This window comes from Homo sapiens, chromosome 3, assembly GCF_000001405.40.
Source record: "Homo sapiens chromosome 3, GRCh38.p14 Primary Assembly".
NCBI lineage: Eukaryota > Metazoa > Chordata > Mammalia > Primates > Hominidae > Homo > Homo sapiens.
The window spans coordinates 100,608,891-101,185,606 of NC_000003.12; the positions used below are offsets into that span (position 1 = coordinate 100,608,891).

The 576,716-nt window shown below is 37.5% G+C and overlaps 3 protein-coding genes, 1 long non-coding RNA gene and 4 pseudogenes across 73 annotated transcripts, besides 13 other annotated features; 5 read left to right on the plus strand and 3 right to left on the minus strand.

The window, feature by feature from the left end:
* Positions 1 to 710: 710 nt before the first annotated feature.
* ADGRG7 (adhesion G protein-coupled receptor G7) lies at positions 711 to 86,589 on the plus strand. Of its 3 annotated transcripts, NM_032787.3 has the most exons (16): positions 711 to 1,081; positions 20,708 to 20,821; positions 21,815 to 21,919; positions 24,375 to 24,487; positions 26,787 to 26,936; positions 28,412 to 28,512; positions 34,376 to 34,515; positions 34,636 to 34,743; positions 37,055 to 37,218; positions 37,679 to 37,834; positions 40,805 to 40,917; positions 45,945 to 46,291; positions 47,009 to 47,105; positions 50,798 to 50,953; positions 60,059 to 60,215; positions 85,854 to 86,589. In NM_032787.3, exons 1-16 carry the CDS (start codon positions 967 to 969, stop codon positions 86,109 to 86,111), a joined length of 2,394 nt encoding a protein of 797 aa, NP_116176.2. In that variant the 5' UTR covers positions 711 to 966; the 3' UTR covers positions 86,112 to 86,589. The 3 variants fall into 3 exon arrangements, with proteins under 3 accessions (NP_116176.2, XP_047305044.1, NP_001295291.1); XM_047449088.1 differs by lacking the exons at positions 711 to 1,081; positions 24,375 to 24,487 and having other exon boundaries at positions 20,736 to 20,821; NM_001308362.1 differs by lacking the exons at positions 711 to 1,081; positions 20,708 to 20,821; positions 21,815 to 21,919; ... (1 more) ...; positions 34,376 to 34,515; positions 34,636 to 34,743 and having other exon boundaries at positions 26,648 to 26,936.
* Positions 42,096 to 42,145: an enhancer, noted in NCBI's record as "active region_20162". NCBI's record gives its function as "activates an Ori minimal core promoter by ATAC-STARR-seq in GM12878 lymphoblastoid cells {active_cell/tissue: GM12878}" and the evidence as "EXISTENCE:reporter gene assay evidence [ECO:0000049][PMID:35858748]".
* GMFBP1 (glia maturation factor beta pseudogene 1) lies at positions 55,960 to 56,632 on the minus strand (annotated as a pseudogene).
* Positions 73,548 to 73,807: an enhancer, noted in NCBI's record as "active region_20163". NCBI's record gives its function as "activates an Ori minimal core promoter by ATAC-STARR-seq in GM12878 lymphoblastoid cells {active_cell/tissue: GM12878}" and the evidence as "EXISTENCE:reporter gene assay evidence [ECO:0000049][PMID:35858748]".
* Positions 100,172 to 101,063: an enhancer, noted in NCBI's record as "NANOG-H3K27ac-H3K4me1 hESC enhancer chr3:100427906-100428797 (GRCh37/hg19 assembly coordinates)". NCBI's record gives its function as "activates a minimal SCP1, AML or CMV promoter by ChIP-STARR-seq in naive and primed H9 embryonic stem cells {active_cell/tissue: H9 hESC(naive and primed)}" and the evidence as "EXISTENCE:reporter gene assay evidence [ECO:0000049][PMID:30033119]".
* TFG (trafficking from ER to golgi regulator) lies at positions 100,400 to 140,077 on the plus strand. Of its 12 annotated transcripts, none has more exons than NM_001007565.2 (8): positions 100,400 to 100,541; positions 104,753 to 104,979; positions 111,085 to 111,168; positions 119,822 to 119,968; positions 123,618 to 123,782; positions 127,686 to 127,826; positions 135,943 to 136,041; positions 139,259 to 140,077. In NM_001007565.2, the coding sequence occupies exons 2-8, from the start codon at positions 104,796 to 104,798 to the stop codon at positions 139,639 to 139,641; spliced, it is 1,203 nt and encodes a 400-aa protein (NP_001007566.1). In that variant the 5' UTR covers positions 100,400 to 100,541; positions 104,753 to 104,795; the 3' UTR covers positions 139,642 to 140,077. The 12 variants fall into 12 exon arrangements, with proteins under 12 accessions (NP_001007566.1, XP_005247123.1, XP_006713535.1 ...); XM_005247066.3 differs by having other exon boundaries at positions 127,686 to 127,814; XM_006713472.2 differs by lacking the exon at positions 100,400 to 100,541 and adding an exon at positions 100,604 to 100,931.
* Positions 100,701 to 100,930: a silencer, noted in NCBI's record as "silent region_14575". NCBI's record gives its function as "represses an Ori minimal core promoter by ATAC-STARR-seq in GM12878 lymphoblastoid cells {active_cell/tissue: GM12878}" and the evidence as "EXISTENCE:reporter gene assay evidence [ECO:0000049][PMID:35858748]".
* Positions 101,064 to 101,954: an enhancer, noted in NCBI's record as "NANOG-H3K27ac-H3K4me1 hESC enhancer chr3:100428798-100429688 (GRCh37/hg19 assembly coordinates)". NCBI's record gives its function as "activates a minimal SCP1, AML or CMV promoter by ChIP-STARR-seq in naive H9 embryonic stem cells {active_cell/tissue: H9 hESC(naive)}" and the evidence as "EXISTENCE:reporter gene assay evidence [ECO:0000049][PMID:30033119]".
* Positions 128,317 to 129,194: an enhancer, noted in NCBI's record as "OCT4-NANOG hESC enhancer chr3:100456051-100456928 (GRCh37/hg19 assembly coordinates)". NCBI's record gives its function as "activates a minimal SCP1, AML or CMV promoter by ChIP-STARR-seq in naive H9 embryonic stem cells {active_cell/tissue: H9 hESC(naive)}" and the evidence as "EXISTENCE:reporter gene assay evidence [ECO:0000049][PMID:30033119]".
* On the minus strand, positions 140,266 to 384,531 carry ABI3BP (ABI family member 3 binding protein). 57 transcript variants are annotated; one of them, NM_001375547.2, is made up of 68 exons: positions 384,416 to 384,531; positions 317,412 to 317,591; positions 293,728 to 293,796; positions 289,872 to 290,004; positions 277,252 to 277,433; positions 276,646 to 276,698; positions 267,622 to 267,670; positions 266,618 to 266,689; positions 265,951 to 266,043; positions 257,989 to 258,066; positions 255,943 to 256,017; positions 255,112 to 255,186; positions 253,948 to 254,019; positions 253,421 to 253,495; positions 242,985 to 243,050; positions 241,770 to 241,844; positions 241,155 to 241,229; positions 239,911 to 239,985; positions 238,712 to 238,783; positions 237,482 to 237,556; positions 233,108 to 233,149; positions 231,930 to 231,968; positions 231,182 to 231,274; positions 230,679 to 230,726; positions 229,512 to 229,574; positions 229,320 to 229,394; positions 228,234 to 228,281; positions 226,711 to 226,770; positions 225,794 to 225,883; positions 224,235 to 224,267; positions 223,374 to 223,460; positions 221,688 to 221,744; positions 220,691 to 220,774; positions 219,503 to 219,562; positions 216,895 to 216,954; positions 215,968 to 216,051; positions 214,568 to 214,624; positions 213,699 to 213,782; positions 212,164 to 212,223; positions 211,330 to 211,413; positions 209,635 to 209,691; positions 208,546 to 208,605; positions 207,798 to 207,878; positions 207,022 to 207,081; positions 204,771 to 204,845; positions 203,577 to 203,633; positions 202,838 to 202,909; positions 202,340 to 202,387; positions 201,522 to 201,587; positions 199,271 to 199,345; positions 195,902 to 195,976; positions 187,519 to 187,578; positions 186,914 to 186,961; positions 186,033 to 186,113; positions 183,801 to 183,878; positions 180,564 to 180,626; positions 178,838 to 178,912; positions 171,242 to 171,319; positions 169,394 to 169,486; positions 166,317 to 166,445; positions 165,715 to 165,783; positions 161,853 to 162,062; positions 156,951 to 157,059; positions 145,722 to 145,801; positions 144,929 to 144,958; positions 143,897 to 144,058; positions 142,662 to 142,784; positions 140,266 to 141,720 (listed from the first exon to the last, which is right to left on the minus strand). In NM_001375547.2, exons 1-68 carry the CDS (start codon positions 384,492 to 384,494, stop codon positions 141,605 to 141,607), a joined length of 5,361 nt encoding a protein of 1,786 aa, NP_001362476.1. In that variant the 5' UTR covers positions 384,495 to 384,531; the 3' UTR covers positions 140,266 to 141,604. The 57 variants fall into 57 exon arrangements, with proteins under 57 accessions (NP_001362476.1, XP_011510943.1, XP_005247345.1 ...); XM_011512641.3 differs by lacking the exon at positions 255,112 to 255,186; XM_005247288.4 differs by lacking the exon at positions 253,948 to 254,019.
* LOC124906260 (uncharacterized) lies at positions 177,596 to 191,623 on the plus strand. The gene is made up of 2 exons (XR_007095986.1): positions 177,596 to 180,242; positions 181,179 to 191,623. It is a non-coding gene; the product is annotated as an uncharacterized LOC124906260 (long non-coding RNA).
* Positions 187,237 to 187,406: an enhancer, noted in NCBI's record as "experimental_63759 CRE fragment used in MPRA reporter constructs". NCBI's record gives its function as "activates a minimal promoter by MPRAs in K562 erythroleukemia cells, with activity observed for both the introgressed and non-introgressed 3:100515056 variant alleles {active_cell/tissue: K562}" and the evidence as "EXISTENCE:reporter gene assay evidence [ECO:0000049][PMID:34662402]".
* Positions 189,215 to 189,509: a silencer, noted in NCBI's record as "tiled region #7106; HepG2 Repressive non-DNase unmatched - State 24:Quies". NCBI's record gives its function as "represses a minimal TATA promoter and a strong SV40 promoter by Sharpr-MPRA in HepG2 cells {active_cell/tissue: HepG2}" and the evidence as "EXISTENCE:reporter gene assay evidence [ECO:0000049][PMID:27701403]".
* Positions 204,691 to 204,860: an enhancer, noted in NCBI's record as "experimental_63902 CRE fragment used in MPRA reporter constructs". NCBI's record gives its function as "activates a minimal promoter by MPRAs in K562 erythroleukemia cells, with activity observed for both the introgressed and non-introgressed 3:100532510 or rs73135513 variant alleles {active_cell/tissue: K562}" and the evidence as "EXISTENCE:reporter gene assay evidence [ECO:0000049][PMID:34662402]".
* Position 204,776: a transcriptional cis regulatory region, noted in NCBI's record as "Neanderthal adaptively introgressed variant 3:100532510 (GRCh37/hg19 assembly coordinates) or rs73135513 in the experimental_63902 CRE". NCBI's record gives its function as "modulates activity of the experimental_63902 enhancer by MPRAs in K562 erythroleukemia cells {active_cell/tissue: K562}" and the evidence as "EXISTENCE:reporter gene assay evidence [ECO:0000049][PMID:34662402]".
* On the minus strand, positions 301,891 to 303,314 carry ABRAXAS1P1 (ABRAXAS1 pseudogene 1; annotated as a pseudogene).
* Positions 305,435 to 305,729: a silencer, noted in NCBI's record as "tiled region #14979; K562 Repressive non-DNase unmatched - State 24:Quies". NCBI's record gives its function as "represses a minimal TATA promoter and a strong SV40 promoter by Sharpr-MPRA in K562 cells {active_cell/tissue: K562}" and the evidence as "EXISTENCE:reporter gene assay evidence [ECO:0000049][PMID:27701403]".
* Positions 343,737 to 343,843, plus strand: RNU6-865P (RNA, U6 small nuclear 865, pseudogene; annotated as a pseudogene).
* Positions 373,755 to 374,049: a silencer, noted in NCBI's record as "tiled region #13899; K562 Repressive non-DNase unmatched - State 24:Quies". NCBI's record gives its function as "represses a minimal TATA promoter and a strong SV40 promoter by Sharpr-MPRA in K562 cells {active_cell/tissue: K562}" and the evidence as "EXISTENCE:reporter gene assay evidence [ECO:0000049][PMID:27701403]".
* Positions 519,975 to 520,189: a silencer, noted in NCBI's record as "fragment chr3:100847709-100847923 (GRCh37/hg19 assembly coordinates)". NCBI's record gives its function as "represses an EF-1alpha promoter that drives an FKBP-Casp9 reporter gene in an ReSE screen in HepG2 liver carcinoma cells {active_cell/tissue: HepG2}" and the evidence as "EXISTENCE:reporter gene assay evidence [ECO:0000049][PMID:32094911]".
* Positions 554,767 to 555,153, plus strand: ACTR3P3 (ACTR3 pseudogene 3; annotated as a pseudogene).

The following is a 576,716-nucleotide window of genomic DNA, read 5'->3' on the forward strand; positions in this document are numbered from 1 at the left end:
AAGGTGTCAGCAGAGCCAGTTCCTTCTGAGGACTCTCTCTTGTAGATGGCCGTCTTCTCTCTCTGTCTCTTCAGATCATCTTTCTGTATTCATGTCTGTGTTCAGATTTCTTCTTCTTATGAGGACACCAGCCATATTGATTAGTGACCACCCTAACAAACTCGTTTTAACTCGATCACCTCTGCAGTAACCACATCTCCATGTGAGGCCTCATTCTGAGGTACCGAAGGTTAGGACTCCAACATATGAATGTTGGAGGGGACACAATTCAGCCCATAGCAGGTGGGTTATCATGCTGGGCTTTAGTGCTTGTCAAGACCCAGCCTGTGCCAGTATGCACACTCACCAACTGCATCTGTCAAAATGTAGGCTCCTTAAAGAAATGCAAGCGCTAAAAACCATGTGTGGTGATTGCCATTTATCCTCTTATTGACAACCTAGTTCATTTCCCCGAGAGAGTGTTTTGTGTGGTCTGAAGCACCTGCCAGTCTATCTCTGCTGTACCCTCCCAAGACAAAAATACAGGAAGCCGAGCCATAGGTGACTACTGGCAACCACTGCCTTTGTGATTTCCTCTTTGGTTTCTTCTATTTTGTTCCCTTCCTTCACTCTGTGGCTTGTCTGGGCATTCACTCTTTGACCCTTGTGGCTAGTCCCTCCCCTTCTTCTTTATTGCCCTGAGTTATCTCCCTATTCCCATAACTCTAATCACTTTTTTCATGTTCTCCTTGAGTGAAGGATGAGGAAATTGAAAGCAGAGTATGCACCTTTTATTAGGAGATTCAAACTGCATCCTACTGGATTAGCCTCAAAAGTCCTAAAATACAAAGACATCCATCTGACAGATCACTGAGGGGAGGACTTGTTTTTCTGTTTTAGAATAGTTTCCGATTAAACTTTTTAGCTCAAGAAGAAAAGAAGCTAGTTATTTCTCACCCAGGAGTGGATTTGTGGTTTGGCTTCACCATGGCTTCCTGCCGTGCCTGGAACCTTAGGGTGCTGGTGGCTGTCGTGTGTGGACTACTGACTGGCATCATTTTGGGACTGGGCATCTGGAGGATTGTGATCAGGATCCAAAGAGGTAATGTTGTCCTGCTATGTTTAACTCAGAGTAAGAGAAGGTATGGGACCTCTGTCCCTGCCACCTGGTGCACAAGTACTGGGAGGTACCTTGTCCAGTCTGAGGCATTCCACCAAGGTGCCATTTATGGGATATAAAAGACCAAGTCAGTTAAGCCTAGCAGATGGTTGAATAGAAATGAATAGGTGTGGGTGTGAGTGGGCAGGGGGAAGAGTGACATAATTGAATTGGCCTCTTTATGCTCTTTTAACTCCAGACTGAATTGGTAGAAGAGTAATAATTAAAACGATTAGTAACACACATTTAGGTCTGTTTGGCTAAATTCAGGAAAGGGTAAATCGTTATGAACAAGGACACACACATGCATCAAACACATACACACACATGCATAACACACATACAATCAAACATACACAGAATGGAATTTCATTTTAAGAGAGAAGTTAAAGAAACTCATCACTAAGGTTTAAGTGAAATGATCTCATGGTTTGCATACAAATTTCCCACTTTCCAGATGTAGGAAACTAATCAAAAATTTAAAAACCATTTTTAAATGACTTTCCTGATTATTCAACGAACATTTGTTAGTCCCCCGCTGTGTGCCAGAGCTGGCCTGGAAAAGGAGGACGTGGGAGGGGAAGTAGTGAGTAAAACAATGATGTTAAAGAAAAGCCCGCTGGAACTCAGAACGCGAAATTTCAATGATCCTAATGCTGGATCCCTTGGGCTGTAGAGCTTCTCCGTAAAGGAATTCAATGTTGGATGGGCTACATACTCCCTTTCGTGAAAATCAGAGAAAGCTTCTAATGAAACAATAAATAAGGGTAAATAATGCCGATCGGGAAAGGCAGCAGGAGAGGCAGTATGCCCTCTGAGCAGGTAACTGGGGAGGACAGAAGGTTGGGGAGCTAGCAGGAGCATGGAGCATGGCTGCAAAGATCCAGTGTTGAAGACCAACAGAGGGATCTGACATACTGGCTGCTGATGGAGTGGTAGCTGGGGATGGATTTGTCCTCCCCCTACCCCACCGCCCTAACCAGTATTTAGAGAATACTGTATCGATAGTATTTAGAGAACTAGAATGAGAAAATTTACCAGAACAAAAATAGTAAAATTTAAACTTGGAGCAAATGTGTTTTTGTTTGTTTAAGGTTGTAAAATAGTTTCATTCAGGTTAAAAAATTATGAACTATGGATTTTACCCCATTAAGGCTGCCAAATTTATAAGACCTCATTTAAAGGACATACTTCACAAAGTTTTGTTTGTTTGTTTTTCCTTCCTTCCTTCCTTCCTTCCTTCCTTCCTTCCTTCCTTCCTTCCTTCCTTCCTTTCTTCTTTCCTTCCTTCCTTCCTTCCTCCCTTCCTTCCCCCCGTTCCTTTTTTCCTTTATGTAAGCGACATCTATTTTTAAAGGGAAATTTATGATGACTTATAAAGGACACAGTTATAGCAAAACCATTAAAAACAAGGACCAAAGTACAAAAACAACATGAGAAAGAGTGCAGGATGGGGGACAGAAAACCTGAAAGTTCAAGGCTTGGGGGGAGTTGCTGAAAATAAATACAAAATATATTCCCGAACTTTCTGAGTACTAAGATCCAAAAGGAGGCATAATAAGTAATAAAGATCCCATGTCTAACAATAGAGGCATACCAGCTCCTCAAAAAGAAAAACTTTTCTCTTGTTCTGAGAAGCATATTTCAATTGGCTGTTTATATAAGGGTCATCTCTTAGCTTTGGGGTAAACCCGATGGAAAAGGAGAGGGTTCTCACTGTCATTTAAAGAAAAAGAGTGAAAGACTGGCACCATTTGCTGTTACTATTTTGCCTTGTACATTTTATTGAGAGTGCATTTGAGTTGGTAAATTCTGTTTCTTTTCACTTCACTCCACTCCACTCTACTCCACTTCTTTTTATCCTATCCCATCCCATCCTATGTAATTGTTGAATATTCTTGCTTGGGTTCCTTTATTCAGGTATAGACATAAATTGTTTTTACATTTTTTTAAGGGGGAGAGAGGTCACACATATCTCTGAGAAACTGATGAAAGCTATAAATGTCTTAGTAGGGAAAATATATATAAACACACAAAATTTTGCATAAATTAATTTTATTGCATTCAAAATTTATTTTGAAGAATCACTCCAGGCTGGAGTAACATATATATAAATTAAAAGAACATATAAATTAAGTCTCTTTCACTTTTATTTTTCTTGGAAAAGTAATGGCCTCATTGTGAAAAATAAAAAAAAATTTCAAATTCTGCTCTGAGTAAATTTCAGTAAGAAGTTACTCTGATTTGGCAGTAAACACTGATGTACAACAATATTTATGCTATTTATGTATTTAATTATTATAATACCTATAGTTTTAAAAATTCTTACTATGTTCTAGGTACTATGCTAAAAACTTAGAGAAAATCTCAGTTTTGCCAGAACTCCAGCCTTTTCACATTGGGCATTCTTCATAGAAAAACACAAGAAGCAGTATAGCTTTTGGGCCCCTTCACTCTTGATGATGAAAGTAAAATGAAAACATAATTAAGCTTTATTATATTTCTTCCCATTGGCATTTTCCAACTTGTGCTAAGCCTGATATAATCATAGACAGATGTCCACAATCATAATGGTAGAAAATGTTTTCTTTAACTCCTCCCAAAGGGAGAGTATCTGAACCTCAAAACACATGAGTAGTGCCTTACTTGACCATATTCTACACCTCTTCTGGTTCGTAGAATTTCCTGCTCTTTGCCACCAGGACTGTTTTTTTCTTTATCCCCGCTTATCTCCAGATATTCTAACCTTCATTCTCTATCACAGGATACACCTGTTCTTCAGTCCTGCAAGAGATTTCAGGACGTTGAAATATTCCCAAACCCCAAGGTCTGACTTCATAGCATTGATAATTTTTGTTGATGTTGTTTTATTTTTGTTTTGAGAAGGAGTCTCATTCTGTCTCCAGGCTGGACTGTGGTGGCATGATCTCGGCTCACTGCAACCTCTGCCTCCTGAGTTCAAGCGATTCTCCTGCCTCAGCCTCCCGAGTAGCTGGGACTACAGGCACTCACCACCACGCCTGGCTATTTTGTGTATTTTTAGTAGAGATGTGGTTTCACCATGCTGACCAAGCTGGTCTTGAACTCCTGACCTTAAGTGATCTGCCCGCCTCGGCCTCCCAAAGTGCTGGGATTACAGGCGTGAGCCACCGCACCTGGCCTGATAATTCTTACACTGTGGAAAATACAGGTTGTTATGAAAGGTCAATGAGAGTTTATTGTTTGTCAAAAAATAATCTGACCATAGATACTTGGCTTTAATTTCACTCATTTACAGTACTTCTTTCAGAGGCAAACTCAATAAATCTAACTCATGTGACTGTTCCTGGAGTATATTTGCATTTGGGGGTTTAAAAAATAAAAAAAGTCCAGAGTAGAGTTTTCTGGAGAGAGAAAGTTGGTTTTAGGCAGCTATAGTGTTCTTTTGTCTTAATCCTGGTGTTGTAAATCTTTCTTCTGCTCCTTAACCAGTCTTCCTTCTTGCTTCCTCACATAACCACCCCCTAAATTAAAAAAAAAAAAAGTCTATTAAAGGGAAGGGATTTTTAAAATAAATTTATTCCAGTTTGGCTATGTAATTGGCTGAGGGGCATGGATTATTTTAATATCAGAATCAGTGATGTTTAAAGTGTTGATTCCATTTTAAAAGTTACTTTCTTGAACTAAGGGGCTAGAATCTTGGCTTAGTGGATTATTCCTGGATTTCAAGGTATTAGATATTTTTACTCGAAATTCTGGATACTTGCTGTTCTTTGATGACACAAACGTTGACGATCTAACATGGAATATAGTGGTTAAAATGGACACTTGAGAGTATAGGGGAAAAATGTACAAGAGTAGGGGAAAGAAAACTCTGGGGCCAAACTACCTGAGTTTAGATCCCAATAATGCCCCTCACTAGCTTTGAGCAAATTATTAACTTTGAGCAAATTATTCAACATTTTTGAGTCTCAGTTTTCCTGCTTATTATGTGCATAGTAGTAAACCCATGAGGCTTAAATGAGTCAATATATTAAAAATTTAAGATGATGTCTAGGACGTTGTAAGTACTTAATAATTGTTGGCTGCTATCCTCTAGGTATTTTTAGATAATTCAGTGCAGAGCATAGTTTTCTCCACTCCCTGGTTTATACCTTGAATAGATACCATTGACCTAGATTGGACCTTTGGATTGAGACTCAAATTACCAATCCAAAAGTTTACAATAGGTTTAATCATTAAGTTCAATTGACTAGCTCAAAACTGAAACAGAAACAGTTCTAAGAACTGGCACATCTTCCTGTATTTGCCTTTCAATACTTATGCTACACTGTACCATCAAGAAAAATGTTTATTAAAATATTTAGTCATGCATACCAAAGTATAATAAGAATTAAAAAAGGAAAAATTATTTAACCAGTTTATTGAAATATTTAACCAGGTAGTTAATACCGGACAAAGTTTACCTTAAATAAAGACTATGTGTATTTTATTTGTATAAATCTTTCAGGGTTTTTCTCTTTACAACCAGAATAAACTTTCCCAAGCATTGTCCTCTCATTTAAGAGTTAACTTTATTGTCACCAAACTATTTCAAATTAGGACAAATGAGAGATGCCTGGATTTTAAACCCCAAAAGACTAAGCTAGGCACTAGAAAGGATCTGCAGATGAAATTTCTTAGACTAAGGAAATATGTTTTTATTTCCCTACTTATTAAAATCAAACTTTTCAAAGCAGACTCTAATTTTGTCTAGGAGAAGAAATTAATATTTTTTATTTGGAATCTTTAATATTATTTTATGCTACTTTCTCAAGCAGCATGTATGTGTTGTATATGTTCTGTATTTAAACTTCCAAGATGTGTATTAAAAGCATTGAAAATGTGTAGTAAAAACATTGAAAATAGGGCTAATAATTCTAGAAATACTACTTTGTACAATTTAAAAGAATATAGGAAAATTATTATTATCATACTGATGTTATAAAAGAAAAATATTGCTACTAAATGTATTCCAAAATATGGAGCCTCAAATAAAAGGAAGCTGATGCTGCCTGTTGCAATCAATGGTAAAGGCAGGCACTGTGAGGAAGGAGCAGAAGCACTTGATCAGTTACAAGGAGGTCTGAGTCTAGCACCTGCTCTGCTACCAATTAATTACTGATCTGGAACTAATCACTCAGCCTTTATGTAGAATGAGGGGGTTGGGTTGATGAATAACTAATGTCACTTTTTTTCAAGATCATAATTCTAAAACTGGTTATATGATATGAACAAGCCACTTAATCTTTCTGAGTGTGACTTTCTTTAGGTAAAAATACAGTCTTAAAGATACCAGTACTATTTTTGCTGTATTTTGTGGGTAATTTAGGTATTTCAGAGGCTAGAGTCTTGAAGTGTGTAGTACAAGGTGTTAAACAGGTGATTGTGACAGAGGAATTGTTAGTTCAACTTGGACTAGATATCCTCAACCAAGATGCAAATGGCAAAGAAGCCAGTCAGCAAATGTGTGTTGGGTACCTTCTATTCAATGGCATTGTGCTAGGATTTGAAGATATGGACCAAGACCCTTGTTCTAAAAATTGGCAAATTACTCCTTAACTTTAAGAAATGACTCTTGACTTACAGCAAAAAGACAGAAGGAGTAGACATGGATGGACCTCCTTCTTGTTTACAAACATAGAAGTTACAAATAAAATATGAGAATAATTCAAATATGCAAGCAGGCTTTCTTTCTTGAGGAAAAATCACAAGTGGCAGAAATAAAGAGTAAAGTCAACCATATGAGGGGCAGCAAGCACTGGTGCAATTTCAATGCATTCAGGGGGACAGGAGGCATGATTTCTATGCTGTATGAAGCAAGGGAGCTGGACCTGAGCCACCAGCAAAATACCTAAGCCTTGAGTAGGATCAACCAAGAAAAGAAGATTAGAAAAATTTTACTTACTAGCCCAAAGAAGCATTAAATAACACTATCATCTGTTCAGAGCCATAAGTAAGGAAAAAAAAGTCACTACCAGTAATTGAAACCCCAGGCTTTACAATCTAAATCTGTCCTACCTATACAGTATTGAAATCTCCAAAAATAATCCTAATACTAGTTCAAGACTACTACTGATGGTGCCCCAGGATCGTAAAAGAAGTAATCATGAAATTTTCCTGTGGAAATATTTCCACAAACAAAACCCATAAAAGTCTCATGGAAGAATAATAAATAAGACAAAGATGAGTTTACAATACAAAATTACATGCGAACCATGATGCTGGAGAGACATCAGATGTCATCAAAAGGATTAACCCTCCCAGAATTGGATATAACAAAACCATCTGAAAGAGAATATAAAATATGTTTAACAAGATTAAGCCTTTAAAATACAGGAGAAAAATAAAAAAAGAAAAATACAGTATTTTAAAAAGAATAGGAGAATTTGAAAAAGAACCAAATAATACTTTTAAAATAGAAAATATAGTAATGATAAAAAAATTAATGAGTGATTTAAAAGGAGGTTAGAAATCATTAAGGTGCTGAGCATGGTGATTCATGCCTGTATTCCCAGCATTTGGGAGCTCAGGCTGGAGTGTCACTTGAAGCCAAGAGTTTGAGAGCAGCCTTGGCAACGTAGCAAGACCTCATCTCTGCAAAACACAAAATATTATTTCAAAAATAACCAGGCGTAGTGGCGCCTGCCTGTAGTCTCAGCTACTGGGGAGACTGTGGCAGAAGGATCCCTTGAGCCCAGGAGATGGAGGCTACAGTGAGCTATGATTACACCTCTGCACTCCAACCTGGGTGACAGAGGGAGATCCTGTCTCTACAAAACAAACAAATAAAGTCCCCCCTCCACACCCTAATAATTACAGAGAAAACTAGGGAATGGAAAAGAAAGCTAGGAAACTGTAATTCAACACAGTAATATAAAGAGATGTTAACAATAATGAGATTAAAAAATTTGATGTATAGAAGGCTAAAGTCCAACAGGGTCTATGAGACATTTCAGAAGAGAATAGAAAATATGGGAGAAGCAACTCTTAAAGAAGTAATAACTAAAAAGTTTTCTTGATTGAAGGATGACTTTTCAAGTAGGCAAAGCAAAAACAAACCACATCATGGTAAAATTGCAGAACATCAGATAAAGAAAATTTAAAAGATGTTTATAGAAAAAAGAGTCCCCCAAAATAAATAAAAATTGGAAAATAATATTTTCTTTTTTTCTTTTTCTTTTTTATTGTACTTTAAGTTTTAGGGTACATGTGCACAACATGCAGATTAGTTACATATGCATACATGTGCCATGTTGGTGTGCTGCACCCATTAACTCGTCACTTAACATTAGGTATATCTCCTAATGCTATCCCTTCCCCTCCCCCCACCCCACAACAGGCCCTGGTGTGTGATGTTCCCCTTCCTGTGTCCATGGGTTCTCATTGTTCAATTCCCACCTATGAGTGAGAACATGCGGTGCTTGGTTTTTTGTCCTTGCGATAGTTTGCTGAGTATGATGGTTTCCAGCTTCATCCATGTCCCTACAAAGGACATGAACTCATCATTTTTTATGGCTGCATAGTATTCCATGGTGTATATGTGCCACATACACAATGTCTATCATTGTTGGACATTTGGGTTGGTTCCAAGTCTTTGCTATTGTGAATAGTGCCGCAATAAACATATGTGTGCATGTGTCTTTATAGCAGTATGATTTATAATCCTTTGGGTATATACCCAGTAATGGGATGGCTGGGTCAAATGGTATTTCTAGTTCTAGATCCCTGAGGAATCGCCACACTGACTTCCACAATGGTTGAACTAGTTTACAGTTCCACCAACAGTGTAAAAGTGTTCCTATTTCTCCACATCCTCTCCAGCACCTGTTGTTTCCTGACTTTTTCATGATCGCCATTGTAACTGGTGTGAGAATGGTATCTCATTGTGGTTTTGATTTGCATTTCTCTGATGACCAGTGATGATGAGCATTTTTTCATGTGTCTATTGGCTGCATAAATGTCTTCTGTCGAGAAGTGTCTGTTCATATCCTTCGCTCGCTTTTTGATGGGGTTGTTTGTTTTTTTCTTGTAAATTTGTTTGAGTTCATTGTAGATTCTGGATTTTAGCCCTTTGTCAGATGAGTAGATTGCAAAAATTTTCTCCCATTCTGTAGGTTGCCTGTTCACTCTGATGGTAGTTTCTTTTGCTGTGCAGAAGCTCTTTAGTTTAATTAGATCCCATTTGTCAATTTTGGCTTTTGCTGCCATTGCTTTTGGTGTTTTCGACATGAAGTCCTTGCCCATGCCTATGTCCTGAATGGTATTGCCTAGGTTTTCTTCTAGGGTTTTTATGGTTTTAGGTCTAACATTTAAGTATTTAATCCATCTTGAATTAATTTTTGTATAAGGTATAAGCAAGGGATCTAGTTTCAGCTTTCTACATTCGGCTAGCCAGTTTTCCCAGCACCATTTATTAAATAGGGAATCATTTTCCCATTTCTTGTTTTTGTCAGATTTGTCAAAGATCAGATGGTTGTAGATATGAGGCATCATTTCTGAGGGCTCTTTTCTGTTCCATTGTTCTATATCTCTGTTTTGGTACCAGTACCATGCTGTTTTGGTTACTGTAGCCTTGTAGTATAGTTTGAAGTCAGGTAGCGTGATGCCTCCAGCTTTGTTCTTTTGGCTTAGGATTGACTTGGCGATGCGGGCTCTTTTTTTGGTTCCGTATGAACTTTAAAGTAGTTTTTTCCAATTCTATGAAGAAAGTCATTGGTAGCTTGATGGTGATGGCATTGATCTATAAATTACCTTGGGCAGTATGGCCATTTTCACAATATTGATTCTTCCTACCCATGAGCATGGAATGTTCTTCCATTTGTTTGTATCCTCTTTTATTTCACTGAGTAGTGGTTTGTAGTTCTCCTTGAAGAGGTCCTTCACGTCCTTTGTAAGTTGGATTCCTAGGTATTTTATTCTTTTTAAAGCAATTGTGAATGGGAGTTCACTCATGATTTGGCTCTCTGTTTGTCTACTATTGGTGTATAAGAATGCTTGTGATTTTTGCACATTGATTTTGTATCATGAGACTTTGGTGAAGTTGCCTGTCAGCTAAGGAGATTTTGGGCCGAGACTATGGGGTTTTCTAGATATACAATCATGTCATAGTAAAGCACTCCTCAGCAAATGTAAAAGAACAGAAATCATAACAAACTGTGTCTCAGACCACAGTGCAATCAAGCTAGAACTCAGGATTAAGAAACTCACTCAAAACCGCTCAACTACATGGAAACTGAACAACCTGCTCCTGAATGAATACTGGGTAAATAATGAAATGAAGGCAGAAATAAAGATGTTCTTTGAAACCAACAAGAACAAAGACACAACACACCAGAATCTCTGGGACACATTCAAAGCAGTGTGTAGAGGGAAATTTATAGCACTAAATGCCCACAAGAGAAAGCAGGAAAGATCTAAAATTGACACCCTAACATCACAATTAAAAGAACTAGAGAAGCAAGAGCAAACACATTCAAAAGCTAGCAGAAGGCGAGAAATAACTAAGATCAGAGCAGAACTGAAGGAAATAAAGACACAAAAAACCCTTCAAAAAATCAATGAATCCAGGAGCTGGTTTTTTGAAAAGATCAACAAAATTGAAAGACAGCTAGCAAGACTAATAAAGAAGAAAAGAGAGAAGAATCAAATAGATGCAATAAAAAATGATAAAGGGGATATCACCACCGATCCCACAGAAATACAAACTACCATCAGAGAATACTATAAACACCTCTACGCAAATAAACTAGAAAATCTAGAAGAAATGGATAAATTCCTCGACACGTACACTCTCCCAAGACTAAACCAGGAAGAAGTTGAATCTCTGAATAGACCAATAACAGGCTCTGAAATTGAGGCAATAATCAATAGCTTACCAACCAAAAAAAGTCCAGGACCAGATGGATTCACAGCCAAATTCTACCAGAGGTATAAGGAGGAGCTGGTACCATTCCTTCTGAAACTATTCCAATCAATAGAAAAAGAGGGAATCCTCCCTAGCTCATTTTATGAGGCCAGCCTCATCCTGTTACCAAAGCCTGGCAGAGACACAACAAAAAAAGAGAATTTTAGACCAATATCCCTGATGAACATCGATGCAAAAATCCTCAGTAGAATACTGGCAAACCGAATCCAGCAGCACATCAAAAAGCTTATCCACCATGATCAAGTGGGCTTCATCCCTGGGATGCAAGGCTGGTTCAACATACGCAAATCAATAAATGTAATCCAGGATATAAACAGAACCAATGACAAAAACTATATGATTATCTCAATAGATGCAGAAAAGGCCTTTGACAAAATTCAACAGCCCTTCATGCTAAAAACTCTCAATAAATTAGGTATCGATGGGACGTATCTCAAAATAATAAGAGTTATCTATGACAAACCCACAGCTAACATCATACTGAATGGGCAAAAACTGGAAGCATTCCCTTTGAAAACTGGCACAAGACAGGGATGCCCTGTGTCACCACTCCTATTCAACATAGTGTTGGAAGTTCTGGCCAGGGCAATCAGGCAGGAGAAGGAAATAAAGGGTATTCAATTAGAAAAATAATATTTTCAAGGTGTTGTCAACCCAGAATTCCTACCTTATCAAACTGACAATCACAGTGAGAGAAAAATAAAAGCATTTTCAGCTAAACACTGGAGAATCTGTCCCTCACAGACCCTGGCTGAAAGAATTATTAAATCGTATACATCAAAAAGCAAGAAATTGAATCCAGAAGAAAGTAAATGCAATACAGACACACCTTGTTTTATTGCACATCATAGGTATTATGTTTTTTTTTTTTACAACTGGAAGTTTTGTGGCAACTCTGTGTCAAGCAGGTCTGTTGGTCCCATTTTTCCAATAACATGTGCTCGCTTCATGTCTCTGTGTCAGTCACATTTTGGTAATTCTCACAATATGTCAAACTTTTTCATTATTATTATTTCTGTTATGGTGGTCTGTGATCATGATCTTTGATGTTACTATTGCAATTGTTTTTGGGTGCCGTGAACCACGTCCATGTAAAGATGGCAAACATAATCAATAAATGTTGTATGTGTTCTGACTGCTCTACAGACTGGCAAATCCCTCAACTCTCATACTCTTCTCAGGCCTCTCTATTCCCCGAGACACAACATCGTTGAAATTAGGCCAATTAATAATCCTACAATGGCCTCTAACTATTTGAGCGAAAGGAAGAGTTGCATGTCTCTCACTTGGAATCAAAAGCTAGAAATGATTAAGTTTAGTGAGAAAAGCATGTGAAAGCTGAGAAAGCAGAAAGCTAGTATGTTGTGCCAAACAGTTAGCCAAATTGTGATTGCAAAGGAAAAGTTATTCAAGGAAATTAAAAATGCTACTCCAGTGAACACACAAATGGTAAGAAAATAAAAGAGTCTTTTTGCTGATATGGAGAAAATTTGAGTGGTCTGGATGGAAGATCAAACCAGTTGTAACATTCCCTTAAGCTAAAGCCTAATCCAGAACAAGGCTCTAACTTGTTTCAATTCTATGGAGGCTGAGAGAGTTGAGAAAACTACAAAGGAAAAGTTGGAATCTAGCAGAGATTGGTTTATGAAGTTTAATGAAAGAAGCCATCTCCATAACATAAAAGTGCAAAGGAAAGCAGCAAGTGCTGATGTAGAAGCTGCCGCAAGTTTTTCAGAATATATAAATAAGATAATTGATGAAGATGACTACACTAAACAACAGATTTTCAGTGTATAAAACAGGCTTCTATTGAAAGAAGATGCCATCTAGGACTTTCACAGCTAGAGAGGAGAAGTCAACAAACATCTGGCTCCAAACTTCAAAGGACAGGTTCTCTTGTTAGTAGCTAATACGGCTGGTGACCTAAAGTTGAAGCCAATGTTCATTCACCAGTGGTTTCGAGATGAAACTATTCCACTTCAGATCATTGGGTATTAGACTCTCATAACGAGCGTGCAACCTACATCTCTTGCATGCATAGTTCATGTTACGGTTTGTGCTCTTATGATAATCTAATGCTGCTGATCTGACAGGAGGCTAAGCTCAGGAGATAACACTCACTCGCCCATGGCTCACCTCCTGCTGTGTGGCCTGGTTCCTAATAGGCCATGGATTGGTACCCGGGGCTGGGGACCCCTGTACTAGAGTTTTATAGTTTTGCATTTTACGTTAGATCTATGATTCATTTGAGATAGTTTTTGTGAAAGATGTAAGTCTCTCTCTATATTCATTTTTTTTTTTTTTTTTTTTTGCTTATGGTTGTCCAGTTGTTTCCGCAATATTTGTTGAAAAGACTATCCTCTCTCCATTGAATTTCCCTTGCTTCTTTGTTGAGGAGCAGTTGACTATATTTGCATGGGTCTATTTATGGAGTCTCTATTCTATTCTATTAATCTATTTGTCTATTCTAGTGGGATGTGAAATGATATTTAACTGTGGCTTTAATTTGTATTTCTCTGATGACTAAGATGCTGAGTCTTTTCACTTGTTTATTGCCCATCCATATATCTTCTTTTATTAAGTGTCTGTTCCAGTCTTTTGCCCACTTAAAAAAAGCGGGCTGCTTGGGTTCTTATTATTAATGTGTATTCTTCACAATTTACAAATTGCAATTCTAATCTACAATTAGATTTACAACTCTAATTTACACTTTTGGATACAATTCCTTTGTCAGATATATGTACCGCAAATATTTTCTCCCAGTTTGTGGCTTCCATTTTTATCTTCTTTTTTTTCCTTTTTTTTGAGATGGAGTCTCACTCTGTTGCCCAGGCTGGAGTGCAGTGGCATGATCTTGGCTCACTGCAACTTCTGCCTCCCAGGTTCAAGCCATCCTCCTGCCTCAGCTGGGACTACAGGCATGCGTCACCATGCCCGGAAAATTTTTGTTTTTGTTTTTTTTTTTTGGTAGAGACAGGGTTTTGAGACCAGGTTGGCCAGGCTGGTCTCAAACTCCTGACGTCAGATAATCCATCATCTCGGTCTCCCAAAATGCTGGGATTACAGGCAGGAGCCACTGTGTCTGGCCTATTTTTATCTTAACAGTGCCTTTGATGACAGGAGTTTTTAATTTGACTAAAGCTAATTATCAATTTTTTTCTATTATTCTTAGTGCTTTTGTGTCCTTTAAAAAACAATCTTTAGCCCAAAGTTGCAAATGTATTCTCCTATGTTTTCTTTGAGAAGCATTTTAGTTTTAGCTTTCTGATTTGAGGACTACAGTCCACCTCAGACTGAGTTTTGAGGGTGATTTTTTTATTCAGTTAGTCTAGCACCATTTGTTGAAAAAACTTTCCCTTCTCAATTAAATTGCCTTGGTACGTCTTTAAAATGATAATGGGCCATATATGTTTTATCTATTTCTAACCTTTTGTTCTACTTCATTGATGTATTTGTCTACCTTTATGCTGATTCCATCCTGTCTTGATTGCTATGGCTTTATTGTAAGTCATACCCTCAGTAATGTGAGCCTTCTAAATCTGTTCTTTTTTCCAATTTTTAAAAAAAATTTTATTTTACTTTAAGTTGCAGGATACAAGTGCAGACCTTGTAGGTTTGTTACATAGGTATACGTGTGCGCTGGTGGTTTGCTGCACCTATCAACTTATCATGTACGTTTTAAGCCCCACATGCATTAGCTATTTGTCTTAATGCTCTCCCTCCCCTTGCCCCTACTCCCCAACAGGCCCCGGTGTGTGTTGTTCCCCTTCCTGTGTTCATGTGTTCTCATTGTTCAACTTCCACATATAAGTGAGAACATGCGGTGTTTGGTTTTCTGTTCCTGTGTTAGTTTGCTGAGAATGATGGCTTCCAGCTTCATCCATGTCCCTGCAATGGACAGTATCTCATTCCTTTTTATGGCTGCATAGTATTTCATGGTGTATATGTACCAAATTTTCTTTATCCAGTCTATCATTGATGGACATTTGGGTTGGTTCCATGTCTTTGCTATTGTAAATAGTGCTGCAATAAACATATGGGTTCATGTGTCTTTATAGTGGAATGATGAGTATATACCCACTAACTGGATTAGTGGGTCAAACGGTATTTCTGGTACTAGATCCTTGAGGAATTGCCACACTTTCTTCCAGAATGGTTGAACTAATTTACACTCCCACCAACAGTGTAAAAGCATTCCTATTTCTCCACAGCCTTGCCAGCATATATTGTTTCTTAACTCTTTAATAATCACCATTCTGACTGGTGTGAAATGATATCTCTTTGCGGTTTTGATTTGCATTTCTGTAATGATCAGTGTGAAGTTGAGCTTGTTTTCATATGTTTGTTGGCTGCATAAATGTCTTCTTTTGAGAAGTGTCTGTTCATATCCTCTGCCCACTTTTTGATAGGATTGTTTGTTTTTTTCTTGTAAATTTAAGTTCCTTGTAGATTCTGTATATTAGACCTTTGCAATGAAGAGATTGCAAAAAATTTCTCCCATTCTGTAGGTTGCCTGTTCATTCTGATAACAGTTTATTTTGCTGTGCAGAAGCTCTTTAGTTTAATTAGATCCCATTTGTCAATTTTGGCTTTTGTTGCAATTGCTTTTGGTGTTTTCATCATGAAGTCTTTGCACATGCCTATGTCCTGAATGGTATTGCCTAGGTTTTCTTCTAGGGTTTTTATGGTTTTGAGTTTTACATTAAAGTCTTTAATCCATCTTGAGTTAATTTTTGTATAAGGAGTCAGGAAGGGGTCCAGTTTCAGTTTTCTGCATGTGGCTAGCCAGCTTTCCCAGCACTATTTATTAAATAGGGAATCCTTTCCCTATTGCTTGTTTTTGTCCAGGTTGTTGAAGATCAGATGTTTGTAGATGTGTGGTGTTATTTCTGAGGTCTCTGTTCTGTTCCATTGGTTTATATATCTGTTTTGGCACCAGTACCATGCTGTTTTGGTTATTGTAGCCTTGTAGTATAGTTTGAAGTCAGGTAGCATGATGCCTCCAGCTTTGTTCTTTTTGCTTAGGATTGTCTTGGCTATACAGACTCTTTTTTGGTTCCATATAAAATTTAAAGTAGTTTTTTCTAATTCTGTGAAGAATGTCAATGGTAGTTTGATGCGAATAGAATTGAATCTATGAATTGCTCTTGGCAGTATGGCCATTTTCATGATATTGATTCTTCCTATCCGTGAAGATGGAATGTTTATCCATTTGTTTGTGTCCTCTCTTATTTCCTTGAGCAGTGGTTTGTAGTTCTCCTGGAAGAGGTTCTTCACATCTCTTGTTAGCTGTATTCCTAGGTATTTTATTCTCTTTGTAGAAATTGTGATGGGAGTTCACTCATAATTTGGCTCCCTGCTTGTCTATTGTTGGTGTATAGTTGTGCTTGTGATTTTTGCACACTGATTTTGTATCCTGAGACTTAGCTGAAATTGCTTATCAGTTTAAGGAGTTTTGGGGCTGAGACGATGGGGTTTTCTAAATATAGAATCATGTTGTTTGCAAACAGAGACAATTTGATTTCCTATTTGAATATCCTTTATTTCTTTCTCTTGCCTGATTGCCCTGGCCAGAACTTCCAATACTATGTTGAATAGGGTTGGTGAGAGGGGGCATCCTTGCCTTGTGCCAGTTTTCAAAGGAAATGCTGCCCATTTTTGCCCATTCAGTACGATATTGGCTGTGGTTTTATCATAAACAGCTCTTATTATTTTGAGATATGTTCCATCAATACCTAGTTTATTGACAATTTTTAACATGAAGGGATGTTGAATTTTTATTGAAGTCCTTTTCTGCATCTATTGAGGTGATCATGTGGTTTTTGTCATTGGTTCTGTTTATGTGATGGATTACATTTATTGATTTGCATATGTTGAACCAGCATTGCATCCTAGGGATGAAGCCAACTTGATCGTGGTGGATAAGCTTTTTGATGTGCTGCTGGATTCGGTTTTTGCATCGATGTGCATCAGGGATATCAGCCTGAAGTTTTCTTTTGTGTGTTTGTGTCTCTGCCAGGTTTTGTTATCAGGATGATGCTGGCTTCATAAAATGAGCTAGGGAGGAGTCCCTCTTTTTCAATTGTTTGGAATAGTTTCACAAGGAAAGGTACCAGCTCCTCTTGGTATCTCTGGTAGAATGCAGCTCTGTGAATCCGTGTGGTCCTGGGCTTTTTTTGGTTGGTAGGCTAGTAATTACTGCCTCAATTTCAGAGCTCGTTATTGACCTATTCAGGGATTTGGCTTCTTGTTTTAGTCTTGTGAGGGTGTATGTGTCCAGGAATTTATCCATTTCTTCTAGATTTTCTAGTTTATTTGCATAGAGTTGTTCTTCTTTTTGGCCTTTCTAAGTGTTTTGCATTTCCATAAATATTTTAAATCCGCTTGTTAATTTCTATAAAAAAACTTTCATTTATGGATTTTGACTGTATCAATTTGGGGAGAATAGACACCTTAGCAACTTTGAATCTTCCATCCATACAAGGTATATATCTCCATTTATTTAGATCTTTTAAAATTTATTTGAACGGGGTCAGGCATGGTGGCTCATGCCTGTAATCCCAGCACTTTGGGAGGCCAAGGTGGGCGGATCGTGAGGTCAGGAGTTCGAGACCAGCCTAGCTAATATGGTGAAACCCCATCTCTACTACAAATACAAAAATTAGCTGGGCATGGTGGCATGTGCCCGTAGTCCCAGCTACTCGGGAGGCTGAGGTAGAAGAATCGCTTGAACCCAGGAGTCAGAGGTTGCAGTGAGCCGAGATTGTGCCACTGCACTCCAGCCTAGGCAACAGAGCAAGACTCCGTCAAAAGAAAAAAAAATTATCTGAACAATGAGATCTTGTTAAGTAAATTTTGTTAGATTTATTTCCAAGAATTTTATAATTTTTGATGCTATTTTAAATGAAAATGATTTATGCTTTTATATTTCAATTGTTTGTTGCTAATATGTGAAAATGTCTTTATTTTATGTCATGCAGTCTTGCTAAATTCACTTATTAATTATAGTAACTTTTTGGAGATATCTTAGCATTTCATATATTTGATGATATCATCTGCAATTCCTTCTTAATTTTACACTTTTGTTTCTTTTTCCTGCGTATTGCACTGCTAGCATCTTCAGCACCATGTTGAATCGAAGTGGTTATAGCAATTATATTGAACTGTGTTTTTGTCAGTCTTAGGAGAGACAGTATTCAATATTACACTGTTAAGTATGATATTTGTAGTAGGTTCTTCACAGGTGATTTTATCAGTTTGAAGATGTTCTGTTTTATTTCTCGTTTGCTGAGAGTTTAAAAAAAGTGAGATGCTTTTTGTCTCCTGCATTTATTGAGATGATCGTGAAGTTTATCTCCTTTATTCTATCATATGATTAATTAAATTAATTGATTTTCTATTGATTGCCAACCTAACCTTGCATCCCTGGGATAAATCTCACTTGGTCATGATGTATTATTAGTTTTATATGTTGAGAGATTTGACTTCCTGCTATTTTTAAAGGATTTTTTTGGCATCTGTGTAAACGTGATTTATTGGCCTGTAACTTTATTTTCTTGTAATGTCTTTGTCAGATTTTGGTATAAGGGTTATGCTGGCATTATGAAATGATTTGGGAAGTTTCTTCATTTCTTTATTTTCTAAAAGAGTTTGTATGAGATTGGTGTTATTTCTTTTCTAATTTACGAGTAAAACTATCTGGGCTGGCAGTTGGATACTTTCAGGATTTTCTCCTTATCTTTGAGTTTCAGCAGTTTGACTGACTGTGAAGTGTCTATGCATGGTTTTTCTTGCATTTGTTTTTCTTGTGATTCTTCTGAGCCTCTTGGATCTATAAGCTGAAGTTCTTAACAAAATTTGGGAAATTTTGACATGATTTCTTCTGATATTTTATCTTCCCTATTCCTTCTCTTTTCCCCTTCTAGGACTCCAATTGCTTATATGTTAGACAATATGTTGATATTGTCCCACAGATTCTTGAAGCTCTGTTTATTTTTTTAAATCTTTTTTCTCCCTGGATTTGAGAGTAATTTCTACACAAACTTTGAGTTTCTTTTCTATATGGCTCCTTTTATTCTGGGATATCTACCTTCAATTTCCAGTTGTTCTTGCAACCCCAAAGAGTTTCCTGTCATACCTTAACCCATTAAGACTGGCTTTCTGATCAAGTTTCAGCCACTTCTGCCATAGAGACTGGGTAGTGCCCTTAGTGGAAATACTATAGAGACTTCGAATACCTTTCAGTTTCTGCCTGTTTTTCATTGCTGTCCAATGCCTTCAAGTAGTTTTTTTTTTAAAAACGTTTGTGCAATTATTACCATTGTTATCTATGAGAGGGTTAATATGGTACAATCTATTCCATCATTATTGAAACTAGAACTCTGCCACTTGTTTTTTTTGTTTTTTTTTTGAGATTACTGTGTCACCCAGGCTGGATGCAGTGGTGTGATCTCAACTCACTGCAACCTCCGCCTCCCAGGTTCAAGTGATTCTCGTGCCTCAGCCTCCCAAGTAACTGGGACTACAGGCAGGCACCACCACACCAGGTTAATTGTATTTTTAGTAGAGATGCGGTTTCACCATATTGCTCAGGCTGGTCTCGAACTCCTGACCTCAAGTGATCCGCCCACCTCAGCCTCCCAAAGTGTTGGGATTAGAGGTGTGAGCCACTGCACACAACCCTGTATTCTTCCACTTAGTTAATTTGTTCACCTTTCACTCTGTTTTACAATTTAGAAACTCTGCTATCCCCAACTCAAAATAACTAGTCATTAGATCCTAACAATTCTTTCTCAGGTATGCTTCCTGAACCTAGTGACACCTAACTTTCTTAGAGTCACTGCTTGAGTTCTAGTTCTCATTTAACTGGTTTTCCTTCCCCCTTAGCCTCAGTCATTTCCCATACTCCTTCACTTATCCTCCTAAAAATAATTCCTTATGTTACTCCTTTGTTTTATGACCCCTCTAAGGTTCCTTCAAGATTAAATCTTCTTGGTTTGGTTTATAAAGTCCCTTCCAATTGAATCTATGTCCTGATGTTGTTCCACATAGAACCAATGCTGATGTTAAATTCTTCTCTGTTCCTTAGACACATCAGAACTTTCCATGTTTTTGTGATTTTTGCAGTTCGTATCCTGCCTACTCGGGTCACCCATTTTCATCTGGTTTTTCAAGATGTAATTTTAAAATCCAGTCCACATACTATCTCTTACCGGGTCTTCTTGGCTAGGTTACCTCTGTCATCAACCTCTCTCCTATGTGTTTTTACTGTACTTATAAGCCTCCATGTTGACTCTATCTATCTATCTATCTATCTATCTATCTATCTATCTATCTACTTACCATCTATATAATTTCTGATTTCTCAGGGGATTCTAATCTCCTTGGTCAAAGTATTATGTCTTTCAACTACATCTTTCTGGTATCCATAGCATCTAGTAAGCATTGTACATCTAGTGTAGATTCTCAGTGTATATTTTATTAATGATGATATTACAAAGAATATTTCTCAGCAATGATACTCAAAGCAGTGGTTTTACGTGTAGAAATTAAGTGGCCACAGGCATGAAAGGAGAAATGAATCAGCCAGTTCATGACTATTCTGTTATTTATTGTTTCTTTAGGAAAATCTACTTCCTCATCAAGCACCCCTACAGAGTTCTGCAGGAATGGTGGAACCTGGGAAAATGGCAGATGTATTTGTACAGAAGAGTGGAAAGGACTGAGATGTACAATTGGTAAATTACTTGGGATAATGCTAAAGTGTAAGGTTTACGTCACTCTTGTGTTAATAAGAATAGCAATAAAGCTTCTAGAAGCTTCAGTTAATGGTTACAGAAACAATGGACATAATGATGATGGCTTTAGGATGTGTTTATCAGCTCAATAGTAAAAGCTGAGTTTTCTTCTTGGCCAATTTATCAGTATATTCAATGCACCTTATCTGTTTCCTGACTACTAAGTTTTTTTGCAAACTCACAGTCGTGTTTCCTGGCTGCAATGACTAATCCAGGGCAATGAATGACATGATTCTCTCAGGTCCTTTCAATTGGTAATATGCCATAATATACCATTTCAAATATCACTACTCTAATATATTTAACTTTTCTGAAATCAATATGCATCTTCCTGAGTATATACTTATATTAAATTTTTATCTTTTCTTCCTCTACCTTGAAGAGTTGTTATTAAGTTAGTGGTTTGATTTCAATCAATTGTGTCTCAGAATCAAAGTTCAAGGCCATTTTTAAATTTGAGGTGTGCTTCCCAACACCGTACACTTCATGCTGTCTGCTTAGGGTTCAGAGCCCTAGATATCCACTGCTATCATTTCCTATACTCCTACCAGTCAATATATCCCACAGATCCCATGAATTTGCCTTTTTGCTTTGCCCACATCCTCATGGTACCGTTGACCACTATAGGCTCTATATTTTTAGTTCTGAAGATTCCAACTAATCTGTTACAGTATCCTAGCTCACATTCCCTCTCTACCCAGGTTTATATTGTGCACATTTTAACTGGAACCTGTTGTCTAACATACTAGTTATTCTAACGGCAATGACTTAACCAGATAGCAAAGTATAGAAGTTCCTCACAGGCCAGTGGGTTCTATAAGCCTTCTATTGCCTTTCAAATTTCACTGCATAGGTTCTGACCTTTGACTTTTATCTGGTTTCAATTTTTTTAAAATACAATTTATAATAAAGAACTTTTTCTCTTTATTACAGCTAATTTTTGTGAAAATAGTACCTATATGGGTTTTACTTTTGCCAGAATCCCAGTGGGCAGATATGGACCATCCTTGCAAACATGTGGCAAGGATACTCCAAATGGTATGTGTTTTCCCAAACATTTACTCTATGCATAAGAATTACTATGCTGAGTCATACCTCTCATACCTCCTACTAGTGTTAGGTCCCTGAAGGGCATCAGGAAAGGTTTTGTGGAAGGACTTAACTCCCTTTCGTGATGCTAATGTTCAAAACTTAAGGTAGTATCTCACAAAATCTTAAATTTCCCAACAGTTTCATATGAATCAGTTGTTTGTGAATTTCTCTGAATCTTTCCTTAATTGGTTTATTTTTCCAGCTTTTGCTTTCTCCTGGAGTTCAATTAAATTGACATTTGCTCCTTTAGTTATATAATTAAAAAAAAAGTTCTAATCAGCCAAAATTATGGACTTGTATCATATCTATTTTCAGATTTCATCTTTCCAGGTAGAGATGCATGGTTAAGTCTGTTCATAGTTGGTAGTCCTTCACCTTTTTGGTCATTTTAGTTATCCATCTTGGAACATTCTCTAGCTTCATTCTACTTTTCTTAACATGACTACCTTACTTGTATAGAGGCATTCAGAGAGTGAAAGAGTAAATAGTATTTTCTATTTCTAATATGGTCCCTGATAATATCCAAGATTTTGGTGATTCATTTCAGTGCCACATTGGGTAATGTCTTCTGAGTGTAGGCTTTAGGAATTCCTAGATTCTATCCTGATAACCAGAGCCTATTATGCCATTTAATTTCCACTAATGTTTTACCTGTCCCTTGTTTGCCTTGACTTGCATTTGAGCAGTCCTACTTCTCACATCTTCCTGCAGGTAATTCGCTACTTCCTATGGAACTAGATATCTCAAGAATACAGCCAATTCTAGATCATTGACAAAGATGTTTGATAAAACTACTGCCGGCAATGGCCCTGAAGAGAATGTGACATTTTATTTAGATATTTATTTTTGTATGTGTCAAGGGAACTCTGAAGCACTAAATAAATTAAATGAATTGCTCTTTTTAAATTACTTTTTATCTTATTATTATGAGAAATTATGCATATCCGTATTTGATTTGTGGAATTCAAATTGCTTCCACCCATATATATCATTGTGTTAGTCCATTCTTGCATTGCTATAAAGAAATATCTGAAATGCCATATCAGTCATGCTTACTCAAGTATTCATGATGCTACTCTATCTATAAGTCCTCCTGAATTTTTTACTCACAGCGTAAAAGGGGCTTCTACCATGTTGACACTATATATACTATATATACCATACTATACTATATGGTATGCTATTGGTAACTATTGTCTTGATTTTACATGTTTTGTGTGTCCTAAATATTTCATAATGGTTTATAAAACAGATACAACTTACAAAACATAACTGTGCTACTGAATTAGGAAGAGTAAAAGTGTCAGTAACATACCCATGAAGAGTCATCACACTTGTTTAATATATATTAATTCTTTGGGACAAGAGACTCAACATTTTTTATTTGGTTATTAATTTTTCTTTTCTGAACACCTATTATAAAATCATGTTTATAATATTTATCCTCAAATTTCAGATTGAGCCTATAATTTTACAGATTTGGATTCTAACTGTTGGCAATTTTCCTTTTAGTCTTATATTAATAATTGCTTCTAATTACTCAATATTATATACCAAATGATCAAAATACTTTTCAATGATTTTTGAGTGGGGATATTTGCACTTTTAGGTAACATTGAGGAAAAGATGCATCTGACATGTGTCCACTTAAAAGTTATTTATAGCCCATAAATATGTTAGAAATTTTCATTATGTCATGGTGTAGAGGTGAAGCCATCATATAAATTAAGAGTGACTCCAACTTTGTGCTTTACATATTATTGAAGCAATCTCTAATTTCAGTGTTTCTAGTTGTTGTCCCAAGAAGGAGCTGCCCAAAGCTGGTCCTGAGGAAAAATCTACCTTTTGGTCAGCTGTCCCTCTAATTATGATTTTTTTCTATAGCAACTACTTAAGTATTAACTACAGGAAGGCAGTGAGGTAGGGAGGCTTAAGTGATAATCCTAGGAAATAAACCAAATGACCCAGCAAACATTTATTGAGGCAACTAAACATCTAATAAATATAATAGAATATAACAGAACTCTTTGCCTTTCAGCTGTTATCCAGATTTCATAAAGCAGTCAAGATCAACATATAATTCAGTATCTATTAGGAATTTTTCATATTGTTTCTAGTCTCTCAGCCTAGCATTCTCTCATCATATCCACTTCAAAGCCATTATGTACCTTATTGTTGAAAGGTAAATCTTACTTGAAGACATCAAAGGAAGGAAATAGTCAACTGGTCTTTTGAAGTCCAGATTCAAAAATCAAGATAATAAGTGGTATCTGCCTAAAAATAATAGGCAATAATTTTTAATAAATTATAACTTTTAATAAAAATTAGTTATTGCCTAAAAATAATAGGCAATAATTTTAATAAATACTTATTTTTAATAAAAAATTTCTTTGTATTAAAGCGGGCAATCCAATGGCAGTCCGGTTGTGCAGTCTCTCTCTATATGGAGAGATAGAATTACAAAAAGTGACAATAGGAAATTGCAATGAAAATCTGGAAACCCTGGAAAAGCAGGTATGCCATATGACTCACTGATGGGCAACTGGAAGAAGTTCTGATTCCGTGCAGTTTCTGTTCTTCAGATACCTGATGGTCAAATCAATTCTTTTAAAACTCTCAAATTAGTAATAACAAAAACTAGTGACTAAAGCCACTCTTATTATTTATTTATTTATTTTGAGACCTAGTTTTGCTCATGTCACCCAGGCTGCAGTGCAATGGCACCGTCTCGGCTCACTGTAACCTCTGCCTCCCAGGTTGAAGCAATCCTCCTGCATCAGCCTCCTGAGTAAGCTGGGATTACTCATACCACCGTGCCCGACTAATTTTTGTATTTTTAATAGAGATGGGGTTTCACCATGTTGGCTAGGCTGGTCTCGAACTCCTGACCACAGGTGATCCGCCTGCCTCAGCCTCCCGAAGTGCAGGGATTACAGGCGTAGTAAGTAAGCCACCACACCTGGCCGCCACTCTTATTTTTAAAAGTTGACATCAGTTTGTGAAAAAGGACTGTTGTTTCATCAAATTTCAGCAAATGATGATCAATAGCACATTAAAAATGGCTTCATCTTTGTGGAAGTTTTGACTGGATATAGATCCCTGACATTTGAGACCAAAGGAAAGCCTCTTGATGGTGTAACTGGACCAGAATGAAGAGAAAGAAACTATTATCAAAGACCCTTGGAAACAGGAAACTCCAAACCTGATGCGGGTCTCAGGGCAGTATCTATGAGCAGGTGAAATAGAAAGTACATCTAACTAGATGTTTTTTCATGCAGATTAAATTATTTTGACCAAAGTTGTACCCAAATGCACATGCATGGAAGAGCTAACACTAGGGGACAAGCAAGGGGGAGGAAGAGGAAACCAACCTTTATGTACAGCCTTTCATGTGCCTGGCATGTTGCATATGTTATCACATTTAATCCTTATAAAACTTCTGTGAGTTGAATGTTATTCCCATATTATAAATAATTATAGCCAATAACACTTACTAATTGTTGAGCACCTACTGCATGCCAAATATTGTGCCAAATATTAATGTATTTATTAGTTTATCATATTTAATTTTTATAACACCATAAATAGGTATTAATGTACACATTTTATAGATGAGGAAAATGTGGTTCTGAGAGGTGAAGCATTTTGCCTAGTGATCACAGCTAAAAAGTGATAGAGCTGTTCTTTATTTTAAAGTTCACATTGTACTACCCTGGCTCCCTAATCACAGATGGGCAGGGTAGGGGTTGGGTGGGAACAGAAGTTGGAGAGTGGATGTGGCTGCCAACCACACAAGTTGTGCCAACCCACAGATTGAGGAAAGATGCTAAATTTGGAATCTGGCAAACCAGTGTTTGGTTCTTAGCTCTGCCACTTCTAAGCTGTGTGAAACTTGGTTGAGGTCCCTAACTTCTCCTGAGGGTGAACAACTCACAAAGTTGTTTTGCTTATTAAATGTGATAACACCTGTAAACATCTAACAGAGTGCCTAGCACATAGCAGGGATCTAGCAATTGAATTAGGGTTATTTGTTTCTGTCTACTGATTGGGTATTGTTTCTGACACTTACCCAAGTGTGAATAGCCTATAACACTGGTATAATTTGTGAAATGATGCTGCCATCTAGTGAAAACCAAGACACACACACACACACACACACACACACATACACACACACGTGCGCGCGCATGGACACCCAGCTTCACCAATGACAATATGGATTGGCATGTTTTAGCCTCACAACACAGAGCCCTGGGGCTAACTGGCACCTAGAGAGGTCATCTCGGCCAGTGCCTTCCAAACTACCAGTGCTGAAAAGCCAGTTCAAAAAATTTTGAACCCATTGCACACCAATATTTTTGTGAAATAATAAAAATAAATTACTGGAAAAATGAAATAAAAAATATGTATAAAATACAAACCAAAATTTTAGAACTGTTAGATTCAACAGCAAAAAATTGCTATATACATCTCTGACCAATTGCTTTCAGTTTCTGTGCTTATCTCTCTACGACCTTTGTAACACACAGTGAACCAGCGCTGGCCCATGGATACACTCTAGTAGCCCCAATCTAGCTAAGGCAGCCCCTTATAGTTAATCAATCCTGTCAAACAGGAAAGGCTGGCAAAACCACTGGTCTGCATGTACTTTGTCCTTTACACAAGGAAGGATGCAAACGTGGAAAACTGAGTGGACATGGTGTTCAGGAGATTGAGGCTCAGCTAAATTCCAGCTTATTTACCTGCAGTTGCTTACAAAGTGTTTGGACATAATTGTGTAAAGCTAGGGTTTTTTTTCTGGTTTTTAAAACAGGTAAAGGATGTCACAGCACCACTTAATAACATTTCTTCTGAAGTCCAGATTTTAACATCTGATGCCAATAAATTAACTGCTGAGAACATCACTAGTGCTACGCGAGTGGTTGGACAGATATTCAACACTTCCAGAAATGCTTCACCTGAGGTAAAACTCACAGAGCTTTAAAAAAAATTTTTTTTTTATTTTTAGAGGGGGTGTTGGGAAAGAAAGAGAGATGTCCTGAATACCACTCCTTATTCCACAATATGGTTTGAGCATGGTTTAAGTTGCTTAAAGGCATTTTGCATAGCACTCCTGAGAGACGCTCAAAGATTAAAAAAAGGGCCTCTTGTCCAAATATTTTATTTTAGGATATTCCTAATGATCATTATTGTGTTGTCTTTTTCTTTTGAGACAGAGTCTCATTGTGTCACCCAGGCTGGAGTGCAGTGGCACGATCTTAAGTCACTACAACCTCTGCTTTCTGGATTCAGGGGTTCAAGTGATTCTCAGGTCTCAGCCTCCCAAGCAGCTGGGACTACAGGCACACACCACCACACCTGGCTATCACATTAAGTCTTTTAGGAAGTCCTGGAATGCATAAGTCTACTTCACCTTATGAATATGTTTACCAACTACATTTGACCTTACCATCCCTAGTGCATTCCAAGTAAATAGTGTTTCAAGAATTTAATTTGGAACATGTGATTTTAAACTGCAATGCATTTCTATTAAGAATATTTACATTTTAGTCTTGGCTTTCTGAAAACTTTAAGCCTAGTTTACATTCCTGATATTTTAATTTGCTAAACCCTGGTACTTGAAAACAAGTATATTCAACATTTACTAATTGGTATAGCTGGATAGTGATCAAACAGGGCTACAAACCACCAATATGGACTCACCTTGTGTATAGGTTGAATATCAGCATGCCCTGAAAATAGCTACTCCTTTCTTCCATTCCCTTTAAATGTTTTGTTTCAGAAAAAAAAAATTGAAATATTTTTCCTGCTAAAAAGTAAGTGGGATTCAAGTTAATAAAAATGGAATTGAAAGAGAAAATATTGACCTCCAAATGTAGAATTAATGGAAGGATTAACAAGTAGGCAGAAGGGCTTCAACACTCCCAAAGAGGGAAGATAAATAGTAATCAAATGCCAAAAGATCATCTCTCTGACACACTCCTGAGTTATTGATTGAAAGAAAACTACAAATAATTTTACTAAGTCTAACAGGTATACTAAGTATAACTTAGTTATGCTAAGTATTATGAGCTGTAATTTTTAACAACCAGAGTATTGCACTCTTCTTATTTTGTTTCTGCTTTTGAATCCAAGCATTTGATTTTGTGTCCTTGGAGTTTGGTGGGGAGTCTGTGAAAGATCTTGCTATGAGGTCGAATTCAGGGACTTAAACCTCCTAATTCACTACCTTAATTTATATTTTCACTTTGCCTTATCTTGATTCTCTCTGTCATCTTATGTGGATCAAAGAATAAACCTTTAATTTTGTAAAATGCTTCCCTCTACATTATCATATCAGTGATGCCACTTGCTACTACAATGATTCATGATGATAATGATGGTGATGATAATGTATGATATATGCTTCTCTGATGATCAGTATCTTCTCTTTGGCAGGCAAAGAAAGTTGCCATAGTAACAGTGAGTCAACTCCTAGATGCCAGTGAAGATGCTTTTCAAAGAGTTGCTGCTACTGCTAATGATGATGCCCTTACAACGTAAGCACAAATTCAATTTGGAAAGAAAACTTGACTAAGGGCTGTTTACTTTCCTAGGCTAAAGTATTAACAGAGATATCTTTATTTCTCTCATGGATGCAGTAACTGACTGATTCCTCTGGAATGTAGATAAGAGCTGTGACTTTCCACTTGACCTTTAGTTACTAGATGGAGTGGTATATGTTACCTCCTGCATCCAGGGGTGCTGGCCATGGCCTGGGAGATAGGGAGTAACTGGGCTGATTTAGATTAGAACTTGTTTTCCTCACCTTAGTTTGGCATGACCAAGGGACAACTTCCATGCACAGCAAGACCTCTTCCAAATTCTTTTGCAAAACATAGAGCTACAGAGAACAGCTCACTTTGCAGGACATACTGCCATCCCCCAAGCTGCACCTCACTTCTCTCTTTCCAAGGCCCTGGTATATTTTGATTATTTTCCTTAGCTTTACTCTTGATCCCTTCGTGGGACTTGTGATAGGGGTGCCCCGTTTACTCAGCCCACCCCACTCAACCCCTTGCGGGAGGGAATGTGTAGATGAGCAAGTGTGGGAATCAGCCAGTCACTTCTCCACTGTCAGGAGCGAACTCTGTGCAGGCCCCACAGCAGCATCCAGAGGGGTGCCTGCAACCCCAAGGCCCCAGAGGGCATGTTACAATGCTCTCTTAGCTCCACCATCCATGGACAACATTGCATTATCAGCCCAGTGGGCCCTTTGCCTTGTCACATGGGGTGGCTGCCCTCCACCAGTGAAGGCAAAGGGCCAGCATAACAGCCTTTTTGGGTACCTGCACTTGGTGGGTCCCAAATTCTTGTCCAGTGCCCAAGAAGAATTAGGTCACCTGGACAAATTGAAGGATGGCAAATGCAGAGAATTTTATTAAGTGATGAGGGAAGCTCTCAGTGGAGAGGGGAGCTGGAAAGTGGGTGGGAAGGGCAGGTTGCTCTCCCCTGAAGTCAAGTCACCTCTCAGCCTCTCTCCTTCAAAGTCAGGTTGCCTCTCACTGTCTCTGAAGTCAAGACACCTCTTCCTGACATCCAGCCACTTCTCTTCCCTACCAGCTGAGTCTGGGGTCTTTTTAGGCACAGGATGGGGGAGTAGGGCAGGCTGTAGTTTTGGAAAAGGCAACATTTGATTCGTAAAAAGACATTATTCAGAAAGAACCAACCAATGGGAGAGAGTGGGTAAACAGGGATTGAAGTTCTCACTTTGGGTTTCAGACTACTTTTGGCCTGAAGGTTTCCCCCTGGGATCCACCCTTGTCTGCTTAGAGTTTCTCTGCCTCCTCCCTTTCTGACCAACACTACATTGAAAAAAAAGAAAAAGAGAACTCTACCTGCTTTCTCTCTTTTTTCCTCCTCTGTTCTGGATTACTGTTGGTTGAATATTTGTATTAAAACTCATGTACTTTATTCATAGAGGCCCCTTGTTGGTATTCACTGTATTTTTACCTTATGCACACTTGTCAAAACCCTTTTAAAACTTACATCAGCATGCATGCTTATTGTAGAAAAATAAGAAAATATGTAGTTTAGCAAAATTTAAAAAATTATCTTACCTTTATTAACCTGTTGGTATATATTCCAGGTTTTTTTCCCTCTGTTTCTGTGTGTGTGTGTGTGTGTGTGTGTGTGTGTGTGTGTGTGTGTGTGTATGTATATGTATATTACATACTATATTGATTCATAACTTGCTTTTGTCACTTAATACCTTACAAACTTTTTTCTGTAAACATCTTTTATATAAATATATACACATCTACATCATAATTTTAGTTTACTGCATTATATGTGTAAACTTTTATTGAACCAGTTCTCTGCTCAGCAACTGGACATTTACATTGCTGGAAGTCTTTTAATGTTCTAAGTAATTAGCATTCTGGTACATAATCTTTATTTACACGACCCATTATTTCCTCAGGAGAAATTCCTAGAAGTAGTTCTTAGTTTTCTAATGATTATGACAAGTACCTACTTAGCGTTGAATTTTCAAAGTAGAAAAAGCACAAAGGCACAAAATAGAGCATTCAAAGATTACAATTCTGAGAGGTGGTTGTAGAGGTTGAGTGAACAGTTTTACTGGCATACTTTGTGACTTCAGATTTCAATAGGAGTCTGGGCCCTTCTCATGGAGAATGTGGATGTCTCTCATTTTTCTTGACATATGAGAAGGAAGTGGCCATGGGGTCCAGAGTCTATGTTCAGTGAACAGAGAGGCCAAGAGCCAGAGTGGGCTCCCTTCAGAGATGAAAGCTTTGTGTTTGCAGATTCTTGCTAGACGGGAGGAATGAACGTTTTTGGTGAGAAAGCTGGGAAAAGAGAAGTTGTGGGATTTGAACATCACAGTTCACAAAAAAGATAGGAACATTTTCCTAAAAATAAATAATTATGAATTTTGCTGACTTAATATATAAAGGAAAATACAATTTTGTGTGATTTTTACACAATATCCAAATAGTTTTAAAGGAGGTGGTTAAAGGATAAATAAAAATTTAAGGTATAAGATACAGTGAACCTTAAAATGGTGTAAGCATGCTCAATTTCTCCTTTTATCACTCTGAATTTCTAGTCCAATTATTTTCTAATAATGTTCCATCAGTTTATCTTCTACCAACGTGATCTTTTGCATAAGCTCTTGTGGACTCAGATCCTTCCTTCATTCACTTAGATAAAGCTTCCTCCTCTGCTTCTAGCCCCAAGGTCAGGTCAACAACCCTTTAGCTCTCTTTAGGAGAATACTCTTGATGAGCTTCCAACAGAGGTCATCTCTCCACGAGAAGGAAATTAATTGTTGTTTAGGACAACATTTGCTTTCCAAACTCTATCTTCTGAACCTAGGCCAGATGCTGGGTTCCCTGACAGACATCAGGCCTTAGTCACCCATTTCACTTTGACTTCTTCCTTCTTTCATTCCAGTTTTCTCTTGGTATCTCTCAGCTACTGAATTGCCTTTCTATAGTATAGGGAGAAGAGGAGAGGGTGAGAATAAAAGGGAGGAGAGTGACAGAGAAGAAAGACTCTTTGACTCTGTCAAAGTGGGCAGAGCTCTGGAGGTGTAGGGTTTCTGCTGGTGAGGGCATCATAGTACAATCAATGAGTTTAGGACTTCACCTCACCATTTTTTTTTCCTTTTTTTGAGACGGAGTCTTGCTCTGTCACCCAGGCTGGAGTACAGTGGCAAGATCTCAGCTCACCACAACCTCTGCCTCCCAAGTTCAAGCAATTCTCCTGTCTCAGCCTCCCTAGTAGTTGGGATTACAGGCATGCACAACCCTGCCCAGCTAATTTTTGTATTTTTGGTAGAGACAGGGTTTCACCATGTTGATCAGGCTAATCTTGAACTCCTGACCTCAGGTGATCCACCTGCTTTGGCCTCCTAGACTGTTGGGGTTATAGGCGTGAGCCACCGCGACGGGCTGACCTCACCATTGTAGACATTGCTTGCATAGTCTGATCTGTAACCTTAGACCTTTGATCTCATATTGAAGGTCATAATTACCCTGGTTTATCTGACTTTGGGAATGCAAAATGCCTCCCTAGCACTGACCACCTGTACATTTACATTTCGCTTTTCTTTTTTTATTTCTGTTCCAGCTAGCCTGGCACCCACTCAAATATCTTGAACAAATAGAGATTTATCGTAAATAGGCATATGGGGTCTCATGGAGGCCCAAGAACTAGATCATAATATAGTGGGCCTTGTCAACCCAAAATAATCAAAAAGGTCAGAATCTAGTTTAAAGAGAGTTCGTTCAAGTGCAAAGTTTAAGGACAGCTGCCTGGGAAGCACAAATTCCAAAAAATGGAAGTCAATGTTTTGAAGTATATAAGTTTGGGATCATTTATATAAACAAAGTTTAGGGAAGCTTAAGAGAGTTTTAACGTCTTTCTATATAAGGCTTTCTATATAAGGCTTATAGTAATGCATGGTTATAGTAATCTGATTAGCTGAGGTGGTCTTTTTCTTTTGGGAAATGTGTATTTAACATTCCACACTGAAGGTGTAACAATTACACTGAAGACGTAACAATCATGAGCTAAATGGTCTGAGTTAGGTACAGGACAAAAAAGGAGGCAATTAATCTGTAACATAGATCAGTCATTAGAAAGGGGAAAGGTCTGGCCTCTCCTAGTCATTTACAGAACAAGAACAATGAGGAAGAGAGTTAATCTATAATCTAATAAGCAGAAGTTGCAAACACGCTACACGTGATTCAGTCTCCAGGGCTTAACTTCCTTTTGACATAATAAATTTAGAGGGTCTTGAAATTTTATTTTCTTTTATTGCCATATGGACCCTGGAGCAGGAAGATGACTGAGGATCCAAGGCAGCTTTGGAAGCCTTAGTAGAGGAGTTTACAGGTCTTTTCTTATTTTCAACAGGAAGAATTAGCCTCTTATTTTTAATTTGTGGTTTTTCTCACAATGATGTAATGACCTCTCTGGCTTCCTCTAAATTATGACTTTCCTGATATAACTACAGCACTAATCAAAAAAAACCCCGTTTCCAAGAATCTGATGACTTATTTTAGTCAATTGTGCCAGGTGGATGACCACTTTCTGGATTGGCTTCTCTGGGGCAGGTGCCCATCTGTAATCTTATCAGTTATGACAAGAGGAGGAAAGAAGTACAAGAAAGAAAAAATGACCTTAGAAGTAGCTATGGTTAGAGCAACCCTGTAAAAGTGGGAACATGAAAAACACCTCCTGTATATCTACCACATCTTTCCTTTTAGCCTGCAAATGCCTGAGGGAGCAGCTCCTGGAACTCCCACTGTTTCACAGAGTGCTGACCTCTACATAGATACTCAACAGATACTGTTTGGTAGAATGATATTCTTAGCAGGTGGGAGTTTTGTTAGGTATTCCTCCCATTGAAAGCAGCTCTGGGGTATGTGTGAATTGCTGAAAATGGTTTTATAAAAGGAAAACATTTCAATCAGAGGATCTAACCTGAATGTTTCCATACGAATGATGATTATGTTCTCTTTATAAAGCAATCCTCAATTATTGTAAACTTTCTTTTTATCTCATTTGGAGGTAGAGAAAAGATATTTTAGTGTCAGAAATAAAGATTTGACATATAGAACAACTACATTTTGATGAAATCCTTTCATTTCTGGAAGAACTAGACTGATTATTTTACATACAGAGGTTTTGTTTGGTCAAGTACAGAAATAGTTCAAATATTTCTATGGGAAACAAGAAAAAGAAAAGGTCTTATGACTTTTCTTTGGAGAATGCCAAATTGACAGGTTGCCCCCACTCCCTCCCACCTTCCATCTAATCTATCTTTGAACTTAGCCAAAGTAGAAAAGAACATTGTAAAAACCTTCAGGGTTTAGTTCATAGCTGAGGCAATGAGCTCAGAGCTCTGCTCTTTGGTGGTTCCATCTGAACTGTCACCTCAGGAACGAACAACTTACAAAACATGCTTTGGATCCTAAGGGGTTTGGGTGAGAGGAAGAAGATGAATAAATGGAAATGGATTCTCACCACTGGAGAAAAAATTAGAAGTGCATGCCTTGCCAATGGTGGGTGGCAACACCATCCTTCTATGTGAAGAGCATCATAATAAAGACTATTTCTTTTGGGAATTCTATAATTCTTGAGTTCTACCTTTTTGCCATCTATGTTCAAGGTAGCCTTCAGTGAGGACTGTCCACCAGAACTGTTTTATTTAAGTACATATAACACAACAAAACTCTAGAAAAGAAAACCAATTATTCTTAGGCAATTGTCAATGTTGTCATGACCACACAATTCTATGCTCATGTCTTTCTGCTGTAGTGTAAGACAGAACACATACCTTTCATTTTATGACAAAATCTTGAGTATTAAATTGTGTTTTATTATATGCAGGCTTATTGAGCAAATGGAGACTTATTCCTTGTCTTTGGGTAATCAATCAGTGGTGGAACCTAACATAGCAATACAGTCAGCAAATTTCTCTTCAGAAAATGCGGTGGGGCCTTCAAATGTTCGCTTCTCTGTGCAGAAAGGTGAGCTGTTAATCTTATGTGCTTGTAACAGCAAAGAGCATTCTGCTACTGATGATGAATAATAATGCTCTACTCATGATAATGTAGACTTTTACAATTCTACTCTTTCCCTTCTCATAGGAGCTAGCAGTTCTCTAGTTTCTAGTTCAACATTTATACATACAAATGTGGATGGCCTTAACCCAGATGCACAGACTGAGCTTCAGGTCTTGCTTAATATGACGAAAAGTAAGTCTCAAACTTTGTGACATTTAAAAAAATGGACTCGAATTCATGGAACTAATAACTTCTAATTTACTCTAGGAGAAATAATGTCTACTTAGTTTCATACTGAGTAATTTGCATTTGAGTAAGTTTGAGCTCTGACATATTATGGTAATCTCAACTCTACTATTCTAAGTCAAAAAGATAATTTCTTTGTTTTTTCTTTTTTCAAAAGCCTTTTGGAAGGTAGCAGAATTGAAATGTTCAGGCCATGTACACAAATATGTTTTCCTACAAAAATCTTGCTAAGGTGGTTCTGTTTTACACTTACAAATTTAAGACATATTCAATCACAAGCTCTGACCATGTTTACTAGTGGCATGACACTCTCAGGCTCAGATGCATCCTGCAGACCTAACCCTGGAGAAGTCTATGTAATTGGCACAGACATCATTTAGTAGTATCAATTTTAGGTTATCTCCTCTCTGTGGTGCCCACCATGTGCTCACTATTGTCCTACATATAACCTTTCAGAAATTCTTACACGTAACTTGAAGTGGTTGTATTTTTCAAAATCTAAAAAAAAAATAAGTAAATCAAACAGACACACTTACTTTTCATTTCTCCCCAAGCAAAAAAACCCGATGTCAGAAAGTATATGTGTTAGATAGAATATATTTATAATAGCACTAAAAAAGAAGAGAGTATTATTCGTGAATCTGGCACTCTGGAATTTTGCTCTCATTTGCTTTGGCCACATGCTTTGTGATGGTAGAGACTAGATCTAAGTCTTCTATCTTCTTGTGCATTTTTTCTTTTAATTTAAAAATACTTCATGCATACAGAAAAGTACAGAAAGTAATGTGAACAGTACCTATGTAACTATCAGCCAGGTAAACAAATATCAATTTTTCCTATATTTGCTTCAGATCTCTTTAAAAAAGAGAGAGACAATATTACAGTTGCACCTGAAGCCCTCTACCTCACGAATCACTGCAGCCTCAACCTCCCAGGAGGAAGCAATCCTCCAGCCTCAGCCTCCCAAGTAGGTGGGACTATAGGAGCCCTGCTAATTAAAAAAAAAAAAAATTAAATTTTTTTTGTAGAGACAGAATCTCGCTATATTGCTCAGCCTGGTCTCAAACTCCTGGGCTCAAGTGATCCTCCTGCCTCAACCTCTTAAAGTGTTGGGATTATAGCCATAAGCCACTCTGCCTAGTCTCATTCTTTTATTTTTAAAGAAAGAATAAAAAGAAACCTTGCTCCATTATTAGGGTTAACTTTTCATTTAGGGTCCAGGAGAAACAATTTGGTGATGTCAATGTACTGTGAACAAAAGACAGCAACCCATCCCTTTCTCTCCAGGTAGAGGCTCCAACAATGGCCACAGAGGAGGACAATTTGGGGGCTGTCGGGGCCTTGCCTGTCTCCCTCTCAAATCAGATGACTGAATACTCTGGTCTCACACCACAATGTTTTCCTTTTATCACTTGTGAAAGACAACAGAGTTTAGGAAATTAATTCAGTTAAAATGTATACTGTTGACGCTTCTGCTGTTTTAAATATGCCAACAGTTGTATAAGGTGTTAGGAGGCAGTCCTGGTTCTCTTTGACTGCTGCCACCAACGGGCTGGGTGCCAAACCCTCCACAGCAGCGATGGTCTTTCAGGATCTTTGATGAACAGCTGATTCCTTTTTCCAATGTCCAGAAGATGTTTCACAGTAGACTGCTAGCCTTGGGAGAAGCCCATGATTGTCATGACACAGAGCAGGGGACAATAGTTGAAGAGATGGTGAAGAGTGCCTGCCTCAAAAACTCCACAGAAGTGACTTGAGCTCCTTGCTCTGTGACTTAACACCACTTGTCCCCTTTGAACAGGAGACCGACCTCATCTGGGCTTAGCCATCCTGGTGTCCCAAGCTTTGCTATTTCCTGTCTCATATTTTATCATTGCAGGAGGTAACATGGGCTGGAGCTACCCACATGTTGTGTTCACTCTCTCCATCTCTCATGTATAAAGCAAGACGTTTACTTTATATATGAGATCTTTGCAATACCTTTTTGAGGTGGACTAGGCAGAAATTCTCGTTCCTGTGTAGAAGGTAAGGAAACTGAAGCTCAGAAAAAAAAAAATTAATGTGGGTGGAATGGCCCGCCATAGGTTATATGTGTTACTTACATATTGCAATTAAGTAAAGGTTCAACCAGTAAACCATTTTTACTGTACTTTACTCAAATATTAAGCAGCCATGCACTTCTACAATAACGTGACATATTGTTTTTTGTTTACCTTACAGTGCACTTATTGATTTTAATGTCTTTTTCTCCCTATAGATTACACCAAGACATGCGGCTTTGTAGTTTATCAAAATGACAAGCTTTTCCAATCAAAAACTTTTACAGCTAAATCGGATTTTAGTCAAAAAATTATCTCAAGCAAAACTGATGAAAATGAGCAAGATCAGAGTGCTTCTGTTGACATGGTCTTTAGTCCAAAGGTGAGTTTTTCATTGCAGATGCAAGAAAAAAGTGTCCTCATGCTTTCTTTCTGATGGTGGCAGCTGAGACTGAGTAGAGTAATACAGGGGAAGAAGAGAATAGGAGGGCGGGGGGGAGGGTTTTCCATGAACAGAAATAATAAAAATTCAGACCACTCTTGAATAGCAAAAGCAGGGATATGTTGAATAAAAGAAATCTATAGCAAAACTCTTCAAAAGGTTCTTTGATGTATCCATTTGAATATCCCTCCCAACCATATCTGTTGTCAAACTAACTAAATGCAAAGTTAACTAATTTAAATTTTATCTCCTTTTTTCCCTCTCCTTAATCATAATGAATATGCTGATGCTTAGTATATATTTAATTCATTTCTCAGATGACTGTCTTATACTACTTGATTTTTTTTAACCCAATTAAGTATTTAGAAACAGTAATTGTAATTGTCTTATCAATTCATAGTACAACCAAAAAGAATTTCAACTCTATTCCTATGCCTGTGTCTATTGGAATTTGTCAGCGAAGGACTGGGACACATATGGCTGTCAAAAAGACAAGGGCACTGATGGATTCCTGCGCTGCCGCTGCAACCATACTACTAATTTTGCTGTATTAATGGTAAGGATATACATAGCAATCTCTTTCCAGATGAGAATTTTCCTTATACACAATTCTAGTAGGTGCTCCTTGGAGATAACTTTGGGATTTAATTTACATAGATTCTCAACTCAGATTAAATAGAAAAACAAGAAATAAAATAATGGGACTTAAGGCCGGGCGCGGTGGCTCACGCCTGTAACCCCAGAACTTTGGAAGGCCGAGGCGGGCAGATCACGAGGTCAGGAGTTCGAGACCAGCCTGACCAACATGGTGAAACCCCGTCTCTACTAAAAATACAGAAATTACCAGGTGTAGTGGTGCACGCCTGTAATCCCAGCTACTCAGGAGGCTGAGGCAGGAGAATCGCTTGAACCTGGGAGACAGAGGTTGCAGAGAGCCGAGATCACACCACTGCACTCCAACCTGGGTGACAGAGTGAGACTCTGTCTCGAAAACAAAAACAAAACAAACAAAAAAAATAGGACTAAGGTAAAGGCAAGTAGAATAGAACTTTTTGCTATGTGGTCTTAGGATAGAGAGGTCAGAACTATGTATTTGATCATGGGAAGGGAGTCCATGTGCGAAAGAAAAGCTGGTGGGCTCCATTCAACTAACTCACACGTTCTGAAGCATAAAGTTGTTATAGCCAGAGGTAAAGCTGTATAGCTGTGTGCCAGAGACAGGTTCAATATTTACTTAGCTGTATGTGGACAGTTTAAATCAGTTACCCAAAGCTTTTCCCAATGAAATTGCTCAGGTTACTAAGTTTTTGCTAGAAGATATAAAAGAAAAACTCTGTAATCCCTTCAATTTGTCCCCTAGTTTCTCCGTGTATTCCTTAATTCTTTTACCTCTAAAGCTATACTGTGCAAGTAACTGATAATACTTAGCTCTGGCGTGCAGCTGTGCATGCGTCTCTCAAGGTTCTTGTGCTGACCTTTGTAAGAAGAGGGGCTTCTTCTGTATGTTCTATTTCCAGAAATCTATTATTCCGGTGAAACAAAAAAAAGTTAGTTTATATACTTGATGGAATGTTTTTTATACACAATGGAATGGGGAATTATGAAGAGTGTTCTTCTCCTTAGTAAGGGACTATTAATGCTATGAATCTCCCAAGGAGAAGCAGATGTTTTCATTCCCCAGTAGCTATAATATAGCCATATTTGGGAAGCCAGTGGAGACTGGTAGAACATACTGGTATAGCTTGCATTATCAAAGCACAGAACCTTGCTTTTTAAAACTTTTTGAGATAACTGTAGTTTTCTCATTTTAATTATAAAAGCTCTCTTATTCAAATTCATTTGGATTATTTCTTTTCTAATTTGTATTACAGAGAGATCTGCCTTCTCAATCAGGAGATACAGGAGAAAAATTTAACTTTTTGATATCTTAAAGTCATAGGATCATTGATGAGCTATGTAAAGCTCAGGTTGCTATACATGTTAAATGATATAGTTTACTTTATTATAGTTATCTTTTCCCTTTCTTGAGGTTAGGCTTTCAGCTATTTTTTCTCATTAGTATCTGACTGTCTCAATGTCTACGTACCTACATTTGTAATTAGTTTTGGTTTGCATTATTTTTTTAAATGGCTGATTAAAATTGCATGATTAAGAGCAAATCGGCTCTGAGTGAAAAATATTATTTTTAAAATCTGAAGACCTATGAATCTTACGATCCTTTTTGCATCTACTTAGTACACTACGTATAAGAAATAACATAAAATTTTTGTTTTATTTTTAAATGTGTATTTTGTTTTTATTTTATTTCTATAAAAGCAATACACAGGCATTGCATAAAGCATGAAAGTATGCACCAAACAAAAATATACTGATATGGAAAAATGTTTATGAAAAAGTAAAATGGCAATTCAAGCATAATGCTATTATGTTAGCAAACCCCTGTATGTTTGTGTAAGAGACATAGATAGTATTTTTAAGCATGTAAGAAAAAAAGACAGGCTCTCAAGAGGTAGGTATGGTGTGGGGTAGCAGGCAGTATAAAGGAACATATGCTTCTTTATTATGCCTCTATATTCCTTTCATATTTTACAAATAAGAATACATTGCTTTTCTAATTTTAACAACTTAAAAAAATCAGAAAGTACAGATAAGCAAAATGAACTATACATATCCAACCCACCCTGTGACCACCACCACTACCTCACCAGATTTCTAAGATTACATACTCATATGGTACATATTTTCATATATATATACACACGCAAACATGTTGAGAGATATATAGCTATATTACATAAAAATAAGGCTTCCTTTAAAAAATTAACAGGGTATGAGCATCTTTCCATATTTATGAAAATATTTCTGCAACTTTATTTTTAGTGCATCAATTTAGATATACTTAGAGTCCAGTTACACATAAAAATAATGTCATGAATAAGTGAGGCAACTTTTGACAATTTAGATCTAATTCAAACAATTTTGATTTTAGACATCAAGGAAAAGTATAAATAGTTGACTTGTGAACCACATGGGACAGTATGGGTCCACTTAATATGTGGATTGTTTTCAATAAAAAAGTCTGCCCTCCACATTGGCAGGTTCTGCATCCATGAGGAAACGTAGATGGAAAATAACAGTATTTTCAGAGTGCAAAACTGGTATATGCAGGTCAGCTTTCCACATCAGCAGGTTGCACAGGACCAACTGCAGGACTTGAGTATCCATGGCTTTTGGCATCTGCAAGTTGTTCTGAAACCAGTCCCCCTGCAAATACCAAGACATGACTGTATATTTTTCCTTAACTGAATTAGTTAGATAATTATTCTCAAGCCTGTATACTTCAGGTAAACTGCTCAGCAATAAGGGGTTAATGTATTTCGCTTTTAAATATATCATGAGCTTTACAAAAGGAAGATATATCTGGCAACTGTCTGGTTATTTTGACCCATGTAACTCTGTGATGTTGACTTTCATTAACACTTCAGGGATGACTAATTAAAAATATGAGTCTTACCTTGTTTTTCAGACTTTCAAAAAGGATTATCAATATCCCAAATCACTTGACATATTATCCAACGTTGGATGTGCACTGTCTGTTACTGGTCTGGCTCTCACAGTTATATTTCAGATTGTCACCAGGTAAGAGCAGAAGCAGGCTCTTTTCAGAAGAGAAATTGCTATCTTGATATAATTTACTCTGAGAATTCTCATGAGTAGTGTCTTTGAACTAGGCAAGAACTCAGAGAGGTACTTATTTTACAGAGGAGGACATTTAGGCCTGGAAAGGCTAAGAAATACACACAAATAAATACGTAATTACAAATTGTGGCAAGTGCCTTGAAAGAAAATTATATGCCACTTATTTACAAGTTTGTCATGTAAAATTTATGTGGTCCTGCAGCTCATTAATGCTATAATTCCTCAGTGTTGAATAGAACCATGCCTAGCAATTTGTATTTGTTAAGGAAAGAGACATTGCAAACAGCAATTTTTTAAAAAAGTAATTTAAAAAATATATCAAGCTTTCAAATGGTGAAACGTTTTTCAAAAATATAGTTTTCAAATGGTGAAAGTTTTTGAATCCCATACATTAAATTCTAATTTTAAATAATGACCTATAAACAAATACTTCTCTCCACCTTGACCCCTTCATTTGAGGTCCAATTTTGTATCCCATTCATTATTTTTTGTCACATGCTACATTTTTTTAACTGCCTGCGGTCTTTTAGAAGCTTGTTCATTTATTAATTTACTCCGTTTACTGTGTGTTTCCTCTGTCAACTTCACATTTCATGTTTGTTTGGTCTTTCATGACATTGAAATTTTTCAAGCATCCAGGCCAGTTACTTTGAAAAATGTTCCACAATGAAGATTTGTCTGAAATTTTCCTCATGAAGAGATGCAGGTTAATTATTTTTGGTGGGAATACTGCAATCATGGAATTTTTTTTAGTGTGACACAACAAGAAGTGCGTATCAGTATGTCCCATTATTGTTGGCTGTAAGTTTGATTCCTCGTTTAAAGTGATGTCTGCCAGATTTCCACATTTTTTCCCTGTGTAAATAATAGATGACTCGTGGGGTGCCACTTTGAGGCTGCATGATATCCTGTTTCCCAAAAATCTTTTACTTAATGATCTTGTTACTCATCCTTACTGGAACAAATTATTACATTAAGTGGTTGAAAAATGGTGATTTTTCTAGGCTATCACTCTTTCTATATTTGTTTGCTATACTCTTTTGTAAAAAGCATACTTCCCAGTGTAGCCAGAGGGAGCCCCTTCATGTTGTTTTGCCACGTCTCAGTCTTTAGTCACTTCCTTATTTCAATCAAAAGCAAAATGATCATCTTTCACTTTCTCTGCCTCATACCTGAACCAGCCATTTCTCCAAAGAGCCAGAATTGTTTTCGATTCCTTTTCTTCCCCTTTTCACATTAAATGAGTCTCTTGCCATTCATTTAAAAGTTTTATAGTGAGTGCTTATGTTGTAAGGAGCTGAATACAAAACTATGAACAGACAGATAATCTCCCATCTCTCATGAAATATACACTGTTGGGGGGAAAAGGCAGACATTATAAAAATATCTACACAACTGAATATTACAAATTGTGGTAAGTGCCTTGAAGGAAAATTACATGTTTGTCATGTAAAATTAAATGCCTCTTAAATTTGTCTCATTATTTGTATTTCTACCATCACCACAGTTGTACTGACAATTATTTGGTCCCATAGGGATGAGTCATAGTTGCTGCATAACTAGTTTCTTTGCCAAAACCTCACTCTTTTCATTTGTCATCAGATTTTTTTCCTCTTTCATCAATATGTTTTCTAGCACAATTATGCAACCAAAGATACCACTAAAATTCATCAGGAAACAAAAATAAAAATAAACACCAGGCATGGAGGCTCACACCTATAATTCCAGCACTTTGGGAGGCCAAGGCAGGAGGATTGCTTGAGCCCAGGAGTTTGAGACAAGCCTGGGCAATACAGCAAGATCACATCTCAAACAAATTTTTTTTTTTAAAGAGAGAAAAAACAAAACAAAAATAAAGACAAAATTTTATTGATTTTAAAATCCTGAATTATAAAATTTTCTTTGTTCTTGGACAGGTTCCCATATAATAATAATGCACAGAATACAAACAGTCCCCTACTGACCATGGTTCAACTTACGATTTTTCAGCTTTAAGATGTTGCAAAAGTGATAGCATTCAGGATGTTTCTTGATTTATGATAGGGTTATGTCCCAATAAACCCATTGTAAATTGAAAATATGGTAAGGTGAAATGATATTTTTAGTTTTCGATGGGTTTGTTGTGATGCAATCTCATTGTAAGTTGAGGAGCATCTATATAGTAATAATCTATAAGAAGGGCCAGGCTATTTGAAAATCACCTCTTCTTCCTGTGGATTATAATTGATAAAATTAGATAAAAACTAGACTCTAATCTTACTTTTATATAAAAAGATTCTTCTGAGTACTTTTTGCAGTTCTGGTCATTAAACCTCTCAATAGATTTAATGAAATTTTGAATTGTCCAGAAATCTCAACTAAAATGTCAAGCAGATGGACTGAGTTCTGTTTGAATGAAAGCTTTTTTGTTCAGTGTGGGAATCCAAAGATCAAGCGAGGTCATGATGAAACATCGTAAAAACATAAAGAATACATAATGGGCAAATAGACTTCATCAAATTATGAGTTATTAAGAATAGAGAGGCATTTGAAGGTTAGAACTTTAGGCATAGTAATAAACCTGGGAAATGGTATTCCAAGAGGTCTTGCAGTCTGAAAAATCCAGAAGGCTTTAGATGGTAGTGAGTAGAGATTTTATAACTTTTATTGGCGAGGAACTGTCTGCCATAGTGTACATGAAAGTGTAACATGCCTTTAAGGGGATATAAGGATATATCTGCCTTTAAGCAATAAGGAAAATAATACATGTACAAAAAAGAATATCACATTTTACTTCTGAAATCAACTTTATTAAGAGAAATCTTGCATTCTCTGCCAATCTGAAGATATACATGTGGGCTAGCACAGAATATATACATGAACTACACACACCACACCATACATACACACACACCACACCATATACACACATACACACACACACACTCATACACATTCACTCATACTGCCTTCTGAAAATTGCTGGTAAACAAGGCCGGCCTGCAGACAAAATAAGAGAAACAGCTGCTCTTTTAGAGCAAAGACATTAGGTAAGCATGAGAAGGGAAAAAAAGGCAATTTTAAAGAGCACTTGGTTGTACACCCAGAAATTATATCTTCCAATAAAGGGATAGTCCTTCGGAATGATTTACATTCAAAATGTGGTTCAGGACATCTTGACCATCTGACAATCAGCAAGCATTTCCCAAAATGTGGTCCTTGAAACATTAGTCCAAGGGAGATTCTTGATGAAAATAAGGTTCTGAAAAGTCTTGCAGAAAAGATATGTGAAATATTGTTATGTATAAACCATTTAAAAAAGCAGTAATCATTAGTCTACTTAAATTATAAAGAATAGCATCAGTAACAATAGGCCATGAAACAAATTAAAAATATTTTTACCTAATTTAAATCTTCATGTAAGCTTCATTCTTTAAACGTAAAGTAAGCTGAATATTACCTAATTTTGTTTTAAAGCTGTTACACTGTTATGGGAAATTATTAAAAAATTGTATTTGGCCTTATTTTAAAATGTATAAGTGACTTTTAAATATAAATTACATTTTAAAACTCAAGAGACTTTTTCTCTACATTTAAACATGAGTTCATCTACTAATGTGCAGAGTTTTCTATTATAAAAATTTTAAAACTCCATATAGGGCCTCTTCTACAGATGGCCTTCACATAAGCTTGCAAATCTACAGTAGAACTTATTACCTCATGTTATATTAAAAAAACTGCCCCAAAACTCAGTGGATAGAAACACATATTATTTCTAATGATTTTGTGGCTTGTCTGGGTTCAGCTGGGTAATTTTTCTACTGGTCTTGCTGGAGTCTTGCAGTCAGATGGCGGCTGGGCCAGAGTCATCTGGAGGTTCACCTAGGATGCTGGGGCAGCTGCATCTTTCTCCCTCTCCATACAGTCTCAGAGGACTTTCATGCAATTTTTTTTTTTTTCAGCGAGGTGGCTGGGCTTTTTACACAGTGGCTCAGAACTCCAGGAGCACAAAAGGAAAAGCTGTCAGTGTTATAGGATTTTCTCCTTTGTTCAGCTAAAAGCTGGGTTCTTGTCACGCGACTATGAAAGGTTAGGCTCGCAGACACTTTGAAGGGTGAAAAGGACAGGGTTAATTGGGTGTAAAGGAAAAAAAAGGGAAACAGGGACTATCAGCAAAGTGAGAGTCCTGCTACTAGGCTTCCCTCCGTGCAGATTGAATCCACGGATACCTCCTCGGAAGAGGAGAGGCCAGGCTCCTCCCCTCTGCAAAGGGCAGGAACTTCCCACAGCTCCACCCCGTTCTCCCAGTGCGCGGGTCAGTTGGAGGTTCTCCCGGTACACCTTTATACTAGGTTGTCTCACGTGGAGGGCCATGTTATGACTTTTATGTTCCCCAGGCACTTGTGCCTTTGTGGAACCTTTCATTCATTAATGAAAGATTAAAAATTTTATTTTATGATTGCATAGGTACAAAGATGAATATATTAATATCCTTTGAGCTAAGAGTTCTCTTTTTTCTTCTGAGTCTAAAAGAAGTTAAAACATTACTATGGGATATGAACACTAAGCACTATTGTGTCTAATGCATAAGTCGGCCTTGGCTGCCAGGCCTTCTGTTGCATCCCATCAGTTAAATCAAGGTACAGGCCAGGTTACTGTGAAGGGACTACGCAGGGCTACCTACCAGGAAGTAGGGTTCACTGGGGGCCATTTTTGGAGATTAGCTATCACTTTTGATCAGAACACAGTTTCAAGAAAAGATATGTCAACCTGTATCCTTTAACTCATGACTTTGTGGAAATGATAAGAGGAAAGTATAGTTTTCTGATGTAATCGAGAAGGTAGATTTACCAGCTGTCACAACTGGGCTATGAACTGAACTTACATTGGGCAATAATATTCTTTGTTCCCAGAAATTTCACTGCAGTTTGTTTTGTGCAGTTGTTGTGTTTCATTTAATTTTTTTATATTAATTTACTTATTTTCAGGAAAGTCAGAAAAACCTCAGTAACCTGGGTTTTGGTCAATCTGTGCATATCAATGTTGATTTTCAACCTCCTCTTTGTGTTTGGAATTGAAAACTCCAATAAGAACTTGCAGACAAGTGATGGTGACATCAATAATATTGACTTTGACAATAATGACATACCCAGGACAGACACCATTAACATCCCGAATCCCATGTGCACTGCGATTGCCGCCTTACTGCACTATTTTCTGTTAGTGACATTTACCTGGAACGCACTCAGCGCTGCACAGCTCTATTACCTTCTAATAAGGACCATGAAGCCTCTTCCTCGGCATTTCATTCTTTTCATCTCATTAATTGGATGGGGTAAGTGTTTGCATCTCCCCTTTCTCAGGAATTTAATTTTGTGGAAATCATTTAATTTAAACACTTATTGAAGGCCTAATAGTCCAAGGCCTTGACGTAATTAAGAGGAGATAGAAAATATAGTGATTGCTAAGAATACGTTCCGTCTAGTAGCTTATATTCCAGTGAAGGAGGCAGATGCGATCAAGGCAAGAATACGAGATACATCGTAAACTAACTTAACTAACTTAAAAATGTTAATTTCCTTTAACATCTCTTTTTATTAATTTGATTTGAGATTTAGCCACAAATAATTAACTTCCAGCTAGTTTAAAAGAAATGTTTCAAGAAAGACAATCAGAGTGACTCTTTAAGCAAAAATATTTGAAAAATTTATTGGGTTCCAGCAAAGGAAGACTTGTTTCAGGGATATCTAAATTTAAATGTATTCAAGTGACTGAGGAACTATGCCACTGAAACATGACAATTCTGGTAAGAGTTACAAAGAAACTGGAAATAGGATTGATATGTAGAGCCATCAGTGAAAGGGAAGGGAAAACACTTGGAGAAAAATTATGTCCACTGTCGACCCACATCTGTAGGATCACTTTGTATATTGTCCATAGTGAAAACAACATACATCCTGAAGAGGGTCAGATGTATAATTCATGTATGATCTTTTATAATTAATCCAAGTCTGGATAAATCATTAATTATGTGCCTCTCTTTATCACATAGGAGTCCCAGCTATAGTAGTGGCTATAACAGTGGGAGTTATTTATTCTCAGAATGGAAATAATCCACAGTGGGAATTAGACTACCGGCAAGAGAAAATGTGAGTTTATATTTTTTTAAATGTCCAATTGTTTGACCTAAAAGTGTAACTGTTCAGTGATATTGACTCCGAGTGTCACTGTAATTTGCATTTCACTTTATAATTGTCATGTTTAGTGGTAGACATTTGAAATTCTCAAAGAACACGTTATATTTTAAATGTGATGACATGGAAATTTCCCATAAGTCCTTTTGTAAAGCAAGTAATCACCTTCGAAATTTATAAATGTGAACTTTCTTATGTTAAATTTGTCTTCTTTCATTAAATCTGAAAATCATGATACAATAGGTATTATCCTTAGTAATCCTATATCTTAGTTTTCTCATCCAGAAAATGGGAATAACAATAATAGTAATTCCTGTTCTGGGGTTACTTCAAGGGATCAATCAAGTGTGAAAACATTTAATAACTCGAACACTATATGTCTCACTCATATAAACCAATTCTATGTTGATATGATTTTAATGAATATTTCATGATGATTTATCATACATAACAAATTCTTCCTGTGATTCCAGTGTGAATAATTAACTGTTGTAACAGAAGCATCTGACTGTATGACATTTGCTTTTTTTGTGTGGGGGAGAAAAGAAAGTGGAGCTGAACTGAGACTCAACTCTTTATATGCATTTCTGCTACCAAATGGCAACTACTCTTCAATTTATCCTCTCTTCTCATTTTATAAATCTAACTATTCATATCTCCAAATTCCACCGGAAGTCCCAAACCAACGCAAATGAAAGCAAAACTTTTGGAAATGGGCAAGTACACCAAAGGAAGGCTGTGGTGTCTGGGAACTCCTCTTTCCCAGGGCTGATCATGCCCAACTGTAGGCTGGGGAGCTGACTGCCTGGCCTGATTTCATGCTCCCAGATACTACGTTTGATTATGGTTAAATATAGTTTTAGGTTTTAAAATTTTAATGCCACCAGTAGAAATATCTAATTAGAGATACCCAAGATGCAAATATCTCATAGGGGAGGTAATTCACTTCAAATTGCATTATTAATTGGTGTTAACCCAGGCACAGGGCTAGACTCACTCCTTTAAAAGTCTTCAGAAGAAAGAAGCCAACTGACTTCAGTTTATTCACACTGAGCTGTAAATAATTAAGGGCAGCTCCTTTCCTGATTACGGTGTTAGTTGTTGGGGAAGATACGAGGCAACTGATAATAAGAGAAGCTGGGGAGAGAGGAAAGGATGTGTGACATAAGCATCTGCCTCCTCCTGAACTTTCTCCCCCACCTTCCACCCTACACACATGCCATCAAGGGCCACATTTCTTCAGGATATATTGAAACTCAGGAGGGATTATTTTTGGTTTTCCTGAGTTATTCTCCTAGCAGTTGCTCCTCAAGAGCCTGTGCACTCCCCTGTTGCTCCCAGTTCTGCCAATCATCCTGAAATCCCTGACCCAGTTACCTGAAGTACTGCTGTGTCTGCATAGACCCAGTTACAGGGTGAATGTAGGGCAGGCCACATTCCTCTTTAATGCTCTACCCCCAGTTCTCTGTACCACTGCTATGTAGGCCATTTCAGACATTCCCAAAGGGTTGAGGTTAACATGGGGAATTATAATTGGGGGGAAATTTTTCAAGTATTGTTTTTACACTGAAGCTTTCTTTCCCTATGTTCCATGGCAAACCAAGGAGTTAAACACTTCATCTGCATCCAGTTATAATGCTCTGCAGACCTCAAGTCCATAGCTATTTGTCAGATCAACCTCCACCATCCTGAAGATAAACTTGGCACTATTTTATTTATGGATGGACTTATTATTGTATCTGTTAGAGGCAAGCATGCCTTTGCATTTTTAAATTCATTATAGAGAATGGAACATCATCTCAGTTTCCTCCTAGGTCATTCAGATTAGAAATATGATTTCCAATAATTTAAATTAAAACTATTCCAATGCAAAAAAAATTTAGAAATCCTTTCACGTGTATAATAATGGTGTTTTACAAAACTCCAGGGGAAAGAAAATAAAATTAATTGAATGCCAAATATGTGCCATAGCTTCTCACATCATTGTAATACCTAATGGCCTACCTGACACCTCCACTTGACTGTTTAATAGACATCTCCTCATCTTCCCTCCCAAACCTGCTCATCTCATCGTCTTCCCCAGTTAATAGTAATTCTATCCTTCTAGGTGCTCAGATTTTGGAGTCATTCTTAATCCCCTACATACCACATCCAACCCATCAATAAATTATTTTGCTTTACTTTTAAATATATCAGGAATCAGACTATTTCTTAACATCTCCTCTCCTGGTCCAAACTATCCATATTATTGCAATAGACTCCTAGGTATTAGGTTGGTGCAAAAGTAATTGCAGTTTTTGCCATTACTTTTGTACCAACCTTATATTTCCTACTTTTGCTCATGCTGTTCTCTCATCACTGCACCTGGATTAATGTTTTTAAAACTCAAGACAGATCACGTCATGTCTCTCCATCTTGTCTAGGGTACAAGCAATCACCCACAAAGCTCCTACATAATTTGTATCTTTCCACTAACGTTATCCACTTACTGTGGTTCAGCCACACTAGCCTTTTTTTCTTTCTTAAGCTGTCACCTCAGGGCCTTTGCACTTGATGTGATTTCTGCCTGGAACACCCTTCCCCATCATCTACTTCAGGTCTTTGCTCAAATACAGCTTTTTTCCATGAGGTTTTCCCTGACCACTCTATTTAAAATAAAACACCCCTCCCCTCCACACACATATACACGGTAATTTCTACTCTCATTACCTGATTTACTTTTTCTCCATGGCATTCGTCACCATCTGACATATTGTGTATTTTATTTACTTTGTTTTATCTATTTCTCTGCACTAGAATGTAACCTCACTAAAGAAGGGATTTTTGTTTTGTCCGCTGCTGATACCTTGGTGTCTAAAACAGTGTCTAGCACATAATATGTACTCTCTAAATATTTATTAAATGAATTAATTAATTCTTTCAACAATGCCTGTAGGTGGTTACTATTATTCTCACCTCAGATGAGAAAAAAACGCCACTACAACCACCACCACCAAAAAACAAAACAAAACAAAATAAACCCCACAAAACAAACACAAAACAGGTACAATGAGGTTAAATAACTTTTTCAAACTCTTTTTAAACATTAATATTTAAAAAATGCCCATCAAGGCTGGGTGCAGTGGCTCATGCCTGTAATCCCAGCACTTTGGGAGGCCGAGGTGGGTGGATCACGAGGTCAGGAGATCGAGACCATCCTGGCTAACACGGTGAAACTCCGTCTCTACTAAAAAAAAAAAATACAAAAAAATCAGCTGGGCGTGGTGGCGGGTGCCTGTAGTCCCAGCTACTCGGGAGGCTGAGGCAGGAGAATGGTGTGAACCCAGGAGGCGGAGCTTGCAGTGAGCCGAGGTTGCACCACTGCAGTCCAGCCTGGGCGACAGAGCAAGACTCAGTCTCAAAAAAAAAAAAAAAAAAAAAAAAAGGCCCATCAATAGGAGACAGTTTAAAGTTATAGTATATTATTTCACTTTTCTAGTGGGTAGAATTCTTGAAAGTCATAAGTCATCTCAAATGTGTAAAATGCAGAGGGATGTTAACTTTTAGCAGATCTTTCAGTTGAGTGAATGTCAATAGTGTTAATAGCACAAAGACCAGTATGTATACCTTTCTTAGTCTGCTGAAGCAATTTTTTTTTTCCTCCACAGCTGCTGGCTGGCAATTCCAGAACCCAATGGTGTTATAAAAAGTCCGCTGTTGTGGTCATTCATCGTACCTGTAACCATTATCCTCATCAGCAATGTTGTTATGTTTATTACAATCTCGATCAAAGTGCTGTGGAAGAATAACCAGAACCTGACAAGGTAAGATTCCCAATGAATGGGAAGCTGCCAGGCAAGGCTCATCCAGCACTTAACGCAGCACCATAACACATCCACAGTTTCAGAAGCTTTCAAACTGAGACAATGGCAGGGCTACGTGGTTTACAGGAGAGATTTTTCTCTTACACTTTGACTCAGAAGGTGGATCTTCTCGTCTTCTCACATCCGTACAGTCTGCTCTCAATATCCTGGGTTTCCACATCTGTGGATTCAACAAAGTGAGGATCAACTAAAAACTAAACCTAGACTTCAAGAAAAAAAATTTTCGTCCCTTATCCTAAATATTCAAGAAATCATATTTGGATAATTAAAGAAATGAGAAGGTTGTGGGAAAATGCTGATACCTGGATTTTCATTTTATTAATACAGTCCAGTACCTGTTGGCTATATTTTACATGTGTTGCTTGAATTACACAATAGCACTAAAATTTCTTATTTATTTTATTTTATTATTATTTTTTGAGACAGGGTCTTGCTCTGCCATCCAGGCTGGAGTGCAGTGGCACGATCACAGCTCAATGCAGCCTCGACTTCCTGGACTCAAGTTATCCTCTCCCCTCAGCCTCCAGAGTAGCTAGGACTACAGGCACACAATACCATGCCCAGCTAATCTTTTTCTGTTTTTTATAGCGATATAGTCTCTGTAAAAAAGAGGCTGGTCTTGACCTCCTGGGCTCAAGTGATCCTCCCCAGTTGGCCTCCCAAAGTGCTGAGATTACAGGCATGAGCCACTGTGCCCAGCCTTAAATTTTTTAAATTAGTGGCAAACATACAAAAATTTGGAGAGCTCACTTAAAAATTAAATTTTCGGCAGGGCGCAGTGGCTCATGCCTGTAATCCCAGAACTTTGGGAGGCGGGGGTGGGTGGATCACCTGAGCTTGGTAGTTTGAGACCAGCCTGACCAACATGGAGAAACCCCATCTTTACTAAAAATACAAAATTAGCCGGGTGTGGTGGCACATGCCTGTAATCCCAACTACTTGGGAGGCTGAGGCAGGAGAATCGCTTGAACCCAGGAGGTGGAGGTTGTGGTGAGCTGAGATTGCACCATTGCACTCCAGCCTGGGCAACAAGAGCGAAACTCCATCTCAAAAAAAAAAAAAAAGAATTGAATTTTCTCTTGAAAAAATTGGAATATCTGGCCACTCTAAGCTGACATTCCCTGCGGGGGTCATGTGCTTTCTGATTTACCAGTTCCCATCCGTACTGCTTCTCTCCTTTCTATAACCTTTCTGGCTCCAAAAAGCATTTTCATTGTCATCCCTGATATACAACAAGAGCATTCAGTTGGAGAGACAAAAAGCAGAAACTATTAAACACATATACTCTACCCTCCCTGACCCCATCTCCATAGCATAAATTGATTGGAATACAGTGCTAATGAGACTATGAGTTCAGATTTAATTCTATAAGATTTTGCTCATATAGTAAGTAGACTTAATAAAAGCAAGCATGTCTGTGAGCTTATAGCAAGCTTACAAATAGGTCCACTTAGTAATACCAGATGAGTAAAAGCCACCATCTTTAGTGGGACTATATCTTTTTTTCTTTTAATGTTAACATTTTATTTAAACCAGTACAAGCACCATGCTTAACAAAAGACTGTCCCAAATAAACATGCAATATGAACTAGCAGAGACTGAAACCACAGCTTAAGAAATTGTGCCAGTTGTTGGTTTTTTTAAATGATGACAGAGAACTGTTAAAATTCACAAGACTAAACCATTAATGTTTCAAGCCTCCTGAATGAGATTATATTGGACCATGGAAATCAGTGGGAACTGCCCTGGCATGTTAATGATCTCAAACAATATTCAAGTAATTATATTTACATGAATTATACTCCAAAAAGCAAGAAAATACAATTTCTATCACAAGATTACTGTATATGAGCACTGATTTGAAATGTCAAATGGCATAATAAAAACAAATTTCTCAAGAATATTCAGCTTGGGACCATTGGTTTTAAGTGGCTAGAAGATTATTACATTCTTTCAGAAATACAAAATAAGATTTGTCCAGAAATGTTTGAAATACATCCTCACAGAAGTTGTAATGGCTCAAACTCTATAGATTCCAGTATTATCAGTTTATTGAACAAATAAGGAAAGCAACCACAGTAAGAATACTTGAATTTATAGAATGCAAGTTACCCTCTACTTCCACCAAATATCAGCATTTAAACTTTTATGAAAATATCTATTCATCACTAGTCCACATATGGATTAATGACATTGCTCAGGTTTTAAAAGTAGTTCAAACATTTTTTTAAGTATACCTTCCTTAGTATCTATATGGGTTGGGGGGAAACAGCCAAATTTAATTTGGCAATAAACTCCCCTAACTGGAAATTTTTAGCTAAAGTGTCAGACGAGGATACAGTTTATGGCTACATTTGACTCCTGAAAATGGGAGATAAAAGGGGAGGGAAAAGTGCTGACACACATTTTGCCACACAGATTATTTAGTAATGACAGTAAAAAAATTTAGCAACACGCTCTTAACAGTATGTTTAACTGCATTAGGCATTTAGTAAACTTTTAGAACTAGACAATTTGAACATTTATTTTAGAAGTCAATTAAACAAAAGCAGTCAACCAACTTTTTTGCTAATATAATAGCATCAACACCAGAACAAAGTGATCACTATTAAAAACTCAGCCATTTTGGAATTTCAGCATAGTAACCTGAGAAGTTTTCTTCATATGTGTTTTTGTTGTCATGGAAACCACACTAAATAATACTGTGATTACCAGTTGATTTTATCTTGACATTAGATGCTATGCAGAACTTATGCAAGGCCAACAATTTCAAAACTAGTGCTGACTTAGAAGACCATGAAGGAGGGTCCCAGGAAAAAAGTTGCTGCCAAAAAGGAAAGAATGATTAAGGTTGAATGGGAATGGTTGTACCAGAAAGATACAGAATGTAAAAACTGGAATTATGAAAAAAACAAAAAACAAAAAACTGGAATTATGAAACCTGGAGTTATTATCGGGGGATGGCAGAAAAAAGACACTAAATAGGAAATATACTTGAAAAGAACAATGCAAAATTTAGTAAGATGAAAGGGAAATCTATACAAATGTTTGAGAACATTTTAGAGCATGGGATTTGTAAATCTCCCCATAGAACAGATAAAATAAAAATGTCCTACTGATCCTCTAGCCTCAATCTGTTGTGTTGCAAAAAACATGTTATTGACTAGGAGTCAGGCAAGCTCAAAAAAGCATGGTTTATCACAGCTCTTAGCTCCTGTTAAAGAGAGTAGGGGAACTAAGGGTTCTAATGTACGGCAGGTCAATATTATCTGACATTATGGAGGACCTCCAAATTTAAAAATAAAACTAAAACATGCAAGAAAAAATAAGGAACTTCATTTAAAAATACATTATTGCAGCACTAGTTTCTCTTATTGCTGCAAACCAGGTGAATCAAAACCTAAACCTCATTTCCTTCATTCAAAAACATTAAAAACACTCTCCACTCACTTGGATTACATTTGCATTTCTACAGAATTATATGCATGTTATTATCCAATATCAAAATACCTGTTTAAAGAATTCTTAAACTTCCTGGGTGGGTTTTCTCTCTCTCTGGAAATTGGAATAAAGATTCTTTTGCCTCCAAGAACCAAAACAAACACCTACTCTAGAACTTTCTCATCTCCAACTAACTTTCTACTGCTTGCTGACTTCTAAATTAGTGAAGCCAAGGTTGAGAACAGAAGATGTTCTATTCAATATCATGAAAATTCCATCTTTACTTCTCACAGAAACCTCAAAAATAAAATACAAAGAACATACGAATGGAAAACATGCCAAAATTTAAATTTTGCTAGTTTTGAGATGACTAAGATGTTCTTAATATAAGAATTCACTCACCAAATTTGGTTAGTCTTCAGAGTCTCTAGACCTATTATCAAATTAATGTTCAATGGTTACTTATATATTTGTTTTTATAAGTATGCCAAATAACAGAATCCTTGCTTTATGCCAAGAATACCATCATCTAACAAGACTGGTTTAGTTAACTATTCAAGCATCCAGTTCAGAATATCTTCTGACCATTAGGATATAAGACGTGATATTGATGTTTTAACGTTATTATCTATGGCCAAAGTTTTAAGTTAATTTTTTCCTATGGCACAAAACTAATCACAAGTATACCCAAAATTATAACTCTCGACTGCCATGTATTCACCAATTCAAGCAGATAGTCGGAATTTTTAAAATATGAAGTTGATTTTATTATAAATTTCAGATATACGCATTAGAAAATTATTTTATTTGGACTCTTTAAAAAAGTATTAATTTCACCAAATCTGGAATACTGAAGTGTAAAAGTCTTAGACTAACTTTAAAGCTAACAAATCAAAGGCACAGTATTAACACATTTAAAATAACTAGTGTTCACAGGACATTAAGCGGTGCTTTATAAATGAAGTGTTATTAACCTAGACGCAAAACTGTTTAGAAATGACGTAAAAGGAATGAAGCCCTTGATTATTACAACCCACCAATTTCTAAGACTAAGATGCTATTTTCCATAAGGAGAAAAGCTAACGGTCATAATTCTATCATAAAATCTAACTCCCCAACCTTAAAAATTAGTGATTGATGAACATAGTTTCTAGACTTGATTAAAAAGATACAGAAAACCAAACAAGATGCAGAACTGATCAATGTACTTGTAATGCAGGTTACACTACAGTAAATTATTCATGGCTCAATACTGGGTCACTCAAGTCTTTGACCCCACATCAATTTCAATGATTTGACAAGTGATAATAAGCTATTTTCATAAATAAACTGCTAATATCCAGTATTTGTCAAAAGGAGGCAACTGTTGTCTCTCACAATCTAATATATCCACATTCCAGTGGTGTCTGTAAATAGTAACAAATTCTGAACCATAAGTTATAGAAGTTAGTCACAAGAGTGCAAAAAGTCCATGGAGAAAAGTAATCCACCGAATAATTACCAATATAAGGAAACACTGTACAAAGTTTCATTACTATAAAGATGATTTCATCTTTGATCAAACTTTGCACAAATGAAGAATTTTTCTTTACTGCAGAAAACAAACTGTAAGTAACAATGCATTTTTAGACACAAATAAGTATTTATGTCTGGTTCCAGTATGGTAGGGCAATACATAAATACTTTAGAAACACAGAAGTTCACATTAGTGGAAAAATCCAAGTTTCTCACATAACCATTCTTCAGTCAGTTCTTCCGTATTTCTTATTTCAAATATCTTGGTTAGTTCAGCTGTCTGGACTAGCTTATTCTTACTGCCAGCATATATCATTTGTTGTTCAGGCTTACATCCAACAGGACTGGAGAAAATAAAGCACGGAGGATATGGAACTCTCCCATCCATTATGTTGATATTTATAACTATACACAATGAAACGAGGTTGTCGTTCAGGTAGTTCATCTTTAAGTTCATCTGGTGAAATACCCTCAAGCTCCTCATCCAGTACCACCAGGCGTTTATCCTTCAATCTTCATTACAATAGAAGCATTGTTTGTTTCTTTGTGAAAACGAAACTTTCTCAGCTTTTCCACTAAATCTTCAGCAACATCAAAACCACCAAAGACTCACTCATTTCCTTTCCGCCGTCAGTGGCCTGTTGCCTTCACTTGGGCACCTTTTTCTAGTGGGACTATATCTTACATATGTACTTTACAGATCAAGGTTAAGTATCATTCTTCCTATATGAACGGTAGTTCATATTAAGAAGAAATATGGTTAAAATATTATCACTGATAAACATTAAAAGTATGTTTACTGAACATAAGTGGTGAGAGTGGAAGGAAAAAATAGTATGTTTAATAGCAATGCAGAAAAACCTTGGTAAAGGCTTCTTTGCCTAATTGCAAATTAGGATATATTTCCTTCATACAAAAATTATCATGTTTGGCCACAGATACCAATCAAATTTGTATTGCTAAATGTTGATTGATAGACTATGGTTCATAAATTAGCCTAGTTATAATGACAAGCAGACTGTGATTTAATTGTTTAATAAGTAACTTTCATGTGTTCAGTAGCTACATAACAAATTGCCCCAAAACTTAATGGTGAAAAATGACAAATGTTTATTATTTGCCATGAGTTGAGTGTTGGCTGGGTAGTTCTGTCTTGACGGGCTTGGATGCTTATTAATGATCAAGGATGACTCACTTTTTTTTTTTTTTTGAGATGGAGTCTTGCTCTGTCACCCAGGCTGGAGTGCAGTGGCGTGATCTCGGCCACTGCAACCTCCGCCTTGAAGGGGTGGGTTGCCCCTCCACACCTGTGGGTGTTTCTCGTAAGGTGGAATGAGAGACTTGGAGAAGAACAAGACACAGAGACAAAGTATAGAGAAAGAAATAGGGGGACCCGGGGAACCAGCGTTCAGCATATGGAGGATCCCGCCAGCCTCTGAGTTCCCTTAGTATTTATTGATCATTCGTGGGTGTTTCTCCGAGAGAGGGATGTGTTAGGGTCACAAGATAATAGTGGGGAGAGGGTCAGCAGACAAACATGTGAACAAAGGTCTTTGCATCATAGACAAGGTAAAGGATTAAGTGCTGTGCTTTTAGATATGCATACACATAAACATCTCAATGCTTTACGAAGCAGTATTGCTGCTCGCATGTCCCACCTCAGCCCTAAGGCGGTTTTTCCCTATCTCAGTAGATGGACCGTACAATCGGGTTTTATACGGAGACATTCCATTGCCCAGGGACGGGCAGGAGACAGATGCCTTCCTCTTGTCTCAACTGCAAGAGGCATGCCTTCCTCTTATACTAATCCTCCTCAGCACAGACCCTTTACGGGTGTCAGGCTGGGGGACGGTCAGGTCTTTCCCTTCCCACGAGGCCATATTTCAGACTATCACATGGGGAGAAACCTTGGACAATACCTGGCTTTCCTAGGCAGAGGTCCCTGAGTGTTTGTGTCCCTGGGTACTTGAGATTAGGGAGTGGTGATGACTCTTAAGGAGCACGCTGCCTTCAAGCATCTGTTTAACAAAGCACATCTTGCGCAACCCTTAATCCATTTAACCCTGAGTTTGACGCAGCACATGTTTCAGAGAGCACGGGGTTGGGGGTAAGGTCATAGATTAACAGAATCTCAAGGCAGAGGAATTTTTCTTAGTACAGAGCAAAATGGAGTCTCCTATGTCTACTTCTTTCTATACAGACACAGTAACAATCTGATCTCTCTTGCTTTTCCCCACACCGCCTCCTGGGTTCAAGCAATTCTCTGCCACAGCCTCCCGAGTAGCTAGGATTACAGGCGTCCACCACCACACCTGGTTAATTTTTTTTTTTATTATTATACTTTAAGTTCTGGGTTACATGTGCAGAATGGGAGGTTTGTTACATAGGTATACATGTGCCATGGTGGTTTGCTGCACCCATTAATCCGTCACCTACATTAGGTATTTCTCCTAATGTTATCCCTCCCCTAGCCCCCACCACTGACAGGCCCCAGTGTGTGATGTTCCCTCCCTGTGTCCATGTGCTCTCATCATTCAACTCCCACCTGTGAGTGAGAACATGCAGTATTTGTTTTTGTGATCTTGTAATAGCTTGCTCAGAATGATGGTTTCCAGCTTCATCCATGTCCATGCAAAGGACATGAACTTATCCTTTTTTATGGCTGCATAGTATTCCATGGTGTATATGTGCTGCATATTCTTAATCCAGTTTATCATTGATGGACATTTGGGTTGGTTCCAAGTGTTTGCTATTGTGAATAGTGCTGCAATAAACATACGTGTGCATATGTCTTTATCATAGAATGATTTATAATCCTTTGGGCATATGCCCAGTAATGGGATTGCTGGGTCAAATTGTATTTCTAGTTCTAGATCCTTGAGGAATCACCACACTATCTTTCACAATGGTTGAACTAATTTACACTCCCACCAACAGTGTAAAAGTGTTTCAGGTGCTACCAGGGTATGAAAAGAAAAAAAAAAAAGAGCTCCTGCAGCTAGTTCGGTGTCTGCCCAATTGGCCGCCCAGTTTTGTGCTTGAAACCCAGGGCGCTGGTGAGGCAGGCACCATAGGGAATCTCCTGGTTTGTGGGTTTCAAAGACCGTGGGACAAGCGCAGTATCTGTGTGGGAGTTTCTCAGGCTGGGACCCTCACAGCTTTCCTTGGGTAGGGGAGAAAATTCCCCAACCCCTTGTGCTTCCCAGGTGAGGTGACACCCCACCCTGCTTCAGCTCTCCCTCCATGGGCTGCACCCACTGTCCAATCAGTCCCAGTGAGATGAACCTGGTACCTACGTTGAAAATGCAGAAATCATCTGCCTTCTGCGTCAATCTTGCTGGGAGCTGCAGACCTGTGCTGTTCCTATTTGGCCATCTTGAATCCTTCATGACTCACTTTCATGTCTGGTGGTTGGTGTTTGGTTGGTTTTAGTAGCAACTGTTCAGTTGGGAAAGCTCATCTCTGCTCCACATAGTCTCTCATCTGCCATTAAACCAGCCCAGGCTTCTTAACATAGTGGTCTCAGGGTTCTAAAGAGGAGTGAGGGAAGGCAAATTAATAAACAGATGCTTTCAAGTCTCTGCTTGATAAATTTGCTAATGTCCCACTGGCCAAAGTAAGTCACATGGCCAAGCCCAGGATCCAGGGGCATAGACTTTCCACAAGAGGAAGAAGATCACTCTGCATCTAACTAACCTTTCTCTCCCTCATCAACTTAAGGCTCAGGAAGCTCCCAGGTGCCAAAAAAGGGGATTCCTCCATTGGCTGATCTGTAGTAATATTCACAAAATGAAAATTCCATTTCAATGAAGAAGTTGGTTCTTAAAATTTGCCTGCTGTAGTATTAAGGAGCTGTGTTTGCCTGAAGTTTTAAACAAGTATCAATGTATTCAAAATAAAGCTTGCTAAATCAGATTTTCTCCAGAGTGATGTAAGACTTAGCATCATTTTTCCACCTGGGGCATAATATTGTTAAGTGAACAATGTATATGGGCAGCTGAATATACATTCTAAATAGGAGAGTAATAATGACGTTGATAAGTAAAACCCTAATGAACCACATTATTTTTCTTGTTTTCTTTCACCTAGCACAAAAAAAGTTTCATCCATGAAGAAGATTGTTAGCACATTATCTGTTGCAGTTGTTTTTGGAATTACCTGGATTCTAGCATACCTGATGCTAGTTAATGATGATAGCATCAGGATCGTCTTCAGCTACATATTCTGCCTTTTCAACACTACACAGGTATGGTGCGGATTAGTCTGAAAGTAGCAGAACACGCAGTGGTGGAGATATCATCTTGATATCTTAGTTACCTTTAAGAGACTATTTTAAAAAAATCTAGGCCAGGCGCGGTGGCTCACGCCTGTAATGCCAGCACTTTGGGAGGCTGAGGTGGGCGGATCACGAGGTCAGGAGATTGAGACCATCCTGGATAACATGGGGAAACCCCATCTCTACTAAAAAAAATACAAAAAATTAGCCGGGTGTGGTGGCGGGCGCCTGTAGTCCCAGCTAGGGAGTAGTCTCCTGTAGTCTCCTCCTACTGTAATCTCCTCCTGTAGTCTCCTGCTGAGGCACGAGAATGGCTTGAACCCGGGAGGCGGAGCTTGCAGTGAGCTGAGATCGCGCCACCGCACTCCAGCCTGGGCGACAGAGTGAGACTCCATCTCAAAAAAAAAAAAAAAAAAAAAAAAAAAAATCTAGTGGGTACATAGTAGGTGTATATATTTATGGAGTACAAGAGATATTTTGATACTGGCATAAAATGTATAACAATCACTTCAGGGTAAATGGGGTACCCATATCCTCAAGCATTTACCCTTTCTGTTACAAACAATCAAATTATACTCTCAGTTATTTAAAAATATACAATTAAATTATTATTGACTGGCCGGGCGTGGTGGCTCACGGCCTGTAATTCCAGCACTTTGGGAGGCTGAGACAGGTGGATTGCCTGAGGTCAGGAGTTCAAGACCAGTCTAGCCAACATGGTGAAACCCCATCTCTACTAAAAATACAAAAAAATTAGCTGGGCATGGTGGCATGCACCTGTAATTGCAGCTACTTGGGAGGCTGAGGCAGGGGAATTGCTTGAACCAGGGAGGTGGAGGTTGCAGTGAGCTGAGATCACACCACTGCACTTCAGCCTGGGCGACAGAGGGAGACTCCATCTCAAAAAAACAAAAATTATTATTAACTATAATCACCCTGTTGTGCTGTCAAATACTAGATCTTATTCATTCTAACTATATTTTTGTACCAATACCCATTAACCATTCCCGCTTTCCCCTCCCGTCACTACCATTCCCAGCCTCTGGTAACAATCATTCTACTCTCTATCTCCAGGATTTCAATTTTTTAAACTCTTTAGGTCCCAAATAATTGAGAACATGCAAAGTTTGACTTTCTGTGCCTGGTTTATTTCACTTAACATAATGACCTCCAGTTCCATCCATGTTGTTACAAATGACAGGATCTCATTCTTTTTAATGGCTGAATAGTACTCCATTGTGTATATGTACTGCATTATCTTTATCCATTCGTCTGTTGATGGATACTTACTTTGCTTCTAAGTCTTGGCTATTATGAATAGTGCTGTGAAAAACACGGGAGTGCAGATATTTCTTTGATATACTGATTTCTTTTGGATATATATCTAGCAGTAGGATTGCTGGATCATATGGTAGTTCTATTTTTAGCTTTTTTTTATTATTAAACTTTAAGTTCTGGGGTACATGTGCAGAACATGCCAGTTTGTTACATAGCTATACACGTGCCATGGTGGTTTGCTGCACCCATGAACCCATCATCTACATTAGATATTTCTCCTAATGCTATCCCTTCCCTAGCCCCCCAGCCCCCGACAGGCCCCAGTGTGTGATGTTCCCCTCCCTGTGTCCACGTGTTCTCATTGTTCAACTGCCACTTACGAGTGAGAACATGTGGTGTTTGGTTTTCTGTCCTTGTGTTAGTTTGCTGAGAATGATGGTTTCCAGTTTCATCCATGTCCATGCAAAGGACATGAACTCATCCTTTTTATGGCTGCATAATATTACATGGTGTATATGTGCCTTATCCAGTCTATCATTGATGGGCATTTGGGTTGGTTCCAAGTCTTTGCTATTGTGAATAGTGCTGCAATAAACATACATGTGCATGTGTCTTTATAGCAGCATGATTTATAATCCTTTGGGTATATACCAAGTAATGGGATGTCTGCATCAAATGGTATTACTGGTTCTAGATCCTGAGGAATCGCCACACTGTCTTCCACAATGGTTGAACTAACTTACACTCCCACCAACAGTGTAAAAGTGTTCCTGTTTCTCCACATCCTCTCCAGCATCTGTTGTTACCTGACTTTCTAATGATCGCCATTCTAATTGGTGTGAGATGGTATCTCATTGTGGTTTTGATTTGCATTTCTCTAATGACCAGTGATGATGAGCTTTTTTTAAATATGTTTGTTGGGTTCATAAATGTCTTCCTTTGAGAAGTGTCTGTTCATATCCTTTGCCCACTTTTTGATAGCGCTGTTTGTTTTATTCTTGTAAATTTGTTTAAGTTCTTTGTAGATTCTGGATATTAGCCCTTTGTCAGATGGATAGATTACAAAAATTTTCTCCCATTCTGTAGGTTGCTGCCTGTTCACTCTGATGATAGTTTCTTTTGCTGCACAGAAGCTCTTTAGTTTAATTAGATCCCATTTGTCAATTTTGGCTTTTGTTGCCATTGCTTTTGGTGTTTTAGTCATGAAGTCTTTGCACATGCCTTTGTCCTGAATGGTATTGCCTAGGTTTTCTTCTAGGATTTTTATGGTTTTAGGTCTTACATTTAAGTCTTTAATCATCTTGAGTTAATTTTTTGTATAAGGTGTAAAGAAGGGGTCCAGTTTCAGTTTTCTGCATATGGCTAGCCAGTTTTCCCAGCACCATTTATTAAATAGGGAATCCTTTCTCCATTGCTTGTGTGTGTCAGATTTGTCAAAGGTCAGATGGTTGTAGATGTGTGGTGTTATTTCTGAGGCCTCTATTCTGTTCCATTGGTCTATATATCTGTTTTGGTACCAGTACCATGCTGTTTTGGTTACTGTAGCCTTGTAGCATAGTTTGAAGTCAGGTAGCGTGATGCCTCCAGCTTTGTTCTTTTTGCTTAGGATTGTCTTGGCTATGTGGGCTCTTTTTTGGTTCCATATAAAATTTAAAGTAGTTTTTTCTAATTCTGTGAAGAATGTCAATGGTAGTTTGGTGGGAATAGTATTGAATCTATAAATTACTTTGGGCAGTATGGCCATTTTCATGATATTAATTATTCCTATCCATGAGCATGGAATGTTTTTCCATTTATTTGTGTCCTCTCTTATTTCCTTGAGCAGTAGCTTGCAGTTCTCCTTGAAGAGGTCCTTCACATACCTTGTAAGTTGTATTTCTAGATATTTTATTCTCTTTGTACCAATTGTGAATGGGAGTTCACTCATGATTTGGCTCTCTGTTTGTCTGTTATTGGTGGATAGGAATGCTTGTTATTTTTACACAGTAATTTTGTATCCTGAGACATTACTGAAGTTGCTTATCAGCTTAAGGAGATTTTGGGCTGAGACGATGGGGTTTTCTAAACATACAATCATGTCGTCTGCAAACAGAGACAATTTGACTTCCTCTTTTCCTATTGGATACCCTTTATTTCTTTCTCTTGCCTGATTGCCCTGGTCAGAACTTTCAATATTATGTTGAATAGGAGTGGTGAGAGAGGGGCATCCTTGTCTTGTGCCAGTTTTCAAAGGGAATGCTTCCAGTTTTTGCCCATTCAGTATGATATTGGCTGTGGGTTTGTCATAAATAGCTCTTATTATTTTGAGATGTGTTTCATCAATACCTAGTTTATTGAGAAGTTTTAGCATGATGGGGTGTTGAATTTTGTCGAAGGCCTTTTCTATGTCTATTGAGATAATCATGTGGTTTTTGTCACTGGTTCTGTTTATGTGATGGATTACATTTGTTGATTTGTGTATGTTGAGCCAGCCTTGCATCCCAGGGATGAAGCCAAGTTGATCATGATGGATAAGCTTTTTGATGTGCTGCTGGATTCAGTTTGCCAGTATTTTATTGAGGATTTTCACATCGATGTTCATCAGGGATACTGGCCTGAAATTTTTTTTGTGTGTGTGTGTGTCTCTGCTAGGTTTTGGAATCAGGATGATGTTGGCCTCCTAAAATGAGTTACGGAGAATTCTCTCTCTTTCAATTGTTTGGAATAGTTTTAGAAGGAATGGTACCAGCTCCTCTTTTTACCTCTGGTAGAATTTGGCTGTGAATCCCTCTGGTCCTGGACTTTTACTTTTTTTGATTGGTAGGCTATTAATTACTGCCTCAATTTCAGAACTTGTTATTGGTCTATTCAGGGATTCGACTTCCTCCTGGTTTAGACTTGGGAGGGTGTATGTGTCCAGGAATTTATCCATTTCTTCTCAATTTTCTAGTTTATTTGCATAGAGGTTTTTATAGTACTCTCTGATGGTAGTTTGTATGTTTGTGGGATCAGTGGTGATATCCCCTTTATCATTTTTTTACCATGTCTGTTTGATTCTTCTCTCTTTTCTTCTTCTTTTTTTTTTTTTTGACAGAGTCTCGGTCTGTCATGCAGGCTGGAGTACAATGGTGTGATCTCAGCTCACTGCAACCTCTGCCTCCTGGGTTCAGGAGATTCTCCTGCCTCAGCCTCCCAAATAGCTGGGATTACAGGCGTGAACCACCATGCCTGGCTAATTTTTGTATTTTTAGTAGAGATGGGGTTTCACCATGTTCAGGCTGGTCCCAAACTCCTGACCTCATGGTCCACCCGCCTTGGCCTCCCAAAGTGTTGGGATTACAGGCGTGAGCCACCGTGCCTGGCCTCTTTTCTTCTTTATTATTCTGAGTAGTGGTCTATTTTGTTGATCTTTTCAAAAAACCAGCTCCTGGATTCATTGATTTTTAAAAGGGTTTTTCGTGTCTCTATCTCCTTCAGTTCTGGTCTGATCTTAGTTATTTCTTGTCTTCTGCTAGCTTTTGAATTTGTTTGCTCTTGCTTCTCTTAATTTTAATTTATAGTTTTTGTTCTTTTAATTTTGATGTTACAGTGTCAATCTTAGATCTTTCCTGCTTTCTCTTGTGGGCATTTAGTGCTATAAATTTCCCCTAAACACTGCTTTAAATGTGTCCCAAAGATTTGGGTACATTGTGTCTTTGTTCTCATTGGTTTCAAAGGACATCTTTATTTCTGCCTGTTTTTATGTCTGCCTGTTTTGTTTCTGTTTTTATGCCAGTACTATGCTGTTTTCATTACTATAGCTCTGTAGTGTAATTTGAAGTCAAGTAATGTGATTCCTCCAGTTTTGTTCTTTTTGCTAATGATAGCTTTGGCTATTCTAGGTCTTTTGTGGTTCCATATAAATTTTAGGAACATTTTTTTCTTTTTCTGTGAAGAATGCCATTGGTGTTTTGATAGAGATTGCATAGAATCTGTAGATTGCTTTGAGTAGTGTGGACAGTTTTAAAATATTGATTTTCCAATCCATGAACATGGAATCTCTTTCCATTTTTTGTGTCCTCTTCAATTGGTTGCATGCAGGTTTTATAGTTTTCGTTGTAGAGATCTTTCACTTTTTTGGTTAAGCTAATTCTAAGGTATTGCATTTTATTTGTAGCTTTTGTAAATAGGATTGCTTTCTTAATTCCTTTTTTTTTTTTTTTTGAGACAGAGTCTCGCTCTGTCACCCAGGCTGGAGTGCAGTGGTGTAACATCTGCTCACTGCAACCTCCACCTCCCAGGTTCAAGCAATTCTCCTGCCTCAGCCTCCTGAGTAGCTGGGACTACAGGCATGTGCCACCACCCCTAGCTAATTTTTTGTATTTTTAGTAGAGACGGGGTTTCACCATGTTAACCAGGATGGTATCGATCTCCTGACCTCGTGATCCACCCACCTTGGCCTCCCAAAGTGCTGGGATTATAGGCGTGAGCCACTGTGCCCAGCCCTTAATTTCTTTTTCAGGTTGTTTGATGTTGGCATATAGAAATGCTACTAACTTATGTATGTTAATTTTGTATCCTGCAACTTTACTGAATTTATCCATTCTAATCTTTTTTTTTTCTTGTGGAGTCTAGTTTTCTCCAAATGTAAGATCATATCATCTGCAAACGAGGATAATTTGATTTCTTCCTTTCCAATTTAGATTTTTTAAATTGCTTTCTCTTATCTAATTGCTCTGGCTAGGACTTCCAGTGCTATGTTGAATAACAGTGGTGAAAGTGGGCATCCTTTTTGTGTTCCAGATCTTAGAGGAAAGGCTTTCAGTTTTTTTCCCATTCAGCATGATACTAGCTGTGAGTCCGTCATATACAGCTTTTATTGTGTTGAAGTATGTTCCTTCTATCCCCAGTTTTTAAGAGTTTTTACCACGAAGTGATGTTGAATTTTATAAAATTTTTTTTAGCATCAATTGAAACAATCATGTGGGTTTTGTCCTTCATTGTGTTGATATGGTGTATCACATTGATTGATTTGCATATGTAGGACCATCCTTGCATTTCTGGGATAAATTCTACTTTGTCATGATGAATGACCTTTTTAGTGTGTTGCTGAATTTGGTTTTTTAGAATTTTGTTGAGGATTTTTGCATCAACGTTCATCAGATGCATTGGCCTGTAGTTTCTTTCTTTCTTTCTTTCTTTTTGATGTGCCTTTTTCTGGTTTTGGCACCAGGGTAATACTGGCCTCATGGAGTGAGTTTAGAAGTATTCCCTTTGCCTCTATTTTTTGGAGTAGTTTGAGTAGGATTGGTGTTAGTTCTTCTTTAAATGTTTGGTAAAATTCAGCAGTGAAACCACAGTTCCTGGGCTTTTCTTTGCTAGGAAACTTTTTATTACAGCTTCTGTCTCATTACTTGTTACTGGTCTGTTCAGGTTTTGTATTTCTTCATGATTCAATCTTGGTAGGTTGTTTGTGTGTAGAAATTTGTCCATTTCTTTTAGGTTTTCTAATTTATTGGCATATAGTTGCTCATAGTAGCCACTAATGATCCTTTGAATTTCTGTGGTATCAGTTGTTATGTCTCCTTTTTCATCTCTGATCTTATTTATTTGGGTCTTCTCTCTTTTTTTCTTAGTTAATCTGACTAAATGTTTGTCAATTTTTTTGATCTTTAAAAATAACCTTTTGTTTCATTGATCTTTTGTTTTCTTCATTTCAATTTCACTTATTTCTGCTCTGATCTTTACTATTTATTTTCTTTACTAATTTTGGTTTTGATTTGCTCTTGCTTTTCCAGTTCCTTAAGATGCATCATTAGGTTGTTTATTTGAAGCTTTTCTATTTTTTTTGATGTGGGCACTTATTGCTATAAACTTTCCTCTTAGTACTACTTTCACTGTATCCCATAAGTTTTGGTATGTTGTGTTTCCATTTTTACTTGTTTCAAGACATTTTTCAACTTCCCTTTTAATTTCTTTCTTGACTCACCGGTAATTGAGGAGCATATTGTTTAATTTCTATGTGTTTGTATAGTTTCCAAAATACCTCTTGTTATTGATTTCTAGTTTTATTGCGTTGTGGTCAGAGAAGATACTTGATATAATTTCATTTTTTTGGATTTTTAAAGATTTGTTTTATGTTTTAACATATGGTCTATATTTGAGAATGATCCACATGCTGAGGAGAAGAATGTGTATTCTGCAGCCATTGGATGAAATGTTCTATAATTATCTATTAGGCCCATTTAGTATATAGTGCAGAGTAATTCTGATATTTCTTTGTTGATTTTCTGTCTGGAAGATCTATCCAATGCTGAAAATAGGGTGTTGAAATCTCTAGCTATTGTCGTATTAGGGTATATATCTCTCATTAGCTCTAATAATATTTTATTTATATATGTGGGTGCTCCAGTATTGGGCATATATATATATTTACAATTGTTATATCCTCTTGCTGAATTGACCTTTTTATCATTGTATAGTGACCTTTTTCCTTTCTTTTTATAGTTTTTGTCTTGAAATCTATTTTTTCTAAGTAGAGCTACTTCTGCTCTTTTTCGGTTTCTGTGGAGTATCTTTCTCCATCCATTTATTTTCAGTCTGTGTGTCTTTATAGGTGGTTTGCTTCTTGTAGGCAACATATCATTGGGTCTTGTTTTTTCCTTCATTCAGCCACTCTATGTCTTTTGATTGCAGAGTTTAGTTCATTTGTGTTATTATTGTGTTATTATTGATACGTAATGACTTACTTCTGCCATTTTGTTACTTGTTTTCTGGTCTCCTCTTCTTTTCTGTCTTCCTTTTAGTGAAGATGATTTTCTCTGGTGACATGTTTTAACTCTTTGCTTTTTATTTTTTGTGTATCTATTGTATGTTTTTTGATTTGAGGTTACCACAAGGCTTGCAAATAATATTTTATAAACCATTATTTTAAGCTGATGACAACACTGATTGCATAAACTAACAAACAAAGAGAAAACTAATAAAAACTCTATAACTTTTTGTTTTTTCTATTTATATCTTATTATACTGTCTTGAAAAGTTGTTATAGTTATTTTGATAGGTTCATCTTTTCATCTTTCTGCTCAAGATGTAAGTAGTTTATACACCAGTATAATGTTAGAGTATTCTATTTTACTTACTAATACCAGTGAGTTTCGTACTTTAACATAATTTCTTATTGCTTATTTTCTTTCAGATCGAAGAACTCCTTTTAGCATTTCTTGTAGGTCAGGGCTGGTGTTGATGAAATCCCTCAGTTTTTGTTTGTCTGGGAAAATCTCTATTTCTCCTTCATGTTTGAAGGATATTTTCACCAGATATGCTATTTTAGGCTAGAAGTTTTTCCCTTCATCACTTTAAATATGTCATGTCACTCTTTTTTGGGCTATAAGGTTTCTACTGAGAAAGCTGCTGCCAGACAAATTGAAGCTCTGTTGTATATTATTTGTTTATTTTCTCTTGCTGCTTTTAGGATCCTTTCTTTATCCTTGACCTTTGGGAATTTTATTATTATATCTTGAAGTTGTATTATTGGGGTCTAATCTGCTTGGTGTTCTATAATCTTCTTGTACTTGAGCATTGATATCTTTCTCTAGGTTTGGGAAGTTCTCTGTTATTATTTCTTTGAATAAACTTTCTACACTGACCTCTCTCTACCTCATCTTTCAGGCTAATAGCTCTTAGATTTTTCCCTTAGGGGCTATTTTCTAGATCTTGTGGGCATGCATCATTAATTTTTATTCTTTTTTCTTCTGTCTCCTCTGACTGTGTATTTTCAAATAGCCTGTCTTCAAGCTCACTCATTCTTTCTTCTGCTTGATTAATTCTGTTAAGAGACTCTGATTCATTCTTAAGTATATGTCAGTTGCATTTTTCAGCTCCAGAATTTCTGCTTAATTCTTTTTAATTATTTCAATCTGTTTGTTAAATTTATTTGATAGGATTCTGAATTTTATCTCTGTGTTATCTTGAATTTTTGTTGTGCTTCCTCAAAATAGCTATTTTGAATTCTCTGTCTGAAAGGTGACATATCTCTGTCTCTCTGGGATTGGTCACTGGTGCCTTATTTATTTATTTATTTATTTTGGCGAGGCCATATTTTTCTGGATGTTCTTGATGCTTGGGTATGTTCATTAGTGTCTGGGCATTGAAGAGTTGGGTATTTACTGTAATCTTTACTGTCTAGGCTTGTTTGTACCTGTTCTTCAGAAGGCTTTCTAGATATCTGAAGGGACTTGAGTGTTATAATCTAAGTCTTTGGTCACTGCAGCCATATCTGCTTTAGGGGGCACCCCAAGTCCAGTAACCTTGTGGCTCTTTTAGACATACAGAGGAACTGTCTTGGCATCTTAGGTAAGATCTGGGAGAATTGCATGGATTATGAGGCAGAGACTGTTCTCTTCCATTATTTTCCTGCAAGCAAACAGAGTGCCTCTCTCTCTCTGTCTCTCTCTCTGTGCTGAGCTAGCCGAGGGAGGGGGTGACACAAGTACCCTTGTGGCCACCACCACTGGGACTGCGCTGGGTCAGAACTACAGCCAGAACAGCACTGGTTCTCTCCCAAGGCCTGTGGTGACCACTGTGTGGCTACCACCTATGCTACTCAAGGCTCAACAGCTCTACAATTAGCAGGTGGCAAATCTAGCCAGGCTTGTTTCCTTCCTTTCAGGGCAATGAGATCCCCCTGTCCCCAGGTCGGTCCAGAGGTGCCATCTGGGACCCAGGGCCTGTAGTTAGGAGCCTCAGGAAACTACTTGGTGCTCTATTCTACTGTGGCTGAGCTGGCACTCAAACCACAAGACAAAGTCCTTCCCACTCTCCCCATCCCCCAACCTTTCCTCAAGCACAGGAGTCTCTTTCCATGGCTACCACCACTTCAGGCCTGTGACAAACATTGCCTGGCTACCACTGATGTTCACTCAAAGCCCAAAGGCTCTTCAGTCAGTCTGTGGTTAATGCTGCCAGTCAAGGCAGTGTACTCTCCTCAGGCCCAAGGCAGGTCCAGTAATCCTGTCCAGGAGCCGAGGCCTGGAATCAGAGACCCCAAGAGCCTGCTTGGTGTTCTACCCCATTGAGGCCAAGCTAGTACCCAAGCTGATTTTGGTTCTTATCTTGTGTGAGTAGCTGTTAAATTTGTGTTCCCATGGGGGAATGATTGCTGGAGGGTTCTATTTGGTCATCTTGCTCCACCTCTCTCCTCCTTACAGACTATTTTTAATACCATTTCTGGGAAGTGAAAGAAAAGCTCTTTATGACTTACCTACTATGTACTTTCCTGAGCTGGATATCATAGAATATAGTAGCAATAGAGTTGGACCACTTTAGTCCCTCTTCTTTGAGTAGGAGAGATTTTTGTCAAGTAGCTGGATTGGGACACATCTTCTTTCCTTTTCTCCTATGTAAGGGGTTCATGGCAACTCCTCACCATGATTGATACAGACAGTGTTATAGTTATTGCTGAAGCTTAGACTTCTGTGGGATTGGCTGAAGGTTTTCTTTCAATTCTTTTAAATTTATTGAGTCTGGTTTTATGGCCCAACATTTGGTCTATTTTGGTGAATAAAACATTTACTCTGGAAGAAAATGTGTATTCTGTAGTTGTTAAAGTATTCTAAAAAAGGTTGTGTCAAAGTGATTGTTAAAGGTACACCTATCCTTACCAATATTTTTGCCTGATTCTCTCAATTGTCAAAAAAGGGGTATTAAATTCTCCACCTATGATTGAAAATTTGTATATTTCCTTAATTCTGTCAACTTTTGCATCACATATTTTGGGGTTCTACTATTAGATGCATATACATTTATTATTGTTATATCTTCTGGATGAACTGATTTTATCATTTAGATAAAAAGGTTTCTTTACCTCCAATAATACTTTTTGTCATAAAGTCTACTTTATCTGATATCCAGCTTTATGCACATTGATTGCATGATATATATGTTTTCATCCATTTGATCTCAATCTATTTGTGCCTTTATATTTTAAGTGTGTATCATGTAGACAGCAAATACAAGTCTTACGTTTTTATCCATTCTGGCAATCTCTTTTAATTGAGTGTTTAGTCCATTTAGATCTAATGTATTTTTTTATATGGGTTAATTTGTGTCTACCATTTTCCTATTTGTTTTCTGTGGCCATTCTATTTTTTATTCCTGTTTCTCCTTTTTTGCCTACTTTTGGATACATTTAATGTTATTAGGGTTCTAATTTTAATTTATACTTCAATTATTAAGCAATACTTCTTTGCGTTTTGGGGGTCAATTTAGGGATACATTAAATTTCATTAACTTTTCGTTGTCAACTTGGAGCTAATATTTTACTACTTTCCAGTAAAATCTTAGAATCTTATAACAATATAAGTCCTCTTGCCATCCTCCGTTCTCTCATAGTATACGTTTATGTATTACATCTGCATACATTACAAAACCTGCTATGCAATGTTCTTATTTTTGCTTTAGATATGTATTTTAAGGAAATTAAGAGAGAAGAATTTTTATATTCAGTCATATATCTATGATTTCTAGTATTCTTCATCCCTTTCTGAAAATCTGAACTTCATGAAGTGTTTTGTGGCACAATTTTACATTGGACTGAAGATGCTTTTATTCCTTGAGTCTTATCTCAAGGACATACTTAACCATAAACCTTTAAAAAATTAAATTCACACTTTGTTTTCAAAATCTGAAAAGAAGTTATATATTTTTCCTTTGGAAATAATTCTACAAAGGTAAAAATTTGGATTCTGGTCACCTCCTGATTTTATCATTATAAAAGTACTAATGAAGATAAACCAAAATGGTGGATAAAAATAAATTTGTTTGACTTTGGAGAGGTTTTTTTTTTAACCTTTTTAGTTATTTATTATGTGTGAGGAATATCAAGACTTTTAAATAAAACAAAGATGTGTTATTGAAAGACATCTTTTCTTTTCTTTTTTTTTTTTTTCTTTTTTTTGAGACAGGGTCTCACTCTGTCACCCAGGCTGGAGTGAAGTGGCATGATCTCAGCTCACTGCAACCTCCGCTTCCCGGGTTCAAGCAATTCTCCTGCTTCAGTGTCCTGAGTACCTGGGATTACAGGCATGTGCCACCATGTCAGGCTAATTTTTGTATTTTCAGTAGAGACAGGGTTTCACCATGTTGGCCAGGCTGGTCTTGAACTCCTGACCTCAAGTGATCCACCCATCTCAGACTCCCAAAGTGCTGGGATTACAGTTGTGAGCCACCACACCAGACATTGAAAGACATCTTGAAACCAGAATTTCTCTTTACACTCCTCACTCTATGCCTCCTCCCATAGTGAACATTGCTCTTTACTCTGATGAAAGAGCAATGAAATTACTAAATGGACTTTACTCTCTGTAGTATGGAAACATGTCTTCTCTAAGCTGGCAGAATTCATTAAACTTCAGTAGAATGAAAATACTTCTCCCTTAAAGCACTCGCACCCTACCAGGATCACCTGTATGAACAAACATCACCACTGAACTACCTGCACAGGGCAAGGAAAGGAGCCCCTTTTTGAAAGCTCACTCCTGAAACTCCAGACCATGAACCCTAAAAGCAAGGGAATAATTCAAGGAATCCACATGATTGTTAGAACTTTTTGAGAATTTTCAGTTTTGGTATTTATTGAGATTACTTCCTAATGATGCCAGCGGCAGCCCATCTGAAGTGGCCGCTGCCATGGCTCCGGCTGCAGTGGGGTACAGGCGCAGGCTGTGGGTCCTCAGATGCAGATGCTGAGGCAGGCAGTCCCCAGAGCCTGCCCCAGGGAGCGCCCCCGGAGTCCACCGCCCTGGGAACCCACCCCCGGGAGCTGCCCTGATGGGGCCGGACCCAGCCGCTCACCGGAGGGAGAGCAGTGCAGTCGGGCAAGGAAGAGCAAGCAGAGAGGGTCCCCAGGAGGAACTGGGTCTGGGGCGGTGCCACACTTGCACATGGAACGTGGGAGCCAGGCCCGAGATGTAGAGCTGGGGTCACGCTTCAGGGGACCGGGGTGGGAAGTGGGAGCAGTGCCCGCTTCGAGGACCCAGCCAGCAACGTGGCCACCGCGCCCAACCCGCCGACGGCGCCAAGTTCCTGCGCCTGGGGAACAGTCTCTGCTCCGAGTCACCTGAGGCTGCGTCCTCAGGATCTGCTCCACATCAAGGTGACCGCCGAGCCTGACGTTTCCAATGGCCAGGCCCAGGGCCCACGATCTGCTCCCGGAAGTGACCTCCAGTCAGGGCCATGAGCCAGGCAAGGGGGAGCCCCAGGCTGCCCCTGAGTGCTGGGGCCACAAGAAGAACTTGCAGTGACGTCACCCCTGCTCCGGAGGCTGGCCCGGGCCCAGCGAGGACCTGAAGCTCCCACTCCAGGCTGTGAGGAGGCACGGCCAGGGCTACACACTCCACTGAGCCAGCGGGAACCGGGGGCAAGCGGGAGCCCCACCTCTTCTCAGTTGGCCGGGTGGGAGCTCCCTGGGTGCAGTTGCAGTTGCCTTGTCGCAGCTGCTGACCGAGGCATCTTTGCACTCTCAGGGGTCCAGGAAGACCCCCCTGCCTGGGTGCCATGAATAGAGGCAGGAGGCAGACAGGCTTTTGGGTGGAAGGGGGAGGGTCCGTGGTGAAGCCCCACCTTAAAGCCAGGGAGGGCCTGATGAGCAGCTCTAGTGAAGAGCTACTGTCTCTCCTGAGAGCTGAGTGCTCATCGGAACACCCTGGCTAAGGAGAGGAGCTACCCACTGCGGCTGCAGGTGTCCTCTGAGCTGTTCTATCACTCAGTAAAGCTCCTTTTCGTCCTGCTCACCCTCCACTTGTCTGCATACCTCATTCTGGATGCAGGACAAGAACTAGGGACCCACCAGAACGGCGGGGCTAAAAGAGCTGTAACGCAAACAGGGCAGGGCTGAAACATGCCCTTTGTTCTCCACATTGTGGGCAACAAGGAGAGGAGAGAGTAGAGAAGAGCTGTGGCTCTTCGGGGAGCCCAGACCTAGGAACTCCCTGAGCCAGGGTTGTGACACTCTCTTTAGGGGTCTGAGGTTCCTGGTGTCACCAAGCTTCTGGGTGTCACCCGGTTCCCTGGTGTTAGCCATGGAAGCTGCTTATGGTAGGCCTGGTCCATCTGCAGCCTCTCAGGGAGCTGGCGCTTGTGCCAGTGCCTGGAGCTGCCTGCCCCACCGCAGCTGGCATGCCTGGCTGTGCCCTGTGGCCGGACCCCATGCTTGCTTACACACCCCTCACCGCTCCACACCTGGCTCGTCCTTGGCAGGTGTGGGATCCAGGTCGGTAGCTAAGCCAAGCACAGCCTGCCAGACCGAGTAGGAGGAATGAGCCCAGTGGGCTAGAGCTAAATGTTGGCAAAGGTGCCACTGGCCACATAGATTTCTGTCTGATGAAACAACACCCCAAGGATCCCATAACACTAACAATACTTTTTGAAGGTGCTTGTTATCTTTAGTTCTCAAATTATTTTTTTATAAAACCTCATTCACCTTTAACTTGTTCATCAAAGACTGAAAGAGGTGTGTAAAACTTCCTTTTATTCTATTTTTCTATTAATTTTTCTTCTGACTGTTATAGCAATTTGTCTTTATACAATTCAATGCTGCATTATCATGTTCCTGGAAATTTATGGATATGGTATTTAATATATCTGTGGAGCATTATACCTCTCAGCAATATAACAAGTCTCTCAGTCCCACTTCATCTTGAAATCTGATTTTCTGTCTAGCAGTGTACCAACTTCTAGTTTGTTTTTATTTGATTTTATCTAATTTATTTATGCTAATTCTTTTATTTTTAAGTTTTCTCATCACTTTGGTTTTAACTTATCTCTTTTTAGACCCTGCATATTTAGATTTGTTTTTGATAATTTTCTCATAGTTTTTCCATTTTATCTATTTATTTATTTATTTATTTATTGAGACAGGGTCTTTCTCTGTCACCCAGGCTGGAATGCAGTGACACAATCACAGCTCACTGCAGCCTCAATCTCCTGGACTCAATTGATCCCCCCACCTCAACCTCCCAAGTAACTGGGACTACAGGCACGTGGCACCATGCCTGACTAATTTTTTTCCAATTATTTTATACAGATAGGGTCACACTATGTTGTCCAGGCTGTTCTTGAACTCCTGGGCTCAAGTGGTCATCCTGCGTCAGCTTCCCAAAGTGTTGGGATTATAGGCCTGAGCCACTGTGCCTGGCCAGTTTTGCCATTTTATTAAAAATGTTAAACTTTTGGCTATTTAGTTAAATAGTAGCTATTAAAACTAATGTTTGTTTTATTGTGTTATCTTAGTTTTTTTTCCCTATACGTCTATCACTGCCTCCTTAATTTTATATATTGTGTTATATAAATTATGTTTTTTAGTATAACTTCCTCTATTTGGAATATTTTCATTCTATTTTAAATTCTACTAATTATAATCTTTATTAAATATTACTACAACTTATAAGATACAAATTTCAATTTCCAGAGTAAAACAATAGATATTGATTCCTCTCTTTTTAAGGTAATAATATTAACACAGTTTAACTGCTTCTTGCAGTTTTGTTGGTACAATTTAAAATTTATCATGTTGTGGTTAAGTTATACTGTCTACATTATTTTCTTTTAAGAAATATTTATAATACTAGATTATGTTTGATAATTATATTAACTGTATTTTCTTATGCTTAACTCTATATTTAAATGTTTTTAATGTTTTGCCAGTCGTTTTATATTGGAATGTCCTGTTATTTTGACTTCCTTACTTTAAGGAAACTCTCATCAATGGTAGTAATTTTTGAGTAAATATTTAGTGGATAGTTGGTAAACATTAATGAGGACTTTTCTAGCTGACAATTTTTCTTTAGATACTATGACACATAAACTACAAATTAGTTTGGCATTTAATTCTTGGCAATGACCTTTATTCATTGACATTCTATAGACGAACGGAAATTTTATGTTGTGAAAATAAAGCCTGAGAAGGAACTAAAATTCTTGTATTTTTCCCCATTCTTTTTTTTTAAATTTTATTATTATTATACTTTAAGTTTTAGGGTACATGTGCACAACGTGCAGGTTTGTTACATATGTATACATGTGCCATGTTGGTGTGCTGCACCCATTAAGTCGTCATTTAGCATTAGGTATATCTCCTAATGCTATCCCTTCCCCTCCCCGCACCCCACAACAGTCCCTGGTGTGTGATGTTCCCCTTTCTGTGTCCATGTGTTCTCATTGTTCAATTCCCACCTATGAGTGAGAACATGCAGTGTTTGGTTTTTTGTCCTTGCGATAGTTTGCTGAGAATGATGGTTTCCAGCTTCATCCATGTCCCTACAAAGGACATGAACTCATCATTTTTTACGGCTGCATAGTATTCCATGGTGTATATGTGCCACATTTTCTTCATCCAGTCTATCATTGTTGGACATTTGGGTTGGTTCCAAGTCTTTGCTATTGTGAATAGTGCCACAATAAACATACGTGTGCATGTGTTCTTATAGCAGCATGATTTATAATCCTTTGGGTATACACCCAGTAATGGGATGGCTGGGTCAAATGGTATTTCTAGTTCTAGATCCCTGAGGAATCGCCACACTGACTTCCACAATGGTTGAACTAGTTTACAGTCCCACCAACAGTGTAAAAGTGTTCCTATTTCTCCACATCCTCTCCAGCACCTGTTGTTTCCTGACTTTTTAATGATCGCCATTGTAACTGGTGTGAGATGGTATCTCATTGTGGTTTTGATTTGCATTTCTCTGATGGCCAGTGATGATGAGCATTTTTTCATGTGTTTTTTGGCTGCATAAATGTCTTCTTTTGAGAAGTGTCTGTTCATATCCTTTGCCCACTTTTTGATGGGGTTGTTTGTTTTTTTCTTGTAAATTTGTTTGAGTTCATTATAGATTCTGGATATTAGCCCTTTGTCAGATGAGTAGGTTCCAAAAATTTTCTCCCATTCTGTAGGTTGCCTGTTCACTCTGATGGTAGTTTCTTTTGCTGTGCAGAAGCTCTTTAGTTTAATTAAATCCCATTTGTCAATTTTGGCCTTTGTTGCCATTGCTTTTGGTGTTTTAGACATGAAGTCCTTGCCCATGCCTATGTCCTGAACGATATTGCCTAGGTTTTCTTCTACGGTTTTTATGGTTTTAGGTCTAACATTTAAGTATTTAATCCATCTTGAATTAATTTTTGTATAAGGTATAAGGAAGGGATCCAGTTTCAGCTTTCTACATATGGCTAGCCAGTTTTCCCAGCACTATTTATTAAATAGGGAATCCTTTCCCCATTACTTGTTTTTCTTAGGTTTGTCAAAGATCAGATAGTTGTAGATATGTGGCATTATTTCTGAAGGCTCTGTTCTGTTCCAATGGTCTATATCTCTGTTTTGGTACCAGTACCATGCTGTTTTGATTACTGTAGCCTTGTAGTATAGTTTGAAGTCAGGTAGCATGATGCCTCCAGCTTTGTTCTTTTGGCTTAGGATTGACTTGGCGATGCGGGCTCTTTTTTGGTTCCATATGAACGAACTTTAAAGTAGTTTTTTCCAATTCTGTGAAGAAAGTCATTGGTAGCTTGATGGGGTTGGCATTGAATCTATAAATTACCTTGGGCAGTATGGCCATTTTCATGATATTGATTCTTCCTACCCATGAGCATGGAATGTTCTTCCATTTGTTTGTATCCTCTTTTATTTCATTGAGCAGTGGTTTGTAGTTCTTCTTGAAGAGGTCCTTCACATCCCTTGTACATTAGATTCCTAGGTATTTTATTCTCTTAGAAGCAATTGTGAATGGGAGTTCACTCATGATTTGACTCTCTGTCTGTTAATGGTGTATAAGAATGCTTGTGATTTTTGCACATTGATTTTGTATCCTGAGACTTTGTTGAAGTTGCTTACCAGCTTAAGGAGATTTTGGGCTGAGATGATGGGGTTTTCTAGATATACAATCATGTCATCTGCAAACAGGGACAATTTGACTTCCTCTTTTCCTAATTGAATACCCTTTATTTCCTTCTCCTGCCTGATTGCCCTGGCCAGAACTTCCAACACTATGTTGAATAGGAGTGGTGACAGAGGGCATCCCTGTCTTGTGCCAGTTTTCAAAGGGAATGCTTCCAGTTTTTGCCCATTCAGTATGATATTGGCTGTGCGTTTGTCATAGATAGCTCTTATTATTTTGAGATACATCCCATCAATACCTAATTTATTGAGAGTTTTTAGCACGAAGGGTTGTTGAATTTTGTCAAAGGCCTTTTCTGCATCTATTGAGATAATCATGTGGTTTTTGTCTCTGGTTCTGTTTATATGCTGGATTATGTTTATTGATTTTCGTATGTTGAACCAGCTTTGCATCCAACGGATGAAGCCCACTTGATCATGGTGGATAAGCTTTCTGATGTGCTGCTGGATTCGGTTTGCCAGTATTTTATTGAGGATTTTTGCATCGATGTTCATCAGGGATATTGGTCTAAAATTCTCTTTTTTTGTTGTGTCTCTGCCAGGCTTTGGTATCAGGATGATGCTGGTCTCATAAAATGAGTTAGGGAGGATTCCCTCTTTTTCTATTGATTGGAATAGTTTCAGAAGGAATGGTACCAGCTCCTCCTTGTACCTCTGGTAGAATTCGGCTGTGAATCCATCTGGTACTGGACTTTTTTTGGTTGGTAAGCTATTAATTATTGCCTCTATTTCAGAGCCTGTTATTGGTCTATTCAGGGATTCAACTTCTTCCTGGTTTAGTCTTGGGAGAGTGTATGTGTCGAGGAATTTATCCATTTCTTCTAGATTTTCTAGTTTATTTGCATAGAGGTGTTTATAGTATTCTCTGATGCTAGTTTGTATTTCTGTGGGATCAGTGGTGATGTCCCCTTTTCATTTTTTATTGTGTCTATTTGATTCTTCTCTCTTTTCTTCTTTATTAGTCTTGCTAGTGGTCTATCAATTTTGTTGATCTTTTCAAAAAACCAGCTCCTGGATTCATTGATTTTTTGAAGGGTTTTTTGTGTCTCTGTTTCCTTCAGTTCTGCTCTGATCTTAGTTATTTCTTGCCTTCTGCTGGCTTTTGAATGTGTTTGCTCTTGCTTCTCTAGTTCTTTTAGTTGTGATGTTAGGGTGTCCATTTTAGATCTTTCCTGCTTTCTCTTGTGGGCATTTAGTGCTCTAAATTTCCCTCTACACACTGCTTTGAATGTGTCCCAGAGATTCTGGTGTGTTGTGTCTTTGTTCTTATTGGCTTCAAAGAACATCTTTATTTCTGCCTTCATTTCATTATGTACCCAGTATTCATTCAGGAACGGGTTGTTCAGTTTCCATGTAGTTGAGCGGTTTTGAGTGAGTTTCTTAATCCTGAGTTCTAGTTTGATTGCACTGTGGTCTGACAGACAGTTTGTTATAATTTCTGTTCTTTTACATTTGCTGAGGAGAGCTTTACTTCCAACTATGTGGTCAATTTTGGAATAGGTGTGGTGTGGTGCTGAAAAGAATGTATATTCTGTTGATTTGGGGTGGAGAGTTCTGTAGATGTCTATTAGGTCCACTTGGTGCAGAGCCGCGTTCAATTCCTGGATAGCCTTGTTAACTTTCTGTCTTGTTGATCCATCTAATGTTGACAGTGGGGTGTTAAAATCTCCCGTTATTATTGTGTGGGAGTCTAAGTCTCTTTGTAGGTCTCTAAGAACTTGCTTTGTGAATCTGGGTGCTCCTGTATTGGGTGCATATATATTTAGTATAGTTAGCTCTTCTTGTTGAATTGATCCCTTTACCATTATGTAATGGCCTTCTTTGTCTGTTTTGATCTTTGTTGGTTTAAAGTCTGTTTTATCAGAGACTAGGATTGCAACCCCTGCCTTTTTTTGTTTTCCATTTGCTTGGTAGATCTTCCTCCATCCCTTTATTTTGAGCCTATGTGTGTCTCTGCACGTGAGATGTGTTTCCTGAATACAGCACACTGATGGGTCTTGACTCTTTATCCAATTTGCCAGTCTGTGTCTTTTAATTGGAGCATTTAGCCCATTTACATTTAAGGTTAATATTGTTACGTGTGAATTTGATCCTGTCATTATGTTAGCCAGTTATTTTGCTCGTTAGTTGATGCAGTTTCTTCCTAGCCTCGATGGTCTTTACAATTTGGCATGTTTTTGCAGTGGCTGGTACCGGTTATTCCTTTCCATATTTAGTGCTTCCTTCAGGAGCTCTTTTAGGACAGGCCTGGTAGTGACAAAATCTCTCAGCATTTGCTTGTCTGTAAAGGATTTTATTTCTTCTTCATTTATGAAGCTTAGTTTGGCTGGATATGAAATTCTGGGTTGAAAATTCTTTTCTTTAAGAATGTTGAATATTGGCCCCCACTCTCTTCTGGCTTGCAGAGTTTCTGCCGAGAGATGTGCTGTTAGTCTGATGGGCTTCCCTTTATGGGTAACCCAACCTTTGTCTCTGGCTGCCCTTAACATTTTTTCCTTCATTTCGACTTTGGTGAATTTGACCATTATGTGTCTTGGAGTTGCTCTTCTCGAGGAGTATCTTTGTGGCGTTCTCTGTATTTCCTGAATCTGAATGTTGGCCTGCCTTGCTAGATTGGGGAAGTTCTCCTGGATAATATACTGCAGAGTGTTTTCCAACTTGGTTCCTTTCTCCCCGTCACTTTCAGGTACACCAATCAGACATAGATTTGGTGTTTTCTATAGTCCCATATTTCTTGGAGGCTTTGTTCGTTTCTTTTTATTCTTTTTTCTCTAAACTTCCCGTCTCGCTTCATTTCATTCATTTCATCTTCCATCGCTGATACCCTTTCTTCCAGTTGATCGCATCAGCTACTGAGGCTTGTGCATTCATCACGTAGTTCTCGTGCCGTGGTTTTCAGCTCCATCACGTCCTTTAAGGACTTCTCTGTATTGGTTATTCTAGTTAGCCATTTGTCTAATTTTTTTTCAAGGTTTTTAACTTCTTTGCCATGGGTTCGAACTTCCTCCTTTAGCTTGGAGTAGTTTGATCTTCTGAAGCCTTCTTCTCTCAACTCGTCAAAGTCATTCTCCATCCAGCTTTGTTCCATTGAGGAGCTGCATTCCTTTGGAGGAGGAGAGGCGCTCTGATCTTTAGAGTTTCAGGTTTTTCTGCTCGGTTTTTTCCCCATCTTTGTGGTTTTATCTACCTTTGGTCTTTGGTGATGGTGACATACAGGTGGGTTTTTGGTGTGGATGTCCTTTCTGTTTGATAGTTTTCCTTCTAACAGTCAGGACCCTCAGCTGCAGGTCTGTTGGAGTTTGCTGGAGGTCCACTCCAGACCCTGTTTGCCTGGGTATCAGCAGTGGTGGCTGCAGAACAGTGGATATTGGTGAACCGCAAATGCTGCTGCCTGATCGTTCCTCTGGAAGTTTTGTCTCAGAGGAGTACCCGGCCATGTGAGGTGTCAGTCCGCCCCTACTTGGGGGTGCCTCCCAGTTAGGCTACTCGGGGGTCAGGGACCCACTTGAGGAGGCAGTCTGCCCGTTCTCAGATCTCAAGCTGTGTGCTGGGAGAACCACTACTCTCTTCAAAGCTGTCAGACAGGGACATTTAAGTCTGCAGAGGTTACTGCTGCCTTTTGTTTGTGCCCTGTCCCCAGAGGTGGAGCCTACAGAGGCAGGCAGGCCTCCTTGAGCTGTGGTGGGCTCCACCTAGTTCGAGCTTCCCGGTGCCTTTGTTTACCTACTCAAGCCTCAGCAATGGCGGGCGCCCCTCCCTCAGCCTTGCTGCCGCCTTGCAGTTTGATCTCAGACTGCTGTGCTAGCAATGAGCAAGCCTCCATGGGCGTAGGACCCTCCGACCCAGGTGCGAGATATAATCTCCTGGTGTGCCGTTTGTTAAGCCCATTGGAAAAGTGCGGTATTAGGGTGGGAGTGACCCGATTTTCCAGGTGCCGTCTGTCACCCCTTTCTTTGACTAGGAAAGGGAATTCCCTGACCCCTTGTGCTTCCCGGGTGAGGCAATGCCTCGCCCTGCTTCAGCTCACACATGGTGCTCTGTACCCACTGTCTTGCACCCACTGTCTGGCACTCCCCAGTGAGATGAACCCGGTACCTCAGTTGGAAATGCAGAAATCACCCATCTTCTGCATCACTCAGGCTGGGAGCTGTAGACTGGAGCTGTTCCTATTCGGCCATCTTGGCTCCACCCTTCCCCATTCTTATGTCATCCCTTTTTAAACATAAATTATTTTGAAACAATTTTAGATCCATAAGATGTTGCAAATAGTATGGAGAATTCCCATGTACACTTTACTCAACTGTTCCCATGATCATATCTTATGTTACTTTAATACATTATCAAAATGACATTGATACAATCTACATAGTTTATTTATTGATGGGCTTTATTCTTTTGTGGTGATGACTTTCATTCTAGCCTTATTAACTATCAACTAAGTGAATAAATATGACTCATTATCAAATAAAAATATTGTTTTGTAAATGTTTTTGTCCTCTCTTCTTTTTACCCTATAAAATTAACTTTTTATGCATACTCTTCTCATCTCCTCAACTAGAACATCAGTACTCTGAGTGCAAGGAACTTGCTTGTGCATATCTTTCACAGTAGATAACATCTTTGTTCAATATCAGGATGAGCTATTCTGTATTTCATGAAGAAACTGCAATTTTGATGACTATCCCATTAAGTTGCTAAGAACGGTAACTACAGTGTGAAGCTGGTGTCATGTTGGCTGTTTCTGGCTATGGTAAAATGTCATTGAGGAGGAAAGTCTTTGATACAAAATGGAAATTGTTAGGAAGGGCATTTGATCAGACTATATAATGCAGTGTGGGGAGCTGCTTGGCTTTTTGAATTGCTACCACCATATTTAATGCTTCTAAGAACCTCATCCTTTATCCCAGGTAGCCCTCTCCAGTGCCTTTTAGGATTAATTCCCTTAGATAATGGATGGGTGCCTGCCACTAAATTTACAGGGATATAACTCAGTTCTTTATGATTGTCAGTATCAAATGGAAACTCCTAGAAGATCAATAAGTAGGGTAAGCCTCATCTGACATTGCCAATTGATCCATGGGCTTGTTGCCCAGAGTGAGCAGGAATTTAGGGAGGAATCTGAATGAAGGCACAGTCAAGGATTTTCTCTTCTCCATGCATAGGAGGGGGAAATTATAAAAGAGAGGTTCGTAACAAAGTGTTAATGGTAAAATGGTAAAAACTGTTAATGGTAAAATGATAAAAATTACAACATGGTAAAATTGAGTATCGCAATGTGGCAAGGACATGGAGCTAAAAGTCAGGAAACTTAGGCTGTTATTCAGCTTTACCATTGATTCCTATGATTATAGGAAAATCACATAACCTCTGTGGGTGAGGTATGCAAAATATAAAATGGAGTAGTGGGGCAATATGTGTGTTAAAATCAACACAGTGTTTTGTAAAATGGATCTGAATATTGCTTACATCAGAACTTACATAGTATGTTAAAATGCTGATTCCTGGGCCTCACCCCTTACCTACTCAACCAGAATCTACAGGCATAGGAGCTGAGACTCTTCATTTTAAACAAGGACCTCAGGTGATTTCTATGTACACTAAAGTGTAGGAATATCTAGATTTGTTTACACGTGAAACTTCTAGATTTAGAATACTATAATTCTAATAAACATTTACTAAATGCTACAGATATTACTTAGAAGGCACAATTTGAACTTTGTGTTACTGGTAGTCAGTCTGACCCACACATTTTTTCTTTTCAAATAACATTTTTGGGCTTTTAGGAAGCACAGAAATATTGGGAGTCCACCCAAACAGGTCCAACAGGATGGTGTTTTTATGAATTATCCATGGTCTAGGGTCTTTTCCTAATTATTGTACCAACAGAAATTTGATCAAATCTTAGTTTACTTTAGAATTTAAATTCTGGAAAAATCAGATGAAATAGTGTATGCCACAAAAAAGATGGTTTTCTAGAGACTGGATTTCTCATGTGCCCCAAATAAATTTCTCTCCCTTGAACAATCAGGATGGCCAATGACCACTCCTGTCCTTCTGAAACCTGTGTCTCCAAGCACACACTGTCATAGGGCCTTTCTTCTGATGTGTTAGATACCACCTGTTGAGTAATAATCAAGCTACTTTTTCTACTTTTGGCCAGAGAACAAGTCTGTCTCTTGCCAACACTTATTGATTTTTTAGTCAAACTATAAGGGTCTTTCCAGAGTACCAGAAGTCTCCAATAACAGTACTCACAGGATATGATTCCAAAAATAAACTCTTAAAAAGGTTGGGGCCCTATAGATGCTAATGTGGGAGACATCCAAGGATATTTATTTTTAAAAATACCTTTTCATTTTGAAATGATTTAATAAAAAATTTTGGAAAAATAGTATAGCTCCCACATATTCTTTGTCCAGCTTTCCCAAATGATAATATCTTATACAGCCATAGTATACTGTCAAAATCAAGAAACTGACATTGGCACAATATTATCAACTTAACTACAGATGCTATTTCATCTGTCATTTCCACAAAGGATATTAATAAAGAATTAACAGCAGCATCTTAAAAGCTATGATACACTTTGCAGTCACTTTCTGTTACAGTTACAGGCAACAGTATAGGCAGCACCGTATATTGGATAGAGGAGGGGTTTTGGAGCTAAAGATGTAAGAATTCAATTCCAGACTCCACTGAGTACTGGTTGGGTGATCGTGGACAAACTACTTAGTTTATCTGAACTTTAGTTTCCTTATCTGAAACATGCGGATGATAAAGCTTGTTGTATTGGGTTGATGTGAGGATTACATGAGAATGATCAAATGATGAGGATTAAGTGAAAAGCAAGGGTCTGATACTGATATGACTTCTATAAATGGCAGTTTTTACTGGAAACATATAGAAAATATTATTCAGTGTTTTGTGGCTCAATTTCTCATGTACATCTGGTCTTCATCTGTGAAGTACAGAAAAGCAGTGACTAGAAGGGCTTTACATTTTTTTGTCCTTAAGTGCACAAATTTCTAGCTATGTTACTATAACTCCAAGAAATATGGAAGCACAGAATGTTAGAACTGGGAGAAGAATTAGGTATTTCATAGTTAATCTTCTTCCTTCAGGAAGTTGAAGATTATCAAGATTATGAAATAAGCAAATTTACACAGCCAGCTAGTGGCAACCCAGGACCTGAACTCGGGTCTTCTATATCTGCTATTGTACTGTTACATGTAGGTCTTTGTATATGGGAAAACTTTGCCTCAACCCTCTTAGATTAAAAAGTGCATGGCAGCTGCACACTGGCAAATTCAAGTTGGGGAAGTGCCGTGCAGATGAGAAGGTTGGGTGGCAGAGTGAAATAAAATGTCTTCCTTGATACTGTATCTCAGCACTTACCCAACATTAAACTTTTGTTCTATCTGCAGGGATTGCAAATTTTTATCCTGTACACTGTTAGAACAAAAGTCTTCCAGAGTGAAGCTTCCAAAGTGTTGATGTTGCTATCGTCTATTGGGAGAAGGAAGTCATTGCCTTCAGTGACGCGGCCGAGGCTGCGTGTAAAGATGTATAATTTCCTCAGGTCATTGCCAACCTTACATGAACGCTTTAGGCTACTGGAAACCTCTCCGAGTACTGAGGAAATCACACTCTCTGAAAGTGACAATGCAAAGGAAAGCATCTAGACAGTAAAACTTACCTGTTGTGGTCTTTTTAATCACCTCGTTTGAGTTTTATCTGTTTCTCTCCTTTATTTCCCAGTCCTCTCAGAAAGTCTTCCTCAATGTATTTTGCTCAGGATTAAGAATTAGATAAAACCTGTTGTTTATTATTATTCGGCATAATGGACTTGGTAGTTTTTCTATTTTTCAATAGATTTGTACTTGAATAAGGTGAAGAATTTCACACAACATACAAGAGTACCATTGTTCCTTATATCGTTAAATCTTTGTGACACACTTTGACAAAAATGTAGAACCTATAACAAATTCTTTTACAAGTTACTATAAAGGACACAAAGAGAAAACTTTACCTTCCAGAACAAAATGACTCCTGATGAACAGTGTGTGGGGATTTGCTTGTATGTATTAAACTTTTGACCTCTGAATATTTTACAGTCGTATGTGCTTGTACTTTTATTTCCAATGAAGAATTTGGCACCAATTCAAACTTTGAAAAGCGATATTTTTTTCTGTTTAAAAAAAAGTGTGTTTTGTGACCAGGAGAATTGGCTCTGTAAGAAATGGGCAGCGAGACAGGTTAGTTTGTTACTAAATGGATATTTCCTTCCAGTTCTTAATATATTTGCTCTTTCACTGAAGTGGCACTGAGACCCCCAAAATGAGAAGTTAGTCATAATCATCATTTATGGCTTTTAAAAGATTTAACTGCTCATGGAAAGTCAAACACTTGAATTATGAATGGCTTCCTCATTAAAAAAAATGGCCTCTATTTGGGTGGTGAGCATTCCCACTGGACTTAGGATATATAGTCTTTAAATTGCTGTTTTCTGTTTTGCCATAAACAAGACAGCTGCTGTCAGTGCACGGAATTCCGAGATTAACAAATGTCATGTGGGCTTGGCACTCCCTAAAGAATGTGTGTTTTCTAGAGAAATAGTTGCAGAAGACTTTTGGGTTCCTGGGCAAGCCAACAAGAGCCTATATTTATAGGAGAACAGAAAAAAGTAAAGGGAAGAGAATAAAGAATAAAAGCAGACCTCAAAAGCCAGTGTTCTTGGTGGCATCATAGGGCTGCACCTAAATAGTAGCTGGGCACAGGGAAAATGATAAGATGTGGTTGACTCAAAATTTGTATTCAGATGAAAATTAAGCTTAAGTTAGGGCCACTTTAAATGTTAAAAAAAAAAAATCACCAAAGAGCCATATTTAGCCTGAGGGTAAGTGTATGTGTTTCCCTTTGTAATTACAGTTGTTTTCTTTGCACGTTTTTCAGCACTTTTGGGGCATAGTAACTAAAATTCCATAAAATGTTGCTGAAATATCTGTACTATAAATGTGCAAGCTCCACATGCAATTGTGGTGACTAATTCAGGTGAACATGGATATTCTTCTGTCTACCCTGAAATGAATCCTACCACTAGGAAATAATTCCTTTGATTTAAATCATTGTCTCATGCACCGGTCAGCAATTTTCAGTTTAATGATAGAAACCCAACTCAAATTAGGTTAAAGGTGAAGGTAATTTAATGGATCAGTTAATGTAAAGTCCAAGGACCGAGTTGGTAGGATTACTATGTGTTTTAGTTTGCCTGGGCAAGTCCCAATTTGTGCCTGTTTTTCTGAGTTAAGCATTACTAGCAGCCCCTTTTACCTTCAAGTGTCATGGTTTGAGTTATGAAATATATGATAATGCTAACTTTAGGTCTATTTAGAACAAGTGATATGGGTGGGGGCAGGGAAGTGCTGAGTAGAGAAGGGCAGGGTCCCTGGTGAGGGCTCCACCCTGGGGTCTGCTCCCATGGACCTAAGTGAGAACAGGCACTCCTGTTTTCATGCCCAAATGTTGCATTTTCCAAGGCCACTCTGGCCCACCACGACCCCCATCCTGTGTCCGTATAAACCCGAGACCTTAGCGACACACACATAAGGGGCTGAACATCGAGAAGAGCAGGGGAAAAGAGCGGTGGAGAATGGTGGGGTGGTGTGGCAGAGAAGGAGGGAAGAGGCTTCTGAATGTTGGCCAAGGACAGCCAGACTCCAGGGGAAGATCACCTTCCCACTCCATTCCCCTTTTCCAGCTCCCCATCCACCTCACCGAGAGCCACCTCCACCACTCAGTAAAACCTTGCACTCATCCTTCAAGCCCACGTGTGATTTGATTTTGCCGGTACACTGGGTAAGAACTCAGGATACAGAAAGCTATCACACTGGCCCTCTGCCCTGGCGATAAGGCAGAGGGCTTATTGAACTGATTAACACAAGCTGTCTGCAGATGGCAAAGCTGAAAGCGCACACTGTAACACACAACCACCTGGGCTCTGGGAGTGGCAGACACCCACCCATAGACGGTGCTGTGGGGTTGGGGCCCAAAGGCTTTCCCCACGACCTCTTCACCTGCCTGTCTGCATGTTCCGCCTAGGAGGCAGGGAGCCCAGCGAGCCACACCCCTGTCACATGCCCTGTGACGGGGATCAGGGAACTCTATCCTTTCACAGGGAGTGCTAAGAATGTGTCAGATATTCTTTTTCTCTCTGTTTCCTGGGTCTGTGTGCTTCTGTGTTTGATGTCATTCTAAAATTGGGTTTAGGTGGCTGGAAATTGGCTATTGGCATCCCTAATCTTATAGCCTAATGATCTAACAGGAAGAGACCTTTTTTCTCTTAGTATCCACAGTAAAATCTCATGGAATGACTCTAATTCTAGTTATCATTCCAGCAGGAAAACAGAAAGCACATTAAGTATTTAAAATAAAATTTTAAAGCAGACAGTTGGTTTTGTGGTGTTTAACAAGCTCAGAGACAAATTGGAGAATGAGGCAGGAAATGTAGAGATTAGCAAAATAAGAAAGCAGAAACCTCTTTTAAGCCAGAGAGATAAAGTAAGAAGAATTTCCATAGCCAGGCCTGCGGCTGAAACCAGGGCGGGCCAATGGTGGGAGCTGCAGCCAAAAAGAGGCAGCCTGCTCTACCCAGAAAGAAGAACCGAAGAAGAATCCTGGCTTTCCCTTTCCTCCTGTCCTGCAGCCTCCCATCAACATCTTCCATTGGCTGTAGCCTGCTGAGCCCGGGCCAAGTCCCCCTGTATTACACAATACAACAGGTGCAAGGAGAGGAGAGAACTGAAGGCAAACAGGCCCAGGACTGGCATATCTTGCTTGGGTAGTGTACCCACAGGCATTGTGTTCCGGGAATATTGCTCCAGCTTGGGTCACATACCCACTATGAAGTGGACAGATGGAAGATGACTTGGTTGATAGGATAGCATGGACTGGAGAAAGGACAATTATATCAGGGAAGGGATGTTGGCATCAAAACATTAAAGAACTTCTACTACACTCCCTGACAAAGTACAAGTACTCCCTGGGAAAGAACTACTTTAAAACTCGTCAGTCATCTCCCTTGTCTGAGCAGGGTTTGAATAGGGTCGGTAGGGAGATCAAGAAATTAGGGAGACCAAGAAATTATTTGGTGCCTTGGAAGTTGAGGAGCAAAAAGAGAAATTAGAAGAGCAGAAGGGTGACTTACTTTAAAAACAAGAGATTGCAGGAAAGGGAGACTCAAGGCACTGCAGAACTCATTTTTGTGATATTGTATATGGGCAGCTGTGCCTTTCTGTGTTTTCTGGTTTATTTTGTGTGATAACAGTGCCCAATAGCCTTTATTTTTTATTGTGGTGGCATGTGCAGTTTCTTTGGGGAGCAAACCGTCCTGACCTTTGGATTTCCTTTTCTGAGTCTTAATTGACAATTCAGAGTTCACTGTTAAATTGTCAGAGTTTGGATTGCTTTTTCTCTTATCTTTCCTATTTTAAAGTTTATCTTGCCTCTCTTTTTTTTTTCTTCCTGTCACCAACAAAGGGAGATCGTTCTCAAGCTCATTGCTATCAGCTTATCATTGCCTCATTCAGAAGAGCTTGGCATTTTTTGTAAGTGTTTGGGAAATCTGAGACAGAAGTGTCAACTGGATTTTACCAGTCTGTCAAACACCGGAGCTCTCTGGCTCTGTGGAAACCCCTTAATGTAACCTTTTAGTTCCTATGGCTCCTCAGATGAGGTCCAAGACTGTTCCACACTGGGGGTTGCGGGGAGGGGGGTTACTGAAAGAGGAAACTGCTGTAACAATTTCAGCTTTAAAAAATATTCACATACAACTCAATAGCAAAAAAAACCCAAAATCAAAACCATACAAAACAAAAAACCTGATTAAAAAATGAGCAAAGGACCTGAGTAGACATTTTCCCAAAAAACACATGCAAGTTGCCAACAGTTATATGAAATGATGTTCAACATCACTAACCATCAGGGAAATGCAAATGAAAGCCACAATGAGATATCACTTCATACTTGTTAGAATGGCTATGATCAATAATGTTAAAAGATAACAAGCGTTAGCTAGGATGTGGAGAAAAGGGAATCCTTTTACATTGTTGGTGGGAATTGAAATTGGTATACCCACTATAGAAAACAGTATGAATGCTCCTCAAAAAATTACAAAGAGAACAACCATATGACCCACAATCCCTTTGATGGGTATATATCCAAAGGAAATGAAGTCAGTACTTCAGGGAGATATTTCTGCTCCCACGTTTATTGTGGCATTATTCATGATAGCTAAGATATACAAACAACATAAGTGTCCATTGAAGGATGAATGGATAAAAAAATTATGATACAGGCACACACACACACACACACACACACACACACACACACACACACCATGGAGTACTATTCAGCCTTAAAAAAGGAGGTAATGCTATTTGTAATAACATGATTAACCTGAAGGATATTATGGTAAGTGAAATAACCCAGACACAGAAAGAAACGTACTGCATGATCTTACTTATATGTAGAATCTAAAAAGAAGTCAAGCTCACAGTAACAGAGAGTAGAATGGACTGGGACTGGGAAGTTGGGGGAAAGGGGAGATGTTGGTCAAATGGTACAACATTCAGTTATAGGATAAATAAGTTCTGGAGATATAATGTACAGCATGGTGACTATAGTTGATAACGGTGTATTACACATTTGAAATTTGCTGGGAGCAGAAAAAGCAATATTCACAAAGCGTATCTTTTACAAAAGCAAAATCCATAATTCCCTAACTTTCACTATTGTCTGTTTTTCCATAATCTCTATGCTGTTTGTCTGAAAACATAAGAATTTTACATAACTAATGACAATACATGATTTGATTTTCACTTATTACCTAGTTATGCAGTCTTCTTAATGATTACATAATATGATATAATTTACTAAGTTGTTTCCCTAGTATTGTCTATTTAGATCATTTTAATATTTAACATGTAGTGACACTGTGATGAATAAACTAGTACATGTATTTTTTCCTTTCTTTTTCATTATTTCCTTAAAATAAATTCTCTTGACTCAGATAAATGTGCCAAATTCTCTTGACCAGATAAATGTAAGACCCTAGTGTATATTGGTATATTGTTTAGAAAACATTGCAAGAATGTATAATGTCATCAACATTTGGAGGACCATAAACTTTTTTTAATACAGTTGTTTGTTGCAGTATTTTCTTATTTATAATTTTGGCCCATTTTCAATTGAGGTATTGTAATTTTTTCTCAGAAATTTGTGTTTCTTATCTATTATAGATCATAGCCTTTTAACTATTACACTTGGTGAAAATATTTCTTCCAGTTTATTGTTTTCTTCTCTTTTTAGAATAATGAAATGATTACTCTGGATTTGATTGGAAATGTCCAAAAGATTAATAGAGCGTTTAGGATTTTCTGAGTTTATATGCCCTTACCCAGGCAGAATAATTTTTCATGTTAGATTAAGAAATATGTTAAGAACTATGCAGAAACTTCTAAAATGTAGAACAGTGGCATAAATATGCTACGTGAGATCAAATGACTTATGTATGACACGTGACATCTCTAACCCTTCTTTACATCAGATAGCAGTTGAGTAGGGTTCCATGACAAAGTTATTTTTTCCTTTCAAATGTTTTCTGTCTCTCTGTGTCCACCCGCCTTTTCTTAAAAAGAAAACACTAAATCTTGGAGAAGTTTTATTAGCAATTATTAATTAGAAAAAATTTTAAAAACCACAAGGAGGTTCAAAGTAACGTTACATGTGTGTCATCTACATTACTTCATTTACTTATGTACCTGTTATAATGCGTACTTGAAAAAAAGATATAAAAGCTGCTGAAAAACTGATTAAGAAGTCAGGAGTAAGGGAAAATAAGAATAGAAACAAAAAGTATGAAGCCAGGGATGAGAGTGAGACCCAAGAATCATAATCTTGTAATTTTGCTAGGAATCAGCCACAAATTAGACTGTAAGCTTTTTAACACTCAACGTAAATATAGAAATATTACACAAATCCATCTCTTAACAATTAAACCAGAATTTCTTGGCGAAAATACAATTATTTTGACTGTACATGAAATTGGCATTAAGTTTCTTTGAAAATGTCCATTTGAATATATTACCAAATCAGAGGGCAAACTATGTTGAACGGAGACCAAGATGAGATTGTTATATCTCATTTGTAAATTCAGTATATTTGCATACATGCCTGCAAGTCTGCTAAGTGCATACACTGAAAAGTTATGTATAATCAGTGTTACTCTGAAGTTACACAATACTATGTACACATAAAGACACACTTAATGCACCACAGGAAACTTTAGTATCAAAAGTGGATCAGTGAGGAGTTTTTTGTTGTTGTTGTTTGTTTGTTTGTTTGAGATGGAGTCTCGCTCTGTCGCCCAGGCTGGAGGGCAGTGGCACCATCTTGGCTCACTGCAACCTCCGCCTCCTGGGTTCAAGCGATTCTTCTGGCTCAGCCTCTCCAGAAGTTGGGAGTACAGGCACGCGCCACCATGCCTGGATAATTTTTGTATTTTTAGTAGAGACGGGGTTTCACCATATTGTCCAGAATGGTTTCGAACTCCTGACCTCGTGATCCGCCCACCTTGGCCTCCCAAAGTGCTGGGATTACAGGCTTGAGCCACTGGGCTGGGCCTTTTTTTTTTTTTTTTTTTGTCTTTTGTCTTATATTTGTGTTCCTTAATTTTGACTGGTGAAATTAGTTTTCCTTTTGCTTGCTTGCTTTGGTAGAGGGTTTGCTTTTTTTCATTTTTAAATTAATTTTATTGATGTATGATTTATATACAATAAAATACACTCATTTTAAGTGCACAATTAGATGAGTTTTAACAAATTCATACACCTGTAAAACTACTGTGCCAGACAAGATTAAACATGTTTCCATGACTGCATAACATTCCTTCATGCTTCTTCCCCTATTCTAATCCCCAGGCAACCACTGATCTGCTTTCTATCATCAGATCCATCAGATACACACCATTCTGTCTCTTCCAGAATATCACACGAATCATACAGTATGTTCTCTTCTGAGTCTAGGTTCTCTCACTCAGGATGTTTTTGAGATTCATCTATATTGTTGTGTGTATCAGTGGTTAGTTTCTTTTTATTGCTAAGTAGTATTTAATTGTTTGGATATACCACAATTTGTTTATGCATTCACCAGTTCATGGGCATTTTGTTGTTTCCAAGTTTTGACTATTGTGAAATTAAAGCGCTATTAACATTGTTATACAAGTCTTTGTGTGGGTATGTTTATTCTCTCTCTCTGTTGAAATACCTGGCCATGTGCAGTGGTTCACGCCTGTAATTCCAGCAATTTAGGAGGGCAGGATTGCTTGAGCTCAGGAGTTTGAGACTAGCCTGGACAACATGGTGAAACCCCGTCTCTGAATCTAAAAAAAAAATTAAATAAGAAATATGTAGTGAAATTGCTGAGTCATAGAGTAAGTGTGTATTTACCTTTAAAAGAAACCACCAGTTTTCTAAAATGTTTGTACCATTTTATGCTCCCAACAGCAATATATGAAAGTTTTGAAGTCCAATTTGTGAAGTATTTCAGAAACTGAAAATAGGTTATTTATATTTTTTGTAGGCCACTGATCATGTTTCTAAAAAAATTCCATATATGTTAACCCTTTAACAAACAGAAGAAAAAGGAACGCAGAGTGGTATGCCTTAACGCTGCTATCTTTTACAAAGTATTTCTCATAGAACTATAGTTCAATTCTTATCTGTATTTTTCTTGCAACCTTGCAAGTTGGTGCTTTTGTACACGTGGAAGTGTGACCTTTATAATTTGCTGAACTTTAATATAAGCTGCTATGAAGCCACGATATAACAACTGAGACTTTATGGACCTTTGTGATAAAAAAAAGAAAATGGTATTTCTAGCCCTGTACTCAGTAGGCAACAGCAGGGTAAAGAAGAATTCCGGACTGGGAGTTGTCATCTCAGCTATAAGTTATGTGACTTGTGGCAAGACATTTACCCCATTTACCCAGGCATCAGAACCTGAGGCTCTGTCTCTATAAAGGAACTGGCAAGACTAGGTGAACTCTAAATTTCCTACTATCTCTAAAATTTTGTGAATCTAACTGCAGGCTGAAATTGTTCTTAAATTAACTTAAAATATTTTCTCATCTAAGAAACACATGAATATGTTTTCCTTAAAAGAAAAACAAAAAACCCAACAACAAAGAACAAATTAGAGTGTTCCAGATAGAGCTAAAGTCCCCTTTGACCATTACCACCAAATCCAAGCCCCTCTTGTCTTTTTCCTCTTCTCCCCAGAATTAACCACTGTAATGAGCTTTGTGTGTAAACTTTCAGATTTTAAAGAAATATGTGCATACATTATACACTCATAGCAACTCATAGTCTTGTGTACTTTCTTTTACATAAATGGTATAAGGAACTGTGTCAGTGGTCCCTAAGACCACTCCCACGTTTGATGAATCACTAGAAGCACTCATTAGATTCGGCAAAGACTCACATTCATAGCTATTATTTATTACGAAGGGATATAAAGCAAAACCAGCAAAGGAAAACGTTGCATGGGGAGAAGTGCAGAGGAAACCAGAGCAAACTTCCAGGAGTTCTCTTCCAGTGGAGTCACACGTGATGCACTTAATTTCTCCAGCAACAAACTGTGACAACATGTGAAATATTGTCTACCAGGAAATCTCATGAAAGATTCATTAATCAGGGTTTTTATTGGGGCCTGGTCACATAGGCACCCACTGCCTGGCATGTACCAAAATTCTAGACTTCAAGAAAGCAGGTATTCTGCATAAATCACATTGTACAAACAGTTTAGACACAGTTCACCATTCTTATCAAATATGGGATGAGAACACTCCTAAAATCCAATTTCTCAGACACCAGCCAACGGCCAATCTTGCAAGTGGGCCTTTCTGAGGACAGCAGATTCAGGCTGCTATGTTAACTATTTTCTTCACACTAACGTAACTTCCTAAAACTTGCTTTTTGCACTCATCAAAATGTTTTTGATATCTAACTGTATGCATGTGTACATTTCTTTTAATTGCTCTATAGTCTTTCATTTGAAAACAAAACAATGGGTGTGCTCTTATGTGCAAGCGTTTCTCTGGTACACTGTAAATGAAATTGTTGTGTCATAAGGCATTTTAGATGTTGATACAAACTAATGTCCCCACAACAAAGCATGAATGCCTATTTTGCCACATACTTTTTTTTTTTACAAAGTGTTATGTAACTATTTTATTTTTCTCAGATGAATATATGAAAAATGGTATCTCATTGTGGTTTTACTTTGCATCTTTTATTATAAGTCTCTCTTTATTGAAATGGCTTTTTGAGAATGCTGTTTAATTATGCATTTATATGGAGGGACTAAAAGCAGGATCCTTGGCATAAATGTTAGATTAGAGACATGAGTGTCTCCAAGTACCCAGAGTTTGATTTTGTCTCTGATATGCATGATTCCTAGACTCTGGCAACTAGGTTTCTTTTACTTTTCTTTTTCTTCTTTTTTTTTTTTTTTTTTTTTTTTGAGAGAGTCTCACTCTGTCACCCAGGCTGGAGTGCAATGGCGTGAGATCATGGCTCACTGAAGCCTTGACCTTCTTGGGCTCAAGGGATCCTCCTGCCTCAGCCTCCCAAGTAGCTGAGACTACACGTACATGCCACTATGCCTGGCTAATTTTTTTGATTTTTATTTTTAGTAGAGACAGGGTCTCACTATATTGCCCAGGCTGGTTTTAAACTCTGGGGTCAAGTGATCATCCTGCCTTGGGCTCCCAAAGTGCTGGGATTATAGGCATGAGGAGCCACCACACTGGGCTTCGGTTTCTTTCTTTCTTTTGGAGCTGGAGTCTCGCTCTGTCACCCAGGCTGGAGTGCAGTGGCACGAACTTGGCTCACTGCAACCTCCACCTCCCAGGTTCAAGCAATTCTCCTGTCTCAGTCTCCCCAGTATCTGGAATTACAGGCGAATGTCACCATGCCCGGCTAATTGGGCCTAGGTTTCTTAAATGAGCCTAACAAAGCTACTCTTGATCAAATGAAAAGTTATATCTTCTTGCACATCTTGTGGCATTTGTATGAGTCTACTAGGGCTACCATAACAAAACACCACAGACTGGGTGGCTTAAACATCAGAAATTTATTTTCTCATAGTTCTGGAGGCTGGAAATAAAAATTTGGTAAGTTTGGTTTCTTCTGAGGGCTCTCTCCTTGGCTTGCAGAAGGCTGCCTTCTTAATGTATCTTCACATGGCCTTGCCTCTGTGTGCACCCATCTCTGGTTTCTCTCTGTGTGTCCTAATCTCCTCTTCTTATAAGGACATCAGTCATACTGAATTAGGGGCTCACCCCAATGACCTCGTTTTAACTTAATCACCTCTTTAAAGAATCCATCTCCAAATACAGTCACCTTTTGAGGTGGTTCAATATATGAATTCTGGGGGAAGGATGCAATTCAGCTCACAATTGCATTTCTCTTTCAACTTGAAATCTGACAGGTAATTTAGCAGAGAGGTAACTTAGCACTGTCTCCAGGGGATGTAAATGAAGAAAAGTGAATGATTTCAAATTACTAAGAGACAAATCCTACATGGCTAGGGAGTTAGGAACTTACCCGTTGACAGCTGATCCTTTTGTTTTTTCTGGGAGCTTGCCCTGTAAAGTGGTGGGGAACTTAGTTTTCATTATTTTATTCAATAACTATGTATTGAATGTCTAGATCAGCCTCTAGTGATACAAAATCTAGGAAGAACTGCCTTTGAGAGTAGTTTCTCTAAAGAGAGATTGGACATAGAGCATCATGGTAAGGCAAAAGCATTTTAGGGATTTCACGGATGTGAAGCTGGTAGGACAGGTTGAAGTATTTTGCTTAGCTAGTGCTAAGAATCACTCACTCAAAGGTACAAAGTAAGAAATCGTTCCTTTCTCCTTCATTATCTCTGCATAGGGTGGCAGCTTCCTATGTTCACACAAGCAAATCTTTACATTTAGCCAGTGAAGGTGAGGCTGAGCTGACTAGCTGGCTCCTGTTTGGTCCTCATGATTCCCCTTCTGTTTGGAGTTCTCTTTTTTTAGCTAGCTGCTGCCACAACAGAGCTGATTCTTGGCAAGGGACATAACTTCTCGTTGGAAATTCTCATCCAAGGAGGAATGTACACGCTTTCCTTTGTTCTTCTGAGGACATATAAGATGACTCAAATTTTCAAAATGATTTATACTAAGTACTAAAGAAGAACATGATGAAACATAGATTTTATCTAACTTGCTAACAGGGCTCATAGTCTTTGTCTCATTTCTTGTCCAGTCTGAGAATCCCGTTTTCATTCTTAGGATTTTTTCCCCCCATTCCATGTGAGGAGTTTTAGCTACACAGACTTTCAGGGAGAAAGAGCAGGTGGTAGCTAAGTTGGTTGGTTGACTCCTTCTCTTAAAATCACAGTGTAAGTCTTAACCCTTCTTCAGATGAAACATGGAAAATAACCTGTGTAGTGCAGAATCTCATATCTTTCCTTGCTACAGTCTGGGTCAAAGATATTTCCTTGCACTCCTTCTCCTTCCTTCACATATCCTCAACTTTAATATACTACCATTAAGCAGTATTTTCTTTTCTTTTTTTTCTTAGCAGTTCCTTGGAAGAAATGAGTAGTATTTTCTAGTTCAAGACTATGCTCAGTGTTCATTTAAAACCAAATTCATCTAGATGCAGAAAAGAAGGCCAGTATGTATCTACAGACATAGTAGAAGAGACCCATCTTCTTGTAAGTGAGGTAACTGGTTCAATTCAGGTTATGGCTCTGTCACTAGATATCACCTGTATTTATTGGGAGCTTAAGTACATAGATGTGCATCAGCTTCGACTTGAGAAATCACCAGAACCCCACCTCTCAAGTTCCACAGAAGTAGCTGGGAATAGGCTTTACCATAAAGAAGACTTTACTGATGGCTTCGGGATGAAGCATGAGGGAAATTACAACATAAAGAGCCTCAAGTTGCTTTCGGAGTCCATGAGCTCCATGAGCTCCAGCTTTTCCACAAGGCCAGCTTATGGGTGCCTCTCTTCCTAGCGTACAGATGACCACAGTGTAACAGGGACCAGCTTATTTCTCCTCAGTAGCAGGACTCTTGAGTGCCCCCTCACTGGGGATCCTCAGCAGATACTCTTTTCACCTTATAATAGGCCAAGGTTCACCTCCTTATCTCCTGCCTCAGGATCTGACCTCTTTTTAGTTTAAATATACTACTATAACAGTAGTATAATTCACTTCCTTCAGGGAATATTTTACCTTTGCCATATGGTTGTGGTTTTACCCCATCCCAAACCATCTTAATGACATCATAATACTATTATCTGACAGCAGTGCATCTCCCCAAATCTGTATTATTCAGTTTTAAAAAATAAGCAATGAATAACATTCTTTGGAGAGCAATTAGGAACTGTTTTTCATTTCTTCTGCAGTACTCCACTCCCTTATCCCTGCAAACAATTGCTCAAAGGTCAATACAACTGTTGGAAAATACAAATCAGAAGTGAACAGTGTAAACTTACATTATTTCACTCTCAAACAGAAGTTTCAGAGACTTATAACTGAAAAAGATCACACTACTTATGGTTGTAAAAGAACGTAGCTTCTCACCCTGAAACACCAGAATTTACTCCAGGTCCTTTAGGAGTATCTGGTGTTAAAGCAAACTAAATATGGCCTGAGAAGGACTCCATACATCTATACTTGAATCCTTGTGGATGAACTGTAACCTAGCTTAACAGACAAGATTGAAAACCTAACTTAGAAGTATGCGTCTCTTACAATAAGCGAGTCTTGGCCAATTCCAGCCGCCACACTTCAATCACTCATAGACTGCTAAGTGTTCAAATAAGGCCAACGCCAACCTGTAACCAATCCAGCTGTTTCTGTACTTCACTGCCAATTTCTGTACCTCATTTCCCTTTTTTTGTCTATAAATCTTCCACCACGTGGCTCTGCTGGAGTCTCTTAATCTGCTGTGATTCTGGGGGCTGCCCAATTCGTGAAATCGTTCACTGCTCAATTAAACTCCTTTAAATTTAATTCAGCTTAAGTTTTTCTTTTATAACTGGTAAACAACTGGAGACCAGGTAGGGTCTAAATGCTTTATTTATCAGCTTAGTCTCCACCTTAGAAGTGACAAACATTCTCCGTTTGGCCAAACTTCGGGCTCCTGGGCCTTCTCCTAGGACCATCTGTGCATCTTCTTGTAAAACTCAGTTTCAGCAAAGAACCTTGTTAAGGCAGTGTAGTGAGAATCCCTCACCCTTGATGGGGTTCCTCATCCTCCACCACCCCCAGGTGATGTCTGCTATCCTGGCCTATCTTCGTCTAGAATCCTGTTGTGTTGGTTTAGCCAGAATCTCCCTTGCCCCTGATATTTCCTCTTAGTAATTTTCCATCCACTGACCGACTTCCACCCCTTGGCTATAAATTCCTACTTACTCATACTGTATTTCTATTTGAACAGGTAAGGGAGAAGGGAAGAGTACGTAGGACACACTCAAATGCCTTATCCTCTAAAAATCACTCAGGAATCTTTAGCCTTAATTTCCCAGCTTTTGTCCTTTACACAGTTACAGATTTTCCTTGCTCATAAACGCTGTAGGTCTTCCCTGCTTAATTGGAAACTCCTTGCTCACAAAATGATTCACCCCCATTCCTAGAACCGGGCTTGGCAAAGCATAGGCTCCCAATAATGAATGAATGGATTTATAGAAGAAAAGGTTTTTTCTTTTTCAGCTGTTACTACAATGGTCAACAATAACGACAAAAACCACTTAAAGTTGGACAGACGTCTACTGCAACCAACTCTCAAAAAGTTTAGAACAGCGCACTACGCCCCGCCCATTGGCGAGAAACGGAAATACCCGCTTTCGAGAAAACCGGAAGTGCGTGGTCACGCCCCGCGCATGCGTGCATCGGGGCAGCTCACGCTTCCTAAATCCCGTCATCCAGTGAGAAAGCAGGGACTCTTCGGCCTAGGCAGCCGGGACCCAGCCAGCCCTGCGCCTCGCGCCGTCGCGCATGCGTCCTGGGTATGTCCACGCGCAATAAGGAGGGGCGAAAGGACATTTTTTTTTTTCTTGCTCCCGCCTCTGTTCTTCCCCCACCTGCCACGTACAGAGCCCAAGTTCTCGCTAGGCTTGTTGGGTCAGCGCGATTGGCCGGGGCCCGCGCGAGCCTGCGAGCGAGGTGCGGCGGTCGCGAAGGGCAACCGAGGGGGCCGTGACCACCGCCTCCCCGCGACGCCCCAGTCCAGTGGCCTCGCGTCCGCCCATTCAGCGGAGACCTGCGGAGAGGCGGCGGCCGCGGCCTCCGCAAGCCGGTATGGCCACTGGAGACGGGGGTTGCGGGCGCTCTGTCCGAGGAGGCCGGGAGACTAGGAGGCGCTGGGAGGGCCTCGTTCGAACCGCGCGGCAGCTGGGGTCGGAGGCACTGTGGGAAGGGGCTGGAGGGAGGAGGGGGTGGGAGGGAGGAGGGGGTGGGAGGGAGGACGAGGCCGGGGGGGAGGGCGGGCGGGGCCTTGCATGGGGGGAGGGGAAGGGAGGTCGCGGAGGGGGAGGGGAGAGAGGCAACCCCTGGCTGCGGTGGCCAGGAGGCGCGCCTGGGGGGCTCCGGGAGGGGAGTGCGCCAGCTAATGCCTTGGTGCAGCCTGCCTCCAAGCGTTTGGATTGAGAGGAGAGGGGCTTTGGGAGGTTTGGGGCGGCCGGCGCCCAATACCCGAAGGAGCTCGGAAGGGTGTGGAGTGGCGCCTACGGGAATAAGTTGATTGGGGTCATAGAATCGGAGCCTAGTTCCTTGGCTAAGTCAGCGCTTAATCAAGCGCCGGCTGGAGGCCCAGCCTGGTTTATAGTGATGATTCTAGCTAACTTTAAGAGTTTGCTTTGCTGGACACTACAGTAAGTATTTTGGATGCACTGTCTCATTTAATCATCACAAGGATTCCTCCAAATTCAGATATGGTTGTTTTCATTTCGAATGTGATGAAAGTGAGCCTTGGAGGACTTAAGATCACATAGCTAGTAGTGAGAATCTTTACCGTCTTGCTGCACTGCCTTTGAGGCAGGGTTTGAGGCCTCTTGGCATTCTTTAGAATAATTACAGGTTGACTTGGCTTAGTATTTCTTGAAGGAAACTGCTCCCCTCAGGAGGTGCTTAAGCCACAGCCTCTGAAATTGAGCAGGGTCTTACCCTTAGAGGTAGTAGAACCAGAAGTTTGTCCGCCGAACCTAGAACCTGGTTCAGGAGGCAGGCTTTTTATATGACCTTGGGCGTGTCAGATTATTCCCAGTGCTGAGAAAAGTGTACCTGGTAGAGGGTTATATTATACAAGTTAGAAGCCGAGTCATTTCTGGACTTCAGAGGGGGCGGGGCAAGGACAAGATGGGAGAAGAGCTTGTCGTAGGGCTCCTACTGGCAGTTCTAGGAACTAGTTAATACCAGTCTCTACTTTGGAAGAGAAAATGAGTACCAGAATTCTGTATGTGAAGTAATGTTGGGTTGGGATTTCCCCTTGAAGGGAAAGTTTTGTTGCACACTTACTTTTGAGATACTTTTGTGTTTACTCTGGGGAGATGACTGCAAGAGCAAACGACAGCTTTAGGAAAGAAGCACTGGTTCCTGGCCACAAGATGTTTACAGTCAATAGGAAACACAAAAAGTGAATTTGCAGGTAAACACGGCAGATAGAAAGTATACGTGACTCAATTTTTTTTTTTTTTTGAGACGGAGTCTGGCTCTGTCGCCCAGGCTGTAGTGCAGTGGCGTGATCCCCCAGCTCACTGCAACCTCCGCCTCCCGGGTTCAAGCGATTCTCCTGCCTCAGTCTCCTGAGTATCTGGGATTACAGGCGTGCGCCACGACAACTGGCTCATTTTTGTATTTTTAGTAGAGACAGGGTTTCACCCTGTTGATCGGTCTGGTCTTGGACTCCTGACCTCGTGATCTGCCCGCCTCGGCCTCCCAAAGTGCTGGGATTACAGGTGTGAGCCACCGTGCCCGGCCCTCAAATTTTAAATCCATTGAAATTGGGCAACAAACCCGTACCCCAGTCAGAAGGACATACCATCAATTATCTTCAAAGCTGGAATTTTTTTCTTAATTAGGAGTGTGTCTGATGGAAGTCACTTCTAGCTACATAAAGAAGGTACAGTGTGAGGGGTCGGATGTAAAAACTGATCTATATTACAGCTTTCTTCTCCCATAATTAAAAAATTTAAACAAAGTCTTTAAATTCTATATGTCAGGCACTTTTCTAGGTGCTGCTGGGAATAGATAGTACCAGCTCACTGAAGCTAAGCACTGGTTCCTTTTACATTATTGCTGGTTTACACTTCTTGTAGGAAGGAGAAGGTAACAAATACATTGATTTATTGAAAGGTCTTTATTACTCTTAGGCTGCCAGAGCAAGCAAGATGGAATATTTACCATCTTGGTGAAGTAATTATACTTTAGAGTTGGCACATAGTAGGTATTTAATAAGTAGTTCCTGAATACCGAAAGCATTGCAGAAGGCATTGCAGAAGGCGAAGAGTTGGTTGTGTGGAGATTTCTGTTAATCACTGTCTTCACGAGAAGTCCATTGTGAGAACTGGCAGATAAAAAGCTAACTGTATTCTTATTTTGCATTAAGATAAGCATGGCATCCCTAGAGTGGAATGCAGTTCACTCTGTTCTGCATTGACCTTAGAGTGTTATATTTAGTTTTAATGACCCATTTCATTGAAGATTTATTAATAAAATATCTGTTGAGAGCATGGTGAGGGGTCTAGAGATATTAATTTAAGGACTAGTTAGATGGAAGGACCTAGCGTATTTATATGAAGAATAGTAGGGCATTAATATATAATATTCATATAATAGGATTCATGAAAACTTTTTTGAAGTACTTGAAGGGTTGATATGTTGGGGGAGTAGGTGAGTGCTTTCACATACCCCGAAAGAATAAAGAATAATTGCAGAGAAGTGTGGTGTTAATGAAATAACAGATTTAAGAGGAGGAAGCAGAAAGCTGCTAGTAGTAAGGCGGGAAGTTGAAACTAGAATGTGGCCAGTAGTAGTTTGTAGGATACCTTGAAAAGTCTCAAGAGATCATTTTCTTGGGGCAGGAGGAGGAAGGAGTTATGCTTGGAAAATGTTCAGCGATTATAGATAACATTCAGGAACATCTTGGCCTTGAGAAGAAGAGATATTAATCCATTATTTTTCCCTTTATTTAATAGCTGTTGAATGACTGTTGTCTGCTAGGCACTGTTGTAGACTCTGGGAATATGGAAAACATAATCGTTTACTTCCTACCATCAAGTGGAAAAGACAATAAAATGTTATAAATTTTTAATGTCTGGTAGTGTTAAGTGCTTTGAAGAAAAATAAAGCAGGATAAGAAGATAATGCCAGGGGAGCCATTTTAAATTAGATGGTTAGGAAAGATCTCTCTCAGTTAACACTTGATAAGGAATCTGAATCATATGAGGGGTATCAGAAAGGGTCAAGACAAAGGGAAAACTTGAAGTATGGGAATAGCAGGGGTGAGTGAAGAAGAGAGGTAGGAAATGAAGTTAAATACTTGGCCAGGGACTGGAGGCCAGATGATTTTATAGGTCTTGCTTTTTGGGATGAGAATGCATTGGAAGGTTTTGAACAGAATGATACTAGGTTTTACTTAACAGTGTTAACTCTGGTGTTCTGAGACTAGATTAAAAGTGGGCAAAGGTAAAAAGCAGGCAGACTGGTTAGGAGTCTTTTCCAGTCATTTAGGCAAGTGATGATGGTGGCTTGAATCAAGTTGATAGCAGTGAAGGTGCTGAAGTGGTTGGACCCCAGAGTTATTTTAAAGGCAGTGGCAACCATATTTTCTTGGCAGTTTGGATGTAAGGTTTGAGAGAGAGAGATCAACCAAGATTTTTTTGTCTTATACAACTCGAAGGAAGATAAAGAAGCCTCTAGGAGAGGCAGGTTTTAGGTGGAAGATCAGGAATTTATTTTTAGATATATTAAGAAAAATCTAAATGGTCATGTCAGATGAACAGTTAAATATGAGAAAAAATAATAGTAGACGTAAAATAAAAGCTTATTTTATTATCCCTACAGTAAAATAATGTTGCCTCCAGACCATTTTAACATAAATATGGTAACATGGGGATAATGAATCTTTTGGAGGCTAGAGTTTCTTAGCATCTAATAGTAGCTTTGCTCTCAACTTTTACGGTATGTTTTGTTGTTTAATTATCAAAACCACTTTTATCAGTCTTTCTCTAGAGTTGTATATATAGAACATCCTGGAGTCCACCATGAACGGACAGTTGGATCTAAGTGGGAAGCTAATCATCAAAGCTCAACTTGGGGAGGATATTCGGCGAATTCCTATTCATAATGAAGATATTACTTATGATGAATTAGTGCTAATGATGCAACGAGTTTTCAGAGGAAAACTTCTGAGTAATGATGAAGTAACAATAAAGTATAAAGATGAAGGTAAGAGTGTTTTTAAAGCTATTTTTTAAAGTCTTTTTAAAAAAAAAAAAAAAAAGACAGAGCCTCTGTTGCCCAGGCTGGAGTACAGTGGTGTGATCATAGCTCAGTGTCACCTCAAACTCCTGGGCTCAAGCAATCCTGCCTCGGCCTCCCAAAGTGCTGGGATTACAGGCATGAACTGCCATGCCTGACCTTAAAGTCTTAAGTATTGTATGTGTTATTTTGCCCATTTTTATTGGACTCTTTCCCATCCTCTCTTCACGGTAGTTGAGACCTCACTTTCTTGTATTGAATGTGATGTTCCTATAGTTACTATAATTCTCTCATCAGTTAAAATTAGCTAAGTGGGGCCGGGCGCAGCAGCTCATGCCTGTAATCCCAGCACTTTGGGAGACCGAGGTAGGCGGATCATTTGAGGTCAGGAGTTCAAGATCAGCCTGGCCAACATGGCGAAACCCTGTCTCTACTAAAAATACCAAAAATTAGCTGGGCGTGGTGGTGTGCGCCTGTAATCCCAACTACTCGGGAGGATGAGGCAGAGAATTACTTGAACCCGGGAGGTGGAGCTTACATTGAGCCAAGATCGTGCCACTGCACTCCAGCCTGGGTGACACAGCAAGACTCCGTCTCAAAAAAAAAAAAATAGCTAATTGGTTTATTAGAAGGGAATTTTAAGTGTTAGAACATTTTCACATACATTTTTTTTACAAGCATTATTTTCTCCTTTTGTCCATATAATTCTGGTTTCTTTTAGCTTAAAAAAATTTTTTTTCTATTCTTATTTCCCGAAATGAAAGGTTTTAGTATGTATTGAATGAAAAAGGATTTTATGGTCAACTAAGTAAGGGAAAGCTGGTTTAAACAAAGACAAAAGTGTTTCTTTATTGTAGGAGTTTTCAGATTATGTAATATGCTTATATACATTTTCAGAAGTTAGTAGTATGCAGTGTTCCCAGACTCATTTGTTGACAAAATTATCTTTATGGAAATAGGTTTTGAATGAAAAATGTTTCGGCAAACACACTGAGTAGAATTATAGTAGTAGACTGTATTTCCTATTCTTCAACCTGCCTTCTTTGTTAATATCTCTGCTGAAATTTTCTCTTTAGGTGGTTACCAGTGTTTTTTACTGTGGAACTTACTTGCAGTGTATTTAATCTTGACCTCACTGTTTAGCACTGCTACCCACACCATCCTTGTTTTTAAATACTTTTACCTCTTAACATCTCTGACACTGCTTAACCTAGTTTTCTTATCACTAACAGTTTTTTCTCTGTCTGTGTTAGGGTTGGGCTTAAAGTAATGCCAGCAGATATAATAGAAATCTTAAAATCTGAGTGGTTTAATAGTTGAGAAATCTTTCAGGGATCCAGGTTGAAAGAAGCTGTTACCTTCAACACATGGCTTATAAGCTCACCATAGGCATTGACATTGGCAAGCAGATGAGTGAAGACAGAGTATGAAGAATCATATGGGAGATTTTACTCACTAGGCCTGATGGTGTTGTATGTCATTTCTGCCCTTATGACATTGGTCAGTACCCAGTTACATGGCTTTGCTAAGATGCAAATGGGTTGGGAAGTATAGTCCCTGGCTGAGCAGCCACTTAGCACAACTTATACTGTGGAGGAGAAGTGTAAATCACTGGTGATCAGTTAAATTGACCATCTAGCTAAAGGTATAATTCTCCTTTGTTTTTGTGATGTGTAGTCTAAGAATACCCAAAACAAATTTTTGAGAGTTGCCCATGTTAAGAAACAATAAAGGATAGTACTTTTTTCCTGTTTTCTTATGCTTATCATACATTGATTTGCACCTCTGTGACTTTGAAATGTGTGTCTTAATTTGATCAGTGAATTTTTTTTTTTTTTGAGACAGGGTCTCACTCTCATCCAGGCTACAGTGCAGTGGCATGATTATAGCTCATCATAACCTTTAACTCCTGTCCCCAGGCAATACTGCCAACCCGGCCTCCCAAAGGCATAAGCCACCATGCCCAGCCTACAATTCAGATTTTTAACTTTTTTTTTTTTTTAGCAAAGTCCCAAGAGTACTTTTTTTTTTAAATTTTGTTTTAATTGACAAATAATAATTGTACATATTTATGGGGTACATAGTAATGTTTCATTACATATAATGGGATTAGATCAGGGTAATTCGCATATCCATCACCTCAAATATTTATTTCTTTGGGTTAGAAACATTCAATATTCTCCTTCTAGCTATTTGAAATTATATAATATGTTATTGTTAACTGTAGTCATCCTATAGTGCTATAGAACACTGGAACTACTTCTATCTAGTTGTACTTTTGTGTCTTTTAATAAATCTCTCCCTATCCCTCTTTTCCCCTACCCTTTGCAGCCTCTACTGTCATCTGTTCTGCTTTTTACTTGTATAAGATCAACTTTTTTTAGCTTCCACATATGAGAGAGAGCATGTGGTATCTTTTTAACTTAATGTCTTCCAGTTCCATCCATGTTGCTGTGAATGACAGGACTTCATTCTTTTTTATGGCTGAATTGTATTCCATTGTGTATATATACCATATTTTCTTTATCAGTTAATCTGTTGTTAGACACTTAGGTTGATTCCATATCTTGACTATTGTGAATAGTGCTGCAGTAAAATGTGAGTGCAGATTTCTCTTCAATATACTGGTTTCCTTTCCTTTAGTTAAATATTCAGTAGTGGCATCGCTGAATTGTGTGTTAGTTCGATTTATAGTTTTTTGAGGAACCTTCATACTGTTCTCCCTAGTGGCTGTACTGTTGACATTCCTACCAATAATGTGTAAGAGTTCCCTTTTCTCTTCATTCTTGCCAGCATTTGTTATTTATCTTTTTGATAATAACCATCCTAACTGGGGTGAACCTTGTTGTGGTCTTCATTTTCCTGATATGTGTGCATTTCCCTGATGATTTGTGATTTTGAGCATTTTTTCATATATTTATTGACCATTTCTATGTCTTTTTTTGAGAAATGTCTGTTCAGATCATTTGCCGATTTTAAAATCGGATTGATTGTTTTTTAGCTGTTGAGATGTTTGAGTTCCTTCTATATTCTGAATATTCATCCTCTGCCAGATGAGTAGTTGTATTTCCTCCCATTCTGTAAGTTCTCTTTTCACTCTTGATTGTTTCCTTTGCTGTGCAGAAAAGTTTTCCAGTTTGAGATAATCATATTTATTTTTGCTTTTATTGACTGCACTTTTGAGGTCTTATTCATGAAATCTTTTCCCGACCTATTAAAGAGGTTATCCTTTTCCTAATGAGTGGTCTTGTCAAAAGTCAGTTGGCTATAGATAACATGGATTATGTTCTTTTGTTCTATGTGTTCTATTGATCTATGTGTTTGTTCTCTTGGTCAATGGGTCTGTTTTTATGTCAGTTCTGTTGGTCTGTGGGTCCGTTTTTGTGCCAGTCCATGCTTATTACAGCTTTGTAGTATATTTTGAGGTCAGTAAGTGTGACACCTTCAGCTTTGTTCTTTGCTCAGTATTGCTTTGACTGTCTGGGGTTGTATGTAGTTCTGTACAAATTTTATGGTTTGTTTTTAAATTTTTATGAATAATTTTATTGGTAGTTTGATAGGGATTGAATTGAATCTGTAAATTGCTTTGAGTAATTTTGTCATTTTAACAATATTTGTTCTTATATAAGCATGGGATGTCATTACATATGTATGCTCTTTGGTTTCTTTCATCAGTGTTTTTTTTTTTTTTTGTAGAGGTTTTTCATCTTCTTGGTTAAACTGCTTCCTAGATATTTAAAAAAATTTTTGTAGCTGTGGTTAATGGGATTGCATTTTTTATTTTTTATTGTATGTGTATAGAAACACTACTTATTTTTGTGTACTTATTTTGTTTCTGGCAGCTTTATTGAATTCATTTATTGGTTCTAAGGGTTTTGGTAGAGTTTTTAGGTTTTTGTTTATATAAGATTATGTCATCTGCAAACAGGGACAGTTTGCTTCCTTCCCAATTTGGATACCTTTTATTTTTTTCTCTTGCATAATTGCTCTGGCTAGTACTTGCTTAACTGTCTTTTTTTTATTTTTTATTTTTTTGTCTTGAGACAGGGTCTTGCTCTGTCTCCCAAGCTGGAGCGCAGTGGTGTGATCATGGCTCATTGAAGCCTTGAACTCCTGGGCTCAAGCAGTCCTTGCAACTCAGCCTCCCGTGTAGCTGGGACTGCAGGCATGTGCCACTGCACTCAGCTTCTTATTCTTAATGTTTATCAAAATGGGGGTCTCACTGTGTTGCCCAGGCTGGTCCTGAACTCCTGGGCTCAAGCGATCCTCCTGCCTTGGCCTGCCAAAGTACTGAGATTACAGGCATGAGCCAGTGTGCCTGGCCTTTAACTGCCTTTTTTCCCACTTGAAGATGCTTTGCCTTTATCTCAAACTGACCTCATTGACTGGCTTTCTCTTAACTACTGTTTAGGGCAAAGGTCAGCAAACATTTTCTTTAATAGATCAGAGAGAATAAATATTGTAGCTTTGTGGGTCACATAAGGCCTCTGTCTCATCTTTTTTTTACAATGTAAAAACCATTTTTCATTCACAGACCTATAACAACACAGGGATTTTGTCCGTTGGTCACAGTTCATGGACCCTTAGCTTGAGGTGTCCTCGTTGTAGTTTGTCTTCCACATTTAGTTACAACTTTGTATTTCATGGTTTTTTTTTTTTTTTTTTTTTTTTTTGAGACAAAGTCTTGCTTTGTCGTTTAGGCTGGAGTACAGTGGGGTGATCTTGGCTCACTGCAGCCTCCACATCCCAGGTTCAAGTGATTCTCCTGCCTCGGCCTCCCAAGTAGCTGGAATTATAGGCACACACCACCACACTCGGCTGATTTTTGTATTTTTAGTAGAGACGGAGTTTCTCCATGTTGGCCAGGCTGGTCTCGAACTCCTGACCTCAGGTGATCCGCCCACCTCAGCCTCCCAAACTGCTGGGATTACAGGTGTGAGCCACCGCACTTGGCCAAAAAGTTTTTGATTGTTTTGATTTGTGTCCGTTAGATTCTGTTAGTAGAGTGGAGGGATGGCTTAGGTAAAGTTCCTGCCATCAGAGATACTCTGTTTCTGTTGTAGGATTCAGAAAAGAAAAAAAGAACAGGAAGTTTTCTTCTTTTACATACATACTTTATTTTCTTTAAAAAATGTGTTTATGAAAATTGAACATTAAACAAGTATGTTATGGGAAGTGGGTCTGGCTATAAGGAGCTAAAAACAGTTATAAAATTCTCAGTTTTGTCATCTTTGCCCAAAATAAATCCAACTAATTAGTGTTAAAGTAGGTGCAGCAGAGCATCCCAGAAGTAGTCTTGTGGCCTCCCCAGGACAGAACTCCTCCCCACCCAACTGTTTGTGAAGACACCCTGCAGAGGTCCCTGATGAACTCCTTGTCTCTGGCTGCTTTTCTGTTCTTGCTTTCTTTAGAGAATGTATTTTTCCCTTAGCCCTTTGAAAGCTTTTGAGACACACAGTTGGTATGCCAATTATAGCATTCTTTATCCCTGAGATCTGGGGGATTTCACGGTCATAAATACACACTGTTTTGAATATATAAATATTTTTCTGGGGAGAGTTGATTGTTTTCATCTTAATATCAAAATGGTCAGTGACCTGAAAGAATTTACTGTCTATCCATTCATTAAAGCAGTTTTGCAACAGTAGTGTTTTACTCTACCTATGATTAAGATTTGAACTTTGGGAAACTTTTTTATTTCTTGGTAAAAGATGTAAATTTTTTGGAATGAAAAGATTTCAGTCTAAACCAACAATTTATGATATTGCTCTCTATGAATCTCTTACTAGTGACTAATAAATATTAAGGCACTTAATGGATTCACTTTAGCTGTATTTTTTCATGTGGATATGTGTAAATACCTTGCCATAAGAGTAATAAGCAAAATTGATTTAGTATATTTTTGAACAAATGCATTTTTGCTAGACCTTTAAAGTTTAAGGTTTCTATGGGAGAGTCCAACTATGTTCTACAATCTACATTTTGGATTTTTAATTTTTACTAGTTTACTGCTTATACAAATCTGAAAATTTAAAAAATTAAAAAACAACCTTTTTTTTTTTTAAATTCCAGATGGAGATCTTATAACAATTTTTGATAGTTCTGACCTTTCCTTTGCAATTCAGTGCAGTAGGATACTGAAACTGACATTATTTGGTGAGTAGTAAACTTTCTAATGAATTTACTATTTTATTCATTGTATTTTAAAGATGTTTGGCTTTTTTCCTTTTAAAGACTCAGGTAAGCAATAACTTATTCAAATATTATTACATTTATTTGTGTTCAGGTAGTTGTTTTAGATTACTTGAAGCTTATGGCTGTGTATGTTTTTAAGAAAATGATAGAAGTTTAATTCAGTAAGAACAGAGTGTTAAGTATGTTTTTTTTGAAATCAGGTATAACTTAGGTATCCCTGGTGCAGTATTATAGTTTTAATTTAGCTGTATTAGAATTTTTAAATTGTAATTATCTTCCTTCACATTACAGTATGTTGTTACTTATTATCAGGGCTTAACATGTAAGTCTGATACTTGAAACCAGTAGTCGCCAACCTTTTTGCACTGGAAACTGGTTTCGTGTAAGACAGTTCTTCTATGGAAGGGGGCAGGAGAAGGTTTGGGGATGAAACTCTTCCACTTTGCATGTGCAATTCACAATAGGGTTCACACTCCTATGTGAATCTAATGCCACTGCTGAACTGACAGGAGGCGGAGCCCACCACTTAACCTCCTGCTGTGCTGCCCAGCCCGGTTTGGTTCCTAACAGGCCACAGAGTAGCACTGGGTTGGGGACCCTTGCTTTAGACAGTATTTCCCGAGGGGTACTTAAAGATTAAAAATAGTTCTGATAAAAACCAATAGAAGACTAATTTTAATCTTTTAGATTTTTTCTTTTAGATCTTAATAGATATGCAAGGCAGAACTCTTAAGGGACAAGATAGAAAAGATTACAGAGTTAAATGGTAGTGTGATTATGTGAAAAATAAAATGTGTACACTTTTTCCGGCTGTTTTGTTGTTTTGTTTAGCATTAATTTTATTTTTTTTTAATTTTGTTGCATGAAACTTAGAGTTCAGTGTGAAATATGATCATGGTCTATTGATTTAATTTGTATCTATTTCATCTCCATCTAGGAAGGATGAATATGAATAATCAGAATTTAAATGTTAATAACAAAAACTGTTTAAAATTATTTAAAATAAAGGTATCTTTTTACAGTATTGAATGTAAAATACTTAACTATTGACTAGGCATAAAGCAGATTAGATAATCTGAAGACCCTTACTTTAAACAGGATCTGCTAGATAAACTTACAAATGTGTTTTCTGAATTCTGTAACTCAGCTTGCACAGGAAAGTAAGGGAAATATCCAGGGAACAAAAAAGTAGAGGGAACTAAAGGCCTGATGTACCAAAAGCTGAAACTTGGGGTGTTCTTGGTGGTGATAGTAGAGATTTTAGCCTGCATAATTTAAGGAATTGCCATCTGGTGTCTACATGGTGTAGGCCCTTGGTCCTAGTCCCTCAGTAGGCCATGCTTTCAAAAAGAATATTTTAGAAAAGTCTACCTTGATACAGGGAAAGTCAAGGAAGCTTAACTCTTATACCTTGGGCCGTCAGGGGCTTGGGAAGTCTCCCTTCAGGATTCATAATTGTGGTCCTTAGGTGAGTTGGGTTTAAATTTAAACTATCCATGTAGTTTGGTAACTCCCAAGCCCAGATGTTACCATTTTAGAAAAATCTCAGAAGAAAGGCCAAAATCTCTCTTGAGGGGTATATTCTCAATCCAGGTCACATAGGTTTCTCACAGACAAAACCGTAAGACACATGAAGCTGTCAGGTAAGCAAGAACCACTGGACACAACTAATAGCAGGATTAGATTTTCAACAACTTCAGTTAAGATATGTGATAGTCTACAAAATTAAAAGTTATTTAAGACATAGAAGAAGGAATAAGAATATAAAAGCAGCCGGCCGTGGTGGCTCACGCCTGTAATTCCAGCACTTTGGGAGGCCAAGGCGGGCGGATTGCCTGAGTGCAGGAGTTCGCGACCAGCCTGAGCAACACGGTAAAACCCTATCTCTACTGAAATGCAAAAAATTAGCCAGCTGTAGTGGTGTGTGCCTGTAGTCCCAGCTACTTGAGAGGCTGAGGCAGGAGAATTGCTTGAACCTGGGAGGTGGAGGTTGCAGTGAGTCGAGATCGCGCCACTGCACTCCAGCCTGGGTGACAGAGTGAGACTCCATCTCAGAAAAAACAAAACAAAACGAGAACATAAGAGCAAGATGCTATTGTATTATGGAAAAACAATAAACAGATTTTATAAAGAACTTAAAGTAACTTGGAAATGAGAAATATAATCATTGAAATTAAATACTAAGTGGATAGGTTAAACACATTAGTCATAGCTAAAAAGAGAATTAGTGAACTGAAAAGGAAATCCAAAGAAATTACAGAGTAAAGCACAAAAACACAGGCAAAAGAGAAGTTGAAAATGAGAACATCCAGAATATTTCTATTCAGAGTTTCAAGAAGGAGAGAATGGGAGAGTGGAAATACATTGAGGTAATGACTAAAGAAATTTTCAGAGTTATATAAAAGCTATAGACCCTCAGATTCAGAAGGCACGGGGAGCCTTGAGCAGGGATAAGTAAAAGTAAATCCCCACTGGACATATTGTCATGAAACTGGAAAATGTCTTAAGACAGAGAGATTACCTTAAAAGTAGCCAGAGAGAATAAGACTGATCACATATGAAACAATTAGACTGTTAGTAGACTTCTTCATAGTAATAATAGAGGCTAAAAGACAGTATTATCACAGTTGCAAACAGTAAAGAAAAATAACTAGAAAAGTAGCATCCTATACTCCACTAAATTTCACGAATGAGGAGAAGTAAAAATACTTTGAAAGACTGAGAATTTACCACTCATGGACCCTTGTTAAAATAATTTTTAACAGTGGTCTTCATCAAGAAGGAAATTTAGTCCAGAAGGTGGTGAAAGATGCAAGAAGCAATGTGAGCAGATAAACTGTTGCTTGGTCAGTAGGCTATGCTTTCAAAAACTATTTTAGAAAAGCTTTTCCATTGATACAGAAAAAGTCAAGGAAGCTTAACTCTTAAACCTTGGGCTGTCAGGGGATTGGGAAGCACCAATGAAATTTATGTGTACGTTTTAATGAGCATTGATTGTTACAAAATTAATAGTCTTAGGGAATAAAAACAATTTGGGACAAAAATACTGGGCAATAATATGTAAGAAAGGAAGGGATGATAGGAATAAAAATATTTTAAGGACTTATTTGGGAGGAACATTGTAATTACCTTTAGATTTTTTTAATTGCATACTACATATGCAGAAGTATGCATGGTGTACATGTAAGAGTTATAATTGAAAAATTAGACATTGTCAGGAAAGGAGAAAAAAAGAAAACAAGGGTACCTGTTCAGTTCAGTAGAAAGTGGTGGCGGAATAAAAGAGGTAGAAAGCTCAATAGATAGAACAGAATACTAATCACAGTACACAGAAATTGACTACATATATCGGTTAAAATAATCTCTTAATGGAATTTTAAAAAAAATCCAGTTCCATGCTACTTCCAAGAGACATAAAAGATTATTATGCAAAGCTTGAAAGTAAAGGGCTAGGAAAAGAGACTAGACAAATGCAAAGAAAGCTGGTTATTAACAGAATAGACTTATATAAAAACTTGAGTAGTAATAGTCACTTTATGATGATAAAAAGAATAATTCACTAGGACTATATAGCAATCTGAACACTTATGCATGTTAGCTTTAGATGTTTTCCCCTAAGAAAAATTGACAGAACAAAGAGAAATCAATAAATTTACAATTATGGGAGAGCCGATAAATCAAGCAGGCTCAAACAGCGTTGGTCTTGTACATCTAGCAGTTAGGGAGAAATACAGTTTTTTTTTTTTTCGAGTACTCATAGTGCATTATAGAAGTTGACTGTAAGTCAAGTCTTCCAGAAAATCCCAAAATGTAACAGATAATTAGATATCTTAAAGGTCATATTCTCTGGCTTCTTTAGAGACTATTGGACAGAATATGTAACCCAAATTTCCCTACTTTTGGAGACAAAATATGGTTTTAAATAAGTCAAAGAAGAAATAATAATGGGAATTATAAATAAGTAGATAATGACTTCTATGTAACCAAGTTTTTAGAGAATGCTAAAGCTGTACTTAGAGTAGTACTTACAGCCTTAAATACTTTATATTAGTAAACTGGATTGGAAATTTTTGAGCAAGGTATTCAAACAGTTACAAAAGGACAAACCTCAAATAACTTGGAAGGAAATAATAAGAGCAGACGTGAACTAGAAATTGGAATTGTTAGGATCAACAATTTTGAAAAGATGCAGTTGGCAAATCTTTATGAGGATTAGTTAAGGAGAAACAAGGCACAAATAAGCAATGTTAGAAATGAAGTTTATAGTAGAAACTTTAAAAATTTATATATACCATGAATTCCTTTATTTAAATTTGAAAACTCAGGTGACATGGACAGTATCCTAGGTAAATTTAATGTACTGTTTCAAGAAGTAGAAAAATTGGTTGCCCCAATTAACATTAAAGAAATTGGGCCAACTATTTTACCAAATATCTAAGGAACAGATGATTCTAAATTATACAAACTATTCAAGAGCATAGGCAAAGAGGGAATATACACTAATTCATTTTGTGGGGTTAATATAACATTAACATGAAAACCAGCCAAGGAAAATGCAAACCAGTGTCACGTATGAACATAGATAGAAAATATTAAGTAATATTTACAAATCAAACTCATCAGTGAATATTTAAACACACCAGTGTCAAAATTGCTCACCCAAGGAGTCTAAGATTGCTTTAAATTAGAAAATCACATACTATTTTCCATAAAACAGATTAAAGGAGAAAAACTAGATCATCTCTAGATAAAGAAAAGCCATTCATATCTCAATCATGTTGAAAAGTCGTAGCAAACTATGAATAAAAGGGAATTCTTTTTTGTGAGGCAGAGTCTCTCACTGTTGCCCAGGCTGGAGGGCAGTGGTGCGATCTCAGCTCACTGCAAGCTCCGCCTCCGGGGCTCACCCCATTCTCCCATCTCAGCTTCCCGAGTAGCTGGGACTACAGGCACCTGCCACCACGCCCGGCTAATTTGTTTTTGTATTTTTAGTAGAGACGGGGTTTCACCGTGTTAGCCAGGATGGTCTCGATCTCCTGACCTTGTGATCTGCCTGCCTCGGCCTCCCAAAGTGCAGGGATTACAGATATGAGCCACCACGCCTGGCCAAAAGGGAATTCTTTTACCTCATATGGGGGCATTTATTACGTAGAACAACTGCTGTATGCCTAATATAAAAGGATTATAAATGTAACTAAAATACCTATTATAATTATATACAACAAAAGATACTTGGGATAAATCTAACATGGCAAGATTGTTTTGGATGAAACATAAAATTTTTTAAAATCAAGTAGGGGAATGGGTTTTGAGGAAAGGTACTCTGGGAGATTTAATTATGTCTATGCTGTTTCATTTCTTAGTGGTTAGGAGCAAAGATGAAAAAAATACTAAGATTTGGCCAGGTGCGGTGGCTCACACCTGTAATCCCAGCACTTTGGGAGGCCGAAGTGGGCAGATCACGAGGTCAGGAGTTCGAGACCAGCCTGGCCAACATGGCGAAACTCCGTCTCTACCAAAAATACAAAAAAAAAAAAAAAAAAAAAAATTAGCTGGGTGTAGTGGTGCGTGCCTGTAATCCAGCCACTTGGGAGGCTGAGACATGAGAATTGCTGAACCTGGGAGGCAGAGGTTGCAGTGAGCCAAGATCAGGCCACTGCATTACAGTCTGGGTGACAGAGCAAGACTCTGTCTCAAAAAAAATATAAATACATATTAAGCTTTAACAAAGATGGGTGTTTAGTAAGTTTATCTTGTTGTGTGCTTGAAATGGTTCATTAAAGTCTTATGATTATATTCACACTAATGAAGATACATTATTATGTGTGCTAGGGTTCTCCAGAGGGATGGAACCAATAAGATACATGGGAGTTTTTTAGGGAGAATTGCAAGGTGATTACAAGGCGAAGTCCGGTGATAGGCCATCTGCAAGCTGGGGAAAGAGAGAAGCTGATGCTGATAGTGGCTCAGTGGCTCAGTCCAAGTCCAAAAGCCTGAAAACCAGGGAAGCTGATAGTGCAGCCTTTGTCTGTTGCCAAAGGCCTGAGAGTCCCCTGGGAAGCTGCTGGTACAAGCCCTGGAGTCCAAAGGCCAAAAAACCTGGAGTCTGATGTCCAAGGGCAGGAGGAGTGGAAGCAAGCATCTGGCATAGGAGGGAGAGCGAGCTAAAGACCCAGCAAGCAAACTTATCCTACCTTCTTCTGCCTGTTTTGTGATAGCTGCACTGGCAGCTGATTGGGTGGTGCCCACCAACACTGAAGATGGGTCTTCCTCTTCTGGTTCACTGACTCAAATGTCAGTGTCCTCTGGCAACACCCTCACAGACACACCCAGAAACAGTACTTTACCAGCCATCTAGGCATTCCTCACTCTAATCAAGCTGACACCTAATATTAACTTAATTAATTTAAACTTAGCTAATTTAAACTTTTAATTGAGTATAATTTGGAGCTTAGTGCTCTTAAACCCACTGAGTAGATAATAACAGATTATAGGCCATACTAGGAATGTAAATGCAAGGTTCTTAAAAGTTCTGGTAAGATGTATCAGTGTGCTCCAAAGACCACCAGGAACACACCTGTAGTTGAATGAAGTTGGGTTTACTGACTTACTGCAGCAAGGGAGAATGAATACCACGGAGAACAATAGGATGTCTTACAAGTATGTTAGAAAAGTATTTTTTTTTGGGCTTGGGTTTGTGTTACCTGATTTTGGATAAGGTTCAAGGAAGTAGAGCTTTGCTCTGCATTGGATGCTCTCAGGAAGTAGAGATGATTCTATGTTTGGGTATCTTATCAAATCTTATCTAGAAGGTGAGAGGAATGAATCTTACTAAATCTTATCTGGAAGGTGAGAGGAATGAATTGAGGCTAAAGCTGCAGTTGGTAAAGTAGTAGCAGTTACTCATATTAGCCAGGATAAAAGGTTGTTTGGTCATTTTTCTGGTGTGGTCAGTGTTCTTGTTTTTGTCTGGAGTTTTGACATGGTTATGGACTGTTGATCTATCACAGATTATAGTCTTGTGTGATGTTGGTGTTCTTTGAAATATTTATATTCAACGGGAGAACACCACAGCCTACCTGTGAGTGCCAGGCCAGCTTCCAGCAACACTAAGGCCTGTCTTACTGTACCAGACCAGTTTCTGGCTGCTAGGAGCTGTTTTTCTCATCAAATATTGGAGAAAAAACAGTAATACCAAGTGAAAACCAATAATTGATGTAGGTAGGAGATTGTATTGAACTTCATAGCTATGCAGGGAGTATGTGAATTACTGTGAGTTTTCTTCTAAAAGCTTATAATTGGTGGTTTGATTTTGAAACATGTTTAACAAAGAATCGCCCTGAACTTTTATTTTCACGTAGATGTCCTTTTCTAATTAGGTGCTTCAGGAGTTTGTATGTATGTATACTGGCAATGTGCAAAGCATTTTAGTTTAATTTTTGAACGCCTGTCTTGGGGTTTGCAATCAGAGCCTTGTGTCACTTTCTTTTTAAAAATAACCTGAGTGGTGACAGTGTTTGTTGCTGAATGAAGGATTTCATTTTTTTCAGTCAACTGAAAATCATTTGGACAAAATGAATAATAAGTGAAGTAATGTTGCTTTCATTAAAAAATCACAACTAGAGATTACCGAGTAATCTCTGGCATTTTGTGGCTTATATACTGTTTCTGGAAGTAACTGCTTTGAAGGACAGTCATGATGTAGATAAGTTCTGCATATATTTTTAAATTTATATTTATTTTTTAAAATTTTTTGAGACAAGGTCTCCCTCTGTCATCCAGGCTGGAGTGCAGTGGAGTGATCTCAGCCAACTGGACTTCCCCTCCCGGGATCAAGCAATCCTCCCACCCCAGCCTCCTGAGTAGCTGGGACTGCAGGCATGTGCTGCCACACTTGGCTAATTTTTTAAGGTTTTTGTAGAGATGAAGTCTCACTGTATTGCTCAGGTTTTTCTTGAACTCCTGGGCTCAAGCAGTTCTCCCTCCTTGGCTTCCCAAAGTGGTGGGATTACAGGTGTGAGCCACCATGCCTGGCCCTGCATATATTTTTTTAACGATTTCTTTTAAGATCAGCTATTTTAGTTAGCTGTTTTTTTTCAAGACAAAGTTATGCAAGAGGGATAACAGACCTATCAGTCATGTTATATCTTTAAACATGTATAGAGTAAGGTATTTTTGTATTATTTTAAGAATAGCGTGAAATAAAATGAGCTTTTTAAGTTATATAATTTTTATTAAATTTAATAATTTCTATTAAATTTAATAAATATTTAAGAACAGCATGAAATAAAGTGAGCTTTTGAAGTTATGATTTTTATTAAATTTAATCATTTCTATTAAAAAGTAGAGCTCGGATTTTCCTACCAAACCTTTTTACCAGTAAGGTCATAGGCTATAGGTATGGCATCAAGAAAGACTGATAATTCTGCTTTTTTTCCAAAATAAGTTATTAGCCATAGAGAATTCTTTTTTTTTAAAAAAAAAGTTACTCCATTACATTGATATCTTGTTTTTGTTTTTTTAAAGGAATTGTATTTATTTTTCCTTGTTGCATATTATTAGTATACTTATTCATGAACTTCTAATTTTAAGCAAATAAATGTTTTTATTTCAGTTAATGGCCAGCCAAGACCCCTTGAATCAAGTCAGGTGAAATATCTCCGTCGAGAACTGATAGAACTTCGAAATAAAGTGAATCGTTTATTGGATAGCTTGGAACCACCTGGAGAACCAGGACCTTCCACCAATATTCCTGAAAATGGTAAACCCTGAATCCATTGTATTCTGACTTATTGTTCTTACGTCTTTTTGGAGGTTTTAAAAAACTCTTTTTAAGTAGGAGAAGGATGGCATCCCCAATGTCACTCTTGTTTCTTCCTCTGCCTCTCTACTAGTATTTATGTCTGTGTTCCTAAACTTTGCTGTTCATCAGAATTACTAGGAGGTTTCATTATACCAATTTCTGGATCTCATCATAGACCTACTGGAGCGTAGCACCTGGAAATCCCATTTTTAAAGTGTTTTTTGGGTGATTCTTTCGCAACTAGTCTTAGACTTTTGGATTTGTTACACAGGTCAGTTTTCAAATCCTTTTGACACATGAACCCTTTTTAGTATAATAGATAAGTAATGAACCTTGGGAATTGAAAATCATTTCATGAATAATTACATAGTGTTGGAAGTATTTTCAACTAAAAATCACTTAGATTAGTAATGTTCATTAAAAATGGTATGTTGTAAATTTGAAACACAGTTTTTAATAATAATTAAAGAAAAACTAATTTTTTCCCCATTGTATAATGACATGTACTGTTTGTGTTAAGATAAAGCAAAATGTGTCAACATTTGGAACTGACATAATTTTGGGACCGAATGTATTTTAAAATGTGGACTGAACTTTAAGTATGTGTTAATGACTTGAAAGTACAGTTAAAAAACTGCTTTCTTCTTTTAAGATTCTTAGATGTTGCATTTAAAGAAAACTCTTATTATTATTTTTTTCTTTTTACAAATTCTTTGTTTGCTTATAATTTTCATAGTTTAAAACTGTCCATATTGTGAAATAGTAATTTAAAAAAAGTCTAGACTGGATGACTGCATATAAAGGGCTTAACATGAGATAATTTTTGTGGATAAATGGTATGTATTCTATTTTTGGCCACTAAATATTTTGGAAGTTTTTGTTTTCTATTTTTATTTTAGTTACAGTTTAAATAAAGATGTATTTTCCATCATTTCTCTCTTCCTGTCTTCTAATAGTCATATGGAATTATGTTAATGATAGATGTTTAATAAATATTTGGTGATTGATTATTCCTAGTTGCACTTCTATTTCAGAACATAATGGAGATTTGCTGAATACTATAATGAGATCCTCTTGGTCACTTTATGATGAAACCTTTTATATTTCAGGTCAAAGAAGGTTGCCTATTCTGAGCCCTACCTCTCCAAACAAAAATTTCCAATTTTAGATCAAGAATCAATGAAAAAGTTAGACAATTTTTCCAGAAGAATTCATAGATGCTGACACAACATTTGCATATAATTTCAGGGGATTTAACCATCTGCAGAATATTAAGAAGTGTAGATGAGAATTTAACCAGTATAGCCAATACTGTTCAGAAATTAGCTACAGTGGCCCACATTCTACTCTAAGGAATGGATTTATGAGTTTTTTGCTTTAGGTGAAACTTTTTCCTCACCTCTTTCTTGCTACTGTTTATACTTTATTCTTTGTGTCTATATTTTTTATACATACTGTTAGCTTTTTACCTATGTTAATGTAAAAGGTGTTAAAATTGGTTTCTTCTCTGCATTTTGGAAATCATGCCATATGTTGTTTTCTTGTATGGCCATTTTCTAGTTATTGTGTCCTGTCTGACATATCTGATGATAAGATGATATAAGAATAATACAATCTGCATTATATTTTTAGAGATAGTTCTTATTTTTTTAGAAAACAAAAACAACAAGAAAACCATACATCAGAAACTGAAATCTAGTCCACAAAATGAAATTGCCAATCAGCTATCAGTGCTATTTAGAACCTGTGGCTTACCCTCACCAAGAAATGTGGCCACCTGTGGTCTTCAGCTCTCTATTACAGCGGTTCTTGGATGCTTGTTTTCCTTTAAGAGGCAAATGATGTGTAAACTACCTTAGATAGAAGATTGACCTGTTGCAGTATCTCCAGCAGCTAATGGAGCAAGTAGTAGGACGTATAGTATGTTTCCTGATGGTTTTAGTTTGTGATAAGTGAAAAGAGGCATAGGTAGTGAGATGTGAGGGGAAACAACTTGTAAGACTGACGTGGTATGCTCTTGGGATTAGAGGAAGGAAGTTGGTAGGGAAGATAGATAACTGGTAGACATGTTTTAAAGGAATACTTCTAGTAGTAGTTTTCTTTTTCCAAACATTTAGAAAATATTAGGGTAGCCTGGAATGGTATGTTAGGAATGAATGAGCTGCCAGCCAGTGTGTGCTGTGGGTACTTATATTCGGTTTAGCACTTAACATTTTTTTCAGAAGATACATTTTGTATTGATTACAGGGGTGATCTAAGAACTGATGTTCATTTACTTGCTTGGTAACAAAAGTGATAATCATTGTCCCTTAATTGAGTAAATGGTTAGCAACAGTCTTTTTGTTTACTTGTTCGTGTTTTTTGTTTGTTTCTTTTGATGTCTTTTGTATCTTGGACTTGGATTCCTATTTGTAAAATGTATGTTAAAATTCTTGAACTCTTTTTCTTTCACAAGACAGTAGTATAAATGCCTGTGGAATATCTTAGTATCCTGAGAAGAAAAGCATGATTTTAAATTTAACCTGCTCATAATATTTGACATTTTGTTTTTCTGTTGTTGTTTTAAACATTTTATTATAGAAAAGTTTAAGTATATAAGAAAGTAGACATTATAATGAATCCCAGAAACCCACATCCAGTTTCAACAGTTACCAACTTATAGTATCATATAATTACACTATACACATTTCCGCCCCTCCTGTTACCCAGAGTGGAGTACAATCTCAGCTCACTACAAACTTTGCCTCCTGGGTTCAAGTGATTCTCGTGACTCAGCCTCCTGAGTAGCTGGGATTACAGGCATGCATCACTGTGCCTAGCTAATTTTTGTATTTTTGGTAGAGATTGGGTTTTGCCAGGCTGGTCTCGAGCTCCTGACCTCAAGTGATCTACCCACCTCGGCCTCTCAAAGTGCTGGAATTACAGGCATGAGCTGTTGCACCCGGCTCCCCTCCTGTATTATTTTGATGCAGATCCCATATACATCATTTCATCTGTAAGCATTTTAATAAGTATTTTAATAAGTAATACATATTAAAATAGAAGGTAGCAAATTCAAAAATGTTTTTAATGTGCTATTTATGGAAGATTATGAATTAATTATGGTTGGCTTGATTTCCATGTAATTTAATAGTGGACCAGTAGACAGTAGAAATAAAATGTAAAATTTGAGATTATAACCTTAGTTCAGTTTCTTTTTATAAAATAAAGCCTTAGTTCCTATAATTATTATTTCCAGAGTGCCCAGTGGGTATCTGATACTAGGATATAGGTTATTGGGCTCCAAAAAAACCAAAAAAAGTAAAATGTTTCTCTTTATCAAGGAGCTTGTATTTTTTTCATCTAATGTTTCTTACAAAAGGAGGTAAATAATTTTTTTGGAAAGCTTTTGTTCATCTTCTGTTTCTTTTTGCCCTCTTCTCCCTGTTACTAGAAGGAAAAATATAAAAAAAATAAAGGAATTAAAATGATCTGTAATCCTATATTCCGACATGCTTAACATTCCAGACTATCATTATACACCTGCATTATTTCCCTTGTACTTTTAGGCCTTACTGAATATAGATAAAAAGGAAACAAGTTTTTGTTTATTCCTCTATTTTTACAGATACTGTGGATGGTAGGGAAGAAAAGTCTGCTTCTGATTCTTCTGGAAAACAGTCTACTCAGGTTATGGCAGCAAGTATGTCTGCTTTTGATCCTTTAAAAAACCAAGATGAAATCAATAAAAATGTTATGTCAGCGTTTGGCTTAACAGATGATCAGGTTTCAGGTAAGTTGGTTTCCAACTCCTTTACACCCTTCGTTTCCTTCATCTTTCCGTTCTTCCCTTTCCTTCTTTCTTTAATTGAAGAATAACTTGGATATGGTGAAGTGCACAAATCTTAAGGGTTCTGCTTAACAAATTTTTACATATGTGTACACTTATGTAAAAGACTAACTAGATTAAGATGTAGATGATTTCCAGCACTTCAGAAAGCTTTCTTATGTCCTCTCCCCAAGAGTAGCACCCTCCCCCTTAAAGAATAAGCACTGTTGGGTTCAAGTAAATTTTTGAAAGTAAAATTTAGAAAGTTTTTAAAAATCTGAACTATTTTATAATTTGATTAGTTGCAGTATTCGAATTATATTTGATTTGTCTTATCTCCTCATCTTAGAGAAATTGAAAATTAAATGTAGATTTTCTTGTTAAATTGCTTGAGTATACAGTGGGTTTTTATATAAATAAGTTTTTAACCTTAAAGCAGTACCTATATTGTTTTATTCTGTTTAACTTTTGGTTATAATTTCTTCATTATTTTTTCCTGCTTTTTCTCTTTTCGGATTCTAATAACACATACATTGGAGAGCTTGATACTGTCTCATGGGTCATTAAGGTTCATTTTTCTTCAGTCTTCTCTCTGTTCTTCAGGTTGGGTGATTTCTGTTGAACTCTTCAAGGTCGCTGTGATTTCTAATATGCTGTGGAACCTTTCTAGTGAATTGTTTAATTGTGCTTTCAGCTCTAGAATTTCCATTGGGTTTTTATAGTTTCTGTTTTTCTGTTGAGATTCTTTATTTTACATTCATTAAGTCTATATTTTCCTTTAATTGTTTGAATGTATTTATGTTTGATTCTTTAAAAATATTTAGCTGCTTTAAAATGTTTATCTGCAATATGTAACACTTGGACCCATTTGGAGTCAGTTTCTATTGACTGGGTTCCTCTCCCCCACACACACTCCCCCCAACTCCAGTAGGGTCACATTTTTCTGTTTCTTTGCCTGTCTGATAGTGTTTGGTTGAAAACTAGACATTCTGGTTAATATGTTGTAGTGACTTGGACTTATATTCTTTTGAGGATTTTCTGTTATTGTTGATCTAGCAGGGAGTTGATTTGTATGGACTTAACATAAATAACAAACAGAAAAGCGCTCTCTAAAAGAAAAAGGTATTTGGGAATAGAGCATTGCATTGAAAATATGCATGCCATAGTAAACTATGTGCATATTCAGTGAGGTAAAGGCAGACAAAGGTTTTTAAAGGAAAAAATGAGGAGAATATATAATTGTTTTGAAATAATTATTGTTGGCTACAAAGATCATTAGCAAGAGTGATGCCAGTCTGAGGTTGGACAGGCAGTTTCTGGGCAGATGTCCTCACAGTCACAGAAGTTTTTTTTTTTGCTTTTTTTTTTGCAAAGTTGTGATGGCCTTTGTGTAGGCTTGTGGTTTTTGAACTCTTTTGTGATAGTTTTTGCAAGAATCCTCTCTTCATGGCCTTATCAGAGTTTTTAATTTTTTTTTAACATTAATGACTTCATTTTGGTTTTGATAACTTTCACATACTCAAAACTGCTCCTTCTTTCTCCCTATGGTGTATAGCAGCTGATATGTATGCTCAGTCCTTTCAGCTTGCTCTAGGTGCTGCATTTTTCTCTGAGCCTTCTTGAGATATCCTCGTCTGCTCTCCCAGCCCTATAGTCAGCTGGGGATTTGGACAGAGTGTATATACCTAGATCGTGGGTCTTACCCTTTCAGTAGCACCTTCACTTCCGGGATTTTCCTCCTAAATCTTCAGCTGCTTGTCTAGCCATAAGGTTGTTAACACTGTGGTTTTCTGCCATTGGAGCTGCAGAGGTCAGCGCTTTTAATTCTTATCCATTCTAATTTTATTGGGGTAAACTCCTCTGGTTTCTGATTGACTTTCAGTTATTTCAAATAGTTTCTTTTGTTTTGTTCATGTTTTTAGTTGTTACCTGGGAGAGAGTTTATCTGATGGATTTACTTTGCCTTTATCAGTAGTTGGAAATGTGTACAGTCCATTTTGTATTTCTTAGAGACTTTCATGGAATTACTCACAAAAGAGAATTGTGTGAAAATTTGATGAGGTCAGACTTTTAAATTTTGATTTAAATGTAGTATATTCCAGACTAGAATAATATTAATATGATTCACATTATTTGAAGACCATTTTTCTCACAGCTTTGTATGTTGAATTATAGTAGGAAAAACTGTATGCATAGCTAGGATACTTTTGTAGTTCTTCAGGTGTGATGTGGTAAAAATGTGGCTTATTAGAATAATGAATGTGGCAGTGGGAAGGAGGGATAAAATATTACAAACATGGAATGAATATTAACTGTAATAAATTACATATAAGGGAGGAAAGAGGAGCCAAAGTAATAAATATATATATTTAGGCTAATAACAGTGTCTTTTGTGGGAAGAATGTGTGTATTTATCTACATAGATATAAATTTAAGTAAAATGGTGGTAGATAGAAACCATCATCCATTTTATTTTGGCAATCATCAGTCTCTCTTGCATTACCACTATTATATCCTAGTTTAGGTTCTTATTAATACTTGGACTGTCAGCTGTCAACTGTGCCTAATACTGTGGTAAGTTCTGGGGATACATCAGAGCAGAAGATAGAGGTTTGCCCTTAGAGAAATTAGTCTGCTGATAATAGCAAGTACTTATATGGAACTTTCTGAGTAGTAGTCACTTTTATAAGCTTTTGCTGTATAATTCCTTTTATAAGCCCATGCTATAAGCTCTTGTAAACTCATAATCCTCACAATAACCTTATCAAGTAGGAATTAGTATATCCTTTGTACAGATGAGGAAACTGAGGCACAGAAAGAGATTATGTAACATGTCCAGAGTTACACAGCTAGTGAGTGACAGCACTAGGATTTGAACCTGGGTAGTCTAGCTCCAAAACCTATGCTTTTAACCACTCTTCTGCATTGCCAAAGCAGAAAGAATTTAAAGGAATAAGACATATTTACATTGTCCTCAGAATATCTTTTTTGACTGTCACAGCATTGGAACTGTAATATATTCTCTCCATTCATTTCTGTGTTCATTATTTTGTAAGAATTATAGTGGCTCCATATGTAAGTTAGAGTGCTAGGCCTTGTTCGGCAGACAAAAAGAATCAACAGTCAGGAGCCCGGCCAAAAGAGTGCAGAGTCTTTAAGAGGGAAAGTGAGAGCTATTCAGAAATGCAAAGTAGAAGTCAGTATGAGTTAACAAAAGTAAACTAGATAGAAGTTCACTAGTAGAAAAAGTATTCATGAGTCAAGAAGGCTTACTAGAAGTGTGGAATTATAATTGGATTTTAAATAATGTTATATTTAAATATGTGAATGTTATATTTAAATATATGGGATCTAGTGGGAGAGAAATAGAGGTCAAAAAAATATTAGCTATGTTATGGGAGTAGGGAGAAGGTTAGTTTAGCTGAAAGGGAGGCATGTGAGAAGAGAAATTGTGAGAAATAATGTTTGGACCCTTAATGCCAAACTAGGAGGTTGAACTTAATTTATGGTCAGTGAAGACCCCTTGAAGAATGAAGTGACAATTTTGGTTCCTGTGCAGAATACATTGCTTGGAGTAGGGGGATATTGGCATTGCAGACATGAGTTTTGATTTTTGCAGGGAGAGGTTAAGACTCAGGAATATAGTACTCTACACTTTATAAGGAAGGAGTTCCAGTTGTAGCTTTGGATTAAGAGATTGGAGCAAAGGAAAAAATAAAGTACATACATTTAATGTAAAAAGGCGTATTTGTGGTTATATACTTATTCTATAGTACTTTTAGTATCTTTTAACCAAACTTATTCCTTGAGCTTGCTGGGGGAAGGCCTTGTGTTGGATACTAAACTGACTTTTTTTTGACTATCCAGGGCCACCCAGTGCTCCTGCAGAAGATCGTTCAGGAACACCCGACAGCATTGCTTCCTCCTCCTCAGCAGCTCACCCACCAGGCGTTCAGCCACAGCAGCCACCATATACAGGAGCTCAGACTCAAGCAGGTCAGATTGAAGGTAAAATAGAGTTTAGAACACATGTTTGGGAAAGTACATGTGTAGAAGTGTTTATTACAGCATTGTTGTAAACACTTCATGTATTTAGTCATGCCTTAAACACAGGAAAAATTTTGATTTACTGACATGATTTGATGTTAAAAAACCAAATAGAACAATATGTCAGGTATGTTTCCAATTATTGGAATGAAAAAAATACCTCAAAAAAGTGTTTCTATGAATATAGATACAGAGTGAAAGACCAGTCATTAGTCAGTGGTGACCCTTGGAGGGGAGGATAGTGAAGTTCAGACTGGTGATTTCACACTTTATTTTGTGTTATAGATGCTATTTTATCTCCCTCCTTTCTTCAACATCTGTGCATGATTTTTCTAATTTAAAAAAGATTTCTGAATAGAGGTAAAGGATAACTTTAGTTGTAGTGGGTTTTTTTTGTTAAGATTAGTAGCCTTTTATAATTTTGTAAATTTAGCAATATGTCTTTAATGGAAAAAAAGCAGTGTATTTTAAGTCAGACTTTTTCTTCTGAAATAATCTGTCCTTGGATATGCAGTTTAGTCTCTCTGGGTTTTGATATTCTTTCACTGTAAAATGTGAAAACTGGACTGAACCCAGTGGTTTCAAAAGAATGTCTTTAGTTCTGAATGAAATATAACCTGAAAGCTCCATATTTAAAATAGGGGATTGAAGGGCAACAGACTTCACACAGCAGGCACTAAGGTGCCTCATTGAAAACCTTGGAGTTCTGCAGAATGTGACTAAGTACTTAACTAATCTCTAGGGTGCCTTCCAGATAATGAAGTGTGATTTTTGTATTGTCTATGTGTGTTGGGACCTTTAAAGCCGCATTCCACTTCAAAACAAACACCAGGTGGTGCTCTAACTATTTGTTTAACGGGTCAGATAGTGGTATAATGTATTTCCAGCCCCAGAAGCAAGTGATTAAGGTTATCAATTACATTAAAACAAAAACAAAACATAGGCTAAAATGAACTGACCACTTTTGGAATAGAATCCTATCATCCTGTGGTGATACTTTCAGAGTTACCTGGCTAGGTGTGGTGCCTCACGCCTATAATCCCAGCACTTTGGGAGGCCGAGCCAGGAGGATCACTTGAGCCCAGGAGTTTGAGACTAGGCTGGGTGACATAGTGAGACCCTGTCCCTACAAAATAAAAAAAGATTTAAAAAAATTAGCCAGGTGCTATGGCATGTGCCTATAGTTCCAGCTACTTGGGAAGCTGAAGTGGGAGGATTGTTTGCATTGTTGAATTGAAGTGGGTGGTCTAGGCTGCAGTGAGCTGTATCACTCCACTGCACTCCAGCCTGGGCAACAGAACGAGACCCTGTCTCAAAAACAAACAAAGCCAAAAAAAAAAAAATCCACAGAGTTGTCTGTTGGATGAACACCAGTCATTATGGACTAGCAGGTGACATTTTGCTGATGAATCAGTGGTTTGCGAAGAATTTCTTATTGCTTAAGCCTTTTCTCAACCAACTTTAATTAACTCCTCCTCTGCACCAAAATGCTACTGCCAAAACTAGAACAAACTAGAACTAAAGCAGATGTCAGCTGAAATGGACAAAAGCAGAGTATAGGTATGATGAGAGTTTAATGCCTACATCAAGCGAACTAAAGATTTGTTTTTAAATAAATCCCATTTTAAGCAGTGTATACTGTGATACAATGACAGTTGGAAGGATCATTGTACCAAATAATGTTTGCTGTTTATGTATAAATAAATGGGAATTAAGGCGCTACTAGCAATATCTAAACATTCTATGAAGTGTTTAATTGAGCATTTTCAAATAAGTAAAATTTTAAAAATGCGAAAGGACATACAGTGAAAATTCTCTCTCCCACCTCTGTCCACAGCAACCAAATTCCTTTTTTCAGAGGTAGCAGATTAACACTGTTTATATGCATTTAATTTTTAGAGTAGTATTGTATGCCTTGCTGCAATTAACTGTTAGCTTACATTAAAACATACAGTATGAAAATTGTACAATTAATATGTGACATCATTTAAACTATTAATAACTGATCTAATTCTAGATCAGTGCTGTCCAAAAGAATTACGATAGAAGCCACATGTAGTTTTTCTATTTAGCAGCATTAGAAAAATGTTTAAGAAAAGGTAAAATTAATTTTATTTAGCCTAATGTATCCAACGTGTACTCACTATTAAAAAGTTAATTTTTTTGGTACTGTGTATTGGAAGTCTGGGATTTGACACTGATTTGGAACACTTCAAACAACAAACAACATATCACATTTCAAACAAGCCACATTTCAGGTGCTCAATAGCCACATGTAGCTAGTGATTATTTTAAGAGCACAGCTTTAGATAAATATAGTCGTTATTTATAGATTCCCAGCATGAATTATAGGCTACTTTTACTTTTTGTTGTATAATGAGTCTTTGACATTGTCAGTTATTTAGATCAACTACTGGTTATAATTTGAGCAGAATTACCAACATAAAATGTATTACTTATAATTTGTTAACATAGCAATCTCTTACAATGTGTTAATAGTCCATACTAAAATTAAGAATTCTGAGTTGTTACTTAACTCCCATAAAAGGGACTTTGGAACTGTGAATTTTATTCCAAATAAATGTAGTCTTAATATGTTTTTCAGTTAAAAGGATCAACAAGATATTGAGCATCATTAAAAAAAAACCAAAAGGGATAATGTTACTCTTTTTCATATAAAGCCAGTGCCTGTTACAGGAAGACTATGTGATGTTGCCAGAAATGTAACTGGTAAGGAGAAGAACGCTAAAAATCATCAGAGATCGGGAGATATTGCTGTTTGACAGCCTAAAAAAATGAAAAAGCATATAATTAAAATCTTTAAAATCATATGCCAATATAATGAAAAGCTGAGTAGCCTTTATTATGTAAATATTGAAACATACATAGAATAATCAACTCTTCATGTAGTCATGTGGCTTCAACACTTACCAATATTTTGGCATTCTTTTTTCATCATTTTTTCCCCACTGCACCCCTTTTAATTTGCTGGAGTAGTTTAAATCAAATTATGAACAGCTTATTATACTCAGGTATTTCAGTATATATGTCCAACTGATAATCTTCTTTTTAATATAACCACCATGCTGTTACTTAACAGTGATTCTTTTTATTTTTAATTGTGACAGGGTGTCACTCTGTTGCCCAGGTTGGAGTGTACTGGCTTGATTACAGCTCACCTGCAACCTCAACAGTGATTCTTAATGTCAACGTGTGCTAGTCTGTGTTTGAATTTCCCTAATTGTTTCAAGATTCGTTTGTTAAATTGACTTGTTCAAATGAGGGGCCTAACAAGGTTCACACTTTGCATTGTTAATGTGTCTTGAGTCGTTTTTTCTAATAGCCATTAGAAAAAACTTACATGTTTCTAAAATCCCTTACATGTTTCTAAAATCAAAACTATGTGTATTATTTATTACTGTGTAACTATTATCCCAAAACATAGATACTTAGACAACAAAAGTTAATTATCTCATACAGTTTTAGACAGATATCCCGGAATGGTTTAGCTGGGTGATTTTGGCTCAGCATCTCTCATGAGGTTGCAGTTAAAAATGGCTGCTGGGGTTATAGTCATCTGAAGCTTAACCAGAGCTGGAGGATTCAGTTCTTTACCATTTGGACTTCTCCATGGGGCTGCTTGGGTGACCTCATGACATGACAGCTTCACCAGAATGAGTAATCAGAAGAGAGTGAGGTAGAAGATAACCTTTTATAGCCTGTCCTCAGAAATGTCACTGTCATTTCTGCAATATTTTCTTGGTATACAGGTCAGCCCTATTCAGTATGTGAGGGACTAACAGGGAGCAGATACTCATGTGCTTGTTGCTTATTTGGTCATTTTTGTATTGTGGAGTTAAATCTTTCTAATTTCTAAGAATATAAACGATACCAACCCATTGTCATAAATGCTATACATGTGCAGAAGCCGTTGAGGGTCATGATAGAGGTTGGCTACTCTGTGTAATAAATAATTCCCAGAAGTCTTACCATTACTCTTTGCTTCATCCTGTTCTCTTTTCCCCTTAATTTTTTTTATTACTTTTTACTTTATTCTGTCATTGATTCTTTTTGAAAATATACATAAAACATAGCTTATATATAGTCATGCACTGTATAACATTTCAGTCAACAGTGGACTGCATATATGATGGTGGTCTCATAAGATTATAATGGAGGTGAAAAATTTCTATTGCCTAGTGATGTGTAGCCATCATAATGTAGCACAAGGCATTACTTACGTGTTTGTGGTGATTCTGGTGTAAACAGACTTACTGCCAGTCATATAAAAGTGTAGCTCACATAATTATGGGTAGTACCTAATACTTGATAATGATGATAGGTGACTCTCTTACTCATTTGTGAATTTACTATACTATATTTTTAAATCATTAGAGTGTACTCCTACTTATTTAAAAAAAAACAAAGCTGTAGAACCAGGCTCAGATAGGTCCTTCAGAAGGTATTCCGGAAGAAGGCATTGTTATCATAGGAGATGAGAGCTCCATGGATGTTCTTGACCCTGAAGACCTTCCAGTGGGACAGGATATGGAGGTGGAAAATAGTGATATCAATGATCCTGATGCTGTATAGGCCTAGGCTAATGTGTATGTTTGTGTCATAATTTTTTTCTAAATGTTTAAAAAAGTAAAAATTTAAAATTAAAAGAATAGAAAAATGCTTATAGAATAAGGATATAAAGAATAAATATTTTTGTATAGTAGCACAATGTACTTTAAGCTAAAGTATTAAAAAAGTTAAAAAATCAAGTTTATAAAGTAAAAACATTACAGTAAGCTAAGGTTAATTTATTGAAGAAATGGAATTTTAAAAAATAAATGTAGTATAGCCTAAGTGTATAGCGTTTGTAAACCTTTAGTAGTGCACAGTAATGTCCTTGGCCTTCACATTCACTCAACACAAGTACCTCACTTGGAGCAGCTTTTAATCCTACAAGCTCCAGTCATGGTAAGTGCCCTAGGCAGGCATACCATTTTTTATCTTTTTTGCCATATTTTCACTGTACCTTTTTTATGTTTTGATATGTTTAGATACACAAATAATTACCATGTGTTAGAATTGCCTAAGTATTCAGTACAGGAACATGCTCTACAGGTTTGTAGACTGCTATGTACCATATAGCCTAGCTATGTAGTAGGCTATATACATCTAGGTTTGTGTAAGTATACTATATGATTATACAGTGACACAATTTTCAGAACCTACTCTTGTCATTAAGCAATGCATGACCATATTTTTTATTACTCAAAACATTGCTTACTATAAACAATGTCTGCATTTTGCTCTCTTCATATATCCTATAGATCTCTCAAGTATGTGAAGAAGTTCATCCTTTTTCTTTTTTTAAACAATTAAACAGACTTCTTAATTAATTTTCAGAATACTGTGACAGTCCCATTTGGACTTGAATGAGGTGGGTTTAAAGTAAGTACCGTAAATCCTCACTTAACATTGTTGATAGGTTCTTGGAAATTGTAACTTTAAGTGAGATGACGTATGAGGAAATCAGTTCTACCATAGGCTAATTGATATGAGTAAGTTGAGTTCCTACAGCATATCTCTGATCACAAAAATACCCCCAGACTTCTAGATAAAGACTAAAAACAAATGTGAGTTATAGATACATTTAAGAAAGATTAATAAAAACAAATAAGATAATGATTTATGCAGTTATTCCAATTCAGGGTTGTGGGTGGCTGAAATCTATCCCATCAGCTCAGTAGCAAAGTGGGGACCAACCCTGACAGGTTGCTATTCCATTGCAGGGTGCATTGCAACCACACACACACCCATAGTCGTTCAGACTGAGATCATTTAGACATGCTAAGTAACCTAACATACACATCTTTGGGATGTGGGAGGAAATTGAAGTGCCCAGAGAAAACCCACACAGACTTGGGGAGAATGTGCAGACTCTACACAGAACAGTAACCCCAACTGGGAATAATTTTTTTTTCCTTCTCAGTGTTTTAACGAAACAATGTCGAACAAAAGATGTTATTTGAGGATCTGCTGTGTAAAAGGAATCTTGTGTAGAGATATAATAAACCTCTGAAATTTTTAACTCTAGGGATGTTTTTCAAAATCAATTTATAGCAGTTTATGAAAACATGCAAAAAAAAAAAGCTTTATGAAGAGTTGTACCCTATAAATTTTTATTGAGGGGAATAACTGTGGTTTTGACCAGGAGTTCCTTACTCATTGATGACCACAGTCTACTACTACGTGGAACCTTAATCTCAGCCTTTTTTGATGATGCCCAAGTTAATATTTATATTGTTTTGTTCATGGGATAATATATGCAAAATGACTTTATAAACTAAAGCTTTGGAGTTATGCCTGAGTTCCAGTGATGGTTCTTAGCTCTTCATGGTTCTGTTCTTAGCTATTGACTGCAGGTAAGTTGCTTAATTTTTCTGTATCTGAGATAAGGAATACTAATATGGTTGAATTTTTTTAAATGTGTTTATTGCCTGTTTGCTTATTTTTTTATTGTGGAGTTAAGCCTTCTAATTTTCAAGAATTAAGAGTTCATTGTTATGTGCTATACGTATTTATTCCCCTTGATTATATTTCTGTACCTACTTACCTTTTTATTTTAGATTCTGGTCACTTCTATTCCGAAAGTTAGTTATGAAGTACAATCCAGGATTAAGGTGGCATCTAAATTTGGTTAATTTCTGTGCTACCTTTTATGCTATTAGTCTAAATCATTAAGAAAGCATTTAAGAAACTTTTGTAAGCGTTTCTTTTTTTTTCTTGTCATATTTGGGAATAGGATAAATAGCTTAAAATAGTTGAGCTGATTTTTATTTGTATTCTTTTTTTATTATAAAGAAACATTTGCTAGGAAATAAGCTGGATATAAACATAGTTGTATCTCCTTTAGTGCTACCCAGCACTAAAAACTTAGACACGTATAGGGCTGAGCAGCTGGTATAATAGAGTGGGCTCCGTCTCATTTTCTAAGCCTGTGAGTCCTAGCTGCCTACTGCAGCTCGATTTGAGTGGGAGTTGATATAATGTCTTTTTTTTTTTCTCACTTCAGCAGTAAGTATCTGGTTTGCTCATAGTCTTTTGATTAATAGGTAGTTTGAATATTTTTCAAAGAATCAGCCAACATGTGATTATTTTAAAGATTTAAATACCAGATAGATATTAAAATGCAAGGTTATTGCTACTAGATATTACATCTAGCTAAATCAACCATTGTGAAATAATTGAGAAGTAGAGATAATAAAGACATAAACCAATAAATCTTTGCTTGAAAATCACAGGTATGGGAACAGATTGTGAGGACAGAAAAATAAAAAGTAAAAAGAAAAATCATAGGTAATAAGTGTCTAAAGGGTTTCTTCATAGGAACAGTGGTTGTTGACCCCAAATAGGACAAATAGGACTCCCATGTTCAAGAACACATCACCGTTGTTAAAAAGGTCTGCCATTATTAAATAGTGCAATGAAGAACCATTTAGACTTTATTAGAGTCCACGTTATTGGCAAAAGATGTTGGATATTCATAGAAAATCAAACTTGACAAATTCCAAAAGTGTCTTTCAGCTCTGGAACAAAAGATGTCATATAGTTCCTTGCTACCAAAGAGTTTGTTCATATGGTAATAGAGGCCCATACCTTTAGAGGGCAAATACAGTGCTTTAGGAAGGACTTAGATGATATAAATGGTATTTGTCCCTTTTCTCATTTTTATTTACTGATTTTCAACTCACTTGGCTTTTAATGAACATTAGCGTTACTTATCTGTTGGCAGCTGGGTTGGAAAACATTTGTTTTTCTAGACTTTATGAAATGGTAGCCACTGGTGTTGCACTTAATGTTTATTGCCAGTTAGTTCTCTGCAGTTAATCCACAGCAGAGGAATCACACTTCTAAAATGGTTCATTCTCTTCTTCATAGACATTTAAAGTTGAACAAATACTTTCTTGTATATTGTTACTCTGTTTGGATGGAGAGGGAATGTATATGTATCTTAAAAATATTTCTCTTTGCCACATTAAACATGCCTTTTTTCCTTGTGTGTGTGTGTGTGTGTTTTCAGGTCAGATGTACCAACAGTACCAGCAACAGGCCGGCTATGGTGCACAGCAGCCGCAGGCTCCACCTCAGCAGCCTCAACAGTATGGTATTCAGTATTCAGGTGAGCAGGTGTTGAAAGGGAGTTGGCTCATGGTTTTTTGTTTCTATACTCATTAAACTTTAAGTTCTTAATTCCTTGATTTGTAGTACATTGATATAATAGGTATTAAGTTTTTATTAGGGGAAACAACATTTGTTTTATTTATTTTTAAATATTTTACATTAATATTGTAAATCAACATTTCAGTTTTCTGGTGGGGAGATAAAACTTACAGTAGATGATTCTGCAGTAACTTGTAGTATAAAAAGTTTTTAATACAAAGCTGTCTTACTAACATTATCAGTTTATCTCTTAGGCGACTTAGTGCAAGTTTTCCCCCTTCCCTCCACCTCTCCATTTATATGTAACACGTAATTCCAGTGTACTCTTAGTACCTGTAGAAATATGAACAGTTTACTATACATGGAAAGGTGATGTTATTTAAATAAGAGCTCAATTAAGCTACTTAGATTTTAAAATCTCTTGCAAGTATGTAGGAATACCAGAAATAGGCCATAAAAATAAAATCGTATAAAATGTAATTCAGGCAACTAAGAACATTGTTTAGTTGTTTTAAATAAGCATCCTGAGTATTTTGTTTCTATTTTACCATCTGTCCACTGAAGATTATATGTATTTAAGTATGATAAATATTATTAATGTAACTTTGGCTATAATTCCAGTATTTTTTACAGTTATGTCAGAGAGTTTGTGTCCAACTCTTGTTTTACAGCCAAAGATTGAAGTATCAGAATTTCAACTGTAATTAGAAATAATTTATGCAGGTTGAATCTAGTCTAAATTCTATTTTATAGAGTTTTGTGGTATCAGCTAGAGCAGGAGTCAGTAAAGTATAGCCCACAGGCCAAATCTGGACTATTGCCTGTTTTTTTGAATAAAGTTTTATTGGAACACACTTCTACTTTTATATTCTCTACTGCTACTTGGGCACTAGAATGGCAGAGTTGAGTAGTTGCAACAGAAGACCATGTGGCCCACAAAGCCTAAACTATTTACTATCTGGCTCTTTACAGAAAAGTTTGCTGACTCCTGACCTAGACCATAACATTCTGTCATTAATTAAAATTTGAAATATTTTGACACAATTTTATTTAGATTGTATTTGCTGTAGAGTGACTTAACTTGTAGCTACTTGTTTTTAATTGTATAAAATACATAGAACTTAAGTTTGGATTATATCAGGAGGAAGGTTATTTTTAGGATGCAGTTCTTTTAAAAAAATCAGTGTTACAAACTATGTTATTTATAGAAAGAATAGCAGAGCTGAAGAGATTTAGTCATCATTTAATCTCGGGATTTCGGTCCTCACTATGCTTTAGAATCACCTGGGGGAGGCTATGTGTGGGGCCCCATTCCCAGAGATTTTGAATTTCATTTGATTGGGTGTGGGACTCAGGCGTTTGCATTTTATAAATGAGGCAACTAGTTTTGAAAGAGATTGTGACTTGTCAAAGCACATACAGCCATTCAGTGGAGGGAGCTGGATCAGTTCAGTATTTCCCTGTATCATTCTGCATTCTACAACCTAGACTGGAGTTGGCAGACTTACTCCATAAAAGGCTAGATGTCCTATGTATTAAAAAAAAAACTCACATAATTTCCATATTTCCATTTTTTTGCTATTTCTGATGTCCTTCACCTAAAGTTATTTATTATTTTGGAGGGACGGAAGGGAGACTATATATATACACACACACACATGATAGAAGCATTGCCACATTATGTTCAAGAGACTGGTGGGCTGCTAATGAAATCTTCAGCCTGTAGGGTTATTCCCTCCCCTAAGCAATAATTAAGGATCAGATTACTTCCAGGCCCAGTTAAAAAAAAACAATTCAGATTTCAGGTGCCAGGATGAAAAGGCACTTTTCTTTTTTCTCGCAGTGTTAAAATGAATAGGCATTTTCAGTATAAAGCTGAATCCATCTATTTCTTCAAAACCTTATAGTGAAAATTTAAGTTTTATGTAGAGGATAGGAGAACTTGTATGACATTCAGAATTTTTTATGAGTTGGTTTCAGGTCAGTATTTAGATGCTACCATGAGTTAATGCGTTAAAGATACTTGATTTACTTATTAAGAACTAAGCTTGCTCTTAATAAATTTAGTCAGGGTCTTCACTCTGAGTAAAATTTAGTCTTTTCAAATTATTATCTTTGTATTTCTGATCCTACTAGTCTATTAACTTGAATTTGATTGAGAGATATGGAAATAGTCAACTAAATACTCTGCTTGGAGACTAAGAGGTGGTGGTGGTAACATTGGACCATCTTTGACACTGTTGGTTTGCCAGTTTCCCTCTGACCTTTTCCAGTTTTGTTCATGGACTATGTCATAAAGGTTTCTTTCATGAGTAAATTTTGAACCCAGGTTCAAGGTGAGTTCAGAATATACTCAAATTCATTCAATCCTTTTTTTTTTTAATGCAGGGTTGTACATATTTTAATAATTTTCTTATGTATCTGGTATTTAATGCTGACAGGATTCCAGTCAATGGAGAGGTTTCATTGCAAGTAGCTGCAGGTGTGTTTCATGGTAGAGATAAAAGTTTTCAGTGAAGCAGACTTTCGTTGTAAAAAAAATTACATCCTAGTAAATAATGAATATAGATGTTGCTTTTTATGGGGCAATATGGTATGCTTTTTATGTGTTATGCTGTACTGCTAAGTAAAAATTTTGAGTTGTAAAGGCAAAAAACATCAGATACCAAATCTAAAAGGAATGATTTTAAAGATTGTGAAAATGGTACTTTTTATTTATTTGCAAAATTTAAAGCACCTGATTAGTACAATAAGATGTATTTATAGTATTATTTCATATAAAAATGTTCATTCTCCGCAATGTGTTTTTATTTGATACTGTTAAGTAGGTCTCCCCTGAAAACCTGGTTAATGACTATTTAGCTTTCCCATTTTTGGTCTTCCTAGAAAGTATAATTCTTTCATTTATCATTTGAGCATCTGTTCTAGGAATTATGCTATGTCAGGAATTTGCTCTCAGGGATTATGTCTTAGAGAGTTTAAAAAATTGTAGAGAATGCCTCTTTGATAACTACTTGGTCTTGAAATATTATGTGATGGAATCTACCACTCTGCTTGTTACATACATATTTATTAAATTTCTCACCATTTTTGGTCCACCTAACAGTAAGACTAATTCTTTGGAAAAGTAGTTTTACTAAAAGATAAGATACATGTTATTTATTTTGCCTTTTCAGCAAGCTATAGTCAGCAGACTGGACCTCAACAACCTCAGCAGTTCCAGGGATATGGCCAGCAACCAACTTCCCAGGCACCAGCTCCTGCCTTTTCTGGTCAGCCTCAACAACTGCCTGCTCAGCCGCCACAGCAGTACCAGGCGAGCAATTATCCTGCACAAACTTACACTGCCCAAACTTCTCAGCCTACTAATTATACTGTGGCTCCTGCCTCTCAACCTGGAATGGCTCCAAGCCAACCTGGGGCCTATCAACCAAGACCAGGTTTTACTTCACTTCCTGGAAGTACCATGACCCCTCCTCCAAGTGGGCCTAATCCTTATGCGCGTAACCGTCCTCCCTTTGGTCAGGGCTATACCCAACCTGGACCTGGTTATCGATAAGGAGGCTCCTCTACACCAATTAATGTAGCTGCTAGCTATTGGCCTCCCAAAAGACTCCAGTACTATTTTAATTTGTATTGAAGAAGTTCAGAAATTTAAAAGCAGAGCATTTTTTATGATATCATTGTTGGTGTTAATTGAAAGTATAATTTGCTGGAACACAAAGACCAAAATGAAAGTTTTTTCCTCCCTGCTTAAAAATGTAGCAGCTTCTTAGTTACTTTGGAACACTACTCTTACATGTATAAAGTGATTGACTTGACTTTCTAGCTTCCCTTGTCCGGAGGATATTAAAATGCTAGGGTGAGGTTTAGCCATCTTACTTGGCTTTTTACTATTAACATGATGTACTAAAGTAGAGCCCTTTGAGAATACAAGATATTATGTATAAAATGTAACACTGATGATAGGTTAATAAAGATGATTGAATCCATTAGTGGTCTTGAAATTTTAATTTAGTCACTAACATTATGTGAAAAAAGGAACAATTTTTCAGAAGTCCTTATTGGTGTTTGGTCTTAAAATGAAGTATAAACATTTTAACTAACTTACAGATTTCCATTCAGAGAAAACAGTGCCATTTGGTTTTTGCCCTTCCTTTGAAAAAAATGCATTTGGTAATCGTTGGTTTAAAATGAACTTTATTACTTCATAGGATGAAAGGTTAATTTAGGACATAAACAAACAGTAGATATAATGGGGGTTGGTAGAGCCTGAATAAAACTTAGTGATTTTCCTTCTCGATAAAAGGTATAGTTAACATACTGATGAACCATTCAGAAATAACAAACAAAAACTCAATCTTAAAAAAAAACTACATCTCTTTATTGCAGAATTTATACTTGTTTGAAAAATACAAAATGTAGCGTTGATAAGATTGAAGCATGTTGAAAGGTAAGTACAGGGAAAGGTCCTTTCAGAATGACTGCAACAGTGCAGCAAGGATTCCCATTCCCCGCCTAAAGGACAATACCTTTTTAATAGAAATAAATGAGTTAGTTAGTTAGATTTTTATTACAGATTGAATTAAACAGTTACAAAGACATTCTCTGATACATTCATTCATAGAGGTCTTAACGTATAAATACATAGTAAATATCCTATAAAATGGTAGGCAATCTCATCGTGCATTATCTTTTTGTGCTCAGACTTGACTTCACATTCAGTCTCTACATACAGCTTGATTAGAATCATAAAAACAATATGAAGACGATTGCATAAAGGGATAGTTTGACAAAGCATATTCAGATATTGTAACATTTATGGTGGGTAAAAATGTATCTTTTGAAACAATATATTAGACTCCATTTTTAGCTGAAATGAAATTTACTGATTCAATCTTTTTAAGAATTTGTGGATGTTTAAAGGAAATGTATATTAGCATGAATGTGTAACTATTAAACTCCTCCGCAAAGCTATTCAGCTGTTGCTAAAAAATTGAAGTTTAAATATAAAAAATTGAAGTTTAAATATAAATGTGAAAATTCGGACCTTTTTTCCCCAGATATACATGCTGAAGATAATTTGATCCAATAAGTTAAACTAAGTAGAGATTTATGGAATTAACTCATCAATAGGAAGAGTACACATCAATAAAAGTAAATTTTTTTTAAAAAGTATATACCTTTTTGATGTTAATTTTGTTATAAAAGTATCTCAAAACATCATTACAACAGTGTGATAAATAATATACAAATGATCTCTTAAAATACCATGAATAGGGAGCCAGCTTCCCCAAAAATGTTATTCTGTTAACATCAGTATCTTGCTTTCTTAAAATGACTTTGTAAAACCTGATAAATACTCTCAGCAATCTTTTCTAATAATAAACATCTAGTATTGCTATTAATTAGATTGTAGACTTTTATACATAGTAAACAAAATAGCTTTAAATGAATGCGGCATAGTATTTTCAATGATTTTTGTTTGCAATGATGAAACAGAAGGTAACTTTGTGCAGCATCTACCATTTTCCAGGAATTGTAGTCCCACATTCATACCACTGAACATAATTGATTTGGGTGTGACCACCTATTTCTCCAAATTGGACAGGTTCCTGGCGAACTGCTCTGAAATAACCTGAGAGAGAAAATAGTTTCATTTTAATAGCTGCTGTATTATATTTTTGCCCTCACAGCTCATAGATTGAAGGATGTCGTTGACTAGCTGAAGGCTAATCTTAGTGAAGCGAGGTAATTTAGAAAACTGAGAGCAAGAAGTTCTGGTGTTTTTTCCTGAGGTGTAGTCATGGTTGGCTAAAATGGGCACCTGAAAAATTGTTGACATTTGCCGTGTCAAGTTAGGAGGGGATGGTTGGTAGTGAGTTTCACTGCCCATTATGTGTTCAAAGAACTTAGTAGGTCATCTTTCAGTATTGTTGGTATTTTTAAGTGCCCGTGAACAAAATGTGTTACTGAAAAATCGAATCAAATAGTTTATTTAGAGAACCTCCAGGTGATTCTGGACTAATAGGAACAATTAATTTACCCCCTTCTGCACTGCTTAGACAAGGATTAATTTTCAGTCTTATTCAGTCCTCATTACACAGCTTGGTGCCAATGGGTCTTTAGCAATTTACAGAGGTTATTCATTTCCCACAGAATTATTCTAATTATATTTATACAGTTACTTGCAAGGTAAGTACTATTTTTTCCATTTATGATAGCAGTAGTTAAAAAATTTTTTTTCTTAAGGAAATAAAAATAACGCAAGTACACTCAGTATGACAAAACCCATAACATTAATAAATGAGTGATTTAAGTTTGGGAAACTGCTTTTTTATAGCTGTTTTTGCAAGTTTAGAGTTTCTTGAAGTAGAATGCATTTATATTATGTCTGTAATTTCCCTTGGCTCCAGGTTTCTAAGCTGAGAAACTTACATTGAAGTCTTCATTTTTTCCTAGATATGTGGAGCAGTAGTACTATAGAATTCTTTTTAAATTGCTTGCTTTCCTCAGCTTGATTTCTTTCTGAGTTAATCTGTAAAACTCTGTTCTTATGAGGAGGATCAGAAAACATACCTTCTTTGATTGGTAACTGGTCAGAAGTGAGTTGCTGCCCAGTGCGTCCATCTAAAAATGAATCCACAAACTGGCAGTGATCTTCTCCATGGCCCCTCTGATCACCTATGTTATAAAATTTTCCTGAAGAACCAGAAATTAAAAGGATAAAGTTTACTTTCTTACTTTGAAATGTGACAATTTTGAAATCATCATTACTGTTTTTGTACTTTCTCCCCTCATTCTCTATTACCCTAGTTCAAACCAACAATGTTTCTTGCCTACCTGTATTCTTCCTCCCCTCCCTTTCAGGGATTAGTGATCTTTTAAAAATGCATGTCAGTTAATGTTCGTTCTCTCCATAAATTTCCCCAGCAGTCTCCCATTATACTCAGAATAAAATCCAAAGTTCTTACCTGATTTCAAACTCCACATGATTTCACACCTGCCTGCCCCTCCACTTACTAAGTCTGGGCCATACTGGTGGAACTGGCCAGGTGTATTCTACCTTAGGCCTTTGACCTTCTCTTTCCTCTAGACCTTTGTGTGGTTAGTTCCTTCTCAATTTTCTCCTTAGCTAGTGCTAACTAACTTTTTAGAGAGGCCTTCACCTTTTTGAAAATGTTCTTTAAAGTACCTCTATGAAATGTTTACTTATTTATGTATTGTCTATCTCTTCTTACTAAGGAAGGGAAGGAGAGGTAAGCTTTAGGAAAATAGGAAATATCTTTTATGCTGCTTTGTGTTCAGCACTTAGAAGAGTTGAATGACTGAAAAAAATCTACTTTTTAATGTTAGGGCCAGGCCTATTCATTAAAAATTTTTACTCTGTAAATATAGAAAATTATAACCTATTGGGCACGGAGCAGGGGGTTGTAGCTCTTCTAGCATCTTGAAGATGTTATATTCATTCCATGGTTATTGTTAGATTTAGTCACTTTATTGTCAGTCGGTTTTTTTATCCCTGGATGGTTGTAACAAAATGGAGTTTGACCATGGTTAGTGAATGTACATTCCAGTTTGTCATGATGGCACTGTTTTATAATTGCATTTTTATTATTTACCTTCTAATAGCATGTCTTAAATCCTTGCTTTCTAGGAATGATAACTGTTTCCGTAACATTTTGCTCAGAGGAAAACTTGTGTTTACAGCACCCATTCGTGCCTGAAACTCTTAAGAAAAGGCCAAGTTGTACAATGCTGCAAAACATTCCCATAAGTTAAGGGCTGAAAACAGAGCTGGTAGCTCTGCTTACCTGTGAGGGAGTCGCTCAAGTAAATCTTGTATCTGAGAGAGTTGCACAGCTGCACTCCTACAAATTTTTTATACCATGTCCTTTTGACATATTGTTTGCCCTTACACTCTGAGTAAGAGTCTGAATTAAAGGGTCTTTCAGTCCAGATGGCATCTCTTCCTGCTACAAAAGGAAAATAGTTTGAGTTTAGTATCTGACTCTTGGGTCAGATACTTCAAGAAATCAGTTTACAAAATTTGTCAACTTGCTGATACCTTTTTTTCCCCCCATGCTAAATACTGGAGCCAAAAATATTAGAGGGATTTAAACAAGTAAACCCCAGAGTAAGTTTCTGTCAATAGATAAATCTGAGAGCAGCATGTTAAGGTGTTTAGGTGTTGAATAGCCTCTGCAGAGCTGGATGTAGACAGTGTCATTTAGGAGCAAATTTAGGTTTCTTTTTTGTAGCATGTTATAAAGTTTAGACAACTGCTTTAATATGACTTGTTATTAAAAGTGGAAATGAGGGTGTTAATATCTTTTTTTTTTTTTGAGACAGGATCTCACTCTGTTGCCCAAGCTGGATAATGGCTCACTGTAGCATTAACCTCCTGGGCTCAAGTGAACATCCCACCTCAGCCTCCCAAGTAGCTAGGACCACAGGTGTGCATCATCATGCCTAGCTAATTTTTTATTTTTAAATTTTTTGTAGAGAGGGAGTCTCATTACGTTGCCAGGCTGGTCTCCAGCTCCTGGGCTCAAGCAATCCTCCCACCTCAGCCTCTCAGAGTGCTGGGATTACACTGGCTGTTTTATTAAACAGTAATAAGCCTGGTGCATGAGTGAAAGCAAATTTCAAAATGTCCAACTTGTTCCCAGAACATCATGGGTCCTCAGTGTTGTACAATGTGTAGGTAAACATTCACAACTGTTTGGTGTTATAAGAAGACTAAGTGGAAAAACGCGAAATCATGATTCAGATTCTGCCATGCCTGTTCAGTTGAATAAATTTAGAAAAGCATGTAGTTGTGCCTCATTGAGACAGGTACTTACCAGAAACTGGCTCACTCACTCTTGGGTCCGCTGAGGAGAAATAAATAGAAAAGTCAGACCTTACTAGGTAAAACCCCAACATTCCAGTGGCATGGTGAAGATGATGGGGGCTTACACTTGTTAAGAAGTCTTATTTGCAAAATGGTACTCTTTTGCTAAGGATTGAATTTGAAAGTTTGCTTTGTTTTGGAAATTGTTCTTGATTGAATAATCTCCTGCCTGGTAGGTATTCAGCTGTATCTGTTACATGTAATTTGAGTACTTAGGAACATTTGTCGCTGTTCCAGCTTTCACTTGAATTTCAAAAGCTGCTGCTTTTAGTTTGATAGAAAAACTTCATGGTAAAAATCACCAAGATGCCATGAACTACAGTTGGTATAAAAATTATGCAAATATTAATGCTGTATGTGCAGATGTATCTCATTAAGGAATTGGAGATTGTAAGGTCTAATTGGGAAGTTTGACAGCTGTTATTAAACTATCATGGGTTCCCTTTGTGGATGTACTCACTGGTATTTTCATTCTAGACATGCAGGAGAGGATTCATTGACTAGCTTTTTGGAAGAGTATAGATTCATTATGCTTTTTAAATTAAACTGATGTGTCTTTAAGTGAGGAAAAATATGCATGGTGTTTCTCTAAACCTTCATCAGTTTGCTTTTTCCCACAAATGGGTTTTTAGAAATTCAAGAAACAGTACATGTAGTGGGTTTCAAACAAACTTCCTACGCAAAACATTGCTCCACTGTGGCCCTTTTACATCCTTTTTGGGAATTACTGTTGATGTAATTACCTGATTCAGTACTGAATGCCACTGTGTTGCTGACCGGGCCTTCACCAAGCGGGTTTTTGGGTTTCACCTGGAATTCATAACTGTTTAGGGGAAAATAAAAAAATACTTGTAATACATTCTTGAGGGCTAGGAGGCAACATTGCCCTATTATACGGACATCCACTATACTGACATCCCTTTGAAATTATGACAGTGAATGGTAACATATGTTCCAGAAGCAGGTTGAGGAAAGAAAAATGATTTCTTAGTTTTACTATCTGAACAGCTTGTCTAATGTTTGAGTAAGCATTAAGTTAATAAAAAAGATGGTTGTCTTTAAAAATCTCCCAATTAGTACAAATGACTTGGCAGGTTAATAAACATATAAGAAAGTGGTATATGGTAGACAAAGGCTAATTCCAGTAACAAGGAGCCTGTTTCTTTAAGATGTCTCAGCTACTTCCTGGGGCCAAGAAGTGGCAAGATTCCATTTTATTTTCTGTTATCCCAACCCTGAGTATAACCCTGGACTTAGGCCATCTTTCTCACTGTGGAGTTTGAACTACTTATGTCAGAATCACATCATAGGGTGGCAGTGGTGAAAGTGTCTTGTCCTACTCTAGGTATTGAAGCAATTTTTGAGGAGATTCAGGTAAGAATTTATAACTTCCCTAGGTGAGTCATGTGCCCACTGAAGTTTGAGAACTACTAGACTAAGCTATAGTTAGTCTGTTTAACTGTAGACTAAGCTATGGGAATAGATACACATAAATGTTTCTTTGCAAGGACTTCCTAGTTGTATCGCCTGGAACTTGGGTCTTCTGTGGATCACAGGATTCTATGATGTCTCCAGAAAAGAGGCATGGTAATGTTGCCTTACAAAGAGCAGGAACACAAACACAGGCATTTCTCTCCCTCCATACCCCAAATTCATATCGGCCAGTCCCTTAACCTTTTGTTAAACAAAACCCCCAAACAACCCTAGGTCCCTTGGAATTATAAGTTCCGTTGATTGTATCCTTAAGAATTATTCTTCAAATTATTGTGCAGTATTAGCAATTTTTATTCATAAAATATGTAAGCAAAGCAAATCTTTTAAAGAAATGTAAACAGTAAAGCAATTTGCCATTTGCCTGAAATTAAGATTTCCCTTCAGCAGCAAGTGGACTTGGCAGTGAAAGAACATTGAATTCAAAAGTCAACCTGAGTCAGCTAATAATATTTTGAGAGTTTCAGATTTGCTCAAGGCTTTTGGGAGATAAATTTCGTCTTTGAGAAGTTTATAATTAAATAAGAATGCAGAATGCACAAAAGATAGATATTTTATAAACAAGTGAAAAATGGATGACAGCTGTCAGTTTGGTACGGATGGTACTAAATGAGCAGGAAAAAAAATTTGAGTCAGTTTCTTGATCACTGAGGTATTGTGTTAACATTGCTAGTATCTAAGAACAGATTCTAGTGCTACAACAATGGCAACCATTTTCTGAATGCTTACTATGTATCAGATGCATTAGACATTCTACATATATAAAGCAATACAACACATGTAAACCCTGATGAGATAAATCTTATCCTAATTTTCAGCTGAGAGCAATGAGGCTCAAAACACTTGTACTGTTACTATTTTTGCTTTTCAAAACTTTAAAACTGGCCAGGTGCGGTGGCTCGTGCCTGTAATCCCAGCACTTCGGGAGGCCGAGGCAGGCAGATCACATGAGGTCCTGAGTTTGAGACCAGCCTGACCAACATGGAGAAACCCTGTCTCTACTAAAAATACAAAAATTAGCTGGGCATGGTGGCACATGCCTTTGTCATTGTCATTTGCAATGAGAGATTGTTGATACAAAAACACCTTTGTCACCTACAGAAATCACACACACATGGGGTATTTTCACATGAAATATTTTCCAGAGATTAAATTTTTGCTAAGAGGCCTGAAAACAAAACAAAACAAAAAAGCCCATAGAACTACAGTGAACTGAAAATGGAAAAAAAGAAATCATAGCCATCTGGACTTTGATTCAAATGGGCAGTGCATTCCACATTCGTTCCAGGCCATTGCCAAAAGCCCTGTGCTTTGGCCAAGTCTGATTGCTGGAATTGTCTCCATGTCTTTTTATTTCACAGTTACGTACACTTAAGCTCCATTTTCAGCATGCCACATATACAAGCTACTTTTTGGGTTTTTTTTTTTTTTTTTGGCCAATATTTTGTGATATTTGACAAGTTTCAAAGAAATTATTTTGCACTAAATTTAATTAACATGGGAACTGAAAGGCACATTTTTGTTTTGGCCTGATTAAACCCTATATAACAAAAATTATTTGTGTTGGTAAAATTTTTTCTGAAGAAGCACATTTTGTCACAGATGAATGACATCATAGGTCTAAGAGAAATGTCTCAATATTGATTGTACATAGAAAATAAAATTTAAAGTTTCAGGAAACAGTTATTTGAAGTAAGAAACTTCAAATAGAAGTTTTGGAAGATAAAGTTGAGGACATTTCACAAATACTAGAACAAAAAGTCAAAGAGATGAAAAAATGAGAGAAAAGAAAGTTGGAGAATTATTCCAGAGAATATGGTACCCAACTAGTAGGAATTGTAGAAGAAAGAAAGGAAAGGAGATAGAAAATTATCCTAGAAACTTTGTAATAAATTTCCCAGTACTGAAAGACAAGAGTTTCCAGATTGAAAAGACCTACTCTGCCCAGCAAAATGAATAAAAGAAAAAGGACTAAAACATGAGTTACAAAATTTCAGAGTACTGGGGTGATAAAGACAAGTCCTCAAAACTGAGAAGAAAATAGGTCCCGTTCAAGGGATCCAGAATCAGGATGACATTTGACTTTTTAACAGTAACACTGGAAGTTAGAAAATAGAACAATTCCTTCAAAAGTCTTCATTATATCCTAATATGTCCAGCTAAAGAATAGTATCAAAGTAAAACAACTTTTAAAACATGTGAGGACTCAAAAATATTGCCTTTTATAACTTTTCCTCAAGATTTATTTCTTTAGTGCTACAAAGTAATGGAGTAAACAAGGAAGAAGTCTTGTGATGCAGGAATTGGGATTCAAAACAGAGGCAAAGGATGTATAGGAATTCCAAAAGAGATGTTGCCATTAAAAACATACAACAAATAGAACAAAGAAATGACTGGAGTATTTGAGCATCTTGTGAAAAGGTCAGTCTAGACATAGGGATTTAATTGACAGAAGTAATGGACAAAATGGTAAAAAAAAAATTTGCATCTGGGGAACCAAATTTAGCAACAGGGAGGAGATGCTTTTGTGATAATTTAATTTTAAAACTGTACATATATTTCTGATGAAAATTAAAGAACTATAAGACCTACCACATCAAAATGAATATCTAAATGGAATGCAGTCCAGATGACAAATGCTGTCAAGCCTTTTGGCCCCATCTAGGACAAGCCAGGTAAATAAAGCCTCACAGAATGCCATGCCTGATTCTACCTGGGTAGGTGTAAATCCCCTCCAAAAACAAACAAACAAAAAAAAAACAATCTTCCCCGCGCATCCCCATCAGGAGGCAGCATGATCCAGGGGGCGTTAAAAACATGGGTTCTAGAACCAGAAAGATTCACAGCTCACTAATGTGTGACTTTAAGGTAACTTAACCTCTCTGAGCTTCAGTTTACTCTTACATAAAAATGAGGATAATGCTATTTGTGAGGATACTATTCGTTATAGTAATTATAACTTCACGGGGGCTATAAAAGCATCTGTGAGGATTAAATGAGAATGCATGTAAAAGCAAGGTGCTTGACACATAGTAATAAGTATTCACTAGTATCATATTTGTATCTCTAGATAATTTTTTTTAAAGAGTTTCTGTTATTGGGGAATTTGACAAACACTGCCATAGAACTCTCAAGGCAGAACTCTTCTATGGCCACACACTTGCTTTTTGCTTGTGAAGTTTATAAGAAGGGTATAGCCCACGGGTTATTGGAAAGATCGAAAATTTAACAGGTAAACCTTTCTGCCTGCCATCAACATAGATCCACAGGCTAAGAAAAAAATGTTATATTAATATTTCATTGAGTCTAGAAAGCACTAAAAAGCATTATCTCAGAAGAGTGGCATAATAGAGGGTATTGTTTGACACCAACAGTTTGAGAGCAGCTGTAAAAATCAGCATGAGAACAAAAAAACATAGATCAGTTCATTGAAAAGTGAAAAACTAGGATTTCAAAAAGTGTGACCTGTGGCTCATGAGCAAAACTGTTAAGAGACAAGAACCTCCAACCTGTAGGCTTCTAGCCTGAGACTGATTTCTTCTTTAGTGGAAGAGGTAATATCCTCAAGCATAACCTTCAGATCTGGATGGAGCAGATGCTTGCCATTCCCTACCCCGTTTTGATCCTTTCTATAATCTTTTCCTTCTATTTTTTGCCTACAATTTAGAACTGAAGTAAAGTTTTCATTATTTAATAAACTTTTTAGTTACATACTCCTTACTGATTTAAAAAGTTGGTTTTCATTCTAACAAAAGTCTTACAAATCTCAAGCAAACTGTTTTTTATATAGAAAGTCTACCCTATAGCTGTTGGTTTGAGTTGTTCAGCCGAGTTTTACCCCTAGTGTAGTCGTGAAATATTTGATCCCCATTCAGGTGAAGGTTCAGAGGGAGATAAATGGACAAGTAGAATAAGAAAAAAAGAGGAAGGACTGCTCAACATGGGAAAGGAGAATCTAATCAGTTTGGGTAAGCTTGACTGCAAGGACACTGAAGGATTATGGTAAGCATTTCTGGATACCTGCCACATGTAAAGTTATTATGCTGATCTGGGAACACAGATAAGGAGCAAGAGGGGAGAGCCAAGGGGGCACTCAGAAGACAAAATAAGGCTAAATCAGGGTATCAGTAGTCGTGGGGTCATAAACTAGCTGGCTCTTATGCCATAAGGGGCATTTTTTTGTGTTCCCCCACTTCTGTGGGGACACAAATTCCAGAGTTGGGCTGTACTCTAATTCTGTGGTACTGTTATCACTTTCTTCCACTCCCTTCCTAAATGCCAAGCAATAGCAAAGAAAAATAAAACTATGTGGTTATGTGAGAGGGAATAGTTGTTCTCTTTATAGACTAGTGGAGTTATGTACTTTTAGGTAGCTGTCCTTCTGCCCCATGAAAAGTTGTCAAACTGAGCAATCAAGTCAATTTCTTCTTCAACAAGGAAGGAATTGGTCTGCTGCTGCCCACACCTACCACAAACTAAATAAAATGCCTGACGCTTTGGTAGCTTATTTTACTCCTTTCTACAAAGCCCATAAGAAGAGATGTTGAGAAGTTAATACAGAATATGCAGAGACTAGAATTTCGCAGAAACACTATGAAAAGGGTATAATGGCTATTCCACATGCCTGCATCATTCAGCCAGATTGACAGTGTATAAGAAATTGCTGTGTCTATTCCAGCTAACCAGTGCCAACATTTTATTAAATCAACAAAACAACAGTCCCAAACCATCATTGCTGCCAGCTATAGGATACTTTGGTAAGTTTCAGTCTTAGAGGAAGATTTGTTCTTCAAAATCCTCCCAAGCCAGAGAGGTCAGTAAAAGTACTTGAGCAGATTAAGTGAATTTGATTTATCTCAATTACTAGACAGTACATTTTCCATAGGAAATTATTAGACCACATGTAAGTCTGGCACACACAATGAATTCTTTAATTTTTCAGTAAAGTAAGGAGAGAGGTGAGTTCATTGGAAGAGAAGAGTAGGATTAAAGGGCTTTTTCAGTGTGCAGTGATTGTGTGTGTTCATCCATTTGCCCAGCCAGTTCATTAGGAAGAACTCCGTCCATCAGTGGATTATCAAAATGTGTGCTAGAAACAATTCATCTGAAAACAAATTGCAGACTGCAGACAGAGATTTAAAGACAAAAAAAAATGTTTACTGGGACAATTCTGCTTGTTATGGGATTGAGCTAGGTTTTAGTTTTCAGTTTCAGTTCTCTGGCCGACTCCATGCATGGCTTTGAATATCACAGAATTATATCATTTTAGAGCTGGAGGAGACTTAAGAGAACGATAATCCACACTCACTGTCCCAATAAGCAGTGGTGTAAGACTTATTAAGGCATACTTTATCAGCTGCTCTATTCGCAGAACTAAAGCTAATCATAGTGGTCTTTGCAAAGTGGTTTGCTCTAGATAGGAGAGGCTCTTAATATTTTTCTTTTAGTTTAACAAGAGGCATACATTGCCTAAGGAGACACACAGAGGATTGGTGTTCTTGGGTAATTGTATGGCAGAGAGGGTTTTTTTTTTAAATTTTCATTTTAGGGGTACATGTGCAGGTTTGTTATGTAGGTAAACTCATGTCACAGGAGTTCGTTGTACAGATTATTTTGTCACTCAGATACAAAGCCTAGCACTCAATAGTTGATTTTTCTGCTCCTCTCCCTTCTCCCACCCTTCAGTGGACCCCAGTGTCTGCTGTTCCCCTCTTTATGTCCATGTGTTCTCCTCATTTGGCTCCCACTTATAAGAGAACATACAGTACTTGGTTTTCTGTTAGAAGAGGACCTCTAGGTTAGAAATAAATGGAAAGTAAATACTGGGGAGGGTAGATGAGTACTGATTGAGCTGGATACCAATATCTACAATTTCTTTTTATTTTAGGAGTAAGGGGTGAGAGAGGGATCCCCTAAAGAGATGAAATTTGCCTGTGTTAACATCTCTTTTGCATCATTTGACTAAAACAATCACATCTCCCCACAAATGACACCCCCTTCCCTGTGCACATATGTAACCACAGTGCACTGCAGCTGGTAGCCAGGCTGGGGAGGCCCCTTAAGGCCACCTTTGGAGCTGCACCCAGCTGCACCTTTGGAGCTGCACCCATGTGGCTCTCTATTGACAAGAATGTCTAATGCCAGGTGTGGAGCTAAACTCTACCATTAGCAAAACAGCTGCTGGATGGTCCTTTGGACAATTTTTTGAGCTTCTGGCAGGCTAGATAAAAACCTGCTTATGTCATGAAAACAAGCAGGAGAAGGTTGGTATACACTGTGAAAGGAAAGGTAGGGGAATACTCCACTGTCACTCTGTTTCAGGATTAGGGTGTGAGCATTCAGAATTTCTAACAAAAGCACTCTATAGATCTCTAATCCCTGCCTTGTTTCTCCTGGGTTAAGTGTTGTAACGTGAAGCTCTACTCCACCCATGTCTGTGGGTAAAGTTTAGCCAGTAATTATCATCTGAATTCAGATCTCATGTTTTTTAGTCAGGACAAGTGATGGAAAATGCTACTAAAATAAATGATTTACATATATCTCCTAGTGTTGGAACACTGCTGTAATAATTCTTTCAGAAGCTTTGATCCATCTTCCAGTTATTCAAACAGGGAATTCCAGAACCTCATGAGGGAATTTTAACAGCTATAATTCAAAGTTTATCTATTTCAAAAATTCAACTTTGCCATACACTTTGATTCCAAATTTCCTCCAAGCATTGAAATATGACTAGAGTTATTATTATTATTTTTTTACAGCTAACAAGAGCCATGTGGTGGCTGCATCCTGTACATACTTCCTCTTTATTTTATGGTGTCTTTTATTAGTGTTAATCTTGGATCATGGTTGGGTAGAAGAAACACAATGGAAAGAAACCTTGCCTTAACAACTTAAGGTAGTATGAAAAAAGCTTTTCATACTATTTGGACACTAGTGATTTTATTATTCTGGCTGTAGCCTTGCTATCAGTAGTAAGTTTGAGAACTACTTGTGTGTCACCTAAATCATGTATATGGATTTGATGAGAAAGAAAAATAGTGTTATTGTTTTTCCTTTCCTTGTTGGCTTACCCCTTCCATCCTATTCTTTATCAAATTCTAGTCTCAAGTATTCTATGAAGCGTTCTCTCCTAAATCACAGAACCTTGGTATCAATCCTACACTTACTTGGTATGCTTTTTTTATGATCTCCAATTATTTAACAGGTGTTACTTTTGTTTCCCCAGATACTTTTAGGCTTCAGAAATCTCTAATTGAAATAATTTACCTCATTTTACTTTTCCATAATTCATTATTTTTTCTAATGGAGATTTCAATATATTTTAATATTTCAGCCCAAACATTTTTGCTCATTGAATCTCTGACATACCTGGTAAAAGAGATGTGAAATTCATTCAGAGGCTCATCGGAGGCTAGGATCTATTGAACTCCTTGACCACCATAAAGTTTCACATACTGAGGACTAAACAGTGTTCATGAAAGCACCTTTACATCCATATGTATTATATTTTTCCCCAAATGCAAAAATGTTCTTTACTTCAGACTACTGATTTACAACTCCTAAGTCATGATCCATTAGTTAGGGACTACCAATATAATCCTGGCCAAATCATTTATATGAAAATTAATGATTTTGATATCCTGATGGATTTCACTGAACCATACCAAATTCTTAAAATAATGTTAAGTAAGCCACATATAATAGACACACTGAATGACCTCAAATTAGTGCCAGTGGTAAAATTCGGCATGGGATCCTGATTTAGAAGGCCCTAAACTTGATTTAACATTGCTTTTTCCCAAAGCTAAATCTAGACGGGGGCTGGGCGTGGTGGCTCACACCTGTAATCCCAGCACTTTGGGAAGCTGAGGCAGGTTAGTCACCTGAGGTCAGGAGTTCAAGACCAGCCTAGCCAACGTGGAGAAACCCCATCTCTACTAAAAATACAAAAAAAGTAGCCGGGTGTGGTGGTAGGTGCCCGTAATCCCAGCTACTTTGGAGGCTCAGGCAGGAGAATCGCTTGAACCCTGGAGGCAGAGGTTGCAGTGAGCCGAGATCACACCATTGTGCTCCAGCCTGGGTGACAAGAGCAAGACTCTGTCTCAAAAAAAAAAAAAAGAAAAAAGAAAAAATCTAGACAGGCACTCCTCTGGGCTTTGCTAGTCTTGAGGTAAGGATAGGTTTTAGGGGTCCTCCTCAGAAGGCCCACTGACAAAAGACAGGAGCAATAAACAGGACATATAATGAGGGTGGGATAAAGAGGGCCATACTGTCTTTCAGTGTGAAGCAATTTCTAGAAACAGCTAGAATAAGTCCTAAAACAATTACAACCAGAAGCTACATGTGAGCCCCATGACCTGTGATTACAGAATAAAATGCATCTTAGCCCTGGGGCACTTTTCTCTACCTACTTCACCAGGCAGGTCAGATACCCAAATGGCACTCTTGCCAAGACATGAACAAAAAGTTATTTTTTATTAGATTTATTCCAGCAACTGTTGCTCAATATAAACAGGCTCAAATACTAAAAGTGATTATTCCGACTAAAAGCCAGAATGAAAACACAAATGAAAAGTGGGAGCAAGTCATCCTCCCAATTACCACCCTTCAGAGTCTCCCCATCTCCTGATCTGGCTTATAAGACCCTCTCCACCCTGGCTTCCCACTGTTTCCTTTGCCTCCCATCCACTTACCGTTACTCATGCTGAGGTAAAAATAGCCTATTTTTCACTGCACACAACCATGCCATTTTGGCCCTCCGTGTACTGACATACACTATTCTAACACTCTCTTTGCCTATAATCACCTGACTAGCTCCTTCCCACTCATACTTCAAGCCTCAGACCAGGTGTCACCTTCTTCAGGAAGATTTTCCTAATTTCTGATGACGTTGCGTAGTGCCTCCCACCCTGGGATCCCATAGCACCTTGGGCATGCTTCATTCAGAGTTCTCACTACTTTGTGTAGAATCCTTGGTCATTAACTGCCTCTCCTCTAGCCTTGAGTTCAAGGGCAGCCACCATGTTTATTCGTGTGTGTAGCCATACTTAATAAATGTTTGCTGAATGGAAATGCAAATGCAAACCTTTTACAAACAAATTGGGTTTAAAATGATACTGAAATAACTGTATTCAACATTCAGATCATGAGCTAATAAGTGCACTGTGAGAAGATCTGAGGACAGTCCAATTCAGAAAAAAACCACAGTGAACATTTAGAAACTGGATGCCTTTCAATGACTGTCTTGTACTTTACAAGTCACTTTTTATAAAGTGGAATAAAAAGCAGAAAACGGAAAAGCCAACTTTCATAAGCACAAATTCACCTATTAAAAAGTCCAAATTAAGTGACCTTTTCTTTCACTCATTCCTTCAAATATATTATGGCAAAACAGACTTTCTCCCCCTCTCGATCTAAGGAAATGCTAAGGAAACAGAACAAAGAGCAAATGGGCTTTTACTGACATATGCTTATTTTGGCTAAAAGTCTTTTAAGAAAATTAGCAGTTGTAAAATATATCTTAGAGAACTTTAAAGAAAAACCCCATGCTTGTGAAAGAAGTATTGTTTTTGCAGTATCGGACTAGTTTATACACAGTGAACTGCCTGTAGTGAATTAGATGGTCCTCCCTTTTCTACAAAAAGATCAGAAGAGTCTCCCTACTGTCAGAGCCAAAATAGGCTCTTTTGAGCGTCACTATCAATAACTAATTCAATTCAATCAATTGATGACAATGTGAACATTATGAAAAAAAAAAAAAACTTGGAACTTCCTTACTACATTTCTAGAAATGTCTAAGACACTTATTTTTCTTTCAGTAATAAAATGAACTAATAAAATGTTGGATATTTTAGATTGAAAAAAGAATCACAAAACTGTACAGCAATATGAACAACCTGGTATCAATGTGTAATAAACAGGGATACTTAGAAAAGTTATCAAACAACGTTAAAGATATGTAACTCTTGTCAAAACCCTATTTCATTTTATCCATGATAAAAGGTCCCAAAGCAAAGAATTGCTGTGCCTGAGACTAGTCTGTAGTTATTTTAAGTATTAACGCTTAAAAACTTTCACCTACATTTTGTCACAAGACTTTCCTTTTCTTGCCCTCTCCTTTCCAGCGTTTTAATTTTTTGGTGCTTCCCATGTAGTTTACATTATGCACAGTCCAGTTGTCACTGGTCCACAGACTTTTATTTTTGTATTTAATATCAACATTTGGTATCAGATGTTTTTTTAAAGATGTAATACTGTTAATTAACAAGACCACCTTGTCAGCAATTTTAAACCCACCAGTAATTCAAGTATTTGCAAAACATGACTCCAGAGGTATCTAGTGCTATATATAGAAAACCCAAGAGTGAAATGGAAGCTAGAGCCACCCTCAAGACAGAGAAGATGATTATCATTTCTTTCCCTTGTTGTGGTTATAACTTTTGCACTCTCAGAATTTACCTGGAATAGCACTGGTGGCTTACCTCGTGTTTGGTTTCAGATTTTCTACTGTGGAAAATGTCTGATTTGTCATTTGAATGGACTTGTTCTTCCCACTGAATGACCCATTTTCTCTGGATATAACTTCATATTCTGTAAAGCGAAAGAAGCCAACAGATACTTGTTTTTATTTCTTGGCTGACTTAATTGCTCCTGAAGCTAATAGCATAAAAAAGCCACTTACATAAAGTAAGCAATTGAGATGGAAGTTCTAGAGACATATTGATCTTACACATTGGCAATTTCCATATGGGGATGGTCAGCAGATGAAGGCTCCAGAAGCATTTTGGGATTTGTTCATTGACTATTTCTGCATTTCCTTTACCAGAGGCAAAGGAAGACCTGGTAACTGGTGAAGACCCATGCCACGCCTGTGGTTGCTTTGGATACATAGCCTTTGATTTTGTTAGGTGAGTCAGATAGTCTGCCGCTGCTGCAAAGCCCCATTTGGGGAAAGCACTGTAGGAGGAGTGGTGCCTGAGTAGACATGTTCTCTGCTCTATGGGCTTTAGAATATAGTTGGGGAAAAGGCTACTGGATACCTGGTATTGCTGCAGAAAACTTCTTTCAGTTGAGCATCACAGCACCAAATAGCAGCTAATCAAATAATAAACTCTACTTTTCTATAGTTCATTATTTTGAACTATAGGAGTAGTTGGTTTTTGTACTCGCTGCCTACATAAGTTATGCTCCCATGATTATTTTCCTTGTATTGAAAAACAAATTAATGTCCTTAAAGTCTGCATAGAGATCTGCCTAAATTTCACTTAAGGGCACATTTCTATGAACTTGCAGGGCTCATCAAAAGGGAAAGAAATTTAGAATAAGGGAATGCCATTTACACATTTGTTCATTGGATTTCTCTGCTCTCATTTGGGACTTAGCTTAATGCATGTGATGAGATGATACAGAGGACTAAAAAAGAACCAAAAACCCAAACAATAAACCCCACTCAAAATCAGCTCCATTAATATGAAGAAATATGCAAGTACTGGACATCAGACAAGGTGAAAAGGCTGCCAAAGATCTGGCAAGTTATATTAGGGATTTCTGCTGTTAGCACTGAGCCCAGTGGTATGAGATGGACATTGGAAATAAAATAAAAAACTAGAATAACCCAGATAGACCCCAATTCACCAATTCATATTTGGGGGAGGATTTTTTTTTGTTGGGGAGGCTCACTGCAACCTCCGCCTCCCGGGGTCATGCTATCCTCCCACCTCAGCCTCCCGAGTAGCGCACCACCACACCCAGCTAATTTTTTGTAGAGACAGGGTTTTGCCATGTTGCCCAGGCTGGTATTGAACTTCTGAGCTCAAGCGATCCACCCACCTCAGCTTCTCAAAAGTGTTGGGATTACAGGCGTGAGCCACTGCGCCCAGCCTTAGGAAGATTTTTCATTGCATATTTAAAATACCCCAAGAGGAGGATGATTTTTTCTGAACAATTTTGTATGACCATTCTTCCAAAAATTAAAAATTAAACTGGAAGACAGTGGCCATGGTTTCTGGATACTATTGGTGCAGCTATTAAAGTACTGATGACTGTTATCTAGTGCTGTCACTGAGACTTCTTTTTGATCCAAAACTATCTCTCAGCTGGCTCTCCGAACGGACTGGAAAGGGAGAGGAAGGGAGAGAATTCTGAATTAAAATCTGTCCATTTTATATTTTTTCCTCAGCTGTGAAGGGATATTTGTTAGAAAAAGATGGAAGGACTTAAAATGCAAGTAAAATTGATTAAAAAAAAAAAAAAAGGAAACCAAACAGCTTAATGGAAAGAAACAAATTAAGCCACCTGCCTTGAACTTGGTCTCAGTCCTCCCATCCGTGGAAGGTTAATAATATCTCTTCATACTACTGCTTATGGGGATTAAATTGGGTACAGGTGGAAAGTGCCTTGATAGTATTTTTCATAGATTTTGTTCAACAGGTGGTACCTATTATTATGCTGCTTTTATTATTATTTATCATCCTTGAGTTGTGGTTTGAAAATATGACTAGAAAAATTTTAAGATTCCAATAGGAAAGGTTCACGTGCTGCTAAATCACCAAAAGAACAATTTATATGACACTCCAGTTGGTTATGCACCAAAGCAACCACCTTCAGAAAGCATCTTTGGCTTGGGACATTCCTCAACTGTATGACATTCTTCTTAATATTAAACCTGCCTTTTAGTAGTTGAAACTTCTATTGCATGTCTTCTCTGATTTCCATTTGGCTCAAGTTTTTTTTTTTTTTTTTTTTTGAGACGGAGTCTCACACTCTGTCGCCTAGGCTGGAGTGCAGTGACGCCATCTCGGCTCACTGCAAGCTCCGCCTCCTGGGTTCACTCCATTCTCCTGCCTCAGCCTCCGGAGTAGCTGGGGCTACAGGCGCCCGCCACCACACCCGGCTAATTTTTTGTATTTTTAGTAGAGACGGGGTTTCACCGTGTTAGCCAGGATGATCTTGATCTCCTGACCTCGTAATCCGCCCACCTCAGCCTCCCAGAGTGCTGGGATTACAGGCGTGAGCCACTGAGCCCGGCCTGGCTCAAGTTTTAAAAGCTGATTTAATAATTTTTTTTATGGAAGATCAGAATTCTCAAAATGGATCTAGAAGCTTTCTTCCTAATTAAAAAGACATTTAGAATTTCAGAATTGTAGCTTTTGAATATACATTTGTCTTGTGCTTTGTAAATATATATTTCCCATTTTTTAATCCTTTCAAGTGCTAATACCTTTTCGTAAATCCACCATTACAAAAATTGCTCCTACCGATAAACATTAACAATTTCTAGTTTATGCGGCATATTCAAATATCTTATTTTTCTCCTCAGGATAAATTGATAACAATGAGGATTATTATTATTATTACACCTAAGGAAACTAAGGCTCAAACAGTCTAATTTTATACACAAGTTGAGTATCTAAAATAAAGCTGGTCTGGGATTTAAATCTGTGTCAGCATGCTCTTGGACTATCAGATTATGATGCTGATAACTAACAACTTGAAGTTGCCCAAGGATCCAGGCTATGGCCAATTTTTTGGTGTACCTTTTTCTACTTCAGTATAGAAAGGACATGTAGAAGCAGCTGAAGCTGGATGTCTTCACTGGAGGTGAATATGTGTCCCCATCAACTCAAAGAAAGAAGCCAACTCAGGGGGAAGAATAGATATAACTCTATTATATCTCAGTTCCTTTTTGTAAAGTCAGTTCAAGAGATATAAGAATTAATCTCTATATTATCTGAGCTGCTGGTTTGTAAACAATCGCTTTTGAAATCAAGTGGTATTTAAGGGAACACTAAAACAAAATGGAATGAAAAACCAACAGGATTTTAGGGCAAATGGTCTAATGTTTAAATACGGACTAGGTGAACTATGGTTAAATACGAACTTAATTCTATTTAGGAAATTCTGCAGCTAAAGAGATGTGATCCTTGTCCACAAAAATTGTTATAAGTCCTCTGTATCATGTGACAGATCTCAAGCACCTCATTAACATTTAGTAACAGCATTACAAAAGCAGTTTGGTTAGATGGATAAAGTATACTCTATCCATGATTTTTTGAGATTAAACATATATACAATCAGAAAGGCCAATTCTTCAGCTTAATAAAGTTACATCGGATATTATGAATATATCCAAGTTGATGTGTATTCGATAATTAAATGTATTAGATTAACCAGTTCCAACTCAATGTTCCGTATCTTTAAGGCAAATGAAATTTTATAGATCATTTAGTTTCATGAGAACTAAGCCTCAGATGATCACAGGAACTCCTTACTAGCACAGTATATGAAGAGTTTTAGACATTTTAATGGATGTAGATAATCAGTACTGAGAGATTAATTGATTTTTAGATATTTGTAGTACCTATTAGCACAGTCCCAAGGAAAGAAGCAGGACTAGGAAAATCTCCAGGAACCATGGGTAGCAGTGGGTTCTTTCTCAAAACAAAGGCTAGCTTTGCATGAGAAAGGGAAACTCACAAAACGTGGTAAAGAAAGCTAGTTAAGATAAGCCGCTTACACTGGAAGTTGCCCAGATCCAATGGTTCTGTCTGAGGAGACATAGCTGCTGTTTTCCATGTGCAGTAGGAAATGTTTTTGGCAGATCCTGAGTCCCTGCATGCGCTACCTGGTCCTGTGCACTGCTCCTCTCCCTTCCTGATGGCCTCTTAGTTGACCCCTCTATTCCCTGCCTGCCTGCACCAGGTACATGGCAGGAACTTGGGTGGCAGGAATTCACTTACCATGCTATTTGCTATATCCTCTAGCTGATTTAGCTTGCTAGTCTTTTTTCATCCTCCTCTCGTTTGACTATCCTCTTCGTTATGGAGAATCAGACTGTTGTATAACAAATTCAGAGTGTCTTGGGGTTTCTTAGTTTTTACAATCATTTTTAGAGGAATTGGTGGGTGGTAACAGAATAAAAATTTCTTAAGATGAGAAGAAAATTGATCAGGAATAGAATTTTTGTTTTTATTTATCCTAAGACAGTTGAAGTAACCTTTAGTCTGCTAGAAAGTTCTAGGTCAATAAGAAATGGGGTTGGTGAAAGGAAAATTAGTTTTAAATTAATCAGCAATGTAATTTTCTGGATAATGAAAGACTAGCTTCTTCTTCATTGTGTGAAAAAGAGTTCTGAGAGGAGATGGAAAGAATGCAGCTTGAGGAGATTTACTAAATTAACAGGGAGACCATAACAAGGACAAAGATGATCTTTTCTCATCCTATGACATTGTTGACAATAATGTGCCTTAAAGGCAGCAAAACTGCTAGTTTTGTCTCCTCCCCAGGTATGCTTCACATGTCAACGTTGACCCAGGGTACCCCACTCCCAGGGTATCTTGTTATCAAAGCTTCCCACCATAACAGTCCTCATGCCATGATCTTACCAGTGACAGTGTCATTTAGTGGCTTTTCCCAGTCCAAGATGACAAATGAGGGGCACCCTTCCACGGTGACCACAGTGAGGTTGGTGGGTGGGTTCTGTGGTGGGCTGGTGGCATTCCCCTCTGTGGCCTCCTCTTTGGGGAACCGTTTGACAGAGTCAGTAATGGAGCAGGGACTGTTGTCAGGCTTTTGGATGTATCGCACATGAGGTCCTACGAGAGAGAGGACCCTTGACATTTAACATTTTTGAAACTCATGAAGAAGATAGAAGTGAGCTCATAAATATAATTTGAGGACATTTGGTCTCATATTATAAGCGGATGGTTGAAAGCCATGATGTGGATGGTTCAAACTAGGAAAATTCAAAATCTTGCCTCTGAGATACGTGATATAGGGTGGTGTTGATTTACTTACTGAATAAGTTTAGCTTATGCTAATATCCGAAAGTAATTTGATCCCCCTAAGCATAGTTTAAACTTCATACTTTATGGGGCACTGGGTCTTACCCTCAGTGGTAGGGAATAATTAGCTCTATACTAAACACAGTTCTGGTCCCACTCAATAAATTTTAAAAACTAGACTCAAAAGAATCAAGTAGCTTCAAGTATTTTACTGTATCCCAGAACAAAACTCAAGAATAATCTAGGAATAATTAAAAAAAAAATCCAGCACCTAAAAGGTAAAATTCATAGGAAAATATTACCTATAATAAGGAGAAAAAAATCAATCATTTGAAACCAATGTAGATCTCACATAGATGTTAGAATAATCAGATAAGAATTATACTTATTACTATAATCCACATATTCAAAAAGTTAGTAAAGACATGTATGATATTAAAAAAGACCCAAATCAAATTTCTAGAGATGAAAGCTATAAGACAGAAGATGCACTGGTTAGAATTAATACCTATAAGATAATACAGAATAAATGATTAGTGAACTCAAAGACATAGCAATAAAAACATCCAAAAAGAGGGAGAGAAGATAAACATTAAAAATAATGAACATCACTGAGCTGTGTGGACCATTTCTGGTGGTCTCATATACATGTAATTGGAGTACCTGAGGTAAAGAAGCGGGTGAGCAGAAAAAAATATTTTAAGAAATAATGGTCCCAAATCTTCCAAATATGATAAAACTTCTAAACCCATAGATCCAAAAAGCTCAAAGATACCTAGAAACAACAAAAATGTAGAAAACTATATGCCAGTCATAATCAAGTTTCTCAAAACAAGTGATAAAGAGAAAATCCTTAAAGGAGGCAGACCAAAAAAAGACATGTTGTATACAGAACAACAAAGATAAGGATTGTGGCAGATTTCTTACTAGAAAGAATGCAAGTGAGAGGCATTGAAACAGCATCTTCAATTATTGAAATAAAAGACATCATTTAGAATTTAATAAGTAGTGAAAATACCTTAAAAGCAAAACACTTTTTCTAGACATACAAAATCTGTAAGAATTTATTTGCCAGAAGGCCCACACTAAAAGAAATATTAAAGGAAGTCTTTCAGGTAGGAAGGAAACAATGCCGACAGAAATATGGAGCCACACAAAGTGATGAAAAGCGCAGTGACAGTAAACACATAGGTAACATACACAATGTTTTTCTTATTATTTATCTCTAAAAAATAGTTTACTGTTTAAACATAAATAAAAACACCTTACGGTAATGTATATAACATGTAAAAGTAAAATGTATGACAATAATAGTCCAAAGGCCAAGAGGGGAGTAAAGCTATGCTAGTGTGAGGTTCTTATATGTGAAGTTGTAGATTATCACTAGACGGCAGATTGTGATAAATTAAAGATACATACTATAAACCCCAAAGCAACCATGAAAATAATAAAACAAAATTACAGTTAATAAGACAACAAAAAAGATTAAATGAAATCGTAACATACTCAACCTAAAAGAAGATTGACAAAGAGGAAAAAAGGGAACAAAGAATAGATGGGAAAAATAGAAAGCAAATAGCAAGATGAAGATTTAAATGTACCAATATCAATAGCCATATTAAATGTAAGGTTCTACACACCCAAAATAAAATGCAGGCTGGGCGTGGTGGCTCATGCCTATAATCCCAGCACTTTGGGAGGCCGAGATGGGTGGATCACTGGCAGTCGGGAGTTTGAGATCAGCCTGGCCAACATGGTGAAACCACATCTCTACTAAAAATACAAAAACTATGGGGATGGTGACGGGCACCTGTAATCTCAGCTGCTTGGGGAGGCTGAGGCAGGAAAATCACTTGAACCCAGGAAGCGGAGGTTGCAGTGAGATGAGATCACACCACTGCACTTCAGCCTGGGCAACAGAGCGAGAGTCCATCTCAAAAAAAAAAAAAAAAAGAAAAGAAAAAGAAAAACTATTCTGAATAGCTCCATACCTATTAAAGAAAGTGAATTCTACTAAAAATTGATACACCGAGCTTCATTAAAATTAGAAGACACACACTGGGAAAAAATATTTTCAAAGTATGTATCTAAAAATGGTCTTGTATCCAGAAAATATAGATTCTCAAAATTCAACATTAAACAAGCAACTCCATTTTTTAAAATGGGCAAAAATATTGGAAATAGCAAAAAAGATATATAGATGGCAAATAAGCACATAAGATGTTCAATGTTATTAAGTGGTTGCAAATTAAAACCATAATCAGATACCATTACACACCTATTAAAATGGCTAAAATAAAAAAGACTGACCATAACAAATGTTGGTGAGGATTTGGAGGAACTAGAACTCTCATCTCTGCTGATAGAAAGGTAAAACAGTACAACTACTTTGGAAAACAGTCTTTTAAAATGTTATATAAACACTTATATGTCATGTAGCCACCCCTTCCTAGGTATTTGTCCAAAGGAATGAAAGCATATGGCTATACAAAGACATGTACATGAATGGTCATAATAGCTTTATCAGTAATGTAAAAGAAATACCAATGCCACGAATGCATTTACTAAAGAAACAAATTATTGAATATCCAAATAATAGCATGCTAGTCAGCAATAAAAAGGAATGGACTACTGATATACATGCAGCAACATAGAGAAATCTCCAAATATTTATGCTGATAAAAGAAGCCTGACAACAAAAAGAGTTCATACTGTATGTTTTCATTTATATAAAATTTCATAAAGTACATACTATAGTATGGCAGGCCTGTTGCCACGTAGGCACTGGGGGGTTGAGTGGGAGGAATAAGAGAAAGGGATTGCAAAGACACATGATGAAACTTTTGGAAGTTATATATGGGTTATTATCTTGATTGTGATGATGGTCTCATGGGTGTATACATATATTAAAATTCATCAAATGTTACATTTCAGAAAAAAAAGGGCTCTATGTCATATTGTATCTCTCCTACTGTGGTAGATTGTTGTTCAAAACTATTCTTTATGTCCACAGGAGAAGTATTCTTCCCCAATCCTTGATTTGATCTTGGCTGTGTGACATTTTTTGGCCAATGGACATTGGTAGATATGACACAAAAAGGAGCTTTAAATGTGGTTTTGCATTTGGACACCCCCTTTCTTGATTTTGCATTATTACGAAAATGGCTTCCCCTGGGTCACTGTTGGTTGTTCATCCTGGGAATCAGAGTAAACACATGTGGGGTGGACCTGAGTCCAACCCACAAGAGGCCTAGCTGTACCTGCTGCTAGAAGCAGAACCACTAAGCTAAACATATCCTAGATCAGCTGACACCCAGTTGACTTGCAGACACCCATGAAAAATAAAACCTTATTATTATAATAGGCTACTAAGATTTGTGGTTTTTTACACAGCAATAACTGGCTGATACACCTACCAAAAATGGCCTTTTCAAATGTGAGATTCACAGCCAGTCATACATACCTTTGAATCTTGGCTTCCCAAGAGGATCAGTTTCTCTTGTTGGGCTTGAGCTAAAGTCAGTTATATTTTCTGAGAATGGAAAATAATGAACAGTTTTGGCAAAAGATAAAAAAGCTTCACAATACAATGAAAAAGTTGTAGACTAAAGATATTCAATATTTCTTCTTGTAAACTGCTTGCAGTTTTGATTTTTTAAAATTATACATATTCATCCACAATATAAGGCCATTAGTTGTGTCCTGCTGCAAGGTGTTCTATAGTGTGAGTAATGAATTACAAATTATAACCAAGTGGTTAATATGCACTAATAACTTAAGATATGTGTAGTTGGTAATAATGTGATTTAGTAGTAGCATTAGGTAGTCTAGATCTTTTTATGAACCAAAGTTACGCAGTTTCTTCTATGTCTGCTAAGGGAAGGATAATACTCTATAAGGGAGTGTTGAAAATAAGTATTATTTTAAAATTAAAAACAACCATATTAATCATAAAATGGAGTAAAATAGAAGACCTCAAACTGAGACTCACCCATCCCCACCAACATTTAAAATCTTTTGCACCTCACAGCTAAGTATCCAGTGAGAACTGATGGCCATACGAACCCAGTTCTTCTCCAGAGGCAGGAACTGTTGGTTGCTTTATATCTGTCTCTATTCTCTCCAAGGGAGTTCCAGTAGGCCTGGGTGTTGACCTCAGGGGTGGTGTAGTTATTGGGCCTGATGAAATGATTCCTGTAAAGTAGAGCCAAAGTAGTCAGGCTTTATAGGAACACTGCCAAGTTTCCTATAAACATTTATTTATTCCATAAATGTTTTTAAGCACTGACCATGTGGCTTGGCACTATAGACCAGGCTTGGAGAGAAAACAAGACCTGATTCTTGGTGGAGATAGATGTATGAGCCAAGTATATCAGAGCATTATTATAGACATTGTGAAAAAGTACTAGATAACATCACAGAGGGGGCGCGTAAGAAGAGGGAGTGGTTATGTCTGTGAGGAAAGATGGAGGGTTGTCGGTTTGGAGTGGGCAGAGAAATGCCTTCACAGAGGATGTGCCAATAGAGGAGAAGTTATTGGTAGGTAGAGACAAGAGCAGTATTATAGACAGAGGTTATAACAAGAAACATGTCAGGGAAGCATGCAACAGCCTGGTGTGTTTAACTTGAAGGGGTACAATAAGAGCTGAGAGTGGAAGGGCAAGGAAGGGCAGATCATGAAAGAAGTTGAATACCATGGATTTGGATGTTATTTTTAGGGACTGAGTCACTTGTGTAGGCAAGAGAAAGGAAGGTGTACTACAGCAAAGGCAGTGGGACAGGATGTAAGGGGTGGACATGAGAGCTGTCAGGAGACTCAGTGGCAGGCATGGAAGATGGCTACAGAAGAAGGAAAAAGATTCCTAGGGTTAATGTCCATGATTCTGGCCTGGTGGCCAGTATAGTGCTACCCTGATTGCTATATTCAACAGTGACTCCTCCACTCTTAAAACACTTATAAGTCCCTAAAACTGGATCCATCCCAAGGTCCAGGCAAGTCTGGGTGTTTGGAGTCGAAAGGAGACTAGATTGAATTTTATGTTCCACCGGGGAGAAGGAGTCACTTTTGGGCAATAGAGAGTCAAGGGATACAAGCCTGACCCAAGGACTATGACCCAGCATGGAATCAGGGCTGAGTAGTCAGAAGGGCCTCTGACCTGGCCTCCAGGGATGCATGTTCCTGACCCTAGTGAGTATGAGCCACAATAAGAGGTCAAGCAAAACCCAAGAGAAGTTGCACTGCAGTCCACAAGGGCTTTCCAGAGTTGACAGAGACAACAGGAAATGCTGGCATAGCATAGCATTTTCATTCTGGTGAGGAGAGTGGGACTCAGAAGCCTGGGTGGATCTGGAGATTGAGGGCAAGTGGCACATGTCACATGGTGGCAGCCCCAGACTGTGTTCACAGACACATGTGAGAGAGCCTCAGAGGACTCCAGGACATTGGACTGGAATTCAAGATACACTTTCTGTGATGCTAATCAGGCCAAATCTGTACCAGTGCCCTCAATTATGGTTTGGCTCCTCAGTGCAGCCATTTCCCTTGAGTTAGAGGTGAATGGTGGAGGGTGAGGGTGGAGAGCAGGGACTAGGGTTCATCTCAGAAGTGGAATGTATTTACAGTTCTTCTTCAGGCTGGGTGGGCTGTACCAAAGCTATGTTTACTGACAGGAGAGAACAAGGGTTTATATGGCAGGCAAGAAGGCCATCAAACAGCTCCTTAAGGCACACAGCCTCACAGCATTGCTCTGGAGGGGGCCCCCAAGTGGCACACTCAGGCATCACCCTGTGGCTCATCCAGTCTGATCTGCAAGCTGCTGGAGCTCAAGTCACAGCTGCCCCAGGTTACAGTAAATGGGGAAACCCGGTCTCCTAGCAAGGCCATGTCACTGGGCCTTGACTCAGAAAGGCACCAGAGGTATGGATGGGAGGCTGCTTCCTCCTTCAGCCCATGGGAAAATGACCTAGAGTTCACTGTGCACATGGGACGTCCTACAAGCTCCATCACAACAGCCTCCTTTCATCCTGTGAGAACAGTGACATCCACTCCCTTTCATGGCGATCCTCATCAGTTTCATCTTTCACAGCTGTTTTAACACTCTTATCCCGATTCCACCTACAAAATATTTCGGAAGTAGTGTTCTGGAGAGAGGGAGGAAAGATGGGGAACATGCTGAAATTTGCTGGCATGTCCTGGGTGAAGAACCCTCAGTATGAGGTAAAGCTTCTGTCTGAACTAGGTCAATTTTACTGACTCAATTTCATTCCTTTATTCACTTTGTTATTACTCATCAAATATCCTCTAAGTGCTAAGCACTGGATTTGGTTCTGGGAATTCAGAGAAAAAAAACCAAGGACTTTGTCATCACAGAGCTCACAGTCTATTGGGGAAGAAAAGTATGCAAACAAACAGGTCTGACACAATTTTCTCTTTGCTCTAACAGAGGGGTATGTCAAGGACAAGAACAGAGAAGCAGTGCCAAGACTACCTTGAGGAGTCAGGGGAGGTTTTTAAAGAAAAGGATGAAGTCTGAGTATCCCAAGCCAAGCCTGGAAAGGGTCATTCTATAGGGAGGAGGAATGTGTGTGCCCAGGCATGGAGGTAAGAGGCAGCTTGCCTCCAAAACATACTCCTGTACTGTTGCACAGGCTAGGCCTTTCCGTCACCCTGAATATTTTAGTCCCAGATCTTCCCCTGAGCACCATAATACCAGGCCTGGCATGAAGGCTGTTGGATAGGAGAGCTTTCAGTGGGACATATAGAATTTTATTTCAGGAGACAGAATGATAAGTCAATGACAAGTCATCACATCTATTATTCCTGGGGCCTTGGCAATGTACAGCATCTTGTCCAAAATAATCCATTTGTTGAAGGGTCTGAGTCAGCTTCAATCTAGGCTCCAAGCACTCAGACATCTAAGAAGCAAACTTGCCTAGATGCAGAGGCATGGTTTCCTTCTTTCAGTCCAAGAATCAGGTTGTAAGTCCTGAAAGCCATCATTTACAGTGTCTAGTCTTCAGGGCCAACACAAACGTGTCACACACATCAATAGTGTGCCTGTTGCTAGCACGCCAAGAAGAGCTTATGTTGGCTAGTAAAACCGAAATCATGGCGGGAAAAGGAAGGTACATGACTAACGTACCTGCACTTCCTGGCTTTCCAGTGACATTATTTGGTGGTAAAGGTTTTCTTCGTGGGTGTGTAGGTCTGGGTGGCAAGGGTGGGCGGCGAGTCCCTGGGATTGTGGATAAGAGATTGTATTTTAGATAAAGCCATCATAAAGATTCATTATCGAAAAAAACAGGGTTTTTAAAAATAAAAAATAATGTTTGATAATTAGCAGTTGGATGACAGAGAATAGATTCTACAGAAAAGTGCACACAAATATATTCAGATATTCCTATAAATAAATGTTGGTAATGTCCCCAGGGACAACAACGCACTGTAGTATATAGAAAACATGTCCTCATTATAGATGAATATACAGTCGGGCCCTTCATATCTGTGGGTTCCCCATCAGTTAATTCAAACAACTGTGGATGGAAAATTTTTTTAAAAACCACAATAAAAATAACAATACAACAACAGCAAAACACAAAATGTAACAATTATTTATATTGCATTAGGTATTATAATGGAAGATTTAAGTATATGGGAAGATGTGCATGGGTTATATGCAAACACTATATGATTTTATATAAGGGATTTGAGCATCCTCAGATTTTAGTATCTGAGGAAAATCCTGGGACCAATCCCCCATAGATACCAAGAGATGACTGTACACAGGTATATCTACTTTTTGAAAGGCTATAAACACGCATAGAATTTAACATCTTTCATTTTCCATGTAGACTTAACAGAAGCACTTCTGAACTTCATTATCCCCAGCTGCCTTTTATTTTGAGCCTACAATTTCTTATACCATTTTAGTTTTAAATTGTTAAAGCATAAAATTTCTCCTTTTGTGGGTGTTTTGATCCATTCTCAGCTCTATTATGTAATTATAATTAAAACCCTTTAGAACTTCTCAAAGACTACATCGAGGTAACCCTGATAGCTGAAACAAGTCTGTATCTGTAGGGAGCAGGCTCACTGTGAACAGTTGTGGTAGTTGTGTACCACACAAAGACACTTGGCCCAGGAGGTGTAAGTGGGGGACAAAGCTTAGCACCTGCTCTGCTCATCCACTTATGAGCTCTCATGCAAGGCACCAGACAAGAGGAAGGGCTTTGTTTTTCTCATTGTCTGCCTAAAGGGTGGGGTAAACAGGCACCTTTTTATAATTTGCAGAAAGGTTGGTGAGGTCAAAGGTGCTTGGAGAAGTCTGCTTTAACCCACATTTTAAGTCTTGTGCTATAGTTAAACAATTTATATCTTTTTTTGGCATAACATATGTTGGTTTTAAAATCTTCAAGAAAAATTGTTAATCCAGGAAAATGCCTGGTATACTAGTAAGAGAAAGACTCTCTCTCTCTCTCTCTCTCTCTCTCTATGTGTTCAGGAGTGTACTGGTAGTTGACATTAATAAAAGTCTTTATTCAATCCAAAGGTATTCTGAGTCACCAGATTCATACTTTTGGCCTATTACATAGATCATACTCTTAAATCAGGAACATAAGTAATATCAGGCAAAAAAAAATTGTAATAAATTACACAAGAGCAGAACTTAAAACATGATAAAAACTAGAAACCACAGTGATTCTGCAGCATTTGTCCATTATGGTCCCTCAGAACATTATAGCAAGTAATGATTAAGTTAGTATCACATCAGAAGTTCCTATTAATACTTAATTTGTGCACAGAGCACTTTTAATTCCTCCAAAGATAATATTCCAAATGTTTTCCTAGCAATACCCATGCACTGTGTGTGTGGTTCTGATACTTCGGGGGCTGTGTGGATGTTGCTGTTTTTGCCACCAGGAATGATACTGCAGTTACCATCCAAGTTTCAGAGCTGAGCTGTCATAAAAGTCAGCATGTTATTACTTACCTGGCTTTTTAGTGGGGTGGGTAGAGTCCACTGATACATTTCTATCAGCACCTGATGGCCTGGGTGCTTGCTTGACCCCTATGAGCAGAGATAATGAAAGGGAATAAACATATAGCAAAAATGTTCCATGGAAACTTGGTAGAGTTGCCAGTAATAACGTACATTCTTTGCAGAGCAGGAGCATTGGTGTTTTTATGCCAAGACATTTTACGGGCTTCTACTATCTGGCTATAGAAAAAAATAAAAACCCTACATTCACTAGTTGTGATGTTTTCTCTGTAGAATTAGCATTTCATGGTAAATTGTGGTTTTGTCCAAATCTTTCATGAAACTCATCCTGCACTGCCTTACTGGGTGGTATTGCCTCACCAGGTGGGATTTCATTTATGGTAACTGGCCACCTTTTGCCAATATTCATCAGTACATTTTGTAATTCAAAAAAAATTTTTTTCTTCCAATCCCTCTATGCCCATTAAAAAAAACCCACACACATACACCTTAGAATTCCAATGTGTTTGGGTTTATACTTAATGAATTGACTTTAAAATTATTCCTGGAGTGGCATTGGCTATGAGGCTATTGAGACCACAAATGATCTTTTGGGATTTGTAAATTAGCCCTGGGCAGGCCTCTAACTCAAAATTACTGTTTGAAAGAAACTGATTTGAAAATTACTTTGTGTGATATTTTGTCTCCTAAGCCCCTCAATAATCTTGTGGTTATTACTAGCCATTTGCCTAAATACTCAGGCTTGGACTTTGGGTAGCAATCCCAAAGGGAACTAATTAGGTTTTTGTCGTATTTTAAAAATTATTCTTTGATATTATAAAATAATCTTCCTTGGTTTGGGTGACAGTCTTCATTATAAAAGAATAGAAACAGACATTTTTAGAATTTAAACAATAAAAATCACTTCAGAAATAATGACCTGTCCTAAAAAAGAATTCATACTACTTTGAGGACCTGACTGTAATTTACATATTAAGAATAGGAATGAAATATTTACATTAATATACTAGTTAGTACATTAACAATGACAACAACCCTGTTTTGAGGACTCACTGTGTTCCAGAAACTGTTTGGGGACATTATATACTTGATCTCATTTAATGTGTGGGCAGATATATTAAATATACAACAGAAGCTTTGCCTCCCAAAAATATGATGACATTTTCACATTAATTTATGACATTCAGGGGATGAACCTAATATTGCAATCCCACATCCTCTGCTGCTTGAGTAAGAGATAAAATACATAAAATCATGGAGAAAATTACATATGGAATCATGAATTAAACTTATTTGTGATAGGAAAAAAATGTTTCTGGGGGCAATGACTTTTGTGACTAATCTCATAGGCAGGCCACAGGCAAATGGTTCATTAGTCTTCCTCCTGTGTCTCACTGTCAGGGGTAGTGGGGAAGGGAAATGGCTCATTTGAGTGGTTACTCTGTGAACAGCATAGGGAATTGAAGAATACCTGCATGGGGGTCACTGGGGTAACTTGGCTTGCCGAGGTTTGGTTTACCACGATTTCTCCAGGGTAACACAAAGTTTTATATACCCTAGAAGGCTAGTAGGCTGTCTTGAGTAGACCCTTCTTTACAGCCCTTTTCCAAATCTTCCTGCCCTTGAAAAACAAAGTATCTTGATCCAATACTGTGCAAGTGCCTTACATATTCATGACTTGACTTAATCCTTACAACCGTCTGTGTGTGGAATATAATCCACATCCCACAGATGAGAAAATCCAAGGCAAGGGGAGATTAAGCAATTTGCCCAAGGTCTCACAGCTAGGAAGCAGTGGGATTCAGGCCTACATATGCCAGGATCCAAAGCCTATCTCTTCAGCACTAAGATGCAAAGAACAGAGTACTTACTGTCATCTGATCATTTTCTTCCTGCTATTCCTCATAGTAACTCTGAGTGAATACATTCCCAGAGCCCTCTACTCTGTCTCTTGGGTGGCTTGAGCTGCCACCACTGTGTGAGGGCTAAATGGCCATAGCTGGCAAGCATGTGTTATCCAGCCATGCCACGGGTGTGTGGGACTCAGAAGGTAGTCCAAGGCTGCCAGCAGTCACTGACCAGGCATATGCAAGTCCACCAAGTCACAGGGGCTGGTAGGTTAGAAATCTAGGAGCTCTGAAGAGAATCCAAATTTTGCAGAGTTACATTATACGTAAGACCAAAGATACAAATTCCCTTGCCCTCTTTTTTTTTTATCCAGGGAGAAACTGGAAGAAATGAGCCATTTTCTATGTAGGTGGAGACAGAGGCATCATATTCTTATGATCCTTAGACATAAGTTCCCAAATCAAATAGAGAAGCAGCTGCAAAACTGGACTTTCTCCAGCCTTTAGAAATGGATAGAAGCCAGTGGTGCCTGAAAGCATTGGGAAGGGCCATGCAAAAGGCAGCTGTGTGGCTCGGTGGAAAGATCTGGGGGCAGGAGACTGAGCTCTTATTCTGGACTTGCTCTCCTGCACCTAGCTGCTGTTGAGGCATTTCACCCGGGCCAGAACTGGAGAGACTAGTGAACATCTCTTGCCTTGAGTCAGAGGAGAGCAAATGAAGGTCAAAGGTAGCAGAGAGGGAATGGGAAGAGAAAGGAGAAAATCAGTAAGAGAAAGGAGAAAATCAGTAAGAGAAAGGAGAAAATCAGTAAGAGATACTGTAAAGAACAAATTCTCAGGAATTGGCACCCAATTAGACAGTCTGGCCCAAGCTGTGACCTGACTTCTTTTTCCCTCAGGCAGGATTAACCAACACATCTTCTAAAGGGCAGAGTCAGCTCTGTAAGCATCAAGACTTGAGCCTCAGAATGAGCCCCCAACTGCCATAAAAGAGTCCTACAAAAATCTCTGGATTTACATAGTTCACCCCTCAGCAATTTATCATCCAAAATGAAGTAACAATTTGGGTATTTTTAACCATGGTAACAAAAACTTTGCAAACAAACAGTAAACTGGAAATCGGTTCTTAAATGTACCAGTGACTTCATTCCCTGTGATCAAAAAGGGGTGATATTTATGGATGATTGGTTTCTGCACTCTTGTCCCAAATCTCAGCACCTGGTTAAAAAGCCACGGGCAGGGAGCCAGCAGGCTGGAAGATTTAGTTACAGCCCAGAAAAACACATTCCTCAGCCTGAGGGGACTGGATTATCGTGCAGCACACTCATGTGGGGGCAGTAAATTGTGGTTCCCTCATTAGGGTGTAGAGAAAGGAGTCTAGGGTTCAGGTATTTAACAATATCTGCCAAATCATATGTGCCAAGGTGGTTTCAGAATTACACTTTGCCTAGTACATAATGGGCTTTCAATAAATGTTGGTTGAATGAAAAAAATAGCTGCACAACTTCCCTCAGGGAGAAAGTCAGAGAGATTGTCTAGCACTGGGATTGGCAAACTTTTTCTATACTTGCTTTCACAGCACAATGGCAGAATTAAATATCTGTGAAAGAGACTGTTTTGCCCACAGAGTTGAAAACATTTATCCTTTACAGAAACAGTCTGCCAACCCCATGCTAGACAATAAATATTTTCACCTTTGTGGGCCATACTGTCTCTGCCACAACGATTCAACTCTGCCATAGTACTGTATAAGTACCTTTGTACACAGTACACATTGTACATAGCACAATGTGAAACGTAGATGTGTTTCCAATAAAACTTTATTTACAGAAACAGGCAGTGAGCCAGATTTGGCCTGTGGGGCTGTAGTTTGCACAATCCCTTGGCCTGGTGTGTGCATGGCTTGTAGCATCTCTGTAGGCAGGTCTCAAGGAGATTTTAATAGGTAGGACACATCAGCTAAGCTGGGACACGTCTCTGGAAACCATGGAAAAGCAGAATGCTAGAAAAATGACCCACTTTAGACCTCAACCTCTGCAGGCTACTTTCTAACCTTGGGGTACAGCAATGTCTATCTACACATACATGCATAAAATACACATACATCAGGGAAAATATCTAAAATGAGTGAAATAACATATAAAATACTGAGCTCAAGATATTCCTGGGGCTTACGGAATCACAAGATTTTTATAGAGACCTCAACAGTCAAAGGTCTGTAGTCCTTAGGCCTCAGAATCTGTTTTTCCTTTTTTAAGTCTTCCAAGGGCACAACCTTAGGTGGTCTAAGACTGTAAAGAACATGTCCTATAGGAACTACAAATTAAAACCACAATGAGATACCACCTTTCTCCTGCAAGAATGGCCATTATCAAAAGTCAAAAAACAATAGATGAGATGGCGTGGATGTAGGGAAAAGGGGCCACTTATACATCGCTGGTGGGAATGTAAATTAGTACAACCTCTACAGAAAAGAGTTTGGAGATTCCTTAAAGAACTAATAGTAGAACTACCATTCAACCCAGCAATACTACTACTGGGTATCTACTTAGAGGAAAATAAGTCATTATATGAAAAATATACATGCACATGTATGTTTATTGCAGCACAATTCACAATTGCAAAGATATGGAACCAACTTAAGTGACCATTGACTAATAAGTAGATAAAGAAAATGTCTGGTATATATACACCATGGAATACTACTCAGTGATAAAAAAGGAACATGATAACGTCTTTTGCAGCAATTTGGATGGATCTAGAGACCATTATTCTAAGTGAAGTAACTCAGGAGTGGAAAACCAAAAACTATATGTTCTTACTTAAAAGTGGGAGGTAAGCTGTAAGTACACAAAGGCATACAGAGTGATATACCGAACTTTAGAGACCCAGAAGGGGGAGGGTGAGAGGAAGCTAGGGATAAAAAACTACAACTTATTAGGTACAGTGTACACTACTCAGGTAATGAGTGCACTAAAATCTCAAATTCAACACTATATAATTCATCCATGTAACAAAAAACCATTCATGTTTATCCATGTAACAACAAAACCCAAAAACCATTGAAATAAAAATTTTAAAAAATAAAATTAAAAAGAATATGTCCTATAGATCACAAACACTTCCTTTATTAACTAATTTTTTAAAATGTGAAATATCTGAGTTGAAAACTTCAGCAAGAAAAACTATAGGAAAATGTGAGATGGATAATAAAGATAAATATTCTGAGTAAGATGTCAAAGCTGAACATGAAACCATTTAACACAAAAATGATGCATTAGAAGAGTCAACAGAGGCTGAAAGTGTGGATGAGACAGTAGAATTGTGTCAGAGAAGAAAAGAAACTTTTGTGAACAGCTGCATTTCTATAAAGAAGTCTGATCAAAACTATGCAGAATCAAAGGAAGGTGGACTAAGGTAAGTCTACAACCGGGAGAGGAGAGATTTTTAAACATTTTTTCCTCACCAATTTTTGAAAATAGTATTCTCTAGGCAAATATCTGAGAGCTGTTGTTTTCCATAATAATATGCTACATAGATGATCATGTTATCTATAATTTCTGAATTTTATGCCATTTACTTCTTTTCTTGCCTACTGCATTGGCTAAACATTCACTACTATATTCAATAGAAGTGGTGAAAATAGAAATCCCTGCTGTACTCTCCATCTTAGGAGAAAAGTGTTTAGTCTTTCACCATTAAGTACAGTGTTAGTTGCAGCTTTTTCTAGTCTATTGCCTTAACCACTCGGCCACAACTACTGCTGGTGTGAATTTTGGCAGTCGTAGCTTTTTCACAGATGCCCTTTATCAGATTGAGGAAAATTCCTTTTATTCTTAATTTCCTGAGAGCTTTCATTGGGGATGAATTTAAAATTTTGTCTAGGTTGTTTTGTGCATATAATTGGATAATCATATGATTTTTCTTCTTTATTCTGTTACATGGTGAATTACACTAATTTGTTTGAGTGTTGAGCCAACCTTGCATTCCTAGGATGAATTCCATTTGGTTGCTATAAATTACTGTGGCTGACATGGAGATGTACTGCCCAGATCTCCATTCAGTGCTCTCTGGTTGAAGCTTACTCTGAGGGAGATGATAGCTGGGTGCCGTCTGCTGACCTCACTCCCTGCAGGCAGGCAGCAAGTCCTTCCTTGACAGGGGATCCCAATCAACAAATAAAAGAATATAGACCAGGCACAAAAAATTTTGTTTGGGGATGGAGGTGGAGTAAAGAAAGAGGAAACAGTGAGCTCAGCTTTGTCTACCTGTGCCCACCAGCCCAATTTCTCCCAACAATTGACAAATTAAATTGAAAAGCCCTGCTATATTATTCTTCCAAAGCTAAGTTGGATACATTATTATAAAGTTGACTTTATGTATATAAGAAGGTAATAGATATCCATTTGTAATACAAGTGGGCTTTGGAAGAATATTTATATTGTTGATAAGCTAAAATATAATAATGGTTTGTTTCCCTGAGAGATAATTGCATGCTCCTAATAAGAATCAGTATTATAGTGAAGGTTAGTAGCTTTCAAGTGTGATCACAGCTACTTTACTTGTTCTTTCATTTGCTTGGTTGACATCTAAGTGCTTTTATTTTTACTTATGCAACTTCCAAGGAATTATTTGAATATTAAACAATTTGTACCTGCCTTCCTCCCAAAAGGATCTGAGAGAAGGTGGCTCCGTTTACAGCCAGATTGCTTATGTCAATCTGAAAAATTGTGCACCATCTAATCCCACAGTTGGGCAGAATAAAAAGAGTAGCTGAGCACAAATAGATATTGAGATGCTTTCTTGCTTTTCATAAGTCATGAATTTATAGTATTGGCCTCATTATTTGGTTTGAAGATAAGTGAATTCCTAGAAATTCAGAGACTGTAATAATCAAGTACAAAAAGCACATTCTTAAAGCTAAATAATTTGTAGACTAAATATCTCTAGGTATTATTCACATCTCTTTTTCATTAGAGAACCGTCATGGGTTCATCAGATATATATACATTAAATAAATTTTAATTTTTTTACCTAAGCAAACACAAGAGTTATACTACTAAAAATATTTAAAGGGAATGATACAATTCTATGTTAAGGCATCTAAATAACTACCATTTATCCATGAAGTTGGGTGTTTGAATATTTATTAGATCAGTGTCCTAGTTTTTCTAGCATAATACTTACTCCCAGAGATCTGATTAGATTAGAGCTATGTTATTTAAGATGAATGATTTGAAAACATTAGTGACTGTTACCAGGGTAACCAGATGCGAATTGCTCTGATTAAATATTTGTTGTTTAAATTTCATATTCCAGATTGCTAACAGATGCAGTTATTCAAAAAAAATTTTAATGGTACTTGGTAAATTATAAACTTAAAAACCAACTAATTACAGTTCAAAGACTAGTCTGTGTAGAAAAAGCATTTTGAAATTAGGGGAAATAGCTATTTTTAGTGTTTTCACTCAATTTATTCTTAATCAGGATCGTTTTCAGAAGCAAGATTATATATAGTAACTAGTAGACTAGGTTTAGAAAAGTGAAAAAGTCTTCACTATTTTTAGAGACATTTGAAGTTTTGATTTTGGAATGAGTTATAATTTTCAGTTACAGAGTTACTAAGAACTTTAAAAACTGGTAAAAAGGAAATTAAAATGTGAATTCAGCAATATCATGAAAATTAAATAACACTTATAGTTTTGACAGGATAAAAAGGAAATACATTTGTGATTATTACCTGTTCCCACTCCATTCCCACTGGGCATCCCACTGGGTTTGGGCCTAGTAGGTCTTGTAGTTGTCCTATTCAGAACTAAAATAAAGTGGGATATAAATAGTTCATTTTCTTATTGAAAGTTTGCAGCCGAGAAAAACAAAATTTCTCAGAGAATTGAAAGTCATTTAGGCAATAAAAAAGATGACTTACCAAAAATATTATTCAGAATATAGAAACCACAGTCTCGTATAAAAATAATAGACTTGAATTTGAAAATAGAGACCTGAATTTGTATTCTGAGGTGATCACTGGGCTTCAATACTTGACTTGAAAAAGTAACTGGCAAGGGAATTTATAATCCGAAGTGGGAAAGATCTTGTTTCATTTATAGGCATTAGATACATTCCAAAATGGAACTGAAGAAAGATCAGGACTACATATGTCTAATGAAAAACCAAAATCTGAAATGTATTTGTCAAGGCCTCCATTCATAAGTTGGAGTCTTTCCACATCCTTTTGTGGGAATCCCTAGGTACAGAGGTTTCATTATACTAGTCCTTTCACAAAGTCCATTGCCAAGCACAGAACTTGATGAAACCATTTTACTTTCTTTCCTGCTTGGGAGAAAGTCATAGCCTTACCAAAGCCTTGAGAGGTGATCTATTTTATAACCCATTTAGAAGATTCTTTAAGGAGGAGCACTAAGTGTACTGTGCTTATGTGAGAAGCTCTGGAGCCATACTGCTCATCTTTTGATCCACTTTCTAGTTCCTCTGTGTGCCTCAGCTTCCTCAACTGTACCTCACAGGGCACATGGCCAGTGCTCGGTCATTATTAGCCATGATTGTTACTACTTAGTTTTTAGAAATGTTTAATATAACCAGTCTCACATTAAGCTCTCAACACCTATCATGACACACAAAGTCAGAGAGAAATACACATGGTTATAGAAGATTTCTGTGCCCAATTATCTTTAGAAGTTGGAAAATTATAACAAAATATATGGACTCTACATAAACCAAATAATATAAAATTATTGTTATAAAGATGCATTCCCCGAGAACATTCATTCGTAGCAGGTTTCATCATTTGGAACTTTAAGAGTCCTTAGAATCACAAAGAAAAAGAAAATGAAACACCAGTGTGTGGTCCAACTTGTGCCTCAGCATAAGAGTGATTTACATGAACTAGATCAACCCCTGCAAGTTAACTTTTTTTCTGAACAAGCTCCAATGAGGGTAATCCTAGGACCTTTGGAGAATTTAGTAAATTTAACGTATTTCCCAATATATAACTATTTTTGCTGTTTATAACTTGTGATATTTTTATTCTCTGAAGGAATCAAGTAAAAATGTTCTCCCAGAACAAGAGCTTTCCTGTGCTGAAAAGAGACCCTCTTTTCTTCAGAGAGAAAGAATATCTGAAAGTAAGTATTAAATAATAACATGTCATAGCTAACTCTATGCAACCTCTTTGTCAGGAAAATTGTCCAACACTATTTTTAAATACTTTTAAATCAATAAAATTTCATAGTGATCTCTGCATCTGATTATCCTCAAAATCCTTAGTCAAGTCTTGTCACATTTATGGATTCATCAATACCTTTCCACTTATCCACACAGATCAGAGTCTCTGTACATCTCTTATTGCAATGTAAGGGTTCCCCTTTGGTGTATTTGGCTATTTCAGTCCATTTCATATCTTCCCCTGCCTGCTGATTATTTAAGTCATCAGAGAAACAACTTACCAGGTCTGATGTGTGGCTTGTCAGATGTTCTGGGCCTCACAGTAGTATAAAATCTGTGTGGCGCTGAAACAGAGGAACACTTTATATTTAATAACCAACAGACCAAAGCCTCCTGAATGGAGATTTAGCATCCTAGGGACCAACAACTCATACACTTTGCATGGACGTATAAAGAAGGTTCAGAAAATTCCCATTATGCATTATAGACTTCACGCTAAAGGAAAATAAAACAAAGAAAATATACATGACTGAAAATTAAAGATGCACATAGAATGAGGTAGTTCATTTGTAAGATGTGTTAAGGATTAGTCATCATTTTGTCCCTATTTTTCAAGAGCATTCATTTTACCAGATGTTTGCTTAGCATGATAAACCCATAAGCCATCCATCTGTCTGTTCATCTGTCCATCCATCCATCCATCTAATCTCTCAGTGAAGAGTCATTGTGAAATATTATTTTGCTAAAGAAGTCAAGCAATCTTAAAGGTAAAAAGAGATTGAATGTTTAGGTAGGTAAAGAAGAAAGAGTAGGAGTATATGGTCTCTATCAAATGGTCTTTGCTCATGAACCTGAAACAAGTAAGTATTCACTCAGTGTCATCCATAATGCTGTAGAAATGACAGAAAATGACATCTGGTGCCCTGCCTATCAAAAGAGGACAAGCAAGGAGCAAGAACTCAGATAATCCCTGGGCCAATTATCCAGGACCTGCACAGAAAGGCATCCTAATGAAGACTTGCTGAAGGAATGAATAAGTGGGTGACCATTGTATGCAGGCAAACTTGTGAGAACCTGCTGAGATATTAATGCATCCTAAGGTTTTAAGGTAAGCATTCATCCTGGAATTCATCTATTCCATGCTGCTTCTCCTGTCCCCACTTCCCTATCACATACTGCCTCCTGCCACCAGCTTTCTTGGTAATGTTTTTGGAAAAATTTTTTCTTGCAAACTTTGTAAGTAGATTACATCATTTTAATGATTTTATTCACATATTGAGTGGATATTTATATAGCCATAAATCAGCAATGCCTTGCCTACTAAGTTAAAAAAGTATGCCTGTGAAATTGGTTATAATGTAGCTCATTTATAAACTTCCAATGTAAAGACTGTGATGAGCAGAATTTTGCCATACTTCAAACCAACAACAGCGGACACACACTGAAATTCTCTATAGGTTTATTTTGGGCCTTCCCAAGTATAATAACCATAAAAATTAATTCTCACAGACCCTAAAGTGCCTGATGATTATTTGCAATTTTTTTCTTCCAAGTTTGAGATGGTGGGATTCCCTGTTAATTTAGCCTATTTCTTCTTTCCACATAAATCCCTTTGAATGTTAGGTTGCTTCTGCTTAAAAAAGATAAGAATCATAGTTCTTGTCTCATTCTAGAATATGTATAAATTTTAAGACTTTGGACAGGAAAGAGATTGAGAGTAGACCACAGAAATAATCAGCACTACATGATTTCAAAGCCATGGCATCTGAATTTTTGTTTTAGTTTTCTCCATAGTCTTCATTTAAGTCTAGAAAGAATTTTTTTATAAAAGAGCTTAAATATAATTTAAGTTTAGGTTGTAACTTACTCATATAGCTCATCACCAAACAATATATGGCCTTGAGGGTTTCAATTTTAAACATAGTACAAGAGCTAAGGATATAAGAAAAAAGTCAGCATGTACAAATATGTTAAGACAATTTATATAATGATATGAGATCATGGATATACTCCCAATAACAGGTGAAATTTATATTTAATACAATATTTTGAAGGAATTTGATTAAAATTCCATATATACTAGTAATGGTGACACAATATTCTCTTTAAAGTAGGAAAAGGCAAAACGAGGAAAGAACAGGCCTGTGATCTTTTATCCTCATTCTGAAATCCTTAAATCTCTAAAAAGCTGAAATCTTTCTCATTTGGCAACACAACCTGTGTGGAATGAAAGTCTTTATTTATCCTGCTTGTTGTAAATATTTATGTATTTTGTGGTAAAAACAGATTGATTATGAGAATCCAGCTATCTTCTCTTAAGCCAGAAATTAAAGAGATTTGCAAAAACATGAAATAATAAACATACAGAAATCAGGGTGGAATAGGGATGTATCACAACGGAACATCTGTTCATTGCTGAGGCTGGTAATAGAGATGTGAGAGGGCTGTCAATATGTTATACTTCAGACTTCTGTGTGTAATTATAAATTAACAGCAAATAAAAATTAAATGAAGTAATTGAATAAAAGTTTAAAACGTAACAAAAAGTTAAACCAAACAAACAATAAAAAAGATTTAGAAAATTTAGAGGAACTGCCCTTTACTATAGTCTTTCTTAGTCACGTTTACTTGTAATAAATATTGCCCCAGTGACACATGTACTTTAAAATGAGATTTCTTTCATTATCATTTCCTCTTATTATCAAACTTCTCCCACCAACTTTCCCCCTCAAATTAGAACTCATAATGGGCAACATACATTTATTTGTGTTCTAACTCCCTAAATGTTTGCTGGTTTTGGTCTTATTTTTGGCTTTCTACCATCTGATAGAGGCAGAGATGGGCAAAAGGGGTATTAGCAGTCCACAAGTGTTATAACCTAAGTAGGATAGTAGGATAGAAAAGTGTAAAGAGGAAAAGACTTCTGAGTGCATGAAGATGAGATAGAGCTTTGTGTAGGCGAGTTCACTTCCCCAAAAGCAGAAAATCACAGAGAAGAAATAAAAAGTAGGAAATCACTTCTCTGGATGTTTAAATATTGTCATAATTTTGAAAAATGATTTTTCTTTTTAATAGCTTTTTTCTTATTAATGTATTTCATCAAATGGGGGAAGATTGGAGAAAGTGAGAAAAGGAGAGAAGAGAAGGAGGAGGACCAGGAGGAAGTTAGAGAGGGAGCAGGAAGAGGAAGACAACAGTTATTATTTATCAGATATGGAAAACGAGGCAAATGAAGGTCAAATGTGTGGAAAAAATGGGATCTTCCACTCTTAGTTATAAGCATCAAGTAGTCAACAATACATTAAAAAAAGTAAGTGCCAGTGAAAGAACTGGTCTTGCCTACATTCAATTGATATTCATATGAGTATTCAGATTTGGCTGATTTCTTTCACCTATAAAATGACAAAAAAAGTCAAGTAATCCACTGTGTTGAGAAATGACATTCTGAAAGAAAATTTCTTTCCTGATTAAAAGCAAATAAGGAAAAGTTATTCTCCAGAGGTAGGGGAGAGGATTACCCTGAGTTGTCTTTGCTAGTTCAGTTGTTCGTGGAATCTTAGTTGTGAAAGGTTCTTGGGTGGATTGGTCTGTTTCTTCTAGAGAAAACACAGTAAGATTGCTTGTTTTAAATAATTAACATTATGAATATGACCAAAAAAACCCATACTCTTTTCTGTCCCATGCAATAATAAAAGGATAAGTTGCATTTAGAAATACACTCAGTAATCACAATAATTCAAAGTTAGTGGTACATTTTAATAACTCTCATTTATGATATCTGCTGTTTTACACTATTATTTTAATGATTGTTATAAGGATTTCCAAAAGCTTTTAGCTCAGGATCATTGTATCATTAATCTAGTTGTGGCTATTCTTGGATATGGCTCATGTATGAAAGTCTCCTAGTTGCCTCGATGTATTTATCTCCTTCATGTTTCTTTCCTGCCCATAAATCTCACATGTTATTTTGATGAGCTGGAAAGGAAGTATATCATATGAAAAGATGTATATTTACATCACATAAAACAAATATTCTATTTTTCTCATGTGAAAATCAGAGCGTATGTTTGACATACAAACACAATCCTCTTGACAAAATAAAAAAAATACATACAGCAATACTCCCATTCCCATGTTACCTTGAAATCATATATTATATAGACACAGCAAATTACACTGTTCACTTTGCCCATATTGGATCCAAGGAAATACTTGGTATAAATGATACACTGCTATCTTTTTGTTTTCTGTCCTGCTTTTGTATTCTCTTGATTCTGCTCAAGAAATACACTTGTGATAATTGACAGGCAATGGTTCTGATGTGAATAAACCAAGACACATTAGAAAAATAGGGAGTAGAAGTTAAATAATTAGCATATTCAGTAGTGGTTTTTGAAAAGTACTTTTAACTTTGCCATCATGGGCACTATTGATTTTGCAGAAATAAGCTAGATTAGATGAATATTTGATTAGAATATATTTGCTCAATTTTAATTTTTCTTCCAAAAGGATTTTATTTTAAAATGTGATCAGTAACTTTATTTCAGTAGATACCCACAAAGGATGGATTATTAGAAAAGGAATGAAGGGAGACAAATAGGGCCACTGACTTAAACAAAGCCATATGGGATGCAATGTAGACAGGAGAGAGGAGCCAACAAACACAAGCCAGAACTTTAGCTTTTTGGTTCATTTTCAACCAAGAGGCAGGCAAACTGGAGTTTCCCACACAGCACATTTGTGTTGAACTCCTTGAAAGCATGTTCAGCTCATCCCAGTGGACCTTTCCAACTTACCCATCCTTGTTTCTCCAGGCAACTACCTGCTTATCAGTTTAGTCTAACTGTCATTCCTTGCCCTGTGCCTCTTTCCCATCTGTCCGTAACTTCAAAGAACCATTTGCATCTTTGACTGGTCAACTTTCATTCCAACTTGAAGACCCAGTGTAAATGACCCTAATCTGAGAGGCCTTTCCTTATTTCTCCAGGTAGTTTGTTTGTTCAACATGTTGCTCTTTTCTCTATCACACTCATTGTAATTAGTATAACATTGATGTTAATCCTAGGCACCCTGTCGGCTGAGTGTGTAGATTCTAATCCTGGCTCTGACACCAGCTGTTTCACCTTGGCCAAACTTTTAAACCCTCTACGCCTCAATTTTCTAATCTGTAAAATGGAACAAGTAATAGAACTTACTTCACAGAGTTACATGGTTTACATTTTAAAAAGGCATGTAGTGTATTGGGTGGCACAGAGGCTGCAGTATTATAACCAAGTCCTGTCTTCATATTAGAGGGTGAGCCCTCTAGTGTAAGGACTCCTCTTTAAAAGTTTCTTGTTAGAACTGCATCACCTAACAGTGCACCCAGTAAAGGCTTAATAAATACTAGATAAGTAATTTTTCTTCCCAAATGCAGTTTAAAATACAGAAAAAGCAACAAAAAAGAACAGCATTGATTTAGGAACATTTTTCTTTTTAGAATACTTAAAATTCTTAAGTATTCTAAATCACACTTAATCACCAGAGCCAATTTAACACATCTTAGATGTGTTAAAACATTCTCATTTTATATTGAAAATCAGCATAAATATTAGGACAAATACACAGTTAATGTAAAAGTATTGAGTGAAATGGATTTTTAAATAACCTATTATTTAGAAAAAATCTGTGAACATAATGTATTATGGTTACTTTAAGGGAAATTCCTAAAAGGCAAGCTCTCTTTGAACAAATATTAAAACGAAATTTACCCAGAGTGGTCTGTAGTTCCTCTTGACTAGGACTTGGGGAAATCATGGGTATAAAAGGGATGCCTCGTGTCTCTAGAGGAGCTGCAAAAAGAAAAGGACCAAGGTTGTAAATTTTTAGATTCAAAGCCAGCACCAGACCAGATTGGTATTACATGAAATTCCTTCATTTGAAGTAGAAAAAGGAAAGAAGAAAGTTAAGTGTGCACACGACTTTCAGAAAAATGACTGCGGAATATTAGAAAAATGGTTCTCAACTGTTTTTCCACCAGGACACATACTACATGACATTCTGTTCTTGAACCAATCCATCAGAATGGCTGGTTGAGATGGGGTGTGGGTTAGACACAGTCCTGGACTATTGGCTGTAGCTCTGTCCCTCTCTCCCCCGTTCAAGAGAGCATGCATGATTACCAAATGAGTGAGAATATCATCATTGTTGGTATCATCTCCTTGAGTCTGCTTGAGTAGACTCAAGTAACAAATCACTGGGAATTTTCAGTATTTTGACCAATATTGATAATTACTTGCAGTATCTTTCAAACTTACCACATACTAGTATGTTACATTACAGCTGAGAACCACTAAACCAATGGAAATTGTTAAATGGGCACCATTAGTAAACATACTGGACTCATTTTGAAACATGGAGATAGATGAAGTAAATGAAGATGTATTCAGTAATGTCTTAAGGTGGTCTTCAAAGCAAACCCATTACAACACTGAAATAATTGCTTTTCTGTTTTGGAAAGAGTAATAATAATGAGAATGAAATGATGAATGGATTGAGAAGAAATGATGTTTCAACAGGATCATTTGAGAAAGGCCTGCAATCTTGATGGTAGCAAAGAAAACAGAGTTGGTCAATATGGGAAAACCATTACCTATTGTTGTCTTTGGTGGCTCAAATCTAAAGGTAACAGGCTGCAGAACTATGCCAAAAGCAAGCCAAAGGAACATATTTATGAGAATTACTACCTGGCAAAGTCAAAATAGTTTCCTTATTTTTTAGATGCATTGATTTAATAATTTAAATGTTCTCTAAGAATTGTAATAAATAAGAGAAAATTCTTCACATTAGATGCCAATCAGAGAACTTAGTTTAACTAAAACTTTGAAGTTCTCATTCACTGTCACTTTGGGGAAAATTTCGAGTAGGCACCCACTTTTTTTTACTTAAAAGTACATCCATAGTTGTAATGTAGCTACATTTACATTTTGAAAGGATATAAGCGTTGGCTTAGTTAACAATGATATTTATAATTTTAGCGTGATCTACTCAATGAACCTATATACTATTCCCTCACTTCACCAAGGAAAAATATTTCAACCAGATGATTCAATTTACCCACAAGAAATATGCATTTTATACCCATATTTTTTCTCTAAATTTCTTCCATATCACAACCATTAAAAATATATTTACTTCAAGAATTTTTTTTTTTGAAAAATATACTTCTTAGCCAGAAGGATGAAATAATTAATTTACCAGGTTCGCTCTGAGAGACCTCAGGGTATGGTTTATGAGGAAGGAGCACATCTTTTGGAGCTGAAAGAAAAAGATTATAAAACACTGCATACTCTAAATAACCCAACTGGAGTGAGCTTAACCCACAGATATAAAAATCCCAGAAAGCATGAATGAAGCAAAAGTATTTTTACAATGGTTAATGACCAAAGTTGAGAAGATGCCTGTTTTCTTCAAAATGGAAAAATGTTACCGTGCAGGGAAGGTTCTGGTGGCAGTGAAACAGAAACGAAGTCAGTCACAGTTCATTTTGAAGTCTTCCTTGAGGAAGAGGAGGAGATAGCTAACATAATTAAACAATGAGGTAGAGCTCCCTCAAGTGGCTTTCAAAATAGAAAGTCAGTTTTTGCACAAAGTGGTTAGCTGCTGTTTGATATTCATGCTTAAAGTCCACTAACAGCAACAAAAAATATGTATCTTAGATAAAGTACAAAAGTGGCTACAAATTGGGGGAAACAATAAGAAATGGAAAAATCTTGAATATGTAAGAAGATAACACAGTCTTATTCTAAATGGCACTTACCGTTGCTGGGGGGAGAAAATGAAGCAAAAGGAATCAGCTAGTCATTAGAAGATACCACATGTAAAGTTAATGATAGTGCTTGTTACTTAGTAAATGATAGCTGTTGCCATTTTTGTCTTCTTTAGTGATGTGGCTTCCAGTATATTAGGTGTCAAGCATGCTTGACATAAGCATATGAAAACAAGACAAAAATGTCAGCTGAACAATAGGCCTACTCGTATATGCAGTGCCTGAAATCCAGTATATTTTTTAATGTTTGTGTTCTATTTTAGCAAAATTAAACAGTAGATTGGAAACTTGGTACCGTATTTCTCAGTGGGGAAAATATTAGGGTGATTTGTCTATTTGTTAGTACCAGATTTCTGCAACAAAATCTCATTCCACAAATAGTGTAAAGTACTTCAACTCAGTTTCCCCACAAACCTACCCAGGCCTACTCTCTCAATGAAAGGTTTTCCTACCACACTAAACCTTTCATACACACCAGTGTCTTTTTGTCAGGCAATGTAATTTCCTTGCATCTTATATAATGCTGGAAAAAAAATTATGATTCAGGCTAGAACTCTGCCTCAGAAGAAAGATGAAGAAACTGTTTTTTTTTTTTTTTTTTATTATGAGGTGGCCAAGCACCACTTTACCATTAGTGGAGAAATAGGTTATATAAAATGAACAATCTCTTTTTATTGTTTTTGGGAATCATGTTTAACTTGCATGCCACATCTGTTCTTAGACTAGGCTGCTAAGTATTAGTGAAATTACAATTGTGAAAACTGGTACACTGAACAGAAACTTGACTCAGAACTTTTATGAGCTAAAAGGTAACATCCAAGGGAATTTGAAAATATGGATTGTTTTCTTAAAGAAAAAAGGAAACTTTAAAAAGATTAGTGGTTGATAAGGTAGAGAAAGCCCACCACAATAGTGAACATTTTGCTTTTGCATGTGGTTTTTTTTGGGATTCAAATAGTAACATATGAGAAATTTCCAGCTGTAAATGAAACAAAATGTTTATCTTGAGGCTGAAGAAGGCACTTTGATTTAGCTCTGTGAAGGCCATGAACATTCAAAGCAGCCTTTAGTTTATAAATACTCTAATTAGTTACAGTACTACACCAAACAAAAAGGAGCTGGGATTAAGGAAAGGAGAAGCTGAGAAGAGATGTGGTACTAATAAATCCACCATACTGTAAATACATTATTCACTGCTGCTCTAGTTTACTGAGGAATTTAGGCTGGGGTAATGTGGATTCCAGCTGCTAAAATTGGCACTTTTCTTTTTAACCGTGAAGTGATGATTTAATAAACTGTCATAGCAGACTTCCTAAGCAGGTGAAATCAGTGGAAAGGAAAGAAATAGAAATATTTACAGGAAAGTAATATGAATCATTCTCCTACTTGGTCAACTACAGCTCCAAGAAATTCAAGTTGTTTTTTCTTTTTTTCCTATGTGGCATTCCTCTGTATGTTAAATTGAACAAGAGCACGGTCCCTAAAACGTACATCTTTCATGCTGGGAGAAACTCATCAATGAAAATAATGATGACAATTTTCTGAGAAAGCAGTTTTGATTTCTTTATAATAATATTTACTATTATTATAATTTTAGATTTAATTATATTAACCAACTTATACCATTTATACTAACCAATCTGTCTTTTTGAATAAAGTGTGCCACTCCAAAGAAAAGCCAACACAAGTAGGAATGCACAATGTCTGTCATAGATAAACGTAAATGAATGTGCATGAATGTTTTGATAGAGTTAGAAAATAATTAATGTGTTTGCTTTTGATAAAATTAGAATATGAAGTCTGCAATAAGGTTTACCCTGGCAATAGGCTACAAAGAGACTGATTCTCTTAAAAAAGTAAGACATATAGACTACATACCATATTCTATTCCTTTAATCTATACTCTCTATTCCTTTATTCTAACCTTGTACCATTAGGTCCAGTCTGAGTCTGAGAGGAAGCCCCGTTGGAGGCTACCTGCTGGCTTTCCCTGTGCTCTTGGGCCACCCTCCCTTCTATCTCATTTGAGGCCTTTTACTTTCCATTATTTCTGTTATATTTTTCTCTATTTGTCCATGTTTTCATTTCTCCATGTTACTTCCCCTCTACCTACAAAACAGCTCGAATGCTCTAATATCTTTAAAAAAAATCATTTCCTTGACATGGCTTCTCCTTCAAACAATCCCTCTCTCTTGCTCTCATTCCTTTAATAAAAAAACTATATATCTGCCTTGGCTTCCTCACCTTTTAGATGTATTTTCTTCATCCACTGTGGTCCAGCCTCCACTCATTTCCTGCAACAGTGCCTTCATCATATTCTTAGGTCCAGAAACTCTGAAAGCTGAGTTTTCTCTTAATCTATTCAATAGCAAAACATAACTTGTACTGATCTAAGGGCTGTTTATAGGTTTTAGTTATTCTGCTTGGGAAGACTATTCATACTGCTCACTGAATACATATTAATGTTTCTAATCAATGGTATATGTACTCACGTAAGTTTCTAAAATCTGGAAACTGCTAATTCTGAAGCATGCAGCCCAAAGGTTTCAGAGAGTGGGATTCTGGGCATGCACAGTCAAGCTGGCAGCCTCTTCTGACCCCTCTCCATCTCATTGCCACTGCAATGCCATTGCCAACCTTCTCTTCTTAGGCCTTTTCCTGCCTCATCTCCCAACTCCTTTCCTGATTCTCTCTTATCTTTTTTGACAACATCTGGAAGCTCTTTTTCCTGTGCCTACTCCTTGAATATAACTATGCTGCCTAAATATTGGATTTCCGGTTTCTTATTTTCTCCATCTATATTTTCTCCTCTATGATATTATCCAACATTTAAGAACTATCTAGATGTAAACAAACAGCTCCTAAATCTCTGCCCCAAATCCTGACTTCTGTTTAGAAGTCCAGAAAACATCTTCAACCATCAGTTAGGGTCTTCCCACTCAAAGTCCTACTGGTCCTGCAAGGCTAGCATGTACACACCCATCTTTATTCCTCTCTCTATTCCCTGTTTCAGTTAACGGCATCATTATCTACTAGTTGGCCAGTCTAGCAATAGCATTGTCACCCTTCTCTCCATAACAGCATTCAGTCATTCTCTAGGTCTTTGTAGTTCCATATCCAAAAGCATTTTCAGCATTATTCCCTTAGTTTCCTTTCTACCACAATTAGTTCAATTTCTCAGACTTATCTTTCTAGATTGTTGCAAACCTACTAAGTGATTCCTGGCTATTAATCTTTTTTTTTTTTTGCCTGTTAATATTCCATTTAAAAAAATCACAGCCATCTTTCTAAAATACAGATGTAATTATATCACTCCCATGATTACAAAAAGAAACACACACAATTTTAATGTCTCCTAATTGTCTAAAGAAAAAAAATTTGAAGTGCTTAGCATAACCTAAAAGCCTTCAAACATATGAATCCAATTTACATTAAGTCTTCATCTCTCAATAATCTCATCATATGGCCAGGAATGTAGTCATTCTGAGTCATGCTGTTTCTCAGCTATATGGAGCACGGAGTCTCACTCTGTCACCCAGGCTGGAGTGCAGTGGTGTGATCTCGGCTCACTGCAAGCTCCGCCTCCCTGGTTCATGCCATTCTCCTGCCTCAGCCTCCCTACGTAGCTGGGACTACTACAGGTGTGTGCCACCATGCCCGGCTAATTTTTTGTATGTTTTAAGTAGAGACGGGGTTTCACCATGTTAGCCAGAATGGTCTTGTTCTCCTGACCTCGTGATCCTCCCGCCTCAGCCTCCCAAAGTATTGGGATTACAGGCGTGAGCCACCACGCCCAGCCTGGAGCACTTTTTATACCTCTGAATCTTTGCTTCCTTAAAAATCATCAATAGCTACTTGCCTATTAAAATCTATCTTAAAGCTCATTTTCTTGATAATACCTTCTCTAATTCATACATTTAGAATGTATTACTTTTCTGTTATTTCATTTTTTGTTTATATCACTAACCCATTAATTACTGAGATTTGCCTTGTTTTATAGTTATTGATATTATTCCTGTTTTCTCCACTGCACTGTGTTGGGTGGTAGAGATTATATCTAATTCTTTTAATCCTGATTTTATCCCTAAGCATGGAACCAGGCAGATAAGTGGCAATCAATATTTGCTGAATTGAACATGCATTAGTGCATTTTTTTTTTTAGAGCAAATCTGGAAAAGATGGGCAATTCCCATGAACCAGCATTGTACTTTGCTAAGAAACATTTTAAAGACTCAAATTGACCTCTCCCAAAAGTCTCTAATTCTTTTCCAGGGAAATGTAAAACATTATTTAAAAATCTAGGCCAGGCATGGTGGCTTACACCTGTAGTCCCAGCTACTTGGGAGGCTGAGGCAGGAGGATCACTTCAGCCCAGGGGATCGAGGCTGCAGTGAGCTATGATTGCATCATTACACTCCAGCCTGGGCAACAGAGTGATATCCTGTCAAAAAAAAAAAAAAAGAAAAGAAAAGAAAAGAAAAAAAGATCTAAAGAATTAATTTATTAATCACATCAATGGCATATATAAGCTTAAAGAGATTTTGAGGCAAAGAGGAAGGCACTGAGTCACTAAAACTTGAGGGAAAAGCATACTGATATTTAATATATCATCAGGCAAATAAGCAAATTGCTGAAAACTCCTGATTTGAATTCTCATATTTGAGAAGACATCCATCTTGCCTCTAGGAAAATTGTTTGAAAAAAAGAAACTATTTTAACAAAGAATAAAATTACATAGTACATCCTTAAGGGGAAAAATAAGAAGCTTTAGGAAAAAATGGCAAAATGTGGAGAAGATGATAATGAAACATTGTAGAATTGTAATGATAACAGTATGATCTTAAGGAGGCAGTTCTCTACCCTGCTCATCCCAACTCCTATTTTGACAAAAAGTATAAATGGAAATAATTGTTAACTATTGTTATCTTGGCTTGCTCAATTCTAAACGTATTGTCTTCTAAGACTATATCAGAAAAAATACATTTATTAGGTGAATGTCCAATCAGGTTTCTCCCTAATAAAAATCTGGCAATATTTTAAAGTATGTAATCCAAGCAAATGATTGCTTTATGAACTGTATCATTTTAAACAATAAGGCTCAATTTTTAAGAAATATTTAGAATTAAACACTTATTTTTAATTAGTTCACAAAAAACTCCCCTTAAAACCAGTTTAACTGAAAACATAAAACTAACTACAGAAATCCTGAAGAGTGTGACTACACATAAGAATTTTCCAAAGGGAAGAGACACGTAGAACATTCATGAGGATTTGGATAGCTTGCTGAAATCTAGATTTACTTCCTGGTTTGCTCCTGATGACTGAAACCTATCCCAATGCCTGGGGGTCAGAAGGTTGACCACAAAGCCAAGACAGCTCTTGGTGTAGAAAGGAACTCATAAGGAAGACAGAACTCTGTTAAGCCAGGAACCTCCTGTTTAGACTCCAAGTTAAATATTATCTGAATTCTAAATCATTCTTCCAAGGTAGATGTGGAGAAAAGCCACTTTCATTTTGGTGTGGACATGGAGTGTGGGCCCGATTTGTCAAGATTCCTCATTAAATGTAATAGATAATTCAACTGAGTGGCTGGAAGGTTTTTTCTAAAGGCCTCACCGGATGAAGCTGGTGTTATGCCTAGGAATCTATAGAATGGAAGTGCTGTACAATGAATCTGAGACTGACTTCCTCTTTGATACAGGTCAAGAAATTGAAGTTTGTTACTTCTGATCTCTCTCAGAATACATTTTGAGATAAATGTCACAATAAAACATAACTCTGTCCTGACCTCAGCACTACCTTTTACATTTTTAGACTTTTACAGAAGAGTTTATTTCTCCAGGATACTAATATACATTAAACTACACATGTCATTTACCCTCTGTTTTTTGAAGTATAACCCACAGGACCTGGTAAACAAAGTATTGGGTTCATTAGGGTGTGAATTTGAGCCTACATAAAATCTAGAACTGTTTGAACACATCAGAATCCAATGTGTTTGAACACTTCTGAGAAAACTGAAATGTGGTAAGAGTTGCCTTATGATTATTCCTGGGGGTGCCACACCCCTGGGGCAAGGGAGAACCCTGATCATATGGCAGGGCCAACACCAGATTTAGGGACAGAAACTTAACTCTGAACATGTGGAGCTGGAGAGGTGACAGAAGACCACTAAGAGAGACCCTAGTTCTCCAGGAGGCAGTTCTCTTACTCTGCTCGTTCAAACTCTGGATAAAAAGAATAAATAGGGATAGTTGTTAACTATTTGTGTTGTTACAGGGATCAAGATCACGGGTTAGAGTTTGTATGAAAAGCAAGGTGTTGGTAGAATTAAGGCAAGTTTTTTTTTTTTTTTTCTGCCAAAAGTGGTCCGCTCTTTATAACTTAGCTGTGGGAGAACTTTTGAAGAATGTGGTTCAAGAGAAGGACTAGCTAACAGAGAAGATTTTAAAATATATACCTTAAAAATAATTTTATGATAGTAAATTCCAAAGGTATATGAAAATAGAAAAATAGTAGAATGAATTCTTAGGTACTCACCACCTGGCTTCAATAATGGCCAACTCATGCCCAGTAGGGCAAATATTAAATATTAAAAGAGGAAAAAACTTAACTATTCAATATATTGATGTAATGAGATTATACTAATATTATTTTTTATACTGAAGAGGAAAAGTAAATAAAGTCACTCAAATCTACTGTTATCTATAACAAATTAATTTCCACAATTGAAAATAAGCTGATCTTTTGCAAGTGAGATGAGGTTTTTTTCTTACTTCCTGTTTATAATATTGGCTATTGTGTTTGGTGGTACAAATTTACATTCTAGACTTCAGGGCAAAGGAGATTCTCTCTAGCCTGCTACCACCACCACCAAAGTGACTATACCACAGCAGCAATAATAGCCTTTGCTTATACAATCTGGAAAACATTATAGGAAGTGAATTCAGGCTTGCTTCCAAAATGCTATCATTTTAAACTATAGCTTAGAAATTCTTTGGCTCTGGAAATGTTCTATATGATTTTAGGAGCAGTTAGGAATTTATAATAATTGTACCTTTAAAAGGAAAGAGAAAAAACTCACAGTATTTCCCAGATTCTCTAGTTAAAAATGAGCTTGGCTTTTTAGAGAAAGTTGTTCAGTTACCAGCGGCTTCCTAAGGCCACTTGAAGACTTCATGTAAATAGTGGTGGTAATACCCATGAAGATACTCCACAAACATGAGATTACCTTCCCCATATGTGAACAAAAGGCCTTCTCAGATGATTGGCAAAAAACAGATTTGTAGCTAAAGAAACCATTGTGTGTGTGTGAAAGAAATTTCTTAACCCAAGATATGTCTCCATCAATTTGTAAAATAGAATAGTGACAGGGAAAAAACTCAATGTGGACATAGTACAATTTATGTATCCAAGTAAATGGCTAAACATCATTGCCTCCATTTGTAAAAACACTAATTTATCATTTGTGGGGGAGAACAAAAGTCTTTATCTTTGTGTTTAGTGAAATATTTGAGCATAGCGTAGAATTGGCAGCATTTTTTGTAAGTCAGGGAATAAGAGAACTTTAGTTCTAGGAAAGACATTCTACCCTTGGCATAATTCTCTGCCTTTTGACTGTGATCACAGCTTTACTAGATGAACCAGTGGGCACTCTTATGAAACTTCTGAAATTATCATACCACATATGATACAACATGGGATTTAAACATAAGTGAAATATTGACCTCACTTCCACCAAGTCTCATGTTTCACTGAAGCAGAGTGGGACAGTAGAATGCATTTGGCTTAAACATGAAATAAAGCATTTACCAGGTGTGGTGTATGACACTTCTGGACTTGGTGACGTTTTTGGTTTTGCAGTAACACGCTGGGGCACCTTAGGAACTGAAAGAGAGAACTCATATTGTAAGTCATTTGGTTTCAGCATCTTCCAGTCATGCTTAAAACATAAGACATGTCAAGGTGTAGCCTGAACACTGATAAAACAAAGCATTAGAGAGAAGACAGAAGAAGGAGTTAGAAAGAAGACCTAACCTTAAGCTCTAGAAATAGGTTAGTTAGAATTCCAGATAATTATATAATAGTGAAATCCGAGAAACTGCAAAATTTCAAATTACAAAGCGTCAGAGTAAGATGACAACTTTTTAGAAATCTTTATTTCAGAGGAGATGACAATGGAATGAATGTAAGAGAGCTTTTCTTTACTGGATATGTTTGCTTGACTTCTCCTTAAACCCATTTTTATGTCTTTCCTTAAAGACAAAGTAGGTAAAGACGGTGAGGTCAGGGTGGAATCCTATGGAACATGGATATGCTTGAAGTCCTCTTGGGCAACAGCAGAGTGGTAAGTGGACAATGCAATGGAATGTGTTGGTTCACATCTTACCCGCCCTGCATTTCTCTGGCTCCAGAGAAACCTTCAAATGAATTTGCTGACAACTAAAATTAGATTTCCACAACTGTTCCTTGGGAATAATAAGGTACTAATATAATAGACACCAGGAAAATAAGTCTAACAATTATAGTGTATTCTATGATTTCAAAAATGCCTTTATAAAGTTTACACCCTTTGAGTCTCACCATAATGTTGGGAGGAAGGAATTACTAGCTCCTCTTTAAAGCTGAGGAAACAGAGATTCGGGTGTGTGACATAATCTGCTTGAGGTTATGGTTATTAAGTACCAGAGTCAGGACTTGAACCAAATGCTGAGGATCAAACATTATCAACAGGTCTAAACACTTGGGATCTCTATATCCCAGTTCTGCAGGTCAGATTTTAAGTTGCTTCTCATTTTTTAAGGTGAAACAATAAACCTGCCCTAACTCAAGATATGGTTATAAGAATCCAATGTGAAATGTCAAAATGATGTGAAAATTATACTATTATAAATTTTTTTTCCACTTCTCAAGGAGCTTCACAAATTTGGTTTTGAAGAATCTGAGTATATTCTGATTTTCACATTGTTTGCCCATGTGAAATCTAGGAGCACCCATAATTTTGAGTTATAAAAAATTCTAGGTATACAATTAATAATATTGCTATTACCTATACACACTGGGATCTAAGAAGTCAAACTTTATTGACTTATAAAATATTCCTTATGCTTTCTTTCAGATTTTAGATCCCATTTTGCCTTTGAATGCCAAACATAGATTTAAGCGTTGCCAATTTATAAACACACTTTCAGTAAAACTAACAATAAAAGTTACATGCCAAATTACAGAATCTTATTCTGTGAAAGGTGGTGGATGAACAAAATTTGTTGCGCTTTAAGTTGTAAATACTATTGTTAGATGATATTACAGCCCAACAACAATAGTTTGTATTGGTATCATGCATATAAACAGGACACTCTCCTGTCCAAATGACTTTTTGAAATTTGCAGGAACTAGTTAAGGATAAGGGAAGAAGTATTAGGATTCAACTATTTGTCTTTAAAATATTTTGTGATATATATGTGTACATATACACACCTCCTTGAAAGACTATAAAAATCCAGGATATTGCTGGAAACTATTACGTAAGAATCATATTCTTGTGGGATGAGGAGGTCCCAATTCTACCCACTTTTAAAAAGAATAAGTAGAATGCATTTTGTTTTTCATGACCAGTTTTCAAATTGTTCCCTTACATTAAGTAGCACTGACAAAGCCAGAAGTATCTGGTTTGCAGCTACTTTCCGCAAGAGATGCTGATGGACTGGAAGTTGCTTCAATCGGGACATCAGAAGGCTCTCTCATTACAGTCTGGCAGCCACTCCATGGTTTCAGAGTTAGAGAGTGGAACTCACTGAGGATGTGAATCTATCTATTCTGAAGAGCCTGTCTTGTCAAGAAAGGTTGGCTAAAAGTCTAAGTCAAAATGAAATAAATTTGAAACTTATAGTATAACAATGGAAAATTAGAGCAAGCTCCTGATTTACTATACCGCATTTTAGTAAGTACAAAGTACAGCTCAAAAAGATAAAACTGCAAATAAATTTTTCCTATTACTTCATATCTCCTTTACCTTAAACATTTTTTACTGACCATGATTCATGCCCAAGTCTCTTAATTTTTAGTATTTTTCATCTTTTATAGTTCAACATTCAAGTTTTCATGGTTTCTTCTCCCCATTTGTTTTCTACTTTTGTTCTATGCTTTATACTCAAATCCAAAGCTGAGAGCTTCTTCTCATATAATTTTGTCTGCTATTTTTAACGTTAGATTTTAGTTTCCTATTATAATAACAAATTTAATATACTTGGTTTATTTAATAACTTGGTATATTCTTAAAACTTTGATGTTTTTATTCCTATTCATTATTATTCACTAATCATTATTTTCTCAGACTTTTAGTATGTTAATGTTTCAAATGTATTATTATTATTTAAAATTTCATATTATTTGGGGGAATATTGCCTTGGTACCTTCATATATTTATTATCAGAATAAATTATTTTCATAGCTAAGTTTTAGTAATTAGAACATATTTAAAATTATGCTAAATAAGGCAGATTTAAAATCATAGAAAAAATTTAATGATAGGTAAAATTTCCCTCAATTGATATTAGAGACCACACCTAAAACTACAGGGGTTTTCTTTTCCCCTGTAGCAAAACAAGAATGACAGTACCTAATGACAGAGATTCTGAGGTATGAGTGAAATATTTGTGGTGGGAATCCAGAATCACTACCTGGATCAAACATAATGTGATGGTGCTAAACATTTTCCTTTCCCCAGACTAGATTAGTGGTCGCGAAGCTTCCTTTGCCGGTATCCTGGGTGGGTGAACCTCAGACATTTGTTGTAGTCAGGCCATGTATTGAGAAAAATTTCAAATTAGATGATTGGCAGAAGGAAGCACATTCAGGAATAGTGGAAGGGATAGGAGTGTAGTCTCAGGCCGGGGAAGGAAAACGAAGTAGGCAGGCTATTCTTTTTAAGCAATGCCATTCATGTCCATCTCATCTTCAATAACACAACATTAAGGGAAGCTTTGTGGAATAAGCTCTTCCAATGATGTACTTTTTTAGTAAGTCCAAAAAGAAATTTAAATATTTATTAGGTTACAGAGGAAGACTTGTTTTACAAGTGTTAAAGACTCAATCTGCTATCATAACTATTAATGAACAATTTGCTAGAATAACCCCACTAACCTCAAACTTTTCAAGCTAAAATGTAAAATATATATTTACCTGGTTGTGTTTGTGGGATTCTTGGGCGTGGTGATGTTTTTGGCTTAGGAGGAGCACGTGGTGTCTGCTTGGGAGCTAAAAGAAAGGATATAGGTTCGGAAATCTTGAGCCCTTCAAGAATGACAGTACCTAAGCCTCTAGAAGCTCAGGGATGTTTACTGAGTGATTGAAGACCTAAATACTCAACAATGAAGGCTTCTAAAGATCTGCAAAGTATAGGAAGGTAACTTTTTTATATAACAGAAAACAAAACAAAAAGTCACATTAAATGATATCTAAGATGTTCAGCTGGCAAAATGAAACTTGGGATTGCAGAAATATTGACATCAAATACCTTCTAAATAGTTTGAAAATAAATTCATAATTACAAGAATTCATCCTTATTATAAGTTCATATAATTTTATCAGAATATTTAGTTGTACTATTTTAAATGCAGACACATATGTTTTCTAAATAAAAAACAAAGTTAACATGTTATAGCCCAAATATATAATGTATTTTAATAGCAAGTGCTAATGGAAAAATTAATCTTACTAAACAAAACACAATTTTATTGGTTATATAGGGGAAGAGAGGGAAGAGAAATTGAACACCAAGGATATTTTCTATGGAGAGTTATTCCTTTGCTGAGCAAATCCGAAAGAAATTCTAGGACAATCAGTGTAAAAACCAATTTTTTCTTCACCAAAAAAAATTGAAAAATCTATCCTGCTGAAGGAAAGGAATTATCAGATGCAAGGTTGCAGCTTATGGAAACACCTCATTTGGTTGAACTAAAACGTGTTTGGGATAAAGAAAGGTAAGAAGAAACATGGTCAACGTCATGTAGTTTCAGACACCTTAAGAAAAACTTGCTGAAAATAAGAGTTATTTGACACCAGAAGTTTCTGAAGGAGTCTGCAGAATCTTCTTCCTGATACTAAATGAAAAAATACAAGGTATACAATGGTTTCAGTGGAATCTTCTTGCCTGTAGAGAGATGAATACTGATATATGTTGGAGATGACCTGGTTTAGAAGCCTGGAACCTGGGGATTTAGAGCTCCCTTTGCTAATCACTGGGTCTAAGGTCTCAGTTTCTTCATCAGAAGTTACACAATTTTAAAGAACCCTTCCAATCTTAAAATTCTGTCATTCCAGCATTTCTCACAGTTCGTGATTTTCTGATTCTCAACTACCCTACTTACTAAGGTTCTAACTGATATGCCACTTACTTTGCCAGAGGATAAGAAAGACCACCTGAAGGTTAGGCATGTCATAAAGCAATTCCATGAAAAATGATACACAATGAGATAAGAATCACTAATAGCAGTATTTGCAATGAGACATTCCAATGATATTAATTATTATAGTTATTAAGAACAAAATTTGGAAAAGTTAGGTATAACTGACTGATTTCATTATTTTAGTCAATGTGGATTTCTTTTAGTTAAAAAACTGTAGGGTTTATAGGCAACATCTAGTAGGATATTCAGCAGACAATGAGTAAACTTAAAATCCATATCTCCCTTGGAAACAGAGTCATATAAAAATAGTTTAATGCCAATCAAAACAGAAGTTTGGGCTTATTTATAACCTTCTATTACATTGAAACCTACAGCTATTAAGAGGACTTTTTAAAACAAGAAGCATATTTAGTTATTCATGTTGATTATTTTTCAATCATTTCAAACTCCACTACTATGTAAAGCTTTGTGATAAGCCAAAATAATTGTTTTGATTTTTTTTATTTGTATGCAGTGAAATGGCCAAAGCACTGCAGAAAGGAGTGGAAAGAAGAAAGATATCTGAATAACTACAAGGTGACTGGCCAGTACACCCCCTTTCATGTGGATTGCACAGTCAAACCTGTTTCTGGAGGTTTCTTTTAATGTCAAAAGCAAATCAGAAAGCTTAATATACTTTTTACATGATCATAGAACTTGTAAAACTAGTTGAGATGAATTAGAATTAAAATCAGAATATATATATTTTAAAATAGAACAGAATATAAATGTTCTTCCCAGAAGCATTCCTATTCCCTGAATTAAACACTTGCAGAGTAGCTGAGAGGTATTTTTCAACCATATCCTAAAGAACAACACTGCCATTTGAGTAATTACCAATGATAGCAGGACATCAGACAGGTAGGATTACCCATCAAAGTCTGTGGGCAGAATGATGAAGTCAGGGCCTCTGATATCTTGAGGTGACCATACTGACATTCTGCAAACACTCACCTCATATATGACATACAAAATAATGTATTTACCAGGTTCAGTCTGAGGCTCATCTGGGCTGGGTAGGGTTATAGATTGAGAAGGCAGAGGCGACGTTTCTATGGTAATTGAAGGAAAGTACGCGGGTTACTATAGCACTTGACAGACCTTGAGTACAGATAACAGACAGGATGGTAACAAATAGATTTTTTTAAAATAAAGAAAATTGCAAGTCTGCAGCAAAACAGCATTCCTACTCCTTCATAATGCATTTGGTTAAAAAAAAATGGTTGCAGATGCAGCTTACAAAGTACTTCTAAAGTTCTCATTTCACATTAGAACTCTACCTCCTCAACAATGCTACAAAGATATATTCAATAGGAATCATGAAGGGAAAAAGGAATTTTAAAAATATTATAGTATGAGTCATTTAAGCAGCACTGAATTTCACTTAAAGAATGGAGAAGAAAACCACAAATATAAATAACTGTGATGGGATAAGTGTTAATGGAAAGTATGTTGCTAGGTCAGAAAGTATAAATGGATCATCGCACCAAAAAAGCATTATCTGAAACATTCAACACAATGCCAAGCTGGCAGGATGTACAGTGTTAGGAAGAAAATATTTTAGATTCAACAGTTCTGCTGACTTATGAAGAGAAAAAAAGCAAAGTCTTGTTACACAACTGAATGGGAGGAAGGACATTTTTGGACAATGGTTATGGATAGGAGCACCTTGAAAGAAAAGTAACTGCCATGGCGAAGAGTGACGGTGTAACATGAATTCACAATGAGAGAGACCCAGAGGTTCTCAGGCGATGGTGGCAATGAAGACAGAGAGCACCCAGGGTTGGGCTACCGAGGTTATTACCTAGTGTGGTCTCAGGTGGTTCAGATACATATGTAATAGATTCCACAACTGTACCAAAACAAAGGAGAAAAATTTTAGAAACTGTAAGATATTAAGCTATAGCATTTTTTTGAATATCAAATTTTATTAATAATTTGCATCATAATTTTACAGACAGGACAATGGATTTAGACAGGAAAAAAGAATTGGGAGAAAAATCCTATTCTATAATACTAATCCTCCAATTAATATTTATGTTTTAATTGTCATTAACTGGGTTTCAAATGTTATTACGCCTCAACCTTTAGACTTCAGCAGAGAAAGACAAATTTATTTCTGTATTCAGAGAGAGTCAATTATCACTTTAAGAATTCAAGAATGTTGGAAGCTGTAGCTCCTTCAAATCTGTTTAATTGTGAATCAAGTACCACAGCTTGAACTTTCATATTCCGTGGATGTAACTGATGTTAATTTAAAATGTGTGGAATAAATGAATCAAAGCATTAAAACCTTTGCTACCTTCAGTCTTTGGCTCCTCTGGCCAGAGTGGTGCTTTGGCAGTGGGATATACATAGTCTGTTTTGGCTGGTGCTAGGGAAGAAACGGGAATGGCTGGTTAGTGGTGGCCAACCCAAAGCACACTGTAATAGAACCCTGCATTTAATTTAAAAATAGAATTGAGCTATCTTAAGCAGATATATTCTTGAGAATAATTAACATTTAGGTAGATTATGAAGATGACCACAATTTAGGAGGGCAGAAATGAAAGCAGGAAATGAAGGCAGTGTGCTATGTGGGAAACATGCACACCCCATACATAATGTGTGGCAGAGTCAACAGCACTTCTACCTGGAACAAAGCAGATAATTCCATTTTCATTTTTTTTTTCGTATAAGAATTCCAGTTAGAAACACACATAGAATGAGTACTTGGAGAGCAAAAGCACGGGATGAATCCTAAAAGTGATATGAAAATGAAAAGTAGGTTGTACATATTCATATTGAAAGAGCAATCAGAAAAGGTTAAAATTTTCGTTTCGAGTGAGAATAAGGAAATTATGAAACTTGCATAGCAATACAGCAGATGTGAACACAATGTGCTGTATACAATGACATTCAAGACCCACTGGATGAGCACAGACAAGCTGTGAGGAGCAAGTGGCTATGAAATGTCACAAAGCATGAGGACATCCAGAGATGACTTTGCAATGAGATGGAAAAGCACATATGCTTGACTTCCCATTGGGGAACATTTTTACCTATGGTCTCCTTTGGTGACTCAGTACTAAGTGTAACCGATTCCAGAACATCAGAAACTAGTAAAAAACAGAAAATGGTACAATTGATAAAGGATAGGTTGTAAGTATTTATAAAAGTGCTTTGCATCCAGTAAGTGTTCAATGTTAACTGTTATAGGGTAACAACATTATTAACACTAAGGGAAGCTCTCATAACTGAACTGAATTCACAACATGATAACTACTGTACGTTACCATTAACAACCTACTTTGTACATTCAACATGAGTACCAAAATGTCATTTATCTAATTAAAAGATACTCATAAGAGATGGAAAGAAATTACAGTCCTACGGAAGAAAAATATAGGATCCAGTGTTTTAAAATAAATGTCAGGAAGTAGCAACAACATTACTAATACTGACTTTTAAAATTTGCATCCATTTTTTTTTCCCCAGACAGGGTCTGGCTTTGTCAACCAGATGGAGTAGGGTGGCATGAACATGGCTCACTGCAGTCTTGACCTCCTGGGCTCAAGCGATCCTCCTACCTGAGCCTCCTAAGTAACTGGGACTACAGGCATGCACCACTATGCCCAGCTAATTTTTGTATCTTTTGTAGAGTTGGGGTTTTGCCATGTTGCCAAGGCTGGTCATAAAATTCTGAGCTCAAGCAACCCATCAGCCTTGGCCTACCAAAGTGTTGGGATTACAGGTGTGAGCCACTATGCCTGGCCTATTTACAAGCTTGAAGGGCAGTATGTTTTAAAGGGTTCACATTATTTTTGTGGAAATTTTATTATTTTTACTGAAGTGAGAAATTTCTCCTTCCTTGATGGTCACAATTGAACTAGTGTTCTTTTAGCACAAATTTAATTTACTATTAAAGAGAGCCACAAACTTGTAACTGTTGAAAAAATAAGGATAAATAATAAAATCAGTTCTTCTAAGTGGTTTGTCAACCACTTAATCAGATATGTGGTTATTTTCTAGAATGATACAAATGCATTGAAAAGTATTTTTATACATTCAAATAGTAATATTAATGTATTACTAATTTAACAATATGGAATCACAAAAAAGAGCATTGTGCAATATTTACAGTTATTAATGTATATTCCTTTTTCATTTTTTATCTTTGGAAATATAACTTAGAGAATTACAGTATGCCTCTTAAAGCACACAGTATACCCAGACAGATAAAACAATCTATTTACCAGGTTGACTTTCTGTCATTTCTAGGCTTGGTGATGTCACTGGTTTCAAAATAAGAGTTTGCAGTTCAGTCAGAGCTGAAAGAAGAGGGTCTCAATTGTAAGAGTAATTTTCAGTTATTTATTTCATAGGTTTTAGACAGAGGTAGCAGTGAAATAAAATACACAGACCCTGAAAATCATGAGGTTATGGAGAGCCATACAGAATGTGCCCTATTTAAAGCAGAGGTCAGCAAACTATAGCCCTTCCAAGTCTAGCCAGTGGGCCAATAATGATTCTCACATTTTTTTTAAGCGATGGGAAAAAATGAAAAGTGGTATTTCATGACACGTGAAAATGGCATGAAATTCAAATAAAGTTTTATTGGAACATAGCCATAGAATGAACTAAAATTGTTCAGGGCATATTCATGAATCAGCTTTGGTTGCCTTCAAGCTAAAACAGCAGAATTGAGTAGCTATAACAGAAACTGAACAGCCCACAAATTCTAAAATAGTTATTGCTTAACTTTTCACAGAAAAAAAAAAATTGCTGACTCCTGATTCAAAATGTCCTTCTGAAAAAGCAGGAGCCTATTTGGAAAATTAAGTTCTCATGGACTATTGTATCTGAATCTCAGTTCCTACAAGAGCTAAGAGCTGCCTATAGCTGATTTCATGACAGTAATATTAACAAAATGTTGAATATCATCTAGGAGTGTTTTGTTCTATATTTTAGTTTCACCATCCCCTTAGCCACCATTGACAAGTATTGATACTTGTTTTATTTGTGCTGTTCCCACCCTTCCACCCTCTAATCCAAATCCTATAATTATTTCAAAGTCCAACTACTCTCTGTCATCAGCCCACATCGTTCCTTGACTCCTGTAAATATTTTGTTTTTACTACTCAATTAAACAAGAACTCTCATAGGAGGAAATTGCTCTATATCTAGAAAACTGTATCTAAGAAAACCTTAGGGTTTCTTCATGATTACTTTGTACTTTAAGAGGTAAAATGTGTCCTTTCTTTTGGTTTCTACCTCTGTTCCTTATTCCACCCCACTCAACTGTTAATATGGTGTTGGGTACACAAAGAATGAGGAAATGATTGTCTTCTTAAGCAAAAGTAGCAGCACCATTGAGAAAGAGATGAATGAAATGGAATAAGAACTGTATAAGATCGATCCTTTGTTAGATACAGTCCTTATGTAGGGCACACGATGAATTTAGCCACTGGATAGATCTCCCTCAGCTATGAATCTAATAATGAGCCCTGTAATTGTCAAGCTGTTGACCACTGTAAGTGCCTTTTCTCTCAGAAGGCACAGAAATGATATTCAAGCTTATTGTCATACCTGTGATTCAAGTGCAATGGGCTAAGACTCCTTAAACCTTCTAAAACCTAAGCCATAGATTTTCGTTATTTCAACTGAGAGGGTTTAGGGAGTTTAAGGTCTGAGGGATGGAATAACCCCTATTCATCCTCCTTTATGTCTTTGAAACTAAAAGATGATGATCTTAGGTTGCTATAGTGTTTGTAGGTCTAGAAATCATTGAAAGCATTGTATGTAGACTTATGTTTTCTAAAACATGTTAGATTTTCTTGAGTTTATTTCCTAAATTAAAAAAAATTACTTTGTTTCTGATCATCACTAAGGGTTCCTTTAGAGACCAAAATCACATATGAAGTGATTAAAGGAATAAATATTGAACATGCATAGATATTCAGAGGGATTCCTACTTAGCGAAGATTAAGAGCCATTACTAAACAGTAGTGAAGAACAGTGGTCAAGCTTATCAATGATTGAGGAGCCTGGAACTTTCAGGGAAATCTATTTTAATGTAATAGGGACACCTTATTCCTTAAAATAGGAAGAAAATAATGAGACTAAGACACAGGTTTTATAGAAACTAAGTTACTCAAAGGGAGTTCATGGTACTTAATTGTTGCTTTATAGATCTAAATACCAAATGGAAGGGTATTTAGATCTATAAATACTAAATACCAATTTGGACCTCAGATTTAACACTGAATCATATGGTGCAAATTTAAAGAGAGTTTCATGCTGGACAGCTGTCCTTCACTGGGTCCAGGGACATCTGCGAAAAACAACAGGTAACACTTGAATTAAAACTGCTGACTATTTTAAAATGAAGTGTAGAATGGAATAACAGCGTCTTAGGAAGCAGAAGCAACTCTGGTCATGACAGTGCTCAAGTGCGTTTTTAAATGGCAATAAAAAGCATTTAATGCAAGTCACAAAAATCATTACCAAATGTTGTTCCTGGAGCATCAGTACTATGAACAACAGGTTCAAAGCCTGTAACAGAAACTAACCAAAAGCAACAACATGAATACAAGAAAGCTTAAAGACTTTTTAAAAAAAATCCTCAATTTTTATTTTAAAACATGAGTTTCAAATGATACACAATTTTTTAAAACTTTTGAATTGATAGGCAGCATATAGTTGCTTTTGGAAGATTTGGCCACACTAGCTAGAACAATTCATCAAAGAAGGTAGTTACAACCTTTGAACTCTGTTACATATCTTGATATTATCCACATGAGGTTTTCCTAGGTATTTGGTTTTCTAACTAGTATGGATATTTGGCTTTGGAAATTTGTTTAGGCAACAGATACGAAAATACAGAGAGAAATATATATGAAAGTAACTTGTTGCTTTTCTTGGAAGTTGAAAATAAATGCCTGTTTATGTAATCATAACAAATGGATCACATGTTTCAATGCAGATATAGCAATAAATACCCATGAGTATGCTAATCTCGCTGTAAACACATCTTTAAAGAGGGACCAAGAACGTCATCCAAACCAAGTCATTTAGGAGATCAGGCACACAAGTGGCTCCAAGCCATGTTCTCCTGGATAGCTCTGTACGAGAAGCAGTTGCTACCCATGTTAAATAATTTGATTCTTAGAAAACATGATGACTGTTACTTCCCGTCATAGGCATTTCTTTAGGACTTTATTGGGACAGCCTGCCAGGGTTCAGGTTCCTTGGCTACTTAAGCCAAGGATTCATACATTTACCCGATTTGTTCTGAGGTACTTCAGGACTTGATGTAGTTTTGGGTCTGGGACGGGGACGACGTGTCCGTTGTGTTTTAGGAGCTGAAGGAAGAAACTTTGGATTACTCTAGTGCAGGTGGCTTTGGAGACAAAACTTTAGGTTTTTAAAGGTATGTCATATTTCCTTGAGATTTAAGTCATATGTCTTTTAAGATTAAAATATTTTCTATTTTGTTAATTTTCTTAATCACTGAAGATTCTTGAGAGAGAAAACTTACATATAAAATCAAGTTGAAAAGTGAAGAGACTCATACATCTTTAACTTCAGAAACACTAGAGCCAAACTCTGGATGATAGAGTCTCAGGCTCACACTAAATCTTTTGAGTATGCCAAAGAATCCATGATACCATAAGAACTGTTAGAGTTTAGTCAGTTTAGATATGATATAGCCACCAGCAACTGTGTTTGAAATTTAGCTTCAGACATGAGTGACATGAATGCTGTTTAGACAAAAGTACATGACACAAATTCAAATAAGATTACATGGTAGACTCTGAACTAGGTCCATGCATAGCTTTTGAAAATAATAGGTAACTTCTAAGGATCACTAATACTCAAATATAAAGTTGAAGGACAATATAAAGTTGAAGGATAGCAGAAGATGACAAGATAGTCCTACAAAGCTGATGACAATGTGATTATGATAATGATGGAATGGATTTGAAAATAAGGAGGAAAAAGTTATTCAGGAACACAGAATATCATTACCTAACGTTGTTTCTGGAAACTTGGTTCTAAAAGTGTCAGGTTCAAGGACTGTAGTAACAACTAGACAAAAATAATAAAATAAAGCAAAAAGATTTAACTTGAATATTAATTTCACAGTTCAATTTTTAAGCTTCAGAACTTAAAAGTAAGGCTTGTTTTTTGCAGATTTGGCCAAACCATGGTCAGGTACCCATTAGTCTCATAAGACAGATTTGCAAGACAGCATTGCACTCAGCTTAATATCACTATGTGGTCAACAAAACATTCTCCTAGATGTTTGATTATCTGATTCTTGCTACACATTAGTGGAAGATTGTTGGACAAGCTTTTTACACATTTGCATAATATATGCTTTTCTAACTGTATTGAAAAAGGCGTTTATCAGTCTACTTGCACTTCTATAGAAGTTGGGATAAATATCTTGTTAACTACTGTCTAAGTAACTATGGATACAATAAAGAGTTCATATGTATGAAAGCATAAAGAACACCATGTAATTAATAAACTGTGCTTATCAAAATCTCAAAGTATTCCTTGATTCAGTAAAAGTTAAGAAACTGTTAAATCTTAATAGAGATGAATAAAGAGTCAGTCTATCCTATTATGGAAGCCTCTCATTAAAACTTTCAAGACTTACGTACATTTTACAATTTGACAATTTACTAAAAACATCATTCCTTGAAACAAAAAAATCAATGTTACACAGATCCTAATAAAATGAAAAATAATATGAGCAAAGAAACACTGTGCTTCCCTACAATTGATGAGGAATAAGCAGCATAAATAAGGGATAGAGATTCGTGCTTGAAATGCAGCTTAAAATGGTCAATGCTCTTTAAACGAATGCACATGATCGCATGACACATTGAACGGTTAAAAGCAGTTTGATGTCCTGATATTAGTTCATGCACAGTTCTCTCAAATTCAGCTGATAATGTGACACAGAGCCTAGCATAATTTCAAGATAAAGACTATAATGGAATGATGACAAAGAATGACAGGATGGTCTTATGATGAAGAAGAAACTGACTACAGTGGTATGACAATAAGCAGGAAAAGCACTATTTGAAGGACACACATTCTCATTACCCATGGTTTTTGGAGCTTCAGTTCTGAGAGTACCAGGTTCAAGATCTGTAGAAGGAACTAATTAAAAGCAATGAAATAAACTTGTGAAAAGCCAGTAAATTATATCTTTCCATTATAATACTGCTTCAATCAGTATATAGCAATTTTAAGAAATTTTCTGAAACTTGATACTTGTTATTTGAAGACTTGGCCATCTTATAGCCAGATAAACAATTTTTTTAAAAGGCACTTAGTCACAGCCTACACAATTTGGCACACATCTCAATAAAGCCCATGTAATATTCTCCTAGGTGTCTGAGTACTTAGTTCCAACTATTGTAGAAGACTGCCCTAGAAGCTTATTCAGACATTTTGCCAAATATATACTTATTTAACTGTCCTAGTAACTGTTGGCATGTTTGTGGAAGCTTTAACAGTGTGTCTAAATGAGCACGAATACAGTCAACAGCCTGTTTGAGAGAAGACATAGCAAAGAATAAAGCAAAGTGAATCATAGGCTGAGATTTCATTTGCAGTAAAGGCACTCAGCAAATCAGGATAAGGGACAAACATGCAGAGTAGCTCTCTACTCTCTAATCATAAAAGTGCAGGACCCTAGATGGGTGATGCTTCTTGGGTCAGATGCAAACTTCCGAGTCATATCTTCAAGGACTTTCTTCAACTGCTCTTATAAACCCTTCCAAATTCAGCTGTCATCACTACTTAGAAGCCGAATCCTGTGTGTTTCAGGAAGCATGTGCCCTCTGACTTGCCTCTACTCTTCCTGTCTGACTCTCTTCATCTTTAAGATTTTAAGACCCAACTTCTTTCCAATTATTTATTCTTATTCTTCATAACATTTTCTTTTTCTAAGCTTTTAGATGTGTATAGCACCCCTCAAAACAAGTTCAATTTACCCAGATACACTCCCTTGCTTCAATCTTTGAATGTTTCATACTGGGACAGGTTTTGATCTTGACTATACTACAGAGTAAGATGTGAAAAACAAGCTTCCTCCTCCTGTGATAGCCTCACAGTTGTTGATGTGGCTGTGGGAAGATAGAAGGCACTTAATTTTTTTTCTAGAAATAAAAATGCCTGGTTCTATTTAATGCATTTTTGTATTTATGAGGACAATTGAATGAAATAAAAAGTAGTAAATAAGAGGCCGGGCGTGGTGGCTTACACCTGTAATCCCAGCACTTTGGGAGGCTGAGGCAAGCAGATAACAAGGTCAGGAGTTTGAGACCAGTCTGACTAACATGGTGAAACCCGTCTCTACTGAAAATACAAAAATTAGCTGGGTGTGGTGGCACGCGCCTGCAATCCCAGCTACTCAGGAGGCTGAGGCAGGAGAATTGCTTGAACCGGGAGGTGGAGGTTGCAGTGAGCTGAGATCGTGCCACTGCACTCCAGCCGGGGCAACAGAGTAAGACTCCGTCTCAAAAAAAAAAAAAAAAAAAAAAGAAAGAATTAGTAAATAAGATACACAGTAAGAGACAGACCTATATGCAGAAAATGCAAGGAATTCACCTGCCACAAAGATCTATCCCAACTGTGTTCTCCTTTGCTAACTCAACAGGGGGAGCAGTAGCACATCTTTTGTGCCTTCATCCACATGGTACTCACACAGGCCATCACTCCCATCATTGGCATCAGTTATAAATTCCTGAGAGCAGCTAGGATGAGCTACTTTAACCAGAAACCCAAATTTACCCAGTTTGGTTTGAGGAACCTCAGGACTTGGTGTGGTTTTAGTTTTGGGACGTGGACGACGAGTTCGTTGTGATGTTTTAGGAGCTGAAGAAAGAAAACCTTTAGTTACTACAGAGTCCGTAGCTCCGAAGCTATGAGTAGCATGACATACGGTTTGAGATCTCTTAAAACTTACTAGATTTTCTCATATTTCAGGAAATTTGTCTTTTTAACTTTTTAATTAGAAACATTCACTATTACAATTGAAGAAAGTTGATTGGGAGGAAGTGTCACATTCTAAAATGAAATTGCTAAATTAAGAAGTGAAGAATAGTCAATAGGACTCACCAAATAAAAAGGTCAAGAGTCACTGCTAAAATATAGTGGTGGTGGTCAGTTATAAGTTCTTTGACAATTAGTAAAATAAGACCACATAATTAATGAAAATGTCAATCAGAGAATATCACATAGATAGCAAAAATAAATGAGTAAATAGAACTTTAGATTCATAAAGAAACTCTCTGGTATCACAATCATGTTAGAATCAAGAAAACTGCATTTTAAAGTCACCTTTAACAAAAAAATTGGTTAAAAAACACACTGGATGACAAAATAATTTCAGATGGTTACATAGCCAAAACATAGACTGAGTTAGGTTCATGCATGGCTCTTTTAAAAACAAAGGGTGATTTAAGAGTCAGAATTTTCAATACTTTTAGGATGAAGAATATGATGGAATGAAACAGAGAATGATGATGTAGTCTTGAAAAGCATAAGAATCTGCGGCTATGATGATGGAATGGGTTTGACGATGAGAAGGAAGAACACTTAATGAGGATTGCAACGTGCTATTACCTTGTGTTGTCACCCAAGTCTCAGTTCTGAGTGTAACAGGTTTGAGCTCCGCAGTAGGAACTGATCAAAAGCATTAAAATTAACCAAATGATTATTTTAAATGAATGTAAACTCAAAACTTTTCTTCAAAAATGAGTCTTACTAGTATAATACAGCTTATAGAATTATATAGCAACCTTTAAAAACTGTTAAAACTAAAAAAGTAGACAGTTGATTTCCTAAAATTTGACTATACCTAACTCAGGTACCTATTTCCTTATTCCTCATTCTCTGGTTATCTAATTAATAATACAAAATGGACTATGTAGGTATTGCTAAGAACTCATCTTTGGAAAGAGACGGAGGCCTTAGCATGATGAATTGAGTAGGATATTCCTCCATTCTGAGCAAAGAAAGAACATGCCTTCATGTGGAAAGAACAGCTTGCTGATGTCTACCAGATCAAATCTCAACTGCTCCATCAAGGACCTAGGCATCTCCGCCATGGGTATCCATGGTCCTAGTGAGATTCAGAAGGGATTTGCCTGTCATCTTGAAGTAAGACTTTTTTTTTTTTTTTTTTTTTTTGAGATGGAGTCTTGCTCTGTCACCAAGGCTGGAGTGCAGTGGCGCGATCTCGGCTCACTGCAACCTCCACCTCCTGGGGTTCAAGCAATTCTCTGCCCCAGCCTCCTGAGTAGCTGGGATTACAGGCACCCACCACCATGCCCAGCTAATTTTTGTATTTTTAGTAGAGACAGGGTTTCACCATCTTGGCCAGGCTGGTCTTGAACTCCTGACCTCATGATCCACCCGCCTCTGCCTCCCAAAGTGCTAGGATTACAGGTGTGAGCCACTGCGCCCAGCAAAGTAAGACATCTTTATATCAGTTGTCCAGTTAGACTGTCTCCTCTGGTTGGTCTCTACTTGTGTCTTTTCCTTTTGATTTTATTCTTCCCACCCTTCTACTCATCCCTGTGCCTTGGTGATTTCAAGGCTCTATTTCTCCTTAATCTATATTTCCCTGATCCAAATATTTACACACCAAGCACATCTTGTTGATAGCACTCCAAAACCAGTCTTGTATTTGCACAGATACTGCCCCATACCATCTTTTACTTTATTTACAAAGGAAAGGCTTCTGTTCTCAACTGTCTTACAGGTTTGAGGATCAAAATGCATCTCTGACATCTGATGTATACCCCAAATGTGCTAATATGATTGGGAGGATATCTAAGGCACTTAATGTTTGTTGACTTGAGCTGAATATGTCTAATTTTTCTAAAGAAGTTTTATTTTTAAGAGATAAATGGAAGTTAATAAAATGCACAGTGCCAGAAAAGACTGCACAAAGGAAGCATGAGGCATTCACAGTTGCTCCACAGATCTCCTAACAGTGTTTCTCTTACATCTTCACAGTGGGATCTGCTGCTAACCATGAGTTGTAGCTTCCCTCTCACAGGGGCCTATTGGTTACTCCCAACCACTGGGATTACTCTTGAGACCCTACTGGCTTAGGCTGCAGGGACTCTTTAAACCAGGAACACATAGTTTACCTGGTTTGGATTCAGGTGCTTCAGGACGTGGTGTGGTTTTTGTTCTGAGACGTGGACGACGTGTCCGTTGTGATGTTTTGGAAGCTGAAGGAAGAAGTTCTTGGGTTACAACATAACTGCATTATCTATGATTCTGGAAGCTGTGTGAGGTAAAAAAACATGACTCTACTGCTTGATAGATATTTGCCTTTTAGTTCGAGATTTTTGTCACATGCATTCCTCCTTATAGATCTTTTATCATAGAAAGCTCCTTAAGACAAAAATCACTTTTTAATTTGAGAAATAAAGATTAGAAATTTTAATGAAAATCTCATAGGGTAGCTTTACTGGGTACCAAAAAGGTTAAGTACTATTGCCAAATTTTAATGGATAATGAAGGACAGTTCCACTAAATCTGAGATTTACAACTTACTCTTTCAATTTTTGGCACATATTCTATAGAGCTCTTAAAATCTGAACATATTATGACCTTATTAGAGACAAAACAATAAATATCTATGCAAATAGAAAAAAGGGTAAAAATTCAGATGTACAATGGGTTCTCTGGCTTTATGAGAGTTAATAGCCTTATCTGTCCAGGAAGGAGTTAGAAACCCACTAATATGTTTGAAACATAGCTTTATCACAAACACTGTTTAAACAAAACACAGAATAACATGACAATTTCAAGCAGATTATATGGCATATAAACGTCCTCAAGTAGATTCATGCATGACTGCTTCTCTTAAAAACAACAGTTAAGAGTCTTATAATTTCAAGAAGAGTTGAATGGCCATCAAGAATGACACTGTTGTCTCAAGAAACAAATTGAAACTCTAGGTTTGACAATAAGCAAAAGAAGCTTGTCGAAAACACTGTATCAACGTTACCTAATGTTGTTGAGGCCTCAGGTCTAAGAGTGACAGGTTCTAGGACTGTAGCAGGAACTGACCAAAACAACATGTAAATCAAAGAGATTTTTAAACATATGAGAAGTTAGAACACTCACATGCAAACAAATTTTACTGGTATGTCAATTCTTCCAGAGAAACAAAAAAAAAATTAACTTCTTAACTGAAGGAAAGAATGTGTGTTTGTTCATTGATGATTTGGCCAAACTATAGGCATGGTGAGTCTCAGGCTTAGCTGTTGAACTATCTTGAGTATGTTAAAGAAGTCAACATGAAATTCTATTATGTTTTTAACTAATGAATTCTGATATGGAAAACTGCACTGGAAAACATTTTAATGCATTTATCTCACATATACTTAGAAATTGTCTTAAAAGATACAATTACTCTGTACTTCTGAATATTAGCGCTTATTACATATAAGTAAACATGGATACAAGAGACAGTTCATATGTTTGATACCGACATAAAAAAGTAATCATTGAAGTGGACTATGTTCATCTTGCCAAGAACTCATCTATACACAGAGTTTGAGACCTCTGTCCAAACCATGACACCTAAGAGAACAGGGTGGTCACTCAGCCTGTAATAATCGGTAGAGCATCTGTCTGCCCTCAGCCCAGAATAAGTGGAAATCAAAGACTTTTGATGTCTCTGTATCAAATCTAAGCTTCTGAATCAGGTCCTCAAAATCCTTCTTCATCTGGCTTGATGTACCCTTCCAAATGCACCATCATCAACAGTCGTATATGACCATCTAGAAGGAGTCCATCTAGACTGGACTGCCTTTCTAGCTGACCCAACACATGTGGTCCTTCTGCCCTAGTTCATTCTTCCCTCCATTCATCCAAATCCTCAGTGGGCCCAAGGTCCAAGTCCAGCCCACCTCGATCTTATCTTTTGAGATAAAACACAAAGATCATTGCTTTATATTTGTGTCAGGCAAACATATCTTCAACTCCACGCTTTCTGCAGTAAAATAACTCTCCTAAAGCTGACATATCACCCATGGTTGCCAGCATGGGAACGGGAATATGCAAGGCACTTACGATTATGTTTTCTTGAACTGAATATGTTGGCTCTGCTAAAGAAGTTCTACCTTTAAGATGTGAATGGAATTTGACAGTAAGAAATATACTAACTATGTGGTTTCAAAGAAAAGTCTCACATAGAAATAATAAGATATGCTGGCATCAGTTGGGTCTCACCCACACATTATTCTCCTTGAAAGCTGAGCAGAGGAGATGGTACTGATGATGCCTTATGCCCTCGTGCTTAGGGAGAATAAGACCTGTTGCTGCTCAGCATTGACACTGCTTCAGTCCCCACTGCGACAGGCTGCCAGGGATCACCCTTAAACCAAGGAATCACAGATTTACCAGGTTTGGTCTCAGGTGCCTGAGGGCTCGGTGTAGTTTTAGGTCTGGGACGTGGAGGGCGGGTTCTTTTTGATGTTTTGGTAGCTGAAGGAAGAAAAAGCCTTGTGTTACTCTAGGTCTTATGATTCTGGATACTGAGGAAAGGTTTTTCCAAAGCTTGTCAGATCTCCTATAGTTCCAGAAACTTTAGTTGTTTTTAGTTTTACTTTTTCATTCCTTTTATAACGATGCGTCATTTTATCATTGATGGTACTTTTCAGGCAAATTCATGTATACAGTCGAGTTGCTCACTCAAGGAGTGAAGATTAGCACTTGTATTGAGAAACTTATAGAACTTCCTTGCTGGGGGAAAAAAATGATTGGGGCAGAGTACTCAATGAGAAGGGATAGGAAGTTAGAGTCACATTAAGGAAGAGGCTTATAACTTAAGATTTCAGACTTCAGTAATTCCCTAGTTGTCAAACTAGTAATAAGACAACATTACTTAAAGCACTAATAAAGAAAGAAACATACTGGGCATTTTTTTTTTTTTAAATCTAGAAACTCAGATGTGCAAAGGAAAGTAAGAATAGCCGTTATTGCCAATCAGCTTAGATAAGAAATAGATCCCAATTTGTTTTAAACTCAATGTTAATATAGAACTCGGCAAATGAAGCACAGGATGACATGATAATTTCAAATGTGCCACATGGCAGGTAAATATTTTGAGTTAAGCTCATGCCTGGCTCTCATAAAAACAGCAGGAAACTTGTTTTTAGGAGGCTTCAGTATTCTTCAGATGATAGAAATAGTTGAATGGTCACAGGCAGTGATGTTTGCTATTTTGTAGAGGAAGACATGCCATGTTATAGGGATGAAGACTGAATGGACTGTACAACAAGCAGCAAAAGCACTTGGCAAACAGCCAGGTAATTGTAGGGTCGTTACCTAAGGTTGTTGCAGGGATCTCAGTTCTAAAAGTAACAGGCTCGAGGTCTGTAACAGGAACTGAAGTAATAAGATAAACAAAAGAGATGGTAAAAAATGTGTGGGAGCTATAGTATTCACATCAAAACGTATCTTGCTTGTGTAACACTGCCTCTAGGATAATTAAACATTTCTGGGAAGGGCATTAGGACTGAATTATATTTCCACCCCTCACCCCCAACATATCAAATTCATATGTCAAAGCCCTAATCCTCATAGTGAGACCTTTAAAGAGATAATTAAGGTTAAATGAGGTCATAAAGGTAGAACTCTACTTCAACAGGACTGATGGACTCATATGAAAGAGAGACATGAGCTGCACACACAGAGGAAAGGCCATGTGAGGATACAGTGAGAAGGTGGCCATCTGCAAGACAAGGAGAGAGGCCTCAAGAGAAACCACACTTGCAGACACATTGATCTTGGACTTCCAGCCTCCAGAGTTGTGAGAAATAGACTTCTGTTATTTAAGCCACCTAATTTATACTGCTTTGTAATGGCAGCTCTTTTTCAAATGGAAATTAATTTTTTTTGTCTAGACTTGGCTGAACTATATCAAGTACACCATCTCATGAGATGGTCATCATCTTTGGTCTCTGTTTAGCACTACATGAGGCAAACAATTCCTGTAGTTATGGTGTTTATCTGAATATAATATGGAAGACTTTAGGATGTTTTAAGGCATTTACTTAAATATGTTTCTAATAATTCTCAAGAAGCACGTGAAAAACTAATTTGCACTTTAGTGATGCTGAATAAAGAAAACATGTACTATATGTTTATCAAATTATGGTTGCAGAAAAAGTGATGAAATATCCAAATGGTCATCACACAAATAACTAAAAATGACTGATGATCTTGCTGGGAACTCCACTTTGGAAAGAACTTTTCACTTCTGTCCAAACAAAAGCACTCAAGAGGCTGGGTAAGGGGTGGCCACTCAGTCTGTGGCATCCAGTAAATTATTGTCTACACTTAGCAGAGGGAAAACATGATCTAGTGTGGAAGAAAGACTTTTGATGCTCATGAGAACAATGTCAGACTCAATGAATGAGACATTCAAGCCCTCCGTCCACTTTCCACGGTGTCATCCAAATGCAGAATTATCAACAAAAATGTTTTGGCTGACCCTAGAAGCAGGATCTCTGCCCTTTCTGGTCGCCTCTATTTATATCCAATTTTTTTATCTTTGTTCATTCTTACCTTCCTATTTGTGCAAATTGTGATGTGACTTCAAGACCCAAATTCTTTCCTGGCTCTGTTGAAACCCAAATTCATTTTTTACTTTAAGACCCTACAATAAGTCTAACACTTAACATTTATATTCCCAAGAAAAATCTTTAATTTGCAAAAACACCCTGGCTTATTCTCATTCTCTAGGCTTTTCGCGTGGGAAGTTTTTGTGTTCAACTAGCCTGCACACTGCGAAGTAAAACATGTCTTCTACTACAAAAAGGGAAGATCCTGCAGGTCTCTTCTAAACTGACTCCTTGTCAACCATGAGGGGGTAACAACCCTCTGGACGCCCTCACTAAGGGGTATGTGAGTCTATTATTTCTATCAGTGACAGGCTCCTAAGCTCCATAAACCAAAGACCCTACACTTATCTGGTATAGTCTCAAGAGTAGCCAGACAAGGAGTGGTATTAAGTTTGTGCTGTGCATGATATGTTCAATGGAAGGTTTTTGGAGGTAGAAAAAGATAACCTTTAGTTATTTTAAATCTTATGCTTCTGCACATCATAGACTTAAAAAAAATCTTTAGCTTTTCCAAAGCTTGGTAGATTTTCCTGAACTTCAGAAAATATATCTTTCTAATGCAAAAATTTTGCTCCTACTATACTTTATCTTCTTCTGTTATTTAAGATACTTCAATAACAAATTTGCAAAGATGCAAATTTGACAGATTAAATAAATTTATTAATTCAGATACTTAGGATTAATATGTTTATCACATTCTGTAGAGTGCCCCGCCTGGATTAAAAAGGTTATAAATCATCCAGATTATGATGGAGACTAGGGGGAATGCAATTTATACTAAGGATACAGTTTATTATTTAAATCTACTAGCCTTGATCACATTATCTGTTGATTAATTCACTAAAAATATTACTCATACATTAACAAAATAACAAAAATAACAGGCAGATTAAAAAGGTAGATGTTTGGGAATGGCTGCAAGTGGGATAAAAAAACAAACAAAAATATAAACCCCCAAAAAAGGAAAAAAATAAAAAGGGAGGTGTATAAGGGATATATTAAGAAACTTCTGTGTTACAGCCTGGTTAGCGTAGATCAGGTCAGAACCTCGCGAGAATATGTCAAATCTCCCTTAATAGAGAACTCTGGTTAAGCCAAAAACAAAATGATATGATAAACATTTTAAGTTACAGACCAGGAAAGATCCCAAACTAGATTCAGATGTAGCTCTCTTATGAGCAAGAGGCAACTTGTTTTATGCATGTTCAACCGTTACAAAACCAAAAATGTAATTGAATGGCAATATACAGTGGAATAAGCTTGACAGTGAGCAGAAAAAGCACTTGCTGAAGATCAAAAAGTGGCATTACCGAATGTTGTCCCTGGAGCCTCTTTTATAGGAGAAACTGGTTCAAAGATTGTAGCAGGAACTGGCCAAAAATAATAAAAATAAAACACCAACAAAACATTAAAAATTTATAAAAACTCAGAACATTCAAAAAGAATTTTACGAGGTCATGACATATCTGTCCAGAGCACGAAGCAAACACAATTAGCCTCCTGAGCTGGGAGAAAATGACACCTCTGTCCTTGGGTACCAATTCATCTCTTAGGAAGAATGGCCATTTACTTTGTAGTCAGATAATTCAGATAACGGTCCATGTGAAGTGTCCCAGGAGTTTTTCTCATTCTTTGGTGATCTGAACCTAACTAATAGAGCATAGTAGATGATACACATTTTGCTGAAAACTCATCTTTGGAACAAGACCATGAGCTTTGTCCAACGTGAGTACCAAAGAGGACAAGAAGAGGGCCAGCCCCTCAGTCTGTGGTATACAGCTGGGCAACACCCAGAGAAAGCCTGACTGCACAGGGATGCAGATGATTCCTACCTAAAATCCAAACTCCTCAGGCCAGCATTCAAGACCCCTTCTCACTTAGCTGCAGACACCTCAACGAAATGTTCTGATCAACACCTAGAAGCCTGACAGCCTCCAGTGGTCAGAGAAACTGCCTCCTCAGGCTGGTTTCCATACATTCCCTGCCTTTCTGAATTTCTCTATTACTCTTCCCCTGATTTTCCCCTGAGAATGATTTTTCTGTTTTTAAGTGGTTGTTAAAAAAAAAAAAAGAAGAAGAAGAAGAAGAAAATACTACAGGGACTATATGGCCCAGAAAACCTAGAAAATTTACTATCTGGCTCTGTCTAGAAAATGTTTGCCAACTCCTGCCTTAGATCCTTATTTGTGACTTACGTGACTCCTATAGTTAACAAGAAATAATCTCCCACTTGCATGAACATATGTTCCTTCTCTGGCTGTTTCACTTTATCATATATTCAACATTGAAAGGATGAAGAGAATTGAATGAGAAGTAAATTAAATAGATGCTGAGAGAGAAGCATAAGGAATTTGGCTACCACGTCATCTCCCCAGCCCTGTTCCTCATTGCCTAGTCTGATGTGGAATCAGCTGCTGACCATGCCCAGCTACTTCATTCTCTTTGGGTCCCACTGGGGTGGGCTGTTAGGATTCCTCAAGCATGACCTACAAATTTACCCAGTTCAGTCTGAAGCTCTTCGGGACTCAGTGTGGTTTTAGGTTTGGGATGTGGACGATGAGTTCGTTGAGGCACTTTGGGAGCTAAAGGAAGAAAACTTCAGGTTAATACAGCGTGTTTGGTTCCGGAAGCTGTGGATAAGATTATACTTGTTATAATTTCTTGACTTCCAAGAAATGTTTCTTTTGGGTTTGAAATATTTGCCCCTATTTCAATACAGTGTCTCTTTTTATCATGTAGCTTTTTCTGAAGAATAAAAATCACATAGAAATATGAGTTTATTGATGATATTTCAAGGAGCTTCTCACAGGGATTCCTGAATGAAGAACAAGTTCTAAAATCTTGCTGAGTTATGGCGGTGATGGGGGTAAGTATAGGGTGATTTTATATTTGTGATGGTACTTACAATTTAAATTTACCAACCTTGGGCATATTTTACTCTTTACTTGGGAAAATTTTACTCTTTACTGAAACAAGAACACACCCTTACCCCAAATGGCTATATACATATACATACATACATACATACATATATATATATATATATATATATATATATATATATATATATATATATATATATAAAATGCAGATAGTAAAAATGTAGAAATTAAGATCTGCAAGAGAACTATGTCACACCGTAATAGCTGTGCCGATTTACTCAGTCTAGATCAGGGACAAACACCTTCACCTCCACCCTCCAGTGATTATATTTGAAACTTAGTAACAAAGAATGTGGTTAAAATGTTATGTGGGGGCAAGATGTGGGTAATTCAAAGTCATTACATTGCAATATATAAACCGACCCTAAGTTCACGCTTGGCTCTTTTACCAACAAGAAATTGTTTTAATACTCTTATACATATTAAGAAGTAATGAATAATAGAGGATAACACAGAAGCCTTGTGAAGCGGGAGAAGCTGTGGTTATGATGGTGATGAATGGGTTTGAAATGAGCAGGAGAGGCAGATGTTGATGGACATAATGTGCCATTACCTGCTGTTGTCCCTGAAGCCTCAGTTCTAAGAACTGGTTCGAGGATTGTGGCAGGAACTGATCAAAAGTAATAAAAGAAACCAAAGAGATTTTGTGAATGCATGAAATGTTGGAACATTCATCTTACCACCAAAAATCGGATTTCTAAGGCTGCAAAATTAATTCTTAATATCATAACTCAAAAGAAAGTGGCTGTATTTTTTTCCTTTGAATATTTCTCCAAACTTTAATCAGGTACTCGTTTGACTCAGAAGACAGTCAGCAATAGCCTTTGGACTTCGCTGAGCATCTCACTGAGGTCAATAGTAAGATCTTCTTGTTGGTTAACCATGATTCGAATGAACACTAGAAAATCTGGCTAGTCATTTTCTTAGAAAAAGATATGGTAAAGACTAGAACTTCTGTGGAAGCCAAAAAACCAAAGAGCACTCATTATAAGCAGTAATCAATAATGATAGATAGAATAAACATTTACATTTGAAAGCAAACACAGTGTAGCAGAGAGCCCCTATGGTGATCCCCAGTGGTTTCTGCCTCTGGTGTTAACACCTTTGAGTCATCTCTTCCCCTTGAGTGTGTGCTGGATCTCTGACATCTTTTTAACCAATAAAATGAGGCAAAGGTGATGGGTGTCACTCTGTTGAATAGGTGCATGTGCTGGGGGTGTGTCTGCCATGCTAGCACAAGGGAGAGAGAGACAGGGAGGGAAAGAGAGAGGATGAGGAGGAGAGGATGGATTATATAAAGGTGTTAACTCCAGGAGCAGGGAATCACTGGGAGGTTGCCCTAGAGTTTGTGCACCACACATATTAACAGCCAAAAGGAAGCTGAGACTACACTCATTAAGAGACTAAGTCTTTAGTAAATACAGCTTTACTTAACATAAGTAGCTGAAGAACCAACTCTCAGTTTTTGGTATCATTGGGCTGGGTATCTTCAGTTCTAAGAACAGAAAAAGCATGATCCTGTGCAGAAGTAGGGATCATTGAAGCCCCCTAGATCAAATTTAAGCTCTTGAGTAGACATCCCAGCCCCCTTTAATTCATCACTGAACAGGAGGGTATCAACGAGTTATCCTCTGTCTGGTGAGCCAACTTCAACACATTCCCTGCTTATCAGCCTCTGTTCCCTCATCCCTCTACTCATCCAGTTTCTATGCTGGTTTCTAATTATCCTGGACATTTTCCTCCTCTAAATATTTGCCATGCTTCTAGGAGGTGGCATTTATGCAATGCAATAAATTATATTTGCATAAACATGCTGCCTCATATTCGTTTCTAACTGGTTATGCAGGAACAGCTTTTGTTTACAACTACAGTGTAAACTGATTGGGAAAGAAAACATTCTTCCCACTTCTGATGTATGGACTAATATGGCTTTGGGGAATTAGAAGGGACTTAATAAAAGTAGTTGATTTAAATGATTGTGCTGGCTCAATACTGAGCAGCTTTGTCTTTAAGACAGGAATGAAATAAAAGAGCAAGAAGAGTAAATAATCATCAGCAGAGAAGATCCCTATAAAGGAAGCAAGAGATGCTAAGCTATTCATGTTCTCCTCACTAACCAGTAGCTTTTACTCTTAAGAGATATATAGGGCACAACACAATAGATTATATGTACATAGAACTTACAGTCCCAACCGTGGTAGACTGCTTGGATTCTACAAAACAGAAACTACATATTTACCCAGTTTAGTTTGAGGTACTTCTGGATGGGGCGTGGTTTTAGGTTTGGGATGTGGACGACGGGTTCTTTTTGTTGTTGTTGTTGGAGCTGAAGGAAGAAAATTTAGGATTAATATGGTGCTGATGGCTCCATTCACTGTGAATAGGATGACATAGCTCTAAGTTTTAAAATACTTGTTAGAGTTTGAGTTGACAGAACTTTGTCATTTTCGTTTGAAATTTTCTCCTTCAGTATCTTAATAGGTTTTCTTTGATAACTGAAAGTTCTCCAGAGACAAATATTGTACATACAATTACATTTAAGAAACAAACATTAGAAACTATCATTATTTTCTTGAAAGTGTCCCTAACCCAAATCACTGCTTAACTCTGATGGTGTGAGAGAGGTTCTAACCAACCCTACACTATTCACTTATAATTTAAGATAACTAGGCTTGGGCAAATTTTCCACTTGGTAACTTACTAGACTAAGTATATAAAATTCACAGAAACATCAATAAAGCAAAAAAAATTACATACAATTTGAAAAACAGAAAGGTGCATAAAGAAACTTCATGATATCATTTGATACTACGTTGGTGCTCTAAATAAGGAATATATGGGGAATTGTAGTTGGATCTTGGCTCTAAGAGTATTGTTCAGAGACTCAGACATGACACAGTTTCAAGCTGGGCTATGGAGCAGATAGCTGTCTTGAATTAAGTCATTGCATATTTCTTTAAAAAGCAAGCTTTCCATATTTTGAGATGAATACTGTAATGAGATGACAACAAAAGATGGTACAATAGCCTATATAGCACCATAGCAAAATCTGACAATGAGTAAGAAAAAGGACTTGCTGAAGGACATAGAGAGTCATTACCTGAAGATGTCCCAGGAGTAATAGGTCCAAAGTCTGTAGCAAGAAATGATCAAAAGCAATTTTAAAAAGAAATAAATGTTAAACACACGAGAAAAGCCATCATTCTCTTGAAAAGTGAACTTTACCATTATAGCGTTGGTTCTATAGCCACAAAGCAAACATTTTGAAGTTCTCAAGTGAGGGTACATATTTATTTGCTTTTATGAAACAGATATAACCTTAGCATCTGTAACATGGTTAACTACCAGTTTTTCTTATTTTTATATTATCTGATGATATAGTAGAAAACACTGCTTAGAAAAATCTTAGGACATCTAATAATGTTATGTTTAAAAATTAGGAAAAACTAATGTGAAAGTGTAGTTACACTATAAACTGGAAAACAAAGCCCTAGTTCATGATAGATGCAATTACTGATATGTTTAAGCAGATACACTGATGAATGACTAAAACAGATAATGCTGTTCTTTGTTGAGAGTGCACTTTGGAAAAAGACCAAGACCTCTGTTCAAATAAAGGCATACAAAGAACCAGATATAGAGGGTCATTCAATCCATCAAACTTGTTAGTGCATCTCTTTGTTATCAGGAGAGAAAAGGCCTGACCTCTAGGTTAGGAGAGCGTGCTGGAGCCAATTGGCTCAAATCCAATCATCGAAGTCAGGCATTCGAAGTGCTCTTTGTAGACCCATCAAAAGCAGCATTACTGTCCAACTAAAAGAACTTTGCCTTTCTTACAATCAGGTTGCACTTGCAATTCCTATCCTTCCAATGTCACCCTCACACGACACCTTCCTGCCTCTGTTTATATGATTCCTACCCATCCACCAATAAATCTACAGGCTCTACAAATTTCAAGGTCCACAAGATGAGCTCTTGCTCCGTTGCCTGGGCTACAGTGCAAGGGTGCAATTGTAGCTCACTGCAGTCTCGACTTCCTGGGCTCAAGCGATCCTCCCACCTCATTCACCCAAGTAGTTAGGACTACAGGTGCACATCACCATATCTGGCTAGTTTTTCTTAAATTTTTTGTAGAAATGGAGTTCTCCCTAAAGGTTCACATTACACTTATCAGCCCACAGATGTTTTGCTTCTCTAAGAATTAACGATGTGCCTAACAGTTGGTAAAATTTAATAAATATTTGCTTTTCCTCACATTCCTGTATATCTATTATGAAGAGTCTCACACAGGTAAGTCATTTGTTTTTTTCTAAAATATTCCTCACAGATACAAACGTTCAAAATGTGTGACAGGTTGAACTAAATATGCTAACTAGACACCTAATCAGGTCAGTTTTTGCTGAGCTGAGGAATCAAAGAGAAAAATGTAATTGAATGTCAGAGAAGCAAGTAAAATTCCCAGGCACCAAGGAGGTCCTCACGCAATCAGAATGAGGAAGTCACAGGTATCGCCAGAGCACTGTGTTGGTAGCAGCTGCTTTCCATGACTTGGGCCTTCACCCCAAGGGTCAAGTGGGTTATAAAGTGGCATGTTAAACTGCCACCCCCATGCCACATCCAATGGGATGCCACAGGGACAAGGAACCACATATTATTTACCTAGTTTGGTCTGCAGTGTCTCTGGGCGTGGCGTGGTTTTATGTTTGGGACGTGGACGACGTGTTCTTGTTCGTTGCGATGTTTTTGGAGCTAAAGAAAGGAAACTGGTTATTGTAGTCATATGACTCCAGAAACCAAAGAAAGGATTACACATGGTTCTAGGTTTTCTAAAGTTTTCCTAAGTCTTGAGAAATTTGTCTCTTTGGTTTAGAATTTTCTTCTGATCATCTATATGCAAAAATATGTATTTTTGGTCTACTGACAGGTCTTTTGAGACAGATGGAATATATGTAATTTAAAAAAATAAACTGCAACTTTATTATTAGTTGCTGGTATAGGATTTTCAAAGAGGGCCCAGACCCAAGGGAAGTCAGACATAGGCACGTAGACATCACATCAGAGAGGGACCCAGGCCTGCCTGCTTTTGGGAGAGCGTACTAAGAAATTACTTGGCTCAGACACACATTCCATTACAAGTTATTAGTATAAACACATTTTGTTTTCTAAAATAGTTGGTAGACAATAAAAATTCTCTGTATATCTTAAAACAACAGAAAGTAAGATGCCCACAGAATTATAATTGATATTTATCAGGCAGACATTCCTAATTGTATTTGAAATTCAGTTTTAACATAGAACACTACTGGAGCAGAATCACAGGCTCTGTCAAGCATTAATAAAGCTGGATAATATGGGAAAAATGGGACACAGATGCTGTTCACTAGTGGCGTATGGGCTTATAACCAAGTAACTTGTTTTAAGCACTTTCAATACATTCAAAATGAAGAATATAGTTCAATGACAAGAGGATGATGAGAAAATCTTATGAAAGAAAAAACCCTTAGCCCAAATAGTGATGGAATAGACTAGACAATGAGCAGAAAAAACTCATACTTAAAGACATAAGAGGTCATTACCTAATGTTGTCACTGTAGCCTCAGTTCTCACAGTTACAGGCTCAATGTCTGTGGTGGGAACTAACCAAAAGCAATACAATAAACAATGGAGATTAAGAAATACAGAAAAACAAAGTTATTTTGAAAATGAATCTTCTTAACCCTTTAATGTTTTAAATACATTTCTGAACTCTGGGAAAATAGTATTTGTTTTCCCCTAAGTAGCCAAACTATCATATCCATTTATTTCACAAAATACCCATACCCTTTGCATCCCTATAAGGGCAATGAAAAATATTTTTCTGTATTTCATTATCTGATTCCAACAACATAAAAAACCTGGATCCAAGAAAATCTTAGTTGTCCAATATATAATTTTAAAGTACTCTAAAAATTTGTTATAAAAGCTTCTGTTGGTATTTAAAAAGTTTTCACCACCATTATTAATTTGTTTTGAGAGTGGTAGTTGTGAGGAGAATTAGAAAGATGTTTTCAGTCTATTTACTGGAGATTTGTGAGAGTTGTGCAAAAGTCTTGTACGTTTTATTTGTAATAAATGTGATATTGCTTCTTACTCTGCCTCCTTATTCATTTATTTCAAATTGCTAATTAGGAGATAATTATTCAAGTAGAAAACAGAGATAATTAAGAAGAAGGTCTAAAAGGTAATAATACAACTTTTTGTCTAGATATAAAGGATTTCTATAACATTCTGAAATTGATTATACATAGATATAAAATTAATCAAGAATTGTAACTCTCTGGTATTAGCATCTCCATTTATCTTTCACTAAACCCAGAAGGCTAAATGTAACATTCAAACATCTCATCCTCAAAAACTCTTTAGGCATTTATAGAGAGGCTGACTTTCTCTTATTGCTCAAGACATCATAGCACAAAGTTGGTTTAAGCCACCACTGAGAGCATCTTCAGAACTAAAGGCATATATAATAGAAGAGATGGAGGAAGTCAGGACAACAGGATGACAACAATATTTATAATTAATTGCCTTCAAACAAAACAGAGAATCCTTATTTTGTTGGGAATTTTGCATCGCAAGATGAATTTAGCAACAGAAAGATCAATTTGCATATGAATAATGTGGAACAGGAAGAAAGGACTTTTGTGAGAAAGAAACAGTTATGTACCATCATGAGCTCCTTATAAACACATTGAGGACAAACTCCAACCAGCTTTTTCATTGCTCCCCTCCCACATCCATAAATTGTACCCACAAAGAAGCAGAGGTTTCAAAAAATTTTCTGGTTTGAAAGATGGATATAGACAGAGTGACTGTGACTCAAGCAATCTGAATGTCTCTGAATGTGATCGAAGAAAGAATAACAATTATGTGTTACAAGCTGAGCAGCAGATGTAAGGATGCCTAATGATGTTAAAAAGGCCCCTGTTGAAAATAGTGAAAATTTTTAAAAATGAAAACAAAAATGGTGAATGACAATTGTGCATATTATAGCTAATGAAAAAAGAGATGAGAGGCGCAAGCTCAGAGAAACATTGGCCAAGAAGGAAGAAAGCATCATTACCTATGGTCATTGAGGGAGCTTCAGTTTCAAATGGAACAGGCTCAGAGACTGCATCATAAAAAATAAACAGATATAAGTAATAAAAGCAAGGAAGTCTAAACTTTTGGGTGCTCATTGGTGTTTAATTCAGAGGACACAGAGTCTAGTTTATTCTAAATTAATATAAATTGCCTTCTTGATAGGCTTATTTATTATGTGAGATGCTTCTTAGCAAATTAAAATTTTATACTAATTGGAATCTTGGGAGAAAATTTCAACTGCAAAACAGTTGGATTCTGAGAACTGTTATATAAATATCTTCTTATGTGGTAGAAAATTACTCAGTTAACAGTTACTGTTTAAAATGTTGGCCGGGCACGTTGGCTCATGCCTATAATCCCAGCACTTTGGGAGGCCAAGGCAGGTGGATCACCTGAGGTCAGGAGTTCAAAAGACCAGCCTGGCCAACATGGTGAAACCCCCGTCTCTACTAAAAATACAAAAATTAGCCTGGTGTGGTGGTGGGTGCCTGTAGTCCCAGCTACTAAGGAGGCGTAGGCAGGAGAATCACTTGAACCTGGGAGGCAGAAGTTTCAGTGAGCCGGTTGCACCACTGTACTCCAACCTGCGTGACAGAGCAAGACTCCATCTCTAAATAAATAAATAAATAGAATAAAATAAAATGTCAATAGAGTATTTTAGAGGAAGCTAATCCCTGACTAGCAAGTCTTCTTTTCAGTTGTGCCTATAAATGAAGAACAGTGTCAGCCTTCTGTGTGTACTAACAGTGGTTACTAAAATGACTTTCAAAAATGTTTCAGATACAGAAAACTCAGGCTTCTGTTCATTACAAATTCAGAAAATAGGCCTAAAAAAGCTTTAAGAAAATGAAATGCCAGTCAATCAGGTATAAAATTTACTAATTTCCTACATATTGACTTTTTCATTTAGCACTTAAAACATCAGTGTGGCTACTTGGAGAAGATAATGAACAAAATTATGGTATTTGGATTTCTATGATTTATATGATATGACAGATTGGAAACATTTTCAGCAATGTTTCCAAAGAAAATCCTGTTAAGCTAAAGCACTGGAAATTATGTTTACCGGATTTAGTTGGTGGCATGTCTGGTTCTGCTGTGGTTTGGGGTTTAGGAAGTAATTGTTTTGGTGGTTTTGAACCTGAAGAAAATTAGAGTGCCATAATTAGTGTTACGGCTGAGCTGTGAATGTGGAGATTAATGTTACTTACACATTGTTTTCCTATTTATAGATCAAGGCATTGAAAGTAATGATTACCAGGCTGAATTTGAGGTGCATCTGGTCTGTGTGTGGTTTTAGGTCTCTCAGATGGTTTTGAGGCTAAAGAAAAAGGTATTAAAATTACCACAATGGGTCATGGCTGTGACTGTCAAAATTAAGGACAATTATGCAGAACAAAGACACTATATAAATTCAACGAATCTATAAACATTTCTGGGGTGTGGGAAGGGTGAAAAGAGTGTCTATTTTAACTACACACTAGCATAATTAGTTTTTCCAGAAAGGAAAATTAATTACTAAATGCTCAAAATGTGTTTTTGAGCAAAAGTAATGAGGACAGTCATAAGACATTTTTCCTATATAAATAATTTCAAAATAGACAAAGTATATTAGTTCTATGTCTTTGATCAAAAGGTTTTCTTCAGTATACAAACAGTAAGGTAGAAATCTGATTGCTTAGGAGGCGATCTGGAAGTAATCCATAAACATTTGAAATTACACATGAGAAATAATGTTACATGGCTGCCGATGTCTGGGATTTCCCAAAGTAAAGCCATGATAGATTTTGAGCGCTAAGAAACTATAATGAAATGATTATAATCAAACAGTATTAGTACTAAAAACAATAAAACCAGTTTGGGACTTTTAATGCTGTCAAGTTCCAAAGACCATCACTAGTTTTACATTGGATTCTAGATCAAGAACGATCTTGGTTCCTCTCGCTATCCATACCTATTCAAAAACATTTTTCAAAGAAACAGAAGAGCCGAAGAAGCCATTATTTCATGCAACTTTTTAAAAAGAAGAAAGTCCTAGAAGTTGAATCAGTAAAGCAATGAAATGCTAACCATGGCACTGGAGTAAAATTTTGCCATTTGTTCAGTTCAGGATGAGCACAGAGGTCCCTGTCTGAGAAGGAGTTGATGGCTTTCTCAACCCCACGACACATATAGGGCAGACAGAAGGTCAGCAGAGAACCAGGAAGTTGTGTCCAAGACCACAGACCTTCCCTAAATGAGCACACTGGATTGTTTTAGAACTCTCCTATCTTTAGGATCTTCAGACCCAGACAGGAAAGGTGAGGAAAAGCGTGGGATGAAACTGTGATGAGGTGGTGGAACTGCAGTCATGCCTGTAATGGAGAGTGGGGAAAGCAAAAGCTACAACCCGTGAAAGCAGCCGTGGTGGAGGGAGTAGAATTACCAGTTGTGGGCACCAAGGGCTCCGGTTGTATCGTGGCAGGTTCCAGAGCTACAGAAGCAAATACCAAAAACATGAAATATTTCAAGAAGTGGCATCGTGAGGAGGGAGACATTATGCCTCAAGCTGGGACACTACCTAAATGATGCATTTTTTCTGAATGTGATTTTCCCTTTTACAGTTCCCATTTTCCTTTCTCCTTGTTGCTTTCCCACACCTCATCTGCCATGAATGTACATCATAAGATTTCAAGGTGCTTTACTTTAATAATTCACTTAATGGGCCAGCTTTCTGCTGTGTGTACCTAATAACTATGACTGAGAGTATAAACATATTATATAAAATATTACATATATAAAATGAATATAGAAACTGAGTACAGATGCTCAGTTATAAAAGTCAATTCCACTGGTTCCTAAAGCCCAGTTGCTCAAGTAGCTGATATCAAACCAGAAGCTGCCATATTCCACTTTCTATGTTAATTGGAACCTGAATATCACATTTACCGGGTTTGGACTTGGGCACTTCTGGACTAGGTGTGGTTTTAGGGCGGGGACGGGGGCGGGGGCGACGACCTGGTCTTTTGGTCTTTCGTGGTGCTGAAGAAAGAAAATTAGCAAGTTAATACAAGAAGGGTGGATTTACAAACTGATGATAAATATTACATCCATCTTAGAAGGACATTTAAACCCTTTGATTTACTGTGGACATGTTTCCATCTGTTTTGCAAACTTCTATCATTATTTATGTAGTTAAATGAGGTCTTGAATAATTTTTTTGTCACAGATTAATAAACTGTCCAAGAGATCTGTCTGTTCTTCCATTTTGAGATGGAAAATCTCAAAACTTTGTACAGCTTAGAGAAGATAGTCACTCAAAAATATTGAAGGCATATGTTCAACAGGAACATGAGAAAGGTTGCTTTTATAAAGCCATTTGGGATAAAAATTAAAATTTGGCCTAAGATTTAAACAGATAAATTTTTCACTTAGCATTTAAAATATCCACAAATCAACAATATATGCAGAAGGCTTTAAATTCACTAATTATGTCAGGACAGGCAACTTTTAAAAAATGAGATACAGTTTATAAACTATACCTATAGGAATTAACTTTTTTTTCTGAAGAACAGAGCACTCACACACACACACAAAGGGACATTAATGTATTAATTCATTAATGTGAGTCTGTCAACACAGATACCAGCAGACAGGAAAAGAAGAAACAAAGGTCACCCACTCAATACTCTATTACCTAATGTTGTTGAAGGTTTGGTTCCTGGTGTTTCAGGTCCTAAGACAATGTGAAAAAATCACCAAGAAAGAATCAAGATCAAAGGAAAAATGACATGTATTTAAAACATGGAATATGCTTAATTTTTAATTACTAGATTGAGCAAATATAAATGGTGAAGCTTTTATCCACATGCAAAGTTTCTTTTCTACTTCAATAGATTCCTGTGTTTTCGACAAAGCGAACAAAAAAATGTAGCCAGTCAGTTAAGTTTGGAAAGAGAAATGGAACAAAAAGGCATGATTCTCACTTGGAACATGTGACTGTAATAAAGTAACCAGCAGTTCATGTTATGAAGGAAAATATGGGTAATTGGCTAAGATGGCATTAGAACACTTTTTTTTTTTTTTTTTTTTTTTTTTTTTTTTTGCTCTTTTGAAGAAAAAGAAGCTATAAAGATTGGGGTTGGTTTTTCTATTTCTCTCTTTGAGTGGATTTCCTAGTCCGTGGCACTTTTCAAGAAAATCTGCAAAAGTTAGAGTTTTGAAAGTAAGAAAAACACCTCCAAAAGAGAAAACATAAATATATCCTATGAAAGTCAGGGTCCTCCCTGGCAATAAACAGGTTAGAACAAGCTCAGGGCATATTCCTCAAATGTAATTGAAGGAGAATAAAGAATCTATCAAATTAAAATTAGTATTGCTTTCATGGGTGTCTCAGAACCACTGCTAAGTCAAGCACAGGCTGAGAGTATATCTTCGGGCAAAAATGGCTGGAAAAAGATCTGAAGGAAAATTAAGAAATATTAGGCTGGGCACAGTGGTTCACACCTGTAATCCCAGCACTTTGAGAGGCCGAGGTGGGTGGATCACCTGAGATCAGGAGTTTGAGACCAGCCTGGCCAGCGTGGTGAAACCCTGTCTCTACTAAAAATATAAAATATTAGCCAGGGATGGTGGCTCAGGCCTGTAATCCCAGCCACTTGGGAGGCTGAGGCAGGAGAATTGCTTGAACCTGGGAGGCAGAAGTTGCAGTGAGCTGAGATCACGCCACTGCACTCCAGCCTGGGCAAAAAAACGAGAGTGAAACTTCATCTGGAGAAGAAAAAAAAAAAAAAACAAAACCCAAAGCTGAACAAAGTTGAACATGGAGAGTGTTAAAGATACTTTGTTTTCACTCATTAAAAAAAGCTTTATTACCTATTGTTGACTGTGATGGCAGTAGAGTCTGAGGTTCTGGGGCTGTAATAAAAGCAAGTAATATCAAAAGCAATGCTGAAGAGCACCATCTGAGATAGAAGTGACATGTTCTTGACTATAAACGGAGTTCTCTCCTGGGTGAATGATTAGGTTCTACTGGCTTCTGCCAGTGAAGTTCAACCTTCCACATCCTCTCTACAAACCACAAGAATTGAGAATTCTCATTTTTGTTGTTGATCTTTAGCTGTTACCGTCACTTCCCAATATTCTGGTTTGCCTCTGGTGCTGAGGAAATACTAACTTAGAGGGAGTTCTGGGTAGCCTCTCTGAGGTTGTTCAGAGTGTCCTGTCACCTGATATTTGTTTCTTGCAGGACAGCCAGGTTCATCCAAGGAAATGGAACAGGCAACAGACTCACCACCTGGTACTGTGTCTGTGCTGTTAGTTTGCAATCTCCAGCTTGGCTGGACCTGACGTTCTCTCACAAAAAAGATAAGAATTAAACTTATTGTTCAAAAGCGACCACAACTGTTCATATGATGCCTCCTGTATTCACTAGTATCTATCGCTGGTAAACAAATTGGTTCACATATGAAACTTAACCCATTTGGACTGGTAAACCAATGAGTCCAAAAGCAGTCTCAGATTTCATAAGATGCTAAATTAAATAACAGTATCTAAATATTCTGATAAACTTTCCAATGTTTATTCAAACTAGCAATAAGTAAATTAAACTTCATGTTGAATTTAGCTTGGTTACAATATTTGGGCTTAAAAAAAGATTACCCAATAGGTTTCTCATTATTCTATCAACAAAAAGTATTGTTTAAGGAGAAAATTAAAAAGGAATTGTTTATTTTTGAAATGGAAAGAAAAAGTTAAGATTCTTTGACTTTTCTTAAAGAAAGAAACTAATCAATGTGGCTTTCATAGACCATCTTAATAGAACTGAAGTCATTCTTCTACTTATACATTTCTAATATTAGACTTATCAGGAATGATCTCTGATATTACTTGACAAGGGAGTGTGGCAGGTTTTGAGAATACGTAGCGACTAAAAAAGAACTATAACAAGTTTCTATGTAGCAACTAACAACAACTACTTCAATGGAAAAATATAATAACGCAGGTACAGAATTTTTATTTCTTCTAAAAGCAATGCATAACAGCATAAGGTGCTATTTAAAGGCATTATCATCCATTAACATATCTGTGATCAAAAAATTTTTGTGTTGAGGCTAAAGAGTACAAATTAGGTGCAAAAGAAGCAGGTTAAAGTTGTTTTTAAAAGCCCCGAATTCTGATTTCTCAAGAACTTGTGCAGAAATAGATTGTAACAGATGAACGGCAAAAGCAGTAGTGATGTGTCAGACTGAAGTTCATATAACAAAGTAAAAATTCTGAGTGTGTGTGTGTGTGTGTGTGAGTGAGTCTGTATGACAGAAGAGAGAAGGGAGGAGGGAGAGTGTGTGTATGTGTGAGAGAAAGGAAGGGAGGGAAAGAAAGAGAGGGAGGGAGAGGATGTGTGTGTGTGTGTGTGTGTGTGAGAGAGAGAGAGAGAGAGAGAGAGGGAAGGGGAGAAGAAAGAGTGTCTGGGAGATGGAGAGAGAGAGGAGAGTATGCATGTGAGAGAGAGTGTGTGAGAAAGAGAAAGGGAATTGTATGTGTAAGGGAGTGCATGTATAGGTCTAAGTACCTCAGATGCTATAGGACAAGAAGAAAATAAACATCAATACATGAAATACAATAAATATCAAATAAGCATTCATACCTGAAGATAGCAAACAAAAAATTATTTTGAAACTTCAAGATTGTAATTCATGTTTTTGATTCTACAAAGTTGCCTTCCACAAGTGAAAAATAAAATTTGCTACTCATTGCATCTTTTAGACTTCACAAAAATTAAAGAACGTTGTTTTTGAAATTATAAGGAAAAATCTGCATTTTTGAGTTCCTGGCTGAGTTTGAGACCAAATAGGGATAGAACTCCATCAATTAAGCTTCAAAGTCAATTGCACATAAAAACAGTAAGGTCTATGTTTAGTAAAAATAAATATATCTTCTGACACGCCTTCTATTTGACAATCATAAGGTATTATAGGTAAAGGTATAAAATGTTCCATAACAAAGCTGAGTGGTCTGTAAATGACTAAGCCACTCATCTCAGCACAAAACAAAGACAAATTTGACTCACATGTGTGTAGGAATGAGAACAATTTACAATTCTATCCACGTTGGAAGACGGTCAAGTGAAACAAACACCTGTAATTGGGGGCACCCCCTTATTTTCAGTCCATTAGAAGCTTAAAGATTAAACCATGAAGGAAACAATTCCCACTGGACGAGGTAGACAAGTTAAGACATGGTAGGTGGCTGTGGTTTTTGAGAAATGCGCTGAATTGTACTTATAAAACAAGCCCAAATCAATGTGGATTTTTACTCGTTGACTTAACCACCAAGCAAAGCCAAAGGAAAAGGAGCCTGTAAAGGAAAGTGAAACAGAAAAATAGAAGAGTGTGCGGAGAGGGCTGGGAAAGGCCTCAAAAAGCTTTGGGTGGTGTATTTGCTCTTCCAAACCTTGGCTAGAAAGAGACATCTTTAGGAGAGCTATAAAGGTGGTCTGCCCTAAATAAAAATAAATAAAATTTAAGAAGCTAAAATCAAAGCAATGGTTTGCGGAGATCCAGTCATCATCCTGTGTTGCTATGGACCATTCAAGGTCCATTTGAGGGCACAGGCCTAGGTGTGGATTCTGAAGTCATTACATTGCTGTTAGAGGAAAAGGGGTGGATTTTCTTTGATGATTAGAAGGTTTAGAAATCAAAGGAATGTAAACACATTAGCCTCCAAGTAATTCTTCCCATGTTAAAAGGAAATGTCAAATTAAGAAGTCTTTTTGCTCAAACACCTTACAATGATAAAAATATAACCTTCCTCCCTCATTTGTATTAAAGAATTTCCTCTCAGAAATCTTGTCTTAGAAACCACTGAAATGAATAACGCAACCTATCATATATAAACTATAACCAATGTTTGGAGAAATTTGACTATTTCCAATTTTATGTTGTAATAACAGAAATAATTCATTTGAGAGAAACCTTATTTAAATTTGGTGACTCAAGCTTGGTAATAGTCCTCTGTTCAAAATACAGCATAGTTACTACTCTATCCCAAAGCTCTCTAAGCATGATTTTTAAATAAGTGTGTATTAAACCCTTCTCTCATACAGCTGTCAGAGTTATTTGATTTAAACCACTATTAAGGCTTTTGAGTTTTATTAGCTACGCTTCTTCCCCTGAAAACCCTGAGTGAGAGTTTTTCATTCCATTTCTCTGACTTGGAGACCTCATCCATGGTCACAGTGTCAACTATACTCCCTTTGCCTAATCCCTAATTTCCTTCCGTCTGCACCTACACCTGGAAATCTCACTGCTTCTTTACAGGGAGTAATGAGAATTTTTTCTTTAAGCAGTTACATTTTTCTTCCTTAGCCATTTCATTGCAAAAATAAATCATACCCACTTTAGCAGAAAATCTCTTGCTTTAATAATCCTACTGTGTAAACATGCCATTAATGGAAATGCAAGTTCAAAATCCATTAAACATTATTGTGAGAAATAATTTCTTCCCAGAGCTAAGGGTTTAAAATTTAGATAATGATGACACTGAGTGGTGACAAGGTTCCCTGTAGTCAATCTTATAAGTCAACATTTAAAACTGCCACATGGATTACAGATAGATAAAAAAAACTCCAAGATGTGGTCATTCAATATGTTACACAATCTTTATGTCTTTTTATGTCTTAAATTATTATATATATAGAATGATCCCTTCCTGCAAAAGCAGCCTTTTTTTTTTTTTTTAAAGGAAAACACCACTAAAAATTCCTAAGAGGTAAACAGAGGTCAGTGTTCAGAAATCAGCCCCAATTTAGAAGTCTTGGAGCATTGGGAAAATACAGGTCTTTCTGGTCTTCTAGCCTGAGAACTGAGAAACTCTAAAATAATGCAGAGTTCTTAGAAGATAGAAACACTTCTCCCCTTTCCAGCTGAAAGGCTATTGTTCATGAGATTAGAATTCCAGTCAACACTGGTATTGGAAACTATTTTGCAGTAGTAGACAAGGGAGTTCGCAATCATTCATATCATTACATTTCTGTGTTTTCTCTGTGATGATCATGAACATTGCTGAGAGCAATGCTGTGATATCACAGTGGCTATTTATGATTAGATCATTTCATTGCATGCTTACACTTTTCATGGAAAAATGTAACAAATGTCAAAATATAAATCAGAAATTCTTGCTCCAAATAATTGCAAAGAACTTGTTTTCAACCCCACTTTTGGAATATTCAAAAAAGTTTAGGGTAATTACCAGGTTTGGTGTGTGTCACTTCTGGGCTGAGAGGGATTTTAGGTTTCAGAGAAATAAATTGTGTTTTACCGGGAGCTGGAAAAATAAAGAAACAAAATAATAAACAAATCAATATTTAGGCATTTCAGTGTCTAAAAACACAGAAGGAAAACCTAGAAATAAACTATACATTAAATGGAATGAACTCATCGTCTTGGAAGATTTTGGAAATATTCCATTAAGAGAATATTTCATGATCCATTCACAGAGAAGTAGTTAATTTTATCTTGTTTAGAAAAAACATTTCAAGAGTATATTTAATCAACAAATATAGCATTACTACTAAATAGTCACAGTAACTACTCAAAGTAAAGATAGTTCTTATAATCTATGATTTTTAAAAATCAGTCTAATTATTTTGCACCCTTACTTCATATTTCTCAATCTCATCTAAGTCTGAGCACTAGGGGGAAAAAACACCATGTTTTACAATTAATATTCACTGACGTATGTGCAGGATGTACAGGTTTGTTATATAGGTAAACTTGTGCCATGGTGGTTTGCTGCACCTATCAACCCCTCACCTAGGTATTAAGACCAGCTATATTTTTATCAGCTTTATAAACTAAAAAGGAAAAATCTAAAATCATTCAACCAGTAGCTGATGTGCATATCTTTTGCAGATGCAACAATAAATTTAAACTTCCTGCATACAATTTTAGGGTGGCATTTTTCTTTTTCTCCTAATATTTCCAGAATCTGTCACTTTGGGCCTGTCTACCTAAACACATTTTAATAAGAAAAAAACTACTCTCAAAAAAATTCACCAATAGGTATAATGCTATGATCTGAAGCATAAAGTAATTCTACTAACATTAAAATTAAAAGTTGTTTTTCCAAATGAAGTTGGAAGTTGAACTTGAGAGTCTTACTAAAAAATAAAAAAAAGAGAACTATATACAAGATTCAACTTCAAATACAATGACTGGATAGATGACAAGGAAGCAGCAATGGTTCAAAAGCTGACACAGAATGACATCTGAAGGCTGAGTTCAGATCTACTAACTGTTGGGCCAGCTAGCCACAACCACAATAGCCATGGAGCTGGTGCACTCTCTGAGATGGGCCATGCTGTTCAAATGAACCGTTTTGAGTATCTTAACAGGTAACAGACATTACATAAAAGCTGGGGTACTGGATTTTCCATGGTGAAATGAAGCAACACATCTACTAAGGACATATCATTATTACCCGGTGTTGTCCATGTAGGTTCAGGGCTTTTAGAAATTTTAGGTGTAATTGTTCCGGCACTTGTGGTTCTTTCTGGTGATGGAAAGGAAAAAAATATTGAAATATCCTAGAGACAATAAAAAGACACCCTCTAAAGAGGAACTAAATGATCCATTTAAAATCCTGCCATATTTAGTAGTCAAAGTATACAATGAGTAAAAGTTTTGAGGAAGAATTGTTAAACTGTCATAACAGTATACATCATACAAAATTACATTTATCTTATAATGGAATAAGCAAAACCCAGTTGGTCAAGCATGATTCTGAGTATATTGTTTGACAATGAAGAATTGACCTCCAGGTTAATAAGCATCTGTACCACCCAAACTCTGTGCTATAATATATATGTTATTCCCTTCTCCTTTTCTTCCAAATCCTACATGTATTTTGGGGTCTGTATCTTCAACTCTTTCTTGGAGCATTTACAAAAATATTACAGTCTTGGAAATAAGTTATGTAAATGTACGTTGTGCTGTCATTTTTATGTTTTATCTTCTCAAGGTTATAATCTATTTGAAAACCAGAGTCATGTCCTCTCTAACTCAGCCATTGCCCTGGTGAAAAACTGAAAACAGAGTAGGTACCAAAAAAAATAGAAACATCACTCGAATGAACATTATAATAAACATGCACACCAAAAAACGAATTACATGTATCACTCTGTATTGCTATGAGTGGGACTTGTTTCTAGGTTTTTACCAAAATTCACATGCAAAAATATAATTTTCAGTAAACCCCTTTTGGACACTTGAGTTTTGTTATTCTGCATTATTAATTATTCATCTTTAGTTAATCTCAAATTTTGTAAAGAAACTAATCTATAAAACATATCCTTTTTTTTTTTTCCCTGAGATAGAGTCTTGCTCTGTTGCCCAGGCTTGAGTGCAGTGTGCTATTATAGCCCACTGCAGCCTCAAACTTCTGGGCTCAAGAAGCACACCATGCCTGGCTAATTTTTTAAACTTTTGCAGAGACGGGGTCTCACTAGCTTGCTCAGGCTGGTCTCAAATTCCTAGCCTCAAGTGATCCTCCTGCCTTGGCCTCCCAAAGTGCTGGAGTTGCAGGTGTGAGCCACTGCACCTGGCTATCCTTCTTACTATAAGAAAATGGACATTGTCTATCTGGAATTACATATCATGTAAATATAAAGAGACATTTACCAGGTTTGGTTCTTGGCGGTTTGGGCCGGGGGCGTCGTTTAGGTGTAGAAGGGATAGATGTAGTTTGCTGGGGAGCTGAAAGAAGATTTAATATAGCTTTGATAAATGATATTTTTCAGGGGTCAATCAGGTTGTGCCTGTAAATTTGCAAACTCCAAGTACAAGAACTGCTTTATATTTCCTTGTATCCTTAGAATGTCCAGTATACCTTGTTTTATACACAGGAGGTGCTCAATAAACAAGGGGTGACTGGGACAAAAGGTATAAAATTTCTACATGAGAATTGAAGATATACATTGTTCAATTAAATGTATCAGAAGTGAGCACCCTTGAGGCATTTCAGAACACAAGGTACAATTAAGAACTCAAAAGGATGACATTGAATAGCAGGAGAGAAGCACAAATAATGGAAATTTGGAACTACTTTTTTTTTTTTTTTTTTTGGAGACAGAGTCTCACTCTGTCACCCAGGCTGGAGTGCGTGGCGCAACCTTGGCTCACTGTAACCTTGGTTTCCCGAGTTCAAGCAATTCTTGCCTCAGCGTCCTGAGTAGCTGGGACTACAGGCATGTACCATGACGTCCGGCTAATTTTTGTATTTTGACTAGAGATGGGATTTCACCATTTTGGCCATGCTGGTCTTGAACTCCTGGCCTCATGTGATCTGCCTGCCTTGGCCTCCCAAAGTGCCGGGATTACAGGCGTGAGGCACCACACCCGGCCCAGAACTTTAATTCTGTAGCTCTTTATTATCCCCACCAAGAGTCAATGAACTTCGCTATTTCAATAATTTTCTGTTATAAAATGTAGGTTGTGTTACCTCTCTTTAACCATCTTTCTTCATCATGTCCAGGACTGCAAAGCCTACTTGGTGCTCTCTATACTTAGACTACTTTGGGTAAAATACTTTGATCAAATGGTACCTAACTGTGTTAAGTAGAAGGGAACATATTTTGAAATAATTATCTATAATTCTGCTGCTAGTTTCCAGCTGGCAAAGTTGAAAGAAGAGTTGGAAGGAAACAATTCCTCAAAATATATAGTCATCAGGATTGTGAAAATTCTTTAAGGATAATCATAAGGCTAAGTAGTCAGATTCTTGGAAGAATTTCATGGTAGAGACTGAAGGGAAATATTTAGCAAAAACAAACAAAAGAAAAACAAAATTCTGAAATGGCCAACATGACTTCTCACATTACCTGTTTCGTCAATGCATACATAACTACATAAATGTCATTAGTTACCAGGTGTCGTAGGCTGCATTTCTGGACTGGTAAAGATTTCCAGTTTTTGAGGAACAAATGGTGTTTCACTTGGAGCTGAAAGCACAAACACCCCAACCCATCAAATAATCCCAGTTAAAATGAGGTATTTGAAGAATTTTAACATGCTTTTAGATGGTATAAAGCACATGCCACGAGTACATGATTAAAGATGAAAAATGCATGTAGTCTTGAAAGCTAGTGAATAAAATTCTGATTTAAAGTAGGGAAAAGGCTAGAATGATGATTGTTCAGTAGATGACTTCAGGCAGACTTGATGCATGGAAGTAAAGTGACACAGGCCACAAACATGTGAAGTGAGATGGTGCAGGTGATGACGTCCATGCAGTTTTCAAAGCTTTCACAACTAAAAGGATAGGGAAAATATTATCTATTACAGCTCAAAAAAATAAAATAGAGCCCTAAATGGAACGTAAAAGATGACTGCATTTAAAATATATAGATGTATATATTGAGAAATAGGATAGATAAATGATTAGATGTGATGGAATGAAATGGTCATTTGGAAGAAAGGCATTCACATGATTTTTTTTTTTGATGGAAAATAAAGTATGATTTTTCTGTTAAAAACATTACCCAGTGTTGCCCTTGGCTGTTCAAGAGTTCTAGAAGTTTTAGGTGGGATAGAATCCAGAATACGATCACTTGTTGCTGTTGGAATAAATGTCAACATTTGTAAAAGCAGTAGAAGGCCCCAGGAATAAAATACAAATTCATGAGTAATAAATTATGCCTCATATGAGGAAAAATATCAAGAATACTTGAGGGCTTGCTGGCCCACATTTTAAAACTAGTGATACATCAGGAGTTGAAGATGAGCTCACTTTAAAAAACATACATACTTTAAATATTAGAAACCATGATTAAACAGTGTTTTATACATTCAACTGGTTTTCAACACGTTTTTCTGGTTTCCTCCATTTTGTTTCATAATTGCTAACTGAACTCACCACTGACATTCTATTTCATTGTTTTATTTTCTGCTCTTTAAAATTATTCATCTTTATTTACCATGACACAAATAATATTATACATACAAAAAATATCAGACATATATCTATACCTGGCAGAAACCAGTCTTACTCCCTTTGAATCTCCTACAGTACCCAGTTTAGTAGGTGTTTGATAAACATTTGCTGAAAGGAGCTGTCGGACTGAGGTAACTCACTATAGATGGGTCAGTAATTGAATGCCAAAGATTAGACCCAATTGAACTGCTACAGCCGAATGAATTATGTGACTGTTCTACATCAAGGTTTCTCACGTTAGCACTATTGACAATTAGGGTCAAATAATCTGTGCTGTGGGAGGCTGCCTGTGTACTGCAGGGGTTTGGCAGCACCCCTCATCTCTACCCACTAGATGCTAGGAGTGCTTCCCCAAGTTGTGACAACCAAAACTGTCTCCACATTAGCAAATATCCTGGGGAAGGTATGGGAGTTGAAAATTACCCCCCATTTGAGAACTACTGCTCCAGACAAAACCCTCTAGAAACTCGAAGACCTTTTTATGATTCTGAACAATTCATTAAGCTATTACATTACTTTTCCTCAGTGGCAACCAAATCTATCTGCATCTCCCTTATGTGACAGAGCTTATTTACTGAGAGATGTAAAGAACTAATCACTCTATGGGAGGAGTGGGTAAAACACAACTCCCTGACACAGGTAGAAATTTCTCCCATGCAGAGCTCCAGAGGATACAATTTTCCACTCTGCAAAAACTAAAGGAAGAACCACCAAGTGTTGGAACACCTGGGATCCAAAGACAGAATTGAGAGGCCAGATATACCTGTGTAGGAATCTGATATCTCAGGCTCATCTGATGTTGTAGGGCTTGAGAAAACATCATAAGTTGCTTAAAAAAAAAAAAAAGGCAAAACAAGAGAGATGTTAATTTTGGTTAAATTTGATTAATTTAGAAAGATTACATGACATGTTGTAATGCTGGTTGAAGGACAGTTTTATGTAGGTACTGGTACATTTTGGCTCCAGGCTGCCAGCCTTGTCACTAACATCTAAGCACCGAAACTCGCCTTTGGTCCTTTTTTGCTCTGAACCGCAGGATTTTATATAGTGAGCCCTGATGCTGGCCTCCAGGGTGATGAGAACATAGTGCTATATATTTATAATCATGCAGTGCCAGCTGTAAATCAAAGAGCTGCAAAGAGTATAAACATAAATAAAGTCAGATGGCAGTTTGGGGAGAGATTTTCAAAGAAGGAAAACAGCAGTCCCATTGAGGCAATTTGCCCAAAGTCTATTGCTCAGTCTTTCTGCTTAGTAAAAGTTACTGTTACAATATCTTATGTATGGACAGCACTTCACAGTTTGCAGAGACTTACTCATACATCAACTTATTGAACCCTTTTAACATCCCTGAGAAATAGGTGAGGTAGGCAGTAGCCCCACTTTGTAGACAATAGGAGGTTATCTCCATTTTTTAGATAACCAAGTTGTGGTTTATAGCATGAACACATCTGCCAGTGGTCACACACTGAAATTGTCCCATCCAGTGTATTTTCCTTTCCTTCAGCAGGACCAGAAACAGCAGGGCTAAAACCAGGATTCTCTTTTGGCACCTTCCCCTCCTGACATGTTACCTAGAGGCAGCTTTCTGTGCTTCTCCATACAGCCATGAGCCTTTCTCGAGTTTGGGCAGGTTTAAAGATAAATTTTCTATTCTGTACAAAGGAAAGTAGTATGAGCTTAAATATAAAGATTGACTTATTTTAATATGGGGATAATTTTCATGTTCACATAAGAGTTGAACCTGCAAGCAAAAACAGCATCACAAAGTGTTCTCTTTCCTGTACAAACAGCTGTCACTGTGGTCACGAGGGATATAGAGAACACATGAATTATTACGAGGTAGATGTTGCTTTTCTTGTCCATTCAAAATGGCAGCACAGAAATCAAGAAGAAAGGAGCTCACAGGAAGACGTAGTCATTGGGGTTACTTGTAATTCAATGACAGTTTAATGCTTTTGAGCCAGTGCTGGTTGAAGCTGTAAGAAAGATAGTATCAGACCATGTGACATCCTCTGAAAGTAGACAGCATTTTATATTGTACTACATACTAAAGAGGCAGGAAATACATTGCAATGTGTGAAGGTGAATCTACTATTTCACAAAATCCTCAAAAATAGCAAGAATATTGTGAGTTAAAGATATGCACACATTCTGAGAATGCATCTATTATATTGTAATGTCAAGTTTCCTTTAGCCTTGCTGTCATTTTAAAAGGTCAGATAAGAATGACTAATTTTTTAAAAGATTAATCAAAAGTGCCCGCAATTTCTGATCTTAAGCTTATTTTCAGCCAATTTCAAGTCATGGATCTGGCATGGTCAGCTCTATCTCCTACAAAATAAGAAAAACTTTGCCAACTTGTATTTAATCCTCTCACACTAGGTAAGAAACTATGAGTTAATGGCTTTTTATTTCTATTGTTGCTTTTGAAAAATGTCATGACTGTCTTTGTTATCCTAACTCCTAAAGCTCCCTTCCATTTAGTGACATTGGACCAATTTTCCTATAGTCTGTATTTAGTTCCAAAAGATGATATTTATTCACTCTTTTTACCTATTTTTCATATTTACAATTTCTTTTCAATCAGGAGGCTCCAAGCCAGGCATCCATCTCCCCTCGTTATTCCCATAAGGCATTCGCTGGGGAAAGAAGCCTTTCTTCCATCATCCTTTGGCAACTGTGGCTCAAATCTGGAAGTTCCCAATTTTCAGGGATCCCTTAACTTCCAAACATTTTATCAAATATACTTAAGACAAAAATAAGACATTTGCCAGCATACTTTGTTTTTAATATTTCTATTTCTGTAGTTTCCATGAGTTGGAAATAAAAAGAGTGCTAAAAAGCCACATATGCCACTAAAAGTTTTATGTTGTTTGGTCAGCTTTAAGCAGCACACCACACCTCATTTCATTTATGAGTTAAACAAGATCTTTTGATTCAGAAGTAAAGAGATTGCCTGGGCGTGGTGGCTCATGTCTGTAATCCAAACACTTTGGGAGGCCGAGGCGGGTAAATCCCTTGAGGTTAGGAGTTCGAGACCAGCCTGGCCAGGAGAGTGAAGCCCTGTCTCTACTAAAAAAAAAAAAAAAAATACAAAAATTATCCAGGCCTGGGATGGCGGGCACCTGTGGTCCCAGCTACTCGGGAGGCACGAGAATCTCTTGAAACTGGGAGGCAGAGCCTGCAGTGAGCCGAGATCTCGCCACTGCACTCTAGCCTGCACGACAGCAACTCCATAACAACAACAACAACAACAAAAAGAGATGTCGGGGGAGAGGACAGTGTTGAAATAGAGTTCTTTGAAAAGCTCCCTAACAATCAACAGCTCTTGATTTCTTTATAAAACCCTTCTATATACATGCCTATACCTGAGAAAAATTCATGAAATTGTTAGGCCTGGTTTCTAAAAGCTACACTAGCTATAAAATTGATAAGTAGCCAAGAGTTAAGGGTGAACCCTTCTGTATGGTAGCCTGTAAATTATCATATATTATTACTTAGAGGCAAACTTCTATCACTATGCTTATTGTAGTGGGTGAAATGCTACAGCTATAAGACATTAAGCAGTATTACTGATTTTGCATTCACAGAACATACATGGGACCAAAAGTTGTAGGTTAAATCGAATGCAACAAATAAAATAGATAATTCAATTTACAGGTTATAAAAGTCAACATTAGATTATTTCAAAAAATAGTAATGACTTACAGTCATAACTAAGTTTTACTTTCAGATTTTCCAGAGGAAAAAATAATATGAAATAACTTGCATTACCATTTGCTCTACACCTTCTTAAAACTACTTTGTTAAATCATGTTTTTTTTTTTCTCCAGATGGAATCTTGCTCTGTCGCCCAGACTGGAGTGAAATGGCACGATCTCAGCTCACTGCAACCTCCGCCTCCCAGGTTCAAGTGATTCTCCTGCCTCAGCCTCCTGAGTAGCTGGGATTACAGACATGTGCCACCACACCTGGCTAATTTTTTGTATTTTTAGTAGAGACAGGGTTTCATCATGTTGGCCAGGCTGGCTTCAAACTCCTGACCTTGTGATCCGCCCACCTCGGCCTCCCAAAGTGCTGGGATTACAGGCACAAGCCACTGTGTCCAGCCCTAAATTATGTTTTGTTGATAGTACATTTTAGTTTTACTTTGAAAAACTGACTAGATGCAAAGCCCCCAATAAAAATGCCCTGATACTGCTGTGGAAACATGTGATGGCATACAGGCAAACCATTGCATATGATCAAGACTTTATCTTATTCAAATCCTTTGAATATTAGTAACTATGTGAAAACTTCCTTTTTAACATTAACTCTTAGACAAAAGACCTCATTAATGGAGAAATTGTGTCTATCATGCTCATTATGCTTATCACGACTTACTTAATCCAGAAACTGGTACATGGTGGATACTCAGCAGAATTAATCTGCAAGATGTCCATTACAATAAACAGTAACAGTGAGTTTGATGGTTGGGTAGCTTAAGCTCTTAGTAAGGATAACTTTCTGGCTTAGTTTGGAGAATAAATGAAAACATGTCTTTTAATTATGTTATGATGTGCACGTGTGTACACACAAATCTCTTCCTCTACTACACAAATACCTGGCATACACTTGTGTAGACATACCCTGTCATGGAAATGGAATTCTAAAAAAAATATATGAAGGAGCAATGAGAAAAATACAGCAAGTAGCTAGAGGAGAAAAACAATACCACACACAGAGTTCACAGTACCACTTAAATACATTGATAATGCTTTCTTCAGTGAGTGGAAAAACAAAATACCTTTCTAGTTGGCCTGGAAATTTGTGAAAATATTGCCTGCAAGAAAATATTCATTAAAATGTTCATGAAATAAAATTAAAGGCTGAAGATATAAATCTCTTCAAAGCCACAGTGAATCTACAAAACATCTGCTATACCTGAAATCTGTTTTCCTACTCTCAAAGCATCAACACCACAACCTACTCCTTCGTTTTCTCCTCTTTTGAACTCAATCCAGTTGGGTGGGCCAGATCTGTGCTAATCAACACCTTACAGGGCAGACAGATAATAAATGAGCATGTCCTTATATGTTTACTTCTTTTCAACCACTCTTAGCAAACCACCTGCTGCCAAAACTTTCTAACCAATCTACTACTCCTTGGGCATACTGATGACTGCAGCTTTCAAGCCTTGAAATGATATATAGGACTCAATACAGATGCAATTTACTCTACTTCTACAAAGTACTGTAAGAATTTAACACTGAAAATAATTAGTGATGACCTCCTAAAGGAAGCTCCCAAAGAAAAATCTAATGGAAAAACTGAAGCTGACCATGCTTGGTTCTCTCTGTCAAGGGAAGTCTCTACAAGATAACTGTATATGATTCAAGAGGAAATTATACCAGAATAAGTAGCAGCTTAGTAACAAGTAACAGTAAAGTTGGAGCAACATTTGGTTTTTCTGGACACTTGGGAGAAGAACAGGCAGGAGGATTTCCTAAGGATGAAAACAAACACTTCAAATTAATGGGTTTGCAAGCATTGTCTTTATTTGCTTTTGAAACTCTCCTGGTACTCAATGATGGTCTTTTAAGGTTACAATTAAGTAAATTAAGGAGGCTTAACACTTATGGCATTATCAAACTAGAAACAAAAAGCTCATTTCCACATAACCTCCCAACCCATATTAAGTCTTTAGAAGTCGTGCACACACCCATCTGTGGGATGATAAATACATGGCATTTATGCTGCTTCTCCTTCCCTGGTGCCCACAGAAAACACAGCAAGTTGATAGTGGCATTATTTTACTCATTGATCCAAGAAGGACCTCAGAGCCCAGTTTATAGAGTGATTCTTGCTGCCACCGTAACTGAAGAGAGAGACTATGTGATATGATTTACCATCCTTGCTGTAGGGGTAATAGGACATTAGGCTATTCCCAGGGGGCAGCACAACCTCTGAGTAATACTGCATGTCTTTTCCATTCTCAAACTTTTTTTTACAAGTGAAATGAAGACCCATAGATCATTTGGTATGATTGTATACATATAAAATGAGCTTAGAGTTTTTTCTTCTCTCCTCCTCATGTTTTATTAAGTAATTTAAAAGCATAATTGCTATTATTGATTATATGTAGCAATTCAGGAAGTTGGGATAAACAGTATGATGTGAAGGGGTGGCAGCCAATGCAAGATTTCATTGTATTAAGGAAATGAAAACAAGGCACCCCTTTATATATTGTGCATTATATTAAGTAATTTATACATTATTTCTAAGACGTAACCACCTGGTGAAAAATTTATACCTTATTTCCATTTTATAGATGGAACAAGTTATTTAACTGGTAGTTGAGCTGGCTATTAACCTAGCTCTATCCCACCTTAGATCTCACAGATTTGTGATCACATTCACAACGAGAATAAGCTTCAGGGACTGGCTGGCCTCTCACAGATCATGTGATGTTTCTTATACACCATATCTGGAAGGCACATGGCCCCAGTAATAACATTTAATTTCCTCAGTTGTAAAGGCTGTTCTCAAATTTTCAGAGCAAGCTATATGTCATTGCTTTACTTTTAACTTGGAGTGGTTTATTGAATAATATATTAGGAAAGAAATGAATGAGCCTAATTTTTCCCCCCTCTAACCCATTTGGAGTTAAGTTCCTCTTGTATCACTTTAAGATAAAAGACAATAATTCTGCCAGTTTCTAGGGACTTTGGAAGTCTCAATATGATGGTATATAATAGCCCCTTGAATCTCCTAGAAGAAAATTGCTATGCAAACACAAATTATTGTATTCCAGTAGAGAAATGATCCAACAAGCAGGTGCACATACGTGCACATGCACAATTCATCTGAATGGAAGACACTGAGAACTTTTCTAGCGCTTGCTCCTTAACAACACTGAGATTATAGTTAACTAGCTACTTTACAATAAAACATGAACCAATTTTATTGCATCATCAGAAAGACTGACTTTTTGTGAAATATTGTCACAAGCAGTTAAGTTCTAAAGTGTGGTCAACTTCCTCTAGATACAAAATTTATAGGTAATTTTATATTCTGATACATAATTATAGAGAAGGTTTTCATGATTACCTTTATATATTTTAAGGAAAGTTAGATTTGCCAAGGGAATCAAAATCAATCAATTTCATTTCAACATACTTTATAGAAGGTTTAATGCAAAATGCAATTCCAAATAATGAAATCACAAAATGCAGCACTAATGACAGATCAGGACAAATAGGCTGAATGCAGGAAGAATATATTTGATGACTACACATCTCAGATTTCCTGGGATATTCCAAATTTCAAATATTCTGTCCCCTGGTTGCCAAAAACTGTTGAAATGACCCAGGAATTTCAATATTCAGTGTGCAAGTTAGAATTTTCATAGAGTCTTTTATATCCAAGAATGGTACAGAAATCTTTTTGAGTACACATATTCTGATTTGCTGATACAGAATATGTTGAAAACAGATCCAGAAAATAGTAAAGCAAAATAAACTTTACAAAAAGTACGATAAATCTCATTTAATGGCTGATAAAGAGAAAAGCAGCCCCAGGCATCCAGGAGCTGGTCTAGTACCCACAGGTAGGCTGTGGTGTTTGTTCTCCTGTTGAACATCAACAATTCCAAAGGATGCCAATATCAGACAAGACCACTCTCTGATCATGATGGATCAAGACAAAAACAAGACCAGTCTCTAATTATGTGGCACACAGACAAAAACATGAACATCACCCAGAGCACAAACATTACCCTCCCCACCTTCTGGCTGATACGAGTAGATGTGGCTTCTCAACCAGTCACAGCTTTAGCTTCCCTCTGCTGGTCTTGCCTTCTAATTAATTATGAAGACATTCAATCACAGAATTACTCCCAATTTCTGACTGCATCCAATTCAGAGCAAAGTTTTACTGCCTTGGACCCTTCCCTCAATCATTTAACACAAGACAAACTCTTACAATAAGTCTTTTCTATCATCTTCTAAGAGATCCCCCAGTTTATCATGGTCTGTGTTCTCCATCATTGTAATAAGTAAATGAATGTAAATTTGTTCAACTACAAGTGTGTTCTGCTGGTCGTTGGCTGAAAGGAATTGATATAGTAAATATAGATGCATCATACCCCAACAGAGAAAACAGAATGTGCTCATTTGGCTGTAATAATGTCATTAATACCAGTTAAAAATATTAGGTTGGTGCAAATGTAATTGTGGCTTTTGCCATTAAAAGTAATGGCAAAAACTGCAATTACGTTTGCACCAACCTATATTATGTTTCTTTAAAAGATACTGCAACTAAAAATGGGATTCATGGTTTTGTGGACCACCATTTAAACACTATCTCTACCTGTCTCTTTTGTCAGTTCTCAAAATAGTTGCTTTAGGAAGCTGTGTGAGTAATTGGAAAATAAAATACCTATTATGTATGTTGAAACTAAATGGGAAATAGAACATTAGTACACATGTAAATTTGCACAAAATCAAAACAAAGGCTGAAATAAAAGGGCTACATAAATATACCACTCTTTAAATCACAGATACTACATTTGTTATTAAATTTTAATTTGAAATGTAACGTAAGTTAGGAAGATGCCACAGAGCACTTACACTAGAAATGGAAGCGTTGCACACTAGCAGAAACAAGAGATACTTAACTACCCACTTTGAAAAATCAAGCTTGTATTGATTTGAGGCCTATGGTGCTATAACCAACTACACCCGATGATTCTTACTGGTACCATGTAAAAACACTATAAACTACATCGATAAGGTAGCGCTTCTCAAACTTTAATGTTCAATACAAAAATTAGCCAGGCATGGTGGCAGGTGCCTGTAGTCTCAGCTACTCAGGAGGCTGAGGCAGGAGAATCGCTTGAACCCAGGAGGCAAAGGTTGCAGTGAGCCGAGATCGCACCCATCGCACTCCAGCCTGGGAGACAAGAGCAAACTCCATCTCAAAAAACAAAAACAAAAACAAAAACTTTAATGTTCATATCGCCTGGGCATCTTGTTGGAAAGCAGATCTTGTTTCAATAGATCTAGAGTGGAGCCCAAGTTCTGCCTTTTCAACAAGTTCCCGGGTGATGCCAAATGCTATTGGACTGAGGATCATGCTAAGTAGCAAAGACATAAAAATTAACTGTTATAAGGCAGGATGGGAAGCTTCTATGGCTAATGTTAATATGTGCAATCACATACTGTACTGTTATTACAGTTTTTGACAAGTCTCAATTCTTTGTCTAGAGAGGGTGGGGAGTTCTCAGTTGGAAGTTCTCTGGCGACCTAAGGTTGCCCTGGCAGTAGTGTAGCAGCTGAATAAAGAGTCAGTTTCCTTCTGCATTAGCCGCTGCTCATACTCCTTCAGGGCAAAACCAGAATATTCCTTTTTTGAATTAAAGGCAAAAGAAACCTTTCCTTTATTGGCATTTCCGATATCATCTATTTTCGTCTCATTGTAACTCTGTAACCTTTACATCCCAACATATTCTCCCCACTCCCCAATGCTTGGTTCAACTCGAGCCTTCATATATAATTCATATGCCAGGTATTAAAGTCTCGAAAATGGTTTCCTTGATGTTTTGGTTAGTTTGCTCTTGAATATTCATAGAAACCAAACACTGGATATTGCTTAAAGAAAACCCAAAAGAACCCCATGTTCCCCATGTTATAACCGAAAAGCTAAAAGATGAAAGGGATCTAAAAGTTTATCTAGTCCCTAAATCCCCAAAGGCACTTGGCTCAGGTGCTCCTGAGGGATGTGGGAGTCACAGCCAGGGCTGTCACGGTGCAGCAGATAAACCATCACATATGCCCCTAGACTAGTTGTTGCATCATAATTACAATGCAGCTGCACCTGGGTGATGGCTACTGAACCCAGAGGCTCACTCAGTATGAAATTCAACTCAGAACCCAGATTTTAGACCCAGGCGACTTGGATTGCTAAAGGGGTTTTTGCACCCACTTTAGTTAATTGCACTAGAATTTTAGAGTCAGTGACTAGGGAAACCAAGACTTAGATACAGTTTGAGGCTTCTCTGGATAAGCGAACAAGCATGGCCAACTTTCAAGTGTGTTCCCACTTAAGGAAACTAGGGGTGACTATAATAGACATATTCCCTTAATTTGATGTCATCTTCTATCTTTTGCAGATATCTGAGCCCATTACATATACTAGAGAAAGGATAATTTCACCAAGATCTGTGGGGGCTCATGCTCATCCTTTCTCAAACCCAGTCCTCTGCTGGACTCTGGAGAACACCACAAAATGCTGCTGCATTTAAGTTCATTACATGAAACATCCAACTTCATTATACACTATATGATATGTACCCCAAATAAAGTCAAAACAACTAGAAGATTTACAAAAATTAAAATACAAATAAGCAAAACACAAAAATCATGGAAGTAATCATAAAGGATGGTTTCTGAGGTCTTCTTATAATTCTCATATGCTGAATACGCACTTTAGTTGACTGCTAGGCAATCAAAAGATGTACAGAATTTAATTGAGAAAAATATTTTTTGTAAAAGAAACATATCTCAATCAATTTTAATGATGGAACACAAGAATTCTCCACAGGAAAAAAAAAAAAGCCAATTGCTACAGTTTGCAAAAGAGGAAACCAATACCTTCCAAAAGTAGAGGAAAGTAGCCATCACATGGTTACTAGGAGAGCGAGGCCTGGAACCAAGGTCTATTATCAACCGCAAGGACCTGTGGTCTCTCCTACATATCATGCTACACTTACAAATTTTAGAACTTACTATACTATCTTCACATAGTAAGCTCTTAAATGTTTATTTAATTATTTTGCCAAAAAGAAGCAAATATTCCCTGCAAGAGACTGTGAAACTCATACTGTTAAATCAGACCCATGCTGATGCTTCTTATTTTGGTACTGTTTTCCTGTCACTAAAGAGATCTCTATCAATGAGCCAATTCATAGTTCATGTTCTGGCCACATTTCTAAGATGTTATAGTATCCAGAAATTAGAACAGGTGTCTTTAAAACATTCAAAACCATTTTGCTTTTGTAATGGGGAAAATGAGGTTCATCTCAGTATCAACAAATGTATGATAGATTTTCCATTTATTACAAAGCATAATGATAATCAATTAAGGAACCTATAAAAACAATAAGTTACTCAATATTCCTTGTTATAATCGATTTTTTTAAGAAAAGGATTTAATTACCAGTTTGAGGCTGCAGAACTTTGGAATCTTCAGATATTTTAGCTGTAGGCACAATCCATGGCTTTTCACTTGAAGCTATATTGAAAAGAAATGGAATTTGCTGAAGATTTTTTTTTTTTTTAACAGGAGAACGAGACAGAAATAGGTTGCTGGTATGGTTAAGTGGCTACCAGAAGCCTGCAGTATACCAATACAATAAAAAGTCATTATATATCAGTAAGAAATCAGTATGTATCCATCCAGAGAACATTTGATTAGTGGTCAGAGAGAGACCAGAGTTTGGTGTCAGACTGTCAGCATTTTTAAGGACAAAAAGCTAAGTGGATTATGTGGAATTAAGACTGATGGGTTTTACCGAATTTGCAGAAAATCCAAATAGATTTATTAAAAAAAAATCAAATCAACCATTTGTTTGCCTAACTATCAGTTCATGAGGTTTCCAGAAATAAGATGCAGTAAATGTGTCCTGCAGAATTAAGCAATCACCACCCACAGCCTTAATATTAAATTTAAGGTACTCTTATTACCCAATGTGCCCCTAGGTTTCTCAAAAGGGAAGGGTGTTTTTGCCTCAGGAAATTCTGGAAGGCTTTTTGGAGCTGTAATGAAACACATAAAGAAAGTTACGACCTGAGGTGAAAGTAACAGGAAAGATTTTTAAAATTTTAAGCTTGCAAAAACAAAAGCAAACACAAAAAGGCAAATCATGTTAAGAGACCATTAGTAGTATTTCTTACATCTATGTTTCAATGTTGAATATAAGAAAGTTTCTTTTTCAGTTTTTTATAGTTAAGTGACTAAATTTAAGCTACTGTATTTGGACTCTTCTTTCCACCCTTATTAAACCAGTTTGCTGATTTCTTCAGCTATGTTTATGTGTGTTCTTAAATATATTTCATTTAAATTTAAACCAAGCAAACACATCTGAACTAGAAAATGTCCATCTGAAAGCTTTTAAAAATAGAGTTTTGGTAACTACGTGGCTTTATATGTAAGCTCCTCCCCCAACCTCTTTTTTTTTTTTGAGATGGAGTCTCGCTCTGTCACCCAGGTTGCAGTGCGTGGCACGATCTTGGCTCACTGCAACCTCCACCTCCTGGGTTCAAGCGATTCTCCTGTCTCAGCCTCCTGGGTAGCTGGGATTACAGGCGCATGCCACCATGCCAGTCTAATTTTTGTATTTTTAATAGAGACGGGGTTTCACCAGGTTGGCCAGGGTGGTCTTGAACTACTGACCTCAGGCAATCCACCTGCCTCAGCCTCCCAAAGTGTTGGGCTTACAGGCATGAGCCGCTGCACCCTGCCCTCATTTTTCTCATACTTCACTCAGAAGAATTCTAAGAATTATAAGAAGCAGTCTGCAGAAATATCATAAATATATCTTCTCTGTTAAGAGAGACAATAGAGTAAACACATTTACAAAAAATACAGAAATGATCAATTTGTTCAGTGACATATTGATTCTGAATTAAAAGAATCAAACATAATATTAAAATATGACCACTTAAAAGAAAAACAACCCAACCAAACAATTTGTCATAGGGAGAGCCTCTTTGGGATCCTAAACTTGAAGACTGTGTCACCTTTAAGGGATTGGGTATAAATTAGCGTAATTAATTCAAAAGACTTCTTTGAAGCATGCATACAATATCCAAGGTAATAATAAAGCTGCAGTATTTATTATTTTTTACCTAGAGTGCTCAGTGGCAATTCAAACTGAGGTATTAGAATAGTTTGCAATGTTTCCGGGGTCCTTTTGCTGAGAACTACAATAAAAAAGAGTGCAGTTAGCAACTCCTGGACTTGGGTTTTGATGTTGTGGCTTAACCATGATCATGCACAGCAAGCTTTGTAACAGACTCTTGCACACAGAGCAGCCAATACCTTTAATGGAAATAACCTTCCCTGGAAAAGTTACATAGCTGTTAAAATATGAAGGTGTACATTCAAAGGGCAGTGGTGTGGCTGAGAAGATCAACATCAAATTACAGAACAAAACACATGCTGCTCCTTTTCTTCAGGGGAAAGAGAACAACAAAGCAAGTTAGATTCTCTTGGGCTAAGAAACAACAAACATGGGTGCCATGAAATTCTTGTTTAAAAGCATGACACTTTTGGGGATTCTTCCCAAATTTAGTATGCACAAGACTTCCCAAAGCCACTCTAAGCAGAAAGCACAGAGTCAAGACTTCCAGGTTTCCTTCATTCTCCCCCAAGATTTGGGAGTTAAAAGGCTGGTATTCTGTCTGTATAACCCAGAGACTGGTTAAAAAGGGCATTTAGTTAGCAATTAGCATCCAGATTTGCCCAGAAGTTCAGTCACCAGGATCAGCCATGTGGTTAACTCTTCAGTGGAATCTGTCCAAGAAAGAGGAAGGTTAACCACTGCCAGGAAGGAAGGAAAAGGAGAAAGTGGGGAGGGAGAGAGAAGTTAAGGCACCAGGTTTCTTTTCTGTGAGTCCTGGGAGTTATTTCGTTGTTACTTTTGTTTTTTTAGAAAAAAAAAAAGTTCTTAGAATTACCCAGTGTTGTTTCTGAAACATCTAATGCACTAGACGTAGTGGGTTTAGTGCTTCTTGGAACTGTTTCAGGAGTCACTGAAAGGTAAAAAGCACAACTTTACAAATTAAGATAAAGTGAAGCAACCAAAGACCAGGAGACACATCCTGTTGCCTTTTAGAATTAGTGGCTGATATTTGTATAGCCCATTTCTTTTTGTGTTACTATGTAAAGAGCTCCTTGGCTTGTCTCAAGTGCCTGAGCTGACACTCCTCTCCAACTGGTCCTTTCTGGGTTTGCTTTCTATCCAAAAGAGCACTCTGACCTGACTTTCATTGAAACACTTATAAGCTTAATAATAATTTTAAATCTGCCTTTTTCTTTATCACCAGGGCTTAGCACAATACCTGGGATAGAGTAAACAAGCACATGATTATAGTTTATTACTTTTTAAATCATTTATTGAAGAATCTGAAGGATAATCAAGATAATAGTTTATTAAACGAATAAATGGGCAAATGAAAGGATGACTCTGGGCTAAAAGTCTTACTTAGAGCTACCACATTATAAGACTTCTCTCTTACACTGCAATGAATATGCAAAGCTTGAAAATGAATTGAAATTATGATCAGAATTTAAATGCTCAGCCACAGATTTGTCCCAAATGCTAGATTAAAGGTAATAAAAAGCTCAATTAAAAAGCTCACACTCCTTCCCCACCAGCCAGTCAACAGTTTTGGAGAAATAAGAACTAAGATCACTGGGATCTGAAATGAATTGAGAGCCAGAAAGCCCCGGAATGTTGCAGGGCAAGAACACAAAATAAACACAATAACCCTGAGTAATAAGTTGTGGTGTTTTCCTAAGTGTTTCTGAAGTGGAAAACTCTGAGGAGGGTTTGGCAGAGGACTAAAAACATGTAGACTCTCCCATCAGAAATGCTGCCAAGAGAAAAAAGTATAATTGGGGAAAGTGGGTAGAATCTTTGAGGGAGAAAGGGATTTGGAGTCCCTATAGAGCCATGCCTATGCTTTTCTGGATATTGATCACGTATACGGAAGTCAAAAACCATCTAGGAATTTCATCCAAATGGGTCACTCCAGTAGCTATACCTCTGCTCCAACTCCCATGAAGGTGGGGATGAAAGGTTCATCTCTTTTCTTTGGAAAAGGACCATATTCACCTTGCTCTCTCAGACATATTCCTACTTGAATGGATTTCTTGAAGTTATTTTACTGCCACAACAACTTTTATCTTCTCTGGACCAGTTACGAGTCCAGAAGTTTAGTAAAAGGTACATCATCAATATTTCAAGTTATAGGATTTTGTGGACTAAAAAATTCACTACAGATTGGAGTGACTCTGCTAAATATAGATTGTGGGAAATTCTTGCCAGATGTCTGTTTCATCAGGTCCTGGATAAGGTGGTACTACTCTGGCAAAAACTCTAGCTCAAAGATTAATGCCTCCCCCCTGGACTGGACTTGAGTAGTTCATTAATAGAAGAGATGCTGAATGTTTGTTAGTAATGGTGACAAACTATGGAGAAAATGCTTACTGCATTAATTCTTTGAAGGATTGTTACTGAACTATTCTATATTCTCTACACTAGGATTGCTAAAGTTCCAGAGACATTTGTTTCTAAATGATTCCAGGGTATTTTCATAGATATTAAGCTATGGATTTGTGAAGAATATATGGCATTTTGCTACACTGACCACTTGTAAAAGTGTAGAAATGAAAAATGGTCTAATGTCATCATATGAAAGAACAGCACCAAACTTGTGGTATGATGTTTTTAATATAAAAATATTTCAGTGTTGAACTAATAATTTTCATTTAGAGTAAAAAATACAGCTTCTGTATTACATATCAGTTATGTGATTCAATACTCCATTTTGCAGCTATTGTTTTCCCAAACGTTAGAGACCTAGAATCTCCTACTGTTTTGCATTTATGATCAAAATGTATTTCCTACTGGCTCTTTACTGAAAAAAAGACTGCAGATTAGTATTTGAAAAAAAGCATTTTTTCTTTTCTCAAGGTCAACAACATAGCGATCTCATTACCTGTTGTGGGTCGTGCTGAGATTTTTTCAACCTCTGGTGTTTTAGATTCGGCAGGTAATGCCAAGGTTTCATTCTTAGCTAAAAAGTCAGAGAACAAACAATTTATCTCACTTGCAGTGTCCAAAAATACCTCCCTCAATGCATAATCAAGTAGCAGACTAAAAATCTAATCTCACACTCCTTCCCCACCAGCCAGTCAACAACTTTATTGTGTATCTCTAGCAGGAACTAATATAAGTCTTCAAAATTCTTTCTTATTAACCCTACATAATTCTTTCTTATTAACCCTAGGTAATTCTTTAAGATCTAAATTGGCATTGAAATGAAGAAAAAAAATCACAACCCAATACTTGGATACATCTCAAAGTCATCTGATTGATAAATAGAATTTCTGGAAGGCATAGGTTGTATTGCAAATGCTTCCTGGAATTTTATATTCAAGTACTGCCAATTTTAAAAAATCAACCTATAGAAAATTTCCGGCCGGGCGTGGTGGCTCATGCTTGTAATCCCAGCACTTTGGGAGGCAGAGGCGGGTGGATCACGAGGTCAGGAGATTGAGACCATCCTGACTAACACGGTGAAACCCTGTCTCTACTAAATATACAAAAAATTAGCCGGGTGTGGTGGCGGGCCCCTGTAGTCCCAGCTACTCTGGAGGCTGAGGCAGGAGAATGGCGTGAACCCGGGAGGTGGAGCTTGCAGTGAGCCGAGATCACGCCATTGCACTCCAGCCTGGGTGACAGAGCGAGACCCCGTCTCAAAAAAAAAAAAAAAAAAAAAGAAAATTTCCGTTATTCTACATGGTAAAAAATGTAATAAGTTATGACATTGAGATTTTAGAAAACCACAAACACCACACATAGGAAACTAAGCTATTTGAAAATATTTGTGGCAAAAAATTTAACAGTAAATTTTATTTGAGCCTCATATTAATGTAGATCTTCTCTTTTAATCTCTGTGGGAATTCAGTACAAAGAATAATTTTTTCCATTTTTCCTCTTTATGCAACTATTTGAGAAACTTCATTTTAAAATGTAGATGTTCTTTTTCAAAGAAAGTAACATTTCTAAGCCAGTGTTCCCCAGCGATTATGGTATTCCCCATTTGAAAGGGTATAATTAGGATTAATTCTATTCAGTTATTTTCTGTGTTGAATCATAATATTACCTGCTCATAATATTTTGAAACAGTCTAGTGGCATGAAAGAATTCATGCCCCTTTGGGATACCCTGATCATGCCACCTTGAGCTGATCACATAATCGGACAGGATTTTTCAGAGTCCTAAGGCTATACAGAACTTAGATTTCCCAACTTTGGCACTATTGATATTTGAGGCTAGATTATTTTTTTGTATGGGTGGCTGGCCTGTATACTGTAGGATGTTGAAGAGTATTCTTGGCTTCTACCCATTGGATTCCAATAGTGCTCTCACACACTTTTGGAATATTTTGTGCTCCACAGATACTTTTCTAACAACCAAAATATCTCCAGGCAATTCTAGATATTCCCTAAGGGACAAAATTGCTCCCTGTTGAAAACTTTAATTTTCACACTCAAAATTCTTTGAACATGTATTTTATAATCTGTAGTTCACTTTATTTTTGTAAAGACCATCTTCTTTTCTGTTAATGTGGGTTCAAAAATATTTACTTAATTCTGATGAGCTTGAAGACAATTAGAAAGTCATCTTTCACGACGTTTATAGCAGCAAATCAGTTTTCAATCCCTACTTGATAAAGGCATACAACAGATTTCTAGATAGCTAATTTTCAGGAATTATTTAAAATGCCACCACTAAGTGTCATAAATGATAATTTGCAACAAATTGTGTGTTTCTGAAGTTGCAAAGCATGTTCACACAACAAAATATTTAATAGCATTGTTCAAATTAATTTAGCAGGGCATAAAAAGGAACTTTTTAAAAATCTAGCATAATTTTATGAAATTCTATTTTTAAAACGTCTAAATTTTATCAGTTTTTTTTCTGACATCTTTTGTGTGAACCATTCTGATTGTCAACACAGAAAAAAATTCAGATCATGAATTTTTCAAGCACTCTGTTCCTATTATTTTCAACATGCCCCACAGGAAGTTTTTTTAAATGTAAAATTATAAGGTTTCCTTTCACGATCTCTTCTCTTTCAGTGTTCTCTTCTCCTTCCAGGGCTCCTTCCTGATTAAGAATATCCCATGTTCTCAGTGAGTCCCTGGCTGACCTAGGACCTCTTATTATTTATTTGTTTAATCGTCCAGATCCTAGACTTTCACAGGCGATGCTCTCAATTTCTTTATTCAAAACATGTTCTTAGCTGGCAATCACATTAGCCTAAAATCAGGCTGTTAATGAAGAAAGGCAAACTACCCCTTCCTAAGAGACAGAGACATTTATATTCTTTCTATATTACTAACTCATTTTACAGGCATATTGTTTTTTCTTCTTCTTTTTGGTTTTTTTTTTTTTTTTTTTTTTTTTTGAGTCAGGGTCTCACTCTGTTGCCCAGGCTGGATACAGTGACATGATAATAGTTCACTGCAGCCTCAAACTTCAAACTCCTGGGCTCAAGTGAAACAATTCTCCTGCTTCTGCCTCCCTAGTAGTAGCTGGGACTATAAGCACGTGCCACAGCACCTAGCTTATTACTAATATTATTTTGCAAAAACGGGATCTCACTATGTTGCCAGGCTGGTCTTGAACTCCTAAGCTCAAGTGATCCTCCTGCCTCAGCCTCCCAAAGTACTTGGATTACAAGTGGGAGCCACTGCACCAGGCCATACTGTATATCTATAAATGATATTTCAGACATCAGAGAACTTAGTAGTTGGGGAGGGTATTTGAATGGGGAACTCTTGATATATCAACCCCTGAGCATTCACCCACACTATCTATGCACAACTGCAATCTTGGCAATAGGAAAGTAAAATGCAATCAGAACACAGCCTAAAACCCAGGAAATTCCTTTTCCTCTATTTCTTCTGTACATTTTTCCATCACAGTTGTTTCCTTTAATTTTTGGCAGGCCAAGTCTTGACTTTGGCAAACCCTTTGTATGTCCCTTGGGGATGTGTGTGTAATCCTAACTTTTTTGTTTATATCTCTCATTATTCACACCATGTGTTCTTAGAACAAGCTATTATACTTCTTGATGCCCCGTTATGAGCTCTGCTGGAATGAGGATGTTGTTTTTAGGATTTACTACCTCAAAAAATGTAGCTTTTTTGAGTTGCAGTGATAATTAACTTCAGCGCAGTTTATTTCTCCCTTCATGGCATAAAGGACTGTTTATGCCCACACTTTGCAAAAAACAGTGCTTCTGTGCAGCAAAGGAAGCAATAAACAAAATGAAAAGGCAGCCTATGCATTGAGAGAAAATATTTGCAAACCACATGTATCTGATAAAGGGTTAAGATCCAAAGTATATAAGGAACTTACACAAAATAGCGAAACAAAATAACACAACCACCCTCAACCCCAAATAACCTAATTAAAACATGGGCAAAGGACCTGAATAGACATTTCTCCAAAGAAGACATAAAAATGGCTAACAGGTATAAAAAAAAAAGTGCTCAACGTCACTGATCATCAGGGAAATGCAAAATTAAGACCACACTGAGATATCACCTCACTTCTGTTAGGATGGATATTAAGCAAAACGATAAAAAATAGGTGTTGGCAAGGGTGTGGAGAAAAGGAAATTCTTGTTTATTGTTGAGGTGGAAATGTAAATTGGTGCAGCTATTATAGAAAATGGTATGGAGTTTCCTCAAAAAATTAAAAATAGAACTACCTTATGACCCAGCAATCCCTCTTCTGGACATACGTCCAAAGGAAATGAAATCAGCACCTCATAGAGATACATACAGTCCCACATTCACTCCAGCATTGTTCACAACAACCAAGATATGGAAACGACTTAAATGTTCATTGATGAATGTATAAAGAAATTATGGTACACACACACTGGAGTATTATTCAGCCTTAAAAAAGGAGGTCCTGCCATTTGCAATAACATGGATAAATCTGGAGGATATTATGCTAAATGATATAAGCCAAGCACAGAAAGAAAAACACTGCATGATTTCACTCATATGTGGAATCTAAAAAAAGTCACATATATAGAGAATAAAACTTTATGAGGGATGGGATGGAGAGGGGGAAACAGGGAAATGTAGAACAGAGGGTAAAAAGTTGCAGATGCATAGGATGAATAAGACTAGAAATCTAAAGTAGAAAACAAGAACTATAATTATAATATTGTATATTGGAAAAGTGTTAAGATTTTTGGTACTCTTACCACATGCACACACAAAGGGTAACTATGCAAGAGAATGGATGTTAATTTGCTTGAATATAGTTAACTATTTCACTAGGTACACATATAAAAAAAACTTCATCTTGGATGCTTGAAGCATATACAATAAAAAATTTTAAAAAATTGTATATGTAGTTTTTAAAGAAACATGGTCTACTAAGTTGGTACATTTGTTGGGTAGGATTTTCCTTTGATTTATCAGACATTTTCAAACATACTGGCTATCAGTCTCTTCAGTGTGTGATATGGTTTGGCTGTGTCCCCACAAATCTCATCTTGAATTCCCACATGTTGCGGGAGGGGCCTGGTGGGAGGTGATTGAATCATCAGGGCAGGTCTTTCCCATGCTATTCTCGTGATAGTGAATAAGACTCATAAGATCTGATGGCTTTAAAAATGGGACTTTGCCTGCACAAGAGCTCTCTTTTTGCCTGCTGCCATCCATGTAAGATATGACTTGCTCCTCCTTGCCTTCCATCACGAATGTGAGGCTTCCCCAGCCATGTGGAACTATAAGTCCAATTAAACCTCTTTCTTTGTAAATTGTCCAGTCTCGGGTATATCTTTACCAGCAGTGTGAAAATGGACTAATACAGTGTGTAAGAAATTCTCCATGTGTTAAATTTTCTATGTGTTCTTTTATTATTAGCATCATACTTTAAGAGACCAGGTCTTGCTCTGTTGCCCAGGCTGTAGTACAGTGGTGCAGTCAGAGCTCACTGAAACCTCAAACTCATGGGTTTCAGTGAACCTCCTGCCTCAGCCTTCTGAGTAGTTAGGACTACAGGCATGTACCATCATGCCTGGCTATTTTTTTATTTTAATATTTTTTGTAAAGATGGGGTCTTGCTATATTGCCTACGCTAGTCTTGCATTGCTAGTCTCAAACGATTCCCTGGCTTCAGCCTCCCAAAGTGCTGGGGTTACAGGCATGAACCACCCCATCTTGCCCATGTATTCAATTTAAGATAGGCACTTCCCTCAAAAGCCAAGTTTAAAAACATACTTACTATTTTCATAGTTTTAATTATTTGCATTTTACTATTTGCATTTATTTTTTCTTTATTAAAATAACACTTAATTCTGGACTTTTAGTGAATCATATCAGAAGAACAAAAGTAAAAACGAATCACAAGACAAAAATCCACTTTAATTCCTTAAAGAAAGCAAAAATGCTAAATTGGTATTATGGTAGCATGTAGAATTTTTAAATTTTTTTTTAAAGATTAGGAAATATCACTCAAGACTAAGCACTGAGGACCAGACCATGACATCTTCCAGTTTAAAACTGACAGCCGTGGTCTGAGAAACAACTCTGCTCATTTTCAGTCCCCTTCACAAACACTGCTTTCTGCAGTTTTGATGGTAACATTAGGGACCAAATCAATGAGATTGGCCAGCTCCTTTTTTTCCTCCTTCCAAACAAGTTCTAGGCATGGGGCAAAGTATACAGTCTCTGGGCAGAGAACAGGTTAATGTAAGAGTCCAGAGCTTTAACTCTTCCAAACACAGATCCACTGAGGGATCTTAATTTGGGAGCATCCTGGCAGCATCACATTTACATGATGTAGGGTTGGATAACAGGGTTTTATAGTTAAAGGGAGGTGACCAAGTCTGATGCACAAATTAAGAAAATGAAGTCCAGAGTCACTTGACTATTTTCTGGGAAGTAACTAACTCTAGGACTACTAGATATGACTATTTTAAAGTAAAAATATAAGGATTGCACAAAACCACAAAGATATATTGGCAAATATTTTCACACCTTACTAAGATGTTGAACCATACGTTTTGGAAAATTTTCAAAAATTGTAAGTCTAATAGTCCCCAGTTAAGTGCTTTTCTACCAACTTAAGGCCTTCCTCTTCCTTCTTCCAGGAGTTTCTCAAAATCAGCACCTAACGAGAACTTAAGAGCTTGCCTTTTAAAATTCTTATAACTGGATTGCCCCAGATCAGTCAAGCAAAAAATGAAAAAAGTTAACTTAAACTTTCAGGTAACACTATTTATGCAAAGTTAAGTGTCTGGATATTTGAAAAACACATGAAGAGATAGCAATTTCTTTTCAGGTTTTTTTAAAAAATTAAGTAGCTTGACATTATGTGGACAAAACTTCTAAACATCTCTACATGGCCCTATTCCCTAAAGAAGAAAATTGGAAACAAGAAAAAGACATCAACATTTGGTACCTCATTAGATTTGATGTCTTTTTTCCCCCAGTAAGTCTCCAGGGCAGGGAGGGAAAGGGGGAAAAAGGAAAAGAGTTATTGGCTTGTGGGATCCGCACTGTACCAGCAGCTACTTGTCAGGAACATCAAGGGTTTGTTCCCAGTGGATGCATGCTCTTGATAACAGAGAGATCACAGCAAGCCCTGACCTGACCAGAGGGTCTGCCCACCTAGGACCCCAGCCTATTGTTATGTTTCACGGTGTTTTCTTGAAATAAAAAATATTTGGGTTATATCTTATTTATCATTTCTTCTGCCTCTCTCTCAGCCAAAAAAGAGGAAATATCAACTGAAGCAGACAGATAAGGCCCCCAGTAGGGGAGGAGAAAGTAAGGGCCTTGTCTGAGGTCCCAGAATGAGCAGGTGCCATGCCTGGGTAACTCACCATCATAGCCCCCAGCAACTTGCGGTTTTGACATAGGGTAATGCATAGTATTTGTTGAATGACTGTGGCCAAACAGGGGCTTGGGCCTCCGTTTCTTTATCCATACAATGTGCTGATTCAATCATATATTAAACATTAAAGTTCACAGCCAGTGCCTAGCTCAGGGAATACATTCTGTATTCTTAAGGTTTGTTCAATTTCTACAGCACCATTTCTTCCAAATTTATTAACAGCCCAAGGTATTCTCTAGAGACATTGGAGGGGTAGTTCTCAAAGTGTGGTTCCTAGACCAGCAGTGTCACTATCACCTGGAAACTTGTCAGAAATGCAAATTCTCAGGCCCCATACCGGACCTACTGAATCAGTAATTCGGGAGGTGGGTTGGTGGTGGGGGGTGGTGGGCAGCAGTCTTTGTGTTAAGCCCTCCAGGTGCTCCTGATGTTTGATCAAGCTTGAGATTCTCTGCTAAGATACAATTTGGAGCCTAATTTGATACTTAAATGCAGCAACCAACTCAGCCCAGTGACCTCCACATTTATTCCCTGGCCCTTTTTTAAGTGGATTTTCCGTTTTTTTCTTTTACTCTTATGTTTTATGTTTTTTAAACACTGAACACATAACCAGTTCTAGAAATAGGAAGCAATATCAATCTCAAGTAAATAATAATTCTAATGAACCTGACCTTCACATCAATTCTCATTGCAAATACCTAGTCGCCCCATAATAGTATAGTAAGTATAATTTAGAATTACTTTATTAGAAAGTTATACATATGTATTTTGAAGATTTTCATAAACATTCACTCTCATTTCATACATATAAATATACCTTATATAAATATGTACATATAAAATAACCATTTTCTTATAGAATGTTATTTATAATGAATACCTCCAACACTCCAACCTCTTTGCCTCTACTTTTTTACTTTGAGATCCTCAAACAGCTCATTAGCAAGATTCTTTGGATTTCCTAAGAATATCAGTGCTAGTACTCAGTTACTGCAAAGTTCAAATACAAAACTTTTCTGCTTACCTAATTGTGTCTTGAGTGCATCTGAAATCTCAAACATTAGGGATGCAGGAAGTTTTACAGTAGTTTCATTAAGACCTGGAATAATAAGGTGGACTGCAAGGAAATAGATGTAAATAAGATAAGGGGAAGAAAGTGCATCATGACATAAAATGAAGCTCAGCACATCAGATATTACAAACTATGAAGCATAGCACTTATTTTGCTTAGTAAATTTTAACCCAAACTTTAAAACATTGGAAAAAATATAACCATACATTCTAAATAGAATATTTTTCATATTTAACCAAACTTCTAAAATCCTCTGGCTTTTAATCCACAGACTCAAAAATTGTATAATGGCTGCTTAAGATGTGTGGTGAACAAAGATTATTATCAATAACAATGATTTTTAAAAAAGCAGTTCAGTCAACTCTGTGGGGCAGGTAGGACAGGTGCCATCATTCCCACTGCACATGTGCTAGAGCTATTTCTTTAACACACCATGATAAAGATAGCGTGGCTTGGCTCCTAGCCTGGAATGGACACGAGCCAGGATGCTAAACAGTGAAAGGAAGTGAACCACATCAATTAAACAGAACTACTCACACTGCAAAACTCCAGAAAAGCCCTATCCTCAAAAGATAGCCCGATTTGCTTAATCTCGGCATAGATTTCGAGATCCACTCACCTAGTATCACTCCTCCCAGTGGAGCTTTTTCTGGGGATTTAGCTGAATCCTTGTGAGTAACATTCTGAATCACTGTTGAAATACAAAAAGACAGTGTGAGGGGGTGGGAAATAGGAGGCAGTAAGAAGCTAATAATGTGAAGCCATCTGCACTGGAAAAGCCTTGATCTAACTTTATTAATTAATACAAAGCAACTCAGTGGCCTGGCTATATAGCCAACAGAAGGATTGGAAGGCATACCTTACCTTAACACCTATGCCCTTAACTAATGAAAGGCTATTATTCTATCATAAGGTGTTCCATTCTAATTACTGGAAAATTTTCTTCCTAACTCTATTCCCTGAAGCTTTCCTTTTCCCCAAATCAATCAGTACTAGCACAAAATGAGGTGATGACCCAGCAATAAAAATTTAGAAAATTTATTTTCTCAAAGAGCCTTTGAGTAATATCAACACTAACTGATTCTGTTTTGAGAATACACTTGGGATGTTGTGTTTTCTGAAAATGAAGAACTATTTTTTTAAGGGCCCTGTCTCTTCTACCAAGAAACTTTCTGGAAATAATAGATTTTAATAATTTGAAAAACCAGAAGCCAAAACAAAAACAGTCAGATACTGACGTGAAGTGACATTATAATTCTGGAAACCTGGATATCTTTACTTTCCTTAAAGTGACCACTAAATCAGTGGGTTTCTTCGGGTATGACAACTTAATCTTGGGCAAAGCTCCACATATTTAACTTGTTTTAAAAAATTTAATACTTGTGATGGTTGCTTTGTCCTTAGTTGTCTGACCAGTGTGACCAGCCCAAAGCTTGGTGTATTGGTAAAAGAGCCAAAATTATCCATTAACTTCCAGTTTACTAGACCATTATATTTTCTTTGAACTTTTTCTCAAAAAAAAAATCAATTAAAAAATCGAGAAAATATGTGCCGTGTTTGATTACCTTAGCTAAAAGTATGTTAAAGATTGCTCTAAACACATTTCCAGAGCAGACAAATTACCTTGCTTGATGATTGTTATTGGGATTAGTTTCCTTGGGACATATGCTGGCTGCAAAGAGAAGAAGAAAGTCAACTTTTGAGTCATTGTGAATAACTTTCTGTTCTTTAAAACGTTCGGAGAACTGGAAGTAGCCCTTTCTTGTCTTCAATGAAGTCTCCTGTGACACTGGTTTAATAGTTGCTGGTGGCGGGGCGTGGTGGCTCACACCTGTAATCCCAGCACTTTGGGAGGCTGAGGCGGGTGGATCACCTGAGGTCAGGAGTTCGAGACCAGCCTGGCCAACATGGTAAAACCCCATCTCTACTAAAAATACAAAAAAAAAAAAATTAGTTGGGCATGGTGGTGGGCGCCTGTAATCTCAGCTACTTGGGAGGCTAAGGAAGGAGAATTGCTGGAACCTGGGAGGCGGAGGTTGCAGTAAGCCGAGATCATGCCATTGCACTCCAGCATGGGTGACAACAGCGAGACTCCATCTCAAAAAAAGTTGCTGGTTAGATTGTTAGTACATCCATCTGCCTCTACTTTATTGGATTCACTTGGTTTCCCTCATAAATATCCCAAGGTTTGACAGAAGCAATTTCTTCAGAACTCCCATTAGTTCACTTTACTTAGAAACTGCAATGGAAAGAAACCAAATCTTCTGTACTGAATATTAGTTTATTTTCATTACATTTGAGATATGACACCGCCAAATTGTTTTTACAGTCCCTCTCAAAAAGATGCTAAGCTACCTATTATCTTTGAAAACCAATCAAGATCAATTGTTTGAGTGTATCCAATTGCTGCTGCTGCTGCTGTTACTACAGATACCACAACTACCATGAGCTCCCAACGCCAAGCACTTATTGCTCAAGAAAGCACAGCAAGGACTCTGATCCAGATATTTCTTATTCCACAGCCTGTACTTTCAACCATTCTGCACATGTTTATACACAAAGGACCTCAGAATCAGAAGGACATATCCCAGAGGACTCTGCTTCCTCTCCTCACCCAAATTACCTCAGAAGTCCCACAGGAGGTTCTGACGTCATAAAGTAGCCTGACCTAGGGATGGGTGCAGACTTTAAAGCAGAGTCATTGCCAGACATAATCATGAGGCCAAGGATAAGACAGACTTAGAGGGACACAGGGTAGGTGAGGAGAAGGGCAGAAAATTATACACAGGAGAATTAGAGTTGAGTTGAAAGGGCAAGACTGATGTCCACTTTCTGATACTTGGTTTAGCCTGTATACATGATACAGATATGGCATATACTAGACCTGTTGATCATCAAGGATGTGCTGAATATGAGCTGCTTACCAGATAGGTGTTTACATGATTACCAAATCCCTTACAAGGGCAAACACCTGGTAGTGAGCAAAACATACTTTGTGACATACTACCATTTTAATAAGTGATATCCCTCTGATAAAGAAGGGACAATATACCAGGCTTACTGTTAGCTATTTTCCTTATCATATTAAGGTTCTTATGTTTTAAAAAAATCACAACGAATAAAAGTTTACTATTATCAGATTATTTTTTTAAAGGGGTGCCTGCATGCGTTGACTCAATGATTTCCTCCTTAGCAATCCGGCCTAAGGAATTAATCAAAGACAGTGTTTATTATCATAACTTAAAATAAATTTATTATCCAAAAATAGAGGTTTTATTAAATGATAGTTCAAAAATTTGACTTGTATTTAATAAAATGGAAAAATGCAGAATATAAATAAGTACCAAGGATACAAATTTGCATCCACAGTATAACACAATTTTATAAATACATGTATAGAAAAGAGGCCAGAGGGAAATAAATCACTGTTTCCTTAAAACAGTATTTATTTCTTGTAAGCCAACATTCATTTTATTTTGTGCACCTTTCTATATTTGCCAAATTTCTGGTAAGGGCAAATTACATTTATAAGCAGAAAAAGTTATTTTAATCAACAATCTGTTTAGCTACCACACATGCTTCTGTATTGCAACTTAGCTCATACACTATTGATAACTAGAGGAATGACGCAGATATAATTTAGACATGCTCTTTCTTGGCAACAGGAGGAAAATAGTAGGAAGATAAGTATAACTTTCAGTGGGGGATAAAAAATACCAAACTCTCAGCTTTGCAGTTATATGGGCAGGAGGATCCCTTTTGGCTTTATTATAAAACTATTACATGTGAGCACTTGCACAGAGATCCTTCCCCAGGGGAGAAAAGTTAGGCCCACCCTTGGCACTCTGCACTCACTCACGAGCCCACCTTAAGAGAAGCCCCACCAGCTTCTCCACCTGTGCCTGCTCCAGCAAAAGCGTTGCTGGCATATAGCCTCTAACTCCTCTGAGAATTTTTATTTGTTCATGTTAAAACAACTTTTATTTTTTGCTATTTTTAAAATCATTTCTTTCTTCATAATTGTATCTATTTCTGGGGTACGATGTGATGTTTTCATCTAAGTGCACAATGCGGGATGATTAAACCAAGCTAATTACCATATCCACCTCCTCACTTACCTGTCATTTTTTTGTGGCAAGGCATTTGAAATTTATCTTCAGCAATTTTGAACTATACATTAATAGTAACTACGGTCACACTGCTGTGCGATAGCACTCTAAAGCTTACTCCTCCTGCCTAACTGAAACTTCCTACCCGTTGTCAATATCTCCTCACTGCCCCCTTGCCCCTCACCCCCTGGTAACCACCATTCTACTCTCTGCTTCTATGTGTTTGACACTTCTGAGACTTTTAAGTGCTTGGCATGGCAACCTTCAACTACATGGGAGCTGCCAGGCAAGAGAGCCACATTATTTTTCTAGGTACCAATAATCATTTTTGTTCAGGCTGTGGCTGCAGCTGCAGAGGCTTTTGAATGGCCTGTCCTCTATTTGCCCTACATCTCCTGTCACTTAGTGCACATTTTGTACTTAGCGCACGTTTTGTTGAATGCGAAGTCTTTCCAAGATACTTAACACATTAGAGCAGAAAAGCCTACATGTTGCTATGCTGCTGAATTGCATTATACCAGTTTAATTTTCCTTGTTGTAATGATTTGTTTCAAACAAACCATTTTTTGACAAGGACAAATGGAAAATATTCTGCTCTTCACATGAATGGAACAACGTTTCTGTTCTGAGTTCTGACTCCAGTACAGACCAGTGTCCAGTTACAGACCAGTGTCCAGTTAAAGTGACAAGAACATATGTACAATATGTGCTGCCAAAAATTAAAAAATCATTTAGCTGAAGAATGCAATTTTTTTTCTAGGCCTAGAAATGCTCTCCTGCTTAATCCACAATCCAAAGATGCATAAGGACTCTACTAATGAGCAAATAGCTGCGTCTCTACAGGTAGGTTTTTAAAGGGCATCAGGAAAGTCCTGTGGCTCAATATGTCTCTGCCAACACCTCTACAATTTCCATTCAGAAATTCACAATGTGAATCCTCTCCTATGTCTTATCAAATAAAAGGGCAGGGAAAAGTTTGTTAACCAGACTCACTGCAAAATGAAGTACTGTGATAATTTCCAAGATACAGTGTTTAACCAATTACAATCCAATCTTAATAGAACTGTTTTACGTACAATGTTTTAAAAAAACATTTCCTTGCTGACCTTTCCTTACTTTTTCTAGGCTTGTTATTACGAACAGCTATTAATGTACATCAGAGTCACAGATGTAGACAGTGTGGGGCCTGGAAATGGGAAGGAGGCAGTGACAGCCCCGCAGGCTCCCACACTGTTTTGGCTGGTGTGGCCTCAGCACGATACTGCTGTCCTCAGACACCACTCTGGCAGCGATTTTCCTTCTTAGTCATTCCCTTGCTGGCTCTCTTTTCCCTACAGCTTGCCGATTCCCCCATTCTTGCTGCAAACCTCTACCGCTTCTTCCTTCCGTAGTTCTTGTCTTTCAATGTTTACTAAATGGCAGGAAGTAAGCATATTTCTTTCTTGTCCTATAATAGATTTTTTTCTTCTTCATTTCCAGATATCCTGTCCATTACAAACCCAGGTTGGGCTATGCCTTGAGCAGAAGTCTGGTTAAGATCGTTTATTTTTACTGATTTTCTGGGACACTGTGGCGAAGCATGCAGTTGGTGACACTCAATAAGGAGAGACTACTAGAGTCTAAAGGGTGATGCCCCGGAGACAAATGCAGCATGCTTTCTTGCCATGGCTAGGAAAGCATATGCTTCTTTAGAAATACCCACAGTAGCAGCAGCAGACGCTGCTACCACCACACATGACAAGGAACTTGCGTCTCACCCTGCATTACACTAACTTCCTCCTGATAATATATTGAAAATTAGCTGTAATAAAGTTAGTGATAACTAAGGATGTTATTTTTTGTAGGTTTGTCCATTTGACATTTTTGTGGCATCAGAATATTAGTATTGTAGGTTTAACATTATTTTCAGGCCCCGAGATAAAGAGGAGCTGTCCATTTGGGTAGTGGTTAAAACAGTGGCTCAAAGTCAAATTTCAATGACTCAAGAGTCAAACCACATGAGAACTTGGGCATATTAGATTCTGGTTTTAATTCACTTCTAGGATGTTCTAATGAAAGTTACAAAACATACTGACTCAATCTAACATCTGGCTAAAAGTCAATCTAATGTCCTACTTTCAAAAGGCTTCAAATTTCTGGTCAACTTAACCTTTGATGATGTATTAATAGTTTGCCTACACAGAAATTTTTCAAGTGTCTGCTTGAGACAAGGATTGCTAAGAATGGAAGGATGCCTGATACATTCACTGTACACAGTCATAAAGTGTGGGTGGGGACCATAAAGGTAATCTCTCTTCACATCAATCATTTGATAATTGTTACATTTTAACAAGTGGTACCACTTCTCTTTTTGATGATAGTAACTGTGGATTTCTTAAAATATGGGTGGATCTCTGATGGAAAATAAAAAAGATAAAAATAGATGTCATATTTTTGGAGAACACTGATTCTAGGAAGATTTAGATTAAATAATTAAATTTGCTTTCAAAAATCTGTTAATAAGTGCTACATACTTCAAATATTGATTTTGTTTAGCTAGTTAAGTAATACATTTTTTCAAAATATAGAAAATGTATGAAAATATTAGCCATCATTCTTTATTTTTTAAAATAATAAAACCTAATAGTAAACATTAGGTTTTACCTTCAAAAAAAAGAGTGTCCTAGATTCTCTAAATGGAAAAAAAAAGCACAAGCATCATGATAAATGTATCTTTTTCTTCCTCAATCATATGGATCTCAAGTGATTTATTTTATATAGAAAGAATCACAGTTTTGTTTCTGCATATGCCCTTTCTCTGATTTTTCTAGAGGTATAGGTAGGAGCAATATTGAAAACATTTAACAATTGGTAGAACAAAGGTACTAGCCAACCAGAAGAGATTCCCTGCTATATGTTCTGGGCACAATTGCACTGGGGCTTGCCTGTCAGCAGAACACATATCTAGATATATGAATTACAATATATAGTGTAACCAGAAGGGTAGGATGGGCTGTATTTTGTATTCAAATTTTTGACCTAAAATTTATTTATCTGTAAAATGGACAGCCTACAGTTCAAGTTGTTTTTTTCCATTCCGAATACCTCTTATTGGAAGGTGTTCAAGAGTTTTTGCTGCTTCTAAGGTTTCAGGTGTAAGCATGTTCATATGAATAAAAAAAGTTTTCAATGTGTCTTTTTGCTTGAAATCCAAAAAGCAAAACATGTGAAATTAATTTCATATCTCTTGAAGTATTGCCTTCTAAGATAGGTCTCAGAGAAGAGATGGGTGAATAATTGGGTATACACTTCTTTGGACTAAAATATACCTCCAAAGTATCAAACCACTTCTCAGAATCAATTGTATGTGGTCACATAACATGGTCAAAGTTATCCCATGCAGTTCTGTTACTACTTCCCCATGTTCCACAGCTACCTGAGAGCAGAGATGTAAGTTCATATATATATAATATATATATATATATTTTTTTTGCTGTCCAGAAGGAAACAATAAACCTTCTCAAAGAAGGCTTAAAATATCTTTTTAATGAATTTGGTTTTTCCTTTGGAAATAACAAAGAGTTTTAAACTCATCAGAGCTGGCTGGAGTCAGGATACTCCACCTCACAGCTTGAAGTGATAAAATGCCTGGCTCTGTGTCATGCATGCAGGAAGTTGCTTCCTAGCCCTTCCTATCATGGCTGCTTATATTGAGGGGGAAAAAAATTAAATTCCCTGAGAGTAAAACGTCAATCATCTTTCCCAATCTTGCTGAGTAACTCATCCTAAATGAAATATCCTGCCAAGACAAATACAAATTACTGGGATATGATAGCTGAAAAGAGGGAATGAAAGAAATGATATCATGGAGTCACATGAAAGGTTAAGCATGACAGCCAAGAGGGTAGGAGACAATGTATGCTTCCTAGGCAACCATTCACAACAAAGAATGAGGATTTTTCTAGAAGAGGATGAAAGAGCAATTCTATCCCACTGTTTTGCCTGTGAGGTACAGCAGATCTACGTTTCCTATACAATGTTGACTGGATTTAAGAGACAAAGATGAAGGGAACTTAGGGAGAGGCACAATTCAATACATAAATACACAGTACTAAGCCAATTGGTTATTTGGGGGAAAAATACATAGCCTAATCAATATAGAACCTTACTATATACCATAGTTAAATAAAATTCACAGAATTATTATAAAATCAAACCACTTATAAAACTAAAAGAAAGGAAAGAAATATTTATCTGCTCTCTGGAGAGGGAGGGCCTTTCTAAAATATAATGCAATTGAGATATCACAATGGAAAAATCTAATAATTTGGTTAAGGAAATTTCATGAGTTGTCTATTTCAAAAATGTCTATGAGCAAACTTAAGCTATAACAAATGTGAGAAAAATATTTCTAGATAGTATCATCAACAGGTCAATGTTTCTTTAGTGTATACAGTCTTAGACTATATAGTTCTAAAAAGAACCCATGAAACGCCCAACAAACAAAGAACTGCAAGAGAATGTCATTAAATGGAAAATACAACTGGCTAATAAGTGAAGAAACTACTGCTTTATCAGCAATCAGAGAAATAAAAATTAAGATAACAATTATAAGCTATTACATTAGCCAACAATTTAGCGATGAAAATATATAAAGTTGACAATCAGGGTACTATAGCAACATAAACTGATACATTGCTGGCGAGTTTATAAATTAGTACCACTTTTCGGGAAAGAAATCTGACCATAGTATTAGGAAGGCTTAAAAATGTTAAAACTCTAAACTGTTAATTCCTCTTCTAAGTATCTATTTTAAGGAAATGATTAGCATTGTGAACAAAGCTTTATCACAAGTGTTCATAAACCTATCATAAGTGTTCACTATAACATCACCCACAATTTAAAAACAATTAGAAGTAACTTAAATGCCTACAAATTGGAAACTTATAATCATGCACTTAGATCATACAGTACACAGCAATTAAAATTATGTTTATGAAGAGCATTTGATGATAAGAAATATGTTCATAACATTTTGACCAAGTGAAAACAGCAAGATAGAAAATTGCAAATATAGTATGATTTTAATTTGTAATGAAAACATGTTTAGAAAACAAAAGATGTTCTAAAGTTTTACCAGACTATTAATGGTTTTATACTACCCTTATAAGTAGTTTTGTTATAGGTAACCTTGTTAATGCTTCTTTTCCCACTTAACATTCTAAATATTTAAGTATTAGACAATTAGAAAAGCAGCAAAACCTAAAAACAAAAAACCAACCAAACAGACAAGTTAAAAAAAAGAGAGCGAGAAAAAAAAACAGGCCTAGGAATTTACCTGCAATCTCTTTTTTGTATTTATATCTGAAATACATTGAAATATTTTCCTAGAAATTGTAACAACCTCATAATTACTATTTGATAATAATTTCACAATGAACACACTTTTCTGCCATTTCAAACCACATGAACAACATTTGCCTTAGGCAGATTAATTTTTAGTCAGTTCTACTTTATCTAAGACTATTTTCTGTTACCAAAACCAATCTTCCTTTTTTTGTTTTTAATCCCAGTGAAGTATATACTACTATTTTTTTTCCAGACTGGGCCACATGATCCATGGGGCTATTCTGTGGACTCCTTAATTAGACATAAAAAGATGTTCAGCCACACACCTCAAGCACACATCTCAGAGAGCAAAATTCCACCCACAATAGTCTTTGCACGTTCATTTGACTGTAGGATACTTCCAATATCTAGGGACCAAATTCCCTTCTTCTCACCGAACTGCCTCCTCTGTCTGCCCAGTAATATAATGTCCTTTGTTACTCTTAATGGCAAAAGCTGCAATTATTTTGGCACCAAACTAAATACTGGGTATGAGATTTGAAATGCGAACATGTCTGTGGTGGCTCTAACAGTGACTTACAGTCATCCCAGGTGGGGTGGTATATACTAGACATGATGCTTCCTGAGAATAGATTTTGAAAAGTGGAAGGAAAGAGAGCATGAGAAACCGAGTGGCTGAAGTGACAGAGAAAAGGATGTTTTTAGATTCATGGGGAAATGCCTGGTTCATAAAACGCAAACATTGTCTGAACTGAACAGAGACTGGGCATTTTACAAAATCAAACTGGTTGCTCCATTGTTGTGAAAAAGACTGGCTCTTTTAAGTAGGGTATGATAGAAAATAGAAAGGAAAGGTTTGAGCTGTAGCAATGTACATAAATCATGTATCAATTTGCTCTTGAAACATTATATTAAAAAGCAATAGACAGAAGATAATATGTATAACCTTGAAATACCCAGAATACTAAAATATTAGAATAAGCTACATTGAATCTTAGAATTTTAGAACTTCAAACAAATCAGAGATGATTTGAAATCATGCTTTTACTTAGTATTAAGAAAAAGAAACTAATTCCTAAAACTAAGTACTTTCTCCACTGTTTCATAGCTAGTCAGTTAATCTAATTTCAGTATCTTATAATAAGACTATTTCCTTAACAATGCAGATACAATTTTTTAAAAACATTCTTGAAAATAAACTGTTACATACCACTGTGTGGTCTTGGTCATAGGTACTTTGGATTTTCCCATTTACTTTTTTACCTGATGAAACAAGGGAAAAATAACATTATTTTTATTCTCCTTGCTCCTAAATCAACTCTAGCTAATCATTATGAAGACAACTACAACTCATCCTCTAACTTGGATGTATAATTTTAATCACTATCATTTTAAACACTGATGCCAATGAAGTTTTAATGACGGGATGACTGGAAGAAAGCTCAAGGTTCCCGAAAGTCTTTTTATGGGCATCTCTACTGGTCTAGCTTTCCATTCTGAACATTGGTACATGTTATTGTTTTTCTGGTTCTGTTGGTGTTCGCAGGTAGGGATTGATTTTAAACTGCTGTAATACAATAGACAACGACATCAATGGAGGCATCAAATATTTATTACTTATTTTAAAAATCACTTATAACTAAAGATTCTGAAATATCAATGCTCAATATATCTTCTTTGCTTCTATATTTTCATAAATACTAGACCTTAGGAATTAGCTTATTTCATATTATACAATGAATAACATAATTAAAAATTAGGTAACTAAGAAAAAAATTATAAAAGCTTACTGAAACAAACATTTCTAGGTACTTACTTCCAACAACAGTCTTGTGATTGAAAATCTTACTCCAAATTCCACCTTCCACATTGTCTTTCACTCCAAATTCATAAACTGTGTTGGGCTTTAGGTTTTCCACAATTGTTTCAGTGGCTGGACAGATTTGAAAAATCCACTTCTTTTCTTTATCCTTTTCTCGATAGCGAATTGTATAAAATCTGTTGAATAACCAGAATATAATGCTTTAAAATCACAGAGGGATTCAGAATGTTATTTCAAATTTCTTACTTCATCACAGATTTCAACCAACTTGGGATACTATTTAATATTGGCTTCTCTTCCGATTTTTAAAAAATTTGCAGAGAACATGAAAAAAATAAGCTCAACGTGTGCTTAGGTTTTTAATTTCTCATTGCAAGTTGGAGTCTTTGCAGCAGCACAGTTTTGGCCCAATGGAATTCCAGAATTCTCGTTCTATTATTTGCTGCTTTGCAAGATGAAAGTTGGAAAACACTAGAAAAAACGTAGATATTACACTATGTATAATATTCTATTATACATAGAGTAGAACATAGGTGCCATTTTATAATTATTATGGTAGTTTCATAGTTGTATGAGTTTAAGCTTTTTCATCCATGAAGGATATGTTAGAGGTAATATCATTCAATTTTGTAAAAAAAAGAACCTAAGACTAAGATGTATTCAGTACTGCATTTTAAGGTTGAGCTGTTTTTATTATTAAAAAGAAGACCAATAGCCAAGTTAAGAGTCAAATAAAAAAAGTTAATGCCAATTCAATATCACTGTTATGTATTTACTTAGGCCTTCATAATATTCATATATACATAAATATACACATATATATGTGTAAAATAATCCTTATCACTATTTTTTGAACCTAGGTTTTACATATATTACCTGGTTTAATTGTCATGAAAACATCTTAGCTGGTAGAAATTATTAATCTCATTTTACAAATGTGAAAATGGAGTTTCAGAACATTCACTTAACTTGCCCAATATCACCCAGCTACTGACTTTTACCAGTGGCGGTGGCAGAATCGAAATACAAAGACAGACTCCTCTGGCTCTACTTTAAACAGCCGCTGTAAGTGGGGCAGCAGATCAAGTACAGTATACTACTATATACAGTAATGAGAGTGAATGGGAGAACTACATGTATCAATGTGGATAGATTTTAGAAACAAAATATCAAATAAAAACAAATTACAGATTGGTGCATATAGTTTCCTATCATTTACATAAATATTCAGACGTATGAAATATGTTACCAAATATTATTCCTGGCACTGTAAAGGGATAACAAATACTGAAAGGATACAACATTTCTGATAGTGCTTTAACTCCCAGTGAGCAGGTGATGAGAAAAATAGGATTTGAGATGGGGTCAATAGGTAAACTTCATCTGCTTTTTATTTTTAATTAAACACTGAATTAATAGAATGAAATAGTAGCTGCCATGTTATGATGATGGAAACATACGCATTGGGTAAACTATTTTTGGGTCTTTTTTATATCTTAACATTTTCCTCAAAAGGTTAGTACCTTTCCTCCACTCCTTACATCAGCAAAATTAAATGGAGTAAGATTAAGGTTACTTGCTTTTATTTAAAGCTTTAAAAAATCAGGAATTTTGCTCATTCTGAAAACATTTATTGAGCATTCTCTAAGTGTCAAGCCTAAGCTCTTGGTGATGCAAAACAATCCCAGTATCTAGAGATGAGTATCAAAACTGGCTACGTAATTTGTGGGGCTCAATAAGAAATGAACACGTAGACTCTGTTCAAAAGTTATTAGGAATCTTAAGACAGTGACAGCAGAGCATTAAACCAAATTTGGGCTCTTCTAAGTTGGGGGTCTGGTGCACAGGTAGTATGCCCATGAAGTCAGCAGGGGGTTTGTAGTTTAATAAATAGAGAGAGAGATGAGATGCATTTGTATATTCAGCCTACTTTCTTACTAGGCACAAACCACTGAAAGGCTTGCCATCATTGATTAGCTTGCTCCTTTCTAGTGAAAGCTGTGCTCAGGGCTCCATTCCCCCATTCCAAAGTAGCAGAAAACAGAATGAGTGAAGGAGGCTGTTCCAGCCTAAACACTAACTGCTACTGGAAACAAATGTTATATTATTGAATTGTAATAGAATGTAATAGAAGTCCTTTGTGTCCTGTGAGTCAAAATATCAGTGATTTATGAAATGCATTTCTTGACAAATACGCTGCATGAAATTTTTATTGTTATTTTTTCCCCGTCCTGGCTCTTAGAGAAATGTTAAGAAGCTAAAATCAGACCAGATGGGCCAACAAAATTATGCATCTCTAGTAGATACATTTCTGAGGACTTAACTGCTTTCATGATGCAGGAGTCCTGTTGCTAACAGAACTACTGAAGGTCAGATTCAAGGCTTTGCAGTCAACTTGATCTCACATAACCTGCTTATAAATAAATGAGACAGAAATGTTTTGTTCTTTAAAAAGAACCCTAAACTTCACCATGGTTTAAAAATCCAGAGTGTAAATCTTTTCCATTTTGATCACAAAGCATTTGAAATACCCTCTTATCCCAAGTTTTTCAGGAAAATAAAGGCTTAGGCATTTTGCCCTTCTTCTCCTAGTTAGGTTTGTCCTTTTCAACACTGTCTCCGTTGATACTTGTATATTATAGGCAAATTCCAATTTTGTTTTATAGCACTATCATTTTTTTTCAAGCAGAGAGATTAGGCCACTTAACTATACTTAAAGTGGTGAAGTAAATTTTCATTGATTTTAAAACAAAATATAGGTCTTATGATAATAAACAGTTCTTTATAACCCAGTACACAGTAGGTGCTCCATAAATATTTGTGGAATGAATATGTGGTGCTCTAAGGGTCATTTAAAAATTAGACTATAATATCTCTAAGTAACCAATTATTCAATTCCAAAGACATATTGATTTAAGCCATTAGGTCTACAATTATATTTTGCAACACATCATTGCATAACGCACCACTCCTACAGAACCAAAGCAAACTGAAGCCAAACACAATAAATTTCTGCATTATACATTTGCACAGGGCTTATGATTTTTATTTACCTATTCCATTTAATCCATACAATAAACTCTGAGCAGAGAAAGAATTATCATACAAGGAAAAGAGAGCCCAAGAAGTGTCTAAGCCCTGATAATCAGTGACAGACCCAGGCAAATGCCAATTTCTGACTCCTAATCTAATGCCTTTTGTACTGCACTGGACTCTTTCAACTGTGGTGCTAGGCAAAAGACATGGAAAAAGATGGAAAAATGAACCAGAATGGAAGAAAAACAAAAGTAATCAGCATTTCACATTATTGAAGGCTTTTTAGTTTTTGTTTTAATGTGTATTTACCATAACATATAGTCACAGTCTTGTCAAACGTTAGTTGACCCTTTTTCTGTGAATGATTAAAATTGAGCACAAGTGCACACAGAGGCAACAAGTCTATTAAAAATACAGGTAGTAGTCTATGAATGTCATCAGACTAGACTTCTAGAAAGCCTGCCTTCAGCAATTTCAATTTTAAGAACAAGAGCATCTCATATCCTAATTAAGAGGTAAGAAACTGTTGAAGGTAGCATTTGGTTCAACTGGCATTATTCTGTGCTTGGGCCACCTGAATAGTCTCAATACTGCCAATAATTGTTGTTATAGCATTGAAAAATCCACAGCTCCTCAAAATGTAGCAGAAAGGCAGGTAGTAGCTTGACTCGGATTTTAGTCAGCTGCAAACTAGTAGCATGACCTTGGGAGGGGGGCATCTCTCCACCCTCTTAAGCATCAATTTCTCAGAGAGGGACTGGACTCCACTATCTTTTAGATCCTTTGTTTCTAAAAATTTATTCCAGCAACATATTGGATATTCTATTCTAACAAAATACCTGAGACAGAAGTAGAAACTCCATAAACTGAATTTATGATGTAACTGGTAGTGAATTACACTAAGTGAAGAAATTGAACACCAAACTAAGCTTAGTCCTTCTACGAACTACCCCAGCTTAATGTACATGGTTGACTGTCTTTTGGGTTTTCCATACTTCCTTCAGGAATGCTTTTATTTCTATGTGATTAACTACTTTTACATTTCCTAAAACATCTATTTCCCACATTTTTGACTCTTCATGTCAAAGAACACATCCTGACACTGTCTTTGTCAGTGTTGCTTCTTGCTTTACTGAGACTGTAACTACTGAGAAAAATTCTGCCCTCATTCCCTTCCTCTAAAGGGTCTCTCTTCCCCTTCATTCTCTCTTTGTCCCACTCTGATTTCAAGGGAAAAAGCATTCTCATCTTCTCAAAGATAAGCTTCTCAATAATTGTATTCCACTTCCTTATTCCACCAGATCTCCAACCTTTCCCTTGATTCCTTACGGACCTTCCCGAGTCTAAAAGTTGTTTAGATATCTTTCATTCTACCCCAACAAAATTAAAACTAGTACTTTTCTCTTAAACCTGCCACTATATTTTAACATGAAATTTCTTAATAATCTGTCTTCTCCCACTTTCTTACCACTCAAAATGTCTCTATTTCTTTGCAATCTGTTGGCTGACCTCTTTATTATAGTAAAACCTTATGACCAAATTACTTAATCCTCTGTGAATTTCATAACTAACTTAAAATCTACTCTTCATTTTCTTTTCCAAATCTGTTTCTCTTGTGATCCCCATTTCTGATGACTTCAGAGTCCTTTCTCCCCTCATGTCCAATCAGTTGTCAAATCCAAGTATATTTTCTTACATGAATTCTCTTCCACTTGCCTCTCCACTATTCCAAGGTAGCATGTGAGCCCCAGTTTAGGTCATTAATATCTTTGGACTCGTGATAATTTTCAAACTGGTCAACTTTTTTTTTTTTTTTGTAGACCACAAAATCCACTTTTATTTGGTAGTTTTACATCTATAGCCAAATAGAAAGCAATGGGTTGACACAGTAATCTAGAGATTACCTCTGGAAAAAAGTAACGTGAGTCTGTCTAACCACATTTTCCTAACTCAACAGTAGGATCATGATAAGGCAAATGCAAGTTATTTTTACCATGATTCTCAAATGTGAATTGAATTCTGACTCATCACAAACTGGTCAACTATTTCTAAGATCTCCTTTCTTCGTATAGTATCACCCACTGGTGGCTGGTTTAAGTACAACAAAAGAAATGTTTCTACTGATATTAGTGCTATCTGAAATGGAATGGCTTGCCTGAAGTTGGCAATTATAACATAAAGTAAATAATATCAAAGCAATGAGAAGGCTAGCAGGAGACAGTATAATTTTGAGTATTCACTGCATGCTAGACACTGCATTAACCATTTTACATGTGTCATCTTACTAAATTTTGACAACCCTATGATATTACTTACCCCCTTTTGCAGATAAGAAAACCAAGACTAAAAGCATTTAAGCAACCCATGCAAAGCAACTAAGATGATAATAGAGCAGAGTTTTGAACTCGGGTAAGTCAGTGTGACCAGAATTTGTATCTTCAACATCCATGCTATGATGCCATCCCTGGAGATGCTCACTGTGGACTCTGGATGGGAGATGTTGCAAAGAAGCTTCAAGAGCTGAATAGACTGGCTAGATGATTTTTAAATCCTCTTCTTGACATCCCACTTGCATATTCACTTATATGTTGAGAACTACTATTGTAAAATACAATGCTGGGTTCTGTGTGAGATGGAAGCAAGTGGTATTCTGCAGTTTCAAAAGTGAGCTTGCACTCTAATGAAGGAGGTAGACATGCATATGTGTATGACTGAAGAAGGCAGAATGGAAAGCACACAGCATAGAGCTGGGGCTGGGTGTGGCACTATCCAGCCTGAAGCTGAGAAATGGACACGCTGCATTTTAAATCCCATTCCATTGACGTCGTTTACTTCAGGACATACTACCCAGGCCCCTGGAAAGCAGCGTGGATTGGATTTACACCTCATTTCATGAGCATGACTCAGATATGCATTGAGGTATATTTCTTGAGAGATTCTATGACTTATTTTCCTAGACAGTGGGGAGCTGGTGGCAATTCCTCAGTAGGTAAATAAAGTTGAGTAGTAATGAAGGAAGCTAGAATTACCAGCGTGGAAGAATAAGTCACAGAGAAACTGGAGGGAGGCATCTCAAGGTATACTCCAGATGTGAGATAACAAGGAAAGGAATCACACACACACATAAAAACCAGAACAGATTAAAGTTACAGTTCTAAGAAAGAATTGATGAAACCAGACTCCTTATAGGATATGGGTACCAAAGAAAGCGAAAAAAGTTAAAACTGATTTTTCAAAAGTGAGAATAAAGTGATGGGAAAAGTATTCTTTTAATAGTATAGAAAGTATGAATTTAGTCTGAGTGTGAGGTGCCAATCACAGTTACCTGGTTATTGTGATGAAAATATTCCATGGACAACTGAAAACATATTCTTAGTAATTTGTAAATGGGCCCAGGTCAGAGATTCAACCCTGGAAGTCATTTACATACTTGCCACTTCTGTTCTCTGTAGAACAGCAACAAAAGCAATTTCTGAGAGCTTTTAAAAATGCAGATTCTCAGGCTCCTTCTCAGGCCTACTGAATCAGAATCTGCATTTTAGTAAGGTTCCCTACATGACTTGCATGCACAAAGTTTGAGAAGCACTGTTGTGCATAGAGGGGATTGTTAAAGACTAGACATAGATAAGAAGGGTACTGCAGGTAAGATAGAACATGATTCCACATTTAGGAGATATAATAAGGAGTGAGCAAAGGAGAAAAGGAAAGGTGTGATGGTTAATAGTGAGTGTCAACTTGATTGGATTGAAGGAAGCCAAGTATTGATCCTAGGTATGTCTGTGAGGGTGTTGCCAAAAGAGATGAACATTTGAGTCAGTGGACTTGGAAAGGCAGACCCACCCTCCATTTGGGTGGACACCATCTAATCAGCTGACAGCATAGCTAGGATAAAGCAGGCAAAAGAAGTTGGAAGGACTAGACTGTCTGAGTCTTCTAGCTTCCATCTTTCCCCTGTGCTGGATGCTTCCTCCCCTCAAACATCAGACTTCAAGTTTTCAGCTTTTGGATTCTTGGACTTAATGACAGTGGTTTGCCAGGGGCTCTTGGGTCTTCAGCCACAGACTGAAAGCTGCATTGTCAGCTTCCCTACTTTTGAGGTTTTGGGACGCGGACTGGCTTCCTTGTTCCTCAGCTTGCAGACGGCCTGTTATGAAACCTCAACTTGTGATTCTGTGAGTCAATACTCCTTAACAAACTCCCCTTCATGTATATACATCTCTCCTATTAATCCTGTCCCTCTAGGAAACCCTAATACAAATGGTTAAAGGGGCAAGAGGAAAATCTAAATAAAAATGTCAAAGAAAGAAAGAGTTTAAGAATAGGTTAAGAAGGATAAGGACTGAGAAAACTCTACTGGGTTTAGTAACTAATTGGTCATTAGTGACCACCAAGAGACATTTCAGTGGAACAGTGGAAAAGGGATGGCAACTAGTGAGAAGGGATGAGGACTGTGCAGATGGTGCAGAATTCAGAATGTGGGAGCCATAACTCTGAAAAGTTTGGAAATTAAAAGAGACTGAAAAGTAGCTTAGAATACATAACAGGATCAACAGAAGGCTTTGTTTTCAGGGAGAGAAACTTTGAGCATGCTTGCCAGCAGGAGGCAGGGCACCACTGCCTGTGAAAGGGCAAATGGAAGAGAGAGGGGATCACTGGAGAAGCAAAGGCTTAGACGACATGGGAAAGATGGGATCATGAGCACTGTCTGAAGTCAGAATTGTGTTTCTTGGAAAGAAGAGAAGAGAGGTAAAGATAAATTCAGGATGAGGAAAGAGTGAGTTGATAAAGGATAGTCTAGATTTCCTCAGTACTGTGGAAGGTAGAATAGATTGGGGGAAGAAAATAGCAGGGAATGTAGCCAGGATGCTGTTGCCAGAATCCAGGGTAAGGTGAGGCATGCTTGGATTGGGAACATTAGTGTGAAATGGACAAGGAGAAGACACAGATGCAGATATGGGTACATCTCAAAAGAAAAACGAATGTATCTTCGGGCCTTCATAAACGATAGTAGGTGAAAAATAGAAAATAAATGAAGTTTTAAATTAGAGCCAATGGGACAATGATACTACTTTAGAAAGCAATACAGAGACAAGTGAGGTGATATTTCAAGAGAAAAAGTCTGAGTTTAATCTTGTCATGTTGAGTTTGAGGTAATGGTAACACATAAAAGTGAGAATGTTGATATCTCACTGGTTATTTCATTCAGCATGTATTTACTTGGGGCCTCCTATGTTCCTGATGCTCTTCGGGGGACCAGGAAGTAACGGTGGGCAAGATACTCCCTGTCTTCACCGAGCTTAAAACTTACACGGCAAGACAGACAGGTAACAAGGCACTGGGGTCAATCAGGTGAGAATTCAGACACTGAAGATACTCGCTTCTTACAAACTTGGGGGCGGAAAAAAGGCAAGAGAGTCTGCTCTGGACTGGCCAAAAAGGAGAGCCCTCATTCTACGTTAAGAGTAAGTAAACACGGCCGGGCGCGGTGGCTCACGCCTGTAATCCCAGCACTTTGGGAGGCCAAGGAGGGCAGATCACGAGGTCAGGAGATCAAGAACATCCTGGCTAACACGGTGAAACCCCACCTGTACTAAAAATACAAAAAATTAGCTAGGCATGGTGGCCGGTGCCTGTAGTCCCAGCTACTCGGGAGGCTGAGGCAGGAGAATGGCGTGAACCCGGCAGGCGGAGCTTACAGTGAGCCGAGATCGCGCCTCTGCACTCCAGCCTGGGCGACAGAGCGGGATTCCGCTTCAAAAAAAAAAAAAAAAAAAAAAAAAAAAACAGAAAAAAAAAACACAAGATGAGAATGTTAGAAAATGCGAAAGTGATTTCTAAACTATTCATAAAGCTTTAATACGCTGGCAAAAGAGTGAGAACTAAAGCAATCTTGAAATCTTTAACAAGTTGGAAACATGAGAAAGAAAAAATAAGCTATTAATGGTGAAATAAATTTGGGTTAAAAACAGTTGACTCTTCATCAGGGCCAATTTGAAAGCTTTCTTTCAAATTGAGGCTCTATTGAAGACAAATGGGTACACTCTTCCATTCAAAGCCCATTAAGAATAAAAACTGTAAATGAAGCACATCTGCTCTCCGATGTGAACTTAGAAAGGAATCTTAAAGCATGGGAGACCCATAAAGACCCTATGCAAATAGGTACAGAAACATGCGCCACAAAGGATAAAGTGATATTTCATTGATACTTCCAAGCTAAAAACAAAACAAAAACAATGAGGGTTTTCTAACTGGAAACTTACTACCTAAGAGCTTTGATATACAAAGTCCATAGTCAAAATATAAAAACAAATTTCACTGTTATTTGCACAGGATAAATGAGGCTACACAAACCAATGTAAATCATTTTTTTAAAAAATCAGAGACTGTACAGAGGGAACCAAATATCAATGAATTAAAATGATACCAATTGGTGTTCCTGTAGCAAGCCAAGTGCATTCAGATTGCAATGGTTTTGTAAAAAGATACTCCTGAAGTAAAACTTTAGCTGTATTAATCTTCCAATTTTCAGAATATAACCATCATTTTTAGCTATTATTGCTTATGCTAACCTACTGGATTAGTCTAAATTATAAAAAAATTATGCATGAACATATGAGGGTAGATTTCTCCAAGTCTAGTCTGCTTCTAATTACACTAATTTGTAGTTCTGGCAGATTTATTTGGATGCTTCTAATATGTACAGTATTTCCAGGCTTTTAAATCGGGGCTATTATTTTTTTCCTCAAACATCACAAAGACTTTAAATGTCGGTTTATTAACTATGCTAATTAGGGAGAAAGGAAGCATGGGGAAATGAAATTTACTAGTACTCCAAATACTCCTTTTTAGTCATTACTGTTTAATTCTTCCCTTCAACTCATGTCCTAATGGTTCCCTACTTTGGTCAAGAATATCTTGCTTGTCATTATTGTATCTTTCAAAAGACTTTATTCAAAATGAAATTATCGATTTTGAATATTGTGATGTGATGTGCCTAATTCCATCTATTTGATAAGAGTAGAGCCAGGGTGCGTGTGCAAGGGGGTGAGGGTGAGGGTGAGATCCATGCATGGTCTGAATAGCTTGGGCCTTAGAGTCAACAGCCTGGGTTAGAATCCTAGCTCCATTAGGTCATCTGTCCTAACTTTCTCTATATTCATTATCTCCGGGTGCTGTCAAACCATGGCAACATCTATCAATTAGAATCGGTCATCAGATAGATTCTTTTACAGAAGTGTCAGTAGGACAAAGTGAAATTGGAGGAGAGGCTTGAGAGCGGGAGGAAGAAATTACTCCAAATTATGCTACACAAGTTTGCCAGGTTACTAAACCTATTGAAACAAGTAGTCCTACAGATTCATCAAGCAAGTTGAGTAACCCTTAAAATTGGGTTGCATTTTGCTGTAAGACTACAAAATTTCCTTTCTTCCTTCCTCTCTTCTCCCTTTCTCTCTCCATAACTTTATCAAGATAATTTTTAAAAAGAAAAAGAGCAATCCATAAGTGTTTATTTTCTCAGCATTAGTACCCCAGACCAATCCATTAGGAACCGGAATTATCACAAGGAGGCATGTTCTTTTGAGTCCATTTTCCAAACAAAATAAGTCATGGGATTAGTGGTGGGTGAAATAAAAAGTATTTCAGATTCTTTGAAGCATTTCAAAATTATTTTTCAAAAAATTGGGTTTTGGAAATATCTTCTACATGTTTTTCCAAGTATTCATCCCTTGAGAACCATGGGCATATGAAGGGAAATTTGATTTTTTTCTTGAGTCTAGATTTCCCAACGTCAGATGAAAGGTGATTTTGAGAACTTATAAACACTTTAAAAATTCCTTCATTTTAGTTTGATTTGGACAAATAAAAATAAATAAAACACTACAAAAAACATAAACATGGCCAAAAAGCACATTAAGAAGTATGCAATAGCCTTAGTGTAAGGGAAATACATATCAAAACTGTAATGAAAAACTACTACACTAGAATGGCTAAAATGAAAGATGCTGACAACACAAAATGCTGCTTTAGAATGTGGAGCAATCAGAGCTCTCCTACATTGCTTGTGGGAATGTAGATGGAAAAATTAGGCAAAAAATAATCAAATATACGTAATATACATCTTCCTATAACTCAGAAATTCCACTTATGTTTAAGAGAAATTAAAATGTCCACCAAAATTTTATGCGAAAATGTTTATACAGTCTGTATTCATATACATAAAAAAAAACAACATAATTCAGGTGCTCATTAGCAAGAGAATAAACTTTTGAATATTCACATAATAGACTATCACTCAGGAGTACAAAAAAGAATGAATTATTGATATCCGCAATGTCATGAATGAATCTCAATGCTCAGCGAAAGAAGACAGTCAGAAAACCCATACTATATGACTCCATTTATATGGAATTCTAGAGTAGGCAAAACTAATCTATGGTGATAGAAATCAAATCAATGGTTGTTTCTGGAGGAAAGTACTTTCTAGAGTGATAAAATTTTTCTGTTTCCTGATGGGTATTGGATACATGGTTATAGGCATTTGTCATAACTCAAACTGTACACTAATATTTATGCATTTTACTGTGTTTAAATTATACCTCAATAAATGTTTTTTATTCAAAAAGGAATAAGAAAACTTCTGAAATGTAAAAATCACTTTGAATGTATTTAAAATAGAAAACTTTAAAAATAAAATGCCTTGATTGAAGCTTGAAAATTTTGAATGCTTTTCTAGATGCAAGTTTCTGAGTTTTGAAGCTAATATAGTAAATATTTATAAGCAAACATCATTTTATAACCAACCTAGAAGTATGGTTCAGCATGTAGCACAGGGCCTAGTACATATCCATCCAATGCATCTAAATACATGCATCAAATGGTTGGATGGATAAATAGCAGTAGTTTAAAAATATACTTAGATTTTTCCCATTTGTTCTTCCAAAGAAAATGGTAGCTTCATTTCCAACTTGCTTTTCCTCTGCTTATATCTCTGCCTGTGTGTCTCTCCTCAGTTTTCTAAGCCAGTGATTCTCAAACTTCAGTGGGCATCAAAACCACCTGGAAGGCTTGTGAAAACACAAATGGCTGGGCCCCACCTTGAGAGTTTCTAACTCAGTGAGTCTGAGGGGGACCTGAGAATTTACCTTTTGACAAGTTCAAGACATGCTGATACTGCTTGCTTTGGGAACCACACTTTGAGAAGTATGATTTAAGAGCTTCAATTGTGAGATCAAAGATCCATCCTTTTCCAATCAACTTTCCAACTTTTAATTGTCTTTCCTAACTGCCTTTGGCCCCGCCTTCTGAGTTTCTAATTGCACTTATTACTGATACCACCCATTTGCTATTTGACTCATACTTCCTTGTATAATAGTTCATGATTTTTGAAAAAAATTACATGTATGTGTTTTCTATTCAGGTAGATAACCTTCTCAAGGGCAGGGCCCCTGACTTTGTTCCCCTCACACCTAGAACAGGCTGTACAGCTAAGAGGTGTTAAGTCAATGCTAACAGTCCTGATACTTACATATTCTTCTAAAGCATGTACAGATGCTATTAAAAGCAAATGCTAATATTACCTGTCATTGGGACAGTGACTTGGCAATGTCCAGTCATGGTGTGGGTTGATGAGGAAACCCCAGGACAGGAAGACCGAGCTCGGTGTCAGAGTGCCAACCACCAGCTGCAGAGGTTTGCGAGAACGAGTTTTACCTGTGGAGGTGGCATAGAGGTTAATAATTCAGGAGACATTTAGTAAGTTGCCATGATTCGGGTAAAATGCATTAAAGATGACTTGGCAAGATGATGCAAAATGTGAAAACATCAAGTTCCTTTCCTTTTCTATAGTCCACATTATTACTAATTTTTGCCCAGGAATTTAAATGTGAATCAAATACCTTTTTCAGATTTGTGTCTATGCATGTGTGCATATGCATATATGCATACACATGTATATGTATATTGTACATGTACACATATTAACAATATCCAGCTATACCTAGTTTTATTTTCTTGTGGGTCAGGGAAGGATATGGAGGTCTTAGCTGTGATGAGTGAAATAAACAAACACACATACACACACTTAATTTCTTTTACAGATAAAATGAAAGTATGTTTATTTTTTTCCCGGGACTGTGAATGAGTGTGAAATAACATCTAAGACAAGAAAATAAACCTTATTATCTAGATTGTAGGTTATAATCTTTTTTAACCTATTTAGAAGTGTAAAATCTCTTCATGTTATTGTAGTAAGTATATATTTTACAATGAGTATCTAAATGGAAAAGGCAAACACATTTTTTAACAATGATGGAAGAGTAGGGGTAACACAGGAAGCACAGTTGTTCTGATGGTGCCAACTGGATCTAAATAATGCCAAGAGTTATGCTAATAAATCACTGGAGATTGTGTTCAAGTACACAGAAGCAGGCACTTGCACTTTCAAAATTATCTGAAACTGCAGAAGTAGGGCAGCGAAAAACAGGAAGAACCTCAACCATGAAAACCAATGCTGACTCATTGAAAATAATTAGAGTAAATAAGATAAAAATCCGATAGAAAGCCTAATAAAACTACACAGAATATAAAACATACATACTCTGTATTGCTGTTGAATTCCCTCTTTTATTTCTTGAGACTATGAATGTTGTATTTGCTCTAGAAAGAACTTGTGCTGTCTAATGAAGTGGGAGCCAAATGGCAGAATGGCCTGCCACCTCTATTAAGGTAGGTAGGAGAGTGCCCCTTGCATGAGCCTATTGGTGGTCATCTGAATCAAATGCTCTTGAAAATTGTGTCAAGCTTGTTCCTTTTGTTAAATTTAAGTTCTGTAAGTTGTTATTCAAGCAAGAACCCTTCTTAGCACAGAATACACCTAACCTAGTGGTGGCAAATTGCCTCATTATAGGATAGTTGACTTTTAAAGATGTTTGAAATAAGTTTCAAAGATAGTTATCATTTACATGGTTGGAAACACGGGTTTATTCTTCTCTAACTTCTGCAGACCCAGCTGTAATTGTGCCTTATATGATGGTGATTTAAATTGTCATGTATGAGCTCCAATGAGGGCAGATTAGAATCTGCAGTGAAGGCAGGGAACACTTATAGTTTGAACAAGCCCTGGGATGATTGTGATCTTCCCTTTTCAATTCCTGAGTTGATTTTCACTAACGTGATGCAACGATCTCATTCACTTTGCAGATGAAAAATAAGGCACAGAGAAGTTTCAAGATTGTCCAAAGTCACATTAAGAGCAAAGTCAAAACTCAAGTCCTGGGTCTCCTCAATCACAATCTAGTTTTATTTTTATGATATCACTGTCTTGGCTCTCTATGTATAAAAATAATGCCATTTAGAGATGAAAGACATATTTTTCATGTAAGGAACCTAAGGCTTGTATGACCAAGGGAAACTAATGGTCTCCCAATTATTTGTATGACCAAATAACTATTTCACTAAGGTTGAATCTTAATATAAAAATAATTAAATAATTAAAATTTATGTGGCAGATACAAATATAGAATGAATGGAAGCTAATCCCTTAGTCATTACATTATTCCTAAATGCAGATAACAAAAACAAAATTATATCCGCTATCCAAAAAGAAAGGTGGGATGTTATATCCTGAGCAAGATGAAGCAATTTCCTGAGCTGGTCATAAAGTAAACAATAATTTCTAAGGCTAGTGTCATAGAATCCTCAAAATAAAATGAAGTTATAAAGTGCTAAGGCATGATCATTCTCTTGACATTCCTTACATAATTTTGTATATTTGTACTATGATCATATTTCTATCAAGAAACAGTTCAATGAGTATTCATCTGAAAACAGATTCCATGGAATCACACTGATGTTTCTTGAGTTTGTGGCTCAATATTTTTGAAGTACAGTCTTGAAATATTGAGAGTACATCTATTTTCAAGTGTGTGGAAAACTGTCTGGACAACTCTCACTAACAAGTTGTAAGGAGCGATTGGAATTTCCCTTTTGCTTTGGGATGATCTATGAGGCCAGGAAAAAGAATTAGTATTTTTCAAAATGCTTAACCATTCAATGCTGCTCTTAAAAGAAGTGGAAATCAGCAGAAAGAGGGGAGGGAATTGTGGCAACTAATTTCTGATTTAAGCTATTTAGTATAACTGAATAGCTGACTGTTCTTTCTCCCATTTTATTCCTCCAGAAAAATATAGCAAACAAACAAAAAGATCCTTTTATCGTGTGGTATCCAGTGTACCATAAAAGATGAACATGCTTTGGCAATAATTACTTGGAGATCATTCACATTAGAAAAATAAAAGCAGGCTGGGTGCAGTGGCTCACACCTGTAATCCCAGCACTTTGGGAGAGCGAGGTGGGGGTGGATCATGAGGTCAGGAGGTCGAGACTGTCCTGGCTAACACGGTGAAACCCCGTCTCTACTAAAAAATACAAAAAATTAGCCGGGCCTGGTGGTGGGCGCCTGTAGTCCCAGCTACTCGAGAGGCTGAGGCAGGAGAATGGCGTGAACCTGGGAGGCGGAGCTTGCAGTGAGCTGAGATTGCACCACTGCGCTCCAGTCTGGGCCACAGAGCAAGACTCCGTCTCAAAGAAAAAAAAAAAAAAGAAAAGCAAAATTTTGTGATCAACTCTATATAGAGTTAGGAAGATGCAACATCAGATAGAAAAAGCATATTCACAGCTTCTTCCTTATAGCAATGGTCAGCTATATTATTTGATCTGAGAAGAAGTTTTGGTAGTGAAATTAGACGACATAGAATTTTAATCTTTAGTTATGTAGAAAGTTTCTACTTACTTATTTATATATCCACTTTCCTGTTGCAAGTCTTCCTAGACCTGGAAACATGAGTGTTGCTATTATTTTTATTTTATGGAAGAAATCCTTCCTTTATTGAATTGAAGAGGTTAGAAGGGAGAGATAAGGAGTAAATAAAACCTACATGCTGATCTATTTAACACACATACATGAATTATCCTTTTAAAATGTAAACAGTCTCCTTAAGAAAAGGTGAGACATAAAATTTTGCCCTTAACATCTGAAAGGCACAATAGTGAGCATGAGTTCACACACTGTAAAATAGAAACAGGCTAATAGGAGCTAACCCCAAATGAGCACTGACTACAGGCCAGGCACTGTCCTTAACTCATTTAATCCTCAAGGACAACCCTATTATGCAGCAGAATCCAGGAGTAGAGAGGTTCAATAACTTATGTAATTCCCTGCAGTTTGCAAGTGGTGGCACCAGGAGAAAATCCCAAGCAGTCTCTACCACCAGGCTGTGTTACTTCTCCAAAAGGGTAAACTGTGGACCCAGGGCTGACACCTCCTCTACATTCTTAAAGCTTCTCAAGGCATTTGGTCTCCAGGGGTCCAAAAGAGATGAAAAGTCATGGTTCAAAGTTCATAAAAGAAAAAGAATTCAATGCAAAGGACTATACCTGAACATGACTTCTTTTGACTTGGAGGTGGAGCAGGTCGCACAACTATCAGATATTTCGGCTCTGCATCTGGAAGCAATAACATTATTTATCAGAAAAACCCTTTGAGAACCAGCATTGGAGGCAGCACACCCCTACCCTGATTCAGCATTCCCTGAGTCATCCTCCATAACCGCAGCTCCAGGGAGTGAGAGGACCCAATAATCCGAAAAGTTGACACTTCCTGAGAAGTTTATTAAGTCATTAAAATGAAAATTAAATCCAGATTTTCCAAACCAAATGGGCAAGGGTGAGGGAGAAGTCTTAAAATAATCATACTATACACAGATTTTAAACGCTGTCTTCATCAGTTCTTTTCTCTGCAAATATATATTTTAAAAAATCAGAGTATGTCCATTCTGTTACCCCATGCCTCAAGGAGAGCCAATCCCGATGCTCCAGGGAAGGAAAAATTCTACTTGCACAAGACACCGTGGGCCTCACCTGTATGAGCTAAAATCACTCCCTTTCATGGGAACAGGAATATTTATAACGCCCTTCCTAATTTGTATCCTGTTTATGTAATTTCTCAGCCTGTTTTCATAGCTAGTCATTTTTAATGAACAATTTCTAAACAGTCACAATTTATAAGTTGGTATAATTTTCATTTTAAATATATTTCAATGAAATGTACATAGGGAATCTCAGGATATTTAAGTTTTAAATAAAATTATATTAAATCAATCAGCATATGCTAACTCAATAAGGAGCTAATAATTTATCAAATAATTTTTTAAATATTGATGTCTGCAAGATGAATGGCTGGTTACACATATGTAAATAAACCAAATATATTTTGGGCATATGAAATAGCATTTTATAAGCAACTCTACTGGATTAATGGATTGATGAGTATTCTTTACAATGTTCCTCCAGAACTTTAAACTCTGAAACTCGTTCTATAAGAAATATCATTTGGATGCTGTAGTCAGCCAGAATTCACAGCTACTTACTCAGGCAGACTTCATATCTTTGTTTTGTTTTCATTCTGGGTTCAAATGTCTCCCCTCCATGAGTCTGGAGCAGAGGCCTTCTTGCCCAAGGCTTTGCAGAGCTGACCTCTTTTCAGATGGGGACAACCTGGCAACTCAACTTCTCTTAGTAACTTGTGCCTTTGTCTTTTTCTGGACATCTTACACAGCACTATTGGCTATAACCTGCTGCAGTAATTACCGCCGAATAAAGTAACTTAGGCAGCCTGATGAACTCACCTCAGAGCTTTGCCTCATCATTGTACAGTTGCCTCCTGCCCACCACACAGATAAAGGAGCATTCATTCTGTTCCAGTCTCGTGTGTTTGAAAGCACATCTTGCTTAGTGAGGCTCGTACAAGGAATGCTGGACCCAAATCAAATCAACAAGTTTCCTAGTAGGAATACAATAACCATTTCCTGATTTTCTTTGAGATATAGAGCAATAAACTACCATGTACTGAACGCTTTCTATGTGCTGGATACTATATTGAGAACCTTATATTCATAACTTCATTACTCCCTCATGGCAATCCTACCTGGCACTACTATTATCACCTCAATTTGTAGATGAGATAACTGGGGCAGGGTTGACTTCATGGGCATGTGGCATATACAGTCACATGGGGCCCCATGCTTAGAAAAGCCCTATGCTTGGTTTAAGGTCCTGCTGTCACCATCTTGAAATTCTTAACACTTTTATCTTTGAACTTGTGTTTTGCAAGGGAAGTCTGATGGGACAATAGAGCATGCATGTGAGTGGGGGAAACAGAAGCAATAAGCATGTCAGCATGTTCTTGCCTCCCCCACTCATTTATGGCATTGGAGGAATGCATTATCATATAATTCCAAAGGAACCATGATGTGTGGGAGTTCAGCAAGACTCAAAGGTAGAACAAGGTAAGTATGTCACATTTACCATTCAATAAAAGGGTAAGGAGGGGGACACACAGAGCTGTGAGAGACCGTACTTTCCATGTGAACCAGAACTTGCTTTAGATGCAGAAAAAAGGCAATGGCACTTTAAGAAATATGAATATCATCGCTGGCCATCAGAGAAATGCAAATCAAAACCACAATGAGATACCATCTCACACCAGTTACAATGGCAATCATTAAAAAGTCAGGAAACAACAGGTGCTGGAGAGGATGTGGAGAAATAGGAACACTTTTACACTGTTGGTGGGACTGTAAACTAGTTCAACCATTATGGAAGTCAGTCTGGTGATTCCTCAGGGATCTAGAACTAGAAATACCATTTGATCCAGCCATCCCATTACTGGGTATATACCCAAAGGATTATAAATCATGCTGCTATAAAGACACATGCACATGTATGTTTATTGCGGCACTATTCACAATAGCAAAGACTTGGCACCAACCCAAATGTCCAACAATGATAGACTGGATTAAGAAAATGTAGCACATATACACCATGGAATACTATGCAGCCATAAAAAATGATGAGTTCATGTCCTTTGTAGGGACATGGATGAAGCTGGAAACCATCATTCTCAGCAAACTATCGCAAGGACAAAAAACCAAACACCGCATGTTCTCACTCATAGGTGGGAATTGAACAATGAGAACACATGCACACAGGAAGGGGAACATCACACACCGGGGCCTGTTGTTGGGGTGGGGTATGGGGGAAGGATAGCATTCGGAGATATACCTAATGCTAAATGACGAGTTACTGGGTGCAGCACACCAACATTGCACATGTATACATATGTAACTAACCTGCATGTTGTGCACAGGTACCCTAAAACTTAAAGTATAATAATAAAAAAAAGAAATACGAATGACCAAGAAACCCTATCATATCCTTTCTTACTCATGTATTAGCCAACCACTTATGCTGAAAATGATAAAGGAAAAAAGGGAAAGATAAGGGCACTCTTAGTTCTTTTTTTTTTTCCAACTCTTCCTCATTCAGAAATGAGTTGAAAGAAGAGTGTTGGTAGAATGTGCACATATTAAGAAGTGAAATAAACAGCTGAATTAGTTTTGTGCAGCATTTCCACTATTCTGGTAGGAACAAAATGCATATGCATATATGTATAAACTGTAAAATACAAATTGTGCAATTTCAGTAATTTCACTTAGGAATTAAAGGCCCTTACGTTTGCATTTAAACCTGGGATTGAACAATATAAAGATATAAAGTAAACTTCATGCTAATAATTTTAAATTTTTTCTTTACTAAGACATCAAATAGTAAATAAAATAAATAAATAAAATCATGACAAAAGGAGAAACCACAAAAAGGAAAAAGCTTTATATTTTAGTATCTTCAACAACATTTTTTTTCCATGTTTTTGAACCAGGGGACCTGCATTTTCATTTTGTTCTTGGCCCTGCAAGTTATGTAACTATCTTAATCAAGTCTACAAAATACTCTTTTAATAAATCTCAGGAATTCACTTTTAGAAAACAAAACCCCTAGTTTTCCTAAATTGTTCTCACTCTAGCAGAGTCTCTTAGAGTTAACCTTTTAGATTCTTCCTTCATATGGATTAATTATGCCTAATGCCTAGAGGTTTTTAAAGAAAGACCCGAAACACTAGAAAAATAACATATACAGAAGCCAAAGATAGTACCATGATCCAAGACATATGGTTATATGAGCAATTTAAAAATACCTTTTGTTATGATCACAGTTATTTTGCATAAAGCATAGGCTGTTACAGCCAATTACAAATTGGAACAAATGTCATTACCTGGGTGCATGTGTTGGCTCTTACTGCTCATTAAATATTTCCAACATACACATATTTTGGGAGTATTTGTGCTCTATTGGGGACACAGGTGTGGAAAAATAAGACTCAAGAGTAGGATTTCTATTTCTGTTCTGTACAATAAATTCTTTGTGGATTTATAGTAGCCTGGAAATATATACATTGTAGACTGAAATTCTGCCAATATATGTTACTTCATTTAGAAAGATATATACCTAAAATGTCAATTTAGGAAAAGTTGCATAGAATGCAGTTACCTTAACAAAGTTTCCATTCCTAATAGTTAATTCTATACAATGTTGCAGACTAATTAAATCTAATTTGCTTAATATTTTGAATGCCCTATTGTGGAGGACAGGGACAGTTTACTGCTTAAGGAAATCTACTGTTGAAATATTTTGTTAATTACTGGATTTTTCAGTAATACTCTTATAATTGCAGTTTGATAAATCCCAATTTTCACATTTTGGGTCTGCTCCCATTAGAGGACGCCTGCATTGCAAGCCTCACTGCTTCAGAATATTGTCACAGGGAAGCTTAGTTCTGCATGCAAAGTTTCTGCTATTAAAGTGTCCACAAAAGAAGCATGAAATAAACCAAGATAATCCTAAAAGAAATTAGGTAAGGGGGCCTGAAAAAGGCCCTTGCTATGTTTAACAATTTTTTTGTTAAACTAATTTTCTGGACATAAGAGCACAGACTCTGGAAACAGATTAAATCCTATGCAACTACATGCTAGTACAAGTCAAAGTACTTAACCTCTGTGTACCTCAGTTTCCTGCAAAGTAGGAAAAATCATACCTAGTCTCAAAAGGTTCTTAAAGGTAATTAAAGTTGTAACAAAGGCCAGGCATGGTGGCTCAGCCTGTAATCCCAGCACTTTGGGAGGCCAAGGTAGGGAGATCACTTGAGCTCAGGAGTTTGAGACTAGCCTGGGCAACACAGTGAAACCCCATCTCTACAAAAAAGACAAAAATTATCCATGCATTGTGATGGGCACCTGTAGTCCCAGCTACTCAGGAGGCTGAGGTGGGAAGATTGCTTGAGCCCATGAGGCACAGGTTGCAGTGAGCTGAGATTGCACCACTGTACTTCAGCCTGGGTGACAGTGAGACCTTGTTTTGGGGGGGGAATAAAAGCTGTAACAATGTCAACACAAGAAGTATGAATTAAGTATTAGTAACAATGGTGATTTCTAGAAAGCAGAGTTTGTGTTCTACAAAGTCTAAGGACATATTACAAGAGAGGAAAATGTTCAAAAAATCTTTACAGCAAGCATCACAAGTTCCAAAATGCAAGCATTTCACAATAAACATTACAAACCAAACTCATTCATAAATATCGATGCAAAAAAACCCTAAAAATATACTGACAGGCAGAATCTGGATCTGACAGCACATAATACAATAATAAATTATTACCACATACAGTTTATCCCAGGAATGTAACATAAAGGGAAAGAAAAGGCCGGGAGTGGTAGCTCACGCCTGTAATCCCAGCACTTTGGGAGGCCTAGGCGGGCAGATCATGAGGTCAGGAGATCGAGACCATCCTGGCTAACACAGTGAAACCCCATCTCTACTAAAAAATACAAAAAATTAGCCGGGCGTGGTGGTGGGTGCCTGTTGTCCCAACTACTCGGGAGGCTGAGGCAGGAGAATGGTGTGAACCTGGGAGGCAGAAGTTGCAGTGAGCCGAGATCGTGCCACTGCACTGCAGCCTGGGTGACAGAGCAAAGACTCTGTCTAAAAAAAAAAAAAAGAAAAAAGAAAAAAAAGTAAGCCTATTTCCACAGGTGCTGAAAAGTCATTTGAAAGAAATGCTAACTCTGAATAAATAAGAATTCAGTGGAATACTTTCTTATAAAATATATCTTAAAACATCTAAATCAAATGTATGATCCTCCTTTACTAAACATGCCAGACCCTTGCTGGCACCAACAATGATACTGGGTAAAAAAACAACGGGACTGTTGATAACTGAGTTGAATTTCCCATTATTCCTATACACCAATAACAGACAAACAGCAAGCCAAATAATGAGTGAACTCCCATTCACAACTGCTACAAAGAGAATAAAATACCTAGGAATCCAACTTACAAGGGATGTGAAGGGCTTCTTCAAGAAGAACTACAAACCCCATAATCTCAGCCCAAAATCTCCTTAAGCTGATAAGCAACTTCAGCAAAGTCTCAGGATACAAAATCAATGTGCAAAAATCACAAGCGTTCTTATACACCAATAACAGACAAACAGAGAGCCAAATCATGAGTGAACTCCCATTCACAATTGCTACAAAGAGAATAAAATACCTAGGAATCAAACTTACAAGGGATGTGAAGGACCTCTTCAAGGAGAACTACAAACCACTGCTCAAGGAAATAGGAGAGGACACAAACAAATGGAAAAACATTCCATGCTCATGGATAGGAAGAATCAATATTGTGAAAATGGCCATACTGCTCAAAGTAATTTATAGGTTCAATGCCATCCTGATCAAACTACCATTGACTTTCTTCACGGAATTGGAAAAAACTACTTTCAATTTCATATGGAATCAAAAAAGAGCCTGCATAGCCAAGACAATCCTAAGCAAAAATAACAAAACTGGAGGCATCACACTACCTGACTTCAAACTATACCACAAGGCTACATTAACCAAAACAGCATGGTACTGGTACCAAAACAGATACATAGACCAATGAAACAGAACAGAGGCCTCAGAAATAACAGCACGCATCTACAACCATCTGATGTTTGACAAACCTGACAAAAACAAGCAAATGGAGAAAGGATTCACTACTTAACAAATGGTGTTGGGAAAACTGGCTAGCCATATGCAGAAAGCTGAAACTGCATCCCTTCCTTACACCTTATACAAAAATTAACTCAAGATGGATTAAAGACTGAAACGTAAGACCCAAAACCATAAAAACCCTAGAAGAAAACCGAGGCAATACCATTCAGGACATAGGCATGGGCAAAGACTTCATGACTAAAACACCAAAAGCAATGGCAAAAAAAAAAAGCCAAAATAGTCAAATGGGATCTGATTAAACTAAAGAGCTTCTTCTGCACAGCAAAAGAAACTACCATCAGAGTGAACAGGCACCTACAGAATGGGAGAAAGTTTTTGTGATCTATCCATCTGACAAAGGGTTAATATCCAGAATCTACAAAGAACTTAAACAAATTTACAAGAAAAAAAAAACAAACATCCCCATCAAAAAGTGGGCGAAGGACATGAACAGACACTTCTCAAAAGAAGACATTTATGCAGCCAACAAACATATGAAAAAATGCTTATCATCACTGGTCATTAGAGAAATGCAAATCAAAACCACAATCAGATACCATCTCATTCCAGGTAGAACGCCAATCATTAAAAAGTCAGGAAACAACAGATGCTGAGAGGATGTGGAGAAATAGGAACACTTTTACACTGTTGGTGGGAGTGTAAATTAGTTCAACCACTGTGGAAGACAGTGTGGCAATTCCTCAAGGATCTAGAACTAGAAATACCATTTGACCCAGCAATCCCTTTACTGGGTATATGCCCAAAAGAATTATAAATCATTCTACTATAAAGACACATGCACATGTATGTTTATTGCAGCACTGTTCACAATAGCAAAGACTTGGAAGCAACCCAAATGCCCATCAATGATAGAGTGGATAAAGAAAATGTGGCACATATACACTATGCAGCCATAAAAAAGGATGAGTTCATGTCCTTTGCGGGGACATGGATGAAGCTGGAAACCATCATTCTCAACAAACTAACACAGGAACAGAAAACCAAACGCCACATGTTCTCACTCATTAGTGGGAGGTGAACAATGAGAACACATGGACACAGGGAGGGGAACATCACACACTGAGGCCTGTTGGGAAGTCGGGGGCAGGAGGAGGGATGACATTAGGAAAAATACCTAATGTAGATGATGGGTTGATGAATGCAGCAAACCACCATGGCACTTGTATACCTATGTAACAAACCTGCATATTCTGCACATGTACCCCAGAACTGAAAGTATAATTTAAAAAAGGTAAAAAAAAAATTATCAGTTTAGGAGAATTTTAATGACTTCGATAAAAAGTAAATTTTCATACAAATTTCTTTCTACATTGTGAAAATAAATTCTATTTCTTTCCTATTCTTGCTTTTCCTTTTTTTTTAAAAAAAAAATAGAGATGGGTCTCACTATGCTGCCCAGGTTGGTCTCTAACTCCTGGCCTCAATAAATTCTCCTGCCTTGTCCTCCCTAAGTGCTGGAATTACAGGTGTGAGCCACTGTGCCCGGCCTCACTTTTCCAGTTATAAAGAATGTGTCAGTGTAAGGCTTTCCCTCAACAACTTAGTGAAATGTGAAAAAAGATTTTGAAATAAAAGCATCTGATGTTTGAAAACATACTTTACAAATTAAACATGCTAAGACTTATCTGTGGATTACTGCAAACAGGGGAATATAGTAAAAACAAATGAATTTATCTGTATTAGTGCAAGTAGCTCAACATAGTAAAAACAATAGAATAGAAATGTTTGGGCTTTACCCATCCGCCAAATGAAAAAAAAATCTCCTTTTAGGTTAAAAGGATCAAGATGTAGGAGACTGGATATTCACTAGATCCCTTCATTTTCTCAAACTCTTCATCTATTTCTGGGCTGCTCATTGTAGATGCTTTTTCTTGGTTACTACTATCAGTATCTGTTTTACATGGTTTGTCTTATGTCTCTAACTGCTGTGATTTCTTGAATTGTCATCTGTCATCTAAGTCTAAGGCTTTATGCTTAATCATTTGTGGTCTACTAGCTGGACTAGCTTCAGGAATGTCAGTGTGTTCTACCATTAAGGTCAGTTTGGCTACTACATCGAGGTGGAGGTTGTTGTTACAGCTTTTAGAAACATGTCTGTTTTTTAAAGACACAACACACGAATGAAGAAATTCAGAATCTGGATAAAAGGTCCATAATGCTTGACCAGGAAAAATGTTCCCCTGAGGGTCTTTTTAGATATTCTTCTCTCAGGCTGCCTGAATCTATGCTCATCTCCTTTTTTCCAATTTCTTGTTTTAATCTGTTTATATCCTTTACTAGTTTATTTATTGCTTGTTCATTGTTTTTCACTTTTTTTTGCATATACTCCTTAATTCCTCTTGTAATGAAGCATTACATATTTTATCTTATGTACCTCCTTTACTGATCCATCTTCTTCAAAAAATTTAGAGCTGTGTGTTTTTACTGCTTGGCTAAAACCAGTGGATGTAGAGGAACCTGATACAGTTTTATAACCTAGTTGTTCAGAAATATCCAGATTGGCAACCACTAAAGGTACCCTGTGAAAAAGTCCTCTTTGAGGTTTCAAGGCATGTTTCAGTCGATGAGTAGCGTAGCTTTCTGTTATTATACTTGGTGTTAATAGCAGAAAAATAAGTTCTTGGTTTGAAAAATGCTCCTGCAAGTTTTTGTGAAGCAGCCTCTCTCTAAACGTCATGATCTGATCTGAATGACGACAGAATTTGTACCAACCTATCACATTCTTTTTGACATTGGAGAATATTTTCTTCAGTGCTTGCTCATTTACTTCACTTGAGGAATTATAAAAGCTAAAAAAAGCATGGAATATATTTCTGAATGTCAATTGTATAAACAACTTCAACATCATCCATTTGGGAATCAGTAATGCTATTCTTGCCTTCATCTTTTACTTCCTTAAGAAGAACACCTTCCGTGTCCCAGACAGTGCTGGGGTTGTGTAAGGCAAGCTGGTCAACACAAAGCCCAAGAACACCTGCTCTTACCCTTCGTGCTGCCGTCGGCTCAGGCTTCAGGAGACCTAACTTCACAACTTCATTAATCTAAAACGCGTCTAAAACAGTTTATAGAAAAGGAAATCCTCTCTTTTGTAAAAAAAAAAAAAAAAAAAAAAAAAAAACAGACAACATAAAATGTATGCATCAATGAGTCAAAGGAAGCTCTTTCCATAAGTATAAAACAAAAACCTCAAGGGATACAAGAGCAGTACCATTAATTAGCAACTTGTTTCTTAGTTTTATATAAAATAGACTGATTTGCAGTAGAAAATGCTTTAGAATTTGATGAAATAAGGTAATTATTTTTATTAGAAGCCAGTGTGGCACATCATGAGACCCTAACAAGAATAAAATCACCCACAGAATTAAAAAAAAACTATATTCATGGAAATCTCCATAACAGAAATATTGTCGATTCTGATTTGCATCTGTAAGTGCTCACAAGCCACATTTAGCTATATTCAGACCTGAGCGGGTATAATCTAAATTTAAGCATCCTCTAGCTCTTGACATTTGGCCACAGCTCCTGTACCGCATTTCATCAACACTAAGCCTGAGTAACGTATACCTGAAAAACACCCTTGAGAAATATTGCTGTCTTTAAGCTCCAGCAGGGAGTTCCACTCACCCACTAGTTGGTTCTCAAAAAACGGACCTCCTAAGTGTGGCCATGGAACAGGTATATAAACAGCTCACCAGCGCCCTGGGCTCTGTGACTCTGTAGCTATCAGCTGCCTTTGCCTCTGCTGTAGATGGGTCCCCTGTGGCCTATTGGTAGATGAAGGGGAGAAGGGAGAGGGGAACCCCACTGAAGAAGTCAGTCTAGGCAGAGGCGGGCAGGCCTGTGGGGAGCTGGAATGTAAAAAGAGTAGAATGCTGTTGTCTCCTCACTTATTGAAAGGCTACTTACCAGTAGTTCTAAGTTTCAACAGGGGGACCAACTTTGCACTCCACCCACCCCACCCATTGTCCTATTCCGGTGACAAAGAACTGACTAATAAAACCAAATTTACACCACAACAGCAAACTGGTTTCAGCAATGGGGTATAAAATGATTCATAACTCAACTGTAGTCCACATCCACCCTGAAGACCATTGCTGAAAAAAGACAGGCTCCAATATTGTTGATGCCATCACTCCACAGGACAGAATCAATAACGACTACAGAAAACCTGCCCATCCATGATAATTAAGTGACCCTGAAGTAATTACATATGAAAAGGCCAGAACAGCAGCAACTGAAAGTCTGGACCAACTCAAGAACATCACTAACATTCTTTCAGGAAGGATGGCGTCACTTCTGGAAAAACACTGATGGTTATTTTTCTAGAAAATTGGGGAAATCCTGCTGTCTGCTTGGGCATGTGCTAAGTTGTAGCTTTGCAAAATTTCATGGTAGCTTGAAGCTCAAGTAGAATAGAGTAGCATAAGAATAGAGTAGCATAAGTAGCATAAGTAATGTCAACTTTACTATGTTAATACATACAATATAATTGACTAATATACAATGCTAATTTTTAATACATCACTCAGTAGATTACTAGCACATTGCCCTTAAACATAAAAAAGAATGTCTATAGAATTATGGAGCATCACAAAGTAATATAAGTCCTCCACCTTTTAGAGTATTCCTAAGCCCCTGAAGAAAGCTATAAGAGGCTGAGGATTACTCTGGACATGGGCCAGGCTTTCAGTTCATGCTGTTTATTCATGTACCTCTAAACATGGAAACATAGTAATTGCTCAATAAACATGTTCTGAAAGAATTAATGAATCTGCTCTTCTACCCCTTTAATGCCTGGGGCTAGAAGAAAGATGAATGAAGCCCGAGGCTTTGCAGGCAGAAAGGAAAAAAAATAATTAGAGGGTTGGGAAATAGCACAATCAGCACAAACAAGTATTTTTTGAAAAGTAATCAAACAATTAGTCTTTAATAAGTCCTATTTGTAGGACTGTTGTTTTTTTCCTCAGAAAAAGTATGTTTTCATGTGGAAAAAAAAAACTTTTCCTTCTTTGCCTGAAAAATAACTGGAGAGCAAATTTTAAAGCAAATCCTACACTATTCAGTAATTATTTCCTTTAAACATTACAAGATCTGTTGAATAATGAACCCACACCCAGTTTGACAGAACACTCTGTTATGCCCCATGGCTTGGAGAATTCTGGCTTATCTCAGTCTTTAAGATGCAGTCTGCGGAACAGGCCCCTGGCAGGCTGAGCTCATACTAAAGGTTAAACTACTCACAAAAGTGCAGCCAGCCGTACCACAGAACAACAATGCAAAAATGACTAGGAACAGCAGCCACTGCTGGGATTCCAGAATGTTCACAGGCCTGTTCTGAAGGGAGCTCACAGCTCATGTTGGTGCGGATGTCACAAGAGAAGTTGCTCAGAATTGTTTGGAATTGAATAACAGCAGTGAGAAGCAGCCCCTCATTGGCCCGCTATAGAGAGTGAGTGGAGCCTCTACATATGAAATGGGAGTGCAGCATTGATTGGAAGAGAGGATGTGGGGAAAGGGGTATGGGAGGAAGACAACGTTAAAGGGGGGAAAGAGGGCATCTCCTTCCAGTAATGTGTACTCCCAATGGCTCTGCCATAATTGATCACCATTTACAGGTTTCTAAGGTTGTCTGGAAGAAAAGACACACTTTTTCTAAACAGAGGGTCATTTTAAAGACAGTCCTTTGAGGAAGACATTATTGGAGTTTTTCTCAGTTTTACTCTCATTCTGTGAGAGTTGGGGAGGCAATGCTATTAAAAGCATGCATTTCACCCACGGCTGACTACATAATTTGCAGGGTCGGATGCAAAATCAAAAGGTAGGACCCTAAAAAGAGTGCCATTGAAGGCACAAAATTCAACTTTTACTTTCTTCCACCATCTCTGTCTTGACCCATCATAATGTTTATTTGCTATTTAATATTGCACTGTACAGGTGGGTGCAGACCCTCAGCCCACTCTCTTCCCCCTCCACTTACTATCTCCCTCCAGCAGCAGTTCCAGGATCAAGATCAAAGTGCTTTACTCTTATCCCCCAACCCACCCCCCAGGGTAGAAAAGTCAATCTCCCTTCCCTGCAGGTCTGCCATCCCAATTCATAGACCTCCAAGGGATTGCCATTTCTGCACTGGGACATACTGTGTACCTGATGCAGGTGAGAGGGAGACTTGCCCCAACCAAATGCCCTACTTAATGCACAGTGGCTCTGCCAGACACTGCGAGGACTGCTGCCGCCATGCCCGGCCAGATGTCATTATGGAGGTGTGCACACCCAAGTCCCTGCTGGAGGTGGAGGGCAGCTGAAGTCGCTGAATAGGGATGGGAAGTAGAAGGCAGCCAAGCAGCAGGGACACCAGGGCAGGAGGACATGACAGTTGAGAATCAAACTAGGGGAGGGGCTGGGAGGCCAAGCATAAGAACCCAGGCTCCAAGACTCTGCGCCTGCTCTGTTGTCTGATAGGACCTCACTTACAAAATAAAACGGAAAGATAAGTTAAGAATTCATGACACTGACAGCAGGGCATTAAACCCAGAATGCAAGGTCCTTTAAGTGCACTGGTCATCCGATCTTGAAGCCAGCCCTGACCCTTCCACTTCCAGTGCCTGCACACTGACCACAACGCTGGGGTTCCAGGTCATTTCATTTCCTGTGCTCCTGGCATAGAGTTGGGAGCATCTCCTTCAGCTACTGTCCCAAACTAACCCTGCTTCACTCGAATGCTCTGGCAGATTCTCTCCCTGATACCACAAATGTTTAAAAACTATTTATCTTACCCACTTGCCACATCCTTTCCTAGTTTAGCAGACCTGTTAGGCATTAAAATTGTTGGCTTTATTGCATGTAGTTTTTTCCTTGCCCGTGTTTTATATGTGCACCCCACAGAGAAGTTCAGAGTGTTGTCTGTTAACTGGTTTAAGCCTTGGCAAGGGCTTGATTTTGAAGCAGAGACTGTACACTCGCACACACACATTTTTCCAGTGAATTCACCACTTTGTTCATGTTATCGCTACAGGAAGTGTGTCTGGATATTTTTATTTATCAGGACTTTGTTCGGATATTTGTCTTTCAAATTATAAAGCCAGGTCACATTAGCTCTCAGATAGTATCCAAAGTCAAAGCCGTCAAATCAGCAAAGGTTTTTCTTCCTTTTCAAATGTTCTTGTCAGCTTTTCCATGTAGGAGTGGGGAGTCAGGAATAATTTACACAAGATGAGTTTTTAACATTGAGTTCAAAAGTACTGGAACACTTATAGGCCACGGAGAAAAGCACGTTGGCATGGTGTTCAGCTATACAGGCTGAGGAGTCAGCCTGCTACTTGTAGATTTCTTAACCTCTTGGGGACTCACTGTCTTCAGTGGGGCAAAGAGAATGCTAATAGTACCTGCTTCATGGGGTTGCTCTAAGGATTTAATAACCCATTTCCATAAAGCCCTTAGCCCAGCACATTGTAAGTGCTCAAAAATATTAAATCATCAGCTAACTGGTTGATAAGAAGTGCCACTCCAGCATTTGACCATCTATGTGCCCAGCCTGGAGAATGGAACACAGCAGTGGCAAACCTGTGGCAAACCCTCCAACCCTTGATTTTGTCTCCCTTTTCTTGATGCAAAGCATCTCCAGTGGCAGAGAAAAGGCTGGGCTATTACCTTGGGATCAGATTGTGAAACATCTGGGGACCATGCTAAGAATTCTAGGCTTTCTCCTGTATGTAGATTGCATATAGATTTTTCAACTAAACTAGGGTACTGTTGAAAGGGAGCACAATTAATTATATCAGAACAGCAGGTGTCAACCATGACTCTATGCCAGATAAAACAGGGTATATAGTTACTTTACTAATAGGGTAGAGTCAACCCTTTACCCCAGTTGAATAATTTTTTCTCCTGGATATTTTTACTATAGGCAACTAGGCAGGGAGCCTTCCCTAGCAAACTCTGGGTAGTCAGCTATTACAGCTGTGAATATATTGACCCTGATTGTGGAGCCCATCAGGGAAGGTGAGACTCAGCTCTGGTCCTCAGGAGCTTACTATTTTGCTGGTGAGACATGACACAGAAGAAACACACACACGACAAAAACAATTGGGGAACAATACAGAAGAGTATAACCTAATGCTGGCTTTCATGGCATAGCACTTGGTATGACCCACATGTGTCAGAGAGCACTGAATTTCCATGGAATGTAAAATATTTAAAGGAAAATAATATATGGATAATCAGGAAAGTTGATGTGACCATGTTCCTTGGTTTTGAAATGTAAAAAAAAAAAATTCTAAAGTTTAAATGCTATCTTATATATCTATTCCAGATAACCCTTTAATATCCTTTTACTGGCAGCTGTCTTTCCACTTAAGACCCCTTCTCCATAGCAAGACTTTTGCAATGAACCTGGGACCATATATCTTTTTGGCCCATGACAAAAAGGGCCATTAGCCATTCGGGGACACTCTTTTGGATATTATCGAGAATGACTTTTTAAAAGTTAGATTTTGATCTCAGTGCATTGTGGGTTACATTTGAAAAAACTGTGCTTTATAGTAAAATATTGTGAATTTTTGTATTGTACTTCCAAGAAAAGATAGACTTGGTGACAGTTTATCATTTGAAGTCAAGCAGACCATGAAAACATTGTAGTTGAATCCAGTAGAAAAAAACAGGACTTTGAAGGGATGTTTTCTTTACCAAAACATGATGAAATGGTCATCTCTTATCATACAATGGCTTTCTGGTATAAACTTATGGTGAATTGTTTAAGAGATGGTGTACATTTATTAAGAAATTGATACCTATTAGGCGAATTTCTTTAAAAATCCCCTTTGAAGCTGAAGTTCTGGTAAATTTTGCGCCTTGGAGGAAAAAAAAATCAAATGATTCTGGGATTCCTGTTTTTTTAAAATGATAACTTTGGACTCATCTTGAAGATTTAAAGCCAAATACTTCCCAAGTGGTAAATCTATTTCCAAAGAAATAACTAAGAATTAGATGACATTTTGAAAATAATTTTAAAAGAGAAAAATCTATCTTAAATCGTACCCACAGCTGTTTCAGACTTTTTGGGCCTTTCCTTTTCCTCTTTCCCACCTATTCATCCACCCGTCCACCCATCCACCCATCCACCCATCCACCCGTCCACCTGTCCACCCGTCCACCCATCCACCCGTCCACTCATCTATTCCTTTATTGTGTTTCTGAAATCAATGAAAACATTGAGGGTAAAAAGAAATCTAAGGTTCCTGGGGTCCTTAGCTGCTGGGAGTTTTCTCCTTGGGTGAAGTGTAGAGGCAGACAAGACACACAAAAATAAAAACAAATAGCAATTGATTAACCTTAAGAATGATAAAGCAAATGGTAAGCCTCCAGGATATTCATGGAGAGGGACTGAAATGTCTATCCTGGCCAGAAATGGCCTTGTGTACAGTAGATAAAGTAGGACTTGATGGATGGGCAGCACATAACAAGCAGAGATGGTGGTGGTGGAGGAAGGGGAGAACAAGTTTTGAGGATGAAATGAGTGCCTTACATACTTAAACCTTAATGAGGAGATAGCCATAATACATCTCCCCACCCACTTTTTAACCATTTTTTACAGGACATTATAGAAGCAACACCTTTGTCCTGTAGAACAGATAAAGTTCCCTAAGTTCTGAGAGGCAGTAGAACACAGTGGTTCAGAGCTCAGACTTCCTAGCTTCAAATCCTTTACCTGCCATACAGTAGGTGAGCAGTGTTAGGAAGTTTAAAACTCTTGGAGCTTCAACCTCCTTCTGGGTAAAAGAGAACTAACAGTACTACCTATCCCTGCATAACTGCCATCTTGCATCCGTATCGAGTCTGATATTCACCCCTGGCAGCTGTCTTGCTCCCTGCCTTTGAAGCCTCTTGCCGTCTCTCTAAGGACTCTGCCAGGAAGAGAGGGCTCAGCTGGCTTCAATGGCTGGTACTACATCATTTCCTTCTATTGGTTTATCCTGTTTCTTTTTTTCATAAGTTATTTTTTTCATCTTCTTTATATTCCCTATATAGTTCCTTCAGTTATTTTCAACCCCTATTTCTGTTTTTCTTCAATGAATGCATAATCACTTATGATAGTTATATTTCAGTGTAATAAACAGTATCAATCTCTATTATTTTATATTTCATCCCACTTTCATAAAAATAGAGCATTATTAAACACTTTTATGATAGAGAAGAAGAGAACAACTGAAATTCTAAGGGTTGCCATGGTAAAATAGGAAAAATTGTGCATTTCCTCTTGCCGTCTATACCAATATAAAGATTAAGGGTAAACCTTGTAAATGGTACTAATAATCTGTAGAAATATAAATTGCATTAAAATTTATAAGCATACAATTTATACTGACTCATATCTGATCAATCGTAAATCAACTTTGCTTTTAAATTTTTGAAAATGTTTCACTGTGAAATAAAGTGAGAAACTTCAAAGTAAGAAACTGATGGTTGAATTTTAGCCCAAATGCGCTGAGATAGAATTGCCATCATTTAAGTAAATTAAAGCGTCATGCACTTATTTTTATCTGTTTAGTAGGACAGGTCAAAATTCTCGCTATCTTCTTGCTAAAAATTGCTTTATTTGAATAAGCGATTGAAAAAGTGAGATCTAGAGATGACAGACTTTTCCAGGTATATATTTTTGAGGGAGTCACCATATTTTTCTTTGGAGGCCACAGCTAAGGAATTCTAAGAGGCACCTGATGACTCTCTTCACCAAAGGCACGAAACAGTCAGCTTTGACACAGGATACCCTTGATAATTAAGAGATAATAATGACTTTGGGAGAGAGCTGTGTGTATGCATCAGCTACTGTGCCATCATCTTAGATTTTGCTTATTTTGTTTTTTAATGTTGTTTTGAGAGTTGACCCTGACGAGAAACATACTTGGGTATGATAGATGGGCATGGCTGCCTTTCAGTGACTAACAGCTCTGCTAAAACAATCTATCCTCTACAATTTTACCAACACTATCTCCGCACCCACAAATATAAAACAAAAACCACAAAACTGCCACTTAGACCAGGCTTTTTCAACCTAGGCACTAACCTCTTAGAGCTGGCCAGAACTTTAGTGGAAAGTTAACCCAATAGTTATTAGCAATTGAGACAAAGCTCAGAAGTGTTAGGTAAATTTTCCAAGGCCACTCTGCTTGTTATAACAGCAACTGACAAAATTTATAAAACATGCCTACTCTGTGCTAGAGTCTATATTAGCTTCTTTTTTTTAAATTTTTTATTTTTTTAAGATGGAGTCTTGCTCTGACGCCCAGGCTGGAGTGCATTGGCGTGATCTTGGCTCACTGCAACCTCCCCCTCCCAGGTTCAAGCAATTCTCTGCCTCAGCTTCCTGAGTAGCTGGGATTACAGGCACCCGCCCCCATGCCCGGCTAATTTTTGCATTTTTAGTAATGACAGGGTTTTACTATCTTGGACAGGCTGGTCTTGAACTCCTGACCTCGTGATCCACCTGCCTCGGCATCTCAAAGTGCTGGGATTACAGGCATGAGCCACCACACCCAGCCTATATTAGCTTCTTTATATGATTCAGCCATAGTCTTTACAATGCTTCTGAAAGATTATTCTCTATTTTATAAATGAGAAAAATATAATTCAGATAATTTAAACTACTTACCCACAACTATTCCACAATAAGTCGTGTTGAATTTGAACCCAGGTCTGTCTGACTCAAAAGTAAACAGGTATTCTTTCCTCACATCATGCTGCCTCTCAAGTGAAGACTGATCTTTCCTAGAACACAGATTTTAGCATCCTTGTCCAGGACTTTTTTCAGCTTAGAGCATTTCCAGTGCATTGGCACTGCATCCTTTTCCTCACTAGAGCTGGCATCACTTGAAGGAGTTATAGGCAAGATAGTGACTGAGAGGCCTGTGCTGAGTGTGAGAAATGCACTCCCTTAGAGAAATGAGTGTGAGGGTTAGCAGCTGTGAGAACACGAGAATTAAAACATTTGCACCCCATTGGAGTCCTAACACCTGGTTGGAAGACAAACTCTTCAATCAGAATTTGTCATAGTGAACACATATTTTTAAACTTAAGCCTTTTCTGCAGTAAGGATACTAAAGCAATTCTTCAACGTGCACCACATAACTGTGGCTGTAGGTCTTCCTCTGCAGGTGACACTGATTAAAGTGTTTTCGGATGTCAACAGAACATCATTAAGTATGAGTCTTTAAAGGTCAACGCTGAGAAAGTTCTCAGCTAATGAGACATTAGCAAAATTACTAGCAGCTGACCATAAAAGAAAGAAGCAGAAACTTAAAATGTTAACCAGGAGTGAGAACATTCATGATGTGAGTAAAAAAAAAAAAGACATAGGAACTTAGAGGATCTATGAAATGTGAATCATGTTTTATCACGTCATCGCAGGGCTCTGGAGGCAATTAATATTTATTAATAGCCACTGGGGAAAATACTGTTTTTCCTACTGCCCCTCTAGTACAATCTTAAATTTTTACAGAAATTTCATATGAATATTAATTTCCAAAATGGCAAAAGGAAGGTTTTATTTACTTTTGCATGGAAAAGCAGTAAGTGACTTGAAAACATCTCTGTCAATACTTAATAAATAGAAAGATAATAGATAGGTATTAAATGTAAAAATGGTTATAAATGATTATTTAGTGGAAGTCCTGGTCCACAGGTCACTAAAGGTTAGCTTGAATATTTCTGAATAATCAACAGCTTCTCAATTCAATGGTAAAATGAAAAATGATGGTAAACATATCATTAAACAAATGACATGTGTCAGACAAGGCTGTACTTAATATTTGCTTCGCAACTGAGGGTAATTCACTGTGTTTGGGTATAGTTCCATGCAACTGAAAAACATACCACTACCTTATTACAAAAGAAAGTAAGAGCAGGAGCTGTAAGTGATGCTTTTTTTCCATGAAGAAATAAAAATTCTTTGCTCTTGTATAGCACTTTGTACTCAAGGGACTTTAATTCATCACTTTATAGTTACAAATACACTAAACCACCACAGCATATCTGTGAAAAATACATCCAGTAAACTGATATCAGAAAGGGGATTGAATAGAGATGCAAATTTTAAACATACAGCTTGTGGCAGAGAGGATAATGCCCCCAACAAAGCTTGCTTACATCCTAATCCCCAGAACCTGTGAAGATGTGAGGTTGCGTGACAAAGGAGAATTGAGGTTGAAGGTGGAATTACAATTGCTAATCAGCTGATTTTAAAATAGGGAAAGTATCCTGGATTATCCAGATGAGCTTACTACAATCACAAGGGCCCTTAAAAGTAGAAGAGGAAAGCAAGAAAGGGGGCCAGGGTGATGTGATGCGATGGTGATGGTGATGGTGATGGTGATGGTGATGGCGATGGCGATGGCGATGGTGATGGTGATGGTGATGTGACGTGACGTGATGTGATAAGGGCTTGACCCACTGTTGTTGACCTTGAGTGGAAGAGAAATGCAGTAGCCTCTAAAAGCTGGAAAAGACATAAAACCAGATTCTCCCCTCAGAGCCTCCAGAAAGGAATGCAGCCCTGCCCACACCTTGATTTTAGCTCAGTGAGACCCATGTTGGATTTCTGACCTACAACTGCAAGATAATAAATCTGTAATGTTTGAAGCCACCAAATTTGTAGTAATTTGTTTTAGCAGCTGCAGGAAATTAATGTATGGCTGCTTAATCAATTAGGAGCAATTAATGCAAATAAGTCACGGAAGACTATAAATAACCAATTTAAACAACCAAAAAATAACATTTAACTTGGAACAAAAGTTCATTTTTGAAGTAATAAAAGCAGAAGCACACAAATCTCTTGGCTTAAAGAAATACGGAAAAGGAAATATGTACGAGGAATGTTTTTTCATTTCCACTAGAATACTAGAAGAGAAAAGGAATTAATAAAAAGAACATATTGATCTACAATATGAGGTAAGAGTTTTAAAAATAATTGGAATAGCCTTCTTGGAGTTGTGGAATCTTTATCCCTAGGTTCTTTGAGATGCACAGTGACCTATTTTATCTGCCCTAAATGACTTCAATAGCTACTTTCCTGATGACAGGACTTAGATTAAACAATCTCTCACATCCTCTTCCAGCCTAAATATTCTACACAGAGTGAAGTCTATTCAATTCTGTGGCACAAATATTTAGTGCCTATCTACCTAATGTAAATTATTTTGATATGAATAACCAAAGAATAAGGCATAGCTTGACTTTAAGAAGTTTTCAGTATTATAGTTAACCAAAGTAAATAATCGAGCATATTTAAGCTAGACTGAAAGAATCATAAGGCATACATAAGTGATATATTGATAAAAACCCATTAAATATATAAAAATCAATGCATTCTTATTGGCCCTAAAACCCAACCAACAAACACTGTCACTAGTCATCTTTGGAAATAATCAGAGCATCAACTCATAACAATGAAAATTTACCCTGCCTTTCTTATTGAAAGTAACGGCAAAAACTGCAATAACTTTTGTACCAACCTAATAAAACCAATATATATGGAAAATTAAAAAGCAGATGAGAGAAATTTATTCTTTATCATTGGCTAAAATAGGGAGAAAGAATAATAGAATGAGAAAATTGCTGTTTATAACTCCTGAATAAAATAATAGATCTGGGCAATTATTATCAAAAGATGCTAAAACCATTAGGTGAAAATTTGATGGAGAATTTTATTGTGAGAGACCAGGCTGAGACCACCTAAACACATCAGTCTTAGGATCACTAAATGGGACAGGCAGCCATTATGCACCTCTTTTTGTGAGTCATTAGGAAATACATAGTACCACCTGTAAAGTACTACATTCCCCCTTCCCGCAAATTCAAATCTAATACAGCCTCTAGATCTAATTACATCTTCGTAGGAAATACAGGGGATAGGAGGAGCCAGCTCAGAAAATACAGAATGGAAGCAACCAGTTCCATATTCTATAATATAGAATACGGACATTCTCTGTGATAAATGACCCAATTTCTCTAGAAATCAATGACATTTAAAAAGAGAAGGTAGAGAGGATTGTTACAGAATAAAAGATACTTAAGAGGCATAATCCAATATATCATATAGACCTGTTTGGATCCTGATTCACACAAACCAACCCTGAAAAGACATTTTTAAGATCACTAGAGAAATTTAAATATGTTCTAGGTATAAAATGGTATTATAGAATTATTGTTATGTGATAAAAGCACAGTGTTATTAAAAATATTTTTTATCTGTTAGAGATGCATACTGAAACATTTTTAGATAAAGAAATGTGATACCTGGTTATGCTTTAAATACCCAGCAATGAATACAGTATGTATGAAAGAATACACAAAACAAGATTAGCAAAACAGTGATATATATTCAAGCTGCATGCTGAGATATGAAGGTTCATTTTAATACTCTTTCCTTGGTTGTCTGAAATTTCCTGTAATAAAAAACTTTAAAGAATGAACATAATATAAATAAATAAAAGTGTCCCTAGTCCATTTAATCAATTTTCATCATTGAAACAGTGAAAGGTTAAAATATTTGTGCAACAAATTCTCTTCAGTTTTCTGAACATATTTTTTATCAGTAATAATTTGACTTCTATTACTTTAAGATTGAACACTTTTCACCTTATATGGAAAAAGAGCTTACAATTGACCCAAATTTCAATTTATATAACAAAAAAACTATCATAATAAAATATTACTCCTAATGCTCAATGAAAAAAGGGGTAATATGTCATCTGTTTCTATTTGTGTGGGGGCAAACACACGGCTTCCGGTCACTTTTTATACTAAAAATTGAATAGAGTGGAGACTTCTTTATGGTTTTTGTGGTCAAGGTTAGTGTTATTACATTTGTCAGAAATGCTTACCTCTCAGTTTTTTGGTAACAAACTAGTAGGTTTGCTTTAAAGTGTTTGTCTTATGTAAAATCTAGTTTAGATGCTTAATTAACAATATTACTCTGTTGCCAGATTTTGAAGTCCAACAGAGACGTCTGTATGAGAAACAAGAGGCTACAGGACAAAATAGATTCATCTTCAACATTCCCTGCATATTATCAGAGCTGATATAAAGTAATTGAATTCATAGGATAACACCTCTGAAACTTATAGGAAAGCTCCTAAGCAATAATCCTAGCAGTGGAACAAAATATAAACCTCTTATTAGACTATCCAGAAAGCCTTTAAAAGTATTCACAACAATAGAGGATCCTTTAAATATTTATATATTTATTTATTTATTTGACAGAGTCTCACTCTGTTGTGCAGGCTGGAGTGCAGTGATGTTATCACGGCTCACTGCAGCCTCAGCCTCCCCATGCTCAAGAGATCCTCCCACTTTAGCCTCACAAGTAGCTGGGACTACAAGGCGTGAGCTACCGTGCCTGGTAAATTTTTGTATTTTTTGTAGAGAGGGGATTTCGTCATGTTGCCCAGGCTGTCTAGAACTCCTTGGCTCGAGTGATCTGCCCACCTCAGCCTCCCAAAGTGCTGTGATTACAGATGTGAGACACTGTGCCAGGCTTAAAAAAAAAATTATTCTTAAATGGTTTTATTTGCAAATAATTTTTCTGGAGAAGGCTCAAAAGTGACCCACATCCTCAATTTACATTTTAACATAATTTAAAACATTTTTAAAGCAATATAAAATTTTATAATACATAGAAAAACTTTAATCTTTTTTCTCTGAAATACTCTAAATTTTTAAAAATATAATACTTTTTTTTAAAATGTAGCTTTTCATGAAAATACACTCAAAATGCTGTAGTTGTACTATCAAAAGATAGTAAGGTACAGCACTAAGGAAAACTAGTCCACATAAAATATGTTACAGAGACTTAATCCCAGACATTTCAGCTGTTTTTGTCCTTATGAATTCTTGAGTTATATAGCCAGGGAGAATGAAGATAACTATTTCTGCATGTAATAATTTTTTTAATGTAAAGAATTATGCTATGAGTTACAACAATTATGAAGATGTCTTGTAATTCTACCATTTGATTAAGCTAAGGATGTAGAAAAAATAGTTCTTGACATCAAGATTTGTAGGTCATGTTACACCCCCCCACCTCTTACCTCCTTTCCTTCCCAGCCCGATACCCAAACACCTTACCAACTATAGCTTCTGTGAATTTCCCTTCAGCGGGAAGAGGGAAGTACTGGTTTGGTGATACATTGCTGCCATATCCCAGGAGAAGACCTTCAAGCTTTACATTTGGACTTGGACGCAAGAACTTCAAGAGGATGGAGTCACTTGTGGTATTGATGTGGACTTTGAGGTTTGGCCTTTTACCTAACAATGGGAATGAAAACATCGATGGCTGTTACTTCCCCTTTTTAGCATCCTACCCAACTTCCCAGCAAGTGTTGGTGGCTAGAGGCATTGTTCTTGAAAAACATGTTGTCTACTTTGCTACTCAGTATTACAGCACACACCCAAACGCCCAAAATGAAGCTAAATAACATAGAGCAGCCTAGAATAAAAAGTATATCTTACTGTTCAATACTTAGTAGTTTATTATTGGGCAGGTAGATGCAATTTGGTTTATTTTGGCTCTTCAAAGTTGGCCAGAACCTTTGCTTTATACACACTGTCTGGGTATGGTGAAAGGACCTGAATTTTTTTATTGGTAAAATTGAATTACTACAGCTCAAAAACGCCCAGCCTCCTTTATGAGGCTTTCCAGTGCCACATCCACAGGTCTTAGTCATTGACAGAGTTGGAAACAGAGGGAAGAAAAAAGATTTTTGTCTTAGGGATAACTGACATGGTAGAATAGGGAATGCTGGAAGGCAGAGAACGGTTGAGGAGGAAAATGATTAGTTCCATTGGGAGTACATCTGGGAGTACATCTGGAAATACATGGAGATGCCCAGTAGTGAGTGGGATTTCTAAGTGTGATACTCAGGATGGGGGTCGAGACCCATCTGGGTGTCATTAGCTTATAAGTGATAATTGGATGAACTTTCCCAGAGAGATGCCAAGAATGAGAAGAGAGACCTTAATCAAATTCTCAAGACATTTATTTTTAAACTACTAAGGCAACAGAGGCAAATAATCACACTAACTAAAGGTCTTGACCAAATGGTGAGGAAACACATTGTCTTTTGCCTTTGGAGCCAGAAGGAACCAGGTTCAAACCCCACTTCTGTGACTCTGGCATCCCACTGAAGATACTCGAGCCTTATCTTCCTGGTTTCTAAGTGATATATAACATTTACCTTCTTGCTGAGTTATTTACAAAGGTTAGTGTATTAGTCTGTTGTGGCACTGCTATAAAGAGATATCTGAAACTGCGTAATTTATAAAGAAAAGAGGTTTAATTGGCTCATGGTTCCTAAGGCTGTACAGGAAGCATGGCTGGGGAAATGCAGGGAACTTTCATGGCAGAAGGTGAAAGCAAAGCAGGCAAGTCTTACATGGCCAGAGTAGGAGGAAGAGAAAGAGGAAGGTGCCACATACCTTTAAACAACCAGATCTTGTGCAAACTCTATCACTAGGGGGAGGTTGCTAAACCATTAGAAACCACCCTTGTGATCCAATCACCTCCCACCAGGCCTTACCTCTAACATTGGGGATTACAATTCAACATGAGATTTGAATGGGGACATAGAGCCAAATCATATCAATCAGTTAATGTAAATGGCACAACCTTAAACCTGGCCCATAGTAATTGCTCAACAAGTGCTTACTAATACAGGTCCACAGTTCTTTAGCCATGATTCAGAAATCAAAAAACTTTGTAGTTTTTTTGTGTCTTTTTTTTTTTTTTTGTAAGTTTATCTCAGACTCATCTGGCAACACATCCCAGTCAGAACCATCCTGAGGCCATTCAATCTTTCTTTAATCCACTAGGGTGACTATTCATGTGTTTCATTGAAGAAATGTGTTCAGTTAGATGGTGTTGATCAAGACCCCATTGAGGAAGTTATGTAATATATAATCTTGGCATCCTAGTTCTTTTCTAACCCTCCTCTCCAAATTTCTGAATTCCAAAACATGTCTGGCCCCAGGGGTTTTAGATAAAGGATTCTGAACCTGGATTATGTTTTTTCTTTATTCCCCAGAGATTTAATATTTAAAAAATATTTTGACTATTGAAAAGACTGCATTTACTGACTTAATAATTCACATTCTATTTCTCATTAATCAAAGACTTAGATTGTACAAATACCAATCACCACTTTTGTGCAGCATGTGCTCCCCAACATCATCACAATGAATTTATTCTACGCCACCCAAAATCAGCCTGCACAGCCTCAATAGAACCACAGAAAATGTTCAATTAGGCCTTTGGAAAAAGAAAAATAACCCTTTCTTGGATACCAAGTTGTGGGGATTATTCATACCTCAGCAGCTAAGGCTATAGTTTCCATGTATGTGCATAGTAGTTTTTACTTTCCAAGAACTTGATGACATTTTTATAAACTTCTTGAATCTCAGACTGCTATTGTTATACTGTGGCAAAATAAAAAGCCAGGGATATGAGTGGCTTATCCAAAATCTGAAAAGGGACCTTACAAATCAGCTAGTATAATTCCTCCAAATGAGGAAATTGAGGCGCCCAGCACGTTAAAAGTGGGTCAAAACTAGATCTTGGGCTCTCTCTAGGCTGGACTGCACTGCTCTCTTTTCACTGAGAACTTTGTAACTATCCAAAAGAGTAAGGAGTGGCCACACCACAGATCATAATGCTCAAGTTGGGGTGCCAACTGCTAGTGTTTTGTGTGAACTTTGCCAGGTTTTGATAAGATGATTTATACTTCAGATAAAACACAGATTTTGTCAATTTTTTCCCTTTTTAATAATGTGCCTAGATTAACTCTAGTTACTTCACCCTGCTCAATAGAATGGAACCAATGTAAAATCGAACACATATTCTGCTACCTTAGAAGGCTATCAAGTCTCACAACGAATCTAAACTCAACCAGCTTATTTCCAACACTTAGTTGGGAGGGAGCATTTAACAAATCTTAGTACACGTAGGCTGCATTCATATTTGACAAAGAGCCAACAGTCACAGCATCATCATCACGTTAGACTTTTGCTCATGGACTCTGGCCTGATGAATCACATTATTTCTCCCATGGGAAAGTGGAAAAGATGGCTACATCAGATGAGAACAAGGAAGGCTGTTCCATTTTTCCAAACAAAGTGGAAGTAATCCACCTCCTGTGCACAGGACTTTTCATGACTCCAGTCTCTCTCCCTTTTGCTAACAATGTATATCCACAAATACATCAACATCATATAACTATTCAAATGAATTGGCATTTAGCTGTTCTACTTTTTCTAAAATTCCAGTTCATACTACTCTCTCGAGCTAAATTTAAAATGTTCTGAAAGAGAAAAATACATACAGACAAATCTCATCTCAACACAGCATCACAAACTTAATTTTAAGACCATTACCTGAGTTCTTTTTTTAGAGCCAGTAACTCAAATGTCTTCATTATCTTACCACACATTACTTCTTCTCTTATTACTTTTCAACATTTCTCATTTGTTTTTGACCCTTACAATCCTCTCACATTCTGCAATGCATATGAGGCTTTGGCCCTACACCTTTGCTCAGGTTGTCCACCCAGTATGGATTCCCTCTATCTTTGGTTTGCCTTCCCTACATGCCTTGACTTACTCAGTTATTACCAAATTGACTCTTTCAGTGTCAGCAAAAAGGTTAAGCAAGTTTTTTTTTCCTTCAATATAAATAAGTTCAAGTGTTCCTTTGAACGAATGTTTAGATGTGTATTAAATGACATTTTACACTCTTGGACAATTTCTCCAATAATTTGAGGTATGCCTATGTACATTCTACACTAATGTTTAATCTTTGATAATACATTTATTTTCAGTGTAATTCTGGTTTAGTAGTTTGGAATACTAGTCATAAAATGGCATCTTTCAACAGTTAGTATAAAGACCTCTGGTGAGTGCCTTAAGGTAGGGATCATAGAAAATAATACCACATGATACAAGCTTAACTAGTACAACATCTATAAGTAAAAATGGTATATATGTCACCAGAAGAGCCCAGGAATTCAGAAAAATAAGACTACTGGAAGAACGTTTTATTGCACCGTATATGAGGAACAAAGCATATGTCAACAGGAGTGAGAAAAAATAAAAACAGAAGGTAAACATTTTGGGAAAGTAACACTAGTAGGCCTTAGACAAAAAATTGCATATTTGCAAAGTAGAATCTTGGATCTACGATGGTGGTTTCTAATCCTTTGTTTGCAACACCTTAGTGCATCTGTTAATATTTCAAAGAGTGTTAAGAAATTCTTTTAAAAAAAGTCTTTCTCAGAAATGACAAAGGTGACACTACCACTGATCCCACAGAAATCCAAAAAACCCTCAGAGACTATTACAAATACCTCTATGCACACAAACTAGAAAACCTAGAAGAAATGGATAAATTACTGGAACCATACAACCTCCCAAGATTGAACCAGGAAGAAACTGAAATCCTGAATAGATTAATGAGTTATAAAATTGAATCAGTAACAAAAAGCCTACCAACCTGAAAAGGCCCTGAGCCAGAGAGATTCACAGCCAAATTCCACCTATAAAGATGAACTGGTACCAATCCTACTGAAATTATTCCCCAAAAAATTGAGGAGGAGGGACTCCTCCATAACTCATTCTATGAGGCCAGTATCATTCTAATACCAAAACCTGGCAGAAACACAATGAAAAAAGAAAACTTCAGGCCAATATCCCTGATGAACATAGATGCAGAAATCCTCAACAAAATACTAGCAAATCAATCCAGTTGCACATGAAAAAGCTAATTTGCCATGATCAAGTAGGCTTTATTTCTGAGTTGTAAGGTTGGCTTAACATATGCAAATTAATAAATGTGATTCATCACATAAACAGAACTAAAAACAAAAACTGCACGATCATCTCAATAAATGCACAAAAGACTTTTGATAAAATTCAACATCCTTCCATGTTAAAAATCCTCAACAAACTAGGCATCGAAGGACCATAGCTCAAAATAATAAGAGCCATCTATGACAAACCCACAGCCAGCCAACATCATGCTGAACATTCAAAAGCTGGAAGCATTTTCTCTGAGAACTGGCACAAGACAGGGATGCCCACTCTCACCATTCCTATTCAACATAGTACTGGAAGTCTTAGCTAGAGCAATCAGGAAAGAGAAAGCAAGAGAAAGAAATAAAAGACATACAAATAGGAAGAGAGGAAGTCAAACTGTTTCTCTGCAGATAATATAATTCTGTACCTAGAAAATCCTGTAGTCTCTGCCAAAAGGCTACTAGAAATGATAAACAACTTCAGCAAGTTTCAGGATACAAAATCAATGGACAAAAATTAGTAGCATTTCTATACATCAATAATGTCCAAACGAAGGGCCAAATCAAGAATACAATACCATTCACAATAGCCACACACACAAAAAAAAACTACTTAGGAATACAGCTAACCATGGAGGTAAAAGATCTCTACAACAAGAATTACGAAACACTGCTGAAAGAAATCAAAGATGATACAAAAAATGGAAAACATCTCATGCTCATGAATAGGAAGAATCAATATTGGTAAAATGGCCATACTGCCCACAGCAATGTACAGATTCAATGTTCTTTCTATCAACTACGAATGACATTTTTTTCACAGAACTAGAAAAAACTATTCTAAAATTCATATGGAACCACAAAACAGCCCAAGTAGCCAAAGCAATTCTAAACAAAAAGAACAAAGCTAGAGGCATCAAACTACCTGCCTTCAAACTATACTACAGGACCACAGTAACCAAAACGGCATGGTACTAGTACAAAAACAGACACATAGGCCAATGTAACAGGTTAGAAAGCCCAGAAATAAGGACACACACCTACAACAATCTGATTTTCAACAAAGCCGAAAAAAAACAAGCAATAGGGAAAGGACTCCCTATTCAGTAAATGGAGTGGGATAATGGTTAGCCATATGCAGAAGATTGAAGCTGGATCCCTTCCTTTCACCATATATAAAAATCAACTCAACATGGATTAAAGACAAATGTAAAACCTAAAACTATAAAAACCTCAGAGGAAAATCTAGGGCGTATCATTCTGGACATAGGCCTTCGCAAAGATTTCATGACAAAGTCTCCCAAACAAAAACAAAAATGGAGAAGTGGGACTTAATTAAACTAAGGAGCTTCTGCACAGCAAACAAAACTATCAACAGAGCAAACAGACAGCCTATAGAAAGGGAGAAAATATTTGCAAACTACTCATCTGACAAAGGTCTAATATCCAGAATCTATAAGAAACTTGAACAAATCAACAAGCAGAAAAACCAAATAACCCCATTTTAAAAAATAGGCAAATCATAGGAACAGACACTTCTCAAAAGAAGACATACGTGTGGCCAACAAGCACATGAAAAAGTTCCCAACATCACTAATCGTTACAGAAATGCACATCAAAACCACAACGAGACATCATCTCACACCATCAGAATGGCTATTATTAAAAAGTCAGAAGATAACAGATGCTGGCGAGGTTGTGGAGAAAAGGGAATGTTTACACACTGCTAGTGGGAATGTAAATTAGTTCAGCCATTGTGGAAGGCAGTTTGGAGATTTTTCAAAGAACTTAAAACAGAACTGTCATTCAACCCAGCAATCCCATTACTGGGTATATACCCAAAGGAATAAAAATCATTTTACCAAAAAGACACATAACCCTAACACATGGTACTCAGTGAGACAAGCTAAACTATCATGGACATCCAGTCACTTATGGGAGAGAAAGGAATCATCATTATAATCCATTTAGTAGGAGGAATTCTTTCATATCTAATCTTTCATAAGGTTATCTTACATTCTCCAGAATATTTCAGAATGTGGTTTAAATTGTTGATCTCAAGTTGGTCAACATAATAAAATTACTTCAAGAGAAAAGCTGCAAAATATTAAAGCACTCTTCTAAAAGTAGATAATACTTATTAGTGTAGCAACAATTATTATTTTATGTTTTCAATGTGGCAGACACTAACAAAGAAATTAAGATTATTCTAAATAGCACATATAGACTTAAAACAGATCAGGTACCGTATTAATTGCCATAAGATACTAAGTAAAAGAATAGCTATAATACTGATGTCAATAAAATAATAACATCATTTCAGGATTAAACACATAACCCTATTCTTATCCATAGTGTGTTCTTCTTTTATTGCACAATTTTCACTTACAGTGCCAACCTCTATACCTACTCAGCTACTTATTTCATTATACAAAATCAAATTTTCTAAGATATCAAAATAATAAAGTCAATTCCTGTCAGTTGAGATATGGCATATGAAGCACAGATTTTAAAAACTGATAAATTGGACTAGGTCAAATTTTTAAAGTTTTGAATTTTAAAAGAACTAACAAGAAAAAAAAAAGGCAAGCTACCCATTGGGAGACAATATTTGCAATATATATATATATCTATTGAAGGACTTGTATTTATGTAAAGAAAATAATTCTTTCTATTCAATAAAAAGAAAGAAAAAACATGAAAAAAATAACAAAAATTTAAATAGATTCCTCATTAAAGGAGACATAGGATAGCCAAGAAGCACATGAAAAAATGCCCAACATCTGGGTTTGGGAGATATTGTCTGTAACGGGTCAGATAGTAAATATTTTAGGTTTGTCAGGACAGATGTTCTGTACCACAACCATTCAACTCTGCCATCATAGCACATAAGCAGCTATAGACATCATATAAACAAATGGACATGGCTAAGTTCCAATAGAGTGATTTTCTTTGTTTTAATCCAATAATAATTTTTTAATTATACTCTAAGTTCTGGGGTACATGTGCAGAACGTGCATGTTTGTTACATAAGTATACACGTGCCATGGTGGTTTGCTGCACCTATCAAGCCATCATCTACATTAGGTATTTCTCCTAATGCTACCCCTCCCCTAACCCCCCACCCCCAAAAAGGCCCTGGTGTGTGATGTTCCCCTCCTTGTGTGCTTGTGTTCTCATTGTCCAACTCCCACTTATGATTGAGAAAATGCAGTGTCTGGTTTTCTGTTCTTGCATTAGTTCGTTGAGAATGATGGTTTCCAGCATCATCCATGTCCCTACAAAGGACATGAACTCATCCTTTTTTATGGCTGCATAGTATTCCATGGTATATATGTGCCACATTTTCCTTATCCAGTCTATCACTGATGGGCATTTGGGTTGGTTCCAAGTCTTTGCTATTGTGAACAGTGCCACAATAAACATATGTGTGTATGTGTCTTTATAGTAGAATGATTTATAATCCTTTGGGTATATACCCAGTAATGGGATTGCTGGGTCAAATGGTATTTCTAGTTCTAGATCCTTGAGGAATCACCACACTGTCTTCCACAATGGTTGGACTGATTTACACTCCCACCAACAGTGTAAAAGTGTTCCTATTTCTCCACATCCTCTCCAGCATCTGTTGTTTCCTGACTTTTTAATGATCACCATTCTAACTGGCATGAGATGGTATCTCATTGTGGTTTTGATTTGCATTTCTCTAATAACCAGTGATGATGAGCTTTTTTTTCATATGTTTGTTGGCTGCATAAATGTCTTCTTTTGAGAAGTGTCTGTTCATATCCTTCACCCACTTTTTGATGGGGTTGTTTTCTTGTAAATTTGTTTAAGTTCTTTGTAGATTCTGGATATTAACCCTTTGTCAGATGGGTAGATTGCAAAAATTTTCTCCCATTCTGTAGGTTGCCTGTTCACTCTGATGATAGTTTCTTTTGCTGTGCAGAAGCTCTTTAGTTTAATCAGATCCGATTTCTCTATTCTGGCTTTTGTTGCCATTGCTTTTGGTGTTTTAGTCATGAAGTCTTTGGCCATGCCAATTTCCTGAATCGTATTGCCTAGGTTTTCTTCTAGGGTTTTTATGATTTTAGATCTTATGTTTAAGTCTTTAATCCATCTTGAGTTAATTTTTGTATAAGGTGTAAGGAACGGATCCAGTTTCTGCTTTTGGCATATGGCTAGCCAGTTTTCCCAATACCATTTATTAAATTGGGAATCCTTTCCCTATTTCTTGTTTTTGTCAGGTTTGTCAAAGATCAGATGGTTGTAGATATGTGGTGTTATTTCTGAGGCCTCTGTTCTGTTCCACTGGTCTATATATCTGTTTTGGTACAAGTACCATGATGTTTTTGTTACTGTAGCATTTTAGTATAGTTTGAAGTCAGGTAGTGTGATGCCTCCAGCTTTGTTCTTTCTGCTTAAGATTGTCTTGGCTATGCAGGCTCTTTTTTTATTCCATATGAAATTGAAAGTAGTTTTTTCCAATTCTGTGAAGAAAGTCAATGGTAATTTGATCAGGATAGGATTAAATCTATAAATTACTTTGGGCAGTATGGCCATTTTCACGATATTGATTCTTCCTATCCATGAGCACGGAATGTTTTTCCATTTGTTTGTGTCCTCTCTTACTTCCTTGAGCAGTGGTTTGTAGTTCTCCTTCAAGAGGCCCTTTGCATCCCTTGTAAGTTGGATTCCTAGGTATTTTATTCTCTTTGTAGCAATTGTGAATGGGAGTTCACTCATGATTTGGCTCTCTGTTTGTCTGTTTTTTGTGTATAGGAAGGTTGTGATTTTTGCACATTGATTTTGTATCCTGAGACTTTGCTGAAGTTGCTTATCAGCTTAAGGAGATTTTGGGCTGAGATGATGGGGTTTTCTAAATATACAATCATGTCATCTGCAAACAGAGACAATTTGACTTCCACTTTTCGTACTTGAGTACCCTTTATTTCTTTCTCTTGCCTGATTGCCCTGGCCAGAACTTCCAACACTATGTTGAATAGGAGTGGGAGAGAGGGCATCCTTGTCTTGTGCCAGTTTTCAAAGGGAATGCTTCCAGTTTTTGCCCATTCAGTATGATATTGGCTGTGGGTTTGTCATAAATAGTTCTTATTATTTTGAGATATGTTCCATCAATGCCTAGTTTATTGAGAGTTTTTAGCATGAAGGGCTTTGAATTTTGTTGAAGGCCTTTTCTGCATCTGTTGAGATAATCATGTGGTTTTTGTCATTGGTTCTGTTTATTTGATGGATTACATTTATTAATTTGCGTATGTTGAACCAGCCTTGCATCCCAGGGATGAAGCCGACTTGATCGTGGTGGATAAGCTTTTTGATGTGCTGCTGGATTTGGTTTGCCAGTATTTTATTGAGGATTTTTGCATCAATGTTCATCAAGGATATTGGCCTGAAATTTTCTTTTTTTGTTGTGTCTCTGCCAGGTTTTGGTATCAGGATGATGCTGGCCTCATAAAATGAGTTAGGGAGAAATCCCTCTTTTTTTATTGTTTTGAAGAGTTTCAGAAGTAATGGTACCAGCTCCTCTTTGTACCTCTGGTAGAATTCGGCTGTGAATCTGTCTGGTCCTGGACTTTTTTTTTGGTTGTTAGGCTATTAATTGCTGCCTCAATTTCCGAACTTGTTATTGGTCTATTCAGGGATTCAGCTTCTTCCTGGTTTAGTCTTGGGAGGGTTATGTGTCCAGAAATTTACCCATTTCTTCTAGATTTACTAGTTTATTTGCATAGAGGTGTTTATAGTATTCTCTGATGGTAGTTTTTATTTCTGTGGGATTGGTGGTAATATCCCCTTTACCATTTTTTATTGCATCTATTTGATTCTTCTCTCTTTTCATCTTTATTAGTCTGGCTAGTGGTCTATCTATTTTGTTGATCTTTTCAAAGAACCAGCTCCTGGATTCACTGAGATTTTGAAGGGTTTTTCATGTCTCTGTCTCCTTCGTTTCTGCTCTGATTTTACTATTCCTTGTCTTCTGCTATCTTTTGAAATTGTTTGCCAATAGAGCAATATTTATAAAAATAGGCAGTGGGCTGGATTTGGCCTGCAGGTCATAGTTTGCCAACTTTTGGTTAATATCATGAGTCATTAGGGAAATGCAAATTAAAACCACAGTGAAATATTACACATAAGAATGGCTGAAATTAAAGACTGCTAATCCCAAGTGTTAGGAAAAATGTAGTACATCTGGAACCTTCATACATTTTGAGTGTAAATTTTAAATGGTCTAACCACTTGGGAAAATGCTTGCCAGTTAGCTAATAACCTATTAATTTCATTCCTAGGTATTTACTCAGGAGAAATGAAGACACAAGTCTGTGCAAAAACTTGTGTGCAAATATTTAAAGCAGTGCCAAACTAGAAACAAACCCAAATGTCCATCAACAGTTGAACAGATAAACATTTATAGCTCATCCCTATAATGAGATATAGCTCAGCAATAAAACAGAACAAATTACCTACATACACAACATAGTTGAATCTTTTGTCTGGCATGCCGTTACGCTACTGTAGAACGGGCTATGACTTTCCTCATCTCCATAACCACCCTATACAGACTCTCCGGATGGAAGGTCATTCAAGCATCTTACAGCACCTGCAGAATTAGTTTTAATAGGGTCTAATATTATTATTCACCACTCAACAAACATAAAGTTAGCAAGTCCTTTTCAGGAATTATTATGCTCTAAGAACGGACAATGCTAAGTTTCCAACGTAGTCTATGCTCTGCTTTGACAGCAGGTTACAAGTAGAAAACGTTCCAATGCCTTTATGGTCACATCAGTTTATGAAGGAGCTGTCAAGATGTCACGTCTCAAGTTTATGTATTAAGCAGGGCAGTCACTGTCAGAAGCTTCCAAAAATCATAGTATATGACATAGATTGTATTAAATTAAACTTTAACACTAAGATATACAAACTATAATCTTAAAAAAGAACAAGAGTAAGTCCTTTGTGGGAACATAGATGGAGCTGGAGGCCATTATCCTTGGTAAACGAACACAAGAACAGAAAACCAAATACTGCATGTTCTCACTTATAAGTGGGGGCTAAACGATGAGAACATATGGACACAAAGAGGGGAACAACACACACTGATGCCTACTTGAAGAAGGAGGATGGGAGGAGGGAGAGGATCAGAAAAAATAACCATTGGGTACTAGGCTTAGTAGCTGGGTGACAAATTAATCTGTACAACAAACTCCTGTGACATGAGTTTCCCTATATAACAAACCTGCACATGTACCCCTGAACCTAAAAGTTAAAAAAAAAAAAACAAGCAAACATAGGGATTGGCAATAATTTAACATTTTCTTTAATTCTTAGGGAGTCGAAAAGGGATCACATAGCATGGGCTTTCTGTTCAAATGACTCTCCCTGTCCTGCCACCAGGAATCCAAGGAAAGGTATTAAAAGGAAAAAACCATGGAGTTTCAGTAATTTCCCTGTGACAATGAAGAATCACTGTGAAGACAGTGGCCAGAGACAATTATACAAGTATCTTCAGTTGTTCCTGATCCTTATATAGAAATGTGTAGTCTTGTGTGTTAGTCCGTAAAATGACTTTTTTCTTATCAAAGACAAGCTGAAAGTCAGTGATGCTAGTGGAAATTTTCATAACAAAAAACCATGGCAGCTTCAGCTAAATACTTTAAGGAGAATGAAAATTAAATGATGTTATCAATTAAGTAATATTAGACAGTATTAAAAGTGTTTTCACCAGTGCTGAAACAGCAAGACGCTTACATGACCTTCCATCAGAAGGAGAGTCTGTGTAAGGTGGTTGTAGAGATGAACAAAGTCATGGCCCCTCCTGCAGTGGTATGATGGCATGAAAGAACAAAGTAGGTAAAAGGAATTAAATTGCTTTGGTGGTGGTGGACGTTGTTGGGGGGGCATGTGTGTGTGCATGCACATGTGCCTGTGCATGCATGTGTGTGTGCCAAATTGTAATTGGAATCACAGAATAATTGTTAGGCAAATCCTTTCTAAATTTAAAGTTCTTATATTCCAACTACCAATTCCATATATCTCATTTTATCCTGGCTCTCTGGACCTCCAGGCTGGAATCTTTTCTCAAAATCCCAGATTCTCCATCACTGTCTTCCCAACTCTTTGGGAATGGAGTTTTACTAGGTCCCAGTAGGGAATTTCTGAGTGCTTACAGAGAATTAGTGGGCAGTGAACATGTAGCTGCTCTAAAACATGTCTTCCAGAAAGAGGGATGTCGCTGACAGTTGTTCAGGTTATGCAGTGAAAAACTCATTCAAACATCTTTTTATCATCTTTATCTATTTTATCTTTATTTATCTTTATCTATTTTATCATTTATCGAGGAACCTGCCCCAATAGTCATGTAGGTTCTTTCCTATTTTCCTTAAGCGTCAGCCAGCTTGAAAAATAAAGGGAGAGAGTACAAAAGAGAGAAATTTTAAAGCTGGGCATCCGGGGAAGACATCACGTGTCGGTAGGTTCTGTGATGCCCCCACAAGCCACAAAGACCAGCAAGTTTTTATTAGGGATTTTCAAAAGGGGAGGGAGTGTGCGAATAGGTGTGGGTCACAGACATCAAGTACTTTACAAGGTAATAGAATATCACAAGGCAAATGGAGGCAGGGCAAGATCACAGAACCACAGGACCGGGGAGAAATTAAAATTGCTAATGAAGTTTTGGGCACCACTGTCATTGATAACATCTTATCAGGAGACAGGGTTTTGAGAGCAACCGGTCTGACCAAAATTTATTAGGTGCGAATTTCCTCTTCCTAATAAGCCTGGGAGCACTGTGGGAGACTGGGGTCTATTTCACCCCTAGAGTCTATAGACCATAGGAGATGACCACACCCAGGGGGGCCGTCTATAGGCCTATACCCCCAGGCGCATATTCTCTTTCCCAGGGATGTTCCTTGCTGAGAAAAAGAATTCAGCAATATTTCTCCCATTTGCTTTTGAAAGAAGAGAAATAGGGCTCTGTTCCGCCCGGCTCACCGGTGGTCAGAGTTTAAGGTTATCTCTCTTATTCCCTGAACAATTGCTGTTATCCTGTTCTTTTTTCAAGGTGCCCAGATTTCATATTTGTTCAAACACACATGCTCTACAATTTGTACAGTTAATGCAATTATCACATGGTCCTGAGGCGACATACATCTTCCTCAGCTGACAGGATTATGAGATAAAAATAAAGACAGGCATAGGAAATCACAAGGGTACTGATTGGGGAAGTGATAAGTGTCCACGAAATCTTCACAATTTATGTTTAGAGATTGCAGTAAAGACAGGCATAAGAAATTATAAAAGTATTAATTTGGGGAACAAATAAATGTCCATGAAATCTTCACAATCCACGTTCTTCTGCCATGACTTCAGCCGGTCCCTCCGTTTGGGATCCCTGACTTCCCGCAACAGTCATCTTTATTATGGCACCATTCAAACCATCTTTTATTTGTGACTATATACATTAGCCACATTCACAAAGGCCATGCAAAAATAGTTGCTACTTACACAAATGAAAGATTTGATAACGGTAACCAACCTACCATTCCGACCTTTCCTCATAGGCCTCAAGCCACCCCACCCATCCTGCCCTTTTCACTGCATGCCTTTCATTTTTATCTTCCCTGCCTCTTAATTCTGCTATTACTGGTAACTAGGGATACTAGCAGTAGGATGCCTGGTGCAGGCTAGATAGGAACTCAGCTACAAACACTTTGGACATGGTAATCCCTCATTTACAAAGGAAATTACTTCACTATATATATATATATATATATATATATATATATATATATATATATGATATGATGAGTCAGGAATTTAAATAAGAATATAGAGGAAAAGCAATTCTGGACTTTTGTAAATTAATAGCACACAGATTTAGAGGTGGACAGATGGCATCCCTATTTGTGTTCTATAAACACAAATCAGAAAATACAAGAAAAAATTCTGATTAAAATTATTAAATAAAGCAAGATTTGTATAAATCTAAAGAATAATTACATTTAAAATAATGTGCAGAATAAAAGCTATGGTAAAAGTCCCATAAGCCACATAGATAGCTGCCTCAGTGCCAAGGAATGGGGGCTTTTTAAAAAAATCAAAACTTTACTTATACATGAACATATGTTAGCAAGAAGCTCAAATGACAGCATTTCATGATCTCTGCTCCAGGGCAAGCAGAACAGCACGTTCCCTCTCCAAGATGCCTTGTTGTAAGTCTGCCAGCTGGAAGACATGCTCCCACACGCAACATGTGTTCTCAGAGTTCAGGAAATTAAAAGTCTCAGTTCACCTGGAGCACTCCCTTCATAAAGCCACACCCAAGCAATACCCATAGATCCATAATTCCTAGGAGTCAATTAGTGAGCTTTTTATTAGGACATTTTCATCACCAAATACCCAGAAGACGGTTACTTTCGAATTTAGAAAGAAATGTCACTTTACAAAAAGTCCAAGGGGGAAAATCTTCACTTCCTAATGGGGCACTTTATATCTGTTTGCCCAGCTGTTTGCACAAATGAGTTCCAATTCAGCTAAAACCACCAGTTTCCACCTTGGTCAGAATTCCCAGTGCTCTGATTCCTCAGGCCAATACTTCACCGTCTGGTGAATTTGGATGACTGAATGAGACAGACTGAACTGCCAATGTGGACATTTCAGCACCAATTGGCAAGGCTAATAGTTTTACCAAAGGAGCAGTAACTACATTACTGACTTTGTAACCCAACCAACAGCCAAGTAGGAAAACTGCTTTTCAAAGACTACTTTCTAAATCAACAGTCTCTCATTTTCAAGAAGACACCTCATTCTGAGACATACACAGGTGTCAATTGCACACATTCCCTCAATCTGATTATGCTAAAATTACTCTTTAAAGTTTGAAGTGCGCTGGGGTTTTTTTGGAAGGGGAAGGTGGGAGAGGCAACCTCACACAATCAATGATCATATATAGGTATTTGCTGTAAAGGAAGTGGGACAGTGACATGGTTAACTTCAACTGACCAAAAAAACTAAATAAAATTTATATTTACCTTGGGACAAATATATTTTTACTTATCTGCTTTTTATTTTATTCCTTTCATTAACTACTGGGTAGTAGGCATTAGTGACACAAATTTGAATATGATATGTCTGATGGCAAAGACTGGACATTCTAGTACATTGGGTAGATGAATAAGTCAGTTGTTTCAGTGCAGCATGATTAGCAGAATTAGTAAAATAACGCTACAATTGAGGGATTCTGAACCTGATATAAAAGGGGTGGAAGAAAGAATATATATAGAAAACGTCCCTTTAGTTTTGTTTAATTAGTCACAAAAGTAGTTTTTATCCCATGAGGATAGATATACCAAAAGCAGGTAGGGAAGAAAGGAGAAAAATACAAGGTGTCAAAATTTATTTTGTAATACTTTTTCTGTACCACTTTGGAAAAATGGTAGATTCTTAGTCATTATTGTTTTTTAATACATAGAAAAGTAACCCGATAGGCTAAGGAATTTAACAAGACTCATTTCCCTTCTTTTTGTTCTTTGCTTATTTTCATGAAAATTCATGGAGATGATTTGCTTACATTCTGTTGCCCTTTAAAGTAAGAAGTGGTAGTATTAAGTGCTCTTGATGGAAGATGGGCTAGGCTCAATTCCAGGGCTCTGAAAGTATGGTCTCCAGATTAGACAATCAACATCATCTGGGAACTTGTGAGACCCCATCCCAGACCTATTGAATTAGAAACTCTGGGGGCAGCAATCTGTATTTCGACAAGCTGTATGGATATTCTGGTGAATACTCAAGTTTGAGAGCCATTACTCTTTTAAAATTCAGTGCATCGACAATAAAATTAATGGGCCCAATGTCATTTGAAAGACATTTACAGATATTCAACACAGTATGGAGAAAAGAAACTTCACTGTTAAATTTCCTATCATGAGACTTTTACACATATTTTGGTCTGTGAACAAATTCTGTTAATTAGGGTTTCTGAGAACTATTTCTGGAGACACATAAGGTAAAATGTTATGTTTGGAATACTACTAACTTCTGAATGTCAGTTATGTGTCTTTAAATCTAACCAATATATTTAGAGATTTAAAATCAAAGATGAGTTATTTTCCAAATTTTATTATAAAAAATTTTAAACATACAAAAACTTGAATTGTGTAGAGCATATCCATAAGGCAGCAACCAAAAGTCAATGATTCCTGTCTTACTCATTTATCATGTACATTTCCGTCTCTCCATCCCTCTGTCCATCATTCATTCCATCTTAATTTTTAATTAATTTCCATGTCAACTGAATTTCAGTACTCTTCACCCCCAAACACTTCAGTATGCATGCCATTAACTAAAGTTTAATATTTATTTATATTTTTCTTTTGAGATAAAATTTAGGTACAATGAAATACATAAATCTTAACTATACATTACTGTTTTCCCCAAATGCCATACATCTGTGTAACCCAAACCTTTATCAAGATTTATAATATCATCATCAACCCAGAAAATTTCCTCATGCCCCTTCCCAGTTCATTCCCACCACATCCTCCCAGGGACTATTGTTCTTAATTTTACTATCATAGATTAGTTTGCCTGTTCTAGACTCTTCGATTAAATAAAATCACACAGTATGTAGTCTTTCATGTAAGGTCTCTTGCACTTAAAATGTCTTGATGATATATCAGTTTTGTTGCATGCATCAGTAGCTTTTTGTTGTTATTGTCACAGTAGTATTCAGATAGTTATTAAAGCCAACATTTTTACATCTTCCAGTTGTCTTCATAATCAGCCTCTTTTGATTGTACTATTTTTAAAATGTTTGATTATATGATGATAAAATTTTTTCCAAGAAAAAGTGAAATTATATATGTATATTTCTAATTTTCCAGATTATTTACTTATAATGCTATTTACCAGGGAAACAAAACTATCAACTCTTCTATTTATAATAGACAATTACTACACTTAACTAACTTCTTAGTAGTAAGCGCAGATAAAACCATATAATGACTTCATCTTCACTGAAAAGCTAAATACTGGACACTGATACTCAAGGTCTCTGACACCTTTCCCTCTCACTCCCAGCTGAGAGAATGCCAGGCATGAGCCTCTTTTGACAATTAAGTGTAATATTGACTTTCTTATGTCAAAGAATGATTTTCATGAAGATGAAAGTAGATAAGTTTAACTGTTTTTAATTTTTAAAAATCCTGTCCTTACAATTCTCAGAGTGATCAGGTATCAAAAAATAGAAAATATATCATTTAAATTAATATTACTCTGAGTAATTTTCCAAAAGGACTCATACTTCTTTTTCTTTTCTTCTCTTGATAACTCCAGTTTGGGCACTCATTAAATTCCATTGGCCAAATAGAGGTTAAGTTTAATCAGAGTGATTATTTACAGGACAAAGCAGAAAATGTTACTTCTACCAATATTAAAACATCCTGCATGTACAAGATTACATATTTCTATTGCAAAACACTGTTCCAGGGAGCAAATTGAAAATACTCTTGATAAAAAATGAAAATCTTGCCATCTTGCAAAAACATTGTCAAAAAATCACACAGCTTTCTTAAATAAATCTGATTTTTTAAAGTTTTGCAAATAAAAAACATGAGATGAAACTGGAACCAATGGTTTTATCTGCCATCTTTGCTTAGACATTTGGCATCTTCATGAATTGTTTGTAATTTATTTAGTTCATAAATACCCAGTACTGATGGTATATACTTGTTCATTTGGAGATTTCACAGCATCAAAAGTCTTCTAAAGACTGCAGGGAAATGGCTAAACTTATCCTGAGAATATGGCCAAGTGGCCTCATATACTAAGGCTGAGTGGCCATGAGATGTCAGGAGGCTCTAAGAAAGGCCATTTGCTCTCAACTCCACTGTGGGCATCTCATATTATTAATAACATGTTGTGGAAGAAGCAGGAGGGGTTCTGAGATCAACTTGGCTTTTAATTGTGTTTGACTTTAGGTCGGCTGTCTTCTCTAAGCCTCATTTTTCTCCTCTGTAAAATATTTTGAGGAATCTCAAATTCATTCTCAATCTAATACTCAAAAGTGTCTCTAACATCTCATCCAGAAAAAATACTATCTTCCTACTAAAGTGCAAGAAAATCCAAATAAATCAGAAAATAATTTTTTAAGGAAACACTAATAATTTCCAGATAATTTTTTCACAGGTCTCCCCAATTGTACTTCAAATATATAAAAAAAGGAACAAATATTTTCACGAGCATATGGAAGAAATATATGTGACTGTCACATATAATTTTTAACAGCTCTAGTGAGATATAATTCATATATCATAAAATTCTCCCATTTTAAGTATACAGCTCAATGATTTTATAGCTCAAACTCACAGAAGTTGCTAAATTTATGTAATTTACTAAATCTATCATAATCTATATTCAGAACATTTCCATTACTCTAAAACATTCCATTTTACCCATTAATAGTAAATCTCTCTGTTCCCACCCTTAGCTCTAGGCAACCACTGGTCTACTTTCTGCTTTTCTGGTAATTAAATATAAATGGACTTACATGACATGTTCTCTTCACACCTGGCTTCTTTCATTCAGCATCATTTTTATGAGACTCATCCATCCATGCTGTATCACTAGTTCAGTCCTTTTATTTGCTAAATAGAATTTTATGAATATATTACATTTTATTTATTCAATCCAAATATTCATCAAATATTTGGATTGTTTCCAGTTTTAGCTATGAATAGTGCTGCTATAAAATTTCATGTACAAGTCTTTGTGTGAACATATATTTTTAGTTTTGGGAGGTAAATATGTAGGTGTAAAATTGTTCAGTCATACGGTAAGTTAATGCATAATTTATTAAGAAACTCCCAAACTTTTCCAGTTTTATATGAATTGCTAAGATTGTGAATATTTCTCTTGCTTGAGGACCACTCCAAATTGTGATCATCCAGAAAATGAGCTGTCTTGTTTTATCAATGTCACTAAATATACGTTAGATAATAAAATTAATTATTTTAAGCCCTGGGATTTCTATCTTTAGTCATTAAGGAAGATGAGATTGGCCGAACATGGTGGCTCATGCCTGCAATCCCAGCACTTTGGGAGGACAAGGTGGGCAGATCACCTGAGGTCAGGCATTCGAGACCAGCCTGGGCAACATGGTGAAACCCTGTCTCTACTAAAAATGCAAAAATTAGTCAAGCATAGTGACATGCGCCTGTAATCACAGCTACTCAGGAAGCTGAGGCAGGAGAATTGCTTGAACCTGGGAGGCAGAGGCTGAGGTGAGCCAAATCATGCCACACATTCCAGCTTGGGTGACAGAGCAAGACTCTATCTCAAAAAAAAAAAAAAAAAAGATGAGATCACTTATTTTGTTATAATAATTATTGTGATTCCAAATTTATCCAGAAAACAAGAAATACACTTTTTGCAAAACAATACAATGACCATTGACATTGTTAGAAATGAGTTTGAAGGCTGGGTGTGGTGGCTCACACCTGTAATTCCAGCACTTTGGGAGGCCGAGGTGGGCAGATCACCAGAGATCGGGAGTTTGAGACCAGCCTGACCAACATGGAGAAACCCTATCTCTACTAAAAATACCAAATTAACTGGGCGTGGTGGTGCATGCCTGTAATCTCAGCTACTTGGGAGGCTAAGGCAGGAGAATCACTTGAACCCAGGAGGCAGAGGTTGCGGTGAGCCCAGATCGTGCCATTGCACTCCAGCCTGGGCAACAAGAGTGAAACTCCGTTTCAAAAAAAAAAAAAAAGAAAAGAAATGAGTTTGAATTTGAAGCAGAATAAATTACTGAGTTGTCTTTCAATCTCCAGTCATTCCAGTTTTAAGAATAGTTTAGGCTATACTAATTATGTGAATATTTGTTCACCATGAAATTAATCAGTTCTGAAGACATTAACTTTATTTGTACTTAAAATTAAAATGAAATTACGTGTACATTTTGCTTTGTAACCAAATGCTTCAGTTGGGTTTTTCTATGAAAATAAATAGCTATCTTTCCTGACTAGGGAATTATTACTATTTTGACAATATTTGTCATTTTTATGGTAATAATTAAAACATTTTGAGTCTAAAATGTTTTTCAATATTAATAAAATATTGAAATTTTGAACTATGCACATACCTGATATATCTCATTAATAACATCTCTGATGGTTTGCTATTAATGTCGTATTTGAGCTTTACTAGGTGAGAAAAAGAAAGTCAAAGTGGCTTGGCATCATTGCCTACTAGGCTGACATTATTAAAATTTCCTCATCTAGTGGGTGTGGCCCAAGCTTAAGACTAGGTGCTTAAAATAGAATTTTATAACATTTAGCCAATGTTCGCAAAATCTAACTGAATGAATCCGTTTGAAAAAAAATCTTCCTGACTTTAAATTGCAGAAATAAGAAGGAAGGCTGTCTCACAACTTTTTATCAGGCAAATTTTTTTTTCTTGTATTTTAAACCTAGGAGCTACAATGAATTTCCTCACTTCACTCAAAACTCTGAACTTGGAAGTGAAGAGATGTGATTGTCCTTTGAGTAGTCCAAATACTGCCTATGGGGAATTGTTCCTTAGACACTGCAAATATGAATATAGTAATTCCCACTGGTTATACTATTCCCCAGTGTGAAATAAATTAATTTAAATGGTAAGAAAGAGAGGCCAGGAGACAGAATAAGGGAATGGAGTAAGTTGAAGTTGAGATAGTAAACTGTTAGGTAGCAAAAACTATGAAGCTGAGAAAAAAAAAGATAAAGAGTGGCGGATAAGGCACTTTATTGGTAGCAGGAAATAGACCCAAGGGAACACTAGAGGGAAAATCAAAGATTGCGGGACTGAGGTGCCCAAACCTTCAATAGCTCCATAACTGCTGTGATCTGAAGAGGTAACACATTTAATGAATGGGTAGCAATGAGTCAGCCAACGTTTAAGTGTGCATATTGGGTGAAGAGGGAGGGCAGGAACAGCATTCTCAGACATAAGGAATAGCATGAGCAAAGGTGCTGAGGGAGGAAGTAGATGATGGATTTAAAGATCCTAAACAAAGACAGTCTGGTGGGATATAATGGGTTAAGGAGTATGCAGGGAAGCTATAGAGGACAGAGGGCCCTGGTAGAATACATTAAAATATGTGTTAGAAGCAAAGCTAAATTGTTTTTCCCTATGAAGCTACACACAAGCCAAACTTCTGAGAAATGAATAATACAAAATTCAAATCTTAGATGATTAAAAATAAGTCCACATGATAGAAAAGTTGCCTCACAAGTTCTTAGCAACAAGCAGCTCAAATGCTCAGAACAAGATTTGATTTCAGTAGAAAAAAATGCTATTTTAAAAATGAAAAGTGCCAAACATATTTTACAACTAGATTATAGTTTAAATGGAATTCGATCCATACAAGTCCTTACTGCAAACAGAATGTGTTACTAAAATCAGTTGTTATTAATTCTGTTTTTAGCCAAAAGCTTGATGAAAACAAAGCAATTGCAGTTTAATTGCCGCAATTGGCAGAGACAGCCTGAGAATTAAACTGCTTACAACTTACTATATGAATACTTCTGTCTTTCCCAAATCACTCATTTCACTTCCCTCCCAGGCTGGTGGCACATTTTCATCTCCCTTTCCTCTACCCCAATAATAGTCCCTGCATTCACTTTTTAACTTAAAAAATTATACAAATAATACTGGTTGAGTATCCTTTATCCTAAATGTTTGGGACCAGACATTTTTCAAATTTCAGAATTTTTTAGGATTTTGGAATATTTGCATTATACTGGTTGAGCATCACAAATCCAAACATTCAAAATCCAAAATGCTCTAATGAGCATTTCCTTTGAGCATTTGGGATACTCAACTTGTACACATTCATTTTAATAAGAAATTTAAGAGAGTTGGAAAAGAGAATATTTTTAAAAAATTATTCATTTAATATGCAGATAAATCTTCTGTAAACATTTTTATATGTTCTTCCAGATAGTTTTTCCTGGGAATAATATATTACAGTCTACAAAAATAAGGTTATACTCCAAGTGCTGTTCCATAACCTGCATTTTCTTCAATATAAATATAGCTTTATATCTTTATTTTTAATGACACTACTGTCTTTCAATTAATTCATTGGGAATTTTCTTTGATAGTAGGTAAACTGACCCTATATCATCTCAGTGAGTTGGCACAGTTTAACGATCATCTCAATAAATTCACAATTGAAGTTTTTATTTATTTATTTATTGTTGAGACAGACTCTCGCTCTGTCACAGGCTGGAGTGCAGTGGTGCGATCTTGGCTCACTGCAGCTTCTGCCTTACAGGCTCAAGCAATTCTCGTGCCTCAGTCTCCCAAGTAGCTAGGACTACAGGTGTACAACACCATGCATGGCTCTTTGTTGTTGTCGTTGTTATTTTTAGTAGAAATGGAGTTTCGCCACGTTGATCAGGCTGGTCTCGAACACTTGGCATCAAGGGATCTGCCCACCTTGGCCTCAAAAGTTGCTGGGATTACAGGCATGAGCCACCTTGCCTGGCCAACAATTGAATTTATTTTGGTGAAATTTGGTATTCGTTTTTGGGATAAGGTATTGATCTTATAAAGTTCGAGCTCAGTTTTTTAAAATCACATTTGAGATCTGTTACATTGAATCCATATGACAATTAGATAAGCTCATTGTATTGTTTGTGAGATCATTGCTAAAATTTGTGGCTATGGAAGCACTGATATTTCCATGATCTTGAGATTCCTCATCTGATCCTGTAAGGAGTGGCGTTTTGAAGAAGGAGGACTGTATAGTGGAACATAATGGGCCACACACAGGGTTTGGAGTTGGAAAACCTGTGTTCAAGTCCCAAATTAAACCCACAATTGCCCTTTTGTTCAACTGTTATATGGATAATTTATTTACTATCCAAATGTCACCTTTTCTCCTGTAAAGTAGTATTAATCATAGAACTCTCTCAGAATTGATGGGAAGATTAAGTAAAACAGATTGTGAAAAGCAGTTCCTGAACTGTGCAGCTCAGTAAGGGTTGTTTTTGATCTGACTTTATCCTTGGGTTCTTTTTCATTTCAGTGTACTTTGAATTTTTAACATTCCTTGTCTTCCAACCAAAAATTCATTCTATATAGATGCTGTTTATATCCAGACTATAAGCTATATAAGGATACTGTCCCTAGCACGGTGCCTGGCAGAGAAAGGATATTCAATTAATATGTTTTGAATGAATGAACAAACACATACAATAGTTTTTTAAAATGGAAAATATTATGCTTGATAGGAATTAATACTATAATAAACAAATGAGTCTCTTCAAAAAAACTGTACTGTACTGGAGGATGTAGACTTGTAAGTTATTACTCAATGCACTCAACAAATTCTACATAGAGGAGGGACCCGCATGCAGAGGTAATTCAGAGGAGCACTGACTAGTTAGAAGTGGGTGAGTCAGGAATGGTATCACAGAAGAAGTGGCATCTGATCTGGGTCTTGAATGTCAAGAAGGACTTGTCCAGAGAACAGGAAGAAGGAAATTTCAGACTGAGGAAAAGTAAAGATGAAGGTCGAGGTGTTAATATCTGTGATAATTCATTCTACATGATATTATATAAGGTGTAGACTATCAACATCTCTTGCTGGTCAAACACTCTTTTCATCTACTCTCTTTTAAAAATTAATATAAGATTACAAATATCTAATGGCATTTCATATCTTTTCCACAAGGAAATCTTTCTTCTGAGTGGAGAGTTATTTCTAAGGGCTCTAATCATCATATGCATGTACTTGATCTCTGTGGTGTCCATCCTCGTCCAGGCATCTCATACTAGTCATTCACAGTAATGGGACAACCTGTTTTATGGGGCTGAGGCCACGTGCCCAGGGAACATTACATTAATCCCAGCACACTAAAGTCAACTGAGGATAGGATGCGCCCAAAACCTCTCAAAAGAACAATGTGGACTAATTCTTAACATTTATCTGCCACACTAACTGCTCACCGGAGAGTAACAAAATATCTATTATTTCCCACACCAGCATTAGAATAATTTCGATGATTTTAATGATTCTAAAAATGTCTGAGACAAGTCTAGTGCAGACTGGAGAATCCCATGTTTCAGACATTTGTCTGAAGTTCTCATTTCCCATAACTCCTCTCTAGCATTGCAGACCTCTGACCACCCTAATGCATCTGCCCTCACATGTGTATGCACGTGTGTGAGCACCCTTTGCCCCACCTCCCCCTACATCTTGATTTTACTCTGTGACACAGTGGTATCCTAATTCTCATTTTCCATGAAATTTCCATCTCTCTCCCTTACTTCTATTCCTCCTCTGGCCCTCATAACATGGCAATTCACAAAGTTTCTGTCTTTTGCTCCTTTAGAGAACTGCTTTACAATTAAGGCTACAATCATAACTTAGCTGCTAACTAGTAAGTAGCTTAGCTGATTCTGATATCTTAACCTCTATTTCTGGATACTTATTTGGTTCCAGTCCTACAAGCTTTGTGAACCACTGACACTTTTGTTGATGCGGTCAGGCTCCAACCATCATTATCTTTCTCAAAACCAGTTTACTTCTCTACCATCTATGATGTGTCACAGTCCTAGGCACCCAAGTCACACTTGAGGAGTCAGGTTTTATATACACCTTGCTCAAAACCCGCATAAAACATGGAGAAGTCCAAATGCAAGGATGCCTATGACTTTGCTTCATTACCATCCTGAGAACTTGGAGCAGTGGTTCTCTTCTGAAAGGCTAAACTTCTAATTAAAGAGTGAGTTTTCTTCTTTTCCTTCTCCTTGACCACTTTGGTGCAGGTCATCTTGAGCCCAAAATTTTATTATAATAGAAGACATTCTTAAGGACAAACCATATGTAGGTTATGGTTTCATTTAAATTACTTGCAATGAGTTGTAAATAAGTCAATGTTTTCCAGCAATTCCTATCTCACCTTCTTTCTTAGCCCCACCCAACAAGATCACTGTTTATTAACTCTAGTTCACCCCATTTGTACACAGTTGAATAAAATCCCAGCTCCTCCTGCTAATATTCTGATCTCTAAGGGGAAAAGGCATTTTTATCTCTTGTCTACAAATAATTCCTTAAATTTTGGCCAAAACTATCTCCCTTCCAGATCAACTCATCTCAAGAAACATTTTAAGTTCACAATACATACTGTACAACATAGTGACTATAGTTAATAACAATATAGTTAATAACAATTCAAGTATACTTGAAAATTGCTAAAAGTAGATTTTAAGATACAAAAAATGTCATGTGAAGCAATTAGCTTAGTGAATTAGCTTGATTTAGCCATTCTACAATGTATACATATTTCAAAACTTCATGTTGTATGCCATAAACATATATGATTTTTGTTAATTAAAAATAAATAATAAGAAAATGATGTTTGCCTTTCATATGTACTATATACTGCATCTTTTGTACTAGAGAAAAATTAAACACTCTAATTGTAATTTGGTATAAAAACACCATGGAATATGCTATTTGATCTATTAATATGTACACAAAACATTTAGATTTCATTTAAATTAAAAGAAGCAAATAGGTATTTTATAATTTAAGAAAATTGTGCAGGCTTCGGCAGCACATATACTAAAGTTGGATGTATACAGAGATGGTTAGCATGGCTCTTGCACAAGAATGACACACAAATTCGTGAAGTGTTCCATATTTTCATAAACAAAAAAATAGAATTGTAAATAAGACACATTAAAAAAAGAAAAGTATTTTTAGGAAGAAGCCCATCAGCAAAGCACTAAGACACTGAGGACATAAATGCAAAACCATCTCAACTTGGAATTGTTTGTTTCTCTTTTATGTATTCTAGATGAAGTTTCTATACCATCTTTCCTTTTATTTCTATAAAATTCCACCTAGCTCCCCTGAGCTGTTTACTTGCTCTATTTTATCCACTCTTTGACTCTCTCTTTGCATTTCTAGCTTCTAAAACTTCATCCTGCATCCTCTTGATGTCATCTTTGATTCTTTTCACTTTTCAAATATACTTCTTTCAAACCCATGTAGGATGGGCTCATTCATTTTTGGGTAAATGCATTTCTGGGCTTCAAACACTAGGCAATTTTGTCTCCTGTGCCTACATAATATCCAAAGGCTTGGCCTGAAAAGACCAGCCAGTCTTCCATTTTTATAATTACCAACCTCATTACCTTTCCAATCCACCCTTCCCACTATTTCCGGGTTAATCACTGTACAATACTACTTTGTTACATTATCTCTTTCGTCTGCCCCTGCTGGACAAAAACAGCACGTGACTCCTTAATGCTCACAGAATCAAGGTCAGAATAAGGCTATACTCATAAATGAAGAAAAAATAGACTATCACAAAATAATGTCATAGGCACAGGCTAAATAGCGTGTATGCAAAAATGAGTAAGATACTACATCACCCATCAGTAGTGAGGGATACTGATCTCCAGGAGTTAACTCTGACACACGATAAGAGCTATATGCAAAAAATTACATTTGCAAAAGAAAATAAGGATTTTTCTGAGGCATGTAAGAAGATACTGTTAGAAACACTTCTCGGAGAAAGAAATACTATTTTTTTTGACCTCAAAGAGATTACCAGACAGAGAGACGATTGTCATACAAAGCAATGCTTTACATTTCTTGAATTTTGAGGGAGTGGATATTATTCTCTAGGCAAAGGTTTATGGAGAAGGTGAGACTTCAGCTTAGCTTTGAAAATAAGAGTCAAATAAAAGGCAGGACTTGAAAGAATGTTCCAGGTAAAAAATAGTAGTAGCAAGAAGCTCATGTTGAACTGCAAACCCTGAACAAAATTAAAAAAAGCAAATAGACCAGTTTGATTAAAAAGAAAGGATCATGCTCATAGATACTTGGAAACTCGGAGTTGGGAGAAACTTAAAATTAATTGTAACTATTCTCCCTCCCTCTTGGGGCCAGACTGTAGATTAGCTCTTAGGATGAACTGTCTTTCTCACTCCCAAACACTAGTACGTGTAACAAAGGTCCAGATACAGTGACCTCTAGGCATTATATTTCTGGTGCGCATCAGAACATCTCCTCTCAAACACAGCATTTAGAAATATACATGAGATATTTACCTTTTAATTATTATTAATTTCTTTTAATTATTTAGAAATAATTCAATGGTCATATGAAAGACTTATTGCTATTTTCTAATGTGGCATAATAACCCAAAACTTGGAATCAGCAATACAAACAGGAAGCATTAACTTCAGACCAAAAAGATAACAACTCCAATTTTTTCTTTTGGTAAAATTATAAACAAGGACAAAGAAGGCTGGGAATCATGAAATCTTGGAATTACCCTTTGGATAGAATTTCACTGGCTCACTATCAGTCACGAAATCCCTTCTAATCAATTTAAGGCTTATTTTCACGTACATGCCCTTCCTTCAGTACATTTATTTTTAAAATAGCCGTTCTCTGGCAGCCTTTCCTCATTCCTTATCCATTTCCTCTATCCTTTGCTGTTATAATTTATTTAAATAAATAAAGTAGCAATAAACTGACTATGTTAAGAATGACAGGTACTTTACAATATAAGTCTCAGCCATGCCCTTCAAAAACAGGTGGAATGAGACCAACCTAGATCCAAATAGTTCCACAGACCTTTACATCACACATGGATGATCTTGGTAGATAATCTTAGTGTGAAAATCTTGTTTGAGTGCCAATGGATTAGTCCATCTGCATTATTACTAATGGGGTGGTGAACCCTTTTCCTCTACAATTCTGGGCCCCAACTAAGGCACCAGATAAACTGTCACATAAATCCACAAGACATAAAAGCATACATGGAAAATGCCTATTAGCAGCTCTCATAATTATCAAGAAATAGCATGTCACCACCAAGCCCAGGGCAAAAGTAAACGTGTTTATCATCCCTTTAATGTTTTAAATTTTGTCTTTTTTTTTTTTTTTTTTTTTTTTTACGAATCATAAAGCTCAACTGGCAAGAGATTGGGCAGGGAAAGTAAGACATGTCTCTTCTCATAAAGTCAGCAAAGGCATTCCATAACCACACGGAGCAGTCAGCACATGTGTCATCAGACAGAAGTGGAAGTTTTGATGTTGAGAATCCCAGCTGCATATTTCTAGCATGAAGGGCTTGCTGTCTGCTCAGTAAAAGAACAGACTGGATCCAAGAAAAGAACACGGTCCTGTCCCTGACAGAGATCCAAGTACAATACTCCATGCATGTCAGACGGGTGTCTCAATAGCATCATCAGAGCAGGGCAAGGCACAGGGCTGGGTGGACTTTTTAACAAGTGAAGATGAATACTTTCACAAATGACTGCTGATTCAGTTTCCCTTTACAACATGTTCATTGGGACTATTTTTTTGCCCTGTAAATGATATTGGATGATTTCCATGCATTTAGCAACTATTAAATATAGTGGCAGCCGTATTAGATGTTTGACTTATTTGTTTCTTTTCTTCATAAGATTTTAAATTAGACTATTCTCTGCCTGTATCCTCCATTGTTTGGATAATATTTTTATATCTCCCATTTCACAGATGTCTTCTAATTAGAATTCTACCATACAACAAGAAGTAATAGTATTAACAATACTTTACACGTGGAATCTTTTGCATCTATCTACAAATCTGCAAGGAAGGTTGGTATTTATTTCTCTTAAAATCATTATAAAAATCCAGTCACTCATTTATTTAACAAATATTTATTGAGCACCTAGAATATGCAAAGCTCTCTGCCATAAGCTGGAACAAAACAAACAGTGAATAAAACAAACAAAAAGCCATACTTTCATTGAGTTTACATTCTAGTGAGAAGAGATAAATAAATAAATAATAAGTAAAACATGTGGTATGTGAGGCCAGGCATGGGGGCTCACACTTGTAATCCCAGCATTTTGGGAGGCCAAGATGAGCAGATCACCTGAGGTCAGGAGTTCGAGACCAGCCTGCCCAACATAGTGAAACCCTGTCTCTACTAAAAATACAAAAATTAGCCTGGCACGGTGGCATGTACCTGTAATCCCAGCTACTTGGGAGGCTGAGGCAGGGAGAATTGCTTGAACCCGGGAAGTGGAGGTTGCAGTAAGCTGAGATCACACCACTGCACTCTAGCCTGGGCGACAGAGCAAGACTCAGACTCTGTCTCAAAAAAAAAAAAGAAAAACAACACACACACACACACACACACACACACACACACACACACACACACATATGGCATGTCAAATGATGGGGTAGATACCACTGCTGTTTCTTGATATCTGATTCCCCTATTATTCTGAGCACATGAAAATTATATGTCCCCATCTCTTGAAATTAGTCACAATCATGTAACTAATTCTCACCAGTAGGTTGTGCACAAAAGGGACATAAGCCACTTCCAGGTCAATTCGTTAAATTGTTGGTGCCAGACCCTCCAACTCTGTTCTTCCTGTCCTGCAAGGAAGCAATTGACCAGATGGAGCCTGGGTCTTGAGTGACTACAAAGAACAGAGGCCCTGGTAAACAAGTGATTGAGCAAAAAGTATATGTTTGTATGTTTTTAAGCCTTTGAGATTTGGGGGTTTGTTGTTGAGACACAATCAAGCCTAACCTAACGAGTACAGCTGGTGATAAATACTGAGGAGGAAAGTAAAGCAAGGAAACAGGAAGAGTCAAGGTGGGAAGGGGCACAATCTTTGATAGATAGAGGAGGAGGCTTCACTTTAGAATAAAGCCCTGAAGGAAGGGAAACAGATCATGATAATAATGGACCATTCAGATATTTGGAGGAAGAACATTCTAGGCTGAAGGAATACCCAGTGCAAAGACTCAGAGAAAGGAACATGCCTGGTTACTGTGGCTATAGGAAGATAAGCGAGGAGAAAACAGGAAGAGGTGAAGCTAGAGGTAACTGGGCTGGATGGATAGGGTCTTAGAGGACACTGACGGAGTTTGGCTTTTATTCTGTGATGGTAAGTTATTAGAGGTTTTTGAGCAGAGAAATGATTAAAATCTGATTTATATTTTTACAGAATTACTTTGGGTGCTATCTTGAGACTATTCTAAGAGCCAAAAACAGGGAAACTATTTAGGAAACTATAGCAATAATCCAAGTAAGAGATGGTGGTAGTTTCAATCAAGGTGGGAGATAATTTGAGTAAGAAAAATAGAGAAAGCATTTCTTGATAAAAGTTGAAAGCAGAGCTAAAAAATTTGTAGATGAATCAAAAGAGAAATTTATGAGGAGCTACGGATGTCTCCAGTTTTATTGACTCAAGTAATGGAAAGATAGAGTTGTCTTTAGTTGAGTTGGGAAAGACTACAGGACAGGAAAATATGGGGTAGAGGAATTTAGAAGCTAGATTTTGAACATGCTAAACCTGCATGTCTATTAGAAAGCCAAATAGAGATATTAAGTAGGGAGTTGGATAAATGGATCTGAAGTTGAAGGGAGTGGTCAGGGCTAGAGATATAAATTTGGAACTTGTTGGTATTTAGACGGTATTTAAAGTCATAAGACTAGATGAGATCACCAAGGGAGGGAGAGCAGATAGAAGAGATCCAGGAACTCAGTCCTGGGACACTCCAATTTAAGAGACTGGTAAAATGAGAATGAATCAGCAAAGGAGACTTAATAGCAGCCAGTGAGAAAGGAGGAAAACCAGGCAAATGAGGAAACTTGAGCCCAGAGATGTTAAGCTACTTGCTAAGGGAGAATCAAACCTTAAATTTGACCCTGGTTCCGCCTGCTCACAGCTCAGCTCCTGATGCAGGGAAATTGTGAGGTACTTAGTGTAACTGCTTATTATTATCTGTGGACTCTGTCATTAAAATAGTCCAAGTCAGTTGATTCACAGATTGATATGTGGTAAAGATAAAGCATCTGGTTTTAATCCTTGGAGATTCTTGATATTTAGAGCTGGAGGAAAATGGCAAAACAAGTGACACTGAGAAGAAGTAGCTCATGAGGTAAGAGAAAAGACAATGGAGTTTTGGAATCCATAAGGAAAAACATGTGTATCTTATTAAATAGAAAGTGGACACTATCAAATTCTGTTGACAGATTAACTAAAACAAGTGCAGAGTTGGAACTCATCCCTAATAGACTATATTCTGAATATAAGACAATGAGTTTCATTGTAAGTCTCACCTGCTGATGAAGATAAGAAATAAATTTATTATTTACAAAATTGTCCAAGTTGAGAAATATGTGGCTGGTGCTAAAAACAGTAAGTTGACTAAGAAATGAGAAGGAGAACAAAGAAGAGATAAAGTGAGTGTGGAGAGACAAAGCAACAGTTTGAACAAGTATTTCCTTTGCTGCCTTGCTTCATTAGAGCGAGTGTACTTTGAGGATATACTTAACCAGACGGATAAGCAACAGTATTTTATCCAGGACAATTTTACCATATGATAAATATCCTGTAATGTATACATTGGGAAAACTAATAAAAGGAATAAGGCATACCTGCAGTTTTAAAACAGGAGTATATTATGAAAGTGTCCTAAAACTTTTGTAAAACATTGAACTTCTGGTTTCCACTTAGGATGTAAACATTACTCCCACCTTTGCGACAAGCAAGAAAGAAAACAAACAACCACCAAATAATCTTCAAATTTGTAATGTTTCTAAAATTCATCAAAGAGCTAAAGTTGCAGGGAAACCTGAAATCAAAGATAAGCATATCCAAAAAGAGATGCCACTGGATGCTATAGAAGCTAGTAAGATAAATTTGGTTAAAATTTTTAATGAATTCCTAAAAGCCTGGAAATGTAGACTATCATTCGAATACAGAATCCCTGAGAACCAAGGACACAAAGGGAGTTTTTATCTACTTGTGGGCTCTTCACGAACCTCATGGTTACTTACAGAAAAGATCGGAAGCAGCAAGAGAGTTCTGAGAATGCCTCCCATGGACATTCTCAAAACCACCCAGATCCTTTTATCTTTCCTATGGAGCATAAACCTAACCCCACGGGGGAAGAACAACCATCTTGTTGCTCCAGGGCATAGGTGAAGATCCGCTGCAGCCAGAATAAGGGAACAGGAAAACATGCTCTATTCCTACAGGAGGGATGGGAATACCTTCTAGGCCAGACCATTAGAGACCTTCCACAGAGAGTGAGAAACCCCACTCGTAAGACCCAGAACATTGAGCCTCCTAAAGAATAAGGCTGGGCCGGGCGCGGTGGCTCACGCCTGTAATCCCAGCACTTTGGGAGGCCGAGGCGGGCGGATCACGAGGTCAGGAGATCGAGACCATCCTGGCTAACACGGTGAAACCCCGTCTCTACTAAAAATACAAAAAATTAGCCGGGCGTGGTAGCGGGCGCCTGTAGTCCCAGCTACTCGGGAGGCTGAGGCAGGAGAATGGCGTGAACCCGGGAGGCGGAGCTTGCAGTGAGCCGAGATCGCGCCACTGCACTCCAGCCTGGGCGACAGAGCGAGACTCCGTCTCAAAAAAAAAAAAAAAAAAAAAAAAAGAATAAGGCTGAATCAGAACAACAAAAAGATTCCTCAATGTCCCCTATCAATTGGCTAATAATCATTGAATAACAAGTAACAGTAGTCTACTGCCCAGGGGAGCATTTAAAGGTTGGAGAAAAACCTTCTTTTGGTTGTAGGCTCAAAGGGAAGATCCAAAGCTGAGGGTAGGATAGAACAGACATTAAAAAAAATACTCTCTGGTAAATCAGTCTTGACTTTATAAGATAATGCTAGAGAAATTTGAGGCCTGTGGTGCACTGGGGTAGCCATGGCAATAACATAATGCAAACTCAGCTCAACTAATGACCCAGTTGTCTCAAACTACCACACTAAAGGCCTAACAAAAGAAAATGCATGCAAATGTTCAGGCATAAAAACTACTTCCCTCAGTGTCTACTGTCCTACATAATGTCTACATATGACTACACAAAGTCAGTTTTTTTAAAAAAAATTTGCAAAGAACCAAAAGAAAAAAATTATAACACACTGTCAAGAGACAAATCAATCAACATAACCAGACTTTGATATGACACAGATGTTGGAACTATTACATGGGGAATTTAAAATAACTATGATAAACATGCTTAAGGCTCTCATGGAAAAGGTAGACAGTATGTATAATCAGACAATAATTTCAGAAGAGATAAAAAAGGATAAGAATCAAAGTGAAATATCAGAAATGAAAAAATAATAGAGAAGTAAAGAACAAAGAATGAAGACTTTTTTAAAGTAGGGCATTCAAGAGGGGTAGTATGAACCAGTGCAACATGCATGTAATTGGAAACTCGGAAGACAAAGAGAATTGAACAGAAGAAATGTTTGAAGAGAGAAATACTCAAATAATTTCTTAAAATAAATGAACACCAAATCACATATCCAAAAGACTCACAGAACATCAAACAAAATAAATACAAACAACAATAACAACAACAGCTAGACACATCATCTTTAAACTGCTGGAAAGACAAAAACTGGAAGATGACCGTGGCAAAAAGACATATTACATACAGAAGAATAAAGTATGTTAAACAGGAAGATTCTTATAGATTATCTGCGTAGGCTCAATCTAATCATGTCTCCTTAAAAGCAGAGAACTTTCTCTGGCTGCAAGCAGGAGATATGAAGCAGAAAGGACGTCAGAGAGATTCAAAGCGTGCAAAAGATTCAACCCATAAGTGCGGACTTTGAAGATGAAGGAAGGGAACCACATGACAAGAAATGTTGGTGGACTCTAGAAGCTGAAAATGACTTCCAGCCAATAGTCAGCAAGGAAAGAGGGTCCTCATTTAATGACCAGGTGAAACTTACTTCTGCAAAGAACCTGAATGAGCCTGGAAGTGGATTCTCACCCTCTGGCCCTCACAACACCCCACCCTCCAGATAAGAGCCCATGCCAGCTGACACTTTCATTTCAGTCTTGTAAGACTTGGAGCAGAGAAACTAGCAAAGCCCACCCAGACTTCTGACCTACAGAGCTGTAAGATAATAAATTTGTGTTGTTTTAAACTGCTAGGTTGGTGGTAATTTGTCATGGCTGCAATAGAAAACTAATAAAGTGTCTTTACATCAGACAACTCAAAGGCAGACTTTATAAATAGTAAGGCACAACAAAGGCAGCCCTAGTACCAACTAGGCTAAAGAAAGAAGTTGCTGGGGCCTGATTTCAGGCACTGAAATACTATCCCCAAATATACCTCACCCCAGCTGCTCACTATCACGCTTGAATTTCCAATTTTAAATCACAGTGTCAATTTTAGAGACACAAGCTACCTGTGTTAATAACAAACAGAAAATTAGCAAGAAATGCTCTCTCCCAGGGCTCAGGTAGAAATCACACACTTAGGAAGTGAAGGCTCACTGCAGAGTGGAGTGAGGTTGACCGCAATAAACCCTATTCAAAAGATTGAGAAATGAAATGATCCCCCATTTAGAAAGAAATGACAGCATGAGAGGGATGGTCAGACACAACAGTTGATGGGATACCAGTGAGAACATAATATGGGCAAAGGAGAAGAAAACTTATCCTAATTCATAATTAGAGCTACATCAAGTTATGAACCCAGATCCAGATATTATTACTGCTACTATGATGCAAAAAGTCACACTCTTGTTGGGCAAGATTCCATGTGTTATAAAAATTGAACTTTCTATTAAGACATTCCTATGTAAGTCGGCCATAAAATTACCTTCAATAAATCTGTTCCACTTCCAAAGGATCCCACTCTTTAACCACAGCCTCTTCTTGCTTGTTAAACTACTTTCACCACACTCTTAGACATCATTGAAAAATAGCCTTCATGGATGTTTTTTACTTCCTCCCAAACTAGCAGCCTCTTCCATGGTACATAATTAGATTCCATGGCCCATCACTGCAATAATATTCTTGCCAAACCTCCAAACGCTTAGCTTACTTTTTTCCTGTTACATCCTTCTGGAGATATCTCAACTGTGGATGAGCCCAACAATCTCCTTTCATGGCACCTGGCTCCAAGTGGCAAAATCTACTAGAGAACATCAAATAGTAGGGTAGATGGTATAAGTATAAATTCATGGTCACTAATCTCAAGTGGGTCCTCATTCCTCTTGCCAAATCATTCTCATCTTCTCCCATAACTTGTCAAGTTTTAGCCCTTTCTTCTGACTTCTGTCTCCTCACTTGGCAGACTCTCTCTTCAACAGAAAATTGAAGTCACTGGACAGAAACTCCCTCAAATCCCCACTTTTGAACCTATAAACCTGTCTACGTCAGCACCCATCCCTCTCCTTTCTTGTTCTGCATAACAGGAATTGTCTGTCCCTTTATCTAATTACTCTGTCTATACTCTACATCTTATTCATTCTCCTTTTTTCCTTAGGAAAATTGCACTATTCCATGAATTTCTTTCAACTTGGTCCTCATCTTTGACAATTTAAACACTCAAATCTCGCTTATCTTAAAAAACAACAGTAACAAAACATTGTCCTCATCTGACCTTACATTCTCTTTCAGCTCTTGCTCCCTCTTCTCTCCTTCTACTTCCTTCTCTCTTCAGTCCACTATGAAATAGCTTCTGTGTCAATTACACAAACAAAACACTCTCTGTAAGGTCAGCAGTGACTTCACTAGATTCACTAGATACTGTTCATTTTACTTAAAGATTAGCATTTGACACTTTTGATCACACCCTCCTTCTTCAAATATTCTCCCACTTCTCTGACTGGTCCTTTCTGTCTCTCCATAAGCTCAAACTCATCTACCTGGTCATTATATACTGGAGGACCTTGGGGCTCATTCTGAAACATTTTTTGGTGATTGCATTGATTTTCGTGACTTGAACTATCACTTACACACTGACAGCTCCTGAATTTGTAGCCCTAGTGCAGACCTCATCCCTGAGTTCTAGACTCTTATAGGAAACAGCCTACTCAGCACCGTTCACTAAGAAGTCTCAAAGGCACCTCAGACTCACTAAGTCTAACACTGAAGCCATAATTTTTGGCCCTACATCTGACTCTTTTCTAGTACAGGAAATAACCATCACTCATGTAGTGATGCTGAAAACTAACCAGTGGTAATACTTATTCTGGGTCAAGTACTGTACATATATGTTAACCCATTTAATCTTCATTATAGCTATGATGTGGCTACTAGTATCATCTCCACCTCCATTTCCAAGATGAGAAATGGAGGCATACAGTGGTTAAGCAATCGGCCCAAGATCACACCATTACTAAGTGGCAGGGTTGAGATTTGAACAAAGGCAAAGTTATGATTCACATTCTCAATGACTACATTTTTTCAATGCTCACTGTATGTGTAGGCTAGAAACCCAGGAGTCATTTTTGATGCTTTCTTCTTTCCTCCTCAAATATCTGATTGTCAAATCTGTATATTTTCACTTTCTTAATATCTTACAAATTTATTCCTTTTTTACTTATCACCACTAAATTACCACTAATAAGCATTAGTAGTCCAAGCCACCACCATCTCTTACTTCAGCTACTACGATAGACTCTACACTGGTAACCAGAGATGTCTTTTTATAATATAATTCAGAACATATAGCTCACGCTTAGGACATTTCAACAGTTTCCATTGTTCCCAGATGGCGACTAATAATTTCGATGTAGTTGACCCTCCAATGTATGTTAGCCCCTGTTTCTCTTTCTCTCCAGGTTCATCTCTAAGCCCTCTCTGCCTAGTTGCTGTGCTCCAGTCGCACTGGCCAGCTGTTATTTCCATCCACTTACCTGCTCCATCCACAGTAGGGTGTCTGCTCAGAGCTGGTCTCTCTCCTAGGGAGGCTCTGATTTCACTCCCATGAAGCCATTCACTAACCAGCCCTGAAAGTCCTCAGTTAGTTAACACTCACTCATCCTTCAGACTTGACTCAAGAGTTCCTTTCTTATAAAAGCCTCCTCTGACATCCCAGGCTAGAGATGGTTTCTCTGTTTTTAGCCCTCCTTTACAAAGAACATTCATCTTAGTTTACATTATTCATTTAGTATACTATTAATACAGGAGTTAAGAAGAAATCACTTAGGCAGATAGTAAGGGTATGGGAGTCCTCGGTAAGACTTTTCTTTTTGATGAGAAGCAGCCCCAAGTCGTTTTGTAGCAAAAAGGAGCCTGCAAGGTGGGATCTTGCAAGGGTGAATGCTAGCAGGAACTAGGGTCTAGACATGTTCAAGATGGCGGCTCCATCTTCCCTTTCTTTGTCAGCCACTTGTATGGTAAAGAGCAGACAAGATGGCACCAATCAACTGGAAAGTCCATTTGCATAATAAGATTAGGGGTTGGGGGACCAGCCTTCTTTGGGCACTATGTAAATGTCATACCTGATCAAACTAATATGTGAGCCCTCCATAAATCAGACACCACTTCCTCAAATTGGACTATAAATTCCGGGGCATCCGCCGCCAGCCGGTCCTTTCTGCTCAGAGACCTCTCTCTCTATGGAGAGCGCTGTTGTTCTTTTTCTTCTCTTCTGCCTATTAAACCTCTGCTCCTAAACTTGTGTGTGTCCCATGTCCTAAATTTTCCTGGCATGCAACAACGAACTCCAGGGTATAGACACCAGACAACGTAGCCACTTCACTATTATGTGTTTAACATCTTTTTGCCTCGCTAGAATGTAAGCTACCTGAAGGCACAATTGTCCATTTTTCTTCACTTCAGTATTTCTAATGCATGGGTCCTGGCCCACAAGAGGCACCCAACAGCCCAGAAATCTCAATTAACCAAATAGCATCCTAGCAAACTTCCACAAGTTGGTCCTAGGGGGTAAAATTCTATAGACAAAAATTTTGGCATCCTCCTATTTCTAATTTCTGCATATTTTCCCCAAATTCTGGCTTCTGCCCTCACTGGTTGTACCAGCCTCTCTTCTTTAAAGCTTTGATTGGTTAGCCATCACACTGGAAAATATCTGAAGAGCTAGTTCCTATTAAAGTGTAAAGACTCATAAAGAATGAAGAAGTTTCTTATGTCATGATAAATTTTTGTATTAATAAGGAAACCCAAACTGCATTATTTAAGTTCTAATAGTATAAGTGCAGTGATCAGAGATAACTTTGGAGTGGAGCCTTCTTATTGGTCGTTTGCTGCTCCCTTTCCATACCCAACTCTCCTTCCACACATAAGCCAACTCTTTTCAGTAAGAGTTCAAACCTTGGACATCTGATCTAGCAGAATCATGAATCTAAGGTAAATCCACATGAGGGGCCATGACCCTAACTCATCTCAAATGCCATCTTTTTCAAGTCCCATTTGCCTCAAGGACTAAGAAAATTTAGAAACCTTATGGATATAGTGACAAAATTCTGGGCCATTCAAACCATTAAACATTCCAGTTTATTTAAATATCAGGGTTCATAAAAGAAAATCAACTCTATAGTTTTAACAGATGCCCTCCAGAATGGCCAATTATTGCTAAACCAAAGTACATCCTATTAAATTTGTTACAGCAATGATGTGAAAACATGGAAAGCCTTTATTCTGAATAAAACAAAAAAAAAAAAACAGAGGAAGTATTCAATTAACCATCAGAAGGGGTTTTAGTAAGGAAAGGACTGAGTTTATACATCATTAATTTAAAATAAATTTATTGAGAAACTTCCGTGTACCAGGCATTAATCTGGGTGCTCTGAAGAATGGAATCATGGTGTGTTAATGGTGGCCTTGGGGATTGTAACAGATGTGTGTGTGTGTTAGTGTGTTAGTGTGTGGTGGTGTGTTGGTGGTGGCCTTGGGGATCGTAACAGATGAGGTCAGCAGAAGCCAGATTGTGACGTGATTTGCCAAAATGCCACAGCTGGGGATAAAACAAAATCCTTGTCCTCAGCCTGCTCAATTCATGTTTTAGATGATTTTTACAAAGGATAAAATGTCCATTATTTGGACATTTGATCCAATAATGATCTTTCCATTATTGTAGAAAGATGTGAAAAGCATGAATGCTTTAAGGGAGGACTTCAACCAAGGGCAAAGATGGGCCCCAAACAGTCCATGAATCAGGCCCAGTTCTGTGACTAGCTTAGGTTTCCTCCTACTTTGATCCTAGGAGACCTACATGAAAGCACGATCGACTTCATAAGCCTGAGAATGTCTCTGTTCTCTAACCTGAAGTGGTCACATTGGATTCATAACACTAATTGTTTCCATAGTGCACAGCTGTTATGTTGAAAATAGAAAACCATGACTTCATGTGTGGACTATGAATACAGGCAAGAGCTCTGTTATCAATAAACCCAGTTTCTCTAATTTGATCATCTAGCTAACAGGGTAAGACCTTCATCCATCACCTTAGCTTTTGCCAACTTTTCTCTGGTGAAGTGAAGGAAGTGAGGCAATGCTATCTCTGAATTTCATGACCCAAAAGGCAAACTATGGCCCATGGGCCAAATCCAGTCCACCACCTGTTTTTGTAAAAACAGCAGAGTTGAGTATGACACGTACCATATGGCCCACAAAGCCTAATGTATTTACTATCCAGTCTTTTACAGAAAAATTTTGCTGACCCCTGCTTGAAAGTAAAATAGTGAAACAGCAACAAAATGTAAGCAGATTCTCCATCGGCACAAGGGTGTATTGCAAATGAGAAGTTAAGGTGGTTTGTAAAATATAGTTTCTTACTTCATTAAATATATGAATTACAGCAAAGATTAAATTATAGGAATTTAAAACATGTAAAGATTCAAAATACCTCCCCTGATCCATCACACATGAAACAGATTAATGTGAGAATGTCCTTCTTCTTCTTCTAGACATAAAGTATTATTTGAGATGTCAGGATTGATGGCTGTGAATTCATGATTATGTCCCTAGGAGACTACATGCTACATCTCTGTACCACACCCCCATGATGAGCATAGAGTCCTACACCAAAGAACTTCACCACGTTATGTGTGCAATAAATTTTAAAGCGCTAGAATTTGTAAGGCTTTTTTTTTTTTCAAACTAAAGATGACTCAGATATGGGAGACTTATTGGCAGACCCAGGTCTGTTTTTGATTAGCAGTGTAATCATGGTTAATTGACTTAATGTTCCTAAATCTCAATTTTCTCATCTGTGAAGGGAAAGGCTTGAACTGTATACCCTCTGGGGTTTTGGTCTCTGAATTCTGACTAATAAAGGTAAATCTTGTTGGATTCCTATCAATTCCAAGTGACAGCTCAAGTTTTGCTACCTTAAAATTTTGTTAAATCAAATATTATTTGAGGGCTAGGTGCGGTGGCTCACACCTGTAATCGTAATAGTTTGGGAGGCTGAGGCGGGTGGATCACTTGAGTTCAGCAGTTCAAGACCAGCCAGGCCAACATGGTGAAATATTGTCTCTGTCAAAAATACAAAAATTAGCCAGGCTTGGGATGGTGGGCCCCTGTTATCCCAGCTACTCGGGAGGCTGAGGCAGAAGAATCACTTGAACCTGGAAGGAGGAGGTTGCAGTGAGCTGAGGTAGCGCCGCTGCACTCTAGCCTGGGTGACAGAGTGAGACTCCATCTCAAAAAAAAAAAAAAAAAGAAATATTATTAGAGATTGATGATGCTTCAGACATGTCGGGCCTCTCAACCTTTTGGAGCACCAATATTACAAAGAACAATTTAACTTGTGAATATGCAATAAAAATTATTCCAATTTTATGGTGATTTGCTCATGCCTCTTTGTAATATTCTGATTTCAATCAATTCAAAAACAATTCAATAAGGTAGAATAATTACAACTAACTTGACCTTTAAGTTTTACTATATTAGTCTAGGAATAGAAATGCCCCAATGAACATTTTATAAAAGGTACAATTTTAATCTGCAAATAGACAATAGTTTTCAGATCAGCCTCATCTTCATAAAAATATACATTCATTCCTGCTCACAAGGGGCACAGAAAAAGAAAAAAAATGAAAAAACAATGCATGCCTATGTGAAACAACTGTAGTTACTTAGGTCAGTAGCCACACTGCCTTTTTAAATTCACTGAAATGACTGAGATTAGGAGGGGGCCAACCATCAGATGGTTGAAACTGACATCAAAATGGGGCTATGTGATATTAGAGGACACAGGCAAGACTGCCATGGACGAGCCTGGGGAGTTCTAATAGAACAATCTGGCCATACCTGCCCCATATTCTGTATATGATTGAAGTTACTTTCAGCCTTTTATTCTATTACTATAATATACAGCTTTGAATCCCAAAATCCTGTTAAGAAAAACAAATCCTGAATGATCCATTTCAGAAATTTCAAATATGTATATATATTTTTCCTAAGGGGAATAAAATGCCAAGGAAGGAATTTCATGGATTAAAAATCTCTTTTAAAGCACTTGGAAAGAGAACAGGGATAATCCAATTTGTACACTTTTTTCACTTTATTATTCTCTTGCATAATAAGAAATGTATACAGCTATACAAGAAATACATAGTATTTTGCCACCTATGTTACCTAGTTTTATTTTAATTGTGATTTTGGTGTAATCAAATAGGAAAGTGAAAACTCAGATCTTAAAAACCATCTCACAAAATTAAAGGTAATCATTTAATCCATAGTGTGTGGTCAAGTTGAAATCTTGGTCTGTATCTTGGTCTGTATCTTTTAAACTGAAAAGTAACTTGAAGATTATTTGGGGCTCTCTTAAGTGACAGCTATTTACAACAAAATTTTATGTTGTTGATTTTTTAGTGTACTTTTTTTCATTTCTTTTTATTTATTGTACTTTAAGTTCTGGGATATGTGCGCAGAACGTGCGGGTTTGTTACATAGGTATACACGTGCTATGGTGGTTTGCTGCACCCATCAACCCGTCATCTGCATTAAGTATTTCTCCTAATGCTATCCCTCCCCTAGCCCCCCACCCACTGACAGGCCTCAGTGTGTGATGTTCCCCTTCCTGTGTCCATATGTTCTCATTGTTCAACTCATAATTTGCTGTCTTAAAAAAAAGTACAGATTATTCTTTGAATGGCAGTTTCTCCTGCAGGCCTGGGCCCTTTGGGATTTGCTGAGCTTTTTCAAACCTGTAGAAGGAGTAATCTGTTCACCAATAAGGTCAGTATTGCCTCATCTTACGCAGATCCAGTGTTTGATACAAAGGGCGGGGAAGCATAGACATGGTCTAAGTGATGCAAACCATGAAGCAAGAAAGTCACAGACTTGAATCAGAGCCAGGACTTCCACACATACAGCCTGCAGTAAGCCACAAGGCAATTCCCAAAGTGATCTTACATATGGAGTACAGCATCCCAAATTTTAGAGATAGAGGAGAGTTTAGAGATTATAGACCAAGCTCTTCATTTTAAAGCTGAGGCCAAGTGTGGTTAGATGACATATGTAGGGCTCTAGAGCTAGCCAGTGGCATTGCCAGAATTAGAACCCTGGACTCCTGCCTACCAATCCGGCCCCACATCAGGCATCCCCTGCTGCCTCATGCAAAAAAAGCAAGAGCCAAGTACTAAAGGGATGGGCTCGCCCAATAAATGTGGCCAGCAGCAGATCCTTGACTCTGGATTTTATTATAAACTTGAAAAAAATTCTCCATCAATCACAAATAATAAATGCTATATACAGAACAGCATCTTGTTCCAAAAGTGTGCATTTGAAAAGAAAGGAGAAAAAAACCCTACACTATCTTTAAATCTCGAGGCATAGCTCTAAACAGATGGAAAAGCCAATCTACGTCATCAAGAAAAAAAATCATGTTTTTTTGAAAAGGAAGAATGACTTTTGCTGGAATAGAGTCAGGGTGGAGTAGGAAGAGTCCACATCTAAGAGTGTTAACTCATTTTTTTGTAGACCATTTGCCAAGAGCCAGAGGAAATCCCCAATAATCTTAGCAGAGTAAAGCTTTTTTTTTTAAGGTTAGAGGAAAATGCATTATATACTTTTTTCCTGCTCATGTAAAGTTAGTCTTAATCAACAAGCTACACATATTCTACAAAGGAAATCATTATTAAATGGCCTTCATTTACAAATTTCATGTTACATAGGAGTTACAGCATTTCTTTCAATAGAATATTCCCATGGGGCTACTCTCATAGGTACAGGTCTAGCCTAACCTTGGTCATTCCTCTAACTTCTTGCTGCAGCCTAAAATCTACTATAGTCACAGGCCTAGATGGCCTGTTTGGGTCTCTGTTATATTGTTAAAAAAGAAAGGGCACTCTTATCCATACGCATTCTCCTAAAGATCTTGAACTATAATGAGCAATTAATAAGTATTTGTTGAATGAACGACTGGCTTTTGATTTGAAGCAGAAATTAGGCTTCGTACTCCATAACAATGCTCAGTGGTAAAATCAGAAGCATCAATTTGACTTTGAAATATATTGCTTTTGTTTCTGTGAAAAATGGAGCACCCCATTGGACACCTGGGGAAGTAGCTACAGTTCCTTCCAAAGGGAACACACTAAAAAATATGACAAAGTACATGATGCCCAACTCACAGGTATCCAGTTGCAGAATAATGTGACGTATAGAGACATATGGACCCAGACTGGGATTTGGGGTCTTACCCTTGCCCCTCTCAAATACATAAAACAATTCAAGCAATTTTTATTAATTTGCTTGCTTTTGATCGCTCTAGAGAGTCCCAGACTCTCACATGGATAGACCTCACTCCTCTACTTGTGGGCCCTCAGGCTTGAGGAGGAGGACGAAAGGCGGTCAAGTGGCAGCACGAGTTCCTGGCTTGTTATTTCCTCCTCGCAGGGTAGTTCCACCAGGAGAGCAGCTCTGCAGCTTGTGCTGAAAGTTTTCTTCTGTCTTTGCAGCACCTGTTCTCCCTCTCCTTACAAGTGAGGGCTTCTGGAAATTTTCAAGTGCCCAAGAAGCATGGGAGGGCCATGAACTGCCACCTGTTAGTAACTGTTACTTCATCTCAGTATCCAAATGAAATGATTGGGCAGTGGTCTTCACAGCGGCCCATGTCACATGCTCCATGCCAAGAGTTGTTTTCCTTAAATCCTAATCAAAACTGAGTTACTCCAAGATGTACATCAAACAAAGAGTTCTTAAAGCTGCTTTCTTGGTAATTATAACTGTTTCAAGGAATTTTGGTGGCTGCTGATACCATTTTCTGGATTAAACATACAGCCTCTAAATATACAGCATTCCTCAGCATGCCTCGCAAGTGTCAGGCAAACATTTGTATTTCAGTTAGGAATTTCTGCAGTGAAGACATTGCTTGGTACATTTTCCAGGACCCAGTTGACATTTAAACAGAAGAGGTGACCACTTATTTGACAAGACTTTTAAGAGACATAGAAAGGATCTCATGATTTAAGAAATTCTTCCATTATAATGCTACCTGGTGGTTGAAATCTTCCCATTAGAGAAGACAGGCCTGATTCTCTTGAATTAGGACTTTACATAAGCATCGGTAAATAAAAAGCAAGTGTTTCAAGAGAATAAGTATGGCAGATAATTTTCAAGAGTAGGCTAGCAGGAATGAGGCACTAACTAGGGATATTTTGACCAAGCATGGTGATGGGATAGTCTGGAGCTGACAGCATTATAAGGAGAAGGCAAGTTTGGAATGGGGCAAGATGAATCTTTAGATATTAGGGTCACCAGGTCCAGGATGGAGAACACAGGGTGGCCCCCAAAGACAAAACGTGCTTCCACTCTTCCACTTTTATGCTCACCACTTGTTCTAGAATTTTTCCCCTTAACTGTCAAAAATGCCTTACATGGGATTATATCCTACAATTGAAATCAAAGCAGCTGGTAAGCACAGAGCTTTATATGTGGTGGGTGTTTAATAGATGCTGATGGAAGTTGGATTTCATTCATCTGCTCATCAAGATGTGTTTTGCTCTTTGTCCCAGCAAAACCACAGCTTTTTAAAAGATCAGGATCAGGAACAAGGTCATTAAAAATATATTTTAAAATGGAAATTAAAACAGAAAGGAGGTGTGAGGATTCTTGCCAGTCCAATCAACATGCAGTTTCTCAGTGGAGGAATCACAGAAATGCGGGCTGAGAAGGGTGTGCCTTCCTAAAAAGGGGCAGGGAGAAGGGCAGCTGGGATGGAATGTCATCCTTCCCTTAAGCACTGGATTCTCACGAACACATATCTGCCACCTGGTAATTTCACCTCACTAGCTCCATGCATCAATGTATTTAGAATCTCTTTTTTATCATAAAGTTAGCATTGCCATTAAAACAACATCTGCATTATATTTTAGAAATAAAACTTACATCATATAAATTAAAGTGAGATAATTGTGTGAAAGTGCTTTTTAAATTAAAAAGCAAAATCAAATTTTTATGTGAAAAACCCCTCTGTACTGAAAGGGATCTGCAAATAAACTAGTGCTAGCAAATATTTATAAAGTACTTTTAAGATGTGAAAATTAATCTCTGGGCCAACAAGAGAAGTGATGGATGACCACTTAGTTTAAAAACGGTCCTACAGGCATCTGCAAATGTGCACTAAAACAACCAGGTTCCAACAAGCCCTTTCCCACTGTAAAGAAACAATGGAGTTATTATTTTTGCCACTTAAGGCTCTCATCAAGATGTTATCTTCATAAGTTAATGCACATTTTTAAAAGTAAATAAACATTTCCATTAGGTTCTCCAGTTTCTCTAATTTGCTTATGGTGTTTGAGGCACAGAGAGTGAAGTATTTAAGTACTGAGATTGATTCATTTTTTTTTCCTGAATGTTTTGGATTTCTTAGCCCCTGGCTGGGGAAAACACCCATGCTAAAACAGCAATAACAGCATCACCACATCCTTTCACATCAACATGCATGATTTATCCTACGGAACAGAAGTAGCAAATAACAGCCAAGCTTCATTATTTTGCAGATTCCACATTTGCAAATGTTTCTACTAATTAACATTGGTTTTTAATCCCAAAATTAATACACAAAGCATTTTCAGACTTATTTGTGGACATGTGAGGAATGGAGAAAAATCTGAGTCACCCAATGTGCATGTTCCTGGCTGAGGTTGAACAAGGTGATGCTCTGCCTTCTTGTTTCAGCTCTCAGACTGTAAACAAGTGTCCTTTTCACAGTTGACATAGCACCACACCTTTCCCATTTTTGTGCTTTTTGTTAGTGACTTCACTGTTTAAGCAGGCCCTAAGTGTGGTGCTGAAGGGCTGTCTGGAGTTTCTGAGCACAAGAAGGCTGTGATGTGCCTTATGGAGCAAAAATGTGAGTTAGATAAGCTTCATTCAGTAATGAGCTCTACTGCTGTTGGCCATGAATTCAATGTTAATGAATCAACAACGTGTATTAAGTAAGGCATCTTTAAACAGAAACACACATAAAACAAAGTTATGTACTGATCCATTGATGAAAATGTTGTGACCAGTGGCTCACAGGAATCCAACTCCATATTTCCCCATAGAAACAACGGTTTGGCTAATTTGGTGTTTCCAGCAACTTTATAAAACATTACTACTGCAAATAATGAGAATCGACTGTATTAAGCTCTGGGTTTTTTCAATGAGAAAAATAAGACCCATGGAAGTTAAATTTTTTCTCCCAAGGTCACCTGTCCAGTTAGAAGCAGAGTAAGGGCTAAAACAGAGGAGTTTTGTTTCCAATCCAGTGATCATTTTTCTGCTTCATTCCTTCTTTCACCAACACTTTCATTATGAATGAAGATAAGGGCAATAATTTCTGCATAACGTGAGATGCTCAGATTTAGCTAGCATTTTCTTCCCCAGAGCACTGTCTTTCAAAGTGTTTAAAGCAGGCTTAATTTGACTCTTGAAGCCTCAAATGGCAAAAACTATATGACAGTTCAATTTAAGTTATAGAATTTTAATGTTTGGCTTACGATGACTCATGAATACAAGATATAGTCAGAACAGGAGACAAGACTAAACTTTTTTGAAAGTTCCCTCTGTGCCAGGCAAATGTAGCCGATTTCCACATATTATCTCATCTGATAAGAAATTAGTATGAGTTTCAGCAAATTAATTTGCCTACTATTATACCTTTTAGACAAGATGCGGTTTCTAAGAAAATGGATCATACATTTTTTTAAAGAAATATGCCTAACAAGTATGCCTAACGAATAGAGATATGGACTCAAAACTTACCTGACTCTTTCCTATTAGCAGCTAAAAATAAAAACACAAAATAAAAAAATCAACAATATCAAGTTCTGGCAAGGATTTGGAGCAATTGAAATCTTCATACCTTGCTATTAAAAAAATGTTGTAGCCACTTAGGAAAAACAGTTTGATGTTTCTTATAAACAAACACTTAATATATGACAAAAAGCAATCTCACTCCTAGATATTTATCCAAGAGAAATAAAAATGTGTGTTCACACAAAGACCTATGTAAGCAAGTGCTTATAGCAGTTTTATTCATATTGGCCCCAAATTAGAAACAACCCTACTGTTGAATTGGTGAATGAGCAAGTGGCTGCATGGCCATATAATGAAATTCTACTCAACCAGTAAAAGGAGCTAACTATTAATACATGCAACAACATGGATATATTATGAAAGAACTGTGCTAAGTGGAAAAAAACGGACAAAAAAAGTTAATATACTTCTATTCATAGAATATTCTGAAAAAGGCAAAACTATAGGGAGAGAAATCAGATCAGTGGTTGCCAGAAACTGGGGGTAGGGGAAGGGATTGACTACAAGGCACAGTGGAACATTCTAGGGAGATGGAAATGCTTTACTTGATTAACATTGACAAATTATAAAAATTTACTGGATTGAACATAGCAATTAGATAGACAAAGGAACTAGAGAAGGGAACTTTTATGGTGTGTTTAAACCTAGAAAGATTTTTGAAAGGTATTTTGTTGCTTATTACCTAGATTAAGATATAACTACAGAAGAATATTTACTAATTATCTGAAAGTAATGTCAAAATAAGTCACGGTTAGCTTTAGAATGTGACATGGAATAACAGGTATCCCAAGACAGGAGCATTCTAGAAAGTGAAACCTGCCCAAGATGCTGTTTGAGATGTTCTCTCTGTAAGAGACAGCAAGCAAGTTGTTTATAGACAGTCTCGGCAAAAAAGCTTGATAAGAAGCTTAGTTATTTGATAAGAAGTTAGTTATTTTGATAAGAAGTTAATTTGATAAGAGGTTAGTTATTTTAATATATTAATCTGAAGATTATTTAATAATTCCATATGTTAGTAATAGTATAGGGATTTTTTTCAAGAGAATTTTTATTATTACTTTGTCTTAGAAAAAAGAGAAGGATATTGCAAAAATCAAAAATGTTTACACTTGGATGTAGATAAAAGCTTTTAATCATTAGAAGATGCTTCCTTGTATTGTCATACTGAAATTCAACTTTAGTAAACAAGATAACAAAATTGAACCTCAAAGCAATATACCTGCGCTTCTAGTAAGGGAGTCCTAGGAGCAAGTGAGTCACTTTAGAAGGGAGCCCCAGCTGTGATCTAGCTGCCTTGGGGGAGATGGGCTGCTAAGGATGAAGGAGCTCCCCATTTCCAAGGACAGGATGGGAAATGGATTATACAATAGTTGGTCTCTAGTCACAGTTGTGACATTTCTAGTGGCACCCTCCCTGTTGGGACGATGCTTTTAGACCTGACTCAATTTTTTTCAGTCCTTCACAAATAGCATTAGCTTCAAAAGCCTGAATGTTTTGCTTGTTTAATTAGGTGTGTGTACTGAGGGTGAATAAAGGAGGGGTAGAAAATAACATGTTTTCACCACCAAAACAATCCTTCCCTGGCAACTATGGGATGCTCTGAGAAGGTCAAGTCCAACTTGCCTTGAATCTGAGTGAAAGCAAGAGACCACAGGGGGCCTTGTGGTTCCCTGAATGATGATACATACTAGTAAATAAAAAAACCCCACCCTGAAATATAAAAAAACCCTCAGAATCCAGAGGGTATTTGGTCTGGGAAGAGGCACTAATCAGAAGACTCCTTGTCCCCTGTGACCTGTATTATCCAAGCAACCCAGATCCTGACTGGCCGAGGAACTGGCCAACTGGATAGAAACTTCTTACCCAATTTTTATGTTTTGTTATATGCTTTCTTAGTAAGGCCTTAGCAACTGGTGATAACGGTCTGTGATTTTTCCTCATAATCATTTTATAAACAATAGTATTTTTGAAGGGAGCAAATGTGTTCAGCTTAAAGCAATAATGGCATCCATTAATGAAGTAAACTATAGGTAAAATATAGAGTTAAAATGTCTTTAATGTTGTGAGAGAGCCCTCATTTATAAATATGCTGCCTGCTTCTTCAAAAATATATTCATATTTATCATGTATTCTGGTTTGGGGTTAGAAAAATTTTCTCACCCTTCACAGAGGGTGCATATAAAATATTCCCTACATAAAGCTTTTTCTTTTTTTGATAAAACACTTCTGGAAATGCCATAAAATTGTGCAGAATGGCAGAGAAGGCGCCCTGTTCAAAGCCTTCCCAATTCTCCTAAGAAAAATAAAACTATTTTTGGAAAGGAATAAAGCCCAGTTCAGCTGTATTCCTTCCTCAGTTTAGCATTTATTACATTGTAGTATCCTGTTTGGTTTGTGTATTCCTCTTGCTAGGATATAAATTCCACCAGGATGGTAACCATTTTTCTTCTTTCTTTATTTATTCTCTCATAATGTTAGATGCATAGAAAATGGTATTTTAATAAGAGATGAGAAATTTCATAATGCCTACCCTGGAGATACAATTACATGAGAATGCCATGGCATAAGTTTCAAGATGGGGTCTAAGCTAAGACCAAGGAGATGAAAGCTTGGCCTGATCCAAGTTTGTCCCAGGAGGCCCATTTGTTCCTCAGGGGAATTCGGGGATGTAGGTCAGCTACGGGGCAGATCTCAGATCTGGCTGTCTTTAAGCTATCTTGGGCACAGGTCGACTCTTCTAAATGATAGCAGGACCAATACAGATCCACACCCTTGGCCTAAGGCCAGTCCTGAGATGGGCTCTGGAATGAAAGACAAGGCCAACTATGAAGGCCTCTGGAGATGTGGTCCTTTAGCTGCTCTAAACTACCAAACATTTTTCTATGAATTTTTTTAAAGGGATAATTATTCATGTATTTTTCCAATCACTCTTTAATCAGCATTTATGCTCAGTTTTTTTGTGGTCCTGGAAAGGTAATTGATCCCAAAATTCTCTTCCCGTGTTTATTTCCAATTTTCTTTTGCCCATAGGCAAAACTACATTTCCAAAGCCATATGCCAACAGATAAGATTATTTACACTTCTCATTCTATTTTTATTCCATTTAAATAGTCCTTTAAAATTAAAAAGGCATCACATATGCTCCCTACATTAATAGTTATCTATTGCTATATAATAAATTAACCCAAAGCTTAGTGGCTTAATCAACAATAAGCATTCATCATCCATACAGTTTCTGTGGATCAGGTACTTGGGAGGAGCTGAACTGGGCAGTCCTGGCTCAGAATCTCTCATGAGGTTGCAGTTAAGATATTGGCCAGGATTACCATCACCTGAAGGCTTGACTGGGGCTGGAAGATGTGCTTCCCAGATGGCTCACTCCGATGGCTAGCAAATTTGTGCTGGATATAGGCACGAAATCTAAGCCCTTCACCTTGTGGACCTCTCCATAGATCTGCGTGAGTGTTTCATGACACATCAGCTGGTTTTCTCCAGATTGGGTGATCCAAGAAAATGAACAAGGTGTAAACTGCAATGTCCTTTATGATTTAGCCTCTGAAAGTTACATATTTTCACTTCACTTTTTCCATATTTAATGAGTACACAGCCCAGCCTTGATTCAGTGTGCAAGGGGACTATATAAGAGCATGAATAACAGCAGGTGAGAATAATTGAGGGCCACCTTGGATACTACCACACTTAAATTTTTTTATACCACATCAAAAGAAATTACATAAAATAAACTGTGTGTTCACATCTTAGTTACAAAGTATGAGATTTTTCATGGACCATCTCGAGGCCCTCTCTGCATGATCTATGCATATGGTAGTAATTCTTCCAGCCCTTCACTTGACCCATCCTAATTCTTGCTTGGTAAAAGGCATCTGTCTAGACAGCTCTTAAGTTTTATCAGCTCTTAGACTTCTTCAAGAAGCTCAATATCCAAAGACCAACACTCCTGAAAATGCACAGACCCACAAGTGTACTAGTCTACATGCAGCTTCAAGGGTTTTATGGCTCCCCTGAGCTTAAGAAAAGAAGCTCTAACCTGCAAGCTACACACACAATGTTTTCAGCTGGCTGCCAAGTGCAAGTGTCATAGCTAATGCTCAACAATAGGCTGATGTCCAATTCTAGCTGAAGGGCTGGCTAGCACTCTGTGTAAGACAAAATGACAGAAAACATTCACATGAAGTATCAAATTCATCTTTAGTGTCACAATTGTGTCTTTCTTCATTGACCTAGTAAAGTAAACTGTCCATACTTTATTGTGAGTTTTCTTGAATTTGGGTTACAGTTAACATATGCCTCTGGTTAATATTAGGCATTAACTTTAATACATATACACAAGTGGAATGACTCCCACTAATAGCTCATAATGTCACAAAAACCTTTCAACTGAAGTTTTAGACATTACTCACCACCAAACAAGGTTATGTCAAGCGAGTGCTGCCCAGGGCTCCAGCTAGCTATGGTAAAAAATAGTTTCTAATTATAAAAGGCAGCCAGCAAGTTCATCTCAAGAACTAGAGGGTATCACTCTATCAGCTAAATTTTTTTCTACAGACATTTATCATATATTCAACAACAGAAAGCACAAATTCTCCAAATTTCTAGAACTAAGTAAATTAGCTAAGTTTATATTATCCACTTTCTTCAAAGTAGTACCCGAGTGCTTTGTACTGATTCTGTAAAGAGATCAGCATTATTTCTCAATGCATGGTTAATCTCATCAGAATCATCAGTGATAGTTGTTTAACATGCAGATTACCAGAACAACTGAATCAGAATCTGATGTGAGTATAGTAAGGGTGGGAGGAGTGAAAGTGGGGGAGGTTAGGGGAGGCAGGATTCTGCATACTTAGCAGATTCACTAAGTCAGTGGTTTCCAAAATGTGATCCCAGGACCAGCATTGCTAGTATCATCTGGGAACTTGTGAGAAACGCAAATTATTCAAACCATCCCACCTCAGATCTACTGAGTCAGAAACTCTGGGGATGGAGCCCAGTGTTCTGAGTTTATCCAGCCCTCTAAGAGATGATGATGCTTGCTAAGCTAGAGGACCACTGCGCTCAGTGATTCTTTGCTTCTCCATATACTGAGAGTGAGAGTCATTATCTCTAGGTTTGTTAAATAGCCATGTTTCAATAAAACAAAGTCAAGTCATAAAATTTCTTTCATATCCATCTAATTATCTTCCACAACCAGGCCTTGTAGATGTAGGATGCAAGTTCATAAATGAAAAAGGGTAGGTGAGAGACTTTAGATTCAGAGCTGACAAACAGAGGTAAATGTTTCTTGCCATTTTTTTTAAAAGAAGATTACTCTCACAAAATAATAAAGTCCCTAGAAAGAGATATCCCTAAAAGGATCTTTACTCTGTTAATGCTTATCCTTTAATGCCTTTTAAATTATCTGATAATTCACAGGAAATTTATTTAGTGTTAACATCTGTGGTCCCTTTGTGGCCTATCAACCTCCAACCATGAAAAGGAATGTTTGAAATGGACTTTTCTGGGACACCACGGAAACCTTACAGATGACATCTGAGCCAGGGGTTATGATGACTTTGGAAAACACCACAGTAAATACTTGTTGTCTTAATTTTCCGGCATAAGTGAAAATAGATGTTTGCACTGAATGGCCAATAAAGAACAAGTATTATATAACGCAATTCAGCTCACAAATTTATGGGATTATAGGACTCAATGCACATTCCTTGTAAACATCTGAGAAAGGCACCTGAGAATATTTGAAAAGGCACTGATATGTTTTTGAAAATTTGTGAAATGGGATTTATTGCCAAGAACATGTGGAGAAGGAATTTTGACTAACCTGTACTATGAAGTATTGTTAATTCTCTAAGTAATCCAATGGTATTTCTTATTAGTCATTCTGGTAACTCAGTTGTAATATCAATATTTAAAATTTGAGTTGTTCACAAAATGGGATAATGTTCAAAATCACTTGTTTTGCTGAAAGACTGTCTATAAAGAATTTTGCAAGTAGGTTATTATACATTAGAGCAAAACCCTAAACCATACTACTGCCAATATGTTGATCATTCAAAAATTCATTGTGTGTCACACCAAATTTAGTCAGTTTGTAGGACTTTCATCTATTTCTTTTTTCTTTTTTTTGAGATGGAGTCTTGCTCTGTCACCCAGGCTGGAGTGTAGGGCATGATCTCTGCTCACTGCAAGGTCTGCCTCCCCGGTTCACGCCATTCTCCCGCCTCAGCCTCCCTTGGTTTTTATTTGTATCACAAGATGAACCAGCACAACAATCCAACATGGCATGCACAGTGCAAACACATACACACCTGGATTTGGAAAGCTCACTGAAATACACATTTTTTTCCAGTATTCACTATTAATATGGGTTATAAAAGTCTAAAAGCCAACAGAACATATAAAGTTACCATAGCAGAGATGATGAGGGTCTTCCAAGCACAAGAATTAGAACCTGAGAAGACACGCAAGTGGGAAAGAAGAGGGTTGTAAACAAAGAGTGAGAGGAAAATTTGGAAGTCATCTATTGAGTATAGCAAAGAAGACAGCCAGCCAGAGAAATGGAGATCAAAGAAAGAGGTTTATATGTTGAAATAGTATTAAATGCCTGCAACTGTGATCTAGTCACCAATTACAGGATCACCATTTCTTGGGCACACTTTACACAGAAACTCAGTTCCATGGAAATATTGGTTACAAGACAAATGAAGAGAAATATGACATTTGAACTCAAGATCCAACTCAAAGATCCACTGGAAAACAGCAGAATTCTCTGCAAGTTCTTCAAAATATCAAACTCCAACTACAATAGAACAAACATCCAGAATAAATTGAAAACCAGCTTTACAAAAGAACACTATAATGTCTGACTGCTATTGTGCATATGTTGTTGCCACCCTTCGAGGGACATAGTGATTTATGTTATAGCCAAAGCCATCTAGGAATGCTATGGTGTGAATATACAGTTATGGTTTGTCTAATCTGATATACACAGAGCTGATCAAATGAATATAAATGTGTGCTTTTCTAAGATTGGTCATGCCAAGATAAATGAACAGGAAGCAATGATATTCTTCAACCAAGTGGAATACTTTGCATGACATAGAAACAACACTTTTGCCTTAAAAAAAAAAATAAAGTGTGCATTGTCTTCCAAAGGATAATTCCTGCTGCATCCAAACAGATGAGGAGTCAGCTGTGAGGCAAGGACATGGGCCAAAGTGGTCAGCAGGAGTGGCTGGGGGTGGAAGCCAGGAGAATGCTCTGAAGACTCTCATCATGTTGAGAGAAGGGAGAAAGAGGAGGGGCAGGAGAAGGAGGATGAAAGTTTAGGAAAGAGAATGATTGGGAACAAAAAGAGGGAGTGCAGAAAAAGAGTCACACAATCAAACCAATCCAGTACCTGCAGACTGACCAGACAGACTGCAGCAGGCATCCAGGAGCAGGCTAAGTCACATGGAATTGCATCCCAAGGATAGGCGGAGAAAAAAATGACCAAAGACCACAACTTGTACTTTCAGATGTTTCACCGTAAAAGACAAATATGCTCTGAGCAGGATCTTCCAGACTCCTTCAGGGAGAGCTGGATGAGAGTACAGGAGTGGGATGCTCATGGCAAGAATTATGTTGAAAACACTCCCAGTGTCCTGGCTCCTCTCTGCCGATCCTGTTTCACTGTGTGGATGCCACACCACAGGCTCAGACACTCTAGACTTTGACACCCAGAAAGGGTGTCTTTCTGCTCAGCACCAGTGTCCAGGCTACTGGAGTATCTAGATCTTTCCATCACTGCCAAGGCAGATGTATTAGTCCATTTTCACACTACTATAAAGAAATACCCAAGATTGGGTAGTTTATAAAGGAAAGAGGTTTAATTGACTCACACTTCTGCATGGCTGGGGAGGCCTCAGGAAACTTAGAATTATGGCAGAAGGGGAAGCAGGCACAACTTACATGGCAGCAGGCAAGAGAGAGAATGTGTGAGAGTGCAGGAAAAACTACCATTTATAAAACCATCATCTCTCCTGAGAACTCACTATCACGAGAACAGCGTGGGAGAAACCACCCCCATGATCCAATCACCTCCCACCAAGTTCCACCCTCCACGTGTGGGGATTATGGGGATTACAATTCGAGACAAGATTTGGGTGGGAACACAGAGCCAAACTATATTGGCAGGTAAAGAGTTTTAAAAATGTACCTGGTCTTCACGTTTGTTTACTTTGGTTAAGAAAGTTACTATCAAAAAAATCCATTAATGCCACCCGAATATTACTTGTTAATGAAAGCTAAAGAGGACTGATACTTTTATTATTTCCTTTTGTTAGAGAAAAAAACCCTAATGTTCAGAAAGGTGAAGCATTAGGTTGGTGCAAAAGTAATTGTGGTTTTTAATGGCAAAAACCACAGTTACTTTTGCACCAACCTAATGACTTACTCGGGCTCACGTGGACTCCTGCACTTTACCCACTAACCCATGGTGCTAATTTTCAGTATTTATCTTTCCAGCTCATAACAAAACTACAAATTAGGTAAACCTGATATGGGAGAGCATGCCCAGAATCATTTTCCTTTTAATTCTTGTAAAAAGGAATAGTTAGGGAAGAATTCTGTGACAGCAGGATCATTAGGGGAGTTTGGAGAGGATGGGCCTGGAGAGGAATGGAGGGACTGTCTTCCAGGTCATCTGATACCTTACTCTAAACTAACTGGCCAGAGTGTCTTAACTTCATCTGGGAAAGTGAAAGGAGAAGGAAATTGTCCTGCATCTCCTGCCGACATAGCTGGAAAAGAACTGAATTCCAGAGCTCGCTGCCAGCATGACTTTGGCAGACACTCCAAGCCCCTCCTTGAACACCAGAATCCGCTGCTCTCAGAGAAGCAAGGCCTGTTAGGTCTCACATGCCCACACACACGTGCACAGTGGCCTCTCAGGAGGACCCTTGGAAAACCAGAATGTTTTCTTATCAGCTAACAGAATGGAAAAATAACAGAATTGTATTTAACGAGAAAGGATATCTGAAGCTCCACCTTGGCATCACCTTGTAAGCAAAGCGCCCCTGTTCAGAGTCTTAGCAAGGTTTCATTCACCACTACTCAGAGAAGAGAGAACTTCCATTACATTAGAGAAACAGTGGAATACATTTTAAATATGTTTCAGATTATAAGACATGCTACATGCTGAAAAATTATCCTTAACATAAAATACAAAAATCAGCTGGAATATATAAATGTGCACAATTAAAGAAATTATTTTCAGTATAATTTATATAACCCGTACTTTCTGAGTATGGAAATCCATTGCATATTTACTTAACTCCTATATTTTGCACTGAAATCATGAGGTGCTTTGTTTTTCTTAACAGATTACATTTGAATTCATTTTTCTTCTTCTTATGTATATCACTTAAAGCCAGTACATGGCAACACAGTGGGATAGCTTAGCTCCTGCAAATGTTGGTTGTTAAATGAGGATAAAGAATTAACACACCAACAGTTTCATATAAAAGTAAATGACTTTTGCGTGGCCAAGTATTTTTAAATAGAACTGATTTCAAACCCCTTAAATGCAGGAAATGTCTTATTCATCTTTGTAATCCTAATACGATGATTAAAAAATATTAATTAAATGACAAAATGAATAAATGTAAGTCCATTCTTAAAAATCACAGTCACAGCTCCTCAGATCTGGCTTCTGAGAGTAGCACTTATGTTCTAACACTAAAACCAAATGCTCATCTCAATTTTACACATTTACTTATTTTATATAGCTTCAGGAGGGAGTCTGAAAATTTTTTCAAACAATGTTTTAAAATCCTGGAGCAAAGCAGCATAAAAGTAAAAATCACTTTTAAATTTACAGAAATCAAAACTTAAATAGTAGAAAAACGTACTTGCAACCTTTAAATTTTACTCTGTACTCATCAAGAAAGATTTATTTATCAAGCACTTATACATACAAATTGTCAAAAAGCTCCAAATCAGTAGTTCTTAACCCTGGCCATATTAGAATCACCTGAGGAGTTAAAAAAAAAAAAATCCCACCCTAGACCAATTTAAAATAAATTTGTTGGGGAGGCAGAGCATTACTGATATTTTTGAAAACTTTACTATTCTCATGTGCATCCAGGATTAAATATATTGGGCTATAGCCTGTATTGGGATATACATTATAGTATTTATAGTCATAGGTAAACTTATTAAATGAAGAAAATATTGAATTGCTATGTCATAGGTGAGATGTGACTTAGGCCTCAATTTTCTCTAAAATTAATTTCTAGTGTGACCAGAAGATGCTTGAAGTGGGTGAATTTGCCCTGGTTTTCTAATGGTTGGGCTTTCAAAGTATGATCCTTGACTGGAGAATGATGACAAATCTTCTATGAAAATGCCACATCTTCTAGCTCCTTCTTTAGAATTCCACAGAAAGGAACATTAGCTGATTTCATAGCATGTGTACTGACAGGCCTTAAATGTTCATCAAAATCACTGTAAATATATGTCAAGGCTTTAGTAGGTGAGGGAAACCTACAACACACTATAACAATCTTGCTGTGGAAGGCTCTTGGTGGGAAACCCAAGCTAATATTATACGGAGTAGAATAAGTACTGATTTAGTCTTGCTGTCCACAGAACTTTGCCAAAGTAGTCTGAGAACCTTGAAGCCAGCCTTTCCTACCATGTGCCTCCTGCACTTTCGGGGCCTTCCCAACACAAGAGAAGACTGTACACTAGAGAAGAGACCCACAGGGTATCTAGTATTAAACAGTCTATGAGAGTCTGAGTGTCATGGTTAGAATATTTTCTGTGTACAACCTAAATTTTCTTTCCTGAGAGCATATGGAAAAATTGTTTTATTAACACTAAATAGGATCTGAGAGAAACTCCTCTGGTTTTTCTAGTTGCTTCCATCACATCCACTGATAAAAGTATATTTTCTTTCTCTACACACAAGTTTAATTAGACCTACAGTAACTTCCATTTACTCTAAAAGCAACTCCACTGAAGTTTCAGAAAAGCACTTTTTTTTTTTTTTTTTTTTTTTTTGGAGACAGAGTCTTGCTCTGTCGCCCAGGCTGGAGTGCAGTGCTGCGATCTCAGCTCACTGTCACCTCTGCCTCCCGGGTTCAAGCGATTCTCCTGCCTCAGCCTCCCGAGTAGCTGTGACTATGGGCACGTGCCACCATGCCCGGCTAATTTTTTGTATTTTTAGTAGAGACAGGGTTTCACCATGTTAGCCAGGATGGTCTCGATCCCCTGACCTCGTGATCCGCCCGCCTTGGCCTCCCAAAGTGCTGGGATTACAGGCATGAGCCACCATGCCTGGCCAGAAAAGCACATTTTTATCAGGACTGTATCATCAGGTTCATAGGTGTTCATTACCTACTATGTTAATTTTTTTCTTATGTTTTTGTCGTTTCCTTTAAGAGATGGTGTCAGGGATAAAAGCGTTTTTTCTATTTTGGAGGAATTTTGTGTGCCTCTGTACATGGTATCAACCACATTTGATGGACCACAGAGGAAACCAGCAAAGGAATCTAGGCATTGACTGGGATCCTGTATACAGAAAACAAGGTCCATATTGGGTGCTGAATATTTACTTGGTACTCTTAAGATATTTATCTCAATTCTCAGAGATTTCTTATAATTAACCTCAAGCACTGAGGGAGACAAATTAGCAGTTTGCCAATGTTGGCATCTGCCACAAAATGCTTAATTCTTTAGGAAGTTGACGGAGTTTTAATGCTTAAACCAGTATATTATCTGGAGTTAGATTTCCCATATTCATAGTTTCACTATATCACTTGCTACCAGCCATTGAGCTCTTTGTGGTGGATAGACTCTTACATAATCTGAGGTATACAATCAACTTGTATGGTAAACCTGTGAGTTGCTTCTAACCAGTAGAATATGGCAGAAGTGATGGGTTGTCACTTCTGTGATTCAGCTACATAAGGTTGTGACCTCCATCTTACCAGCAGACTCTCCTGGGCTTGTACATTTTGATGAAGCAAGTGGCCATAATAGAAAGGCCTATGAGGCAGAGACCTGCAGCAACCTCAGGCCAATAGCCAGTGAGAAAATGAGGCCCTTTGACCAATGATCCTCAAGGAATTGAATTCTGCTAACAACCATGTGAGCTTGGAAGTAAATCCTTCTTCATGCAAACCTTCAGATCAGACCTCACCTCTGGCCAGTACCTTCACTGTTGCCTTGTGAGACATCTTGAAGGAGAGGAGAGTCTGCCCAGCTAAACCAGGCTCAGACTCCTAACTCACAGCAACTGTGAAATAATAAATGTGTGTTGATAATTTTGTGGACATTTGTTATAAGAAAAAGATAACTAACATACTCTTTTTTTTTTGAAATGGAGTCTTGCTCTGTTGCACATGTTGGAGTGCAGTGGCACAATCTCAGCTCACTGCAACCTCCGCCTCCTGGGCTCAAGTAATTCTCATGCCTTAACCTTCTGAGTAGCTGGGATTACAGGTACCTGTCATTACACCTGGCTAATTTTTGTATTTTTAGTGGAGATGGGGTTTCACCGTGTTGACTAGGCTGGTCTTGAACTCTTGACCTCAAGTAATCTGCTCACCTCGGCCTTCCAAAGTGCTGGGATTACACTAATATACTCTTTAAACTTAATTTCTTATCTGTGAAATGGAGCTAATAATAATATATATTTCACATGTTTATAAACACTTAGCATTAAATATCATGCCTGATACACAGTAATATGGTTATCATCTTTTAAAATGTTATTTTAATTGAATATATGTATATCAATTATTGTTTTTCTATATTATGTTTAGCATGTTCCTTCTTTAGCTGATACTATTTATTTTTACTTTTTGGTGGTCATTTTAACAAATGTATTCTTATTTGACTAGTAATCTCTCTAGATAACTAGATAATCTAGATAATCACATTAGAGTATCCTATTTCTTAATTTTATGTTTATTCTGAGATCAATTTTATTAAATTCACCTATTTACTTTCAATATTGTCTTGTTTATACCTACTGTTATAAATTGCAATCAGGGAACAGCAAAAGGCAAATTTTTTCTGAGGGTGGTGATCCAGATAGAGTGATTGGTCCCATCTCCTGAATGGCATTCCCTTCATTAAACACCTCACTTATGTCTTTAAAAAGCCTTCTGTAAACTCACATTAGCCTATAACATTTTAACTGTCTTTGCTATAATATTATATTGATGAATTCTTCTATTTTCAGGTGTTCCCCTGTGTCCCCTCTCTTTCTTGAAGGGAGACAGGGGAAGATAGTAAAAATTCTTAACAGTATCTTATAGCCCAATATAGCAGTCTATAAAACTAAACTAGTGAATGTATAATTAACACAAGAAAACTTTATTTTTTTAAACCTCAGGTTCTAAATTTAGCATCAGGACAAATTATATTTGGTCAGTTTTTACCTTTGTAATATAAGGTTCTTTTATAGCAGGGGCTGTATCTCATTCAGTTTACCTAGTAGATGCTTAATAATCTGGGCTTGATGTGTTGACTATTGATTATTAAGGATTATTAACAGTCAATTAAAGATTATTGTGGAAAATTTTTATGCAGCAATAGATAGCTAACATACTCTTTAAGCTTAGTTCTTCATCTGTGAAATGGAGATAATAATATTTCACAGGTGTGAGGATAAAATGAGATAATTTACATAAACACAGCATTAAACACCATTGATATGTAACATGATGATTATTAGTATACTTTTAAGAATTATTAAGGACTACTGATAATCTTTAATAATTGATAGACAAACACATCAATAAAACTGTCAAGAAAATTTAGAACTGTAAAAGATGCTAAAATAATTTCTTGCTTGGTGGTTTTTAAGCTTCTTTTTAGCAGCAGAACCATTTTTTTCTAACGTACTGTTTAATACAGTCCCAGCAATACATAAATATATGTTACTCAAATAAAAGCAGAACCACACCAAGTAGGCTTTGCACTCCTCACCAGTATCCTGTGTTCCATAACTTAAGATGGACGAGATCCTCTGCAGCCTCCCATAAGCATCAACCACCTCTTGGAGAAGTGGACTGAGCTGTTGGAGTGACACATTCTTGTTTTGTCAAAGTGAGGTTGGAAGGGCTCCATGGAGAGCCAGCTGCCAGGTGAGCAGCTGGAAAGTTGACAGAGCAAGGTGTAAGAGCCTTCCTCTCCAAAGACAACATTTTATTTCCTCTTTGTAATCAATCATGAGGAGTCAGGCCAGATAGAGACAAGGAGAGCACAGTTACATCTTGTATGGTTTTTTTCAGTCTAGGCTTCCCTCTCAGTACTTTAACACTCACTGAGCTTTGGCCCCTGGGGTTGCCTGGGCTCTGGGCCAGCAGCTACCTTTGTTGAGAAAGCCCCTCACCTCTCAGCAATCCTTCTCCTTGTCTCAACTTGTGTTTGTACTCAAGACCTCTATTTGGGTTTCTTATTCTCTCATAATTCTTCATACCTCCCATCCAGATTGGATCCTTTTTTTCTCAAAATGCTTTGTGCTTCACCCACACTGAAGGATGACCCCTCTCTATTGTAATTATCCCTTTCCACACCAGTCCCTTATCTTCTCCACAAGCTGGTCAGCTCCCTGAAGACAAGTGCCAAGCTTTGTCTCCCCAGCCTCAGTGCTCTGTGTATACATCCAATATAATTTGTTACTTGAATGAATTAATGTATCTTTACATAGAGCAGGGAACTAATATTGCATCAAAATTAAAGGTATAGTCATTTGCCACTTTCTAGCTATATTACTTGGAGTAAATTACTTAAACACTCTGAGGCACAATTTTATGCTCTGTAAAATGGGAATAATAGGTTTACCTGCTTCATAGGTACTATAGTCTGAATGTGTTCCCTCCAAAATTCAGGTGTTGCCAGTGCGATAGTATTAGGAGCTGAGACCTTTAAGAGGTGATTAGGCCATGAGGACTCCTTCCCTGTGAATGGGATTGGGTGCCCTTATAAAAAGTCTTATGGAGGAAATTTATCCTTTTCTTGCCTTTCTGCCTTCCACCATGTGAGGATGCAGCAAGAAGGCCCTCACCAGATGCCAGCACTTTGATCATGGACTTCCCAGCTTCCAGAACCGTGAAAAATAAACTTCTGTTCTTTGCAAATTACCTAGTCTCAGGTATTTTGTCACAGAAGCACGAAACAGACAAAGACAATGGAGGAGCTTCAATAATTTAATTAGGTTTTCCACATTAAAATATGAAGCACTAAATTACCACATGCAGGATATACTCAAAGAATGTTACCTGTGATAATAATAATGGTAATAGTTATTAATAGCTATGGCAGTTACTGTTATGATTATCATCTGCTCTGTGTTTTGTTCCTAAAGTCAGAGATTTCTACTCTGTTAGGTAAGAACCCAAAGCAAAGAGCCAGCTGCCTCTTCCCTCTGCCATATCCCAAGAGTCACACCCAAGATCCTCATGCCCTCTGGCCATCAGATTACACTTGTATCTTGGAGGTTCCTCTGTGGTTTTTCTCACACTTGCTTAAAAATAATAGCCATTGCCTTTGGGCTAATTACAATCTTCTGTATACTGGAGTTTCCATGCAGAGGTGTGTCAAGGGCCTGCTCTCCCACTATAAGATTTTGTTGGCTCCTTTCATTACATATTGTTCTCACTGGTTTTTATTTTAGCCTGTTTGCCAGGAAAAGAAAAAAGGCCAATGGTGCCAAGAATAAAGATTCTGAGAGGTAGCTGGAGCACAGGGGCTTCCAAAGGTATAAAACAATGTGAAAATTCTTCTCTAGTATGGTCTAATTCACCTCCTGAGAAACAAGCTTAACAGGAGCTCACCTGAAGAGTCTATGACATCTTACAAATCCCTGTGGAAAAGCTGATCTTAGAGCAAAGGTGCAGCTTTCCACAGGGTAATGTTGGCCATATGGGCAGACAATGGTCAGGCTAGAATGCGGTAGAAGCCTCCCTTGTTGCCACGTAGAACAACACTGCAGTCCTTTACCCCATCTTTCTGCCAAGTTCACACCACCTCATCTCCTACCTTACAAGAGATTTGTCTTACATTTTGAATACAAGATCATGTGTTATTCGGTGTGCATGTTTTTCAACATTGATCCCCTTTTCTATGACCCAATAAGGATTTATTGAAAATCTGTTATGTGCCAGACTTGTGTCTCTTATCTCATTTAATCCTAAAATACTATGAGATAGTTATCATTAGTCCCATTTTACCAATGAGAAAACTGAGGCTAACAAAAATAAATAATTTGACAAAACTATAGTCATTTAGTGGTGGGGAGGAGAAAAGCTCCATTAATAGTCTCCAAGCTTTTAAAAACTAAGCAAAAATCTTCTAATAACTTACTTTTTATAACAAAGTATGTGACTAGGTATGCAAATAGGCACACCACATATAACAACTGACTTCTTATAAATAACTATATATGGTTATATATATATAATTTTGTATATATAATATATATATAAAATATGTACATAAAAATGTAGATATGTTCTTAGGAAGAAAAGTTAAAATTAAAATACTGTTAAAGAAATTTACAAGAAACTCTTTTATTCAAGGAATAGGTAGCATTCACATGTACACTACAGAATGTCATTCCTAAGGCTGGGGTCAGAGGAACCTGCCTATCTGGCAGGAGGCAGGTTAGAACATGGATTTTGAATGAGAAGCTAGGTATCAAGTCCTGGCTCCACCATTAACATGGGAAAGTTACTGAATCTGCCCTGCTTTGGGGTATCTTCATTTGTAAAATAAATGGTTATGTTAGGTCAGTGGTTTCCAAATATTGGCCTGTGATCAATTTTTCATTAGTCTGTGGGAAAATGAGAAAAATAACAATGGACTTATTTATGAAATTAAATTTATTTATTGTATAAATCTGTTAAAATTGTTTACTTTTATGAACACTAGACATTCTCCCCTGTTCCCTTTGAGCATCCTCACATAGCAAAATTCAAGTATGCTCTCTATAACAGGACCCTGATGTTAAAATATTTGTGTATTTTTGTTGGTCCATAAATCCAAAGGTCTGGGAATCACTAGACTAAGTGATCATGAATATCTTTTCTAGCTCCAGAATTCTAACCACTTCTTAAGTCACAAATAGTATTTAACCAACTCTAAAGTAGAAGGAAGAACAAAAGTAAAAACTTTTACTCTTTTTTCTTCTTTTTTAACTCAACATTTCCCCAAATGTGTCCTGTGACAGACAAACCCCTGTTAAGATATTATAGATCTTCTATGGAAAAGAGGATTCTTAGTCAAATGAGTGTGAGAAACAAAAAGTTGTACAGGTTTCTTTATTGAGAATGTGCAAACTGCTAACACTTATTGTGATTCCCCCCTTAAAGACTCCACAAGTTATTGACAGGAATCAGCTGCCCTTCCACCCTCACCCCAAACTCTACCCATTGTAGGACAAACAGTGCACCTATGCCTGGAGCACAGTTTGAAAAAGATGACTTCAGCTAAAAGGTCCTCAATAGCTTTCCAATAAAGAAAAAACATAATATTAAAAACAAGACTTGCCATTTCTTTTATCATTATTATAATTTGATGTTTTTTTCCAAATTACCAAAACTACAAATATTTTTTAAATAAACAACAAAAGTTTTGTGGCCATTTTCGACAACTATGTTTTTTTTTCTTTCCCATTATAAATAAAGAAAAATTGTGTCAAGAGATTTGTGTCTAGTGATTGCAACACGATAATTAAAGCACTGGGATTGTCCAGAAGTTTGCAGTAACAAAGTTGCACCTATATCATCCCTATGCAATGAATAAAAAGTAAAATAAAAGTCTTCTGTAGGTATTAAGACTGAGAAAACCCCCAGACTCTTCTCAAATGATATGTTACTGTTAAATATTCCATTAGTAGGTACAATTAACTCTGAATGCTTGTGGCTCATAATTGATTTATTTAAATCACAGTTTTATTGTGATCAAGGAGCAAAACTCTTGGTAGAAAAAGATCTAAGAGTGCTTGTTTTTTATTTTTCTTTAATTATTTGATCAGAGTTGAGAAAGTTTACTTAGTCTTTTTTATTGCTGTTCACATTATCGTGTGAAATATCAACTAGCCAACCGCTTCAGCCTTCACATGCTGGATTCAAGTTTCACTTTACCCACCGAGGAAAGAACAGTTTTCACTTGGGACAAGATGATCCTGGGGCAGACTACCCAGAGAGAGGACCTAGGGATGATCTTTTGGATATTCTGACACTAGCAACCTTTCTTTCTGACTTTAGGCACACCAGGTTCTTGACAAGCCTGCAGCTCTGCATTACTTCTGATGTTTTCCATCATGACTGTATGGTAAATTCCAGCCTGTTTTTCACAATCCTGCTGACTACAGCAGTCTGCAACCATAAAAAGCCTTCACAGACCTAGAGTTGGCTTAGAGAAGTGCCTCTGCAGAGAAACAAAAGTACATGCAACATTTATGTTCAGAGACAGGAGAGAGGCAACAGCCTCTTGTTTTGGTTTCTGATGGGCTCAAAGGGTTGTTTTTAGGGTCAAAATTTAGAAATTTTAATTTTCTTCTGATAACATTTGTAAACAAAATACCAACACTAAAATGAGAGCAATTTAGCCAAGAAAGGGGGGAGTGTCCTGTCCAACAGCTCAAGCCCTCTTCCAAACTCCACTGGAGGGACGTGTCTGCAAATCAGCACATGACCGTACTTTGGTCTGACCTGCCTAGACTCCCTCAGCTTCCTGGTCAACAGGTATGTTTGAGGTTCACACCAAAGATTCAAGGTTTCAGAACCAGCTTCTTTTGAATCTTAAGCTAGTACTGATTCAGTCTCTGGGGAGGAGGATAAAAACACCAAACAACTCTTTCTAACAGACTATAATATCCATTTACACAATATGATTCAATACACAAGCACTATAGTTAGAAAGTATACAGTTCAAGCTCTGATGAACAGCTGCTCAATGTAATAAGTTTGTTTTCATTTTTGCAATAAAGAGCTGTAATTGAAAAGTAAATAACAGGAGGGGAAAGTAAAAGTTTAAGAGACCCCTTCACACATTTGAACTTTGAATCTCTGCAGAATAACTCTATTCCCCCCGTATGGTAAAGCAGATCATATTTAAAATCAACATTTAAAAACATCTATATCTTAATATTATTTTTAAAACATAAAACATCAGGCTACTTGCCTTTTGGCAATTTCTGTGCATTTCCCAGGGCTAGTGTAATACTTCCACAGAGAAGTAGACACCCCAAACTGGAGAGCATGTTGCATTTGCCACCTCGCATGGGGAATGATGCTGGTGGGTGCCTCGCAACCCTGGAGCTGCATTTAAGTGGACTGTCTCCCAGTGACAGAGGCGGGCGGCTGCACTTAGCTGTGCCGTGGGCTTACTCACAGGGGGTGGAGACAAGATGACATCACACCCTTTCCCACACACACCAAAAAAAAAAAAAAAAAAGCACAACAGCAAAAACATATCATCACATTTCTTTCTTTCTGCTAAGTTGTAACTGTGTCTCTTCCTTCTGTGATATAAAAATTCAAATTATGGCAGATCTGTATTTGTGAAAGAAGAAGTATTTAGGCAGTTTTGAAACATTTGATAAACTATTTTAAAGAATCCAGAAACAATGTACTAAAAGCTATCAAAATGTTAAAAATATAAAATAAAACCTTATTAAGAAGGAAACTTTTTAATTATCCAGTAAACCAACCCAATTCTTTTAAATGGGAGTAAACTCATAAAGATATATTTTGAGCCATTCTGTAGTTCCTGTATTATGAGAAACATTTAAGAGTAAGTCTTTGGCTACAAAGCTATACATTACGTTATAATATATATGTGTATACACATATATTCAACAGATGTAGATGTAGAGACGTAGAGAGAGCACTATTACTATGTGAGCCTCAACTGTGGACTGAGTTCTGTAATCGAGTCTTTACCTACTTTACTGTATTTTAATCTTCCCAGTGCCTCTGCAGGAGATATGGCATTATCCCCATTTTGCCATTAAGAAAAGCTGAGGAAAAAAGGTTAAGTGTCCTGACAATGCTAGTATATTCTACTGCTTAATAACGGATGCCACTTACTAATGAATTGTCCTTGAGCAAACTTCATCTCTATATTATCAATATTGATGACATTTAAATGCTTGCTCCGTGTTAGGCACTGATCGAATCAGTTTACACATGTTAAGACATTTATTCCTCAAAACGGTCTATGAGGCAGGCATTGTCATCATCCCCATTTTACAGATAGATAAACTGGGCACAGAGAGGTCAAGTGAAAGTCCAAGGTCACAGTGTTGGCATTTTAAGCAGCCCATTTAACTATAGTGCTTCCAGTCTTAATTACTACATTTTAGATTCTAAAATAAAGATGACAGTATCAATTTCTTACATTTGCTAGCAGTTTTTCGAAAGTAGTTGCCATAGAGCCTGACACACAGGAAACATTTACTAAATGGCAGTCACTGGAAACAATAATAATGAAAATGATAAGCCCCCAGTTAAGTAGAACTATAATTCTAACCTGGGCATATTTACCTCTGAAGTCCACATGTGTATCCTTTCCCCCTACATCACTTTGGTCAAAATATATAGACGCATGGGTGGAATGGCTGGGTTAATAAAGCACTTTAAACCTTGTTGGTATATTTATACTGACTCTTTGAAAATCGCTTACCTCATTGGGGTGCTGTAGCTGAACCAAAAACAGTAAGAGAAAAATTAAATAACACTGGTCAAATGAAATTCTAGTTAGAAAACTTATCAAAAAGAAAAAAGAAGAAAAAATGGAAGAGACAGCCCCGTCTTCCAAATAAAGTGTGAGAAGGCACCTTGTTAAAGTCATTTAGAGTTGGCTGGGTCTAAGCTCTCACCATAGGAATGCTCTGGCAGTGACTACAGGAGGCACTGGCTTATTTAACAGGTCTTTTTCATCTCTGATTTTTTACTTGAATAAGCAGTTCCCTCAATCGGGGTTAGGACATTTATCCAGCTGGCACTGCTGGTTCTGCTCCTATATGTCATTGCCATCACATTAAGCCAGTGAGACCACTGTGTTAGCAGGAAATGACAGGTTTTCTGAGGGGAACAAACCCAGCAGAAATATTGTAAAGAAGGCTGGTTCTTCAAAACATTTATGAGGGGCTGGTGCAAGAGTTAGGAATTGACCTCTGCTTGGCCAGCAGGAATTCAGGAATTGGCCTCTGCATGGCCAGCAGGCAAAGTCAAATCCACCTTAGCAATCATTATTTGCAGTTTTGCAACTGACTGTAGGCTAATTAAATGAAGCACAATCTCTAATTATTGTGTCAGAAATAAAAAATGGTTGCATTATCTTAGCTAGTAGGACACTTGAACATTCAGTGAGGATGTTGAAAGTATTAGGGCTCTCCTCAGACTAGGGAGGAGTAACACTACAGAAAGCAACTGTGCCTCTTTTGCTACTGTCTCTAGTGCCTAGAATATAAGAATACAATAAGTACATGATGAGTAAGTGTCAAATGAAACAGAATTCATCAATTCCTCCCAATAACCTAAGGGTTAGTTCTAGATTATGTCAGAGAACACTTGAGTATGACCTAGAATGTGCAGTTGTTGGGAGATAATTTTGCAAGGGTAACTAATGTTTCCGCACATCCTATGAGCAGAGGCACTAACTCCCTATGTTCCAGAATATCTTGTAAAGAATATTTGCACATAAAATATCCTTGGAAGATAGAAATTTGTGTTCTGTTCCATATAATAAAGGTAACATCTCCCTCTGGGGCAATGTGAATACATGATCACTTCCCATTATAAAATATTTAAGTTCTCTAAGCTTGTCATTCCTCTTCTGTAAAACAACCCATGGCATGTGTACATATCACCTGTACCTCTTTGTGTTGTCCTGTGAGAATTTGGGCTCCTAGAACTAGTGCAAATGCTGATATTCAGGCTACTGCTATTGCTGTAATAAACTGTCCTTTCCTTTGTCTTTGACCCAGGTGTTTTGTGTCTCCTGCCAGCCTCTATGAACTGCATGTTAGCTTGCAGATAGGATAAAAATCTCAGATCTTTCACAGTTCTTGAAAATAGTATTGGCCCGCGTTAAAATATTTTATTAAATCATGCTTTAGTATAGTGCATTTTGTGTAATACCTACACTGAAGTCTATTATAAGAATCAGCCATGAAACCCCCTATTGTACATAGTAAGAGTGTTGCTAGACATTGCTTACTACATCATATAGTACCTCCTAAAAAATAACAACCCTGGAGAAAACGTCTGACTGCTGTGTCAAATATGAAAAGTTGTGGCTATTTTTCCAGAGCAACTGTATTTATTTTTTGACATTGTAACCAGGTTTCTCTTTCTGTGTTGACTGGTAGAAAATTAGAGCCAAATACATCCCCCACCCATATTAAGTGTATAGGTCTTTGTGATGTGCATTCTTTGACATCATTCTTGGCTTTATTTTTCGTCCCCACCCTTATTTCTTGCTTATTTTACTTGGAGTCTTAATTTATGTGATTTTGTAAGTTGTTTTAATTTGTTTCTGGAGCAAGGTGAGGTAAAACAAACAAACCCCACACACAGAAGTTGTGTCAAAAAACATGTGTCACAAGCTATAAAGTGGGCATCTGGGAACCTGTTCTTTTTCCTTTTCTATGCAACCGTAGACTGATAGAATTTTGGTACAATGATTGTATGGCATTTTTTTAAGAATACTTTCTCCTTGGGGAAGTCAGTGAAATCCACGAGATTAGAAGACATCTAGACCACTGCTCAAATAAGTGTCATAGTTTTCAGTCATGTCATGTTTGATTTTTTTTTTTTTTTTTTTTGAGACAGAGTCTCGCTCTGTCGCCCAGGCTGGAGTGCAGTGGCGTGATCTCGGCTCACTGCAAGCTTTGCCTCGCAGGTTCACGCCATTCTCCTGCCTCAGCCTCCCGAGTAGCTGGGACTACAGGCACCCGCCACCACGCCTGGCCAATTCATGCTTGATTTTTTTAAGGGCTCAACGTTAATTTCATTATTTCAAATGAGACTTCTATTAAAACTCATACATCTTTCAAATCTTGGAAGTCAACTTTGTGCAGTCATTTAACCTATTTGTCCATATTTTTAGTCTCTGTAAAGTATTATGCTAGGAGATTTTTAAAAGGCTTGCATGTATGCAATTAATATTTGAAGCTATGCTGTGGTTTTTCTAAGGGATGCTAATAAAAATAATTTTAATATGACTTATTTGAAATGGGAAACCCAGTGTTCCATGTTTTCATCCCAAATCTTTTTTCTTTAATCACTTTCCTGAATTAGACCCATGATCCAATTGGACAAGTGTCCTGCTCCAGTGGAGGTACATTTGGCCAGAGCATGAAGTTCTCTTCCACAATTCTTTTTATAGCACAGAGATGTACTGCCCCTTAAACACCTAAGTGATATTTGCAGGTTATTCTTCAATTTGTCTAAGGCATCTTGACCTCTAAATTTTTGGCTTCATAACCTTGAGTTAATTAGCAACTTGTACTTATAAAACAGTGTGAAGGATCTATTCATCTAGAAACAAGCTTCTTTAAGACCTAAGTTGTATATCTCTAAGCTGTGAAATTTGCTTTCCTTGTTTTATCTACATTCTGCTTTCTTCATGGAGATGCTGAGTACCTAGCTGAACTTGTGCAGGTGAAGGGAATTTTTTTTAACTTAAGCTTCAAATAATGTAAGAATTGATGGAGTCAAGAGCTGAGTGAGAAACATAAGTTAGTAAACTAGAGAAGGAACTCTGAACAGGAGGATATGCCAGAGGAGGATCCTGAAAGTTAGAGTACTGCATCAGGGAGGCTGACAGCCTGGGGCATGCAAGTACGCAGCAGCATGTTGAACGAGTAGTTGTCTGGTGGTCCTGGGAACATACCTAGGACCGTGCAAATTCAACTAATGTGCACATCTTTGAGATGTGGGAGGAAACATGAGGACCCAGAGAAAACCCACGCAGACATGGAAAGAACGTCAAACTTTACATAGTGGCACCAGTTATGAAACAATTTTATTCCAGGAACTGCTGTACATAATTTGGTGAGTTTTAACACTTGTCTTGGCACATGTGTTTACCGGGGAAATCCTCACCGTAATCATGACAATAAACATATCCCTCACTTCCTAGAGAATTCTTGTGTCCCTTTTCAATCTCACCCTTTTCCCTCTCGGTGCCTACCACATGATGCCTCACAACCACTGATCTGCTTTCTAGTACAATGCACTTCACTGCATTTTCTAGAATTTTACATAAATGAAATCATGCAGTATGTACTCTATTACTGACCAGCTTCTTTCACTCATCATGGTTATAATTAGATTCACTTATGGACATTTGGGCTATTGCCAGTTTGGGCTCTTACAAATAAGGCTGCAATGAACATTTGTATATATGTCTTTGGATGGATGGATGGATTTTATTTGTCTTGGATAAATATCCAATATTCCAAGTAGAGTGGACTACCTAATCGGGTGTATGTTTAAATTTTTAAGAAACTACCAAACCCATTTCCAAAGTGGCTGTGCAATTCTATCTTCACACCTATAGTACATGGAGGTTCCAGTTCCTCCATGTCTTCAACATTTGCATGTCAGACATTTTAATTTTTGCCATTCTTACAGGTATGTAGTGCCAGATTTGGGGTTAATTTGCATTTTCCTAATGGCAAATGACGATAAACATGTTTTCAGGTCTTTTTTGCCATTCGCTTATTTATTTTTTTTTAGTAAGGTGTCTGTTCAAAAGTCTTTTTTCCACTTTTGAGGGAGGAGTTTGTTTGTTTCTTTATAATAGAGTTTTGTGAGCCCTTTACATACTCTGAACTTAGGTTTTTTTTAAATCAGATATATACTTTGCAAATATTTCCTCCCTATCATGGCTTGTTTTTTATTCCTTCAGCAGTCTCTTTTGAGGTGCACAGTTCTTAATTTAGATAATGTCTGATTTGTCCTACTTTTTTGTTATAGATTTTACTTTTGGTGTCATAGCTAAAAATCCTTTGCCAAATCCAAAGGCATGAAAATATTCTAAGTTTTATATTTAAATCTGTGAGCCATCCTGAGTTGATTTTTGCATACAGTGCATGGTATGAATCCGAATCCAAGTTCTTTTTTCTTTCTTTTTTTTTTTTTTTTTTTACATACAGACACCCAACTGGGCTAATATCATTTCCTGAAAACACTATCCTTTCCCCACTGAATTAATTTTGCACCCTCATCAAAAATCAATTGTGCATATACATGTGGGTTTTTTTCTGGAGTCTCTATTATGTCCCATTTCTCTATTTGTCTATCTAAATGCCAACAACCTCCTGTCTCGAAAACTGAAGCTTTATAATAAGTCTTAAAAGCAGATAATGCTTGCCCACCTATTCCCTCTCTCTCTCTCTCTTTTTTTTTTTAGACACAATCTCAGCTCTGTTACTGAGGCTGGAGTGCAGCAGTGTAATCATGGCTCACTGCAGCCTTGACCTCCTAGGTTCAAGTGATTCTCCCACCTCAGCCTCCTGAGTAGCTGGGACTATAGGCACACACCGCCAGCCATACCCAGCTATTTTTTTTTTTTTTTTTTTTTTTTTAGTAGCAATCGGGTCTCGCTATGTTGCCACAGCTGGACCAGAACTCCTGAGCTCAAGTGATCCTCCGGCCTTGGCCTCCCAAAGTGCCGGGATTATAGTCATGAACCACTGCACCTAGCTGACTTTTGTATATCCACATGAATTTTAGAATTAGCTCATCAATTTCTACCAAAAAGGCGGGAATAAATTTTGACAGGAATTCAGTTGAATCTATGGATCAATCTGGGGAGAACTGACATTTTAGCAATTGAGTGCTAAAACACAACTAGGTATTTCTCCCCCTCATCTGTGTCTTCTTTAATTTCTCTCAGCAATGTTTTATAGTTTTCCATGTTACAGGCCTTGTAAACATCCTGTCAGATTTCTCTCTTAGCATTACTTATATTTTAATGCTGTTGTAAAATGGTATTTTTTTATTTCAATGACCAATTTTTTTACTGGAGGAACATAGAAATACAATTGATTTTTGTATATTGGGCTTATATCTGCAACCTTGTTAACTTCATTTATTACCTCTAGTAGTTTTTCATGCATTCCATGCAGATTTTCTAAATAAATAATCATGTCATTTTAATAAATACTGTTTTACCTTTTTCTTTCCATTTGAATGCTTTTATTTTTCTTGTGTTATTGAACTGTCTATAATTTCCAATACAGTGTTGAAGTGTTGAGAGCAGACATTCTTGTCCTGTGCCCTTTAGAAATCATTCTGATTTTCATAATTAAGTTAATCTGATATTAGCTGTGAATCTTTTTGCAGATGGTTTTTATAATTCAGAAGGTTCCCTTCTATTTCTAGTTTACTGAGAATTTTTATCAGGAATGGATGTCAAATTTTTTCAAATATTTCTTTGGCAATATTGAGATGATCATATGGTTTTTCTTTTTTAGTTCATTAATATAATGAAATAGATGATTGATATTTGAGTGATAAACAAAAAGTACATACTTGGGATAAACCCTGCTTGGTCATAATTTATGATTCTTTTTATATATTGTATTCATGTTGCTAAAATTTTGTTTAGAATATGTGTGTCTATATTCACATGCAGTAGTGGTCTGTAGATTTTTGTGTGTGTGATGTCAATGTCAAGCTTTTAAAATTTTTTTAATTTTTGTGGGTACATAGTAGGTGTATCTATGGGATACATGAGATATTTTGACACAGGCATGCAATACATAATAATCACATAAGGGTAAATGCAGTATTTATCACCTCAAGCATTTATCCTTTGTGTTATAAACAATTCAATTATAGTTTTATTTTTACATGTATAATTAAATAATTATTGACTATAGTCACCCTGTTGTGCTATCAAATACTAGGTCTTATTCATTCTTTGTAACTATTTTTAGTACCCATAGCCATCCCCACTTCCCTCTCACCTATCACCAACAATCCTTCCCAGCCTCTGGTAACCATTTTTCTACTCTCTATCTTCATGAGATCAATTGTTTTAATTCTTAGCTCCCCAAAATAAGTGAGAACATGTTAAGTGTGTCTTTCTGTGCCTAGCTTATTTCAGTTAACATAATGACCTCCAATTACATCCACGTTGTTGTAAATGACAGAATCTCATTCTTTTCTATGGCTGAATAGTACTCCATTATGTATATATACCACATTTTCTTTATCCATTCATCTGTTCACGGACACTTAGGTTGCTTCCAAATCTCGGCTATTGTAAATAGTGCTGCAATAAACATGGGAGTGCAGATATCTCTTTGATATACTGATTTCCCTTCTTTTGGGTACACACCTAGTAGTGGGATTGCTGGATCATATGGTAGCTCTATGTTTAGTTTTTGAAGACCCTCCAGACTGTTCTCCATAGTGGTTGTACTAATTTACATTCCCACCAAAAGTGTATGAGGGTTCCATTTTTTCCACACCCTCACCAGCATTTTTTATTGCCTGTGTTTTGGATAAAAGCCATTTTAACTGGAGAGGGGTAATACCTCATTGTAATTTTGATTTGCATTTCTTTGATGATCAACAATGCTGAGCACCTTTTCATAAAATGTTAGCCATTTGTATGTCTTCTTTTGAGAAATGTCTATTCAGATCTCTTGCCCATTTTTCAATCTGATTATTATATTTTTTCCTATTGAGTTGTTTCAGCTCCTTATATATTCTGATTATTAATCTCTTGTCAGATGGATAGTTTGCAAATATTTTCTCTCATTCTGTAGGTTGCCTCTTCACTTGGCTGATTGTTTCCTTTATGTACGCAAGCTTTTTAACTTGATGTGAGCCAGTTTGTCCATTTTTGCTTTGGTTGCCTATGATTTGGTGGGCAGTTTCACGGTTTGAAGTCTTAGATTCAAGTATTTCATCCATTTTGATTTGATTTTGGCATATAGCAAGAGATAGGGGTCCAGTTTCAATCTTCTGCATATGGACATCCAGTTTTCCCAGCACCATTTATTGAACAGACGGTCCTATTCCCAATGTATATGTTTGGCACCTTTGCCGAAGAGTTCATTGTAGACATATGGATTTGTTTCCACATTCTCTATCCCTATCCACTTGTTCATGTGTCGGTTTTTATGCCAATACCATGCTATTTTGGTTACTATAACTGTTGTATAATTTGAAGTCAGGTAATGTGATTCCTCTAGTATTGTTCTATTTGCTCAGGATAGGTTTGGCTATTTTGAGTCTTTTATGTTTCCATATATATTTTAGGATTTTTTTTTCTATTTCTGTGAAGAATGTCGTTGGTATTTTGATACGTATTGCATTGAATCTGCAGATTGCTTTACATGAGATGGACATTTTAACAATATTGATTCTTCCAATCCATGAATATGAAATATCTTTCCATTTTTTTTTGGTGTCCTCTGCAATTTCTTTCATCAATGCCTTATAGTTTTCCTTGTAGAGATCTTCTTTAGTTTCTTTACATTCACTTCTTTAGTTAATTCCTAAATATTTAATCTTATTTTTAGTGACTGTAAATTGGATTATTTTCTGGATTTCTTTTACAGATTGTTTGCTGTTGGCATATAAACATGCTACTGATTTTCTTATGTTAATTTTTTATACTGCAAATTTATTGAATTTGTTTATTAGTTCTAATAGTTTATTAGTAGGGTCTTAAGATTTTTCCAAATATAAGATCATATCATCTACAAACAAAGACACTTTGACTTCTTCCATTCCAATTAGGATTCTCTTTATTTCTTTCTCTTGTTTGATGCTCTAGCCAGGACTTCCAGTACTGTGTTGAAGAACAGTGGTAAAGTGAACATCCTTGTGATTTTCCCAATCTTACAGGAAAGGCTTTCAGTTTTTTTCCATTCAGTGTGATAATAGCTGTAGGTGTGTCATATATGGCCCTTATTATGTTGCAGTATATTCTTTCTATACCAAGTTTATTGAGTTTTGTCATGAAGCTATGCTTAATTTAATCAAATGCTTTTTGGCATCAATTGAAATGATCTTTTTTTGTTCGTTTATTATTATACTTTAAGTTCTAGGGTACATGTGCACAACATGCAGGTTTGATACATAGGTATACACATGAAATGATGATTTGCTGCACCCATCAACTCATCATTTACATTAGGTATTTCTCCTAATACTATCCTTCCCCCAGCCCCCCACCCACCAACAGGCTCTGGTGTGTGATGTTCCCCACCCTGTGTCCAAGTGATCTCATTGTTCGATTCCTACCTATGAGTGAGAACATGTGGTGTTTGGTTTTCTGTCCTTGCCATAGTTTGATGAGAATGATGGTTTCCAGCTTCCTCCATGTCCCTGCAAAGGACATGAACTCATCATTTTTTATGGCTGCATAGTATTCCATGGTATAGATGTGCCACATTTTCTTAATCCAGTCTGTCACTGATGGACATTTGGGCTGGTTCCAAGTCTTTGCTATTGTGAATGGTGCCACAATAAACATACGTGTGCATGTGTCTTTATAGTAGCATGATTTATAATCCTTTGGGTATATACCCAGTAATGGAATTGCTGGGTCAAATGGTAATTCTAGTTCTAGATCCTTGAGGAATCACCACACTGTCTTCCACAATGGTTGAACTAATTTACACTGCCACTAACAGTGTAAAAGCATTCCTATTTCTCCATATCCTCTCCAGTATCTGTTGTTTCCTTACTTTTTAATGATTGCCATTGTAACTGGCGTGAGATGGTATCTCATTGTGGTTTTGATTTGCATTTCTCTGATGACCAGTGATGATGAGCATTTTTTCATGTGTCTGTTGGCTGTATAGAAGTCTTCTTTTGAGAACTGCCTGTTCATATCCTTTGCCCACTTTTTGATGGGGTTGTTTTTTTCTTGTAAATTTGTTTGAGTTCTTTGTAGATTCTGGATATTAGTCCTTTGTCAGATGGGTAGATTGCAAAAATTTTCTCCAATTCTGTAGGTGACCTGTTCACTCTGATGGTAGTTTCTTTTTTGCTGTGCAGAAGCTCTTTAGTTTAATTAGATCACATTTGTCTATTTGGATTTGTTGCCATTGCTTTTGGTGTTTTAGTCATGAAGTCCTTGCCAATGCCTATGTCCTGAATGGTCTTGCCTAGGTTTTCTTCTAGGGTTTTTTATGGTTTTAGATCTAACATTTAAGTCTTTAACCTATCTTGAATTAATTTTTGTATAAGGTGTAAGGAAGGGATCCAGTTTCAGCTTTCTACATATGGCTAGCCAGTTTTCCCAGCACCATTTATTAAACAGGGAATCCTTTCCCCGTTGCTTGCTTTTGTCAGGTTTGGCAAAGATCAGATGGTTGTAGATGTGTGGTGTTATTTCTGAGGCCTCTGTTCTGTTCCATTGGTCTATATATCTGTTTTGGTACCAGTACCATGCTATTTTGGTTACTGTAGCCTTGTAGTATAGTTTGAGGTCAGGTAGTGTGATGCCTCCAGCTTTGTTCTTTTTGCTTAGGATTGTCTTGGTAAAGCAGGCTCTTTTTTGTTTCCATATTAACTTTAAAGTAGTTTTTTCCTGTTCTGTGAAGAAAGTCATTGGTAGCTTGATGGGGGTGGCATTGAATCTATAAATTACTTTGGGCAGTATGGCCATTTTCATGATATTGATTCTTCCTATCCATGAGCATAGACTATTCTTCCATTTGTTTGTGTCCTATTTTATTTTGTTGAGCAGTGGTTTGTAGTTCTCCTTGAAGTGGTCCTTCACATCCCTTGTAAGTTGGATTCCTAAGTATTTTATTCTCTTTGTAGTAATTGTGAATGGGAGTTCACTCATGATTTGACTCTCTGTTTGTCTGTTAATGGTGTATAGGAATGCTTGCGATTTTTGCACATTGATTTTGTATCCTGAGACTGCTGAAGTTGCTTCTCAGCTTAAGGAGATTGTGGGCTGAGATGATGGGGTTTTCTAAATATACAATCATGCCATCTGCAAACAGGGACAATTTGACTTCCTTATTTCCTAATTAAATACCCTTTATTTCTTTCTCTTGCCTAATTGCCCTGGCCAGAACTTCCAACACTATGTTGAATAGGAGTGGTGAGAGGGGGCATCCTTGTCTTGTGCCTTTTTCAAAGGGAATGCTTCCAGTTTTTGTCCATTCAGTATGATATTGGCTGTGGGTTTGTCATAAATACCTTTTATTATTTTGAGATATGTTCCATCAGTACCTAATTTATTGAGAGTTTTTAGCATGAAGGGCTTTGAATTTTGTCAAAGGCTGTTTCTGCATCTATTGAGATAATCATGTGGTTTTTGTCTTTGGTTCTGTTTATGTTAAGGATTACATTTATTGATTTGCATATGTTGAACCAGCCTTGCATCCCAGGAATGAAGCCCACTTGATCGTAGTGGATAAGCTTTTTGATGTGCTGCGGGATTTGATTTGCTAGTATTTTACTGAGGATTTTCGCATTGATGTTCATCAGAGATATTGGTCTAAAATTCTCTTTTTTTGTTGTGTCTCTGCCAGGCTTTGGTATCAGGATGATGCTGGCCTCATAAAATGAGTTAGGGAGGATTCCCTCTTTTTCTATTGATTGGAATAGTTTCAGAAGGAATGGTACCAGCTCCTCTTTGTACCTCTGGTAGAACTTGGCTGTGAATCCGTCTGGTCCTGGACTTTTTTTGGTTGGTAGGCTATTAATTATTGCCTCAATTTCAGAGCCTGTTATTGGTCTATTCAGAGATTCAACTTCTTCCTGGTTTAGTCTTGGGAGGCTGGATGTGTCCAGGAATTTATCCATTTTTTCTAGATTTTCTAGTTTATTTGTGTAGAGGTGTTTATAGTATTCTCTGATGGTAGTTTGTATTTCTGTGGGATCAGTGGTGATATCCCCTTTATCATTTTTTATCGCATCTATTTCATTCTTCTCTCTTTTCTTATTAGTCTTGCTAGCCGTCTATCAACTGTGTGGATCTTTTAAAAAAACAAGCTCCTGGATTCATTGATTTTTTGAAGGGTTTTTTGTGTCTCTATCTCTTTCAGTTCTGCTCTGATCTTAGTTATTTCTTGCCTTCTGCTAGCTTTTGAATGTGTTTGCTCTTGCTTCTCTAGTTCTTTTAATTGTGATGTTAGGGTGTCAATTTTAGATCTTTCCTGCTTTCTCTTGTGGGCATTTAGTGCTATAAATTTCCCTCTACACATGCCTTAAATGTGTCCCAGAGATTCTGGTATGTTGTGTCTTTGTTCTCTTTGGTTTCAAAGAATATCTTTATGTCTGCCTTCATTTCGTTATTTACCCAGTAGTCATTCAGGAGCATGTTATTCAGTTTCCATGTAGTTATGCAGTTTTGAGTGAGTTTCTTAATCCTGAGTTCTAATTTGATTACACTGTGGTCTGAGAGATAGTTTGTTGTGATTTCTGTTCTTTTACATTTGCTGAGGAGTGCTTTACTACCAATTATGTGGTCAATTTTAGAATAAGTGTGATGCAGTGCTGATTAGAATGTATATTCTGTTGATTTGGGGTGGAGAGTTCTGTAGATGTCTATTAGGTCTGCTTGATGCAGAGCTGAGTTCAAGTCCTGGATATCCTTGTTAACCTTCTGTCTCATTGATCTGTCTAATATTGACAGCGGGGTGTTAAAGTCTCCCATTATTATTGTGTGGGAGTCTAAGTCTCTTTGTAGGTCTCTAAGGACTTGCCTTATGAATCTGCGTGCTCCTGTATCGGGTGCATATGTATTTAGGATAGTTAGCTCTTCTTGTTGCATTGATCCCTTTACCATTATGTAATGGCCTTCTTTGTCTCTTTTGATCCTTGTTGGTTTAAATTCTGTTTTATCAGAGACTAGGATTGCAACCCCTGTTTTTTTTTTTTTTTTTTTTTTTTTTTGCTTTCCATTTGCTTGGTAGATCTTTCTCCATTCCTTTATTTTGAGCCTATGTGTGTCTATGCACGTGTGATGGGTCTCCCAAATACAGCACACTGATGGGTCTTGACTCTATCCAATTTGCCAGTCTGTATCTTTTAATTGGAGTATTTAGCCCATTTACATTTAAGGTTAATATTGTTATATGTGAATTTGATTCTGTAATTATGATGCTCACTGGTTATTTTGCCCATTAATTGATGTAGTTTCTTCATAGCATTGATGGTCTTTACAATTTGGCATGTTTTTTGCAGTGGCTGGTACTGGTTGTTCCTTTCCACATTTAGTGCTTCCTTCAGGAGCTCTTGTAAGGCAGGCCTGGTGGTGACAAAATCTCTCAGCATTTTCTTGTCTGTAAATGATTTTATTTCTCCTTCACCTATGAAGCTTAGTTTGGCTGGATATGAAATTCTGGTTGAAAATTCTTTTCTTTAAGAATGTTGAACATTGGTCCCCACTACCTTCTGGCTTGTAGGGTTTCTGCCAAGACATTCACTGTTAGTCTGATGGGCTTCCCTTTGTGGGTAACCCGACCTTTCTCTCTGGCTGCCCTTAACACTTTTTCCTTCATTTCAACCTTGGTGAATCTGACAATTATGTGTCTAGGGGTTGCTCTTCTCAAGGAGTATCTTTGTGGTGTTCTCTGTATTTCCTGAATTTGAATGTTGGCCTGCCTTGCTAGGTTGGGGCAGTTCTCCTGGATAATATCCTGAAAAGTGTTTTCCAACTTGGTTTCATTCTCCCCATCACTTTCATGTACACCAATCAAACGTAGATTTGGTCTTTTCACATAGTCCCATATTTCTTGGAGGCTTCATTCATTTCTTTTTACTCTTGTTTTCTCTAACCTTGTTTTCTCGCTTTATTTCATTAATTTGATCTTCAATCAGTGATATCTTATTCCACTTGATCAAATCAACTATTGAAGCATATGCATGTGTCACGAAGTTCTTGTGCCATAGTTTTCAGCTCCATCAGGTCATTTAAGGTTATCTCTACACTCTTTATTCTAGTTAGTCATTCGTCTAATCTTTTTTCAAGGTTTTTTTCTAGAGGGGTAAAGGTATTAGGTAAATATGGCCATTTCAAATGGGAGAAATTAGCCAAAACAAAGAGGCTACAGGGCCCATACAAGTCCAAAATCCAGCAGGGCAGCCAAATCTTAAAGCTCCAAAATGTTCTCCTTTGACTCCATGTCTCACATCTGGGTCACACTGAAGCAAGAGGTGGGTTCCCATGGTCATGGGCAGCTCTACCTCTGTGGCTTTGCAGGGTATAACCTTCCCAGCTGCTTTTATGGGCTGGTGTTGAGGGTCTGCAGCTTTTCCAGGTGCACAGTGTCAGTTGTCAGTGTACCTACGATTCTGGGGTCTGGAGGACTGTGGCCCTCTTCTCACAGCTCCACTAGGCAGTGCCCCAGTAGGGACTCTGTGTGGCCTCTTCCTCACTGCCCTAGCAGAGGTTCTCCATGAGGGCCTGCCCCTGCAGCAAACTTCTTTCTGGACATCTGGGCACTTCCATACATCCTCTGAAATTTAGGTAGATGTTCCCAAACCTCAGTTCTTGATTTCTATGTACTCACAGGATCAACACCACATGGAAGCTGCCAAGACTTGGGGATTGCACCCTCTGAAGCCATTGCCCCAGCTCTACATTGGCCCCTTTCAGCCATGGCTGAAGTGGCTGGGATGCAGGGCACCAAGTCCCTAGGCTGCTCACAGCATGGGGACCCTGGGCCCAGTCACATTTTTTACTCCTAGGCCTCTGGGCCAGTGATAGGAGGGGCTGCCATGAAGACCTCTGACATGGCCCAGAGACATTTTCCCCATTGCCCTGGGTAATAACATTGGACTCGTCATTATTTATGCAAATTTCTACAGCTAACTTGAATTTCTCCTGAGAAAATTGGTTTTTCTTTTCTATTGCATGGTCAGGATGCAAATTTTCCAAACTTTTATGCTCTGCTTTCCTTATAAAAGTGAATTCTTTTAATAGCACCTAAGTCACCTCTTGAATGCTTTGCTGCTTAGAAATTTCTTCCACCAGATACCCTAAATCATCTCTCTCAAGTTCAAAGTTCCACAAATCTCTAGGGCAGGGGCAAAATGCCGCTAGTCTTTTTGCTAAAACATAACAAGAGCCACCTTTGCTCCAGTTCCAAACAATTTCCTCATTTTCATCTGAGACCACCTCAGCCTGGACTTTATTGTCCATATCACTATCAGCATTTTTGTCAAAGACATTCAACAAGTCTCTAGGAAGTTCCAAACTTTCCCACATTTTTCTGTCTTCTTCTGAGCCCTCCAAACTGTTCCAACCTCTACCTGTTACCCAGTTACAAAGTCACTTCCACGTTTTTGGACATTTTTTCAGCAATGCCCCACTTACTGGTACCAATTTACTGTATTAGTCCATTTTCACACTGCTGATAAAGACATACCAAGACTTGGCAAAAAGAGAGAGTGTTTGTGCAGGGAAATTCCCATTTTTAAAACCATCAGATCTTGCAAGACTTACTCACTATCACAAGAACAGCACAGGAAAGACTTACCCCCATGATTCAACTATCTCTCACCAGGTCCCTCCCACAACACGTGGGAATTCAAGATAGTATTTGGGTGGGGTACAAAGCCAAACCATATCACAGGTCAAATATGTTGACATAAAGTTTTCATTTTTTAAAATTATTCCTTTAATATCTACTGATTGCAGTGATGTCACCTCTCTCATTTCTGATACTGATTAGTGTCTCTTTTCTCCTGTATAATGTCCAACACTATATAAACACCATATATTCATTATCTCACTTAATCCTCAAAGAATCTAATGAGAGAGTCACTATATTTTTAACAGATAAAACACTGATGTTCAATAAACATAAGTAACTTCACTCAAAGTCAAACAGCTAAATCTGAATGTGATTTCAGGGTCCTGGCTCATAATGGTTTATTACATACAAGTTGACTTGTTGCTATATAAGTAACCAAAATGTAACTGAGCCTCCTTGTCTAGCCGTGCCCTCACCTAGTGTCTTCTATTGAATTCTCCCCTCCCTGCCCTCAATTCTAAGTGCAAAAGCATTGATGACATGGTCTGTATTGAAGGTTTCATACTGAGACAAGGGAGGAGCTAGTCACACAGCAACACATCTGAAATATCCACTTTTAAAAGAAGATCTAAACTCCATTTGCTCACAACAGCTTTCAAATATGTCTTTTCTCTCTTTCTTTCTAAAGCTTTTCCTCCTTGTTTTTCCCAGAAGAGCTGGTCATTCTCTCTTCAACATTTGCAAAACCCACTCCAAGAAAAAAAATTAGAAATGATTCATTATTCTTCTAGCATTCCCTTGGTAGTGCTCAATTTTTAAATTGTTTCCCAAAGCATACATTTCACATTCCCTGATCCTCATTAACAATCCTGTGAAAGTTTTCAGATGGAAATGGGGAAGACATGACTCAGACAATTTAAGAGACTTGCCCAAGGACACAGTTAGTCAACGGTGCAGCTCAAAACTTTAGTGTGTATCATCTCCTAAAAACTTAAAGCACAAAATTTCTTCCCTCATTCACTATCTTAGATGTGAAATTAAATTTTAGAGAATTCTTTTGGCTTACATATAAAATGCAAAGATTTCTTAGAAGGGTAACATTGTGAGCTAGCATATGACCAGTCATTATACCTTAAAGTTCATGAAGATATTCAGGACAGACTGGAGGATGGAGCAAGAGAGGGATGGGAAGATGATGAAATGGTATATAGGAAGTTGAAACCTGGATTATCCTCAGGACATGAGTGAAATCCAGGCCTGGGCTTATCCTGTAGTATATTAGAATCCATAGACGGCCTTACTTTCCTATGTTCTTCTCTTTTAGAATCCATCCATTCATTTAACGATTTATTCCTTATGACTTATTTTGAGTTTCTTATTCTTTCTCTACCCTCAACCCTGAGAACCACAAGAACTTATTGGGAAAAGAAATCACCTAAGCATCCCTGAATTATCTCTAATTCAAGAGCACCTGTAGATCAGGACTAACCTTCTGAGGTCCATCAGCTTGTTGTGGTCCTATTCTTCATGGTGAAATTACTTTCCCTGAGACCTCATTACCAAGCAGGATCTTATGCCTAGTAGAGGAAGGGATTAGAATCCTCCAGAGAATTTCTTCTCAAGTGTTGCCTCAGGCAAATGATGAGAAAGTCTTTTTCCCCATTTCTCCATGCTAAAGTGAAAGAAAACAGCCTTCCTTGAAATTATGTGATTCACCAGAAACATCTGACATTAATTCCAGGAAAAAGACTTGAAATATGAAAATGTGTAGGAAGCAACAGGGATGGTCTCACAGATAATCCATGGCATAAGATGTGGAAACTCCTTGTTAAATGTATCATCAGCTCTCACTTCCTGAACTGAAAACTGGTGGTCTTTGACTTATGAAATGTCTTGTTCTCAGCACCAGTGTGCAGAGAGGACATTAAATCAGGTCAAAGAATGCCAACCACATAATATGATGCTGATAGGGCTCTGAATTCTCTTCAGAAGACTGGCATTTTGCATTTCAAATGGCCTAGCCTGTCTTCCGAAACAGGATGCACTGTATCACCCAAGCCCCTTAAGCCAGTCTGATCACCAGCCTGACACTTGAAGCACCATAAGCTAGACTCTTATCATCTAGAGTCCTCCAGTCCTGCCACCCAGCTTGTCATTCCTAGGCAGATAAAAACCAGAATTCTCACTAGCAATTAATTGCGTAGACTTGTCTATTTCGTTAATTTGACCAACATCTATGGAGAGCCCAAAGCTTGCTAGACACTCTAAAGCATTGAGGCCCAAGAGAAGAGACCATTCCTTGCCCTAGATGAAGGCTTTTAGGACATGAAGAAGAGCAATCCAATGGTTACTAAATAGTGTGCTTAGTATCATGTATTGGGGGGAACCACCTCCAATATTTCAACATAGGTTCTTTCTATTTTCCCTAAGTGTCGGCCAGTCTGAGAAATAAAGAGAAAGAGTACAAAGAGAGGAATTTTACAGCTGGGCCGCTGGGGGTGACATCACATATCAGTAGGTCCGTGATGCCCACCTGAGCTGCAAAACCAGCAGGTTTTTATTAAGGGTTTCAAAAGGAGAGGGGGTGTATAAGCAGGGAGTAGGTCACAAAGATCACATGCTAAGGGCAAAAAGGAGAACAAAGATCACATGCTTCTGAGGCCAATAAAGATCACAAGGCAAAGGGCAAAATCAAAAACTCCTGATAAGGGTCTATGTTCAGCTGTGCACGTATTGTCTTGATAAACATCTTAAACAACAGAAAACAGGGTTCGAGAGCAGAGAACTGGTCTGACCTCAAATTTACCAGGGAATGGTTTTTTCCCCACCCTAATAAGCCTGAGGGTACTGCAGGAGACCAGGGCATGTTTCAGTCCTTATCTCAACCGCATACAACAGACACTCCAAGAGCGGCCATTTATAGACCGCTCCCCAGGAAAGCAATTCCTTTCCCAGGGTTTTAATTATTAATATTCCTTGCTAGGAAAAGAATTTAGCGATATCTTCCCTACTTGCACGTCCGTTTATAGGCTCTCTGCAAGAAGAAAAATATGGCTCTATTCTGCCCGACACCACAGGCAGTCAGACCTAATGGTTATCTTCCCTTCTTCCCTGAAAATCACTGTTATTCTGTTTTTTTTTTTTTCAAGGTGCACTAATTTCATATTGTTCAAACACACTTGTTTTACAATGAATTTGTACAGTTAACGCAATCATCACAGTGGACCTGAGGTGACATACATCCTCAGCTTATGAAGTTAACAGGATTAAGAGATTAAAGTAAGACAGGCATAAGAAATTATAAGAGTATTATTAGAGAAGTGATAAATGTCCATGAAATCTTCACAATTTATGTTCCTCTGCCATGGCTCCAGCCGGTCCCTCCGTTCGGGGTCCCTGACTTCCCGCAACAATTATGGATAGTGGTGAACACGAGAACATATGAAAACCTTAGAAGGTCTCTAGCCCTACCTAATCGAGTGGGGAGGAGGAGAGGGTATAAGAAAATCTTCCTGAAGATACCAGTTTTTGATAACTCTTTAAATGGCAAGGAGAGTTACATAATTAAAGGGAAAGGAAGGTCTTAGCCTCTAACAAAATAAGAATGATGTCAGTTTGATTAATCAATAAATGGAAAGTAAAATGAATTGATGTAAAATGAAAAACACAATGATGAAAGAATATAGTTTAACTCTATTTAGAAGTGAAAATTAAGTGTGATAATTTCCTATGGTTGCCATAAAAATTATCACAAACTCAATGGCTTAATACAATACAAATTTAATATCTTACAGTTCTGTAGTTCAGAAGTTTGACATGAATCTCACAGGAATAAAGTCAAGGTATTGGCTGGGCTGCATCCCTTCCTAGAGGCTCTAAAAGATAACCTGTTTCCTTACCTTTTTTCAGCTTCTAGAGCCCATATTCTGGCCTTGACCCCTTCCCTCCACCTCCAAAGTCAACAACATAGCATCTCTCTGAAACTGCTTCCATCTTCACATCTCTTTCTCTGACTTTTCTGTAGCTCTGTCTTCCATTTTTGAGAAACATTGTGATTACATTGGGCCCACCTGGATAACAAAGATTATCTCTCAATTTTATGGTCAGTTGATTTGCAAGCTAAATTCCAACAGCAGCCCTAATTCTTTTTTGCCATGTTACCTAACATTCAAGTTTGGGAAAATTAGGATGTGACAATTTTTGTAAATTTCCCTGAAGAAGCAAAGTGTCTCCAAAATCACAATGACAAGATGGTTCAGAGAACCTAAGGAGCATGTGAATGTTAAATAGAAATATTTGGCTGGGGCCAGGCGCGGTGGCTCATGCCTGTAATCCCAACACTTTGGGAGGCCAAGGCAGGCAGATTACAAGGTCAAGAGAGCGAGACCATCCTGACTAACACGGTGAAACCCCGTCTCTACTAAAAGTACAAAAAAAAAAAATTAGCCAGGTGTGGTGGCAGGCACCTGTAGTCCCAGCTACTCGGGAGGCTGAGGCAGGAGAATGGTGTGAACCTGGGAGGCAGAGATTGCAGTGAGCTGAGATCGTGCCACTGCACTCCAGCCTGGGTGACAAAGCGAGACTCCATCTCAAAAAAAAAAAAAAAAGAAATATTTGGCTGGGCACAGTGGCTCACGCCTGTAATCCTAGCACTTTGGGAGGCCAAGGTGGATGGATCATTTGAGGTCAGGAGTTAGAGACCAGCCTCGCCAAGATGGTGAAACCCCATCTCTACTAAAAATACAAAAATTAACTGGGCATAGTGGCAGTCACCTGTAGTCCCAGCTACTAAGGAGGCTGAGGCAGGAGAATAGCTTGAACCTGGGAGGTGGAGGTTGCAGTGAGCCGAGATTGTGCCTTTGCACCCCAGACTGGTGACAGAGCGAGACTCTTCTGTCTCAAAAAAAAAAAAAAAAAAAAAAGAAAGAAAAAGAAATATTTTAGTCAGGGGGTTAAAGAGGTTAAAAAGACACAGCAGTAAAGATAAATGTGGAGTTTTTGTTGGAGCATTTTCAAACGTGCTGCTTGTTGATTCTACCTGAGAAAATGTAGCACATGGGCATTATGAATGGATGGAATGTGTTAACACATCACTACTGGATTAGGCTTTTTACAATTTAAAAAAATGTGGGTACATGGTAGATGTATATATTTATGGGATTACATCAAGTTAAAAAGCTTCTGCACACCAAAGGATACATTCTTATCATTTTGAATGTATGATTTCTCCCATGTCCTTGTCACTGGATTTCACCTACACCAATGAAACCAACTCATCCATACTAAGAAATAGTTGTTAATGTTTCTCTACCAATAACTGCCAGAGCCTTTAAAATATTCATACCCTTTGGCTCAATAACTCACATTAAAAAATATATGCCAAGGTAAGGATTCAAAATTTAAAGATCATCTAAACATTTTTTAGGAAAAGTGAAAAAGTTTGTGACCGCATACAACAGCATAAAACATTTAAAAAGGAGGTTGATGATATAAATCGGAGCACAATCTAATAACTAAATATAACCCAGTCACTAAAAACCACATAAAATTGGCTACCTGAGAAATCCTAAAACGCTAACAGAAAAAGGACACAATTTATGAAACATTAAACACTGTATGAATATAGTTATATTTAAAATGTGTCTAAATTTTAAAGGCTGGAAGAATATAAACCAAAACCCATTGTCTCTGTGTGGTAGAACTATGGAGATCATATTTCTTCTCTCTATTTTTCCATAGAAATATTTATAAGCAAGTCCTTCTTGTGCAATGGAAAATTGTTCTAGAAATATTTTTCTTATTCGTAACCATCTCAGTATATAGCTGGTAGCAATAGGTGGATCCAGGAGGGTTTAGACATGAACCCAATAGGTAATCAGGTCCCCAACTCTTCTCACCCAAGTGAGTTATTCACAACATCTTAGGCAAGCCATATAACAACAGACAGTGGAAGCTCACACAACACAAGAGAAAAGAAAAGCACCAACAAGTAATTGTGTCCACATCAATCACACAGGCTGAGGCATAACTGATATGTTGTCCCAGGTTTAGGTGAGACAGACCTGCTTCAGACACTACACTGAGGGGCACTGTCTAAGTAGGCTGCATTCGGAACAGACAGGTTGATGGCGGCAATTCTAGGAAATCCCAGTATCCAGTCCATTGCAGACACTCAATAATTATCCACTGAATGGGAAGCTACCATCCTTTCCCCCTTTCTTATGTTGCAGCACCCACAATACGTCTGCAGGGAAATAGGACTAAGTGATCACCAACTTGTAGCTATCATGTAGAAAAGCAGCAGAGAGAGGGAGGAAACACTATCATCTGTATAGTCACTTATGGAGTGAGTGTGTGTGTGTGTGTGTGTGTGTGTAGCCCCCCACACTCTTGGACCTTGTTTCCAATTGTCTGACCTCTACCACCTCCAATCAATAAAAATGTCCTAAACCCCATAACCCTAGTCCGCTGTTTCCTTCCCCTGATCAAGCCCTTCTTTCTGTTCCACTTATTAGCTCTTATACTTACTTTTTTCCAGTTTATCTCTTCGCCGTCTCTGTTATCCAATTTTGCATATTTGCTTTGCATAATAGAAATGTATGTATTTAATAATAACTAATTCTAAGTAACTAGTTATTATTAGTATTTAATAATAACTAATTCTTAAGTAACTAATTCTGAATTTTAGAGGAATAAAGATAAGTTTTCCTTAGATTGTTTTTGTTCTCTCCCACTTCATGCATTGAAGGAAGGATGGGATATAAAAGTGTATTATGTTTACTGTGGAATCAGCCTGGTAATGACCACAAAAGGTATAATTAGGATCAGAGCAGAATACCTCACGGTGAAAAGCTCTGGCCTCCATCGCCTCAATCTACTGAAAAACACTGGCATTTAGTTTAAGGCCTTGTTTAAATGTGAATTTACTTGGAAAGGAGTTTTTAGCTATTTTTAGTCAGTGTGAGTGGATTACAAATACTTTCTTCATAATCATTTTCAGAGGAGGGAAACAAAGATAAAGATGACATCTTGGAAGCCTGCGGGAGGACAGAAAATGGCACAGGGAACAGGAGCAAGAGGCAGCAAAGGGACACATAATTGACTGCACCATTGTGCTTGTAACTGGTCTTAGACATACTCATGCCACAGACATTTGCCAATTCAAGATGTGCATTTAAACATGGCCTCTCACCTTGGCGCTCAGGAAATTACAATCCGGCTGAAAAAAAATGAGCATTCCAGAATATATAGCACATGAACTATATGTCTAGAGAAAATGTATTTTCCTTTTCTGTCCCCAAAGTGTGAAACCTGAGGCATCTTTAACTAAGAATGATTGTGGAGCACATGATTCTTTGCTTATAAAAAATCTTGGAAGAAACTAGTGCTATACTTTTGGCTCCGAGATGCCGATGAAGCAGGAAATGTTAAAATATTAAAATATTCTGGACTCTTACACAAAGGCTCTCAGTCTAAAATGGAATAAGAAACTCTTTTGGAAAAGATAGGGGATTAACAGGTGTGGGTTTTAAGTGTGTGCATTCTCCTTAGCTGACTCCTGAAAGTGTCCCCAAGGCTCTGTCTTTGGGAGATGGAAAGAGACGAAGCCTTAGGCAGGCTGATGCACAGATACAAAGATACTTATGTTTGTCAGGAGCAAAAAGGAAACCATGAGTCACACAGAAAAGAAAGATTAAATACATAAAAGAGTTTTTTGCTTTTCCTGGAATTCTTACTAGGAAAAAAAGCAACTTATTTTTTTCCTTACTGCAACAAATACCATTTTTCAGTATAGAGATGAACAGCATGTTTACATGTGCAAAATTAAGTGATTTTCCAATTTATACCCCTCCTCTTTCATTAAGGTCAAACAAAATGCCTTCTAGCAGATGAATTGCTACTCTTTAAAACAAAACAAAAATCTAGCGAATGGAAGTGTATAAACCTGAATTTTATAATGTTTCTGTGCCTTTAGAGGCAAGAGTACACTTCTATCAAGTTATAGCCATTCTATACAACTAAAAAAACATGGCAGCTTAAAAGAGAAAGCTCTTACCTTGGTTTTCCTTAAATTTACCAAATTTATTGAATTTTATTCAAAGCATTATTACGCTATCAGCAAAATATGTGACAGATGGTGGGGAAAAGAAATTTTTAAGAAGTCTCACAATTCTTATCTGTCTTCTAGTTTACAGTACTTATTGTTTTTAGTGAAAGATAACAGCAGTGTGCTTTAGTGCTTAAGCAAATGTGCACTGAACACCAAAATGTGCGATGCATACCTAAAGGAGGCTATTTCTGTTGCTTCATCGGATTATCAAAATATGGGCAATGAGGTTGGTGGGCATGATGTGAAGAGCCTGCCATAAAGAATTGAACTACAGTATCCTTTATCCAAAATGATTGGGACCAGAGGTGTTTCAGATTTTTTGAGTTTTGCAATATTTGTGTTATACCAATTGAGCATCCCAAATTCAAAAATCCTAAATTCAAAATGCTCCAATAAGGATTTCTTTTCAGCATCTTGCTGGCACTCAAAATGTTGCAGATTTTGGAGCATTTTTAACTCCAGATTTGGGGATTTGGGATGTTCAATCTGTATTACTCATGAAAGTAAGGCCAGTGTTAAATCCTCAAGCTCATCTCCTACTTTGCTAAAGTGGGAACCATGTATTCCAGAATCCTTCAGTTTTGAGTTTCCCCCACTTAGGGTTTTCATGGATTTAAGTGATCAAGAAAATAATGTTTCTGTTGGTGGCTGATGGCTAGAGTGACCACCTCTCCTGTATAAACACCTTAAGTACCACTGTGTCCAGATTTGGACTCTGGCCAACAACAGATAAATTTACCTAGACTACCTATCACAGAAGTACAGTTGGAATCAATAAGGAGTTGATTAAGGAAGTAGAGTTTGAATCAATTGTCAGTCTGAAGGAGGGGAAAAAGATGCTTACTAAAAAGCATCATTAGATAATTTGCCACAAGGAAAAGTTCTATTTGACACAATGACTAGGTGAGTGATTTTCACATTCCTCCCTCAGTACTGACAAGAAATATATCACACACAAATTATATCAATTGTACTTGTTATTTTAATGTCTGAATTCCTTCCCCCATTTTCCCCTTGTGGACAGAAACACTCTCATCTCATCTTTGTATCCCCACTGCCTACCATGGTCCCTAGAGAGCAGAAGAGACCTTTGATAAATATTACTGGATATCATAATCATGAGAATTACTGAAATTAAGGGTAAAATGTAACAAAGGAAGATTGACAATGAGAATTTTCACACATTCCCAAGACTGTCCAGGGAAGAGAACACTTGTTCAATGCAACTATTCCAGGTCTTTGAAAGGAACTCTCAAATACCTAATATATTGTAGAAGTAAAAAAGGAAGAAAGAAAAGAGCTGTATAATAATTACAGCCTGGAAAATGTCATGAACTTTCTTGGGAGCCAAGTCACAGTCAGAGTTGTCTAAGCAGAGGTGACATAACCAGTTGTGCATGATATTGCAAATGTGTTACATGAACATTGGACCTTTAGTTTCTTCCCGATTCGAAAGTCAATAGTTGGCCTATTCATTTGGCTATGTACAATTACTTTTTGATCATATGCCATAATGACAGTTAGCATCCTTGCCCACCTCTATATTCACTGTTAAGCAGGGTCCTTGGTAGTTTTGTTTTCTAAGGTGATTTTCCCAGCAAGAAGGAAACAAGGGCTCTAAGATAAGTGAGTTTGATTTTAAGGTCAGGTACATCTTCTATAATTTGTGAATTGACTATATGGCACTAATCAATCTTTTGTAGATTTGGTCAGCATTACATAAATTTTACAAGGATTTAATAATAACCAGCAACCAGAACAGCATTGTTCAAGATGTGCTAGTCAAAATGTTGGTAGCTGGGTCCTCTTATTGATACCCTTGCCTCTAGTCCTGTTCTATCTAATGCATTTTTTTCTCTGATACAAGAGTGACCATCCTAAACATAAACCTAAAACTACCACCACACTCCACTCCATAAGACCCTTTAATGTCATCTAATTGCCTTCAAAAGAAAGTCTAAATGGCCCTAAGTTGTCTCTCCCTTAACTACCTCTTCATCTCAACCCCAGATACTCCCTCCCCTTGCCCTGTGTTCAGACATTGACAAATTCACAGTCCCCAATTGTGACATGTGCTCTGTCTTCCCTATCTCTGGAAATCAGCAATTCTCCACAGGAAGCAATTTTGCCCCCCAAGGGACATTTGGTAATGTCTAGAGGCATTTTTTGGTGATCACAATTCAGAAGATGCTACTAGCATCTAGTGGTAAAGGCCAAGATGCTGCTAAACATCTACAATGCATAGGATTGTACACCTGTCACATCAAAGAATTAACCAGCCCAAATATCAATAGTGCTGTGGTTGAAAAGTTCTGTTTTAAATAAATGAATGATAGCAAACTATGTGCAGCAACTCTTAAGGGAAATCCCTTTAAACAGCTCCTCTAAGACAGAGTTGGCAAACTGTGACCTAGGGGCTAAATCGGGCTCACTGCCTGTTTTTGTAAATAAAATGGTGCTGGAACATGGCTATGCCCATTTGCTTATGTACTGCCATTTTATCTATGGCTGCTTTTGCAGCAGAGATAAGCAGTTGCAAAAGAGACTGTCTATCCCACAAACCCTAAAATATTTTCTATCTGGCTGTTTACGGAAAAAAGTTACCAACCCTGCTGTAAAATACCCCTACTATTGCCCTGATCCTAAGATTTCAGAAAATGTATACAGTTATGACTTGTACATGAGAATGAAAATAATTTTTCCCAACTGCCACACTATTTCTGTCTTGGAACAGTAAACATAGACATAGAATAACTTAAAAGTTGTTTTCTGGGTGTCCACATAGTCTTCTGGGAGAAGCATTTCCTGGAAACAAATACTGAGCTTTGCTGGCAAGATATCATTAAAGAGAGTTCAGGGCTTGGCAGGAGCAGATGTGGGGAGGGGTAGGTTGGGGTGGGGTAAGAAAAACTTGGCAATCAGATCTTACTCTTTCCTCTCTAGAAGTCTCTCCACTCAACATGTTCTGAACACAGCCTGGCATACCCTTTGAAGCAAGTAGACTCTGTCATGTCTCAGTTTCACGCACTTGCTAAAATTTGCATCAAGAGATGGTAAGAGACAGTGAGGCAAATGGCTGTAAGGAGGAAAATAGCTAATGTCTCAAGAACTTGATTTGTTGTTGAATCATTCCTCTAACATTAGTAGATTGCTAATAAAATGAGAGGCATACAGAGGTTGCAATATATACGTGACCCTGGAAATATCAGCTGGGGTTTCCCCACATGGTTATTGTTGGCAAATGCAGACATATTTCAGATGCACGAAATATCAACTCAGTATATAAGTTCTTTTTTACATAATAACCCTCAATTTATTGTGTTTATGGTGAAGGAAATGAGTTCTTTATTACCATGTGTATGCACCCCTATGCACATACATACCACACTGTGCTTCTTACCTACTGAGATATTTATAGTTTGGGTGGCATTCTAGGACCTACAGGAGAGGGAGAGGAATTTCTGTGACTGCCCACATAGGACATATTTTCCCTGCGGATAGAACAGAGGAGAGTACTGCTTCTATAATTGGGACATCTACCTATCAGGCAAATCAAAATAGGGATCTTCCCAGATACCTGAAAAAAATCATGTGTGCAAACAGCTAGAGAACTAAGGATCGTAAAATAAAACAGAGGTTGTCCTGAGAGCAAATGCCAATATCAGAAATGTGATCTGCAAGGATACTGCAAAGACTGCAAAACCACCAAACAATGCCTTTGTGCAATTTATTTATTTATTTATTTATTTTTTGAGACAGAGTCCTGCTCTGTCGCCCTGGCTGGAGAGCAGTGGCATGATCTCGGCTCGCTGAAACCTTCGCCTCCCAGGTTCAAGCAATTCTTCTGCCTCAGCCTCCCAAGTAGCTGGGACTACAGGTGTGAACCACCACACCCGGCTAATTTTTGCATTTTTAGTAGAGAGGGGGTTTTACCATATTGGCCAGGCTGGTCTCGAACTCCTGACCTTGTGATCCACCCACCTTGGCCTCCCAAAGTGCTGGGATTACAGCAAATTATTTTTAAAAAGTGTTTTCTTTGACAGGAGTAGCTCTCAAAACAGGACATGAAGACTTGGACCAGCAACAAGGCTGGGAAATCAAACCTGAGTCCTGCAGTAGGCCAGGGATCCCAAAGGGAGCTTTTCCTAGGAAAAAAAAATACAACTTAAATAAAACCATATCAAATAATAATAGAAAGCCTAAATATAGAAATTCAATCAGTAGTTTAAAATATTCTCCAGGAAAAAAAATCTCAAAGACGAATTTTTTTAAAGGCTAACATATGTAATTATTTAATTATATATGTTTAAAATCCTGTACAATAAAATACCAGTAACCAAGTCAAAAAAGATCTGTATAAAAAATTACAAAATATGTGAAGTCTTTAATAGTCAAATTAATGTGCAGAATCTATAGAGAACACCTAAAATCAATTGAGTGAAAAAAGAAAGTTATGAACAAGAAATTTATATGAGATAAAATATAAATGGCCAATTTTGTATAAAAAGATGTATATTTACCTTCTCTAATAGAAAAAACGTAAATTAATATTAAATATTATTTTGGGTCTATCTATACTAGTTTTCTTTTTTAAAAAATTTCAATAGCTTTAGGGGCACATGTGATTTTTGGTTATATGGATGAATTGTATGGTGGTGAAGTCTAGGATTTTAGTGTACCCATCACCCAAATAGTGTACATTGTACCCAAGAGATAGTTTTACATCCCTCACCCCCTCCATTCTCCCCCTTTCTGGGTCTCCAATGTCCATTTTACCACTCTGTATGCCTTTATATACCCATAGCTTAGGTACTATTTACAAGTGAGAACATGCAGTATTTGGGTTTTGATTCCTGAGTTAATTCACTTAGAATAATGGCTTCCAGTTCCATCCAAATGGCTACAAAAGACATTGTTTCATTCTTTTTCATGGCTAAGTAGTATTCCATGGTGTGTATGTGTATATATACCACATTTTCTTTATCCACTCATTGATTGTTAGACACTTAGTTTGATTCCATATCTTTGCAATTGTGAGTTGTGTCGTGGTAAACATATGCATGCAGGTGTCTTTTTGATATAATGACTTATTTTCCTTTGGGTAGATACCCAGTAGGATTGCTGGATGAAATAGTAGATAGACTTTTAGTTCTTTGAGAAATGTCCATACTGCTTTCCTACTAATTTACATTCTCACTAGCAGTGTATAAGCATTCCCTTTTCATCACATCCCACAAAAACATCTATTGTTTTTTGACTTTTTAATAATGGCCATTCTGGCTGGGTTAAAGTGGTTATCTCATTGTGGTTTTAATTTGCATTTCCCTGATTATTAGTGACACTGAGCATTTTTTCATATGTTTGTTGGCCATTTGTATATCTTCTTTTGAGAAATGTCTACTCATGTCCTTTGTCCACTTTTTAATAGGATTATTTCTTGTTTTCTTGCTGATTTGAGTTCCGTGTAGATTTTGGATATTAGTCCTTTGTTGGATACATAGTTTGCAAATATTTCCTACTTATTCTTTGAGTTTTCTATTTCCTTTGATGATTATTTCTTTTGTTGCACAAAGCTTTTTAGTTTAATTAGGTCCCATTTGTTTATTTTTGGCTTTGTTGCATTTGCTTTTGAGGTCTTAGTCATAAATTACTTGCCTCCCTCTTGTCCAGAAGAGATTTTCCTAGGTTTTCTTCTAGAGTTTTTATGTTGTCAAGTTTTAGATTTAAGTCCATCTTTAGTTAATTTTTGTATATGGTGAGAGATAGGGATCCAGTTTCATTCTTCTTCATGTGGCTATCCATTTTTCCTGGCACCATTTATTGAACAGCATGTCTTTTCCCTAGTTTATGTTTTTGTATGTTTTGTCAAAGATTAGCTTGATGTAAGTATTTGGCTTTATTTCTGGGTTGCCTATTCTGTTCATGTATTCTATGTATCTACTTTTATACCAGTACCATGCTGTTTTTATTACTATAGTCTTGTAGTATAATTTGAAGTCATGTGATGCCTTAGATTTATTCATTTTGCTTAGAATTGTTTTGGCTATTCAAGCTCTTTTTTAGTTCCATATTAAATTTAGAATTAATTTTTCTAATTCTGTGAAAAATGTTAGTATTTTGATAAAAATTGCATTGAATCTGTAGATTGCTTTGGTCAGTATGGTTATCATGATATCAATTCTTTCAGTCAGTGAGCATAGGTTGTATTTCCATTTGTTTGTGTCATCTGTAATTTCTTTCAGCAATGTTTTATAGTTCTCCTTGTAGAGATCTTTCAACTCCTTGGTTGAGCATATTACTATGGTTTTATTGTTTGTTTGTTTGTGTGTGTGTGTGTGTGTGTGTGTGTGTGCGTAGCTACTGTAAAAGGGATTGAGGTCTTGATTTGATTCTCGGCTTGGTCATTGTTGGTGTATCACAGATCCACTGATTTGTGTACATTGTTTTTGAAACCTGAAACTTTATTGGATTTATTTATCAGATCTAGAAATCACTTGAAGGAGTCTTTAGGGTTTTCCAGGTATAAGATTATATTATCACCAAAGTGATACTTTGACTTCCTCTTTTCCAGCTTGGATGCCGTTTATTTCTTTCTTTTGTCCGATGCTCTGGCTAGAACTTCCAGTACTATGTTGAGTAAAAGTGGTGAAAGTGGACATTTTTGTTTTGTTCCAGTTTTACAGGGGAATGTTTTCAACTTTTCCCTATTCAATATGATCTTTGCTGTGGGTTTGTCATACATGACTTTTATTATTTTGAGGAATGTTTCTTCTATGCCTACTTTGTTCAGGGTTTTATCATACGGGGATGCTGGATTTTATTGAATGCTCTTTCTGTGTCTCTTGAGGTGATCCTATGCCTTTTGTTTTAAATTCTGTTTACAAGATGAATCACATTTATTGACTTGCATTCAACCATCTATGCATCCCTGGGATGCAACCTACTTGATCATGGTAAAATTTTTTTGGTTGAGCATTTGGATTCAGTTTGCTAGTATCCTGTCAAAGATTTTTCATCTATATTCATCGGGGGTATTGGTTTGTAGTTTTCTTTTTGTGTTATGTTATTTCCTGGCTTTGGTATCAGGGTGATACTGGTTTTGTAGAATGAGTAAAGGAGGATTACCTCCTTCTTTACCTCCTTCTTTTGGAATAATTACTGTAAACTTGGTACAAATTCTTTGTCTGGTAGAATTTGGCTGTGAATTTAGCTGGCCCTGGCTTTTTTGTTGTTGTTGTTGTTGGCAGTTTTTAAATTACTGATTTAGTCTCACTGCCTGTCATTATTCTGTTCAGGATTTCTATTTCTTCCTGAATCAAGCTAGGAGGTTGTATGTTTCTAGGATTTAGCCATTTCCTCTAGGTTTTCTAGCATGTGTGCAAAAAGGTGTTCATAGTAGTCTCAAATAATCTTGTATATTTCTGTGGCATGAGTTGTAATGTTTCCATTTTTATTTTTAATTGAGTTTATTTAAATTTCTCTTTTTTTCTCTTTAGCATTGTGGGTTTTTTTATTTTTATTTTTATTATACTTTAAGTTTTAGGGTACATGTGCACAATGTGCAGGTTTGTTACATATGTATACGTGTGCCATGTTTAATCTAGCTTGTGGTCTATCAACTTTATCTTTTCAAAGAATGAGCTCCTTGCTTCATTGGTATTTTGTATTATTATTATTATTATTATTATTATTATTATTATTGATAGGGTCTTGCTCTGTTGCCCAGGCTGAACTGCAGTGGCTTAATCATAGTTTTCTGCAGCCTTAACCTCCTGGGCTTAAGCCATTCTCCCACCTCAGCCTCCCAAGTAGCTGGGACTATAGATACACACCATCATGCCAGGCTAATTTTTGTATTTTTTTGTAGAGATGAGGTTTCACCATGTTGCTCAGGCTGGTTTTGAACTCCTGAGCTCAAGCAATCCTCTGGCTGTCAGTGAAATGCACTGAGGACTTCTCAGGGAGAAGGGAGGGAGCCACCACAGCTCTCCTTTTAGGCCAGCAGGAAAGCAATCTGCCTCCCAGTTACACCCCTTACCCAGTCTTCCAGCTATTCAGATCAGACAGGCACCTCTTTTCATCTGCATGGATTCTGATGTTCCATGTACAGAGGGATTGTGACTCTACCTCTCATGCAAGCCTGAACTTGGAGGGCATGTCTATGGGGATGCAGTCACCCTGAAGTGTTCCACAAATGCTGCCTACAGAGGCACCCACACCAAGCTCCTATGGGAGAGGCTGCAGCTGTGTCCAAAGTGGTTGACAAGAGAGAAAAGAAGTCACCTTCTCTAAGACCCTTCACAAGCACCAGGGGTTCCTGACTGTTGAGGTAGAGCTGCAGACTTTCCTCATTTAGCCTAGCACTGCACCTGTGCCTTTGCTGAAAGAAACTTCTCACAAGTCGAAATTTCAGGGACTCAATGCCTGCATTCTGGTTTCTTTTGTCCCATGGGGTGGTCCTTTAATGTGGTGCACCTCCTCTTCTTCTAGGAATAGCAGTCTCTGAGAACCAGACTACTGTGAATCCTGCTGCTCCTCTGGGTCTAGGCACCCAGTGGGTCTACTATACTTCAAGCTGGTGCCGAGGAATGTCTGCAAGGGATCCAGTGATGTGACCTGTCCTCTTGTTTCCCAGCAGCAGGTACCAGCACCAGCTCTGATGGAAATGGGAGGAGAGTAATGTAGACTGAGATTTCCTTCGTTATAAATAGCCTTAGTGTGTTGGCTTTCTCAAATGCCAGCTGTGGTGGTAATGTACTGGGTACATGGACAGACCCAAGATTTCCTAGTTCCTATGTCTCAGGGTGATACAGGCAATGGTAATAGCTGAAGTTATGCAAAAGTTTTCTCCTTTCTGAGTGCTGTTTTTGTGCCTGCAGGTGTTGTAATGGGCTGTGCTGATTGGCCTCCAGCCAGGAGGTGGCACTCGCAAAAGGGCACAATCTGTGGTGGTAGCAGTGGAATTTGTGCTTGCCTTATATTACCCAGGGGAAGGTGCTCTGGTATCTCAGGCAATGGACAGAGCCATGGAGCTTCAAAATGTCCCTATCCATTGTGTTAAGATACCAGGGCAGGTGGAGGGGCAAAGCCAGGTGGGGGCTGGGTCATGCAAGCCTGCATTCTGGTTCCCCACATGTAGGTTCAAGCAGCAGCCTCAATGGGGATCAGAGGGCAGTTCCCTGGCCTCTGGGGTAATGTTTCAGGGAGAAGCACAATTGCCTCTGCTGCACAAGAGAATCCACACAGGGAGCAACCAGTAGTAAGCACCCCATTCAGCTCCCATAAACTTGGTAAGGCAGGTCTCACACCCACACTGTTCTGCTAGCAGCAGCCAGCTGCATTCTAGGCAGCCTGCCCTCAGAACTCAAAACTGCCCCAGGCCATAAGCCTTCCTGAGACAAAAAAACCTAGCCTTCAGGTCACAACCTTCCTGGTGGTCCACTCATGAAGCAGGGTATCCACCTCTTGTGCTCATGGTTATAGCACACTTCTTGTGGTTCTAGCCAACAGGGTTTGTCCCCACTCGAGATTATATTGCAGACTTTCGTTGGGAGCTTCTTTCTACCTGTGACCACCACCTGAGTTAACTGACAGACTTCCATGAGGTCCCGTGTGAGGTAGGATCAGGGATGGCTTTCCTTCATGCCTGCTGGAGCCTGGGAGTGCATGCAAAGCATGCCCCAATGCCACTCCTTCTCATATACTCCCCACTGCTCACTAAATTTGCTCCAGCACTGGGTAGGATTAAGCGCTTCCTGTGTGGCCTGGATTGCCCAGCTCCCCTGTAGGAGAGCGTGTCATAGCAGCGGTCTCTTCTCCTTTCATGGTGTGCAAACTCACTGTTTTCCATCTGGTTCACAGTATAGGCTGCTGCCTTCCACTTCTTTCAAAGGGTTGGCGGTTTCTTTCAGTTTTTCTGTTAAGTTCTTGTGTTGCTTATTGGAAAAAAGTTCACAGTGTGACTCTCTATACACTATTTTGTCTTTCCAAGTAGGAGAGGTATGCTAACATTGCCTCCAACATGCCATCTTGGAAAAAGAATTAAAGATGAATTATATGAAATATCCAAAGAACCTATCATCCCAAACTCTTCTAGAGAAGAGAAAGGAGGAACATTTCCCAGTGCCTTCTATGAGACAGACATAACATTGATGCCCAAACCAGAGAAAAAGAGTTGAAAAAAGAAAACCATAGGCAAATTTCACTCTAAAACACAGATACAAAAATCCTAAAAATAATATTAGCAAGCCAAACCCAGCAGTTAAAAACCATATGTAACATTATAATGGAATTGAGTTTATCCCAGGAATTCAAGGGGGGTTTAATAGTCTATAAATATCTTTTATAATATTAACAAATTAATACAGAAAAACCATATGATCTCAACTTCACAGAAAAAAAATACTTGAAAATATTCAATACCAATTCAAAATGTGAGATTTTGTTTGTTTTTAAGCATTTCTTACAATGGAACAGAGCCCTGAGGCAGACAGACTGAAACAAAATTTGAAATGTTACAACGTTAGGGGAAGGAAGGAGCTATCCAATAAATGGCGCTGAGAAAACGGATTCTCTCTATGAAAAATAAAATGACACTGGACCTCTTACCTCATACTGTATTAGTCTGTTCTCATGCTGCTAATAATGACATACCTGAGACTGGGTAATTTATAAAGGAAAGAGGTTTAATGAACTCACAGTTCCACATGGCTGGGGAGGCCTCACAACCATGGCAGAAGGCAAAGAAAGAAAAAAGGCATGTCTTACATGGCAGCAGGCAAGAGGACTTGTGCAGGGAACTCCCCTTTATAAAACCATCAGATCTCAAGAGACTTGTTCATTATCACGAGAACAGCATGGGAAAAAAATCCACCCCCATGTTTCAGTTACCTCCTACTGCTTCAGTTCCCTCCCATGACACCTAGGGATTATTACAATTCAGTGTGAGATTTGGGTAAGGACACAGAGCCAAACCGCAGCATATACCATACATAAATGTCAATCCCAGATGGATTAAGGACAAAATGGCAAAACTTTAAGACTTTTGAAAGAAAACATGGAAGACTATCTTTATAACCTCAGTATAGAAGAGGTTCTATGTAATAATAATGCTGAATATTATCATACAATGTAACCTAGAAATTCCACATCCCCCCACAAAGGCATACATAAGAATGTTCATGGTAGTTAAACTCATAATTTATTTATTATTTTAACTTTTATTTTAAGTTCAAGGGTACATGTGCAGGTTTGTTATATAGGTAAAGTTGTATCATGGGTTTGTTGTACAGACTATTTCATCACCCAGGTAACTAATAGGTATTAGTAATGAATAGGTAACTAAAATAATTAATGGATATTAGTAACTAATAAGTAACTAAAATAACTAATGGGTACTAGTTACTTTTCCTGATCCTCTCCCTCTTCCCACCCTCCACACTCCAGTAGGCCCCAGTTTCTGTTGTTCCCCAGTATGTGTCCATGTGTTCTCATCATTTAACTCCCACTTATAAGTGAGAACATGTGGTATTTGATTTTCTGTTCCTGCATTAGTTTGCTAAGCATAATGGCCTCCAGTTCCATCCATGTCCCTGCAAAGGACATGAGATCTCATTATTTTTTATGGCTGCATAGTATTCCATGGTGTATATGTACCACATTTTCTTTATCCAGTCTATCACTGATGGCCATTTAGGTTGAGTCCATGTCTTTGCTATTGTAAATAGTGCTGCAATGAGCATACACATGCAATGTCTTTATAATATAACTATTTATATGCCTTTGGGCATGTACCCGGTAATGGGATTGCTGGGTCAAATTGTATTTCTGTTTTTAGTCTTTGAGGAATCACCACACTGTCTTCCACAATGGTTGAACTAATTTACACTTCCACCAGCAGCATATCAGCATTTTTTGCTCCACAACCTCACCAGCATCTGTTATTTTTTGACTTTTTAATAATAGCCATTCTGACTGATGTGAGATGGTATCTCATTGTGGTTTTGATTTGCATTTCTCTAATTGTCAATAATATTAAGCTTTCTTCATATGATTGTTGGTCACATGTATGCCTTCTTTTAAAAAGTGCCTGTTCATGTCCTTTGCCCACTTTTTAATGGGATTGTTTGTTTTTTGTTTTCTTATAAATTTGTTTAAGTTCCTTATAGATGCTGGATATTAGATCTTTGTTGAATGCATAGTTTGCAAAATGTTTTTCCCATTCTGTAGGTTGTCTGTTTATTCTGTCTATATTTATTTTGCTGTGCAGAAGCTCTTTAGTTCAATTAGATCCCATTTGTCAATTTTTGCTTCTGTTGCAATTGCTTTTGGCATCTTCATCATAAAATATGTGCCTGTGCCTATGTCCTGAATGATATTGCCTATGTTGTCTTCCAGGGTTTGTACAGTTTGGGGTTTTCTTGTGTTTTTTTTTTTTTTTTTTTTAATTTTTATTTTACTTTAAGTTCTGCAATACAAGTTCAGAATGTGTAGGTTTGTTACGTAGGTATATGTGTGCCATGGTGGTTTGCTGTACCTATCAACCCATCATCTAGGTTTTAAGCCCTACACGCATTAGCTATTTGTCCTAATGCTCTCCCTCCCCTCGCCCCCACCCCCCAACTGGCCCTGGTGTGTGTTGTTCCCCTCCCTGTGTCCATGTGTTCTCATTGTTCAACTCCCACTTATGAATGAGAACATGTGGTGTTTTGTTTTCTGTTCCCGTGTTAGTTTGCTGAGGATGATGGCTTCCAGCTCCATCCATGTCCCTGCAAAGGACATGATCTCATTCCTTTTCATAGCTGCATAGTATTCCATGGTGTATATGTACCACATTTTCTTTATGCAGTCTATCATTGATGGGCATTTGTGTTGGTCCCATGTATTTGCTATTGTAAATAGTGCTGCAATAAACACATGTGTGCATGTATCTTTATAGTAGAACGATTTATATTCCTCTAGGTATATACCCAGTAATGGGATTGCTGGGTCAAATGGTATTTCTGGTTCTAGATCCCTGAGGAATTGCCACACTGTCTTCCACAATGGTTGAACTGATTTACATTCCCACTAACAGTGTAAAAGTGTTCCTATTTCTCCACAGCCTTGCCAGCATCTGTTTCTTGACTTTTTAATAATCACCATTCTGACCGGCATGAGATGGTATCTCATTGTGGTTTTGATTTACATTTATCTAATGATATTGAGCTTTTTTTCATATGTTTTTTGGCCACATAAATATCAACAACCATCTGGTCTTTGACCAACCTGGTGAAAACAAGCAATGGGGAAAGGATTCCTTATTTAATAAATGGTACTGGGAAAACTGGCTAGCCATATGCAGAAAACTGAAACTGGACCCCTTCCTTACACCTTGTACAAAATTTAACTCAAGATGGATTAAAGACTTAACTGTAGTTAAGACCTTGGTTGTTGTCAAAGTCTGGGAAGGGAAGGGAAGGGAAGGGAGGGGGATGAAGAGAGATTGAATAATGGACACAAATACATTTAGATAGAGGAAATAAGACCTAGTGTTCATTAAATCTGTAGGGTGACTACAGTTAACAACAATCTATTGTATATTTCAAAATAGCTAGAAGAAAATAATGTGAATGTCCCCAGCATAAAGAAAAGATAACTATTTAAGGTGGTAGATATCCCAATTACTCTGATTTTATCATTACACCTTATATGAAATATGAATGTATGAAAATATCACATGTACTTGCAAAATATGTACATCTATTATATATGCATAAATAATTCAAAAATAACTTTTAAAAAAGAAGAATGGGATTCATAAACATAAACTTCAAGATATTGATTACCACTTATTGCAGATGAGGGGGTGAACAGAGACAAAACACACATGCATATGCAACAGTATTGCTAATATCCTAGTTTTAAATTTGACAGCAGATTCATGAATGTTCATAATTCCTTTGCTTCAGAATTTATATGAGGGGTCTTCAAAATGAGGAAAATGCATATTATGAAAAAGGTATGCATGGATTTCAAATTTTTTTACACCAAAGCAAACTCATATTAACTTGTTATAACATGTCTGAACAGGATCTAGTTTGAGGCAATAAGAAGGATAAGTCAAGAATTTGAAAAGAGAAACATGAATTCTGCTTGTTCTTGAAGCAAGAACAAATATCAAATTTATAGTGAAATGTGGTGAAAGGATAGTAAAATCACTGAACCTTTATGAAAAGTTTATGAGGACAATGCACCAAAGGAATCAGCAGCTTACAAATAGGCAATTCATTTTTAAAAGGGACAAGATAATGTTAAAGATGAAGCTTACACTAGAAGACCATCCACATCCATTTTTAAGGACAAAAGTTAATCTTGTTTGTGCCCTAATTGAAGAGGATTGACAATTAACATCAGAAACTATAGTTAATAATGTAAACATATCCATTGGTTCAGCTTACACAATTCCAACTAAAAAATTTAAGTTGAGCCAACTTTACACTTGATGGGTACCAAAAGCTCATCTGTGCACCCAGATGAGCTACAGACAAGAGCAGAGCTTTCCACAGAAATTTTGAGTAAGATCAAGATCCTGAATCGTTTCTTTGAAGTATTGTAATAGGAGATGAAACATGGCTTTACTAGTATGATCCTGAAGACAATACACAATCAAAGCAATGGCTACCAAGATGTGGACATGGTCCAGTCAAAGCAAAAGTAGACTGGTCAAGAACAAAGTCATGGCAAAATCATTTTGGGATGATCAAGGCATACTGCTTGTTGACTTTCTGAAGGACAAGAAGAATTGTAATAGGAGATGAAACATTTCTTTTATTATGAGAGCATTTTGAGAAAGTTAGCTAAAGCTTTAGCAGAAAAATTCCCAGAAAAGTTTTACCAAAGAGTACTTCTCTACCATGCCAATGCTCCTGCTCATTCTTCTCATCCAATAAGGACAATTTTTTGAAAGTTTTGATGGGAAATTATTAGGCATCCACTTTATAGTTCTGATTTGGTTCCTTCTGACTTCTTTTTGTTTCCTAATCTTAAAAAATCTTTAAAAGGCACCCATTTTTCTTCCATTAATAATGTAAAAAAAGACTGCATTGTCTTGGTTTAATTCCCAGGAACTTAAACTCTTTAGGGATGGATTAAGTGGCTAGTATGATTGTTTACAATATTGTCTTGACCTTGATGGAGCTTATGTGAGAAATAAAGTTTATATTTTTTATTTTTACCTTTTCACTTTCCACAAACTTTTTCAATATCTCCTCCTGTATATGTTAAATATTTTTCTATGTAAAAATGTTATATAATAAACATCTTAATGCAAAAATTATTGAGGTAGAGAAAGCTCAGAAAAAGAAGTCAGGAAACCTAAGCCTAACAGAAAAAACCTGTGTTGACTCAAGGTTAATCAATTAAAGATGAGATTCATTCCTCCAATAATAGCAAGCAGCCTTACCTAAAGTAATTAGCAAATACTTGCTCTGAAGACTGAGGGCTGATGAGGTTAGATTGCTTCCTTGGACATTTATAAAAATCACTAATGTGACAGAAATAAATTGAGACCTTGTTATAAAACTGAATGAAAATGAGAAAAAGATAAGCTATGAAGAGCTAACGTTTTAAAAAATCTCTCACAGTCAAAATAGGAGTTAATGTGAATTTAGAGTGCTACCTTGAGCCAATATGCCTGCCCTGACAGAAATGCAGATTCAATTCCTTGTAAGGAGGGTCTCCAGGTTGGGGAAAGGTGTGTCACCAAGTCACCTCAGCACGAGTATCTTAAATCTCTTCTTCACTCAGATTCCCTGTTCATCAATAATTATTCTGATTGTAATTTGATTTTCCTTTTCCAAGTCATTTTTCCTACCCTGTTTCCTCAAGTGAGTAACAGAACTCTGAGACGTTTGATCTTTTCATTTATAAATGTGTATCTGTGTGTGTGTGTGTGTGTGCGTGTGTGTGTGTGTGTTTAAATCATACACACAGTAGCAAAAGTCAATTCTGTGTGAGTCTGGCAGCATGAGGCAGCTGTCTCTAGACACCAATGCTTCCAGCCCAGCACACTATACAAAGACCATTGCTGAAACGCATTCTACGTAATGACAAAACGATCTGTAGACAATCCCTGGCAATGCCTTTCAAAACTTCCCTGCAACTGAGTACACATAAAGAAGTAAATCTGGACATAAATATATGTATTTGATCAAAAGGAAAAGATCCCAAGCAACTGCCATCTGCACATGCATCTCTCTCTCATTGATATTGAGGATGCTTTAGAATTAATATGTAGTCTAGGGAATCTCTCCTCTCTGCTTTCCCATGGAAATAGATACTTCCCGTGAAAACAGAGCCACTCCCTCTTTGGGGGAGAGGGAGTGGCTTCAGCTGTTAGCTTCTCTCTAAATCTCATCAAGTTCTACACCTTGCCATTGCTGCCTTTCTCACAACAATCATTCTGCTTGCACAGGATCAATTTCACCTTAGGACAGAATCACCAAATCTGAGTAATTATTGAACATTGTGGTCACTAATAGTTGACCCTAGAACACAGAGAGTTTTAAAAGTACACCAGAGGAAGCTATTTTATAATGCAACAGAAGTGCCGCTCACTTAACTTGGATAATTGAGGAGATAACTTTCATAATGCCCTAAAGATTGATATCCATGTTTTGTTTCACCCCCCAATTAAATGTATGTAACTATTTGTAAAGGGAGGAGAGAAAGTGAGAACAAAAGCAAGATCAAATGGGCAAACAGACGTCAAAGAAAATATGTACTTCCGCCAAAATTTGGGATTATAGTATCCCTCATCTAGGTGGCAGGTTTTGTTGCTACTGAGAGAATATGGTAAAGCTCTCCTTTTCCACTGAAGGTTCCCAAAGGCCTAGTATGATGAGCTGGGAGCCTGGCCTTAGCTGGTAGCACCTGCTACATACTCAGAATTTTCTAGTCTTTTTTTTTTTTTTTTTTTTTGCATCTGACAAAGGTCCAATATCTATCATCTATAAAGAATTAAATCAACAAACAAAAAACAACCCCATTAAAAAGTGGGAAAGGGACATGAACAGATAGTTTTCAAAAGAAGACATACAAGGGACCAACAAGCAAAGAAAAAATGCTCAGCATCACTAATCATTAGAGAACTGTACACCGAAACCACAGTGAGACACCATCTCACACCAGTCAGCATGGCTATGTTAAAAAGTCAAAAAATAACAGATGCTGGCGAGGTTGCAGAGAAAAGGGAATGTTTATACACTGCTGGTGGGAATGCAAATTAGTTTGGCCATTGTGAAAAGCAGTTTGGTGATTTCTCAAAAAACTCAAAGCAAAATTAACATTCAACCCAGCAATCTCATTATTGAGTATATGCCCAAAGAAATAAAAATCATTCTACCAAAAGGACACATGTACATGTATGTGCATCACAACACTATTAACAATAGCAAAGACACGGAATCAATCTAAATGCTCATCAATGGTGGACTGGAAAAAAAATGTGTTGCATATGCACCATGGAATACTACACAGCCATAAAAAATAATGATATCGGCCAGGCGTGGTGGCTCATGCCTGTAATCCCAGAACTTTGGGAGGCTGAGGCAGGTGGATCACCTGAGGTCGGGAGTCCGAGACCAGCCTGACCAACATGGAGAAACCCCGTCTCTACTAAAAATACAAAATTAGCCGGGTGTGGTGGCACATGCCTGTAATCCCAGCTACTCAGGAGGCTTAGACAGGAGAATCTCTTGAACCTGGGAGGTGGAGGTTGCAGTGAGCTGAGATCATGCCATTGCACTCCAGCCTAGGCAACAAGAGCGAAACTCCATCTCAAAAAAAAAAAGAAAAGATATCAAGTCCTTTGAAGCAACATGGATGAAGCTGGAGGCCAGTATCCTAAGCGAATTAACGCAGGAACAGAGCCCTCACTTATAAGTAGGAGCTGAACACTGAGTACACATAGACACAAAAAAAGGAACAACAGACACTGGGACCTACTTGATAGTGGAGAGAGAAAGGAGGGTGAGGATCAAAAATCTACCTATCAGGTACTATGCTTATTACCTGGGTGGCAAAATAATCTGTCCACCAAACCCCTGTGACATGCAATTTACCTATATAACAAACCTGCACATGTACCCCTGAACATAAAATAAAAGTTAAAAATCTAAGTGATTTTTTTTCTATTTGGCCTATAACACGTCCATCAGAAAACAGAATTACACTGATTTTTCCCTCTACATGTGTGTAACAAAATCTTTTAGGAATGTAAAAATCCAATGTCTCCCCCCCACCAATATTTTAGGATAAAATAGAAGCATTGAGAAAATGTGTCATACTTAACTGTAGTTTTGTGAATTTCAGAGCAGAAAGTAGGAGCTAAGTCAATTAGCACAACAGACAAATGTGAAGAAGAGAAAGAATAAAGTATAGCTAGATATAACACAGAAGAAAATCACTGAAATTTAATGTCAGTTATTTTATGCAACTCATTGTGCTCTTCCCACAGATACTGTCAGATCAAGGAGAAAAATAACAGAGTCACATCACTTCCTAAAAAAATAGTCCAATGTCTTGAATAATCAGAGATTCAGCATTCAGCTTCTAAGGAAGGATTGACTCTTCCTGATTCCTTGGGGATTAGTCTTAGTAACCACAGACAGAAGAACTCATAGCAATGAGCCAGGAAGAAATTTTTAAAATATTTTATTCTAGAACACACAAAAAGTGCAGCAGTGATCTCATGCTCATGGAATTCACTGGTCTTGCCACATTCCACACCATCCCGAAGCTGCTGGCTTGATAGGATGGTGGAATGGCCTTTTGAACACTCAGTTATAATACCAGTTAGATGGCAATACCTTGCAAGGCTTGTACAAGGCCCTCTGTATATGCTCTGAATCAGCATCCAATATATGGTGCTCTTTCTCTCAGAGCCAGAAGTCACAGGTCCAGGTAGCAAGGGGTGGAGATGGGAGAGGCACCATTTCCTATTTACACATAGTAACTCACAAACAAAATGTATGCTTCCTGTTCATTAGACTTTATGCTCTGTTGGCTTAGACGTCTTAGTCCCAGAGGTAAGAATACTTCCACCAGGAGATACAACAATACTTCCATTAAACTAGAAGTTAAGACTGCCACTTTGGGCTCCTCATGCCTCTGAGTCAACAGCCAAGAAGGGAGTTATGATGTTGGCTGGGGTGATTGATCCTGACTACCAAGGGTAAATAGGACTACTACTCCGCAATAGAAGGAAGAGAAGTCTGAAATACAGAAGATCCCTTAGGGCATCTTTTAGTATTACCATGCCCTGTGATTAACGTCAAGGAGAAACTACAACTACCCAATCCAGGCAGGATTACAAATGACCCAGACTGGTCAGGAATTAAGTTTTCGGTCACCCCACAGGTAAAGAGCCACAATGAGCTGAGGTCCTTGCTGAAGGCAAAGAAAATGCAGAATGGGTAGTAGCAGAAGGTAGTTATAAATACCAGTTACAACTACATGACCAGTTACAGAAATGAGAATTGTAATTTCATGAGTGTTTCCTCCTCATCTTGTTATGAATATATTTGGGTGTACATAGATATATATTAAGCAAACATATTTCCTTTATTTCTAATCTTATTTCCTTATCACATAACATGATATGTATTAACTTTATATCAGTATTTAACTATTGTTATTTTTACATCATAGTATTAAAGTGTAACTTGTAGGATATATGTGTATATATATGTAATTTTATATATACATACATATACATATGTAATTTTACATCATAGTATTCAAGCATAACTTGTAGGATATATGTGTGTGTGTGTGTGTGTGTGTGTGTGTGTGTGTATGTAACTTGTACATAGTATTCAAGTGTAACCTGTAGGATATCAGAAGAGAAAATGTCACTGAAAGACTTTACCTTCTCTTCTGAGGAAAGGATTAGTATTCCTTGTGTACGCAGGATCCTCGTATCCTGGTAGGTGGCATTACGGCCTGGTTTTTGTCTTTATTTGAAGGTTAGGAATGGTTTAAGGAGATTCATATGGGTGCCAAGCTTACAAGGAGTTAATTGTGATGGTTGATTTTATGTGTCAACTTGACTGAGCTAAGGAATACCCAGATTGCTGGCAAAACATTATTTCCCGGTGTGTCTGTGAGGGTGTTTCTGGAAGAGATTAGCATTTGAATAGGCAAACTGAGTAAAGAAGATTGCACTCACTAAGGTGGGTGGAGGTAATCCAATATGTAAATGGAACGTAAATATGGAAGAAGGGTGAATTTGCTTTTTTTCTTTGTTGGAACTGAGACATCCAAGTTCCTCTGCCTTTGGACATATATAATCCTGGTTCTCAGGCCTTCAGACTCAGACTGGGACTTACACCACCAGCTCCCTTTTTTCTCAGGCCTTTCGACTTGGAAGGAATTATACTACCAGCTTTCCTGGTTCTGCGCCTTGCATATGACAGACTGTGGGTCTTCTCAACCTCTATAATCACATAGGCCAATTCCTATAATAAATTTCCCCATATATATCTATATTATTGTGGGGATTCTTGGCCCCCATAATCACATAAGGCAATTCCTATAATAAATTTCGTCTTCCATATATCTATCTGTCTATCTATCTATCTGTCTATCTATCTATCATCTGTCTATCCTATTGGTTTTATTTCTCTGAGGAACCCTGACTAATATCCCAGGGTAAGAAATCTACAGAGATGTGAGAAATTTTTCCCTATTAAAAAAAAAAGCATCAGCTACTAAACAGCTGGTACAGAATTGAATGGATCCCTAAATCTTAGTAAGGTCTAAGTTCAATGAACTTGCAAAGAGAGAGAGAGAGTGAAACTAAAAGCATGACTACAGTTTGTGTGAGCAATAACTATTTTTGACATGTGGTGTGATGATGCTGTAGTAATCAGAGAAAATCTTGTTCACAAGCTTCCACCTGGATTTTTAAAACATTTCAATGGAAACAACCAAGTGTCAGTCTTTCAGCAGCTGACTGCTTGCATCACCTTTCTTTCTCCAGCAGTCTACTCTGGATCTTTCACTACCCCTTAGCAGCTCCTCCGGCATTGTGAAAAACATGGATGAAATTCAAATCAAGCCATTTTGCCTTCAACTGCCAGTTTGATAAGGCAAGAAAACGGACATATTGCAAACTTATTTTTATGGTAGTTATCCATAGAAGAATTGTAATTATCCCCACATTCATGGTAGTAACATCTGCTCATTACACCACTGTCCTTTTCCAACCATTATAGTTGCAATTCATCACTTCCTGAATGTGAAAGTAATAATCTCTCCCCAGAGGAAACCAAGGATTATTATTGCCATTCTTGGTTTGTTTAGACCAAGAAACGCAGCCAAACTCCAGTTTTTGCCTAAGGGTAAATCTTATGGGATTCATGAATATGAATTAAAAGTAGTGTGTGGTGAAGACTACAACAATCTCTAGTCTCCTGAGAGTAAAAGATGATTTGTTCCAAGTCAGTGACTACTTGTGACTTTCATATTCCCTTTAGCATTGCACAGCAAAAACAGCACTGGCTTGGGAGTTAGAGACCCAGGTTCTAACCCTGTCTCTGCTACTCCTCATGCCTCTTGCAGAAGTCATGTAATCTCTCCAGACCTTGTCTCTTTCTAAATTTTAATTTATACTCTAGCGAAGGTCTCTCCTAGCTGTGACCTTCTTTGAGTCCTTCCCTCTAGCAGCTCTATGCTTTCACTAACCAAATCTTGGAAAAGTGCCAGATTCAACTTTGGAGGCTTAAAGGTGATTGCAACCTTTGCCAAGTTGGGAATCACCTACAGCTGTTACTCTAGCCTTGAGCCTCTAGGGAGACAGTCAGTCAGAAAAGTTCCTTAATAACTAGGGCTAGCGCTTGGCTAAGCAGTCAGATAGGTGGAATTTGTGTTTTACACTCCTCCCAATTTCTATATCAGAGTACCCTTCATGCTAGGCAATTTTCTTATATCCTACAGAACCAGCCTTTAGCAGTCAACTAAACCATAGGATGTAGGTGGCCGATAAGCCTAAGGTAGGATTTCTTCTTAAAACTATGTTGGAACAGAAGATTCTTAGAGACTGAAAAAGACCCCACAGTGTTCCCAGCATGTGCCTCTCTTTTAGTCTTCCCTTCCACCCTTCCAGTTGCTGAGGCCCAATTCTTAAGTGCTATCCTGGGTTCCTCTTTCTATCATACCCTTCTTGTAGTCCACCAATAAATCCGCTCAGCTCCATTATTGAAGTAGATCCAAAATCCAACTATTCTTCATCATACCCATTATTATTATTCTAATCAAAGCCTTTGCATTTGAGGGGTAGTATATACAGAAATAAAGGATAAGCAAAGAGAAGCAGACTTGGTTTAATGCAGAAGTCAGTAGACATTAGAAAGAATTCATTTTCTGAGAAAGAATACCATATATATATATATATATATATATATATATATATATATATATATATATATATATATATAATTTTTTTTTAACAACTTAGCAGCCAGTACTGAGGGGATCATGCTTCTCATCTAGCTTTGGCAACAGCCTCCTAATCAGTCTTTCTGTTTCTGCCCATACCCCTGGGAAATCTATTTTCGTCCCAGCAGGCTGTTCTGCAATGGCTGCCAGAGTAAGCCAGTTAACAGGCAAATAAGATTATGGTTGAAACTCCCCCATAGCTTCCCATCTCTCTTGGATTCAAAGCCAAAATCTCATCCATTGTATACTTATCCCTGTGTACTGGCCCCCCTGACATCTCTGACCTCACCTCCTCCACTCACCTTACTCCCCCTGCTCCCCTGCACCAGCTCCCTCCTCATTCCTCAGATACACCAGGCATGCAGCTTAGGACCTTCATGCTTGCTGTCCTTGCTGCCTTGTCTGCTTGGAAACTCAGCCCTCGGGGACCTGCAAGGCTTGCTTCCTTGCGACATTCAGTCCACTATCTCTTCCAGAGACTTTTGCAAACCACATTATATAAGAGTGCACCACACACACACACACACACACACTTGCACACAAACACACGTTCTCTATCCCCTTATTGTTTTTTGTTGTTTCACTTTTCACACCTGATGTCATATATATTTGCTTATTAAAGGTTGAATGTCCCTTATCTGAAAATCCAAAATGCTGCAAAATATAAAACTTTTCAAGTACCAGTATGATGCTCAAATAAAATACTCATTGGAGCATTTCAGGTTTTGGATTTTCAGATTAAGGATGCTGAATCAGTAAGTATGATGCAAATGTCCCCAAATCACAAAAATCTGAAACCTGAAACACTTCTGGTCCCATGCATTTGAGATAAGCGATAATCAACCTACATCTCTTATTCTGTCCTCCTTCCCTCCATCAGAGCAGAGCTGCCTCTTGTTTGTTGTTGGACTTTTGCTGCTGGGACAGTGCCTGATATGCCCTAAACACTCAGATACTTATGACAATGAATAGACTGAGGGATGGATGAACCATTCTCTAATCCAAGGAAATACACGTTGGTCCTTCTTCCAGCTTCTCCTTAGAACACATCTACTGACATATTCTAGAAAGGTCATAAGCAAATGGCATCCAGCCCTGGTAGGACAGGCTTTGCTTCAATCCCTCCTTACAATGAGGTAGTATATTGCTACCAATTACCTACATATGATATTTCCTCTTTTTTTCTTGCTCTACTATTGGTTTTGTCTAGATGCATCAAGGTATACTTAATTGACATGTACCATGGTCATACAATCTTACATTCAATCTAAATCTATCAAAATAATTTCTAAGAAAACACTGTAAGAAGAGGAGGTTTTAGAGTGTCAAAACTCTAATTTCAATTGTCTGGGGCCCTGAGCTCCAATTCAAAACAACTGACTAGTTTACATTTACTGATAGAAAAGTGAAAAGAACTAGAATTCATTAAGCCTCCATCAGCAACAAGCATTGTGCTCAAAGCTTGTTAAATGCTATCTCGGCAAATCTATGGTATCTCTGTAAATCATCGCACGATTTCAATCATATAAATGAAGAAAATGATGCTTGGGGTGGCTTTAAAAACTTAGCCAAAATTATAGAATTGAGAATCTGACACCTATCTGAATCCAAAATTCATTCTCCTTCTATACCAAAGACATAACATTCACACCATTCAAGGGAAAAATCAGTCCTTTTTCCTTCTCATGCACAAGCCCATGACTAATATTTGGCTAAGGATTTTCTTGAGGGGTCAGAAGAGTTCTAAAGAGGTATTCTCAAGCATGAAATCCACAGCCTCTGAAACTGAACTTATCTAGCATGCACAGGGATTTGATCGCTTTTCATGGGAAATTACTTCTAGCTTAGGAAAACTCAAGCACAGAATGAAGATGTATCTACATATTAATGTCCACATAAGTTTAAAAACCATTGAAAACAATTATCCCAGACTCATTTTCTGAAATGCTAATAAGAACTGGTTTCCAAATATTAAGTAGTACCTGGTAGCTTCTGGGAGTAAAAACTGAACCTTCCTCCTTCTCTGTAGCCATTTCAGAAGCCCAGCCTTTTATTCAGGTGCTACTTGAGGTGCACTGGGCAGGTGCTGGGGACACAGCAGGGAACAGCAAGCACTGTGCTACTCCTTTCATACTCATGGTCTGATGTAGCAAGCAGACAATTAGGTGAATCTTTAATTACTTTTTTGTTAAATGCTATCAACAAGTGCAGAGTTGTGCTATTACAGAACCTATAATCCCTGCCAAAGTGGTCATGATAGCCTTTCTTGAGAAAGTAATGTTTGAGCTGAGAGCTAATGCATGAAGAAACATGTCTTAGGTGGAGGGATTGGGAAGTGGTGGCTGAGAGTCAGTTTTTTCAGGCAGAGAGAGCAGCTTGTAGTAAAGCCCTGAAGTGGGAAGGAGACAGATACATTTGAAGAGCTAAAGGGAGGCCATGTGGCGGGAAGCTGAATTTGAGAAGAGTGAGAAGAGGAGAAGACTGCAATGAGATGAAGCTTCCCAGATGGAAAGAGCTTGAGAGGGATTCTGCGATGGGCTCCAAGAGCTATAAGAAGTAAGGAAATATTTTAGGCAAGGGTACCTCATTCAGATTTGCATTTTGAAGGGTTCACCCTAGACGTAGTATGGACAGTGGCTTCATGCAATGGAAGCTAATTAAACATAGATGGAGGAGGTGGAGCTGATAAATACAGAGAAGACAGCGAGAATGCAAAGGCCAGAAAAAAATAAGAGTAGCAATGAATTTGTATAAAAGTCAATGCATTTGGGATATGTCTACAGGATAGAATCAACAGAACCTAGTGATACATTGGATATAAAAGATAAGGGAGAGGGGGTGTCAAAAATGACTCCTAGATTTCCAGCAGGTTGGCTGGATAGTCACACTGTACCCTGGGGAGGAAAACACAGCAGGAGTACACTTGATGATGGGGCATGGAAAGCATGAATTCATATTATACTTTGACTCTGAGTTGCCCATGATACATCCAGTGGGATGTTGAGTGAGCAGTTGGGTATTTAAGATCACTCAGAGGAGCTATCATCTGGACTTGGGACTTAAATGTGGAAATAGATGCAATCACTTGGGAAAGGAACATAAAGTATTAAGAGGTTGGAGTTATGACAAACTAAAATACTTAAAGGTCAGGTAGAAAAGGAATGAATTAACAAAGAGACATGGTGGAATTTCATCACATGCTGCCTTGGTATTATAGCTCCCCTTGAAAATGCCAGTGAACTTGTTTACCTGAACCCATTAAAGTAAGGCATACCCAGGAAATCAGAATAAACAGTGTTTTCAACACTTTTTCTAATAGCAGAGAGAGCCAAGACAGGTCTTTGTGAATCAGCCAAACCACAAATTGTTTATGTACCCAGCCATAATTACTTAAGGCATTGAGTTTGCCCTGATCCTTATCCCTTCCAAAAACACATTTTTACTTTTTACTATTTCCATTCCAATTTTGAGAATTTATTCCTATTCTTTTTCTGTGCTACTTCTGTTCTACTAGAAGTGTGGTTAATTGGTATCATTTGTTTGGCAAAGTAATTAAGTCTCTATTGTACAGTCATCTGTTGTTATCCAAGGGGGATTAGTTCCAGGACCCCACACAGATACCAAGATCTGCAAATGCACAAGTCCTTTATATAAAATGGTTTAATATTTGCGTATAAACTACACACATTCCCCCGATACTTTAAGTAATCTCTAGATTACTTATAATACCAAACACAGTGCTTACACATCACTTCATTTGTGTGGATTTGACATAGTATTCAGTGTGTGGGAAGTTCAAGCTTTGCTTTTTGGAACTTTGTGAACTTTCTTTCCCCAGTATTTCAATCCATAGTTAGTTGAATCCATAGATGCAGAACCCACAGATATGGAGGGAAGATTCCAGTTTATTTTATATAAAACATTATTCTTTCTTCTTCCTTTCCTAGAAGGAACTCTTATTCTGAATTTAGTGCTTATACCCCTGCATTTCTTAATACATTTGCCAAGTATTTTCAAACCTATAAAGTTTTGCATGATTTTAATTTTATAAATGGCATCAAATTGTATTATTCTGCAACTTGTTTTTCTTGCTGAACACTATGTGTTTTATGTATACCCATGTTGATAGTGGCAACTCTAGTTGATTCATTTTAACTGCTGTATAGTATTCCAGGGGATGACTTTGCCACCATTTCTTCTCTTTTCTTGTTGAACATTCAGGTTGTTTCATTCTTTTTGCTATTACACACAGCTATAATTATTTTTATACATTTCTTCTATGTACATTTGCTATGGTTTCTTTGAAGTATGAACCAGAATTGTCAATTTACTGGCCAAAGAGTATACACATATTTGACTTTACTAGTTATTATCAAGCTACCCTCCAAAGAGTCACCAGCAATGTTTGAATTCCCACAGAATAGATGTACTGGGATGAGATGAGCACAGGATGCCAAGGGCACCACAGAGGATATCAATCAGACTGAGGAGGGAGAAGGACCATAGAAGGAGAATACATCTGAGCCAGGATTTGAAAAATGAGTGGGAACACACCAGAGAGAAAAGCATCCACGGTTTTAAACAAAGGCAAAAGAGAACATGGCAAGTTCAAAGAATGGAGGGTATTTTGAAATGCTAAGAAACAGATGTAAGGGGAGAGCGGGAAAAAATTCTACAATACTCAAAGAAATGGAAAGACTAGCTGTAGATTATAAAAGGCCTTGGCTGGGCGCGGTGGCTCATGCCTGTAATCTCAGCACTTTGGGAGGCCAAGGCGGATGGATCACCTGAAGTCAGGAGTTCAAGACTAGCCTGGCCAACATGGTGAAACCCTGCCTCTACTAAAAATAAAAAAAATAGCCGGGTGTGATGTCACGTGCCTGTAATCCCAGCTACTTGGGAGGCTGAGGCAGGAGAATCACTTGAACCCAGGAGGCAGAGGTTGCAGTGAGCTGAGATTGTACCATTGCACTCCAGCCTGGGCAACAGGAGTGAATCTCCATCTCAAAAATAAAATAAAAAATAAAAAAAAAGGCCTTGTGCCATGTGCAGGAGTTTGGACTTGATCCTTCAGGTGATGGGAAGTGCTCAAAGAATATTTATTTTGCAGGAAAGTGGTAGTATTAGGATTTTTCCCTCAGTAAGATTCCCCCTGGGTCTTACATGGATAGTGATTAGGAGTAGGCAAGAACAAAAGCAAGACTGTCAATTAGATTTTTGCAGGTTGATGATCTAGGCTGGAAAGAATGGCCCTTTATCCTAATAGTGGGGATAGTGAGGGGGAAATGAAGGACGTTAAAAAAATGTTCAACAGAATGAGGGATAAATCAAAGGTGAACCTCGTGGTGCCAAGCAAATAAGGAATTAAGGAGGAAGAGATTTGGGGAGTGTAATTTGAGGATGGGGAGAAAAGATGACAATTTCAGTTTTTTGTTTACTGAGTTTAAGGCTCACATGGAACAGCCAAGCAGAGAATGAGGGCTTGGAATTCAGGTGAGAGATCTGGGCTTGAATACACATTTAAGAATTATCAACTTACAGATAGAAAGTAAAGTCATGGCAATGGATTGGAGTGTTTAGAAAGAGTGTGTGGAGGATTGTAAGATCAGAAAGTATGGGCAGAACCTTAGGAAGCACCAAAACAGAAAATAAATAAGGTGATAGAGCCTTAAAAAGAGACAGAGAGACGGGCTGGAAAAATATGGAAAAAGTCCAGGAGGATGTGGTGCTACCCAAGGATCCAGAAGTTTTAAATGAAAAAGACTCTCCAGTGACAAACGGTCCAGAGATCACTAACAAAATATCACCCAAAAGCATTCGTTGGACTTAGACACAATGTGATCACTGGTGATCTTGGAAAGGGCAAGTACTTCTGAAGTCACCAGCGTATGAACTATCTCCAATTCAACAAGATATGGATATTTATAGAGTATTTGTACCACCACCACACACACAAAATGGTTGTTTCCTTTAACTAAAGTAAGTCAATTTATCTTCTTAGGCTCCAATTTGTTCAGCTGAATGAGGAGTAGGTCACATTAAGTGAGAAACAGGGCACTCCCAGAGCTCAGAAGTGATCATGTTATCTCCCCAGATATATTTTTATTTTGTTCATTTAATTTTCATTTCTAGGATTTCTGTTTGTTTTTTATGGTATCTGTCTCTCTCAGATTGTGAATTGATTTCTTGATTTATTCGCATTGTTCATCTGTGTTCTCTTGTATCTCACTGAGTTTCTTTAATATTATTATTTTGATTTTTTCAGTTGTTTCATATATTTTCTTTCTGGTGGAATCTGTTGCTAGGGAATTATTGTATTCCTTTGGAGATGTCATGTTTTCTTGCCTTTTCATGATTCTCTTTTGTACTTCTGTTGCTATCTGTGCATCTGGTGTAACAGTTGCTTTTTCTAATTTTATGGATTGACTTTATAAGAAAACACTTTTTCCTATAGATGTATCTATAGTGTTGGTTGAGTGAGGTGCTTTGGCTTTGATTCTGGGTGAGTGTAGTAGTGTAGTCTCCATATAATTTCTTTGTAATCAGCACAGTGGTGTATATGAGTTCCTCATTGGCTTAGGTTGTTAGTGAAGGCTGTGGCGAGGCTTTGCTGGGAAAAGGACACCAAGTGGGCCAGTCCTTGGATACCAGCGGTAATAGTGCTGGGCCAGGCATGCCAGTCCTTGGGCCCCCGGGTGGCATACATGGGCACTGGTGATAATGAAAGCCAATCTTTGGCCTCCAAGTGGTTTGCTCAGGTACCAGCAGTGGCAATAATTGGCTAGGCAGGTGGGCAGGTCTCCAGGTTTCTGAGTGGCATGCATAATGTCAGTGTTGGCTGTAGCCATGGCATGCCAGCCCTCAGGCCCCTGTGTGGCACGTATGGGTGTTGGAGGTGGTCGTAGCAAGCTGGATGGGCCTTTCCCCAAGCCAAAGGGAGATTTTTAAGAACAAGAATCATTTGTACTCATCCATTCAATATTTATGTCATCTTTACCAAAATTTTTTGATTGTGCATTATTTTTCTTAATCAAAGTTCAAGCTATTCTCTTAATTTTTTATCTCACGACAAAATAATTATTAAACAATTTTTTGAGCTGAGCAAATCTAGCCCCTTTTTTCTTTATAGTGTTTTGGCAAGATCTAAAATTAAAAATTCTTTCGGTAGTCTTTCCAATATTTTAAAAATATTTTTGTTGATTTTTAAATATTTAAACAACTAAATTGAGTTTAAGTAAGCAGATCATTACTGGGTATAGCCGCTATACTATATATTCCTTAGGATGTACCACAAAAAGGCATTTATCTCAATGACACCATCCCCACAAGGGAAATGAAATAAAATGCTTGCTGCCAATATGAACATGTAAAGGTCAGGTTTCCTTTACTATGATAAAGGTCAAACAAGTGGGCCCAATTGAGTTAGGCATTAAAGAGTATATGTGGGTCAAATTTGAACTCCCTCAAAGTTTGTGCTTAATTGAATTCAGATACCTGAAACTGCTTTTGAAAAAAAAACACAATTGTTGTCTTTCAAGAAAGACACCTTTAAGATAGGACATGAGACTTCTTGAATATGTCAGTGCTCTTTCAAAAGAGCCCTAAAATTCTAAGTAAAATTTGTTGAGTTAAGCAAGGTTGGACCAACTCTACTGGTATCCTCTATTGGGAGGAAATTTATTTTTTTAGTGTTGACAGTGCAAGCCAACTTCAGACCTCATGTATATGTTTGTGGCTCTCCTTGTAATAAAGTGAAAATAAAGGAAGGAGCTATGCATAACTGATCAGAGAAGAAGAGATGGCACATTTGAGAATAAAAGAGACATAAATTTACTGAATTTTTACTGTGTATCAAACATGGTTCAATGGCTTCACATGAAGTCTCTTTTAACTCCTAAAACAACTCTATTTAAATATCACTATTACACAATGAAACTAGCTCAGAGAAGTAACTTGCCCAAGATTGCATAACCTGTAAGAGGTGAAACCAGGGCTGTAATCCAGGTCTACCTGGTTCAGAGCCCAACTTATTCTCCTGTTCTGGGAGCAAGGGGGCAAGGCGACCACCTGACTGTTGGACACCTGACTGTTGCATACCCATGTTCATAGCAGCATATTCACAAGAGCGAAAAGAAGGAAGCAACTCAAGAATCCATTGATGGATGAACGGATAACAAAATGGGGTATATACATACAGTGGAATATTATTTAGCCTTTAAAAGGGAGAAAATCCTGACACTTGCTACAATATGAATGAAGCTTGAGGACATTTTGCAAGGTGAAATAAGTCAGTCACAAAAACACAAATACTGTATGAGTCCACTTATGAGATACCTAGAGTAGCCAAAATCATAAAAAGGAAGTAAAATGGTCCTTACCAGGGGCTAGGGGGAGGGGTAAATGGGGAGCTGTTTAATGAATATAAAGTTTCAGGGTCTGGCATGGTGGTGGCTCACGCCTATAATCCCGGCACTTCGGGAAGCTGAGGCAGGTGGATCGCCGAGATCAGGAGTTCAAGAAGAGCAGCCTGGGCAACATGGCGAAACTCCATCTCTACTAAATATGCAAAAATTAGCCGGGCGTGGTGTGGGCACCTGTAACCCCAGCTACTCAGGAGGGTGAGGCAAGAGAAGTGCTAGGACCCAGGAGGTGGAGGTTGCAGTGAGCCAAGATTGCACCATTGCACTCCAGCCTGGGCGACACAGCGAGACTCTGTCTCAAGAAAAAAAAAAAAAAAAAAAGAATATAGAGTTTCAGTTTTACAAGATGAAAAGACTTCTGGAGATTGGTTGCACAAGAATGTGAATATACTTAAACTACTGAATTGTACATTTAAAAATCATTAAGATAGTAATTTTATATTATGTATATTTTACAACAATTAAAAAAAAACCCTGTATGAGTTGAGTTGTTTCCTTCACCTTTACCAATTACTTCACTTTCTTTTCTACTCAGTGTTATCCGCCAAGGTGGGAGGATCACCTGAGGTCAAAAGTTCGAGACCAGCCTGGCCAATATGGTGAAACCCCGTCTCTACTAAAAATACAAAAATTAGCCGGGCATGGTGGCACCTGCCTGTAATCCCAGCTACTCAGTAGGCTGAGGTAGGAGAATTGCTTGAACCTGGAAGGTGGCGGAGATTGCAGTGAGCCAAGATTGTGCCACTGCACTCCAGCCTGGGAGTTCTTTTGCAAGGCAGGAATTGAGATCAATGAAATGAAGCTTCCACACAGACATACAATCTGTTCAAAGGAAAAAAAAAATCCTAAAAACAAGAATATCCCTCCACTACACTAAACAGCCATTTATTTAAAGGACACAAATTCTTTAATAGAATTTACATAGTCCATTGGAGATGGGTTACTACATGATTTGTTTGTAGCTGATTTTTTAGCCAGGCATCTCAGGTTGAGAGAGAGGTCACTATATTTAATAAACTCCAAAGCACTCAATGTGTATCAGGAACAATTCTAAGCACTTTACAGATGTAAGCTCAATTAGTCCTCACAACTCTATGAAGTGGTATGATTATTATCTTCATTTAATAAGTGAGTGAGTTAGGGCATTGAGAGGTTAAGTAACTTGCCCAAGGTCAAACAACTAATAAATGGCAGAATCAAGATATTAGCAAAAGCAGTCTGGCTCCAGAGTTTATGCTATGTAACTGGTCACTTGGATTTTTTTGTGGGTCTTCAAATACTATACACAAATATATTAAAAAGTAGGGATACAAGAAATTTTTTTGAAGTTTAAATTTCATTGTTTTCTTTCAAACTTGCTGGTGTTGCTAAGTAACTTTATATGTAGGCTCATATGGAGATAAGATTAAAGTCTAAATGTGAGGCTCAAGCCAGCTATCTCTGCTGCCCTCCCCACCACCCTCCTGCCAATAGATTCTGCTTCTATCTACCCCAGGTCTACCCTAAGTTCTACTTCAAACCTAAGCTCCTTATTGCCCTTTGACTCCTGACTGGGCTTCCCTGGAAAGTTTTCATACCATTTTCCTGACCTAATTTCTCCACTCGGAACACAGCTGTTGAATTCAGTTTCCACCAATTGCCCTGATCCATCTGCGGGTCTCTCCATTCACAGAGTCTCAGTTGTCTGCTCATCGCCCTTTGTTTTGAAGCTCACCCACATCATGCCTCACTTTCAGAGCCTCTTGTCTCCTGTTTTGTTCTCCGAGGTTTTTGTCAGAGCCCAACTTATTCTCCTATTCTGGGAGCAAGGCACGTGTTTCCTGACCAACTGTCTTTTTTCTGGCCAATCTTCCATTTCTCTGGTACCAACACCTTAAGGTTCTCAACCCACACGGCATCGTGGCAAGGGGCATTTTCCTTCACACTCTGCTGTCAATGTCTTTATCTCTTGGCCTGAAACTCACCCAGCTGCTTCAAAAAGATAGGCCAGCTCTGTAATTTTCTTTATGATTTTGAATTTTAAAAATCTATCTGGGGCGGGGCACGGTGGCTCATGCCTGTAATCCCAGCACTTTGGGAGGCCAAGGTGGGCGGATCACCTGAGGTCAAGAGTTTGAGACCAGCCTTGCCAATATGGCGAAACCCCGTCTCTACTAAAAATACAAAATTTAGCCGGGCATGGTGGCATGTGCCTGTAATCCCAGCTACTCAGGAGGCTGAGGCAGGAGAATTGCTTGAACCTGGAGGCGGCGGAGATCGCAGTGAGCCGAGATCATGCCACTGCACTCCAGCCTGGGCAACAGAGTGAGACTCTGTCCAAAAAAAAAAAAAAAAAAAATCTATCTGGGGCAGAAGGTAAGAGGGTGTATGATCAAGAAAACAACTGATCATAGTGACCATTTTGTCAGCTGTGCCCACAAATTACTAACAGCTCAGACAATGCAAGTCACATTTGATCCCGTAGGATTTAAAGCAGGGGTGGGTGAACTTTTCTGTAAAAGGCCACTTAGTAAGTATTTTAGGCTTTGTGGGCTATACAGTCTCTGCGCCAGCTACTAAACTCTGCCTTTGCTGGGTGAAAGCAGCCATAGATGGAAAAAAAAATGAGTGTGGCTTTTTCCAATAAAATTTTATTTACAGAAACAGACACTGGGCTAAACTTAGCCCAGAGACCATAATTTGCCAGCCCCTAAGTCAAAGCATTAAAACACTTTGTGGTGTTTTTCAGCTTTAACATGGATTTCCATGAAATCAGAGCCCCTCTTAATTGTTTCTTAGACCATACTTCATTAACTCTTCACTTCAGTAAAAATAAAATTAAAGTAAAATAAGAAACAGGATCCCTCACATAATTTGGCATATCCTCTTAAGCATAAGAACACATCTAAGACATGACAACCATTCGCTTCCAAAAACTGATAAACATCTGCTAGCACATAGAGTGCTTCAATCAGGTACTTTTTCACTTCCACAAAGCACACCCTTTTACAAAGTGTTCACAAAGGATCTCCAGACCATGTCTTGCCAAATATAGTTTTGAGATACCAACACAAACGTTGTACAGTCATGTCAATAACTGAGTATGCAAGAAGCACATAGTGCTGAGGCCTCAAGGAACAGTGGTTTGCCAATACCTGCCCCGGTGAAAATTTTCACAATTTGGGGCATTCTTGGCTATTCTACATTGTCCCCACAAGGCTCTGAGGTGCTCATTCATCAACTCATTTTTTTCATTTGTTTAACAAATGTTTTGGAGGACTGTCTTTGGGCCAGCTATGTTGCTAGGCACTTGGAATCCAATGGCAAGGCAAAGACAGAAAGACAAAATAACTAGCTAACTAACTAACTAACTAAATAAATAAATAAATAAATAAAACCAAAAAAGCAGAAAGGCCGACAGAAAGAAGAGACAGAAAAGAAAAGGACCGGTTTCTGACTTTAAAGAGTTGATAGTCTAGTGTATGGTGGCCAACAGAGCTTCCTATAATAGTGGAAATGTTCTTTATTCTCTGCTGCCCAATATGATAGCCACTAGTCACATGTGGTTCTTGAATACTTGAAATGTGTCTGGTGTGACTAGGCAACAGAACTTCTATTCTATTTAATTTTAATTAATTTAAAGTTAAATCGCTACATATAGCAAGTAGCTACTATATTAGACAGTATAGGTCTAGAGGGAGAAATACTTGAATCAAATAAGTGTAACATTATACCTGTGTTATGTGCTAAGAAGGATATTAAGTACCAAGTGCTCTGAGAACTAATAGGAAGATTTGACCAATTAAGTAAGTTCAGGAAACACTTCCCTAAGGAAGTGGCAAAGGAGAAGAAATCAGAAAGAAGAGTAAGGTTCAATTAGATGGAGTGAGGTGTCACATAAGGCAATCCAGGCATTAACTAAGGGAAAATAATATTATGTAATATTAGTGTGGCTGAAGCAGAGGGCATTAGGGGAGTAAGAGCCAGATCTTACATGGCATCACAGGTCATGTAAGGGATTTTGTTATTTAGCCTAAGGACAGGGTTTAAAGCAAATAGGAATGGAAAGTTTGGGTGTGTTTGAGGTTACTGCACTTGCATTTTGTAGTGCTCTCCTTGGTTGCAGTGTATGGAACACACTGAAGAATGGCCACCAGAGAAAGCAGAGGGAGACCAGTAAATTATCTGTTGCAGTGGTCCAAATGGCCAGTGATTGTATATGGCTTGAATTCAGACAGATGTATGGGATATGTAGAAAACAAAATTGACAAACCCTGGAAGAAAACTGGATGTGAGAAATAAGGAAAGAAAATCCAGCTTCGAGGATAACAGTCCAGCTTGCACATCCTCATGGATAGAGGTGTTGTTAACTGATCAGAAAATACATGGGGAAGAGCAGGTTTGGGGGTAATTATGTTAGTTGTGTCTTCAACATGTTGAGTTTGAGGTTCTCAGAGACATCCAAATGGTCTGTTGAATTGGCAGAAGTGTAAAAGAGAAGTATGGGTTGAATAGACATTGGAGAAATTTCTAGAATAGAAATTTGTTGAAAATTCATTAGTGAATATTATATTAGTACTTCTTTCCCTATGATAATATAAGGTATTCTTGGGAGCTGCTATAAATATTTGTTAATGCACTCAAGGTAGTATGTACAAATAGAATACATCTAAGGCAATGCAGTAATTACAACAGTAGTTTAAATGGGAGGAGATCAGAAACTATTCAGAGATGGAAAATACTGTTGAGGTTAATTTGTAAAATTTTCATAAGACTAAAATTTCTTAAAGAGATGGGAAACAAAGCATGATAAATTCACATACAGCGATGCTCAATGCAATTAGAGAGGAACAGGAGAGATGGAAAGGATTCAATTCAAGATGAGGCCTCAGAGAACTCAACTGAGTTGTTCTCTAGAAGAGAACAATGTAGCTCACATATAACAGAAAGCAACAAATGTATAGGGAATTGGGACAAGAGTAAGTGACATAGATCATTAACAGTGGTAGATGCTAATTTTAAAATTAATTTGTTTGGTTTCTGCTTATGAATGATGTTTATAGATGCCACAATACAATTGAAAATACAAATTGGAAAGTCACTCATGTTTTTCATTCTATTCCCATACACTATTTTCATCCTAGAAGCATGTAACTTCAAACTGGTGAAAAAAAATCCTCATTAGTTTTAAATAATCTTTATCAGCTAGCCATATGCATGACTTGTTTATTTTTCTTCCCATCACTCCATTAACTGGGGATAAAATTCTTCCATTTAAAAGTCCTCCTACATCACTTCTAGGTCTTTTGGCTAAGATCAGGTGTAAATGTCCTCCCACTGAACTATAGATTAATGGAACAATAAAATATAGAACATGGGTATGATTACTCCAGTCAACAATTTTATAACTTGCCCTGAAAATTACAAAACTAAAAACACAAATCTCCATTTGTCCCCCAAATAGTAAGCAACTATGTTGTCTGTAGTTGAAATTCTTGGAAATGTGTTCAGACATAAAAGGACCTGAGTCTAAATCAAATCAGAATTTAAACAAACAAACATTCAAGTACTTCAAACCAAGACATTGTACTTGTTCCTGCTACTTCCACTCATCCAGTCCAATTCCCTTCCCTTCCTACCTGGAGGCAGCCACTAAGAGGAATTTGGCATGTCCCTTCTGGTCCGAGCTTTTATACTTTTGCTATATTTATGAATATAAAAACAACGTATAGAATTGCTTTAGGCTTAATTTATGTAATTGCTATTCTATAATATGAATCATTTTGAAGCATGCTTTTCTTCTTCCACCTTTGATTTGAAGATTTCTCCATACTGATGTGTATTGCTTTGGTCTGTTTTAACTGCTGTTATTTTCCAACATAGGAATAAACCACATCTTATCAATTTCACCATTAACATCATATTATTTCCAGGTTTCACTATTTCAAACATATAGCGATGAACATATTTTACATATCTTCCTGTGTCTATGTGCAAGAGGTTCTAGATCTACATCAGCTTAGATCTAGATCAAGCAGGTCTTAAACTATAACTTTATTAGACATTAGCAAATGTCTCAACAAGTGATGAGAACCCTTGATACTCTTAGCAATGGTGGTAAGATCTTTTTTATACACATACTTGAAAATACTTTCCAACTTTTTGATGTTTGTCAATCAGATGGGAGTGAAATGGTATCTCATTTTAATTTTTTCCCTGGTTACTAAGTAAACATCCTTTTATTGTTTATTGTTTATTTTGTTTGCCTCTTCTTTGAACTGCTGGCTTATATCTTTTATCTAATTTTCTAGTCATCTGTCATTTTCTCCAGAGTTATTTATATACTACGTATGTCTGCACATAAGGTGGCCTCAAATGTAAGGCTTTCTTCCAGTATTCTGAATGGGGAGATACAAAATGTTTTGCATAACTTGAATATAAAAATAAATAAATAAAATAATCAAATGTCTGTGATTACACTTGATATTACTGTTATTTTCAGATGCATTTTTAAAATCATGTATTACATAATAAATTATTTTATGACTATTGCTTTCGCCTTCACTCATATTTCCTTAAATACTTTATTCAAACTTTTAATGGGCATATCCGACATCACGGTGTCATCATTGAGCCACTTTTTGCATCATTTACATTTTTTTTTTAGAGCGGACCACCTTCATTTCTGTTCAGACAAATGTTGAATCTGGGCTTGATACAGTCACAAACATTGTTCCAAGCTGCCAAGTACCATTTGCAATTCATGAGCATCACAATAGGATCATGTAGTATATTGCTTTTTGTGCGTTATCTTTCATTTGCCCCATGAGATCCACTTTCCTTCCCTCTTCCCCCTGCTTTCTGCCGCGGAAAGCTGACCTCTAGGGACCTTTTCACCAGATCCTTTAGGTCTAGCTTCCTTCTAGGGTCAGTCAGTGGGAGGCCCTAGTAGGAGATGAGGGGAGGTAGGAGAGTGAAGTTGGGATATTTATTTCTCTCATTCCCACTCTCAGAGGTCACCTCCAACTGGTTGCATCACTATGCAGAAGGTCATTGCATCTCACGACTCTCTCTCTCCTAATTTAAGTGTGCCATCAATTTGCCATTGGGGAATGATTGGGTTCAAGAGATTCTCCTGCCTCAGCCTCCCAAGTAGCTGGACTACAGGCATGTGCCAACACACCTGGCTAATATTTTGTATGTTTAGTAGAGACGGGGTTTCACCGTGTTAGCCAGGATGGTCTTGTTCTCCTGACCTCATGATCTGCCTGCCTCAGCCCCCTGAAGTGCTGGGATTATAGGTGTGAGCCACCGCATCCAACCATCACATTTTCTTTATCCAGTCATTGATGGGCATTTGGGCTGCTTTCATGTTTTTGCAGTTGCAAATTGTGCTGCCATAAACGTGCGTGTGCAAGTATCTTTTTGTTTAATGACTTGCAAGTATCTTTTTTGTATAATGACTTGTTTTGCTCAGGGCGGATACCTAGTAGTGGGATTGCTGAATCAAACTGTAGATCTACTTTTAGTTCTTCAAGAAATCTCCACATCATTTTCCGTAGTAGTTGTACTAGTTTATATTCCCACCGACAGTGTAAAAGTGTTCCCTTTTCATCACATCCCCACCAACATCTATTTTTTTTAATTTTTTTTATTACGGTCATTCTTGCAGGAGTTAGGTGCTATCGCATTGTGGTTTTGATTTTCATTTCCCAGATCATTAATGATATTGAGCATTTTCTCATATGCTTGTTGGCCATTTGTATATCTTCTTTTGAGAATTGTCTATTCATGTCCTTAGCCCACTTTTTGGTGGGATTTTATTTTATTTTATTTTTTACTGATTTGTTTGAGTTTCTTATAGATCCTGGATATTAGTCCTTTGTTGGATGTACAGATTGTAAAGATTTTCTCCCACTCTGTGGGTTTTCTGTTTACTCTGCTGATTGTTTCTTCTGCTGTGCAGAAGCTTTTTAGTTTAATTAAGTTCCATCTATTTACCTTTGTTTTTGTTGTATTTGCTTTTTGGTTCTTGGTCATAAATGCTTTGCCTAAGCCAATGTCTAGAGGGTTTTTCTGATGTTATCTTCTAGAATTTTTATGTTTCAGGTCTTAGATTTAAGTCTTTGATCCATCTTGAGTTGATTTTTATATAAGGTGAGAGATGAGGATCCCATTATATTCTTCTACATGTGGCTAGCTAATTATCCCAGCACCATTTGTTGAATAGGATGTGCTTTCCCCACTTTGTTTACTTTGTTGAAGATCAATTGGCTATAAGTATTTTGCTTTATTTCTGGGTTCTCCATTCTGTTCCATTGGTCTATGTGCCTATTTTTATATCAGCACCATGCTGTTCTGGTGACTATGGCCTTATAGTATAGTTTGAAGTTAAGTAATGTGATGCCTCCAGATTTGTCCTTTTCGCTTAGTCTTGCTTTGGCTATGTGGGCTCTTTTTTGGTTCCATATGAATCTTTGGATTGTTTTTTCTAGTTCTGTGAAGAATGATGGTGGTATTTTGATGGGAATTGCATTGAATTTGTAGATTGCTTTTGGCAGTATGGCCATTTTCACAATATTGATTCTACCCATCCATAAGCATAGGATGTGTTTCCATTTGCTTGTATTGTCTATGATTTCTTTAAGCAGTGTTTTGTAGTTTTCCTTGTAGAGGTCTTTCACTTCCTTGGTTAGGTATATACCTAAGTTATTTTATTTTATTCGCAGCTATTGTACAAGGGGGTGAATTCTTGATTTGGTTCTCAGCTTGGTTGCTGTTTGTGTGTAGCAGAGCTACTGATTTCTGTACATTAATTTTGTATCTTGAAACTTTGAATTCATTTACCAGTTCTAGGAGCTTTTGGATGAGTCTTTGGGTTTTTTAAGTATATGATTATATCATTGGCAAACAGGAACAGTTTGACTTCCTTTTTACCAATTTGGATGGCCTTTATTTCTTTCTCTTGTCTTATTGCTCTAGCTAGGACCTCTAATACTATATTGAATAGAAGTGGTAAAAGTAGGGATCCTTGTCTTGTTCCAGTTCTCAAGGGGAATTCTTTCAACATTTCCCCATTCAGTATTAGGTTGGCTGTGGGTTTGTCATAGATGGCTTTTATTACATCAAGGTATGTTCCTTCTCTGCCAATTTTGCTGAGAGTTTTAATCACAAAACCATGCTGAATTTTGTCAAATGCTTTTTCTGCATCTATTGAGTTGATCATGTGATTTTTGTTTTTAATTGTTTATGTGGTGTATCACATTTATTGACTTGCATATGTTAAACCATCCCTGTGTCTCTGGTATGAAACCCACTTGATCATGGTGGATTATCTTTTTGATATGCTGTTGGATTTGGTTAGTTAGTAGTTTGTTGAGGATATTTGCATCTATGTTCATCAGGGATATTCATCTGTAGTGTTCTTTTTTTGTTATGTCCTTTCCTGGTTTTGGTATTAGGGTGATACTGGCTTCATAGAATGATTTAGGGAGAATTCCCTCTCTCTCTGTCTTGTGGAATAGTGTCAATAGGATTGGTACCAGTTCTTCTTTGAATGTCTGATAGAATTCAGCCATGAATCCATCTGGTCCTGGACTTTTTTTTGTGGGAAATTTTTTTGTTAGCATTTCAATCTCGCTGTTTGTTATTGGTCTGTTCAGAGTTTCTATTTCTTCCTAGTTAAATGTAGGAGGGTTGTATGTTTCCAGGCATTTATCCATCTCCTCTAGGTTTTCTAGTTTATGTGTGTAAAGGTGTTCATAGTAGACTTGAATAATCTTTTGTATTTCTTTGGTATCAGTTGTAGTATCTCCTGTTTTGTTTTTAATTGAGCTTATTTGGGTCTTCTCTCTTCTTTTCTTGGTTTATCTCACTAATGGTCTATCAATTTTATTTACCTTTTCAAAGAACCGGCTTTTTGTTTCATTTACCTTTTGTATTGCTTTTGTTTCAATTTCATTTAACTCTGCTCTGGTCTTTGTTATTTCTTTTCTTCTGCTGGGTTTGAGTTTGGTTTGTTCTTTTTTTACTAGCTCCTTGATGTGTGACCTTAGATTGTCTATTTGTGCTCTTTCAGACTTTTTAATGTAGGCCTTTAAAGGCTATGAACTTTCCTCTTAGCACCACTTTTGCTGTATCCCAGAGGTTTTGATAGGTTGTGTTGCTATTTTCATTCAGTTCAAAGAATTTTTTAATTTCCATCTTGATTTCATTGTTGACCTAATGCTCATTCAGGAGCAGATTATTTAATTTCCATGTATTTGCATGGTTTTGAGCGTTCCTTTTGGAGTTGATTTCCAATTTTACTCCACTGTGGTCTGAGAGAGTACTTGATATAATTTTGATTTTTTTTTTATTTTTTGAGACTTGTTTTGTGGCCCATATGGTCTATCTTGGAGAATGTTCCATGTGCTGATGAATAGAATGTATATTCTGCAGTTGTTGGGTAGAATATTCTGTAAATATCTGTTAAATCCATTTGTTCTAGGGTATAGTTTAAGTCCATTGTTTCTTTGTTGACTTTGTCTTGATGACCTGTCTAGTCCTGCCAGTAGAGTATTAAAGTCCCCCATTATTATTGTGTTACCATCTATCTCATTTCTTAGGCCTAGTAGTAATTGTTTTATAAATTTGGGAGCTCCAGTGCATATATTAGGTGCATATATTTTCAGAATTGTGATATTTTCCTGTTGGACTAGTCCTTTTATCATTATATAATATCCCTCTTTGTCTTTTTTAACTGCTATTGCTTTAAAGTTTGTTTCGTCTGGTATAAGAATAGCTACTCCTTCTCACTTTTGATAACCATTTGCATGGAATACAATTTCCACTCCTTTACTTTAAGTTTATGTGAGTCCTTATGTGTTAGGTGAGTCTCTTGAAGACAGCAGACACTTGGTTGCTGATTTCTTATCCATTCTGCCATTCTGTGTCTTTTCAGTGGTGCATTTAGGCCATTTACATTTAATGTTAGTATTGAGATGTGAGGTACTATTCTGTTCTTCGTGCTATTGTTTCCTGAATATCTTTTGTGTGTGTGTGTTTGTTTTATAGGTCCTGTGTGATTTAGGTTTTAAGGAGTTTCTATTTTGGTGTATTTTGAAGATTCCTTTGAAAATTTAGAACTCCTTTTAGCAGTTCTTGTAGTATTGGCTTTGTAGTAGTGAATTTTCTCAGCATTTGTTTGTCTGAAAAAGACTGTATCTTTCCTTCATTTATGAAGCTTGGTTTTGCTGGATACAAAATTCTTGGCTGATAATTGTTTTGCTTAAGGAAGCTAAAGATGGGACCATAATCCCTTCTAGTTTGCAGGGTTTCTGCAGAGAAATCTGCTGGTAATTTGATAGGTTTTCCTTTATAGGTTACCTGATGCTTTTTCTCACTGCTCTTGAGATTCTTTCCTTTGTCTTGACTTTAGATAACCTGATGACTATATGCCTATGTGATGATCTTTTCATGATTAATTTCCCAGGTGCTCTTTCAGCTTCTTGTATCTGGATGTCTAGATCACTAGCAAGGCCAGGAAAGTTTCTTTGATTATTCCCTGAGACATGTTTTCCAGAGTTTTACATTTCTATTTTTTCTCGGAAACAATTTTTCTTAGGTTTGGTTGTTCAATACAAGGCCAAACTTCTTAGAGGCTTTGTTCATTTTGTTTTGATTCTTTTTTCTTTGTCTTTGTTGGACTGGGTTAATTTGAAAGCCTTATCTTTGAGCTCTGAGGTTCCCTCTCTACTTGTTTGATTTTATTGCTGAGATTTTCCAGTGTATTTTGCCTTTCTATAAGTGTGTTCTTCATTTCCAGAAGTTGTAATTGTTTTTTATTTATGGTACCTATTTCTCTGAAGATTTTTCTGTCCATATTATGTGACATTTAAAAAATTTCTTTAAGTTGGTATTCACCTTTCTCTGGTGCTTCCTTAGTAACTTAGTAAACAACCTCCTAAATATTTTTTCTGGCAATTCAGGGATTTCTTCTTGTTTTGGATCCATTGCTGGTGAGCTAGTGTGACCTTTTGGGGGTGTTAAAGAACCTTGTTTTGTCATATTAACAGAGTTGCTTTTCTGGTTTCTTCTCATTTAGGTAGACTATGTGTCAGAGGGAAGATTTGGGACTCAAGGGCTGCTGTTCAGATTCTTTTGGTCCATGGGGTGCTCCCTTGATGTGGTTCTCTCCCCCTTCCCTTAGGGATGGGGCTTCCTGAGAGCCAAACTCTAGTGATTGTTATTTCTCTTCTGGATCTAGCCACCCAGTGGAGCTACCTGGCTCTGGGCTGGTACTGGGGAGTGTCTACAAAGAGTCCTGTGATGTGATCCATGTTCAGGTCTGTCAGCCATGGATATCAGCACCTGCCCCAGGGGAGGTAGCAGGGGAGTGAAGTGGACTCTGTGATGGTCCTTGGTTGTATTTTTGTTTAGTGCACTGGTTTTGTGTTGGTTGGCCTCCAGGCAGGAGGTGGCACTTTTAAGAGTGCATCTGCTGTGGTAGTACAGGGAGGCTACAAGCTTGCCCTCGGTCACCCGGATAAGTATTTGGGTTTCTCAGGTGGTGAGTGGGGCCATAGGGCTCTCAAAAGATTATGTCCTTTGTCTTTGTCTACCAGGGTAGGTAGAGAAAGACCATCAGTTTGGGGCAGGATTAAGCATATATGAACTCAGACTCTTCTTAAGCGGAGCTTCCTATGGCTGCTGTTGGGGATGGGGCTGTGGTTTCCAGGCCAATGGAGTTACATTCCCAGGAGGATTATGGCTGCCTCTGCTGTGTCATTCAGGTCACCAGGAGAGTGGGGGAAAGCCAGCAATTACAGGCCTTACCCAGCTCCCATACAGCCCAAAAGGCCAGTTTCAGCCTGACCATGTACCCCACATCATCTCTGAGTTTATTTCCAGGCAACAGGTGAGCAGGGCTGAGAACTTGCTCCAGACTACAAGCCTTCACACTGAGAAAGCAAGCAGTGCTTTCAGGTTTCACTCCTCCCTTCATGCCACAGTTTCTGTGCTCATATCTGCACTCCTGATTCACCCCCTTTCCTGGGTTCTGTCCTGGAAACGTTGCATTCAGTTGAATTTGAATTTGTTACAAAGTTCACCTGGAAGTTTCCTTCTCTCTGTGGTCTTTCCTCAATTCCACTGGCAGCCCTCCCCAAGGACACTTGAGAGACAAAGTCAGAAATGGCTTCCTTGGAGACTGAGAGTGCCCACAGGGCTCTTCCCTCTGCTTCCTCTATCCCTATATTTCACTTGGCTCTTTAAATTTGTCTCAGCTCCAGGTAAGGTCAAATCTTTATCCCATGATCTGGACCTTCAAGTTCTCCAGTGAGGATGTATTTTTGGGGGTAGATGATCTCACTTTTACATTTTTGCACTTTGGGTACCCACAGTTTTTTGGCTGTCTCACAGAGCCTGCAGCAGCAATCTACTTCCTTCAAAGGGTCTATGGATTGTCTTTGCTTTTATAGTATATTCCTGCAGTAGTTCTTAGAGGAAAACGTTACTATGTTGAGTCTCCACACACTGCTCTGTCCATCCAAGTGGGAGCTGCAAGTTAGTCCTGCCTCCTGTCTGCCATTTTTTTCAAGACCATCTTTTGCTCCATTTTTAATCAGGTATTTTGTTTTTGCTATTGGATTGTTTGAGTTCCTTATATATTTTAGATAATGGCATACCTATTGAACATATGGTTTGAAAATATTTGCCACCATTCTTTTAAAACTGTTTTAAATTACTTATTTTTATTTAATTATTTATTTACTTACTTTTTTTTTTTTTTTTTAGAGACAGGGTCTCACTCTGTTGTTTAAGCTGGAGTGCAGTGGCTGAAGCTCCTGGGCTCAAGCGATCCTCCTGCCTCAGCCTCCCCAGTAGCTAGAACTACAGACACGTGCCATCACCCTCAGCTAATTAAAAAAAATTTTTTTGAGATGGGGTCTCATTATATTGCCCAGCTGGTTTCAAACTTGTCCTCAAGCAATTATCCCACCTTGGCCCCCCAAAGCGCTGGGATTACAGGCATGAGCTACTGCACTCAGCTTATTTGCTGCCATTCTGTAGGTTGCCTTTCCATTTTCTTGATTGTTTCCATTGCTGTGCAAAAACTTTTTAAAAATTCACCTTTTTGTGTAATTCTTTTTTTCAGAGATGTTGATACCTGAGTTAATGAATGATTCTCCCCTTCCCATTAGTCTGCTAATGGCTATTACTAGATTAGATCCAAACATTTCACTAGAGCCATGAAACCTCCCTCAACACATTGGGTGATCTATCCACTGATTTTTTTTTTCTTTTTCTTTAGAAACATCCCACCAGGGTCCTTTTGTTCCTTTACTCCAAAACTAGACTGTTTGCTCTTTAGGTAGAGCTGTCACTCTGAAGTTCTCCTTTGTTATCATCCTGTGAATTGCTAACTGCAGAGTAAATTCTCCTTCTAGCTCTCATGTCAAGCCCCAGTCTTCTAGACCATTTAGATTAGGTGCACCCTTCAGCCATTTAGCTTAGCTTTGTTCATCTCTCTCATTTTAGGGTGTTTTTCTTCAATTTTGTTAACTGAGAATTTCCTTCCAATGTTTAAACTTTTTATTTAAGACTTACTTTTGTTTTAATTTTTACCAAATATTCTATGGTTAGGAGCTGGGGGGAAGCACTTTTCCTTATCACCTCAGTTTGTCAGATGTCAACCATCTCTAAAAGATGGCATTTAGAAAGATATCATTGATTCATTTATTGATTCACTCAGCAAATTATGTGAGTGCTAGGTGTGTTAATATTTTTTGTTCCCAGAAATGCAAAGATTTTTTCTCTTGGTTCAAAATAACCAGTAGGCACATATATAAACATACTAAAAATAAATTATGTCACATTTCCTTGAGATTTAAAATAGAAAGAAAAAAAACAAAGAAGAACAAAATTATTTCAGTAGTAAAACTCTGATCCTGATCCTTCCTATAAACTGTTTTTGGAAAGAACACTCTAATTCCCTTGGAATTGTTCACATTTCCCATAATTTGATGCAACAGCTTTTCTCTTCAGGGTGATTCTCTCCAGCTGTAATGAATGCAGACTCTAAATTTGACTGCTTAGTGGAAATTGCAGTAAACAGATTGTATTTCATTGTATTATTTTTAATCTGATTACATTAAAAAAAATATTATTACTACTTTTTATATATCTATATCCTAAAAATTCCACACTTTAAAAGTGTTCAAAGATTCCACATTTAATCGGAGTCCAAAGTATTTTAGGAATATTATTTCCTTTTAATCTTGGTAATTTTTTTAACTGTGTATAATAAATTAAAATTTTTTATTAACTGCCTTGAATGAAAATACATTAAAAAGGTTAAACACAGTTGTAAAACTATCTTCTTAGGACTTATATAAATCTACAGTAGGATCTCAAGTTATACTGGATAGCAACAAAGTAGAAATTTAAATCAAAGAGTAAAACCAGGCTTGGTACCCCAGTCCTTCACAATCTCCAGACATCAACAACCATATTTCATTAACATATCTATAAGAATTTGGTCAGTTTATTGTATCACTTATTAATACCAAAAGTCATGGAGGGTCCACCCCAACATCAACTCTGTTGTCATATAGAAAAGGTAATAGACTAGCTAATAATGTAAAATCTATTCTGTGTTGCAGTGTGTCTCTGTTAAATGAAAAGATGACATATTGAAGCTAGATTGATTAAGATACCTTCAACTGAGTTCTCCCCACTTATTATAGTCTGGAGCAGCCTCTGCTATTTAAATGATTGAAGAAAATTGATATCAGTGACTATATTAAATGTCCAAAAGTTTGTGTGGAAAAATTCTGATCACGTTAAGCTCCATGGGGTAGACTTATTTGTCATAATATATGGCATGCTCTAGGCTTATAATAGAAGCATAAAAGTTAAGAATAATGAAGTCAAGGGGGATAAAAGCAACTAGCAATTGAGGCTTTAACAAAATTTGAAATCTAAAATCCTGTTTCAAAATTTAGGGCTATTAATGTATTAACTCTACTTATTTCATCCAACTTTAATATCAGCTTCTTATAATTTTTCTCACATTTAGTGTACATTTAAGAAATTTGTTCTGAAGAACAGATGGAAGTAATCACAGCTAAAACTCCCACCCCTTCTTCTCTTCTGCTGGCCCAATTTTTTCCAAGGGCACATCTGGGCCTGGGATGGGTCCTTTTTATAGTTTTCTCAAGAGCATGTGATTAAAACATTTCATGTGTTTAATTAAAGGCTTTTGTGTGCACTATGTGCAGTGAGGACCTCATGTCTTTCCAAGATCACATATCTGAACTGTGACACTGTGAACCATTAATATCTCAATCTGAAATCAAGTTCACTAAATCTGAATGAATGGGTGGTTAGAGAAAAGGAGGAAGAGGAGGAAATGAATTGCTATAAATTAAGAATGTATTATAGAACATGAGCATTGGCAAATCTATTCATGTCTATATACAAGCCTCTCCCCCTAGATCAGTCTTCTTTTGGAATTGAATGAGCCTGAGAAAACATCTAGTCCAAACTCCTCACCTGACAGATGAAACCAAAACCCTAAAAGATGATGTGATACACCCTGGATTATACAGCTTGACATCACCTGACCCAGGACTAGAACACAAGGCTCCTAATTTGCTTCTAGGGTTCTTCTCATTGTAGCCTTAAAACACAAGACTGAAATTTTAAAGCCTAACTCTAAGAAAAGCACATAAAACAGGGAACTAAAATAGCACTAAAATAGGGCTCTGATATGGAAGTCCTCACATCCTGAATGACTGGGATGGATCATTTGTATTGCAAAAATTAGCCTTAGGAATCTCCTGTAAGACTTTTCCTGTTTTTCATTGCTATACCCTAGTTTCCACTTGGCCCTATCACCCACACCTCATCAAACTGGAAATATTATAAAACCTTGATTAATGCATGAAATGCATGGATTTCTCAAAGGAATCTGATCCCTGAGATGGGATGAAAGTTACTAATATTTAAATCCAATAAAATAAGAGTAAGAATAAAAGTAATAATAACAGCTAATATTTAGGAACATTTTCTTTGTACCAAGAGTATACTGATTGTATTACGTTTCATAGTTTGTTCTTACAATAGCTATGTGAGCAGAGTGCTACTATCATACCAACTTTACCATCAAAAAAGATTTAAATGATCTTTCCATTATTGGGTAGCTTGAAAGTGGGGTAACCAGTATTGAAGCCCAGGACTGCCTGATATAAAAAATCTGCTCTTCCCTCATCCCACACTTGGCAGTCATTCCTCTACAATACAAGAACAACTTTTAAGACATTCTCCTTCCAAAACTCTCATTGAATATAACCCTTCATAATCCAAGGTAGCTGGGGCTTATAAAAACACACATTCGGAGGCATGTTCTTCTGATGCGAAGCCTTTAAAAAAGAGAGGTGAAATAACAGAATAGGCAAGGAAATCAGTGCCTTTGGTTTTGTTACTGTTCAAGTACTACCCTTGTCAGAGAACTGCAGTTGTTCTCAAATGATTCAGGGAAAAAAACACCCTTCTGAGTCAGTAAGTTCGGCTGAAAGACAAGAGAAAATCAAGCAGAGTCATTCTAAACCAATGATTCATTGACCTTGGAAATCTGGCTAGTAGATGTCTAATAAAAACAAACCCTTTCAGTTTAAGAGATGAGATATTTACTCCATACCTAATGAAAAGTACAGAGAACTTAGAGAAATTAAATATTTTTTCCTAACACAAAACCTGGACAGATTTCTTCTTTTTCAAGGACAAGTAAAACAATATTAAGTAACATAAAGAAAGGAAGTACTGCCTTAGGGATACAGGGTATGCACAAAAAACGATTAACCATAAGAAACTGAAGATATTTTTAGAAATTATCTACTTTGCATTTTTCATAAATTAAAACAGCGTTTTCTGAAACATAAGAAATGAGTTTAAGATAAACTAGAATAAAGGGTAAGATTAAAATTAAAAAGGAATTGATCAGTACAAGGAAAGAATGCATTAAGTTAAGGGAGAAGTTTTGTTCTCTCGTCATTACCAATTTTCTTGCCACAAACAATTACAAAAGCTAAATAAAAGATAAAGAAAAATGTTTGAATGCAACAGTGAAGGGATCAAAGAGCAACCGAGGCTATCAGAAGTTGAAGGGCAATTATCCCATAAAGAAGAGAGACAGACTAATATGAACACATTTTTATAACTGTCTTTCCTCAGAGGTGTTGGTGATGTAGACCACCATTTCTAAGCAGAAAGTGGTAAGCTGGCACTGACAGCAGCCTCCCCAGGCTGGGCAGACACAGACCAAAGAAGCCAGAATGTAACAGGGAAAAGGGAATGCAGAAAGGATAGCTCAAAATACTACAGCAATTTGCCCTTCAGCCATTTGCCAACTGCTAAGTTTTACTCATACAGATTGAGACTTGAAAAAACAAGGAAAAAGCCCCAGCTCAGATGCCAGAGAGTGAAGCCAAGATTTCAGCAGTTTTTCAGTCCATCAGAGAGACAGAAGTCTGAATTCACAACCCAGTATGGTGGGGGGACCTTAGTAAAAAACTCCAGGCTCTCAGTTGAGACATAAAAGAGAAAATATATACGTACTTGAAAGCATCAGGTCATGCCAGAGTTTCTCCAATATGCATAAATTGCCTATATATATATTATATATATGTCCATTCTATATATATATAACATGTCCATTCTACTTTTTTTTGTATTTCACTGCTTTCTCTCTTTTTCTCTTTGTCTCTATAAATTTCTGCTTTTAATCTAGTTGTAATTTTATAATTTAATGCTTAATTTATTCATTCTTGTTCTTCAAGGTCAATACTTTTACTAATAGCAGCTTTATAAAGCTATAACTCATAAGTTTTGGCATATATATATGATATATATATTTCTATGTAGTTAAAATATCAATGGTTAATATCAAATATACATATAAGATTAAGCAAAATAAAATTCAGATTCCTTTATGCCAAAACTTATGACTTATAGCTTTATAAAGCTGCTATTAGTAAAAGTATTGACCTTGAAGAACAAGAATGAATAAATTAAGCATTAAATTATAAAATTACAACTAGATTAAAAGCAGAAATTTATAGAGACAAAGAGAAAAAGAGAGAAAGCAGTGAAATACAAAAAAAAGTAGAATGGACATGTAATTGATAAACAACTAAATAATTAGTTCTTCTGAAAAATCCTATAAAAAGTTGTCTAGAATATAAACAACAGGATTTTTAAATTTAAGTACTGGTTCTAAAGTTCATTTGGGAAAAAAAGCCACTTATAAAAATAAAAAAAAGTTGAACAACGGAGTAAAAAAGGATACTGACCCAGCCAAATATGATAAATCATAAATGTATTTCTCATATACTATAATCTCTATGTTCTGTTCAGTGTCTTTGTTCTTAGGTGGCATAATAATACTACATCATATTATGAGGTTTTGCCATGTTGCCCAGGCTGGTCTGGAACTCCTGGCCTCAAGTGATTCACCTGCCTTGGCCTCTCAAAATGCTGAGATTATAAGCTTGAGCCACCATATCCAGCCAGCTCGTTTTCTTAAGAGGAAGTTTAGTTGATAGAGAATTAGGGATTTCATCTGAAAAGAAGTAAAGGTAATTTATACATATTGGGGAAATTTTGGCATGACCTGATGCTTTCAGGTATTTATAACCCAGATCTCTTTATAAGTATTTCTTTATTCATTCCACTCTATTTGAGGGCCTATCATATGCCCAACACTTTATACAGCCTTGGGAATACACAGTTGAGAATAGCACAGGGATACTCCCTGCATTCAGAGAGCATACAGTTTGAGGGTAGGACAGACATTAAATAAAGGACACAATCTGTAGGTGAATTTAAGGAAAGAACCAAGATGGGATTAAACACTATTCTGCTTCTTACTGACTGGTGACTATATTTCATCATGATATTAACAGCATTATAAAACACCTAGGAAAAGTCAACAAATTATAATACATTTCAGTCTGTCAAGCAGTTTTGTTTAAGGCAGCTTTAAAAAATCCTGACGTCTAGGACACAACCAAGACCAGATAAGGCAGACTTTGGGGTGGGACCCAGGCATCAATATTATTAAAGCTTTCCAGGTGATTCCAATGTGCAGCCAAGGTTGAGAATCACCGATTTCAGGGGAAGTTTACACGTTTTTAATTTCTTTTGTATAAACATATAAACTTATTTTCCATTTTATCTAATATCCAAAGGCCTTCTAATTCATATGCCCACTTAGTCACAGAAAATATTTATGCCTCATCACCAAGTGTAAAATTTCTGGGTGGGGACATAACCTGAGCTAAGTAGCTGGAATATAAAACTGGCTATTTCTAATAGTAATCTCAAAAAAAAGGAGGCAAGTTGTTTATTTAATACTTATTTTGGCTATTACTTTATGCTTAAAAGTCCAATATAATTACATGTGATGCTAAACAAGAGTCATGTGTATCTGAGTATTGCATCATTGAGGGTAACTGCCACACCTCCCTATAGTTACAGGCTAATGTTCCTACCTAAAGCAAAATATTAAACTGATCCTCTACAATTCTTCTTATGTTGCAGGGTTTATCTAACATGCTTATGGACAGGGACAAGCATTAGGATTGAAAGAACCACTCCAAACACTATAAACAGAATATTAAAAATCTTATTGTTACCAAATAGGCAAAAGAAAAATAACATAAGCAAAGACTAGAGGTTTTCCAAAGTTTTCCTCAGTTATTTTATTCTTTGATTATAAGGCCATCTCAGGCTGTAATGTTTGGAATTTGGCCTGTTGGCCTCCAAAACCAAGGGCAAGCCATCTGGCTCCAAGCACAATGAGCTCCAATTATGGCACCATTGAATTTTTTTCTCTTTCTTTTTCCTTTGTGGATAAGACTAAGTTTTGCCATTTTGTTCTCAAGTTTCTAAGTTTTATTTTTGCTTTAGGACTCTCCCCACAGCAGCAATTCTTGCAATTACACGTTTATGTTCTGAACTCACAAGTAAATCCTATAAAAATACTCCCTTATCCCATGTTAATTACTCAAAAATCAAACCAAAGGAGCAAGTCCGTAGTAGCAAAGGGTTTTCTGCAAAGCAGAAGATACATGAAGGAATTCCTTACGGCTCCATCCTACTTTATAATCAGGGTGTGATTTTACAGCATTTAGAAAGAAATAAACAAAGGATACATCATTCTTTAAAACTTTATTTTGTCTCCTTATTTCCAAGAGTCAAATAACTACAGAACCATGAAAATTGACTCAACAAATCCTACAGCAACTCCTCTTTGTCAGGTCCCATGTTAGAACCAGAGTTTACAACACAGTATGAGAGAAGCGAGAACCTGCCATCATGGACTGTAAAGCCATAAAGTAAATAACAGAAATATAAATGACTTCATGTGTAAAGAGAAGTCATTAAGCAACCTTATTGCTCCAAATTCCATTGCTTTTTACCCTGCTCCCCAGCTCCTAAATTATCACACAAGATCATGTTCTCCCTCTCTCCCTCCTCCTCCCCTTCTGCTCTGTAGTTTAAAGCTCAACTTAACTTCTAATTCTTTAAACTCCATCCTGTTATCTTCTTTAGGGGCTGAATGGGCTGAATGGGAGAAGGGTGTGTGATTTCCTTGTGTATTGGTGAGGTGCAAAGAATGGAAACAAACTCTATCTTATTTAAGCAGGAAAAAAATGACATGAAAGGATATTGGAATTTCACATTCCTTGGGAAGTTAAACAAGCAGGAACAAAGGAAAGCTCTGCAGCCATGGCCACAGCCAGAGATGCAGCACAGAGCCTCCAGGTGAGGACACGCTGCCCCTACCCTGACACGTGCACCCAGCACCGGACCCACCACCAGAGGGCACTCCTGCTGCTGCCCTCCAGGAACTCCTCCCTATTTATGCCTCCGCAGCTTCTTTAACTCCAGATTTAAAAATTCCAGGCACTACATTAGATAGACCTAATTCCATGGGAGCTACAAAAGCAATTTCTGAGAATTTTCTGTTTCTACGGTGGTAAGGAATCTTCTGTGTCTATAGGGGGTGGACTCTGCTTCCCACCAAGACTTTTATGGCAGGGAATTTCCAAAATAGAGAAAAGGAGGTAAAATGCTGGAGACTTTTGCTTTTGCTTTTGTTTTTTTAATGACAAGCAGTCCCTCTTCCACAAATTTCTCAGGTAATTGTTCAGAAAATGTCTTGTGGACATATTCTCCTTTCCTGATTCCCATCTAAGGGAATTGGATTTTTATGGTCATCCCTAAGTAAATAGCCTGTCTAATTTCACAGAGAAGTCTAAACTTCCTGTTATCCAAATGCTACTCCCTGGGAGTCCTCTACCTTACCCAAGGCTGAAAGGACAGAATATTTTTTCTGGGTGATTTTCCCCACACAACCCTATCCACTACAAAATGGCCTCCACTTCACACTCAACTTCCTGCATTATTTTAAAATCTAGCTCAGGGCAAAAGTACACTGGGTTTCATTACTGTGTGAGATACCATCATCTTCCTCTTTCCTTCCTTTGTTGGCCCAAGAGCCGTGTCTAGTGTACTTTGAATTTTCCTTCTTTCATCAGGCCTCTGACCATTTTCCCTTCCATGAGTACAATTTCTAAGTAGTCATGATGTTACGTGCAGATAGATTCATCAAATAAGGAGAAGCCACCTAACACAAAGTCTAAGACTTTATAAAGTAAGCAGCAATGACCTTGGTTAATTCTAGAAAATAGTTGATGTCTGAGTTCCTCCGAGGTCTCCCAAGCCACCTGCTTTCCTCCCACATCTGATACTCCTCACCCCCAACCCCTTTTGCTTAATATCCTCCAGAAATAATCTGGAACTCAATAATACTAATAGGTGAATGATTGACACTAAAAGAAATCCATCTTTGAGAACTCCTCAAGTGCTTTAGGGCTTTTCTGAAAAATACTTTCCCTCCAACAGTGAAGATTCAAAACTAACCAAAGATCTCTGCATTTCCTTTTTCTATGTGTCCACAAATTATTTCTAATAAAAGGTCCAAGATAAGAATCAAACACCAATGACAGATATTTTGGATAAAATCTGTAATTCGATTATTGGTTGCTGAAATTTTGATTGACTTTTTCCCTCAGTCATGATTTTATTACAAACTTTCCCCAAAGAGTTACCAGCCCCTACAATTAAGAGTTACATACCAAGTTTACTTTAACAAAAAATCCTGAAACAAAAGTCACTGCGATTTCTGGCTAATTTTATCACTTAGGTGTATAATGCCCAATAACCTGATCCCCTCACTCAATACAATAGCCTAATTGACAGTACAAGCTCAGCCGGGCACGGTAACTCATGCGTGTAATCCCGGCACTTTGGGAGGCCAGAGTAGGAGGATTGCTTGATCTAAGGAGTTTGAGAACAGCCTGAGTAAAATAGTGAGACACTCAACTCTACAAAAAAACTAATAATAATTAGCTGGGTGTGGTGGTGCACACTTGTAGCCCCAGCTACTTGGGAGGCTGAGACAGGAGGATTGCTTGAGCCCAGGTGATTGTAGCTGCAGTGAGCTATGATCATATATCACCACACTCTAACCTGGGCAACAGAGCAAGACTTGGCCTCAAAAAATAAAATAAAAATGAAAAAGTACAAGTTCATATTCATGTTAGGACTTATTCTGATAACAAAATGCACTATCCTATCAAGAGGAACCCCACTGGTCTCATTAACATTATTTAGACAAAAATCTAAAGCCATTTATAAGCCTCGTCTACTAAACTATCAAAGTGAGGCCACTATGTTAGAAAAACACAGCTGAATTATTTATCTAACATTTCCTGGTATTTTACTTAATGAGTAAACTGTATGTTGATCTAATAAGAACAGGGAGTGGAATGGGGCGTATCATTTCTTGACTCAGACATTTTTTACAGCTAGCAGGAAACTAGATGTCATTTACTCCGGAGGTCTCAACCTGGCAGCCTGTTCTGCAATTGTGTTTTCTTTGTTTGGCAGTGTTTTGATTTAATCCGTTGCTTATATTAAACAGTATACTTCATATAAAAATGTCCAGTCTTTCACTTCTTTTTAAAAATTAGAATATCTGGCCCCATTTCTCATATTTATATAAGGTAAGCATCTTCTTATATGTAAAAGTCATCAGCTAATCCACTTTACTCATTTAAATTATCTGCATGAGTTTTAATTTTGAGGAGTACTGACAGAATCTCCACCATTACTCCTCCATCCTGCATTCTAAACAAATAAGCATCCTAAACAAGGTGTTAAAAAATCAGCCAACCAACCACTATGAAAAGGAATCATTGTTCTTGTTTTAATTAGGACTCAACACCAATTTGATAAAAAAAAAAAAAGTTCTACTCAGTATTGCTTCTCAATGTCACTAGGACATAACTACTTTCATTTTAAAGCTCAGGACAATCATCTCCTTTAATTTAATATTGTGAGGTTAGAGAAAAAGAACAGGGCAGGGTAGGAGAGAGAACTAATGATAAAATTGGATATAACTCTTAGATTTTTATTTGAAAGGCAAAAAAATAATCTTTACAGTGGCATGTGCTTATTTTCATGGTGTATCAAACAAAAGCAATAATTAGTTTTCTGAAAAGAACAACACAGGTTGCTGGAAATTAACTCTGTGTGTTTACCCTAATTAAGTTGGTGGTTAAAATTGCATATGTTAGTTGCTTTATTATTAGAAAGCTCAAATTAAAGAGAATGTAATTAAGTTGTTTGGCATTTTAAATAGGAAATGTATTAATTTTTCCACTTAGACTGATAAAGTAATTTTAAATTCTTAATAACCTGGTCTGATATGTCCAATTCAAATGACCAAGGGATTGCCAGAAAGCAGCCTGTTAGAGAGCAAAATAATCTAAGGAAAATAATCCCTTAGAATGTTTACCTAATAGCAAGTAACTTGTATGAAAGTTTACAAAACCTTAAATAACCCTCTTTTTAGACATTTCTAAATTCTTCTCCCAAATTATTATTTGTTTTAGCTTCCCAGATATATACATATATACATATTTAAGCGTACCAATCTAAAAATAAAGAATTAAGGAGCAATATTTCCCTCTCAAAATAAAAAAGTCTGTAATAAATTTGGGTTGTTAGGCTTAAACTGAACATTGCATCATAAACCTCTATGAGAGCAGACCCTGGTACATAATTTGTTGTACTTAATAACCAAAAAATATATGCACATGTGAATAAATGAATCCCCATGAAGAAAGTAAAAGCACATTAAGATGTCATTGATGGATCTTACTGTAGCTGTGATGTAATGTCTATATTATGCCTTATAACTACATTGTCAAGAGGTCTTAAAACTATTAATCATGAAAGACAAAATTATCAATTATTGATATGTTAATAACAGCATCAACTTTTGTTTTGCATTCCTGGTTAATTATGAGCATTATTATTATTACTGTAGCAGTTCTTTGTATCTACTATGGATCTTGTAATGTGCTATTATGAAAAGCAGAATAATGTCCAACCCCCAAGATGTCCACATTCTAATGTGAAACCTGTGAATATATCACCCTACATGGGAAAAGGGACTTTGCAATATGCCTAAGTGAAGGATTTTTAGATGGTAGGACTACCTGGATTATCCGGGTATCTTAGTCCATTTGTGCTGCTATATACCTGACACTAGGTAATTTATAAGAACAGAAGTTTATGCCTTACAGTTCTGCAGGCTCAGAAGTTCAGTATCAGTTCACTGTCTGGTGAGGGCTGCTCTCTGCTTCCAAGATGACACTTTGCTGCTGTGTCCAGAGGGGATAAATGCTGTGTCTTCATGTAGTGGAAGGGATGGAAGGGCCAAAAGAGTCTGGCTGGTTCCATCCACCCCTTTTATAAGAAACGAATATCATCTGTGAGGGCAGAACCTTCGTGTCTTAATCCTAACGGCCCCCATCTCTTACTATGATTGCACTGGAGAGTAAGTTTCAACATGCATTTATGAGGAGGCAAACATTCAAACCATAGCACTGGGTGAGCCCAATATAATCACAAATGTTCTTATAAGTAAAAGGCAGAGGGTCAGAATCAGAAAAGACAATGTGACAACAGAAGCAGAGTTCAGAGTCATATGGCCCCGAGCCAAGGAATGCAGGCAACCTCAAGAAACTGGAAAGGGCGAGGAAATGAATTCTCCCCTAGAGCCTCCAGAAGGAACACAGCCCTGAAGACCTGTTTTGGACTCTGATTTCCAGAAATAAAAAATAATACATTTGTGTTGTTTCAAGCTAACCAATTTTGTGATAATTTGTTATAGCAGCAATAGGAAACTAATACAGTTATGTACTGAGATATATTTAAAAATTGATTGGACATGAAAAATGTTAAGAGATAAATGGGGCATACCTAGCAAAGCTAAAATGAAGATGCTAATCAAAGACATGAACAGACCCAATATAAGCAACATGCTATGGGGAAATATCCAAGGTCTTCTGGAAAATCCATGAGCAACTGGGAAGAAAGGTCTTCTTGCTTCCTGCCAGCTCATCCTCATCTTATTCAAGGAAAGTAAAACAATTTGTTGTTTATGAAAGATCCACAGTTTTCTTTTTGTCTTTTCATTTTTCTCTTACATAAATCCTTTTTTTAAAATAGGTTAAATCGATCTACTATTGGTTCCCTTATAAATAGAGTGCTAATAATAATTATATGTTATTGAGTTATATTTCAGAAGTCTTTGATAAGTTCCAAGCAGATTTAAAATAAAAACTACCTTTTGAAATGTTGTGAAGAAAAGCCTATAAAAGGCTAGGTTAAAATGACATTCATCTGAGAAAAATTAGAATAAGCAACAAGCAAAAAACGTCAATGTGTCGCTGTCTCAGTTTTTGGTTCAAAGCTGAAACCAATCTTGGTAAAATGGAACAGAAAAGCAATCATATTAATGATATAAAATGCTAACCATTGAATAGATTAATTGGATATTTGATAAGCACTAAATATACATACACAATAGTTAAAAGGTTCCTCAAAGAATTATTAATGAATTATGTTCTGTCAACGAAATGTATAATTCTTTATTCTCTAAGGGCATTCAGTTTATGGATCTAACAATTTTTGAAGATCAACCTAAGGATATTTGAGTTGTCATGGAAATTCATAATAGCATCATCACGTAAGCCAACCTCTTCAATGTTGGTATCTTAATTCTACTCCAGTTTTTATAGAAGTATATGACTTAAAACTATAAAAATGAATGAAATCATGTCTTTTGCAGCCACATGGATGAAACTAGAAGCCATTAAGTGAAATAACTCAGAAACAGAAAGTCAAATACCACATGTTCTCACTTATAAGTGGAAGCTCAAAAATATGTATGCATGGACATAGAGAGTTGGACGGGTGGGAGGGTGGGAGCCGAGTGAGGGATGAGAAATTACTTAATGGATACAATGTACACTACTCAGATGATGGCTATATTAAAAGCCCAGACTACACAATATATCTATGTAACAAAATTGTACTTGTACTGTCTAAATCTATAAAAATTTTAAAAAGAAAAAGAAAAAACCCCCACAATTTTTTCATATCCAGTTTTTGTCCCAGCAAATTCAGTTTTCCTTCTTTTCTACTTTCCAACAGAAAATGAGGAAAAGACTAAGTTGCCCAAATCACACAACTAGTTAATAGCAAAAGCAAGTCTTCTGACTTTAATCTAGAACTCTTTATGTATTATCACCATAGCCCAAAACTGTGTAAGATAGAACACTGTGAAAAATACCACACATTATCAAACTATATCCCCAGTAAGAATTCAGGTCCTTGGGGGTCCAGGTTAAAGAGCTTCTCAGATCAGTCCTGTCCAGCTAGTCTGTATTTACCACCATGACTGACTCACTATATATTGGAGAAGGAGGTGAGACATATCTCTATTTCCATAAATAAGAAATATGGATTTTCCTTGTAAAGTTATACATATGTAAAATATAGACATTTGTCAATACCCTTTTTGGTTTCATACATGTATAAAAGTAATCCATTGCTGAAATCAGTACAGATGAGGATCTGATCTCTATGTAAGAAAGCCAAGGGACAATTTTTTTGTTTTGTTTTGTTTTGTTTTTATTATGATTATACTTTTAAGTTTTAGGATACATGTGCACAACGTGCAGGTTTGTTACATATGTATACATGTGCCATGTTGGTGTGCTGCACCCAGTAACTCGTCATTTAGCATTAGGTATATCTCCCAATGCTATCCCTCCCCCCTCCCCCCACCCCACAACAGTCCCCTGTGTGTGATGTTCCCCTTCCTGTGTCCATGTGTTCTCATTGTTCAATTCCCACCTATGAGTGAGAACATGCGGTGTTTGGTTTTTTGTCTTTGTGATAGTTTGCTGAGAATGATGGTTTCCAGCTTCATCCATGTTCCTACAAAGGACATGAACTCATCATTTTTTATGGCTGCATAGTATTCCATGGTGTATAGGTGCGACATTTTCTTAATCCAGCCTATCATTGTTGGACATTTGGGTTGGTTCCAAGTCTTTGCTATTGTGAATAGTGCCGCAATAAACATACGTGTGCATGTGTCTTTATAGCAGCATGATTTATAATCCTTTGGGTATATACCCAGTAATGGGATGGCTGGGTCGAATGGTATTTCTAGTTCTAGATCCCTGAGGAATCGCCACACTGACTTCCACAATGGTTGAACTAGTTTACAGTCCCACCAACAGTGTAAAAGTGTTCCTATTTCTCCACATCCTCTCCAAGGGACAATTTTTAAATGAAAATCACCCACAATTCAAACCAGCAGTCTTTGCAGTTGGTGTATTTACAGGGCCACTCTCCTCACTTCCTACAAAAAAAAAAAAAAAAAGTTCAAGAACTTATTTCCAGATTGCTTATTTTAAGTTAGCTGAATTTGAACAAAGGTTAATCAGTCTCAATTGTATAAAACTGGGCTGCGGATTTTGTTTTCCCTTCAATGAAAATGCCTCATGGCTGTTGATGTAAGAATACAGAAATGTCACCAGGCTTTTCCCTTTGCTTCTGAGAAGAAACAAGACACTTGAGAAAATTTTTGGCTAATTAACTTATAGAACATTATTTAAGCCTAAGATTGTAAATATGAAGAATCCTTCCAATATGCCATTGTTTTTCTCAAATTATTTTATAGCCATGGAATGCCATGTAAAAAGCTGCTAAGTTAGAACACTGTGAAATGCTGCCAAGAAGAGGTATAACAGCTTCATGAACTCAAGCTCTGTGTTGTGACTCATGGGAAGCAGATAAGGTCATTCAGAGTCAATAGTGTGAACCCGCTTGGAGGTTAATAGTCTACAGGTTAAGTAGAGGGTTCATGAGAGGTTTTACTTTAACGTTTAATATCAACCCAGTACATTGTCTTCAATTCAGTTATTGCATACCTATATCACCCTGAAACTTAGAACACTCTGCTACGCTATTGGAATGTTTTCCTATTTCTATAATGTAAATATAGACTCTAGATTTGAATTAACTTGGTGCTTCAACTTCCTAGTTTAATTCTACTAATTTGAGATTTTTTTTTTTTTTTGAGACGGAGTCTGGTGATCTCTGCTCACTGCAAGCTCCGCCCCGCGGGTTCACGCCATTCTCCTGCCTCAGCCTCCAGAGTAGCTGGGACTACAGGCGCCCGCCACCACGCTCGGCCAACTTTTTTTGTATTTTTTTACTAGAGATGGGGTTTCACCATGTTAGCCAGGATGGTCTCGATCTCCTGACCTCGTGATCTGCCCGCCTTGGCCTCCCAAAGTGCTGGGATTACGGGCGTGAGCCACGGCGTCCGGCCTAATTTGAGATTCTATAGTGCAGTCCACACACACATTTTTTTATATCTCACAAGAACAAACATAACAAACCTTTGAGATATGAATGTATAGATTTTGATTAGCTGTGATGTTTAATATATTGCAATTAATTAAGAAGAAATTTAACATTTTTTCTTATGGTCACAAAGGGCTATATAAGAAGGACCATGTGTCTACATGTGTATTAGCATACTCTCAGAACGTGCACAGACGCTTCAAGATAGCCATGTCTCTCTTCTCACAGGAAACATTCTCCACTCTAACATTTTGGCCACTTCTCTGTGTCTGGGCAAGGCACTGTGCTAAGCAGTAAAGATGGAATAAGGAAGATAGGAAGTCTATTCTTCTGGCACCCATTTAGGCTAGACAGTGAAATCAACAGCATGATATAATGTAATAGAATATGTAGTATACAAAGGAATTGATCCCAGAAGGAAGGTGTGAAAAGGGGTAAAGGAGACACCAGTGGTAGTTGGGTGGGGGTTGTTTACAAACTTTTGTATGAGGCTGTAGATTCAAGATGTGTAACATCCCTTACAAGACTATCTATTTAAAGAACATAGGCCAAAGTAACAAAGAGTGTAACCATAGTTGGGGGAAGGCACAAGGGAAGAGACAGATGCTGTCATTCCAGCCTATACAAATACACACCATATTTTCTCATTTTTCTAAAAAAAAAACTTAAGTCATAGAAACATAATTGTGTCTTCAGAATCTACTTATATTGTGAATCAGTAGCCACATTCTTTCTATTGCAATGGCATGAAAAATAAGTTATTGGGAAAATAAGGTATAAATAAGTTATAAAAATAAGTTATACTACCATTTGTCCAAGAAATATGGGTCTCTTCTACCCCAACCCCACCAACCACTTGAGACACACTACACATGTGCCTTAACTGTACTCATGGCCAGGCTAAGAATTTAAGTCCCTGGACTTTGCTAGCATAACAGCCAAGCAACTTTTGGATCAAGGGAAGAAAGGGACACAGGATGGTAAGAACTTCTTTCCAAGGATGTCAACCAAGGAGCTGAGGTTAGAAACGACATGAGCTTCAGGCAGCACTTCCTGTCTCCTAAATAGTACTTAATCTAGTGGGGAATTAATGTGTTTTAGGATACCTTGTTCTTTGAGAATAATGGATACTAGCACTAAAGCTCCCTTTCTCACTCATTCTTCCAATGGAAAATTAATCTTTTATATTTAAAGATTCTTTAATATGTCATGACAATGATCAAGTTTTATTTTTAAGTATTTTTCTAGAAGTTATTTTTAAGTGATACTTACTATCTCATTATTGAAGTTCTTTTCCACAATTTATTCATAACCTTGTGCTGATCAAATGCTATGTGGTAGAAATGTGCTGGCTTGGAGGGCAGATAGCAAAGCATAGAAATTGAGAAAGAGATTGGTGTAGGAATTTTTAGAGGTTCAGTAATGCAAAGGATCAATCAAGGTAGGATACATTTTATGGGGGAAAATGGTGCTGTATTTAGTTGAGGATATGAAGCATGAACTTGAATAAGAAACTACTGAGGCAAAGTCCAGTAGTGAGAAGAGAAATATCCAGGGAATTAACTAGTAGTTAGGGAACAGAAGTGAGGCCATGTTATTTTCCTGTGTGTTTAACGTTCATTCTGTAAGGTTACAGTAAGGGCTGAGTAAGATACACCGCATTTCATATGCACGCACATAGAGCCTGGCACAAAGCAGATGCTCCATAAATATTAGTTGAACCTGAGTCTGATGAGCAGCAAGCAGTAGAAAAGACATAGTGGGAAGATGAGAGTACAGTTGTTATTTAAGTACTAGCTGCATTGCAGAGTTCCAGATAAATGGAAAAATCTAAGGGGTAACTAGAATAAATTAACTTTGTTTTTATGGCACACACACACTAAAAACCTTTTTGTATGTATTCTCATTTTAAAACACTCTGGTTTTCCGAGGTATTTATGTCTGAATTTCCCTGTTAATAATATTGAACAAATAGAGCAAAACTTTTTTAAAAACAAAAGGCAAATTGAACAAAACATTTTAAAAGTAAAAGCCCATATAATGTAGCAACATAATCCCATAACCAACATATGAAAATCAGTCTTACCAGTGCTAAAATCTGAATCAAGAGAACTTTAGACAAAATTGTCTCTATCATTAATTAGCTGTGTTACCTTAAATATACTACTTAAGCAAGACCCCAGGTTTAGCATATATAGAGCTAGTGCATGGTATTTCTAGTTATACTTCGAGATTACTTTTAAAAAATGGTTCAATATAATAGGTTTACAAATGTTTATTTGTTCCATCATGGTTTATATTTACAGGAAGCAACTTGGTTCAAAAGAAATAGTGCAAAATTCTGAAATGGAATAGACTTTAGCCTTCTTAGCCCCAGAATAAGCAGTCTCCTTGAGTCTAATCACTTTTGCATATGAACTTGCATATTAGTCAGTACCTATTTTACAAGGTTGTCATAAAATTTAAAATGAGTGTACTTAAAAATACATCACACCAGGAACTCATTCATTGCTGGCAGGAATATAAACTGGTACAGCCACTTTGGAAGACAGTTTGGCACTTTCTTTACAAAACTCAACCAACTCTTACCATACAATCCAGCAATCACACTCCTTGGTATTTACCCAAATAAACTGAAAACGTATGCCCACACAAAAACGTGCATATCAATGTTTATAGCAACTTCATTCACAATTTCCAAAATTTGCAAGCAACCAAGATGTCTTTCAGTAGGTAAGTGGATAAACAAACCATGGTATATCTAAACAATGCAATATTATTCAGCACTAGAAAGAAATAGCTATCATGCCACTAAAAAAAAATAGAGCAACCTTAAATGCCTATTACTAAGTAAAAGAAATCAAATTGAAAAGGCTGCATACTATATGACTTCAACTCCATGACATTCTGAAAAAGACAAATCTATGGAGACAGTAAAAAGATCAGTGGTTGCCAGAAGTCGTGGGGAGGAAGACAGGAATAGGCGGAGCACAGTAAGGCAACATAACATTCTGTATGATACTACAATGGCAGATATATGTCATTATACATTTGTCAAAGCCTGTAGTATATACAACACCAAGAATAAACCCTAATATAAACTATGGATTTTGGATGATAATGATGTGTCCATGTAGGTTCATCCACTGTCACAAATGTGCCACTCTGGTGCAAGATGTTGATAGTGGAGAGGCTGTGTGGGGGTGGGGGTAGGGGGGGAATCTCTGTACTCTGTACCTTCTGCTCAATTTTGCTGTGAAGCTAAAACGTCTTTAAAGAATAAAGTCTATTTTTTTAAAAAAATCACACAAAGGAGTCTTTAAGCATTCTAGCTCAAGCTCTTTTCAGAGGTGAACATAAAAACTTACAAAAATTGCGTCCAACAAAATAATTATGTTGATTGCAAAAGGATATGTTTCTATCCGCTTTGATTCACTTATAATGAGTGAGAGATGGAGAGGAAAAGAAAAACTGGATTCGTACAACTAAGAACTAAAATATTTTTATTTTAACATTAACCAAGTCTTTGTAATTATCAGACAAGTCATCTAATAAAAAAAAATTACATGGCATTTAGAGTAGGAAGAGACAGAATAAGCAGCTTTATCCTTGATTAAGCTCTTTATTTTGTCAAATAACCACAAACATCCTTTAAATAACCATGACAAGATCCACCCCACTCTAGCAGCTGCTCTTGGAACTGTGCAGCTGTGCTATAATCTGGGTTATTGGAAATTCTCAAAACTGTCATCTTATAGCCTATGAAAAGTAAACCAAGGAGTTGGAGAAATTCCACTGATTTCCAGCATAAGCAAAAAGTACCTTGTATTTGCACATGGTGAATCATGTACATGTTTCTTTTTCAGAAAAAAAAATCTCTCCAGTATTGTTTTGAAATTTTAAAAGGTCTCAGCTATGAGTCTGCAGAACTTTCTGGTGTCATTAAGGAAGCAGGTTACAGGCCAGCATATCTTCAAATAGCTACACAGGTGTTAGAACTGCATGGTCTTATAAAGAAGACAAGTGTGATTATGGAATCCTGCACACCGCATAGTCATATCTTTCAAGTCCCAGACCTTAGCCAAGAGCAGGTACAACCACTCTGTGGCCATTAGCATGTAACCAGATTACCCTCCAATCAGACAAGTCACTCCAGCACAAGTCAGAAAATATGAAGGAGCAGAAATACAAATGTTCAAAACTCAGCCTCAAAAGGAGATGTGAAAAATTGCTAAACACTTACATTTTAAAAAACAGATGTCTTGTCTCTAATCGTTTGAAGCCAATCAAGTCTCTACGTGCATCTACTCAAGTAAAGAACAATGAGGCACCTACGACATTTTTGGATAGCCGTCATATGAGTCCTCTCTAATTTCTTCCTTTCCCTCCTCAAGAACCAAAATAGGTATATATTATCTTTTTTAAAAAACAAAAAGCAATCACTAGGACCTGTTTTATGAAAGCTTGTCCAAGAAAATTGAGTAACTTTCTCAGTATCATTGTTTATTTCCCAGCTAGGACTAAAGAGGTAATGGGACTAGTTGAAGGTACAGTAGGTTCCCTCTTGTAGGATAGATATACTCAGGACCAGTGGATGGCTGTTTAAAGTAAAAGTTGGTCAATATGGACTATTATAAATTGGTTAGTACTTTAAACATTTTAACGAAAACATATAAATATACATCCATTCACCAATCTTCAGATATAGGGCAAATTATCACAATATCGCATTCAAATTTCCAATTAGTTTCAGAGCAGGAACGAACACAAAGTCCCTCATCAAGCATGTCAAGTGTGCTTTCTAGACTGGTACGATCCCTCCTTCTAATCTCAATTGTCTCATTTACATCTACTTAGACAGCAAGCCCAGTGCCCTGTCCTTACCAACACTCCCCAAGCCTTCACCTTAGTTTTCATAGAAATAACTCTCATTCAGACATTTCATTGACTTATATAGTGTCTAATTATATTATATAATTATAATAAGCATATATTAGATTTACAATAAAAAATAGCTGCAGTAAACAGATTTTTGAAATAAATAATTTAACTAGTGGTAGCAGAAGCACATGGATGTGCTAGAAAGTAGCCTACAGTTGTGGGAACTACAGGTTTAGTGGCTGTATTAGAAACAGGCTTTAAGAGGGAAAGGAAAACTCCAGCAAATCCAGAAAGTTGATAATTGAAGATCAGCTAGGAGTGTTTCTATCAAACTAGTTGCGGCACTGGATTGTGCCCATGAGAGAAATAGGCCTAATGAATTCCTTTCCCAAACATAGTTGCAAAACACATCACCTGGGTATTTCCAAAATCATCCCATTTCAGTGTGTGTGTGTGTGTGTGTGTGGTGGAAGTGCTCAGAGATGTTTTTAAGCCTTTTAAATTTTTTATAATTTAAAAAAATGTATGTGAATATATTTTATGTCATCTAGAAAGCCACCTCAAAACTGAATGCCGCCTCCCCGAGTGTTACTATTATATCACAGAATTTAACTTTGTACGTGTTGGTAAGCATGACTGTTATTAGGTCAGTACCATGTAATACCAAACTAATTGTTCTGCACTGTATTTGTATGAATTTATGTTTGTCAGTAATAATGACAATTTGCCTTTGTCAACATAATCTGTAGTTGAAAGGCCTGTCTTTCATTTAAAAAAAACATACTTCAGTTTAAGATATTAACACTGAACCCAATTTGATATAACAGCAACATGGTATAGTGGAGAAATGTACTAATTGCTACAAATAAATAAGAAATAGTATAATTGTATACTTCATGCATAAATGTACTCACACCAAATGAAGGAGAAATCACAGTAGTTTATAAGAGTTTAATAGTTCAAATTTTCTACTTAGAGATGAAGAGAATAAAGAAATCTGAGCTTCAGTCATGTAATTTTAAAATGGGATGCCCAAATCACATCCAGTATTTAGAATGACAGTTTGAGAGCAGAATCAGTGTTTAAAGTATTACTATTTTTCAACACCTGCAAAAATAAAAAACTTCAGATATTTATCCTCTATCATAATTATATTAGATACTACTTTAATTTAGAATTCAACAACAATACAATGACAATCTTATCCTGAATAGACATGGAACCTTTGAAGTTAAAGTGATAGCTCATTGAGAAGGCATTCTAGGATTGTTTATTGGCAGAGTTTCAGTTAAGGATGAAGTCTAATTATGGCAAGCTAGCAAACAAAGCCTCAAAATTGTTAATGATATGCACAGCATACTTATATAAGCAGGCATTCTCTACGTTTGCAGAATTGAAGTTCAAATACAGGACCAAATCAAATATGTTATATATAGCAAAATATAATTTAATTTCAACAAAATGTGCATATTAAATTAGTTCATTTGAATTGTATTGGATTTGAAAATATTATTTGATTATTTGTAAATTTGCTTTTCTTTCATAGTTGTTTAACAGCTACATCAGATGTGGTAGTGCATGCCTGTAGTCCCTATGTGGGAGGCTGAGGCAGGAGGATTTGCTCAAGGTCAGGAGTTTGAGGATGCAGTGAGCTATAACCACTCCACTGAACTCCAGCATGGGCGACAGAGCCAGACCCTGTCTCTAATAACAAAAAGAAAAAGGTTACTTTTAAAATATTTAAACTGTTACTAATTAAAGTAAGAAGTAAGAAGGAAAATGATTAAGAAGAGAGGCTGGGCACAGTGGCTCATGCCTAGAATCCCAGCACACTTTGGGAGGCCAAGGCAGGAGGATTGCTTGAGGGCAGGAGTTCGAGGCCAGCCTGGGCTACATAGCAGGAACCCCTCCCGCAATGATATGGTTTGGCTATGTCCCGACCCAAATCTCAACTTGAATCATATCTCCCAGAATTCCCACGTGTTGTAGGAGGGACCCAGGGGGTTGTAATTGAATCATGGGGGCAGGTCTTTCCTATGCTATTCTCGTGATAGTGAATAAGTCTCACGAGATCTGATGGGTTTATCAGGGGCTTCTGCTTTTGCTTCTTCCTCATTTTTCTCTTGCCACTGCCATGTAAGAAGTGCCTTTTGCCTCCGCCATGATTCTGAGACCCCCTCAGCCATATGGAACTGTAAGTCCAATTAAACCTCTTTTCCTTTCCAGTTTCAGGTATGTCTTTATCAGCAGCGTGAAAACGGAGTAATACACCCATCTTTGCACACACACACAAAATTAGCTGTGGGGTGGCACATGCCTGTAGTCACAGCTACTTGGGAGGCTGGGGCAGGAGGATCTCTTGAGCCCAGTAGTTCGAGGCTGCCATGTGTTATCAACACTACACTGCACTTTAGCCTGGATGACAGTGAGACCTCCATCTCAAAAATATTAAAAATTTAACAAATTTTAAAAGAGCTACAGATGCAAGAAGTTGATAAATACACATGAATATAAAATACCTAAGTAATAGAAAAATAAAATAGTTTTGCAGCTCCCATGTCTTTGGGTGGCTCCACCAGTCTCTGAGCAGGTTTTTATTGGCACCACACAGTGTTCCAGTCTCACTTGTGCCCAGGACTCTAATCAGGCACTTCTCCAAAGAAAGAATTGGGAAAGTAAGATCTGTTCACTAAGTATGTCGTTGCTGCTGTGGTGCCACTGCTTACATGCTCTTCCAAGAGACAGAACTGATAAATGTATTTTTAATAGATCATAAATTCATATTGATCAGTTCATACTGATATCTCCAATTCAAGTTCATTAACACAAGATTCTCCCTCACTTTCCTCATTCCATCTTCATTTTTCCTTTTTCCTGTAGTGAGGACCCTCATTCCTAAAGTCAGTATTTGTACACATATACTCTATCATACCATACATACAAAACAGTTTCAGAATTAACTGAATTAACAGTTAGTTCAATACTACAACTAACCTCAATACATAAAAGTAAAGTTCAAGATTTCTGTCCTGCCTGTACCTGCACCCGTACCTTCCTAGACAATTCAGGCCCAAAGCCATTCAAGGAGGTGGAGGCATCTGTATGTGATAGGGGGAGCCAGAGTGGCCCAGTGTGGGGAGTGGAAGCTCACCCAGGGTTCCTGAAACCCCTTCAGGTAATCTACAAGGTTAAACTATTTTCAGAATAACACTAAGGTAACTTGCCTTTTGCACTTACATCATCTCATGAGTATACTTTGGAGTTTACCAAAAACTTCAGGACATCATAACTGCGTGAGGCTGGGTTTTCTCCCACCAAAGTAGTATAATGGGATACTTGAATATAATCTAGCTGCCTTCCAATAAGCTAGACATCTGAGGTTTATAGAAACATAAAACAATGCCACACTTCTCACTAAATTATTTGTTTTGGGAAATAATTACTTTCCATAAAGATATTTCATTTATGTTAACATGTAATGGGTTTATGAGTTATAACATGAGTTAACATGTATGGGTTTATAACTTTTGATGAGTTAGTTTTTATTTTTAAAATTTTAATAAATATTTTTAAAATTTACAAGTTTTTTCTTGTTTAAATATGATTATAATGATTATTTTACACATTTAATGGGTATAAGTGCCATTTTGTTACATAGATATATTGCATATCAGTGAACTCTGGGCTTTCAGCGTAACCATCACCCAAATAGTATACATTGTATCAATTAAGTAATTTCTCATCTTCTAGACATCTCCAATGTCTACGATTCCACTATGTCCCTGTGCACACATTGGATAACTATATGCAGGAGAATGAAACTGGACCCTCATCTCTCACCATATACAAAAATTAACTCAACATGGATGAAAGACTTAAAGGTAAAACCTGAAACTATACAAATACCACAAGAAAATCTAGGAAAAAACTCTTCTGGACATTGGCCTGGGCAAATAATTCATGACTAAAACCTCAAAGGCAAATGCAACAAAAACAAAATAGGCAAAAGAAATTTAATCAAACTAAAAAGCTTCTGCACAACAAAAGAAGTAAACAACAGAATGGACAGCCAACCAGCAGAATGAGAGTTTTATTTTCTAATATGGTAAATATTAATAGAGCTAACCTACATAAACTAAATAAAATTAGTAATCAACTCACATAAATTAAAGGTATTTGGAGTCCTCCATAATTTTTTTTTTTTTTTTTTTTTGAGATGGAGTCTCCCTTTGCCGCCCAGACTAGAGGGCAGTGGTGCAATCTCTGCTCACTGCAACCTCCACCTCCCAGGGCCAAGTGATTCTCCTGCCTCAGCCTCCCGAGTAGCTGAGATTACAGGGGCCCACGACCACACCTGGCTAGTTTTTGTATTTTTAGTAGAGACAGGGTTTCACCATGTTAGCCAGGCTGGTCTCGAACTCCGGACCTCAAGTGATCCACCCGCCTCGGCCTCCCAAAGTGCTGGGATTACAGGCTTGAGCCAATGAGCCTGGCCAGGAGTCCTCCATAATTTTTAAGAGCGTAAACAGTCTTGGAAGCTGGGGAAGTGAATTGAGAACTACTTCTTTAATGCAATGGCAAAGAAATAAGGGTGAGGGAGAACTGTAACAGATAAGAGACTTACATAATAACCAAACGTAATGAACGTGTGTCTTTTGGATCCTAATTTTAAGAAATCAACTATACAAAGACATTTTTGAGATATCAGGAAAATGTAATTATGTACCAAGTACTATTAGATGACATTAAGGGATTTTAATCTTGCTAGATATGATAAAGGCACAGTGATTATGGGAGAAAACACCTGTCCTTATCTGTTGTATATGCCTTCTGAAATAGTTACAGGTGAAATGAAATGATAAAATTTTCTTTAAAACACTTCAGAAGAAGACAAGTAGATGAAACAAAGTTGGCAACTACTGACAATGTAAAATTTGAGTGCTGGATATATGAATTAATGATAATATCTCTACATCAGTGTATCATTGAAATTTTCCAAAACAAACTTTACAAAGAGAAACAACAAAAACTTAAATGATGCTCAGTTTAAGATTTCCAAGGGAACATATTTTATAGAGGTTCAAATTTAATTTTCAATTGATAAATGTCAATTTCTACTTTCTCCTCAAAGCCATGTTTAATTAAAAGGACATCAATAGGCTGAGCACAGCTAGAAAATAATGAGAATTTCAACAGATGGTCATGTATTCTTTCCTCTACTTGACTTCAAAAATTTCCCCAGATTACTCTACAAATACCTATGACTGTATGGAAAATCCCAGGAAATTCTGAAGTTACAAAATAAATTTAGTACTGGAATAGGGAGTGTGTAAACTAATTAGGGAGATCCTTGTAATGAAAATAATTTATAGCAAACTTGAAGTAAGCCCTTTTATTCTTAACCAAGTAAGATCAGTAACATGTTTTCTTGACAAAAAATGGAAGCTTGCTCATATATTAGAGTCTCCTGATAACAGGTGAATTAATTTTATGAAGTAACCTATCTTATCTTCTGGAAAGCAGGACTCTGTGAGGGAGGGAGGAAGGGAGGGAGGGAGAGAGGGAGAAAGAGAGAGAGAATGAAAGAATAGGGTTCCTGCCCTGTATTCTAGTTAGAGATCTAAGAGACAAGAAGACTTGACTCTACAAAGTGCCTAAATGTGTGAGACAGGATAAAAGTTTCACCATGTGCCTGAGCAATCTGAGAAATCTTCCTGAAAAACTGGAATTCAACTTTGAAGTATGGGTTCAATTCAAAAGAGCAGAAATGAAGACCATTCCAGGTGAGGCACTGTTGGGAAAAGGGCTTGTGGGGTGCCTACATAAACTGGCCATAAAAATATGGGACAATAAGTTAGAAAAAGCCACAAAAGGCCTCTGATGAGGAAAGCCTCCTAATTGCCATCATGTTCCCATCCTCAGAGTGAAACCTGCTTTCTTATCTGTAAACACTGTGTTCAAAAAAAAAAAAAAAACCACTCCTTTAAAACATTAAAATGTGAACAAACGTGCAGACTCCTAGTTAAGCCCGTTCCCACTAAGTTAAAGATATACTGTTTAAGCACAAAAAAAACTCATTTAAACCACTATTGCTACAAATTATGCCTATAACAGATTGCCTCCTTTTCACTGTTTCACCCTAAACATCTGCTTCTTAAATCTAAGTAATTATACTCAATGAATAGTATAAAAACCAAAGCTCTAGGCCTTTTACACTTCCATATTTTACACTGGCCCCCTGGCTCCCCACCTTTACTCTTAACCTGTCTCTTCTCAATCCTTTGTTTCCACCAAACTTTAAATACCCTACGGGTGGTATTAAGGCTGGTCCCCAACAAGGCACATAGCAAGAATAAAATCAGAATAAAAGTAGAAAATTCAAGGTATGTTTAAGAAAAATGAGTGGGTCAGCCTTGCTAAAGCAGAGAGATTGGTGAAGGAATAATAAGGAATAAGTGGGAAAAGGGTCAAGTCCAATTGTGGAAAACCTTGAATGCTAACATGAGTACCGAGAAAACCATTCTGAGCACAGGAGAGGCAGCAGCACTGCAGGAGATTTATTTGACAGTGCACACAAATTTATTCAGATATGACAAGAAGATATTACAGGCAGGATCTAATGGAGTATGGTAAAAAAAAAAATGTGGCTGGCATAGTGGAAGCCAGACTAGAAAGGAAGAAACACAAACAAGACACACAGAGCGGAAAACAATTAAAATGACTTGATAAGCCTCCTGAAAATTCTTAGATTTAAGACCTTTAATAAAAATCTTAAATGTAGTGAGCTGATGCATGCATTTGCCTCCATTTTCTCCTAGATACATGGAAGCAAAGGTATGAAGTATAAAAAGAATGAACCCATAATAATAAAAAAGTGGGAGAAAATTAAGTTTCGTCAATGAATAAGGTATTTCAAAAAACTTGCTAACCATATGATGAGCTGGCAGATAAAACAGGTGGAGAGAGGCCCCATAGCTGTCACTGAGTTGTGGAGGACATGGCCATCAATGTGTCCAATAAAACTAAAGAGAGACTCTGAGCTGAGGTCAACAGATAAAGTGGAGGGCATGAGTGTGCAATGGGGCTAAAAACTGAGAGATCCATATAAGTCTTCATATGAGACATCTGCACCAGTCAGCGCTCTCCACCCACAACTCACAGCATAGGCATTTACCACCCAGCCAAAATAATGGATGCTTCTTTTCCAGATAAATTGAAATAAATATTTGCTGAAAGCCAAGGATATTTTCATAGACATTTATATTTCTTTCTAGTACAATTTAGGGGTTGGGGTCTATTCTGTCCTATAGCAGTCTTTTCACCTCCTCTTGTAATGTAAAGCAAGCCAGTCGATGGAAACTACTCATCCACATAAACTCTTTGTTAAGAATTTCCATTCAGAGAAGACATTTAACTGAAAAATAAAGCTATGTATAAAATAATGAATATATGAGCAATAAATAGGATAATTGGCATGTGCCAATTATCCTATTCTTTAATCATGAATGTAAATAAGCAAACAAGGACCACCAGATAGGCAAAGAGAGTCAAAATTATTGAAGTAAAAGACAATCCCTCTGCCACAAGAAGCAAAAGCAAAACCAAAAAATAACAAAAGTCCTTGGTAGAAACAAATAGTCCAAGATATAGAAGAGAACTTTTAAAAGATAAAAGAAAAATTTGAAGTTTACTTAGAAGTTGAATCTACAACACTGGAACACAAGGCAACAAAAAAAAGAAAAGAAAATTAAAGAGAGCTTTTAATAATTTTTTTAAATGCCAAAATAAAATAAAAATTTAGTAGAATGACTAGAAAATAAAGTTTTAGTAACATCTCAGAATAAGAAGACAGAGACGTGGATTACATTAAAAATAAAAGACATGGGGAACCAATCCAGGGGATTCAATTAACAGGAACTTCAGAAAAGGTAAAAAAAAAAAAAATGGTAAAAAAATTATCAAAGGGGATAATTTCAGAGATTAAGGACAAATCTTCAGAGTTAAAGGGTCTGCTAAGTGTGCATTAAAAATACGTCTTGAAAATATAAAAATTATACTTAGATGCACCATTGTAAGATTTTTAGATGAAGAATAAAGAGAAAATCCTAAATAAAAACAAAATAAAAATCAAACAGGCATGAGACTTCTCATCAGCAACGGTGCATACTAAAACACCATGGTAAATTAAGAATATTAATGGCCCAAAATAATGATCTCTGTGTATCCACCCTTGCCTTGTAACTGTTTTCTCTTATCTGACTCTGAGTTCAGCCGTGTGACTTGCTTAGGCCAATGGGATGGTTAGAAAAGGTGCTTATGTACTTCCACTCTTTCTCTTATATCCCTGCCACTATCGTGGGAACATACCCAGGCTAGCCTACTGGGAGAATAAGAGAATTACATGAGAGACAGCTGAGTCATTTCAGGTGATCTCATCCTACACCCTCCTATAACTAGCCAATTCCCAAACATATAATAATCTCATAAATGATCAGCAGAGTTGTATAGCTACTCAGTTGACCAAAGACTCACGAGTAGTCCAACTGAAACCAAAGGAACCATCCAGGCAACTCAGACTTGGGAGCAATGGTTGGGTTTTTTGAAGCTACCACATTTAAGGTACTTTGTTGTACATCATTTTGTGGAAATAGGTAACAGATAGAAATACAAAGGATCAGTGCTGTCAAAATTTTGAGGGAGTTTTAAATCTAAAACTCAATACCCAGACCAACTATCAATTAAGAGTGAGGCAAGAACAAGATATTTTACAAATGTAAGAACATGTATCCATTCTCTTCTCACGTACCATTTTTTTTTTCAAAAAAATTACTTGAGAATGTTTTCCAGAAAAATAAGGGACAAAGCAACATAGAATGAGGCACTGCATCTAGAAAACAGTGAATCCAATCCAGAGTGTTCCAGGATAAAATCTGTGCAATAGGCCCAAGGAGAATGTCAAATGATTAAGGGGCACAGGCTCTGAGAAGGAGATGTCCGGGGGAAAAAAAAGACGCACTAAAAGAGTAATATGACTGAGAGATTAGAAAATAGTGAAAATGTGTTACAAAAATAGGATAGGAGGGCCATCAGTGAAAATGGCAAGTGAGGACATCTAAAATGACTATTCTCCCTAAAAGCAGTAAGAGTACTGGTAAAACTTCTTAGAATCAACTTTTTCAGAACTCTGGAAATTAATAAAAGGCTTGCTGCAATGTAGGAAACATGTATTCAAGAAAAGCAGTTAGATCTCAGTAATAGTAAGTTTTATGGCCTCTTAATTTGCCCCATTTCTATCTCCCACTCTTTAGCTCTGTAATAGCTTTGAAAACTACCCACAATCACAGTACAAAACAGCAGCCTGGAAGCCACTGGATGGGGCTATGCATTCCCAGAGGATTGTCACTATTTGGCCCATCTGGGATTCCCTGGAAGACACTTCTCACAAAGATGCCTTTGTTTAACCTGACTTGGAGCTTATCCAATGTAACAATTGGATATCCACATGCAAATAAATAAAGCTGGACATCTATCTCATATAATATTCAAAAATTCACTTAAAATGAATTAAAGACCTAAAAGTAATAGTTAAAACTATAAAACTCTTAAGCAAGAATGTAAATATAATTTCTGTGACCTTGCATTAGACAATAGTTTCATCGATATTATACCAAAAATGCAAGCAACAAAAGAAAAAGTAGAAAAATTGGACTTCATCAACATCTAAAATTTTGTGCTTCAAAAGACATTATGAAGATGGTGAAGAGACAATCCATGGATCAGCAAATAAATCATATCTGATAAAGTTATAGTATCTGGAATATATAAAGAACTCTTAACAACTAATCAATAAGAAGACAACCCATTTTTTAAAAATGGGCAAAAAATCTGAATAGACATTTCTCCGAAGATATACAAATAGCCAACAAGCACATGAAAAGATGTTCACTGTCATTAATCATTGGAGAAATACAAATTAAAACCACAAGGGCACACATGAACATAGACTGTGGAATAATAGACATTAGGAAGGTGGGAGGGAGGTGAGGGATGAGAGATTACTTAATAGTTACAATGTGCACTATTCAGTTGATGGTTACACAAAAAGCTCATACTTCAACACTACACAATATATCTATGTAACAAAACTGCACTTGTACCTCTTAAATGTATACAAATTTTTAAAAATAAATAAGAAAACAATGAGATACCAATTCACACCACTAAGATGACTATAAATTAAAAAAGAGATAATAACAAGTTTTGGCAAGGATATGGAGAATGGAACCCTCATTGCTCTTGGGAATGTAAAATGATGCAGCTGCTTTAGCAAATAGTCTGACAGTTTCTCAAAAGGTTAAGCATCAAATTATTGTATGATCCAGCAATTCCACTTTTAGGTATATACACAAAGGAAATGAAAAGGTATGTTCACACCAAAACTTGTGCATGAATATTCATAGTGGCAAAATTGTTAATAGCCATCAATAGAAATAATCTAAATTTCTATCAACTGATAATAAACAAAACGTGGTATATCTACATAATTGAATATTATTTAGTCACAAAAAGAAATGAGGGCGGGCGCAGTGTCTCATGCCTGTAATCCCAGCACTTTGGGAGGCCGAGGCAGGTGGACCACCTGAGGTCAGAAGCTAGAGACCAGCCTGGCTAATATGGCGAAACCCCTTCTCTACTAAAAATGCAAAAATTAGCCGGGTGCAGTGGTGGGTGCCTGTAATCCCAGCTACTTGAGAGGCTGAGGCATGAGAATCGCTTGAACCCAGGAGGTGGAGGTTGCAGTGAGTCAAGATCACACCAGGACACTTGAGACTGGGTGACAGAGCAAGACACCGTCTCAAAAAAAAAGAAATACTGATTTGTGCTACAATATGGATGAACATGCTACAGCATAGATGAGAACATTATGCTAAGTCAAAGAATTTAGATGCAAAAGGGGATATAGTTTATGATTCCATTTATATTAAGTGTCAAAAAATAGTCAAATCCAAAGTAGACTGATAGTTGCCAGGGACTGGGTCCGGGGAGGAATGGGACATGACTGCTAAAGGGGTTTCTTTTTTAGATGATGAAAATATTCTGGAATTAGTGGTAATGGTTGCACAACTTTGTGAAAATACTAAAAGCCACTGAACTGGTCACTTTAAAGGTTTAAATTGTGTGATATGTAAATTATATCTCAATATTTTTTGGAGACAGGGTCTCACTCTTTTGCTCAGGCTGGAGTGCAGTGGTGCCATCACAGCTCACTGCAGCCTCAACCTCCTGGGCTCAGGCAGTCCTCTCATCTCAGCCTTCCAAGTAGCTGAGACTACAGGCGCATGCCACCACACCTGGCTAATTATTATTATTATTATTTTTGTAGCGATGAGGTCTCACTATTTTGCCCAGATTGGTCTTGAACTCAATCAGTCCTCCTTCCTTGGCCTCCCAAAGTGTTGGGGTTACAGGCATGAACAACCGCACCTGGCCCATAGCTCAATTTTAAAAAGTAATAATGAAGGATAAGAATCACAAAGTTTCCTCCCCACAAAATGTCACATTCTAAATATTGACTGAAGTGGAAAGTGATGTTAGGCAATTGGTACAATATAAGAAAAGAGACCTGGAAAGAGAGAACAAGTTCCTTCAGCACCTGGGGATATCAACATTGAATTTTGGGGGAAAGAAATTAATAGGAACCCACATGATACATACAATAATGTTATAGTAATGTAGGCAATTTTTTTTGGTTTTCAACCTTTAGAGATGATCAAATGCAGCAAACTTGTAAAGTGGTTGCAGACAGAAGGTAACTGTGGCCTATGATAAGGGTACAGGAGAGAGCAGAGGCACTGATGTTCTTATTTTACAAAGAGAGATCAAGAAATAATATCAGGAGCTGAAGAACAAGAAATAGATGCTCACAGAGATTAAAGTAACAAAAGAAAAAATAAAATAATTAAAATCACAAATACAATATCAAAACTTCAGAAGAAGACGAGAGTAAAGAATCTAAAGGCTCATCTTTTACATTGGGGCATAAATAGAGATGGTCTGAAGTTGATAATTCAATAATTAAATAAAGGTATAAGCACATTGCCTACAGTTTTTGAAGTAACCACTAGGACAATAAAAACTGTTTAAACATATTTCCTGTGAGAGTGGAAGAACAGATGGGCAAGGGGGAAGCAGAAAACTGTTGCTTTTTAGAAGCTCTTCTCTACTCATTTGATGCCATGTACCTGTATTTGTTTATTTGAAAGTAGTTCATTAGGAGTTTTACGACTTATTTGATGGATGACAAATGATAAAGAAATGAAGGCTGACCTTATCTGACCCCAAGTAATTCGAAAAGTGATCTCAAAGAAACAGAAAAATTGAAAAGAGGAGAAACCAGCAACTTATTTGGGGGAAGAAGATAAAGACACTGAAAGATGCAATCAGAAGAATATAACAGGCATGAAAATAAGTGTCCAGAAAAATTCTAGAGTAAAATAGAAACTCTTACATTTACATGACTGTAAGAGTTGGACTGACACCAACAAAAGTTGAAGAGGAAAACAAAAAAGGAAGAAAGAATTTTAGAGGAATTCCAGACAGTGAAGCTTAGAGCACCCCTGGTGAAGGCATAGAAGGAAGAAAGAGAAAGAAACAGTGTAGTGTATATGGTCAAGGAATGAGAAAGTTGACCGAAATATGTCCAAAATTATAAACACTGACTCTATCAATTATAATTAAAGAGGTAGAAAATACAAAGAGTGGAAAGCAGCATTGAATGCCCTACACTCCAGGGTAGCTAAATTCCCTGTGGCATTCGCAGACAATCCTTAAAATAGACTCATGGAAGTTGAAAGTTGATCCACAATTTTCCTATTTAAAACTGGCTCTCTCATAACACAATTGAAAAAAATTACTGCTTGTTATACTTTTAACTGTGTAATGCATGTAAAAAAAAAGTTCTGCCAACTCTAGTCTAAATCCTTCTCATCTATCGTGACCTGTTCCAAAAACATATCATTCGGGGGAAAAAAATACACGCAATCACAGAAAGCTTGAAGTCATTATTTCCTCAAACTCAGTGATGTAACCTTTGAGGATTATATCAGACAACATTACTAGATGAAGACAATGTAGAAACATTTATGTTTTGCTTATTTTTATAAGAAACTTCATGCAGCATTCACCTTGGGTCTCCAGGAAAAAGGCATATGCAATCATGAGTGTCATGGAGCTGATAATAAAAGAGTGCTTATTATGAGAAAGATCTAAAGTTACAATCTAAAGTTTGAAGGAAATGTGCATTTGCAAATGAAACCAATGGGCCTTCTGCATAAATTACAAATATGCATCATTGCTTCTCACTGACAATACCAAAACCTCTATGGCTGCCTCATCAATCTAAGCTACACCAGTTTAAAACTCTGCCATGCACATCCCGTTCTGCTGTTGTCTCCTCTTTTCTCTCTATGACAGCCACATGTATTTAGAGATTCCTCCAGCGGTCACCATTTTCTTATTTCCAACTCGCTCCCCAACCCTCCCAATTTGCTTCTGTTTCATCACTTCATTCAGGTGGTTCTGGCTAATGTGAGTGAGGACCGTGGTGTTTCTAAAATGGTTGTATATTTTTCAATGCTCTTCCTATCTCTTGTCATAGGCTGCATTCAATACCTTGAACCAGTCCCTTGTTTTTGAAACACTGTCCCCCCTGTTTTTCAAGATATAGCACTCTTAATGTCTCACTTGTAAGAACATTCTCATTTCAATTATCCATCTGTAAGCCCAACACTATAAATCCCTATACGCACCCAAATGTACAAGTATCTTTTTGTTGTTGTTGTTGTTGTTTTTGTAACATCTTTTATTTGTATACAATTATAAATTATAAACTTGTTTTATTAGGATTTTTCTTTTTTAAAAAAATTTATTTTTAGTCAGCTTACTCCCTTTTATTTACCAGCAGTTTGCTCTGACAGAATAAATTACAAACTATTGTTTTGCTTAATCCTTTTAACCATCATGTCAGGCACACAGGTTGGAGGATATTATCTCCCATTTCATGGACAGAGTGGAAACACTGTACCCATATTTAGTGTAAGACAGAGCTCGGATATAAGCCTTGGGCTTCCATAGTCACAACTGCTTTTTTCCATAACTTTGTAATACATCATTTTAAAGTAATCTGATTTCACAAGTTTTACAGTATAAGAGTAACATCTATAGCATCTCTTCTTGGCAGGTTACCTCTGGAGAGAACCAATCTAATTATCTCATACACTGGCACTTTTTTTTTTTTTTGAGACAGAGTTTTGCTTTTGTTGCCCAGGCTGGAGTGCAATGGAGTGATCTCAGCTCACTGCAACCTCCGCCTCCCTGGGTTCAAGCAATTCTCTTGCCTCAGCCTCCCAAGTAGCTGGGATTACAGGCAGGCACCACCACGCCTGGCTAATTTTGTATTTTTAGTAGGGACAGAATTTCTCCATGTTGGTCAGGCTGGTCTCGAACTCCTGACCTCAGGTGATCCGCCTGCCTCAGCCTCCTGAAGTATTGGGATTACAGGTGTGAGCCACCGTGCCCAGCCTAAACTGGCAAGTTTTAAGGCAGCTACATCTCTAACTTGATTTACCAGCTATGCTTGAGGGTCCAAGTAGCCAAAATTGCAGCCAAACTGATCTGAAAGGACCAGGGAATAGAATGGTCAAGCATGTTTCCAAGTTTAACCTAGGCCTGGCACATCCTTGCCAATTGCTCAGATGGCAAGTGAGGGGCAATTAAGTGAAGAGAATAGCAGGAAGACCCACTTGGGGTGGACACTGATGAAAAACACAAGCAGTATCAGACCCACTGTTTTCAGGATTAAAATCCCCAGATGCCCAATTATTGGTCTACTATGTCACTACCAGTAGGACAAAAGGCAATACTTCTGAAGACTAGAATACGCAAGGAAAAAATTAAGGTGCCTGCCTGTCTGGGGCCTCTTTTAACACTTATCCTTAGATGACTGAGGCATCTCAAAATTGGTCTCATGATATCTTCCTCTGAATCTGATTTTCTTCATGTTTCCTATTTCTATGAATAGACCTACAATCTATCAAGGTATGCAAGCAAAAAAAACACTTGAAATTGTATTTGATTCCTCTTCCATCATCAATTTCATCATTGAAGTTTTGCTATCTAAATGTCTCTTGAATCCATACAGCACTTGGTCCCCACCATTACCCATTGGTCAGTCTGCCATAATCTCTTTTTTTTTTTTTGTTTGAAACGGAGTCTCACTCTGTCACAGGCTGGAGTGCAATGGTGTGGTCTCGGCTCACTGCAACCTCCACCTCCTGGGTTCAAGCGATTCTCCTGCCTCAGCCTCCCGAATAGAGGGGACTACTGGCGCCTGCCACCACACCTGGCTAATTTTTATATTTTTTAGTAGAGATGGGGTTTCACCATGTTGGCCAGGCTGGTTTCGATCTCCTGACCTCAGGTGATCCACCCGCCTCAGTCTCCCAAATTGCTGGGATTACAGGCATGAGCCACCATGCCGGCAAAGTCAGGCTGCCATGATCTCTTACCTGAACTACTGCACTAGCTTCCTAACAGATCTTTCTACATTCACCTTGGACTCTTCAATCTAGTCTCCCCATTGCAGCTAGAGTTGTCTTTTACAAAGCATATATTTCTTCTTGCACACAAGCCTAGTTCTTTTGAGCCCTTGCTTAAACTCCTTTAGTGTCTTCCCATTGTTCTTAGACTACAGATCAAAATTCTTAACATGGTCTAACACGCCCTGCACAGTCTGGTCCCTGTCTACTTCTCAGGCTCATTTCACAGAACCCTCCTCTCATTCTCTGAACTCTGACACACTGACATTCTAGTTCTTCAAATGGGCAAGCTCCCCACCACCAGAGTGCCTTTGCACATGCTTTCTCCTCCTCAGCCCAGCCCTGTTCACCTAGTTGCCCACTTGATTCTTCAGCTTTTGTTCAGCCACTATCCTTAGAAGGAAGTCTTTCCTGGTTTCCTAGGCTAAATTAGGTTTCTTTGTTATCTGCCTCTATAGACTGTTTCTTTCTCTCAGAAGACTTATCCCAGTTGGTTCACATTCTATCACAGTCAATGATGTGGTTATTTTATGAATGCCCTTCTTGCACGTTAGTCTGAAGCTTCATGAGTGAGTAGCCACGTCTTTTATTTTGCTTGCTGTCCTATCTCCAGCTCCTAGAAAACTTCCTAGCATATAGGGTAATCAATACATATTTGATGAATGAATGCATGCATGAATAAAGGGCAAATTTGGTTTAAAAATAGTATATGGCTTATAGACCATCCCTCATGCCAATTCAGACCTGATTTTCTCCAATTTTTAGCTTAAAGTGTGTTTATTCTTATTCTTATACATGTACAACCATAAAGATTGCTCAAAGTACTGAAATGCTATAGCACCTATGAAGATATCAATTTCAGAGCCACAGGGAATAGTAATAAGATGAATACAGAATTTTTCATACCGAATAAGTATTTTAGATAATGCCAAATAGACTTTATAGCTAGATTCTATAGCTAGACTAAATGTCTGTTCAGATAACACTCAATAACATCTGAATCAACTGATCTTTATTCTGGCTCTGCCTCATAGAATTCAGGAAAGTTCTTGTGTCAGGCCTTTTTAGCCTGGGGGTAGAGGAGGGGAAGGGAATGGAGAAAGCTACAAATAAAGACGAGTCTGTTGAGACTTGACTATACGTTAGTCTAGCAATCAAATGTTGTATAATTCCAAAAGAGATGACCTATCTGTGGCCCAGATGCAGAGCCAGCAACATAATCTATGGGGTGCTGTTCACATGCACCCTAGAACTTAAAGTATAATAAAAATATATATATATAAAATAAAAAATAAATAAATAAAATTTGCCAGAAAACGAAAAAAAAAAAAGAAAAAGAAAATCCAAGTCCCTTCATTCAAAAAGCAGAAGACTGCCTTCTGCAGTCTCTTGATTGATCTTTCATGGTGGTTTTATTTTTATCGTTATTATCTTGCTATTTAATGTTACATTCCCTTGGACACAAAACACTCATGCAGTGAGTGCAGACAACAAGTACCTTGGTCCCTGCTCCTGTGACTTCTGATACACAAGTATCCAAAACTGACCTTCCCCATGCCTGGTCCCATAGAGGGTATGGAGGGCCACAGCAATCAATGAATGGGGCAGAGGAGCAGGTGGCTGAGAACCCAATCTGAGGAGTCAGGGAGGGAGCAGGAGGCAGGACTACTTGCAGCCAAGGCTCTAGGTTCCCAGTGCATGTTCTATTGTCCCATCAGACATTAGTTATAAAGCGCAAATTCAATAATCCAGTGTTAAGAATTTCAAAATGATGCCAGCAGAGCATTAAACCCTAAGTGCAGGGTCCCTTTCTGAGTGTGGACCCTATGCAACTGCACATGTCACACACTTGTGAAGCTGACCTTGTGCAGATAAAATGGTTTCTAGTGAACCACAGTGAAGAAGGTATAACTTATTCTTACACATTCAGACATCTCTATCTGAAACTATGTACTCACAGGTGTATCCTGTCATGGAAAAGGTAGATTTGTGCGCTCTGGAAACTGTTGATTTCTACTAAGTAGTCAAACTGTACTAAGTTCATTCTGTATCACTCAGATAAGTGCAACTTGTGTAATATTTCCAAGTGTTGTCAGTGCCTGGTGTTTTCTCAAATCCAGTAGACAAGACCCACTTATTTAATTATTAATCTAGAGCATATGCTCTCTTAGGACATGAATAATCATCTTCCTATCTCTACTATAATCAACAGTACCTTGTATCGGTTGATGCTCAATAAATGATTCTTGAGTTGGAATAATAAACTCCATACTCCTCTTCTAATTATGCTATTCCTAAAATAAAAGTCAATTTAAAAATGCATGGTGGAATCTTTAAAGTATCAGCCTATTTGGTGTATGTATGTATGTGTACACACACACACACACACACACACACACACACACACATACAGAGTCTTAATTCCACACATTTCTTCTCAAGAGTTCAAGGTGGCTATCAGGACCAAGCCTACAAATAAAGAGATTGAAATTTCCACAAAGTTATCACTTTAACCAAAAGGAAGTCCTAGTTAAAATGCAAAAACAAAAACAATATTTACAAAGAATATTTTAAAACTTGGAGAAGAGCTTATGGTATAATTAAATAAAAAACCAAGAGGAAATAATATTGCCAGTCTTCAGAATAAGAACATGTACTTATATACACGAAGTAAAAAGATTGGAAGGAAACATTATCCGACATTATTAGTATTTATCTCTTGGTGTATAAGATTATGAGAGATTATAGTTTTTAAATTTATTTTGTGTATATATTAAAATTTTCTTCTATACTGGGCATATGCTGCTTTTATATTCATAAGTTTTTTTTGAAAAGCAAACATTTGAAAAGAATAACTTTTAGTCGTTTAAAGTGGCAGTTAAAATTATTTTTTATTAATAAAGTCTTTTGGCATCAATATTATGGCATCCCAATATATATTTTTTAAGTGATGAACAGCTTCCTTAGGCCATTTAAATCTTCATCACTAGGCAGAGAATATTTCATTGCTTAAAGGAGCTTTTGAAATGCCACTCAGAAAGTCAGTGAGTTAAATCCAAACCCCATCCGGTTGTTGTGAAAGAGGCATATAAATGGCTTTTCATCTCACTTCTCTGATTCATATTTTATTCAAGATATTGGTGTGTTAGTTAAGTAATTCTCGATTATGCTGCAGTAACAAATAAACCTTGAAGTGTCAGTGGCTTAACTACAAGGGTTTATTTTTCACTCAGGTCAACCCAATCCAAACCAGGTGGCCAAGTAATGACTCAGGATCCAGGCTCCCCAATTTTGCAACTCCATCATCTTATACTTCTTCACTTCCAGTTACACAGATAGAAGAGAGAAAGATATAGTAGAGGCACATACACAAATGTGTATGTGTGTATACGTGTGTGTATGTATATAGTGATGGCGTGTGTGTGTGTATACATATATATATATTTAGCCAGACCTAGTCATTGGCCCCACCCTAACTTCAGTACTGCAGTGGTGACTGAAAAATGTAGAGAAGTGCAAAAGAATATTTGGTTTTTACTGCTACTGACTGTCACAAGATTTTAAAATTTCAAATAACATTAAAGAAGGACATGGGAATTATCATAATGGGGCAAAAGTTAAACTAGGATATAAGATACTATATTAGCAGAAACTATTTTTTCTTCAAAAGATTGACGAAAACATCTGAGAGGATATGACAAGACAGATCATTGATATTAAGAGGTGTTGAAGGTGAGATTAAATAGAGCTGAAAGCATGAAACAATACCCTGAGATGTCAGACAACTCTGCTCACCACACTCAGATTTCCTGAGGTTCTGTATTGAGACAGGCAAGCAGGGCTTTTAAAATGTCCCAGCAGAATTAGAAAGCTGCCACAACTTATTCATTTCTCCAAGTGTGATATATGTTGCTTACAATAAACTTCAAAGAGGTATGTGCTGATGGTTTCTAACTGCCATATAAACACCACTTCATATAAACATCAGCCTGGAACTCCACCAACTCGTACAGACCTGATGGATATTCACCAGGGCAAACTAGCAAAGGACTATTTTTAAGCCTCCACAACTGAGGATAACTTTGTTAATTTTTCTACTTATTTAGTAGAGTGCCCATTTAATGTTTGTCCTTCAGGCAGGAATGTATGCTCTTCACGGTTTTACATGTCAGTTTAGATTTCTCAAGAAAAAGGTCTATAAATTTAGGGGAAAGAATGTTTACCAGTCATGTACACTATGCCTACGATTATACTCTTGAATTCATTGGTCCCTTAAGTAAACGTTGGTGATTGATTTACAAATATAGTAACTGAAATCAATGGAAGATACATTTGAAATATAATTCTAATCACATATGTACATGAGATAATTTTACAAACGTGACCTCATGCCTGTCACATGGATTAAGTTCATTAATGCCAAAATGTGAGATAAATTATTTCTATACCACATTTTCCTATAAATGGCCAAGAAAGGTTTAAGGTAAACTAATGCTTAGGCAAGCTATATTTGTCAGAAATTTCTAAAGGATAATTCTTGCTCCTTCAATTTAACAATAAGAAAGGAGAAGAAAAGAAAGAAAAGGAGAAAGGAGAAGAAAGGAAAGGAAAGGAGAAAATCTATTTGAATTATTTAGAGAACATCCTGTACTCTCTTTAGATCATATGTATTCAGTTTTGTTTCACTGGTGTTCTTTATTGTTTTGTTTCTTTATTATTTCTGATTTTGTAATAAATGGAGGGTAAAATACAAAATTTCTACTGGTTGCTAAATAGACAGCTGTGAGATCTATAGTTTTATACATTAAGGGATGGAATCTCTGAGTAAACAATTTTGATTGGCTCTTACTATCTTGCAAGCTCCTTCTTCATTAAACTAAATAAATCATCAGTTTAATTCATTGGGAAATCTCCAGAAGAGGTTCACAAGTATAAAAAGCTTTTGGGGCCGGGCGCGGTGGCTCACTCCTGTTATCTAAGCACCTTGGGAGGCTGAGGCGGGTGGGTCATTTGAGGCCAGGAGTGTGAGACCAGCCTGGCCAAAATGGTGAAACCCCATCTCTACTAAAAATACTAAAATTAGCTGGGCATGGTGATGCACGCCTAATAATCCCAGCTACTTGGGAGGCTGAGGCAGGAGAATTGCTTGAACCTAGTAGGCGAAGGTTGCAGTAAGCTGAGATTGCGCCACTGCAGTCCAGCCTGGGTGACAGAGTGAGACTTTGTCTCAAAAAATAAAATAAAATAAAAATAAAAAGCTTTTGACCCAAGTACAGTCAAAGAAGTAAGCCACCTGAACATATCCTTCAGTAACTTTATCTTAGTTCAGAGTGAATCTTAAATTATCAAACAAATGAAAGGGTTGATTCATCATTTCAATTTCCTTATCTTGGATGCATTACTGAAACAACAATTAAATTTAACTTTCAGTCATGAGGAATTAAACAGGCATGACTTGGTAAGAGCCTGCTCCATTTTCCCCTAGAATAAGTCAATATGGTTTATAACTGAAAACAATCTCAAGGGAATTTTGACTCTGTCATTTTCCCAAAACAAATGGCTCTGCTGCTATTGCTTCCAGAACAGCATAACATGCCACTCAGAGTCTTTATGCTGCTGAGCCACTCATATGCGTGTGTCAGAATTAATCTGACATCCTAAAAGCAGAGGGGGGCTTGGGCCAGTTGCATTGATGTGGGCTATATTTTAAGCATCTGTTTACTAGTCTGTCTCCTACATTAAACTGTGAGCAACATCAGAGGGTCTCTCATAATCATCATTGCATTTTTTTCAGCACAAATCTCAACACTGAAAAATGTTCAATTCATTTTTTAAAAATGTGTTCATAGAATACCAAATTTTAGTGAAACCAATATAGTCAGTAGTGGTGGAATAGATACTAAGTGTGTAATTAAGTTATGTATAGACTCTCTTCTTTCCAAATGCCAGTAACCCAATAAAAGGACCTTCCTTTTGTATTCTCGGCCATAACTAATGTTGAAATTAGAAAAAAAAAAAAAGGAGAGATTATCTCAAATAAACGACTGCCATGAATTCTTGTTACATGAAGAAAGCTAAATGGAGATATTACTTCTTTTCTAAGGTTTATGAAAATGTATTTAAATTATTTTCCTTAAAAAGAAGTAGAACTGCTAATATATTATATACTCCAAGAATGCATTCAAAACAAAAATTCCCATTCACATTTTCAATCTCAACCTAAATTTATATTTTTGCAAGTCCATCCTCTTCCTCTATTCTCTCTTATTCTCTTTCCTGTCACTAATTTTCCTAGATAGAAGAGGATTTCTGTTTTGAAGTTCAGTGAGTGAGGGTATTTAAAAAAAGAAATGAAAGGAAGAAAAAAACCTGACACAACACAGGTGAGTTTTTAAATTTTTTTGCACAGCAATGGAAATAATCAAAAAATGAAAAGGCAGCCTACAGAATGGGAGCAAATATTTACAAAGCACATATTCAATAGGGTGCTAGTATTCAAAATACATAAGGAAAGCAAACAACTCTAAAGCAAAAAAGCAAATAACCTGATTTTAATATAGGAAAAGGATCTGTATAGACATTTTTCCAAACAAGACATACAAATGGACAACAGGTTAGTGAAAAAGGTGCCCAACATCACTAATCATCAGGAAAATGCAAATCAAAACTGAAATGAGCTATCTCACACCTGTTAGGATGGCTATTACCAAAATGTTAAGTGATAACAAATGTTGGCAAGAGTGTGAAGAAAAGGAAACCCTGATATACTGTTGGTGGGATTGTAAATTAGTACAGCTATTATGGAAAACAGTATTGAGTTTCTCAAACACTAAAAATAGAACTACTATGTGATGAAGTAATCTCACTTCTGAGTATATATCTAATCAAAATTTCAAAGACGTATGTGCACTCCCATGTTAATTGCAGCATTACTCACAATAGCTAAGATATAGGAGCAACCTAGGTGTCTATCACTGAATAAATGAATAAAGCAAATGTGATGTATATATATATAATGGAATATTATTCAGTCTTAAAAAAGAATGAAATCCTGTTATTTGTAACCACATGGATGAACCTAGAGGACACTATGTTAAGTGAAATATGCCAGATATAGAAAGACAAATACTGTATGATCTCACTTACATGTGTAATTGAAAAAAGTTAAACTCATAGTAGAAGCAGAGAGTAGAATGGTGCTTGCCAGGGTCTGGAGGGGGAAGGCAGAATGGGGAGATGTTTGCCAAAGGGTGCAAAGTTTTTGTTAGGATAAATAAATTATAGAGATCTAATGAACAGCATGTTGACTATAGTTAATAATACTGTATTTTATACTTGAGATTCACTGAGTAAATCTTGAATGTTCTCATCACACCACCAAAAAAAAGATAACTATGTGAGGCAATGAATATATTAATTAGCTTGATTGTGGTAATCATTTTACAATGTACATGTATATCAAAACAACACGCTTTACATCTTAAATATATTCAATTTATATTTGTCAATCATACCTCACTAAAGCTAGGGGAAGATAATACACCTTTAAACAATTTTTATAAAAGGAAAATAATTGTCCGTAAGATATTTGACTGAAAATAGGGAAACTATTAAGAAGCTGTTGAACTAATCTAAGAATGGAGTAAGGCTAGTCTAGACTTGACTCTGGACCAGTGGTTATTAAACTCCATCACCCATAAGAATCACCTGGATAACTTACTAAAACACAGATAAAAAAGATTTTAATCCTGAAGGTCTGCGATAAGACCAAGCACTTGCATTTCTAACAGGCTCCTAAGTGGTACCCATGCTGTTAATCTACAGACCATCTCTGAGTAGCACTGCTCTAGACTACTGAGGTAAAAGCAACAAAACCAGAAACCATTTTTACTAAGAATCAGAATGACCTAACAAACCTAGGTATAAGGAAAAAGATACTAAAATTTCTAGCATGATGTTTGTGGTGTTGACCTGCATGGAAATTGGAGGAAAAAAAAAATAAACAAGTTAAGAGAGTAAGAGAGGTTTGTTTTTATAAATGCTGGATTTGAGATGACATCCGGATATTGATGTGTATATGACTTGCAGACAGCAGGAAATGAATGGCTGTCATGGACATATAGTTAGACTTCAGATTTCAAGGTAAAGATTTACAAGTTTCATGAACACAGTAGTCAAACTCGAGAGGGGACTCTGAGTTATGAGAAGAAATCAAAAAGCCACTCACAGAACCTCAAAGAACTGTCATGTCATGGGGTGGGAGAATGAAAGATATCAAAAGAAAGAGAAGGACTGGTTACAATTATTATGATAGGAGAGAAGCTAATAGGTAAGTGAGTGTTGAGTGTTACAGTTAAAGAAGAGAACATTTCATTTATTATTAATAAGTTGTCTGTGCTGAATACTTTAAAGAGATTAAGGAGAATGAAAACCAAAGAAAGATCCAGGATCAGTAGCTTACTGTATTCACTAATAAACTCTCTGACAACCTCAGTAGTCACTGACAAACTTTGGAGAGCATCGTACCAGTAGCATTGAGCAGAAGCCAAACTGGAAATAGTTAAGAACAAAATGGGAAAAGAAAAAGTGAGGCAGTTCATGTGAATAAAATAGGAGAATCACATTAAACTTAAATTTTGTTTACAGAACTAAGGCTCAAGAACATCTATGATATTTACACCTTCCATTTTCATTTTCTTTTTATATTTCCAAAGAGTCCTGCATAGGTTACAAGAGGCTGAAAAATGGTTCCCCCCAAAATGTCCATAGTCCAGTCCCTGGAACCTCTCAATATTACCTTTACAAATGTGATTAAGTATCTTGAAATGGGGAGTGAATTCTGAATTATGCAGATATGTCCTAAATGCAATCATAGGTATTTTTATGAGGGAGGCAGAGGGGATTTCACATACCCAGAATGAAAAATAAATGTGAACTGAAGTGAGATGCTATGCTGCTTCCTTTGAAGATGAAGGAAGGGGCCACACACCAAGGAATGCTGCTCTAGAAGCTGTAAAAGACAAGAAAACAGATTCCCTTCTAGGTCCTCCAGAGGGAGCATGACCCTGCCAATCTTGGCAGTTTCAAGTGAAACAATTTCAGAAGTCTCAGCCTCAAGAACGACAGGAGAATAAATTTGTGTTGCTTTCAGCTACCAGGGTTCTGGTAACTTGTCATAGTGCCACAAGAAACTAACACATAGGTCAATATTCAATTGTAACTTCGCAATAAATTAAATTTAGTGTATTGAGTCATCTACTGTTAGACAAAATAACACTCTAAGTGATTATGAGATACTTCTCAATTGAGGATCACAATATATTGTTACTTTCCTCATATCCAACTCGGTAAGAAATATTTCTGCTGTGTTATAAGGCTTTGTGGGGCATCCATATTTAAAGAATATGAAAAATGGTGGAGCCAAGATGGCCGAGTAGGAACAGCTCCAGTCTATAGCTCCCAGCACGAGCGATGCAGAAGATGGGTGATTTCCGCATTTCCAACTGAGGTACCAGGTTCATCTCACTGGGGAGTGCTGGACAATTGGTGCAGGACAGTGGGTGCAGCCCACCGTGCGTGAGCTGAGGCAGGGCGAGGCATCGCCTCACCCGGGAAGTGCAAGGGGTCAGGGAATTCCCTTTCCTAGTCAAAGAAAAGGGTGACAGACGGCACCTGGAAAATCGGGTCACTCCCACCCTAATACTGCACTTTTCCAATGGGCTTAACAAACGGCACACCAGGAGATTATATCCCGCACATGGCTTGGAGGGTCCTACACCCACAGAGCCTCACTCATTGCTAGCACAGCAGTCTGAGATCAAGCTGCAAGGTGGCAGCGAGGCTGGGGGAGGGGCACCTGCCATTGCCCAGGCTTGAGGAGGTAAATAAAGCAGCAGGAAGCTCGAACTGTGTGGAGCCCACCACAGCTCAAGGAGGCCTGCCTGCCTCTGTAGGTTCCATCTCTGGGGGCAGGGCACAGACAAACAAAAGACAGCAATAACTTCTGCAGACTTAAATGTCCCTGTCTTACAGCTTTGAAGAAGGTAGTGGTTCTCCCAGCATGCAGCTTGAGATCTGAGAATGGACAGACTGCCTCCTCAAGTGGGTCCCTGACCCCCGAGTAGCCTAACTGGGAGGCACCCCCCAGTAGGGGCAGGCTGACACCTCACACGGCTGGGTACTCCTCTGAGACAAAACTTCCAGAGGAAGGATCGGGCAGCAGCATTTGCGGTTCACCAATATCCACTGTTCTGCAGCCACCACTGCTGATACCCAGGCAAACAGGGTCTGGAGTTGACCTCCAGTAAACTCCAACAGACCTGCAGCTCAGGGTCCTGACTCTTAGAAGGAAAACTAACAAACAGAAAGGACATCCACACCAAAAACCCATCTGTACGTCACCATCATCAAAGACCAAAGGTAGATAAAACCACGAAGATGGGAAAAAAACAGAGCAGAAAAACTGGAAACTCTAAAAATCAGAGTGCCTCTCCTCCTCCAAAGGAACACAGCTCCTCACCAGCAATGGAACAAAGCTGGATGGAGAATGACTTTGACGAGTTGAGGAAAGAAGGCTTCAGAAGATCAAACTACTCCGAGCTAAAGGAGGAAGTTCAAACCAGTGGCAAAGAAGTTAAAAACTTTGAAAAAAAAATTAGACGAATGGATAACTAGAATAACTAATGCAGAGAAGTCCTTAAAGGACCTGATGGAGCTGAAAACCATGCCATGAGAACTACGTGACAAATGCACAAGCCTCAGTAACCGATGCGATCAACTGGAAGAAAGGGTATCAGTGATGGAAAATGAAATGAATGAAATGAATGAAATGAAGCGTGAAGAGAAGTTTAGAGAAAAAAGAATAAAAAGAAATGAACAAAGCCTCCAAGAAATATGGGACTATGTGAAAAGACCAAATCTAGGTCTGATTGGTGTACGTGAAAGTGACAGGGAGAATGGAACCAAGTTGGAAAACACTCTGCAGGATATTATCCAGCAGAACTTCCCCAATCTAGAAAGGCAGGCCAACATTCAAACTCAGGAAATACAGAGAACACCACAAAGATACTCCTCGAGAAGAGCAACTCCAAGACACAAAATTGTCAGATTCACCAAAGTTGAAATGAAGGAAAAAATGTTAAGGGCAGCCAAAGAGAAAGGTTGGGTTACCCACAAAGGGAAGCCCATCAGACTAACAGCTGATCTCTCGGCAGAAACTCTACTAGCCAGAAGAGAGTGGGGGCCAATATTCAACATTCTTAAAGAAAAGAATTTTCAATCCAGAATTTCATATCCAGTCAAACTAAGCTTCATAAGTGAAGGAGAAATAAAATCCTTTACAGACAAGCAAATGTTGAGAGATTTTGTCACCACCAGGCCTGCCCTAAAAGAGCTCCTGAAGGAAGCACTGAACATGGAAAGGAACAACCGGTACCAGCCACTGCAAAAACATGCCGAATTGTAAAGACCATCAAGACTAGGAAGAAACTGCATCAACTAATGAGCAAAATAACCAGCTAACATCATAATGACAGGATCAAATTCACACATAACAATAATAACCTTAAATGTAAATGGGCTAAATTCTCCAATTAAAAGACACAGACTGGCAAATTGGATAAAGAGCCAAGACCCATCAGTGTGCTGTATTCAGGAAACACATCTCACGTGCAGAGACACATATAGGCTCAAAATAAAGGGATGGAGGAAGATCTACAAAACAAATGGAAAACAACAAAAGGCAGGGGTTGCAATCCTAGTGTTGGATAAAACAGACTTTAAACCAACAAAGATCAAAAGAGACAAAGAAGGCTATTACAAAATGGTAAAGGGATCAATTCAACAAGAAGAACTAACTATCCTAAATATATATGCACCCAATACAGGAGAACCCAGATTCATAAAGCAAGTCCTTAGTGACCTACAAAGAGACTTAGACTCCCACACAATAATAATGGCAGACTTTAACACCCCACTGTCAACATTAGACAGATCAATGAGACAGAAAGTTAACAAGGATATCCAGGAATTGAACTCAGCTCTGCACAAAGTGGACCTAATAGACATCTACAGAACTCTCCACCCCAAATCAACAGAATATACATTCTTTTCAGCACCACACCACACCTATTCCAAAACTGACCACATAGTTGGAAGTAAGGCACTCGTCAGCAAATGTAAAAGAACAGAAATTATAACAAACTGTCTCTCAGACCACAGCGCAATCAAACTAGAACTCAGGATTAAGAAACTCACTCCAAACCGCTCAACTACATGGAAACTGAACAACCTGCTCCTGAATGACTACTGGGTACATAACGAAATGAAGGCAGAAATAAAGATGTTCTTTGAAACCAACCAGAACAAAGACACAACATACCAGAATCTCTGGGACACATTCAAAGCAGTGTGAAGAGGGAAATTTATAGCACTAAATGTCCACAAGAGAAAGCAGGAAAGATCTAAAATTGACACCCTAACAACACAACTAAAAGAACTAGAGAAGCAAGAGCAAACACATTCAAAAGCTAGCAGAAGGCGAGAAATAACAGATCAGGGCAGAACTGAAGGAAATAGAGCTCAAAAAACCCTTCAAAAAATCAGTGAATCCAGGAGCTGGTTTTTTGAAAAGATCAACAAAACTGATAGACCACTAGCAAGACTAATAAAGAAGAAAAGAGAGAAGAATCAGACACAATAAAAAATGATAAAGGGGATATCACCACCGATCCCACAGAAATACAAACTACCATCAGAGAATACTATAAACACCTCTACAGAAATAAACTAGAAAATCTAGAAGAAATGGATAAATTTCTTGACACATACACCCTCCCAAGACTAAACTAGGAAGAAGTTGAATCAGTGAATAGACCAATAACAGGCTCTGAAATTGAGGCAATAATTAATAGCTTACCAACCAAAAAAACTCCAGGACCAGATGGATTCACAGCCGAATTCTACCAGAGGTACAAGGAGGAGCTGGTACCATTCCTTCTGAAACTATTCCAATCAATAGAAAAAGAGGGAATCCTCCCTAACTCATTTTATGAGGCCAGCATCATCCTGATATCAAATCCTGGCAGAGACACAACAAAAAAAGAGAATTTTAGACCAATATCCTTGATGAACATTGATGCAATAATCCTCAATAAAATACTGGCAAACCGAATCCAGCAATACATCAAACAGCTTATCCACCATGATCAAGTGGGCTTCATCCCTGGGATGCAAGGCTGGTTCAACACACGAAAATCAATAAACGTAATCCAGCATATAAACAGAACCAAAGAAAAAAACCACATGATTATCTCCATAGATGCAGAAAAGGCCTTTGACAAAATTCAACAACCCTTCATGCTAAAAACTCTCAATAAATTAGGTATTGATGGGACGTATCTCAAAATAATAAGAGCTATCTATGACAAACCCATAGCCAATATCATACTGAATGGACAAAAACTGGAAGCATTCCCTCTGAAAACTGGCACAAGACAGTGATGCCCTCTCTCACCACTCCTATTCAACATAGTGTTGGAAGTTCTGGCCAGGGCAATCAGGCAGGAGAAGGAAATAAAGGGCATTCAATTAGGAAAAGAGGAAGTCAAATTGTCCCTGTTTGCACATGACATGATTGTATATCTAGAAAACCCCATTGTCTCAGCCCAAAATCTCCTTAAGCTGATAAGAAACTTCAGCAGTCTCAGGATACAAAATCAATGTGCAAAAATCACAAGCATTCTTATACACCAATAACAGACAAACAGAGAGCCAAATCATGAGTGAACTCCCATTCACAATTGCTTCAAAGAGAATAAAATACCTAGGAATCCAACTTACAAGGGATGTGAAGGACCTCTTCAAGGAGAACTACAAACCACTGCTCAAGGAAATAAAAGAGGATACAAACAAATGGAAGAATATTCCATGCTCATGGGTAGGAAGAATCAATGTCATGAAAATGGCCATACTGCTCAAGGTAATTTATAGATTCAATGCCATCCCCATCAAGCTACCAATGACTTTCTTCACAGAATTGGAAAAAACTACTTTAAAGTTCATATGGAACCAAAAAAGAGCCCGCATCGCCAAGTCAATCCTAAGCCAAAAGAACAAAGCTGGAGGCATCACGCTACCTGACTTCAAACTATACTACAAGGCTACAATAACCAAAACAGCATGGTACTGGGACCAAAACAGAGATATAGACCAATGGAACAGAACAGAGCACTCAGAAATAATGCTGCCTATCTACAACTATCTGATCTTTGACAAACCTGACAAAAAGAAGAAATGGGGAAAGGATTCCCTATTTAATAAATGGTGCTAGGAAAACTGGCTAGCCATATGTAGAAAGCTGAAACTGGATCCCTTCCTTACACCTTATACAAAAATCAATTCAAGATGGATTAAAGACTTACATGTTAGACCTAAAACCATAAAAACCCTAGAAGAAAACCTAGGCAATACCATTCAGGACATAGGCATGGGCAAGGACTTCATGTCTAAAACACCAAAAGCAATGGTAACAAAAGCCAAAATTGACAAATGGGATCAAATTAAACTAAAGAGCTTCTGCACAGCAAAAGAAACCACCATCAGAGTGAACAGGCAACCTGCACAATGGGAGAAAATTTTTGCAATCTACTCATCTGACAAAGGGCTAATATCCAGAATCTACAATGAACTCAAACAAATTTACAAGAAAAAAACAACCCCATCAAAAAGTGAGTGAAGGATATGAACAGACACTTCTCAAAAGAAGACATTTTTACAGCCAAAAAACACATGAGAAAATGTTCATCATCACTGGCCATCAGAGAAATGCAAATCAAAACCACAATGAGATACCATCTCACACCAGTTAGAATGGCAATCATTAAAAAGTCAGGAAACAACAGGTGCTGGAGAGGATGTGGAGAAATTGGAACACTTTTACACTGTTGGTGGGACTGTAAACTAGTTCAACCATTGTGGAAGTTGGTGTGGTGATTCCTCAGGGAGCTAGACCTAGAAATACCATTTGACCCAGCCATCCCATTACTGGGTATATACCCAAAGGATTATAAATCATGCTGCTATAAAGACACATGCACATGTATGTTTATTGTGGCACTATTCACAATAGCAAAGACTTGGAACCAACCCAAATGTCCAACAATGATAGACTGGATTAAGAAAATGTGGCACATATACACCATGGAATACTATCCAGCCATAAAAAATGATGAGTTCATGTCCTTTGTAGGGACATGGATGAAGCTGGAAACCATCATTCTCAGCAAACTATCGCAAGGACAAAAAACCAAACACCGCATGTTCTCACTCACAGGTGGGAATTGAACAATGAGAACACATGGACACAGGAAGTGGAACATCACACACCGGGGACTGTTTTGGGGTGGGGGAAGGGGGAAGGGATAGCATTAGGAGATATACCTAATGCTAAATGACGAGTTAATGGGTGCAGCACACCAACATTGCACATGTATACATATGTAACAAACCTGCATGTTGCGCACATGTACCCTAAAACTTAAAGTATAATAATAATAAAAAATATATATAAATAAATGATTTATAAGATATAAAAAAAGTATATGAAAAATTAGGTAGAAGGTAGAAGGTACAGATTTTATCACCTAAAGTTTACCTTTTTAAAATATAGTTTGGCCAAGTAGCCAAAGTGGGTTGTCCAGCTAACAACTAAGTGACAAATGTGCCAGAAAATATAGTCATCGGCATTTTATAAGACAGATACAAAGATTAAAATCCCAATGTTTTAGTAATTATAAAAGTCCAATAACAAATCCTAACAGGAAAAAAATGGAATAGCATGGAAATTCCAGAAAAATCAATATTATGTGGGAAGTGACAGCCTTGTCAACAAAGATAATTTGTATTCAATTGTATTACTTTTTAAAAAATTATTTATATCAAGTCAACAATGAAAAAAACTCAATTTAAAAATGGGCAACAGAATTGAATAGATATTTCTCGAAAGGTATACTAATGGCTAATAAGCGCATGAACAGATGCTCAATCTACTAATCATTAGACAAATGCAAATCAAACCACAATGAAGTAATACCACTTCACGCCCTTTAGGATAGCTAAGGTCAAAACAAAAAATCTGCCAAATGGAAAGTAAGTGTTTGTGAAAATGTGGAGAAATTGGAACTCTCATGTATTGTTGGTGAGGATGTAAAATGGTGTAGCAACTATAGAAAACAGTTTGATGGTTACCCAAAAAATTAAACATAGAATTAATATATAATCTAGCAATTCCCTTCAGGATACAGAAATACATCATTTTATTGCATTTTGCAGATATTGAATTTTTTACAAATTGAAAGTTTGTGGCAGCCGTGTATTGAGCAGGTCTGTTGGTGCCATTTTCCAACAGCATGTGTTCACTTTGTGTCTTTGTGTCATATTTTGGTAATTCCCACAATATTTCAAAGTTTTTGTATTATTATTACATCTTTTATGGTAACCTACAACCATCTTTGATGTTACCACTGTAATTGACTTGAGGCCCCACAAAGTGCACCCATATAAGATGGCAAATTTAATCAATAAATGGTGTGTGTGTGTTTGTGTGTGTGTGTCCTGATAATTCCACTGATGGCCATTCCCCCATGTCTCTCCTACTCTCTGGCCTTCCAGTTCCCTGAGATGCAAAACTATTGAAATTAGGCCAATTAGTAACCCTACAATGGTCTCTATGTGTTCAAGTGAAAGGAAGAGTCACATGTCTCTCATTTGAAATAAAAAACTAGAAATGATTAAGCTTAGTGAGGAAGGCATGTCAAAAGCCACAACAGGCCAAAAGCTAGGCCTCTTGTGCTAAAGAGTTGGCCAACTTGCGAATGCAAAGGAAAAGTTCTTGAAGGAAATTAAAAGTGCTACTCCATCCCGTTGTGCACATGTACCCTAAAACTTAAAATATAAAAAAAAAAATAAGTACTCTTAAAGCTAGCACTGTTTTGATCCCCATCACTGAAGTTTGCAACATTTACCTTATTTGTTCAATATAGTGCATTTTAACAGAACATGTTAGAAAAGACAGATTACTGCCACAGATGAAAACTGGATGGTTTTCTTTTGTTTGTTGAAAACCTTATTACTTTGACAGCTTGAGATTCTGGAGACATCACCTTTCTATGTACTTATTATTATTATTTTAAACAATCAACAGTTGTTAAAATAAACAGTTAAAATAAAAGTTATTATTTTAAACAATCAAAATGCTTTAATCAGAACTTGTATGAAGAGTAGATTTGATGGACAATGTAAGAGGAAGCTTTGGAGCCTGATGAGAGGGACTCAAGGGGACTTTTTTGAGTCTTTGAGATGATGTCTCTGCCCATGCCCAGCCTGAAGAAGGGAATTCTAAGAATCACCATTAATTAATATGCATTCCTACCCTACTTACATATGGCTCTGTCAATACCAGTGGTTGAGTCTGATTGTTTTAACCAACTGTTTTGAGCTTGTCTTAGAGCTCACCCCAATTAAAACTTGTACTCTTCAAGAGCATTGACATAGATCTTGGCCTTCTATTTCCATTTTGTCTCTGTTGTTTTATTACAAAGTAACAATTTCTACATACTGTGGCTTCTACAGGTAGGCTTTATTTGTATCTGTGTACACACACACACACACACACAGTATTTTTATAAATAATACCAATTTATAATCATCTGGAGATTAATTTGATAATACTTTATGGTTGAAATTCTCTTACCTATTACCCAGCAATTCTGCTCCTAAGGGAATCATGCATGTATACAAGAAAACTTAAAAGGATATTTAATGCAACATTGTTTGTAATGGCAAAAAATGGTAAACAACGTAATTGTTCATCAGCAGGTAAATAAATGTACTATAGATTATATATGCAATACAAATAGGATTCTGTGCAACAGTTAATATGAATAAATTGGATTTGAAAAATAAATATGATAAATCTCAAAAATATAGTATTGAGTATTAAAAAAACAGAAAAAAATAAAAGTGCTACTCCAGAGAACACATATATGATTAAAAAAAATAAAACGATCTTACTGATGATACAGAGAAAGATTTTGTGGTCTAGATAGAAGATAAAACCAGCCACAACATTTCCTTAAGCCAAAGCTGAATCCAGACCAAGGCCCTAACTATTCAATTCTATGAAGGCAGAGAGGTGAGGAAGCTGCAACAGAAAAGATGGAACATAGCAGAGGTTGGTTCATGAGGTTTGAGGAAAGAAGCTTTCTCCATAACATAAAAGTGCAAGGTGAAGCAGCAAGTGCTGATATAGAAGTTGTTTTTTATATTTGAGCAAAGAAAGTGCTTTCTTGAGATAGAATCTACTCCTGATGAAGATGCTACGAACATTGTTGAAATGACAACAAAGGATTTAAAATATTACATACATTTAGGGGGTAAAGCAGCAATTTTGAGAGGATTGACTCCAATTTTGAAAGAAGCTCTACTGTGGGTAAAATGCTATCAAAAGGATGGTGAAAACGTTCTGTTGATGGATGATGGTAATAGTTGCACAACAATATTAATGTATTCAATGCCACTAAACTATACACTTAAGTTGTAATGGTAAGTTTCATGCTATGTTTTACCACAATAAAAAATCGACTTGTGGTAATGTTAGATTTTGATCTGAACTGCTAAACATCCCTAACGTTGTCCTGTCAAGGGGAACCTCAGCCACCATGAAGCATATGACAAGAAGCCTCCACAAATATGAGCACTTCCCCATTTTACTGGCAAACAAGTGATGGGTCTTACTTGACCAGAATTCTCCCTTCTTCCACATAGTCTTACAGCTGTTTTAGGGGCAATGTCGAGACCTCATCTACAAGGATACCAGGGCACAGCCAAGGTTCCCTAGTGCCTGTTAACATGATGTTTCTCTTCCTGGTCAGGCCATATATTCCTTCTCTGGAAATTGGTAGGAAGGTACAGTATCTGTGAAGGTTATTCTGTATAATACTTTAGGATGCCTTAATTACTAGTTATAAATATGTTCTCTTGTATATTATGACTTGTTTGTCAGTCTGTACTTGCTCATGCCTTATTGCATGTCGTGTAAAGAAATTTTCATCTATCATCTACTTACTTCCTGTAAGGGGCACTCCTATTTGTTCATTCATTAATATGCTCTGCAGATTCCTTCCATTTTCATGCTCACTCTGTGACTGAGGGCCTAAGTAAGCCACATGGTGCATCAGCTTGGAGACAGATAAGAGGCAACCAGAATCCAGCTGTCAGCACTGTTGTTATTTACCCCAGTGACTATGCCTGTATTTCTCATGCTAGAGTTCTTCCTAGTGAGCGTCATTTTGCCTATCTCCAACAGTGAAAGCACTTGGCAAGTGCCTAACTGTCTTCTCTAAGTCTGAGTAAAATGGAGACAATTATTCTTCCTGGGGTTTTGACAATTAAATGAGAGAAAACATGGCATACAGTTAAACGATAAAGACATTCAATAAATGTTCTATGAGTATATATATGAGTTATGTATCAGACACTTTTTGTGTGCAAATTTTAATCCCTTAGTAACCCTATATGAAACATTTATCCTAGTTTTACTGATAAAGAATCTGAGGCTTGGAGAGGTTAAATGAAATATCCCAAGTTACACAGACTAATTTTACTTCAAGTCTGTGGAATTCCATGTTCCCAGTATCACATCATCCTTTACCAAAGAGCTAATGAACTGAGAAAGATAACACTGTTGGAAATATCTGAGATGTATTAAGACCAACAGTCTTTTAATACTATTCAAATAGGATAGCAAATTGATTTGCCTTCTACCAAGGTTATCTCAGTAATACCTAGCAAGAGATTTGGAGTTTTGTGCATTCTCTTGACCTAAAATTCCATGAACTGATTCCAGTTAATAGAAACTAACTTTCAATTAATAGAAACTACTTCATAAGGAAGTAATGAAAGGACTTAGGCACAAAAATCTTCACTACAGTTGTCAGTAATTGTGAAAAATTACAAAGCACCTAAACATACTTAAGTAGGAAATCAGTTAAATTACAAAATCTAATAGAATGTTATGCCATTATAAGTCTTATAGATGTATTTTTGACACACACATAAATAAAAACAGCATGTACAGAGTAGGCTGTGCACATACAGAAAATCATCTAGAAACATATATTCTGAAAGGTGAACAACTATCTCTAGGTCACATGAGATTATGGGTCATCATTCTCTCTTATCTGTATTTCTGATTTTTCTAAAATAAATATATACTACTTATCTACTAAAAGCATGATTTAAGATGTTTTTACTAAAAGGATGAATAATAAGATATTGATTAAAGAAAAAATTTGGGAAATTATCATTATAAAGAAATAACTGACACATCAGAAATATTTAAGGGATGTTTCTATGATTAATAAAACTCTAAAGAGAAATTATGAAAGGAAATTAACAAGGAAATACCACATTCTTCTGATTAGAGAGAAAGTACAGGGCTCCAAATGGGATAAATGTCAAGGAGCTTCCCTGATTTCTATTTGACCTCACATATAATGCAAGAGTACATCATAACAAAGCCCTGAGCAGCAGAGTAGTATAATATAAATGAGCATTTCCAAATATATCCTATGGATAATACAAGTCCCCCCAGATGAATATTAGTAATATCAGTCTATGGTCAAATAAGCTTGTGAAGTGCTTGGTTTTAAAAAAGCTAAACCAATTTCTTTACTGCAGGATTTCTCAAACCCTTTGATATGCTTCATGCACTATGAGTCACCAAAAACAGATATAAGATGCATGCAACGTTCACTAAATAAATGGAATTACATCATTACTGTGGCTTCTCTTTCCGAAATAATATTCCAGAAGACACTTCGAAAACCTGGATTTAAGGAACACATGGAGGGAGCCTACATAACTGAGCAGAATACTCACCAAAGGCAAGTGAAATTGAATATATGAAGTTTACATAGAGGGATTTTGAAAAATATCAGACAAAAACTAATAGGAGAAATGAGGAGGCTGGGGCTGGTAAATATAAAGAGAAGACAGATTCAGGGTAGGCTAAAACTGTCAGATTTTGATAAATAAGATTACACTGAGTCAATTCAGACCTTCAAACCTGAGCCCCTAAGTATCACTGACTGACTACTTTCTTCTCTCTGGGCTATCCTTACTTAAATATCTAATACAAACTAATATTCTTCTGTATGACAAGATATTATAATAGGAACCCTCTCCCTGTTTTGGCTGAGACCTCAGAGAGATAGGTACCTACTATTGCCACATTCTCAAGCAGCATGCTACGCTGTGCAGGGCTTCTAAAAAAGCAGCAAAGAGCCAAGTTTGTAACACTTTCCAGCCTTTTAGAAAAGATAAGGAAGCTGTATTAGACTGTTCTTGCATTGCTACTACCTGAGACTGAGTAATTTATAAAAAATTTTTAAAAAAAGGCTTAATCGGCTCACAGTTCTGCAGGAAATACAGGCTTCTACCTCTGAGGAAGCCTCAGGAAACTTACAATCATGGTGGAAGGCAAAGGGGAAGCCATCTTCACATGGCAGACAGGAGAGAGAGAGAACCGGGAGGTGCTACACACTTTTAAACAACTAGATCTTGTAAGAGCTCTATCACGAGACAGCATTAGGTGCTAAACCACTAGAAACCACCCCCATGATCCAAATTCCCTCCAACCAGGACTCACCTCTAATACTGGGGACCACAATTCAACATGAGATTTGAGTGGGGACATAGCTAAGCCATATCAGAAGCCAAATGGTGAGAAAACTCCTTTAGAGAGAATTGTTGGTGGGTTATGAGCCTTGGGAAACAGGTCCTTCTACTTTCCTCAAACCTTGTGAGGGAGTCTTTAGAAAGACCACTTGAAGGGCTTAATATGTATCCTTGGGTTTGCAGATACACAGTATAATTTCCCAATAAGTTTCAGACACCAGGCTGAAAGTAAGACACGTTGTGTGGAGCCCCTACTTTGAAGACAGAGCAAGCATGATAGCCATATTTGGGACAGCATATATCTTGGCCAGCTCAGGCTGCTATAATAAAATAGCATAACCCAAGTGGCTTAAACAACAGACATTTATTTCTCACCGTTCTGTAGCTGAGAGATCCAAGATCAAGGTACTGACTGGTCAGGTTCTGGTGGGGGCCCTTTTCCTCTTTTGTAAGCAACTGTCTTCTCACAGTGTCCTCACATGGCAGAGAGAGGAAGGAGAATCAAGTTCTCTGGTGTCTCTTTTTATAAGGACACTAATCCCAACATGGGGGTCCCACTCTCATGACCTCATCTAAACCTAATCACTTCTCAAAGGCCATGCCTCCTAATACCATTACCTTGTAGGTAAGGATTTCAACATGAATTTAGTGGGGACACATTCAGTCCATAACAGTCTGTAATTCCAGAGTTGCTTGGGACAAGGGATGTGTTAATGCTTCTCCTGGACTAGGGATGGTCAAGGGTCAGAATCTGCCTGCCTGGGGGACTAGGAGGTGTGGGAAACCCAGTGCATAAAAGCTAAAGTTGTACTGCCAGAAGTTTGAAGACTGAAGAAGGAGTTTTAAGCACCAGCTAAAGAAAATAGTTATTGAACTACAGATAGGGGGCTGCTGTAGTTTGGTGGGGAAGAGGTCCCTGAAGATCAACAAAGCATCCCATGAAGCTCAGCTTTAAATATACACTAAGGGTAGAAGAAGCCAAATCTTTATAAATTGGGGTCAGCCATGCAAAACCTTTCCTGGTTATTACCCATTTCTCCTTTCCCTATGGTTCAAACCTGGGATATGGTTCAGAAGCCCAGGATAGAAAGTGAGAAGGGAAGAGGAGCTGGCATGGAAAAGAGAGGGAGAAAAAGAAACCTAACCTGAACCCACTCCTCTGACAGAAGATAGAAACTGAAGTAGAAGAGAAGTTTTAACTTAGTTTTGACTATTTCATGATTCTCAATGTTTTATTCACTTAAACTAGACTCTTTGAATAGGGGAAGAAGACTTAATATCTGAGCATTTAGATTTTAACCAAAGGCAAAGAAAAAACTTTTTCGTAGAAAAATTTTGAATGAGAGATGGTGATGAATAAAATGATTTCCAAGTATGCCGTAAATGTTTTGCTCCTTCAACACAAAAGTTAAACTTATAATCCTTGAGGAGTAACTAGAAATTCATTTTTATTCCTCACTATTTTTAAAGACCAACTGCCTCTGTTTCCTTACTACCCACTTAGTCCTTGCATCCTTGAAACTCTTTATCTATAGAAATTGCCAATACAAGTTACTGTTGAGTTCCATCAAATAAGTTTTTTTAAGAAAGAATCCCATTATAATGTAAACTATTTTAGAAAAATCAAATCCAGCCTCATGCTAGAGAACAATACATCATGTCATAGTTGGTTTTATCCCCAAAACACAAGAAGAGTTTCCTATTAGGGCATTATTAAAATAATTCATCACATCAGTCAAAGGAGGAAAAATGATGTGATTATTATAAAATTCATAAAATAATTACTGATTTTAACAAATCTTAGAAAATGAATAAGACTCATGGCTTCTTGTGATAAGGATCCTCTTAGATTGAACATTTGACAGAATTGTGCATGTGAACCTGGCCAGATGTTTTGCTGCTTGACTATGCCACCCACCTATGATGAGGGATTTGTGTCTAGGTTACACAACCATAGATGCTGTGATAAAAAGCTGGCAACACAATACCCTAATTGCTTCCAAGAAAACTAAGTAAACACAGTGTCATCTCATGGTATAGTTGGAGAAGGGCAATGATTCTCTAACCTAGCTGCACATTAAAATCACCTGGCCGACTTTTAAAACATACTGACACAGGAAGTACAGGACTCACCTCAGAGATTCAGATTCAATTCACCTAAAGTAAGGCCAAGGCCTTTTTGTTTTTAAGTTTCCCAGGTATATAGTACAACCGACCCTTGAACAGGGCAGGGATTAGGGGCACTGACTCATACAGTTGAAAATCCACATAGGACTTTTGACTCTCCACATAAACTTAACTAATAGTCTACTGTTAACTGGAAGCCTTACCAATAACATAACTCAGTTAGCACATATTTGGTATGTTATATGTATTATATACTGTATTCTTGCAATAAAGTAATCTGGAGAAAAGAAAATGATATGAAGACAATCACAAGGAAGAGAAAATATATTTACTGTTAAGCATAAGTGGATCATCACAAAGATCTTCATCCTTGTCATCATCACACCGAGTAGGGAAGGAGGAAGAAGAGGGGTTGGTCTTGCTGTTTCAGGGATGGCAGAAGTGGAAGAAAAACCTCATATAAGTGGACCCAGGCAGTTCAAACCTGTGTTGTTCAAAGGTCAACTGTATTTCATCATAAAACAAAGGGGATGTGATTTATTCCTTGGCAGCTGCAAATCTGTGGCGTGGGAAGGCTTTTGAAAACTAATGGTAATTTTCCCTCTCATCAAAGATATACAATCTTCTAAATTGAACAGTCCTACTCAATAATTCAGAAAGTAAAGAAACACCTTTCTTCAGGACATATCTGGTTTCTGGTTATGTACTTACTTCAAAAGCTATGTTTTTAGTCCCTCTGAACTTTATTTTTTATTTTATTTTATTTTTGAGACAGAGTTTCACTCTTGTCCCCCAGGCTGGAGTGCAATGGCATGACCTCAGCTCAGTACAACCTTCGCCTCCCGGGTTCAAGCGATTCTCCTGCCTCAGCCTCCCGAGTATTTGGGATTACAGGCACACACCACCGTACCTAGCTAATTTTTGTAACTTTAGTAGAGATGGGGTTTCACCATGTTGGCCAGGCTGGTCTCAAACTCCTGACCTCAAGTTATCTGCCCGCCTTGACCTCCCAAAATGCTAGGATTACAGGCATGAGCCCACCATGCCCAGTCCCTCTGCACTTTAAAATCCTCTTACACTTCAACATCTTCACCTTCCCATGACTTCATAGCTAACCTTTATAATTTTAAAACTATTACTCTCTTCAACAAAAGAAGGCAAAGGCAATGACTAATTAGTTAGAGAAACTTCAAATTTGTATTTTTGAAGGCAGGAGTAGAGGACTTACAAGATTAGACAAGGCACATGGCATACATTCATGTTGGCATAACAAGAGCTCTTGAATTGTTTTTCCAAGTCAATGTGTTTGCCAGGTAAAAGAAAAAAGGGAAAAAAAACTGCCAGGGAGGCAGGAATATTTCAGCATGAACTCCTAGCTGTTTCATACATAAGCACAAAAACATCTTCACACTGAGTACATAAACTCTACTAAAGCACTCTCTCTGAAGAGAAAAACATCCTTCAACCTTGATGCTATTTCTCTAATGACTTAGGAATGTGATCTCTAATCACCACTGAAAGCCGCACAGCAAATGCCCTGGGCTGGGTTTACATCCTACAGTGTTTTGTTCGATTTCTTAATTTTTGCAAAATTCTTTGAACTTTTACTATGTTTATTCTACTTAAACTAGATGGTTTGAACTAGTTCCTCACAAGCCAGGAATGTCCCTTTGTATCTTTATCCCATAGCAACTGGTACCAATTAGCACTCAATAATAACTCAACAACAGTTGCTTAAAATCTTCTTCTTCTTCACCCTAAAGCAAGATCTCACATGAATACAAACCTAAATAAACAGTCCTTGGGTAAAGAGCATCTCCTCAAACTCTATTTGTTGGAAGACTCTGTCCTGTTAAGATACGCAGTTATAGGAGAAAATGGAGGGGCAACCACAAGTGGTAGACAAGGTGGCTTATTCATTTTGGGAGCATAAGAAGAAAGCTCCCTTGCTTTCTCCATTCTCCAGCAATCTCCATTGCCATAAGTGGCTTCAAATGGCACCAGAAACAGCCAACACCACCAAGGGAGGAGACCAAATCCCAGAAGGAGAATAGGCTGAGTGACTGTGGCTGTCATATTGATTTGTGGCTAGATGAGCCTCCTTTGGAGGAAACCCAGAAATATTAGGAGAAAAGATCCCTTTGAAAGGTATGGAAAGTCTTACACAGGGAACTGGAGGCAAAAACAGGAACTCTGACTTGCTACTGTCACTGTGACCCTGTTGTTACCCTCAGGCAGGTGAAATATGGTCATGTTGAGTTGTAACCAAAAGGGAATGCCAGAGATGTACCAGCGTGCTTTCTCCTGATGCTCTTAAGCCCAAAGTCTGCCATTTCTACCCCTCCCAGCTTCCCCAAATTCCTTCTCCAACTGCACAAACCATACATGGGGAAGCATGAGGTTTGCAGAGCCAAGACTCAAACCTTAGTTTGTGTGATGTATTCAAACCCATATACTTGCTTGCTGCCATACATGCTGACATAGGTCAAATGTGCATGAAACTGAAACATAAATTAGACTGCACCTTTTGTGGGATTTACTACTATTAAAAATAAAGTATCCAAAAATGGAAATTCAACAAAAGGAAGGCTGTATATTCTTTTAATGTCATACTGAAACGTCATCTGACGGGTCCACCCAAGAATTATTTAATCTTGTGGGAGATGTACCTTTCTTTGAGTTGCTATATAATGTCGATTCTGTGAGGATATGTAAAAACTTGTAGATTTTTGTCTGGTAGAGATGTAAACAGATTTCTGTTCAGTAGAAAAAACCCCAAAAGTACAATGTTACTGCCCTTTAGAACTTTGGCCAGTTATGCCTCTAACTTAGCCAACTCATTGTAACATGCCATTCCCAACAAACTATATAATGCAAAAGCCCTTTGAATTCATTTATCATCTGCTGTCTCCATCATTGAGTTAAATAAATTTTTTTACAAGATTTCACTAAGTATTTATATGTGTCATGTTAACATTGTTGAAAATTATACTTTGACACTAAAATATACTGCAAAGATTTGAAATAGGAAGTTATTTTATTAAGTAGGGGGCAAGACCAAGGTAAGGTAAGGTTTCATGGATGAAAAGTCACTGATTGGGACCTGGAGGGTTGGAAAAGATTTCACCAGTAGCTGTGGGAAGAAAAGTCATTGCTGGCACAACTTCAAACACATGTTTACATGGAAAGTTGACAAAGAGGTTCTAGCCTGGATAATTTAAAAACACTTACTTTAGATCCATTTCATGTAACCTTCTAAATAAAATGTCATCAAATGGGATTCACCCCTACATGAAAATAATACATTATGATTAAATAGAACTTATTCCACGAGGCAAGGAAGTTTCAACATTTGAAAATCTATCAACATACTAAACTACATCAAGAAATTACAGGAGAAATACCATGTGATATCAATAAATGCAGAAAAAAAGACTCAAAATTAAACCACCATTTCTAATAGAGATACTAAATAGATGAAAACTACTTAAATATAATAAAAATTATCAAGAATCAACAGCAGATACCATTATAAATAATTTTTAAACAAAGCCATTGTCATTAATGTCAAGAACTAGAGAGATGATTGCTACCATCATTATTGATTTACCATTGATAGCAAATGCCACACAAGTTTTAGAAAAAATAAGTATCACGTAAAAGTCATTGGAGAAAAACAAGGTTAATCACTTTACCGACAGGAATATATTAAAAAAAAGAAGAAGAGAGAATTAATATAAATGTGTGAAGTGAATAGGTACAGGATGATTTTTTAATCAATAAATTGTCCTTGTTTAGCAATAACTGAGAAATGGAAACAGGAAAGAATTTCTGTTTTTAATGACAACAATAACAAGAAAAGTGCCTAGGAGTTCATTTAATGAGAATTCGATATGAAGAAAGATCTATATGAAGAAAAGTTGAAATCCTATTGAAATACAAAAAATAGGATAGGAAGAAATTGAAAGATGCATACTATGTTCTTGGTTAGGAATATTATAAAAGTACAGATTCTTCCAAAATTAATACATAAATCTAATGTAATTTCAATTAAAAAACCTAACAGAGATGGTTATATTGTATTAAAGTTTTTATAGAATCTTAATTCCCTTGGATCCTATCTTGTGTTTTAATATTTTCATAGCCTTTATTATCTTCTAGAGGTATATAGGGGTATGTGTGTGTGTGTGTGTGTGTGTGTGTGTGTGTGCGCGTGCATGCATATCACATTTCCGCCAAGGGGAAAGTATGCTGTGGTCTCAAGTTTTCAGTCATCTTCCTACCTCTTCTGTGTGGTAGAAGACCCCAGTGCAACAGAAAACTCTCTTCTGCACTAAAGGAGGCTGAGGAGGGATATTTGCTCTGGTTTGATGATGGAGGGAGGTGGGAGACAGACAGGGAGGGATGAAGAGGGAAAACAATAGTTTCAACTCTATGCTGGAGCTCTCTTATTTTTACTGAAATATCTAAAGGCAGTTTTACTCCTTAACATGATGACTCCCTGTCTTCTACACGATAAATGTACATTCACATTAATATAACTTAAATCTCATTTCTTACAAACAAGTAACCTTAGCCTAAAATAGCATGTGCCTGTCTTGGGAGCTTCCTTACATTGTACACAGTTTTCCTCCCTCAACTGATGATGAAGAACACCTTGTTCAAATGTCCTCTTTCTAATTCCTACTTCTCTCCTCTTGGTCCACAACTGGTTTGCAGTGTGACAGAGGTGTGGCAGCACCTCAGTTCAGGTACCCTCAATAAAATCAACTAAGGAGAAAAATGAACCTTTATAGGTCAAGTTGCCTCCAAAGATGCTTAGAAAGACTAAAGCACTGGGAAGTCTGACACTGACTTCTTGCCCCACTCCAGGTCATTTTGCCCATAATTCTTAGAGACTCCTTTTGCTTCTCAATGACAACATGCGTTTTTCTTGCTTAGTAAAAATGTTATGTAAGCACTGTTTTCTCTCATCAACACATTATTCAGAAAAGGACAGAAAATATTAATGTCTCATTCAAAGATTTCACTATATTGAAACTGCAATTTAAAGTTTTACAGAGGATAACAATTAATTTATTACAAGTCTGTCATTGCAACTTCTTAAAACCACAAATAGTATACTCTCTAGGCACCATTTTCTCTAAATTGTAGGGTTGGGGAGGGAGGCTTGCTGTTTTTTACATAAAAGAACTCTAATAGCTACAAGGACCCCTGTTGAAAATTAGCTTTTGTAAAATCAGCCATCTGTACAGACAGAAAGTACACAGACAGCTTAATTTGCCTAATCGACAACTTTAAACCTTCATTCCCAAACCCATAACACATTCCAACTCATTAAAAGTGGTATTGCCTATGTTTGTTATCTGTGAATAGTGCCAGCTGATGCTACAAAAGATAGCAATCTGAGCAAAGCATCCTTTTTGGGAATAAAACAACAGCTGCTGTCCAGGCAACAGTATTATTTATTATGTTCAATTACTAAAGCAAAAGAAAATATAAAGTGTCTGAAATGGGCCAGCTAATAAACACCCACTATTTACTGCTTAATCACCACCAGGAAATATTTTACATCATAAACAGCTGATAAAGAGAACATTTTTATTATTCTCACTAAACACAGAGGTGTTTCTCAGTCAAGACACTCAATTCATACTTTAAATCCCACTCCTCCTTCAACAAGAATCATTCATGAGCACCTCCTATGTGCCAGGCACTAATCCTTTCTGAGATATCCATATGTTCAACATTTAGTGAGTTCTAAATTTTTCATATTCCAAAACATATGATCGTTTTACATGAAATCTAATTTCTTATGATGTTAATCAGTAGATATATTCTTTAAATTAATGGTCACATTTTAAATCTAATCCCATTAGGTGAATTCATTTTAAGCAAATGTGAATTAGCTCCTACACCATGGACAACACAGATTTCCCTCTGGAATAACTGTCTCCTGAAGTCTTTCATTAAAACTAACCTCAAATAAAGCTCAAGGCAAGAAGAAACCCCCCAAATCGTTTTGCCACTCCAGAACCCACTTTGAAGCCCCAACAAGCGAAATGGAGTTTGAATAGTTAATTATATTCTATTAAACATGCCAATAGCTTTATCAAAATATATGTGTTTGCCAGGTTAGGAAGGCAGGTCGCTTACCTGTTTCCTGATTTCGACTTGCTCTGACAGCAAGGTTATTGGAAAGGTCAGGACACAGCGATGACTCAGTGCTGGGAGTACGTGGGTTTGGAATGGTTTCCTGCCTCTACATGAAGCATCACAGAAAGCCACCAAAATTGTTCGACTTCGGGAAATGGCGGGGGTAAGATGAACCCAGCTGGCAATACAGTAAAACTCACTTTATCCCACAACAGCACAGTCAAGCCAGCCTCCACTTCTGAGCTGTTTCACTAATTTCCTGAAAATCTTCTGAGACCTTATTTCATCTGTTAGAAGACAAACCTGATTTAAGTAAAGTTCAAAATCCTTTGGAGGCACAGGTGTTCAAACTAGAAAACATAAGAATCACCTGGAGTGTCTCATCCCAGTCCTTCTGAATCAATATCTTTGTGGGGTTGCGGGTGGGGAGTGCACTTGTTTATAAGTATTTCGGAAAGAGTTAATACTGTTGTAAAAACACTGATCTAAAATGCAAACCTACTCCCTAATGAACAGGTATAAGAAATGACTGCTTCATTCTTTTCACTAAAAGAAATCAGATAGGTGTTTAAAGTCCCTTGGAAGAAAAAGCTACCAAAAGAAAAAGAGTTGAGGTCTGTCTCTGGCTGACAGCTAGATCACTTTTAACTTTAACCCAGACCAACTAATACCAGCATTTCTTCAAATATGATGCCATCGACTCTACTTAGTTAAATCCTAGAAAGAAGAAGAGCGAGAGAAAATGTCACAACCCTAAAACTGATTTCCACCATTTTGAGCTTTTGGTACAGAAAAAGCTTGGACTAAGAGCATGATTCGGAAGAGAAGAGTAAAGGAGTTAGTGTTCCTCATAATCAGAGAACTGAAGTCCTTAAAATCAGACTCAGAGCTCCAGAATGGGTGAGACAAAAGCAGAATGTGTCAGATGCCAGCTGTGTCCTTCATATCTCAGACCTCAGCTTGGTGCTCCCCTTTGATTGGGAGAAAGTCCCATACACCAGCAGGCCACACCAACACACTCCTCTCATAAACCAAGGGGATATGAGGTCATCCTGTAGCCTACCTTCATCTTACCCACCTCCATCTTCCCCTTAGTTTTTGCAAAGGTGTGGTGTAAGCCAATGCCATTTTGCTGGAGCATGATTAACTGGAAATATATTGAAGTAAACATAAGCATTAACTTCACTTTAAGTTAATTGGTGGTTAATTTTATGTGTCAACTTTAGTGGGACCTGGAGTACCAAGAATAAACCTTATTTCCGGGTATGTCTGTGAGGGTGTTTCCAGGTGAGATTAGTATTTTAGTGAACTCAGTAAAGGAGATTCCCCTCCCCAGTGTGAGTGGGAATCATCCAATCCATTGAGAGCCTAAGTAGAACAAACAGGCAGAGGAAGGGGGAATTTGCTCTCTTGCCTGAATGCTTGAGCTGGGGCATCAGTCTTCTGCTCTTGATGGAGATTTACACTATTAGTGTTCTGGTTCTCAGAACTATTCCACCAGCTTTCTTGGGTCCCCAGCTTATAGACAGAAAATTGTAGGACTTCTCAGCCTCTATATTTGCTGAGCCAATTCCTTAAAACTTTTTAAATATACATACATACATACATATACATCTATATGTACATACATCTATATAGGTACATACACATATACTATTGGTTCTATTTCCCTGGAGAACCCTAACACACAAATCTAATCTGAACTCCAGACTAAATATCTAACAAGCATCTTAGAGAAGATAAGATCAATAGGCCAATATTTGGTCCTTTCAGTGGTTTGTCTAGGAATTCCCTTGGAGACACATCATTGCTGACCCTCTTTTGTCCCCTCAGCACAGGTTGGTAGAGCTGACATAAGTCTCTGACCAAGTCTTAAACCAAGCTTGTGGCAGGCAAGTATAAAATAAATCTGAGACTTCTGAGATCTAGCTAAGACTTCTTATGAAGAGATCAGAAACTCAAAATATTGACTACAGCTGGGACTAAACTAAAGTCAAAATACCCATGAAAAGGCTAAGCCTTGGCTTGAGCTCATCTGACCACAAATGGACAATGACAAGTCTGTCACCTCAACATGCTGGCCTCCTGGTCAATTAGAGTCAACATGCTGGCCTCCGGCAGAGTGGGAGACATCCAGAAAGGACAGCAGGAGGTATGGTAAGTGGAAGAGTCAGTAAACATCCTTGGATGCAGGTGACCCACAGGAGTCAATGTAAGCAAATAGCACCTAGGCAAAACTGCCCCGTAACTGCCAGAAATTATGGCGATACTTTTGGATCCCCACATTTGAAGAACAAAGGGTGTAAGTGGAAAATCCCTACTGAAAGCTAACTTATGTATTTATCTAACTTATTTATATATACTTACGTATGTATCTTATAAACGAGGCCTACCACTCACACAAGATCAACAAATGAGTCTACATATGGCAAGCAGCCTTGTCAGTTTCAGAGTGTAATTAGTATGAAGGCTAATTAATTTGGTTTTATCATATTTATATTGATTAGTATAAATCAGTAATGACTGCCTGTCCCATATTTCAGATATTCCCAGGAGTGATAAAAGAGAAATTAAATCGCCAAAAGTGGAGTTATACATTAGATCTAAACATCACTATGGCTCCTGCTTCCTTCCCACTCACTCTAAACCTCAGTGCCTGATGGCCTAGACTCTTTATAACTTGACGCTACCTTAAATGCCCGGTTATTTCCTAGCCTCAGCCTCTGTGCCAGGCATGAAAGCCTCTCTCTTTTGTGCAAGTCACCACACACGGTGCCTCCTCTCCTTTACTCATGCCATTCCTTTAACTTATCATTCTTGTCCCTCTGCCTCTCCTGGTGCACTTGCATGAGTTAAGTCTGTTTGGATTGCAAGCAACAGAAACCCAACCCAAATGTCTTAAGTAAAAATAAGAATGCATTGGCTTACATAACTAAAATGTAAAGAGTAACACTGGTTTCAGGCACAGCTGGATTCAGCAGCTCAAATGATGTCACCAGGTTCAGTTCCTCTGCATCTCAGCTCTTCCCTACACTGAGTTGACTCCATTTTCAGTCATGCTGCCCCTTGTGGAGGAAAATGACTGCAGTTGAAAAGAGAGGACCCTTCATGACAACTCAAAAAGTTCTTGATTGAGTCTTATTAGCTCCGATTGACCTGAATTGGGTCATGTGTTCATCCCTGAACCAACGGTGGCCAGAGGAAGGAATACATTGGTGACTTACCATTTGGTCATATGATACCCATGGAGACAAGAGTGGAGTCAAGGTCATCTGAAACACATGGGCTGAAAGTGGCAAAGTGGCAGTTAGTTCTCCAGAGCAAAATCAGAATATTGTTATCGTAAGAAGGGAGAGTGAGAGTTGGGGGCAATACAACAGAGACCCTCTCTACACCTATACATCTTTTGGGGCCTGGCCATGTTTCTTCTCTTCAGAAGAGTTCCAATTCAATTTTTTTATACTTACTGTGAATATTAAACTATTAGCTCATGTTTTAGAACTTTATTCACTAACTGACCTATGTGTGCCTATTTTATTTCTCCAACTACACTGAAAGCTCCTTCTGGGCAAAGACCATGGCATTTCTCTTTTTGTATTCTCTCACTGGCATTCGATAAATAATTAACTTTGTACCAGGCACCGTATCCTGAGAATTTCATAGGTGTGGTTTCGGCTTCTTAAAATCCCACAATCCAAAACCAGTCACAGTGAAGAAATATAGGTATCAAATGAAAAAGGCATTAGCCTGAAACAAGAAAACATTGATTTTTAAGGTGTTATTACTTACTACTACCTGTACCTACTTCCCCAAGAAGGTTTTCGTTTCATGTGTCTTGGAATAACATGACATAAAACTACCAAGATGATGGTACAAGATCAATGCTGTGTCCAAGGGAGAGATTACAGTCATGAGTTCTTAGTTTCTGTTTTGCTTGGGCCAGTAAAGCCCCTTCCTCATCCCTCTTTTCCACATATCACTAGAGACAGAAGCTAAAAACCATGGCTTCAGGCTGCTAAAATCCTAAAACAAAACAAAACAGAACAACCAAAACAAAATAAGTTGTGTTGGACAAGCTTGGTATAGATGTAGAAAGTGGCCCCAAATTCCCTGCAAGGAAAGGGACTTTGCCATATGACTATGGCAAAATTAGTTAGACATACGGTAAGCAGTGTTAGCCCTGCTGTAAACCTTGAATACAAATTCTACATTATACTATGATTGCATGGATAGTGATATAGTTTGACTGTGTCCCCGTAAAATCTCAATTTGAATTGTATCTCCCAGAATTTCCACGTGTTGTGGGAGGGATCTAAGGGGAATAATTGAATCACGGGGGCCGATCTTTCCCGTGCTATTCTTGTGATAGTGAATAAGTCTCACGAGATCTGATGGGTTTATCGGGGTTTCTGCTTTTGCTTCTTCCTCATTTTTCTCTTGCCACCGCCATGTAAGAAGTGCCTTTTGCCTCCTGCCATGATTCTAAGGCCTCCTCAGCCATGTGGAACTGTAAGTCCAATTAAACCTCTTTTGTTCCCAGTTTCAGGTATGTTTTTATCAGCAGCATGAAAATGAACTAATAAAGATAGTTTTAACAGCACTACTTCTTCTCACAGCCACCACCAACAAACACACAATAACAACCACAAAAATCCAGAGGATTCTCTTTCTCTCTTTGTGAGCTCTATGCTGCCTCACTTCCATCTTTAAAAAGAAGCAGAGGATCTGACTCCAGGCCAGTGTGATCCAGGGAGTCAGGTTGACAGGTTAATACATTCAAACTCTCTGCCCCTCTCCTTAGAGATTCTAACCTTGTTCTATGTCCCCATTGGGAATTGATTTGCCTACATGTCAGGGATTAGACTGTATTGGGAACCTCATGGTTGAAAGTGAAACTGAGCCCTGGCTTCCTGTGAAAGCATTCAAGAAACCAGTTTCTTGAAACTAGTACGATTCTAGCCCCAGCATATTTTCAGTTTCTGGTATTTCCATTAGGTAGAAAAAAAATAGAATCTTGAAGCCAGGTCTCTCTGTTTTCCCCTCTTTTAACAACTAAACTGCTTTATACTAGCTTTTCCAATTGTACATTTTATGAAGCAACAGGAACAAACTGTTAAATTGGTGGGAGGTCACAAAAAAAGTCCCAGGGACCCAATAGCCTGAGTTGTTCAGGTAGAGGATGCAGGTCCCACATCCTAATGCACCTTCTTAATCTCCTTGGAATCTTTAAAATGCTATTTAAATGTACTATGCTGCTTTCTAAGTGTTAACCATGACAGATATAGGCTCAAATTGCAGGCTGAGAAATGAAAGATTTGGAGATTTTAAAATAATAATATTGTCTCATATGTATTCTTTTTAAATAATTCAGCAAATACGTACTGAGTTCCTGCTGCATGATAGGCATCGTGCTAACAGCTGAGTACAACAAAGAACCAGTCTGACCGATGAGTTTCCCAATTAGTAAAGATTTTCTCCAGAGAGCTTTATAAACAGGGTGTGCTCTTCCACTCTCACTGTGAGCTTGAGTTGGGTAAGCTCACTAATCCAGGGATGCTAGCGCTATGATTCTGAAGTGCTCACCCACCCGCATAACCACATCCATCCACTCAAGACGCCCCTAAGGCTACGTACGGATCAGTCCCACTGACCAAGTTTCCTTTCTGAGTTTCCACAGGTGACATCTTCAGTTTCAAATCAAACAAGGTCATCTGGTAGCACATTTCTTAGGGGGGATTAATTTGTCAGACTGCAATTTCCTTGAGGACTTGCCTCACTGTTCAGATAATATCTGGTAAGCATGTCACTGTCTTCAGAGGAAGAGTGCAATATAAACACCAAACTTCTGGTGTGGTTGTTTCCTCGTTGTCTATATTCTCACTCTTTGAGTTCCCTTTATTAGAGTTTTTTTGCTTGCAGGATCCTGCATTCTTCCTGTTGGTATTTAATCTGTACGCAGAACTGGGCAGGGAGAGAAGGGTAAAAGTAGTGGCACATTTTGCCATGAGACAGGAGCCCAAATGCTCTGAGCTTCAGGATTTCTTCCAGTTCTATGATTTGAACAAGAGCAGACTGAATACAGGAAATTACATATAGCTAAAGCATTCTTTCTTCACGTCTGTTATGCCCTTGGTGGGCCCAATAGGATGCCAGTGGGGTTCCGGAGTCCAAGCCAATGGTACACAAAGTGACAATGCCTAAGGTGAGTTTAAATTCTACCCAGAGAAATGGATCAAAACCAGGAAAGTGTCACAAAAAGACAAATACAGTATGATTCCACTCATATGAGGTACTTAGAGTAGCAAATTCATAAAGACAGAAAGTAGAATGGTTGTCAGGGCCTGTGGGGAGGCAGCAATATTTAATGGGTACACAGTTTCAGTTTTGCAAGATGCAAAGAGTCCTGGAAATTGGTCTCACAACAGTGCGAATGTACTTAACACTGTTGAGCTGTACACTTAAAAATGATTCACATGAAAAATTTTATGTATATTTTACTACAATTTTAAGAAACAGAAAGGCCAAGTATTCTGGTAGATTAAAACTGCTTTAGTGATGTATGTTTATTGCAGCACTATTTATAACAGCAAAGACAAGGAGTCGACCCAGGTGTCCATCAACAATGGACTGGATAAAGAAAATTTGCTACAGATACACCATGGAATACTATGCAGCCATAAAGAAGTATGTTCTATTGGGTACACCTGGGCACAAAGGTGGGCACAATAAACACTGGGAATTTTATTTATTTTATTTTAAGTTCTGGAATACATCTGCAGGACATGCAGGTTTGTTACATAAGAGGGAACTTTAAAAGCAGAGAGGGAAAGAGTGGGGCAAGGGCTGAAAAACTATCCACCAGGTACTATGTTCACTACACGGGTGGCAGGATCATTAGAAGCCCAAACCTTAGCAGCACACAATATACCCATGTAACAAATCTGCACATGTACCCCCTGAACCTAAAATTTAAAAAAATTAATGCTTTAGTGAGGAAAAAAATGGAAAGCAAAGCCCCAAAACAGTCAGGAGCAGGGTACTCACGGGATGGGAGCAAGGGCTGCAGAGAAGAGACAGTGCCCAGGACTGTTTTTCAAAATCAAGGTTTTATGTTCAAAATTTGCTGTTATTGGGAGCTGACCATGCAATACTAGCTGGTTGTCCTGGTTTGGAGTCACCAGTCACAGTGGGCATATTAGACATTATTGAACACCTCCAGTCTGCATTAGAGAGGAGGCATGTACCTCAGAGACACGTGGTTTCAAATTTTAGGTCCAACTTCAGAACAGAGCAAAACTTTTCAAATTATGTTTAACATGTTATTCCTTTGGACCTCACCAAATTGATCAGGAGCTTCAGAAAGTAAAGCATTTCTTCTTTGGTTAATGGCCTCCAGGAAGCAGAAAGAGAAGGAAAGGATTAAAATGACATGGCAAAAAAAAAAGAGTCAAAGAAAAATATTGAGTGTTACATTGTTCCATAACATTTTTACTATTTATTTAGAAATTCTTTGTGATGTTTGCAATTTTGCTTCTCAAAAATAATCTGGTCACTCCAAATTTAGACCAATAAAGATTTTCAGGCTGGAAACCACTATACCACCCTCTTCAGAGTGCCATAAATGTGTCTCCTGGACTTCAAGCTCAACCTTTGCAAAACTGAAGATAGACCAAACATACTTTTCCTCCTGAGTTCTCTTTCCCAGTAATGACACCAGCATCCTCGCAGCCACCCTTGAACTTGAAATATTGGAGTCAAAGAACTTCTCCTCAACCCACACCAATTTGGTTGCCTAAGCCCTTCAACTGTGCCTTAAGGATACTTGCCACATCCATCTCCTCCTCTCCACTGCCTCTGCCTCTGATCTAATTCAGTTCTTAACATCAATCTTTTGCTTGGTATGCTGCTAGAGCTTCCTAAAGGGTCCCAGCTTTCACTCTCCTGGTTTCCACTCCAACTTTTTAATAGCCATGGGGGTTGCAAGCTTATACTCCCTCCTTAAATACCTTCAGTGGTTTTGTTTGGATGATCAAAGTCCAAAGTACTTAGTCTCAATTTTATGTTCCCACAAAAACTTTTTCAAAACTTCTCTCTTAGCCCCATCTTCTGCTATATCCTTTTAGGTACCTATGCTTTGCCATATCCAACTACTCACCATTCCCCAAACATGCTAGGAAATTGTACACATCTGTGCTTTGATTATATAAGCTCTTCCCTCAACCAGGATGTTTTTATCTTCCCCATCTTTTTCACTCATTGAAATTCTACCCATCTTTTATAGTGTATCACAAACACTATCTCCTCCATGAAACTTCTAAGATTTCTCATTGGAATGAATCATTTCTTGTTCACACTCAACTGCTATTAAATGCCTAATATGATATTTTGGGTACCAAGTCACAGGTCCTGTTTCAGAAAGCTAACAGTGAGCCATAAAGAAAACATACTATAGTTTTTCTGTTATTCTTGCCTATATTTGTTGTTTACATTTTTATCTTGCCAGTAAGATGTTAAATTTCTTTATGTTAGAAGACACATCTCATTAACTTCCTTTAAACCACTATTGATGTAGTAACAGTGTTTTGAATTTAATAGGTACTCAATAAAAATAAATGAATGGAATAATTCATCTTTACATCCTAATTTACTATGTCATTACGTTCTAGCCTTTTAAAGCAACAAAAGATATGATTTCACCTTTGTGTTTCATTCTTACCAAGGAATTCAAAGTTACTCATTTTGACACTTTTTAAGGCCAGTGGCTAGACACAACTTAATATATAATAAGTAGTAGCTTTTCTCTTTCCCAGCAACATCTAGTCAGAAGTGAGGGGGAAAAAATCTAATTCACATTAGCTACAAAATTGTAAAATATTTGAGAATAAATTTACCAAGAAGGATACAGCACCAATATAAAAACATAACTACAACATTTTATTGAAGGGCATAAAACTAGTTCTGAATAAATAGAAAGATATACCATGTCTCTGGAAAGTAATAATTAAAATATTAAAAATATAACTTTTCAAAATTAATACATAAATTTAAATCTACTCCACTTGGCAAAAAAAAAAAAAAATTCAGTGGATTTGCCAAGTTGTATAAAATCAAGCTATATATGCATCTCAAAAATGTTACATACATTCCTAAAAGTAATACTTATTTTTTAAACACCAGTGCCACTAGCCTTATGTACCAGAATATTATATGCAATCATATGGTATGGACATTTTCTAGGCATTTCCAAGAATGTTTTTAAAAAATTACATTCCTCCATAATGCTCTCTAGAGAGGCTGAATGTGCAGAAATTAGCAGCAAAATCTGCAGTTAATAATATATTCCAAATTCTTTTTTTTTTTTAAGATAGGTAACTATAGCTTTGAAGGACAACGCTGGAAAGAATTCCACAAGATCCATCAAAGAATCCTCTGCCATTTGTGAGCATTTGCCTTAACCAATGTTTAAAAGATGGTAGGAGGAAAGATGCAGGAGTGTCTTTGGTGGGTATCACAGATTATTATTCAGAACTATTCACACTCGCTATCTCAGACTTGGCCATGTGAATTGTTTTTGCCAAGAGAACATTAGCCGGTGTGACATGGTCAAAAGCTTGCAAATTACTTGCATAACTAGCCTTGCTCCCTTTCACTTCTGCCATTTCTATGAGAAGAGCATCCATGAGTGAGCCTAAGGGTCCAGGAAAAAGAAAGACACTTGGGAAACAACTGCTCCAGCAAGACCACCCCAACTGGGCACAACCTGAAAAAAAACCCATAGACATGTGAGCTAAATAAATGCTTACTGCAGTATGCTTCTTAGATTTGGGGCCTGTTTGCAATGCAACAATATAATACAGTAAGCTCCCTCCCCCGTGTCACTGTAATCTGGCAAACAACATCTTCATCCTCACTTTCAGGCTTAGTCCCACACCTAATATCTTGTGCTAGATATCTCATATTTGTTCCTTCAAATCCATGCCCCATCTTTCTCCAGCCTGCTTTCTTCTCAGGGACACTGACCTGGATGAACTGTGTTGACAGACTCCCTTTTCTCAGGTTTCCGGTAGGGCTCAGCCAATGGGAAGCCAGAAAAAAAAAGAGAGAGAGGGAGAGAGATTGCTAAGAGGGTGGAGAATGAGGTCTGGCATTTATTCCCTTGACTTCCTGCCTGTGATATCACCTTAGACTTGCTGTGTCTCTTGACCAAGCATCATTTCTCTCAAGGTGACTCCTCTGATTCCTTCTGCATTCTGGTAACAGCTCCCTCTCTTGTCTATCTGGGCCTAGAGTGGTAACGGTTCTACTGCCACTGATCCCAGGTTACTGCACCAATTCCTGGGGTCCCCTATTCCCCAGAACATTCACTTTTGCAGATGGTCCCCTTGCAAATAGATCTTTCTGGAAATGTCCTGATTTGTGTGTGTCACCTCTTTCCTGTTGGGATCCTGACTGATACATGTCCCCTCTGGATCTCTCACACCTTCTGCCTAGCATCACTTTTCTGATGACAGCTTACCTATTTTATTCTTCCTCTCATTTAGACTTTGACCTTATCAATCCACCCTGTCTGACTTAACGTCTCTTAGGTTGGACATGGTCAAAGAGTCAGTCATTGAGTATTTAATTGAGTATTTACTAAGTGTTACTAGGCAATAGAGATACAGCAGACTCTGCCTTCAAGGACTTCATCATATAGTCAGAGAAATAGACAAATCAAATTAAAATACAATGTGGCAAGAACAATAATAGGGATATGCACAAAATGCTATAGAAGCCATAGAAAAAAGGTTATGTAACACAGGACATCCATAAAAAGTAGGAGCTATGTCAGTAATGATGACAGAGATAAGGTAATAATGTGTGGGAACTGTAGAGACAATTAACAGTCAGGGAAATGCAGGGCTGTGTATTTCTAGGTGTGTACATTTGACCAGATACAATTATTTGTTTTACACATTGGAATTCCATAAATTATTTCTTTTTTATTGATACGTAATATTTGTACATATTTATGGGATACATGTGCTATCTTGACACGTGCATGCGATACCTAATGATCAAATCAGGGCATTTAGGATATTCATCACCTTAAACACTGATGTCTTTGTGTTGGGAACATTTCAAATCTTCTAGTTATTTTGAAATGTACAATGTATTATTGTTAACTGTAGTCACCCTACTGTTCCATTAAACACTAAAACTTATTCTTTCTATCTGACTGTATTTGTACCCATTAACCAACCTCTCTTCATTCTCCATCTCCCTACATATCCTTCCCAGCCTCCAGTAACTATCATTTTACTCTGCCTCCGTGAGATCAGCATTTGGTTTCCACACTTGTCTTTCTGTGTCTGGCTTATTTCAGTTAACATAAAGTTCTCCAGTTCCCTTCGTGTTTTTGTAAATGTCAGGATTTTATTCTTTTTTATGGCTGAAATAGTATTCCATTGGGTGTATGTATATTTATGTGTATATGTGTGTATGTATCACATTTTCTTTATCCAATCATCCACTTACGGACATGTAAGCTAATTCCATAACTTGGCTATTGTGATAGTTTTATAATAACATGAGGGTGCAGATATCCCTTAGACATATCAATTTCCTTTCCTTTCCTTTGAATATTTATTCAGTGGTACTGCTGGGTCATATTATAGTTCTATTTTTAGCTTTTTGAGAAACCTCATACTGTTTTCCATATGACTATATTAATTTACATTCCCACCAACAGTGTATAAGAGTTCTCTTTTCTCTGCATCCTTGCCAGCATGTATTTTTTGTCTTTTTGATAATAGCCATTCCTACTGGAGTAAGATAATATCTCATTGTGGTTTTAATTTCTATTTTCCTGATTATTAGGATTTTGAACATTTTTACATATACCTGTTGGCCATTTGTACATATTCTTTTTAGAAATGTCTATACAGATATTTTGCATATTTTTTAATGGGATTTTTTTTTTTGCTGTTGAGTTCCTTGTATATTCTAGATATTAGTCCCTTCTCAAGTACATAGTTTGCAATGTTTCTGCCACTTAACAGGTTGTCTTTTCTCTCTGTTGATTGTTTCCTTTGCTATGCAGAAACTTTTTAGTTTAATATAATCCAATTTGTTTGTTGACTTTTAGTTTTTGTGGCCTGTGCTTTAGAGGTCTCAGCCATAAAATCTTTGCCTAGGCCAATGTCCTGGAGCATTTTCTCTCTGTTTCCTTCTAGTAGTTTTATAGTTTTGGATCTTACATTTAAGTTTTTAATCCAAATAAATCATTTCTTTTGAACAAAAATTCAAAGACTTTGAAGCCTGAAAGCCTATAAATCAAACAATAATTGAAAAGAATTTGGAAAACTGGAACCGCTAAAATCTATGAACAAGAGGTAATAAAATCAGAAGAACTACACAATGGAACAGGAAATGATGAATATTTGTGTTGCTTGGAAATAATAGCATTAACTAAACTAGCTGTGAAACTGAAGAGTAGCTTTCAGCAACCACATACACTAGAAGGTAGAGGCAAAGGCAAAAGAAGCTCTGTTTTTTTTTTTAAATCAAGAATATATGTGGCTTGGTAAAATATCTGCTCCAATTACACTGGACAAGATTTACTACAAAAATGTTTTCTTTGCCTAACTAAGTTTTAAAGACTGGATTGTGCATAGAAGCATAATTAACACATATTTTTTAAAACAACTATTCAAAAAATCAATAAGTGGTTACTGCTCCTGTAATTTTGAAATGACCAGGGAGACAGTATATAGAAGCAGTGGATGGTTTGAGGAAAGGGTTCAAACATGTCTCTGGCCTAGGGAGAAGCAGTCCTCAGCAGAGAGGCAGAGAGTTTGTAGGAATTAACAGGACTCAGTAACTGCCAACTGTCATTATCTGAGCACCTATTCTTTTGTGCTTTCTGCTATGGAATTATGCTTATTCATATTTAGAGTTGACATTTATTAAGTCTTCTTACGGCCCAGGAATTATGCTATAAATTTTATTAATACAAGTAATATAAAACTGATCACTAGTAAACAAAATTATTAATTTTAAAAGATAATTATTGAAAACCTGTTATGTGCCAGGTATTGTGCCAAGCATTTTATATACTTATTTCCCATTTGTAATTAACTATCTGGGTTTTATATTCATCCACTCAATAAGTGTTTTACTCTTTCTTCCATATACATTTATATTATGTGAACTGTTTAAAAGAACACTATGAGTTTTGTAAATGAACAAAAAATACATAGACCCATACTAGTAGGAGACATTGAAGTCCCTGTGCTAACCTGGAGATAGAACCATGAGCAAAATGGGCAAGAGGACTGTCCTCATGAAGCTCTAATAAGGAAGACAGACAATTACAAGTAAGCAAGTAAATACCTAACATATTGGATGGTGATAAGTCAGGAAGTGAAGATAAATGAAGGAGAGTAAGGAAGGCAGATAAAGATAAGGAAGTGGGTGGGGGACGCTGGCTGGAGGGAGTCTTTTACACAAGGTAATAATGTGTGGGAACTGCAGGACTTATAGGAACTTATAGAACTTATAGGAAAGGTCTATATTTATGAAAAAGAGACATTTTAGCAGAGACCCGAAACAGGTAAGGACAGAATTTTTCCAAGCAAAACAGAGATAGATGTCATCATTAGACCTATTTTACAAGTGAGGAATCAGGACTGATAGAGACGGGCACAGACAGCAATGTTCATCAGATATTCCATTTGTTCCTCTACATTTCCCTGTCCCCTTTCAGTTACAAAGCATAATGACAAATTAACTGGAAATGGTTACAGTACAATATGTTAAGTTTGAGTAATGTGTTTTATTTTCAGAATCCTATGCCTTTTATTACAAAATTAACAATGTTTTGTAAACCACTCAAGCAATATAAAAGCATGCTAAGAGAAAGTAAAATTCTTCCTTAATCCAACTTTCCAAAGGTTACCATAATTAATAGCATGTGTCCTTCCAAATACTTTGTTATAACAGTATATTATTATATAAAAATAAGTATGTCCATTTCATAATATTTCTTAAAATTAGCTGAATATCAGTGGAGTGGCAGTTGAAGCGAGATGGACATTCTGGGGTAGGAGGTGTAGCAGTGCGGGTTTTGATACTGAGCGTCAGCACCTGTGATCCCTCTAATAGAGATTCAGAGTTTATAGAACTTGGCACTGGTGATGGTGGAACAATCTTCTCACTGAGCCTCTTTCTGGGACATAATTTTTGGGCACTGTTCTTTGCTGCTTAGCCTCCAAGCCTGGTTCTCCTCCAATCCTCCTTGCAATTCTGGACAATGCCCAATTTCGTTTGTAAATTGAAATGTTAAATTGCAAGTAGAGACTGAAAAGCACCAGAATCCAATTCTCAAAATATTCCTAAATGAGGAGCCAAACCAAATTGCAGAAATTTCCAAGCAGGTGGCTGAGAACCAACATGCTGTTTACACTTTAAAGAAATTGTTTTTCTGCTTGAATTAACCAGAGTTCATTTCTACTCATTGCAACTAAGCTACCTGACAGACACAATGACCTTAATTAACCCCTGGCCAGAGTTGATTGGTCAAAAGTTGGAAACCTCAACCCACCTTGACTCTCTTATTATCCAGTTCTGCATTATGACATTTAGTGGCCTAAAATGGTAATTTGTTATCTCCCAATGTTCAGAGGATGGCTGGACTCAACTAGGAAGTGTCACTTGGGATCCTTCATGTACTTGCAGTCAGATATCAGTTGGGCCTGCAGTCATCTGAAGGCCCAGCTAAGCTGGATGTTTAAGATGATTCACTTATATGCCTGGCAACTGTTGCTCACTGCCCAGTGGGTTTTCGGTTCAGGCTATTAACAAGTGCACGCTACATGGCATCTCCGTGTGGTTTGAGCTTCTTGCAACATAGTGAGAAGTTCCGATAGAGAGCATCTAATAACTAGAATTCCAAGAACCCCAGGTGGGAAGCTGCAAGGCTTCAAAATTCACACAACATCACACCCCATTCAAGATAGAGTCACAGAAACAGCTTAGATTTGGGAAAGGGACCTGTAGTATAAGGGCATGTGGCCGGCAGAAAAATAGTCCTCCAAAGATGTCCATGTTCTAAGCCACAGAATGTTACCTTATATGGCACAAGGGGCTTTGCAGATGTGATTAAGTGTATAAACCTTGAGATGGGGCGATTTTCCCTGTGCCCAATTTAATCATGTGTGTACTTAAAAGTGGAGAAATCTTTCTCAGCGCCAGAGAAACAGAGAGAAGGCAACATGAAGACTCGGCCTGTCATTGCTAGCTTGAAGATGGAGGAAGGGATCTCCAAACCAAGAATGCAGGCAGCCTTGAGAAACTAGCAAATGCAAGTAAATAGATTCTCCCCTAGAGCTTCCAGAAAGGAATGCAGCCCTGCTGGTATATTGATGTCGGCCAAGTGCTACCTGGGCTGGACTTAGGACCTACAGAATAGTAAGATAATTCATGTTAACCCACAAAAACTATAGCAATTTGTGATAGCAGTGATAGGAAACTAATTTACTAGAAGGCATGGCTCATTGGAATATTATCTTTGAACACCAGGTACCACACCTGACCTATAAGAGCCCTTTCTTAGAAGTTCAAAATTACAGGTAAAAAATCAACCTCTTAGGTGAAAAAGATTTAAATCCACAAAAATGTTGGTGGCAGTCTGTTTTCTACCCTGTGCTCTGTAATTGAAATACTGTATAACACTTACAACTTTTGAAATGAATTAATGATAGCAATGCTAATTGAAAATGAAAACTCTCAGACACTTAACCTGTTATTTGATCTCCATTGTACAAAAGAGGCTTTATCAATTTACTGGAACAATCAGCCTATGTCTTCCAACAATTAGACCATTTAAATCTAGAGATAGTCATTTGCTTTAATAAGTAAGTTCCTTAGGTAAGAAAGAAATATATACATATGCTTTGGTAGATATAAAATAAGTGTTCAAATGTAACTAACTTTAAGCAGGAACTAGACAGTGTGAACTGGGATATCTGGATAGGGGAGTCTAAGAGACTAAGAAGTTAGGCATCTGAGTTACCCACCTGACCCAAAGGCAACCAGGCTATAGCAACACACAGATAACAAGTTGAGGAAAGAAGAAATATTCCGGAGTTTTTTACACAAGTTTTTCTATAAGTCTGGTTATAGGATAGTAAGATAAAAATCAGCTGAATTCTCAATATTTAGTTTTTTTTAGTGGTTCTGTTATTCAAACAAACAAAAATTGAAATATAAATTTAAAGAGTGTGGGATTGTCCTGTCTCCAATCACTACTTTACTCTTCTCCTTCCTACTCAACAGCACTTAACTTCCCCAGAAAATGCATAATGAGATGCTCAAGATTATGTTAGTGGAAAACTGCTTTTTTAACTTATTTGGAATAAACAATGTTTACCATGAAGATTTTAAAAACTAAGCCAGAGTCTTCCTTTGATACTAACAAAATATTGGTGAACAAAGGAAAAGCTGTGTTTTAAATGAAACTGGATCCCTTCCTTACACCTTATACAAAAATTAATTCAAGATGGATTAAAGACTTACATGTTAGACCTAAAACCATAAAAACCCTAGAAGAAAACCTAGGCAATACCATTCAGGACATAGGCATGGGCAAGGACTTCATGTCTAAAACACCAAAAGCAATGGCAACAAAAGCCAAAATTGACAAATGGGATCTCATTAAACTAAAGAGCTTCTGCACAGCAAAAGAAACCACCATCAGAGTGAACAGGCAACCTACAGAATGGGAGAAAATTTTTGCAATCTACTCATCTGACAAAGGGCTAATATCCAGAATCTACAATGAACTCAAACAAATTTACAAGAAAAAAACAAACAACCCCATCAAAAAGTGGGCAAAGGATATGAACAGACACTTCTCAAAAGAAGACATTTATGCAGCCAAAAAACACATGAAAAAATGCTCATCATCACTGGCCATCAGAGAAATGCAAATCAAAACCACAATGAGATACCATCTCACACCAGTTAGAATGGCGATCATTAAAAAGTCAGGAAACAACAGGTGCTGGAGAGGATGTGGAGAAATAGGAACACTTTTACACTGTTGGTGGGATTGTAAACTAGTTCAACCATTGTGGAAGTCGGTGTGGCGATTCCTCAGGGATCTAGAACTAGAAATACCATTTGATCCAGCCATCCCATTACTGGGTATATACCCAAAGGATTATAAATCATGCTGCTATAAAGACACATGCACATGTATGTTTATTGCGGCACTATTCACAATAGCAAAGACTTGGAACCAACCCAAATGTCCAACAATGATAGACTGGATTAAGAAAATGTGGCACATATACACCATGGAATACTATGCAGCCATAAAAAATGATGAGTTCATGTCCTTTGTAGGGGCATGGATGAAGCTGGAAACCATCATTCTCAGCAAACTATCACAAGGACAAAAAAACAAACACCGCATGTTCTCACTCATAGGTGGGAATTGAACAATGAGAACACATGGACACAGGAAGGGGAACATCACACACCAGGGACTGTTGTGGGGTTGAGGGAGGGGGAGGGATAGCATTGGGAGATATACCTAATGCTAAATGACAAATTAATGGGTGCAGCACACCAACATGGCACATGCATACATATGTAACAAACCTGCACATCGTGCACATGTACCCTAAAACTTAAAGTATAATAATAATAATAAAAATGTGCGCATCTCTATCCTTCTCATTTAGACAGGGGACAGATACTTAAAAGCCAGGAAAATGTCAGAAAGTTACTTTATTAAAATAAGCTCAAGTTAGTTTTATAGGCAAGATTAAATTAGTGAAGCTCCTGAGTGATCCAAGAAGATAAAGGAGTTCAAACTTCATAAACTCACTTGTAGTACTGTTTATTATAGTTATTACACAGCTGAACTTGTTAACTTGTTTTAGTTTCAAAAGAAAAACAAATACATCCCAAGAATCCCTTTATTGATTTTATGCTCTTCTAGCTTTATTTTTCTAATAAATGTTTTAAAGATTTCTTTTCTACTTTAGTCCTTTAAGAAATATTATATAGAGAGATGAAAAAATATGTCATCAGAGCTTTTGAAAAAATAATCCCTTTTCTATGACCAACCACTGCCCCAAAAAAGGGTGTTGGTTCCTGTTTCTTTCTATTTCAGTTAATTGCATAAGATAATCTCGCTCATCAGAACTGAAAGTCTCAGAGGCAAGAAACATTGACTCCTCTCCTTTCTTTCCCCTCCCACTCCCAGGAACAGTCAATCACTCACATTCAGTCCACCCCTCCAAGCCTTCTTTTCCATTCCCATTGTACTCCAGATTTCAGGTCCTTGTTACCTCTCGCCTGAACTATCACAAAAGCCTCCCAGCTAGTCTCTGCCTCTGGTCTTTACCTTCTACAATCCATGCCTTCACACAAAGTTAGATTCCTAAAATCCAACCTTGAGGGCAGAGTCTTAAATTCCTAATACCCATACTCGATCACTTCCTACAATGGCATCTGTTGTCCACAGAATAAACCACAAATTCTTCATAATAATACAAGCCCCCATAATTTGGGCTCAGTGTCTCCTATCTCATCCCTCATATTACTCTCCCACTCCCCATTCTCCCTCTCACCTATAGCCTCATCCCTAACAATACCTGAACATACACTGCAATTTTTTACCTTTAATTCTCTACATAGAATACCTTTCTTCTTTACCTCAGTGTTTTCAAATTCTGTCTTCTCTGTGAAGCTTTGACACTCACCCAAGTTGAAAAAATGTCTCCCACATCTATGTACTGAGCTACTTCATTTGTATGTTGGCTACATCCTCCATCACAGGCTGACCTGTGGTATATATGTTTGTGCACCTAAGAACAGGAATTGTACCTCACTCTCCATAACATAGAGCATTGCTTATATTAAACTTTGGTCAGTAAACTTTGGTGGAATTGAACTCAAAAGGGCCAAGCTAGAGAAAATAATGGAGTTGGGACAAGGGAAGGGATAGTCTACTAAAATGAAAGGTTATTGCAATTTGACAATTTCTAAGTTTATTTATGCCACAAAGAGTTTACCCAATAGCTACTGATTAGACCAAAGAAAAACTAATCTCAAACGAAAAGATTAGTGACCAAATCAATTCTATTCTTTCACAATTTTTATTTCAAAATATTCATTCTATTATCCTGGGACTTTTCCAAGCAAAAACTGAAGGACTGGCTGAAACTGAGTCATGGCAGCCACATGCGTTATCTTTAGCACACACTCCATGGTAATATGACCAGAATCTTCCACACACATGCTATTAGCCACAGAGAACCTACCAGTGACCCAGTTGCAGTGGCAGGGGTGTGGTTTGAAGGAGCTGGGGCCACTGTATAATGATATTGACAGTTTCTTAACATCTCCAAAAATATCATACAGGAAATTGATTCTATTTATTAATACCCCTCTGCCAACACCCACCGTGAACCACCCCAATATGCTAAAAGACAACACCCACACCAGCCAGAAATAAGAAATATCGTGGGTTCTGCCCATGAGTGAGCTATGTCACTATGACATAGTGATGAAGAGAACAGGTTTTGGATTTAGATCCTGACCATACCTCTTACTAGCTTGGGAAAATTATGTAAATGATCTGTGTCTCAGTTTCCTCACCTTTTAAATGAATATAATAATAGTCCCTACCTTTGTTTCCCTCACTATTGTAAATAACTTATGTATATTACCTAATTTACATATGTAAAATAGGATTATTACTAGCAAGAGTAAGCACTCAATAAATATTAGTTTTCATTATTATTATTTTATTTACTGGGGAAACGTAAAAGAGAATATAACTAAAATCAACAATATAAAGGAGAAAATGGCATAATTCGTATTTTTATTGGTAACATCTGCACACAGAATTATGAAGAACCCAAAAAATAAAATAAAATCGAGATCTGTACTCATCAGATTCATCTGGCAAAAGTTCCAAATGTCTTTATTTATGAAAGTTAATGTATGTCTTTTCAACTCACCCACAAGGAGAGCTCTTAAAATTTAATTGATTATTTTTACGCTTTTCTCCATCAGACTCTAGGTGGGTTAATATTAGCACCAGATGTTGGCCTGGCACATTCTCCTCCTTCCACCAACAGTCTTTTAGGGAAAAGTGAAGAGGTTAGAGGAGGAAGATAGGGGTTCACACTCAGTGGTAAATAGGGACAAATGATGAACAGCCAGAACCAGGCAAAAACCCCAAACTGTCACTTAACCATCACTTTCTGAATAATTATGCATTGATTTTAGTAAACAATAAAATGAAGATGTATTTGAAATTATATGTTTCCAGCAGCACATCATAAGAAGTGGTGATTTAAATTTGGTGCAGTTGAATTTCTACTGCTCTTGAGGCTGTATCTCTATGCCCAAATGGTAAAATAATCAACAGATTCCATAAAATAGTATTATAAGAAGTCATTTGATTTCTAGCAAAAAAAAAAAAATCTTGGCTTTCACAGTGGTATTTGGAAGGCTGTTTTAGAATAAATTTTATTAGTCTGAAAAAGACAGTAAATGAGCATCCCAGCTGTTATTCCATGAAATAGAGAAATGAGATTGTCTTTCTTGGGGTTTTTCCCTGCTTCATTATGTATATTTAACTACTTGTTAGTTAAATAACTAACGAGTTATTTAACAAGTAGTTAAATAACTACTAATTTAGTCATTCTCAAATTTTAACTTTTAAAGTACATTAACTTTAAAGAGTCAGACTAGAGGAGAAGGTGGCAGTGTTTCTAAAGGGACAAGATATACTAATACGTTTTATTGATTGTCTTTGCATGTTTGACTTCCAGAACTATTTTTCCATTTCTGGAATTCATAATAAAAATGTGTATATCTTCTTAGAAAGCCATTTTTAAAATTATTTATTTTTTTAAATTGACACATAATTGTACATATTTATGGAGTGCAGGGTGGTTTGGATACATGCATACATTGTGCAATAATCAAATGAGAGTAACATATCCACTACCATATATTTATCATTTCTTTGTAGAAATGATAAATGAAAACATTCCAAATCTCCTCTTCTAGCTATTTTGAAATATACAATATTGTTAGCTATAGTCCCCCTATTCTGCAACAAACACCAGAACTTATTCCTCCTGTTTAACTATAACCTCGTACCTGTTGAGTACTCTCTCTCCATCTCCCTCCACCCACCCACGAAAATGCCCATTGATGTTCTACGTGTCTCATAGTCACGTAATGGTCTCTGCAGTGAAATGAACAATAAAGTAAACTTGTTTGGGACCATGAAATAATTCCGTGTCTTGGTATTATCCATGTGCCAAAAATTAGAGATAACTAAACACTTATCAGAAAAAAAAAACACACTTGAAAACCGATAGCCCCATTTTTTATGCATTTTCAGAGCTATATAACCTCTATCTCAGAAAGCCATAGGAATATGAAGAGTCAAGGAATTTATGTTTATAATTTCACTATTACTCAAGTGGATATGAGTTACATTTCCTCCTTGTAAGTATAAGATGTCATAAGTATGGAGGTGTGTATCAGGATATAGATTTTTCTCCATGCCTCCTCTGCTGGAAAAGGCAGTTTCTTGTCCATGCAGTCTTTTGATCTCCACTTGGCTGCATAAGAATGGGCTTTGGGCCTGGAACACCTTCTTATCCAGATATGAAGAGTCCTCACAGCTCAAGCTGGGCTATATCTGTCCTCTGCAGGGAGGAGACAGGGTCCTTTGTTCTGCAGCACTAGAGGAGTGCATGTGGCCAACGGCCCTGTGTTGGCTGCCAGGAGGGACCTGTGGGACATGGGGGACCAATGCCCACTACTGAAGCTGATCTTGCTCTCTTTATATGAGTAAAGTATGGTTCCATTTAGTACTTGGCTGTATTGCGTTTTTGTGTTTTTCCTGGTGACTCTGACACCAAGGTGCAGTGGGCAAAAGTGTTAGACTTCTACTTCTGGTGACAGACAACACATGCCACTTGCCTATAAAATCCTCATAGTTGGGACTTTCTCTTACTCTCTATGCTGTGTTTCGCTGTGTTAGAAGGAGCTTGATTCCAGCGTCTTTGAACATGATCCACAAGAAGTTGTTTAAAAACGGTGAGAAGTGAAAGCCCGTTAGTTTCCTTACTTTCTAATGCCTAATGATATGAAGCTGAGCAATTTATTTATGCTTCGCTGGGTACTTTAATTTTTTTCAGGAGGAAGATATTAAGAAAGATTGTGAGAGCTAATACAAGCTTGATAGTCTACTTGGGAATGTTTATGAACCATCCCTCTATAAATACAAACATTATATCATAAAAGACATTATTGCTGTGTTGCATAAAATAATAAAATGTCTTGAAATCAGTAAAATTTATTATCTGTAAATATTTTCCTAAAAGTAAGGTGCTCAGCCACAACTGTAATGGTGGCCATATGATTGTGTTATTGCGAATTTTGTCAGTGAACACTTCAAAACATTCTGATCAGAATTTCATCACAAATGACCTCATATCCTCTCCTCTATTTCTAGGAATGGGACACATGTGTGTGGATGTGTTAGGGGCCACGATACAGTACTGTCAGCACATGAGACAGTCTGTGAGTTCATAATTTTACTAAAATGTGATTAACCTTTAGAAAAATATGGGGAAGAGAACATAGTATTCAGTTTTACCACTGACCTTCTTGTTAAACAGCAAAACACCTCTACATTAGAACTTTAAGTTCCCTCATGAGCTCATAAACTCCTTCTAAGATGTGGCAATTGTTCTGTGAAGCATATTATGAAACTTTCCAGGGCAAAGTAGCAAAGATATTTCAATAAGTCAACATCCTTAGACATTTCTAGTTGGAAAAATAATTGAAAAAGTCAAGTCCCGCATTGCCAGACTTTACACATGGACTTAAACCTTTCTGCCAATGTCAGAGCTATTTACTGAAGCTGTGGAATGAAACAATGAAACATATTCCATATCAGAGATGCAACGAATCATCTATGTGTACCTAATGATAAAAATTCTAAATATGATGAAATGCAAATTCCAATCCAAAATATAAAAGAGGTATATTTTAAACTACCTTGTCTGATGTATGTTTTAATGTATGATCATTTCATGCAGCAATTCTCAATAAAACATGGTATTGAGTAGTAATAGATTAGAAAAATAATAAAATACATATTTTCTATCCCCAATGAATTTGCTAAGATTTTTAAAAGTTTTACTCAAATTGTGTTTGTACCAAATTCCAAAACACTTCTAGAATAAGTGCCATGTGTTGGTGGGGAAAAAAATCTTTCAGGGAAAAAAAGTCTTCCAGCTTGTAATAAATCTTTTGTGAATCAATAAATGAAGGAATAAAACCTAAAAATGAAACCTAAAAATATCTGAAACTTAAAAATAAAAAAATAGAATTTTTATATTTGTTCAACTAGTTTAAAAAGCAGATGTTATAATAACTTATTAATATGTCTCATAACTTTCCTTAGTCTCCCTCCAGAAGCTGTGGAAGAGCTCAAACCAGGGAAGGCAGGGCACATGCAGAAGCAAGAGGCAGTGGAGAACCACATCCAGAAAGCCACAGTGTGGAGTCTGAGAAAGTTTCCAAAACCAAGGACGGGAAACAGATACTGTGTTCCAATCTAGACTAATTCTAGATCTCTGGAATTGCTAGAGAGTTCAGTGATGAGCAGTCCTGATTCACTGTACCTGGAGGATTTTGGTTGGCAACCCAAATGAAGGGATAATGATGAGTTAGAAATTTTTGTAGTAACCCCCAATGTATTACTGTTTCCACTATTCAAACAGTAGCACATCATTCTAGAAGGGACCTTAGAATTCCTACATGTAGTTCAACTGTTAATTTAACAAGTAAATGCACTAAAACTCAGAGAGTCTGGTCAAAAGAAAGCTAAGACTAGAGCCCTGTCTCAGGACCCTGTTCACTGCTCTTTCCATAATGACAACTGTGATTTCATGTCCATTTACACAGCAAGAAATGAAGAGTGGCTTCCACACATTACCAGTTATACATTGATATGGTTTGGCTGTGTCCCCACCCAAATCTCATCCTGAATTGTAGCTCCCATAATTCCCACATGTCATGGGAGGGACCCAGTGGCGGGTAATTGAATCATGGGGGTGGATCTTTCCTGTGCTCTTCTCATGATAGTGAATAAGTCTCACAAGATCTGATAGTTTTATAAACAGGAGTTCCCCTACACAAGCTCTCTTTGCCTGTCGCCATGTAAGATGTGACTTTGTTCCTCCTTCACTTTCCACTATGATTGTGAGGCCTCCCTAGCCATGTGGAACTGTGAGTCCATTAAACCTCTTTCCATTATAAATTACCCAGTCTCAGATATGTCTTTATTAGCAGTGTGAGAATAGACTAATACGTACATCTCTTCTTGTCTGTCCACAACCTGTTCAGGTTCTCTGATGCCCATAAGTCTTTCTTTGTACTGTAGAGTCAACATTTCCAAATGACCAAAGGTATTGTCATCCACATCTCCTTTTACCATTGCCTCCACTGTAATGAGTCTTTTCCTTATAAAGGGAGGCACAGCAGCACAGTAAGCTGAATGGAGAACTCTAACTGCGTTAAATACCACCAAGCACTGGCCAGGCCACCAGCCAGCCACATACCATCCCTTCCAGCACCTGCGATTTTCTGTCTACCCTCTGATCACATTCATAGCAGTCCTTCACCTCACCCAGTCATGGTTCTATTGCAGAAACAAATAAGCTACCCTTTTTAAAGAAGCTCCTATAAGAGCTTTGAGAACATATAAATGTTACTTGGTAGTATGACCACTTTATATAATTTACCACCAAAGCATACTCAACCCTGAAAAGTGTTTCATGACATTAGCAAAATGTACACCTAAAATGAATGAATCTTAAGATAAAGTTCTTTTTAGGCATGTTTAAAAATTCTTACTCTAACATGCCCCAGGCCACTAATGCCAAGTTCAATATAATACTTAGAAGTTTTTCCAGATGAATCCATGCTTAAAGTCATTACAGATAATTTGAAAATTAAATGGAAATGCAATTTAATCTCATTATTTGTGTTTCTCTCCCTCCCCATTCCTCTCTGACTCCTCTCTGGCACCTCTTCCTCTTGCTTCTGTGGACCGGATAACCTCAAGATTATAAAACTATTTAGTGGTTATAAACACTCAATAAAAGCAGCTTTTTTAATGAAGAATTTTACCCTTAACCAGATAGCTACAGTTGGGTTAATAGCAAATTAAGTTGAGTTGCAAATAATTATATATATGTTAGGCACATTAAAAATTTTTTTTACAACCACTTTGGGTATTGTTTAAAAAAATTATTTATTACATAAATTTTCAAAAGGATAGGTAACCAAAAAAAATTACAAAAAATCACTCATAATCCCGGGATTTAGATATACATCTCGATACTTTGAAGACCTTCCTCTGCTGTTTTCATGTAGATATCATACATATTGTTTAAAAGCATACTTTTAAAATTTTAACATATCATATATGTTTTTCTGTCATTAAATATTTGTATTAGTCGGGGTTCTCCAGAGAGACAGAGCTCTTGAATTGTAGCTCCCATAATTCTGACATGTCATGGGAGGGACCCAGTGGGAGGTAATTGAATCATGGGGGCGGACCTTTCCTGTGCTCTTCTCCTGATAGTGAATAAGTCTCATGAGATCTGATGATTTTCTAAAGGGGAGTTCCCCTACACAAGCTCTCTTTGCCTGACACCATGTAAGATGTATAGATATAGACAGATGTAGTAAGATGTATAGATATAGACAGATGATATGAATACACACACACACACAAGAAGAGATTAGGGAAATTGGCTCATATGATTATGGAGGCTGGGAAGTCTCATGACAGGCCATCTGCCAGCTGGAGACCCTGAGATGCTTGTAGCATGGCTCAGTCCAAGTCCCAAAGCCTCAGACTAGAAAAGCCAAATGTCTGAGAACCCAGGGGGCTGTTAGTGTAAGTACCGCAGTTCCAAGGTCAGAGAGGCCAGAGTTCTGATGTCCTTATTGGCAGGGGCTCCAGGAGACAGAAAGGGGGAATTCAGCTTTCCTCTGCCTTGTTGGTCTATCTGATCCCCCAGTAAATTGAATGGTGCCTGTCCACATTAAGGAAGGATCTTTCCCACTCACTCCACCAACTCACATGCCCATCTCCTCTGGAAACAGCATCACAGGCACACCCAGAAGTAATGCTTTATCAGTTCTTCAGATATTCCTTAATCCAATCAGGTTGACACCTAAAGTAAATCCTCAAACATTCTTCCATAGCCTTTTTGATACTTACATGATACCTCATTACATAGATAATATTATTTTAAATCTAACATGTTTTATTATAAGAAACAACACCGCATTGAATATCCTTATATCTTTGTCACTGTATCTTTCCACATACTTTTCATTATTTCCTTAGGAAAAAATAGTGGAAGAATGATGGTTCTGCAAACTCTGAATGCTTCTCATATGTATTGCCAAGTTACAATCCAGAAAGGTGTACCAATTTATAATCTACCCCAAACTTCATAAATGATCCATAGCTCTGAAAACCCACTTTAAGTTTACAAATGATAAAGAAAAAATTATGGAAACATTTAGAAGGCCCTTATAAGTACTATTTCAATTAAAATATACCGAATATAATTTATGAACCTAAACTTTTTTATAAGATCATAAGATTTATTTTTATAAAACTGGCTACTTATGTAAGGTCCCAGACAGACAGACCTAAGAGCTTTAGTAGGTTTTCTATGTTTAAAAAATAAATAAGTTAAGCAAAGCACATATTGCATTCAGCTTTTCAAATTGAACATGTTTAGAGATTGCTATAGCTCACAGTATATCCCAGAATCAACATGAATGTTATTTTGCATGCATGTGTGTGTGTGTGTGTGTTTGTGTGTGTGTTTATGTAGCAGGGAGTTAGACTGTCATATTCATTCCCCTTTGATTATATCCCTTGCCAGTTGGCTAAGCTTAAGAAATTCTGAACACAAGTGTTGCCAGAATTCTACCCCCACAACCTGGCTGACAGCTTTATCAACAACCCTGGAGGGAGAACAGTCTCCAGCCTGTTCTCCCATCTCTGTAGTGCCAACTGCAGCCTGAATGTTTGGGCTTCAGTGGTAAACAGAAGCAGATAAGCCCCAATGAGCTAAAGTGAGCAGATATTTGTTTTACTAGCAACAAAAACAAATAAGTAACTACATAAAAAGCAAGCCATGACATTCAGAATGTGCATGCCCTTTTAATGCACTGAAGATTTAAGCAATCAGCAATTTAAACTTAGCAATGAAACTTAATGAATATTGTATTCAAAATATCAATAATCACATTGGAAAATAAAATCACCTTCATTAAACAAATACCACCTTTCAACTGTCTAGAAGGTAAATCATAACACAAAGAATAAGACAATTAACAGAGCAATGGCTCAGTAACATACATCAAATCCCTCTTCACTGCATGGATAATCAAAGCCAATTTGGACATAACACTAGAGAAAGGCCCTGCAAAGAATATTGATGCAAATTTATCATTATTCTTTAACTGTTCTTGTTCAATGAAGTCATACTAGTAGTTCCAAATTGCCCCACAAGTTTCTCTGTTAATCACCCATCAATTACCCAAAAACATTGGCTGGAGGTGACAAGAAGGGAATTATATCAGCTAAGTCCTCCAAGGAGGTAGCTTAGCAGTGCAGTCTTGGCAGTTTCACTCCAGGGACAGGTCTGTTCCAGAGTCGAGGCTGGTCCAGAAAGATGGAACTAGCTGCTCAGAGGGGCAAGCTAGAAAGTAGTAAAATATTATTTACCTTTTGGTTATTTAATAATGAGACACTTAAAAATAGATACCCATCAGGGTAGCAATGGTTTTTTAATGGAAAATAAAAAGTGTTGGCAAGGAGGTGGAGAAATTGTAATTCTTGCGTATTGCTAGTGAGAATGTAAAATGACACAGCCACTGAAACATTAAGGTGGCTCCTCAGAAAGTTAAACATAGAATTACCACATGATTCAGCAATTCTACTTCTGAATATATTCACCCAACTATTGAAAACAAGGACTCAGATATTTTTATACACCAAAGTTCACAGCAACATTATTCACAGTAGCCAAAAACCTGGAAACAACCCAAATGTCTATCAACAGATGAATGGATAAACAAAATGTGGTATGTATACACAATGGAATATTAATGAGCCTTTAAATGAAATGGCATCATAATACATGTAACAACATGAATGAACCTTGAAAACAGTATGCTAAGTGAAATAAGCCAAACATAAAAGGACAAATAAATTGTATGATTCCACTATGTGAGGTACCTAGGATAGGCAAATTCATGAAGACAGAAAGTAGATTGGTGGTTACCTGTGGCTAGGGGGAAGGGAGATGGGGAGTTACTGTTTAATGAGTACAGTGTTTCTGTCTGGGATAGTGAAAACCTTTAATAGATGGATAGTGGTAATGAGTGCACAGGAATGCAAGTAAGCTTGATGCCACTGATTTGTCCACTTTAAATGGCTAAATGGTAAATTTTATGTCATGTATATTTCACCACAATAAAACAATAGAAAAAAATAATCCATTGAACACTTAAAGAACCTGATTGAAATTTCTGTCTTTTATTCTTCTCTATAAATTGTATGTGGACAATTTTTTACCAACAACAAAAAAGCTAAAAATAGAAATGAGTAGATCTTAGACAAACACATGTACTTGGAACCATTTTGTTTGTTTTATTTGCTCTATTTTATTATTGCCTGATCTGACACAAAGGATCAGACTCACACAAATCAAGATTATAGCCAGTGTCAAGCTTTCATCATGATGTAAAAGAGTCAGGTAATCCAGTAAAAGATTCAGGTTCCAGAAAAGCAGAGAGAAATTGGGGACTTTGAGAGCAGTTCCCCAGCTCCTTTCGGTTCATGACAGACATGAACTCTCTGGCCCAGAGTGAAAGACGGGGTCCACAATGGAGGTTTTGTGGTGTTATCTCCTACCATAAGGGAGCATTTTATGAAACATCTCTGTGTTATACCCCAGCTTTCATGTCATTTTTCAAGGATATCCTGCTAGGAGCATTCTACAGAAAAGACCCTTCTGCTAACATATTTCATTAGTGTATTTACCTGGAGTCCAGAATCACATTGACTAGGCACCTGCCTTCTTTCCCCCATTCCACTTGGAGCATCCCCCAGATAGTTGGGGGGAACTGAGTCAGAGTTCAACTGCATTATTTTTCTCCTTGTTATAGACTAACAGTTTATGTCCTCCCAAAATTCATATATTGAAGCCCTACCCCCAATATGATGAATTTGGAGGTGAAGACTTGGGAATTAATTAGGTTTAAATGTAGTCATGAGGGTGAGGCTCCCATGATGAGACTGGTGTCCTTATACAAATAGGGAGAGAGACCACAGTGAGCTCTGTCTCCACCATGTGAGGATACAGCAAGAAGGCAGCAACCTGAAAGCTAGTAAGAGGTTTTCACCAGGCACTGAATCTGCTGGCACCTTGATATTGGAATTCCTAGCCTCCAGAACTGTGAGAAATAAACTTCTCTGGTTTAAGTCACTCAGTCCACAGCATTTCGTTATAGCAGCCCAAGCTGACTGCTCAATGACTAATCACTTGGATTAAATAAGTAAACAAAATATGTATGTATGTACTTGTCTTTAGAAATAATCATTTAATATAGAAACCTGGGATATTTCCATGAGAGCTTTCTACTCCCCAAAGTTCAATGTCTAGACCTCCATACCAGGAACTCTCCTCAAACAAATGCATCAAAATCACCTGGTAAAGATAAGGAGGAAAAGGCAAAGCTTCCTTTGGATGGGTCCCCAAGTCCTTGTACAGCTCAACAAGGTGTCAGATTTAAGGAGCTATAATCAATGAAAACCTAATGTAGAAGGAAAATTGCTTTCACAAATTAGACTTCAGGCCAAAAGGAAATTAAGGGATGGATGCATCATTGCCTCAGAAGGGCTCTCCGAGGTCCACCCAGCTTATTCCATCTTTTATATTCTCTGTTGATGACCTTCCACAGCAAAGTTCTCATTCTCCACCTCTTTTTTTTTTTTCTTTTCTTTTCTTTTTTTTTTTTTGGACTACAGGATTTAGACAGTTCTTTGTATCCCAGGTCAACCTTGCCTTTGACAAAAATGTAAATTGCTCTTTGCTCCCAAATCCTTGATTTGGCCTCAGTCAATTCCACCCCAGGCCCAGCTCTCAGGACCTGAGGCTGAATCAGGACAGGTTCCCCACAGATCCAGGAGGAAAATCTGTGAGGAGAAACCCCAAAATGCTAGGATTAGTGGCAGCAGCAGGAGCCACCCCAACCTGATCACCACACAGAAGACTTGGTCGTTTCACCATCACTCACCCAGAGGACAGGATTTCTCTCTGCCCTGTACCTCCTACCCAAGTGACTCTTTTGTTAACCTTGGCAAAAGAGCAGTAACAGGGAGAGGCATAGGCCCTACTATCTTTAAACTCTCCTCAAAGTACCCCGATGGGGGTGGTGAGTCTGAACTCCACTGTCACTAGCTAGAATTATTAGCTTAATAGTGGTGCCAGGAAGTCACAGGAATGGAACCAAAGCTGGTGCCTCAGTTGTGAGCATATAGTGTCTCTAATTAATCCCACCTGGCTTCATATGATTATCTAAGCAGAAATGCTTCTGGCATTATTCGAACCATAGAATTCTGCTGGTAGCTACAGAACGTTTTCTTCAAAGCATGCAGCAATGCAAGCAGACAGAATAATTTGCTTCTTATAGATGTGCACACTGGACAAGAGACATCTTCTGAGTGAAATACTACCAGAAACATAACCAATAAGCATTTAAAAAACCCTTGTAAATGGTACCAAATGCAATTTTAAAAACTTTAGAAATTATGGCGGTTTAAATGTGAATGGCATTTTACAGCTTATAAAGAATTTCCACCCATCTTTCCACTTGAAAAGAAAATAGGAAGTTACTGTCATGCAACTCCAATATAAAAACAGCATAAGAAAACATAAGCCTGGTTATATAGGCTTCACAGAAATTCATAATGCTAGATAATTAATTCATGGGAAGAAAATGATTTGCTTTAAGCCACAGACTGTTTTCAAAAGCTTCTATGTTATGATGACAGCCGTTCTTCATAATCTTTATATTTCAGGCTCTGAAGAAAGCAAAATAAGATTTTCACCTCATTTATATGCATCAGAGAAGTGCAAGGAAACATTCCAATGAAACTCACTGTGGCAAAGAATCTATTTAATTGCAGCAATGTATTTGATGTGGGCTCTAGACACAAGGCAAACCCCCAAAGCTGGAAATGATAACTGATGTTTTCGCCAAAGTTTGCCAGTGGCTGGTGACCATCACTTGCCTAATCCTGAGTGGCTGTCTCTTAGTGGTGGTTTCGTGTGTGTGTGTGTGTGTGTGTGTGTGTGTGTGTGTGTGTGTGTATCCTGCCAGATTCTCTGGGTGGTCTGTGGAATATCTAGAATTTATGGTTGGCCTTTCCCATGGACAGTTAGGCAAACACTCCAAATGCTATTTCTGGCTGCTTGACTGAGGCGTGGTACCTGGTTTAGTCTCTCCAAAATCAAATCAAACGCCAAGGATGCCATTAGAACCTGGTTACTATTAGCATAACTCCTTCATGAGTAAGGGAAGAAATTGCCAACACATACAACATATCCTTTAGACCCACAACAAAAAAGGAATCATCTTTTGCCACTCCAAAAAAACAAGAGGAAAGGAGAAATGTAGATTCTATCCTTGTAAGCCCACAGATATCTTCTCTTTACTGCTGAGATTGTCATACCCTGTTCATTCTAATATATGTTAAACACTTTGCACTATAGTTCTCTAAATTTTGAATATCAATAAGAATTTCAAGGCAAAAAAAATCTACCATTGAAAAGGAAATCTTTCCCCATTGTAAAATGATGATTCAAATTTGATGCTAAGACATCATCTCTTCAAGTTAAAAAATGTAATGCACTTAGAAGAGTAATACATAAAGTATTTGACGTTATTTACACTTAGTACAAATGAAAGTTCTGAAAATTGATTTAATTTGGGAAGAAGAAAGACTCAAAATACTAACTCTCCCCAATAAATAATAGGAGAATAAATAAGAAGATAAACAATTAGCTTAGATCAAGTTTCAACATCAATTTTTTATTCACCTCTGTGAAGAGGATGATGTGCAGTCTCAACTTGTTTGGTGGTGTGGTTCATCTGGTTTCAGGGATTTCTACTGTTTTTTTTTGTTTTTTTTTTTTTTTTTAGATGTAGTTTCACTCTTGTCACCCAGGCTAGAGTGCAATGGCACAATCTCGGCTTACTGCAACCTTCACCTCCCAGGTACAAGCAATTCTCTTGCCTCAGCTTCCCGAGTAGCTGGGATTACAGGCATGCACCACCACACCCGGCTAATTTTTGTATTTTGAGTAGAGATGGGGTTTCACCATGTTGACCAGACTAGTCTCCAACTCCTGACCTCAAGTGATCCGCCCACCTCAGCCTCCCAAAGTGCTGTGATTACAGGCATGAGCCACCGTGTCCAGCCAGATTTCTACTGTTCTTAATTGCATCTTTTAAACAATGGATTCATTCGTTCATTAGTTCAACATTTATTGAAGATCCAGATCCATCTACTATGTGCCAGGTACTGTTATAGATTCTAGGGATACAACAGCAAACAAAATAAGAAAAGTCTCTGGTTTTATGGAGCTTTTGGTGCACTATAGTCTTAATATGATTAAATCAAATACTAGAGATATACTGATATTCAAATGTATGAAGCCATCACCCTGCATGCACTTATAACTCAATGCAAACACCTAGTACACAACTGTGAATCTCACTTTGATCACCAACTCTCCTGTCCTAGGAATTGAGGCAAGATGACAACATCTCCAGTGACAACATCAAAGAGTCGAGTCAACACCTGTGTGTGTTTTGGGCAAGCTTATTCTGTTTTGGACTGCATTGTCATATCATCAATCTCCATTCCCCTCCTCTGGAGAGATATTCTTCTTCACAGAGGAGCTACAACAGGCCAATAGCAGGGTCCCCCCGCCAACCACTTCTGATCTGCACAGTGTCCTCAAAGCCTTCCTCTCCTATCCCTTTTCATCATATGACTTTGTCTTGCATGTTCTTAAACATCCCTAGCAACGCAGAACTACCTTCTTGAGTCCACAATCTGATTGCTGAGTGAAAAACAATCCCTGCCTTTTTTGTCAGTGGTACTATTAACTCCTCAGGCCACCTCCCTTTCATTGAGAGATAGAAACTAGTTTCTGCAACATTATAAAATTATTCCTCTAGCCTAAATATATCTTCCTCAACTCATCTCCTAAAAAGCTTTCTAAAACAAATACTACCCTGGAGATTCTGATTCAACAGGTTTCAGGCAGGAGTCATATAGCCTTTTTTTTTTTTTTAAACCACAGGTCACTCAGATGTTCATCTAAGTTTGAGAGCGTTGCCCAGAGAGTTAATCAGTTAAAATATACCTAACATAACTTACATAGTGACCTCAACTTCCCCTCACATGCACCTCCTGCTTACTTCCTCAGTTTCCCTCCAGATATGTCATCTCCTTCCCATATTTCAACCTAAACATTTGTACTTGTGACCACACCTGGTTGCATCATTCAGTATCTCTCCATCACCATCTCTTTTATATTCCTAGGTGATCTTAGACTAGGCACTGCTTCCATCTGGCTCTTTTCATACTTTATTTCTAATCTATCGGGATTAGATTCTTGCCAACATTGTCTAGACTAGACTTGATTTTTAGGCCATTTAAAATAAGCACTGAGGCAAAAAAATAATCTAGAAATCAAAGTATTATTCTACTGCCCCTATAACTTCCATTCAAAACAACCTGGCCTGGGTCTGACTGGGGCATGGGCACAAATGGACCATCTTGACTTCCTGGGAAAAGGCAGCGAAAGAGGAAGAAGTTGTAAGAGAGGGTACCCAGCTATGGAGTGTTAGAAAGTCCCCATCTCCTGCCATGAATCTCAAATCAGTACTGACCAGATAAAGCAGTGGGGTGGCAAGAGGGAAGAAAGGGTGATAGCAGCAGGAAGGAAGATGGTGGGACAGCTACCAGTGCGTATGGTGGATTGTGGCACTGAGTATACAAAACTGGGACATGTTGCAAATACAGAACAATAGTTTATTATCCCTTGATGTATTGCTTTCAAGAATTCAGCAAAAGTGGGCAATTAGGCTCAAAAGAGGGTGATAAAGAAAGCCAATGTCATAGACTTCTTCATTGGGGATGATGTAACAGGAAAAGCCACATATACCATGAAGTGGTGAACCCACCATGGTTTAGTTGAAGACTGTTGACAGAAAGGTTTGGAGCAAGTAATCTTTAAATACTTAAAGCAGAACATGTGGGTCATTACTTTCTTTTCACCAAACGTCCACTGAATGCTCCAGAAAACAGAATATGCTACCGAAATAGTGTTTGAGTTCTTCAATATTCCAGGCTCATACATAGCCATACAGGCTGTTCTTGCATTAGCAGCATCCTGAGCATCAAAACAAATAAGAAAACAGGCATTGACTGGTATGGGAAGAGATAGTAAAGATGGTGGCACTCCTGTCCCACCTCCAACTGAAGGATATGGGGTTGGCAACTGCCATCCCACCTCCAGCTGAAGGATATGGGGTTGGCAACTGCCATAAGCACATTCCAATCATAGGGCAAGCATCACATATTTCATTCAGCAACTGTTCAGAGGCTGAGAAGTAGAAATTCCTTCAGAGCAATCCCTAGAAACAGCTACTGCAGTAAAGGAGTGCTACAGTTATGTCTGCCCAGATTTAGTAAAAGAATTTAACAAGTATGACACAGATGGGCCAAGTGGATTAAACAGTATAATGGAATCAGGGCAATCTCAAAGAAAGAATTTTCCATTGACATTAGTTATGAGAGATCTTTGTGACTTGAAATCTTTTTTCACCCAGAATTTGCTAATTATGACTTCACACAACTACCTAAGAGGTAGCAGATGAAGCAAGTCAGAATGATCAGAATAATATTCTGGCTGGGCATGGTGGCTCACGCCTGTAATCCTGGCACTTTGGGAGGTCAAGTTGTGTGGATCATTTGAGGCCAGGAGTTTGAGAACAGCCTGGCCAACATGGTGAAACCCCGCCTCTACTAAAAATACAAAAATTAGATGGGCATGGTGATGCACACCTGTAATTCCAGCTACTCGGGTGACTGAGGCACGAGAATTTCTTGAACCAGGGAGGTGGAGGTTACAGTGAGCCGAGATGGCGTCACTGCACTCCAGCCTGGGTGACAGAGCGAGACTGTTTAAAAAAAAAAACAAAGAATTATCAGAGCTGAGCTGATATCAGAGTTTTCTCTGCAAGAATATTAACCTCACTGAACTGGATATGCAGGAACTTTGAGTATTGTTTTTATATTTTGAAGGAAAAAAAGTGACCAAGATAAATTTTTTTAAGTAGCCTCACACACACACAACGTGAATGTATTTAATGTCACTGAAGTATATGCTTAAAATAGTTAAAATAATCACCTTTATGCAATGTATTTGCTTTTTAACAATTTAAAAGATAAATAAATGCATTCTTAAGTAGCCCTATGACACTTAGCATTACTCATTCATGAGACAAGGAATCCCAGTAATTATGAATTTCTACCATCCTCCCCACAAAAACAATTTGGTTTTTGTTACAAGTGCTTTTAGAACTAAGAAGTTAATATCTTAGATAAAGTCTACTCATATTCTTTTTCTTGTTAAAAAAAAAAAAAAAAGGCAAGACTGTTGGACCAGTTATACTTCATGTGCTAAAAAAGCAGTATTCACAACATTTCGGTATTGCCACACTATTTAGCCTCCTCATATTGAGATTTTCTCCTAGTTCACATGTCTAAGCAGGTATCTCAGACCCAGTGTGTGAGGGGCAGTCGGAGAGGCTGGTGCTGTGTGTGCAAACAATTGTCTGCTTCTGAGGGAGAAGATGTTGACCTCTCTTATTAAGGCTCCTGTGGCAGGAATGACTGACAATGCCAGGGCTCAAATCTCTATTAGCTGATTTGGGGTGGTTTTGATGGACTTGTTTCCTCTTTGCTCTTTAACAGTAAACAGCAAGTTGGCAACATTTATGGGCAATTTTTTTTTTTTTTTTTTGAGACGGAGTCTCGCTGTCTCCCAGGCTGGAGTGCAGTGGCGCGATCTCGGCTCACTGCAGGCTCTGCCCCCCGGGGTTCACGCCATTCTCCTGCCTCAGTCTCCTGGCAAATATTTTTATAATAATTCAGAAAGGATCATTAGTATCGTTCCATTGTTGCAATAATGTGAAATGTATTTGAGAAAGATGTATGCAGATTTTGGTAGGACTTTCATGAAAACATTAGTTCCCAAAAGTAATTTGTTATTTCTATTTTTTCCCAAGAAAGAGGCTGAAACATTGAATAGCTTTAAATGTCTAGCCCTAGACATATCTTATGCAATCTGTGTACTCTCCATTCTCCAGTTGCTTTTGAAAAGAACTGAAGTGCTCCTGGGCGATGCTCTTTAGTGACAGAGTTTTGATTATCTCATTGGGTCTCACCTTCTTACCTGTTCTTCTGACTCCATCAAGCAAACCATAGTGTATATGGTCAACAGTCTATGCCCAGAAATTCTAAGAACAATAGGAAGACCTACAATGACTATGAGTCTTTCATCCACTTTAAAGCAAACCTTCATCACTGTCATTGATTTTTTCATGTGTTTTGTTTGTAATACTGAAAAGAATAAGGAGGCCAGTAGCTGTTTCCATCAAGAAGCAAGCACTGGCTAAGTATATGCTGTGCACCCAGCATTGTGCTACAGGGATATAAGCTTAAAACATGGTCACTATTCTCAAGAAGATTGCAACACAGTTGAAAGGGCAGGATATGCACACAGAAACTTTTAGGGGAAGAAGTGGGCATCAGGAAAAATAACGTGTGTTGTCTCCTGACTTAGTGCATTGTGTGGTCTCACACCTATGTCTCAGCCAAGTTTGTTTGCTCCTGATGTTGGCCACGTTAACTCCAGGTTCTCCTTGATTCTAACTCTTAGCTAATTAAAGAGAAATATTTTGTCCCTGTTGCTTTCAAAGCATCATGCTCCCCTACTGGATGCTCCCAAAACCTGAGCGGTCATGTACTCCATCTCCACCTACATTATGCTAGGATGCAAAAAAGGATGATTTTTGCTAGTACAGAAATAGTTCTGTACAGATTTCACCTTGGCTGTGGCTAAAGGCCATAGGAGGAACCCAGGAGGTTTAAGTTAGAGGCAAATCTAAGCAAGACACCCCATGATATATGCAAATCACCACCTACTACTAACTTACAGTTCTTAGTAATCATGGTATTTCCCCTGCCAGGTGAGAATGACCTGTAGTCCTTAGTCCATGTTCACACACCTTGACTCTTCTGGCCTTCAGACTGATTTCTCCTCAATCCTCAATGCAAATTACCCCACATGAGCTCATTTCGTTATCCTTCCCCAAAAAATGTCCATTGTTTAATGATAGCTGAGAAGTTTATATTGGAACCCCCACTATGACATAAAAATTCAGGAACTGACACAAGCAGACCTCTCCATCCATTCAACCTTACCCACTTTTACTATCTATAGTGGGTTGACAGTGTCCTGCCAAAAGATATGTTCAAGTCCTAATGCCTGGCACCTGTGAATGTGATCTTATTTGTAAATAGGGTCTTTACAGATGTCATTAAATCAAGTATCTCTTGGGGAGACCATCCTGGATTCAGGATGGGCCTTAAATTCAATGACCAGTGTCCTTAAAAGAGAAACGAAAAAAGGAATAAAGACACAGAGACCCAAGGGAGAAGGCCATGTAAAGACAGGGGCAGAGATGGGAGGGATGCATCTACAAGCCAAGGAACACCAAAGAGTGCCACCTGAAAATGGAAAGGCGCAGAGCACAGTTTCTCCCTCAGAGTCTCCAGAAGGAACCAGCCCTGCCAACACCTTCATTCCAGGACTTCTAGCCTCTGGAACTGTGAGAGAATACATTTATAGTAATTGGTTACAGCAGCCTTAGGAAACAAATACACTAGCTAACAGTCACTTCATTGTCCCTGAAATATAACATCCTCTTTCCCACACCCATACCTTTGCTTACCAATTCCCCTACTCAGAATGCGATATCCTTCACCTTTTCTCTCATGCCTCTTAACCTTCAGGCTTCTCTCAAATCCTACTTATTCCAAGCAATTTTCCCCAATTGATCCTAACCACTTATATTCCTGTTTACCTTGATATATATAATACACTGTTTTCCCTTACTACGTAAGGTTCTGTGTTTCCTTAAAGACATGGAAAGTTCCATGAGTACAGATTCTGATGCTGTGCCTATATAACATTAAACTGGTAAGTGCTTGGTGAAGATATATTTAATTATTGTACATCATTTGGTAACCCAAGAAAATGGGCTTCACAGGCTGGTAAATAACAGCTGCAGCACCACTGACAGTAACAATTAAATCTCAGGGATCTTAAGCTTACTCACTCCACAGAGAATCCTCTGGGATACATCTACTATAGCTCAATTACAATGGGATGAAGAAGGTCCCATGTCATTCCCCTGAAGTGCTGCTTAAGGCTGAAACTCCACCGCAAAAGCTGTTACTGTCACCCTGTCATTGTTTTTGTAAAATTAAAGGGGACCCACAGGAGGTTCTCACAGCAAGACCGTATAAATAGTGTTACAGTAATTAGTGATACTGAAGATCATTGATGTATTTTGGTCACAGAGGTCTGAGGCTGCTGAGGCCAGATTGAAATTTAAAAAAAATTAATAGTAAAATAAAATGAATGAAAATGACTCAATAGAAATGTTCAAATATTTCTTTGTGATCCAAGCACGAATAAAACATTTTCTCAGAGTGAAATGGCCTTAAGTAGACATTTTCAAATTATCTTTCCTTTTATTCTTTCTTTCATTCCAGCCAGCAGCTTTAGAAAAACACTCTTATTTTCATACCTTCTTGGCTACACATTTTCAGGACTCTCAAGTAGAAAATAATTACCCAACTGTCTGTGAAAGGTAGATGACCTGAGATCTTCAAGGCCAAAGCTGATCTAGAGTGAAGTTATCAACCAGCTGTCAGAGACGCCATTAGGACATAATACGCAGTGGACACTTCTCCTTCTGGCCTCTCTGATTAATAGAATATGAGTTGTGAGGTGACAAACTGGGTGGGATTGGGAGGATACTGTAGAAGACACCTTATTGAGACTTCCAAATCATCATGGAAGTTTCCCTCTCTGAGTTGGTCTCAGGCCTGGGCATTGCCTGCCTCCCGTGGTGGAGTGGAATCCATGTGGTCAATAGAATTGTTTAAGCTTTCCCAAGCCAACAAGTCCTGCCTCTCCTAACATCTCAGGATCCCAAGGAGAATGGACACTAGGTCCTGGTGAGGATAACTAATGATACCCTTTCACTCTTTCACTTATCACCAAGCCTAGCTAGGCAGATATTTCATACCCGGGCTCCACGTGTCCTACAGACACGTGGACTCTGCACTCCATTAGCCCACTCCCACTGGCCACCCACCACATGCCATACCTCTGGAGCTATAGAGCTGCCACAGTGACCTCACCTGTTTCCCAGGACAGCAGTTCTTCTTCAAAGTGCAGATTTTCCTTCTCCTCTTTATACTTGGTCAGGATGAGTTCCTAGAGAAAAATTAAACCTCAAGAGACATATTCCTTCCCTGTCTTTCCCTTCTTCTCCCTCATTTTCTCTCTCTCTCTCTCTCTCATACACACACACACACACACACACACAAACATACACATACACACGCATGCATCTGGAGAGCCAAACTTGGCTCATTATTTCCTTTTCTGTAATGTACATGTATTCAGTAGGTTATGAAGTATCAAAAAACTTAAAAAGCTTTCCTAACATACTGGGGAGGAAAACAAAACCAAGTATTGGTCTGTTTGGTGGAGATGTTTGTGATATTCAAGGCCCTATTGCTGACCCTGTGGGTTGGCACAGCACTCACACATACAGAGCAGGCGGGATAGTGACTGGCATAAGTGCCGCCTGCCACCACCTTTCTGGGTCTTCTAGGCTTCGTGGCAAGCCATCTCTCAGAGACCTACAGTCTTCTTCTGAAATCTGGTCTGTATTATCAACACTCTGGGTCTGCAAATAGTTCTGTACATTCCAGAAAAAATAGTTCTCAATCTGGGCTAGACATTAGACTCACCTGGAAAAATGTATTAAATAGCTGATGCCTGGGCCTCGCCCTAAAGATTCTGGTTTAATTAGCCAGGAGTTGTTCTCCTGGATCAGGGGATTAAAAGTTTCCCAGGTGGCTATAACGTATGGCGTAGATTAAGTGGACTTGGGAATGGGGGTGGTAGGAAGTGGGTCAGAGTTCAAATGGCACAGCCTTGATGTAAATTCATATTTGCAAGTAGATTTGAGAGGAAAATTAGACACTAATTCCTCTCACAATCAGTATCGTAACCCTGCTTCTGCTCCCTATTACAACTATTTCCCTTTCAACTGCAGCTTAAAACAAATATTAAAAATTTTGTCATAAACAGTATTGTTAGCTAAGCAAAGATTTCACACCAAGGCTCCACATGTCCCACAGAAAGGACTCTGCAATTTATGAGCCCACTCCCACTGGCCACCCACCCCACCACCTGCCATAACCACTGGAGCTAGAAAACTGCTACAGTGACCTCACCCATTCACCAAAACAGCAGTGTTTCCGTCTACTGTCCATTCTCCTTCCATTTACTGTCTCTGTAGGAAGATGTAAATGTTGGCATTGCATTAGAGAGTGAGGAGAACAAACGTTACCATCCTAAGTGAACTCAGAATGTGTTCATCACATCACCTTACCCTGCATTCACTTATTTTCCTCCAAACCCAAAGCAGGAAAAAGAGGTCTACCTTTCCTGTCTTGTGCAGTCATAGGCTATTTTAATTAGAAGAAAGTATAGATAATTAACTGGAAGGCCTTATTCTATTATAAAAAAAGAAGCTAATTATTTCTCCAAAAAATACTAGTAAATAACACCCTTACGTGACATATTGTCATAACCCTGTTCAAACGAGGACAAGGCCAGTTTATCAGATTTTCCTCTGACTCATAAAATTCTCCACTCCTCCAGAGCCTACAATTCAATTACAGAGAGAAACTATAAACTACCCTACCCTGTAGAGTGCAGGAGAAAAAATTAGCCATCATCTTTATTTATGAGTATTCTAAACAAAGAAGCTGGCAAATGTGGATACAGTCGATGTCTCCCAGGCCACACCAACCAGGGGGTAAAAATAGGGTCACCATGTGTTTTATGCAGGATTTTCTGGCTTTGTTCTCCAGCTACTCTGCCAAAACTTTAGTCCCCTCTTAGAAAACTCTCAAAGAATTCTGGGAGAGAGGTACTAGAACTGATGCTTGTGTTTGCCATGGGTTTCTGTGCTTTTCATCTGTCCTGCTCAAGCTCCCAGAGGAGATAGTGCCTGTCTCAGAGGAATCCAAAGTTGTGAGCTACACCAGCACCACCTGCTAAAGATGATAGCACAGCTGCCCATGTTAAGAGTGCCACGGCCACACTCCAAAGGCACAGTCTTCACTCCTGGATCAGCTGCTGTTACAGAGCTGATAATGGCTTCAGCGATCCGGAGAGGCTCTCGAAGAATGGCTGTTCCTCACCTGACTCTTTCTTGGAGTCCCCTTGCCCCGAGACTTAGGCAACTCCATGGAGTATGGGCCAGAGAACAATATGGTTGAAAGGCATCTGCTCTATTTAAAAGCATTTCTCTCCTCTGGATGTGGTCCATTCTTCCAGAATCAAGCATGTTTGCCTTCATTTTCACTTATGAAATTTTTTTACTGGAGACTCTTCAAGTTCACCAACTCCTCTGGCCCCACTCCTAGTCTTCTGGATGTATTCATTCATTCAAGGACTATGCTAGACACTGAGTGAGGATACAACAATGACCTAGAAAGACCGTCTCCTCCTCATAGACCAAGGTCGATGAGCAAGTTCCCAAGTGGGTAGTTCAGTATGCTGTGTGCATGCAGAGGACAAACGCTTCCTCCTGATACTAGTGTAGTCGAGGAAAGGATCTCACAAGAAAGAAATGACCTTGGAACTTAAACTTGATGAAGAATCAAAAGTTAAAGAAACGAGAGAGAGAGTGGGAGTTAAGGGAGGAGAGATAATTCCAGACATAAATAACATGCACAAAGCCCCAGAGGTCAGGTAGAGCATATCAAATGCCACAGATAACCTCAGAATCCTCACTTTCATCAGACATTTTAACTTTCTGCACCAACAACTTGTAACCACAAAGGGGGAAGAAATGACTGATTGAGCTTGATGTCCTCAGTTTGTCTTTGAGAAGATGTTAATTCAGTGGGGACAGGCCCTGAAGGCAAAATCAGATGAAAATAGAATTGCCAGATAAAATACAGAATGCCCAGTTAAAATTGAATTTTAGATAAATAGTGATAATTGTATAGTATAAATATGTCTCAGATATGGCATGGGATATACTTATGCTAAAAAGTATTTGCTTTTTATCTGGAATTCTAATTTAACTGGGCATATTGTATTTTTATTTGCTAAATCTGGCAGCCCAAGATCATGAATATGACCACAAACTTGGTCACTTCTCACTGGAAAATCAATTGGAAAAAGAAGAGATAAGATTACAAGAGCAGACATCAATGGTAAAAACATAAAAATGCAACTCAAAAAAAAAGGGCTGCAACAGGCCAGCCAACTTTCTTGTCTGAATTCTAAATAACTAAAACCCATGGAGAATGCTCTACAATAGAAAGTAGTGGGTTCATTGCCAGAGGCACTTCATAAGAGCAGGATTACAGAGGAAGGACTCCTAAGACTGAGTCCCCAAGTCACTAGTAACCATCTGCTTGGTTAATGAACCTGATACCAACAGAAAAAACTCCCTGAAGTCATCAAACAACAGGGACAGCTACTCCTGAACTTGTGGTCACATAAAACCAAGGTGTTGACTACATCAGGTTCTTAAGAATTTTGTAGGGTGGAAGGATGTCTAAATGTATGCGTGTTTGTCTTCTGCATCTCATTGTAATACAGCCCCGGGCCCTGTCACATGGGCCAGTCTCAATATGTGGGCCTCAGAAGAAAGTGGATGAGAATCAGCACATCCACTAGAAAGCGGAAAATTCATGGCAGCAAGAAACAAACCAACAAAACAGATCAGCAGTGGGGAGGGGAAAGATTTGCTCCTTTCTTAGTCTTGATCTGAAGAACAGTAGTATTTGATAAGAAAATTAAATGGAAAGGAGGGTAGTCATAAATAAAAACATCATAGATAAAGTTATGAGACTTTGGTGCGTTTAATGTCTCCATATGGCAGCCTTTAGGTATATGTGTGTGTCTGTCTGGTGTGTGTGTGTGTATGTGTGCTTGTGTGTGTCTGTGTGTGTGTGAGAGAGAGAGAGACAGAGAGAAAGAACGAGAAAGAGAGAATGCTTAAGAGATAACTATGATGGACACAAGAAAAAGATAAAAAAAATATTTTTATTCTGTTTCAAACTTCCATAAAATTGGTGAGCTTAAGTGGAAATGAACTAAGACTGAGGACAGATGAGAACAAAACCAATAACTTTCACATGACTGTAGTGAACACCAGATGTTGAAAGAAAGTTTTACCAAACCAAACATCTGCTTTCTACTCTAAGAGACAAGAGTGATATAAAAAAATACCAGAGAAAAAGGGACACAAAACCAAGAAGAATTTGAGAAGACAAAGTGAAAACACTCAGCTCCAGATTTCAAATCAGGAGGCACTGTCAGGAACCATTGTTCATTCATTCCTCACACCCAAGTCCTCTGTCTCAGATTCCTGTGTTTCCACAAGGACCCATTTGTCTCAGTTCTTTACATTCAATTCCAATCTGAAATTATGGTTTCAAACCATTCAAAACTGAAGTGCCTAGAAATTCCCTGTGAGTTCATTCAGGCTGCTGTAATAAGACACCTTAGACTGGGCAACTTATAGACAACAGAAATTTATTGCTCACAGTTCTGGAGGCTGGGAAATCCAAGATCAAGGTGCCAGCAGATTCAGTGTCTGGTGAGAGCTTGTTCCTTATAGATAGTACCTTCTTCTCTGTCCTCCCATAGCTGGAGATGCAAACAAGTTCCCTCACCTCTTTTATAAGGGCACTAATCCCATTAGTGAAGGGTGGAGCCCTCATGAACTAATCACCTCCCAAAGGCCCCACCTGTTAATACTATTGCATTGGGGATTAGGTATCAATACATGAAATTTGGGGGAACATAAACATTCAGGCTACAGCACCCCCTTCCATTCCTTATCCCCTTAAATCCACCCTCCCTGCAATAAACCTAAGTGTACTCATTCCTGATTACAAGATGGAGACTGGCCTTTCTTTCCAGAAGGAAGCAGAGCAGCATTGGGCCATGCAAGTCAATCTTCCCACCCAGTTCTTTACATCATGCTAACAGAAAAAAATAGGTTTTGCTCATGAGGCTCATATGGAGTCTATATATATTTTGTAGACTTTAATATATATTACTTTTTTACAATTAAAAAGTAGGAGTTTTCTGAAGACATTAAAAATGTAATGCAGAAATAAGAAAGTTAAGCTTTGCCTGTATAAAATAATATACAATAGAGGTGAGCTATATTAAAAATTATCTCAGATGGATGCTACAATGGAATAGCTTAATAATCCAAAGCTGCTGTGCTTTCAGATCAAATAATCTGTTGCAAAGTGAACATGACCTTTAAAACAGGTGGTTATTTTCTATGCATTTTTAAAGAAATAGTTTTATCTTCCGCCACAAGATAAGGACCCCCCTCTCTCACGACTCCTATTCAACACACTACTGGAAGTTCTGGCCAGGGCAATCAGGAAAGAGAAAGAAATAAAGGGTATTCAAATAGGAAGAGAGGAAGTCAAATTGTCTCTGTTTGCAGATGACATAATTGTGTATTTAGAAAACCCCATTGTCTCAGCCCAAAATCTCCTTAAGCTGATAAGCAACTTCAGCAAAGTTGCAGGATACAAAATCAATGTGCAAAATACACAAGCATTCCTATACACCTATAATAGACAAACAGAGGGCCAAATCATGAGTGAACTCCCATTCATAATTGCTACAAAGAGAATAAAATACCTAGGAATACAACTTACAAGGGATGTGAAGGACTTCTTCAAGGAGAACTACAAACCACTGTTCAACAAAATAAAAGAGGACACAAACAAATGGAAAAAACCTTCCATGCTCATGGATAGGAAGAATCAATATCATGAAAATGGCCATACTGCCAAAGTAATTTATAGATTCAATGCTATCCCCATCAAGCTACCATTGACTTTCTTCACAGAATTTGAAAAAACTACTTTAAATTTCATATGGAACCAAAAAAGAGCCCATATAGCCAAGAGAATCCTAAGCAAAAAGAACAATGCTGGAGGCATCACGTTACCTGACTTCAAACTAAACCACAAGACTACAGTAACCAAAACAGCACGGTTCTGGTAGCAAAACACATATATAGACGAATGGAACAGAACAGAGGTCTCAGAAATAACACCACACATCTACAACCAGTTGATCTTTGACAAACCTGACAAAAACAAGAAATGGGGAAACGATTCCCTATTTAATAAATGGTGCTGGGAAAACTGGCTAGCCATATGCAGAAAACTGAAACTGGGCCCCTTCCTTACACCTTATACAAAAATTAACTCAAGATGGATTAAAGACTTAAATGTAAGACCTAAAACCAGAAAAACTCTAGAAGAAAACCTAGGCAATACCATACAGGACATAGGTATGGGCAAAGACTTCATGACTAAAACATCAAAAGCAATGGCAATAAAAGCCAAAATGACAAATGGGATCTAATTAAACTAAAGAGCTTCTGCACAGCAAAAGAAACTATCATCGGAGTGAACAGGCAACCTACAGAATGGGACAAAATTTTTGCAATCTATCCATCTGACAAAGGGCTAATATCCAGAATCTACAAAGAACTCAAACAAATTTACAAGAAAAAAACAAACAACCCCATCAAAAAGTGGGTGAAGGACATGACCAGACATTTCTCAAAAGAAGACATTTACGTAGCCAACAAATATATGAAAAAAAGCCTATCATCACTGGTCAGTAGAGAAATGCAAATCAAAACCACGATGAGATACCATCTCACTCCAGTTAGAATGGCAATCATTAAAAAGTCAGCAAACAACAGATGCTGGAGAGGATATGGAGATATAGGAACACTTTTACACCATTGGTGGGAGTGTAAATTAGTTCAACCATTGTGGAAGATAGTGTGGTGATTCTTCAAGGATCTAGAACCAGAAATACCATTTGACCCAGCAATACCATTACTGAGTATATATTCAAACGATTATAAATCATTCTACTATAAAGACACATGTACATGTATGTTTATTGCAGCATTGTTCACAATAGCAAAGACTTGGAACCAACCCAAATGCCTATCAATGATAGACTGGATAAAGAAAATGTAGCACATATACACCATGGAATACTATGCAGCCATAAAAAAGGATGAGTTCATGTCCTACGCAGGGACATAGATAAAGCTGGAAACCATCATTCTCAGCAAACTAACACAGGAACAGAAAACCAAACACCACATGTTCTCACTCATAAGTGGCAGTTGAACAATGAAAACACATGGACGCACGGAGGGGAACATCACACACCTGGGCCTGTCAGGGGTGGGGGGCCAGGGGAGGGATAGCATTAGGAGAAATACCTAATGTAGATGACAGGTTGATGGGTGCAGCAAACCACCATGGCACGTGTATACCTATGTAACAAACCTGCACATTCTGCACATGTATCCAAGAACTTGAAAGTATTTAAAAAAAGAAAGAATAAAGAAATAGTTTTATCTTAAAAACAGTGTCAAAAATTTGGGAAGCCAAAAGCACAAGGAAAATTTACATCACCCATAATCCTACCACTGAGAAGTAACCACTGTTAATTAAGAAGTTGGTATTTAGCCTCCTAGTCTTTGTTCTACATTAACATGCTGTTATTACAAAAATGAGATCATCCTGTGTTTATTGTTTGGTAACAACTTTACCAATAAACAATATATAGGCAACATTGTCACATCATTAAACATTCTTCCAAAACACATAGGTAATTTATAAGCACTGCAAAATATTTCATTGTTCCTCTTAAGTGGAAACACACTAAATTTAAGGACAGGTGAGAATAATAAATTGGTTTCATTTTATGAATGTACCTTAATTTATTTAACCAAATTCTCCCACCACTACTTTTCTCTCTCTCCCCCCAGCCCTGCTATAAGCAAGAATAAATGTAACATCCTTGTAATAAATTTTTTGCGTGTCTATTTGCAAGTTATTATCTTGAGATAAATTCCTAGATGTGCAATTACTGAGTCAAAGAGAATTCACTATGCTTTTTAAACCAAATTATTTTTTATTTTCTCCTGAAATTTTCTAGAATCAAGCAAGAGCTCCAACACTGTCAGTGATGTAAGCAATTTACAGGTATGTCTCTTGTAGTTTACAATACCTAATTTCATTCTACCATGTAGCTGATGTCAAGCACATGTGTGTTTAATTTTTTTAAAAACAGAGTCATTGCAACTCTCTTATGTTGACAGCTCCAGTCATTTACAGTTTATAAAAATTATATCACAAATTTAAACTAAGTCATGGAAGCAATTTACATAATAAGACGAAGAGGGAGCTAATTTCTGTTCAGAGCAGTGTAGAGAGCTCCTCATTCTTAAATCGAAGTCAATGAACTGCAGATACACACAGCAACATGGATGAACCTCACAGGCGCTATGTTGATTGGAAGAAGCCAGACACTAATATGCACATATTTATGATTCCATTTACGTAAAGTTCAAGAATAAACAGAACTAATGAGAGTGACAGAAGTCAAAACATCGGTTACCTCTTGGGGTCAGGGAAGATGATGTTGAATGGGAAGCAGCCCAAAGGAGTCTTCTGGGGTCCTGGAGATAATTTATCTGTGGATCTAAATGACAGTTACATAGTATAGTAAAAACTATTAAAATGTACACATAATAATTGAACAATACACTTAAAATGTGGATATTTTCACTTCATGTATGTTACTATTTATGTTATACCTCTATTTTTGCAAAACCAAAAGCAACCTAAGGTATGAATGTTATGTGTATTAGTTTCCTAGGGCTGCCATAACCAAGTACCACAAAGTGGGTGTAAACATAAATTTATCCAGAGAATAGAAGTCCAGAATTAAGGTGTCAGCAGGGCCGTGCTGCCTCCTGAAACCTGTAGGGGAATTCTTCCTGGCCTCACTATACCTTCAGGTGGTCTGCCAACAGCCTTTGGCAATCTTGGCTTGTAGGTGTATCATCCCAACCCGCCATCTTCACATGGCCATATTCCTTTTTTTTTTTTTTTTCTTGAGTTATAAGTCTTTTTAACTTTATTTTAAGTTCAGGGGTATATGTGCAGGTTTGTTACACAGGTAAACTTGTGTCATGGGGGTTTGTTGTAGAGATTATTTCATCACCTAGGTATTGAGCCTAGTACCCATTAGTTATTTTTCTTGATCTTCTCCCTCCTTCTCTCCTCTTTCCTCCAGTAGGCCCCAGTGTGTGTTGTTCCCCTCTATGTGTCACATGGCCATATTCTTAAAAGGACACTAGTCATACTGGATTAGGGGCCTACCCTATTCCACTCTGACCTCATCTAATTACATCTGCAATAACCCCTATTTCCAAATGAGGTCACATCCTGAGTACTAGGGGTTAGGCTTTCAACATCCATTTTGGGGTGATACAATTCAATCCATACTAGTTTGCAATCTTGTTTTTAAATTTTCTCTTAAAAGTGTGAGTTCTGCAAAATGAACCAAAAGCAAGAAAATAGTGTCTGGAAGGGTTTATATTACAGTCAGCAGTGCAGGGGCCCTGTTTGCAAGGAGATTCAGTAGGATTGCAGATTTGTTCTTAGTTTCCAGAACATGTATCAAGAGGAGGGAAAGACACTTGGGAAAAATTACACAAGGAGAATTAGAAGCTAGCAAGAGATTGCTCGCTTAAGTAGCGATGCAGTGTAGTACTTCTGAGATATTAAGATATATTATGCTCATTGTTCTCCCAGTATCCAGTGACTTGGCTGCATTGGGGGAAGCTTTTGGCAGGGCAGAAAACAGAAATAGAGAATGAGCCTTCCTGGATTTTGTGTTCCAGAGTCGGGAGATTAAGTGTGGATACACAATGTCTTGGACAAAAATTTGAAGGGAGAATCCTACCTTTGTCCATTAGATATGAGAAGGATTCTTTCAGCCTTGGGATGGAAGCAAAAAGCAAGGGAGACTGATTTCTGATTCCCAGCAGAGCCTCTTGGGGGGTTCAACTGCCAGAGAAAGAATAACTGTAGCAGAAGGGACTGTGGCAGCCTTATAGATGTTTCTGTGTCCCCAGTGTGACACTGCATCAGCAGATAGAGCTGCAGGGCTCACGAGCCACGTGGACAGCCAAGAGTCACCTACAGAGACCTACCAAAAATCCTAGGACTACACAGGCCCCTTACAACATATAGGCCAAAAATGAAAAAGTGATTCATTAAATTGATAACTAAATCTCAAACAGTTTGTCCCCATTTATAAGGCATTTCAAATAAATAAATGCACAAATAAGAAACATAAATCCCTTGTCAGATAAGATATTCCAATTTTTGGTTCAGACATTATGGTCACATATAAAAAATCTGGCAAAAGGGAAAAATTGTTCTAAGGCACCAAGAGGGATGGAAACTAAAATCAAATTAGAGCTGGAATCTAGAACCAGAGATTTAGCTTATATCAACTTCTCGGTGCAGATCTAAAGAAGAAGAAACAGAAAGTATTAAATATTTGGTGTGCTGTCCAGGATACGAGAGCATGAAAGGAACACAGACCAACAATGTCTGGTCAAGTCTTGCCCATGACAATCAATACCGAGGAAGAAAGCAATAGATGGGATGCAAAGACAGATGCTGTGAAAGGAATTCCAGTGAGTAGCAGGGCATGCCTGTTGCTTCTCTTAAACCCATCTTCCAACATTACCTTAGCTGTGAGTGGTTCCCAGCTTTATAACAGACTACTAATGAAACCACTTTTACTTCTAGAAGAACATCGATGGAGAGCAGGCATATTTATACATAGTTACAGCAACTGGTGCTGTCTTTAGCAGACAGGGCTGGCCTGTGTTCATTTGGTTTGTTCCTTGTTAAGTAGTTCTACCTGCCCATTTTAGCACCATTGAATATTTCAGCCTCGCATCTGACTTTTTTGATCACCATGACTTCTGAACCAAAATTTGGGAAGTCTGACCTGATAAAAAATATTTTTTTCTGACTTGTGAGTATATTTATATAATATTCATCATCTCATAATTGAAGATGAATTATGTCATATTTAGTTAGAAATTTACTTATTCAATTGAAAAGTATAAAATGAGATAAAATTGGGTCTAGGCTAGAAAATCCAGGACATGTGGTCATCATACATGGAAAATTGGGATTTGTAGAAGAGGCACCAGCAGTCATCTGGAACCTGTCCCTTGCTTGTGGCAGCACAAGAATTTGCTTCAGGAAAATGGATCATCCTGTGAATACAGGGTCCAGCTCAGCATCATGTGCCAAGGAAGACCTAACTGTCATCAGATGATGAAATCAGAAGGATTCCACAGGCTGGAGCAAGACATTTACTGGGATCCAGTTTCCTTCCACTGCATTCCTACAGTTCCGGGTTGGCTGCCAGCAGTTGCCTGCATGCCCCTTTCTGTCCTAAGCACACTGTGCTGTCCCACGGATGTCTGAGATTTCTTTCCAACAGACCTAACCATGAGACAGCCTTTCCTGCATGTTTGCTGATTCTGTTAGTTACGTCCTGTACCATGCATCTCAAATTAAATCATCAGCAGATAAACATTTGGGCCAGAGCAAGATAGTGAATGCTTCCATTTCTAAATAGTAGGATATCAACAACAGAATATAAACTTTATTTCCATTCATTGATGACTCTCCACCATGTACCTATGCATTTAATTGTTAAAATAAAAAGTATATAAGCTGATTTCTTGATTGAGCATAAAAAGTATGACCCTCATAACTTTTAGTTGATGATAAATTATGAAAAAAATTGAAATTTATTTCAATCATTTTTCATTCTCCTACACAGGAGATCTGATAACATCTAATAAAACATGCTCTTTTATGGATGAAACACGTGAGTCAGGAGCTTCTGGATAGCTGGTCACATGAGGTTCTAGAGGGTAGCGTGCCCAGGGAGGGCATGCAAGCTCCTTTCCCGTTCCCCCATACCTCACCCTACACATCTCTTCACCTGTATCCTTTGCAATATCCTTTATAATAAACCAATCAATGTAAGTGTTTCACTGAGTTATTGTTGTTGTGGCTTCTTTTACTTCCATAGTTCAGCGGGCAGGAGTGTTGCAGCTCTTTTACTCTAGCCACCCATAGTTCAGTGAGCAGGAGCCTTACAGCTCTTTCACTCCCACAGTTTGGTGGGTTCCAAGTTCTTGTCTCACCAGGCTGGCTGTTCCCTCAGGAATAAACTCCTGAGTGTCTGGACTATATATAACCGTCTTCAATTTTTTCAACAGTGAGCTGTGGTTCCTGCATCAACTCAAACATGCTCTTGCTCTTCCACTCTGCAGCATTTAAAACCACAGATACTGTCCCTAAATTACTTGCTCTCATTAATCCAGTAGGCTACAAATCCCTCTTTGGGTTTGACTAACTTTCTGGAGTAGCTCACAATGATAGCAACAGGAGACAGACAAATCCAAACCCCTCAAGCTGTACCCAACTTGAAGCCAGTCAGTCACTTGCAACTGGTGTGGGGTGGTGTTGGGGCAGCCTTGAGGACTGAGCCCTCAACCTGGGGATCCTACACTAACTCCAGGTAGTGTCAGAATTGAATGACAGGATATCAGCCAGGGTTCACTGCTTGGTGTGTTGGAGAAAACCCACACACATTTGGTCACAGAAGTCTTCTTCTGTGTTGATGATTATTGTGGTGGTGTGAAAGCAGAATAAAAAAGGGGTTTGAGAAGAGAGTTTTTCCCTGAAACAATTGGTGTCAGTGAAGCTCAATTTGCTAGAACAACCCTCACTCATAGAAACATGTGGTTTGGGAAGAGAAAGAATGAAAGGGTGGGGAATGAGGAATCTTTGATTCCTGGGCGGCCACATGGTCATCCATGATATGAAGCTGCCCCTGTGTTGAGATCAGTTACCAAAGGTAAAAGTTACCAGTGGAATTTAGAGATGGATCCAACTCCCCAGGAGCTGGTTCACTGGATCCATAAGGAAATGCAAACTAATATGAAAAAAGCAAAACATTCAATCCCTTGGTTATCGTTATCTGTAATAGCTAAAATGAAATTTAAAAAGAACTCTGGGTCTGACCTTAATATTAGACCAAGCTTAGATTTCAGACAGCCTGAGCTCAGGCCACCAGCCTCAAAGCCACCCCCTAAGGGCAAAATTGTGCGGGGACAATAGAAAATATCTCCAAGACCTGTGGCTACCAAGAAGGTAGTCAACGTGGCGGAAAGGCAAAGCCAAGTAACTATTGAAACCAGAGGGTATAGTGTGAAGGAAGTGTTCCATTTTGTAGATCGGTATCATCAGTTTCCCGAGGAACCTTTACTATGTTGGATTATGAGAGTAACTAATTGAGGGACAGTATCTTTGGTTTTAAATGCTGCAGAGCAGAATGGAAGAGCATGTTTGAGCTGATGCAGGACCCACAGCTCACTACTGAACCACTGAAAACAGTTGTATAGGGTCCAGATACACAGGAGGTTATTCCTGAGGGAACAGCCAGCCTGGATGACTGGATAAAAGCCACTATACAGTCTGTTTACCCTGAGAAAGGGGAACTGTCCAACTCCCCCTTTAAATGCCAAGTGGAGCACTCTAGATGAGGCAGCTGATATGCTTTCTATACAAGCCATGCAGGACTAACTGCATAATGAAAGAGATATTCACACACTGGATATGCCCATTACCCAGGTCATAGTAAATGCTGTAGTTAAGAGGGCCCCTTCTATAAAGACACCCAAAAAGATTCCTGCAGAATCAAACAAGAGTTCCAAAAGCCTGATCAAATTTGTTGTCTCAGCTTCCTCTCACGGGTCTTACAGATGCTAATAAAAATACTAGGTTAATTAATAACAGAATGGTGAACAGGAGAGGGGAGAGTCAAAACACTCAGGACAGAAATTTTTAAACAGTTATTAAAAAATAAGATGAGGCCAGACATGGTGGCTCACGGCTGTAATGCCAGCACTTTGAGCTTCGGGAGGCTGAGGCAGGAGGATTGCTTGAGCCCAGGAGTTTGAGGCCAGCCTCTGCAACATAGTAAGACATTTCCTTACCAAAAAAAAAAAGTTTTAATTAAATTAATTTTAAAAAATAGCTGTGCATGCTGGCATGTGCCTGTAGTGCCAGCTACTTGCGAGACTGAAAGGGGAGGATCACTTGGGCCCAAGAGGTTGAGGCTGCAGTGAGCCATGATTGCACCACTACACTCCAGGCTGATCAATAGAGTGAGACACTGTCCAAAAAAAGAAAAAAAGGCTGGGCACAGTGGCACACACCTGTAATCCCAGCACATTGGGAGGTCTAGGAGGAGGATCACTTGAGCTCAGGAGTTTGAGACCAGCCTGGGTAACATAGTGAGACTTTGTCTCTACAAAAAAACCAAAAATTAGCCAGGTGTGGTGGCACATGCCTGCAGTCCCAGCTCCCCAGGAAGCCAAGGCAGGGAAAGAATGACTGGAGCTTGGGAGATAGAGGCTGTGGTGAGTCATGATTGCGCCACTGCACTCCAGCCTGGATAACAGAGAAAGACCCTGTCTCAAAAAAATAAAAAATAAAAATAAATGAGATGAAAAAATACACTGTTGATGGGATGAAACTAAGAGGAAAGAGAGTCATGGGACTTGTCCTAACAGGATAAAAATCTTCAGATGGTTATTTTAAAATGGAATTAATAAAATAAAAATTGATGGGGTTAAAACAAAAGTCTTAATATAAGATTAGTGAAAATTGAGTGGACCAAAGGGAGCCTCTGCTGGTCCCTCAGTATTAACGGACCCCAAACCATTTGCCACATTTCTCGCAGTTGGAGGTATTTTAAAAGCCCAAAGGTAAAGATTACTCAAAAAAAAACCCACCTGGAATTGCCTGGGGCGATGAGTAGACTGGTTAATCAAGGTATTGACAGAGAGGCCAGAGTCCCTTAGTCAGACCCCTGGCTGGAGACCCAAAGCCTCTTTTTTACGCAAGAGAGGGTAAAATGGTGTGGTGGTGAAGAAGAGAAGTTCCTGGAACTAGACCATGAAAACGTAAAAGTTGATAGAATTATACAAGTTGGTGTATTTGAACACACTTTATGTGAAATGGTTGCATCTCTCTTACCTGATTATATCATGGGAATGAACACTGTATCTGACTGGAAAATGTTTTCCCTACCTAGTACCATAAAACAGAAAGCACGTAAGTCTGCCCTTCAAGCAATATAAATTGGACACGCTAAATGGGAACCAATAAGATTTCCCAAGCCCACACAGTGCAGAGCAGAAACTAGAGTGCTATTAGGGACAAATTCTCCATTTCATAGCCCTTTATGGAGTATTTTCTAGAGTATATAGCAAAGGCCTATGAGTGCCTCCCAGCAGCAACCACTGAGACTTTGGACTAGAGAATTTCCACTTGAGGAACATTTACTACCTTGCTAATGGGGTGGTAATTGAATCTATCCCATGGCTGAAGGACATAAAATGATTTTGATACCTGAAATATCAATGCTATGTCATTGATACTGAGATGTCAGAGAAATTCTCTAAGCGGAATAGCAGTGCCCAGAAGTATTCCACAATACAATGAAAATGGTTTAAACATGATTTTGCTGTTCACTGGATGGATAAGGAAATGCAAGTAAGAAAAAAGTAAAGTATTCAAACCCTTGGTTATTGAATGCAATAACCAAGAGGAGAAATGCAAAGAGATACTCACAGCAGGGAGCCTCTTTACCCCTAGGCTGACTCTGGAACTGTGTAAGGTGCTGCTGGAATCTATCAACACTTGGACAGTGCCCTATGAACATCTCTCAACTGACCAACAAGGAGCTGCCTGGTTTACAGACAGCAGTTCCAAGTGAATGCACAACATCCTGTTTGGAAGACTGCTACTTTGATCAAAGAATGTAAAAATGAGATCCTGTCATTTGCAATACCATAGATGGAACTGGAGGTCATTATGTTAAGTGAAATAAGCCAGGCACAGAAAGACAAACATCACATGTTTTCACTTATTTGTGGGATCTAAAAATCAAAACAATTAAACCCATGGAGATAGAGAGTAGAAGAATGGCTACCAGAGACTGGGAAGGGCAGTGGAGGGGTTGTGAAAGAAGAGGATAGTTTTGGGTTGGAAAAAATAGTTAGAATGAATTAATAAGGCCTAGTACTTGATAACATAACAGGGCCTAGTACTTGATAGCATAATAAGGCCTAGTACTTGAAAGCATAACAATAATTAGATTGCTTGTAATACAAAGGATAAACGCTTGAAGGGATGAATACCCTATTTCCCATGGTGTGATCATTATTCATTGAATGCCTGTATGAAAACATCTCATGTACCCCATAAATATATATGCCTATGAACCCACAAAATTATAATTTACAAGTTATTAAAAAATTGGCCAGGCATGATGGCTCACGCCTGTAATCCCAGCATTTTGGGAGCCAAGGCAGAAGGATCACTTGAGCCTGGGAGTTTGAGATCAGCCTAGGCAACATAGCAAGACCTCATCTCCACAAAAAGATTTTAAAAAATTAAAAAGAAAATTTTTGGCTGGGCACGGTGGTTCATGCCTGTAATCCCAGCACTTTGGGAGGTCGAGGCAGGTGGATCACAAGGTCAGGAGTTCGAGACCAGCCTGGCCAACATAGTGAAACCCCATCTCTACTAAAAATACAAAAATTAGCCAGGTGTGGTGGCCCATATCTGTAGACCCAGCTACTTGGGAGACTGAGGCAAGAGAATCACTTGAATCCGGGAGGCAGAAGTTGCAGTGAGCTGAGACAGTACCACTGCACTCCAGCCTGGGTGACAGAGCAAGACTCCATCTCAAAAAGAAAGAAAGGAAAGAAGGAAGGAAGGAAGGAAGGAAGGAAGGAAGGAAGGAAGGAAGGAAGGAAGGAAGGAAGGAAGGAAGGAAAGAAGGAAGGAAGGAGGGAAGGAAGGAAATTTTTTAATCATAAAAAATTTTTTTAAAAAAAGAAGGTAAAAACAGATCAGCTCAGTGGACGGAATTGCATGCTGTTTTTCTAACAGTAATGAAAAAATGGAACAGTGGTGAAAGTCCCTGTGTTTAGGTTTTTACTGACTCACAGGCAGTGACAAATGACGTGACTATACAATCAGGCAGAAGGAAACCCGGATGATTAAAGGGATGCCCAAATG

What these genes read in the sequence shown, in the direction of transcription:
- ADGRG7 (NM_032787.3), top strand. Translation starts at nt 967, where the DNA reads ATGGCTTCCTGCCGTGCCTGGAACCTTAGGGTGCTGGTGGCTGTCGTG. An exon ending in TGTGATCAGGATCCAAAGAG is followed by an intron (nt 1,082 to 20,707) that starts GTAATGTTGTCC and finishes TTGTTTCTTTAG; the next exon opens with GAAAATCTACTTCCTCATCA. An exon ending in AATGATGATGCCCTTACAAC is followed by an intron (nt 28,513 to 34,375) that starts GTAAGCACAAAT and finishes TATTATATGCAG; the next exon opens with GCTTATTGAGCAAATGGAGA.
- TFG (NM_001007565.2), top strand. Translation starts at nt 104,796, where the DNA reads ATGAACGGACAGTTGGATCTAAGTGGGAAGCTAATCATCAAAGCTCAA. An exon ending in CACCAATATTCCTGAAAATG is followed by an intron (nt 119,969 to 123,617) that starts GTAAACCCTGAA and finishes CTATTTTTACAG; the next exon opens with ATACTGTGGATGGTAGGGAA. An exon ending in GTATGGTATTCAGTATTCAG is followed by an intron (nt 136,042 to 139,258) that starts GTGAGCAGGTGT and finishes TTGCCTTTTCAG; the next exon opens with CAAGCTATAGTCAGCAGACT.
- ABI3BP (NM_001375547.2), bottom strand. Translation starts at nt 384,494, where the DNA reads ATGCTCTCCAGTTTGGGGTGTCTACTTCTCTGTGGAAGTATTACACTA. An exon ending in ACCTACATGGACAACACCGG is followed by an intron (nt 237,557 to 238,711) that starts GTAATAATGATA and finishes TTATTTTTCCAG; the next exon opens with CTCCCGGTAAAACACAATTT. An exon ending in GGCTACAGTGACAACATTAG is followed by an intron (nt 225,884 to 226,710) that starts GTAATGACCTCT and finishes TCCTTTCTTTAG; the next exon opens with CTCCAAAAACATCGCAACGA.